Source organism: Lingula anatina, chromosome 1 (genome assembly GCF_051362555.1).
Source record: "Lingula anatina isolate TDL-2025a chromosome 1, LinAna3.0, whole genome shotgun sequence".
Classification (NCBI taxonomy): Eukaryota; Metazoa; Brachiopoda; class Lingulata; order Lingulida; family Lingulidae; genus Lingula; species Lingula anatina.
In genome coordinates this window covers 48374766-48949575 of record NC_141767.1, presented here as the reverse complement: position 1 = coordinate 48949575, position 574810 = coordinate 48374766, and the positions used below count along the sequence as shown (strand labels likewise).

At 35.6% G+C, this 574810-nt stretch overlaps 32 protein-coding genes and 4 long non-coding RNA genes across 82 annotated transcripts; 20 read left to right on the top strand and 16 right to left on the bottom strand.

Annotated features, from left to right (window-relative positions):
• The first annotated feature begins 985 nt into the window (after nucleotides 1-985).
• LOC106150454 (organic cation transporter protein) lies at nucleotides 986-9033 on the top strand. Of its 2 annotated transcripts, none has more exons than XM_087002218.1 (14): nucleotides 986-1293; nucleotides 1926-2073; nucleotides 2392-2617; nucleotides 2938-3041; nucleotides 3225-3379; nucleotides 3550-3721; nucleotides 4805-4931; nucleotides 5406-5497; nucleotides 5712-5935; nucleotides 6164-6345; nucleotides 6644-6798; nucleotides 7354-7413; nucleotides 7864-7977; nucleotides 8352-9033. In XM_087002218.1, exons 2-14 carry the CDS (start codon nucleotides 1931-1933, stop codon nucleotides 8362-8364), a joined length of 1767 nt encoding a protein of 588 aa, XP_086858344.1. In that variant the 5' UTR covers nucleotides 986-1293; nucleotides 1926-1930; the 3' UTR covers nucleotides 8365-9033. The 2 variants fall into 2 exon arrangements, with proteins under 2 accessions (XP_086858344.1, XP_086858345.1); XM_087002219.1 differs by lacking the exon at nucleotides 986-1293 and adding an exon at nucleotides 1424-1712.
• Nucleotides 9034-16062: 7029 nt separating this feature from the next.
• Nucleotides 16063-18219, bottom strand: LOC147764418 (uncharacterized). The gene has a single exon (XM_087000768.1). The coding sequence runs from the start codon at nucleotides 18079-18081 to the stop codon at nucleotides 16192-16194; it is 1890 nt and encodes a 629-aa protein (XP_086856894.1). The 5' UTR covers nucleotides 18082-18219; the 3' UTR covers nucleotides 16063-16191.
• Nucleotides 18220-23268: 5049 nt separating this feature from the next.
• On the top strand, nucleotides 23269-45136 carry LOC106150440 (liver carboxylesterase). Of its 5 annotated transcripts, none has more exons than XM_087000748.1 (7): nucleotides 23269-23407; nucleotides 28997-30809; nucleotides 34048-34131; nucleotides 35244-35437; nucleotides 40082-40120; nucleotides 41086-41145; nucleotides 43057-45136. In XM_087000748.1, the coding sequence occupies exons 2-7, from the start codon at nucleotides 29275-29277 to the stop codon at nucleotides 43491-43493; spliced, it is 2349 nt and encodes a 782-aa protein (XP_086856874.1). In that variant the 5' UTR covers nucleotides 23269-23407; nucleotides 28997-29274; the 3' UTR covers nucleotides 43494-45136. The 5 variants fall into 5 exon arrangements, with proteins under 5 accessions (XP_086856874.1, XP_086856886.1, XP_086856869.1 ...); XM_087000743.1 differs by lacking the exon at nucleotides 23269-23407 and adding an exon at nucleotides 27184-27345; XM_087000760.1 differs by lacking the exons at nucleotides 23269-23407; nucleotides 34048-34131 and adding an exon at nucleotides 27180-27345.
• Nucleotides 45137-45465: 329 nt separating this feature from the next.
• LOC106150427 (phospholipase B1, membrane-associated) lies at nucleotides 45466-53031 on the bottom strand. The gene is made up of 13 exons (XM_024077894.2): nucleotides 52946-53031; nucleotides 52559-52674; nucleotides 52155-52251; nucleotides 51931-51989; nucleotides 48829-48896; nucleotides 48530-48576; nucleotides 48263-48371; nucleotides 47893-48022; nucleotides 47467-47624; nucleotides 46913-47084; nucleotides 46511-46609; nucleotides 45910-45975; nucleotides 45466-45634 (listed from the first exon to the last, which is right to left on the bottom strand). The coding sequence occupies exons 1-13, from the start codon at nucleotides 53001-53003 to the stop codon at nucleotides 45599-45601; spliced, it is 1215 nt and encodes a 404-aa protein (XP_023933662.2). The 5' UTR covers nucleotides 53004-53031; the 3' UTR covers nucleotides 45466-45598.
• A 17976-nt stretch (nucleotides 53032-71007) lies between these two features.
• Nucleotides 71008-73362, top strand: LOC147764417 (uncharacterized). The gene is made up of 2 exons (XR_015331938.1): nucleotides 71008-71249; nucleotides 71822-73362. It is a non-coding gene; the product is annotated as an uncharacterized LOC147764417 (long non-coding RNA).
• Nucleotides 73363-87726: 14364 nt separating this feature from the next.
• Nucleotides 87727-114747, bottom strand: LOC106167389 (immunomodulatory peroxidase). Of its 4 annotated transcripts, none has more exons than XM_013546171.3 (21): nucleotides 114325-114747; nucleotides 111231-111295; nucleotides 110769-110933; nucleotides 106451-106552; nucleotides 105133-106092; nucleotides 104449-104556; nucleotides 104087-104207; nucleotides 103502-103761; nucleotides 102957-103145; nucleotides 102016-102189; nucleotides 101489-101593; nucleotides 101215-101334; nucleotides 100653-100907; nucleotides 100267-100406; nucleotides 99415-99625; nucleotides 99100-99211; nucleotides 98528-98694; nucleotides 98116-98245; nucleotides 95895-95984; nucleotides 95201-95328; nucleotides 87727-88334 (listed from the first exon to the last, which is right to left on the bottom strand). In XM_013546171.3, the coding sequence occupies exons 1-21, from the start codon at nucleotides 114543-114545 to the stop codon at nucleotides 88327-88329; spliced, it is 3831 nt and encodes a 1276-aa protein (XP_013401625.2). In that variant the 5' UTR covers nucleotides 114546-114747; the 3' UTR covers nucleotides 87727-88326. The 4 variants fall into 4 exon arrangements, with proteins under 4 accessions (XP_013401625.2, XP_013401627.2, XP_013401626.2 ...); XM_013546173.3 differs by having other exon boundaries at nucleotides 114224-114325; XM_013546172.3 differs by lacking the exon at nucleotides 95895-95984 and having other exon boundaries at nucleotides 114325-114745.
• Nucleotides 114748-116059: 1312 nt separating this feature from the next.
• Nucleotides 116060-122059, bottom strand: LOC147764416 (large ribosomal subunit protein bL35m-like). Its single transcript, XM_087000914.1, has 3 exons — nucleotides 121910-122059; nucleotides 121067-121217; nucleotides 116060-120618 (listed from the first exon to the last, which is right to left on the bottom strand). Exons 1-3 carry the CDS (start codon nucleotides 121938-121940, stop codon nucleotides 120255-120257), a joined length of 546 nt encoding a protein of 181 aa, XP_086857040.1. The 5' UTR covers nucleotides 121941-122059; the 3' UTR covers nucleotides 116060-120254.
• Nucleotides 122060-122157: 98 nt separating this feature from the next.
• LOC106167413 (solute carrier family 49 member A3) lies at nucleotides 122158-129397 on the top strand. Its single transcript, XM_013546204.2, has 10 exons — nucleotides 122158-122337; nucleotides 124822-124980; nucleotides 125330-125546; nucleotides 125875-125948; nucleotides 126274-126408; nucleotides 126645-126761; nucleotides 127039-127191; nucleotides 127486-127643; nucleotides 127987-128108; nucleotides 128293-129397. Exons 1-10 carry the CDS (start codon nucleotides 122197-122199, stop codon nucleotides 128475-128477), a joined length of 1461 nt encoding a protein of 486 aa, XP_013401658.1. The 5' UTR covers nucleotides 122158-122196; the 3' UTR covers nucleotides 128478-129397.
• LOC106167412 (uncharacterized) lies at nucleotides 127960-139582 on the bottom strand. 3 transcript variants are annotated; one of them, XM_087000894.1, is made up of 7 exons: nucleotides 139502-139582; nucleotides 137757-137983; nucleotides 137247-137365; nucleotides 131944-137023; nucleotides 131195-131721; nucleotides 130673-130890; nucleotides 127960-130179 (listed from the first exon to the last, which is right to left on the bottom strand). In XM_087000894.1, the coding sequence occupies exons 2-7, from the start codon at nucleotides 137953-137955 to the stop codon at nucleotides 130110-130112; spliced, it is 6213 nt and encodes a 2070-aa protein (XP_086857020.1). In that variant the 5' UTR covers nucleotides 137956-137983; nucleotides 139502-139582; the 3' UTR covers nucleotides 127960-130109. The 3 variants fall into 3 exon arrangements, with proteins under 3 accessions (XP_086857020.1, XP_086857022.1, XP_086857021.1); XM_087000896.1 differs by having other exon boundaries at nucleotides 131944-137020; XM_087000895.1 differs by lacking the exon at nucleotides 139502-139582 and adding an exon at nucleotides 138863-138967.
• LOC106163353 (protein mono-ADP-ribosyltransferase PARP14-like) lies at nucleotides 138160-205139 on the top strand. Of its 6 annotated transcripts, XM_087000886.1 has the most exons (29): nucleotides 170238-170493; nucleotides 171917-172001; nucleotides 172186-172366; nucleotides 181044-181187; nucleotides 187132-187398; nucleotides 187734-187988; nucleotides 189318-189587; nucleotides 189701-189952; nucleotides 190146-190430; nucleotides 190652-190894; nucleotides 191395-191508; nucleotides 191734-191925; nucleotides 192208-192465; nucleotides 192672-192908; nucleotides 193045-194793; nucleotides 195010-195513; nucleotides 196104-196216; nucleotides 196364-196591; nucleotides 196941-197162; nucleotides 197306-197435; nucleotides 200688-200846; nucleotides 201085-201150; nucleotides 201290-201472; nucleotides 201797-202003; nucleotides 202209-202435; nucleotides 203057-203477; nucleotides 203699-203847; nucleotides 204069-204246; nucleotides 204415-205139. In XM_087000886.1, the coding sequence occupies exons 2-29, from the start codon at nucleotides 171987-171989 to the stop codon at nucleotides 204699-204701; spliced, it is 7536 nt and encodes a 2511-aa protein (XP_086857012.1). In that variant the 5' UTR covers nucleotides 170238-170493; nucleotides 171917-171986; the 3' UTR covers nucleotides 204702-205139. The 6 variants fall into 6 exon arrangements, with proteins under 6 accessions (XP_086857016.1, XP_086857015.1, XP_086857017.1 ...); XM_087000889.1 differs by lacking the exons at nucleotides 170238-170493; nucleotides 171917-172001; nucleotides 172186-172366; ... (4 more) ...; nucleotides 189701-189952; nucleotides 190146-190430 and adding exons at nucleotides 138163-138307; nucleotides 139527-139603; nucleotides 140830-140914; ... (3 more) ...; nucleotides 152240-152491; nucleotides 152685-152969; XM_087000891.1 differs by lacking the exons at nucleotides 170238-170493; nucleotides 171917-172001; nucleotides 172186-172366; ... (4 more) ...; nucleotides 189701-189952; nucleotides 190146-190430 and adding exons at nucleotides 138164-138307; nucleotides 139534-139603; nucleotides 140830-140914; ... (3 more) ...; nucleotides 152240-152491; nucleotides 152685-152969.
• LOC106167414 (protein mono-ADP-ribosyltransferase PARP14) lies at nucleotides 153141-166386 on the top strand. Its single transcript, XM_087000897.1, has 20 exons — nucleotides 153141-153438; nucleotides 153946-154059; nucleotides 154279-154467; nucleotides 154746-155003; nucleotides 155227-155460; nucleotides 155567-157315; nucleotides 157508-158011; nucleotides 158947-159059; nucleotides 159208-159435; nucleotides 159760-159981; nucleotides 160125-160254; nucleotides 160410-160568; nucleotides 160813-160878; nucleotides 161018-161200; nucleotides 161515-161721; nucleotides 161919-162136; nucleotides 163803-164223; nucleotides 164442-164590; nucleotides 164813-164990; nucleotides 165148-166386. Exons 1-20 carry the CDS (start codon nucleotides 153156-153158, stop codon nucleotides 165432-165434), a joined length of 5892 nt encoding a protein of 1963 aa, XP_086857023.1. The 5' UTR covers nucleotides 153141-153155; the 3' UTR covers nucleotides 165435-166386.
• LOC147764415 (uncharacterized) lies at nucleotides 181198-185189 on the top strand. Its single transcript, XR_015331916.1, has 2 exons — nucleotides 181198-181550; nucleotides 184333-185189. It is a non-coding gene; the product is annotated as an uncharacterized LOC147764415 (long non-coding RNA).
• A 144-nt stretch (nucleotides 205140-205283) lies between the features above and the next one.
• LOC106167408 (growth hormone secretagogue receptor type 1) lies at nucleotides 205284-223204 on the bottom strand. 2 transcript variants are annotated; one of them, XM_013546196.2, is made up of 2 exons: nucleotides 212039-212923; nucleotides 205284-208718 (listed from the first exon to the last, which is right to left on the bottom strand). In XM_013546196.2, the coding sequence occupies exons 1-2, from the start codon at nucleotides 212439-212441 to the stop codon at nucleotides 207850-207852; spliced, it is 1272 nt and encodes a 423-aa protein (XP_013401650.1). In that variant the 5' UTR covers nucleotides 212442-212923; the 3' UTR covers nucleotides 205284-207849. The 2 variants fall into 2 exon arrangements, 1 of the variants encoding a protein (XP_013401650.1); XR_015331915.1 differs by lacking the exon at nucleotides 212039-212923 and adding an exon at nucleotides 222811-223204 and having other exon boundaries at nucleotides 208603-208718.
• A 3316-nt stretch (nucleotides 223205-226520) lies between these two features.
• Nucleotides 226521-238030, top strand: LOC106155932 (uncharacterized). Of its 3 annotated transcripts, none has more exons than XM_013531019.2 (12): nucleotides 226521-226932; nucleotides 227300-227355; nucleotides 230801-230979; nucleotides 231514-231774; nucleotides 231934-232054; nucleotides 233114-233268; nucleotides 233537-233712; nucleotides 234023-234188; nucleotides 234372-234480; nucleotides 234673-234721; nucleotides 235161-235229; nucleotides 235575-238030. In XM_013531019.2, exons 3-12 carry the CDS (start codon nucleotides 230913-230915, stop codon nucleotides 236463-236465), a joined length of 2064 nt encoding a protein of 687 aa, XP_013386473.2. In that variant the 5' UTR covers nucleotides 226521-226932; nucleotides 227300-227355; nucleotides 230801-230912; the 3' UTR covers nucleotides 236466-238030. The 3 variants fall into 3 exon arrangements, with proteins under 3 accessions (XP_013386473.2, XP_086857026.1, XP_086857025.1); XM_087000900.1 differs by having other exon boundaries at nucleotides 226521-226987; XM_087000899.1 differs by having other exon boundaries at nucleotides 226521-229311.
• A 788-nt stretch (nucleotides 238031-238818) lies between these two features.
• On the top strand, nucleotides 238819-248166 carry LOC106155587 (uncharacterized). 2 transcript variants are annotated; one of them, XM_087000909.1, is made up of 12 exons: nucleotides 238819-238981; nucleotides 239782-239933; nucleotides 240314-240418; nucleotides 241037-241297; nucleotides 242323-242458; nucleotides 242672-242850; nucleotides 243484-243629; nucleotides 244459-244621; nucleotides 245367-245448; nucleotides 245854-245938; nucleotides 246461-246532; nucleotides 246794-248166. In XM_087000909.1, the coding sequence occupies exons 3-12, from the start codon at nucleotides 240358-240360 to the stop codon at nucleotides 247220-247222; spliced, it is 1614 nt and encodes a 537-aa protein (XP_086857035.1). In that variant the 5' UTR covers nucleotides 238819-238981; nucleotides 239782-239933; nucleotides 240314-240357; the 3' UTR covers nucleotides 247223-248166. The 2 variants fall into 2 exon arrangements, with proteins under 2 accessions (XP_086857035.1, XP_013385939.2); XM_013530485.2 differs by lacking the exon at nucleotides 238819-238981 and adding an exon at nucleotides 239189-239661.
• A 2081-nt stretch (nucleotides 248167-250247) lies between these two features.
• On the top strand, nucleotides 250248-252960 carry LOC106155505 (phospholipid phosphatase-related protein type 1-like). The gene is made up of 6 exons (XM_087000912.1): nucleotides 250248-250360; nucleotides 250690-250867; nucleotides 251181-251238; nucleotides 251430-251606; nucleotides 251901-252029; nucleotides 252199-252960. Exons 1-6 carry the CDS (start codon nucleotides 250264-250266, stop codon nucleotides 252508-252510), a joined length of 951 nt encoding a protein of 316 aa, XP_086857038.1. The 5' UTR covers nucleotides 250248-250263; the 3' UTR covers nucleotides 252511-252960.
• A 74-nt stretch (nucleotides 252961-253034) lies between these two features.
• LOC106155513 (V-type proton ATPase 21 kDa proteolipid subunit c'') lies at nucleotides 253035-264391 on the bottom strand. The gene is made up of 7 exons (XM_087000913.1): nucleotides 264237-264391; nucleotides 263258-263306; nucleotides 262956-263039; nucleotides 262579-262726; nucleotides 262270-262318; nucleotides 261810-262000; nucleotides 253035-253649 (listed from the first exon to the last, which is right to left on the bottom strand). Exons 1-7 carry the CDS (start codon nucleotides 264295-264297, stop codon nucleotides 253614-253616), a joined length of 618 nt encoding a protein of 205 aa, XP_086857039.1. The 5' UTR covers nucleotides 264298-264391; the 3' UTR covers nucleotides 253035-253613.
• A 14-nt stretch (nucleotides 264392-264405) lies between these two features.
• On the top strand, nucleotides 264406-312984 carry LOC106155752 (uncharacterized). 4 transcript variants are annotated; one of them, XM_087000892.1, is made up of 20 exons: nucleotides 264406-264578; nucleotides 264935-265042; nucleotides 266190-266253; nucleotides 271071-271303; nucleotides 271914-272063; nucleotides 272894-272978; nucleotides 276428-276473; nucleotides 277772-277852; nucleotides 279155-279261; nucleotides 279966-280080; nucleotides 281862-281937; nucleotides 282295-282591; nucleotides 282928-283064; nucleotides 291560-295006; nucleotides 295464-295623; nucleotides 304342-304892; nucleotides 307839-308181; nucleotides 309086-309767; nucleotides 310112-310156; nucleotides 311191-311349. In XM_087000892.1, exons 1-19 carry the CDS (start codon nucleotides 264572-264574, stop codon nucleotides 310143-310145), a joined length of 6723 nt encoding a protein of 2240 aa, XP_086857018.1. In that variant the 5' UTR covers nucleotides 264406-264571; the 3' UTR covers nucleotides 310146-310156; nucleotides 311191-311349. The 4 variants fall into 4 exon arrangements, with proteins under 4 accessions (XP_086857018.1, XP_013386193.2, XP_013386218.2 ...); XM_013530739.2 differs by lacking the exon at nucleotides 310112-310156 and having other exon boundaries at nucleotides 311191-312984; XM_013530764.2 differs by lacking the exons at nucleotides 264406-264578; nucleotides 264935-265042; nucleotides 266190-266253; ... (2 more) ...; nucleotides 272894-272978; nucleotides 310112-310156 and adding an exon at nucleotides 274437-274538 and having other exon boundaries at nucleotides 311191-312984.
• A 2079-nt stretch (nucleotides 312985-315063) lies between these two features.
• LOC106155784 (uncharacterized) lies at nucleotides 315064-318050 on the bottom strand. The gene is made up of 4 exons (XM_013530786.2): nucleotides 317897-318050; nucleotides 316345-316428; nucleotides 315901-315930; nucleotides 315064-315677 (listed from the first exon to the last, which is right to left on the bottom strand). The coding sequence occupies exons 1-4, from the start codon at nucleotides 317921-317923 to the stop codon at nucleotides 315507-315509; spliced, it is 312 nt and encodes a 103-aa protein (XP_013386240.1). The 5' UTR covers nucleotides 317924-318050; the 3' UTR covers nucleotides 315064-315506.
• Nucleotides 318051-318147: 97 nt separating this feature from the next.
• LOC106155792 (iron-sulfur cluster assembly 1 homolog, mitochondrial-like) lies at nucleotides 318148-321705 on the top strand. 2 transcript variants are annotated; one of them, XM_013530799.2, is made up of 4 exons: nucleotides 318148-318277; nucleotides 319454-319507; nucleotides 320186-320291; nucleotides 320516-321705. In XM_013530799.2, exons 1-4 carry the CDS (start codon nucleotides 318194-318196, stop codon nucleotides 320695-320697), a joined length of 426 nt encoding a protein of 141 aa, XP_013386253.1. In that variant the 5' UTR covers nucleotides 318148-318193; the 3' UTR covers nucleotides 320698-321705. The 2 variants fall into 2 exon arrangements, with proteins under 2 accessions (XP_013386253.1, XP_086857041.1); XM_087000915.1 differs by having other exon boundaries at nucleotides 318196-318277; nucleotides 319421-319507.
• Nucleotides 321706-321956: 251 nt separating this feature from the next.
• On the bottom strand, nucleotides 321957-325372 carry LOC106155801 (uncharacterized). Its single transcript, XR_001237642.2, has 3 exons — nucleotides 325255-325372; nucleotides 322477-322572; nucleotides 321957-322202 (listed from the first exon to the last, which is right to left on the bottom strand). It is a non-coding gene; the product is annotated as an uncharacterized LOC106155801 (long non-coding RNA).
• Nucleotides 325373-333597: 8225 nt separating this feature from the next.
• Nucleotides 333598-347267, bottom strand: LOC106155532 (pyrokinin-1 receptor). Its single transcript, XM_013530419.2, has 2 exons — nucleotides 344830-347267; nucleotides 333598-334575 (listed from the first exon to the last, which is right to left on the bottom strand). The coding sequence occupies exons 1-2, from the start codon at nucleotides 345686-345688 to the stop codon at nucleotides 333944-333946; spliced, it is 1491 nt and encodes a 496-aa protein (XP_013385873.2). The 5' UTR covers nucleotides 345689-347267; the 3' UTR covers nucleotides 333598-333943.
• Nucleotides 347268-359757: 12490 nt separating this feature from the next.
• On the top strand, nucleotides 359758-396268 carry LOC106155662 (uncharacterized). Of its 9 annotated transcripts, none has more exons than XM_087000904.1 (10): nucleotides 359758-360350; nucleotides 386780-386899; nucleotides 391257-391381; nucleotides 391829-392304; nucleotides 392784-392837; nucleotides 393039-393177; nucleotides 393397-393512; nucleotides 393731-393809; nucleotides 394058-394145; nucleotides 394344-396268. In XM_087000904.1, exons 1-10 carry the CDS (start codon nucleotides 360271-360273, stop codon nucleotides 395056-395058), a joined length of 1992 nt encoding a protein of 663 aa, XP_086857030.1. In that variant the 5' UTR covers nucleotides 359758-360270; the 3' UTR covers nucleotides 395059-396268. The 9 variants fall into 9 exon arrangements, with proteins under 9 accessions (XP_086857030.1, XP_086857033.1, XP_086857027.1 ...); XM_087000907.1 differs by lacking the exon at nucleotides 359758-360350 and adding an exon at nucleotides 370618-370849; XM_087000901.1 differs by lacking the exon at nucleotides 359758-360350 and adding an exon at nucleotides 374827-375020.
• A 451-nt stretch (nucleotides 396269-396719) lies between these two features.
• LOC106155641 (mitochondrial sodium/calcium exchanger protein) lies at nucleotides 396720-409099 on the bottom strand. The gene is made up of 17 exons (XM_087000898.1): nucleotides 408620-409099; nucleotides 407210-407362; nucleotides 405455-405507; nucleotides 404994-405050; nucleotides 404244-404356; nucleotides 403712-403879; nucleotides 403430-403528; nucleotides 402905-403045; nucleotides 402413-402508; nucleotides 401840-401979; nucleotides 401495-401627; nucleotides 401109-401227; nucleotides 400514-400591; nucleotides 400239-400314; nucleotides 399997-400077; nucleotides 399742-399821; nucleotides 396720-399527 (listed from the first exon to the last, which is right to left on the bottom strand). Exons 1-17 carry the CDS (start codon nucleotides 409076-409078, stop codon nucleotides 399318-399320), a joined length of 2256 nt encoding a protein of 751 aa, XP_086857024.1. The 5' UTR covers nucleotides 409079-409099; the 3' UTR covers nucleotides 396720-399317.
• A 41-nt stretch (nucleotides 409100-409140) lies between these two features.
• On the top strand, nucleotides 409141-426334 carry LOC106155712 (branched-chain alpha-ketoacid dehydrogenase kinase). 3 transcript variants are annotated; one of them, XM_013530683.3, is made up of 11 exons: nucleotides 409141-409699; nucleotides 411410-411478; nucleotides 413968-414078; nucleotides 414385-414432; nucleotides 415409-415528; nucleotides 417595-417693; nucleotides 420757-420830; nucleotides 422263-422391; nucleotides 422978-423067; nucleotides 423352-423516; nucleotides 423806-426334. In XM_013530683.3, the coding sequence occupies exons 1-11, from the start codon at nucleotides 409538-409540 to the stop codon at nucleotides 423948-423950; spliced, it is 1212 nt and encodes a 403-aa protein (XP_013386137.1). In that variant the 5' UTR covers nucleotides 409141-409537; the 3' UTR covers nucleotides 423951-426334. The 3 variants fall into 3 exon arrangements, with proteins under 3 accessions (XP_013386137.1, XP_086857036.1, XP_086857037.1); XM_087000911.1 differs by lacking the exon at nucleotides 409141-409699 and adding an exon at nucleotides 410910-411228; XM_087000910.1 differs by lacking the exon at nucleotides 411410-411478.
• Nucleotides 426335-426468: 134 nt separating this feature from the next.
• Nucleotides 426469-444025, bottom strand: LOC106155615 (bromodomain and WD repeat-containing protein 3). Its single transcript, XM_013530523.2, has 36 exons — nucleotides 443836-444025; nucleotides 443695-443753; nucleotides 443590-443619; nucleotides 443347-443406; nucleotides 442620-442770; nucleotides 442365-442463; nucleotides 441957-442117; nucleotides 441524-441745; nucleotides 440994-441094; nucleotides 440434-440504; nucleotides 440092-440192; nucleotides 439722-439861; nucleotides 439218-439383; nucleotides 438703-438837; nucleotides 438436-438564; nucleotides 437969-438194; nucleotides 434322-434489; nucleotides 433862-434027; nucleotides 433546-433636; nucleotides 433279-433428; nucleotides 433046-433122; nucleotides 432629-432818; nucleotides 432268-432507; nucleotides 431895-432019; nucleotides 431583-431665; nucleotides 431211-431322; nucleotides 430653-430988; nucleotides 430295-430420; nucleotides 429856-430024; nucleotides 429392-429517; nucleotides 429090-429242; nucleotides 428723-428844; nucleotides 428408-428517; nucleotides 428088-428171; nucleotides 427667-427831; nucleotides 426469-427384 (listed from the first exon to the last, which is right to left on the bottom strand). Exons 1-36 carry the CDS (start codon nucleotides 443882-443884, stop codon nucleotides 426750-426752), a joined length of 5328 nt encoding a protein of 1775 aa, XP_013385977.2. The 5' UTR covers nucleotides 443885-444025; the 3' UTR covers nucleotides 426469-426749.
• Nucleotides 444026-444117: 92 nt separating this feature from the next.
• Nucleotides 444118-451119, top strand: LOC106155728 (dehydrodolichyl diphosphate synthase complex subunit DHDDS). The gene is made up of 8 exons (XM_013530702.2): nucleotides 444118-444292; nucleotides 445935-446119; nucleotides 446398-446540; nucleotides 447357-447473; nucleotides 449146-449247; nucleotides 449524-449638; nucleotides 449984-450091; nucleotides 450337-451119. Exons 2-8 carry the CDS (start codon nucleotides 445937-445939, stop codon nucleotides 450577-450579), a joined length of 1011 nt encoding a protein of 336 aa, XP_013386156.2. The 5' UTR covers nucleotides 444118-444292; nucleotides 445935-445936; the 3' UTR covers nucleotides 450580-451119.
• Nucleotides 451120-451207: 88 nt separating this feature from the next.
• Nucleotides 451208-454267, bottom strand: LOC106155699 (transmembrane protein 161B). The gene is made up of 3 exons (XM_013530664.2): nucleotides 454122-454267; nucleotides 453065-453244; nucleotides 451208-452875 (listed from the first exon to the last, which is right to left on the bottom strand). The coding sequence occupies exons 2-3, from the start codon at nucleotides 453240-453242 to the stop codon at nucleotides 451584-451586; spliced, it is 1470 nt and encodes a 489-aa protein (XP_013386118.2). The 5' UTR covers nucleotides 453243-453244; nucleotides 454122-454267; the 3' UTR covers nucleotides 451208-451583.
• LOC106155625 (armadillo repeat-containing protein 2) lies at nucleotides 454186-465301 on the top strand. Of its 2 annotated transcripts, XM_013530544.2 has the most exons (20): nucleotides 454272-454331; nucleotides 454515-454593; nucleotides 454990-455258; nucleotides 455557-455668; nucleotides 456185-456359; nucleotides 456919-457081; nucleotides 457308-457387; nucleotides 457538-457636; nucleotides 457863-458038; nucleotides 458264-458366; nucleotides 458695-458867; nucleotides 459415-459602; nucleotides 459859-459958; nucleotides 460261-460401; nucleotides 460627-460807; nucleotides 461202-461324; nucleotides 461910-462023; nucleotides 462339-462471; nucleotides 462672-462832; nucleotides 463438-465301. In XM_013530544.2, exons 3-20 carry the CDS (start codon nucleotides 455032-455034, stop codon nucleotides 463602-463604), a joined length of 2616 nt encoding a protein of 871 aa, XP_013385998.1. In that variant the 5' UTR covers nucleotides 454272-454331; nucleotides 454515-454593; nucleotides 454990-455031; the 3' UTR covers nucleotides 463605-465301. The 2 variants fall into 2 exon arrangements, with proteins under 2 accessions (XP_013385989.1, XP_013385998.1); XM_013530535.2 differs by lacking the exon at nucleotides 454515-454593 and having other exon boundaries at nucleotides 454186-454331.
• A 325-nt stretch (nucleotides 465302-465626) lies between these two features.
• Nucleotides 465627-476353, top strand: LOC106155809 (peptidyl-prolyl cis-trans isomerase FKBP8). Its single transcript, XM_013530814.2, has 12 exons — nucleotides 465627-465685; nucleotides 467793-468230; nucleotides 471429-471538; nucleotides 471809-471956; nucleotides 472499-472586; nucleotides 472782-472892; nucleotides 473270-473344; nucleotides 473542-473659; nucleotides 473901-473990; nucleotides 474227-474304; nucleotides 474615-474740; nucleotides 475012-476353. Exons 2-12 carry the CDS (start codon nucleotides 467867-467869, stop codon nucleotides 475102-475104), a joined length of 1401 nt encoding a protein of 466 aa, XP_013386268.2. The 5' UTR covers nucleotides 465627-465685; nucleotides 467793-467866; the 3' UTR covers nucleotides 475105-476353.
• Nucleotides 476077-493634, bottom strand: LOC106155816 (cilia- and flagella-associated protein 43). Of its 2 annotated transcripts, XM_013530828.2 has the most exons (39): nucleotides 493460-493634; nucleotides 492501-492751; nucleotides 492116-492209; nucleotides 491709-491876; nucleotides 491184-491436; nucleotides 490851-490980; nucleotides 490504-490589; nucleotides 489936-490067; nucleotides 489598-489711; nucleotides 489121-489201; nucleotides 488763-488911; nucleotides 488361-488464; nucleotides 487847-487996; nucleotides 487365-487546; nucleotides 486958-487101; nucleotides 486484-486611; nucleotides 485965-486136; nucleotides 485501-485599; nucleotides 485091-485168; nucleotides 484810-484935; nucleotides 484506-484610; nucleotides 483818-483973; nucleotides 483436-483480; nucleotides 482632-482710; nucleotides 482336-482427; nucleotides 481896-482102; nucleotides 481476-481646; nucleotides 480819-480947; nucleotides 480470-480589; nucleotides 480102-480209; nucleotides 479637-479812; nucleotides 479260-479491; nucleotides 478603-478718; nucleotides 478093-478252; nucleotides 477865-477938; nucleotides 477624-477714; nucleotides 477335-477415; nucleotides 477011-477164; nucleotides 476077-476687 (listed from the first exon to the last, which is right to left on the bottom strand). In XM_013530828.2, exons 1-39 carry the CDS (start codon nucleotides 493486-493488, stop codon nucleotides 476518-476520), a joined length of 5136 nt encoding a protein of 1711 aa, XP_013386282.1. In that variant the 5' UTR covers nucleotides 493489-493634; the 3' UTR covers nucleotides 476077-476517. The 2 variants fall into 2 exon arrangements, with proteins under 2 accessions (XP_013386282.1, XP_013386289.1); XM_013530835.2 differs by lacking the exon at nucleotides 483436-483480.
• Nucleotides 493635-493641: 7 nt separating this feature from the next.
• Nucleotides 493642-497588, top strand: LOC106172335 (stAR-related lipid transfer protein 7, mitochondrial). Of its 2 annotated transcripts, none has more exons than XM_087001826.1 (8): nucleotides 493642-493689; nucleotides 494981-495195; nucleotides 495522-495571; nucleotides 495729-495839; nucleotides 495986-496030; nucleotides 496585-496722; nucleotides 496987-497071; nucleotides 497262-497588. In XM_087001826.1, the coding sequence occupies exons 1-8, from the start codon at nucleotides 493679-493681 to the stop codon at nucleotides 497405-497407; spliced, it is 801 nt and encodes a 266-aa protein (XP_086857952.1). In that variant the 5' UTR covers nucleotides 493642-493678; the 3' UTR covers nucleotides 497408-497588. The 2 variants fall into 2 exon arrangements, with proteins under 2 accessions (XP_086857952.1, XP_013408439.2); XM_013552985.2 differs by lacking the exon at nucleotides 493642-493689 and adding an exon at nucleotides 493840-494333.
• A 2434-nt stretch (nucleotides 497589-500022) lies between these two features.
• On the top strand, nucleotides 500023-502933 carry LOC106155575 (uncharacterized). Its single transcript, XM_013530474.2, has 3 exons — nucleotides 500023-500269; nucleotides 500757-501666; nucleotides 501962-502933. The coding sequence occupies exons 1-3, from the start codon at nucleotides 500239-500241 to the stop codon at nucleotides 502176-502178; spliced, it is 1158 nt and encodes a 385-aa protein (XP_013385928.2). The 5' UTR covers nucleotides 500023-500238; the 3' UTR covers nucleotides 502179-502933.
• LOC106155563 (U3 small nucleolar ribonucleoprotein MPP10) lies at nucleotides 502932-509671 on the bottom strand. Its single transcript, XM_087001825.1, has 11 exons — nucleotides 509511-509671; nucleotides 508058-508862; nucleotides 507388-507524; nucleotides 506943-507114; nucleotides 506433-506574; nucleotides 506118-506185; nucleotides 505466-505606; nucleotides 505062-505169; nucleotides 504350-504457; nucleotides 503896-504126; nucleotides 502932-503264 (listed from the first exon to the last, which is right to left on the bottom strand). Exons 1-11 carry the CDS (start codon nucleotides 509591-509593, stop codon nucleotides 503112-503114), a joined length of 2148 nt encoding a protein of 715 aa, XP_086857951.1. The 5' UTR covers nucleotides 509594-509671; the 3' UTR covers nucleotides 502932-503111.
• A 323-nt stretch (nucleotides 509672-509994) lies between these two features.
• LOC106172312 (uncharacterized) lies at nucleotides 509995-526639 on the top strand. Its single transcript, XR_015332067.1, has 6 exons — nucleotides 509995-510118; nucleotides 511324-511880; nucleotides 512175-512303; nucleotides 516923-517154; nucleotides 517509-517687; nucleotides 524032-526639. It is a non-coding gene; the product is annotated as an uncharacterized LOC106172312 (long non-coding RNA).
• Nucleotides 513013-569215, bottom strand: LOC106172252 (neural cell adhesion molecule 2). 11 transcript variants are annotated; one of them, XM_013552887.2, is made up of 12 exons: nucleotides 569106-569189; nucleotides 568919-568981; nucleotides 554306-554385; nucleotides 550543-551319; nucleotides 537733-537869; nucleotides 524001-524223; nucleotides 520683-520709; nucleotides 518484-518771; nucleotides 518042-518065; nucleotides 516943-517035; nucleotides 515740-515751; nucleotides 513013-515141 (listed from the first exon to the last, which is right to left on the bottom strand). In XM_013552887.2, the coding sequence occupies exons 4-12, from the start codon at nucleotides 550658-550660 to the stop codon at nucleotides 515023-515025; spliced, it is 1041 nt and encodes a 346-aa protein (XP_013408341.1). In that variant the 5' UTR covers nucleotides 550661-551319; nucleotides 554306-554385; nucleotides 568919-568981; nucleotides 569106-569189; the 3' UTR covers nucleotides 513013-515022. The 11 variants fall into 11 exon arrangements, with proteins under 11 accessions (XP_013408341.1, XP_013408354.1, XP_013408405.1 ...); XM_013552900.2 differs by lacking the exon at nucleotides 554306-554385; XM_013552951.2 differs by lacking the exons at nucleotides 554306-554385; nucleotides 568919-568981 and having other exon boundaries at nucleotides 569106-569215.
• Between the last annotated feature and the right edge of the window lie 5595 nt (nucleotides 569216-574810).

Here is a 574810-nt window from a genome sequence, read left to right as displayed (position 1 = left end):
CTCTTGAGCAGGCCCCGGGGCGATGTTCGGCTTCGCAACCGAGACCTGTCGTTCCGGACCCCCACATAGGCCATGCATCTGTTTGAACTACCCCGTAAATGACTGTTCTTAATTCATTTATAGGCCTATTATCTTAATTAATATATTATGAAGTTAAACTTTGCCGAACAAACTCAAAAAGCTTCTCCGCTTCATTTTTGTTTATCTCCAGAAGTATGAGATGACCCCACCCGTACAACAGTGCTTTGTAGCCTGTCTACTGTCTGTGATAGTGCGTGCGTGTGTGTGCCTCGTCTTGAACGCTTAATTTTGTTACTTGAAGAACAAAGTACTTATTACTTATTCCGTCATTTCCATGTTACATTTGCGTAATATAAATTTTTACCTCCGCCAAGGAGGTTATGTTTTCACCCCTGTTTGTCTGTTTGTTTGTCATCAACATAACTCAAAAAGTTATGGACCGATTTTGATGAAATTTTCAGGAACTGTCAGAAGTGGTCCAAGGAAGAGATGATTAGTTTTTGGTGGATCAATAATCAATCAATAATCAAAAATAATCAAAAATTGCTGCCTTGGCGGAGGTCTTCGCTCTCGGAGTGCTTTTCTAGTATTTTACAAAGCTTCACTGAAAACCTGTGTTTGGATTCATCGAGTAGTCCAGGATTTCACATGGAAATGCTTGAATACAAAGTTGGCATGTGAATATGGGATGAGACAAGTGGTGGTGAAACATGTTTTAAAACAGCTCAAGTGAATGAAATGATAAATATAGGCCTATAAATAAATAAATAAATACACCGGTCTCACCCACCCCCTGGATTCGCCTTTTGAATATATATGCCAGTAGTACTGTGAATTGAGGATGCTCCTATATATAAATAAAAGCGTTGTTTTCCTGCTAGTAATCAGTAACTTATTTATCACCTGGATTTCGGAAACACCTAAACTTACATAACCGGAGTCTAAATTAGAATGATAAAGCTTTTTTACGTTTGAATAGTCTGACAGGGACACGGTATCAGGGTATGCACAAGTGACAAGTAGGCCTAGTAGGGCCTACTGGATACGAATATACCTTGTTGATTTGGGGTATATTGGACTTATACCAAGGCGAATATCAAAAATGTAAGACTTAGTGGGGTAAGCGTCGGGGGCGTGTGTTCTGACCGTGGTATGATAAGAGATAAGGATGATTTGATCCAAGTCGACGCGCTTCACTGTTAGGCCTACATCAGTTCAGGTATCTTGAGGACCTGTTGTCAATACTGAGAAAGGGGGTTGAACTCCCAAGAGGTAAATATAATTACGTTGAGTGCATTGTTAATTCCGGCATTTTGTCTCTTTGACACGAGGTATGTGCACCGAGTACTTACATTTCTTGGCTTTCTTCTACCCAAATGTGCGTATGAGCGACATGTAAAGCTACATATACATGTAACTTGTGTCCTAATTTTGATGTGCATCGAGAGATTAATCAAAGTGAGCTCATCGCCTGTGCTATGTTTTATGGGTACATTTGGGATGAAAAAAGCCTATATGTTGTATCTTGGTGCATAAAATATCTTAAGTGCACTGCATGTAGCTGTGTGTAAAAGAGACAAAATACGAGAATTATCAATTTATTCAGCGCATCTCGATTTTGGAAGTCTAACTCTCTTGAAGGTGAAACTCAGTCACAATTTTCTTTACCGATTTTATTGACCAAGTAAAAAGTAAGTGAACTTATGAAATATTTGTGGAACGCAATTTTGTCAGCTAGAATTCTTAGTAATCTGTGCTAAGACCGATTTTCTACTTAAGTCAATCTGTAAATCTTATCTTAGCTTTAAGAGTAGTTTTGAAGAAAATGCATAAAGGGCTAAGCAGTCGGTACAATATATAACGAAATACATTCATTAAAGAATCTTATTTAAAATAAAAAATAGGGAAAATGAAGTTTGAAGAGATAATTCCACATTTGGGTGAATTTGGAAAGTATCAGAAGAGCCAGCTATTTCTGCTGTCTTTGCCGGCATGGGTGTCTGGGATGCACGCATTAGCCATGACTTTCATTGCAGCAACGCAAGATTTCAGGTATTATTGAATCCATCATCATTTCTATTAGATTGAAATATGCGAAGGTTACGATATATACAAGATGTTGGCAACAGTTGCATATAAAATATTCCTAACAATTGAATACGCCTGACTAATCCCATGTTTAATTTTCAATAAAGATTGCCAAATATTGGAAAATATTAAGACTAGCATATTATTAAGTTCGGTTATGCGGTATATCATCCAAGAGCCTTTTTGACATGAATACCCCAGAAAGGAAATGCGCCTAAGACAGTGATGAGATTGATAGGCCTTATTAAAAAATGCTAATCCTTTCTGTATTTGATAAAATAGGTGCTTTGTCCCAGGCTGGGATGATTATTACAACAAAACTGGTTCCCTCAACTACTCCTTGGTATATCCTACTAGTGGAGATGGACAGTATGACCGCTGTAATATGTATGCTGTCAACGTGACCAGAGGGGTGTGGTATACAATACCAGACAATACAACTGCCACAGTGCAGTGTGACCAATGGGTCTATGACACATCACGGTACAAGACATCTGTTTTCTCGCAGGTTGGTGCTCAGCTATTCAAAACGTTCAGCGGTGAAAAGCAGTCATAATTTGTTATCCTCATCATTTCCATAATTTTCTACAAAATCGGAGACCTAGAATTCCCTCACTGCAGTAATATAGGCCAACAGGTGCGCCTAATTTGTGTGGAAAATTAGACCCTACGCGTTTAAGTATGAAATATAAATTTTGGTATCTTTTTTATAACTCCAGTGTCATTTAGCTTTGTTATAGAGCTTTAGCATGTATGGCAATGTTGTTTTCTCAGTTTCATGAAGTTTAAAATTATTAACCAGTTGTGTTCATTATCCTAACATTACAGTTTGATATGGTATGTGACCGTAAGTATCTCAACAGCTTGGCACAGTCCATTTACATGGCCGGGGTGTTGACTGGTGCAGTTGTATACGGGCACCTGTCAGACAGGTAGGTGCTCGAAAAGTGTGCTCATAACGGAACACAGTTAAAATAATAACACAAAATCACAATACTTTGCAAGATGATCACAAATTTATATGACGAGCTGAAAAGTATGTTTTTAATACTGCTCACCACATGACTATAAGTGTATTGGCAAGCGTAAGGATTCATAAGAGTTTTTCTTTTCAGATTTGGCAGAAAGCGCGTCATGATTATAGGCATGTTGTTACAAATATTAGCCGGCAGTCTTCTTGGCTCTGCGCCTGAGTATGTCACTTTCGTTATCCTTCGTTTCGTTCTGGGCACCTCACATTCCGGGGTTACGCTCACTGCATTTGTTATCGGTAAATACTTTTTGATATTTATTTTTATTCTACATTTAGTTTTAAAAATTCATATTCCATGTGTCGCTGTTATGTCTAATCAATGATTTTCAAATTTTAAGACATTTGCTATTCACCGTTAGTCATATGTCGGCGCACGGCCTTCCTTCAAGGAAAATGTTACGTTTCAGGGATGGAGTTTATTGGTGCGAAGAATGGTAGAGTTATAACGGGTATTGCCATCAACGCCTTCTTCGCAGTGGGATTCTGTACCCTTTCTTTTGCTGCATACTTCATCCCGTATTGGACATGGTTGCAGTTTACTATTTCCCTACCAGGATTGTTTTTATTGATATTCATTTGGTAAGTGCACCTTGGTTTATCAGTATGAGTTTTCTTATCACATATATGAATACTTTCAGACAGCGGTTTGCATGTAATGGGATCACCCATAATGGGAATCATCCGAGATAGCTCAAAGTCTTGCGACTTTGTTTTAAGTCAAGCGAAATTTCGCGAGATTTGAAGTAGCACGAAAATTCATGCGTTAGCTCTCCTATTGACGATTCTGATATGTACTGTCTGTGCTAACAAATGAATTTTCGTGCTAGATTTTAAGGAGATCGGGGTCAGATATAGGGCCTAATGGCAGACTACCCATTTAGACTTATTGCAGTGATAGAATTTACCTATGGCTATTTTCCGACTGCTTTCTTCGAATTACAGTTTATTCCACAACATTAAGAATTCAACCTGCTGTGCATGTCATATTTGTAATTACATCGGCCCTCATCGCTACAAAGTTAACCCTTCCTCATGCGTTTTCTCGAACGTTTCTAGTCTCGCATGAGAGCTCGTAGTGCCGCAGCTCCTTTTTAGGTTATCCCGGATGATTGCCATTTTAGATATAAGTAAATTGATATTATTGCGTTACAATTGTAGACGGATATGTTTGATTTGTATGGAAGGAGTTGAATTTAATATTTCGCTTTTTAGGGCGCATTCAGATTTAGACATCGTACCAGCCGGGTCAAAAAGGATTCTCGCTAAAGTGCAATCAAATGAAATTAGCTTAATTGTCTGACACGGCTCTTCGACCAACTAAAGGATAATTAAGCCGAGCATAGACGAAAGATAACTACCCCCGGGCAGTGCGAGGAGGAGTGTCACACAATTAATTTGATTACTTTGATCATTTTAGTGAGAATCCCCCGCAGAGTTGAATCGACCCAGCTGGCACGAGGTCTGAATCTGAATGCGGTCTTATACAGGGGTAAGTGTAAACTGTAATATTATATGTGAGATACATTTTCAACTCAAGTCTATCCTAAATTTAATTGACGTTTTAATTCGTATCTTGTCAAAACGTAACAATTTTATTGTTGCTTTATAAAGATAATTGTAATATTCTGGTGGGTTAAAATACTGTGGCTTTTTTGAAAAAAGGGACAGAGTTATTCCTGGATCGGCCAGGTGGTTCCTGCAAAACAATCAAGTTGAAAAGTCAAAGAAGATAATTAAAAAAGCTGCAAAGATAAATGGTTATGACCTGCCACAGAAGTTATTGAACCAGGTATGTGTTTTATGTGTGGAACAATATAATTCATATGGACAATTTTTTAAGACAAAGGGGGCGGATTCATGATGCAAAATACTCTATTAAAACAGATTTTATTAAGTGCTTGCTTTTTTCAATAGTTCAAGCCGATGCATTCATTAAAGTCAAACTTTGCATTTCGGTTATTCGAAACGAAAGACTATTGTAAGCCTGTCAGCGATGTGAATTTCATTGTCTTATTTTTCACACCCAATAAAGGTCAAATGCACAAAACAAAGAATAGTTAAACTATTCATGTATAACACACTAACCAAAGTATTTGCTATATTTTAAAATCAAATAATTCACCCCTATGTTCTCAGAAAAGCGTCATTTTTAGAGTGTGCACGATGTTAGTTTTATGTAAATTTGACAAGAAGCATATAACCGTATATCAAGTTTATGGAAATATGATGTGAGGCACCATGATTGTTTTTCTCCGTGTTTAAGCTTCAGCCTGATGTGAAACACAAGTCGCATGTTCTTGCCATCATGAAGTTTCCTCGTATGAGAGTTAGAGGATTGATTATTTTTTTTAATTGGTAAGTTGCCTACGAATATTTCCCCAATGGTGCATTAAATGTGTAGTTAATAATGACATTGTCGTTTAGTTTTTCAAATTTAATTGCAACTATCCAATTCTTATATCTAATTCTATCCTAACCTATTAAACTTTGCAACTGATGTCTTTGTCGTTTAATCTTTAGCGACTTCTGTTGACCACACTTTAAATTATCTTCAGTTTCTTATATTAAGGTTCACTGTGAGTTTGGTGTTTTATGGCCTATCTCTAAGCACATCAGAACTTCCTGGGGGCAATGATTACTTGAATCTGTCTTTGTCTGGATTGGTGGAGTTTCCTGGATTCCTGCTCTGCATTTTGCTAATGGACCGGATTGGTCGGCGTGCCTGTCTTTGTATGAGCATGATATTCTGCGGAGTAGCATGTATAACGGCTTCAGTTATCCCAAAAGACGCTGGTAACATTTTTTTAAAATAAATATATATATATGATAGCGATCATAACCATGTAGACCAATTAACGACACGTATTTCTTAATTCCCTCTGATACATACATATTCAAAGTGTATTGATTCAATGCTTTAATACCTTATATACATATTTTCAAAATTATAATTATCTAGGCATAGCCTTAACCATGGCACTATAACTAAATACTTAGAGAAAGTTTTCATCCTCTTATTAGGTTTGGATTGGTTAGTAATCACATTCACCATGACCGGGAAAGCTTTCTCTGGCGCATCATTTGTACTCGTCTACAACTACTCTGCTGAGGCATTCCCGACTGTGATACGAAACGGTGTGGTCGGTGTCAGCTCCATGTTCGCCAGAGTAGGAGGGGTATTGGCGCCATTGGTTAATTTAATGGTACGGTTCTTTGACATATTTCTATATTCATGATTACAAAGATATGACCATTGGTAAAACAAAAAGAATAATCCCATTTTTACCAGTTTCTGTTATAAGACTGATGGCAGCTATTCATGGAAAATCTCAAAGTTTAAAAAATTTAATTTTTAAAATCACACCTTGGTTTTGCAAAATGTTTCTTTTTGTGTATTACTTCAATATACCTTTTAAATCTACTCCCTTAGAAAAAATGCCTTGTGTGTGTTCAGCCTGCACCGAACAATTCTAAAATTATCATTTTTGAAAAAATTCCTAGGGTGCTTACACCATCCGTCAGTTTCCACCCATTGTATTCGGCGTGACGTCCCTGGTTGCTGGCCTACTGGCTCTTTTGCTGCCTGAAACTATGGGCTTGCCAATGCCGGAAACACTAGTTCAAGGAGAAGCATTTGGAACGCCCGAGTATATCGAGTAAGGGGAACTGTTGCTTCAAATGACTGAATTTTATTAGTCGCTACAAATATACTATAGTAATTTTAAAATACGTTGCCCTTTTGATTTGGTGGCAGAAATTCTGGAACACGTAAAACAATATGAAAAGGGTATTTCTTTAAACATAAAATTGAAAAATAGGACTATGCAACTCAAGTTAAGTGCTGCCAGTCAGATTTGAAATCGGAATTTTTTGTTACCGGGTTTGTATCACACCTCCAAATTGGTCATTTTGACCTCCAAACAATTCAGCAGACTGTGGCTTCAGGTTGTGTTTTCTGAGCAACAGTCCCAGTTGGTACCTCGAAACCAATACTGGGAATCCATATAGCAAGATATGTACTTTGTGTAACCCTGTTCGTACTAGTTTGCTTAAATTTGACATTTGGAGTGTAACGGAACCCCCTAAAAAATTTAATCCTTTTGGTTTTTTTCATACGTTGGTTTAACCTTTGCTTAAGCAATCAAAATATCTTCTGGTAAAAATGTGGGTACGTTCATTCGTTTTTAGAATTTGTGATTTTCTTTTAATAGTACACTTGGGGTAAATTCAAAGAAAGAACCTCAAGGCAGTGACGTCTGTCTTGATCAAGTGTAAGTGTATTATTATTAACTTTTTTAACTTTATAAGTTTAAGGTCTCAGGCCATGTATTTTTAAAGCCGATAATATTTCATTATATTTAGACTATTCTAAACAGAATTGACAGAATCCAAGAAGGGTGCACAAACTGCATCTATCGGGTAGAAAATTCGACAAATAAAAAGATCTTATAATAAATCGAAACTTATTTTTCACATTATATTTCATCGTAGTAGTGTAAAAAAAAGTTTTGGGTACAAAGTTTGGTAACAAAACTTTGTCGCACTAACAAATAAATAAAAGTTCAAAATTGCTATTTAATATGAAAGCTGTTGATAAATAACTAAAATCTAATGAGCTTTTTTTTACATAAAAAGCGTACTGAACAGTTCTGTTAAGTTTCATACCTATCTTTGTCCTTGTTTACGATATATAATAATCCATGTTTTTATTGCATTGGAAGGACGGCAAGTGTAACACTGAAGAAAGAGATGAACACCTTCGAGAACGACGATCGGAATGATTGTCAACCCGCTACTGCTGTTGAAGCACCTCGTTCTCCCGCACAGACAACAAGGTTTTGAATGTCTTAGACATGTAGCAAGACTTACTTATACAGGACAGTAATACAATAATTGATATCAATAGGCCTTTTGCAGATAGATGACTGTTAGTAGATGTTGATTTCTTTTATCTGTTTAATAGCTAGAGAGCAAACTGTTCAGTAAACAGAGCAAGTCAACATCATGCCATCTAGTTGCAAAAGACCTATTAAATACATTATGATATTTGATTAAAGTTTAATAAAGGATTTCAGATAGATCCTCAGAATGACTTGAATGGAGCATATCCTTCAGAAAACATGCCCAAATGATTGTTTTTTTATTAAAATACACAAATTGGAAGTTCATTTTGTAAATATCAAGCTTAAAATAGAGCCCTTTTCACTAGGTCTGGGAGTTAATGAGCTACGTGGTTACGTGGTCCGGTGACGACATACAAACCACAGGAGGAGAGGGACAGTGTGTTTAGATGTCAAACCGAGCTGCCATAAGGGTTTTTCAGACTCCTGATAACAGTTCACATCCCTTCACCTCTTTTGTTTGGTTGGTTTAAATACTCATGAATGCATGTGAAGACATTTTCCTGTCTATTCAATCAATGAACTAGCGTTTAATTACAACTATATCTAGTAGTATAAACAGATATTCTCAATATATATGTCCATTTGAAGTAAACAGAAAATTGAAAAATTAAGTGAAAAATACATTCGCAAAATTTACTTTTTCTAAAACTCTGGTGAAAGAAATTAATTAATATATGTATTGTCTGTAATCATGCAAACATTTTTCGATAATTCCTTGGTAGTATGCACAGTTTTCATATTCAGTAACGAAGGATATATATGGTTTGCGTAACGAAAGTTTTTAGAATAACAACGCTTATATATATTTCTAAAACGTCTTTTTACTACTAGGAGATTATACTAATGATAGGGTACGTGATAATCGATCCAAACATATGTTTAGCGTACAGATTGAGTGCTGGATATATGGAATTCGAGATAACGAAAACGGGTCTTAAACCCTTTGATTCTTATTCGAACTTTCCATTAAAAATATGCTAACCGTAATGCATTGTCTTATACTTCACTTAAATTCATGTTGTTTACACTGGATGCGACCTTTTCTAGACGCGACTAGTTTATTTTCAGCAGTGGCGGTCGTCCTCTGCTTTCGTCAGACACATAATGGCGTTTACACCAAAACAGCAAATTTAACCTAAATCCCGATTACACCGGGTTTATGGTCGCTTGGAAAACGACATTTGGGTATACTCTCACAAACACTCACCCAAAGCTTCCGCTTCCGCCTGTATAACTGGGCAGTGGTTTGGTTTTTAAAACGCTAATATATCTGCACGTCCACGATACTGGGTAACAACAGTGGGACACAGGCATCAGCGTTTCAACATCTTGTGAGCACGCTTTCCACTTAAAACACTTAAAATTTGCATTGTATTTTGCTTCATATTCATAAAATTTGGAAAATGTAAGATTAAACACATACAAAAATTATCAGGAATGGGTACACTTAACTTCACAGAGTTGGGACAATTTGAGTTGCGACAATTTGTGCCGTCACAAAGCACGCTGCGATCCTGAATCAGTGGTTAAACCACGATGACATGAAATCGTCTCTCGTGCACACTCTTTCTGCTTAGAATATGCATCGTAGTTTGCTTTACATTCATAAAGTTTGTGAATGTAAGACTGGGTTCCCATGCCTAGATCGATCCATTTGGATCGGTCTAATTCCCTGGGGAGTCTCACTAAATTGCTATCAACTTAACAGGCTTAATTGTCTGTCAGCTTGTGGGTAAAGATTAGTACCCCCTAACAGCTTTACTAGGCGTGACAGACATTTAAGCCGGTTAAGTTGATAGCAATTTAGTGAGTCTTGGCTTTCGATTTCTTAATTTCTTTTCAGAATTTTTTTACTAACCATAGTTTTTGTCATTTTTTCTTCACATTTTTATTATTCATATTTTATTATATATAAACATACAAAGAGAAGCTTAAAATGTCAACATTATACGGTTCATGTCATATGTATAGGGGCTCTTGTATTTCAAAATTACAAGATGTAAGCTCACTTAATTTAAATGATAAGTAGGTCATGGATTGGTTGCCATTGTTGTATTTTTTTTAATATTGGCGTTAAAGGTGCAATTTTGCATTATTTTCAAAGTGTGAATAACAAATATGAAGTTGGTTAAATCCATTTATTAGAATACGTACTGCCTCCAACGCGTTTTATTCGTTTTTAACAGGCATCAATTAATTAAAGCTTTATAATGTTTTAACATACTATAAGAAAAATTTGATTCAGAATACATATACGATTTCATTGCTATATATTCTAGGCAACAGCAAAGTTAACATATTTTAACGTTTTAATTTGTAAAATGGAAAAATGAAGCTTCTGAATTTCTCGGTAACTAAACTGCTCATTTTGTGTTTATCACCCTATTATGACTGCAGCTGCGAACTCATTTGCCTAATTATACAATCCATGCATTGCTTGGCATTGATAGCGAAACGTTACTCAGGTGTAGTTAAGACGACCATTTTTTGCCTCGATGCAACGGGCGTTAACAGGGAGAATAAACCTGGCGCACGGACGTCATCAGGTTTACGACAGTCGTATACGCCCCGTTGGTGTAACCGGGATAAAGGCCCTAGCTTTCAAGTTGAATAAGAAACTCATATAACCATATTATGTAATATAATGTTTTAGTTGATCAGGATAATACCCAGTCTTAAAAAGAGTCTCGCTCAGGGAACTGCAATATACTGAGCTGGTTAGAGGAAGATTCTGTAGATCAATCCGCCTTGTTATTCGAAAAGATTACATTTTCTATTTTGATTTGTGTCGTGAGTGCACTGCAGATTTGTCTTGTTTGCAATCGAAGAAAATGCCTTTGACAGTAATCGAAGAATGAAGAGTGGTACATATTTGAATCGTGTGAGGTAGTTATGCGACTACTTGGTAGTTCTACAGTGAGGTTGCAGTGTATCACACACGCACACTTACACACACACACACACACACACACACACGGTATGTACAGTTTGTATAATGGTGACACAGAAGCATTCAAATAATGCAAATCAGCGCAATATGAATATATTAGGATATTTTCAAATAAATATCTACTTTAATATTACCATATTGCTCTGTAGATTTGTTTTGTTTGTGATCGAAGATAATGCTCTTGAAAACAAGAAAACAGTGGTACATATTTGAATCGTGTGAAGTAGACTTTAGTGCGACTACTTGGTTGTACAGAGAGGTTGCAGTAAGTAGCCATTCAGAACAGATGATCTGAGGATCTACTGATCCATGGATCAAATATGGCGGACCCTACATAAATAAGAGCCAACTAATCCGCTGATGGTCTCACCGCCATTAAACCCATTAAATCAGGGCCCCGGGGTTTAATTGCTAGCTCCCTGGAAGAATGGCGCGTGTAGAGGCGTATCTTCTGTTCAGAATGGTCTCTTTATCGCTCGTGCGCGCGTGCACACACACACACACATGCCGTATGTAAAATGGTGACACGGAAGTATAAAGTTAATGCAGATCAGCACCATATGAATTTCAGATTATTTCCAAATAAATAACAACTTTAATATTACCATAACTTTTGTTATTTTGAGACGATAAGTTCAACTTCCTTATCCCTATTTTCAATATGTTTAAATATTTTTACATTAACGATGCGAAAAATGCCTGACGGATTGCCATCATTTTCCCCTTTAAAGTCCACATTCGGGTGGAATAACACGAGGCGTGGTTGTGGGAGGCAATGTAGTGGTAGTGCTGCCAAACAAGCACTCAAAGTTATCATAAATTACAACGGAACCCTGCAGGCAAATCGCTCCGCTGCAGTGGCTACTTGGTACAATGGCATTGTCATTGTACAACATACCATTAATGCAGCATGAGCCTGGGGCAACAGTTGTCGTTGGTGGTAATGTGGTTTTAGCTGGCGGCTTGCTTGGTGGTATATTGGCAAATGGTGCAGTGGTCGGTGGAGTGGTGGTTGGTGTAGCCGCTCTACCGTTCATACATTCCCAATCCTTGATACCGTAATAAGTGATGGAGCCGTCGTTGCAAACAGCTATGCCACAACGATCCTTGGCAATAGTGTCGCCTGAAGGATACCATTTGTTATTGTAAAAACACCATCCTGGTGGCATTGTCGGCGGGGTGGTTGTGGGTGACCGAGTTGGTGGTACAGTTGTTGTTGGTATAGTGATTTCTTTAGCTGCTGGCTTGATTGGTGCTAAGGAGATTGTAGTTTTTACCGGCGGCGCAAAACGATGATTACTTTGTCTTTTGTTTATGATTGGACCGTTCTTACTAGGTAAACACGATGGCTTCAGTATAGACTTTAAGTGTCCATCACTACAATACACCAAGTAACACTGGTTGTCGGCAATCAGCCCGTTTACGTTGTAGACCTTACCTTCGTAAATGCATGACTTAATCACTGGTTTGGCGTGCAGTTCACCATAAAGTAGCCCCAACAATACACATTCAACTAAAACCAACATGTTCCGCATGGTAACGGCTTTCAGTTACAGCCAAGTTTCTTCTTGAAATGAAAAAAAGTTTCTGTTTTACGTTGCTTTCGCTTTACTGGTTTAGAATACAATTAGATGCGTAACATCCAAATGAGACGAGAGACATCCAAATGTAAATATGCGGGCGTGAGTTAGAAATATATGCAAAGCGTAGGTTTGGGTCCAGACATGATTATTTTTTTAATAGACATGCTCAGTCCCACGTGTTGACAGCAGATTACAGTAGGCATATGGAACAAGGATCTTAGTCTCATGCCCCAAAGAAAGGATTTAAGTGATTATTACGTATCAAACAAAAAGCTTAACTATTCGTGGTCACAAGCAATGCGTCATCTAAATGTATTTGTCGTCATTAAGAAATAATATTTTCACATATTTAAAGATCTCAATTAATATCATAAGTACATAGCAAACGGTGCTAACCGATCATTTTTTTTTCTGAGAATGATTGTTATTCAGGAAGGTTGTCTTGAAAAAAAAAGTTTGATGTTAGGTTAAATAAGGAAAGCTGCGTCGAAGTCAGTTCATATTGCATATGTTTTTGTCGTTATACATTGTAGTCTAAATGTAGGACACGATTTGATTACGTGACTTAAATGCTGTTTTAGAAAGTGTCATGCACTCAGCTTATGACCTACCTTCAACCTTTTAAAATAGCTATGGTTAATTCGTTTTTAATGGCAGTTTGTTAAGCAGCTGTTTTTTTTATGTCTCCTTCATCTCAGTGTACCACTACCACAAACTTTCATAGTCTCATTCATAACAAGAAAGAAGGCAACAAGGAATATTGATTGTTTGTGATTTGGCCTAATAAGGCCGCTTTTATTATATTACCCTACTTTTAAACCAAACCAGCAAATTTAACCTACACTGGTCTTATGTCCTCTTGGAAAACGATATTTGGTATACTCTCACAAACACACCGTCTCCTTAGCCTAAATTTACATGTACGGTAAGAAAAAGACCCTCTTCCTGAGACCTTTAACTGTAACTAATTGTATGTTTATTGTTATGTATATGGCAATAGTTTTGATAGTGTTTTGGTTAGTAATATAAACCGAAAAAACCACTTGTTGATTGATAAAGGGTGATGGAAACCAAGAGAGGCGACCTGAAAGATTATTGTAGATAAGGTAGAAACCATTTTGCATTTTTATGGCAATCCCAACCAATGGCGAGAGTGGGCCAAAATTCATTCTCTGAGCGGAAGATGGGACGTTTACTTGAATACCATTCATATAGTGCATTTTGTTTTCCCACAACTAGGAACCAGGGCCTTAGCTTTTAAGCTTAAGGAACAAACTCATATAAACACATTATGTAATATCATGTTCTTAGTTTCTCAGGTTCATACCCAGTCTTACCTTTTATTATCATCCAAATATCGGAAATGAGGTTTTCCTGCATCCAATTATTCAATAATGCATCTACCGGTATCTTTGTGCTGATTTTCAAACAATAAAAAAGCTCTCGAAAATATAAAATATCGGCATTTATATTTCTCCTTGCCATGTATAAACATAGGCGAAGCTTTAAAGGTACATACGAACCGAGCAACGGTGGATAGTGGATTCCCAGTAACACATGTAAACATGTAAACCACTTCTACTAGCTTCTTATATGACTCAAATAAATTCGACATGCCAAGGGATAAACTGAACAGATCACTCGATCAGCCATAAAAGACCTTTAGACTGCTCCTTTCTTTAAATTTATGGTTGTAAATTTAACCTACTTCCGTGACCTACTTTCCTGCCCCATTGACATACAGCTTAGAATGCCAGCAGAAAAATATGTTCAAACATCATTTTCGGGTAAAATTAAACAATGCCTTTTGGTAATTCTCTTAGTTATACTACTTGAAACTATATGCTGGCATTTGGTTGGTTTTTGTGACAAAAAATTGACTTTGTATGCATCTTTAATCGTCAATTTAACACCTTTCTATTTTGAGGTGAGATAGGAATCGGTATGGGACGTTACTTTGTCCCTGAACAAGATTTTATCACCAAAATTGGCAGATTTGACCACGAGTGTATGGGCTGCAATTTTCAGTCGTCATTTTTGTTTCAATGTTTTTGGTTTTGAGTTATGAGTCCTTAATTACAGACTTTCATGAAAGAAAGGCATTATTTTGCTTTATCAACGATAAAATCTGAACTAAGGGTGCATTCCCAGAGATTGAGATCGATCCAGAGATTTAGATTCAGATCGACCTAACTCCCTGGGGGTTCACGCTAAATTGCAGTCAGCCGAGCGCGCATCATACTTAATTACCCCCTTACAGCTTTTAGTAGGCGGGACAGACGTTTAAGCCGGCTAAGCTGACAGTAATCTAGTGAGACTCCCCACAGGGATAGATTGATCTAAAATCTATGGGAATGGGGTCTAAGACTGGGTTCCCATACTTAGATCGAGCCATCTGGATCGACGTAACTCCCTGGGGGTTCACGCTTAATTGCTATCAGCTCAAGAGGCTTAAATGTCAGTCACGCCTACCGAATCAGATAGGGGTAAAGATAATTACCCCCTAATATCTTTACTAGGCGTGACAGACATTTAAGCCGGCCAAGTTGACAGCAATTTAGTGAGGCTCCCCAGGGAGATAGGTCGATCTAAATATCTGTGGGAATGGCCCTTAAGACTGCATTCCCACAGATTTAGATCGATCCATCTGGATCGACCTAACTCCCTGGGGGTTCACGCTAAATTGCTGTCAGCTCAAGAGGTTAAAATGTCTGTCTCGCCTACCGAATCAGCAAAGGCAATTACCCCATAACAGCTTTACTAGGCGTGCCCGACATTTAAGCCGGCCAAGTTGACAACAATTTAGTGAGACTCCCCATGGGGATAGATCGATCTAAATATCTGTGGGAATGCAGTCTAAGACTTTAAAGAAAAATCGATGGCAGGGGTTTGGAATACTAAATGGTTTCATTCAATCGGCGTTGAAACGGTGATCAGGTAAAGAAATGGTAAAGAAATGTGAGAAACAGATTTTTCAGTTTTAACCACAAAATTGCAATTTTTAAGTCACTCGTAAGCTGTCATATATGTAAATGTTAATTAATTTAGTCACTGAAGATTTATGTATTACCCTAAAGAATCTATATAAGACAGTAAATACGTTTTGGGTGAAAGGTGACAATATCATTCTCGCTCAGGCTATGTGCGTAGGTCCTGCGACGTACTGAGCTCATTAGAGAAAGGTTCGGTAGATAAATCGACTTGTTACTCAAAAAGAATACTTTTTCAATTTTGATTTGTGTCGTTAGTGCACTGCAAATTTCTCGTTTGCGATCGAAGATGCCTTTGACATTAGTCGAAGGATGAAGAGAGTGGTACAAATTTGAATCGTGTGAGGTAAATATTTATGTGACTACTTGATAGTTATACAGAGAGGTTGCAGTAAATCACACACACACGCGCGCGCGCGCGCGCGCGCCTTATATATAATGGTGACACAGAAGTATTAAAATAAGGCAAATCAGCACAATATGAATATTAGGATATTTTCAAATAAATAACAACTTTAATATTACCATATTGCAATTTGCTTATTCTTTTTTCCAATATGTTTAACTATTTTTTACATTAACGACGCGAATAGCGCCTGTCTGATTGCCATCATTTGTCCCTTCAAAGTCCAAAATCGGGTGGATTAACAGGAGGCGTGGTTGTAGAAGGCGGTGTAGTGGTAGTGCGGCCAAACAAGCATTCAAAGGAATCGTAATATATGACAGAACCATGCTGGCAAATCGCTGTGCTGCAGTGGCTGTTCCGTACAACGGCGTTCTCATGGTACCACCTGCCATTAATGAAGCATGAGCCTGGGGCACGAGTTGTCGCTGAAGTCGGTGGTAATGTGGTTTTAGCTGGCAGCTTGCTTGGTGGTATAAAGGTCTGTGGTACAGTGGTCGGTGGAGTGGTGGTTGGTGGAGTCGTTCTTCCGTGAATACATTCCCAGGTATCGTAATAAGTGATGGAACCGTGGTTACAAACGGCTGTGCTACACCAGTCCTTGGCAACAGTGGCGCCTGAAGGATACCATCTGTTATTGAAAAAACACGAACCTGGTGGAGTTGTTGGCGGGGTGGTTGTTGGCGGCTCAGTTGGTGGTACAGTTGTTGGTGGTATAGTGGTCTGTGGTACAGTGGTCGGTGGAGTGGTGGTTGGTGTAGTCGTTCTTCCGTGAATACATTCCCAGGTATCGTAATAAGTGATGGAACCGTGGTTACAAACGGCTGTGCTACACCAGTCCTTGGCAACAGTGGCGCCTGAAGGATACCATTTGTTATTGAAAAAACACGAACCTGGTGGAGTTGTCGGCGGGGTGGTTGTTGGCGGCTCAGTTGGTGGTACAGTTGTTGGTGGTATAGTGGTCCGTGGTACAGTGGTCGGTGGAGTGGTGGTTGGTGTAGTCGTTCTTCCGTGAATACATTCCCAGGTATCGTAATAAGTGATGGAACCGTGGTTACAAACGGCTGTGCTACACCAGTCCTTGGCAACAGTGGCGCCCGAAGGATACCATTTGTTATTGAAAAAACACGAACCTGGTGGAGTTGTCGGTGGGGTGGTTGTTGGTGGCTGGGTTGTTGGTACAGTTGTTGGTGGTATAGTGGTCCGTGGTACAGTGGTCGGTGGAGTGGTGGTTGGTGGAGTCGTTCTTCCGTGAATACATTCCCAGGTATCGTAATAAGTGATGGAACCGTGGTTACAAACGGCTGTGCTACACCAGTCCTTGGCAACAGTGGCGCCTGAAGGATACCATTTGTTATTGAAAAAGCACGAACCTGGTGGAGTTGTCGGCGGGGCGGTTGTTGGCGGCTGGGTTGGTGGTACAGTTTTTGGTGGTATAGTGGTTGCTTTAGCTGGTGGCTTGGTTGGTGGTAAGGAGGTTGGTGGAGTAGTCGTTACTGTTGGGATTGTGCTCGGTGTGCGACCATGAATGCATTCCCAAGTATCGCCAATTATAATTTGTCCTGTGGAGCAAATGATCGAACTGCACCTGTCTTTGTGAATGGTAGTTCCGGATGGGTACCACTTTCCTCCATAAAAACATGCCCCTGGTGGGTGTGGGGGTAATGTAGTTGTTGTCGTCATCGGTGAGGTAGTGCACGTGTTCTTCCTAACTACAGACAATGCACCGTGGTAACAGTAGGTGATGGTGCACGGTCCCTCCTTCACAATTTCGTTGGACGCGAACCACCGATTTCCAACACGGCAACCCAGACTGTCGGGAGATAATGTTGTGGTCGTCGTAGTTTTTACCGGCGGCGTAGAACGATGAATAACTTGTCTTTTGTTTCTGATTGGACCGTTATTTCTCGGTATACACGACGGCTTTAGTATAGACTTTAAGTGTCCATCACTACAATATACCAAGTAACACTGGTTGTCGACAATCAGTCCGTTTACGTTGTAGACATTACCTTCATAAATGCATGACTTAATCACTGGTTTGGCGTGCACTTCACCATAAAGTAGCCCCAACAATATATATTCAACTAAAACCAACATGTTCCGCATGGTAACTGCTCTCAGTTACAGCCAAGTTTCTTCTTGAAATTAATTTTTTCCTTTTTACGTTGTTTTCTCTTGACTGGTTTAGAATACAAGTAGATATATACTAAGAGACATCCAAATATATAGGGCTATGCGTGTGCGAGTTAGTGCGTGCGTGAGTTAGTAACATATGCAAAACGCAGGATTGGCTCCCGACACGATTATTGAATTAATGGACATGCTCAGTCCCACGTGTTGACTGCAGATAACAGTAAATATGGAACAAACCAGGATCTTAGTCAAATGCCTCAGAAGGGAAATGAGAAAATTGTCCTGTTTCACTAGGGAAGGAGATTTAGGGAAGTGATTATTACGAATCATTTAGAGATTATCCATGTAAACGTTGCTTCCGTGTTAATTTGCAGTTAAGTAGGGGACAAACAAAAGCTACTCTTAATGGTCAGAAGCAATGCGTCATCTAAATGTATTTGTCGTCATTGAGAAAGGATATTTTTCCATATTTAAAGATCTCAATTAGTATCAAAAGTACATAGCAAACAGTACTAATCGACCTTTTTTCTTTGTTATTTTTGATAATGATTGTTTTTTAGCAGTCTCATAAGAAAGGTTATCTTGTGGGAAAAAATAAAACACGTGTAATGTTAGGTGACATAAGGGAAGCTGCGTCGAGATCAGTTATGAATTATGGATAAAGACCGAGTTTCCCTGTTCTTGCAATATCCTTGCAATATCCTGTTCTTGCAATCGCTGAACAGTGTTCCGGTTATATATATGTCAGATTGTTAGATTCGTGGTTATTTCCAATGATTTAGATAATAATAATATGGCATTAAAGATAATAGCCTGGTTGCCTGGTTGATAAAATGGAAAGTTATTGAGGAAACTAGTGCTCTCATACTATTGAAATTGTCAGTATAATACTAGTATTTTCGTTTGAACACAGTGTGTTTTCTTACTTTAAAATGAGCATATCTTTTGCGCATAACTTAGGTATTTATGTTTCATACTTGAATTACTCCCTGGTAACGTTCATTTTTTTGCCCCTTGTGACGGGTATCAATGAAAAAACCTTATCCCTCGAAATCCCCTAGGAAAATGTTAAATTTAATGCAAAATTAATAATAATAATAATAATAATAATAATAATAATAATAATAATAATAATAATAATAAATAAATAAATAAATAAATAAATAAATAAATAAATAAATAAATAAATAAATACACAAAGAGCACCAATAACAATCAGATTAATATACAGGAGTAGAGGCACACTGCTACATGTACATGTATGTTGCTAGTCTTTCTAGACCTGTCGGCGGCATTTGATACGCTTAACTTCTTTATTATCGCGAACTAGTCTTAAATAGCTCAAGAGAGATCACACTGGGCAATTCTTAACTGCTAAAAAATAAAACAACGCGTACGGTTGATCATCATGCAATGTCTATATATATTTGCCCTAACCATTAACAAAAAGTTCAAATTCTAGCCGCCTTGGGGCGTGCTTGATCGCTGTCTAACCACGTAAAATACGTACGTGAAAATGACTTCTAAATATACTGGTAGGCTCATACTCCCTGTAATATTTCAAGTACCCTGAAATGTTCTTAACAAAAATGAAACATTGCATCTACGGGCCTGGATGATTCAGAGCAAACTGATGGTCCATGATAGTAGAAGATAATTTTTGTCCATTACACAGTCTCAGCTAAAAATATGGGACTGGGTTCCCATCCCTAGATCGATCTAACAGGATCGGTCCATCTCCACGGATTTCTCGCTAAATTGACGGACATCTAAGCCGCTTAAGTAAATTGCAATTCAGAGGGAATTCCCTTGGAGATGGTTCGATCCAAAATTAGTACGATAGGGTCTAGGAATGGTCTCTAAGACTGGGTTCCCATCCCTAGATCGGTCTAACAGGATCGGTCTATCTCCATGGGTTTTTTTCGCTAAATTGTTTTCAGTGCAGTTTCACCCATGTTGCTTAAATATAAGCCCCACTTCAAACAGATAATAACAGATTTTTAGCCTCGTCACGCAGTACCTACAGCCTCGTTTTAACGCTCAGATGACTTCCATTTTCTTCTCTATGGATGTCCTCAATAAAAGATAAAAATGTGAACAACACATTCAAAATGTCTCAACTCGTGTCCTCACTCGCACACTTGGTGACAGTCACATCACATCTATTCATCGATAACTTTCGCAGGACATTTATTTTTTTAAAACTTTTTTATACCCTTTTTACAACTTAGCTCCGCCATGTTTATGTAAATTCGTGATCCCTTATGTCCCCTACCCTTCCTGTAAGTCTCCTGTGCCCATTTGTTTCATTTCTAACTCCATGCAAGACCAGAATTTATTGAAACAACACCAAACAAATGAAATGTTCTTCTTATTTTATTACATAGCATATCTTTCCCTGGGAATTTAACATATGAATTTAGGACTTATCTTTTTAGGAAATTTTACAAGTGATCTTTAATGGCTCTTGCGTGTTTTCCATGCCTCATAATGGGGTGAAATTGATCAATAAATAACTTCATTGTAAAGTCTGGTGAACACATTTGAACTTTTAACTCTAAATTTATAATAATGATTATTATTATAGTATTAAATAGTTTTGTGTTTAAGGCTACAATTTGTTTTTATGCAAACTTCTTTCTCTGGGAATGGACGCCCTATTTTCCATTTTAAGTTATGTTCACCACGATGAAATGTCCAATTGTGTCTTTTCAACGTAAATGTTTAATTAAATGATATAACGATACTGCTTTCTTAATATACGCCGTCATCTTATCGTGCCAAATATCCACGCACGTGCTACTCGATCTATCTTAAAATCCACTCAAGTAGAAAAAATAACTGAGCTACAGAGCACTTGGAATATTGTCATATTCTCAATGTCGTGCAGAATTTAGACTGGGTTCCAATACTTAGATCAATCTAACAGGATCGGTCAATCTCCACGGGGTTTCTCGCTAAATTGCTTGCAGCTTAAGTGGCTTAGATGTCTGAGACGCCTACTATAGCTGCTACACAATAGTTAATTACCCCCTATCAGTTTCAGTAGGCGTGACAGATATCTCAGCCCTTAAGTTAATTGCAATTAAGCGAGAATCCCTACTCCCGCCATGGCACCATACGACGGCCCTACAGACGATAGGGTCTATGGGCGCATTCCCATAGATTTTAGATCGATCTATCCCCGTGGGGAGTCTCACTAGATTACTGTCAGATAATCCGGCTTAAATGTCCGTCCCGCCTACTACAAACTGTAAGTGGGTAATTAACTTTCGTGCCCGCTCGGCTGACAGCTATTTAGTGTGAACCACCAGGGAGTTAGGTCGATCTAGTTGGATCGATCTAATCTCTGGGAATGGGGTCTAGGAATGGTCTCTTAAATTGTCACCGAGTGACACTTCGCATAGTGTGGACTATAAGTTGCGAGTGACGGTGGTCTTTGTTTAATTGCCAGTCAATGATTAACATATTGAAAATGCTCAAAGTTGGCTTGGCAGTTTATAAAAACGGAAATCGAGATAATGGAAGAGGCTTAAAATGGCAAATGGAGAGGGATTTTCCATTTTAAGTCATGTTTGCGACCTTAAATGGGTACCGTGCTAAAGAAAACAAAATTGACCTTAAATTGGCAGTTTTGAAGAACAAACCGATATGACAAACCTGATTATAAGCTTGAAGGAAAACCCATTCAAAGTTCTAACGGAGTATTTCACACCGATATTCTACTGTTTAGTCATTTCAACTATAAAACCAAAGATACCGTTAACATACATAAAAGTACTATTTCATTGATTTTTTTCTCCAAACCCAGATAGGCTCAGCGAAGATATATTTCCTGCACGTATCATTAAAACAAAACTGATTCATTTTGTCAGCGTGTGGAATATGTTTTGGGTACAAGTCAAAACATTGGCCATTTGGTTTGAGTTCAATATTCTGAATGTTCGCCTGGGGAACAGGAGGAAAGCTTGTACTTTTCTTGCGTTTCTTGTAGGACGGAATAGTTCCAATAACCCCTAGGTAAAAAGCACCTGGGAAGTAGAGTTTTTCTTTTTCAATGTTTTTTATTAGTCTCTCTGTGTACTGAATCATGGAATGATCACTAGATCGACAGTCGTTCAAGTGAATACAACAGTAGCCCCCTTCCCTTAGTAATGACCATGCCTTTATCATTGCTGGCAATAAAAATCCGTGGTACCAGTCATCAACCTCGGGGTATGCTTTAATAGACTGACTCGGTTCGTCACAGTATTTTTCAAGATTAAAAAATGGTGGGCTCGTAAATATGAGGTCATAATTGGCGCGAGGTATGCGAGTGGAGTCTTTTTCAAATGGAAGTGATATCATATGAAAGCGTGATAACCTGTTGCCGCGGAGGTCTTTAATGTCGTCTGGTGCACATTTCAAACCAGGCACTAGCGGCTGAAAAGTCTGTATTATTTCCGCGTAGCCTTTACTTAATTCAGAATTAGGATCCACTCCGCAGTAAAAATCAACCTCTGCTGCCATGGCCCCTATCAGTCTGTCACCCCAACCCGCACAAAAATCAAGCACACGTGTTGACTTGAAACGCTTCACAAGCTCCACCATTAGTGTGGGTCTGAACTGTGCTGCCTCTTTTGCAGTTCCCCTCCACAACCTGTAGATAGCTTCCCGAATATCATACACAGACACCGTTGTTACCCGGCAGTCTTCGTGTGCCATTGTCACCCGTGAGCTGAACAAGTCTCTCAAACATTTTGACTGCGTCCTGAACATGGGGGCTTTATAGCTTCTTGACGCGCGTTGCAAAGCCTCCCTTATTGCCTCTGCTCCTTTTGTCAACCACGCTTCCATGGGCGACCAACGCATATCGGAACGCTTGGCCCGAACTCGCACGTGTTCCTGGAAATAGTCCGACATTATTGTAAAGTTGAAGTATATATATTCTTCATCGTCGTCCATTAGTAGCAGACGATACTGCCTGGGCCTCCTAGCAGTGTCATCCATAAAATTTGGGTCGGAAGCATCATGTGAAGGATTATGGATCAATCTAAATGGCGATTCAAAGTTTGAATCATACTCACGGCCAGAAAATCGATACGCCTTTAGTTCATGGAAGCTCTGAATCAAATTCTCCTTTTGAAGGTAAAACTTCTTGAAAGGATAATCAATTTCGCCATTTTGGATTAAAGCGGCCAGCTCCTGAATGCATCTCTCCCTTTTTAACTCGTCTGTAGAGCCGTCGTATGATGCCATGGCTGGAGTAGCGGCAGGGCGTTACAGGACAACGTACAAATGAAAGGCGCATGAGCAGTGGGTAAGTACGGATCTGTCTCCTAGAAACCCATTCCTTGTATTGTACAATCCAATTTAAGCTTAGATTTGTACGCATTTAACATGTTTTGTTGCGTATTGATTTTCGTCGTAGCTAACAAAAAATAGGTGCAGTCTTAAATGCATTGTCAAGAGAGCATAACGCAGTCCATTATTTGTATAATAGTTGTTTTGTAAATTTATCAAAGGATTTGGTACCTGTGACACATTTCCTCGTGACAATGATTGTTTGTAATACCTGAGATGACCTACTTTTATACATGCATCAATTTGTAATAAGCCTACACCTACTTTATCTGCACGTGTTATTCGTGTCCCATGATTTGACGCTCATAAATGCTTATGCTAGAGACAAGAATTAAAAAGCGCACACTTACAAACACCCATAAGAGAGAGATTTTATGTACAACATCGTCAGAGGTAAAAGAGATGTTGTTATGGGGCAAGAGACAAAATATTGAGTTAACGCCCACGTAATAGTAGTGCCAATATAAAATCAATTGGCATATATATGCAGCTGTTGTTTGCTGGATAATATCACATCAACTGATAGCAAAGGAAGCAACAGCTGTCTTAGGTCTACGTATATAGTTGGTCGAAAGTGGTATCGATCTTGCCAACGAGTGCATTTGTTTAACTGTTTGTTATATCAAAGTCACGATATGAAGTACGAGCGGCGAGTTCTGCAACACGATACATGCCTCCACATTAAATCATTTATAAAGATATTTTATTAGATCATTCAAATTGACAGTAGCACAACCCGTAGAGTATAACAACTCGTAGTTCATGGAAACAGCTTCTAATAACTACTATTATGGTTACGTGGACACCAGCTTGAAAATTGAACAATCACTGGCTTTTTATCATTGAGATCGTTGAACGCAGCTGAGGGGTCTTAATAGAACTCAAAAAGGCTAGGAGTAGTTGAACAAACATTATGTCAGCGTCAGCATTGCTTTCCTTGTTAATGAACTCGCTGTAGACTGACGGTCTGTCTCTCTCTCTCTCTCTCTCTCTCTCTCTCTCTCTCTCTCTCTCTGTGTGTGTGTGTGTGTGTGTGTGTGTGTGTGTGTGTCAAACGATATTTAAGTTATCAGCACTCGCAACTGCAAAATGTTCTTCTTATCGGACTGCTTAACCTCCCAGGTGCAACACCTTTCTGGTGATAACCTGACAGTACGGGTACACATTAACAGGACATATTCGTAAGAACCAACCAGTATTTACTGTTAATCCGACACGACAAATAGGGAGGGTATGGACTGACATTTTGACATTGTGTTCGTGCTATTTACTCTTTACAATAGCTTCAGGTGGAAGCTTTTTAGATATTGTGAGGTGATAGGCTGAAACACATTTGAGACCATTAGGATTCATTTTTTACACTTTTTAAAGTTTGATATTATTTTTAGGTAATGAACATGACCCAGTATTCTAGATAGATTGCTGGCAACATCATATATTATCTTGCTATTGGCAATCAATAATATAGTGCATATCAAAGAAATTCCGTCTGAAAATGTCATGCATCAATATTGCATACTTCTTCGCATCTCCTGCCATTATATGGCAATCCCTTGTGTTCAGGTGTGCTGATATCAACGGAAATCAAGGTAAAGAACGCGATTACATTATAGCCGAGAGAAAGAGCTCCTAATTTTGATAATTGTGTTGGATCGCAACTATCGCAATTCGGTTGAATGTGCGTGTGTAAGTAACCGAAAAGTGGTGGTTCACAATCGGACTTGCCTAGGCTCTGAAGAGCTCAGCTAACGTTACAAGTCGAGTAGATTATTGGGGATGTTATCAAAAACTCTCATGTACGAAATAAAAGATTGGTGGCGTCAGCCTCTTGAAAAAACCTCCTCAACCCCCAGGCTATGAAACCCTCCAAGCAGTCGGAGCGATGTACATGTACTTTTACATTGCTATCTAGTCCTCCCGCTTAGGCAAATTATCCAGTTTTTTTAAACAAGTTTTAAAGGAGGCATATCACTCTTAGCACTATATGCTCTCCATAATGAACAAAAAATGCAATTTTATACACACACGCGCGCGCTCGCACACACGCACATACACACACACACACAAAAGCAAACAAAAAAAGGAGAAGCAAGTAAGGAAAATAAAAAAGAAGAGGAAAATAAAATATAAAAAGTAGTCATAAACAATTTGATCTGGTTCTTCAATGCTAGTACTAGCAAAAATACTGCTTTTAGTACGGTTTAAAGAGAACTCATATAATCTTGAGACAAATGTTGTAGCACTTGATTAATGTAAACATGGCCCTTGATTGGCAACCTGACTAATAAAAAACACGGTATCCAACCGCCTACCTTCAGGTTCGACATAGTCATATTAATACCAAGTAGAACAGGTACCTGGTAGCCTGTGGACCAGACACCAGACATGAATTCGAACAACATTAAAACTGCACCGGCCTCACCTCTGTCTACGATGACACTGCAAATGGTGGACGTGTTTGATAAATAGTTAAGTGCTCAAATTGACTATTATGAGACAGTATCTGAAAAAGTAAAGAAAATCGTGGACACGATAGCGTACATGCTGAAAGGCCATTTAACAAGCATAGTTTGTACTTTCTCAATCATTCATCATAAAGGTATAAAGTCTGTTCTAGTACTTAAGGTTCGGATAATTTTTATGCAGTTGCTGTAATGTAGATATTTCATTTTCTTCGATGTGTTCAGCTGATGCAGATGATTTAATTTTTTGCTTTCTTTGTTAGAATAACGAAATTCATGGATTTTAGTATGGGTGATCAGGTGGTTACATATTGCAATGTTACATGTACCTACTTTTTTACTTTAAATATAATATGTCGATAAAGAGATAAAACGATTTCAATGTCCTTTAGAGAGGATGTGTTGAATTCTTTTTTGCTTGAGAAGAAAAAAAATAAGTCAGTAGGCCTACAGTATTCATTTTCATTTTCCGCAACGTGCTTGAAATCCTGATTTTCAGCATAGTTGGAAAGCGTTTCAAACCTCAGTTTGAATTTCTGACTGTTATGGAAATTCCATTTCTTCTGTTTGTTGCTTTTGTTGACTGAGCCATTCAAAACCACACAAAAAACTTCACAAAGGATTGCGGTGTTGGCTTGACGTAGCCGTAACAGAAGACGTCAGCCGAGACGTTGTTGTAACCTTCGAACCTTCGTTGACCCGTTCCAGACGAAGGATCGCTGATGACTTGCGTAATCATCTTTCCGTTGTATTGAAAGACATACCACAACAATGGTGATGTGTTTGACAGTCACTGCAGGCTTAAATAAATGGATCACTTTGGTATCGCTAAATCTTATTTTCTTAACACTACATCGGACCCTTAGGCATCCTCCTCTGGTGTTATTTTTTCGAATGGCTAATCTGCTAATCTATTACTTTACACTAAAGCTATTACTGATGGTCTTCAGAATGTACATTTGATCGCAACTAGTACGAATTACATTACTATCCAGTCAAGATTTAAAGAAATTAAAAAGATGATCTATAGTAGCATGTGGAGTTTTTTAACCCGACATCAACCAAATAGCAATCTTTCGTTTTTAAATCATCTGTGTCAATATAAATATCAAAATAATCGCGTCAGATGTTAATCAATAGCTACACCTAAATAAATGTCTTAATGAAATTATTGCAAAACTCTATTTATTTAGAAGCCAAACGGAATGAGCATGGTCAGATGTACATCAGCTTTTCTTTCAAAATGGAAAACTAGTTTTCTGTCATCTGTTTGTTATTAATAGCTCTGTAATAGAGTCAGAAACAGTGCACACTTTGTTATGTTGCATCATGTTAAAACAGCAGCTGCGTTCCACAGGAGTCAGAACACTGGGATGTTGTGATCCCATCTCCTCCTTAACGCTCAAAAGGGCAGATCATCGCAAAGGTTCAAGTAAGTATTGGATTGATATGTACTAATTATGACCTGTCAGTGTCAGGTCCATCAGTTGTCTTGTGTCGAAACATAGGTGTATTTAATGAATGCACACGTGTCAGTCAGTCCTTATACTAGGAATGTAGATTATTGAGGTTTTGAGTGCAAGTTAGCATGGATGGGCGGCTTAAAGTAGTATATTTCTGTCTCCGCTCGTTAAGTGACAGGGAATATCTTTCACTGCGCTTGAAAGACATAGCTATAAATGTATATATATAAATAACATATTTCTGAAGCATACACAGCAAGTTCATTTTTAATACCTGAAACACCTAGCCACCAAACTAGACTACCTGACAGCGCCGTTGTTAACGCCTGCTCAAATTTTAACTACCAAGCTTTTGTCTGCTAGTTTTCCCCTGAGGCGGTGCGGCTCAAGCACTGGACGGGTAGCTTATCTCAATCTCTTTCTTGCTTATTTTCAACCACACTTATATTATTCTACCATTGTAAGGCATCTTCAATTAATATAATCATTTGGGGTATGTGATTTTATTCATAAAATCTTAATCTCATATAAAGTTAAACGCTATGTACATCTAGTAGTGTGTCTGATCGTCTGCGGTAAAAAGAGGATATAATCAGAAAGTCATGGCGGAAGATAGACCCATCCATCTTCCATTTGTAATGTTGCCAGGACTTGTAGAGGGCATGTTTTGCTGTTTTGTCGGCACGACAGATATGCAGTGCATGCAAATAAAAGGACGTCTCCGAAGGTTAAAGGTAGTCTGTGCACCGTCAGCGCGGAACATATACGTGTTCGCAGTTGTCTTCAAAGCTAAAGGTTAACTATTACAACTTATTAAAATGACTTCTATCAAACAACGTGACGTACAAATGCTACCGGCGCTGAGCGTGCTTTGCGTATGAAATCTTATTGCAACCTGTTAGATCCAACATAAGATGTCTTACGCTAGATCGTAGTTACAAACATGCCATGTCAAGTCGGCTAATAGGCTCAATCCAGGGTAACATAACCGGCCGGGAAATGGCATCACCTTTACGATATACTTTCCTTTTTTCAGTCCTGACCCTGAAACTTTAATCAACTTTGTTCGGATAATGCCTAAAAGGGCCTAGAACTCTATTATCCCAGTTGAAGAATTTTAACTAGCTATTGACTTAAAAAATGCGTCACAGCTGAAGAAACATTTGAGATATTTGTCTGTGTTTGCGTCCTGTTCAATAATGAAAGTTAACTTGTGAAACTTTGTTCATTATAGTAAAATTCACAAAGTCTTTTTTCGCACTTAGAGGAATAGTTATTTAAAGTCCTTTCAATCACAAAAGAGCCCGTTAGACGTGTTTCGACCGAACAATACTGCACGTAATCCGCTTAACGAGACTTAGAATACAGTGTTATGTGATTTCAGGACAGAAACAAAAATAACGGCCGACGTCGTTTGTGCTTGAAAATAAATTCAAATGTGTAAATGTTATTTTAACGCTGCATGTTACTGTTTTTCTTTCTCTGTCTTTTAATGCGGGAATATCTATGCCTCTCCTCCGTAGAGTCAACACCAGGGGGCATTGTGTTGACCCCATTGATTTAGCGTCACTTGATATACGTCATGAATAAACATAATCCAGCCTCTATTTTTGATTACAGGTAGAGAGGCTATGTAGGTCACGCAAGTCGTTTGTTACCTGTGGTAGACTATCGCGTTGGCAGGACTTAAAGGAGGACCGTGGTTGTGGATTTGTTCTCGGACTTTTTCAGCAGAACTGAGGACATCCGCCCCGCTCCCATGCCTTGCGTGGAATTCAGCTGACGACATCCTGAGCCGTTATGGGTAAGAATAGTGGCGGCATTCTGTAAGTAAGGTAAAAGTTGGGAACTCTAAAAAGCATATCGTAACATCAAACCAGGTGGTTGACTTTTAAAACATGTATAACGTAGCTTCAACGGTGCTATACCTACTGGTATTTTTGACTACTGCGGTATCGGTGACATGGGCACTGAAAGATTACGTGATTATTGCGACCAACAGCGGCCAAGTGCGAGGGGAGGTTGTAGAAAAAGGAGTGGGACAACCCAAAGCCTACATCAGTCAGTTTCTTGGTCTCCCATATGCCGCTCCTCCTATTGGACATCTACGATTTCGTCCCCCTGTACCTCACTTAGGGTGGAATCGTATCATGGATGTAGTAGAACATGGAAATATTTGCCCCCAAAATACAACGCTGTGGAAACAACGGATGAACCCAGAAGTATTTAAAGCTAGAATTCAGCACAATTTCACCAGTGAGGATTGCCTTTTTCTGGATATTTATGTGCCAAGGAATTTGAAGAAATGGGTCAATCCCGCCGAGCTCAAACTCCCTGTCATGGTGTACTTTCATGGCGGAGGGTTTCAACAAGGCTCCTCCATGATGTATGGGGGGCATTGGTTAGCAATGGAGGGGGGCGTGATTATAGTCGTGGTCAATTATAGACTAGGTGTACTAGGATTCCTTAGCTCCGAGTACGCTAACATGGGTGGGAACTTCGGTTTACTTGACCAACTCAGATCCCTCGAATGGCTGAAGGACAACATCGGTCACTTTGGAGGGGATTCCAACCAGGTGACAATTTTTGGTCAGGGCGCCGGAGGTGCCTCTGTCTCATTCCACGTCTTGTCACCTCGCAGTAAAACCCTATTCCACAGATCCATATCACAAAGCGGAGTGGCTCTCATGCCTAACATCACACAATACAATTCCACTCTAATGGCTCGGACTTTGACTGAGCGACTGAATTGCACACGAAACACATCAATAGAGGAAGCTGATTGTTTAAGACTCGAGGTTGATGTAAAAGTATTATTAAATATCTCTAGACAGGTGGCCGAAGAACTGAATGACCAGTGGCTACCTGTCATCGATGGTGACTTTATCATTGGTGACCCCCTATCGACTTTCCACACATTGTCCTATAACTTGGTGCCTTACGTCATAGGAGTCAATAGCCACGATGGATTTCCTGTATATGAAAATAAACTAAATCTAAAACCCGAGGAGGAGGTAACACAAAAAATTCTTGCCGACACTATTCGGGATACTGTTAAAAGAGACTACGAAGAAGTGGTGGACAAAGTGTCCAAGGTGACTGAGATGGAGTACAGCACGTGCGTGCAGAATGACACTCAGAGAAAAGCTGCCCTGGTTGATTTTTTGACCGACTATACGATCGGTGCCCCCAGCTACTTAGCAGCAACACTCCACAGAGTGACGGGAGCTGTGACTTACTTTTATGAATTTTCACAGCGCCCTTCTTATAAACTCACAAACGAAAGCATTCCGTCTTTTGTTCAGGCCTCGCACGCTGATGAAAATGACTATGTGTTTGGTTATATGAAATACGTAATACAAAATACCACTGCTGAAGACCATGAGCTTTCCGTAGCCATGATGCGAGCTTGGACGAGATTTGCTAAAACGAAGTAAGTATAGTATGAAGATTCATTTGGGGAAGTGGGTAACCGCCCCCGCCCCCCCCCCCCCCCCCCCCCCCCCCCCCCCCCCAATACATACAGACATTGCCCCCCTACCTTGGGAATTGCATAATTTCTCATCAACACGCCATTTATTACTTGTTTTAATGTCACAAAATGTCATTTATACACTTATCTCAATTTACAATTTTCTACAGGTGGTTACTCTACACCCCAGCCTTAAGGTAAAGTTGGTCCCAAGACCCTCGTCTTTTATTCGGACTTCGAAAAAAAAGACGAGTCTAGTCCTCCCATCTGTTTTGAAAACTTAATGTGGCACCCCTGAGTATAGAACTGCGCCGGTTTTCTTAGAGTTTCGTGTGTCTTAAATTCGATTTTATGCTATACAAAAGATAAATTATTCAAGCCCTGCTTTAGGAAAAGATGGCCAACATGTTTTAACTGATTAAAAGAAATGCTAAGAATAGGGATTCACGTGTAAAATTGAAGTCGGACAAGACTTTTGGGACTCGACTAACGCCGATAATATATTCTCCTTTTTGCATTAATCAACTCACTCCGTGACACGGGCTTATTTGCTTAGTAAGGTTATGGAAGATACATATTCCAGTATTAATGGAGTTCCTCGGGCAAATAATGTTCCATTGTTGTCTGGTGGGGAATATTTAAATATGGATTACTTAAGAGTTGGACAATAATAACCTCCGATGATTTGATGGACTTTAAAAATAGTCTACGTTATTTAACTACCAAAACACACTCTTTGGCTTTAGCGTTAATGTTGTCATTTTTCTTGTGTTCTATAAAAGTAAACGTGAGTTGAAATTTGATGGAAATAAAACATTGTATTTTCCTCCGGCAATTTTAGGTGCATTCATAAAACTTGACTTCATACCGTCCCAAGCTGGGCATGGTCCCGCTTAAAGTTAACATTCATCCTGTTTTTATTTTGGGCTCCACTGCTGTACCTATCTAATCCAATCTAAACTTCTCTGATTTAAACTGCGACTGGATGTGTTCTACAACAATGGCCATGCAGGTCTAATCAACTAAACAGCGAGTCTCTCTTTCAGTCCAGTTGACCCATTGTATTGCCCTGACTAGAGTTATTATGTATTTCAGGGCCCATAGACAGTGGTAGGAGGTGGCTGGTCGCTGCTGTCCAAGATATTAACAATATTGCCACAGATGATTTCAAATAATGTTTTTATATTGTCTCTTTTAATTAAATGACCAAATAACCACCATTTAAACACTTTACAAGCAAGTCCTAAGACAGAACCTTGAATCGCAGATTTTATTGCATTCAGTTACCTTGATAATTTGTCACCAGTGTAATCATAAAAATATCTCTTGATTGATTCTTGTACATCTCTCTTAATTTTATTGCGTTTTTTTTTCAGATTCATACCAAATTTTAAAGAGTGTCTTAGTTTTAATATTTCTGAGCAGGCATGTACTCAATTAATAAAGAAAGATATAAAATATTCTCTTTTTCAGCTCAGTATTGACCAGACGTCTGGCGTCATTCAATATTTTTGAACTAACGTTTTATTCCTAACGTGCACCAAGTTGTAGGCCTATGCATTACATATTGCATTTTTAGCCTTCATTAGTAGACGCTTTTGCATTTGTTAACTCTTTTATTTTGCATGCTCCCCATTTCTTATCGAAACTATCTTTAAGCCGCTTTCATGCTGTGATGTTTATCTTCTGCTGTTTTAGTTGATAAGGGGTTTATTTGCACAGTTTTTATTTAGCTTTTGCACATCCATGCAAGCTTTATATTCATCATTCTGTTACTGTTCCTCCACGCACACCTGTTGCTGCATAAACATATTAATGGGTACGGAAGATCTTTCATCTGACTACCCATACTAACGCTCCCCTTTGGGTTTATCATACCTACCTAAGCCTTGCATGCTTCACCCACCTCTCAGCACTTAATAGATTGGTCTAAAATGGAAACCGTGGTTGTCTAAATTTCCAAATAGCCCCCTGTTTAGTGCTGCCTGGGCAGATGAGTATTTACACTCGAACAATTTCTAATGCTAGGTATATCTAGGCAAGCCACAGGTGCTATTTAACTCTGTGAAAGGGGGGTCTTACTGTTTAAAGCTGGGTTTTATTTTAAATTTTGGGCTTTATATTCAAAACTTATGACCCAGTCAGTGCCACCAAATACTATCACTACACCATCAACTTTGCAAATACTGGCTGACCGCGTACGCATTTCGACAGTTGCTAGAGGTTTACGTTCAATTTACAAGCGGTTATTCTAATCTAAACGGCATGGAAACGGGAATGGGACTGGTGATATTGTTTTACCCAACAAAAAATGTGCGATACACTTCATGAAGGACATGATTGCATGAGTAACCCAGAAGTGCCGACACGAGCCTGCGCATCTAGTGTATCATTTCCAGTCTTGACGCTTTTTCTGCCTGCTTTTCTGGTTCCAATAGATTTCGTATCTTGAGGGGAAAAGATCGAATTCAACCATAATTGTGCTCAACTGTTTCAATTTGACCTCCCAGCGGCGTGATACATAAACGGCCTGTTACAAGTATTGATCTTGGAGGCCTATTTTTATAGGGAGTCGAGGGTGGTTACCTGACTTAGTAATGGATTAAACGTATAACATTCTTAACACCCAGTAGTTTAAGTGCCCAACACTGAAATGATATAAGCCTTCTGGCAATATTTTAGTGTTCAGTGCAAGAGCAGAAAAGCTTTTTTGCCTTGCTTTAGTGAACGAGCTTATCTTCACACTCCGCGCGACTCCATTTGTCCATTAAAAATCCCATCAAGCGTATATGGTGTTTGATATTATAAGTACCCACAGAAGAGGAACGCAATCTGACAAAAAAGGAGAATTCTAGATGAATGATAGACACAAACAGGGATGTGTCAGTGCAGCGGCTTTAGATAATCATGAAGTGTATTTTTTATATAAAAACTGCCTTTTAACCTGAATGCTACATAATATTAACCCAAAGCAGGTTGCATGTTGGTGAAGGGTGTTTCTTCTACTCTTGTAGTATAGGCACGTAATACAGCTTTTCCGTGAATGCACTGATTAAAATACTGAGATAACCCTTTCAGTCTGGAAAAAAATTTAATCACAGCGTTCTATGATGGCGTGTACGGGACACCAAACCCATCATCATCTTCTTCATATACTGAGGTGTGAGAAGGAAGGCTGAATTATGAAGTATATTTCCAGGAGCATGGACGGCTGGGAGGAGAGTTTGTTGGCCGTTGAACCTGGTAAAGACCCCCTGGTGAAAAGTAATGATTTGGACAAGACGTACGTATATAAATGCATCAGATGGGGGAAGCCTCACAGCCAGCCCACTGTATTGACCATGTAAAAACTCTTTTTCTAATGGGCCACATTAAGTGTCGAAATGTCAGTTATGCCCAGCCAGTGATAGCCCTTAACCTAGCCTCGTGACTTCAAAACGATTCTTATCTCTTATAATTTATATCCGAGTACTTTCACACCTGGATTGCAGGTATGAGCTTTGGGCCCCCGAATCCATCAAAACTTAGTCGCTCTTTTCTCTTGCCGTCAAAAGCTGTTAATATTCAAAGGGGCTGCAATAGATCAAAGTGCTTTTAAGTTGCATGGAAGAGCGCGTTAGAACAACTCTAAGCATTTTTTGTTTGTTTATTATTAATTTAGAGCACCTGGGCTCTCTTGGACAGTTGAAATATTGTGGTGCTATATCAGAATCGTTAATCAGTGGCATGTAAACGGGTGCAGGGTAGGGATGGCTATAAAAGTTTTATTTACAGACGGAAGAAGACAATTTAGATGAAAGTAAAATGAAACCTACTACTATAAGAATTCCCTTTTAGAAGCAATTTCTGGACTCAATCAGCCCTTTTTGGTACCAAATGTAAACCCATAAAATACGTTATTAACGTTTTCAACAAAAACAGATGTTTCCTCTGAGAGACTTTATAGTGTGCTCTTTGGTTATTTTTCCTTCATCGTTATTATTGCTATCCTTAACTTTTGCAAATTTCAAAATTCCTTGGTGTAATGATGTTAGATTTCAGTGAGATAATGTAGTAAGTGGTATCGAATTTTAGCTTTGTATCTTCGATTTCATTTGTAATCGCTTTTGGTGATTAATATTTGTGCACCATATTATTTCACCGCATGTCACTTTGTCACCTAGCTTTGTAAAATTTTCAGTTTCGTCAGTACGAAGAGACATGGCTAATTAACAGCAAAAATGAAGTTAATCATTTTACTTACTAATCATTTATTTACTTCATAAAAGGGACGTATGGAGATATTTGCATCGTGTATATCAGTAATAGGAAAGGGTTGCATGTGGTAGAAAAGAAAATGCTTATCCTTATCTTATCATTCAATATTGATTCACTTCTTATAATTTTCTTTAAAAGTTCCCCTGGTAACCTGCAGAATAGAGCCAAATGGGAGAAACTCACAGCAAAGAATGAGAACTACTTTGTCTTTACGACAGATTTAAATGAGCATTCCAGCCACAAGAAGTACAGGCACGTCCAGATGGCGTTCTGGAACAATTACATTCTGAGCATGCGTGATGGAGTGTGTCGCGCGCCTCCTCCCGTCATAGGTAAGTCAGGATTTGTTCTTACCTTTCTTCTAGGGCAAAGCATTAAGTTCTTTGTAGTGCTCAGCGTCATGGATCAGTGGACCAACCTAAACTGGACACTGTTGGGCATTGTTAGCGCAATGAAGGCTGTACTGTGAAGACATTAAATCTGATAGAGTTCAGAGTTCGTTGAGAGGAGCTGCCAAACAAAACTTGCACAAAATTACTCTATCGCAGCATTTAATTCAGTGCAAGGCATCTGGTTTGAAAAGATAGCCTAATTACACTCATCTGATACTGGAGATTCGGTATCAATATTTGACGACCTGTAATAGTCCTAATCAATACCAGCGCCAAGTCCCATAAACCCTTACAAACAGGTGTGCGATTTTTTTAAACAAGGCATCTTATCGTTAATTTATTTTCTTCTTAAAAGCTTTTAGACAACGGTTATAGTGCCACTCAAGCGAAGGAAGGATGTTACTTAAGGCACTGAAGTTTGCGAGAATACTTCACTTTAAAGCAGTCTATTAAATGTAAATTAAGCATTAATGGATGGTCAGGACTTGCAGGTGGGCTTTGCATGTATCTGGATCTGGATCTGATTATTTCCACCACACAGCAAAAATCAAAGTGTATTGAAAAGTAGAGGCTTGCTCGGGTGTAACGAAATCGCGAGGAATGTACGCGCCGCTCAATTAAGGCTGGCCAACTATAAACATATATTAACCTTACAATCAAAACGCTGGCTTAAGGGTAATTTGCATTGCGTTATGGCTCAGTGAATTTCAACTGAACAGAATCGCCTGCTCTTATTTCATAACCATACTCTGCCTTTAAAGATCACAAAGGTCTGAAAGAAACAGTAATTCAACGTATACTTACATAGGCCTTAATTCAAACATTTTAAGTATGAATTAAGCTTGCAATTTGATACGTTAGGTAATCGGGCTTTTAAAACGGTAATGTAATGCGTTTATTGAATAGGTACGTCACAAAATGACGTTTGATAAGATAGTTGTGTACTTTCTGTTGCTGTGTAATGGGTTAAAGACCTGGTGAATGTGTCACTGTTCGCATAACCCTGAAATAGGGAGAGAGGAAAAGCATTTCACCCTAATACATGTATTTGTTAGGAACCTGTGCACTGCCCGCTGATAACCTGTTGCTGATGCCGTTAATGTTGGTAGTTTGTAAAGTAAGAATTGTACGAATCGTTTTTATGATTTGAGCTTTGAACAACGGCGGGACAACTGTTTAACGTGGCACCTACTGCTTATGATAAATGACAGGTGGAGATTAGGTAACGTTGCAACTATCTACATGATAACGTCAAGAGCGGAAATACGTGCCACCCGCAAACCTTTAAAAGTCCAGTATTCATGCTTGAGACTTAGCATATTGCCTATTTATATTTTCCTCTGAAATAGAATGGATGGATTTACCCTTGCTTTGACTCACTTTAATAACATTTTGTAGTTCGACTTTTTTTGTAAATATTTACTTGTTTACTGTCTATATGACGTAAAAATATTGCTTTTTAAATCGACCAAATTTTAGAGCTGCTTTTTTCTTTCTTTAATGGCCAGTCAAAATTTTTGGCTACTTTTGGTATCATCAAACCGGTTGTTTAAAATGACTAGCAATGTTTGCTTTTGAATACTTCTTTTGGCTTGTAGTGTATAAGGGGATATTGTCAATGTCAACCTAGTTGACATATTTGTGGCCTCTTCAACCGTCATGATCACCGACCCTCGACAAGCGACATTGGTCAAGATGTTGTCTAGACGTGCCATACCATTGCTTAACGGGTTCCGTCATACGAAAAGATTAGTCTATGACAGTGCCGCATTTTTCGCTAAAAAGACTCAGTCAAGAGTATGATTAAGTCAGCGTCCGTTTGTAGTGCTTCACGGCAAGCAATGCAATAGGACACATAGCTCATCTTTTGATAAAAGAAACACGACAATACCCTGATTTCCCGTGATAGTTCTTTAAATCCATGTATCATATTCTGGATCAACAGGTGCTTTGTTCGGTTGTTGTTGTTGTTCTGGAAAGACACCGAGCTCTCTTTTAATTGATTTTTACCCAGTGCACCTTTGGATCCAAAATTGCAATTCATTACAAAGACTACTTTTCTAAGCAGCAAGAAAAGTATTTAAATAGTGATAAACCAATATCAGTAAATAATTGACTTCTTTGTCACACAATACACCACTTTTCAAAAGAAAAAAAACATTGATTCCATGTCTCAGAAGATTTTTAAGACATAAAGATATGCTATTAAGTGCTGTTTATCAAAAGCACAGCATCAGTCTCCATAAGAGAGTCGGAAGTGATATAAAATGTTTAAGCATGACATTGTAGAAAATTAACTAAGAAGAAAGCCTTGTTCTGTGGCACTCCCTGTCACCGTGACATTGCAGCCGTGGTTAATATCACATAACTTCTTATCAACACAACTTTTTTTACGGGCACTGGGATGAGAAAAGGAGAAGTTATGGGATTATTAAACAGGGAGTGGGACTTTGTATAACAGGATTACCCATTAACCTGACATTTATTTAAAGGCAAACAAAATGCTTATATTCAGAAATTAATTTATGCAAAGCACGTCGCTCGTCTCAGGTTGCTATTTATTCTCAAATGCAAATGCAGTTGGTTTTATGTTGAAATTATTTTGTGGGTGCGTTAACATCAGGATGTTGTAAAGAAGGATGTGAAGCAAACATATACTCAGTACACGTAAACCCCCGGGTCCGCAACATTGCCATGAAGACATAAACAAAGATTACATGATCCATGACTTTTGTCCCAAAAGTGCGGGGATAAATATAATTAAGGGTGTAATTGTAACATTAAATTTGAAATTTCAGTGATCACTGAAGAAATCAATGGGCCGCCGGTCAACTCTGAAAGATCATTCTCTTCTGTATTATGGTCTGTGTCATCTTACAAGGGTCCTTGTCTCAGCATACGTGGGAACCCGTGATACAGACCATGCTTGCACGAAAACTAACTGTCACCGCCGTCTCCGTTTATGCGTTTTGTGACAGGAATATCTGTATACCTGCCTGTTGACAGTGTCGTTTGATTGATAAAACCATGTCATAGCAACTTAATCTTCAAATAAATACCACAATCAGTGAGAAAGATTACGCAGATCAAATTAGGGGTTTCGATGCTAGGCAAGACGAAAGAGTCTATCCCTAACACGCTAAAATCCAATCCAAAGCAAAATATGTTTTACCTACATTAATGTGAAGAAAGCTAAATTTGCCCGCTTTAAGCGATTTATGGTACTCATTGACAGACTATAATTTTTACCGTTTATTTGTTTAATGTGTCCGTCATTGCAGGCCAAAGATGCGTTAAGTTACCTTGCATTAAAAAGCGCTTTTCGATATTATGTATGTGTTAATTACGTCATTATTCACAATGACAGAGAGTCACTGCCTCATGCAGAGGGTAATGCAGTGCACCTCAAATCCCGCCGAAAGTGACATACGCCCGTCTCCAGAGGCTACTTGGCCCGTAGGCATGGGCGTGCGTGCGTTCTCTCATCCCTTATGTTGCAACATTTGACCTACATGTCACGTGTAATATTAACATGGGCAGTGTGTATCATAAGGTATATCGAGTACAAAAACATCATAATTTCCCCATCAAAGCAATGTAAGCTTGACAACGATACGCCCACATAATATGTTGTACAGACACTTATTATTGATATACGGTTCTCACCAGTCTTTAGAACAATATCACATCAAATACTGTTACCTATGAGGATGCATGTAAATTAATTGAGGCGCTATCTAGTATCGATGCCCAGTTCTACTTTGGTAACGGCGTAAAGTTGATTTTCTGAATAATTGATAGCAGGAAATCAATGCTTTGACCCATATTCGTCCACTTATTGGTTAAACAGCTTTACCATCAGTATCATATTTGCTCAGACGTCCGGACGGTTATCTTTCTGCTCTTCCGCAGAAGTCAAGAGAGCAGTAAACTCTTTAAGTTGGGGGCAATACAGGGTGACAAGGGCAGCGTACCATAAGACAACTTGATATCGGGTTTAGTCTGTACCCAGTGTTGGTGCGAAACTGTATGATTACAGCCCCCCTTTATGTAAACCCTTTGTGGCTACTTCCATAGCTGACGCTGCGCAATTTACTCTGGTTTTACACTGGGGTAACCTTACCCACTACCAGGGGGGGCACAGTTTGATTTTTCACTAGATATTCACGGATATGTCTCTGGCTTATTCATAATATAACTTTTCCACTGTGACAGTCTTTATTGAGGTAACCTAGGGGTTTGCAATAAATCAGGTCCGTGCTCGTTCGCCAAAGGGCTTGGGTGTACTTGAAAAAAAAGGCGACATATGCTTCCTATAAGACAGAATCGAATATGAATTTAGTCAAAACGTATAAAGCCATCTTAAACACAATTGCAAATGACATACTAGCACAAACTTTTCAATTATGGACTTTTATCATTTATGTATATTTCTTAAGGGTCAAGTCTTATTCTCCTGTTGTTCTACCCTTTCAAATGGAATAACAAAACTCTTTTTAATCGTCAATTCACCATTAGTAAAGTTGAAGTATATCGGAGCACGTATGTTCATCCATGTAACTAATTACTACTCTACTACTACAGTGCGGCTGCATGAGAGTTCTACGCATGGCAGAAAGCTAAGTCAGTGTTACAGAATGTAAAATAACTCTCCTAATCCATATATATACCTTGAGCAAAATCTTATTAAAATTAGAGTTGTTTTCATGATGTTTGTTTTTTTTCTTTGCGACTTTTACTAGTGCATGCAAGTAAGTAAATCAATAGGTTTGTGAAGTCTGCAGTGCTATCTGTCGTAGCTGATGTCATCTCATCTGTCAAATTTAAAGAAATATGTTTCGTTCTTTATTTTTAGGTTTTAGTTGGATTTATTTCGAAGTGTATTAATTATCTTTCCAATCTTTTTTTTTTAATTCTTACTTTGTAATCTGTGCAAATGTAGCCCTACTATAGCCTAACATCGATTAACCTCCAATATGATGTGAAGTATTTTCTGCGAGTCGTGATTGTAGCTGGTGGGATGCTCGTTTACTACTACTAGTTTGCTTCTACGATAGCGATGACTCATCAGTTTTTTAAAATCTCATTCTAAAAAGAGCCTCTTCAGCATCGAAGCATTCTGGCTGTGAAAAAATGTGAACTAATATACAAAGTCCAAGTCTTTTCATATTAGCTGCCTCTGCGAAGTTAAATGATTCTACCTTTTCAGATTTTGTTAGATTGCTACATTTTCATTTGTTAGGTTTTACTATTATTTGCTTTTTGCTTTGCTTCAAGTTTATTTAAAAAGTTGTGAAATTAAGAACCGAAGTTCAGTGTCGTGCAATTTTTTTAATTTTTGAATTGGCATTAATTTTCACTATTTACCGGAATATTAAGATATGTTACAGTTATGCTTGTATATAATTTACTGGATTTAGAATTTGTCAACAGTATTAATAACACGCCTCTTATGGAGGTATTTCTGTGATTTAATTTTGCTTATTTGTTTACGTTTTTCTAAATGAGTTCCCTTTGAAAAAAAAATGAACCAAGTTCGTTTTAAATAGACATTTGACCTAATCAGGAATCTTCTCTCTTTTTGCCAGCTCCAAACCCACTGGCCGCGGAACTTGCTGCTGCCAACACATCACGAACAGTGCTCAAAGGTAAGATAATGCCAGAGAGGAGTGAAGGTGTATAGAAAATTCGCGTCGGTTTAATCATTCATGCTATTCAAGGTTTAAGAATAAGATATCATTAGCACAGGTGTTAATGAAAGCGTCTTTACTCAAAGCATTTTAACACTTAAGCGTGGGCTTTGTACAGTGTATTTCAATAGAGCAACCTGAGTTGACGTTAACTTTCTTGTCCACCGAAGACTTGCTGGATTGAAAATGCATGATGGTCTTGAGTAAGTCAAGAAATGATCAAACTGCTAGTTAATTTTGGGTACATCATCTAAACTGGGTTCAACAATGATAAGATAACATACATTGATAGTTCTTTATGTTATTCAAAATCACGTCCACAGCTTTGCTAAGATAACAGATACAAAACAAGCGTTCGTGATTGAATTCCCGTTGAATTCAAAATCGTCCTCTCTGATAATTAGATTAATCAGCTCAGTGGTCTTCTTCACGTCTTATATAATGAATTTCCGTTCAGTTCCCGTAGATTGATTGAAAGTAAAGTCTTCGTGAGAAGTCAAAACAAGCATGAGCTTCTCTGGGGCATTTCTTAATGTATGCATTGTTCTTCTAACTCCGTGTCTGATCATGTAAACCCCCCCCCGCTTCATCTCTCCTGGGTTTTGTCTGTCATACGTGTACTTCACCATCTCTGTTAAAGTAGTTTTCCATGATATCATACCTGTGATCTTCAGGTTTGCCTTTACTTAATTCCCATTGTATACCCACGTTTTGTAGATCTCTGTATCAACATGAAACTTTTTACCTACTTTGACAGCGGCAGGTAGAGATATTTACACATTTTATTGCTCTATATGTTTGATTGGCACAGTTTAAGTACCTGTTTAGGGCCACTATGTGACATTTTTTCGTCATATACCATCACGAAATTCTCCTTAAAGTCACGTAGAGGGGCTTTTTAGTTCTATATAAAATTCATTAGCACACAAGAGGTATAGGATATTGGCCGAAAGAACATCAAGTGGTACAGTCTGGATAACCGCATATTTTTCATTTCTTTGCAAATATTTGGAAATCTTTTTGTATTGGAATCGTTTTGTACCCGTGTTTGTATAAAGAAATGTATCAACCAACTAGTTTATTTATAGTTGCGCAACATTGGTTTACAAACATTCGCCATTGCTCATCTGTACAGAATGCAGACATGTTTGTTAATGCGTTCGATAAGCGTTCTGCATTATATGTTGAAAATAACAGTCTTGTTGCACCCCAGAACTTTAATGTCGTTCGATGATATATTTGATCCTACTTACGGTTTTAGTATTTACTGACACAGTCAGAATATTATTAAAATATTTAGATAATGCACATTTTTTTTTATAAAATGTAAATTCTTGATTCCTTTTTTGATAATGCATATTTTATTTGGGATATCGGGTGGCTTGCCTTTAATTGGCGTTTGTTCAAGGCTTGGACTGCATTCCCAGAGATTTAGATCTAACCATCTGGATCGACCTAACTCCCTGGGGGTTCACGCTAAATTGCTGTCAGCCGAGCGCGCACTATAGTTAATTACCCCCTTACTGCTTTTAGTGGGCGGGACTCCCCAGGGGGATAGATCGATCTAAATATCTATGGGACTGGGGTCTTAGAGCAAATATCGGTGTAGTATTCTGATCTATATCTTCATTGTTCGGAATAGAAGATTTTTTGAGATCAGTTAAAATGAAAACGCTTCGTTTGTAAACCAAGAAAAGTGCGCCTGAGAATGTTCCATGCATAGTGCCGATTGAGTGGCTTAAATTTTCAGTTACTGAATAAAGTTGGCAATATTCTGCGTTAGTTTGAAATCAGTTATTTACAAATGCATTGACTAGTCGAAAGTAAACTAGGGAATGTATAATTTGCCGTTTTTTCTGTTATTTTCAGTCTTCCTAATCTTATTTATCATCCTCCTCGTCGTCATTATCCTTGTTTTGTGTTGGATACGTTATAAGAAGAAAAATAAGAAAGACGAAGATCCAAAGCGTGAGTTCAGCAAAGCCTTCGAACCCCCAGAATCTTCCGACCCAAATCACCGTGGTAACCACGTCGATTCCAGCCCACGTGGTAGTGATCGAGCAGACGACAGCGATTCGGACGACCCAGAAGAAGGAAAAGGTGGGAAAGCGCGACTATTGGCATTTAGAGACTGCGTAAGGCAGAAAACAAGTGCTTGTTTCACGTGTTCTAACGAGGAGGAAAGTGATGGCATTCATTCTAAGGCAGACGATGAGCCAACAGAAAATCACAGACTTCGAAGTCCTATAGAGGTAGAGACGGACGAGGAAACTAAACCTATGACAAATCACGCTACGGATGTATAACTAAAAATTAATACTTCATAACATTTCCCTCAAACAGACGTATTTTTCTGTAACTCTGTTTGCTTTAGGCACAAAAAGGAGCCATAAGCACGGGAAAATATTTTGACTGAAGTTACATGTTGAAGTGAAATGTTTGAAAACAGTTCTTGAAAGCGACATTACCAGCTTCGTGTTGTTAATTCATGTGGGTGAATCCTGCATTTCCATATCTCACAGCATACTTCATTTACAGTCTTTACAGTTTGCATCATCACACGTTTTAAATTCTAATTTTTATTTGGGACATAATTTAATAAAGAAAGCTGTGCGGACTCAGGGAAGTTTTCTTGTAGCATGTGCGCTGTCTTGTCTGCTTGAAGATGGCTTATGATAGCTAATACTAACGATCGGCGCTAAACTGTGGTTTCCAACCTTAAATATGTTACTACAGAAACGTGAAACCCAATTAGTTCCGGCTCAAATTAACTTAAAGGATTCCATTTTGTGGTAGCAAATAGTAGGTAGAGTAGGAAGCAGGTTTCTAAACCATCGAATCAAGCTTTAACTTCAACTAATCAACTACTTAATCATTTAGTAAAATTGAAGTTAAGGAAGTTAGGCTGACCGTGTGAGGGGTGAAAAACAACCTTTCCTTTTATATTCATATCTTTATATGCCTTGTGCGTTTTTTCAAATATCAGCTTTGTCAACTGTGATGTGTAGGCGTGGGAGGCGTGTTGGCGTTCTATGATCTATACCACTGATTATAGGCCATTACAACAGGGAGGTAAAACTGTAACTCATTTGTGGAAACGTCTTATTCCGTCACAGAGCGATATATTCACGCATAAGTGAATTGTGTTTTTTAGATGCGATTTCGTTTAATTTGAGTAACTGGCGTAAATGGACAATTTGGATTTGGCCATTGAGAAGATAAGGTTTTATATATAAAAAAGACAACCAGCTGTTTACACGGCTACTGGTCCATGCCATCATACAGCTTATCAGTCTAGAATCTGAATTTATATGTGTTAAGTCTGCGTCCGCTTTGTGATGACTCCTATATTCAGAATACTGTATATTTGATGCTGGTATGTGGAGATAGTAGATAGAATTAAAAAGATATCAACTGTGATTTCATGTTCTGTACCACCGCCACTGATATTTGTGTGATTTGAATCGGATCTTTTTACACTTGTTATTGTTATTGAGCAAATGATGAACTGTACAGTCAAGTCTGTCACGTTATGTTCACGTATATGTACAATAATATATAGTGGCTCTGGACTTTTATTTTTCTGTTAGCTTGGGGAATCAAAAAGGGATAGAAAATAAGTAAATACACACTTCCTCGTGGTTCACAGTGTAGTTTTTAACCTTTTTTAACATTAAGGTTCGAAATCATTCATGATTGAAGTATTTTTTGATCGAGCTCGAGCCTGTCTATTAATGTTACCTTTTTATAATTAGTTCTATGTACTTTTTAAAGGTTGTCCCTTAAAACTGCGGTAGCACAGATAGTAGTTAGCTCCTTTATTAAATGTAAATCGGGAACGAAATTGAACCAAGTACTTTTCTGTACTATTTGATGGAAAAATTCTGAAAAAGATGTAAATAATACATGACAGAAGCCTAGAATAAATCACGATCACAATAAAACTTTATATTTATGTTTGCTTCGTTCCTTCCAACTAAACTCAGCGCTTTCAGTATCAGTGCTCCTTAGACCCTTGAGGGAAACGAACTTAACAACAGACAGACAACACCTCGTGGTTGTTCTATAACCTACCACGCCCCTTGGCTGGTAGAGCGTAGATATAATAACCACTGTAGTGTTGACGGAAAAAAGATATAAACGTTCTTTTGATCTAGAAGTAATGTATGCCTTCCATATTATTTCACTAACATATTTATGTTGCTAATGAAGTTGCTTAATAGAAAATTTCTGCATGTGGGCTTTTGGCCATCGTTTAAATTAGGGGCGCACAATATGCAAGGTTTTTATCTATTATTCGGCGTGCTTTATTTCCAATTGCTTGTCAAAAGTCCATAGTTCTATAATTTTGAAAATCAAAAGCAATTTCATAATGTGAATTTAACTTATTACGCTGCACAGCAATAATTTTTTAGCTGTTTCTTGCCGTAGCAAGGTACGGGCGCTCCTGAAAGAAAAATACACACCAAGTTAAGTCAGATACAATTAAAAAGATAACTGCTCGTTATTTTTCCACTCAGTACCTACTTTTAGTAATTTCAACAGGTTCTAACAACACAAAAATCTCAGAATCTGTAAACATTCTTTCTACTGATATAGTGAACTTTATATAGAATAAATGGAAGAATTACAAGTACATACGGTATCAGATTAAAGTCAGTTGGCTAATAACACATGAAGTAAATTGCGTTAGTTGCGCCTATGAAGTACGGTCGCACTTACCGCAGTGGGGCACATCAGGCTGTCCGACAAGCGCCACTCGGTTCTCTTGCTGCCGACTGGTTCAAGCTGGAAAATGTGAAAGTTTGTTAACAAACAAAAAGGATTTAATTAATTGAAATTGACGGGGACCATCTAAGGATTGCTGGTGAACTAGAATGAAGCAATCTACTTTTGAAATGTGAACTTATATCACATATACTACGAGTAATAGTCTCTTTGAAACTCAGTACATCGTCTGCACGTCGTTTCCAAAGCACGCTGAAATTCAGTGTAACACAGAGGAGACCGCGACTATTACTGAAGTTGTATTTGTAAAATACAGATATATCAACATGTCTTCAATGTTGTCAGTGGCGAAACTACGATTTCTTTCAAACGAGGGGAAGTAAATGCGGCGCTAGTTCTGAGCCCGCCGTAACAATAGGCTTTACCTGGAGCTATCTGTCAGATATTCGTCATTAGTATTAGAAATAATGGGAGAGAAGAACCTACTCTGAAATAAATCTTTTTTGTCACATCCTTTTGAAGTACGAGTAGGGGAAAGTAAGTAAGTAAAACAAATGTCCATTCAACTGTAATTTCGAAACCAAGAATAACTTACCATGGTGTTCCACAACGCCTTGGCAGATGCTGCTTGTCCCTTGCCACTAAAGTGGAAACAGTCGGGGGCAAAGTAGCTCAGGTCTGGATCTCCATTGGACTGAAAAAGCAGGAAATGTAATGGTCACAGTCTTTGGCCAGAAAAAGTACGCTTTTCGTGCGATGCACGATTGATGGAGGTGATTAAATCTTAGAAAGTTTTTTTTGTTTGTAACGTGCATGTCTGACTCATTTGGCGAGTGGGTATATGTGTGTGTGTATGTGCGAACGTGCGTACATTTGGATGTGAGAATTTTAGTAATATACTAACGTATAAATGCTAGTTCTATAAGACATATATGAGAGAGAGAGAGAGAGAGAGAGAGAGAGAGAGAGAGAGAGAGAAAAACTGCAGTGTACTAACTTTGCGTGGTGGTGTTGTCTCCTGCAGGAAGGGTTGGAGAACAACAGTGAAGTCTTCTCTCCCGTCATATCGTCCGCCGTTGATCAAGGCCTCAGTGGCAGCTTGGTATTGATGGGCAAGGTCCCTTAACGCTTCACGATTACGCGCGTCATGTCCGCAGCCGCATACAGAACTAAAGACGTTTTCATCACTTTCTTATAGGAGGTATTTTGTTTCAATGTCTTAGACCCCATTCAGAATAAAGGACTAACTAGCCCGAGGTTCAAATATGCCGTCAAATCCGCTAATAGACTGAATAGAAATCCCATGGGGAAGTATTCAAGTGGGTCGGCCATATTTGACTCTCAGACCAGTTAGTTCCCTATTCTGAATGGGGCCTTAGAATCGTATCCCCTTCCCCAAAATGTAAGAGATAATTTCGATTTTGTCAACTTAATGGAAACTTGTTGAACTTTTAAAATTAAAGGCTCAAGTTTTGAAAAAAAAAAAAAAGAAATGGATCAAGATGACTAATTGAATATATAACAATAGCAAAGAATAAAATATGTACTTACTCATGCACCAAACCACAGATGAACCCGGTCCCGAGCTCAGCCACTGGCCCGATATCGAAGATTTGCACCAAGTTGACAAAAGCACGCGGAACGGAAGCGTACAAAGTATCAAGGGCTGCCTTTATGTTTCTGGCGTATTCGCCGGCGCTGTGTTTATGCTAAAACAAATAAATAAATAAAGGTAGAAAAAAGAGTTGGATAAGCTGTTATGAATGTACATTGGAATATTGCCTGAAACAGATACAGGTAAGTGGGGAATAAATGAATTAACAATTGATGGTCCATCCATCCACTATCTATCAGGACTGTTGGAATGATTTTATCTCACTCAATTGAACCAGTCTAAGCTTTTACATCTCCAAGCAATCGGCTTGCTATTTCGGCTTTTTCGTATTATGTTTTTTTTCACATAAAAAAGTAGCTTACGTCATCGTTACAGAAGTCACACAAGTTATTTCCGCCAATGAAGAGAGTTATCATCTTCCAGTCATGTTCAAATGAGGCAGAATCTTCCTGCAATAAACGGACCAACTTCTCTGCTTGAGGTGGCATATCCCTAGAAATACGCATGTTTACAATGTCAAATCGGGGGAGCAAAGCGACTTCAGCAGTTATTTTTCTTTACAGGTATTCTCTAGTTAAATAGAATAAATGAATACTACGTCGTTTCGTCATAAACTATTACTCTCTTCCTACAGATTTTAAAAGGTGACAGGAGTTAAAACTAACGTTTCTCGTGTAATGAGAGACGTAAGAAAAGGAAAAAAAACAATTTTAAGTTTCTTTGATGACCTACTGTGCAATATTTCCCGGTACCGCTACGTTAAGGTTGGCGCCACTGCTATCTACGTCACCGTAGCCCAGAGAGTAGCCACGGACTTCAGGGTTCATTGCACGAAGGATGTCTGAAATGAAGTAATCAATCCAAAAAGGTTAAAAATATGTAATAGCCATGAAGTGTTTCATCGTATTCAATGATAAGTTCAAGTTCACGCTAAATTACACCAAGGGCTATGTTTTCTTTTTATTGTAGATGATAAATGTTATCAGGCTTTTTGCTTACTAGGCAACGTGACAACTCCCTGTCCTAAGGATTTATCTCCTCCGATGCTAAAATGAAAATAAAAAACTATACAAATATTTGGTTTAGTGCAACAGATATCAAACCCCATTAAAATACGATTCTAAAAAAAATCAATGCAAACCATCTTTACATATTCAAGGAGATAGATCCCCCCACAGGATTTTTATCTGATTGTACCGGAGGGTAAATTCAATTATTATACATGTTCTCGCTTAAAATATACATCATTCATAGGCTAAATACTTGCTAGTTTTTTCGCATAATCGAATCAACTTTACCTCCATGAGCGCCCTCTATATTCCGTCAAACACCCCAAAACCGTCCAGGCAAGAATTCCATTCCCTGCCTGAAAGTGAAAATCAATACTGGAATGACAGAAAATATACCTTTTTATTTCATAGACATTCTGAAATCTGGAAACCAATGCTGGATAACGTATCGTTATATAGTGAACACAGCTCCATTCCATTTACACTGGTCTTATACGACTCCACCATAAAACACATTTAGGATGTGTATGAATGAAAGTGGGGCGGTGTGTGTGCGCGCGCGCGCGCGCGCGTGCGCGCGTGTGTGTGTGTGTGTGAGAAAGAGAGAGAGAGAGAGAGAGAGAAGAAAGAGAGAGAGATTGTATGTGTTCTGCCGATATGTCGATAGGTCTCAGCTCGAGGGCGTCTTCACGAGGTTGTGCCTTTAACAGTTATCCCATGTAACCTTGGGATGACATTCTACACAATATACGGTATGTCCCAAAGCTCTATGACCTGCTGCGCACATTATTATCCAAGGAAAATGAAATTAATTTAAAATCCCCTACATCTTTTGCAATTCCAGGACTGGTGTGAAGTGGAAAATAAGACTTTTCTTGCTTCGGTCAACACACAGGCAAAAGTTATGGAGAAACTGTCTTGGTAATGACAGTAGTTTAGAAATGCTCTGGAATGCTTTGGAATGCTGAATTATACTTTTCGTACGTGGACAAAAAGTTTGTTTTCAGCTCTTCTGTGTGTGCTTTATTCACACATTGAAAAGGACTCAAAAATACTAAAATGACTCCAATTACAGGCCCACGTTGTTTTTAAATTTTTTACATTTTTCCGACGATTTTTACGGGACATTTTAAGCCACTCATATTTCTAGACATTGATTTCTTTAGGTGACATTATTATGCACTGTGCAGAGAAATGCCTTCAATCAAGGTATATCATTATTAGAGATTACAGACTTCAGGATTAAGCTTACAGTGTTAGCGTGAGAATATCACTCTATCGCTCGTCAGATACACATATAATGATGTTTATTTGTTTACGGTCACCTCAAAAAGCCCTTTCGTGAATGATAAGCCTATTTCTGTTTATGAAACTGTAAATGATCTGAATTAACAGACAAGAAAGTTCCCAATTAGCTCCTGTGTATCACGTCTCCAGCAACTTAACTTGTCATGACAGGGCTTTCACGATCTGGAATACATTTCTCCGTAGTTATTATTTTATAATTATCCTTCTTTAATTGAGTGAAAACACGCAGTAGGAAATGCCCCGTCGTGTTGATTGCGATTTGTGTTCATGTATAAGCTGATTATCCTAGCCTGGATTTTTGGATAATAAGCTGCTTGTTTTCGAGATTTTGAAAAAAAAAGATATATATAAAGTAAAAAAAATTGTACTGCTTGACGAACAAATTTATTAAATAATACATTTCAAATCTGCAAACTCCGCAGCTAAATAGTTAGCTACCATGCTGCGTCCAACAAACCGCTTTTAGATGATTAAGTATGTACATGTAGAACTTACTGTTCAGGTTTCTTTTCTGATACTGTCACATTCCTCAGCACGTTTTGCAATGAAGATGTCTAGATGATAGTAATTCGTGAGATGCATTTTTATAACAGAAGGTGCTGAGAGTGGTGATGCGCATGTTAAGTTTACTAATGAGTCAGGGAATGAGTTTCAGCGTGTCTCAAGCTTGGTCATCAGTATCATCTTTGGTATGCCATGTATTTTGCAAAACTTAAAGACCAAAGGACACTGCCTTTGTGTTCTGAATCTCGTTTAATAGACCCACTACACAGCATCATATACAAATTGCATTTTAGGGAGAATATAAGAGAATGAAAAAAGTATATTTCTTTTAAAAGCGAGAAGTTTCCGTTTACTTCAATAGTGATTTTTGTGTTACTAACTAGAACTGCCATTGACTGTAACAATGTTATTGTCTAATTGAAATAACTTGTTGAATATTCATTACAGAGAAAGCAGAGAAACAGGTCACTAAGGTGCAGTATTTCTGTGCATAAAATGAGAGGAGCGATATTGCTTTATAGACACACTTATTCCAAAACCCTCACTTATAGATAGTACACCAGTCTCATTGGTGAAGAAATTTACACTTTAAATCATAAATGAGCTCATTTTAAAGATATTATCCAATAAATTTTTAATTACTTAAAAACGCATTTTTGATAATATAGCAAAAAGAACAAAAATAGTCTATGTCTCCTCATTCACCCAAGCGAAAGTATTAGTAAAAGACAAATACAAATATGGTTCTGGCAAAAGGAGATTTTATTCATGTTAATTTTGACTGTAGGAGTTAAAATTTGACTGTAGGAGGGTTTCACGGCACAATCCTGTTAAATTTAATTGTTTTCCCTTTCAATTCCTAAAATCTCTCAAACACTTCAAATATCAGCATTGTTAACACGGAGCATTTCGTTACTTGAGTCACCTTCAACCCACCCACCAAGTGTGTCTGCACGAAACTGTGCAAGTTAACATCACGTAAGAACAGGAGGAGCCCTATTCTCTAAATGTCATTTCAAATAAAGATGGGAATATCTATGGTTTAATCTCTTTGCTTTGAAGCAAAATAAAATGTTTAATCGTTGACCCCAATGTCACACGCAAGTCATGTAATGTCGTAAACCCATCAAAACCAAGACGCATTTTGTTACAGTGTGTTATATAACAATGCATTTTGTACCAACGTAGGCAATGAGTCTGAGTATTGCATTACAGTGCCAGTAAACCAATGTATTAGTTGCATGATTATCCTAAAATGTTCCAGACGCTTTTGCTGAGAGAGAGTTCGGTCGGGCAATTTGTACTTTTGCACTTGCACACTTTCAAGCGAGTTCACATGATATTACTCCTAATTTGTGGTTTCCTTATTTTGTTATGCTTTCTGCCCCAAAAGTGTGACGAGTGACGTGAGATAGGTTTTAAAATATTCATAGTTCTTTATCTATTAAGATAATGGAAATGAAAATAGAAAACAGAGAACACCAGGTGGCAAGACATTAGTTTGTAATGTTAGTTTTTGTAATGTTACACCACGGAGATGAATTTTGTGAGAGGTTATCAAAAGTATCTGAAACTTACAGTCAAGGAGTCTCCCATTGCGGCAACCACTTTGATATCTCCTGGTCGTAGACGGTGAACTGTCAATGGGACGTGGAAAAATTATAATATAATGATTTTCGACAATCATAGAATAATGGTCAATTTTTACGAAAGCAAGTCTTTGTCTACCACTTTTACTCCGTTCTACTGTTTTTAAAATCACATTACAATTAAATTGTTGATCAGACATAAAGCATAATTACCTGAGGTTGGAACAGTTTCAGATACCTGGCTGCCGCAGTCAATTGAGCGGCGGACGCGGCCATGCTCATCTGACCTCTGGAAGTCCACGTACTGGGGCTTAGGGAAAGAAAGAGCGATCTTGATTATACCATCAGTACCCTTAACCGTCTACCAATAATGCAGTTTTTAATGTCCAGTCCCCCGATAATGGCAAGGCAATACCTTTGAAGTTGATAGACAGACTTTATCCCCAAAACATAATCAATTATAAAGTGTGGTGTCAAAAGCCCTCTGAGAATCTACCAATCCTTCAGAAAACAACACTATGTTTCACAAGAAACCATATCCTTGTTAGAAAGCAGATATTACTACAAGTACGAATATAAGCGCTGTTAATTTATGTCCAATTTAAATTAGACATTACCGCGTACGGGTCCCCGAAATCTCTGAGATGCTTATACCATTCTTCCTCCAATGTCTCATTGGTCAGTATCTTGAACATTACATCTTTGTAGCGTTCGTAAAAATCGCCTTTTCTACCTGAAAAAAGTGAATCAGTAAGCAACAGTCCTGGGAAAATATTCGTATTAAATCAATAACACAGCACTTTCGTATGTTCAAAACCTTATCTAATAAGAACAGTAATAAGTTTAAAATGACAAATGAATGCTAATAGTTAAATTTTCTAGTATAGAAAGGTATAAAATGGCTCAAAATATTTTTAGAAGGTTATTTAAATTGTTAAAAACCTTTCAATTAAATGATATTATAAAAAGCATGAATGACAAGTATAAAAATATGTAGTACGTACCAAGAGACTGAGATACCAAACAGCAAAGAAGAAGACCAAATGCAAGGTAGCTGGCCATTGTGCTTGCAGTACCAGCGCCAGGCCCCCAGGTATCACCCCCATTTATACAGAATGGTAGCCTTGACCGTCATTAATAAAAGTCATGTCATTAAACTACTTTTGGAAAATCGTGAATGATATTTCGGTGAAGGGCACAATAAAGGAGGGAAAATAGCACGGTGTTGGTCCTTCAGTTGAGCGTGAATGGTTTGAAGGGTCCAACTTGATGTGAACCATCACGTGTAACTTCGGTTGGAGTGCGTAAAACAGGAACATTTCGGTTAAGGACTGTAAATAATTAGTCCCATTTAAAGAAAGATAAACATTTGTTAGCATTTTTCTCACGCCAGTCCCATCGTCAGTCGACATCTGCCCTCTATTTTGAAAAGATGTAAACAATTAGGATGTCTAGGGTATAATTATAATATAATATATATGTGGTTATAATATATTAATATGTCAAACATTGGAAAATTTTAATTTAAAAACTAAAAATTCGTATTAATATTCCAATAGTGTAATTTTCCTTTAGGTGCGTTGAAATAATTGGAGTAAAATGTAAGTCTTCTTTTTTTGTTAAATAAAAGCAGCTATATATTCAATCAACTGAGTCAAATGTATTAAATGTACAAATCTACAATTGGATGTATATTTATTTTGCCAAATTGCACGTTATTGGTTGCATCATTTTACCATACAGCAGCATGTTAGCGATTCACAAATAAAGATAAAAAAGATCAATGTCATCCAGGAATAACGGTTATCATTTGTAAGAAAATGTCCAAATTGAAAAGAAATTGCACTCCGTTTCAAGCAGAAATCGTAGCTCATTCATTAATAGTGACACTGTCAGTAATAAAATATGGAGATTGAAATGACTGAAAAAATTAAAAATAAATTGAAATGAATACTGATATCAATACTAACTACCGTTAATGCTCGGAAACCAAGGGTATATATATTTACTAAAAGAAATAGAAAAAAGTATGAAAAAAAAAAACGCATACCCTGCGTCAACAGTAAGATTGTGCACTCGGATGTAAAGGAAAATCAAATATGTGTATTTACTATGATGGCCCTAATAATTGTTTGCAAGTGGTTCAGGTGGTTATTCTGAACGCTTTAAATTTGATATTCTTGCTTTCCCGTCAGTGGCGATATTAAGTTTCAACTTGCCGCATATTTCATTACACGAATATTTGAATATAATTAACAACCTACCAGCATCAATAAACAAAATGTAATCCTTGTGATAGAAACGAACAAACTGCACTTTTATAGGGACCTTATCCGTAATTGATATAAACTCGGACACTTGACCTAGAACAATTACGCCATTGTATGGGATATAGGACATCCTCAACAATCTGGCTAAGGCCGCATCCAGAACACTGGACTAACTAGTCAGAGGGTCAAATATGGTCAAATACCCACTAAACAGCTTGCTGTCTAATCCACTAATAGATATCCCGTGCTGAAATATTCAAGTGGGTCGGCCATATTTGACCCTTGGACTAGTTAGTCCACTGTTTTAAATGCGACCTTAGAGACGCAGCGCAGCAGGAAATGGGGAGAGGGGTATGGCGTGGATTATTTCCATACATACATACATACATACATACATACATACATCTGAGTAAGTGATATGTGTTTCCTTATGATTGTCAAAGTAAATAAGGAACTGTGTGTGTGTGCGTGTGTGTTTGTTTGTTTGTGTGTGTGTGTGTTGGGACTTGTCACAGTTTTCGTCAATTATTATATACGAAACGGTTTTGTAATTGGAATAAAAGGATCAAGTCAAAATTCTCTAGTTTACGCCCAAAGGGCCGTACCGTATACACTCTATAATGTCACCAAATCAACACTACTTTCGGTATAAAAATATGTTTTCCTACGCGCAACTGCAGCATTATATTTTTGTCGATATATAATCTGGTAGACGACCTTGATGTGATTTCCTTGAAGTCACGGTTGTTATTATCTGTTTGACGGGGAGAAGATCGTATGGAACTTAACATGTTATCCCCTTAAACACTCTCCATTATGATGGAATGCAATTATGTCGAGTGCAAATGCGTAGTATTACGTTTTTATTTGGCGCATAAGCACTTAGGAAATAACGCTGATTGTCTCCAGTGGAAAAAGATAAGTTAAGAGAATACATGATTTAAGCAATTACGGAAGAATGATTGGACGAAATAAAAAGCGATCCCGAAAGCATCTGCGTTTTGTTGTCTAACGTAAAGTCTCTGACACCCTATTTGGGCTACTCCATACTTTGAATATAGTATTAAGCCCCCTTTACACTGGACGACGCTCATTTTGCGTCCCGTAGTACGGCTCCGTTTGAGAGTAGAATAATAATAATAATAATAATAATAATAATAATAATAATAATAATAATACCTTACGTGCCGACAACTGGTCGAACATTGAGCATTTATTCTGCAACCAAAGCGATGCTTGTGCCTCCTTTCTACGACCACAGTGTTGCTAGTTTCATGGTCGCACAAGGACGCAGAAAGGAGGCAGTCCAGGTTAAAGGGGGATTTAGGAACCAAACAACTCTAACCTCTATCACGAATATATATTTGCAGATGGTCCTGCATGGCCGAACTGGTTCATGCTGCATACGTACATGTAGGATGTTGCAAGTCTTGCTGGTTATATAATTTTCCTTAGGTTTGTGGCGGTGACAGTTTGAAAGAAAGCCATCTTTCACGGGACTTGTGCAATGCGACATTGGCAATATGTAACAGACAGAAATTAAAACCTGATGTTGGGAGCATCCTACGTGCATTAAAACGTGTTGCAACCAGCATTTTTGAACTGTTACCCTAATAATTACACTGAAAGAATTAGATTTGTTGATGTGCTAACCAACAAAGTCACTACTGAATGGTTATCAGTTTAAAAAAAAGCCAGTCGAGATCTGTATTTGCTTGAATTATTGTTGATAAAATTCGTTTAATTTGATTTGTTACTAGAAGGAGGTATCGAAGGTATCAATACAGTCCAATTGGGGAATATGATTTATTGACATTTCTGCTTCACAAAAAAGAGACATTTGTTAAAGTAAGAAAACCCTATTGAACTGCAAGAAATGTTTACGGCTAATGGAGATAGCAAAAAATGATCAATACATATTCTGAGTGCATGCAGTCAGAGTGTTGGCAATCGGTTCGCGACGACCAGTCGACCAGCATCTCCCAACGTGGGCACATCACTCAGACGACCAGGGACTGATTGAAGTAGAAAGTGCGTGCCGAAAAAGAACACTGAACAGGAAATTAATTTCTTTGCAAACCAGCAGTTTTGAAACCTTATCGCCTGATCTAGAAAAATTCTTTCATAAGAATAAACGATCTGAGAGAATGCAGACCAGCTAATTGCATTAAGTGGCAGAATGGTTGTAGAAGCACGACTTGGTTTGTGTGCTCTGGTTGAGGTAAGTGACGTGAAATGCGTATAACTTATTCCAACAGTATATTGTACAGTAACTTTCTGTGCGCACTTGGTGATTTTTAAGACTTTCAGTGATTGCAACCGTTCCGTGGCTTGTTTTGTATCTTACACTGCATAAATCAGACAGACACTTAGTACAATCATGCAAACAAAATATTGCATGAATGCATCCTAAATCATTCGCATACACCTATAGTTCCAAGTCATGTACCTAAATGTTGTCTCTTTATTTAGTATGACTGATGCATGTGTGTTTGTTTATACCCCAGCTTGGCATTAAATAGCCTCTAATTCATATGGTACTGCTAACAAATCTTGATTATATTTTTATACAACCTTTCCACTTATCATGATGAATGGTCATTTAAGTTGCAAATTTTTCTGTCATGGTTTTTTGTTATTGGCATGCTGCAAACTGTCTTTTAAACATTTCTTGCGTTTTTCATGTAAATTTGATACTTTTATTGTCAAACAAAAATCCCTTTGTTTTCAAATGTGAAAATAGTTTCATTGGATCTCGGTTTTTGATAGTTGCAAAAATCACTTCCTCGCTTTGTCAATATAGAGGATATCCGTAAGCTTGCCTTTTAAAATCATGGCATACATATATTTTTTGCAAATGAGTTCGTTGACTTCGAATCCATACTTATCATACTGAGTCCCAGTAAAACATGAAATCGCTTATCATGGATGGGTCTAATGACTTATTTTAAGTACGCAATTATTTCTCGAACGACTTACTTTTTGATCACTGAGTACGTAAGGTAATAATAAAAAAGAGAGCAATTCCGTGAGTCTGTTTCATTAGTTTGATTGCTTATAAGACTCAGCAAGTAACCTCTTTAATGGAATATGAAGGAAGAAAGGTTTGTATTATTTGTGGCATTCGTTAAATATGATATAGTAGTCATTAAACAGGGATGACAATGGGGGTACATTTAAATATACTTTTAAAATGTGCCTTTTTTCTACTCCTGTTCTATTCTTATCTGATCAGTGCTGTTTGAAATATCTTGTCAGAGCATGCTAGTAGCCCATTGTATTTATACATGAAGGCTACGTCAGTTTTAACTTATTAAAATAAATGAAAAACTTCTAGTCTGCAGCTCCTACCATTTCAGCTTTACACATGAAGCCGTTATATAATATGTTAATGATCTCGTTCGCATTGCTACTGAAATCGTTTCCACCAAGGAAACAGAAAGTAACCCGATAGCACTCTACTATTGACATCTTGATTGGTGCTGGAAGGTCGATTTAAGGTCATAGCAATGGTGCTCTGTGCATTGTAACACAGGTTGCTCTGTGCATTGCAACACAAGTTAATGCATCTACCAATTTACTCTTTGAAATTAATCCCGGTTAATTTCCTAGTTACCTTTTAATGAACGCGGCTAATGTCTGGCCTCATGCCAATACGAGGAAAAAAACTTCCTCAGTTGTATGATTTACTGCTATCTGCCAAAGGTTTCATGTAACATCGCAAAGCAATCAAAGTACTTGGTTTCTATGCAAGACGCATTAATTTAACTGTCATTTATCTTTTATGTTGCGCAGTTTCAATCACTGCTGTTATGCTGCCACTGTAACTTGGTTATTTGTGGATGTATATTTCCATCAGTCCTATTTTTTGTATGTTAAACGAAAAAGTTAAATACTTTCAAATGCACAATAAAGCTGGCAAACAGTTCTATATCATTATTAAGATAAAAATTTAAAGGTTTCAACATTTAAAAATGTGACGAAGAAAAGGTGGCTTAGTTGCTACTCCTTTGCTTGTTGTGCCTTTCTTGTGGATCCAATGGTTTTGGAGACCTTGACCTTTGATTTCTCCCCCAAATGTAGGATAAAACAAAAAGAATTAAAATGACAAAAAGCAAAGCCATCCTTATTTATAAAGCGGGCGTGCTTTTGAAGTATATGAAAGCGTGTCGTTTGTGGATATACTGTAATTCAACAAAACACATTGTCGAGCTGTCATAATACTTTTATTTGTGTAAACATTTTACCTTGATTTCTTCTTTTATCAGTTATGGAAAGGGCGTTCAAAATGGTTAAAGTGTCTACCTAGGTAAATAGCCCATACTGTTGAAGAAACCCATTTAGAATGAAATAAGAAAATAGCACAGAAAATGAATCTCCTAAGGAATGGTGCTGCTTTTGATGAATGGTAGTGCGAGAAAATAATACAATGCTCTTGTAAGACCTCTGCAAAGATGAAATATCTTTAAAATATAGGGAAGTCTTGGCGTAAAAGGTTCTGAAATATATTGGCTGCAGTTTGGGCAAGGCAGTCAGGAGCAACTGTATTAAAAGTGCTGTTCGTAGATCCGCGATAACATTTGCATTCCGTTCATGTATAAAACCTTTGTGTGTTTTCTGGACTTTGCAGAGAACTCTGTTGTTTCATGGGCGATGAAGAAGCAATATTTGGACAATAATAATAATACCACCCTGATCAGAAATGGGGTCTTCCTCCATGTCGAGATGCAGATGAGCTTAATACCTTACCAAAGTTAGTATTACAGCAGAGGAGAGGTTTAATCTGTATACGTTGTAATAAAGCAATAGACATACTAAAAAATCCCCAGATCCCGAAAATATTTGATTTGTATCGACTAAAAAGGCAGACACGTAATGATATCTGAATATTTCTAAACACAGCTCGTTAAATCTTTCAGAACACCATCGTCGGTATAGTAATATATATATATGCAATAATTCAACATGTAAAACACCATGTGATAGCTTCATTTAGTTTAGATGTATTGTGAGTGACATTCAATCAAAACTCAAAGCCAAGACCAGCAGGGAAACCTTCATTAAAATGATATAATTGTAAAAAGATAAAATTCGAAGAATTCATCCCTAGCCCGAGAACAAAGTGCAGACCGTGGGGAATCTCTAAGGTTTTCATGCAATCTAAAGCAGTATAGTTACAGTATGAAAACATTCAGAATACCGTTCCGTGACGCATTGTAACCTTATTGAAGAGGAGTGCTTGCGATCAATCAGTTTCAAAAGAATTCCAGTTAATGGACGTAAAGGTATGTCATCAATCTTCAAAAAGATTTTTATAAGCTGTTTTTTTTTGACAAGTTATCGAATGACAAAGAAGCCCAGAACAGAATGCGGTAAGTTGGGATATCAATATGTTTTCTCCAAACATCTAATTTTCGTTTTCCAAGAGAAAGCATTTACAAATGATATGGTGTGTTTCTAAGGTATTACGTATTGGCCGAATCCACAAACTCACGGTTAATGAATTATGTATGTTATATTAAATGGAGGCATTATCTGTTCTAGATATTCTGATTGTATTTTGCGCTCACAGTATCATTTCCTCCAGTGCAGCAAAGCTGCAAATTGATTATTAATATGTGATTAATCTAAAATTTATATCGATATAAACCTAACTATATTCACCGGCATGGTGTGGTCAGCTCATGCCTTTGCCACCACTCTCTCGGAATTCCGTTTTATTATCATAATAATCACACGTGTGGGACATGTGAAACAAAAACAAACCATGTATGTTTGAAGAAGCTGTAGGCAAAAGATGAAGCAAGTGGAGAAGGCCGCTGAGATTGTGATAAATGCCTCTGTCTTTCCAATACGTTAATGCTACGGCTCAAATCTTTTCATTTGATCAGCATACTCACGCGGCACATGGGTCTGTCCTTCAGACTTGCATATCGGGAAGGTTTAATAAGTATTCAATCATTAGTAGCTGCTTTCTCTGTTTGATGAATCTTAGTTAAAAACGACTTTGGGAATTAGTCCATGATAGTATTACTTAGGGATATGAAACGCTCTTATCTTGTGAAACAGAAGCGTCGGCCCGGAAGATACAGCCCATTGACTTAATTGTTCAGCCTAGCGTTGAGGTATTTTTTTTGCATGTTAATGTAGGCAACCCGTCTGTACCTGTTCAGTCGGTTGTTTTCTTCATAAAGGTATCATATAAGTATAATAATAGGTATCATATAGGTATAATGGTAGGTATAAAGTATTGCATTTGCGAAAAAAAGGCCATCAAAAAATGAACAGGTACACATGTTTTGAGTACTCTTTACAGGTGGTAACAAAAATATAGATTTACCGCAGCCATTGATTGGTTAGGGAACATACTAGGTATTTACATGCAGTTTTGGGGGGCATACATGTATCAATCACAAGTGCAAGTACATCAGTACAGACAAATGCAGTGCACACTCGTATAACATGAAATATTTTCATCAGTTACTGAAAAAAAAATATATATATTTATATATATATTTATATATTGCGTGTTAGATTGTATCTTATATATCTTTATGTCAAAGAAAAATGTCTATTTTGACAACTCACCAACAGAAATAAATATAACCATTTCAAGTATGTTCACGCACGAAACGAATATAAGAGATATCAACCTCAAATTGATGCGGACAGCAACATGTTATGGGCGGGGAACTTCTTGGCGCGATGTGCGTGTTTTCCATTACTCCAATAATTCTACTGATGGATTGAAATGCTCAGGATTAGTCCTGTTAGGAAACGAGAATAATGTGGCAAGTGTGGAGGTACGATAGATAAATCACATTAGAATTATATTAATTTTGTTTTCGTATTAAAACAGTCATGGAATGTATACAATATCACATTATACATTAAAGTATACAGTATATATCATATACAGGTTTAACCTTTTTTTCTAATATTAAGCTAAGCAAAGTCAAATACATTTGCATACATCTGTAACTCGAGGGCCATCAAAACGTTTTTAGCAGTCCAGGACTAAATTTGGGTAAGTTAAAGGTTTAAAGGATATCATATATCTGGGAATTGTACAGAAATAAAAGTAAGAAAATGTCACCCTGCAAATAAATGGCATTTGATATTTTGTAATAGAAACCAAGAAACGCAAGAATAAAAGTTGTATGTTCTAACGTTTAGGGGCCTACAAGTGTATCGTGTTCCATCATGACATGAAGCGTATATTCATGAGACAATGAAATTTATGCAGAAATATTATGGAGAAATAAGCATATTAAATTAAAAGTACTCGGAATGCCAACCTTTAACCTAAGATCCAACATAAGGTGTTATTTTTTGACCCTAGCATTAACTTCAACTTTAGCAGGTGTTTTTCGATCAAAATAATTGGAAAATCTATCCAATGCACATTTATAAAACCAAATCTAGTAACCTGAACTAATTAGGAGAGCATTTGAGTCATACAACGCGATTGGTATGTCACACCACAAGGAGCTAAAACATCTTCGTGTTTGGTTGTTGCATGCGTTATTATAAAAATTCTGCAGTCAAATTGCGTTACCAAATAATTCGTGTCGCGCTGCGCTATAAAGGTAGACACCTGTGATGGACCACTCTGCATTTAGGTCATAGGTCATATTGTGCTGTGTTACAAAATAGTCTCCTTGAGTTGAGCTTAAAAGCTTGCTGATTCCCTTCAGTCGGGGAGAAAGCAGGAAAGCACGCACACCAAAGTACTTGAACCAGAGAACGTTATTTGCAGGTGGGTATCAGTTTATTTCGTGCAACGTTTTTAAGTAATACGTAATGTACGAGCTGGATGAAAGTATTTGATGATCTATGTTTTTTCAAAACTTAATGTTGTACAAGGTTAGAATCAATGTTGGCTGTGTGTCTACTTAGACTGAAACGAAAGATATCACTTATTTCAATGCCAGTGAAATTTGTGAATGTTTTACGTGTATCTTAATTCTGAATTAGTGTGAACTGAAAATTTAGAATTCCTACCGTGTGGCAATCGTTTTACAGCTGGCCGTTAATAAAATCTGCAGATAAGTGCCTACTAGGAAAAAGGAGTCAAAAGTCTTCTCGCCACAACTTGGGTCATTACACATCATCCTCTGCATGGTAATTCTCACGAAGAAATCTGAATCTTGCACAAAGAGAGATTTAGCAAAACAACAGTATCAATTTGTTATATATATTGTTTATTGTTTCAATATCTAGGTTTCACTGTCTGCAGATTTTTTTATTTCATTTGGTAAACAGAACAGGTAAATTCAACTAATGGTTGTGATATACCGTTTCAGCAGCGACCGCCACTTAATGAGATGAATTAGTTTAATGTTTGATAAAGAAATAATTATAAAAAACAAATTAATGTCACTTGGTAGAAATGCAAGTGCACATACATTCTCTCCGAAATCGAAAAATTATTCAGGGGCATTCTTTCAGACGTTTGTCAATATAACAAACCTAACCTCAAAATGTATGTAACAAGTAACTACACGTTGGTGCATGGAACCCAGGAATCACCAAATTAATCTGGACAGCTCTGTTTAACTAGTTTCTGTTTTTAGACCAAAAAATGGATTTTTCTAGTTGAGGTGTATCGTTTTGTAATTACCTGATATTGCTAGCGCTTAGCAGAGCACAGAGCTTAGATCCTTCTTTAATACGATTGAGAACAAATTGCAGTGCTGTCTCGTTTTCAACCTGTTTTGTTTATCTTTCTATAACTAGTTTTTGATCGACCGAAGAAATAATGAAAATGTTAGTTTCACCACAGAATGATAATTTTCTTCGTCCTAAGAGACCGGTAACCCGTCAAATTTCGATTACGTTCTGAGGTTATTCGTGCTATCGCATAGAGACCTTTTATGATGGGGCATTCTATCCCCATTTATTTTTCAGTTTTATTGTTATACATTCCACCACATCTAAGAGCACTGGTTGTTTTTTCATTGCTAAGACATAAATAAGGAACTTTGAGAGATTTATCGCGTTAGCCGACTAGTATTGACAGTTCTTTATATCATTTAGTAATCAGGGTGGCCCATTGCACACGGGAGTTTAATTATGCAGATGATAGCTTAGATTACACAGCTAAGAATAATTAGTTCATATAGAGATTTATATAAAACTTGATAGTACACTAACGGTCAAAAATTACATTGAAAAGACAGAAATGGGTTTGTATAGCCGTGAATTATTCAATTAGAGATTTTGTAACGCGGTATAGTGCATAATATAAAAGATTTTATTTCTCGCATTAGGTAGAAAGATTCCAAGACATGCACCTCGAGAGGTTCTAAGCCTTGGAATCCCTCAGATACTGTTTTATTCGAGGAGTTTTATCGCTTTCAAGTTTTGAATTGGGAAAGATGAGAAGCGTTACAAGAAAAAGTATGTCACTGGGACATTTTAAAACGTCTTCTGGATACTTAAAGCGAGCCATTTTGATTTGTAAAAAATTGCTGTGCTCTCATGTTCCGTAACTAGTTTAATCTTTATAGTTCAATTTCCATATCCACATACTTTATGAGTAGGCTTATTGTCCTTCTCGTCCAACAGCTGTATTATATGTGGAGATACCAATGTTGACCTTTCTTGGCTGGAGCAACTCTTCCGATCACTAGTAACTATGTAACCAGGTGGTTCTACAACTGATACCAATAACAACATTTATTCATTCACTAATAAGCCAACCACGGATTTAGATGGTGATATGAAAAGAAATTTTCTATTTTAGCTCCCTTTGAACGTTCTTGTGTCACGATTTGCTAAAAGTAATATGATCGTAGAAATTAATGTAAATTTGCATATTTTGGGACACTTCTTGTTTAATGCCCTCCAAAATAACACTGATATAGATGGTTGTACCCTGAAGAAAGTGTTATCTGTTTTAGCTTCCTTTGAACGTTCTTGTGTCATGATTTGCTAAAAGTAATATGATCGTAGAAACTAATGTAAATTCGCATTATTTTGGGATGCTAACAGGTTAATTCGCTCCAAAATAACACTATGCTGAATTTGATGCATGTCGGCAGCAAATAAAGTAAAGGCAATGCTGCTATATTGGTTTTAGAGAAGTTATCAAAGGCACATAAAGTCCAAAACTAATCCCCGACAGATCGCCGACATTGTGACTGGGCCTTAAACGTTAGTTGACCTGCAATAGACGTTGCATAGAAATCGGCGACAGGACAACACTGCGACTGTCATGAATTTGATGATCACTAGCCGTATGACAACGGTTTTCGGTCATAATTGGATAGAAATCAAACAGTTATCACTTGATTACTTCCAAAAGTTATGGTATGTTGATGCTCATCGTTTTTATGCTGTATCTACATATCTGTCTTACAATTAAGGTATATAGACACGCAACGATCTATTTCCTTATCCGCTTAGATAATGCAAAAAAAAAAAAAAAAAACAACAACAACAACTCTAAATGTAATGAGATAATGCTGTCAAGTCGAATTTTTTTATCCGAGCTGATGACGTAACAGAAGCATTTTTCAGATGGATGAAAAAGTGCTTTCAAATTCAAGCAGATATTCCTTGCTTTATCTGCTACTAAATATAGTAGGGCCTAATAAGGGGTTCATGTCTCATAAAAAAAAAATTCAAAAGCAACGAATGGTTGTTCACACGCTTGTGGTCAAATACTTTAGTTTTCATGATGACACCTGACTCTTAATTACGGTCACTATCTTTTTCGACAAATTGGATATTCTTAAAATGCCGAGGGACACACACTTGTTACCTACTAGATATATACTAAAAGGGTGTTGAAGGTATGGAAAACACTAAGATACAAAGATATTGTATTCCTGGTAGTAGTTGGTGCCCTTTCATATCGCTATAACATTGACGGCCATCTTGGGTTTACTCGTAAAACCCAAGGATACATGCACCAGATTTGTATTATAAGGATGCGGAAATCACTGAAAACAATTATCTGAGATTGTCCATTATAGCCTGGGTCAAAGCAGAATATAACTTTATTCTAAAAGGTAGGACAAACTTTGTAAACGAGGCCACAGGTGCCTGTTGTAGAAAAAAATGTCTGATGGTGTTTTTGGGCAAAGTTTAGGCTGGTAAAATCAAATAGCCGACTGCTCGAAATCAACTCCGCAATATTAGTTTGGAAACTGTAAGAATGATTGGTCCACATAAAATGTACACTTAAGAGTCGGTCTGAAAAATTTGCCACGGCTTTCATATTAGACTTGAATACTTTTTTACTTAAAATGTGTCCATATATGCCTCAGCTAGGATTGATTACAAGCACGTAGTAGATTTAGCAAGGTCCAAAGCCTTAACAAGATTAGACGTTCAGTCCCGTGGCATTGTTTGCATAATTGTGTAGTCCTCAGGTAGAGCAACTTTTATGTAAACAGGCCATGTCGGCAGTCAGAGTTTTTTCGTCTGATGCTGAAGACTTCGCCATCACACTCAATGAAGTTCGCAGCTGCAGTCAAATACATAGTAGTGTATTATAGATATTGATAGTCTAACTTTGGATCGCATCATTTTTGGTTACTAAACACACACTTGAACATTTATGATTTTCATCTCTTCATAACGAGATTGCAACTTCGGCAATACTTTCTCAATCAATTAGGATAATCAGGTTTCCCACGTTAAATCGATAGGTGACTTTGTTTTGGTTGCTAATTTAGGTCAACACTGATACTTAATTGCTTTATTACGATTTAATATTTCATTCTACATCTGTTACGATATCTAGTCATGCGAGTAATGGCGTAGTCGTGTGTTTAGCTTGAGTTTTGTGGTATTACTTGAATAAACATCGAAAGAAGAATCTCAAATATTCTATCTACAGACTTAACTTAAATATTGCAACGAGGCTGCTGTTCTTTGGCGGAGCGGGAACACTCCACCTCTTCTAGGTTTTCAAAAAGAGTCCCTTTGTCACGCAATAATGCACTTTCTCCATTGAATCGCACCCATCTTCAACGTAGGTAATATCCAGTTGTTGCTGAGCAACTTGGCTTGGGTTTCAAAGTATACACCTATCTTATTACGAACATAAGCTACAAAACCAATACAGACCTGTAGTCAGTCACGCCACTCATTAGCAGGGGGGATTCACAGATCAGAGGAAGACCCCTGAAAAGTTCCTCTGAATTGCAACTTTATTATTTGAAGACCTTTCATTTAGAGAAAGAGACGACGTTGTTCATGTCAGTTAGCAGTGGCTCGACCTTTGTTTGCAGATTTACCATACGTCTTTTATATTGTCTCCTGAGTGACCAAGTTATGCATAAGCACGTAATACAAATCACAATAATTCTATTAAATCCAAAGTGGCACATCGTGTGGTTGAAAATTACTTCATTTCGCTAGCCAACGTAATTGCTTTTCCTCCACTTTAAATCAATGTTAATTTTGAAAAAAAAACAACATTCTGGTTGTTCTCTGATTGAAGGGACGAAATGCATGCACATTCATAAGAAAGTGGGAACTTGATAGAGGAATACAAGAACAACGATAAGCACATCCAACATCGAAATTAAACGAGAACCACAGTTAGAAGTGTGTTTCACCATAGGACCAATATTCCGTCGTTTCTTTGTGCTAAAGCCGGGGCAGTTAAACTTATCACTAATGACACACTGTTTACGAGATGTAATGACAGAATGTAGTTTTGTACAGCTCAAAGTACACCGTTTACACTGGGCTGTAGATCGCTCCAGTAACGATATGCTCGCCATGGGATGGTAAGGTGCCAAAGTTATCTTGAAAGCCTCCCAAAAGGTCTCTCTCTCTCTCTTTGTCTCCATCACTCTTCATCGATCGCAAAGTTTTTTCGAGTTCACTGAATTGTACAAAAGAGTCGAAAAGTGTTGCGAGCAGTGACCGCGATATTACGAGTCATAAAGCACTTTCCAGTGGGTCACACAAATCGTAATAGACCACCCACATTACCCAGTTGTAATGGACTTTTAGAAATGCTCCTAGTGGTTGCAACAGGGTTGTTAGTAGTTCACACGAGATCGAAAATGCTTGTATTGGGGTTCCACAGGAACCTCCATGCCATAACAAGTCAATTTCTTGAGTTTGCGACAGTTTGCGACAGAGTTTAACTTGGACTTGAACTCTCGACACTACATATTGAATACTCCAGTATGGGCGCATTAGTAGGGAGATCAGCTTGAGACATATGATAGTTATGAGAGCTTAAACATATTCATCAAACTGTAATGTCTCGAACAAGTCATAACCAGACACTACCGCAAGCAAACGACTGGGTAGTTTATTACGACTTTTGAGACCCGTTGGAGAGTGACTTGGGGCTAAGAGAGAGCTCTTGGGAGACTCTCCAGATCGCTTGAACACCGTCTTGTATCCCTGTAACAAATGGCGATTATAAGTCAGATATCGGTTTCCAAGCGATCGCAAGGGTGGTGTAAACGGAGTTGCTTGCTTTGTGTAGACACAAAGAGGCGCATGTCTCAGACTTGTGAGAGTTACCAATATATCGTGACGCCGTCGTCGTGGAAGGGTATGAACTAGGTGTGAACGGGGCAAAAACCAGCGCATTATACAAAAATGTGGTCTAGAACGGCAAAGGCAGACAGCTATAGCCTTTTTCCTCTATGGAATTTCAACTTTGCCGCTAGATATTGAAGAGGTCAGTAGGCATGGGTTAATGCAAGACATGTATTAATGCCTCACAGAAAATGGTACATTTAAGGTACCAATGTTTATAGACAACCTAAACATAATAAATGAGCTTTGGAGATCATTTTACTGCATTAGTTTTTCTGTACATTCGCTAAACATTTTGCTTGTTTTAAATTTACCATATGGCATTTAACTGACTGTTGTCTCTATTGATAATGCATATATACTATACAATTAGAACGTTCATGTACCTGCTGTAAACATAGACACTGATACGTGTATTTTTTTCTAAAACCTCATTTTTTGTAAGAGGCCGTTAAAATACCAAAAGTTTAAGAAGTATTACATTTTGCATGAAGACTTCAAATTGTTTTGTCACGGCAACTGTGTAAAAGTCACTTAAACTGTTCTCTAAGGAATTGAGTCTATTACATGAATGAGACAATCGCTGTGTTTTCACATAATTTCATCTGTTCTTTCACTGCCAGAAATGCCGTAAACGGAGACAATTGTTGGCTGCATGACAGTAAATGTGTTGTTGGTATATTTAAATTCGTCACGATATGCCTTTCATCTTATTTGCTGCTGTGTTTGTCTTTAAAAATATTTTCATGGAAGATTCTTTGTCTGGTGGAAAAGAGTTATTTTCGAACTACATGTATCTAACAATATATAATTATGAATGTTTTATCGAAATAATATGAGCAAAGGTCCATACTCTTCCTAATTGGGGTTATAGACTTCCCTATAAAGTTTGGAGTAGAGCTGCCATAATAATGAAATAGAAAACTTCAGTCACATCTTTGCAAACTTGATTAGGAATCATGCTAGACTACACTGCCTTGGGATTTCAACGGTCGCTCATGTCTACATTAGATTGGTCTTCGTATGAGGATACCTAAATGCATTACTTGCCTCCTGGGAACCAAACCTTTACGTCATCCAGTATATACCTATGGGCGTGTTAATAGCTTTTCTCGTCATTGTCATTTTAATCTTCTATCACCACTTTTCAATGTTGCATCACAACACCCATTAGAATGACAGATGTATTGTATGCCTGTGAAACCCCTATTCATTTGCTGTTGTAAGGTTTGAAACCAACACCTTTAGAAATTGGATCAACGAGAGCAGCAAAAACAGTCAGGCATAGGCGAGAGATGGCTTTGATTGAAGGCACTCTGATGAGCCAAGAGCTTACAAGGTGATATGCTAAAAATCTTGGCTCGGCGTTTTCCGTCGGTAAATTTAAAGAACTAATGCCCGTAAAGGTCTGCAAGTGGCCAAGTAGACGAATTTCAGGTAAGCGATCCTATAGAATTAAACCTTCATCGTTTACATTGGCGTTTGCACGTTGCAAGTGTTAAGTCACATGATAGATAAGCCCTACGTGTTCTTATTTTCTTTTTCTCAATTGTAAGAAAATATAAGCATATAGTCACAAATTAGATTCTGAGTTATCTTATTTTGGTTTTAAATGTGTGGAGTTACTATAAAACATGAAATACGTGTATATGACCTCATATAAACTACTATTTAGGGGTAATTATATGTCCGTTGATGTGTGGATTCTGTGTTGTTTTTATTAATCTATAGGGAAAATTCAGTTACACCTCTCTTGGTTTATCTTATTCCAACTTATATGATTTACAAGTTATCATTATTTACCCCCTTCATGTTTTTGTTATTATGGCCTTATTTGGAAAGTTATATTGTGAAAACTTTATTAGGGTAACAGGGGTGAAATAAGCACGAATCATGACTATCACCCTCCTTTGTTTCCGTATTCAATTACGCGAATAAGACCTTGCCGTTAAAAAAATAGGCGGGAACTGGTTGTTTACGTTTTGATACTGCTTGTCCGGTATCGTATGTGGACATTGCATGTTGTTGACATGCAGAGTCATTAGTGTCAACAGAAGATATTGATGGATAGATTGCATGAAACTGTTTGTTGTTTCAAGGCCAAATCTAGGAACAACAATTTACTAACTTATTAGAAGAATTAGAAAGACGATGTGTGGGGTGTATCACATTTGAAATAGTCAACAGTGACCTTGCATATAGGCCTATATCAAGGGTAAACGTATTTAACTTTGAGTTGGATGGTCATTTGAGTAAATAAGGCATATGGGCAGTGCCATCAAAGAGCCCAATATGTTTCCAATATTTAAAATATCGAAAGGTAACGTTTGCTGGAAATAATTCGACAATACATGCTTAATGTTTGGGCATTAATCATGAGGTAACGTTTATTTCTAAATGAATTAGGCCATTTTTAGATTGCCTTCGAATTCATTGATGGCCAATCCAAGGTCACTACTTCACGGATTGTATTAAATTATCTAAATGTCCAGTCAGACAAAAATTGGTGATTTTTACAGTTTAAATACTCTTGTTGAAAAGCATGCAGTATTCTGTCAACGGTGTGATTGTAATAGGGTCAACCATGAAAAAAAAACTCATTATTCCACGCGCTTAACCTTTAGATATAGGGCAGTATTATCGCCCTTCAAATTCGCTGGGCAGAATTGGAACTGCAACTGCTCAAGAGACATAAATACACATTTAACCTCACTACATATTCTGCTCAAATTTGTCTCACAGGGCATTGAACTACAAGCATCTAATGTGCACTACTCAAGCTATTTGTTCCATTTCTCATACTTTACAATTGTTGAATAGCCATTGCTTAACTCAGGTATATCAATGGTTCCGTGAATACTGTCACAGAATAGAGAAAAACGAATATGTGCCTAATTTTCGAAATAAGGTTTTAGCAAGAGTGTGCTAAAGTTTGTACAGATCTGACTAATAAGTGTACCGTTATTTGATGTGGTCAAGATGTAAACAATTTGTTTTGCAAGAGGAACTTAAGACCCAGACAAAAATGTATCCTTTCATTCTTTTGCATCTAAAACTGTCCGTATCAAAGATTTAAGGGTTTAATGAAAAATTCTGTATGCGTACGATCGAACTGACCTATTAACCTTTGTGACAGGTCAACATAAAAAAATTAACGAAAACACATTCACAGCTACTGCAATTCATTTTTAAACATATCAGTCTTAGTCAAAACAGATAAAAAGGTGGTAGTTCGTTACATTTGCCATAAATTAATTCAATCCGGCGAGGGTCGCATTAGTCTAGCAGCCGCCAGTATGCTCAGCGTGTGTCATTTACTTAGAGTCAGATTGAATGCAGGTCGTCATAAGAAGCCAAACTAATAAGCAGCACTAACTATGCGCGGTTATATACGTCTTAGAGTAGCGGATTATCATCGATGGACACTGGGGATCTCTTTTAGTAAACAGGTGCTTACCTCTGCACTGGGCTGGTGTTTTCCATCAGAGTTTCACCAACGTGCATCTTTTGCATGCTAGTACGTATATTAATCATTGGTTTTATTTTAAATTTTGTTCTGGAATGGTTTTTTAAAGTAACATTACTTGCAACATATTCAGGGCGATTTGATTTCCAAATTACATGGCGAGTTGAGTGGATTTGTCTATTAACTGCAATGAGAACACACGTCTTGCTTGCTATTTTTCGTGATTATTATTCGCGTGTGCCTGACAGGAGTGACAGAATAGATAGGTGTAAATTCAGATAAGTTTGATAATAATGAATTAAAAGAATGACGTTTCTCTAAGATCAAGGCGGACCGAACATAATAGGTAAACTTTTGGTATTTCCTACTAAAAGTATGTGTATTTTATTTAATGGGTATGTCAATCAAAATGTGCTATTTCTTGTCACAATTTACAGACGTACTGAAGTATCTTTTGTGCGCGATTGTGTAAAGTAAATATTGACTTTGTTGCATGCATGTATACTTTTTTGTACATGTATGTCAGATACACTGAAAAGGTTTGAACATGATTTTAAGACATAAGTAAATGTTAAAAACCAAAAATATTTTTGCAATTTTATGTTTTTTTATTCATTTTGCAGGTTCTTATCGAATCCAAACCGACGCAACACGCTCGTGTCACGCGATACAATGAATACGGAAAGCAATTATTCAGTATTATTTGAACTTACGCATATCAATTTTACAAGAACAGGGCATTTTGAATCTTCGCAGACGTCGAAGGCCCACGGCAATATGAGTCAGTCAAGCAGCTGGTTTTTCCCAGAAACTAATTCTTCGTTTTTTCCAACGGACAAGTTACTGCTCGTGACCATACAGAAGTCCTTCGCCTGTTTCAGTTTGGCACTGTCGGTGTTTGGAGTACTGGAGAACATTATATCTTTGATGGCCCTATTGTCAATGCGCCGACCCTGGGAAGCATTCCATATTTTCCTTATCAATTTAGCAGTCGCCGACCTTGTTGTGGTATTTTTCTCCAGTGTTGGAACATCTCTCTACATCAACGCCAGTACAAGTGAAGTAGACGATCCTTTACTTGTTTGCTTTGGGTTAATTTTTTCAGAGATGGCCTATTTATTTCTGTTGGTACCCATTTTAACAACGTCTGGACTCGTCGTTCAGCAATATATCGCCATTAGCAAGCCTCTTGCGCATAAAACTCTATTAACCAAAGGAAAGGCCATGATCTACGTGGGGTTTAGTTGGTCGGTGGGAGTCATCGTCACCCTTGCCCTCCCAGTTTTTAGTAATCTACAAGAAGGGGGGATCGACGAAATGGGTTACGTCAAGAACTTTTGTCGGTCATTCTTAACCCCAAAGTATTACACAAATTCAGCTTACATGTTTGCTGCCATCTTTGCCGTAGTCGTAATGGCTTTAAGCTTCTTTTACGCGAGGCTTTTCCTCAAGGTAAAAAAGCACTTCAATGTCAAGGATAAGATCGGCAGGAATAATTCACGTGAGGGAGAACAACAATCCAAAGTGAAAGTCACAATTGGATTACTCTTTGGAACCGTGATTTTGTTCTGGATACCTGGAATTGTGGACGGATTGATTTTAGCACATTCACAGACACTGGGCAACTGTGTGCCATGTGCTATATATCACCACGTTGCGTTCAATTTTATTTTGGCCAACTCGCTTGCAGATCCATTTATCTATGGCATCAGACTCCCGCAAGTTCGCCTCGGATACAGACGACTCTTTCGATTCTGCATCCGGCAGAGAAAAAGAACCAGTTTTCAATTCCATCAAATCAACGGGTCATCGGTGACTGAGACCCAAGTGTGAGCTGTCAAGGGAACGGCGGGGTGGCGTTTAAAATATATTCACCCCATCAAACCGATCAAATCGTAACATGTAATCAATACCTATCGCATTTACGTTTACGTGGTTGAGAACTTGACACGTTGCCAAAGGAAACTTGTTATGGGGTGTTCCTCACTGGGATTGAACAACATGGCTTTTGCATCAAGAGTAATTTGTTAAAAAGAGATTGAAATGTCAGAAGCCATACATACATGTATATATAAAGAGCATACGGACTCAATTGATAATAATATACACGCGCACGCAAACGCATCACGTACTGTCGGTGTAAATATCATATTCTTTGTCAAAATTTTGCATTCTAGTTACTTTATGCTCTCCAGTGGTTAAGGTAAATTCTAAATATCTGGGGAGTGTTGCATTTTATCATAATATATAAGCGTTTTGTCTATGAAGTAATTAAGTTTCTTCATAGCTTACAAAAGACGGCTCAATGAAACTTGAGTGAAAATTACAATTTCATTACCGCACGTTCAAGTGAGAAATAAATATTTATTGTCAAATTCAAAGGAAATGCTATTTTAGTGGGTGATAGACTATGGGGTTTAGATCATTTTTTGTTTGTAGATTTTGTTAAAAGAAGTATAAAATAATAAATATTGAAGGCCGTTAACTACACTAAATGTGCCGTCAGTAAAAAGCAAAAATGTCCTTTCGGAGAAGTTATTACCTTTTAACCAATACTAGGAAGGCCTATAATTTCGGTACTAAGGCTAATTTGACCTTGGCGTTTTTGAGGGGCTTTGCTTAGTTGTGTATCAGTACTCACTCGCGCCCTTCAAGCTTCCCTATGATAGTAACAGCCAAGGTCACAAAGAAAGTAGTCGTCAATTTGACTGCTCCTATTGGTTGTCCAACTCATCACATTGATAAGAAAAAAAGAGTTCCAGTCTAAATGTTCAAATCATGGTACATTGGCAAGGAATATGAAGTTAACGGACCCAAAAGTATTTACTTGGGGACATTTGAAATTCATAACACTCTCAATATCTTACACTCGTTAAAATGGAATAGCATGCTTATTTATAAACGCATTTTCAGGTCAGACCTTATGGACTACCATGCGCGTATTCTATTCAAGTTTTGTGTGGGAAACACACTGGGATCTATTCGGGTGTCTCACGCACTCGACAATGTATGGAGCGCAGCGGAGTCAGCCGAGGATTGCCGATTGTGGGAAAAATGCACGATTTCCTAAGTATGTATGGCAAATAATGCACTGCTACATGTACCCTTTAGCTCGATATACACGATAGCATGCTGTACTTGGCTAGTTGGGAGGTTTTGACTAATTTAATGTCGATACAAGGTTCCATCGGCCAGTTAGGGAGGAGGGAATGGTTATTCGACATACTGCCAAGTATATTAGGAGTATATATTCCGATCGAAAAATTGGTGTATATGCCTACATGTATGAAAAGATACAAAAGAGGATTTTTTTCAGTTTTGGCCCTCCCACTCGCCTCTTCAAATAAATAAATAAATAAATAAATAAATAAATAAATAAATAATAATAATAATAAATAAATAACTAAATAAATAAATAAATAATACATAACTTTGGCTTTGGACGAAAGTTAAAAGGGAACATAACTTTCGGGACCTAAAATTGAATAAAATAGATTATTTTTGGTCATCTGAAGTCATTGTTTTCCTATTTTGATCCCTTTTGGGGTTAAAGACAAAGCAGTTGTTATCAACTATTGGCGGCAGTGGTTTTAAAGTAGATCTCCCCCCATTGTAATGTGTAATAAAACAACTACCGTGGCGTGTTATAAGCGTGGGGATAGGTTCTTTTTTTTTTTTTTTTGCTATACTGACCAGGCTAATGTGTTTGATACACACATACACGTGTACACACTCACACATTCATACGCACACACACACGCACACACACACACACACACACACACTTTCAAACGTACATCACCCCCCTCCCCGAACAGTTACCGTCTCGATCATCTTCACCTCGGACAAATCCTTCTACGGATTATTCCCTTAGATTATCCCTCCGATTGATTTTTATTATATTCCGTCTACCTCATTTTCTTTTTCACCTAATAAGTTGGATTGAAGAATTCATACGGCTAGTAGATTATAGTTTTTGAGAATTTCCAATGGAAATTTAGACATACGGTAATTGCTTGCTAATTTTAATAACTTTTGCTGTAACGATGACTTGTAATCCAAAGAAAGGTTTCCTAAGCAATGGATAACGTATTGGGAAATGAAATAAAGTTACACAAGTACAGACCCAACGAAAGTATTGCAACATAACAAACGCAGTTACAGTGGCGGATTAAGAAAGGGGGACAGTTGGGTCCTGCCCCCCCCCCCCCCCCCGTTCGGTTTCTGAAAAATATATCACACCAATATTTCCCTCTTGAAATTAGAATTTTTACTAGCTGAATCATAGTTCTAAACCGTACCAAAGGGCACCGTTTTCCCTCCAAAACACACACACACACACACACACACACACACAAAAAAAAAAAAAAAATTCGGGGCCCTTGAGCAGGCCCCGGACCCCACGCCAAGGGGGGGGGGGCGAATAGTTAGAGTTGCCTTGCCAAAACAAACAACATATCCCATCATTTTATTCTACAAGGGCAAAGGTAATTTTAATATATGTTTGATTAACCGTGCGACTTTAAATTCCACAATCCGTCTTTGAGGATGATCTATTTGAATTAAATCTCTCTCTAAGCGAAAACTGCTTTTAACCTGCATCTTTCCAGAGGCTGTAAAAAGCTGATTCGATTAGAACATCATCATCGGAGGAGATCTGGAAGGAAATTTATTTCATATTTGTTTCAGTTTGTTTGCGACTGGCGACTGCGCAATCCAGTCGACCCCAATTATTCCCCGCTGAAGTAACTACTCCCGATTGGCGCATGTCCTGTGGATATAGTGACACAGTCATCTTAGAAAATGAAAGGCCATTTTTGTTCCCCATAAATGTTCAGAACTGATATTTAAAAAGTTTTCTTCCGAAGCACGTATTCAATCCTTTAAGTAAACTTATTCACTTACCAAACCTCTCCATTAGTGTAACTGCCAATGTATCCTAGTACCATTATTGAGAGGTCATATTTGGTGGTGAAAATAATTTCGTCTTCATAACCTCCAGTCCGAGAATGTCGCAAGACGCCTAATACATAACCTGGACTCATCGAAGATAGATACGGATTTTCAATTGTCTTCAAGGGCTTAATTTTGCTTTCGCGAAGAACATGCTGGCATCCTCCTCCTGTTCATCAATTAAATGACATGAGTTATTTCCCCTGGCGATTCTCCTCAACGTATTAAAAAGCCCTAGTCTTTCTACAGTGTTGGTTAAAATAATTGTCACATTTTTGGATTTGATTATTAATGCCAACTTTTCTTTTGTGCACAGCTGTACATGTATCACTGCATATAAGAGATTTTTCATCATTTCATTGCACTCTTCCCATGGATAGTTTAACATGGCTTCTGTATCTCAGCTTCTATTAAAAATACTCGTATAACTCTTTATTGATGGTTAAAAATCAATTATAATTTCCCACAGATTTTAATGTGACTGATATACAGTTAATGATATCAACATCGCCCCCTTCCCCCGTGTGGAAGATAAAGATCCAGACTTGTGTTCACAAGTACCATATTTTTGCTGGGGAATCTCTTCCAAACTTGGGTCAAGGTTTGCCTCAGCTGCCGTAAATTGGCATTTATCATTTTTGTGTTAAAAGCTTGGACCTTTGTTATATTGGGAAAAAGTCACCTGGGGTCTGTAGGCGGGGTCCGTAGGTGTTGTAGATCCGAATTATCTGATATGTGTGTTTCAAGCATATGGCGATAACAGCTGGACCATTCCACTGCCTCCCATCCCTCCCATCGTAAAACAGTTTTTGTGTCGCCTTGTATAATAGGAAATTTGAATCCTAATATATGATTTATTAATGATTGTACAACAAAATGTTCGTACACTAATGGACAGAAGTCAAGCAAAACCTATTTATCCAATGATTGCTAAAATACACTTTAAAGAACTGTACAAGTCACCGCGTCCCTGCTTGTTACATTCATCCAATGACCTGTGGCACCACAGTCACCATATAAGTACTTTTCCTAATAAAACATCACTTACTCAAAGTAAAAATATTTCCCTTTCATTTCTTTTAAATTAAGACCTTAGGAAACTGATAATTATCTACCTATATAATATTTCATAAGCATATATCCCAATTGTCCACGAGCGAACGGAAAGAAAGGTAAATATTGTCTGGGCAAATCTGTTGGAGGTATTGTCCAGAATCAGAAATAAAAACTCATTATTTGATACACTTACAAATAATACTTTTGTGCCTTTCACATCGGTTATAAATGAACAGCTTTTTAAAGAAGAACTGTGGACTTGCACGCATAAAAGCAACTGACTGCTCAATAAAGCTTACATATTCCCGTGACATTTTTCTTATAAAATTCATGTACAATTTGCATGGAAGAATGTTGGATACTGTCTCTTGAAAAGAAACAATTTGGAGAAATATCAACCTTGCATGCCACAATAAAATCTTAGCCTTAATGTATTTAAAAAAGTGATTTTTTACTTAAAACCTCGTCAAACTTAGTGATATACAGAAGGGAGAAACGTATTAAGGGTTTGCTATTACTCATGAAAAACATCTGTTGGTAATTGTTATGGAAGTAGTCGGACGAATGCTCTAGAAATCGAAAACCGACTGATTTTTCTTATCCTCATATTATGTTGCTGCAAATGCACTTACATGTATGCGACAGCTCAATTCTAACAACGAATCACCTTCTTTCACTTTATTTGCCACTCAAAACTCAAAGCTTTACATGCAAACTAGTTGGGGTTGTCCAATTTTAGGACATACATGTTATACATTCATTTATACATTCACAGTGCTATATCTGAGAGTTATAAACAGAAAACAACGGTCCAACATCGAGAGAAGTAGAGATTTATCATTGAATAGTTTTCCTCCATGCGAAAGCATCTAATGCATCGGAATGGAAAAGTCGGTGGCTAAAATTGATGGATTGGTTTTATCATTACGTAAAAAACTATCAAATATAGATCAAGGATATCTGCTGTAGGATAGTTTAAGACGGAAAATGGAGCCTGCTGATTCCAAATTAAAAAAAAAAAAATACTCCCCGTTTTAATCAATTTTGAGTAATCGAGTCAGCAGTTGCAAAACGAACCTCGTGTAAACCAATCAGGAGATAACAAAAAAAGGAACTGTATGTAGAACAAGTCAAGGGCAACCGCGAATGACATTTAAGGCGCATTTTCTTTTTATCTATTATGCAATTTTTGAACAGTTAAATGTCATCTTGGGTGAATTGTGAACGGAAATTGTATTATGGAAGGTCTTGCTTTTATGTGGTTACATTAGCATCCTTCGAGAACAAAGTAAACGCGAGGGTGGAAACAGCGTGATTAGATAACGCGGATTGTGATTGCATGCGTAATGATAATCGCCCTCAGACACATTAAGGCTACATACAGATAACAAACAATCATTGCAATATTGAATTCCTCCTGAAGCATTGTAACATTTTTGTAATGTTCATCATTTTGGCTGCTTTGCGTTTGTCAATTGTTCCAAATACATGTATTACTTGACATCAGTACTTAGCAGAATTTGTGAATATAATCTCGAGGCATATCTTAAAGGACCACATCTAATAAAAAAAAAAAGATTTAGTAAACGGCACTGTTTGTTTGTATAGTCAATATCGCACATTTATTTTACATGTATTGCATGTTTCTGACGTTTGAAATATGTTATTGAAATTGGAAATACCGTTTACCATTTACTGAAGCAGTGTTCCCGTAAAACAAAAGTACATTTTGTTCATGAAAATCACTGTATACAAGCAGAAAGACACGTCCAGCAGGTCATGATTTTCAAGCCATCGCGCGACTGGTGCAATTGGTTTGCAACGGCTAAGGGTTATTTATCAATAGTTAAATGGATTTTTCCGACTAAATTGTAACAAAACATTATTTATATGCAGTCAAGCATGTTGCCATATGTTCTGAATGCGTCAACTGTAATCGCAACCCAAATTGGGCTTTGAACTGTAAATCACGATCCAAATGCTCAAAAACCGTTAGATCTATGCAACTAATATTGGAAACCTGCAACTGAAAATGCACATATCCGAATAAGTCTAAAAAAGACTTCAGTACTTGTTTTTATGCTTTTGCCAAAATAGCTCGACCGTCGATGAATAAAATAAGATATTGAAAAGATTTATGAGTACAAATATTGTTTTGTTTGCTCTTAGTCGGTTCCCTAATAGCATCACCAACGGTGTAATGTGCGTATTTAAAATTTGAGGACAGTTTTATTGCTTTCCACCTGCGATGTGGGCCTCTTTCATAGAGCAGCAAAGCAGCCAGTAAGTCATACACAGCGTGCAGCATTAGACTAAGATTTTATCTATAGTAACATATCTACATCATTTAAAACACATAATCCATTAAATTCCATGCAATTCGTCAGACATGATACCTAGGACAGACAAAACTGCAAACATCCTTATCGAATAACATTTAATTTTTTCTGATTTTTTCAAAGAACGGGTTGTTAACTTCAGTGTAATTTCACACGTATAAAAAAAATATACAGAGGACAGAGGAATGATTGTCTCTAACCAGATATGACAAAAAAATACAAGTATATCCTTTCTTTTATAAGAAAAAGAAAGAAGCAGATATATATGTACGATTGTAATCCGTGATTTTAAAAATTCATATCTTAAATCCTTTTATTTCAAAGTAAATTATGATATGAATGCAACACACACACACACACACACACACACACACACAAACGTATTCAACCTCACTTGGGTCGTCTGTAAACGGATTACGTTAAAGATATGCCATTCACGGGGACAAGTCACTGAGATTGCTGATCAAATCAAAGCCACCTAAGGCTTTCTTCCTTGACAAACACTGTAGGATATGAGCTGACAACTGCCTTTCTCTCTGGAGTGATCTGTAAGCAATAAACTAACCAATCTTTAAAAGAGATCATTCAGGATGATCTGACTCGGTGAAGATCAGCTAATCCATTACTTACAAAAGTTGTCTTGGAATTCCACAGACCTGGTCTTATGGTAATGCATAGACCGGTAATTTACCAAAACATGTTCCTTATTGTCGTGGCATTTTATAATCAGTTAAATCTGATCGCATGTCCTGTGTTTTCCTTGATATTGTTGCAGAGACGCACAGATTCTTGCATACCAAACATGCATTAGAAATCAGATATATTCATTGGTTTGCAAGTGGGTGACTGAAAATGTGCATGGTGAAACGTCAAACGGTTGCCATGGTGGATATAGATTCACAGACTGTCCAGGAATTTAGATCTTATCATAGCAAATGGACTTATAATGTTCTTGAAAGTCATTCCCTGACGTAACACAGACACTTGAAAGATAAGTCGCAGACATGGTTGCACGTAAAACCACATGAAAGCGTAGGTTTGACCTTCACCCAAATAACGTTGCCAAAGCAAAGTACCATATCCTTGTGAATTATCGGTTGATGGGGGAAGAAGGTGAATAGATTTGGATGATTCAAGACAATTAACCCAATAGGTCAAGGAAATGATTGTCTTCATTTCCCCGTACTGCTATACTTCCCGCATCATGATTAAAGAGGTGCATATCAGTTTCACAAATTATGAATCTTTTGTGTGTCTCGTACCGAGTGGAGTGACATTTTATGGCCGGCCAATTTATATCGATTGGATTTCTTTATATGTTATTTACTCTATTCATTCCAGCCATTGTTGTTCTCGTTGGAAGGCCATGACTGGATTGCCTGTAAATGAAAAAGTGTATAAGAATGTGATAAACCAATGAATGGCGTAACTTTTTATAAATCCCACCGGCGTGTTTCCATTAATAAACGTTATTTTTCTACAGATATGTGGCAACAAAATGAATCAGTCGTTTACGGTTGTTGCCATTTTTTGCGGTGACTGTGTCCTTGTGCATTTCATCTGCAATAAGACTGACCAACTAACAGTCCATGAGTGTTGAGTATTTTTTGCGTATTAAATTCCATTGTTAGAAACCTTTATAATGACACTGCTGTTTAGATTTTGGGAATTCAATATGCAATTATCAAAGCATTATAAGTGAGGTGAAAATCTTTACAGACAGTTGAAATAATGGTCCAAAATATGCCAGGTGTGTTGCGATCTGTTATTAACAGCACTGAGATGTAGTGGAATGCGGTATATAAGAACCAGCCTTTACTTCATTTACTTTACACAGTTGTGTACAATGGCAAGGTGATAAAAATCGGAATATATGGAAAATATTGGTTATAATTCGAGCAAGGTTAAAAAAGTTCAAATTGTTATCTTGGGACGATTCTATTGATTTATTCCCGACTTGTTTTCTGATGAGTTTTTTGAAAGTGCAATTGCATTGAATGGTCTCTGTCAAAACCAATTAAGGCTCGAATAACACATTTCTTTTCTATCATAAATGTGCTTTGCAAGCCAAAGGAAAACAAAGTTACGCTATTAGTTTCTTCAAACAACCACTAAAAAGCAAGCTTTGTACCGCTCAAACATTCATAGCCTTTACCTGCAGTTTTGTCTGCAGTTTGAAGAAGCTATTATTACCTCCACCAAGGAAGGTTATGTATTTACTTTGTTGATTTGTTAGATATAGTCTAATCTTAGGAAACAATAGACAATTTTGCGAACATTTGTCAGGCTAGTTCCGGAATAGGCCAATTTAGAATCGGTTAGATCTTGGTGGTGATTAATTAATTAATCAATTAAAAATGTGAATTGAGCTGGTTAGTAAATGTTTCTCTGTGTTTTTCTTGGTGTAACTTTCAATACATAACACAGCTGATGAAACCCTTTGCCAAAAAGGTAGCATTTGACATTTGGTGGGCTTTTGTGGCAATAACTTGACTTCATATGCATCTTTAAGTAACACATGTAATGATTTAACAAAGTTCTTTTGTTCCTCTATAAGTCTGAAAATACTTTGACACCCACGACTGTAGACTACACAAATTGATTTCGACATTCATCAAAATTATTACATTTCATGAAATTTAACAATTTTGGTTCCAATTTAAATCCTAAAATTTATGGAAGTTGAGATTAACTAAAGCAAAAATCACCATGGATTACACAGAGATTGAACTGATGAAGGCCGTTTGTCACTTGATATGAATGAATTTTGAAGTGTCTAGTAGCAAACAAGGCAGCAAAGCTGTCAAATGTACAGACAAAGAACAGAAAATAAAGATGCAAATAAGTGAAAAATTAAATTTTCACAAAAAACTGTTAAATTGCCAGAAAAATTTACCAAACAGACTGCGTTGCCTATTGAAGCTGTATGTTAGACCCATGTTTCTTTCCTGTAAGTTTGAGAACAGTAAGTGACATGATTTCCCTTAAATGGTCATCATAGGAGCAGTGCCCAAAATAGGGGTTTCTTCAAATTTTGATGCAACATTACATAATGTTTAACAGCATAATGACAATCAAATGTTATTAATAAAATATTAGTAACATGGACATTCAGAAAATGTGACAAGCAAAAGTCTTCAAGATCATGGAACTTTAAAGTCACACCTTGAAAATGCCAATATGTGAAAAATTAAATTTTCACAAAAAACTTTTTAACTGCAAAAAAAAAAAAATAATAATAATAATAAAAAAAAAAAAAAAAAAAAACAGACTGCATTGCCTACTGAAGCTGTATTTTAGTCCCATATTTCTATCCTGTAAGTTTGAGAACAGTAAGTGACATGATTTTCCTTAAATGGTCATCATGGAAGCAGTGCCCAAAATGGGGGTTTCTTCAAATTTTGATGCAATATTACATAATGTTTAACAGCTTAATGACCATCAATTTTTAAATATAAAATATTTGTATCACAGATATTCAGAAAATGTGACTAGCAAAGGTCTTCAGGCCCATGGAACTTCAAAGTCACGCCTTGATAATGCCAAAATGTAAACAAGACAGCACTGTTCTGAAATGGGTTTATTTCCATTTTTAACACTTTTTTAACATAAAACAAAATAAACATTTTACTGCCATTTTTATATGTCCAACTAAGAAAATTGATGAGATGGGAAAAGTATCAATAGAACAGTGTTAAATGTCCAATTTCCTTCATTCTGAGATTCTGAACATAGTGGATGATTGAATCTGACAAACTGCAATGATATGAGTTTATTTCCATTTTTGACACTTTATTACACAATACATGATAACAAGTTTACCATGTTTTTTACATAATCAACTAACAATGTTGTAAAGATGCAGGAAATATCAAACAAACACTTTTAGGCATCTTATTAGTTAAATAATGAGACTGTTAACATGCCTAATAATTGAATCTGAGGAAATGTGAAAAAACAGTATAACTTCTTAAGTAATGGCCCGATTATGCTTATTTTCGAACTCAACCTGCGTTTTAGTAAGATTGACCACTCCTGTGAGTATAATTACAATTGGCCAATCCGTTTTTCTTATATTGTGTTATCAGTGTTGCATTTATATTGAAAATAGTGAAAAAACAGCATAAATTACCTAAAAGTGACCCAATCACGCTGATTTTCGAACTTGACCTGCGTATTATGAATATTCATCAGTTCTGTAAGTTTCAAGTCAAAAGGTAAAATGGTTTTCCACTTATCGTGTTATCGGTGCTGCATACATGCTGAAAAAAGTGAAAAAACAGCATAAATTCCCTAAAAGAAACCCGATCATGCTGATTTTCGAACTTGACCTGCGTATTATGAATATTCATCAGTTCTGTAAGTTTCAAGTCAAAAGGTAAAATGGTTTTCCACTTATCGTGTTATCGGTGCTGCATATATGCTGAAAAAAGTGAAAAAACAGCATAAATTCCCTATAAGTGACCCGATCATGCTGATTTTCGAACTTGACCTGCGTATTATGAATATTCATCAGTTCTGCAAGTTTCAAGTCAAAAGGTAAAATGGCTTTCCACTTATCGTGTTATCGGTAAAAGTGCACGGCGACGGCGACGGCGACGGCGACGACGGCGACGACGGCGACGACAGACGCAGATGATGGCTATATGTACAGACACATCTGTGTCTGTACATAAAAAGCGCACAAATCCAATACACTATATACTTTCTCGTAACCTAGCACAAAGAAATCATAAATACAATGACACAAAAACAGCAATAAAAGTCAAATGCAATTCCATAATATGTAGACATACAGGCTATATTATCTTTGATAGACGCCCCGTAATAGTTGCAAAGCGGAGACTTCTTATCGCATATAACATACATGTACGCACGCTCTCTTAAATTCACTTGAGGTTTATAAGCACACATACTGATCAACTAGAACACTACTAGCTAAACAACAACCAGTTTATCAACACGTGAGTGTGCAAAAGTTGGAAGATGATTTCAAATCCAAGAGTTTATTGTATGATACATGTATTGACCTTTGAAACGAGCAAAGAATTGTCTTAAAGAGAAAATATCGAGATAATGGTTTTACGTAATAGGGACATAGGCTCTTATTCTATTGAAGTAAAATCTGTGCATCGTCATCATAATCATACAGTGGTGTTGCGTGTTATTTACACATCTGTATATCAATAAAAGGTTTCGCTAGGCTAAGAAAGCATTCGGACGATCACCTGAATAGGGTTAAATTCAGGTGGTATACGGACTTATTAAGATTAATTGTGTTCTGTGACATGCCATGAACTGGTCTTGAACTTAACCATATAGATGCATGAGCGAACACACATCTGGACCATAATAACTTAGTTCTTCTCATTTTTTTTTTTTTTTTTTTTTTTTTTTGGCGCCCACAGTAAGTGATTTGTTGGAAGCTCTTTTTATCATTATGTACATTTTATTGGAAACCAATTCCAGTCCTTACCAGTCATTAAAGGCCAATCCAAACTACCTTTTTTCTTCTTTTGGGTTTTTGGTGCGTTTGGCAAGAAAATGTAAGATTTTATAATCTTTTCTATAGATTTAAAAACGTCACATACACTCAAACAGCCAATACAAGTATGTGTAAAATTATCTTCTCAAATTTCTTAAACAACCAATGTGAAAAAAGGAGCCTGCAGATTTTTCTCTACATTTTACGGCGTCGCAGTTTTAGTCCCAGTGCGATGATTCCAATCAGTTCCTGTTGCAACGTCGATTTTTTTCGGAAGCCAAAAATTGAAACGGGCCATATATGGTAACATATTTGCTTGTCAACTATAAAAGATGTGAGCTGCCAAAACTACGCATTCCCCAAAACCTCACGGAAGGACCTATTGAATGGACAAGTGATTTTTCGGAATATTTATTTTAGCTACTAGCACATTACCGCAACACACTTGTGAATAGTAATCTAATTCACCTCACCAAAATATATTTCAAAAAGGGTCACAGGGAACGAGTAAAAATGCGTTTTATAAAGACCATAAACTTTCCTTAGGATAGAATCGACATCGGCCGTAAGAGCTTATGCGAACTGGGCCTAACAGGAAAACACGAAAGTTTACGTGCATCAAAATAAAACATCCCTTCAGATACTTCTGTTTTGTAATCAATCAAACTACAAATTACGGCTTAGGGATTTCCGCAGACTGTGAATGCACTAAGATTTCTTTCCATACCTCTGTAGTACTGACGCAAGCAAAAAACTCGACATGACATGAAAATAAATGAAAAGCTTCATCTGTCTTTACAGCTGTAATAACATGCTCAGGCCCAATACTTTCCACATTATGGATATCTGTTTTGCGTTACTTGGTTGTTTGAAAGTTTAATATTAATAGACTTTCTCTTATTATCAGTTCAAAATTGTTCGCTGCAGGGCTGCATTTCGAAAATTTATTTGACTGACAAATAACTATAAAGGTAGGTACATATATATATAACACATATACCCCACCCATTTCTTGATAACCTGACTTCACCGGTGCACATACGGAGTATTATTAGTATTATTACACCCTTTGGTGTCAAATAACTGATTTCATTAAATAGTTTGGTAGAAATAGTCATTATAAGGAACTTTTTCCACATTCAGGCAAGTAATTCATTAAAGCGGTAGGCCTATATAAAAGAGGGAAATGAAGTTTCCAAATTATACACTGAATCGTTTTAGTGAAAAGCAATGAAAGCCGTGGGTGTGAACAGTGGCAGAAACAATGTCATTTGAGAGGAAAGCGTAGTTTAAATACAAAATAGACTACAAATGTTATCATTTGTCAGTTAGCCTAGTTTTTATGTCTGTAATGGTGTAAATTATTCAGATGTATACTGCATAGTAACAAGACAGCGTTCAATTCATGTTAGCTGGTCAAGTATTAAAAGCAATCAGGCAAACTGTTATTGATAAGAGACGCGTACATGTGCGTCAAGAAGTAAGAGAGAACAAGAGTAGCTGAAGCACCTTTTCTTGTCTTAATGTAACTTTACACGTATATAGGCATAGTTTACATTACCCATCAATATCAGTAGCAAGTTTTACATAACATTATTGAATACGTAACTCACTTATTTAACGTTATGTTAGGTATGATTTCTAAATGAAACCAATTCCAGTTCGGGGCACAAGTAACTTGTTAAGTTTACATATCAAAATTTGCATTGTGAAATTTACTTTTAAACAGCTTGAATAAAACAGACACAGCACCAACTTATTTTATCTTTACCTTACATTCCAATGTGAATTGATGCATTGATTTTAAAAAACTTAGATCTATGGTTTGAATGGTTTTATGCCTCCTACATCCCAAATTATCCCAAACATTTAAACCATCATTCGAACCAAGCATTCACATAGAACCTTTCTAATTGTCTGGTATTTTAAATGCCACGCGCGCCGATGGAGAGAGAGAGAGGGAGGAGGGGGGAGGAGGATTTATACCCTGTATGTCATATGAATTAATGTTCTGCGTCACCCTATTTGAATGGTACGACTTTTGTTATATTCTGAATAGCTTTATATATCTAAGAAGTTGTAACAACTTCTTGATATATCCATGTGGTCGCCGACGCTTCAGTGCCTGATCACCCTACCTGTATGTCTACCAAACCGCATATTTGTTTCGCTTAAAAACTACAAGGAAGTTCTGAATGGCGCAGATTGAATATTGGCTTAATCAAACCACTTAATTTATATGAGACTATGTATGTTCTTGCGCACCAGCAGCAAGCCTCTCATCAGCGACTATTTAACTGTATTAAATACTTGCTTAATCAGCCTTCTACTGGAGCTGCAGACAAATCTGAACTAACACCGACAAGCTCTGGCCGATGCTTGGACTGCTATCCCCGACTTAACATTGTGATAAACCTGTCAGAAGGAATGCCATGTCTCCTGAAAGGCCTGGTGACAGCCAGAAGAGGTCGCACGTGCTACTTACCGTTTTTGTGACTAGACTTTGATACGTTGTCATTTGTAGGGCATATCATTCTCCAACAGTTTTTTTCACATTTGTATCATCAGCATTTGATGATCAACCTTAAATCTGTTTCTGTAACAAATTTGTACTTTTAAAAGGAAACAAAAGATTTAATAAAAATCTGCACATACTATTATCCGTCCAACTGTAAATGAGCAAAAGGGAAAAACATTTTCAATTTTCAAAGCCTTTATTCCAAATATGTTTTCTAAAACTATTTCACAGTACTTGTTTTTAGCACCTCCACCAAGCTTTTTTAAATAAAGATTACTTCCGAAAATAGCCATTTGATTTCAGATAAATTTACTTTACAAATCATGTTTCTGGTGTCCAAAAGAATAAGATTTTCTTTATGATAGTAGTTTTCTCCAAAGAAGGATATGACAATATTTGATCAAAACTCTCCTGTGAATGCTGTTCCTGGTATTTCTGCACCAAATAACTTTAGCGAGTTGAAAACAGCAAAATGATTTGATGAACACTCACTGCTTTCAATAAAAAATTGCAAAATAAAATGATATGTCTGAAAGGTAAATTTTATCTGACAGCAGTATGGAAATACCCTATGTACCATGCTGTGCATCTTTCAAATACAGAAAGCCTTTACAGATTGCCGACAATATCTTGATCCCTGTGGTTCTGTGAGCCTTTCACATTTCCTTAACTATTTTGCAGCTCCCATATGCCTGTGTGTATAAGTGGTTTCAATATATAAATACCGCATGGGGCAGAGAGGCCTCATCGGCTGTTATATCCCTTTTTAATGTAGGACTATTTTTCTGAAAATAAATAAAGAAAATATTTCCTTAAACATTAGCAAACAAAATGTAATTTTTTGTACAAGGAAACTATATATAACAAGCAATGAAGATATTTATATAAACATGTATATAATAAACTAGTTTGTTTATAATTCAAGGAATAAATATATTTTAAAAGTGAAATAGTATAGTTGCAATTTCAAAATCAATCAGGGGACACTGAAACTCAATTTTATAACAGATATACTCTCATAACAGGTGTGCAAGTATCAATAAATGAAAACCAACTGAATGAAAGAAAGTAGATGAATACAAGGAGTCTGAAACAGGAACTGACAACTGGTCATTTTACCAAATTTGAGTCACATCATTGATGCACATATTTTGTGTAATATTTGCATAATTTTGAGTTGCCCCATCATTTTTGTTATTTGAACTATAAAACCCTCAAATATGGAAAGAAATCAATATTAATTAAAAAGTGATATAAACCATTATGGAAAAATTACTTATGGCAAACATCACATATACAGTATATGACTCAAATGTGCAATGACACCCCTCTTTTTTGTCTTCATATTACACAAATAGCAACATGATATTGTGGTTCAAGTCATTGCATCTACTGTCCACTCACTTCCCATGTGAGAGAGTCTAATTAATATTAACAAAATCCAAACCACTTCACTCGTCTGGTTAATAGATCGGTTCTTGGAAAAATCCCTATGGCAACACAATACTAATATAAACATGCATTTAGAGAAACTCAAATTTAATGCAGTTAAATCCAAACAGATATGGAATCTGTACCTGCATTGTTTTTGTGCCTGATCTAGGATCTTGATATTGTCATATTTCATATCCCTTGTCACAGTTCTGTCAACAGCTCTGCAATTTGAACACACTGGCATTTGCTTCAATTAATAAAACTACTAGTAAGCCCCCAGGAAACAATGCAATTTCCTTCTCAAACTGATTGCTACACGAATATCCCCACCTAAATGTACTGTTTATCAAAAGGCCAAGAAACCATAAGCCTGTAATTCAACTAACAGTATAATTGGTACATGAAGCATTTTCAACTTGCCAATTAAAGATTGTAGCATGTGTGTCATCTTTTTTAATGTGTCTCATTTGACCTTTCAAATACCTCTTGCTCTTTAAGGATACAATTACATATTAAGTTTTTGTATCAGAAAAAGGCCATGCACTTCAAGCAGACAAGAATTTGTCTAAGGCTGGTCTGGCTCAATACTTTTGACCTACCACACAATTTACCACCCAATACTTCTCTTTTACAAAATTTTATACAAATCAAATGGCAAAGTTCAGATCTTCATTACAATGACTTTCTTAACTCACAGTTCAAGAGTCATGATTCTATCAACCAAATTATTAATTGTATGTTTATGATACATGTATCTGAGAAAGACACATACATGTATCAGATGTTTTCCAGTGCTAGTCTTTTCCAATCATTACTTAAGTTACTGGTTTGTTGTTTTATAAAAGTACAATTTTAAGTACTATTCTTAAATAAGAACCACTTTCATGCACTGCTTTTATCAGCATATCCGACAAATAAGGAAAAACAGTTTGGTACAGGAAATATGTCTGTTCCTAAAAAGCAAAAAACATGCAATAACTTATACATGTACAGATTATTAAAGAAGAAAACTGATATTTACGTAGTATGATAAAAGCATCAGCAACAATATTTTTCAGTCAATAATAACAGATATACCAATCTCCTCACTAAGAAAATTATTTCATTTTCAATATGCATTCCCTGCTGAACTGTATCTACAAAACCCACCTTAGTCCATTAGTGTTAGGTAAGAAGTATTGAAAGAAGTGATATAATCTATCTGCAGGAAACAGCAGAAAATGAAATGAAAACACAGCACCGTCATTATAAATTTTTCGATTTCCCAAGAAAAGATGAGAATATTGCAATAGAAATTAATTGCTTCAAACTCTGGCATCTGAGAGTTAAGGTCATGGCAATAACAATTTACAAGTCATATCTTACAGACAACAGATATATACTTGTCTTACCGTGTACTATTACTCAAATGGAGGTGAATGATCTGTAGAAATAATTCTTAGAGCCCACTTGGTAGATGCAGCAACATGTTGTAGAGTAATGAGGAAAATATGCAATTGGTGCAGAGAGTGTGCCTTTATGTGGTTGATAACAGAGCTTAAGAAAATCTAAATAAACTGTGGAAAAGTGCACATCCTCATCAAAAGGGGAAATTCAGTGATTGTTTCTGCCTGACAGTGCATTATCTGCACTGTTACTACCATGTGACCTGGTAATATTTTCTTAAAAGAGGTAAAAGCTACTTTTGATAAAACTGTCAGAAGATACATAAAGCAAAATTATTGAAGTGACTTTATCACTAAAGGCTAAAAATAATTGATAGATAAAACTGTTGGGCAAACTGTGTTTTGTATACAAGAATCCCTTTTCTATAGTGATTTTCAGAGTATTGAATCCTAACAAGCCACCTCAATATGTAAGTTACAGTTAACAGTACAATCCCGCTGAGCACATGAATGGACAAATGCTGATAACAGATATCATAGTCATTATCTTTCTGAGGCTCCCTAGCTACCCTCCACAGACCTCTGATGTAGGTGGGGTACAAAATGCTAAAGTTTTATAAAGCTCAGGAGAGAAAGTTGTTTCCATGCACAATGAATGTCATCATCAATGGCTGTGAAAGTCCAATTTTTTTCTTGCAGATAATTGACTTACTGTCACTAGAGGTCAGTAATTTTTTGTGCTTACTAAACCCGAGATTTGTAAGTAAAATTGAAAACTGAAATCATGTTCTGAATAACTGCATATTTTGAAACATCTATTTTCACAATAAGTTACATGTATGAATTTGGGGTGGAAAAATGAAGCAACCTTTAGATTCTGAAGAAATTGAGTACAAATTTAGTAAAACTGACAGCTGAGTAAAATAAGGGACAGATATAGTAGATATTGGGGCAATGTTAGAATTGTCAGTTAATTTGGACAATGGTGGACAGAAGCAGTGAAAGTACCTTTTCTATGGTTGTTTGAACTTTGGGTTCAATTTCTACAAAACCCTATGGGAAATTGCATTGTTTTTGCACATTTTCAATTTTCTTCACAAATGAAGTGTTTGCATACCTCCTTAAACATAGACTTCAGTGTATATGACATAGACAGTTAGGAAGTGATGGTACCAGTGTGAATATAATTGCTATGATTACATGTTTTAGGGGGAAAACACATTTTTCCTCAATTTCTTAATACGTTTTCCAAGTTTTCTTCACACGTGAAACATTTTCATTGTCTCCGCAACCTAAACTGGTTCTTCATGCAGAATATCTAACAAACATACATTGTTGGAAAGTGATGAGTGCCCATGTAAGTTTTGTTACTATAGAAAATATGTATTAAGGGAAAAAAGTTTATTTTTAAAATTTTGTTTTCCAAGTTTTTATCGCTTATGAAGCATTTTCATTATCCACACTTCTCTCCAATGGAGAGATGTGCAAAACTGATGCACAGTGGAGCACAAGAGAAAGGCTTTGATAACTTGCATTAAACACAAATTAGACCCCCTATCAATGAAATTAGTAATCTAACAAGTCTAGCATCAACTGTTTTTTCAAACATGCTACCAGATATCCGCATGGTTCACCACATACACTTGAATCATTATATCACGAAACACAATTCAATTTCATGCCTTACTGGGGAAAAGATCTAACTTCACGATTTAATTTGTAGGTAAATAGGCATGCCAATGGGCACAAATGGATTCCTTATTTGATTTTTCAGTCATTCTGATATCTTCAAATTTTTGTAACCTGTACTAAAACCCTTAAAAAAAGAATATATTTTTCTAAAACATGCATATATATATATATATATATATATATATATATATATATATATATATATATATATACATACACAATTAAAATAAATAAATAAATAAATAAATAAATAAACAAAAGACATGCAATAACCCCGACTCCGAGTTTCACGGGCATACCCAGAAGGTATTCCAGATCGTCAGGAAGTTTATTTGAAAATGGTTTTATTAGCCGTTTTACGTACACGGCGTGACGACGCTTACATCGCACGCCGTGTTAGTTATATCACCTTATGCCGACACATGGTAATTATTTCAGTTCTTTTATTTAGAGTATCTGGTGTTATCATTATTAACAGTTTTTCGTCCAGGCAAAGATTGCATAGATGCTGATTTCTTCTTTGCGGCGCTTTTACAGTCGATCTGTTGAATTATTGGTAAAGCTTGCTTCTGCGAGGGAAATGTTTGTAAAAGTTAGTTACTGTTGTATGAAAAACATGCAGCAAATCATTCACGGTCACAATAAAAAATTTCTCAAAAACATGTCAGTTAACAATCAAGATAAGAAATGTAATTGTAGAGCTCCAAGTAAGTGTACTTTGAGAGGGGAATGTTTGTCTAGCAACATTGTGTACCAAGCATCAGTTACTACTAAGGACAAATGCATGAAATATATAGGTCTTTGTGGTGGGCAATTTAAGTTGAGATACAATAATCACACCAAGTCATTTAGAGACAAGAAATATGCTGCAGATACTGAGTTATCCAAATACATTTGGAAATTAACAGAAAATAAAACCCAGTATGACATTAGATGGGACATCATAAAGAAATCAGCGCCGCAAAGAAGAAATCAGCATCTATGCAATCAGGTGACGTAACTAACACGGCGTGCAACGTAAGTGTCGTCACTCCGTGTACGTAAAACGGCTAATAAAACCGTTTTCAAATAAACCTCCTGACGATCGGATAACAATGATTGATTGAACTCGGAGTTGTGGTTATTGCATGTCTTTTGTTTATTTATTTATTTATTTATTTATTTATTTATTTATTTTAATTGTGTACAAACGCTCCGGACTGTTGAGCACTCTGTTCCCAACCTCATTTAAAAGCAATCAATATCATTTTACCATATAATTGACTTGACACTTTAATAAATCATGGATATGACCTAGAAACAATATTTGATACATGGGATGAAACTGGCTAGAAAATCAATTTTTACAAAACTATAGGTACATCATCACATGAGAACCATGTTGATTACACACAGAAAGAGGATAGAGAAATAAAATAACACATCTGAGGTGAAGGCCACCATCCAAACCTTGAACCTGGAATACAATTATGGCATTCTCAACGGGAATAATCTTGGCAAACAATGTAAATGAATGTGTACTAATGAATTCTAAGAAAACTGGACTCAAGCCAAAACAACTGGATGTACAAGCATGAACAACATTAAATGAAAGTACACAAGGCACTTTTGTTATGTTGTATACATTTGTTTCTGGTACTCCAGTAAGTTGAATACCAGGAAGGAACGGAGAGAAATCTTCATATACCGGTATTCTCTTGACATAATCGATGAAAAATTAACTAACATATTAAACATATGTATACCACATCTACATAAATTTGGTCAAATGAACCATAGGCTCAACAGTGTATTCTGACAATGTACCATTTTCTGTAAGAAAATGAAATGTTCACACTTCACTGCTACACTTACAAAGGTGTCCTTTGGATGAACTCAATCATTACTGCTTCATTAATGTTACTGACAGGGTTTATGATCATCAAAATACTAAAAATGATGTTTTTCATGCATCTAATTATTCAATAATGCATCTACCATTTTGCTAATTAAAAACCATAAAAATTCCCTTGAAAATATTAAATATCAGTGTTAATATTTCTCAATGCTAAGCATAAGCATAATTATAATATAAGTACCTTGGAGCTTTTATCATCAATTTAATTTTGAGGTGAGATAGCAATCTGTGTGAGGCATAAAATTGGGACAGATGACGACAAGTGTCTGGGCTTCATTCCTGTGCAGTCATTTTGGTTTAAATGTTTCTGTCTAGGAGTTATGAGCCCCTAATAACAATGATTCATTGAACAAAGGCATTTTCACCTTTTTAACGATAACATCTGAACTATAGCTTTTAAGAAAAATTGCTGGTGGAGTTTTGATGTACTCAATGATGTTATTAAACTGGCATTGGAATGGTGTTGAACTTTGTGGATGCTCAGTTAAAAGAGAAATTTGAGAAACTGATTTTGTGATTTATACACCAATTATAACCGAATCATTGGTAAAATGAAATTTGTGTGATGGCAAGGCATTTAGACTGTCACAGTAATTTAGGAGTTTTTGTCTAACCTTGTCTGCAACCTTAAGCCATAAGAGCGAATATTCATTTATTTCCACCAGTGATACTACCTTGTATTTCACGATTCACACACAACTTAAAAAAGGTTTGATTAGACTCTTGGACCCTTTATAATGTACTTAGAAAAGACCAAATAATTGTTGCTCAACTGTCATAAGTAGATATTTACAATGGATCAATATTCTGTTGCCAGTACATGGTATCTATTATCATGCTGAAAGCAGAGTATCTCACTTTCAAAAATATTTATCATTTTCCTGCATACTGCTACAAAGACTTTCATTTTGATCTAAGATTTCCATGTATATTCTCTTTCTGATAAATCAAATTCATTTTGATTTCTATGTTTGGAATCAGCAGATGAAGTTATCAATCAGAGAACGTGTGAGAGTAATCTTTTAGCATTTGAACAACCAGCTGCATGGTGAAACCTGGGTTCATCCTTGAAGGTATCACATCAAAATTAACACTTTGGGGAATTTGAAAAGAGTTGAACATTTTGATAAATTAAATATATTGTAAAAGGTGAAATCAATAAGCAATACCTAAAAGTACACTTAGAGAAAAAATTTACGAAACAAAGTAAACATAACAAAACAAAAATACACTAAGTACATACTGAAAAATGTGTCCATGAACACAGTCAGGTCCACATATGGTATCTGATTGCAGGACACCCTCTTGTTGAAATCCCCCTGGTACAGTTTCCTGAATAATGTCTGAGGGATGCCGGCCTTGGAGGCAGCGCTGAGGAACACAGGGAAAGACAAAGATCAATTTTTATGATCATCAAGATTCTACAAAATGGATTCTTTTAGTAAAAAGCTAAGAAGTGTTAAAAAAGTTACTAATTGTTTAGAGAGAAAAAAAAGATGTGCATCACCTTCACATTTACCTCATTATCCAAATTTAATGTATGGTTTAGTACATAGCAAGAATCTTTTGTGTAATAACAACTTCCTTGCCAAAACAAAATCTTTTCTGTATGTGCAGAAAGCTTAATTCGAACTGATACTGTAACAAATGCTCTCTGTGAATTTTTCATTTCAATATGAAAGCTTGTGCTTTAATGGGATGTGGCTAAATGTGAACATTCACTACAATAATTACAGCAGTACTCTGTATATATAGAAATCTGTTTAGTATAAAAGTATATGTGTGTGTGTGTGTGTGTGTGTGTGTGTGTGTGTGTGTGCACACGTGCATCACAAGTTATACAGATATATGACAAGTTAAGACATATAAGAAAAAAATATCAACAAAAGCTTGCAACCATATAATATTCAACTTGTTAGAAAAAGCATTAGACTTACGGTTTATGGAAATGTTGGCGAGGTTTATAGAAATTATAATTTCTTCCATAAGGTTTGTGGTAAAAGTCACCTTCATCAAATAGTGGACGCCTGGGAGGGGCATATATTTATTCATATAAATATAATAAATAAAGATAAATATGGAATAATTGGTGATTAATAATATGAAGTCAGTAAGGTCAGACTTTTTTGTTAACTGTTTTACATTAGTATGATTGCAATGTCTACAATCTAAATGAAAATAAAAAAATCTCAAAAGGACAAATTTTAATCATCATTTATATGTGATAATAAAACATAAATTTTAAACATAATTTCAATATAATTCCGCTGTTAGCAGCAATCAAATTTGGGACTCCAGTATAATTACCAATGAAAAGTATTGTAGACCAGTAAAACAGTTAACAAAAAAGGGCAGATTGACAAGTTAACACCAAAGGTATAATTAAAATTTGTTAATGGATAAAGCAAGTACTTAACTGACCAAAACAAATGCTTTTGGTATATGAGTGAAGCATTAAAACAGAATAGAGCTAGAGGTTCTGTCAGGCAGAGAACCCTCATCATTCCTTACTACCATGTAATAAAAGGGTCAATAACTCACAAAATGCATTGTCATTTCCAACATGAATAACAACAAGCATATGTCAAAAATAAGATAAAAAGATAATTAATTTACCAGCAGTTTTTGGTTTCTGCATAAACATTGATGCCAAATTTTTAAAAAATGCGAGGTTGACACAAGAGGTTTGGCTCAGGAAGAATCCAATTATTGTAGTTGACACAACAGCATGTATTTCCACGTAAATACAAGAACACAAATAGTCCTAGACACCTCAAGATGAATGTATACTTGTACATATGTCTTTGAAGTTTAAACGAAGCAATGCACACAAGCTTCTGCACTTTCCATTTAGAATTTGAACTTGAAAAAATGTATTAAAAAAACATGGAAACCTGGAAATCTGAAGTAGTGCAACAAGTTGACAGTCAACATTTCTTTAAAATTAGGCACTGTGTTATCACTAGATTGGGATTCTCCATAATTTAAAACAAGTGCAACGTCTGTAACCCTTTTACAAACACTAATATAAGAAACTCGCCCATTATGTGTGATGTCTTACATGGAAAGACAATATAGCAAAAACTTTAAGGGCAACTTCAAATTCAGATGACTGAATACGCTTTGTTGAGGTTGACATGTTAGACATGGACATAGACATAGGTGTGAATGTGAAGGGATTCTAAGCAAATCTGCAGAACCTCCAGCTCTACTACCACAATTACTCAAAAATCAAAAATACAATATATGTTCATCAATTTTCCCATAATCTCCAATGTACTAGTATACCTTATCCAAAGATGTTGAGAAAAATACTATAAACATGTACATATATAAACCCATTTTTGAGTTTAAAATTCTAACTGTCACAACAATAATTCACCATTTTCCACCTCCATCTCAATGGAGATTAAAGAGATAAACTCAAAAATTAGAAACTTAGAACTTAAAAACAGGCCTATAGATCAAATACTTGTTAGTGATATTGGATATAGTATGTTCATTGGTGACTAAGAGAAGGGTGTTACATTTTCAAGAGAAAAAATCATTCTTTTTGCTATATAAAGGTTAAACCATGTTGCATGCCTTTATAGATGAACACCAAAAATGAAATGAATCGCACATTTTCAAATAAAAGCAATTTCAGCAATTTTTAAAAATCAATGGACTATATTGAAATCAATATGTTTTGACATTTCTCAAATAAAGACAGGATAGAGAAAATTAATTTACATATGAGTATATCTCTCTGACATTTACATGTAAATGTCAGAACTAGCTGCAATGTATATGATAGTATTTCCTAACAAGCATCTTTTCATCCAGAAACTTCATATCAAAACTAGGTGCATGTCTTATAATCAAAACCAGATATCAAACATGCAGAGCCACATCTTATGAAACTTTTAAATGATCTCAGTTTGTGATTTTTTTTTTGAAAATGGGAAAAGGCATGTAAAGGCTGTATCCTTATATCAGGGATGAGATTTTTTGACTCCCATAAATTCGGAAATCTGCCGATAGTCGGAAAATCTTTTTACTGTTGCAAGCACCAATACCAGCCCAAATAATCAGAAATCTGCCGAGAGTTGGAAAAATCTCATCCCTATGCAAAATACTCGGAAGGCCATATGGCTGCATATGAGATATTTTACTTACTCAACATCAAAGTTTTCAAAAGCAGCCTTGAAGGGCTGAAGTAAGATGAAGGGCTGGATGGTGTCAATGTTGTCCAAATTATCACAAACCACCCTAGCAAGAGATATTTTTCTGATCTCCTGAAGCTGTGCTGAAAAAAGCAGATTTGTATAATAAGTAAGAGGATTATATAATGAATATTACAATTCCCAAAATGATCCTAGATGCAATAAGGAGTTTTATGAAAGACAACCAGCATCACAAAAGACAAAAGTACATAACTGCATTTTTCAGAATATGAAAAATAAAAAACACCTTTTTGTTTTCAATATTCTAGAGGCAGAGACAATATCCATTCCACCAAAAATAAAAAACTAATTTCGACATGATAATGGTAACATGTGTCAATAGTTTTCATATTATGCTTAGTTACCTGGGGTAAATCCTTCTGCATTTGGGTTTTCATACCAAAACCTATCCCCATCTCTTACATTTTTGAAGGTTCTAGCAATGATACAAGCAAAGGTTGGACCAACGATGCCTCCAGGTACAGAAGTCTCCAGGATGCCACCAACAAAAAGGTCCACATCATCTGGGTGCCTGAAATCAGTGTTTACCATTTAATTAATTTTCCTCATGAAGATTGGTTTTAAGTAGTCCCTGTTAAATTGTATATATCATAAAAGTACTTCTATGTATTAATTTAGCTACTACATGTGTATAGGTACATGTAGGCTGATCTTTATGAAGTTTGTGCTTATTCTAAATCTGAAGGCCACAGGCCTTCAGAAAAAAAGTGCATATAAAAGTACAAGGCAAGATATTAGATTAACCACTGATCATTATAATCATTCTGTATTTGTTTCTGATACCATACTGATGAAAATATAAAATGCAAATTAACCTACTGCTAATTAGCATCATTAAATCAGTTTACTTGTACAGTAAAGATGACATATGTCTAAACTGCAGATTTGTATTAACAAATGAATTTAGGGTACTTACTTATACAGTTTCTTTAATTCTTGAATCACGCTGGCATCAGCAAAATCTGAGGTAAAGTCTTCAAAGCTATGAGCATATCTGAGACCGCAGAACTTTCTGTAGAAATTGTAACCTAGAATGACATCATTCCAGTACACTGTGTTAGTATATTTAATTGGTACAATGTAACTGTCACATGTCATCACTCAGTTTTAAAATAATCACAAGATACCAGTGAATGCAAATCCTCCTCTTAACGTAGATTACTCAACTCCAGATAACATTGAGAGAGAGAGAGAGAGAGAGAGAGAGGGAGAGAGAGGGATGAATGAATACCTGGTATCCCATGATCTCTGCCTCTCTGTATATTTAAGGCTGTTAGATCCATGCCCAGTCCAAAAGGTGGTGTCTCAGCAAAAAGATGTCTGGTGACTTGTTTAGTGAAGAATCTGTCATAAGTCTGTGCTGGCATGTCACACATCCCAGTAATAATGGAATCAACACCACCACGGTAGCTATCATAGATATGAACGGGACGCCTGAAAGCCTAATAAAATATTAAGCACATGTTTAGATATTTCTAGATTTGAATATCCTTTTATTAAGCTGAACAAATTTAATTGCCAATGACCTAGAATCAAAAAACCCTAAGGCAAACAGGTTATAATTATGCCCTTAACATGCATGGATAATCAAAATTTGTGTCTAGATAAGAATACATATAAATTTCAAATACTTCGTATGTTTTAAAAGAAAATCAACTTTTTTTATGAAGAAGAAGTGCCCCATTACTTGCATAAACAATTGCGACCCTTGCAAAACCAATTTACCCCATTCCTTAAAGTCAAACTTGACTCTTATTTAAAAATAGATATAAATATAAGTAAAATCAAGGATTACTTTTTCATTTATGATTACAAATGACAAACAGTTTTCCACATATAGGTTAAGAGTTGACAATGTGTAGTTCAATATTATAGTCAGCATGTCATCAGTGACCACTTCCTACAAGTGGCTGCATGATTTTTCAACTCAACGTGGACAGGAGAACTCAGGGTTAGAAGTATTTTTACTCTTTCTGTTAGGCATGACTACATGCATGCAAAATTGTTCTAGGAAAGTGAAAGGAGGGCAGTCATGTCCCTTACATCAGTGAAGCTGCTGGAACAGTCTTTGGTGATCACTTACACTACTCAGCATGATCCTGTCTGTGATGGAGTGGTCCCTGTTGGCCCTTGGGAGGATGTCCTGGATCAGAGTGTGACCAAAACGGAAAGCAGCTGTGGCAAATGCATTTGGTATGCCTGGGTCTACTGCAGGATTATAACCTAAAATGATAATTGGACAAAGACTGAGTATCCTTAATGTATTGAGAAAATCTCTGAAATGATTGGTTTAAAGATATCAGTTTTTTTTTTTATTTTATTGTGCAGATATCTTTTTAAAACAATATTTCAATATAGACAAGGTATGTTCTTCCTTACATATTTTTGTTATTCTTTTCAGATCTACCACATATTATTCTTACAATAGACTGATTTTTTCTGTCACAGTAAGTTGTCTAAAATACCTACCTCCATAATACCCAGTATCTTGCAACTCCAAGCCTTCTCTTCTGATAACATCTTTCCCCAGAATCACTGGTAATAACTCATTGAAAATGATATGCTGATTCATAGCCCCAATAATCCTCCTGGTTTCCTGGAAGAGCTTCTCTCCTCCCCAGTGGGGATTCATGGTGAAGAGCATGTCCTCTATGTGGTTGTGCTCACGTACCCAGATGGTGTGCATGGCAGTTAGGGCAGCTTGCTCATTTACACGCTCATCACCTTGAAAGCAAAATATTTATAACTTTCACATTCATCATTTTGCTCTTTGCATGACAAAATCAGATCGGCATGGAATAAATGGGATAACTGATTCCAATGAGTTAATTTTAGAAAATTCATGTAGATTTTTAAATATTGATTAAAAGTATTGAATCTAAGTGTACAATAAAGGAAAGTAACACTGAGATAGTTGTGCTGTTTCAATATTTACATATTTCTTCCAGTTGGAAAGTCATCTCTAAAAGAATCTTTATGATTTTTTTTTCAAATTGCAAATGACAAACAAATTGCAAATTGTGTCCTTCACCTGCCATAAAACATTTAATAGTTGAATTCACATCTCTGCAGAGGTCCACATCATCTTTTGGGAGAAGCCACTTGTAAGAGGCTCCATGTGGGTGAGGGGTCAGCTTCATTCGCCCACGTCCTATGAAAAACAAAGCAAAAAGATACAAAAGTCTAAAGAAACAAAATAGAAGGACACAGGTTACATTTTTATGAAATCAAATGTTGAAATTAATCCTTGCATTTTCTATAATAAGCAAATAAATAAGCTTTGAATTGTCTTTAAAATGTCTTACTTGGATCAGAAAATTCTCTGATAGAATCAGATTCTTCCTTGCTGCTCCCATAGACCTGTGAAGCATCTATCCAAGATGTAATCTGGTTTAACTGTTCCCTAAATCCTTTACAATATAAAGACAGAGAAGTAATAAGTCATGATCCACACATGCATAAATGAAAGAATGCATGCATGCACACACTCATGCATGCACACACACATTGATCATTGGTGTTTTTTTTAATTTTACGAAACAACTGAAGGCACAATTATTTCTTAAACAATGGTTTAATTTGTGATATCAGTTGTAGTATATAGCTCTTATACAAATGGTATACATAAAGCTATACATTCCAAATATTAACTTAAAGGCAAATTGAAAGGAAGAACTAATCCATGACAAGGATTTAAGACCAATGAAGCAATAAATGGTGGTGCACATTTAAATATCTAGAAACAATAAAATCATAATCCATTGAATCTTCATGTTACCAGAAATGTATCATATAATACATACGGTAGAATCATGTAATTAAACCTAATTACCAAAGCCACACTCCAAGGCTGGCACCTCCTGTGTTCGCACAAACTTTAGGCACCTCTTATTACCAAAGTCTGGGTCACCTGCTGGAATCTTTATAGGTACACAAGCTTCCAGTCCTTTCTGTCCTGTTTCACATCCATCAGAACCACACTTAACTTCTTCCATCTTCCCCAACCCTTTGAAATATAGTTTTAGTTAATCATCTTTTGCATTCCTTATTAGTATACAATTATTTTGTAATGTTGAATGATTGTATTTAAGTATATTGTTGCTTAATTTGTAAAATACATAACTGTGATTTAATTGATAACCGTACCACATGAATGTGACAATTTTTTAACACAATTAATCAGTAATCCTAAAAGTCATCAATTAATTCTCTCTCTCTCTCTCTGATATCACACTAAAATACAATTTTCACTGGTAACAGACTGATTGGTTTACAAACCAATGTTGAGTTAAAATAATCAAACAGTTTGCCAAATTGAAATTCAAAATACTGAAGTGATTTTTTTTTCCAAAGCAATGAAAAGATTATGTGCACTATGCTAGAATTGCATTTCATAAACAAATAAAAGGAAAATTAAGTAAGAAAGGTCTATAGAAAAATTGCAGTAGACAAAAGTTCAAAATCTTGGATTGATTTACTTGGGTAGTCATCACTTTCTGTCCATATATACTGATATCCATGTTTAAAGGTGTATGGAGTGTGAAAACAGTTTTTTCTGTGAAGCAAAATGTCTGTGCAAAAACAAATTGAATGCAATTTCCATTAGTTTTTGAGATACTGTAATAAGGTACTTTTGCCTTTGAGAAGTGAAAATTTAATTTTTAATTACCTAACAAGGAGATAATACTGTTAACTATGTTAAGATTTAAAAAAGAAACTGTATCAGGTGGAAAGAGCATGAGGATATTAGCTTATATTAAGCAATCTACTTACCACTTGCTTCTACTGATATTTTGGTTGCAGCTGAGCGGCTCAAGTCATGGTCAACAAACTGTCCAAAGGTCATTACCATCAAGGTATTGATATTACTGGGTCTGTTTATATCCTGGAACAGACGGAGGCTCACTTCACGTCCACTTGGCAGTTCCTGCCCATTCTTGGCTCTTCTCAGGGTATCAACACCTGTAAGGGTATGGATATAAGATTATTTTTATTCACACACCTTTAAGAGCAATGCTTAGTATATTACTTTTAAAGATGGCAGATAATATATTCTTTGTTTGATTTTATAAAGATTCAATTCCTATAATAATATCTTCTGATCTCATCAAAATTTCTTAATTTTAGTAAAACATGTAAATATTTTATTATCCAGTTTTTACACCAAATTACATGTACATTTATGACCTTAAGATTGCATGCAGACACTTAGTAGCTAAGAAGAGATCATGGTTTTCTTTGACAAAACAAATTAACGCTCAATGCCTTTAACCTTAAAAAAAAAACAGTACATTGCATGACATAAACTGTTAACTTGCCATCTCCATACTGTGGAGCCACCAGCCTAGCATGAGGTATCATAGCGCGGCCATAACCTGGGTACTGAGGGTTGTTACAGCACCCATCAAATGACCTGTAACGGTACTGGTCATCACACTGGAAGTTCTTGGGGTATGGACACACATCCCTACTTGGTCTGGATAATGGGGTGTCAGGAAGGTGGACATTGGGGTTGGGTGGGATTGGGCTGGGGATCCTTGTCATCACATCTAATATTTGGCTTCTGTCAATGTGGAACCTATTGGTACAGTGAAAGGTTATATTTTTTAGCTATCAGCTGGGCTTATTCCTTGAATACATGCATTAATACACGTTCAGCATATACTAATTGTGCATCTTCTTCTTAAGAAGTGTAGGTAATTGATGAAAACCATAATTATATAACTGATTCAGAAATAATTTGCTATCTCAATCAGGTAACAGAGACTTTCTGATCAATGGATAACAATGTTTTGTATTATCAAGTCATCCTTCATTTTTAGCCTTTAAATAGCTTTTAATTCATGGAGAACAAAAAGCAAAAATAATCATTTGATCCAATCAACATATGTTCAAACCATCACCTCTCCTTGATAATCCTGCATGTTTGTAGCAGAATGTCAGCCACAAAAGACAACTGTTTCACATATGGTTTGGCATTGCTGAAGGCAGACACATACTGGTAAGACTTGGAATCCACAAATCCTGAGAGATTTAAGAAAAAATCGTAATCAATCAATATTTTAAAATTAGATGTTAAATGTTGTCACTCTTATTAGCCCTATTCTCAAAGAGACATGATCTTAATTTGGCACTGACCCTTTTTGCTAGGTGTTTAATGGTGATGTGCTAGTGGAATAAGATCAACAAAATTACTAGACCTTATGATCTGAACATAAGATGGATATGACAAAAAACATAGCCATATTCATTAAAATACAATTACCTCTTCCTGACCTAACCCTCTCGGCCTCATCTGCCAGTTTACTGTCCAAGTATAGTCTGGACTCCCTGGCAGCAGCATCCAATTGCCTCTGGGCTTCTGACACCAACTCTGTGGAAAGAAGGTTGTTGTTGAGTTACATTTGGAATATTTGTTATGTAGAAGTAGCATGTTATTACATTAGTAAATAAACCATCCAGAGCAAATAAGGATTAGTAACTTAATTGACTATAACTTTAAAATGGAGTCAAAGCCTTTAGTAAAATAATAAAAAAAACCCTTAAACTTCTGTTACGAGTTATTACCATGATACCTCTTGTTCCAATCAAAAATTACAAAATTTACAGTCTTAAAATGATGCCCTCCCCATTACGAAACAGTGAACACCCATTTTTGCCAGCTAAATGTCAAAACACAAACTCAAAAAAAGTTGCTTTAGGCAACAGAAACCTAGACAGCAGCATTGAGAGACATGGGGGAAGTCCAATTGTATGTCTTAACAAAATCATCTTACTTCAATATACTCTGTTTGTCAATGGAACCTGAAAAAGGTTTTTTGGTTCTTAGTGGCTTAAGATCTGAAGACAAATAGTGCGTTTAATGTAAATTCCTTTCTGTGACTAACCCTATTTTCATGCACAACATGTATATAATGCTACTGTACAGTGTATCATGGTTAAGCCATACCTTCACCATTAAACAAAAGATGAATGGGTCCCCCAAAATCTATCAGTGGTCCCACAAAGTCTGGGTGAGGTGGGGGTCCAAAAGGAGGTGTCACAGGTAGATTGAACATATCCTTCAACACAGGTATACTGGGTGGATTATATTGGTCTTGACCACCAAAACCACCTTTCAGATTTTCAGGGGGCTGGAACACCTCAGGAGGTGGTCTTTTAGAATGGGGGCCATGTCTGTTTCTGCCTCTGTAAGGTCTATTTGTGCCTCTGGGAGTATGATTTATGCTGCTCCGAGACCTATGTTTATTTGTATGTGGTCTATTTTTGCCCCTATGTGGTCTATTTATGTCCCTTTGTGGGTTATTTATGCCTCCATGGTGTCTCTCAATATCTCCTTCTTGCCTATTTGTTCCTGGCCCTACATGTGCTCCTCCTTGTTCAAATGGATGCAGCTGTCCTCCTGGGTCTGAATGTTTTGGTAGAAAGCTGCTTGATGCAAGAGGTCTTGGGTTATATCTGTGACCACCACCTCCACCACCATTGTTGTTAGTAGGATATATTTCTATATTTTTTGGGTTATATTGTGATCCATGAACAACCCTGTATTGGTGATCAATTGTATTCCAGTTATGTACAAGCTGAGCTGGATAGCCAATAAAGCCTACTGGCTCTATTGAAACTTTTGCTGCTGGGTGTAAAAAATGTGGCTTGCCATTAATTGTCTGATGAGTAGAAAAAGGTGACGTTTGCAAAGAAAAGCTTGTCACTGGATGTGGAATGTTTTGTAAACTATCTTGGCCTGAGAAAGACCCATGAGTTCCTTGATGGTCATTTAAAACAATGTCAGAAAGTTCATCGTCTTGTTTTTCAAACTGTGCAGCACTTTTTTCATCTAGGTTACCATTTTCATTCTCACTATACTTGTAGTAGTTACTGCTGTTTATGTTAGTATTCTGGGTGAGGATTTCTGAAAATTTCCTGATTTTAATTATGTATAGACATTTTATCAACAATTAAAATAACTACTCTAAAAATGGAGTTCAATCCAAAATGTACTTGCATGTCATATGTATTAATTATGTTGCTCTTCATTGGAAAGTGAATTTTGTATCTCACTACTTTTAATCAATTAGTTAACTTTAAGAACCTGAACCCCATGAATTAGTAAATATAAATCAAATAGTTTTAAGCTTTAAAATAAGGCGACCACACAATTTAATGACTTGTGAAAACTGATGCCTTAAATTACTAAACATAAAACATATAGAAAACATAACACAATTTATCATGCACAGGTTCATACGTAAATTTGCAAAATACATTACCATCTACTGTCTTTGGTTCTGTAACAGTTGTCAATGTTGTTGTTGTTGTTGTTGCAGGAGGTAGTGTTGGCACAGCCTTGACCTCCACTGCTGGAGCTGGTACTAGAGGAGAAATTATAAAAATCAAACTTTAAGTTATCACAAAATAAAGAGACTGTAGATGTAGACTTTTTTGTCAACTTGAATCACCTTGGTTTCTTTGTGATGCAGAGAAGCTGTGCACTGTAAAAATAATGAGCATTCTTTTTCACTTAGTGAAATTCAAAGGGAGGGATGTCTCTTTTAAAGCTCTTTCACTTTTATCTTAAAATACTTATTTTCATTGGGTTGAGAATTTGATAGAATGATGGTTGCTAAGTAAAATAACCAAAATCAATAAATTTTGTATGATGTGAAATGTTGAGCCAACTGAATGAAAACTGCATTGAAATTGATAGTCTGTTATTAGTCCCTTCAAACATTCCTACCATGAACATTTTACAATACACTCATGTTCAAATGGTACCATAGCTATCATGACTATAAAAAAACTGAAATATTAATTGTGAAAGCTGTGTATATAGAACTTTATGATATAAAACAGATAACACATAAAAGAGTACAAACAAGTTGGCCAGCTTTCAGCTGAATTTTTCACTGTTTGCATACACTGGCTTGTTTTCTCAGCCCTGAACTATTTTCAATACAGGATCCGGAGCAATGCATTCTTGACAATCTCTGGCACCAAGTGGGCAGGTATATACTGTAAGTGGATGAATGATTCACAATTTGCATTGTGGTGCTTGCAACCACTATTTTTATGTTTGAGCCATGAAATCATGGTTTGAGTTTTATTAGAAGTTTGCAATCACAAACCAGAGGCTTGAGAATGCCAAAGGCTGTTTCGTTTATAAGGCCTGAAGGTTAAACTTTACATCCTGTTTAAAGAGTTACTCATATGTGACAGACTGGGATGTACTATTCTTATTCTATTTTCTATGCACAGCTGCTAAGTGACACTAGGGTGGGGCATTCAAATGTTCATGTGCTGCTTTCAGATGTCAGTTTAGAAATTAAGCTCACTAATAACAATGACATCTGTTTGATAAAATTACACTTTACATGCTTTAATCTGCCTGGTAGTAGGTTGGAAAGGGTAAAAGATTTTTGGGTTTATAATGTTAGCAAACACACAAACACACACACACATGACTTTCCATGCCTGAGATGTTAAATGAAATATTATCTTTATCAATATCAAAATATTCAGAGTAGCCAAACAGTCCTTCACATAACTATTAAGTTAATTTGATCCTGTAATGCATCAATAAACATATGAACAGCAGATTTGATATATAACAATTAAATGCACTCATTATTTATGTGATCAGTAAATTTTAATGGAAAAATGCAATATCAGAGAACTTCATGTCTCCCATCAACTAAACTCTAGACATAGGTAACAAGAACAATAATAGATGGTTTTTTGAATGGAAAATGATGTTATCCTCACTACCATGTGTTTTATCTCTGTTCTGTCTCTATGTCATGCTTACATCATAATAAAAAATTATCTGAGCATGCAGCAGATGACAGGCAGCATGTAACAGCTGCATGAAAACAATAAATCACAATTTATATTGTAAAAATACTCAGTGAAATACTATGCATAGATGTTTGAGTTTGGTAGATATAAAACCATCATATGACAGCATTTCTCTGAAAAAACATGAATTATAAAGACTGATAAATAAAAAGGACACTTGACAGCATTTTATTCCAAGACATTTTTTACTATCAATTATTTCTTCAAACTCTTCAAGGAGAATAAAAATTAAGACAAAGAGAACAAGCAGCAGCCCTCTAGTTTTTGCTCCTGAATGTTGGAAAATGCTTGAAATGGTCAATAAATCAAAGAAGATGAAAACTGATAGTACTTCTGATATAAAGATTTTTATGCACCATTTTTCTCTTGTGACAAAATAATGAAGAAACAATGTCTACTTTATATTTTCAGGTAAAAGATAAGAAATTTTGTTTCCCTTAGTGGGTCATCTGTCAACTGAAAAATTGTCTAAGCTCTATTTTTTCCATTTGTATTGTCATTTATATATGATAATAACCACAGATACAACAGTTTTACCATAATTTACCATGACATCAAATTTGAATTCCATGCATGCAAAAAGAATGAATAATGACAACAATGTATAATCTGTGAAAAGTGAAAAGTGATAAAGAACTTTATGCATCATTTTTCTCTTGTGACAAAAACATGAAGAAACAAAGACAATTTTTTATTTTCAGGTGAAAGATGAGAAATTTTGTTTTCCTCAGTGGGTCATCTGTCACCTAGAAAAATGATTTATGTCTCTTTTTTTTCCATTTGAATTGTCATTTATATATGATAATAACCTCAGTTACAACGTGATTGCCATAATCCCAGACTGGCCAGATTTGAATTCCATGTATGCAAAAGGAGTAGATGGTGAAAATCATTTTGATTTTTAAAACTATAAAATTATTAATCACTGTTCACATAGGTGGCAGTACATCTTCCCATATGTTAATTAAACATATGGCATGGCATAGTTTGGGGATTTTTTTTGATGAGCTTGGATTCTGAAAGGCGGGGACAAAAACTGACTTAATTTAAATGTTAAGATATACTGCAAGTACTGCATGCATGAAAATGTACCATCAGCATTATACTGGAAAATAGTGTGAACAATATGCACTTCTGTTGTAGCCAACTTTTGAAACAACTTACTTTATTTGAATATATGAAAATTTGCAGAGTATTGAATTTTTCAACTTAACCAATGTTTCTGAAAATGTTATTATTAAAACCTGGTCAAATGATTTGGGCATAACATACATCAAATGCCCATGCCAGTTCCAGTCGTTCTAAACAGTAACTGTTATAATAGTTCACCTAACCTCAAATTTACTGAGATTAGGTGAACTAATATACAAGATGACTGCACTTGACACTGCCTGTTAACTGGTTTCATTTTGATTGGTCTGAGCAGCTGAAAGCAAATTTGTGAAAGGGATCAGTAACCCCATATAGCATAATTATATAATATTACATGTAAAGACCAGTCTAAGTAATTTGATAACGATATGTGTAACGCACATTGTGAAAAGAGCCATTGTCTTTTCAATGCATGCAATACCATCATGTTATAGCATAGAAAATTGTTATGCATATACCGTACATGTTGTTGGACCAGTTAGTTCTGAGATCAAAAAGTTCTGCTTACTATCATACTTCATCTTTTATCTAAATCTTTCAGAAAACAATGTGTGTCTTATTTTAACTTCACATATAGGCCAAGTTAATTTCAATGAAGGCTTCCAATACACAGTGAACCAACTTGCCTACTTGCATCAATTTTGTTGGAAATGTGCGGAAAGATTATTTCTTCTCCCATTATAACATTAAACTTTGGGCCCACAGATATCAAATAAAGTTATTTTATCTTAAATAAGTGGGTTTCAGTCCAGAAGCCACCTTTAAAATGCCATAGCAAAAAAAAAAAATAAATAAATAAATAAATAAATAAAAAATAAAAAAAGATGATTTTCTCTCTAAAAAATGTCAAGTTTCATATAACTATTAAATAAAACTGGGTATTTGAGAAACAGTGTACATTCCCAGAAATATTATACAATTTTACTCCTAAACAAAAATTTTCACATTTATACATTGACCCTGTCAGGGGCTTGCACACTTGCACTTAAGACATGAAAGACATGACTGTTTTTTAATGGTTAGGATGTATATATATAAAACAAGTGTGTGTGTGGTACAGAGTGCTCAACTGTCTGGAGCCTTTATGCACAATTAAAATTCATAAATAAATAAATAAATAACACAAGACATGTATCAACCCCAACTCCAGAGTTTCACAGGCTCTCGCTCTCTCTCTCTCTCTCTCTCTCTCTCTCTCTATATATATATATATATATATATAAAAGAAAATGAGCAAAGTTAATCTGTTTTTTTCATGTTGAATACAGCCCTACAGTCATTTTGGCCCAGAGTAAACAAACAAGGCTTAAGTACACTACTCATTAAAATTAGCATGGAGAAGGAATAAATTTGATAGTGGGAATAAAGTAGTTCCCTCCACCAAACCTGAGCTGTATGTAACTGGTTGATTACAGGAAGCCACCATAAAAAAGACCGCAATAACAGTGATATTGGCTAAATGCATCCCTGTACATGGAATGGGAATTTAGCCAACAGGCACTGTAGTGAGATGCTGCTACCAATGAGAAAGTAGTCAAGGTACTAGATCCACAATCATTGTTACTGCTTTTGGAAACCTACCTTGGCAACCTGCAGTGCTTGCAAATGTACACACTTTCGTTGTCTTGTCAAAATGGAGTCCATCTAAACATGGCTGTTGCCAACCCAAGCCATTGAAACACACCACATACTTGTCACAACCATCAGGGCTGGCAAACAGACCAATCTTGTTTTTGCAGTAAACAGCTGGAAAATACAAATCTTTTGATTAACAATTACTTAAAAGATACACTACATAGTTTTGACTCTAGTTGTCTTATTCTGAATGTATACTAGTATGGATTTTTTCTCAGTGTGAAAGAAAATGATTTTCTCATTCTAACAAGTGAAAAGCAATGTGCTCATGGATGTCATCCAGAAAATTAGATCAGTGGGGCCTTAGGTTCAATAATACTGTTCATTTTTTCCTGTTTTTCAATTTATCAGCATCGCTTGAAAGATTATTTATTGTTGAAAAAAGTTTATTAAAGTATTTGTATTTACCAATATTTACTGCTTCAACACTTATCCATGCTGTACATATGAACAGAATGAGAGCTATAAAGCTCCTGAAAAAATGAAAAAACTTTATAGTTAAATGACAAGGTCATCTATTATGATAGCTCCATCATATCACTTTACATTTGCTTATCAATGGAAATCATCTGATATAGGCTAAAGTAAACCTGGCACTGTATGATGTCATTTGAAACTAAAAAAACCTATATAAGAAAGGCTTAACTTTTCAGCATAAATGATTAAACTCTATGTGCCAGAAAAGTCTTCTTAGAAACCATTGCAAAAGTGACATGGGCCATTCCGTGGTATTTTTTTGCTGTTATGGAAGGACATTTGACACTTCAAATGAAAATATTAAAAAAAGTAAAAAAGTTAGAAGGTCCATTTTTGGTATGTTTATTCCTCTATATATAAGTTATAATTAGGCAAAAAATTAGGTTTAAAAAATTATAGTTACGAAAAAATTATAATAAATAGCGGCTCGGAAGGACGTGAAATGGACATGGAATTTTAACTTTCAACTTCAACACCAAAACTCTGCTCTATCTGTGGAGATATTTTTAAAGTCAATTCAAAATATGAATATTTGATTATTTTACTTTCTCAATACATAAAAATTTTTTTTTGGAAAAAAAATAAATTTGAAAATTTTGCATATAAAAAAATCAAGTAGGTGTTACAGAAGGATGCGTCTCGGAAGGACGTTTTGTCCATTGCTAAATAAAATGTAAAACAAGGCTAATAATAATATTTTATGAATACATACCAGCATAAGTTTGATGGATAATATCAAAGGTAAACATGTCTTTCCATGGTAATATATTTCATCTTCAAACATGCTACTATTTTTTACTATAATATAAGTCCTCATTTGCTCTGCTCTTTAAATAATATTGGGACATTTACTCAGTAAGAGAAAATCTTACCAAATTTATTAATTATAAATATAATCAATTGTCTAAATTATAATAACTTCAGAATTATTCATTCAAATGAAATGTTTCTCAATTTAAAAATGCTTCTATATATAATAATTGTGCATTTAAGTTCAAGATTATCTTCAAAGTCATAAAGGTTTAGGGCTCATTGGTCACATGACCTGTTATTGTCCAATCAAAATGCCTCATATGTGCTAGGTGTCATGTTTAATGCTTATAAATTTGGATTTAATTTCTTATCGAAGTGGTTCTAAGCAAAAATGTTTTTGTATTTTGTTGGCCCATATCATGGTTGAGGAGAATATGAAGTTATAAGTTTTTAGCTTTTGTAGTTACTGAGAAAACTTAAAAAATAGGTACCAAAAATGTTACGGAAGGACAAATTGATATTAATTAATCCATAATTTTATAATCAAATATTTTTTTTATCTAATGCACTTGACTTAATGTAAGAAATAAGTTATATTTAATGTATTTAGCCTTTATTGTTTAAAATGATGACTATTATGAAAAATATATCAGAAATAAAAATGTCCTTCCGTAATACTATTTTATAAGTTTTCCAGATAAAAGTGTCAATAAAATCAAAATTAATCATCAAAACCTAAAATTTCTTTTGAATTCTGGTCTCTTAAGGTGTCTGGTTTCAGAAAATATAAGTTTTATAAGTAGGATTCTTTTTTTTAATTTTGAGGTCTGCGGACCAAATACCCGGTACCATGGAATGGCCCACATCCAAAGCATGAAGATTTGTACTGTTGTGCAATATTAACTTGATAGAATTTATGAGAATACATATAAATATATGTGTCTCTGAATGAATCCTGTTGGCTTTTATTTCTTAGATGGACAGCAACTGCCAGTCTGCCATCATTTCTGACCATACTCTGGGCAGATTTTATTCTAAGACCCCATTCCCAGAGATTAGATCGATCCAAACTAGATCGACCTAACTCCCTGGGAGTTCACGCTAAATAGCCGAGCGGGCACGAAAGTTAATTACCCCTTACAGCTTGTAGTAGGCAGGACGGACATTTAAGCCAGATTATCTGACAGTAATCTAGTGAGGCTCCCCACGAGGATAGATTGTGTCTGGGAATACACCCTAAGTCATGACATTTAGGGTTATCTGGGGTGACTTATAAAGCCTTAAATCTCCTTGTATGTTATAAACAAATGAGAAGACATTACCTCAAGATGAGAGCATTGCATGACAGGAACCAGTTAAACGGAGATGATCACTGATGACCATCTTTTACTGTCCATGTTTGTCCCTTTCTATTGAGGACATCTCAATAGTCTAAAGGTTCATTGGTCCAAAAAATGGTAACATTTTCATCGGTTTTTAAATCAAGGGTTCATTGGTCCAAAGGTTCTCTAGTGAACATTCGGACCAATGAACCTTCAGACTATTGAACCCTACTATTGCTAAGGCCCCTTTTAGTTACACAAATTATCCTCATTGTGTTCAGTGTCAATGTCAAGTTTACTTACATTAAAAAGTATCATAGAACCACTTTTTGAACAAAGAAAATGCTGATATCTATAGTGATATGCACTGGACATGTTTAGTAAATCCAATTTCTCCATCGAAAATCTAGTAAAATGATAACATGCCATCTCACTTATTAACTCCCAGTAACTTATCAACTTTCATTTTCTCAGTGGACTATCAAATCCAAAACTGTACAATATCAATATATCATATCCTTCTTCAACATCTTACCAGCTTTGGATAAATTGTGAAAATTCCATGAAAAAACTGGCATATAAAATGAATTACATGGTTTGAGTTTTCTGAAAGTTGTAAAACTTTATAATTTATTTACTCCAAAACCCCAACTTGAGAATATATACCAGTGTAATGTACAATGTTTTTTTTCTTTTTTCTAAATTGAGTTTTCAATTTTTTTTTTAAATCAGGAGGAAATAACTGAAAATTATTTGTTACTTTTGCTATTTTCCATCATTCTTTCTTTCGAATTTGCTAATGCTCATCCTATTTTATAGCAAACGAACAGTAGACTATAGCTAACTCACCTTACATATATGGTGCCCATCCTCACTCACTGCCACAGAGTAATGGTGACAACTTCAACTAACTGACAACAAAAATCTCATCTCCTCCCTTTGTGACTTACCATATATTGGCTGCCCATCCCATGGATCCAATCAGTCGCCTAAAAAATTGCCTGCTTTCTGTGACACCAGGCATGCAAGCCAAGCAGGCCAATACAGGACAGGTGTTGTTGTATAGCTCTAAGCAAGGAAACTGCGTAGCTTTTATGGCTTGACCTGGTGGATGTGCTGTGTACAGAGTCATCAAAAATCTGTGAATGTTTTTAACTGCAATACTTGGCATCTAACAATTAAGTCTCACAGTGAGGTTAAGACCTTAATATAACTAAAAAAATATTTTCCAAGAAATTTCAATGCATTTCCTTTTATACCATCACCATACTATACCATATCCAAATACAAGAGTTGGAAAACAAATTTACAGATAATCATTTTCCCAATGGATTTTAGTGATATTAAGAAAATTGCTGAAATTTCTAAGAAAAAAACATTTTCATTTTTTTCTTTACTATATAACTGTAAAACATGCATTGTATTATTATTATTTTGTGTTATGGACATCTTTGTTAAAAATGCTATAATGATTACAGCGATAACAACTGTTCATTTTGGCCAAAAAATGAATTTTTTTGAAGTAAAGGACAATTTTCCCATCCTTACCAATGATATATGAATCCACTCCAACATCTAAAATTACTCCCTGTATCTTTCTAAAAAGTTTGGTTTTTTGTAATAATTCCTTAAGCACAAATTCCAAAATAATTGTGTTAACTGCTGTTTTGGGGGTAAAATAGAATTCATTGTATTTCTATGAGTTATTTACAATATATTTTTTGTGAAATACAGATATCTTACAAACAGTTGTTATCCCTTTAATAATATAATGAATTGCAAATGTATGCTTTTCTAAAAACTGTCAAGTTGACTTTGCAACAGAACTCTCCTCCCAGCCACTCACACACACACATTTTTCACATTGGGTGGCTAAAAATATTAATCGTGAATATTTTGAGAGATAAATTCTATCTGTCAGAATCATAAATATTATATGTCAACATTTCCAAGAAGTTCAAAGAGACTAACACTATGTATTATGCAAGAACCATATTTTGAAGAACTTATTGAAAAACAACAAAAACGAAAAGAAAACTACATGATTATGGCAATCATGATTACCTACAACTTACAAATCACTCACACTCTGAGTCACAAAGAAAGGTATACGCACACAATTAAAGTTCTATACAACTTAAACACAAGTGCTATACTTTTTGATACACCCTGTACTTATCCAGAATGCTTTGACAGACACCATATTGCTGCAGCATGACCATGAACCCTCTGTTGACAAGCACATATAAACTCCTCCCACTTTTATATGCCGTTATAATTTTTTTATACAGATAATCATCAAAGCAGAATTTTAATTTTCTTTAAGGATTTGTACTAAATAAATTTTGGTGAAATCTCTTGTCATTATCATTATGGCCTATCACATCAGTATCTATCAAGAACAATACAAAACGTTGTCTACTGTTACATTTATACCTCTGGTTGTCAGAGTGAAAGTATACGCTATTTGTAGGAACTGAGGTAGAACATTTATGGAAGAGGACAGATTGTTACCACAGGTGGTGAAGAGTTTGGCTTAAATACAGTTCACTCAATGATATCCTTAAAAATTGTATTTTTAAACTACTGTCATGTCCATGTGAAATATATTGTGCAACACATACTTTACTACAGAAATGAGTGTTTACTAAGAGTTGTGAATTCATATTTCAAAACATCAGTATATTTGTTGTTCTTATGGTAACATTTTATTTTATTTCTCTTTTCCTTGAATAATGATACTAGTATTTCAAACCTTAAGAAAAGGAATACCATAGAACAGGTTGTACTCATCAGCATAAATATCCAAAATGGAAATGTATCAAATTTAACCTATATTTTTAGACTAAATGGTGCTTGTTCCATGAATAAACTGTTTAAAACTATAACTAAACTTGCAAAACAATTTAGTCCAAAAGATAGCAGTGTGTCCCTCTCAGGGACTTCATTTTCAAGGAAGCATACAGAGTTTTGGCAGGGCAGAGAAGTGGGTCCTTAATCGACAGGGGATTGACATAGAGGATCTACAGTATACCTCCCCAGGGCATGAGACAAGGTGACCTGCCATGCAGATTGCATGACAAGACTGAGAATATACCCTGATAAAGTCTCCTTGAGGGTGATCAATTAGACTAAATTGTTTGTCCAGTAATTATTTAAAACTTCATTTAAATATAAAATAAGACTGTATGACCATCCTACATCATGAAAACTCCATTTAAGGTATTTACCCTAGACAGTAATAAACTAAAAAGGAAATGTACTATTTAGTGTAAATATCCTTAATGGCACACTCCATGGACAGCATGCTCAGGAGTACAAGACCAATGTCTTAATTCCCATCTGAGAGGCTGTACTGGTACATCAGTCAAGCCCATTTGCTTGATTGCTCAACACATGTAATTACTAAATAGCTGATAAAGTAACAAACAATGTTGGCAGAAAAGTAAATGCAATGTCAGAAAGGACAATCATAATCTATAAAATTTATGGAGAATATTTTATCAGTAATGATTTTTATCAAAATTTTGAAATGACTTTCAAACACTGCCACAAAGCTGACACCCAAGGGGCTTCACAAAAGAACTAAATACAAGGCTAAACGAAATTTTAGCCTGTGGGGCCATTCAGAATGAGAAGAGTTGAGTGCTAACTGGTCCACGACCAAAATATGGCAGACCTACATGAAAGGAAGACCCCTTAATCCTATAATGCCTCCCCATGTGGTTGACCGGTCGAATTGAGCCAAAATTTAATTACTGTACCCCTGCAGGGACAACGCGTGGGGAGGCATAAAAGAGGCCAATAGACCATTACAGGATTAAGTGGTCTTCCTTTCACGTATATCCGCCATATGTAGGCCATGGACCAGTTAGCACTCGTATCTTCTCATTCAGGCCCCTATTTTGACCCAAGACATACGAGTAGTAGTCCAATTAAATAGAAGTTCATGTGCATTTAATGATAAGAAAGATATGGCATATATTTTAGCTAGACCAATATTTACTGCAAGCACTACTTTAAGTTTGGCCCAATATTCTGGCTGAAGATCTTTGGTGAAACCTGCTCCTGTGAAAACTGTAGACCTAATTTATATGCACTTCCCTTGGTATTATGTCTCAGCTTGGGTTAATTTGTCCAAGAGTAGTGTGAGTTTTGACAAATAAAGTAAGTAGATGTTGAAGTTTAGAGCAAAGACAATGAAGTTATTTTCTTTTCCATAGCTACTGATTTATAACCATATCACAAAAGTATCTGTATCACATACAGAATATGTGTATAAAGTTTTATTTTCTATGGAGAATTATAAAAACCTTCCCAAGAACTCACTTCCATTTCGTTTTCTTACTTGTCATAAAAAAACAGAGCAAAAATATGATTCACAGATAAATCTGGATCATTCCTCATCAGCTCTTATCAAGGCTCTTGGCCAGAAACTTCAAAACTGCAAAATATATGCTTGCCTTTAGCAAATGGCACCTATATACAGATGCAATAATGTGGCTAGTTTGCCACAAGCCATTGGCAAGTACAAACACAGCATAACTGTAACAGCCATTGCACGCCTAACCTTTCCCACTATCTAAAAACAATAACACAATTTTATGATTTCACAAAGTGCTCCTAGCTGGACTATAATGACATAACGGCACCGCTGTTACATTTATGGCACACATGATTTTATACCCCACCTACTGATGTGCAGGAATTACACAACCTACGCAATGGCTCTTGTCCTGCTCCTGCTGAAAGTGTGCCAAGAATTATGCATTCACAAAAAGGCAATTACATAACAAGAGTGATAATTTCCTTTCGATTGCAAATTTGAGAATATTTTTTCATGCAGCTGAAGTGACATGTACATTTACCAAGTCAACAGGAAAAAGCATATTGACTATAATATCAATTCAAAGGTTAAACATATTTATATGTATAAGAAGTTCATACAGCAAAATACTCCACAATATATGGACTTAAATTGGGCTTTCTTTATCAATACCTGGTCAATTTTACCTTTTACTATTATAAAAATTTATTTATTAGTCTTGTCTTGAAGGGTCTTAAAACTCAGTGCTCTTTTTTGTGCTGGAGATTCTTTTACAAAAAAGACATTTTAAATTGCCAATCACACTGATAAAGAAATGTCAGTCCTCTACACCTTTATGATACTTTTAAATGATAAATTCAAACTATGATTCCTTTTTCAATCTTACCCAAAATAAAAACCCACCTGACTGAAAGAAAATAAGAAAAAAAGCTTTTTCTTTTTGCAGGTGGCCAAACACATGACTGTATTGCTTTTCATTGTGTGAATTTCAGTATCTAAAATCTAAACTTCCCTTAACATGAAATAATCTCATCTCAGAGACACTTTTAAATTGGAAATGAAGGGCCATTATTTGAATAAAATGTAATGTAAATCTGTCTGTAACTTTTATATGTAAGATCAGGCAGACATTTTTGTACAATTTACAATTAATGCATACACATAAACCATTATTGCTAATGATGGAATCTTGTGGTCTTTTATACAGTCACAACTGATTTGTGCTTTTTTACCTTTTCATCTTCATTGAATTTTTCTCTTCAACACCTGCTGTATCTACTTCGAGATCTATCTAGGCAAATATAAAGAAACCACCACAAATCCTTTTATAATTACTGTAGTTGCCCTTAAGTAAGATAAATATAATTTTTTTAATGGGAGTGTCCCAGGCAGAGTGTTTAAAATACATCCTATTATCATTTTCCATACGTCATACTTCAAAAGTCATGCTACTGGTCATAGACAGAGCCTAGCATTGTTCAAAAGAGCATTTGATAAAAATAATTTTTAAATAAGAAAATATTCAATGCATTGAACACTCCATAGCAAAAATTTAGTATCTTTTCAGCTGTGTTCTCTACTACTTGTCCCATGACTTTTAGCTGGACCAAATCACATTTTCATGCTTGAAGTGCTGAAAGTAGCTTCACTGCTACTTGGAATGAGAGAAAGTTTTTGGCAAAACATAATAAGCATGAACCTGTGTTCATGTTTGACACCATATACAGGTGTAACAACCTCTCACTGTAGACTAAATTCTCCTTATTTTCAGGATTGAATAGACCATGATAATGGTTATAATTTATAATCAATATGAAAAAATGGAAAAACAATTGAAGAGAATAATCTATACTTTACCTGTATTTCATATTTCCCTATAATATCATTCAGCTTATTATGGCAAAATAAATAAATTTCTTACAATACTAAATTGGAAAGGATAGCAATGGCACACTATGTGAACTTCAACTTGCTGATGATACCACCTTTTGCATAACATTTCACTAAAGAGTGGATCGTTGCATGCTGGATCAAAACTAAGCTAATGCACTATAACAGTTCAGTTCAAAAATCAGGGGTACATTTGCTGGTATGTTTGTTGATAGGGTTGGTATTGTAGACTGCTAGAAAAAAGTAGCTACATTTAGTTATTGAGGCAAAAGGTAGCTTGACAGTCAGAAGATAGCATTTATGTTTTAGTTATATCCTGCATTTTGTATTCATAACAAAGGTCTGTGTATACTGAAAACTGGTGATGATGCTGTATTGATCTTTCAATATAAAGAATATTTTCATTCATTACAAACATTTATTCACCCCAGTCTCTTGTCTCATAATGAATCAACCAATCTGCTAATAGAACTTAGAGTAATAAACAACTCTCTATACATTAGACTGTTTGTCAGAACTAAGGTCTGTATTAAAAAATGCATCCAGAAACATTATAAGCAAATTATATTTAAATGAAACAGTTTCATTCTAATGACACAAAGTCTAATGGTACCTTGAAGTGTCTAAATTTCCAAAAACGTTTTCACACAAATCAAAAGAACCTCATGGAAGAAACTTTGGAGGTTCATAAAATATGTGACTCATTCCATAGCGTTTTTGATATGGCCCATATGGATCTTCTGGGAAATATCTTTTCTTTGCATAATATGGTCCAGCCATTTTGTCCAGTAATTTACACTGAGTTTTATTACAAAAAACATGCTGACGCAGCCTGAACTTTCTACGTTCTGACTTAGCCCAAAGTTTCCGATGCTTTCCTGCCATGGTGCGGATCCACAAACCATTTTCTAAGCGAAAGAATCTGTCTCTAACAGCTTTAACTCCATGAGCTCTACCTCGCCTCCTGTCAATAATGGTTTTGGTTCGACAGCTTTCCATTATGGGAATCTGAGGCTGAAGTAAAGGTCTGTAAAAGAAAAAAAGTAATGTTCAGTACTTGAACCAACAATCCAGGTATCACTGATATAGAATATGTAGGGACCAGGACTTGAAAAATGTGAACATTTGCAATACAGATAGAATTTTTTTATTTCTTGTATAAAACACTCAAAATAATTTTTTTAAATAATTTTTCAAATTGAGATATGGATTATTACATGTCCTGTAGGTAATCACTTAAAAATTTTAGCAAAATTTCATTAAAATTGGTTAATTAATCATTGATCGGAACTCAGTCTGTGATGATTTGAATAAAATCTGAAATCATTTATGTTTAATATCTGGCCAGAAAAAAAAGTACTGGAAATGTTCTTACTTTTTATAATTTGCTTATTACTGGTAAATGAAAAAGTCCTTAACCTCAACCAGGTTTATGAAAATATTTTGCCAGAGCAAAGTACTGGAAATGTACTTACTTTTTTATTATTTGCTTATTACTGGTGAATGAAAAAGTTCTCAACTGCTGCATGCACTGACTTGTGTAATTTCCTGCTATTCTCATCTGTGCATATGTTGGCAAACAATTACCAGGTGAGGAAAATATCTTCATACCAATGTTTTTCATTCCTAAAATGTTATAAAAAGTTAACTATAACATAAGAAGTTAAATGTAATAAATATTTGTTAAAATAAATAATAAATATGAGTAAAATAAAAAAAAAAGAAATGTTGCATTAATTAATAATACTTTGCTCAATGCTGACTGGTCAGAGGCAAACAGGGATGAGACAATTAAAGTAAAACTTATACACTTTCATGGCAACAAACAAATATTCATGCTTATAAACAAACTACTTCATAAAAGTGCACATACCAAAAGCTAGCATGCATATTTATGCCACCATGAAATTGTACACTTATTGAAGACATGAATAGGTGTGTTAATGCATTGGTAAATGAGCAGATGAAAACTACCTTATTCACAGCATAATTAATGGCAAACAGGCTTTTCAACAGTAGGCGACTTGGGGAGGTGCAAGGGGTGGGCAAAAATTTGAGAGCTCCTGACAAGCTAAGTGGCTAGCTTACTGTCATTTTATATTTACGCGCACCTGTATCTTTCAATTTAGTTATTTTAGTACATAAAAAAAAAGAGACCAGCAGAATAAAAATTAAAACATTACGTGTCTATCATAGACAAAAAGAAAACATCAATAGCTTCCATGGTGTTTGAAACTTCCCCTGCATCAAATTCTAACTTTCCTCTTCGCAGAATACAAGCTAACCTTTAAATCGAACAAACCGAAATAATTACTGACCCGAAATCAGGCTCTTCATGGAGGCAGCCATTTTTATTTCTCTAACAAGAGTTAAGCCGAAAGGCGGAAAAATCGTGCCAGTTTTAAGCTCAGTAACAAACTTTAAGACACATTGTGCGGTTTCAGCTCAAAGCAAAATAATAAATTTTGTCTAAACGAAATTCAAGCAATTTAAACTATCATTACGTATCTCAAATGCAAGGAAACCGAAACTGTCATCGTGGTTCATTATTTTGAATTTAATCGACCTTGACCATGAAATTTGACCTGACCCATATTTTAGAATCATGTTGGAAGAGGAAAGAGGGGAGGGGGAGCGACAACCCCTCCTCAGCAGCAGTTCTTCGGATAGGACTGAGTACAAAGTTTATACTAGAAGATGGTTTATGCTGGTGGTTGTTTGTCTGCTAAACATATCAAATGCAATGGTAATGATAGATATTTTTGCAAATTATGACTAATGTTCATGTGGTTGCACTTTGTCAATAAAAATGCGTGGTTTTAAATTGCTAAATTAAACCAGATAAATCGGCACTTTTGCAGTATCCCTCCCCCTAATGAGTCTTGATTGTCAATATCTTTTCTAAACTAAGCTATGTGGTGCCTTTAAAATATCGAGGATAAAAACCAAATTTGAGAGAACTAAAACCACTGGGGTAAATGGTATAATTCTGATGACTTTTTTTCAGTGTTGTAAGCCAGTATTAACAAGACTGCATGTTTGGCGACTGTGACATTTAAATCTTTCCCAAGCTCATTTTCACGATTATTTCCAGGTTAATTTCATTTATGTTTTGAAATAGGACTTTGCTGAACTAACTCAAAATGTGTAAGGGCCATTCCGTGGTATTTGGTCCGCAGACCTCAAAATTTGAAAAAGGAATCCTACTTATAAAACTTATAATTTCTGAAAACAGACACCATAAGACACCAGAATCCAAAAGAAATTTTAGGTTTTGATGATTAATTATGATTTTATTGACACTTTTATCTGCAAAACTTATAAAATAGTGTCACGGAAGGACATTTTTATTTTTGATATATTTTTCATAATAGAGATCATTTTAAACAATAAAGGCTAAATATATTAAATATAACTTATTTCTTACATTTAGGCAAGTGCATTAGATTAAAAAATATTTGATTATAAAATAATGGATTAATTAATATCAATTTGTCCTTCCGTGACGATTTTGGTACCTATTTTTTAAGTTTTCTCGGTAACTACAAAAGCTAAAAACTTATAACTTCATATTCTCCTCAACCATGATAGGGGCCAACAAAAAATGAATACATTTTTGCTTAGAACCACTTCAATAAGAAATTAAATCCAAATATATAAGCATTAAACATGACACCTAGCACAGTGGAAGCACGTATGAGGCATTTTGATTGGACCATAACAGGTCATGTGACCAATGAGCCCTAAACTCTTATGTCTTTCAAGATAATCTTGAACTTAAAATTCACAAGTATTATAAATAGAAGCATTTTTAAACTGGGAAACATTTCATTTGAATGAATAATTTTGAAGTTATTATAATTTAGACAATTGATTATATTTATAATTAATAGATTTGGTAAGATTTTCTCTAAAAATGTCAGAATATTATTTAAAGATGATCAGAGCAGATGAGAACTTACATTATAGTCAAAATTAGTAACATGTTTGAAGATGAAATATATCACCATAGAAGTACATGTTTACCTTTGATATTATTCATCAAACTTATGCTGGTATGTATTCATAAAATATTATTATTAGCCTTATTTTGCATTTTATTTAGCAATGGACAAAACGTCCTTCCGAGACGCGTCCTTCCATGACGCCTACTTGATTTTTTTATATGCAAAATTTTCAAATATATTATTTTTTCCCAAAAAAAAAAAATTTATACACTGAGAAAGTGAAATAATCAAATATTCTTATTTTGATTTGACCTTTAAAATATCTACACAGACAGAGCAGAATTTTAGATTTGAAGTTGAAAGTTAAAATTCCATGTCCATTTCACGTCCTTCCGAGACGCTAACTATTTATTATAATCTTTTCGCAACTATAATTTTTTTAAACTTAATTTTTTGCCCAATTATAACTTACATATAGAAGAATAAACATACAAAAAATGGACCTTGTAAGTTTTTTACTTTTGAAAATATTTTCATTTGAAGTGTCAAATGTCCTTCCATAACAGCAAAAAAATACCACGGAATGGCCCGTAACAGTATTTTCCATTCTTGTTAATCCCAACAATGAACCACTAGATGTACATGTACCAAGTATATACAGTGTTTTGGCATGACATAAACATGTACAGTTACCGCAGTGCACAGTGACATTCTGAAGTTGCGAAAGTAGAATGCTAGCAAATTACTGATAATTTCTATGTAGTATATAATATACAACTGGCCTGTGTGGAGCCTTGGGGAGTTCAAAGCACCAGGTACTGGATTACTGGTATTGCTCCCAATAAATAGTACATGCTGTATACTGGTATGCTAAGTACTGGACTTGAAGGGAGTTATTATAAGTATGGTCCTGGAACAAATATAGATATGTATATTATCACCAGGCTGTCTGAATTTTCCCAGACTTTATTTTTATGATAAGGTTGGTTTGGGCAGAATGCTCAATTAAGGTCCCAATGCCCCATCTTACTTCTCCCTGTAGAAATTGCTTTTCCTCATCAAATTTTATTTTCTGGCAATTGGCCTATGAATTACAAAGTGTATGATAAGAATCGGAATCCTTTGTTTAGATGTGCCAAACCCGCACATGGTGAGATTAGGGTTGAAAGTAATGTCCATCATTTTATGATTTAGTAGATTTTATCAAATCCATTTTATGATTATAAAACTTAAAATTGTTTAGATTTTTTTACCTCAGTCTTTCTTTTGTTAAAATATTCTAGATATGGATCACGTATTCACCCATAGCTGATGAGACTGCTACATACTATCAAACTAGTCTAAATGGCGTGAACTGGCTATCACTGGTTTACCTTGTGGCCAGCATACCCTTTGGACTGAGTGCCACATGGTTATTGGATACTCTTGGACTGAGAGCTGGGGTATAACTGATTTTAAAGATAGTAACATTACTGCTGAAGGATTGAATTAACTTTTACTTCCAAATTGTATTCTTTTTGTTTATTAGTAAGCTGTTTTGATTAGATTGTGGTTTAGTTTTGTACATTTGTCACCTTATTATCACAAAATGTAATAACAGATTTTCAGTTTGAATTGTCCAAAAAATATCAGATTTAATGTCATTCAGCCACTGAGTAAATATTAATAATAGTTATGATAGCTAGACTACTTACTTCCATGCAATATTATCTTCATAATATTGCTGATAAAATCATGTTTTAAATAGAAAATCATTCACAGTTTGTGACAAGAAAATTATTTGTTTATTAGATTATCTTGGGAGCATGGATCAACTGTATAGGGGCAGCTCTCAGAGTGGTGAGCAGCATCAGCATGGTGGATCAAAAGTTCAGATTTCCTGTCTTGATGGGTGGGCAGGCTGTAGCAGCTTGTTCCCAGTCATTTGTACTCTTTGCTCCAACAAAACTAGCAGCACTATGGTTTAGAGATGACCAAAGAGCCATTGCTAATATGATTGCCTCTATGTGTGAGTTTTGACTTATTCATTTAAAAATAAAATACTTTGTTTTTTTACACTAACAGTATCTTTGCTTTGGTTATGTTGCCAGATTAGGAAAAAAAGAAAAAGAAGTTAGATTTGCTGGAAGGGGTATGGTGATTTGTTCCTTTAATTGAAATGGACTTTTTTAACAGTTTGGTTTAAATTTTGGAAATTGTGTGAGCTAATATAATTATCTTTTCATTTAAAAGGATAATGATTTAAAATAACATGTCTTTTAATGCCTTATAAATCAACTTAAGCACCACATATTTTATTGACTAAAGTTTACTTACAGCTTTTTGTTTTGTTCCAGCTAACCCTCTAGGTATTCTTGTTGCCAATGTGTTGTCTCCTGTGATACAGGGAAGTAGTGGATTTTTAACAATGGTAGGTGCAAAAAAACTAATACAGTTAGAATCTTTTTGAAAATTTGTGTTAGGTAATATCTTTATCCTTTCAAGTTATAGGATTAATTAACAGGTCATGTTTAAGTAATTTTCTTTATATCATAATCTTTACGTGGTTTTATCACTAGCCTTTGCAATTAAAGTAGATGTTTCAGTGCCTTGGATGTTCAAAGTTTGCTGTCAGTATAAGTGCATTATATGCACACAATATTATGAGAACAGTACTGGATGTGATTAAATCTGATATTGTTAATATTCAAACAAGCATTTGTCCTGTATATTAAATTAAAACTTTCTTCCCTCAGCATTTAGTTTTCTTAGGTCCAGCATTAGTAGCTGTAGTCATGGCAACATTTGGTGTGTGGAGCTCTACACCTCCCACTCCTCCAACTGCCAGTGCTGAGAGAGAATCTGAACCTTTCCTTCTTGGACTGAAGCAGGTTTGGTTATGAATTGTAATATTCATATGCCAGATAAAATTACATAAAATATTGTCAGTTATTACAAATAAAAGAACTTAGCTTTATACAAAATGACACATCTTGGGATTGATATTTCAAACTGTTTATAGTAATTTGTTAAGCTGTTGATATTTACTGTAAAGGATATCAGTTATCTCTTAGCAGTGGTAGAGATAGAAGAAAATAGATTATTATTTATATTTTGGTTATGTCAGATTGCCAAGAACAAGCAATACTGGGTGCTGACTGTGTGTTTTGGAGCAGGACTTGGCTTATTCAACTCACTGACCACATTAATAGAACAGATCCTCTGTCCATGGGGATATGATGATGTGAGTTGATATGCATAGGAATAACGATTTTACAAGAGAGTGCATTGTGTATTTAAGAAGTATTTATTAGTAACTAAAGTCAACTTTGAATTACCATAACTGATTTATGAGTAGACCAATGTCATGCATTAAAAACTGTCTTAAGATGTATAGCAAAAAAAAAAAAAAAAAGTTTGATTATATCATACCATGTATCATATAATGAAAAAAGTATTGTAAAGTCAGAAACTGGTGTAAACTATTAGAGGTGGATTCTACGAAGAATTTTCTTCTCTAGAACTTTGCTGGTATCTGTGGGGCACTCCTCATAGGCTGTGGTATTATAGGAGCTGCAGGCTTCAGCTTATTTGTAGACAAGACCAAAAAATTTGAGGAGGTGGCCAAATTCTGTTTTTGTATGGCAGCTGCAGCCTGTGTAGCATTTTCATTGGTAAGAAAAAAAGTACTGTTGATGCACCCTAGGCACATGATGATTACTTTGTCTTTGCTGTCAGCTTGTAGAATAATTTCAATGTATGACAAATTATACTCTTTTAATTTTACTCTTGTATAAAGATTACAGATGTTTAAATTTTATGATTGCATATCATGATATAACAGAATTTTTTCAGATAAATGAAGTTATTAAATTTCAAAACAAACTTTAATGGCATGAATATGCCAAAATATTGAGTACTACCTTTTGAAGGTGGGTTTCTTAAAATGTCTTTGTACATTGTTGCAGACAGCAAGAATGTATGACATACCTGTCTGGATTGGCATTTCTATAGCATTGTTTGGAATATTTGGATTTGCCCTGTACCCTGTATGTCTGGAACTGGCTGTTGAGACAACATTTCCTGTGGCAGAAGCTACCAGTGCAGGCTTTCTGTTAATTTCAGGGTAAGGGCTGAATGCACACATCTAATGTATACCATTTGTATTGCTTTACTGTTTTGCATTGATTATGCTTATTTCAAACTTTTTCTTGAATTCTATTTAACTAATTGATACCTGCCACAGAAGTGAAAAGTTCACAGAATAAAATAAGAAACAGCTGTAAAGATGGTCTTGAGTAGCTGCAGAAGTCACAAACTTTTCTCTGTGTAATATCGCATTAACATGAGAAGTAAACATTTCATGTAAAAAAATTTAATGATTTACTTTTAAAAATGTCATAATGAATGAAGATGTGATTTTTAGAATAACTATGATAACATAAATATGTCATATTTATTTTATTTAGGCAGATACAGGGTATAATATTTGTCCTTGTTATGGAGGTTATAGCAGTGGAGTTGCCAGTAAATAATTTACAAGCCTGCAAAGTCAGTAAAGTTGAACCTACCCCACCAATGGATTATACCTGTGAGTGAAATATGTTGTTATTGGATCCTAATACTAGATTCCAGAATCTGCCAGCCTTTTTGTAGACTCCTAGTTGTGTAAATGTATAGAAATAAGCCATGTTAATTGCCATGAAATAGCCTCCTTACTATTCTGTGTTTCAAATTAGCATATAGTAATCTATATATTTTCTCAATATTTCCAGATCCTGATATTTTCCTGTGTTGTGTAGCTGCAGTAGGAGCCATTTTCCTTGTCACATGTTTCAAATGTCCTTACAAACGATTACGAGCAGAGCAGGCTTCTGCTGCAGAAAAGATATTGAATATTGCTTCTACTTCTCGACAAGAGCAAAATGACTCTTCCACACAGAATGATTTATTAACATGAATTGACTTGGAGAAAGTTTGTTTTTCCTCAATACAATTTTATCAGGGATAATTATTCTAACCAGAATACTCATGTGCTTATTGATCAACTCCAATTTAAAAAAAATGGTTGCTTTAATGTGTGCATGGTTGTGATATCACTGCAGGTAGATTGCTTATTTTAATCTTGTTCTTTTACATCAGAGAATAAAAGTATTGGAATATCTTGAAAGCATGTTTCTCCCTGTTGAAATCCAAATATTCTTAAATTGTCTCTTAAGCTTTCTTTAAGTGTAGTGTATCCAAGCAATCCATGGTCTTCACTGCATGCATTTATATTTTTAGTTAATTGTGACTGTAAGAAGTTGATGAAGTGCTCCAAGAGCAAATCACTTAAGATAAATTATTTTAACAAGATCCTTTGGTAGTTTGGCAGATTACACCAGTGCACATTCCAAATTGTGTGGAATAAAGATGTTTTATTTTCATAATGTGATTAAGATTATATATTTAAGGATCACACCAGTTGAAATGATGCTTAAAAATAATGTCACTTATTTTTCTAATTTTTTTTCAGTTGGCAGCTAACTAGTGTTTGGAATAGTTAACTACTTCAAATATTTCATGCATTATTTACACCATATATTTATATCTATGTGCAATTTTTATTATTTCATTTGATAATGCAAAGTCTAGGAATTTCTCCTTCATTACAAGCTATTTCATCGATTTCAATCATATCATAGCTCATCAAATTTTTGTCTTAAATATAGTTAAACACTAGTCACTGTATAATTTGTTGTTAAAGTAGTGGTCATATTTGGATAGTGACCCCAGAATAAATTATCTGCTACTGAGTAGCTCTATATCTTTATATCAAAGGCATTCATGTGAAAAAATGATGTCAGTTAATCACTGTCAAATAAAAACTTCCATTACAAACGATGCATGTGGCTCATTATTTAGAAGTTTTCCTATTATAATAAAAGTAAATTTATAGAATCATAAATTGTATTGATTAGAGTGTCTAATGACAATTTAACACTACCAATTAAAACTTTGTTTGCATAAAAAATGAAGATTTTCCATTTTGCAACTTCTTACAATATCCATGATGTTCACCAAAAACATTTCACTAAATGTTTCTTGGTATCAATTATCAGTATCAGTAATCGCTGCTAAATGTTGCATTGATGTTTAAACTACCTATATATCACACAAGTTGCTTACTGATTCCTTCTCCAGCTGATGTGCTATGAGGAATTTTGAAATATATCCAGTGGATTATGTACACCAAAAAAGAAAAAGAAATTATCAAATCATTTACACTTCAGTTCCGACTAAATACGTTGACTTCGTTTAAATATATAAGTAAAAATCCACTTGCCGTGAATACATTTTTATGGTATTTACCCAATGAAATCTACCCCAAGGATGCAAGTTTTCCTTTCAATGTGTTGAATTCACTTTTCTCAATTTCAAGTCAAAGAGACGACACGGCCATATTGGATAGATGCCCTACAACTGAAAGTCCTGCTGGCCATTAGTACTGGAATGAAATAAAGGGTCTCGGAGAACGCACCAAGACGTTAATTTTGTCTGGAATTGTATGTTGGGCTCTCGTAGATACTGGTCATGTAAGGACTTATTTCAACTATTCAATGCCTTTTGCTCTCAATTCTTCTTGTACGCGTCGCAAATAGTCTGGGTCCGGATAACCAAATCTAAAAATAGAAGTGATACTGGTTTATATGTACGTTTCTTCTCTAAATCATTCTTATTTTTCTAAATGATAATTGACAGAAATGTTTAAAAAACAAATATATTCCAACTCGAATTTCCTTTTTTTTTAGTGAATTAAGATACCCCCTTTTTCACTTGTTAAAAATGCGAAATAAAACTAGACAGCAAAGCTGGTAAATGTATAGAGACAAAACAGCAAAAGTTGTTACGTACTAAAAATAAAGATGAAAATATATATAAAAAATAAAAATTCTATTATGCTGAGTTTCGAAAGAAACATTCCTTTTAACCAAACAAAGCCACACAATGAAATGTAGAGTAAAACATAATATATTATTTTATATAAGGACTGATGTTTCGGACGTCGATGCCATTGGCGTCGACACGAACCGAAATACGGTCGTATACGCATACATTGCGACTGAGTCTGTATGAGAAATGAACTGAGCGTTTATCATACTACTGTATATTTACCCAGTTGATCCACCGTGTTTATTTGTCTTGTGGTGTATGTCATTCCACGTAATCTGATCCTCTAAACCAGTCGTTGTCGACCTCCCTATGGTGAATGTAAGACGCTTGTCAAACGCTTTTTGTAAAAGATTTAGCACCTTCCTCCCTTCTGGAGAATCTGGCAGGTATGCCACTCGAGTCGTACCCCTGTAATGACGACCTGGATTCGGATGGTCGTCCTGAAAAAGAATAAAATTAAAAAGAAAATGGTTATTACATTCACATGGTGTTCAGACGACAGCTGACAACGAATCAGTTAGTTATTTGAGCATGTCCAGCAAATAATACTTGTATCACATAAACCGTTTAATGTATCAACTTGCAACTGAAGCAATACAAAAAAACATTCAACTCATCCCAGAGCCATTGTGTCTACATACAAATATCTATTCGCGCGGTATATATATATATATATATATATATATATATATATATATATATATATATATATATATATATATGGTTGTAAGTTGCAACGCTCACCTGCTGAATGCCGCCACTGAAGCTGTAAGTGATGACAATCGTCCCGAAACCGCCATGTCCCGGAAGGGGAGCCCATTCCTTAGATACCGTCATTGTGCCCTCTGGCATATTTCCCGTCAAAGTTCCGTATAAAGTACCACATGTCGGGCAAGCAGGTTTGTGAAGTTTAAAACAGTTGTCAATGCATTCCTTACAGAAAACGTGATTGCATTTGCTTAGTGCGATCGGGTTGGTTGGTTCGTCAAAACAAATTGCACAAGGGACACTCTCAGGCGTTGTCGATTCCTCAGATTTCTTGTCATTTCTTGTCATAGCATTCATGGGGTTAATTTCTGCTTTGGACAAAGTCCCTCCACTTTCAATCCTACCCGGAGCAAAGGCATTCATCAAAAGACCAAGTACGTCTGAGTTGAAGTCAATAAAAAGTACATGTTGTAGCGTTGTCTTTGGTCCGATTTGCCGACTAAAATCCGTTACAGCATCAAACATGGCATTTGAACAAATCTGTATCGACACTCCGAAGATTCCTATAACATAGAAAGACATTTTAATAAAATTATTAGAAGGTAAATTACAATAAATAAATTGATAAATGAGTTTATAATAATAATAATGAAATGAAAAGTTCGTTTAAAACATTTAAATTATGGGTATAATTGAAAAATGTAAATACAGGCAAAGAAAAAAAATGGAAAAACCAACGAATTATCTTTCTTTTTCCATCGGGTATCACCAGTTATGTAACGTACCTGAACTAATGGCAGGTATTGCAATGGACTTCATTTCATAATCATGGGCCTCTATCAGGCAGTTGAAGACAGCCTCTCGCAGTTTTCTATAACAGATTGTGTCATCGTTGTATTGTTGTCGCCGAGGACCAACTGTGTGAAATACTTTTTTGCATTTCAACCTGCTATCTGGACCTCCTGCTGAAGTCACTAGCACTTCACTCGTCCTTAGGCCACCATGTCTCTTCAATGTTTCTTGACACTCGGATTCAAAAACTGTACCCGCAGCATCGGCTATGGCCCGTGCCACGCCCCTGCCATGTTGCAGATATTCATTAGCTGCATTTACTATTGCATCTACCTCAACAGTCGTGATGTCTGCTTTGTATATAGAAATCATAAGTCCTTCTTTGGTTCTAAATTGAGGTTGCTGAGTTAAGGAGCCGCTGGTCGACGGGCTTTTTGGCATATCTCCACTTTTGTCCATATCTGCTGGATGCTTGTTTCGTTTAATCGGTTGCCAATCCAATGACGGGATATTTAAGAGCTCAGTGAGCTCAAATTCCTTGGCCATAGTAGAGCACCTGTCTCCTTGGGTCATGAGTCTGATGCCATTCCAGTCAACATGAACGTACGTGTTTTTGTATTTGGACATAAATTTATTCACAGCATGCATAGGAGCTTGCCGAGAATGAATTATTTTATCACAGCATTTTTTCGATATCGATATGGTGACTATGTTTACATATTCGAAGCACTTCTGGTATATCTGGATAAATTCTTCAGCAGCTGCGTCTAAAGTGGCCTGATCACGGGCAGTCAAAATAATCGTTCCTGTGCTTTGATTGGCATACACCTGCCATACGACACTTGTTCCGCCTTTAAGAATATTTTCGATTCCGTCGGAGTGAATGTGATTAATGTAAAGCACAAGATCTGAATTTAATCCAGTGAATGTCTCTGTTGCCTCCTTCTGTTTCGAAGGGGTTTCTGCAGCAAGGTACTCTATCTTCATACATGTACCTGAGATGATCTGACGCTGAAGCTCTTCCTCAGAAAGGTCCTCTAAACGAGAAGAGGTGATATTAGCTCCTTCTACGGTATGTCTGATGCTCATATGAGACTCATGACCGGGATCGCTAATTTCTGTTAAGCGTGACGGCAAACCAACGTGGGAGACAGGTGTGTTGACTTGGGTCAGATTTACATGTAGGTACGAATCAGTGTTCGGTAAATTAGTCTCACGTGTTCTACCTCCATTATCACTTGCTGGTCTTTCTAGCACACCATTGGCTGTCATACCATTTATCTCAGCTCCCGCCATCTCACTTGGATCTTCACCTGACGCATATTCCACACCATCAGTTCTTGTTTCTTTATTCGTGTCCTTTTTGTGGATTAGAGGCGAAGAAACGTTGCAAGATCGACCGTTGCCTTTATCAGGATCACCTACGATTCCAAAACGTTTTGTCACTCTTTTGGCATCTTTTTCACTATCCTTAACGGGAGGAAATACATTCCTTTTATTTGAAGCGTTATCAAGGGGTAATCCTTGGGAACTGCTTAAAGGCTGTTCTAGTTGATACCCCAAAGATGACTCCATACTTTTCAAGGTTTCAATTTCTCCTGTTTTTCCATTCTCAGCTACTCCCTCACCATCACTGTCAGGCGGTATCTGGCTTTTCGCCGCTTTACCACTTTCTTTATCTTCACTTTTGCCCACTTTGCCTTTCGGTTTATCTTTGTCAATATCTAGGTCTTCTGCAGGGATTTTGGTATTTTGGACGTGGTGAAGGGCTCTTGAAAAGGCCTTGGAAGGCTCTTGCAAGGTCATATTAGCACGACTGTGCTGATCATCTGAATGTACCTTACTTCGGAATATTTTAGCAGACTGTTCGTCATTCGCTTCTTGACAGATTTCCTTCGCAGTTCGAACATCGCTATACCCATCTTCTGTTTGCAGAGTTTTCTCGCCGAATGGTTGTGGGGCTGCAGTTTCATCCATCCCAATGGTTTCTTTTTCATATTTAACTTCTTTACTTTGACATGATATTCCAGTATACCCAGGTGTGATTGCATTGTTGTGTTCGTTTATCTCCATTACAATAACACCAAATCCTGTAGCGTGAGTTGCTTTGTCTACAGGGTGATTTGGAGAAATATTTGAACCAAAGTTTGAGTGTCGGGTAGGTGCAGGTTGTTTAGTTCGATGGCCATCTTTACCACCGCCATTTTCATTCTCATTTGTTTCATCAGTTTCAATTTCCTCGTGATTTCCTTTGATGCCAGCTGCACTTTCGCGTGGCCATTGGTCTTCACGTATATTTGCGTTACATTTTATTGTATGAGTAACGCTAGAACCTGGAACTTTGTCCATGTCTGGATCACTGTTTTGGATGTTGGTGCTGGTTACTGCTGAAGCATGTACTGCTGGAGTGACAGAAGGTGCTGCTGTAGCTGCATGACAATTATTTGTTGTTTTATTTTGTGCGACACCTACAGCAATCTTTAAAGACGATCCATCTTTGGATATTCCTCTGGCAGGGCCTTCCGAATCTTTGCTAGCAATATCGGAAGATTTCTCAGATGTTAGTATGTGATGATTGTCACCTAGTTTGATATCTGTAGGCTGATCAGTATCATGCGCAGCGTTGTGAACGCGGCTCACATTCGTTTCCACCTCAGCCTCCATTACCTCGTGATTTTCACTGGAACCAACTGCACTGTGTGCCGATGCCTTTGAAGGTGTATAATCATGAGTCTTGTTGCTGCTTGCAGCTTTAGCTTTGACAGGAGTTGATGAAACCGTTTCGCTCAAGGATACCTCGGCAATTTCTGAAGATTTTTTAGTGTCAATTACATATGTGGTTTCTTTTTTCTGAAATTGGACCTCACTTCCGGTAGGCGTTTCGTGTGTAGGTTGGCTTAGCCCAATTTTAATGATATCATGAGAGCATTTCTCCTCCCCTTTATCGGCGCCAACTTGGTTTCCACTGGTCTCATCTGCAGATTTGAATGCTGTATAATTTTTCATGTTGTCAGTTGAATTTTGATTTGACCCTGCCTGCCCAGTGCCTGGTCGTGAATTGCTGAGATCTTTAGCCTGAATATCAGCATCGGTTACATTTGGTGCTGCAGAAGTTGTGCGATTATTGACACCTGAGGCAATCGCCAAAGGCGTTTCATTAGTGCACACGCCCGTGGCTGGATCATCAGAACCTTTGCAAGGAATATTGGAAGGAATTTCAGATGTTGGTGTGTGATGATTGTCGATTAGATTAGTGACTGGGGGCTGGTCAATATCATGATCATCGTTGTTGTAATGATTGCCCTTCGTTGTATCTTCAGTGGCCATTACATCATTATTTTCACTGGTTTCTGACTCTGTACACTGGTTTTCGGGTCGGATTGTGGGACATATTGAATGACGGCTACCACCAAAACTCGTATCAGTGCTTGGTGTCGGATAATTGTCCTGGGTGTTGTCGATGCTTACTAGTAGAACTTTGTCAGAAACTGCTTCGGTTTCATTGTTATTTGCTCTGTCATTTTTCAATTTGTCACTTGAATTTCGTTTTGAAACTGTCTGTTCAGGGCCTGGTTGTGAATCCTTTACATCTGAACCTTTGCAGGGAACATTGGAAGGAACTTCAACTGTTGGTGTGGTTTTGTCCACTGGCTTAGTAACTGGACGCTGGTCAGCATTACGTTCATCTTTGTCTGCACGATTTACATTTGTTTCATCTTCAGCGTCCATTACCTCATTATTTTCACTGACGCTACCTGTAATGGTTTCTGACTCTTTACATTGGTTTCCGGGTTGGATTAGGGGGGATTTTAAATGACGGGAAGCGCCAAAACTCGAAGCAGTGCTTGGTTTAGGATAATTATCCTGGGGGTTGTCGATGCTTGCAAATGGAATTTCGTCAGAAACTGCATCTTTTTCGACTGTCTCATCAGGATGTAAACATATTTTTTTGTTACTTGATGTGCCCGTACATTCTGCTGTGGCTGTGTCATAATCGAGTGAGGCAGTCAGGGAAGTATGGCTCACGTCATCGTTCGGTGTTTCGTTTGTCAAAGATTTTCTAGGTGTGAGATTTTCGGAATCCTTGCAAAGAAAGAGGGAAGATGTTACCGATGTTGGTTTTGGGTACCTGTCATTTGGTTTGGTAATTGGAGGGTGGTCAATATCATGCCATTCGTTATCTTCGTTATTTTCGTCTGTTTTATCTGCGGCTTCCATTATCATGTGGTTTTCATCGGTATTGTGTGTTGACCCTGCTTGACACATGCTTTGGTTTTTGGGGGTATTTATGGGAAATTCTGGAACACCGTTATCACCAGAACTTGAGCTTCTGATTTCCTGGGTATTGGTGCTCACTGTTGACGCTGGGTATACAACAGTCTCGGTAACTGCTTTTTCGTTTTTGGAAATGTCCGTGGTGTTACTTCTTTTTGAATTTATCTCACCTGGAATTTTGTTAGACGATTTACAGTAATTGTAATTTCTAGTAGTAACATGAGGTTGCTTGACTTCACTTTCAGTGTAACTAACGTGGTCCCTCCAGGCCTCCTCTTCAAATTTGACATCTTCTTCCATTGTGTTTCCCCCTGAATCTGCACGGTATGAGTAGGCGCTTTCGTTTTTGGATTTGCTCGGATACGCATCATAAAAACATTTACTGGTTTCTAAACCTTTCCTTTGGGTGCAGGGAACGCGTTTTGATGGTAAGAAATCATCCGCTGTTGTCTTCTGATTATGAAGTTGGTTATTTAAGGCAATCGTTTGGTTGCCATTAGCATGTACGTTTTCTTCTAAACTTTTCTCGAAGGTAGTGATGTAATCAAATCGACCGTTATCTTGTGGAGACGGCATTCGACTCACCTGACATCGGCACGTCTGCGGACACCGCGAGGAGCCTCTTGTTTGAGAATCATTCATAAATGCAAAGCTGCCTGAAACACAATTTCCTTCCAAAGCCGTTTTAGACGTTGCATTTAGTTCGTAATAAGGTTGTTCTGGTGGTGAACTACTTGCTGGGTGTACATGATGTGTTGACGCGTCGGTAGAAGACGATAGGGGTGCAGGACTTTCCTTCTGGAGGAAACATATTTTACATAAAGTGTTATATGGCCGCGTACACAGTGCGTATTTAGAGGGACAAAATTATTCATTTTACCGGAGGTGTGTCAGAGAGAGAGAGAGAGAGAGAGAGAGAGAGAGAGAGAGAGGGAGAGAAAGAGATGAAAAAGTGTATTAAATAATCGCTTTTACTAAATATCATTTAAAATTTTGAGTGAAAGAAATATAGGCAGCTTACAAGGTATTCAGGAGAGCTGTGCACCATGGGCGGACGTATTGCCTGTAATGTGCCATCCTGGAACTGCATTTCAATTCTTGTACCATCTGCCCGTTCACGGCCAAAGAGTGCGTCTATATCTGATTGAAAAAAGATCATTTTTAACAACAACTAGGATGGTTCATAAGTTTTAACTTATTTAAATGATTAATTTTAGTTTTTTTCTATCCGAAATTATCCTTAATTGTGCTAACAATGTGCTAAAGACTGTACTGCGTAAGAAGTCGTTGATTGTGGACTTTTCTGGTAATAGCGCTCTCTAACAGAGGCCTTCCCCGCCTTTAAAAAAGTTGTTTATGTAATTTGGTAACAGCAAGAAGGACCTTTGGTTGGAACTAAGGTCATAGTACATTGTAACAACCAGTGCGCGTGATATATTCAGATAAATCAGATAAGATTGCATTGCGTACCATCGCGTAACACTAGTCTATTAATTATTAATTTAATATAAGGTCAAATCGGAAAAGCTACCTGCAACACTTTTATACGTAAGGAGGGCACAGCTATCAAGGTCGTGATATTTGAACGGGAACACCACGCTATCTAGTTTCCCCTGCATCCCTTGCATGCCCTCGAAGTGATCTTGTATATCAGAGGCAGAGACTCCCCGCGGTGTTCCCAGTATGATGACATGTTCATCAGGGTGCAACTGCGGAGGGGAAGAGGTCATTTTAGGCTCGTTGTATCATCTAGCTGCACTGAAATTTAGATATATTGGTGAGCTTAGATGATAATTATTTAACACAAACTAATTAGACCCAAGAGACCGAATTTGATCTTTAGGCCACAGTAGAGCCGTAACAGGCGTAGGCCTTCACCAGACTGGTCACGTGGGTTGTTACTCACTGACCGCTAGGTGGTATATCTGCCAGGACCCTTTTATAAATACCAGGTAGATCGATTGTGGTGGTTGTTTATCCTGGTCTTCAACTGTCTTCTTGTGCCACCAATATAAAAGGAATTACAGTCATGGCAGTTGACCTGGTATATAGTCCCACAACGATGTTCTCCGTAAGCTAACGGTAGGAAGAATTATTTTAGCTAGTGCTAAATAACCCAGCAGGCAAACGACATTGATTCAACGTTGATTCAACGTTGATCCAACAAAATTAACGTTGATTCAACTGTGAATCAATGTCGTTTGTCTGCTGGGTAACTATTATCTTTGATGCAACTACAAAGCTAATTTAAAATTGAGCTCATATATTGGTAATCGTTTTATTTGTGAAAATCGGGTAATTCGTAATTTGTTCTGCTAAAACTTTTTTCTTTATTAATTAATCAACTACACCTGATTTGTCTTATAAAGTCAAACCAAATTCATTCTCAACATATTTCTTCGATGATATTGACGATGTGCTTATTAATACTTCATACAGTGATCGACCTATAAATATTTTTCTCTACAGTATTTTCACATAATTTCAAACCATAATATAACACTGAATTACAAATGTGATATATAGCATGGACATTGTGAAATTTATTAGAATCTTTTCTTTCCTTAATCGAATCCTACTACACCTGCATGGATATTGTTGTTCTTTAAAAATGGCCCACTGAGCCTTAGCGCTTACCAGGTTCGCCTCCTACACTGTACTTTCAGTATCTCTCTCGACTTTTCCAATCCCTTTCTTTTCCTAGGAGGGGCGTTTACCTGCAGGGTCCGAAGTACATTTCACACTGTATATGCGTATGTTATACCTACATGTGACCTATTGACTACTTGTTTGAACCGGTATCGGTGACGTCACTATCACAGCTCGAGCAGGACGAAAAACGAAACTAATTTTATGCTTTAAAAATGCAACGCTTTAGTGCGTTAGCTTTCATTGTGCATTCTGAAATAAATCAGTGGCTAAGCGTGTGAAAAGAAAACAGATATTATAAGTCAGCATGCGTACTATCCGGTTATAAGGTTTGAGAGTGCTATAAGCCCCTGCACCGCCTCAAGAAGTTGTAAAGAGACAATTTCTTGACCACCTACATGTATAAGCTCTACAGGTACAAGTGTAACATACAGGCTGGGCGTCATCACAATGAAAAAATAGACCCCAGTTAATTGATCACTTCCCTTTATGCAGCTGATTTTATCCATTGCAAGACACAACTTATAGGAGGCCAGCTTATAAAATATGTGCAAGCTTGAGATAATAATCGTAATCATATCATTAATCTGTCCGAGTAAAATTAGCGATGCATGTACATGTTGTTACCTTAGTTATCTTCAAACCATTTCAGTTTACAGGTTTTCAGTAAGTTAAGAGCAGTGCAGGTCAACACAGTCTACAGGCATATAGATTAACCGGAAATCCCAGGTAACGTTAATTCTTATTGGGTGATATGGCTGAGTCGATTGCATTTGTAATGCTGATTGGTTGGATATGGCAGGCATTCCATATTTAGAAACTGGGAATCCCCTCCATATTTACCTATACAAATACGACCATATTGGAGAGTTTCATAGTTTTACTTTAAGTTTCTCTGAATAACATTCAGTCTAACTTAAGGTTTACATCAGAGGCGTCGGGCCCAGGAATAAAAGACGCCAAACTACACACAGTACAGCGTATTTGTGAGTGAGATCTTTTACCGCTAGGGAGGTCAAGTCAACTTTGGAAGTTACATTAATATAAGCCAGACTGATATTTTCTGACAGAGCAAATAATGAGTTTTCCCAATTTTTTTAAATCAAGCAAGCCAATCAAGAGCTATTAAATTTACAAGAATTGTAGTCGGCCACGAATTTTTTTTAAGTCTTGTATGCAAGCATATGTAACAGTTGAAGCCAAATAATTATAGATACAATATTTTCTGGAATTTATCCATTATTTCCATGGCAACCTTTGCTAAATGTCATTAGCGATCAATACTATTTTTTTCAACCTTAAGGCTTCAGAATCACTGCCCAAAGGCTACTCTTGGATGAAAATGATTCTAAAAAATGCGCCATCATAAAAACAAAAACGATGGCTTCTAATGTATCCGTTGCTATGGAAACTGTCGCTATGATAGCTGTTGTTATGGTAACAGTTTAAGTTATTTTGTAAACATAATCATGAATTTTTAAACCGAATATGAAGTGGGAAACAATCTTGGTACTCACTATATGAATTTAAGTTGAATAGTAAACAAATACAATGTCACTGTTGCCATGACAACCAATATTACAGTGGCACTTGCATATACGATTTAAAGGTTTAACTAGTATAAAATGCCAGAATGCACAATGAAAATAAGTAATATCCGATTTTGGTAAGTTATCATTTTGCCAAAAAAAATTTCATTGATACTGGACATCATAGCATGTAGGTAATACAAAACCAGTGAGATTTTTGTAGAGACCGCCGTATCGTAATGGCAGGTTTAGGAATCTGTGGAGAGAAAATAAATACTACGTTTGTTCACTTTTGTTTGACTGTCATTAACTGTACTTTGTTTGACTGTATTTTTTAATCAAGGGTTCATTGTTCCGAATGTTCTATAGTGAACATTCCGACCAATGAGCGATGTCACCTGACCTCCCTACTGACGCACTTTTCAGGACTGCAGTCAAAGCGAAAGGGGCGTAGTTCGGGAAGTCGAAATAACACGACAACAAAAGAGAGTTTGTTCTCGTCAAGTGCAAGGTATGTGGTTTGTATCTACTTATCTCTCATCCTTCGGCTGATCTTTTGGGGTAAAAAGAACATCTACCAAGTCTACTAGTATTTATGTAGTGTTAATTTTAATTAAAATGCGTGACTTGTGTGACTTTGTGGAGAGGAGGGGTACCTGTTTCAGGGGTGTATGCAGGATTATTTGAAGGGGTTCTGATTTTTCTAGGAATGACAGGCCTCGGATGCGAGTCCGATCCCCGCCCACTTGGCCCCGGAAACTTTTGGTGTTTTGAAGGGCAAACGGTGCCATTTGGTACAGTTTAGATCTATGATTCAGCTAGTCAAATTTTTATTTCAAGGGGAACATATTGGTGTGATTTTTTTTCAGTAACCGAAGGTGTGGCCCCCATGATCCCGCCCCCTTAATCCGCTGGTGTGTTCGTTATCTTGCTGGAATGATGCCCGAGCTATTTTAAACGATTATAGAAAAGTCGTGAAATAAAAATTCTCAATTTTAAATAATAGATTTTCAATAAAAATTCTCTTATTTTTTCAAAATATTCCATCATATGACAGGAATGGTAGTCCTATGAATGGAAGTTCAGCGTCTTAAATGATTAGTATAGGTAAGGGTTAGTCGAAGTTTTGGGGTTAGTATATAGTATATTGGACGAATGTCAACTGCATAAAGTAATGGGGAACGGACTACGATTCACATTCCAGCCACGACAGAGTCACCAGAGTTTTTTAATGAAATATCATGGCTTATTTCTTCATTTTTCTGCTTCTTTTTCATAGAACTGTACTGTTATGCCATTTAAATCTTCTTTCTTATTAATACGCTCATCTTTTCTCTCAAACTATTTCTTGGCGTGGGGAAAATAATGGCATCGTTCAAAAGAACAACGTATGTAACCATCCAAGGAAATAATCGGAACATTTACGCTTTATGGAACGTGTCAATATACACAGTAAACGGCTACCTGTATCAACCTTTTAATGTATCTACCGGGATTATTAATAAGTAACCCCTATATTACTGTTTTTGTGTTTTTATTGACATGTTTATACAATGTGTCATCGTCTTTGTGCTACACTGTACTACACATGCACCAAATACCTTATGATTACTGAGAAATTGGGTGTTTTTCAGAGACGGAAATTCCACTGTTGACAACACATCTCGTCCCCATGATCTGTCTTGAAGGCATTAAAAAATTATCCAATAATGGACTCGAAAGAGGTAAGAAAACATTTATATACATGTATTAATCATTATAGGACAGAAACCTTTGTTCGAATTATATGTTATACTGAAAATATAATAGCTTTCAACATTTTAAGTCCCCAAAGGGGACATTATGTCATTATGTCTCATTATGTCATTTTTGTTATAAGGGCACCGATACAAATAATACCAGTTCGAGCCACGAAATGTCAGCTAGCCACCACTTGTTGCAAGACTTCTCCTCGCCAACTGGACACAGACAACATGTACAACCACAAGAATACGGGCAGCAAACTTTAGGAGCTACTTCTCAAATCTCCAGTCCATTACACCCAGTACAATTAAATACAGGTGGGTCCCTTGTATAAAATTACATCTGTTAATGATTAATCGATAATATCACGCAATTCCAAATTTTTGTCAACTGACTCCCTCTCTACCGTGCATGTAACTATGTCTAGAATTCACATGTCACGAGAAAGGGTACCTGACCTTTTATCATATCTATATCATGTCACTGGGTTCAAGAGACGAGGGACCCCTCAGCAGATTCCATGCTCTTTATTCTTCCGTAGTTGATTGGAGGCCACGTGACAGCCAACGTAAAATATAGGTTACAGCGGGTACATGGGTAAATTAAAGTGTGTACGGCAATCAATGCATGTGGATCGAGCTTTTATCTGATATGGTTTTGCAACCTTTTAAACCAATGCAATAAATGATAAGGCAAATCAGGTTGGTTAGTTACATGTAAATTATTACTTCGAATTCAATAAAATGATTTGTTAACATTTATCTTGTGATGTCCCGGAGTCATTATAAAAGAGAAAGGTTACTTGTTCATGTGAATGTCAGTTTTACAATGTGTGTGTATTATTACTATTATTATTTTTTAATGAGGAAATATTGAAATTAAGTTAAATTTAGTTTGATTTAAATATCAGGATTTTTTCTTCAAATGGGAACTATGACTTTTCCATATTAAAATTCCTTAGAAAACTCATCGAGAGAGACTATATGAGGTCGTGGCCGCTGTTTACTTGTATAAGCAGTGGGCAGTAACTAAGAAGAGCACATGCTTTCTATTTCAAAGAATACAAAGAATTAAAATGTGACATCAAGGAACCAGAGCCAACCTTTCAGATATCACGAGCCATCAGATGAGAGACAAAAATAGTTGAGAAGAAGGTGTGACTAATAGTAGAAATATAAACGATAAATATTTTTCATTTCATTTATCAACTCAAGCTGTATATGTCCCTATCTACAAATATTCCCAGTGGTTACCAAGGCGCTAAGTATGAGATAATTCATTGTCACCCGGGCTTTATAGACCAAAACAACTCGAACGTTAGCGGGTGGTGTTCAGTGAATCCATCGCGAGAGAGTGGCAGTGTATTATTTGACAGACACTTTCCCAGAAAAAAACACCTAACAATGCATATGTCGTCACAGTCACATAATATCTCTAGGTGTGTAAAAAGGACATGGAAATTGGAAATTCAAAAGGGGGCGATCCATCCAAAAGATCGCATTTATATCGTCTTTGATGATATATCAGGTAAGAACAGAAAGTTTATTTGTCATATGGCATTTATTGTGTCAAGTGTGAGTTTTATGTAGATATTACAATAAGTATTCGGACACATAAATCCAACACTCGTGTCCATCGAAGTGTCATTGAGCAATCGTGTGGTTCTTATATTGTTCAAGTAAAAGTTTTTAACTGTCATCAATTATGGTAATTGATCATAGAAATTGTTGGTGATGCTCTCTTCGAAGGTGTTAAATAAGGTGTTTTTGACAAATTGTCTGAATATCAGTAATTATCGTAGTAAAACTGATGCTGCTTCTGTAACTTGTTATTATGCCAGTGCCTTAATGGTACACTCTTAAAATTGGCCAGTTCAACTTAACCGAAAATACGTTCAATATTAAACAATTCACTCGGTCTATATATATCCGACTAAATATTCAGTTAACCTAACTGTGTCAAAATCAGTTGCCTTTTAAACCAACCCAAACGGTTAACATTTCGGTTACTTTTAAACAATACACTGAGTTAGATATAACCACTTCAATTATAACCGTTTATATACGGTTGCTTCCATTCAGTTACTGGCAACTGACCAAAATGGTTATTCTTAACTGATTTATAAAAACTATAAAATAGTTTCTCTGGTTGAACTCAACCAATTTATTTGCTTGTAGTTAACCGATGGTACAGTTGAAATTAACTTAGTTAAAATTTGTCATGCCAACTGATTCGATCTTTTAACTTTTAACCTTATCCTCAGTTAGAATTAACCTTATAAATAGTTAAGTTCAACTATAAAAATGCCAGACATATTAGAAAAAAATACCTAATGTCTTCTTAGTGTTCTGCTGTGGTAGCCCCCTAAGACGCACAGAGAATGATACCGTTCCAACCCTGGGGGGAATAAAAGGAGGTCTTACAATGTATAGAAGTTTCCATCATTACTTATTGACACTTAAAACATCCAAAGAAATGGTGTAACAGCTCTGTTGAATTAAATAAAGGGAGAGGCACATAAATCCCACAAAATCATGAACAACAATTTGGACCTCAAAAACACATTAAAACTTTTTTACTTACAAGAATGACCCACCTTACAAAACTTTACATGGGTCAAGGTATAACTTGATACGTCATAAGTGCCACTCATGACTGTTGTGCCAATGTTTTTTGCTATCTGGGTGGCGACTTGAAATGCCCACTCCAGGCAGTCCTGCGCGCACAGAAACCTTAGCCAAAGTTTCGCCGTCAACAGCAACCAAGACATTGGTTACTCAGTGCGATTGACACAATGCAGAATAGTTAAATATACCGAGTAATGGGGTACGCTTGTAGAAGGGCAATATATTTATAAATAAACAAGATTCATAGTTTGTAGAATTATTTTACAGTCTTTTGATATTCTGTCGAATGTCTTTATTCAATAACTGATCCACACGGTTACCATGTTGACCACTTAATAACCGAATAAACCGTTGATTGTAACTGATTACAAGTCAACCGATTTTGTAGGTATGGAAAATAATTGATTTGTTTTTAGAGTGTAGAAATATAAATTACTGCGCTTTTCTTGCGTGTGTTAACAAAGTTTTGAGCTCTCAATCCTTGTTCTATTTTTTATCCTTGTTTTAATTAGTTAAAATTTAGATCTTATGTACCATCCGTTTATTGAATCTTAGGTTAAAACAAAACACAATCGGGCTTAAGTCACCTTTATTCCTACACCTCTAATACCACTGTAAATTACCGAAAATAGGCACAAGATACATAATACATTTAAAAGGCCCAGTGTCTTTGGTACGAAAACTTCACGAAAGGGGGGAAGAAGAAAAAAATTAATACAGATAATATATTGCACTGTTCATGTACTATTAATCTTACGGTGCACTCTGCATGACTTGCTGCTGCCGCTGTTCTGTTTAAAACTGCGATTGACCGTTGGGCAATTACATGTGACTGATTTGAAACGAGGCAGCTGGTTCTGATACACGTGACCAGCTAAATTGCTATAACAAAGGGTGCGGGGATAAAGGTCCCTAGACAACCCTCCTGTGTGAGTTTTAAATACCATTTAGTTTCAGACCCGTAGCCAGCAATTTCAGGGGGGGGGGGGGGGTCGTTTTCTGAAAAAGTGGACCTTTTACCATAAAATCCTCAAGTACATAGATAAAATTTTACCCAGTGTGGACCTTTTCCCAGCAAAAAGGTGGTTTTTTTCGAACTCCCCGAACCCCCACCCCCACCCCCCTCCTGGTACCTGAGTTTAAATGGGCACTTAAAACAACACACAGGAGGGCTTAAGTCACCTTTATTCCTACACCTCTAATACTACTGTAAACTACTGAAAAAAGGCACAAGATACATGTAATACATTTAAAAGGCCCATGTACCGGTAATGAGCCTTTTCATACACATATGACGAATGTCCTAAACTTATATAATTTTGTACGCTTAATTCAAGCGTGGGCTCGAAATAGGACATAACGTTTTCGTCTAACTTAGTGGATAACGCAATCCAAAGATACCACGTTCGTGTCAGATTTACCCAAGTCCACATAATGACCAGTTAAACGATTTATTCGTTGACGCTCGGTAGCTACATATTCTAAGTGAAGTCTCCAACTCCTAACCACGTCTCGGCCCGTACTCCGTCTCTTCCAATCTCCTGCTTCACTGCTTCCTTCTCGCTGTCTCTACCGTACATCTCTCCCCGTATCCCTCTCAAGGTATTGCTTATATACTTATTCCTTATCTACATGTATGGTCGATGAAGCTGTAAGGGGGTAATTAACTACCGTGTGCGCTCGGCTGACAGCAATTTAGCGTGAACCCCCAGGGAGTTAGGTCGATCTAGATGGATCGATCTAAATCTATGGGAATGCACTCTTAGACTTCCTAATGCGTAGGATGCAACCTTGGGGTGTGATAGATATATCTTGCCTGAGGATTGACAGCCCTGTGTCAGTCTGACATTTAATAGTGAAATTGCTCACCCGCAGAAGACCAAAGAAAGCTGTATCTGGGATACAAGATAAGTTCAAAGTTTTGTGTAGTTTATAGAGGTGGTGATAACACCTGAATTTTTTCGAAAACACATTCATGCGAGTACTTGGAATAGAAAATTAACGGACGTACCTGATGACTTTTCCAAGAAAGAACTGAAAACGTATCTCATAGACAGCAAGGATAGGACATACGATAAGAAATTTGTGCGGGCATTCAAAAGTCTGAAAGCTTATCGGTATTTTCAAGATGGATATGTGCAGAAAATCTACTCAACAACTTTAGTGGACCACTCTGTGTCACCAGAAAACTGTCATGTTTAAAGCTAGACGAAAACAATAGGCCATATTTGAATCAGAAACATAGCTACTTCACTCAAGTCCAGGGTCAAATGGCTGTGTACAACATTCATGAGTATGATTTTGTTTTGTGCACAGAGAAGGATATCTTCATTGAATCTGCTCTGTTTGATGCTGTTCATTGGGCATCTGTGGTTCCTAAACTGACCAGTTTTTACAAGACATTCATTTTGACAGAGTTGGTGTACGCTACTATTAAACATTTTTCTCATCCCCAGAAATGCACTGCATGACGTCACGCTTAGCCCACTGCGCATGCGTGCACTTTTAATGAGTTGCTAGATTGCCATAGGAAAATGAATGGGTTCGCGATTCGTGGGTAATTCGTGATAATTGACTAACTTACGGCCTGATGCCGATAGACAGCAACGCTGTGCTATGCTTCAAGCAACTCCTGACCAAATATCGTTAGTGTTTTTTTAAAAAATTCTGTTGTACACACGTACTAAGAAGTTTGCCGTGTATTGCCTAGCCTACCCTCAGCAAAACGCACATACCGGTATTTTCAGAAATAGTGATTTTAGACGGTAGATTCACTCAGAAACAAAGGCAAACTAATTCGTTGCCGATAGCACCAGCAGATACCAGCACCATACAGAGTCTGATTAAAAACTTTCATGGCAATTGAAGAACTTTTACCACTGTACAATGGAGTCCAAAAAAAGCACTTGGCACAAATGTGAAACTGCCCAGTGCAAGGCCAAGAATTCAATCAGTATTTTCAATCATTTTATCAGATTCTACATAAATTGACTGACAATATCACTATTCAGTATTTAACTATTCTCTTAATCCAAAATTCCTATCATCATTTAATAATAATGCAAAATTCTTCTTTCAGATTGCTGTTTATTTTAAATTTTAATGCTGCAACTGTTCCAAAATAATCTTGTAGTAAAGAAAAAATGCAAATAAGAAGTGGAAGACCAATTTTACCCACATTATTCAATTATTTGAATATAAAAAGAATTAGATCACGATTTAACAAATTAAAATAATCTTTCATGAACTCTTTCATGAATAACATATTAAACAATATTAAAGTTATAAATTAGAGGTAATGGCTTATTCTGGAATATATGACCTCATCAGTACCTGACTTGGTACAGTATAGTTACTACTTGGATACAGAGTTAGATTTAATAATGTAACAATAAGAAAAATATTTATTACAATAAACTTCTCTGCACATGTCAGACGCTTGTTACCATGAACTAACACTACTTGACAACGGGCTGAGCACTTATCACAGAGTCTGTGTGCGATGCCATTGTTGTGCTGTGATTGGCTAGTTGAGTCACGTGAAGCCCTACGATAGCGCCCTCGCGTATCGCGTGAATGCTGCACATTTCTGGCCATGTTTTTCATTTTTTTTTTTTAATTCAAAAATTCAAGCTTTATTCTATACATGCATTTAATACCAAACCGAGAATATGTGCAATATTATTCTGCATTGTGTTCTTGGGTTGTGAAAATCTTTAGTGTTTTATTTTCATGCTGTTATAATAATACTTGCATGATAATAGTCCTTTTTTTTTTTTTTTTTTTTTTTTTTGAGATTTTCTTCCTCCCGTGAAAAGAGAAATAACAGTGAATTTCTGGTCATGTGCTTGCTCATGTCATAATGCGGCGAAGTTCTGTTAGCACTAATATACCAGGCATGCATTACTGAGAGAAATTCGCTCATTTTACTAGGTTCATTAAAACATGATATTGTGTAATTGTCGCATCCAGCTAAGTATTATGCTTCTATCGCCATGTTATACTGGAGAGCTAGAAAAGACAGTTCCTTTAGTAAGTTATTGCAACATATATTAAGTGACGCTCCTTTGTTAAGGATACTCATAGCAACTTTGCTGTCCGTATGCACGAGGACGCGCTTATTTCTCCAGAGGTTGCCGCAACGATGGGCTGCAAGAACTATCGCAGCGAGTTCCTCACATTTAATACGTGCTGGACGCTGAGTGCAGCGCTGTCCGATTGCCAGTGTGTGTAGAACCAGTCGCCGTGGAGGAAGGTTCCACCCGCAGTGCTGCTGAAATCTGTGTACACATGACATATGTCCCTTGTATCCCAAATTAGACGCGTGTTATTACCTGTTTTAAGCCATGTAGCCCACCATTTTAAGTCCTGATCAATTGGATTCAATCTGCGTTTATGTGCAGGGTATATTAAGGTTGCAATGACATTGACAATAGGTCTAAGGTGAGTCTTTCCCTACCCTCTACCAGGGCGATATCGATTTTTCCACAGATATTCAGAGATAAATGTCTCTAGATAAATAGACAGCCATTTTGGTCTGATGTCATCAGGCCAAAATGACTGTCTATTGAAGGCCCAGTCACAATGTCGGCGATATGTCGGGGATTAGTTTTGGCCGGGGGTCGTCGTAGAAAATAAAGAATCCTTGAACAATCCTAGCAATAATCCTAATAAAAGTGGAGCAATCACATTGTCTGAGATTTTTTCAAGGATTTTGACCCGGTTTTGTCGAAAAATCGTGGGATTAGCCTCCGATCGCCTCCGATTGCAAGGGATTCTAAGGGCGCATTCCCATAGATTTTAGATCGATCTATCCCCGTGGGGAATCTCACTAGATTACGGCTTTAAAAATGTCCGTCCCGCCTACTAAAAGCTGTAAGGGGTAATTAACTTTCGTGCCCGCTCGGCTGACAGCTATTTAGCGTGAACCTCCAGGAAGTTAGGTCGATCTAGTTGGATCGATGTAATCTCTGGGAATGGGGTCTAACTGTCTCTTGGTGACCCGCCTCCGACGTCGAAAACTAGTAATAGCATTGGAGAGTTCTTCCACCTTATTTATTTCCAAGGATAAGGTGCCCCTTTTTGTGTCTATTACTGTGCCAAAAAGGTTAGTTTTGTTGTGGGATCGCACACCTTTTTCCAGTTTATATTAAAACCTAATTTCCTAAGAAGTAGCTCATTGTAAACTGTTAAGCAATCAGAAAAAAATTCCCCTACTACCAGGAAGTCGTCCAGGTATACGACAAGCTTAAACCACGCTTCTCCATTATGCGTTTTACTGCCTGGCTTAATAAAATCGGTGTAAGATAAGCGGACTAAGGGTGCATTCCCAGAGATTTAGATTGTTCCAGAGCTTTAGAATTAGATCGACCTAACTCCCTGGGGTTCGCGCTGAATTGCAGTCAGCCAAGCGCGCACCAGAGTTAATTACCCCCTTACAGCTTTTAGTATGCGGGACAGACGCTTAAGCCGGCTAAGCTGACAGTAATCTAATGAGACTCCCCACGGGGATAGATCGATCTAAAATCTATGGGAATGGGGTCTAAGGCGTGCACCAAACGGTAATCTGGTGTCTGCGAGGACAGTGCCCGATGATGAGTTTTGAAAACGCCACTGGAGACCTGTTACGCAATATCGCGACGGGTGCAGAGGGACTGAACGATGTGCGGAGGCGAGGTCGACTTTGGCAATGAAATAACCTGGGGCCCAGTTTCAGTGGTGTTAACAATAACTGCATGATTTAAAAACCGGGTGCATAAATTTGAAAACCACCTAGAACAACCTTAGACTGCCACATAAATCTACATGTAATACAATGCAAAAAAAAAAAAAAAAAAAAAACCCTATGAAAAGTGGTTAAAGCATTCAAACAGAATGTCGTAATGTTCCCATTTACCCCCATAGAGACAATAAAATAACGTGCCTAGTTTTAGGCCGCTCCAATGCCTGGCAGTATTTTATATCGATTATTATCTTAAAATTTCTGGAATCTTGTTTCACAAGCTTACTCTATTTTATTGTCGTTATGGGGGTATATGGGACTTAACGACGTATTTCCTTTAACCACTTTTGATAGGACTTTTTTTGCATTGTATTAGATTAATGTGGCAGTCTAAGGTTGTTCTAGGTGGTTTTCAAATTTATGCCTGGTTTTTAAATCATATGGCGATTTTACTACTCTTGTGAAATTATTTGTTTTTACCGAAAAATGGCATTGTAATATTTTGAAGGTGTCAATATGCAATCACTTGATTATTAAGATTATTAAACTGTTTTCTGGCATATTTTCTAAATGTCAACAATTGTGGTAGATGATACTTGAAATTGATGGCGATTATTTGACAGATTTTATGCAATATATATTTAAATATGCAAATTGGTGCATTTGTTTACATTTAAGGTGTCAATGTGTTGAGCATTAGACCATTTTTCTTAATCTCAGTAATTAGAATGGCGTGTAGTTGATTTAAGGATATAAAGTAATATACAATTATCCATCAAAGTGTTTTCATAGCCAAAAAGGTAATCAGTACACTGTTGTGTGGACATAATAAATTCATGCTTATGCATTTTGCTTTTATGTAAATTTTTTCAGTAGGACAAAAATTGATTTATAATACATGTTTATTTTTTAAACAACCCATGCTTGTGACTTTTTAAACAACACATGCTTGAAGTAGACTTAAAGGGATAATAACTGTTCGTTTTGGCCAAAAAAAGTGAATTTTCCAGGAGTGTTAGTCCCGTTTTTTTCTACAATTTTTTTGTAATAATCTCTTAAGAGATTATTACAGAGTATAGTCATCTATAGAGCCATCTATGGAGGTCTGATGACAAGCTCAGATATCAGAATAATAGCTATAACTGCCGTTTTTGAGGTAAAACAGAATATATTATATTTCTATGACTTGTTCACAATGTTTTTATTGTGAAATATAGATCTCATACGAAGAGTTATTATCCCTTTAACCAAGCAAACGCTGTCCTCTATCAGGTACTGTTCGTGTGTGCTGGTTTGAAGGAGGGGTTTGTGACAGACATAGAAATTCTGATTGCCTATACATTTACGGATGTAATTATTTCAGTTACCCCTCGAGTAGTGGACAGGGGAACATTTTCACTGGAGGGGAAAGAGTTAATGGCGGTCTGGCAAGAGAACGAGGAAGATTCGTCTTGTGAAGAAACACCACAAGTTTCAGCCATGATAGAAGTGCATGGGATAACGTCAGAGACTTCAGACAAGATGATTGAAATGCTTTTTGAAAACAGGAAACGAACGGGTGGTGGTGATATACAGCGGCTAGAGAGAAACCTGAAAAAGGGCGTTGTCTGGATCACTTTCTGTGACCCATCTGGTAGGTGCATTGTCTAACTGTTTTCAGAAAATCAAATTAAATTTTTTTTTTTACTTTAAAATCATAAATTGCTAAGAAAATCACTAGGTTTATATTTAATCATCATTTTAGTTGCTTCACGTGTTCTTGGAAAGAAGGACATTCTATTTGAGGGTACCCAGCTACAAGTTTGCATGCCTCACTCCCTGGAAAAAGAAGAGCCTTCTTACATTGTTGAAGTCCTCGGCGTGAAACGGGAGACATCCACTGACACCGCTGAAATGTTTTTCGAAAATGCACGAAAATCAGGTGGCGGAGATATTGAGCACATAGAAAGGGACACTTCAACTGGGGTTATCAAAATTACTTATGCTGATTTCAAAAGTAAGTTATGGTTTGGTGAGAATAACTTTAATTCTGCCGAGGGTAAATCTTTTCCTCAGAAGATTGTTTCATCGCATTTTGTCTATAAGAAGTATCTTACCATGAATGCTATATTGTATCAGGTGTAAAATGCCTCCCATGTTTATGTGAATAACCTGCAACCTCCATTTATACCTGTACTTCTTCCACCTAGTTGCCGATCGTGTCCTTACCCGGAAAAACCTGATTCTCGAGGGTGCACCAATACGTGTCTGTCGGCCCCAGCCAGATAAAGCAGATGACACAGCTGGCAACATAATGCAGGAAGATAGCATGGTTATCAATGCAATAGTGGTTCATGGAATACATCAGACAACATCTGATGACACAATCGAGTTGTTTTTTGAAAACAAACGGAAATCTGGAGGTGGTGAAATTGCAGAATTGGAAAGGAATCCCTTGACAGGAGATGTGACAATTACCTTTGTAGACCCAGAAGGTTAATGCTGATCAAATGCTGCTTTAATTAATGAGTTTTAAATAATACGAGAATAATTTATTTATCTTTATAACTGAAAAACTATGGTTCCAGATAAAATATTCAGTGAGCTTGGCAATGAATTTATTGTTGTATATAGAAAGTGCACGTACCTACACGAATAAAAAACAAAGTGAATTACAACCAATGCCCTTGCTGTTTAACATATTCTTAGATGGCTTTTCAGTTGTTGACAGAGTATTAGGAAAGAGTCTCCTCAAACTTGAAGGCGCCACGCTTACAGTGTGTAGACAGACACCACCAGAGCCAATGAGGTCCGTAGAAATTCGCGGCTTTCATCAAAACACCTCAAATGACAGCTTACAGATGTTGTTTGAAAGTAAAAAACACAGCTGTGGTGATGAGATTGAGGACATTGACATTGATAGGGCATCTGGTGTTGCTGTTATTACCTATAAAGACCATGAAGGTATTTTTCTCTTTTTTTTTTTTTTTTTTTTTTTGGACTGGGGTAGATAAGTTCAGTAGTGTAAGAACAGGTCATAAAAGGCTTGATTATTATGCTAGACTGCTCTTTATTTAATGACAAATGAAAAATTGTAAATGATAGATTGATATACAAATGGCAACACGTATTTTTAAAAAATAAACACAACTATTGTTTTGAGCATTAAGTAAATAACTGACTTTATAGGAATGAGTTAAATAACGTAAGTGGGGTTGCAAGAGTGCCATTGAGCTCGATATTTTGAGGAATTAAGGGTTTGATAAGTTAATTCTCCTTGAGAGTTCATTTTCGATTTAAACAAAAATAGGGTATATACTGACATTTTCGTGTGTGCTTATGATTTATGTTGGGATGAATTTCTACGAAGATAAATAATTATATTCTCGACCCTTTAACTTGTAGTCATTTTGGCACTTGCATCTTCTATTAAAGGCGTAAATAATTTTAGTTTTTATCATATATGTTCAGTTGCTGCACGTGTCATTCAGCACGGGGAGTCTCCTGGGACGACACTAGATGGAGTCAGGCTTCTTGTGGAATGGCCCCGTGAAAAGAGTTCTCCTTTAGCTAATGGAGGGACAAGTAAGGGGAAAATTGTAAAAAAGAATATCAAATATATACGTAGGTGATGTATTGCTGTAAATATTATTGTTCAAATCAGTAGTTTTGCTTTAGAAAATCATGCAGAGAGTTGACCAGGGAAGCTGTCATTCATTGGAAGTTTGGAAAGCAATAATCAAATACAAAAATGCGGTGTCTTATTATACATTTTTAACTCACCTTTTTTATTATGTGCAAAAGGAAGTGAAGACCAATTAGAAATGCCTAAACTTGACACCATAAGAGTGATTGGTTTTCACCAAGAGAGCACGACTGAGGGCTTGACTCTGTTCTTTGAGAACAGAAGACGTTCAGGTGGTGGTCCCGTTCAGAACATAACAATGAATGAAGATAAAACTGAGGTCCTGATAACCTTCTGGGATCCGGAAGGTGAGCTATTGTAGAACCGAATTTAGATCTTTTTTCACCAAGGTTTTGCCCAAGCCAGTGCAGACTAGTAGATGGTTCTTGGTTTTATGATTATGGCATATAAATCAAGCCCCGTGCACCATAAATATACGGCCAGTTCAGTTAAGTCCTAATTAAGGTGATTAGCCTTGGGTTAGCAGATTTTTTTTCTTTTCATATATTGACTTATATAATTTTATTGCAAACATTGAGTACCTTCTATAATTATGATAATTTTTTAAAATATGTTTAATTACCAGCTGTAAGCAGGATATTACAGAAGTGGAAACAGACTGGACTGACATTAGATAAAAGTAGGCTAGACATAGCAGCAGTTCAGCCCCCTCCTCCTGTCATATATGACTCGCAGAAGGTCTGTTTCAAGAAGGTGGGCATCAAAGTAACAAGAGACCTCCTTCAAAATTTCATCGAGGCAAAAACCAGCTACAGTGTTGAGAACATTACTTTTGGGGCTATCCCTGAGACTGTCCTAGTTGCATTAAGTGAACCAGTAACAGGTACCTGATGTATTTCTAGAAAAGAGATGTGTGTCAATTTAAACCTTTAAAAAACTGATCAATAGTTTAAAAGTGTGCGGTTCATGTTTTACGTTATACGTTATGTACATGTAATTAGCAAATATTAACCAGAACGGTGGGTTTGTGATAATTTTACTATTAACAATGTAAATACTAATACATGTATATTGTCTACATTCAGAGGCATTCTCTGTCATTTCAGACTTTGATAACTTTAAAGCCAAGTGCTCGAAAAAGAAACTTGAAGGAAGTAATCTTGTCGTGGAAAGAGTCCCCCTTACAACTAGTATCCAGGTTCACAAACTTCCAAAAACTATCACAGAAGATGCGCTTGAGAATTATTTTGAGAACGAGAAAAGTGGTGGTGATGTAGTCAATGAGGTTCATATTGCTTCAGGTTCAGCCTCTGCTATTGTAACTTTTAATAACCCAGAAGGTAAGGTTTTTTTTCGTTAAAAGTGAAAATTTGACATTTTCATATTATCTGATGATATTCCATCTTTGGGATCCGCAAATATTATATGTTTGTGCTTGCGTTTCAGTTGTAGACAGAGTTTTAAAAAAGAAGCACATGTTGAACAAGACCCATATGAAGGTATCCATATACCATGAGTGCCTTGGGATTCTTCCTCCTGGACATGACCCGAGCAAACCCTATTTTCCTCTACCCAAACCAATTCCATTGGAAAATGTTGAATACGGATTGGTAGAGTTCATCAAAGGCATTAAAAGACATCGTTCTGCGGCTGAACAAGCGTTTGCAGATGTGAGTGCCCGCATACAATGGCCTCAGAATCCAGCATCAATGCCCAGTGTCACCTGTGCGCTATCTCAACAGTCTCCAAATTATAGAGAAGCTGCAAAAACATGGGAACGTACTGTGAGGAAAGTTATAAATAAGGTTTTCAAGGAAGAGTATGTGTACAAAGAGTTTTCCACTCTTCAGGCAATATGGGAGAAAACCAACCAAGCTCTCTCATTGCTACCAAATCCAGAAAACGACAATTATCGTCTGCAAACTGAAGACCAGACCTGTGCCATACGAGTGATGGGGGAGGCGGGTATAGCCAATGAGGTGATTCAGAAAATTACACAGATACAGAAACAACTTGATTTGCAGATGCGACGAGATGCATTGGTTGTGAAGGAAAAGAAAACTCTGAAGCTGTTTCAACTTCGGTACCTATTGGCAATACAGTACAAAAAGATTGCTAAACAGATGTTCCCCGATATGAACATCAGTATTGATCAGGAAGGTGGGATGCTTCATCTAACAGGCATGCCAGATGACGCAAACAAAGCTATGATAGATGTATATGAAAGAATAAACGCCCTACTACACCAGACCTTTAAGTTGCCCCCAGCAACTATGCAGTTAATGGGAACCAAAGAATGCCGAGAACATCTTGTGGATCTGTTCCGCCGAGAAAGATTGCTTGCAGTTTGGGTTGTCGGAAATGATGAGGTTTCAGTATATGCAACAAAGCAAGACGAGATCACTCATGCTTGTCAGATCATCAAGCAAAACATAATTGAAACCCCGGTTTCAATCAAAGATGGTAGCCAGGGGATTTTGAACACAGAAAAGTGGCACGCAACAGCCGATCAGCAAGAAAAGTTGTATCCTGGGTTGTGTAAGATTATACCCAAAGCAGACAATAGTTCCGTAACTATTGTGGCTGTGAAAAGTGTATCTGGCAGCGTCCTAGAATGTGTTTCTGATTTCCTTACCTTCAACACAGTGGTTGAAGAATTTATGAAAATGGAAAGAGGAAAAGTAACATTTCTTGTAGAGCGAAGGTTAAACAGATTAAGAGAGATTGAGAAGGAAAATGCTGAAAACCAAGTGAAAATAAAATGCAGAAAGTCCGGAAAGAGCACCGGATTTCTTGTACAAGGGAATCAGCCCGGAATCATTGCCACAACTCAAAAACTACGTGACCTTTGCCTGAAAATCGAGTCTGAAATTAAAGAAATAAATAAACCGGGGATGCCAAAGTACATACTCTCCCAACGAGGAAGGGACTTTCTAGAAAACTTGGAGACAAAACACGACTGTAAAATTGATGTCCCATCGAGTGCTGGGCTAGCCGAGGAGAATGGGGACTTTGGGATCGTTGACAGTTTAGACATACACCAGAAAGCAGTAGTTCACATAAAGACCCCAGAGAATTGTGTAGTTGCCATTCATAGAGATGATCTTACAAAGCAACATGTGGATGTAATAGTTAATGCAGCAAACAGAGACTTGTCCCACAAGGGAGGTTTAGCCAAAGCAATCGTGGTCGCAGGTAAGACATCTATCGTGCAGTGGTGAAAGTATGCCAGTCAAACTATTTCTCTGTTTCAACAATGTCATTCACGGTTTCATTTGCAGGTTGTTTGCATTTTTTATAAATATATCTTAAAAGGAAGTATCAAAATTTACGAGCACAAACTTTGTTTTTATTCATATTAATCTTTTATAAATAATATATCATTAGGTGGTGGGAAAATCCAAGACGAATGCTATGCCTATACCGAGAAGCATGGAGCCCTTCTTGATGGACAAGTGTTCGTCTCTTCGGCAGGCAAACTGCCCTGCAAGAAAATCCTGCATGCTGTCGGTCCAATATGGCGTGGAGGAAGCAATAATGAAGAGAACTTTCTATACGAGGCAGTGTACAGCTGTCTGGATGAAGCTACACAAATGAAATTCAAATCTATCTCTTTTCCAGCACTTAGTGCTGGAGTCTATCGGTTCCCAATTGATAAATGCTCAGAAGTTATTCTTGAAGCTATAAGGGATTTTTTGAAGAACTCCTCAACATCTATAACAGAGATTCGAATTGTGTCACTGGAGGAACGCGTACTTATGGCATTTCAGCGAGCTCTACACGGAATTTTTCAGACTGGCAGTTCTAGAACAGAAGAGGGAGCAAGCTACGATGGTGGGTATGGCAGAGTCTCGGCATCGGTAGGAGCAGGAGAGCACTCACAATTTACTGGTAGGCTACCTGTTTGTCTTGATCAATTTGCTGATGTAATGAATTGTGTTACTAACAAAATTATACTAGTATAATCAAACAATTGAAAGTAACCTTCATATTGTCATTTCTCCTTAATCCACCCTGTGAAAAAGTCTCGAAGTAATAGCAGAATTTGTAAAGTCGCTGTTAAAATATATACTTCACCTGCAATTTAGTACATCACAGCCACCAACTGTTGATAATGCCGTGAATAGCTTAATTAATTAATTTTATAGCATAACATGCATTAACACGTGTAATTTAGCATTCTACATACATGTATGTAAACATATATAAAAGCATATCCTTGTATATTGTGTAAATAATGTAGTCTAGTGATCCTGCAAATGTATTCATATCATTTAGTGCTCAATAAACTTATTATTATTATATTTATCGAATTTACAAAATAATCTTTTCAGATAGTGAAGAACAATGTACATGTAGTCTATTTGTACTGAAATGAACTTTTTAATCCTTACATTTTCACTCTCCTAGTATCCAACAAAGATTTCATTTGCCTTTTTTGGGGGGAGCATGGGAGCTTATCATCAAATTCATCTTGATCTTTACATATGATTTTTACCAATTTTAGTCTGTAGAACACATTGGCATTTTCATTTACTCCTCGCTTTAATGGCTATGGACGTGTGATAATATTTAAACACCCAGAACTAAGTTAAAGGTCATTTTGAAATGTGCACAAATGTGGTAAATTTGAATGTAGGTATCCACTTTCATCAATGAAATTTCAATTTTTCATTGTCTCTTTGAAACCTTCTCAGCATATTTTTAAAGTTATTATCTGATTTGTAAAGCAATTGAGGTAAATATTTTGTAGGTCTGCAAGAAAGTCTGTTCGTTGTTTTTGTGTCTAATTACAACTTTCTATATTATACCTATGTAAATGCCAGGCCTGGAGACGGAGTCCTATAGTACATACTTACCCACTAATGATCCCTTGAATCTGAACACAAGAGAAGGACTTCTGGTTTCACTCAGAAAGTCAGTTCTTGCGCAGGAAACAGTAAGTAAATGCTTAAGAAGTTATTCTGTTAGCATAAATGCTGTGGTACAATATTTCAAATACATAGGTTTTAACCAGAATGGCTTACATGAATTCAAATCGTCTTAGACTATCTGATGACTTCCCGATATTAAACATAACATTTCAGGCAGATATTATTGTGAACACTGCTAGAAAGGATCTGAATTTGGCCTATGGTGCTGTATCAAGTTCTTTGCTGTCCGCTGGGGGAAACGTTTTACAGGTCGAATGTAATCAGCAGGCACCAAATGGACATCAGTTTGGCGATATTGTTGAAACTTCTGGCGGAAATTTGAAGTGCAAACGCGTGTTTCATGGAAGCTGTATGAATTGGAGTGCAACTGGCTCAGAGGAGGTCAGTAAAATCACCACACTTTAAAGTATGTTGTTTTATCTGTAGCTCTGCAATTGATATTACAGTTTTATTCAATGCCTTGATTGACCATACTTTTATGTTCCTGTCAGTACTACAGTGAATTTTAACAGTATTTAAAAAAAATGAACTAATGGATATAAGAGGCATAGTATATATATGGGTTTCTTTTTGATTTTTCATGTTTCTGTTCTTTCTTAAGATAATCATAGCATACAACATTTATAATGCAATTGTGAGTCTGTTTTATTAGGATGCCCTTTCCTAACATTGGCCAGATTCATTTCACAATATTTCTTCTTCTAGTGTCTTCGTAAATTAGTGAAGACATGCCTTTTTACTACCGATAAAGGCAACTACACTTCAATCGCCATACCAGCAATTGGCACCGGCAACTTAGGCTTCCCAAAAGATGTTGTGGCAAGAGTGATGTACGAAGAAATAGCCAAATTTAGCATAAGTAAACCGGAGACAACTCTTAGAGAAGTGCGTCTTGTTGTGTATGATAAAGATCATGCCACCGTTGCTGTAAGTTGCTACTGTTAAATTGTAGATTTCTTTACACTAAACTGATCATGAAAAAACATTTTGGTTTCCCTTTAGCTTGTAGTAGGAGGTAAAGTTGTTTTCCCTGACACTGTTTTACTGAAGCCTCTTTTAATTACTGGTAGGCTTTTGAGGATGAGATCAGACAGTTGAAGAGAGGAAGAGGACGTAAGCCAAGAAGAAGCGGAAAAGAGAGCAACGAAGATATTTCCTCTGAGCGAAGTGGACATTCAACTTCCAGACGGAAAGCGAATGGTATTTTCTATTTGTGATTGCTTGCAAGTCTGAATCGGTTACCTAGGCTGTTTTTTGTCTTAGGTCTATCCCAAATGATAATCAAAGAAATCATAGAAAAAATTACATCCGAAATTACTCTGATATCTAGTGTAATTGTTTGCTATCCACTCAAGGTGGGAGCACATTCCGAAGTATGGCCAGTGGTGGTGGTAGACTACAACAGGCGGCAATGGTAGGGAATATCACGCTTCAAATCCAGCAGGGGGATATAACTGAGGAACACACCGACGCCATTGTGAACTGCACCAACGATGAACTGGACTTAAGTAGAGGTATACCGTGCAACCGTGGTGTCAACCGTGGTCGAGTAAAATATATACACCATTTATCCCAACAATTTGCCAATCGTATTTATTAATGAAATGTCTGAAATAGCAATAGTTATGCCCTTTTGACAGGTTGCAGAAATTCGTGTAATGTAAAAGCTGCATTACAAAAGGGATAACTTAAGACATATAGTAGAATATATGTACGTATTTATAACGGTAAATGTTGCTTTACGTATTTTCCTATTAGGTGCTGTTTCGAACGCCATTATGAAAAAGGGTGGACGCAGTATTGTTCAAGAGTGTGCTAGACAGAGTAAGTCGTTCAATGGACAAAATTTTCAAAATTCATGAACCTTCAATTGTTGAAAAAAATCACACGTCATTGTAAATGCCCCTCCTATATTGTTCATGCATGTTATTTTTTATTAAATGATTTTTCTTTTCGTATGTAGAACGCCCCAAGTCAGGAATTGCTGTCACTACTGCTGGTGACCTTCCTTCAAAGTGTATAATACATTTGGTCATGCCAGTACAGCTTTTTGGCAATCCTAATTGGAAGAAAGCGGTTACAAAGTGTCTCGAGAGGGCAGAGGATATGGAAATGGCATCTATTTGCTTCCCGGCTCTTGGAACAGGTGCGTATGCCAGTTAGGTTGGCAGTTTACTAGGACTGGTCGTGTTATTGGATTATTTTACAAAGTATACAGAAAAACTCACTGAAATATTGTCACATTGAAAAAAATACCTTCTTAATGTTTTTTTTTTTAATTTTTCGATGTAACTTTTTGAGAAACGCGCCATGTTTATTTCGATAATTTGTTTTGTTGATTCAAATATACATTTGCTACTTATTACATATATCAATTGACAGTACTGCTTAAATGCATATAAGTGTTCTATCTTTATCATGAGTTATTTAGATTTTAAAAGACCTTTTTTACATCCTCAGGCGCAGGTTGTGACCCAAAAGACGTGGCAAAAGGCATGCTGGATGCCATAGCTGACTTTGACAAAGGGCGGAAATCCCAAAACCTACTCCTTGTAAGAATAACCATATTCCAGGCTGACATGGTGGATGTATTTCATAATGAAATGTCCAAAAGAGTTGTGGACAAGAGTAAGGGGATCTATCGGGCTTTGACCGATTACTTATCAGGTGAAAAGCACACTTCATACCGTTTTGTTTGTAAACTTGTACAAATCCAAGTACACCTGTATAGATCTTCCTTCATATTTCAGTAACTTTTTCATCAAGTAAATATAAGTTGAATGAAATATTTAAATTTTGATTTATTCATTCCTGTATAATGAAAGCATGGGTAAATTAGGAAAGCTGTTATTAAACTCTTTTAGACACCGTCAGTTCTTGGTCACCCTTTGGCAGTTCCGGTAGAACTAAAAGCACAACTAGAGAACCCGCGTCTCTTATTCTCACAGTTTATGCGGACAAGAAAGACAACATTGATAATGCTATAAAAAAAATCGATGAGTTATGTGAATCTGAGTCCAAAGATAAGGTGCTTCAGGGGCCAAATTATGAGCCGGCGTTGGAACTACTCGCTGAAGAAGACGTAAGTTTTGTCATTTTCTTGATTCTGTACTCCAGATTATGCTGTGTATGATATCACGGGAAACGTGTGTGTACAAACTTTAAAATCTTTGTCGGTATATTGTATTATGCTGTAGAAATACCGGGTACATGGCCGCTCATCACCTCTATTACTTCTACATTATTCGATATTGTTTCGTGGGACATAGTTCCCTTTCACACCATCGTAGCGATATTATGCCTGGTATGGCCATTAGTCGTTATTAATACCGCTAATGACCTCCAAAGTAACGTTCCCAGAAGATACATGTTTTGCTGACTAATTAACGTTAGGAAATAATGCACTGCCTGCAAGCCCGATGTACACGATAGGATGCCGAGCGGTAGCAGTACATTTTATTATGTTTCATACATATACTGACAGTCAATAAAAATGCATCAGAAAACTTTCTTGTACTTTTGTACCCTTGTAATTTTGCCGAGAATCAATTCCAACCATATAAGCGAGTACAGTGGTAGTAATAATTTTGTTTCCGTTGTACACCGGTGTAACAACGTTCGAAATGTTTTAATCCCTATCTTGTGAATAGAAGGGGGCGGACAAACAATGGAGGGCCGTATAAATCCCTTCAAAATTCGAACGCACAAACACAATAGCTTAGGTGGAATAACACAATACTTAAGACGAGTGAACCCCATGACGCCGGTTTCTGTGGTCCAGTGCGAGTGCGACAATCCGCTGTAACTAGGTGTAATTAACAGCAGGATACATCAGCCAGAAGGTCCCTATTGTTTGTTGCGGCGATAGGATTATAGCTTTAGAGGCTAAAACCCATGCTAACCAGTGCCACGCGAAGCGAACTTTCCTTTTGTTCACTGGTTTGGCACGCGCAACTGGTTTTTAGTGTTGCTAACAAACTGCTAGTTAAATTTGTTATCAGTTATTTCATCCAATATGAAATTTCCGCAGTCAAAAATTGAACTAAGTATTGTTTGTTTGATTGACATGCATGAGCATCAGCATCAATCTGTCTCAAAAAAATACAAATGCACTTGTTTGGTCATAAGAGAGTGGGCTGACCACTTGGATGTTTAAAATTTCCGCTTCAGTGATTTTGTGATCAGCTATTACAAAAACGTGTTTTTCCTGATTGGTGTAAATTAATCAGGTTCAATATATGGTGATTAATTAAGCTTATTTACGGTAGTCACCAAATCCAGTATGACACATGACAAAAAAGTTCTGTGATACCACGTCTGACACTGGAAGAGCGACTGCGGGCCCTGGGGATGCTGCAGGCTGGGCGGAACCAAAGATATTTGCTCATGTGACCTTGCATTTTAATGATCTTTTTTAATTATCTTTTCTGACCTTTATTTCACCTTGTGTGACTGAATAATGGGTCATATTTCACACGAAAACTGTTATTTTCTTAATGTGCCAAAGGAACTTACAATATTATTTGATAAATAAATAATGCGTTTTCATTGACTGTCAGTATACATACAAAGGGAAATCGTACATGTTTTCTATCCAAAACCCCTAATTTTGAATAGATTTAACATACAATGATTTCACCGCGCTGATATCAGCCCCACGGGGCATACGTTTATAATTTGATATATCGCTTAGTTATATTTTATAAACTAACTATTAGGTTTGTTTGGATACTTTTTATACAACTTAGGTTGATGAAATCAAATCCCTAGAAGGAAAATATGGAGTTAAGATCACGGTTGAACTGAAGCCACGCCTGAAACGCATCCGCGTCCAAGGTAGTTCAGAGGACATTATCGCAGTAACGGAGGACATTAACAGCGTGTTTCGACAAGTACTTCTCGCAGATAGCAAAAAGAGACAGGCAGCCATGCTTGCCAAGACTGTTCAGTGGTGCTACCTAGATGTTGATGACAACGGCAAAGAAAGTTTTCAACCTTATCCAGATAATATTAATGCAACCATCGAGGATGCTCACTCATCTGGAGAAATTTTTGTCAATTTCATCGATGAAAATAACGATAAGTGTCAAATTGATTTTTCAAGGATGAAAGAAATTTGCCTGGCGGACAAAATGGAAACTGATGTCAAGCGACTGGACTTCACAAAAAGTGGGTAGTTTTTTTTCCTTCTCTGGCTGCCGCCATTTTACAAATTGTATAACAGAGATCTAGATGTACTTTTTTCATGTTAAAAATCCAACCTGATATTTTTAAACATAAAAATCATTGGAGCGGGGCATATTTTAGATAAATGATTGTATAGTAGGCGTTTTAATTCGTGTATTCATTACCTAGATATGTTGTAACTAATCTGTTCTGTTTCCCAGGAGAGATTGATTTGCCTTCCACGTGGACCACAGTGCCAAAAGACACCTCGTTTATCGCCGTAGACTTAAAGCCTTCCGACCAAGAGTACGTAAGTGTGGATCAGCAGTTGAGACAAACAATAGGCGGTGCCCTAAATCAAATAATTAAGGTAAAATAAATCAACACTTGATTATATTCTTTCCCAGTATATCCATCTTTCCAAAGTTTCAAAACCATGTTGGATAGAAAAAGAAATAATAAGGATATCAGAGAGTGTGGTTTAGAAAGCAGTGGAAATGATAAAGGAAATGTCACTTAACCAACCCTTCAGGAAATGATTATAGTCTCACTATAGTGATTGTGTTTGTATCGACGTTTGTTTTTGTTTTAGATTCAGCGGATTCAAAACCCAAGTATGTTCCAGAAATATTCCGTTCAGAAAGCTCACATGGAAGCAACAGCCAAGGCGGGGACTATTGTAGAACGTCTGTTGTGGCACGGCACCAGTGAAGATACCCTCCCTAGTATTAATAAATATGGCTTCAACCGAAGTTATTGTGGGAAAAACGGTAATTTTGGATAAAGACCCCATTAAGTAGACGACAATAATAAAAAAATGACTGTACTTAAATGAACCTGTTATAATTTTTAGTAAAACTCTCTCTAAAACTCTCTCCCTCATATGACATTGAATGTACAGGATAAACAACATGTATTTAATTTCAGCAAATAAGTATGGAAGAGGCGTGTACTTTGCGGTGAATGCATCCTACAGCGCCCAAGATTTATACTCACCGCCAAATGCCAATGCCTATAAACACCTGTATCTGTGCCGCGTGCTGACTGGAGAATATGTGAAAGGTGAAAAGGAAATCAAGGTCCCTCCACAGAAGGATCCAAATGACAAGCTCAGTCACTACGATTCAGTTGTTGACGATCCATCCACTCCAACCATGTTCGTGATATTCTACGATACACAGGCTTACCCCGAGTTCCTTGTTGTATTCCAGTAATACAGAGCTGCGGTGACCATAAATTTTGACAGTGTCAACCTTGTAGTTTGCTATTGACGTGATGAAAGCTATGTCTTATCGAACGATGATTTTTAACATTTAGAAGATAAACTTACAGCTAAAGGTTCATAATAAACATGGGATATGGATAACTTCAAATTTCCATCTAATAATTGATGCCTTGATATAGATACCGGTATTGGAAAAGGATTCCTTTTTATTGAGAATAAAGATTTTGTTCAATTTAAGATGATTATCAATTTGATAATTTGCATAAAGAGATTATGACCTTGTTTCACAGAATGGACGCTTTTATGAAATAAATTCCACCCAATAATATCTTACAAAGAATTTAGAACTAGCTTTTTAGCTCGATTTTAGCTCAATTTGATTTTTGCTAATTAGAAATTGCGTTAAATCTGAAATAAAGATTGTAACTCATTCAGCAGTTATGTATAGTTTACTTCACAAGCCACTGTGTGCATTCCATAAATGAAAAGAGCAGAAAGTAGAGGCAAGTTGGCTGCTCCAAATATTTATCACGTGAAAATTATTTATGAATACTACATGTAGTACTTTATACAGATGTGTGCACGAGAACACCAATTACATCAACAAGTGAATGAAGAAAATGTAATTCCAAGAACACGGATTGAAAAATGAGAAAGTTATTATGCCTCCAATTTGAAACATATTAAGTTTGGGCAAAATTGGGAGTTAAGATTTATGTCCATGTGGCATGATCGAACTCAATTGAGTTGAAATGTATGCAGTGATTCTCTGTGTAATGTAATGCCGATTTGAGTGCTTGAAGTCCTTAAAAGAAAGAAATCACTTTTAACATCACGGCAGCAAAAAAGCAAATGCAGTCTCATGTAAATGCACATTACTATTAAATTTATCGTTTCCAATGATTGAATTATTCATTTAATCTAAACACCTGAATGTTCTTCCTTTATCGTAAGATATCGCGACCAATTGTGACAAATGCCCATTTCATTTTGTCTTAAATGAAAAAAATGGACTCGTCAACAAACCAGATCAATATAGCATTTGGCGGAACATTCTGTAGAACTCGTAGAAAATATTCTGTAGGGCACGTTTGTGGAAAAGAGTATGTTTTTACTAAAACGTTTTCTTTAAGTTTAAGTGTCCTTGAGTGGGGCATTTGTGGGTAAATCAAATGGCTTTAGTGCAAACAAAGCACGAGAAGGAAACGCCAGACCTAACTACCAACTATCGGACTCACCGGTAGATCGAACCACATTACCCGTTTACAAGGTGTGCGTCAGTGCGCATTTCACACTCGTGACAGTATCATACCCCAGAACATATTTTGTGATGAAATGCACTGGTTTCCAACCCCGCTGAGAATTATCACTATCACATAGCGTACAAAACAAGAGCGGTGTCGCGTCTGATACTTTGAAGCGTGTACTAATACACACCTTGAAAAAGGGTAGTGGGGTCCGATCTACCGGTGAATTCAGGGTCATTCGGTGCCGAGTCTGGTACATGTAGTTGGGTAGGCCTACATGATATCAGTTCTAATGCAACGCTGATCCTGTCAAGTAAAGCTACTGTTATCTGTTCATACATACATGTACCACGGGGCCGATATCATTGTTACTGCCCATTCAAACGCGCGGTTCAGTTCACCAACAATACGGTTGACTCGACCAGTTATCAAAAAGTGATCGCGTTGTAAACGTGTTGTCAGGGACCCCTAAATGTCTTAATGTAGTTTTAGAACTTCCGTAAGAGTGTAGGCAGAATCTTGTTCATGAAGTTTATCGCCATTGTTTAATCGAAGCCAGTTTGATCAGTCACTGCCTAGAAGGATGTGGAGGTGGCAAAGTGACCTCTAATTTAATTAAGTTTTGTTCAGACGGTCGAGGAGCGACCGGTAATTTGATTTAATCATATTACTTGTATATCTGCATATAAGCTACAGTAGGTGGGTAACGTTATTCGGGAGAATTGATGTGAGACACGACGATTGTAATACATGTTATGTATCAGAATTAAATATTATTGATAGTTAGAAACTTTGCACGGGACTTGAGTTCGTTCTCTCACGCGTGTACATTCAGACCTCGAACCTTGGACGAATTGAACTGCGATCGTAATCGATCGGCGGCAGCTAATATTGCGTTAAGTTAACATCAGATCGGGCCGATACCCGACAGTGTGCTGACACTGTCCGTCTAGAATATAAATCCATGCTGACTCCCAGTCCTCCTGGTTGAAGACATGACACAAGGTGGTCGGGACATGCTGAGGGGTTCTGCCAGTCGTTCTGCTAGTTGCCTAGAATTCTCCAGACTTCTTGTCTGAAACAAATCAGTACTAAAAAGTGAATAAGTGTGTGAATAGAAAACAGACATAAGTCAGCATGCGTAATTATATGGTTTGAGAGTACTATATAATAAGCCCCTACACCGCCTATAGACTCTACAAGTACAATACTCGAACCCAATAAAGGGTACCGGAGAAGATCAGCATTGGTCAGAATTGTGCCGGAAGTGTGACGTCAAATGGTGTTAGAAGCGAAGCTGAGTGGTCATTTTAACCTGGAGGTGAACGGCAGAGAAGACGTGAAGTCGGAGGAAAAAGAAGTTTTCTAAACAACACTGATTTGTGCCTACCCCAGTGTAAAAGGTGTATTAGTGTGATCATATGTGTGGAATTTCATGTCAGATGGACATATAATGATCTAAAAATTCGTCAAAATATTGAAAAAAGATACAGCTTTGCACAGCAGTCGGAGTTCGGTACGGTTCAGTTGTTAGTTTCGAACTACTTCCTGGTTTTCATAAGGTCATTCAAGACCACTAAAACATCGTTATAATTGCAGCCCATACCATAAAACACCCAAAAATACTTAGATATGGACATATCAGATTATATTAATGCCAAATTTCCACATGACAACGATTTAAAGACTCCCGGGAATTATTTTCCCTTTACACTCTTTGTCGCGCTGGCGGTCAATGCAGCATTTATTTCAAAACAAGTTGACCGCAAATTAAGCACGACTTTGCACCTTCAAGTTCCGTGTCACGTTTTCATATCATGCATTTATTATTTCTACAAGTATTCTCTGCCCAAAATGCGTAAAAAAAAGAGAGTTATCTTACCGGGTTGATTAGAAAACTTCTTTTTCCTCCGACTACACGTCTTCTCTCCCGTTCACCTCCAGGTTAAAATGACCACTCAGCTTCGCTTCTAACACCACTACACGTCACTTCCGGGCACAATCAGTCTTCTCCGGTTCCCTTTATATATAGGTGCATTTCACATGTTGAAGTGTCAAAAAATAAAATTGAATGAATTCAAAGTTGAATTCAATTTTTTAAAACATATAATTTAATTTTTTTATACCTCGTTCCCATATATTTTGTAGTGGTTCAGTCATGGTAAATTAGACATGACGTCAGGACGTTTTTATAAATATTAAAACTATAACTAAGGGGCTTTGGTGTCATGGCTAATACTACAATAGGTAACGTATGTACCCTAGAAAATTGTTACAATGTTTCATTTTGTTTAAGTACTTGGTGTGCATAGACATAAACAATGTTTTCTTTTGCTGACCGAAAAATATATTGTGATTCCATGATAGTTTGACATTAATATTTGGAGCACGAGGGGAAATAAATTTATTTAATGCTTATTTTACTGTCGGTAGGGTGTATTTCCCCCGTTTTTTTTTTTTTTTTTTGTTTTTTTGTTTTTTTTTTTCAAATTCATTGACAAGCAAACTACAGTAGCTGAAAGACAATTAATTGCTCTATACAGAAAAATATTATTATTTTTGACAAGGTTACACTTGTTGGAGATAAATCAAAGAACAAAATCCAGTGATGATTGAATTTTCGAAGTGAGTAAAACGTTTCGTAGTTGAACGTTTTGCATTTGTGACAGTAACGTACATATACGTTCCGTTTTGAGGATAGAAGTTGAATTATTTTTTATTAATCATGGTTTTAGGAGAGTGAAACTTTGATATAAACTTCTTTACGTGAGACCCTAAAATAATCAGACATAGTTTGCAATCTGGGCACTAAATATTTTTAAGAGCATGCCTGGGACATCAATTGCACCTCTATATTGGGTTTGGGTGACAATTGTCACATACAGGATGGGCGTCATTACAATGAAAAATAGACTTTAATTAATTGATCACTTTCCTTTTTGCAGCTGATTTTATCCACTGCAAGGCACTACCTATTATACATGTATATAGGCCAGCTAAGAAAATGTGTGCATGCTTGAGAATAATCGTAATCATATTATTAATCTGGCCAAGTAAAATTACAGCGATGCATGTGTTACCTGTGTCATCTTCAAGCCATTTTAGACCCCATTCCCACAGATTTTAGATCGATCTATCCCTGTGGGGAGTCTCACTAGATTACTGTCAGCTTAGCCGGCTTAATTAAGCTGCTGTCCCGCCTACTAAAAGCTGTAAGGGGGTAATTAACTACCGTGCGCGCTCTGCTTACAGCAATTTTGCGTGAATCCCCAGGGATGGATCGATCTAAATCTATGGGAATGCAGTCTTAAGACTTACATGTACTCTCAGTTTACAGGCCGGCAGTAGGCCTAAGCATTGCAGGTCAACAAAGTTTACAGCCCTGTAGATTAACCAGAAATCCCAGGCATCGATTTTCTTATTGGGTGATATTGCTGAGTCGATTGCATTTGTAATGCTGATTGGTTGTATTGGTTATGGCAGGTATTCCATATATTTAGAAACGGGGAATCCCCTCCATATTTACCTATACAAATACGGCCATATTGGAAAGTTTCATAGTTTCACTTTGAGGTTCTCTGAATAACATTAGGCAGGGTTAATGTCAGAGGCGTTGGACCATAGAATAAAAGACGTCATACTACATGTACAGGGTATTTGTGAGTGGATCTTTTACCGCTGAGACTAAAGCAAGTTTCAGGACTGTAATCAAAGCGAAGGGGCGTAGTTCAGGAAGTCGAAATACATGTAACCCGACAACAGAAGAGAAAAGTGTCATCGTTTGTTCTCGTCAAGTGCAAGGTATTTGCTTTGTATCTACTTATCTCTCATCCTTCTGCTGACCCTTGGGGTAAAATGAATGTCTATCAAGTCTACTAGTAGGCCTACATGTATTTATGAAGTGCTACTTCGTACTAGTATGTGTGACTTTGTGGAGAGGAGAGGGCACCTGTTCCAGGGTTGGATCCAGACTTATTTGAAGGAGGGTCCGGTTTTATAGAAATAACAGGTTTCGGATGCGAAGCTGGCCCTCTCCCCCTTGGCGAGGGTTTGGGGCCCGCTGAAGGGTCAGTCGAGGTACAGACACCCTTCAATGTGCGACACAAAACTTACTTCCAACCAAAAACACTATAGTGTTCTATCCAGTTGTGTTATACAGGGCACACCATTTTAACCAAGTATTTTGCATGACTCGAGGAGTTAGTCCACTTTTGTTTATTGGACACTTGGTCAATAATCATAGAGAACTTTGAAAAAAAATCTCCAATTTAGATAATAAATTTTTTCAATAAAAAATCTTTAATTTTCAAAATAGTTCAGCATTCCTGTATGACAGGAATGGTAGTCCTTGGAATAGAAGTCTCAGATGATTAGTACAATTAATGGTTAGTCAAAGTATTGGGCTTGGTATGGTATATAGGACGAATGCCATCTATACAAAGTAATGGGGAACAGACTACGGTTCCTAGCAACTTCCTTTCCTGTCACACCTGTCGTGTAAAATTATGCAAACAGATCATTGACCACCCCATCAACTTCTTAAATGCCTACTTTTGATATCAGTTTTTAACTTGACCAACTGTTTCTTACTTTTATTCAATGTAGCTTGCTATGCAATCCCTACCTTGGATTTGTCCATGGCAGTTGAGATCAGTTGAATTTTGGGATTAGACTAATTCAGTTTAATTTCTTGTCATTTTTCTTGTCAAGATTCTAAATTTGTGAGGATATTTTTATACAGATAGGACGTTGTTCATCTACTAGCTACGCCAGAGTCACCAACATTTTTTAATGAAATATTATGGCTTATTTCAGAATCTTCATTTTTCTGCTTTTTTTAAAAAAATAAACTGTAATGCCATTCAAGTCTTCTTTCTTAGTAGTACATTCATCTTTTCTATCAAGCTATTTCTGTGGGGAGAATAAATGGCATCGTTTAAAAGAAGCAACATATGTAACCATCCAAGAAAATAATTGGAACATGTACGTTTTACGGAATGTGTCAATATACACAGTAAACAGCTACCTGTATCAACCTTTTACTGTATCTACGGGGATTATTGATAAGTATGGTAACTCCTATATTTCTGTATTTGTGTTTTTACTTACATTTTTATTACAATGTACTTGTAAGTATTATAGTAACGTCATCGTCTTTGTGCTACACTGTGGTACACATGCACCAACAAAGCTTATGATTATTGAGAAATTGGGTGTTTTTCAGAGACAGAAATACCACTGTTGACAACACATCTGGTCCCCATGATCTGTCTTGAAAGCATTTAAGAAATTCAATGGACTCCAAAGAGGTAAGAAAACATTTACCTCTTGTAATCTCCCAAATGCATGTATTAATCATTATAAGACAGATACTTTTGTTTGAATTACATTTAATTCTGAAAATATAATAAGTTTTCAGCATTTTAAGTCCCAAAATGGATGCGTCACAATATATGTGTTATTTATATCATTATATGTCATTTTTGTTATAAGAGCACCGATATAAATAATGCCAGTTCGAGCCATGGAGTGTCAGCTAGCCACCACTGGTGGCAAGACTCTTCCTCACCAGCTGGACATAGACAACATGTACAACCACGAGAATATGGACAACAAACTTTAGGAGCTATTGCTCAAATCTCCAGTCCATTACACCAAGTACAGTTAAATACAGGTGGGTCCCTTGCATAAAATTGCATCTGTTAATGATTAATCAATAATATCACGCAATTCCAAATTTTTATCAACTAATTTCCTCTTTATTGTGCATGTAACTATGACTAGAATTCTCATGTCACGAGAAAAGATAGATGACCTTTTATCTAATCTTATCATGTCACTGGGTCCAAGAGACGCGGGATCTCTCAGCAGATTTTATGCTCGTTACATACTTAAATTTGCCATAGTTTTCTGACTGCAGCCCACATGAAAACCAACCTAAAATATAGGTTACAGCAGGTAAACTGCAGTGTGTACGCCAATCAATGCATGAGTGGATTGAGTTTTTATCTGATAAGGTTTTACAACCTTTCAAACCAACACAAAAAATAATAAGGCAAATCAGGGCCCCGTAACACGAAAGCATCGCGCATTGCGACCGAGCGCAAGTGTCTCGATTCCATAAGTCGCCCATACTCGTCCCATATAGTACATTGTAGCCTCTATGTGATATCGCTATTTACAATACGCGCTGCTTTCGAGTTACGGGGCCAGGGTGGTTAGTTACATGTAAGTTTTTTCTTCGAATTCAATAAAATGATTTGTTAACATTTATCTTGTGATGTCCCGGAGTCAGTATAAAAGAGAAAGGTTGCTTGTTCATGTGAATGTCAGTTTTACAATATGTGTGTATTATAACTATTATTATTATTATTAATGAGGAAATATTTAAATTAAATTTAATTTAATTTGATTTAGATATCAAGATTTTTTCTTCTAACAAGGAGCTATGTCTTTTCCATTTTAAAATTCCTTAGAAAACTCATAGAGAGAGACTACATGAGGTCATGTCCGAGTTAAATTGGATAAGCAGTGGGCAGTAACTAGGAAGAGCACATGCTTTCTATTTCAAAGAATACAAAGAATAAAAATGTGACATCTAGGAACCAGAGCCAACCTTTCAGATATCACAAGCTATCAGATGTGAGACAAAAATAGTTGAGAAGAAGGTGTGACTAATAGTAGAAATATAAATGATAAAGATTTTTCAATTTATTTATCAACTCACACTGTACCGGTATATGTCCCTACCTAAAAAGATATCCAGTGGTAAACAAGGTGCCAAGTGTGAGATAATTCCTTGTCACCCAGGCTTTATAGACCAAAACAACTCGAACATAAGCAGAAGGTGTTCAGTGCATTCATCGCGAGAGAGTGGCAGTAAATTATTTGACACACATACCGAGAGAAAGTACTCGCACTTAACCAGAACTAAATACCGAACACTGCGTATATCACCACAGTCACATGATCCATATAATTCTATTCGGTTGAGCGAAGTGAATAAGAATGGAATTATTTTCTCCTAGGGGGCGACACTGTATATATTGTGTTAGTTGTGATATTGGTAAGAATTGTGGGTAAGTTACGACAGTTGTTCATTCGACCAGTTAGCGCAGACCAGTTGACACGTAAATTTTGGAGCGCGCATTTTTCAGTGGTGTCGGAGGGCGTTTCGCTAATACAAATACTAGAGTCCGTGCAGTCGCAGGCGGAATCGTTAAAAGACCTAAAGGCTCAAGTAACTTCTGAGTTGGAAATCTTAATGAGCGAATTACATGGTTTTATCTAACAAAGATTAAGACCGAGGTTTCAGCCAAATGCTGTCAAGAAGGCAGTCGCATTCAGTTTGATTTCGATACTGAATTAGAAGAGTTATTGACACAGGTGGGACACTGTCCGCTTTTACGAAGCCAATCCTTTGGCCAGTGACTCTGAGGATGAAAAGAAAGTTAACAGAGCGGAAAGCAAGGCATTGAAAAAGCGTATTTGAGCAAACCTATTTCGAAGGGAGGTCATGGCTCCAGCAAATCTAACGTTAGTAGTACTTATCCTGTTTACTGTGCTCAGCCTATTTTTATTGGACAACTATGGGCGTTTCCCTGTGTTGCACCAGGAGAAGTCAGTCCAGGTTCTTTCACACCACCAGCCACTTCTTCTGCTGTCAGCCCCTACGGACAAGGAAGGAGCGGGTCGTGTTTTGCGTGTGGGTCCTTCGGCCATTGTAGGAGAGATTGTCCCTACACTAAAACACCAGGAAGTGCACCAGGATTCTCAGAAACCAATCGTCCATGATTTTGTTAAAGATAAGTATTGTTTTGATGTGAAATATGATAAATTATTTTTTACTATCGATAATTTGAGCACAAGCAAGGCAATGTAGATATCTGGGTTAAAGGTAGGCTAAAGCACCCCGCACACGGTAAGCAATTGGCGCGCGCCACTTGCGCTGAGCAAGATGCTCGGACTCCTCAGCTCCCCGCAAACGCTGCGCTCTTTGCTCAGCAGAGGTGCCTCCCGGCCTGCCCCTAGCGGACGCACTGTGAACTGCGGGATCATGTGTTTAAGGAAACATTACATATTGTTGTTTTTTCTGATAGTAATGGATAATGGTGACCACGTTAATCAATCAGACTAACTATAACTGTGTACATTTTTGTTGACTTCACTGGGGGCTGCCATTTTTGTTTGTTTCCGGCTATACTGGCACATGCGCATTGTTAGCATGGCGTGAGCAATCGGCGCTTGCACCCCGCACACGCTGAGACATTTGCCTCAAGAGACCAAAAAAATCAAACACGTGAGAAATTTTGCTCAGCCGCGCGTGAGGCAAAAATCTCACCAAAATACCCCCGCACACGATGAGAAAACGGTGCAGCGCAAGTGGCACGCGCCAAATGCTCAACGTGTGCGGGCCCCTTAAGAAGTAAATTAGCATTTTGGAAAAGTATTGGCACATATGAATTTATTCTTGATGTTTAAAAAAATGGATACAAGCTTCCTTTTTTCTCTATACCCGCATCATTTCGTTTGGATAATAATAAATCTGCTATTTTGCACAGTGCATTTGTTGAGCAGGCAATACAAGATTTATTGGTCAGAGGCTTTATTAGTGAGTGTTCAGATATATCTGTTGAAGTTAACTCGCTTACAGTGGCCATTAGCAGTAGCGGTAAAAAGCGGTTAATTTTAGATTTGCAGCATGTTAATAAACATCTTTGGAAATTTTCAGTAAAATTTGAACAAATTCGTAATGTTTTATTTAAAATGGAGATTTTTGTTTTCAAATTTGATTTACATTCTGTATATTATCACATTGATAATTTTGAGTCTCACTCTAATTTTTAAAGGTTTTCTTGGAAATTTGGAAATGCTTCCAAAATTTTTATATTTAAAGTTTTAACATTTGGTCTCAGTTCGGCATGCTATATTTTTACTAAAGTGACCAGGCTGCTGGTTAAAAAGTGGCGAGGAGAGGGCAATAAAGTGGTTATGTATTTAGATGATGGTTTTGGTTGTCATTCGCAGTACAGCGAATGTGACAATATTGCTTTAAATTAAGCAAGATCTTATCAACAGCGGATTTGTTCCTAAAGTTGAAAAATCAACGTGGTTTCCTAGTATTGAGATTTTATTTTTAGGGTATAATTTGAATTTAGAGAAAGGCACTTTATGCATTCTGATTACAGACTTCTTAAAATTCTTTAGACTATAACGGATATTCGTTCTCTGTTTAGAGGAAAAGGCAGCGTTCATGTGCGTTTAGTTGCTAGTTTAGTAGGTCAGATCATTTCTATGTCTTTTGTTACTTGCAATATGGTTTATATTATGACAAAATGTCTGGGTTTTGATATTTCTAAAGCTAAATGTTGGAATGAACAAATTGTTTTGAGCAGAAACAGTATGAAACAAATGGAACTTTGGGTATCTAATGTATGCAAGATTTCTGTATGTATATGCAGATCAAATCAGCAGATTAGTAGACTATGATGATTGGGCGTGCCAGATAGTATTTTCAATTATTTAGATTCAGTCTGGGGGCCGCATGAAATTGAATTTTTTCTTGCCTCTGATCATAACAATAAATTGCCAGTTTTTTAATTCTAGATATTGGACTCCTGGTGCGGTGGGCACTGTTCATTGGGGTGGTATGAATGGTTGGTTTGTGCCCCCGATGTGTGTATTATCTAGAGTTATACTGTATTTAATGCAATGCAAGGCTTGTGGCACGGTGATTTTACCTTGTTGGCACTCAGCTAGTTTTTGTCCTTTATTATCTAAAGGCAGGTTTTTATAAAGGAAGCTGTAGCATATGTAGAATTACCGAGAGAAAAAGCTTGTTATGTTCCTGGAGGTTTGTTTGGTAGAGTGGATTTGCCGTTTAAAATGCTGGCAGTCAGATTTGATTTTTTTTAATAAATGAAAGTGATTTTAAATTACTAATTAATTTTTCTTTTTGTTTTTGCAGGCTTATAAGGATGACATTTCTGAGCTTCCTGACGAGATGGCTGGTAAAATGCCATTGGTTGCTGGATTTTTTGTCTGAGAGTCGGTTATCGAACACAGTCAAGGGTTATTATTCAGCTTTCATGCGATGGGAATTATGGGCGAAGAAGAACGGCAATCAAGGGAATTTTCCGGCAAAAGGTTTTCCTGTTGCTTTGTACTTGTCGTGCTTAGCAGAACAGTCCAATTCTTCTAGTCCTGTTTATCAGGCTTTTTACGGGCTTAAATGGGTGTATGCCATTATAAGCGCAGAGTTTCCTACAGACTCTAATTTAGTAAAAATCGTGTCGGAAGGTATATAAGAGGCACAAGTCACAGCCAGTTTGCAAAAAGGAGCCCATATATCCAGATATTTTGGAAAAAATGTTTGATGCAAATTTTGAAGAAGGAAATGTGTATTCTCAATGTGCTATATGTGCTTGCTTGCTTTTTTATGCAGGCTTTATTCGAGTTTTAGAGCTGTTAAATTTAAGGATTAGTGATGTTTTGTTTCATGATTCATACATGTCGATTTTTATTGAAAAGAGCAAAACGGACATCTCTAGAGATGGTTCTCATATGGTTATTGCTACATGTAGAACTTATTCAAAGCTTTGTCCTGTTAAAAATTTAGAGCAATTGTTCTCTGTGTGAATCTTGAGCATTCGGATTTGTATATTTTTAGATCTGTCACCAAGCACTTCAATATTAGATATGATGATAAGCCTATTTCATATACTAGAATGAGAGAATTATTAATTTCCTCTTTTTTTCTCCTCTTGTTAAAGATATAAAACAATTTGTTTTACATAGTTTGAGAGCAGGTGCTGCTACTGCTGCCACAAGAGCTGGTGTTCTAGACAGGTTATTTAAAAGACATGGAAAGTGGAGTTTGGTAACAGCTAAAGATGGCTATGTGACAGATAATTTCCGACAGATTTTTTGTTAGTAAAAAATTGGGTCTGTATAACTTAACATTCCCGTTCTTTGTTTTCGACTTGTGCGCTAACTGCGTCCATATGCACTTTATATGTTGTTTGTGTTGTTTTATTATTAATGGTATACAGTGTCGGTTATGGTCTAGGAGAAATATAATTCTATTCGTTTGAGCGAAGTGAATAAGAATGGAATTATTTTTTCCTAGGGGGCGACACTGTATATATTGTGTTGTGATATTGGTAAGAATTGTGGGTAAGTCATGACAGTTGTTCATTCGACCAGTTAGCGCAGACCAGTTGACACGTACATTTTTATTTTTCAAATTTTGTTTATGGTTTTGTTGTTTTAATTTGATTAGTACATGTGATTCATTTTGTTTTATAACTACATTGGTTATTGCTGCAGTGGCTATTTTTATTTTTATTCAATGTTTTTGTTTTCAAAATAAGTATAGTGTATGTTGTGTTAGAGTGTAGGCGTACAGTGTGCATGGGTGTGTGTTTGGAGGTGCGATTTATGTTTATTAATATATTAATTTAATGATTGATTTATATGAGCTGTTTGGGAGGTAGTTTTGCACTTGTGTAGTGGAGAGATGAGTTCGGAGGAGGTGTTTGGGAGGTCGTCTCTGGTGATTTCCTATGTATGGGATAAATGAGATCGGAAGTGCTTGGGTTGTGATATTCTGTTAAATCCCTATTTAACCCCATAGCGCCGGGAACCGCACATATGCGGTTCATTTTAAAAAGTCCTCAGTGCCGGGAACTGCTTATACGCGGTTTCTGTGTTTACATGATTGTACTGTCCTCTGTCGTTTGTAACAATTCCTGCTTCTGTCACAAGAATAACTTAATGTTAGTTTTCTGTTTACTACTGGCTTTTGAAAGACGTGTAGCAAGAATTGGATGATGAAAAAGCGATTTATTTCAACCATTGTCGAGGCGCTAAGAAGTCAAAATGGCGACGAGAAGTCAGCAGAAATTATGGGTTGAGAAATATTCTAGATTTGTTTGAAAATTCAGACTTCGGGGAAGCGTCCTTGATAGATTTTGATACTCCGATAACTTTAAAGATTATGTACCTTTGGCTAGTATGAGTTGTCAGAGAGCAGATTCGGACGCGGGCTTGATTTATGAAAAACGCTGATGATACTAACGGCAGTAACCAAGCAGACGACAATAGTAATTGGAAGGGTTATATTGCTGATAAAATGACTGTAAACGTTCCGTGGCAAGTCAGGCTAAATGTTGCCTTGTGTGCTGTATCAACATGTCTTTTCCTGCTTGTGCATAAATACAAATGTCATATGTTTCTTTGTACTGCATCAACATGTCTTTTCCTGCTTATGTAGAAGTTCAAATGACATATATTTACTTGTGTGCTGCATCTACACATGGCTTTTCCTGCTTGTGCATAAATACAGATGTAATATGTTTACTAGTGCGTTGTATCAACATGTCTTTTCCTGCTTGTGTATTAGTACAAATTCCACGTTTGCTTGTATTTTTATGATGCAATTTTTATTCACGAAAGTGTAATATTTGCTCATGATATTGTTTGTATTCTTGTATATGATTTGAGTGCAAAACAAAATTTTATGAGTATCCGGGTTCAGTTGATTAAAAAACTAGAGAAAAACTATTGAAAAAGGCACTTAATTTACAATCTATTTGTAATTATAAACATAATTAGGTGGAAGTCTTCCAGTCAGCTAGCCCGCCAGTATATTGTGCAACTAGCTGGCATGATGAAGGTTTTTAGGTACAGCACGCATCCCAGGAAACTTATTATAACTCAAAAACTAAATACGATATCTTTCTGAAATTGTTTAAAACATATTTCGAATGTTTATGAGAAAATTTCAACAAATTATTTGGTTAAGTGAAAAAGAATGTGCATGCTGAAATTAAAGTTTTGTTTTTTACTTCTCTACGAGAAAAGCAAGTCATATATTTAAACTCCTGCTATTTCTACCTTAGTTAACAAATATGAATAAAACTGATATGACTTTAAAGCTTACATTGTTGGCTTTTTAAAAATGTACAGTTCATAGGTGTTTTCTAAACAAGTGAATATATTATCATTGATTAAATGAGGCCGCCTGTAAAATTGAGTGCGTCCGTGTAGAGGGCTCAGGACCAAGAGCACTTTCTAGGTCAGATGCTGACAGGCGCTATGGGGTTAAGGGAAAGATGAGCTCGGGAGAGCTGTTGGGATGTTTTATCCTTATGATTCCCTAAAAAGGGAAAGGTGAGCTTGGAAACTGTTTGGATGTTATATCCTCGTGATTCCGTATGTAAAGGAAAGATGAGTTCGAAAGAGGTGTTTGGGAGGTGGTCTCTGGTGATTTCCTATGTATGGGAGAAATGAAATCGAAAGTGCTTGGGTTGTGATATTCTGTTAAATCCCTATGTAAGGGAAAGATGAACTCGGGAGAGCTGTTGGGATGTTATATCCTTAGGATTCCCTAAAAAGGGAAAGGTGAGCTTGGAAGAGCTGTTTGGATGTGATATCCTGGTGATTCCCTTTGTAAGGAAAAATGAGCTCGGAAGAGCTGTTGGGATGTGATATCCCGGTGATTCCCTAGGTAAGGGAAAGATGAGCTCGGAAGAGCTGTTTGGATGTGATATCCTGGTGATTCCCTAGGTAAGGGAAAGATTAGCTCAGAAGAGCTGTTAGGGATGTGATATCCCGGTGATTCCTGTTTATATATAAAAGGAAGAGATGATAAGGAGTTTTGGTGAGGAGAGGGTCTCCTCGTGTTTATAATTTATTTATTTAATTATTTATTTATATTGTTTGTAAATGATTGAAGATGGTTTGAAATAAAATTCGTGCGCTAACTGCGTCCATATGCACTTTATATGTTGTTTGTGTTGTTTTATTATTAATGTTATGCAGTGTCAGTTATGGTCTAGGAGAATTCTCTGAGTCCACCCGGTATACAGTTGTATGTATAGTACAAGGCTATACCAAAAATACGGCAGTTATCTTATATGAGGGGATTGAGATATGAGTAGCACAGATTTTATATTAATTGACAAAAAAATCACAACTTTTATTTATGAAGTCGGTTTTTTCATTTATTTAAAATATCTGAAGTTAGCCAAATGGAGTCTACATACACGTGGGGATATGCAAGTAGGCTAATTATAAATAACATAATATCATAAAGATCATGTCCAGTTTTTATCCGCATGGACGATGTAAAATTAGTTTCTCATATAGATGGTTCTTTTATATCTCAATTTGGGTGTCTTCATGAGCATTGGTACTGTATTACAAGGTATTTGGGTTACTTGCTTTCGTCCATTGAGTGCATATTTTAATGTACATTACTGCGTTCCATTTCAATGTTTCTCCAAGAAAAAGTACAAAAGGACTGTCTTATCTCACAGTCTGTATAATGTAGATAAGTTTTTAAATAGGCTTCAGTGCTGCCTGCCAGACACACGGGGCCACATCATGGAGCAGCCCACCGCCTTATGAAAGTTTAGAGCAAGGTCCTTCCCTGCCAAGGCACCATGTTACTGCTCCACGAAATGCCCATAACTTGCCTAGCCCATTGTCAGGTAAGAAAACTTTTCCCTATCAGGATGATGCTACCTGTACTTGCAATTGAGATCAACACCAAGATGTTGAACCATTAACAACCCATTCAGGCACTTCAATAAGTGTGTTATACATGTACGTCACAGGTCTTGCGTAACTACCCACGTGCTACGATTTTTAACTTGGGGGGCAGCAAGCGGACATTTTGTACAGGAGCAGTGCAAAGATGGGTGAAAACGATACGTTGTTTTTAACCGAAAACGATGTCCCCGGGGCGAAACTGCCAACACCAAAAGTAAAGGAGCATACCAACGTTGTTTTGAAACGATGTGGTTAGCATGTCAGTGGCGAGTTGGGGAGAAAAGAGCAGCACTGATAGCAAGGTACTGTGTACACGTGAACCGGCAAAGTTAATGATAATTTCATGTTGCAAAAGCATAATTAAATCAGTGAGTTATTTTCCAAACGATATTATTGTACCACCAGCGTTAGCGCTGGCGGTACACATGGTTTCGGTCCCGTCCGGATCGTTCCGCCGGCTCCGCCGGACGGCTACCGTTACCGCTTCTCCTCCTAGACGGTAAGGGCCCCCGTACCCATCTCATGGATTTAGGTCACCTATAATCTCAACTTGTTCCACGTAAAATTTGGGCTTTGTCGGTATTGGGGTCTGGGTGTGGCACGCATTACAATGCACCCTTGTCTAAAAATGGCAAAATTAAATGCTAATTATCTACCCTACGGAAGGAGTTATGGGAAAAATTTCTATAGACGGCTTTCCAAAAGTCATATGTGTAGATTTCAAATATACCCTTGGATTTGACCTTTGACCTTTACTTCAAGGTCAAATGGGTCAAAATTTTTTAAAAAATGAAATTTTTTACGAAAAAAATTTTTTTTGCCCTGTTATTCAGACACTACACAGACTTAACCAATAATATTATTGGAAAGTGTTACCCTTCAGGTCATCTTTCATCTCCATGAATTTGGGGTCAATCGGTGCATTTTCACGGGAGTAGCGGCCATAAGATACCGAAACTGAAAACTGTCTCTAATTCGGGAACCGTTAATGCTAGAGACCCATTCTTTTTTGCATTTTGTAGAGCATGTAAAGCCCAACACTGAGGGTGGTCTCGGTTTTTTTGTATTCCATACGGTTTTCGAGTTACGCTGTATCAAAAAGTACATATTGGTGGTAAAAGCAAAATGTGCAGTACGGTAATGGATAATAAATTTTGAACTCTGGAAAAATAAAACATAAGGCTTGGCAAAGCAGACAACTTGTGTTCAAAAATGACATTATTTCATCAAATTTGAACTTCTGAAACTTCAGAGCACCTCCTATTTCAAGAATTTTGACCAAAATGACATTTTCTTTATTTTAATTAATTTTTTCTGTACGAAATTTAAGGCACATTATGGTAACTCCAAAATTATAACATTTAGTCCCTTATATCTCCAAAACTGGCAGAGATAGGTCCATAGTTACTATTGAAGTTGAATAGGAAGTCATATACTGGCAATCTTACTGTGACCTTGAAATTGACCTTTGACCTACTTTTCTCCATGAACTGAACTTTGCAAATTTTGCTTCCCTTTTATCTCCAAAACTGGCTGAGATAGGTCCATAGTTAGTATTGAACTTGAATAGAAAGTCATATACTGGCAATGTAAATGTGACATTAAAATTGACCTTTGACCTACTTTTCACCATAAACTGAACTTTGCAAATTTTGCTTCCCTTTTATCTCCAAAACTGGCAGAGATAGGTCCATAGTTACTATTGAACTTGAATAGGAAGTCATATACTGGCAATCTAAATGTGACCTTAAAATTGACCTTTGACCTACTTTTCACCATGAACTGAACTTTGCAAATTTTTCTTCCCTTTTATCTCCAAAACTGGCAGAGATAGGTCCATAGTTACTATTGAACTTGAATTGGAAGTCATATACTGGCAATCTAAATGTGACCTTAAAATTGACCTTTGACCTACTTTTCACCATAAACTGAACTTTGCAAATTTTGCTTCCCTTTTATCTCCAAAACTGGCATAGATAGGTCCATAGTTACTATTGAACTTGAATAGGAAGTCATATACTGGCAATATAAATGTGACATTAAAATTGACTTTTGACCTATTTTTCACCATGAACTGAACTTTGCAAATTTTGCTTTCCTTTTATCTCCAAAACTGGCAGAGATAGGTCCATAGTTACTATTGAACATGATAAGAAAGTCATATACTGGCAATCTAAATGTGACCTTGAAATTGACCTTTGACCTACTTTTCACCATGAACTGAATTTTGCAAATTTTGCTTCCCTTTTATCTCCAAAACTGGCAGATAGGTCCATAGTTACTATTGAACTTGAATAGGAAGTCCTATACTGGCAATCTAAGTGTGACCTTGAAATTGACCTTTGGCCTACTTTTTATCATGAAGTGAACTCTGCTAATTTCTTTCTCTTTTAACTTCAAACTTGACAGAGATAGGTCCATAGTTACTATTGAACTTGAATAGGAAGTCATATACTGGCAATTTACTGTGACCTTGAAATTGATCCTTGACCTATCTTACAAAGAACTTAAATTTGATTGTACCATATATCCTGATCCTCTAGTTTGAATAGCAGATACATAGATCAAACTAACAGCAATAAAAATTTTTAATGACATTGAAAATCAAAACCTGCGGTGCACAATAGGTTGAGAATTAATATTAAGGACACTGCCACAGCAAGTAATGCATGAATTTTGTTACATTACACCATATGCTTGTGTCGTTGTTAACTCTGTAGTATTATTACTGCTCAAATTAATACCTGATACTATTTCTCAGGCTACCAAGTACAAATCAACTTATTTTGTGGCAATTGACCTCCATGTTCCATCATGTGTGCAGGTTGTTTATTATTATTATTTGTTCAAGCACATTTTGATAAAGTGGCTATGCTTTAACAAGAGAAAGTCAAAATTTATGCTGAAGTTTAAAAGATAAAATCATCAGTAGTATATACAATTGAAGCTATTTGATTATGCATATTTGATTTTTAGTTATCTTGATTATGATACGAGGTTCCTGCTTTTTTCTCTTGCCCTCAAATCAATATATAACAAGTAAATTGATAGTGCTTTATTACAATTTTGGCTTTATACTTTCAGATGTAAAAACTGTGTAGCTGTTGGTAAAGCTGTAGAGATTGATGTGAGCATAGATCAGGGGAAATGGTATTAGAGAAACTAGGAGGACAAGACATAGATAATGTACTAGTAGATCCATCATCACAGCAAGGGAAGATGGTGTGATCTTGTCCCTGAAGCTGTGCCTCAAGTTTTCAGCTGGTTGAGTCCTTACTAAGACAAGCTGCTGCGGTGTGAATTGCAATATGTACATTCAGGTTATACGTGGCAGATTTATGACAAAAGAGACCTTCACAATATACTTCAAAGGAGTTATTCTTGTGTCTATGCCTCATCAAAAGTACACAGTTACAGAGACTAGAACATTGTCTGCAAATAGTGAGGCAGTGAAGGCTGCAAGGTGCCATGGTTTTTCAGTATTAAGACTGGCAGTATCTGTTTTTAATTATTTTTTTATTATTCTTTTTAATGGGCGGGAGACTCACTTTGTTCTTTCTATGCCCATTCAGTTAAGAGTTGGTGGCAATATATGGTAAATCTGTCATGCCTGTATGTAGAATTTCTTTTGCTCAAATTTCTACATTTATTGAATCCATTATGAAGTTTCCTGACTGATTAATGAGGTTACTTGTAGAAATATCTTGCCTACACGCATTTTGTGATATTTTTACTGCTTTATACATATGATTATTCACATTTCATCAGTGGTGTGTGGAAGGTATTTGCATTTGAGAACTGTAGATCTGTGTACCAGCAGGGTTATATTGCAGTAATATCTGTTAATGTTTCTAAAAATAAGCTTCATGTTTGATAATTAATTGATTTAAATAAATAAATAAACAAATAACCCAAATAAAATGAATTCATTTTATATTTCACATGATCTGTTTTTATTATTTCTATTAAGCATTTAATCATATAACATCTCCCATCATTATACTTTTATTCTGTAATAACATTGAAAGTTTCCAAGTTTTTATTAACAGGTTGATGCTAACGTATTACAAATAAATATAAGCATCAAAGCATATTTCCTTACTCAAATGTAGCGAACGTACCACTGGCATAATACTGGTAAAGATACAGGTAAAGAAGACAGCATTGATAACTGGGTTTACAGCGCTGTTGGTTAGTGTCAGATTGTTATCTGATAATGTTTGCTACTAGTACCTGGGGACAAAAGGTCTGGCACTTGACAATCAAGTTGATAAAATCACAAAACGCCTGTAGAAAGTAGAGCATACCTGCCCAACATTGATTTGTTCACATTCTTGACTAAGGGGTGCGTTACTGGTGTCAAGGGCCAAGACTTGAACTTAGAGGTTTGGCATGTCACTGGACATTCCTCTCGATTTCTGCCCAAATCTAATAAAGCCTTAGTTGCTTAACTTTTGCCAAATTTCCAATATCTACAGGTCGTGTTGTTTAATGCTTGGGGTCTCTTCTCTGGCGGCGGTTAATTGGGGACACCTGTGCAGTATGCGGTCTGTCAACGCACCAAGACCCACTTTTGCCAGTGCCACATTTTCAATTGCCGTAAATATCAAATTTGTGAATAGAATGAGGAACAATGACAGTTATGAAAAAATGTTTGGAAGTACTTGTCACCTTCGCCACAGTAACCATATGGGCTGTGCCGCCCCCCCCCCCCCTCCACAGGCGACACCTTGCGTAGCAAGCGTGCGTAATCCAGGGTGCAACTGAAAATAACCACGTCTCGCGACCTTATTGATTACCAGTAGGTGCTTTTCCATAGGTTGTATATGCAATATGCGTGTTCTTACGATAAGTAGCATGCATTGCATGTTATTTAGTATGTCATATGTGTTTAAAATGAAACAACAGTTGTTAACCAGCATAAATTGTATTGGTAGACGTAACAATTTTTGTAGTTATGCAAACAATAATAGTGAAAATTTTAATATAGCTGTGCAAACAATTATAGTGGAAATTTTAATATAGCTTTTGAACAGGAAAAAGAGTGCAAATTCTTACCAACTTTGAAAATTTATCCTACGAAATATGATACACATAGAAAACCTGCATCTATTGTGCTGTTGTATCCATTATTTGAAAATGCAAAGTCATTAATGGCTATACAAGGTAAAAATGCTGCCACCATTCAGTTAAAAGTCTTTACTTACGAACTGAATTAAGTCCAACTAAAGTCCAGCAATTTACTGATTTACTGATTAATCAAGAATTATTTCACTTCAACTTTGGTAACTTACTTCAGCATGCATTCACATTGAACATGTAATCTAGAAGCCGTGACCTCGAGTTCCAAACACCAAAACTTTGAAAAAAATCTAAAAAATCCCCCAACCCCATTTACTGATTCAGCTGGCCGGATCTTTACCCTAAGAAGTCGGACGCCCCAAAATTTAATGACCAGTACTGCTCACAAGTGACAATAAGTGACACTTAGCCAATGCAGTGATCTTTATAGTTCAAATATAGGGGTCCGAAAGAGCCAACCATATATATATATATGCCCCTTCCTACATTGTGTTTTTCAATTAATAAAGATGTGTAACCATGCTCATGATGTTGTCATAATTAATTGGCACATATTGGGCAAATGTGAATACCTGTCATAATAATAAACGACCATTATTTCCCACTTGGTCTCTTTTTTCTGTATTCGATATACAAATGCACAGCTGACATACAGTATATTTAAGAACACAAAATAAAAAAAATAGAACTACTATAATTACTTAATTACTATATTTAACGATAATGAGACAATACTGTATAATGTCTTCTTGAAATCTTTTGTTTTCAAATGTTTTTTATATTCAGTTTTTCATCTTGTAGCACAGGAAATCCCTCCCCTTTACTCTGGGTCTCAAGGTGGCAACCTTGGCTCTCCTTATGAAACCAGAGACAGACATGAACATGAGGAGGGTGAGACCAATAAAGAGGAATGTACACTTGAGGTGCGAGGGTTCAACTGCGCAACGTCAGAAGAAACCATTTGTATGTTCTTTGAAAGTGAAAAGCGATCTGGAGGGGGTGAAATTGAAAGCTGTTATGTGAATCGTGATGACATGGTTATCACGCTGGTTTTCAAGACGAAGAAAGGTAAATTTGATATGATACAACGAAGTTGAGATTTATGCAGATTTGCAGTCTGTCAATAATTGTCTGCCCTCTGGCAAATGGAACCTTGCCCAGTTCCTTATCCTACATTCCCTGTTTTGTGGTATTTCATCTATTTTAAAACATTTGCCGTAGATTCACGTAAGTTTACGTAGACAGTTCTTTTTATATTGTCATTTTTGTTCTGCTCTTTATTAAGTTAAACACAAATTAGGTTGGACTTTCCATGTTCTAAGTGTAGGCATACCAGTAATAATAATGCTGTTTTGCATTTCATTTTTACAGCCGTGCTTGAATATGAAGTTGCATTTTTCCAGTTGCTGAGAGGGTGCTGAAAAGACAAGATTTGACACTGGCAGGTGCTAGTTTAGAAATCAGCAAGCCTGTGCCAAAGACAGGAACTGTCCTCGCATGTAACACGGTAATGGTTACTGGCGTGAAACCGGAGATGTCAGACGAGACATTGGAGATGTTCTTTGAGCAGGAAAAGAGAAGCGGTGGAGGACTAATTAAGGAAATGAAAAGAGAGTTTGAAAAAAATTGCATATATATCGTCTTTGATGATGTAACAGGTAAGAACAGAAAGCTAATATGTCATATGACATTTATTTTGTCAAGTGTGAGTTTTATGTAGATATTACAGTGGGTATTCGGAAAAAGTGTCATTGAGCAATTGCCTGGTTTTATTTATCTTCAAGTAAAAATTTTTAATTGTCAGCAATTATGGTAACTAGTCATAAAAAATGTTGGAGATACTGTCATCGAAGGTGTTATATAAGGTGTTATTTTGTCAATTGTTCTGAATATGGGCAATTTTGGTAGTGAAAACTGATGCTGTTTCTGTGACTTGTTTTTCAGTTAGTGCCTAAATGGTAGAAAGATAAATAAACTTTTCTTGCAGATGTGATAAATTTATGATAAATTTATGCAATCTATATTATAGTAGCAGATCACCTAAAGTCTCCGTTTCACGTTTTTTTTTTCCAAACTACATTTACAACGATCTGTTGACAACTGACAGGTGTTAGCGATACCATAGGGCAGTGGGATGATAGTGGCCATAGTTTGAATTTTATTAAAACTTGTAAAAGTATATTTTGAAGGCATTTTCTAGCCTTTGGCAATTTCCATAAAGCTTTCGCATGTGTGAGGGAAACATATAATACTGTCAATAACATTCTAATGAATAGTAAGATTTGTTGGCGCAGTGGATAATGCCGCTGGTTGCCAAGTACATGTTTGACAAAGTGTGATTACTACTCAGTCCCAGTCTTTCTTTAATTTTTTAAGAATTCTTATTATAAATACATGTATATTTTAATATAACATAGATTGTCGATAATTCTTTTTACACCTGAATGGAGGTTGGTTTTTAGTTTTATTGTTAAAGTCACAAAATCTTTGACTCCAGGCTATAAATCGTGTATACTAATCTCTTGTCATGGTTCAATGATTGATGTGACGGGTATCAGCTAGTGTATATTTAAGTATGCAAATTGGTGCATTTTCTTTCATTTAAGGTATCAGAATGTTGAGTATTCGATACATTTTCTTAATCCCAACACCTAAAATGGTGTGTAGTTGATTTTAGGTTATTATGGACATAAAGTAAGGATTATCCATCAAAGTGTTTTCATAGCCAAAAAGGTAATCAGTACACTGTTGTTGTGGACATGATAAATAAGTTAAAGTTTATGCATTTTGTTTTCTGTAAAGTTGTAGGAAAGAATTGATTTATGATACATGTATATTTTTTTATGCTTCAGAATACTTCAGTTGACTTAACCGAACAAATGCTGTCCTTTATCAGGTACTGTTTGTGTGTGCTGGTTTGAAAGAGGGGTTTGTGACAGACAGAAATCTGATTGATGCTTTTTCATTTACATGTGTAATTCTTTCAGTTGCCTCTCGAGTAGTGGACAGGGGAACATTTATACTGGAGGGAACAGAGTTAAAGGCGGTCTGGCGAGAGAACGAGGAAGATTCGACTGGCATAGAAACAACACAAGTTTCAGCCACGATAGAAGTACATGGGATAAGGGCAGAGACTTCAGACGAGAAGATTGAAATGTTTTTTGAAAACATGAAACGGTCGGGTGGTGGTGATATACAGCGGCTAGAGAGAAACCTGGAAAAGGGCGTTGTCTGGATCACTTTCTGTGACCCATCTGGTAAGTGCAACTTGTTTTAACAATTTTCAGAAAGTCACATTTAAAGTTTTTTTACTTTAAAAACGTTAATTGTTTAGAAAAATCACTAGCTTTATATTTAATGACCATTTTAGTTGCTTCACGTGTTCTTGGAAAGAGGGACATTCTCTTTGAGGGTGCCCAGCTACAAGTATGCATGCCTAAGCCCCAGCAAAAAGAAGAGCTTTCTCACATTGTCGAAGTCCACGGCGTGAAACAGGAGACATCCACAGACACCGCTGAAATGTTTTTCGAAAATGAACGAAAATCAGGTGGCGGAGATATTGAGCACATGGAAAGGGATGCTACTACAGGCGTTATCAAAATTACTTATGCAGATTCCAAAAGTAAGTAATGGTTTGGTGAGAATTACTTTCAATTCCGCTTAGGGAAAATTTTTCCCTAAGAAAATTGTTTCATTGCATTTTGGTAAGAAGTAACTATGCCATAAATGCTATGTTATATCAGGTGTAAAATGCCACCCTTGTTAATGTAAATAACCTACAACCTCTGTTCAATCCTTAAAAAATTTCCACTTAGTTGCCGAACGTGTCCTAGCCCAAGAAAACCTGATTCTCGAGGGTGCACCAATACGTGTCTGTCGGCCCCAGCCAGATAAAGCAGATGACACAGCTGGCAACATAATGCAGGAAGATAGCATGGTTATCAATGCAATAGTGGTTCATGGAATACATCAGACAACATCTGATGACACAATCGAGTTGTTTTTTGAAAACAAACGGAAATCTGGAGGTGGTGAAATTGCAAAATTGGAAAGGAATCCCTTGACAGAAGATGTGACAATCACCTTTGTAGATCCAGAAGGTTAATGCTGATCAAATGCTGCTTTAATTAATGGGTTTTAAGTAATACGAGAATAATTTATTTATGTTCATAACTGAAAAATTTTGGTTCCATATATAATGTGAGCTTGACAATGAATTTATTGTTGTATATAGATAGTGCTTATTCCTAAACATATAAAAAACAAAGTGAGTCACCACCAATGCCCTTGCTGTTAAGTATATTCTTGGATGTCTTTTCAGTTGCTGACAGAGTATTAGAAAGAGGTCTCCTCAAACTTGAAGGAGCCACACTGACCATATGCAGGCTGACACCACCAGAACCAGTCAGGTCCGTAGAAATTCGCGGCTTTCATCAAAACACCTCAGATGACAGCTTAGAGATGTTGTTTGAAAGTAAAAAACGCAGTGGTGGCGGTGAGATTGAGGACATCAACATTGATAGAGCATCTGGTGTTGCTGTTATTACCTATAAAGACCATGAAGGTATTTTTTGCTTTTCCTTTTTTGACTGGGATAAATAAGTTAAATAGTGAAGGAACAGGTTATTAAATGATTAATTACATGTATTATGCTAGACTGCTCTTTATTTAATGACAAATGAAAAATTACTGTAAATGATAGATTAATATACAAATGGCAAGACTAGTTTTTGAAAAAAAAAACACAACTATTGTTTTGAGCATTAAGTAAATAACTGACTTTACATGAATAAGATAAATAACATTAGGGGCGTTGCAAGAGCGCCATATATATCAATATTTTGAGGGATTAAGGGTTTGATAAGTTGATTCTCCTTGAAAGTTTGTTTTTGTTTCAAACAAAATTAAGGTTAAATACTGACATTTCCGTGTGTGCTTATGATTCCTGTTGGGATGAATTTCTACATAGATAAATAATAATATCCCGACCCTCTAACTTTTAGCCATTTTGGCACCTGCACCTTCTGTTAAGGACGTAAATAATGTAAGTTTTTTCATGTTCAGTTGCTGCATGTGTCATTCAGCACGGGGAGTCTCCTGGGACGATACTAGATGGAAACAGGCTCCACGTGGAATGGCCCTGTGAAAAGAGTGCTCCTTCAGCTATAGGAGGGACAAGTAAGGGGAAAATTGTCCAAAAGAATATTCAATTTATATATATGTGTGTGTGTGTGTGTGTGTGTGTGTGTGTGTGTGTGTGTGTGTGTGTGTGTGTGTGTGTGTATATATATGGGGGGGGGGGGGAGGCTGTTATTCAGTGGAAGTTTGTAAAACAATGAACAAATACAAAAATGCTATATCTTATTATACATTTTAAACTTACCTTTTTATTATCTGCAAAAGGAAGTGAAGACAACCAAGTGGAAACACCTAAACTTGACACCATCAGAGTACATGGTTTTCACCAAGAGAGCACGACTGAGAGCTTGACACTTTTCTTTGAGAACAGAAAACGTTCAGGTGGTGGTCCCGTTCAGAATATAACAATGAATGAAGATAAAACTGAGGCCCTGATAACATTTCCGGATCCTGAAGGTGAGCTATTTTACAACCGAATTTAGTTCTCTTTTTGCGAAGGTTTTTCTCAAGCCAGTGCACACTAGCTAGATGGTTCTTGGTTTTATGCAGTACATCGATTACATCATACATGTATATATAAAGCTCAGTACACCATAAATATTCGTGGTCAGTTCAATTAAGTCCTAATTAAGGAGATTAGCCTTTGGTTAGCAGATTTTTTATTTTCATATGTATAATTTATTGAAAACATTGAGTTCTTTCTAAAATTATGATAATTAAAAAATGTTTAATTACTAGTTGTGAACAGGATATTACAGAAGTGGGAACAGACTGGACTGACATTAGATAAAAGTAGTCTAGACATAGCAGCAGTTCAGCCCCCTCCTCCTGTCACATATGACTTGCAGAAGGTCTGTTTCAAGAAGGTGGGCGTAAATGTAACAACAGACCTCCTAGAAAATTTCATCGAGGCAAAAACCAGCTACAGTGTTGAGAACATTACTTTTGGGGCTATCCCTGGGACTGTCCTAGTTGCATTAAGTGAACCAATAACAGGTACCTGATGTATTTTTTAGAAAAGTCCATTTAAACCTTAAACCTGATTAATTGTTTAATAAAGTGAAGTGTGTGGTTCATGTTTTACGTTATCGTTTCATGTAAAACAAATGTTAACCAGAATGGTGAATGTGTGACAATTGTACTACTAACAATGTAAATAGTAATATATTGTCTACGTTCAGGGACATTCTTTTTCATTTCAGACTTTGATAACTTTAAAGCCAATTGCTCGAAAAAGAAACTTGAAGGAAGTAATCTTGTCGTGGAAAGAGTTCCCCTTACAACTAGTATCCAGGTTCACAAACTTCCTCAAAATATCACAGAGGATGCGCTCGAGAATTATTTTGAGAACGAGAAGAAAAGTGGTGGTGGTGGAGTCAGTGTGGTTCATATGGCTTCAGATTCAGCCTCCGCCATCGTGACTTTTGATAACCCAGAAGGTAAGGGTTTTTTCTTTATTTAAAAGAGGTGAAAATTTGACAATTTCATATCAATTTTTTCTAAATGTGTTTGATGATAATCCCTCTTTGTGATCCGCAATTATTGTATCAAGGAGTGTTTGTGCTTGTGTTTCAGTTGTAGACAGAGTTTTAAAAAAGAAGCACATATTGAACAAGACCCATGTAAAGGTATCCATATACCATGAGTGCCTTGGGATTCTTCCCCCTGGACATGACCCGAGCAAACCCTATTTACCTCTACCCAAACCAATTCAATTGGAAAATGTTGAATACGGATTGGTAGAGTTCATCAAAGGCATTAAAAGACATCGTTCTGCGGCTGAACAAGCGTTTGCTGATGTGAGTGCCCGCATACAATGGCCTCAGAATCCAGCATCAATGCCCAGTGTCACCTGTGCGCTATCTCAACAGTCTCCAAATTATAGAGAAGCTGCAGAAACATGGGAAAGGAATGTGAGGGAAGTTATGAATAAGGTTTTCAAGGAAGAGTTTGTGTACAAAGAGTTTTCCACTCTTCAGGCAATATGGGAGAAAACCAACCAAGCTCTCTCATTGCTACCGAATCCAGAAAACGACAATTATCGTCTGCAAACTGAAGACCAGACCTGTGTCATACGAGTGATGGGGGAGGCAGGTATAGCCAATGAGGTGATTCAGAAAATTACACAGATACAGAAACAACTTGATGAGCAAATGCGACGAGATGCATTGGTTGTGAAGGAAAAGAAAACTCTGAAGCTGTTTCAACTTCGGTACCTATTGGCAATACAGTACAAAAAGATTGCTAAACAGATGTTCCCCGATATGAACATCAGTATTGATCAGGATAGTAGGATGCTTCATCTAAAAGGCATGCCAGATGACGTAAACAAAGCTATGATAGATGTTTATGAAAGAATAAACGCCCTACTACACCAGACCTTCAAGTTGCCTCCAGCGTCTATGCTGTTAATGGGAACCAAAGAATGCCGAGAACATCTTGTGGATCTGTTCCGCCGGGAAAGTTTGGATGCAGTGTGGGTTGTCGGAAGTGATGAGGTTTCAGTACATGCAACAAAGCAAGACGAGATCACTCATGCTTGTCAGATCATCAAGCAAAACATAATTGAAACCCCGGTTTCAATCAAAGATGGTAGCCAGGGGATTTTGAACACAGAAAAGTGGCACGCAACAGTTGATCAGCAAGAAAAGTTGTATCCTGGGTTGTGTAGAATTATACCCAAAGCAGACAATAGTTCCGTAACTATTGTGGCTGTGAAAAGTGTATCTGGCAACGTCCTAGAATGTGTTTCTGATTTCCTTACCTTCAACACAGTGGTTGAAGAATTTATGAAAATGGAAAGAGGAAAAGTTACATTCCTTGTAGAGCGAAGGTTAAAAAGATTAAGAGAGATTGAGAAGGAAAATGCGGAAAACCAAGTGAAAATAAAATGGGGAAAGTCCGGAAAGAGCAGCGGATTTCTTGTACAAGGGAATCAACCCGGAATCATCGCCACAACTCAAAAACTACGCGACCTTTGCCTGAAAATCGAGTCTGAAATTAAAGAAATAAATAAACCGGGGATGCCAAAGTATATACTCTCCCAACGAGGAAAGGACTTTCTAGAAAACGTGGAAACAAAACACGACTGTACAATTGATGTCCCGTCGAGTTCTGGGCCAGCCGAGGAGGATGGTGACTTTGTGATCGTTGACAGTTCAGACATAAACCAGAAAGTAGTGGCTCACATTAAGACACCAGATAATTGTGTAGTGGCCATTCATAGAGATGATCTTACGCAGCAACATGTGGATGTAATAGTTAATGCAGCAAACAGAGACATGGCCCACATTGGAGGTTTAGCCAAAGCAATCGTGGACGCAGGTGAGACATGTCTATCATGAAGTGGTAAACGTCTGCCAGTCAAACTATTTTTGTGTTTCAATATTGTCATGCACAGCCTCTTTGTAGTATTCAGTGATAACATTTTCTTATATATACCTTAAACGGAAGTATCAAAATTTACGAACACAAATTTTGTTTTTATTCATATCAATCTTTTATAAATAATAAATAGATTAATAAAATAAATATCCTTAGGTGGCCAAAGTATCCAAGATGAATGCTCTGCCTATACCGGGAAGCACGGAGCCCTTCTTGATGGACAAGTCTTCGCCTCTTCGGCAGGCAAACTGCCCTGCAAGAAAATCCTGCATGCTGTCGGTCCAGTGTGGCGTGGAGGAAATAATAATGAAGAGAACCTTCTATATGAGGCAGTGTACAACTGTCTGGATGAAGCAACAAAAATGAAATTCAAAGCCATCTCTTTTCCAGCACTTAGTGCTGGAGTCTATCGATTCCCAATTGATAAATGCTCAGAAGTTATTCTTGAAGCTATAAGGGACTTTTTTAAGAACTCCTCAACATCTATAACAGAGGTTCGAATTGTGTCACTGGAGGAACGTGTACTTACGGCATTTCAGCGAGCTCTACACGGAATTTTTCCGACTGGCAGTTCTAGAACAGATGAGGGAGCAAGCTACGATGGTGGGTATGGCAGAGTCTCAGCATCAGTAGGAGCAGGAGAGCACTCACAATTTACTGGTAGGCAACCTGTCCGTCTTAACCAATTAACTGATCTAAAGAATGGGCCTTTTGTGTTAATAACAAAATATACTATTATACAACAATTTTGAATATAACCTTCATATTTATCAAATTTCCTAAAAAATAAAAACTCTTCAGATAGTGAACAACAATAAGTCAATTTGTACTGAAATGATCTTTTTAATTCTTGCTTCAGCCCCTAACATTTTCCCCCACCCAGTATCCGAACGAGATTTCATTTGCCTTTTCTTTAGGGGCATGGGAGCGTATCATTATATTCATCTTGATCTTTACCTATGATTTTTACCAATTTTAGTCTGTAGAACATCTTGGCATTTTCATTCACTAAAGTAATAGTAATTTTGAAATGTGCACAATGTGGTAAATGTGAATGTAGATGTCCACTTTCATTAATGGGATTTAGATTTTCCAAAGTCTCTTTTAAACCTTCTCCGCACATTTTCAAAGTAATTGTGCGTTTTGTAAAGTAATTGAGGAAAACATTTTGTAGGTCTGTAAGAGAGTTTGTTTGTTTGTTGTTTTGTGTCTAATTACAACTTACTACATAATACCTACGTAAATGCCAGGTCTGGAGACAGAGTCCTGTAGTTCATACTTACCCACTACTGATCCCCTGACTATGAACACAAGGGAGAGACTTCTGGTTTCACTCAGAAAGGCAGTTCTTGCACAGGAAATGGTATGTGTACGCTTGAGAAGTTATTCTGTGAGCATAAACACTGTGGTACAATGTTTCAAGTACATGTACCTGAATGACTTATATGAATTTAAATCTTATGACGACTTTCATATACTTTCATAGCCTATATTAAACATAACATTACAGGCAGATATCATTGTGAACACTACTAGCAGGGATCTGAAGTTGGCGAACGGTGCTGTATCGAAGTCTTTGCTGTCCGCTGGGGGAAACGTTTTGCAGGTCGAATGTGATCAGCAGGCACCAAATGGACTTCAGTTTGGCGACATTGTTGAAACTTCTGGCGGTAATTTGAAGTGCAAACGCGTGTTTCATGGAAGCTGTCTGAATTGGAGTTCATCTGGCTCAGAGGAGGTCAGTTAAATCACCACTCTTTAAAGTATGGTGTTTTATCCATAGTTTTCCAATTCATACACTAAACGAAAATATCCCCATGATGTATTCGATCCCTTGATTAACCATACGTTTATGGTCGTTTCAGTACTATAGTGTTGTAAATTTTTAACAATACTTAAAAAATGGGCTAAATTAAATGAATTTAAAAGGCATAGCATAAATGGGTGTCGCTTTGATTTTTCATGTAATATTTCTGTTTTTTTAATAATCAAAGCTTACAACGTATAATGCGATGGTGAGTCATTTTTTATTAGGATGCGCTTTCCTACCAATGACCAGATACATTTCACGATATGTCTTCTTCTAGTGTCTTCGTAAATTGGTGAAGACATGCCTTTTTACTGCCGATAAAGGCAACTACACTTCAATCGCCATACCAGCGATTGGCACTGGCAACTTAGGCTTCCCAAAAGATGTTGTGGCAAGAGCGATGTACGAAGAAATAGCCAATTTTAGCACAAGTAAACCAGAAACAACTCTCAGAGAAGTGCGTCTTGTGGTGTATGATAAAGATCATGCCACCGTTGCTGTAAGTTGCTACTGTTAAATTGTAGATTTCTTTACACTAAGCTGATCATGAAAAACCATTTTGGTGTCCCTCTAGCTTGTGGTAGGAGTTAAAGATGTTTTCCCTAACACTGTTTTAATGAATCCTCTTTTAATTACTGGTAGGCTTTTGAGGATGAGATCAGACAGTTGAAGAGAGGAAGAGGACGTAAGCCCAGAAGACGCGGAAAAGAGAGCAACGAAGATATTTCCTCTGAGCGAAGTGGACATTCAACTTCTAGACGGAAAGCGAATGGTATTTTCTGTTTGTTATTGCTTGCAAGTCTGAATTTATTAGCCAGGCAATTTTTATGTACAGACACAGATGTCTTTATATTTACAGAGCTGATGAATATTCATAAAACACAGGTCAAGTTCGAAAATCAGCATGATCGGGCCATTATTGTAGAAGTTATGCTGTTTTTTCACTTTTCAGCATATATGCAACCCTGTAAACCCATTTTAAGGAAAACCGTTAGGCCTGTTGTCATGAAACTCACAGGAGTAATCAATCTTACTAAAACGCAGGTCAAGTTCGAAAATCGGCATGATTGGGCCACTATTTTAGTAGTTATGCTGTTTTTTCATTTTTCAGCATATATGCAACACTGTAAACACAATATAAGAAAAATAGATATGCCAATTGTCATTTAACTCACAGGAGTGGTCAATCTTACTAAAACGCAGGTTGAGTTCGAAAATCAGCGTAATCGGGGCATTATTTTAGAAGTTATGCTGATTTTTCACATTTCCTCAGATTCAATTCTTAGGCATGTTAACAGTCTCATTATTGAACTAATAAGATACGCAAAAGTGTTTGGTTGACATTTCCTGTATCTTTACAACATTATTAGTTGATTATGTAAAACTGATGGTAAACTTGTTATCATGTATTGTGTAATAAAGTTTCAAAAATGGAAATAAACTCATATCATTGCAGTTTGTCAGATGCAATCATTCACTATGTTTAGAATCTCAGAATGGTGGAAATTGGACATTTAACACTGTTGTATTGATATTTTTCCCATCTCATCAATTTTCTTAGTTGATCATATAAAGATGGCAGTAACCTGTTAATTTTGTTTTATGTTAAAAAAATTGTTAAAAATAGAAAAAAAAACATTTCAGAACAGTGCTGTCTTGTTTACATTCTGGCATTTTCAAGTTGTGACTTTGAAGTTCCATGGGCCTGAAGACCTTTGCTAGTCACATTTTCTGAATATCCATGATACTAATATTTTATTGTTAAAATTGATGGTCATTATGCTGTTAAACATTATGTAATTTTGCATCAAAATTTGAAAAAACCTATTTTGGGCACTGCTCCCATGATGACCATTTAAGAAAAACAATGTCACTTACTGTTCTCAAACAGTACAGTAAATATGTACAGATGTGTCTGTACATATTGCCATGACCTGTATCTCCGTCGTCGCCGTCACTGTCGCCGGCGCTGGCACCGTGCACTTTCATTGTAAACATGATAAGTGGAAGGCAGTTTTACTTTTTGGCTGTATATTTACAGAGCTGATGAATATTCATAAAACACAGGTCAAGTTCGAAAATCAGCATGATCGGGCCATTTTAAGGGAAGTTATGCTGTTTTTTAACTTTTCAGCATATATGCAACACTGTAAACATATTTCAAGGAAAACTGATAGGCCTGTTGTCATGAAACTCACAGGAGTAATCGATCTTATTATAACGCAGGTCAGGTTCGAAAATCGGCATGATCGGGCCACTGTTTTAGTAGTTATGCTTTTTTATGTAAATATGTGTCTGTACATATTGCCATCACCTGCGTCTGTCATCGCCGTCGTCGCCGGCACCGTGCACTTTCATTGTAAACACGATAAGTGGAGGGCAGTTTTACTTTTTGGCTTTATATTTACAGAGCTGATGAATATTCATAAAATGCAGGTCAAGTTCGAAAATCAGCATGATTGGGCCATTATTGTAGAAGTTATGCCGTTTTTTCACTTTTCAGCATATATGCAACACTGTAAACACAATATAAGAAAAACAGATAGGCCAATTGTCATTTAACTCACAGGAGTGGTCAGTCCTGCTAAAAGGCAGGTTGAGTTCAAAAATCTGCATAATCGGGCCATTATTTTAGAAGTAATGCTGTTTTTTCACATTTCATCAGATTCAATTCTTAGGCATGTTAACAGTTTCATTATTTAATGAATAAGATACGTTAAAGTGTTTGTTTGACATTTCCTGCATCTTTACAACATTGTTAGTTGATTTTGTAAAAATGATGGTAAACTTGTTATCGTGTATTATGTAATAAAGTTTCAAAAATGGAAATAAACTCATATCATTGCAGTTTGTTAGATTCAATCATTCACTTTGTTCAGAATCTCAGAATGGAAGAAATTGGACATTTAACACTGCTCTATTGATATTTTTCCCATCTCATCAATTTTCTTAGTTGATCATATAAAAATGACAGTAAACTGTTAATTTTGTTTTATGTTAAAAATTGTTAAAAATGGAAAAAAAAACATTTCAGAACAGTGCTGTCTTGTTTACATTTTGGCATTTCCAAGTTGTGACTTTAAAGTTACATGGGCCTGAAGGCCTTTGCTAGTCACATTTTCTGAATATCCATGATTCTAATATTTTATTATTAAAAATTGATGGTCTTTATGCTGTTAAACATTATGTAATATTGCATCAAAATTAGAAAAAAACCTATTTTGGGCACTGCTCCCATGATGACCATTTAAGAAAAACCATGTCACTTACTGTTCTCAAGCTTACAGGAAAGAAACATGGGACTAAAATACAGCTTCAGTAGGCAATGCAGTCTGTTTGGTAATTCTTACTGCCAGTTAAACAGTTTTTTTTTGTGAAAATTTAATTTTTCACATATTGGCATTTTTAAGGTGTGACTTTGAAGTTCCACGGGCTTGAAGACCCATGCTAGTCACATTTTCTGAAAATCCATGATACGTTTATTTTATTATTTAAAATTGACGGTCATTATGCTGCTTACCATTATGTTATATTGCATCAGATTAGAAGAAAACACAATTTTGGGTGCTGCTGCCATGATGACCATTATGGGAAAACCATGTTACTTATGATTGCCAAACTTTCAAAAAAAAAAATACAGGACTAAAATGCAGCCTTAGTTGGAAAAGCAGTCTAATTGGCTTTTTTTTTTTGGAAATTATAAATTTTCAAAGTGTGAACTTGAACTCCCATGGGCCTGAAGCCTTATGCTTGTTACACATTTTACTTACATTGGTATTACCTGTTGAGCATAATTAAAATTTGATGTTGAATTTGCAGTTTAACGTAATGCACTTTTCATTAGAATTGACAGTAGCCTATTTTGTGCATAGTTATTTCCTGTTTTTTGTCTGTACATTTGACAGCTTTGCTGCCTTGTTTGTCTTTGGTCTGTCCCCAGCGATAATCAAAGGAATCATAGAAAAAATTACATCTGAAATTATTCTTATATCTAGTGTAACTATTAACCATCTGTCCACTCAAGGTGGGAGCACATTCCAAAGTATGGCCAGTGGTGGTGGTAGACTACAACAGGCGGCAATGGTAGGGAATATCACGCTTCAAATCCAGCAGGGGGATATAACTGAGGAACACACTGACGCCATTGTGAACTGCACCAACGAAGAACTGGACTTAAGTAAAGGTATACCGTGCATGTATCAACCGTGGTCGAGTAAAATATATGCACCATTTATCCCAACAATTTGCCAATCGTATTTATTAATGAAATGTCTGAAATAGCAATAGTTATGCCCTTTTGACAGGGTGCAGAAATTCGTGTAATGTAAAAGCTGCATTACAAAAGGGATAACTTAAGACATACAGTAGAAAATATGTACGTATTTATACAGTAAATGTTGCTTTATGTATTTTCCTATTAGGTGCTGTTTCGAACGCCATTATAAAAAAGGGTGGACGCAGTATTGTTCAAGAGTGTGCTGGACAGAGTAAGTCGTTCAATGGACAAAAATTTCAAAATTCATGAACCTTCAATTGTTGAAAAAAATCACACGTCATTGTAAATGCCCCTCCTATATTGTTCATGCATGTTATTTTTTATTAAATGATTTTTCTTTTCGTATGTAGAACGCCCCAAGTCAGGAATTGCTGTCACTACTGCTGGTGACCTTCCTTCAAAGTGTATAATACATTTGGTCATGCCAGTACAGCTTTTTGGCAATCCTAATTGGAAGAAAGCGGTTACTAAGTGTCTCGAGAGGGCAGAGGATATGAAAATGGCATCTATTTGCTTCCCGGCTCTTGGAACAGGTGCGTATGCCAGTTAGGTTGGCAGTTTAGTAGGACTGGTCGTGTTATTGGATTATTTTACAAAGTATACAGAAAAACTCACTGAAATATTGTCACATTGAAAAAAATACCTTCTTAATGTTTTTTGTTTTTTTTTAATTTTTCGATGTAACTTTTTGAGAAACGCGCCATGTTTTTTTTTTTTCGATTATTTGTTTTGTTGATTCAGATATATATTTGCTACTTATTACATATATCAATCGACAGTACTGCTTAAATGCATAGAAGTGTTCTATCTTTAACATGAGTTATTTAGATTTTAAAAGACCTTTTTTACATGCTCAGGCGCAGGTTGTGACCCAAAAGACGTGGCAAAAGGCATGCTGGATGCCATAGCTGACTTTGACAAAGGGCGGAAATCCCAAAACCTACTCCTTGTAAGAATAACCATATTCCAGGCGAGCATGGTGGATGTATTTCATAACGAAATGGCCAAAAGAGTTGTGGACAAGAGTAAGGGGATCTATCGGACTTTTACCGATTACATATCAGGTGAAAAGCACAGTTCATACCCTGTACCAAGTTGTTTGTAAACTTGTACATATCCTAGTACACTTGTGCATATCTTCCTTCATATTTTAATAACTTTTCATCAAGTAAATATAAATTGAATGAAATATTTAACTATTGATTTATTCATAGCTGTATAATGAAAGCATGGGTGAATCTTAGGAAAGCTGTTATTCAACTCTTTTAGACACCGTCAGTTTTTGGTCCCCCTTTGGCAGTTCCAGTAATGGAGCCAGAACTAAAAGCACAGCTAGAGAACCCGCGTCTCTTATTCTCACAGTTTATGCGGACAAGAAAGACAACATTGATAATGCTATAAAAAAAATCGATGAGTTATGTGAATCTGAGTCCAAAGATAAGGTGCTTCAGGGGCCAAATTATGAGCCGGCGTTGGAACTACTCGCTGAAGAAGACGTAAGTTTTGTCATTTTCTTGATTCTGTACTCCAGATTATGCTGTGAATGATATCACGGCAAACGTGTATACAAACTTTAAAACTTTCCCGGCATAGTGTATTATGCTGTAGAATTACATGGCCGCTCATCACCTCTATTACTTTAACATTAGTCAACATTGTTTTGTGGGACATAGTTCCCATTCACACCATCGTAGCGATATTATGCCTGGTGTGTCCATTACTCGTTATTAATACCGCTAATGAGCTCCAAAGTAACGTTCCCAGAAGATACATCTTTTGCTGAATAGTTAATGTTGAGCATCATTGTACCATTTAATGGCATTTCTTGCTGTTCACACACACCTGGTGGTTTAAAGCAAAATATTATGCAGGAAATAATGCACTGCCCGCAAGCCCGATGTATGATGAATAGAATGCCGAGTGGTAGTGCATTATCTCTTACATACTAAGGGAATTCCACCCAAAACCCCTAATTTTGATTAGAATAAACATATTGTGTGATTTCACTGCGCTGATATCAGCCGCACGGGGCATTTATATATGATTTGATAACTCGCTTAGTTATATTTTATAAATTAATTATTTGGTTTATTTAGATACTTTTTTATACAACTTAGGTTGAGGAAATTAAATCCCTAGAAAGAAAATATGACGTTAAGATCACGGTAGAACTGAAGGCACGCCTGAAACGCATCCGCATCCAAGGTAGTTCAGAGGACATTATCGCAGTAACGGAGGACATTAACAGCGTGTTTCGACAAGTACTTCTCGCAGATAGCAAAAAGAGACAGGCAGCAATGCTTGCCAAGACTGTTCAGTGGTGCTACCTAGATGTTGATGACAACGGCAAAGAAAGTTTTCAACCTTATCCGGATAATATTAATGCAGCAATCGAGGATGCTCACTCTTCTGGAAAAACTTTTGTCAATTTCATCGATGAAAATAACGATAAGTGTCAAATTGATTTTTCAAGGATGAAAGAAATTTGCCTGGCGGACAAAATGGAAACTGATGTCAAGCGACTGGACTTCACAAAAAGTGGGTAATTTTTTTCTGATTGCATTTTACAAATTGTATTACAGAGATTTAGATTATTATCTGTAAGATTGTACTTTTTCACGTTAAAATCCAACCTGATACTTTTAAACTTAAAAGTCAGTGGAGTGGAGCATATTGTAGATAAATGATTGTATAGTAGACGTTTTAATTCGTGTATTCATTACATAGATATGTTGTGACTGATCTGCTTCGTTTCCCAGGAGAGATTGATTTGCCCTCCACGTGGACCACAGTGCCTAAAGACACCTCATATATCTGTGTAGACTTAAAGCCTTCCGACCAAGAGTACATAAGCGTGGATCAGCTGTTGAGACAAACAATAGGAAGAGCCCTTAATCAAATAATTAAGGTAAAATAAATCAACACGTGTTTTTTTCTTTCGTAGTACGTCCATCTTTCCGATGTTTCATAACCAAGTCGATGAGAAAAAGAAATAATAAGGATATCAGAGAGTGTGGTTTAGGAAAAAGTAGAAATGATAAAGAAAATGTCATTTTACCCACTCTTCAGGAAATGATTATAGTCCCATTGGTAATTTTGTTTGTATCGACGTTTATTCATATTTCTTAGGTTCAGCGGATTCAAAATCCAAGTATGTTCCAGAAATATTCCGTTCAGAAAGCTCACATGGAAGCAACAGCCAAGGCGGGGACTATTGTAGAACGTGTGTTGTGGCACGGCACCAGTGAAGATACCCTCCCTAGTATTAATAAATATGGCTTCAACCGAAGTTATTGTGGGAAAAACGGTAATTTCAGATAAAGATCCCATTAATTAGACGACAATAATGAAAAAAAACGAATGAACTTAATAGATGTGCCTGTTATAATTTTCAGTAAAACTCTCTCTCTAAAACTCTCTCTCTCTCGTACGACATTGAATGTACATGATAAACAACATGTATTTTTAATTTCAGCAACTGTCCTTGGAAATGGCGTGTACTTTGCGGTGAATGCATCTTACAGCGCCCAAAATACCTACGCTCGGCCAAATGCCAATGGCTATAAGCACCTGTATCTGTGCCGCGTGCTTACTGGAGAATATGTACAAGGTAAACAGGGCCTAATCGTCCCTCCACAGAAGGATCCAAATGACAAGCACAGTCTCTACGATTCAGTTGTTGACAATCCATCCGCTCCAACCATGTTCGTGATATTCTCCGATACACAGGCTTACCCCGAGTTCCTTGTCGTATTCCAGTAATACAGAGCGACGGTGACCATAACTTTTGATAAGAGAATGTCAGTCTTGTAGTTTGTTATTAACGTGATGAAGGCTATGCCTTATCGAGTTATGCTTATTAACATTTAGGGGATAAACTTACAGCTTTAGGTTCGTAATATACATGGGGTATGGGTTACTTTAAATTTTCATCCAATAATTGATTTTGCAATGATAGATATATTCTTTTGAAAAGTATTTTTTTCTATTGGGAATTAAGATTCGATCATTTAAGATGTGTATCAATTTCATAAGTTGCAAAAAAGGTTATGGTCTTGTTCTTGTTTCACAGACGGACATTTTTATGAATTATATACCACCCAATAATTATCTTACGAAGGGTGTAGAGCCCCATTTAAGCTCAATTTAATATTTGCTAATTAAAATTTGCGCTACATCCAAAATAAAAATAGTAACTCATACAGTAGTTATGTATATTTTACTTCACTTGCCAGTGTCTGCATACCAGAAATGAAAAGACCAAAAAGTAGAGGCAAGATGACTGCTCAAAATATTTATTATGAAAAAATAAGTAAAACACGTTACTTTATACAGATATGTGCAGGAGAACACAAACAACACCAATAATTGAATGGAGAGCATGCGAATCCAAAGCCACAGGAAAATTGAGTACATAAACAATATTAAGTATTATACTAAATGAACCATGGGAAACGAGTTAACAAACGTACGATGTAAAGTGTATAAAGATAGGGGCACGCTGAGCGTTTGATCTGTTTTCATATGAGGAATCTCGATTGAGTTGAAATGTGTGCAAATTTTCCGTCTGTGACGTGGAAATGAAATGCCAGTTTAAGTGCATGAAGTCTTCAAAACCTATTGAAATGCAAAGATAGCAGATCACGGCAGCAAAAAGAAGCAAATGCAGTTTCATGTAAAGCCAGATTACTATTAAATCGATCTTTTCCAATGATTGAATTATTCATTTAATCTAAAGGCCTGAATGGTCTTCCTTTATCGATAAGATATAGCGCACCCAATTGTGACAAAATAACATCAAAGAATAATGTCCCACATCCTCTGGTCTTAAATTAAAAAAATGGACTCGTCAGTGAACCAGATCAATATGAAAATTGGTGGAACATTCTATAGAACGCGTACAAAAAATCTGTAGGCCACGTTTGTGGAAAAGAGTAGTTTTTACGCAAACGTTTTCTTAACTTAAAGTGTCCTTAAGTGGGGCATTTGTGGGTAAATCAAATTGCATTATAGTGCAATAGCAAACGAAGCACGAGAAGAAAACGCTGAGCACATACAGGATATCACTTCTAATGCAATAGTGATCCTGCCAAGCTGCTGTTATCTTCTGCTGTTATCTGTTAATGGGGCCTCTAGAAAAATTGTAGATCTATTTTATCCTAGGATGCTGGATCATATAGCCTGTATCCTATAGAAAATTGATATGGGTAGGTACATGATTAAACATCTTGCATATTTTCTAGATCATATTGATAACAATCAATTTGAAAATTAGGTTTATTTCACGGCGGATATTGAAAACCAAAGACCCAAACGTGGAGTGTATCTTGCATACACAGGCAGATTTTACGATGAGATTAAGGAACCAATGTTCCGCACAGATATTCACCTGATAAAACTACTTGCTTGGTATTAGTAAAAGGTGCCAATAAAAGTGAGGTAAATGAACAAAAAACAACTTGAACTACCAAAACAAAGTTAACTAGAAAAATACCCTTTACACTGAACGGCGTCCCTTCTGCGTCCTTTGTCCGACCATGAAACTGGCATCGCTGTGGTTGTAGAAATGAGGCACAGGCATCGCTTTGGTTGCAGAATGAATGCTTATAATGATGGGCCAGTTGTCGGCACTTTTTTGTTTTTTTTTTTTACTCTCAAATGGTCGTACTACGGGACACAGAAAGGCCGCCGTCCAGTGTAAGGGGGTCTAAATCTTGTTATCGTTCCGTTCTTATGTCTGAATTTAATAAGAAATCGTCTCTTTGTAACCAAAGTATCTGCTATATTTCGCTGACAAATTGTTCATCCAACATTTCACGCACAAAGTAATGAATAGTTGGCAGTTAACTTACACACATGTAGTACAGAATCATAATTAGTCACATTCAATACATTTACGTAAAATGAAATATATAAGATCTGGTCAGACGCCGCGTTTATCAGATTGTATTGTACGGAGCTTTGTTAGTATCATATTAACTTTTTTTCTATTTTCATTTAAGTTTCATTTTATGGAATTTTCACCGCGGTGAAAATGATTTACACCGCGGTGGAAAATAATTTACACCGCGGTGGAAAATAATTTTCACCGCGGTGGTAATTCCTGGCCATCTCGGCCCGGGTGATGAATAGGTAATGAGAACCTTACATTTGCCAGATGCCGTCACGGTGCATACTATTGTACATACACAAGGCTGGTGGATCTGTTCGTGGGGCCACTGCCGTTAACTTAGGTTTCCCATCTATATTTACCACCTATATAATCAAAGTCCCGCTTGCAGTTTTATGCAAAGGGAATCCCATTGTTATTACTAAATACTTAACGTTAATTTTGGACAATGTATTTTTAAATATTTGTGTGATGTATTTGTCCATACATCTTATCTTAATAGATGTAATCTCGGTTTCCTTGGAGAGGTTTCTTTCTACCAATATTCCCAATAATACGCGTTATTATAAAGGGAAAAGCGACGTACAACATTGCAGCATTTCGGTGATTTTTTATCTATGCGAATACTGCCCGCTTCCTCCACATTCCTGGGATGATTGGCACATAGACTGGTTAAACCGCATGCATGTGCATGTGAGTGTCTTTATCAACTTCCTTCCCAGACATCTGGTAATTTTTGGATTCGTATAACCTACATGTATGCATCACCCGGGCCAAGATGGCCAGGAATTACCACCGCGGTGAAAATTATTTTCCCTCGCGGTGAAAATTAATTCCCACCGCGGTGTAAATTAATTTTCACCGCGGTAAAAATAATTTTCACCGCGGTGAAAATTCCGTATAATAAAACTTAAATGAAAATAAGAAAAGTTAATATGATACTAACAAAGCTCCGTAGTATTGGATTAAAACTGATTTTCTGACACTATTACCAACTTCGGCGTTAGTAAGTATAAGTAATTAAGTCAATTCTACTCGATGTTCATTCCTCTTGTACATGACATAGTCAGATGTTGATCTTGTCCTTATTGACATGCGATCCGTGACACAGCTCGAATCACTTTTGTTGCTTCTATTCGATAACGACCGCGAAAACTGCCTGGAATAAGAAGACCGTTTTTGCGATAGTTCCAGCTGTTGCCTACTGCAGAATACCTTTGCAGTTGCCATTCTAAATTTTGTGGACACCACATTGTAAACGATAGGATTTGTCGCACAATGTAAATAGAACATTATTCTTGCAAATGCAAGTAAGTTGTAATATCCCTCTAACCCAAGAGCTTCCATTTCCTCTTTTGATGCGTACACAACCCAAAGACTGACAACACGAATAGGCAAGTGAAATAAAAAGAATAAGAAGACTATGACAATTAGCATAGTTATGACTTGTTTTCTAGTGCGCAGACGAACTCGTGCCGCCTGTTCGTGCTGTCCTCGTAACTGAAACGATTCCCTACTCAACTGTCTAGTTATTATGCTATAAATGACGACCAGAATGAAAAAGGGCACAACAAAAAAGAAACAAAATACAAATATAATATAACCAGTCTTCCAGCTATCTTTGATAGTATTTCTGCAGACTTTTATGGGGGTTCCATCCTTGAACTTAGAGTTTCTGTAGACTGGAATCAATGTGAAAGGAATACATATGGCAATGGCGACTATCCATATGATCGTGACCAGGATACATACATGAGATCTTCGTAACATTTTCACCGTTCTGGCTCGCAGTGGCTGGCATATTCCGTAGTAACGATCAAAGCTGACCGTCAGGATGGTCAGGGTGGAGGTCAGTGCTGTACAGTTCTCCAAGAAAGGTACAAGTTTACCTGAAAACATACCAATAATACAAAAATGTATGGAAACCGTCCTGACAAAAAAGAGTAAATAAATAAAACAGATTATGCTTCGTCTGACCTCTTGTTTAAGTTCCAAATTCAAATTTAAAGATCTTCTTGTAATGAAATTTTACCCTGCTCTCTGTAAACTGGGCCAAAAATGACCAGACCGAAAAGTTTTCTTGTTTTCAAACCCCTTTAACCCTGACCGTGTGATCAAAATGTTACGCGATTATTGAACTCCATACCCTTGATGATGATGATGATGGTGGTGATGTATGTATTCATGTTCCGTGTGTGTTGGGCCGTACATGTACCTGTGGAACTTGTTACTTAGATAGAAATTCAGACGGTCTAAGATAAAAAGATCACTCAAATGGTATAACAAATTTGTAGAAAAAACATGCACCAAATTTATGTTCATGCACTGTTGCACAAACTCTAAAAGCATTGAAATAAAAAAAGTAAACCTTGGTATAAATGGTAGTTTTTTTAAACAAAATGCTTAGTAATTGTAGTATTGTTGCAAGAATTACTATATGTATCCATCTCCATTTACGATGGAGAAACATTGGTACAGTTGTATACAAAATATTTCCTCAAATTAAGTTTGCAACGCAAATGGACCATAACCGTATTGTCAAGAAATCTATAGCTATTTACCCAACTTTCAGCCATTTTGCAACGGACATTAAGAACCCAAACATATCTCGTCAAACAGTTTGATGGTAATAAAATGTGCGTATCGTCGGTATCACGCGTATCTTGTGTTGTGAGAATACAACCCCCCGCGGAATTACAATTCCCGACATTGTGCTCAGGATGCAGGACGCCATCGACAAGTGCTTATGCAGAACTTTGATGGGCATTTTCCCGTGTTTGAGTCGGCAGGTCCAGCTATACCTTTTGCAGAATCGTGCTTGTTCTTTTTTAATGTGGTAAACAAGCATTAGCACCTACGTGAAACAGCACACCTAGTCGTGCATTAGTTTCTATAGATTAAACGAACTCATTTCCCGATAAAGATATTTTTCCCATGTATATTGGTGAACCTCTACCTGATATCACGCACAACTTACGTAAATGTGGTTTTTTATTCAGCATCAACCAAACGTTAACAAAAAAAGCAACGTAATGCATTTTGAGTTATTCATTAATCAGACACATAGGTTCCATTCAACGCCGTCCTAAAACTGGGAAATTAAGCTAAAGCTATGTAAAAAAAAACTGTGCTAGAAGTGGATTGAAGTTGACTAAATTGGTCTTGTGGGACATGACACAATTTTAACCTTTGCTTGAAGAGCACCCCGTTGAATGTTACTGAAATTAAAATATAACGAAGTTGAAGTGTGAAAAACTCTACTTGATTTTCCTTTTTTAAGTTCGGTAAGAAATAATTGCTTTAACCTTTATTCAGTACGCATTGGTTCTTTTAAACTTTTCCGTCTCTGAAAGACAATATCCAGATTGGAGGCTACAATGCATTTTAAGTCAACAATAAACAATGAATTTTCAATGGGAAGTGATGCTAAAACGCCTTGATAGCGATGTCGAGTATACCGGTACATTGCAAGGCCTGATAAGACACAGGATGCGGAAAAGTGTTATGGGATTCAAACTGTTAAAACTAAATATACTGACTTCGATGTCAATTGTATGCTTCGCAATAAACGTTGACAATGTTAAATTACAAGAACAGAAGGCATAACTCTTGATTTTGTAACCATTAAGATATAAATCGATATTCTTGTTTTTTCGTTCAAAAGTAATTTTAGCGTTACTGTAAGTATGTATGGTGATTTAAAATTACATACAAATTCTCTGCTACCAATAGCCGTAACAATATTTTTAGTATGGTTAATTCCATTAAATACATTTTCTAGTTTCCCTTTGTGGTTCAAACTGATGTAAAAGCTCCGCTTTGTAACTTGGCGTATTGATTTTCTTCAAAAATTTTAAAAACAATACAATATAGTTTACCTATAGTTGATATTTTATATCATGAAATTATACTCTTCTTACTGGATCATCTTGGTAACGTAATAGCGGCGTTTGGGGAGGGGTAATCATGAATGTCCTTTTTGGCCTGGTGTTATTATTTTCTTAATCAACAAATCAGCTTTTTGATTAAATTCTTTTGACATTTTGTTGTGGATTAAAAGGATTTGGGGGACGAGGGGTTGAGGTGCGGGTCAAAGTTAGCAATGCGTTGACTGCGGTTCAAGTCATTAAATTCGGTGTTCGAAATCACTTATTGAATATGTAAAATCCCATCTTGCATCTCACTAAGGCGGAATGGCAATCCGTCTGGATTTGCATCTCGGGTAAGACATATATAAATTTGACTACCTACTAATAAGTTTTTCTCCTTTCACAATAAAATATCTTGGAGGTGATTCAAATTACTCTCAGAACATCACCAACGCGTGTTTTCTCTGTCGGTTTCCATTTTTCTATAGTTTGTAAGTAGGACACTCCCAATTTTTAGACTTTCTTGTTGCAACAATCAAAGTGATTGGAAAGGATAAACCAGAGAATTGAGATGTGTATGGTTTGTGTTTCTTAGTCGCTCTAGGCAAAAAAAGTAATGATAACACTCAGTCTATCAGCGGTGTATTATCTCACTTTGACTTCTGTATCATTTAGATACCAATGTTATCAAACGACACCAATCCTCACCACATCACCGCATGTTGATAATGTTAAAGGGATAATAACTCTTCGTATGAGATATATATTTCACAATAAAAACATTGTGAATAACTCAAAGAAATATAATATATTCTGTTTTACCACAAAAACGGCAGTTATAGCTATTATTCTGATATCTTAGCTTGTCTTTAGACCACGTGACCTCCATTGATGGTTATACTCTGTAAAATCTCTTAAGAGATTTTAACAAAAAACCAAACTTTTTAGAAAAAAACCAGGGACTAACTTTAAATGTAAAAATGGATTCATTAACAATTGGTAAGTATGGGAAAATTATTGTTTACTCCAGGAAAATTCATTTTTTGACCGAAACGAAGAGTTATTATCCCTTTAAGTTTACTTAATATAACGAGGCTTAAGGGAGAAAAATGTAACAAATGCCCAGAAGAGTTACTACTTATTAACTAAATTGGCACTTGCTAATATAAGACGATTGCACACACGTTAAGTATACTGAGGCTAATGTATCTTAACAGAACAAGAAAATAACATCTGAGCCCTTTAAAAGCTACCGCCAGAATCCATATGTTCCCCTGAAACGATAATTATTAAGAGAGAGAGAGAGAGAGAGAGAGAGAGAGAGTAGAAAGAGTACTTACATAAACCTTCTCCCAATAACCACACGTCTTTTGCATGTAAGTCAATCAAAGCTGTCGGCATGCAAATAACCAACACCAAAAGATCAGCAAGGCTGAGATTCACCAAAAACAAATGTGTTGAACTGTGCATATCCCGGTTCCTCAGCACAACATACACAACCAGCATATTGCCAGTTAGTCCAAGCAAGAACATAATTATGTAAAAAGACGTTGCAGTAATTAGAATGTACTTTGGAACTTCTGGAACCACCCTGGAAATGTTGGTGCTAATATTGAAAAAATCTTCATTCCACGTCTCAGTTTCATTTGTTAGATTATCAAAAGTGGAAACCGCAGACGTTGCATTAAGTTCCTGTATAGCTTTAGCAATTCCAGCTTCGGGCATTCTACAATCCACATCCATTTTGAGGTGCGATTATTTTTATACAAGACGAAGTCGTGATTTTCCTTTTATATCCAAAGGCAAATCTTTCGGAAAATCAATATGTACGTAATGAGCTAGTCACTGTCACTGCAGCTTCCGCAAGGTGAAAATTCGCGTGAAATCAATTCACCAAAGTCACCAATTAAGCTAAAAGCGTATCTCTGTCTCCAAATGTCTTTGCAAGATACAAAACGTGCGGTCGTTTCATCTGCGGATTTCTGTCCAACAGAGAGCCTCATAGTACACAAGCACGAGTTGTGGGGCTGTTTTTATATCGCTTGCATGTGGTACCCAGCTGTCACAGATTGATTGTTTACCGTACATTGCAGAAGTTATGCGTTTGTGAAAATAGTGAATTTACTGCAACTAATGCTGTGTTGTACAGGTCATGTGTATTGCAACATGCCGTTTAGAAAAGCGTTTGCAACAAAAATGGTTCATATCTTCCTACCTTTATTCGCGGTTTATTTCATCCAACTAAGAAAACATATGCCATTACATCTTATCACTAATAATAAAGGATGTAGTATCGATCGTGGTAAATTTCGCGAGCTCACAAAACAGCAACGCGGGAAAAATTGTCAAGATGTGTGGGAGGACAATATTTCAGAGTTAACGCTTGCTCGTGGATTTGAGGCAGACCAACTATAAAATCTGACGTGGGTTCCAACAAAACTTAAGAATAAAGCTGCAAGTCTTTTTATTTTTATTTATTTATTTATTTATTTGTTTATTTTTTATTTATTTATTTTTTTTTGACTGATATACTCAAACGGATGGACTAAAGAGAGAACAATTATGAGAAGAAGCCTGTTTACATCAGATATATATTACTGCTTGGGGTCGCTCTAAATGACAAGGTATGGACGTGCCGCAGAGAAGGATATTAAGAGAATAGACGGACTTACAGATGCTTGCAGAAGAATAGTGGGGTTGGATCAGAAGCATTTGTTTGGAAAGGGTGGCCTCCAAAACCAAAAAAAAAAAATATGAACGATACTACTCAACCTGCTTATTAACGCTTTCAATTTCTTCCGAGCAAATATACACTATTAATTTTTAGAGGAAGTTAAACTTCAATCCAACCTCCACATCTTTTTTTTATAATAAAACATAGTAATATTACCAATATACCTCTTTTTATTTTTGCTGTTGATTTTATTTTATCATTTAAAAAACTGAGATGGCAACACAATTTTCCTATCATGTGTATTATATAATATATTGACAATGGTTGAATAAACTAATATAAAATGACAGTATCAAAATGCCGACATACACAGCAGTTGCCAGACGTGAGGTTCTTGAAGAACATTCGAGATGGCGTGTCATGTGGGCTAGAAGGGCACAGAATTGGACATTGCAACACGATTGGAAGTATGCTTTATTTTCTGGCTAATCCGTTTTGACTCTGTCATTTGTGATAGCACGTGGCGATCTGCCGAGACACTAGAAAAGTCTATTATGGCCGAAACGTGCATTTTTCTAATAGAACTTGAATCACCATTATGGTATACAGCCAGGGCTGCTTTACATGCCAAAGCACTGGATAGCTTGTGTTGTCTCAGGAAAACATAATTCACCATTATTCTGTCGACATCTTTTCGACAAAATAACTTGTAATCGGTACCCTCTTCCAGGGCGACAGCTATTATGGGCACATTTCCACCGGTCACCAGGCCCGTAGCCAGCAATTTCAAAAGGGGGGTTCTTTTTCTGAAAAAGTGGACCTTTTTCCATAAAAACTTCATGTACCTAGATCAAATTTTACCCAGAGTGGACCTTTTCCCAGCAAAAGGGATGGTTCTTTCGAACCCCCCGAACCCCCGGCTACGGGCCTGAGTCACCCTGTAACTTTTGGCCAGATGGAAGCAATCTACACACGCGCGAATGGCATTGTACCCACTCTGTAGGGAGCTTCTACAGGAGATTCCTCAGTAAATATCAATAAGTAGTAACAAGCCATTCAGAAGGGGCTATTTTTATGTCACAAAAGAGCAACTGATTAAATTCAGAACAATAAACTGTATTGTTAGTTGTTACAATGTACTTAGTTAAGTGACAATTCCTGATATAAGTTATGCACACAATTATCAGCCATGTAATCAACATAGAGATTTCAGAACAGGGTCACAGTTTGAAGATTGGTCATATTTAGCCAGAGACATTATCTGTGAATATCTAGTGATAGTGATATCTGGTAGAGGGTATGTAATCGGTTGAGAACATCTTTAGAGATCCTGAGCATCTTTCAAGATGCAATCCCAGAGTTCAACGGGCCCTCGCCAACCTACATAAATTTTCCAAGTCAGGTATATTAAAAAGGTTGATTAGGCATAATCTTTTAATCCAATGGTATTGTTTTCAGTGATCGACCTTCGACCAAGAATACGTTGCTACAGAGCATTGAAAATGCTTGACCTGAGACAGCGCAACATCTCTTCGAATCTATCTGTGATTTATACCGACAGTATAAAAGGCAACCATGAGAGCCCATAATTGAGACATTAGATATAAATGTATTTTAGAAGAATAAATGGAAGTGCCTTGCAGTCTGCTTTGCAGAAAAGCAGTTAAAATAATCTCTGGGAATTAAATCTCTTCATCCCTTTCAACAGTTACATGCTTTACTTTTATTATATGCGGTAAAACAAATTTAGACGCACTACAACATATTAAAGGCCTTTATTAGCAGGTTATAATTTGAAATCTAAAACGAAATGTGGAAGACAACAAATTTCACGTGAACAGTTCATTAAAAACCTAAGGGGAAATGTTCCCAATATTAACTGGCCTGGCATCTCGAGAAGACAATTATTTTTAATGTGTAATCACTTTGCCATTTCAGATATAAGCCTTAATGCAAAGCCTTTATCTGTTGTGCAATAATGGTTTTATAAATTACTTTTGAATTCTCAAAGCTGATGCTTGTCTAAAAACCAAACATCCATGCCAACACTGATAACAGTTTAACATGTCTGACGTGAAGTAAAACACGTTTTGCGAATACGTTCTCCCAATATGCCAGGGTAGTTCATGCCATGGTAATTTCACATTCTACTGCGGATCTCATATCAAAGTAAGCTATTCTAAGGTTGTAGATTATTTCAAACGGTTGATCACTGTTGACATACAGGAGGGTAATTTACAATATTAAAGGAATATCCCAAGTGCATGTAGAGGGAGAGGGAACATAATAATAGGCCTACTTGTTTGTCAAGTTCGTTGAATAACATGGTGTTGAGGTTAAAATTGACGATATCCCCCCCCCCCCCCAAAAAAAAAAAAAAAATTCTCAAAAAATGTTAGGTTTCCAAGATAACTCTCTCTACGATAAATACGACACTGTGCAACCGACTGACTACCCGCTTACTCACAAGTAATTTTCACCGGTGGGCCAACTCAATTTTGCCCAACTCACGAACCTTAGCACTGAAAATACCAACATCAATATATATACACTTTACCAAAAAAGTTTGGAAACATGAAATTGTTTTTCAATAATTTAAAACTATGTAATGTAGAGGGAAAATATTCAGTGTATATAAAAAAAACGAATGGTGGGTGCATTATCCATCAATATTTGGTTAAAATATTTACCTTAGCTAATATCGTTATTTTATAATTGTTCAAAATAACGATGTTTCCGAACTTTTTTGGTCGAGTGTAAAACCAAACCAAACGTATAAATTTAATGACTTTTACTGACAGAATTATTCAATCATCATGTTGTAAAGTCAATTCTTCTGCATATATAGATCAACAACTAGATGAGAGAATATTGTAGGCCTACATGGTTTGAATAATAGAAATCACCACGGACTAAAAAGGTTGTATGAAGGCCGATTTGCTTAGAATGGTGACTTAAAAGAGGAGGCAAAATAATTCACTAGTTTGTTATACTGATGTTCCAGAGGGTCCTATTTTATTTATAATTCATTATCAAAGTAACACATACGAGACAGAGAGAGATATTAAAATATGTTGTTATGGTTGCATAACGTTACTGTAGTAAAGACATTCAAATGTAGTCAATAGTTGTGTGCTTGAGAGATTCAAAACCCCATCAAAGTCAGAATATTAGGCATATTATGGAATATGGCCTCCATGCGCTGAGACAGATGCATCAAGTCTCGGACGCATGCCATGCTCTTATCTTTGGATTGGTTCTTATGTGATTCGGTCCCACTACTCCTGAAATACCTCCTCCTGTTTACAGGAGGTGGATTCCTCTGGGCGACTTGTCTGCCCAAATGGTCCCAAAGATTTTCAATTGATCATAAATCGGGAGAATATGCTTGCCATTAAAGGACACTGTCAACTTGAGCTTATGTGCTGCATGGCAACGAGAACTACCCTGTTGGAATATGATCCCAGTACTGTTTTGCAACTGTGCTGAACAGTACGGCATGTTGCTGCATACTTTGTTAAGCCTAGATTACATTTACACTGGCTCCGTGCGACGAAATTGTCCGTACGATTTTTTTTTAATCGTAAGGAGTTATGGCCCAGTCACAATGTTGGCGATCTGTCGGGGATTAGTTTTGGCCGGGGGTCGTCGTAGAAAATAAAGAATCCTTGAACAATCCTAGCAATAATCCTAATAAAAGTGGAGCAGTCACATTGTCTGAGATTTTTTTAAGGATTTTGACCCGGTTTTGTCGAAAAATCGTGGGATTAGCCTCCGATCGCCTCCGATTGCATTGGAGGCGATCGGAGACTATATCTGCGAGCGTCTTTTCTTGTAATTTTTCCCCCTGGGTATATGTGGGGGAAAAGGAGGGTTTTCTGACATCGGTCATCTGTATTTCTCTCTGTACACTGTACTGTAGCGTGGTATCCCTCATCTGGTTGTACATAGAACAGTCACTTCAACTCTGCAGAGAAGCTGGTGCTGATTCCGCCCCAGAGGCTCCTTGTGGGCAGCCTCCTGCAGCAAGAGCGTCTCAAACTTTTAGCGATCCGGTCGGAGGCGCCCTCATATACACGGCGATTTACTACGATTCCACCGTACGAATCGTCGCAGGGCGCCTCCGATTCAGTCGGAGGGCGCCGGAGACTACTCGCAGACATTGAATCTCAACCTGATTTTCCAATCCTACACAGAATCTTGCGACTAGTCTCAGATTATTCGGAGGACGCCTCCGATTAATCGAAGGGCATAGTAGGTCATCGGAGATTGTGTCTGGGATGCCCAAAATGGGTGAAAAATCTTGCGAGCAATCTTAAAATTTTAAGTTCAAAGTTGGGGACCGCGACGGGTGTGGCGATGTCTAAAAAATCTGCGACAACCCGCAGGCGTCCGGAGAGCGCCTCCGACGGGTGCAAAATCGTGAGATCTGTCTCAAGATTTTGTTCAAATTTCCCGGGTTTTACCCATCTCCGAGGCGTCGCAACTGATTTGTGACTGGCCACTTACGGACTACGCCGAGTATGTCTACATTACAAGGAGAGCGCCTCCGACGGGTGCAAAATCGTGAGATCTGTCTCAAGATTTTGTTCAAATTTCCCGGGTTTTACCCATCTCCGAGGCGTCGCAACTGATTTGTGACTGGCCACTTACGGACTACGCCGAGTATGTCTACATTACAAGGCCTTGAATCCGTACGATTCCGTGCGATTTCGCACGGCCACTATACCTCCGCTCAGACGCCGTACGAAAAGGGTATTACGGGCAGTATACGTGCACCGTGCGGGCATCGCATTTCAAATGTAATCTAGGCTTAAGCAATGCCAGTGTGACAGGAATGTAATTCCGCTAGTCTCTTCGCCATTACTTTGTACAGGAGACATTCGCCCCATATACTAATACCCCCGTCACACTAGAGGCGAAATTAGCAAGAACGCCGTCGGAAAGACAATTATTTGTGCGTTCCTGGAAATTCGAAGATCATTCTTAAAATACAGAGTGCATTCCAAATATTTTTACCCATTCTTGTGGCCGGCCCGAATGTTAAAAACTTTCGAAGTGCATTCCAAGTGGAAAATTATCGAATGGCATTTGAAAAGTATTCTAACTGCACAATGACTGCATTCTAAATATTCTCACGGCATTCCGACAACATTCGAAACATTCTGATCAGTTACCATTCTGGGCATCGTGTTACATTCTAAACATATAAAAAAGTAATTTTAAGTATTTCAGCTGTTATTAAGTATTTAGAAAACTGTACAAATGGCATTCGATAATTTTCCACTTGGAATGCAATTCGAATGTTTTTGACATGAGCAAAACATTCGAGCCAGAACGGGTAAAAATATTTGGAATACACTCGGAATTTTTAGAATGCTCTTCGAATATCCAGGAAATCACAAAGAATTGTATTTCCGACGCCATTCTTCATCATTCCGCCTCTAGTACGACGGGGGTATAAATAAAAGAATGTTTTGAATGTGCCTCGAATGAGCTGAAATATTAATTCAGCCAGCAATCGAACTACACTAGTACGCCATTCGAAGTATATTCTAAATATTCTGACTGCCTTCTGACAGCATTATAGATATTCCTAGTTTTCCAACTACATTCGAGCTGCATTTGAGAGCTAATACAGTCGAAAGTGCATTAATCATTCCAGGTGGGTTCAAGCGCATTCTGAGTTTTCCAACGGTACTCTTACAAGAATTAAGGTTCATATTTGAACTTTTTCCCGAATGTTGTGCGAATTTTGAACATTCTTCATTCAGACTCATTCTGCTTGATTCCTGCTGATTCCGAATAAGTGTGACGGGAGCACCAATACTCCGACTAACCCTAACCTGTACAAATAATATGGAACCGCATACTTCCATTCCAAGGACTACCATTCCTGTCACACCTGTGTTGAATGGGAGTAACATAATTTCCTTTGAAAGATCTATGTGCAATGATGTTATGCTGTCTCAAGCGTCTTTTTCTTGAAAGACTGTGGATTCGACAGTTGTGCTATTCGCATGTCTCACGCGCAGTGAAGCTTTCCGATGGAATTCGGTCCGTCAAATGTTGCAGGTGCATGTGCATATCTTGTTGTGAGGTTGTGTTGTCAGGTACTTGCCTCCTCTCTACCTGGACTAAGGTCTATCGTTCAAGCAAACGTCTGGTAGTGAAGTGGGAACACCCCATTAACCACGCCACTTCCCTATATAGCCAGAGCACGCAAACGTTCGTCCTTTGATATACACGGCATGAAGGAAAATTCGGGGAGACAAGGGTGGGGTCTTTCTGGGCTTTATATTTCTAAATGATACTGCATCAAAATTAAACTTTAAAGATAATACAGTATATATTCAAATTACTATAATTTCAAAGCTGAAATAATTTGCTGTCGTTTTTGCTATCTGGGTTTTCTTGTAATAAGGTATTGTCAGGCACCATAGTTTACTTAAATTATATTAGAGGGAAAGTAGTTCAAATAATTTGATAATCTCCCAGCAGGGTTTGACAATTCTTTTGTTCTGCCATGTGTTTAAGTGCAAACACGTCATGTCTGACACGATACCAGAATTATAAAGATGACATGCATAGACTTCTGTACAAAAAAATGTGGACCTGCTGTTTTGTCCAAAAAACAATTACATCAACAAGAAAACTTAATGAAATCAAGTCCAACAGATACACCTGGAAATCTTATTAGAACTTCAACCCTTGTCTCTGGGGATACACATAATTTAGCGTGATGTTAATTTGCATTGTCGCAACTTTACGGGGCAAGGACCATTATTTAAATTAAAATAGAGTCTTTGAGCGTGTGCTACGACTGCAAATATGTTCATTTTTTCGTTTGTAAATTGTTTTTCCACATGGTATAGAAATGCCAGTTACATAAACCTTTAAGGAATTGTTGGTATGCAGTGAGCGACTTGCAAGACCGCTATGTACATTTTCATTTAAAGTTGCATTTAAAGTTAAATTTTGCCACAAAACCCGACCCGGGGCCACCACATCGTTTCAAACAGTATAACTAAAAGAAATATCAGAGGAGAGCGTTTCATATTTTCCGAAAAATGATCTGCTTTCTTTCTGTGTTATAACTATCTTTCAGCAGTCTTGTTTGAATAAGTATGCGTGATAATACATGATTATGCAATGCGCGCACAGTCATTTAGACTTTTATGAACTGGAGGGACAGCTAAATAGGTCAATTTACTGTCAAAAATTTGAAGAATGTGAAGTTTTAAAGCTATTTTTGGCTGAATGAGAGATAAATTTGGCATTTCGACTTTATTTTAGTCGTGAGTGTATAACAAAGTAGTAGAAGTGGTCGGTTTACATAGAAATCCACGCTCGCACATGTATTTTCAAAATTAACAACCTATGGTATAGTCAATCTGCTGACTCTTCCCATTGGGTATTTCCTTGGTGTTAGACAAAAATTGTGCTTGCCAAGCGCCGTTTGTTATGCAACTTGTTTTTCAGTTGTTGGCGTAGCAACTACTGTCAATGTTTTCTTCTACAGCATGTACTAAAAACCTTTGGTGGGAAGCTGAATGTAAAAATAGGTCTCAGCTAATATATTTCAAGGAAATATTTTCCCATTGATGCTTTAACCATGCAAGCTGTATAGCATCTTGAGAGCTTATTGCTCATTTAATGTTATTCCCAGTAGACAGATCTCTCATCAACGCAGCTATAGATGTATATTTTAAGGCGGTAAACGGGGAATATTATCCTGGGTGCGAAATCGTTAGTACCCCTGAACGAAATAACTCTTAAAGGCGCAGTATTGATGGCTGTATTATCGTTTCCGACTTAAGATCACTGCCTTTCAAATATCTACGAAGATAAAGAACACCCTGTGATTTGGTATCAAAGAACTGCAGAAGCAATCTATGTAATCCTTAACCATTCTAGCCGCGGAAGAGGATCATTGAACAGTGGCAATCTAATCAGGCACTCCGTCTTTCTTCTACATTTCTGCTGTTTTGTATTATGCACCACTCAATTTTTGCCGTGACAAATGTGTCCCCACTTGTGGCAGATGATAATGAAGACATATGTCTAAGGAGGCTGCAAGGTTTTGACTTCAGGGATATACAAATCCAGTTGTCCACCTGCTTTCCCAGCATTTCTATCTATTCTTTCTGCTAGTTTATACCGATTCTCCTGGACATTGTTAGTTTTGAAAAGGCCATAATGGCATAATTAAAGTCCCCGTGGGACTAGATTTACCCAAAACCCGAAAGTATCCTCTTTCGATCGATTTACAAGAAATGAAGAGACCGTGGGCAGTTAGCTAGGGTTGTAATTGAACGTTCAATAAGTGTACAACTACGTCCATGAAGATGCCATACACACGTACGATGCTCGCATGCTACCCGCACATCCCTTTTCGCAGGGGCGTAACCAGGCATACGCACGGATGCACTGTGCGTACAATTTTTTGAGCCAACCATGATATTATTCTCCATAAATTCAGTGTATTTTTCAAGGAATATAATCGTACCTGGGAATTTTCAAAATCTGTGCGTACAATTTTAAATGGTCTGGTTACGCCCCTGTTTCGTATTGTGTCTGTGCGGAGGCGGGCGGTGGCCGTGCCAAATCGTAAAGAATCGCAAGGATTCTACGGCTTCACGGTCTGCGTAGCCTACAGATTTGTCAAGATAAAAGCTTTGAAAAAAAATTAAAATCGTAAGCAAGTAGAAGTAGCATTATCGTAAATGGCATTGGTCAGTGAGCCTGCTGTGATCATAATCATGGTTGATTTTTTTAGGAGGCATAACAATCGTAGAGGTGTTTAAAACTTAAATTCACTTAAATTCACAGTGTAATTCACTTAAGCCTCGGTCACAAGCGTAACTTGCTCCCTTCGCACGGAGTAAAGCCTAGGTCCCAACTACGTTTTGGACGCACGGTTTTTAGGTGCCTTGCGTCCGTCTAGGACGTAGCTAGATCGCAGGGAAGGAATCAAGTAATTGGTGAAAAGTGTGGAATTTCATGTCAGATGGACATATAAAGATCTAAAAATTCGTTACAATATTAAAAAAGATACATCTTTGCACAGCAGTTGTAGATCGGTATGATTCAGTTGTTAGTTACGAGCTACTTCCTGGTTTTTATAAGGTCCTTCAGGACCTCTAAAACATCGTAATAATTGCAGCACATACCACAAAACACCCAAAAATACTTAGATATGGACATATAAATGCCAAAATTCCACATGACAACGATTTATAGCCTCCCAGGAATTATTTTCCCTTGACGCTCTTTGTCGCGCTGGCGGTCGATGCAGCATGTATTTCAAAACAAATAGACTGCAAATTAAGCACGATTTTGCACCTTCAAGTTCCGTGTCACGTTTTCATATCATGCACCTATTATTTCTACAAGTATTCTCTGCCTAAAATGCGTTAAGAAAAATTGTTATCTTACCAAGTTGTTTGGAAAACTGCTTTTTCCTCTGACTACACGTCTTTTCTCCCGTTCACCTACAGCTTTTAAAAAATGACCACTCAGCTTCGCTTCTAACACCACTTTACGTCACATGACATCACACTTCCGGCACAATTTTAACTTATTCTCGTCTCCTCCGGTACCCTTTATTTCCACGGCCATCGCTCCTTGCCATTAGCGTCCCCGCTTGAAAGGGCATCTCAGGTGGTTCGTGCAACTCGCATGGCAGGTTTGTGCATTTCTATTGAAACCTTTCCTCTACCTCCACGAACTCCACGACCTCCACTGCACTCAAAATTCGTAGGGGACGTACGGTCCTAAAATTCGTGCTTCTGTTTTTTTTTTTTTTTTTTTTTTTCCTACGTGACTTCAAGGCCTGCAAGTTCACGTCGTGTATCGCCGTTGCCCGTTCGTAGCCACTTACGATGTCAAAAAAAAAAAAAAAAAAAAATCGCACCGAAAAACGTACATGATTTTTTCGCACGGCGCCCATGGCAAATGTAATCTAGGTTTTAATGATCAGGATGACCACCGAGCTGATCTTTCCCTTTTTTTTCTTATCAAATATCTTGGGCGTCTATTTAAAGAATATGCATTCTAAAGACGATTTTCCAAAAAGAAACATTCTTGTTAGAAACATGTATTATCCATACTGTATATATGTATTAGTTATTTAATTTTTTTTTTATTTTTTCAAAAAACTGTCCGTTATAATATACTGAAACTTGATTGTGGTACAAAATAGTGCCTAAGACAAATGCACTTTGATTCAATAGTTATTGAAATTCCTATGCGGCGTTCACTACAAAAATGACCGTCTGAATTCAGCTTTGTGTAGTTTCTTGGATGGCCTTTTTTGCCGACTACAGCAGCCCCGATTACGTTGATAATCAAATTTTGAAACAGATTGTGGCGACATCTAATGTAATCAAGGTCACAAAAGAACATTTTGAACAAGTTGTGGCATAATTCACGGAGAACCATGATCGAATTTGAAGTACACTGAAATCGTTTTAAAAAGAGTCATTTACGTATGAGGCATGTTGTTGCGATGTAAAGGGATGTACAAAAAGTTTTTTGCGACCTTAATGATGTAAGGTTGAATAGAGGATCTAAATGGCATACACGTGGGTAGTTAACACATTTGTCTCTTAAGAAACAATTTACTATTTTATCATCATTATACAAGGGACAACGAAAAACTATTTTTTACCGAAATACACTGTTTGTAAACCAAGATCACAATATACGTTCGTTATTTCGTTGTGTTATCATTTCCAGTCTATCCCCTGTAGTAAAACGGGCCAAGAGCCAGGTTATGCTACGGAGTGCAGAGACGTTTGAATAATGTTACCCTCTTGTACTCAATGGTTTGTTTGTATACAGTATGAGCTGACAATTGGAGATTTATTGTCTCTCGACACACATGTGCATGCATGTCAATAGCAATGGGCTACTTTTCTTCACTGCGAAAAACCAGTGATCACAGTTGGGATTGTGACTTGTGACGTGTTCAGACTGCGTATGAAAAAGCGAAGTTTTGAACAGTGAAAATGTTATAGATTTATAAATTCCATTTTTGGGTTTAATCTTTGACATGGCAATACTGTCGAGCAAATAGAGAAAGTCTATTGTACTTTCTTTATCGAAACAAAGTTTGCCCAAATGTTACACTAAACTGTAGAGGAATAAGTTAATTGTGTACGATATAAAGATTACTAAGTATAGATACAGGGTAGGCCTATAGGGGGCGTCTCGATAGTCCGACGGTTCATTGGTCCGAAGGTTCATTGGTCCGAAAAGTTGTAACATTTTCATCGATTTTTTAATCAAGGGTTCATTGGTCCGAAGGTTCTATAGTGAATATTCGGACCAATGAACCTTCGGACTATTGAACCTTCGGACTATTGCTACGGCCCCGGCCTATATGCTTATACAAAATGGCAGATGACTTAACATAGGCCCTACTTTGATTTTGCAATAGATAGATTACGTCAGATGTTTAAAAAAATTGTGGCAAACCAGGTAATAATATATAAACTGAATATAACGAGCTAGATTATGAGCCAAGTATAAGTGCGTATATACAGTTGATGGTATCTTTAAAACTGAGCAATTTTAAAAGAGAGTGACAATAATAAGTCAGCAGACAGACGTCTGTTTGTAGCAAAGCACTTTATGCAACACGATGTAAGGTCGTAACAACCAAAGCAACGTACAACCAAGAAGTTATATAACTTCTTGGTACAACTAACACAATACCACTCACTGACTGTTATCTAAAACTGACTGTGCCTACATTTTTATAGCACGACAATGCATGAGCTAACACTCCCGTTTACGGTCTTTGATATTTACTATATAGTTGGGAGTTGTCTTCAAAAACGAAATCACGTCAGTTTAAATAAATTCATTTGGGCACATATCCCACTGCCCCACCCTCCCACTTTGATCTGCTACTGCACCAGTCTCGCAAATTATCACTCTCAATGTGTGCTATGCTTAAGTTTAAAATAACATCTTCAGTTGATTATGATAAGATTTATGTGAGATAATGTGCTAACCTGACTGTTTGCAAGTAAAGCTTTGTAACAGGCAAGTATGGTAAAAGTCGTACTTATCTTTTATGACATTATAATGATAATAAAAGGGAAGGTGAAATGCATACGTAGATACCTTTGGTAGCACACACGGCACAGTACACAGCTGAGAATATAAAGCTTATGTGTGACTATGGTAACAAATCCATTCAAGCCTGTGGTTGAAAGTGAAAGCTATTAGTATATATAAGGATGTAATAATGGTTATAGAGGTCTGTGGGAAAATTCCCTGGTTATAAGTTGTGAAATTTGTAATTCTGAAAACAAATTTAAGAATGTTTGCAGTAACAGCATCAAATGCAAATGCTGATATCAATTAAGTTCGATTAAATTTCAGACTGAAGTCCCTGAGTAATATTATATTATATTATATTATATTATATTATATTATATATTGTTTGATGTTTTAGTAATATTTTATCCATTAATAAAATATTTAATTCAGTTACATCCCTGATTAGCTAGACGATATGGTGACAGAGTACAGTAAATATTTTCCATGAAACTGTAGGCAAAACTGCATTCTCCCAGAAAGTTTCTTTATTACCAGGCATTGTTAAAAAATATACTTGAGGTTGAGGACAAAATATGTATCATTAAAGTAAATGTGCATCTTGTAATAATCTAATTTTTGTAAGTATTAATAACTTGCAAATATTATCAGAAAGCTGAAACCTTCGTTACTAAGTATGAAAATTTCCCAATACTAGAGAGGCATGAATTTTACCATGATTCACACAAAAAGCTAGATTTATCACTTTCTGTCACTAGAGATTCAGAAAAAATAAAATTTCTAAATAAATCTTGAACTTCATTTTTCACTTTTTTGTTTTCTTCAAATGGACCTATATATTGAGAATGAGTGTTAATGTTACTTTCATTGAACGCGTTTGTAAACTTTTTAGTCTTGCCAAATGAAGTAAAGACTGGAAAGGATCAGAATGATGTCACATACTGAGAAGCCTGCTTCAGTTCAAACTGATTAAAGATTTTCAGTGAATTACTCCAGCCACTGTATTGCATTTTAGTATTGTTGTTACCTATTGATGAGGAAATTTATTTCTTCAAGAGCCATCAAGCAGCTGCTAAAAAACCTTATTAGTAATAGTATGTTGATTTTCGATTCGTCAAGAAATGAATAAATTGTATACACTGTAACGGAAGGAAAATATAGTGTATTGACCTTTTTCTCTAATAAAGACTACAGGTTGACAGAGCAGAACCAAGATATGCCCCTGCATTGTTATTGATGTTTTACATACAAGGACATTGATCCTGTTGTGTTTTTCATCCATATTTTTTTATTGATCTTACAAACAGAGTATGTGGCATTTTTAGGTGGGTGTGGAATTTTTTGTATTTATCCATTATCAATACATCAAATATTGATGCACATGATTATCAGGTAGTCCATAACACCAGGAAGAATAGGCTGTGAAACCAAAATATAACAGTGGAAATTCACACACACTTCTTGAGATACCGGTAGTTACTAGTACTGGTAAGTTACAGTGCATACTCATATCCCTTTCAAAGAGGAATATGCAAATCATAAGGTAATTAGGATGCACGTGATGTTACTAAGGAGAATTTTATAAGACATGAAATGTCAGACAAATTTTTTCTTTCAATAATGATGGAACACATAATGAAGCGTGTGGAAGGATTTTTGTCTCCATTACATATGTGAGAGACTTGAACTGTATTGTTTTGAGATAAGAAGTCTACTTTACCATGCAAAGGAGTAATAAAGAATAAAGAAACTGTTTAAAAATATCACTTATAAAACCACAAACAGGATTGGGATTTAAATAAGTAGGCTGGGACATACTGCTTGATATTTATTTGTGTATGTTTATGAACTATAGGTCACAGACATTTATTCCATAGAGTGTAATTAGGGCTAACTGCAGACAAACAATTGGTGAGTATACTGGTATTTCAAAAATACATGTTACATGCAAAAAAAACACAATGCTGTATTTTATGAATATCAAGGCTTCAGCTTTATACCACAAGAGCATTTTTGTCCAGTTCTGCATAATTCTACAACATATGTGATGCAGATCTATGTGAAATCATCCAAACTTTTAAGAATGGGAACAAAATCATCATCATCATTAAAGTTTTATAGGGAAGTATATGGGAATTGTTGGTGGGAAATTTTGAAATGGGTTTTCAGTTTTGGCTTTTATTGTGTAACAAACCATGAAAGATCAACTTCATTTCTCTATGATAGACACATCAGTCCAACTTTACAGGGGATTCTCACCAAGAGGGTTATCAACTTTTAACTAGCTGCTCAAGGAGGCATGACATTCATGTGAAGCTGATTGAATTGATAGAAAACATAGTGTAATGTAGTATTGAAACAAGACTTCACATTCTGTTCTATATTATTTATTTATTTGATTAAAAATGAAATTTTGATCAAGAGATTTCTTTTAAAAATTCTTTAAAAATCACTTTAAATGGTAGATGAAAAACTAAATATAGAGGGCAGGTAAAATATCCAAATAATAATTATTGAAAGGAAAGGTCCCCATATTTAAATGCTCATTAGCTTTTGGGAGTTGCCAGTCCTGTCCTAAAAAAGAATTTCTGAACATTTATTAACTTTCTTAGTGATATATTTTATGTCTGGACCTTCTTAATGGTATATTTTATATCATATTGTAGAAAATAGCTTGTTTTTTGATGCTAGGTTTTGTAAAGAATGATTTTTGTATATCTTCTTTAAAGATGTTATTTTTGTCGTTGTCTGTCAGTTGGTTTGATTGTTTGTTGATAGGGCAAAAAAAGAATATACACAAAAGAAATTATAGAAATACTGTAAAAACTTGGTTTTTTTCAGTGTGGGTAAATTGTGAATTTTACATTAAGTCTATTTTTTTAAATCATAATTTCCTAAAATCAGAACATTCCTCATGAGTGGTAGCTACAAAATTAAAAAGCAGGCTACTCTACCTCCTTTCCTATGCAGTAAAAGCACCTCAAAGGCTATATAAAGATATGATTTTTATTATTATAAAATTATGTGCCTACAAGTTTTATCAGTTTTACCCATTGAAAAGACCGAAAAATTACCATAATTTGGGATGTTGACATAACTAGAAGTTATTGGAACAACACCAATCTAAATGGCCCCTTCATGTTAACATACCAAGAATATTCTTCTTGGCATGCCATTAATGCCCTCCAGTTAATCTTGTCTTATTACTTTTATGTGGTTTTCCTGATTTACAAGTGAACATCAACATCAGGAATAACTGTGTGATATAACAAGGCACTGGTCCAAGAAAGAAAACAAAATTAGCAGACTAGTTTCAAAATTTTAATGTTCTTTTTACTCCACACTTTCTTCATAACATATTAAAGGAGGAACCAGATGCATTGTGTTTATTTTTTACTAAAATACTATAACTGATGCTAAAAAGTTGTCAAAAACAACCAGATACATTGTTATTTCAAACCTAATGAAAATAAACTGTAACTCAAACTTTCAAAAGCAAGGGAAATAGTTTCAATAAAAACTCTTATCATTTTTTAATAGCAAAATCATTCTATATGCCCATTATATGACACCCTTTATAACAAACTATAAAACAGTCATTGACCTAAATTCTTTTTTAATACCTCGTGTGCACTACACGATGAATGTAATAAAATGGTGTTGCCTTATTAATCCACCAAGCTGACCCTGTAGGGTTGTGACACCTTTACACTCAGTCTTGGCCTGGACATACATACTTTGGGGGCAATCGCTGGACCTGAGGCAAGCCTAAGTTCTTTCCAGTTTTTTAGTCTGTATACCGAGTCCAATATTGTTAGTATGCACCTGTAAAAGATGCAGTGCTACGTGCAGGTATAGTGAAACAAGGTAGGTGTTTTGTATAAATAGTATTCTAAAATATACTGGCATATTTGGACAGTTGTGTAGGCTGTTCTTTCGGCCCATCATTTGACACTGAAGAAGTCATGATTTTCTATTTCTTTTACTTTATCTATTTCTTAATTACTGTTTATGAAAGAGAGCAAAACTTTTTAACGTGAAGTTCAGCATTTTTATATTTCCCCTGCCTTGCTGCTTTCATGCTCCTTTAAATGTTGATAATATTGACAAATAAAGATATTTCGCAGATAAATGCCACCACAGAGAGGTTGTGCTCATCTGCCATCTTTATCAGGAGTTATACTCGTAATATGCCTGTCTGTATTAAGATAATTATGAAACATGAGCTGTCATGTTTCCATGGGATGTCAATAATTTACAAAAACGTATCAGCACAAAAGGTGAGTATGATTAAATTGCACACAGTGGAACTCACACAGTTTGGGGGTTAATGGGCTGTAATGATTCAGTTTGTATGAGAATATTGTTCAGGACTCTTGACAAAAATGTTAAATGTTTCTTTTTCTCCAAAATACATGTTGTTTGCATTTAGGAGGTGAGACATTTATTTATTTATTTATTTATTTATTTATTTATTTATTTATCTATTTATTTATTTATTTTATGTGTTCTTATTTTTCTTATTTTTGCAAAACCAAGCTTCAAGATACAAAGAAGTCTGAAGATATTATCAACTCTTTTATATACATTGTTTATTTAATGTTGATATCCAATTTGATTATTCAGGTGAATCAGTGCAATGTCAGTGCAGTGTGAATATACATACATACATGCATGACAGCAGTGATGGGTAAATTTAGTATTGTGTTAAAAACTGCACAAATAGAATTTGACTGCAATCATGACAGGATGTACAACTATAAATAATTAAAAATAAAGATAAGAGAGATAGGGGGTAGGTAAATTGGGGATAGGAGGTGGTTGGTAGAGAAAGAGTGTGAGAGGGAGAAAAAGAGAGCTATAGAAAGATAGAGATTGTCTGCATTTGAAAAGAGGACAGGTTATTTTGTAAATAAGTTATGATTAACAAAAATTAACACTGAAGAAAACTTTCATATTATTGCCAAATGACAGTATATACTAATGCTCCAAGCCATGTACAGTTTGTAACTTCCTTGCATGACTCCATTTATAGCTGGAGCAGGGGGTTAGGACATAAATATCAATTCCAATATGATATATTAAGGGTTCCACATATCTTCATAAACTGTTTTTATGTCATTTGTGCAACAATGGGGATACATGTATTTTCCTCAGTTCTACTAGTACATTCAGTTCAACACTATAGCAGTTGGATATTTTATTTTGTTTTATCTTTTAATCTTGAATATTATCATTTCTCTTTGAAATGTTATCAGATCTGACAAAAAGTTGACCCATCAATATAACCTTCACTGATCTAAGATCATGATACACCTACTGTACCAGTACAGTTGACACCATTTCAACCTTTCAGATGTGACTGCTGATAAAGACCTGGATTTCTCCACCTAATACATATGAATGGTAATTGTTTTAAATAACAAAACTGATGACTACCTCCATTAAAGTACTACTGTAGTAGTGCCATGCTGACCATGTGGCAACTCATCACTGCAGTTCTAATGATAAATACGTCTACAGTGGCCAGTCTTAGTAAGTATCAGTGTTTTTTCCTTACGTTGATGTGATATATTCAATTTTCCATCAAATTAAAAGGCTAAGTATCATATTATAATAATAAGTTGAGGAAAAAAGTCTTGCAGACAAAGACTGTGATTATTATTATTGTTATTATTATTTTTTTTTTATTTATTTACTTGCATTGAAGGTTTATTTTGTCAGGAATTTCCTCTTAAAGAAGTCACCATACAAGATAAATTTTGTCTGACTGACTTTCATATTATAAAAAGATACGTTACTGCCTAAAACAAAGATTTTAAGTCAATATTGGTACTGCTGAGTTGCTTTATTGCTGTAAACAATATCATGAATATTTAGATCTATATAATGTTCCATGTCACAGTTACTGTTTACAGTAGCATTTGCAGTGTTCAGTGGAGCTTATGGTTGCCAGCTATATTCTTACACTCAAAATATCAAAAATTGTTAGAAAACACATCGTCTTTAGCAGAAGAATCTAGAATGTGAGAAATTTTATAAGTGGTTTGTAAACTTTTCAATTTTTAGGATTAATGCCCAAAGACCCAGTGGTTGAAGCTGGCTCTTCACTCACTCTCACCTGTTACCTGGAGGATCCCAACCTCCAGCCCAAGAATATCTACTTCAGCTATAGCTTCCACAATATTTACAAAAACTTCTCTCAGGAGAATGTTGCAGTGCTTGATAACTCCACTGTGCAACTCCATGTTAAAGATGTACGTAAAGGCACCTACTATTGTGATCATAATCCAAGTACTGGATATGAGGCTCAGTATGTGGAAGTGGGATGTGAGTATGCATTTTATCACTGTCCATGCAGCGTAACATGCAACAGCAGCTTAGGCAGCACATGCACGCATTGCATGCCACTGTCATGTATATACTACAAAATAATCATGTCAGACTGTAACAAAAAGTTAATATGTCATATGGCTTTCTTTTTCAAAGACCCCCCAGATAAGGCTACCATTTCTTGTATCTCATACAACTTTGAGGAATTAACCTGCAGCTGGACCACAGGAAGAGACCCTCTGATATCCACCAACTGGACAGCACTTAAAAGTAACGAGTGAGTTTCCACATACTGATAGGAGTTGCATTTTTCTTGTTTTAAGTGCATTCTTTGGGGATACTTGGAGATTAATGATCCCATTCCCTTAGCCATGTTTCAATTGGACAATTTTACATAGATGTTAGACTGGTCCTTGCAGTGGTATGTACATTGGCGTTACAACTCTTTTCATTCATCTCAACCCCCTGATGAGTGATGTAGCCAGGTTATTGGCATGGCTAATCATGGTCCATTATAGGTAATACCTCTGTAACCTAAAGTATAGTAAGTATAGTGTGTTGTATCATTCAGCCCCCCCCCCCCCCCAACAATTCCCCCCAAGACAATTCCCTCCCTACACCTCCACCAAGACACCCCCACCTTCCCAGGAAAGAAAATACACTGTTTTTGAGTCATCTATTTGAGGCATTTGTAAATTTCTAACTGGATATAAGATAGGAGATGGGAAATGAAATAAAAACAAATGTATTGGCTATTAATTACAAGATTCAAGAAGTTCACTTAGACTGCATTCACACCCGAAGTTCATCTGCAGACTAACAGATCTGAAGACCAAATATGGCCAACCAAGTTGAAAGTTTATCTCTGCTGGGAATCTATTCAGTCTCTGTAATGGGAATATAGGACAAGCTTTCAATTAAGTGAGTCAGCAATACAGTATTTTACCTGCGTATCTGTTAGTCTGCAGATCAATTTGTTCTGAATGCCCCCTTACACACATAAACAGACCTAAGAGGTAACCTTAGGTCCCATTCAGAATAGTGGACTAACTAGTCCGAGGGTCAAATATGGCGACCCACTACAAAGCTTGCCGTCTAATCCGCTGATAGACATTGAATAGATATCCCGTGGGGAAGTATTCAGATGGGTCGGCCATATTTGACCCTCGGACTAGTTAGTCCCCTATTCTGAATGAGGCCTTAGGCAGCCCTGTAGAGTTGGATTGATCCATCTAGTATAATGGGTTTATGGGAACACAGTCTAATTTTCTGCATGGGGACAACAAAAGAATACTTTTTCTACTTATAAATAATGTACTTTAATTGCTATTTCCAGCAATGTATCCTATACACCATGCGATCGCCAGGGACAAAAGTGCACATTGGACTCAAAGTATATTACCGGTATTTCCCAATATTTCAAGGTTCAGGGTAAAAATGTTTTGGGGGAGAGTACATCAGCTATCACAGAAGTGGACATTTTTAAATCTGGTGAGTAATTTTAGTTTAATTTATATATCTATAGCTACTGTATAGAAAAATGTATTGTATTGTATCTGATATAATGTCCTTGGTAAAGAACAGGATTTATTGAACATAGACAGAACCATTGTCCCCAAGTCTTTATAATGCAATAGAAGATCACCTGGGAAGTGAATGAGACCATTTTTATTTGATTGCATTAAGTTTTTATAATTATGTATCTGGACTTATCTGCAACCTTAAAAGAGATTTGTTGCTTTTTTTTTTCAAAAAACAGTGAAGCTGAACCCTATCAGAAATGTCAAAGCTATAGCAGTGAACAACTCAATGATCAGTTTGTCATGGCAAGCATCCCCCTCAGGAAGGAACATCATGGAGGATTATATTTTATCTACAGTGGGTCGTGGCCTGCAGTACAGGGTTGAATACAGGATTGAACCAGACAATCACACAGTAAGTATGAATTGATTTTATTTATGTTCTGTTCATCCTATATGCCTATTTTTGTATTAATACTGGTACTTTAAATTGGTTGAAAATTTACTTCAACGTCTTGAAAAATGTTATAAAATCTCAATGAGTATGGCAAGTTATGTGAAAGAGCAGAAAAGACACAAAACAAAATTTTATTTAATGTAGAACAATGAAAACTTTATGAAAAAACTTTGATATTGAAAACTTGGTCATTTGACTTTCACATTAACTATGGAAATATCAATAGATATGCTTCTATTCTCACAGATATTCATTGTACACATAATAGGTGGTTGTATACCTGAATAGATCCAAAACCATGAATGCAACTATATATTTGACCAATGTTGCACCAGCAACAAACCAGTATAACATCAGCATAGCAGTGAGACCGCAGGGAGGACTGTACTGGAGTTCACTGACGGTGGTCACATGTGGAAATTTAAGTGAGACCAGTAAGTCACAACAGAATGTGTTGGGTTGAGATGACACATCTAACACAATTTTCAATGGTGTGTCTATACTTCTAAGCTGAAGAAAAACTTAACATGAACACTAATGATTGCAAAGAAAATAGATAACTTTTATCATAAATTGCAATGTTTGGCTTCAAATATTAATACTTTTTGTTAACCTAGCTATTTCAGATTCAAAGAGTTCCTGGACACCTCTTCCTCAGAACATGTCAGTTCTTTTAATAGGGTTCATTTTACCAATTATTATTGTTGCTGCAATTGTGATTGCATGGTAAGTTGTAATCCTCATTATGGAAATAAAAAGGTTTCTATGATTTAAAAAAGTTTAATTAAAGCCAGTGATTCAAACTGATTCCCAAATGAAAGAAGTGATACATTTTTGTAACAACTTTATAATTCAAATGTTTGAACTGCATTTATATTAGTTTGTAGACCATAACAAATTTTTTCTTTTGATACATAGTCTTGGATTATGGTTAAAGAGGAAAATATATGGTACACTGGACATTGAAGTGAGTATCCTCTCGATTTTAATGTCAAAGTTTAAAATATCTTATTAATTTGTGATTTGTAGTTTATTTATTTCTATTAATTGACTTTATACTAAAGTACATCATCCAAGATAGCCTGAAGTTCCATGAATCAGTGTAAAATTTTGCAAGAGTTGTAGAATTTGGTTCAGAATGGGGGATGGGGGAAGACTTGTGTATTGACTGATCAAGCTAGTTGCTGCTTTAATTACTACTGTGAAGTAGTTTGACAAAAAAAAAAGATGCATTTGGTTTTTCAACTTGGTTGGATTGTATAACAGGTAAATTAAATGACAACAGCCAGCTAGACATGTGAGGGTGTCAGAAGGTGAATGCTTTTAGCAATATGCACTGTGCCTGATGCATATCAATCTGATCAATACCTAACATCTAACGTTGACATATATCTCTTTCCATTAAGGTACCAGATATTCCTCATGAACCTGATATTACTACTGATTCCCACTTGGCATATGATTACAACATGAAGGTGAAGCCTCTATAAATGCTATTTTGTGTTACATGCATTAAGATTCCAGCCAGATAAAAGTCACATATTATTTTCTAAAGAAATCTCCATATTTTAAATTTACACATATACTGCTGTTAATAGAATTATTCTGTATTAAAAAACTATATTGGACATATTTTTTCTGAATCATGGTACAAGCTCACAAATTACTACATTACTATATCCACTGTTTCTGTTTATTCATTCATAAGTTGTTTTCATAAAAATTATGTTACACACACACACACACACACACACACACACACACACACACACATGACTCTTATAATTATGTAATTTTTCGCTATTTTATTTATATTTTAGTATGACTCTTATACGAGAGTCAGTAATGCTGACAGTGGACTGGTCCATGATAGCAGCTTATATGATGAAAATATCAGCCATGACGAAAATGATCTATCTTCTGCACTAGACACATGTACTGCCATCAGACAAAGGGATATAAGGACCCCACTTTTATATGAAATAACAAACACAAAGCTACCACAAGACAGGGGTGTGATAGAAATAGAAAAGAAAGGAATTTGCATTGCTGACCAGAGTGGTTGTCAGTCCTGTGGTCGTAAAAACTCACTTTCACATTTAGATATTAAGCAAGAATCATCTTCTGACCCAACACAAAATAAAGTCTGGAAAGACAAATGCAGAGACATCAGTGGGCTAAAGAGTAAAGCCTCACAAATAGATCCATGTATTACATGCCATAATTCTCTATGCCTAAAATTAAATAACACACCCCAGGGATATTCAAGGTTTGACATTCAATATGACCCTCAGGGTGGTGTGCCTGACAGCTCTGATAGATCATCATCGTTACCATCCTCAGGTGACATGTCTGACACGGAACCAGTGTCACCTGATTCAGGATATATTTCTTTTACAAAATCTGAGAATACACATGCACTAACTACCAGTGGCCCTCTAAGAGAGATGATTGTAGGGGACAAACAAGAGTCAATGTGGGAGAGTCCCCCAAGTTTGTTGAACTCTTCTTCAAAGTTTTTTGGGAGAATGGATCGATCTACCTCAGAGGTTACAATATCAGAACAAGAGGCTTATACAAAAAAACCTTCTAACAAACACTGGTTTTCTATGTGCGAAATTAATAAAAATGGAACTCAGGATTTACAATTTGGAAATGATGAAGATGAAACTCGGTTTAAAAATGGTTATGTCAGCTGGACATGCCTCTAAGAGCTCATGACAGGTTGCCAGATAGCTGTATGATTATGTAACATTCTGGACACAAACTAGACCTTCACCAGTAACTACAGTTGTAGCTCACTCTCTTTCTCCTTTTATTGGGAACAGATTTGTTTTGAGATGCATCAGAAATTTTGATGGAATATATTTTGTATATTAAATATTTTTTGTTTTTTTTTATTTTATAGATGGTGAAGTTATACATTTCTTCTGTAGTGTGTGTGTGTGTATGTGTGTGTGTGTGTGGTGGTGGTGGAAGAGGGCACATATGCAAGGCTAATCTTTTTTCATTGTCCCATTAGAATTTTTATATACAGATTTGGGAGGTCTAAAGGGGAGAGAGGTATGTGACCCTAAAACCTTATACCATAAATTCACCTATAGGCCAGACAAGTTAATATGTTGGTTCACAACAGTGATTGATTGATTTTTTATGGAAATCAAACTTTTTGTTGCACCCATTTTTTTTACAAATGGAAAAAAAACATTGGGTATACTATTGGTTATTCCAGGTTAAACCTTAATATGCTGTTGCTTTTGATAACGTTTCATCTGCCAGATCTGTTAATATTGGTGGATTATGCAAATTCATTTTGTGTAAAACTTGGATAATCTAAACAAATTGGCAGTATCCATTTTTGTAGCATTAAAAAGGTAATGTGGTTTGAAGTTTTTCATGTGTTATTTTTTAAATAAAGACTCATTAAATTCTAGAATTATCAAATGAAAAAATATGGCATTGTACTGTACTACTATGACTTACAAGGTCTCCTTCATAATTAAAGAATCGATGTGTAGATGTAAATAAATAACTGGAATTTCTGGTTAGCTATAGGTTGTCAAGTAACTGCCAGTATACTGTGGTTGACTTTGGAGTTTTTGATCAACTTTGTTTCATTATAATTAAAAATTGTGTCATATGTGTGATAATTTCATGTACCTCAATTCATTCATGAATATTTTTGTGAAGTAATGTACATATAACTACAAAAATTAATGAAATTCACTGACTCCTGCATCTGGCATTTATTTTTTCCAAAAACTAGTATTTCATTGTGTGCATTTTTATCTTTTTATTTTTTGTACTGCACAGCAGCTCATGTATCTCAAATGCCATCTACAATATTGACATCAAATAATATGTGTGATATTAGAGAGTTGATATAATTGTGCACCTGGTGCCACACTGAGATTTTCAGTTTGATGAACATACTGCATAGATAACCAGCATGTTTAATTCCTACATTAAAAGATAAAAAATTCTCACTCCTTACACGTACGTACCTTGCTCCAACAATTCATTAAGGAAATAACAAAACACTGATGACAAGATGACACACCACGGTACAGGTATTGCACTACTGTAGTTTAAATTAGTAAAAGAACCTACTAATGATCTGAATATTAATCTAGTATGACTTAGAGACATAGATAACCCAAAGATATTCATGAACAAGAACTTCTTTGTGCAAGAACTCCTTTTGTACATGTAGTACTTTGTTCAAGTAAAAGCATGTTTATAGCTGTCCAGGTGCCTGAGAAAATCAGGAAACCGAGAATGATGTTTTAGTCCCAAAAATACCCCTGTGAAGTTGATTCCTGGTTCCTTATTCCTTATTCGGTTACTTATTCAAATGTGAAGTTGGTTACTTATTCCCGGTTCCTTATTCGGTTACTTATTCAACTTTTTTATGTTTTTTTATGATTTTGATGCTAGAATACCTGTTTCATCATACTAGCACCCCCTCTTCATCTAGATGACACCCTAAAATTGTTAAATATACCACCAAAAAAATAAAGTAACAGGACTTTTGAATAAGTAATGGGTTATATTTTGTGTTTTTAGTGGTATATTTAACAATTTTAGGGTGTCATCTAGATGAAGAGGGGGTGCTAGTATGATGAAACAGGTATTTTAGCATCAAAATCATAAAAAAACATAAAAAAGTTGAATAAGTAACCGAATAAGGAATAAGTAACCGAATAAGGAATAAGTAACCGAATAAGTAACAGGACTTTTGAATAAGGAATGGGTTATATTTTGTGTTTTTATTGGTATATTTAACAATTTTAGGGTGTCATCTAGATGAAGAGGGGGTGCTAGTATGATGAAACAGGTATTCTAGCATCAAAATCATAAAAAAACATAAAAAAGTTGAATAAGTAACCGAATAAGGAACCGGGAATAAGTAACCAACTTCACATTTGAATAAGTAACCGAATAAGGAATAAGGAACCAGGAATCAACTTCACCGGGGTGATGTACCCGTACATGTACCTGTACCTTTACTGACCCAAATGACCAACACTCTATCAAGTTCCAACCTTAGATCAATGGCCTAGTTAAATAGTGACTTATCCAGGTCACTGCCACTTTAAGGGCCATTATTTTCTTTTGTTTGACTAAGGCCAAGTAAGAGATACACACAAATTTCTCACTTTTTCACGTTGGAAGTAACATAAAAAGATGCATCAGAAGAGTATATATAATGAATGCTTTAGCTGTGGTGAGTTATCATGGTATACCAGTGATTATATATAAGCCACACTTATTTGAAAATAAGGACATGTTGTACAGTATGTGGTACTTGTTCAGTTACTTTCCGCACTGTGTTGTGTCACAATAAGAGCTAATGCACTCTAAGGCCTATACAGGTGGGCAGTGCCTTGGGCCCCCAGTGGCATATATTTTTGTCCAATTCAAAATGGTAGCTAGATTAAGTCTAGATCGGATCCAAAAAGAAGAAAGTATAGTTCTTGGGATCACAATAGTATTCAAAAATACCAAATATTGCAACACTTTTGGAAAATCTTATGTGAACAATTACTAGGTACTTGCTGAGTTATTTACTGATGCTGTGTGCATTCAAAAAACAGCTTTTTTATTAAGGAAGTTTTCTGCTTGGATGAAGAGTATTAAAGGCTCAATTTGTGTACTCTTTTGATAAAACAGTTATGGTGATCAGCAAAGCAGAAAGTATACAACAGAATGAAAAGCATAAAGAAAGGAATTGGCCATATAAACAAGGGTTGTGTATACAAGTATTAAATCTGAGCATGTGACTGGTGTGACCCAATATAAAATCTTTAAGAATGCTTTTTATTTATCGAGTAAGTACACAGATGTGGACCATTACAGGTCTACTTGCAGAGATTGCTTTTCCAAACAACATGCTGAAAAGTATAGGTAACTACCAGTACTACAAGATGTTTTAAATACTAGTATTTTTGCATTGGTGCTAGTAGTTTTCTTTTATTGATTTTACATCCCATGGTAATGATAGTTTATTTCACTGACTGCTCTCAGGTACATTTGAGCAATTATAAGCCTTCTTGAAGTATTGACCATCCATTAACACAGTGCACAGATGATGGACAAAAGTCAAGTCTTTTCTATAGTTGACATCCAGTGACTTACCTCAGATGAAGTACACCAAGAACAGCATGTGACAGTTGAAGGTAAAGAAATTTTATTAATAACTTAAAAACTAAATGCATCATAAATGCATGATGTGACTCAAATTAAAGTTTTTAAAATCAACTTTACCACTTACAATACACTTAATTTATCCATTTTAAATTCATATATATTAACTTGCTTTGTAGTGCTTTGTGAGAGCTTCATATTTAAGTGTTGGCTTTTAAACTGAATATTTTACTTTTTCAGTTTTGTGTGATTGATTTTGACAAGGCATTGATCCAGTGAATCTCTGAAAGCCTTAATATATAAAACTCAAGTATTGCAGTAACATTAATTGCATCCGTTGTTTATTCTTTAAGTTCATTTTTGGTATTAGTTCTATAGTGTATTTTTTTTTTTTTTTTTTTTGGACAAACAGTCAACAACAACTCAGCAATAGGAGGCGTATGCAGCTCTAACAGAATGCAAAGGTGGATTTTGAGGACTTTATCAATATTATTACTTTACTGGGTCAAATCTTCAGGTGGGTTACATTTCTGAATAGGACAATACATGGGTTAATTTAACAAAGATTTACTAATAGTGACAAAAATGAAATCTACACAAATGCAATATTACAATGCTACTCTATTAAGAAAATTTTAGGCAAGTAAAAAGAGCAACATTTAATATATCATTGCCATGTGCAGCTTTTATCATGGTATCAGTTCTGAGCTATGTATATATTTGACTGTATCAAGATTAAGACAATTTATTACAAATAAGCTGACCTTAATACACTTTACAGTTGTACAAAACACCTAGCACGTACAATTGTGAAAGTGTAAATAAGTGGGACCAAGCTGTTCTCTACAGGATCAATCTGTCCACAGGCTTCATGTTTAAAATCTGAGTATTTAAAATTCTTGTAATCAAACTGACACATTATGAATTCACAAGAAAATGTAAAAAAAGGGGAATTAAAGCTCATCCCTATATAATGCCTATCAGATAGAATACCATGCTAACTATAAAAAGTACAAATTTAATAATGTCAGTTTTTTATAACATATTAGAAACAAGATGTCATCTACAGCCCAAAATAGCTAGTGGATCTTTAATTTTCAGTGGTATCTGTCATCATTTTCTCACTTTTCTTTAGTGTCCAGGGTACTACCTAGGGACCCCATTCTACAGATTGGCACTACTCTGAATCTAACCTGTACTGTAGATGATACAGATAAGATAAACCTGAAACTGCTTGAATTTCTGAGACCCAGAACAAGTTTGGACTCTCACCCGAAGCTGATTTCCCAAACAACAGCATTGTTACAAGTGAGAAACGTTCAGGAAGAAGATGCTGGACAGTATGAGTGCTTCTATAATAAAACACTGCAAGGGGGGCAGTTACTTACTGTGGGATGTAAGTGCTTAAAGTTCATTTACAGACACCTATCTTTTAAAAAAATGATCAAATTAAAGTCTAATGTTTCTTTATAATATTTCAGTACCATGTTTAATGCAAATTTAGAACTGTATTTGAGCAAAAACAACTGTATCATATGATATCCTAATTTTTCTATAGGTTCAAGGTGTCTGTTATTGTTTGTAATGATTGTACTGTCTATATCACAGCCTTCCCAGTTAGCTTTAGCTGATTTGATCCATTGTTTCATTAATGTTCAGACCTTTTTTAATCTTGCATGACTCTTATTGCCTGACATTTAATCGACAGACCATAAGACATGCCATACCATTGTTAATTTTTTTCCTTTTTGCCAGACTAGTTTTATAATGCACAGCTTGAATATTCTTTGTTTATTATCTTTCTTATAACAGGGATGTGATTATTAAGATAATTATAACTTATTTCAAGGGATCGAATGTGATTCTGACCCAGTCACCTCCTTTTCCAAAGAATATTATGTAATGCACAATGAGGCAAAAATTAAGAGTCTTTTTTACCTTGCAAGTGTATCTGTATAATTATGATCTGGAGTCATGCAGAGGGCAAACTGTCATACCTAGCTGTGTATGTCAGCTGTCTGTAAAATATGGTAATGACTCTGTATTTTCCATGGGGAAAAATTATTTATTTTCAGATACATAATTTTAGAATATTAATATTAGAAGTGTTTTTCTGTGTTGCATTTGTGTTGCTTTAACTGTTTAAAGTGTAACTGTGAGGTAGTCAGTTTTCCAGTTTTGTTGCTGCCACTCAATAGTATGAACCTTATTCTAAGAATTTATAACTTAGAAAAATAGTATCTGTAAAATTCACAATTTCCCTTTTGAAAATATTGAGTTATTTACATAGACCTAAGAAACTGTGCATTACAGGGATTTAATAACTGACCTTTTTTGTTTGCTTTATTTAGTAGAAATTTAGAAGTCAACATAAACACACCTGTATACCTAATATCTAATTTAGATGTTTCCCAATTTCAGATTTAGATGCACCAACAGATGTAAAGTGTGTCTTCTACAACTTTGAAATTTTGTCATGTTCTTGGAATCAAGGAAGAAACCCTCTTCTCAGCACAACTTGGAATGCCTATTGGAAAAGAAGAATATCTGATCATAAGTAAGGGACATATAACTGTACATAAATCAGCCAGCCATATTAATAAAAGCAATACACAAAAAAGCACACTTAATTACCTTTACATTGAAAATGTAATATATATTTGTGAATTGTGAGCATGACAATCTGTAATATCTTTGTTTTTTAACCAGCATTAATCACTGCACATTTAAGGTGATATCAATCCTATGTGCTCTCACATTAAATTTCCAGTTGGAGTAGCTGCAAGCACCCAGAACCCAGTGTCCCAGCCTGCAACTGGACCACCAGTTCAGAGAATGGCTCTGACACCCTGTGGATCAATGATATGATATGGATCAAGGTTCAAGCAGAAAATGCCCTAGGGACAGCTTCAAGTGACCAGTTGGTGGTATATACAAATGCTAGCCTGGGTAAACACTATATGTTTCATCTTTATTAATTCTTATATTTTTTAAAATAATAATTTACTTACTTAATAATTTACTGTTTATAAACAGTGAAGTCTCACTGCTGATGAAATATGTGATAATATATCCTTTTTCGGATACAGCTTTCACTTTCTCATTATTTTTACAATACATATTATTATTATTATAATCCACTGGATTCATTGGTGAAGTGCATGTTTGATCACCATGCATATTTAAGTCTCAAGCTTAGAACTTAGAAGTTGAAGGCTATTTTAATATCTTTACATGGAATGTGACTAGAGAATATTTCAGTGCAACTGCCTTGATGGTGAACCAGTCCCAGTTGAGAAATATTGAGCACTACTAAGAGAACATTTAGATAGATACATACTAATTGGGTTGGTCCAACTCTGCAGGGGTTCTTGCTAGGTGCAATCAGCTCAACTGCATGACACACCTCGAGCAACTAGGGAGTTTGTATCTGGGTTAATTATCCCCTAGCTGCTCAAGGAAGAGTGTCAAACAATTGACACTGATTACAAGAACCCCCCCCCCCCTAGATTTGGGCCTACCAAACTTGTACAATGTGTCTATCTGAATGGTGTCAAACAGTCCTCTGTTTTACTATTCCAGTCCAACCTGCACCAATTCCATCCAATGACATTATTTTTGTTGCCCCTCGACTGTCTTGGCAACCTCCAGTTTTTCCTTCTTATGTGCATCCAGTGCCTCTAGACTATCAGATTAACATATCTCTACTGTCTGGACAGCCCCTGGAGGTAAGTTGGATTACAGGTACATGTTGTTGTTTTTAATTAATAAAAAATTGATAAAATTTTAAAAATAAACAAAGTGACAGGCCAACCATTAATTGTATATATTGTCACCCTTCACCCAAAACTCCTTATTTACGTACGTACTGCCTTACATACTATTACACTCTTTTGAGTAATAAATAAATCTTGAGTGTTCAATGACTAAATTAATGGACATTTACACATATATGTATGTCATCTGATGGGTGGCGTCATAATTGCGATTTTGGGGCAAAAACTGAAAAATTGGTTTTTCAAATTTCACTTTTACCTGAGCACTCACAATCACAATTTCAACACCCATTTAATGAAACTAGTTTGTACTCCAAAACCCTGCCAGCGATTTTCCCTAATGCCTTTATTTAATGAAAATCTGTAATTTGGGGCTCATAACTCCATTATAAAAACATTTAAACCAAAATGATGGCACTGGATTGTATAGCCTATACATGCCTGGTCAACTCTGCCAATTTCTGTGATAAAATCTTGTTCAGGGATTAAGTTACACCCCATACTGATTGCTATATATCACCTCAAAATAGAAAGGTGTTAAATTGAGGATTAAAGCTTTGAGTTGCATATGCTTATACATTGTTTTAAATCAGCACAAAGACAGATGCATTATTGAATAATTAGATGGAGAAAAAAAAACTCATTTTCAGTATCTGGATGATAATAAAGGGTTAATTTACAATACCCGTAAACCCTTTACAACTAATACTAGTGACACTACAAAGAAACAAAGCGTAAATCTTTCAGTCTTTACTACTGCAATATTTCTTTTTGCTTCTAGAGTCACCACATAACAGCCCTCTCCAATGAGAGTGCATCCGTTGAGCTTCTTGCATTGCATCTAGATGTCTATGCTTACACAATCACTGTGTGCAGCAAGCCAAATATGGGGGGCTTCTGGAGTGAGGCAACAACAGTTCATGTTGGTTTCATTGGCACTTATGGTAGGTATGATGTGCAAAGTATACAAATTGTGATTTTGCAGTAAAACACTGTTGAAATATATCTTCTGCAAACTGATGGTGTGTCCTTTTGAAAGAACATTTGACTAAAAATTGAAATATGGACTCAAAATTTTACTTAATATATACATTGATTAAAAGTATTATAACCCTGCCAAAAGAACACTAAAAGCATCACTGAACTTACCCTCTGCTAACAATTCCCAGCAAAACTTGGAATAATAACAAAAAGAAAAAAGGTTACAGACTAACGAACTTGGATCTGCACTTTTAATTTGTAACTGGCTCAGACCAGTGAGTTTTTGAATGGTTGAGCCTGGCCATGCCACATATAATGAATGTCATTACCTGTACTTTCTTCTGTGTTATATGTGACTTTCACTTTTGGCCAACTAATTTGGAACACAAGTCAGACATATAACACTCAGTTGCTCTTGGGAATAGTTCACGTGTTCCTATCACAAAGGTCAGCTTGAGAAAAAGTTTTTTAATTAAGTAACTGGAGGATTTAGCTATCAACCTAATGCAAATGGTCACTATACAGTTTTTGTTATTTATTTATTTATTTATTATTATTATTATTTTTTATTTTATTTTATTTTTGGACTAAGTGTTTCTAGGATTTTAAGGTATCAATTACATTATAACTATCTATAACTTGTTCAGTATATGCATTTGTTCAACGTATGAATGCTAATTCTAATTCTAATGCGTATTCTTTTCCCAGGTATACCTTTTGACAGTGTATTCATTCCAACCTTCGTCGTATTTTTACTTTTTCTCTTGGGAGCAATTGTTGTGGGAAGCAAGTATGTACTATAGTTCTTTTGTCTATATAAAGCTCTTCAATGAATATTTGTTATTTGTTAATATAAAACCAACATTGACTTGAAAAGAAGTGTACATACATAATTGATAAAGGACTAGAGACTATAAAGTGCACTGCACATGCCACAAATTTTGTAAATTCCTATGTACATTATAAAGATTGCATATTTAGGTGCACCTCATGAGTTTAGATGTGCAGATCTGTACCCAGAAAATACATGTTTCCTGATTAAAAGATGATCATTCAGCATCTCCTAGTATTTAATTTATCAGCTTTTAATCCTACTTCCAGTACACTATATCGGATATTTGTCCAATTTGTCTTAATATTTAATTTAAACATAGACAAATATACATTTTACATAGAATTATTCTCTTGTTTTCAGATTCCATCATTACTTAAGGAAATGTTTCTTAATCCCTATCAGTGTACCCAAACCAGTCCCTGAGGTGGTGGAGTACTCATTCCAGGTATAAAGACAATTATAACTAATTGATTACCTCACTACATCTTGATGTAGTAGATCCTATTTGACCTAATTACAGGTTAGGACAGAGATATTCATAGGATTTGAAAGACCCCCCCCCCCCCCCCCCCAGACAGTCATTTATATTCTATGTCCAACCTTTTTCAAATATAAATGGTATGTTGTCAATGATTATAATATTATTGTAACAGTTATGGCTTCTTGAAGAAGTAAGTCTTAGAACCCTTTCTTTTTTCTTTAAGAGTGTTTTTACCCTTTTCCTTTCTTGTCATATGAAAGTACAATATTTGAGTTTGTTACACATTTACCTAGGGAGAGGAGTACATGAATAAGTCTTATCCAGTCAAAATTCTAATTTTATGGAATACCACAGACAGAACAAATGACAAATTGAATGTTGTCCATTTCTATACCAAAAGGAAGATTGTAAGCAAAATACAATTTAATGAAATTAAAATTAGATAAACACTTGTAAAAAAAAGTAATACATTATATATTTTTGTAGAATTATGAAAAATGCAATGGCCATGGATCATCAGGTTATTCCAGCTACAGAACAGAATGCAGTAGTAATGCAGTAAGTTGTTGATCTTAGATTAATCTTAGATCTAAAAAGGATATATTTCTTCTTCATGATTTATCATTTGAAAAATTGTAACTGTATTTTTTTAATTAAAAAAAAAACATATAAAATCAGTTTGTGTCTCTCAACAAGGATCAGTTCCTACAGAATATTTTACAATGGCTACAATGTTCTACAAAGTAAGTATGCTACTTACATAACTACTGAAATGATGTTGATACATGTATAAGCAACTGCAAATGTCTCTCCTTGTAGGAGTCAGGAGTCCCTACTCATGATAATGGAGCAGATGAAGAAAGTTGTGGAGGTAGCTGTGCACTGGAGTCTGAATCAACAAGCTCTGCTGCCTCTGCATTCTGTAAATCAGAGGCACTTACTAACTACCCCCAATGTTGTGTTCCACAAACATGCCCCAAGGAGGGATACTCAAAGTTTGCCCATGCAAATGGCAATACATGCTTTGAAAATATGCCTTATGTTTTTCTAGACAAGGAAAAAAAGATTGTTAAAAAGGGAAGCATAAATGATGACCCTAATGAGATGGATACAATTCCTGTCACAGAAACACCACTACTTGAAAATCCTTTAGGTGCTACACTCCATAAGGTTAAAGGCAAATATTATCCAAAACGGTATTATGAGGATGCAAGGGATGAAGCTGGATATGTAACATGGAACACTTGATTATAAATGTTGGAAATTGTATTGTTCTTTAAATTTCAGTAGAATTAATGAAAATGTAAAATTACTTATCAAATCTTATCTGATTTACTGCTTATGGATTTTTTTATACAAGAAGGGTTACTCTTTCCTTTTGGATGTAAAAAATCAAAAATATGATTGTTATTATTATCATAATTTCATTATTGTCAGTATTATCATTAATATTATTATTACTCACTGCCCCCAGTCCACTTTCTTGGTTTAACAAATTTGCAAAATGGTGCATTTTTTTTTCAATGCATGAACAATGAATCTGTCAGCCTTTGTCTTCCCTTTACTTTTATTCCCCTTTGAAAAAGATTGTCTGAATCTTCCATTTTATTTTGAAAATGAGGGGACACTCCTTGGCCTTGCCCAATTTTCCAAAAGATAAATTTATACACATAGTCTACAGATTTTTTATACATACATTTATATATTTTTTGACATGACAATGTATATATGATATAATGACAGTTATGTTTTAAGAAAAGATGTTTTAACAGTACTTTTTATTTGGCCAGTAAAACCATATTTTGTCTAGTAACATATTCTTTGCGTCCCAACAGAGGAACAATCCAGTATAAGGACAATTTTCTGTCATATCTTTGTTGTCTCTAAATGTTGTTTTGTATCTTATATATTTTATAAAACTTAAGATAATCTAATAAGCCTCAAGATTATGTTGTCCATTAGTTAGCATGGAAGTGTTGACATAATTCTGTATTATGTGCTCTGTCTAGAGAATTTAAAAAAATAAATAAGTAGCGATTGATTTAGTTGTTTAAATCTTAAAGGTTACATAAAAAGTAGGTGAAATCATGTAATGATTACTTACCCACATTAACTTACAATTATGTTTAACCATTCTATGTGTAACATTTTGTTCAGGTGTGTGAAAATTACAAATAAAAACTGTGAATTTATTTTCTTGGTTTTTATAGTATAAGAATTATATCTGTTGATAACTGTCAGTTCCCAAACTTGTCAACTCCTTGGGGCCATCACCACCTATTATATCCAAGGGGCTGTCAATTCCAATCCCAGTGGATCGTATCCCAAGGCATCCCAAGGGAATTTCAATTGACCCTTATTGGAGACTGTCATCTCCCATCCCCAGAATCCCTGTGTAACTCTGTCCAACAGTCTCAATCATCCCAAAGACCTTACTGGAATTTAATGAGGGATATTGATTTTGTATTAATTAATATCTATTCAATTTTACATGAATGTTTTCACCCCACCTAGAAGTAATCAATAATATTCTGTGTCATAAACACTTCAAAAGTTTAATCATAATCCCACTACTGAGACGTATGATTTTTATTACAAAAATTACAACAATTTTTATTACAACAAAATTACCACTCCTCTGACCAGCTGGTGTTATGTATTTCTAAGCAAAACGAGCTGTCTCAGAGCATGGACCAACTGTCACCAGTATGTACCAGGGTGTTGCTGCATACCAAAGGTTCTCATAGGCAGCCATATTCTCCATCATTCTATCACAAATGAAAATGAAGGCTAAAATCAGGTGACTTGAATTTATTTTTGACAATGAGGAATCTCTCTGAAGGAAAGACATACTGAGGACTGTAAGTACAACTTAATTCTATCAAGTGTTTTATATATGTTTAAAATTAATACAGTAACTATATGGTCCATAGCGCATTATATGAAATGCATAAACATTTAAGAAGGCCTATATTTTCAGTAACAAAGTTGCACCATGTGCAAAGATTGCACTGAATTTTTATCGTTTGACAAACAATTATTTTTTTTTAATTATTGTAAAATTTCATTTTGAAATCTTAAACCATCTTTGCAGGGCTAAATGGTCCGTCATACTCAGTCTCACGATTTACGTCAGGGTTCTCTCCCATCTGATTTTACTGCCAGTTTAGGGAAGTATCAGGGCCTGCTAAGGCAGTACAGAGAGAGTATGGGGATATATGATAATGCAGACAGCAGCTCTGACACTGCCACCTACACTACCAGTCACAAGAGAGTCAATACCTACATAATCTTCATATTCATTGTGGAGTTTTTAATTATGGTGTTTGTGGCCATTTTGGAATACTTCCTCAGGTATGAATAACGTCAACACTATAGTATACTACAACTTTTCTTTAACATATTGAACTTGCATATTTTCTATTGAATTACGTCAATAAAATTGTGACAGCCTGCTGACCTTGAGGCTGTGGTCAAGTTTCACCTAGTTGGTAGTTGGTGAACAAAATCATATTCAGCTTTTATTGTTATAAAATTTTATAAATAATTACTGCCGAACATCTGTCGCTAGGTGGACCACAGCATTTCCAGTGAGACAGCAGAATTTCTCTTGTCTAGACCCCAGCATATCACATGCAGTTGATGGCAGACAGGCCTTCTCTCAGTTTGCTCTGGAGGCAAATGTTTCAGAGGCACTTATGTTAGGAGCTTGTTTTCTGATACCTACTATAATGGTGAGTAGGGTTGCTTTGTTGAACAGTGACATGCGATATTAAAGCAGATGTACAAGCCGCACATCCCCAGGGAATGGTGTTTCCAGACAGTCCAAAGGTTCACTGGCTAAAAATTAGCCGTTTTCTGACAGCAACTGCCTTGTTTTGAACTGATCAAGGACAATTAAAAGCACCTCTGAACATAAGAGCTTCAGATCTTAAACCTAGCTACTGCCTCCCCCCCCCCTCCACCCACACTGAAAGCACTGTTTTTTATTTCATTTTATTTAGATTAATTATAAAAATCTTTATGAATCCTACAGCCAAATAGGAGCATGTTGTTTATCACTAGTATTAGTTTTGCGTGGTTGTATAGAATTCTCCTGGTTATGAAAATTGATTTTTTTCAAAGATGTCAATACAAGTCAAAAATAATATTTAATGTACTGTAAGTGAGAACTATTCACTACTATGTAGCCTTGCATTTAAGAACAGCTTGGGAACATTAATGTATAATTATGATATTTTTTATGATCTTAACTTACATTTCCTCAGATAGGCATTGGTGAGTCTGCCATGTGGTTACTCAATGGCAGAGAGCACAAAGTTGTGTATGCCATGTGCAAACAGTTTAAATTGCCTCAAATGTTCAGGCGCATGCTGAGGTTTGTAGGTAAGATATAATTTGTATTAAAATGTAAGTTTGGTTAAGTATTTATATGCGTTTGTTACACATACCTATAAGCATTTCCTACTGTTGTGAATCACTAAAATGATAATTTGAACATTGATCTGTCAAGAGAAAAGATTGAAACATTCCATGTCTAATGGTAATTTCAAAAATGCACCAAGGACCATTTATTAAATTATTATTTTAACGTCTTTTGTAGATCATTCTGATGTCAGTAGTAATTGTCTCTGGATCCTCAACAATTTCTTCTATATTTTAGTCTTGCAGGGGGTTTATTTGTCAGCAATTTCACCAAAAATTGGCCATTTCAGGAGTCCACATGTTTGGGTGTTTAGCCACCATGGTTGTGACAGATGTGACCAAGACAATGGCTGGAACACTCCGACCCAACTTCCTGGCAGTATGTAAACCACTCAAGAATTGTACTAGCGATAATGTGGGCCTGGAAGTATGCACAGAGAAAAATATTGAAATGCTAAGAGATGCTAGGTATGGCATACTAGTACATTTTATGACTTTATGTGAAAATATAATTATTGTTACATTTACTGTATTTATAATTTGTTAGTGATATACAATTTAAAGGATAACAGGGGTCATACCATGATTTGTGGATTTTTTCCCCTGGCATAAGGGCTTCATCTGATTTTTATCTGTATATGTATAATTTATAGAAAGCATTTGCAACCAGTAGTTATCAATTTTTTAAAGATAACGTTATAGAGAGGGCATGCCAGAAATGTACATGCAGTAAAAAAGCAGGCATACATGCCATTATGGAAATCCCATTATTGCCTTTTAGGTTGTCTTTTCCATCATTGCATGCATCTGTTACCTCATTTGCTGCAGTATTCACATCCGTAAGTATAGGTTTAGAAACAACATTATTCTTTTTGAAACTTGTCAAATAAATAACAATGACAATTTTCTAAGATATTTTAAGACTTTAATTTTTTTTTCTCATACATGCATAACAAAGTGATTTTCATTGCATTTGTAATTACTCTTCACTGGAATCCGTAAAACAAGTTCTACCATTCATCAATTGCAGGTGTACATTCACAATTCTATTAACACACATCAAGTACGACTCCTACGCCCTTTCTTCACACTGTCACTGATCATTGCTGCTTTGTTGGCTGGTCTGTCCAGGATAGGTCATCACAGAAACCACTGGCCAGACATATTAGCTGGGTATGCTATAGGGTCAGCAGTAGGATTCTACCTGGTAGGTCAAGTGGTGTACCTGATAGGGAATAAAGTCATTTCCAAGCGTATCTAGCATCTCATAATTTTTCTGTTTAGGCTACAGTCAGTTGCAAGTCCTTACATTGTTAAACATCCAGAGTTTAATCTGATGAAAACATTATTTTGTTAATAACATCCTGAATTTATGTAAATTTATTATTTACTCCAACATGCAGTCAAAAAAAATTAACATACAAAGGCACTGTTTAAACACAAATGTATGCACTTTGGTCACAGATAGTAAATTAAAAATTCATACCTTTGATCTGTTTAGAGTATTATGATACTCAACAGCTTCACAGAACACCAAGACGGCAGTGTGATTTGCAAAAAAATCCAGAAGATGGTAAAAGAAGACCCTGATACCTCATATGATGAATATGACACAAAGTCTTTAAACAGGGTAAAATTTAATTTACTATATAAATATGGCATAAATATAATTTCAGTTTTAAATTACATTTGACTCACTTGCAAAGGCATTTAATATATGATTATTATTAAATCATATACTAATGTTTATTCCTTTCAAAATTACCAAAGAAATCAAAATGTCCATATTTAAATTTCAGTCTGGCAAGTTTGAAGTCCTAACAGCAGAAAATCTCATGCGAGAAGATATCTACCAGGAACCTTCTATTCCAAAAATTTCCAAAGAGCCAAAAGCAGGGACAAGTACTACGGGAACAGGAACCAGTCATATAAGTGTTCCACATCCCCAAGGATCACCAAAGCCAAAGAAACACTCCAGACGTACCAATACAAGAAGCCCACCAAATATGAAACGGGCTTACTGGAAAAATTCCTTTCAGAGGGACTTGGAAAAGACAGTTGATCAGTTACGGAGAGAACGCTATGGTTCCCCAAGGTACAAAACTACCTAGCTATTAAAGAAAGACGTGGAGTTTATCATATTCTTAAGATTTCAGTGAAGAAAGGAAATCCAATTCTTTTTACAGAAGAAAACAGCAGTTTGAAAATGACAGTCAGTTTTAACAATTAGCACTAACAGGTTAAATAAATAATGGTCCTTAGTGTCGAGGTGCTTAGAGATGAAAGTGTTTCCAGAACTAGTGACACAAACTGGGTGCTGAAATTCGGCATGTTAATTCAGTGACACAATAATGCAAACAGAAAGGTCCTATGTACCAATATTTTACCTTTTTTTATTTTATAATGAATGAAAACCTTTCAGTTCTAATTTAGATCTGCAAGCCTTGTTACTTAAAGCAAACAAGTGACTGTGCTACCTAACACAATGTCATTCACATCAAGTCTTAGAAGAAAAATGAACATTATATGCTTTATGTAAATAAAATCAAGAATAGATTCTCAGCAAACAATTTCAATTAATATGGCATACTCTGATTGAAAATGCATTTGGAAATCAATCCACATATATCAAGACTTCCAAGGTGATATAACAATTTATTTCCAATCTGCCCATAGAGACTTTATATATTGGTACATATTAAATACTCTGTTTTGCAACATCTTTCCACTTATCTCTGCAAGTGACATCAAAACAGGGATGTTACAACCTCCCACTAATCTAACTGTGAAGATTTCTTATTTACAACACATATACATTTACACTGGAGCTTTGCTAAACAAAGACTTCAAAAACAAATAATTAATCACAATTTCAGTCAGGAAACATATAAAGCAATTTCCAATCAATTTACAATATTAAAGCCAGCTGTTTCAAAAAGAATATGTAATCAAAGTCCATGATGTACTTCTGCTAATAACCATTCCTTTCTATTCCATTACTTTCACCATGGATAATTTCATGAAACACAATAGTCACATTTACTGACGACAGCACCTTTACCATTTACCTAAGTGAATATAATATATTTCAAAGTCATTTAACACATATCTTGGGTCAGTTTTTCTACACATGTACAGCGTCCATCTTTCTTGGTTTAAGTTTCAGTCTTCACCGTTTCATAATTTTACAGTCTGGAACTTACACAGTGCTGGATTATGAAACCTGGTCTCCCATCTTGGCTGAAGCAACCTAAAAAAGAAGCAGAACCACATGGTTAAGAACAGTACATTGAAAACTACACTAAGCTTTTCCAAATCCTGCCACCTTGGGATACAAAGATGGAAAAGGGAATCTATGAACTTCTAACAGGTGACAACGATTCTCCAATTTGAACAAGGCAGCAAAGCTGTCAAATGTACAGACAAAAACCAGAAAATAAAAACGCAGGAAATAGGATACTGTCAATTCTGATGAACTAATGTATTATGCTTACTGTAACTGCATAGCCAACATCAAATTCTTATTCTGCATAACACTGGATTAGGATGAAAGTAAAATGTGTATCAAGCATCAGACTAAGTTCCCATACCTAGATCAATCTAACAGGATCAATCCAACTCCAAGGGGTTTCTCACTAAATTGCTTTCAGTTTGAGAGTCTTAGGATTCTGGCATGCCAGTTTCAGTAGGCGTGAGAGACAACTAAGCCACTTACATTGATTGCAATTTAGCGAGAATTCCCATGGAGATAGATCGATCCACAGTTAGCGTGATAGGGTCTGGAAATAGTCCCTAAGGTGTCAGGCTGATAAGAGTTAAACTTTGGAAATGCCAGAATGAGGTACAGTGAAAATTACACACAAAAAAAAAAAATTGCTTAAACTCATTATATATATATATATATATATATATATATATATATATAATTAATCTTTTTTTTTTTTTGGGCTGTATGTCAATCCTAAGAATCATTCTTGTAACTTAACAAAATACAGAAAATGTTACAAAGTAAGAGTACAGGGCTCCTGGCAGATGGGAGTGATAAGTCAAAACTTGAAAATGCCAGTATAGCACTCTATAAACCTGCATTGCCTCCAAAACAGAAAACAATCACATTGGTTTTCAAACACAAGCTGCGCACTTCTGTCTTATGAAACTTTTCACTAAGTTTCAGTATCGTAAGTAACATGGTTTTCCCTTAATCGCTATCCTGGCAGCAGTGTCCAAAATAGGGTTTTCTTCAACTTTCATGCAATAAAACATAATACTTAACAGCATAATGACCATCAAATTTTTTATAAAAAAATAAAAGTATCATGAATATTCAGAAAATGTGATTTGGGAAGGTCTTCAAGGCCATGGAAGTTCAGAGTCACACTTTCAAAATGCCAAAATGTAAACAAGAGATAACTGTACTGAAATGATTTTCTTTCCATTTTCAACACCTTTTTTAAAACAAAATGATCAATAAACTGTCATTTTTAAATGTTCAACTAGGAAAATTGTTGACATAGGAAAAATATCAATAGAACAATTTTCAATGTCCAATTTGCTCCATTTGCAGATGCTGAACATAGTGAATGATTATCTGACAAACTGCAATGATGAGTTCCTTTCCATTTATGATACTTTATTACACAATGCACAATATTATAACAGGTTTACCGTCATTTTTATGTAATCAACAAACAATATTGTTAAGAAGCAGAAAATGTCAAAACAACACTTTTACATATCTTATTAGTTCCATAATGAGACTGTTAACATGCCTAAGAATTAAATCTGAAGAAATAACAATTATATACAAAAATACAGAAAATGCACAGCACTTCTGGTGGATGGGAGTATAAAATCACATCTTGAAGATGCTAGTGTTTGAAAAATAATTTTAAAAAAATTTTAAATAAAACGTAAAAAATTCCAATAAAGCTGCTATTCAAACTTTTAATCTAGCTGTATTAACTTGATATTAATAACCCCACCAAGTTTGAGAAAAATAAAGCACTGTTATGCATCTATAGCATGTTGGCATAACACATTCTTTTTGTTGTAAATTATTTGCAATGTTAAACACCATTTATCTGCACAATTATCACCAAATCCTAATTTTGTGACACAGTTAAGAGAGCTAAACCTATGGGACTTTACAGGGAAATCTCAAGGAGTGTTTTATGTAATCTCATTTAATGGCCAATTGAAAACTAGAGGATCAGAGAGGCGATACCGCCTCCGAATATTGTACCACCAGCTGGAGCAAGCGCATTCGTATAGACCCCCACATACACAAAATAAGGGACACAGCCACCAGTTTTGTGCTTGACAAGCTGTAAAAATGCAATCAACAAGAATTTTTAAACTTTTGCAAAAAATACATATGGTACAATCAAATTTAAGTTCTTCGTAAGATAGGTCAAGGGTCAATTTTAAGGTCACAGTAAATTGCCAGTATATGACTTCCTATTCAAGTTCAAGAGTAACTATGGACCTATCTCTGCCAGTTTTGGAGACAAAAGGAAAGCAAAATTTGCAAAGTTCAGTTCATGGTGAAAAGTAGGTCAAAGGTCAATTTTAAGGTCACATTTAGATTGCCAGTATATGACTTCCTATACAAGTTCAATAGTAACTATGGACCTATCTCTGCCAGTTTTGGAGATAAGAGGGAAGCAAAATTTGCAAAGTTCAGTTTATGGTGAAAAGTAGGTTAAAGGTCAATTTTAAGGTCACATTTAGATTGCCAGTATATGACTTTCTATTCAAGTTCAATAGTAACTACGGACCTATCTCTGCCAGTTTTGGAGATAAAAGGAAAGCAAAATTTGCAAAGATCAATTCATGGTGAAAAGTAGGTCAAAGGTCAATTTTAAGGTCACATTTAGATTGCCAGTATATGACTTCCTATTCAAGTTCAATAGTAACTATGGACCTATCTCTGCCAGTTTTGGAGATAAAAGGGAAGAAAAATTTGCAAAGTTCAGTTCATGGTGAAAAGTAGGTCAAAGGTCAATTTTAAGGTCACATATAGATTGCCAGTATATGACTTCCTATTCAAGTTCAATAGTAACTACGGACCTATCTCTGCCAGTTTTGGAGATAAAAGGAAAGCAAAATTTGCAAAGATCAATTCATGGTGAAAAGTAGGTCAAAGGTCAATTTTAAGGTCACATATAGATTGCCAGTATATGACTTCCTATTCAAGTTCAATAGTAACTTCGGACCTATCTCTGCCAGTTTTGGAGATAAAAGGAAAGCAAAATTTGCAAAGTTCAATTCATGGTGAAAAGTAGGTCAAAGGTCAATTTTAAGGTCACATATAGATTGCCAGTATATGACTTCCTATTCAAGTTCAATAGTAACTACGGACCTATCTCTGCCAGTTTTGGAGATAAAAGGAAAGCAAAATTTGCAAAGTTCAATTCATGGTGAAAAGTAGGTTAAAGGTCAATTTTAAGGTCACATTTAGATTGCCAGTATATGACTTTCCATTCAAGTTCAATAGTAACTACGGACCTATCTCTGCCAGTTTTGGAGATAAAAGAAAAGCAAAATTTGCAAAATTCAGTTCATGGTGTAAAGTAGGTCAAAGGTCAATTTTAAGGTCACATTTAGATTGCCAGTATATGACTTCCTATTCAAGTTCAAGAGTAACTATGGACCTATCTCTGCCAGTTTTGGAGATAAAAGGGAAGAAAAATTTGCAAAGTTCAATTCATGGTGAAAAGTAGGTCAAAGGTCAATTTTAAGGTCACATATAGATTGCCAGTATATGACTTCCTATTCAAGTTCAATAGTAACTACGGACCTATCTCTGCCAGTTTTGGAGATAAAAGGAAAGCAAAATTTGCAAAGTTCAATTCATGGTGAAAAGTAGGTCAAAGGTCAATTTTAAGGTCACATATAGATTGCCAGTATATGACTTCCTATTCAAGTTCAATAGTAACTACGGACCTATCTCTGCCAGTTTTGGAGATAAAAGGAAAGCAAAATTTGCAAAGTTCAATTCATGGTGAAAAGTAGGTCAAAGGTCAATTTTAAGGTCACATATAGATTGCCAGTATATGACTTCCTATTCAAGTTCAATAGTAACTATGGACCTATCTCAGCCAGTTTTGGAGATAAAAGAAAAGCAAAATTTGCAAAATTCAGTTCATGGTGTAAAGTAGGTCAAAGGTCAATTTTAAGGTCACATTTAGATTGCCAGTATATGACTTCCTATTCAAGTTCAATAGTAACTATGGACCTATCTCTGCCAGTTTTGGAGATAAAAGGGAAGCAAAATTTGCAAAGTTCAGTTCATGGTGAAAAGTAGGTCAAAGGTCAATTTTAAGGTCACATATAGATTGCCAGTATATGACTTCCTATTCAAGTTCAATAGTAACTACGGACCTATCTCTGCCAGTTTTGGAGATAAAAGGAAAGCAAAATTTGCAAAGTTCAATTCATGGTGAAAAGTAGGTCAAAGGTAAATTTCAAGGTCACATTTAGATTGCCAATATATGACTTTCTTTTCAAGTTCAATAGTAACTACGGACCTATCTCTGCCAGTTTTGGAGATAAAAGGGAAGCAAAATTTGCAAAGTTCAGTTCATGGTGAAAAGTAGGTCAAAGGTCAATTTTAAGATCACATTTAGATTGCCAGTATATGACTTCCTATTCAAGTTCAATAGTAACTATGGACCTATCTCTGCCAGTTTTGGAGATAAAAGGGAAGAAAAATTTGCAAAGTTCAGTTCATGGTGAAAAGTAGGTCAAAGGTCAATTTTAAGGTCACATATAGATTGCCAGTATATGACTTCCTATTCAAGTTCAATAGTAACTACGGACCTATCTCTGCCAGTTTTGGAGATAAAAGGAAAGCAAAATTTGCAAAGTTCAATTCATGGTGAAAAGTAGGTCAAAGGTCAATTTTAAGGTCACATTTAGATTGCCAGTATATGACTTCCTATTCAAGTTCAATAGTAACTTCGGACCTATCTCTGCCAGTTTTGGAGATAAAAGGAAAGCAAAATTTGCAAAGTTCAATTCATGGTGAAAAGTTGGTCAAAGGTCAATTTTAAGGTCACATGTAGATTGCCAGTATATGACTTCCTATTCAAGTTCAATAGTAACTACGGACCTATCTCTGCCAGTTTTGGAGATAAAAGGAAAGCAAAATTTGCAAAGTTCAATTCATGGTGAAAAGTAGGTCAAAGGTAAATTTCAAGGTCACATTTAGATTGCCAATATATGACTTTCTTTTCAAGTTCAATAGTAACTACGGACCTATCTCTGCCAGTTTTGGAGATAAAAGGGAAGCAAAATTTGCAAAGTTCAGTTCATGGTGAAAAGTAGGTCAAAGGTCAATTTTAAGATCACATTTAGATTGCCAGTATATGACTTCCTATTCAAGTTCAATAGTAACTATGGACCTATCTCTGCCAGTTTTGGAGATAAAAGGGAAGCAAAATTTGCAAAGTTCAGTTCATGGTGAAAAGTAGGTCAAAGGTCAATTTCAAGGTCACAGAAAGATAGTCAGTATATGACTTCCTATTCAACTTCAATAGTAACTATGGACCTATCTCTGCCAGTTTTGGAGATATAAGGGACTAAATGTTATAATTTTGGAGTTACCATAATGTGCCTTAAATTTCGTACAGAAAAAATTAATTAAAATAAAGAAAATGTCATTTTGGTCAAAATTCTTGAAATAGGAGGTGCTCTGAAGTTTCAGAAGTTCAAATTTGATGAAATAATGTCATTTTTGAACACAAGTTGTCTGCTTTGCCAAGCCTTATGCTTTATTTTTCCAGAGTTCAAAATTTATTATCCATTACCGTACTGCACATTTTGCTTTTACCACCAATATGTACTTTTTGATACAGCGTAACTCGAAAACCGTATGGAATACAAAAAAACCGAGACCACCTCCAGTGTTGGGCTTAACATGCTCTACAAAATGCAAAAAAGAATGGGTCTCTAGCATTAACGGTTCCTGAATTAGAGACAGTTTTCAGTTTCGGTATCTTATGGCCGCTACTCCCGTGAAAATGCACCGATTGACCCCAAATTCATGGAGATGAAAGATGACCTGAAGGGTAACACTTTCCAATAATATTATTGGTTAAGTCTGTGTAGTGTCTGAATAACAGGGCAAAAAAATTTTTTTTCGTAAAAAATTTCATTTTTTTGAAAATTTTGGCCCATTTGACCTTGAAGTAAAGGTCAAAGGTCAAATCCAAGGGTATATTTGAAATCTACACATATGACTTTTGGAAAGCCGTCTATAAAAATTTTTCCCATAACTCCTTCCGTAGGGTAGATAATTAGCATTTAATTTTGCCATTTTTAGACAAGGGTGCATTGTAATGAGTGCCACACCCAGACCCCAATACCGACAAAGCCCAAATTTTACGTGGAACGAGTTGAGATTATAGGTGACCTAAATCCATGAGATGGGTACGGGGGCCCTTACCGTCTAGGAGGAGAAGCGGTAACGGTAGCCGTCCGGCGGAGCCGGCGGAACGATCCGGACGGGACCGAAACCATGTGTACCGCCAGCGCTAACGCTGGTGGTACAATTAATGAGTAGGCAAGTGACTTTATAGACCTTAATTTAATTAGTGATCACCCAAGGGATAATTTTAAAGACTGCTATCCATACAGTACCGTCATATAGCACAAAGGTGTTGCATACATGCTGAAAAAAGTGAAAAAACAGCATTACTTCCCTAAAAATGACCCGATCATGCTGATTTTCAAACTTGACCTGCGTATTATGAATATTCATTAGTTCTGCAAGTTTCAAACCAAAAGGTTAAATGGTTTTCCACTTATCATGTTATCAGTGTTGCATATATGCTGAAAAAAGTGAAAAACAGCATAACTTCCCTAAAAATGACCCAATCATACTGATTTTCAAACTTGACCTGGGTATTATGAATATTCATCAGTTCTGTAAGTTTGAAACCAAAAGGTAAAATGATTTTTCACTTATCATGTTATCAGTGTTGCATATATGGTGAAAAAAGTGAAAAACAGCATTACTTCCCTAAAAATGACCTGATCATGCTGATTTTCGAACTTGACCTGCGTATTATGAATATTCATCAGTTTTGTAAGTTTCAAGGGAAAAGGTAAAATGGTTTTCCACTTATCCTGTTATCGGTGCTGCATATATGCTGAAACAAGACAGCACTGTTCTGCAATGGGTTTACTTCCATTTTTAAAACACTTTTTTAACATAAAACAAAATAAACAGTTTTCTGCCATTTGTATATGATCAACTAAGAAAATTGATGGGATGGGAAAAATATCAATAGAACAGTGTTAAATGTGCAATTTCCTCCATTCTGAGATAATGAATATAGTAGATGATTGAATCTGACAAACTGCAATGATATTTGTTTATTTCCATTTTTGACACTTTATAACATAATACACAATAACAAGTTTACCATCATTTTTACATAATCAACTAACAATGTTATTAAGATGCAGGAAATGTCACACAAACACTTTTACATATCTTATTAGTTCAATAATGAGACTGTTAACATGCCTAACAATTCAATCTGAGGAAATAAGAAAAAACAGCATAACTTCTAAAAGAATGGCCCGATTATGCTGATTTTGGAACTCAACCTGCGTTTTAGTTAGTTTGACTACTCCTGTGAGTATAATGACAATTGGCCTATCTGTTTTTCTTATATTGTGTTATTAGCGTTGCATATATGTTGAAAGAAGTGAAAAAACAGCATAACTTCCCTAAAAATGGCCTGATCATGCTGATTTTCGAACTTGACCTGCGTATTATAAATATTCATCAGATCTGTAAGTTTTAAGCCAAAAAGTAAAATGGTTTTCCACTTATCGTGTTATCAGTGCTGTATATATGCTGAAAAAAGTGAAAAAACAGCATAAATTCCCTATAAGTGACCCGATCATGCCGATTTTCGAACTTGACCTGCGTATTATGAATATTCATCAGTTCTGTAACTTTCAAGCCAAAAGGTAAAATGGTTTTCCACTTATCGTGTTATCGGTGTTGCATATATGCTGAAAAAAGTGAAAAAACAGCATAAATTCCCTATAAGTGACCCGATCATGCTGATTTTCGAACTTGACCTGCGTATTATGAATATTCATCAGTTCTGTAAGTTTCAAGCCAAAAGAAAAAACAGTTTTCCACTTATCGTGTTATCGGTAAAAGTGCACGGCGACGGCGACGACGGCGACGGCGACGACAGACGCAGATGATGGCTATATGTACAGACACATCTGTGTCTGTACATAAAAAGACCAAAATAAACTAATATAGTCTATTTATTCATTTACTCTCATAAGTCCAGCAAAGATGGATTCAAATAAAATTTAATCCACTCAGAGATACATGGTTCAATGAAATGCGCCCCATTAATGCTTAAAGACTTCTCACCTGCAAGATTCCCACAATGACTCCAAACAGCCCTATTGCACTGGCAAAAATTTCCACAATGAGAATCTTGACAAAGAGAGCAGCATTTGCAGCATCTGCCAGAGCAGCTCCAGATCCAACTATGCCTACACATACACCGCAAGCAAGGTTACAGAGACCCACTGTCAATCCTGCACCAAACAACTGGTAACCTGGACATAATGACACATTCATATAGTATACAATAACAACTGAAATACAGATACTGTGAGCTGAGACTTTTGCAACAAATAGGCATTTTGCTTGATGGAACAGAGGTTGTGCAAAATCCTGTAGAAATTTGTTTTATGTGCTGGTTATAAAACATTTCATCCAAGCTTTATAAACATTGAATGAGGTCAGGAGGAATGCAGTCACTTATTACTAAACATCCAACAATGTGGATGTTGGCACATTTATAAAAGGTTGTATCATAACCTACCTGCTTTGTGGTTTGCTATAACAACTTTAATATCCTGAAGTGTATACCCCTGAAAACAAATAAATTTAAGTTACAATGTGGCAGTAGACTACATTTATAAGAAATTGGAACAGAGAATGAAAAAATATAGAGTAAAAGTTGAAAACACAATCCCTCCCATTAACTCCACTGAGATCCCGAAACATTTCATATAACTTGTCAAAGTACATATTGGCATGATTTAACATAATCCATCTTAAACTCTAAATAAAATTAATTTCATCAAAAGTAAACTTAATGATTACTTTAAAATGTAGTTCAAAAACTTACTTCAATGATATTCTGCATGACAATAGCTAGAATAATTCCATAAATGGCCACTGCTTCACAGAAAATAATACTGATCAAATTCTTGGTACGAATTCTAGGTGCTTTCACTCCTGCCCCATTTATAGAAGATCCAGTGACAAAAATTCCCCTATAGAAAAAAAAAAGTTAACTCTGTCATGTTTCAAACTTATATTCATGAAAAATATTTTACATCTATTCACTTATGAAATAATTAAATAAAAAATTTGCAAAATGAGAAAATTCAATTTTATATTTTAATATACTGTTATATGTCTTTCTTCCAATTTAAAAAGCAAGCAAAGTTTCCCTGATATGATGATGAATTGGCTACAATTTTGTGAACTAATCTCTCTTACCATGCAGCCCCTACTACTGAGAGGGCAATGGCAAAGGCCACGCCCAGCCCTCCCCACATCACAGGACTGGTAGTGCTTAGAAACCTGGAACAGAACCCAATGTGAATATTTCCTTTCTTTACAATTGAATTAACCCAAATTATCTAACTTTAATTTAGAAAACTGTATTTGATTACACTTATCTCCCCTTAAACAAACTGGTCTGTTATATAGCAAATTTACTAATCATGTTTATAACTGTTACAGATAGATGCAGACTATTCATGATAATGACAATATTATATAACCCTGGAGTAACATACCATCCTATGTCAAATCTATATCCCTGGTCTGATAAGCAGTAGTAGAGCCCTTTAAAACAGTAGAAAATTAAGAATATTATTACTTGCACAAACAGATATATTATTACAAATGTTAATTACGTTTTTCATCTTTTACATTAATTTCTGATATATATGAAATTTAACTTTTAGATCAAATGTCATAGTAAAGTTGCTGTGTCATGAAATTTAAACCAACATTTGGGTGTAACTGAATCAGGAACACCTAGCAGTATAAGTAATCTAACTGGCAAAGGCATGCAGCTCTCCATACTAAATCCACCCTCTGCCCAAAATTTGATTGCCATTATTAAATTTGTGAATGAAGTAATGCGAAAGATCCGAAATGATAAAATAAAATGTAAAACGCCAAAGTCACCAAAACTGTCAAGTTTTGTTTTCTCGATACCCAATATATATGACAAGGGATCTTATCTTCCATGTATAATTTTGTATACTATACTGTATTAGTTTAGAGAGCCTGTGAAAACATTTTATGTGCTCAATGCATCATTTGTTCATTTATTCTAATTAATATTATATGAGCCAAAGGGGCTGAACAGCAACATGTAAATTAATAATCATTGAAATATTTTAAAAGATTGTCAATAGAGTTCTGTTAGCTAATCTATTTGAGGAGGTGAGCAATATTTGAAATGTATATTTTGTTGCTACTACTTGTACATGTAGTGTTAGTATTATCAAATTTTCCATTTCAGAAATTCGGTAATATGGAGTATGAACATATTTGAAATCAGTAAACGAAAACATTCCTTTAGTAATACACAATGTTTATTTTATGTTTCATCATAAAACCGATTCAAGAATGAAAACTGGAGTGTAAAATGGGTCTGTGACTGAGAGGAAAAAACTGTATTGATTCTTTCTCAGGAAGAGAGAACACCGGTAACAAGCGTCATTTTAGAGTAAAGTGTTGACATGTTTTCTGACGTACACTTACCTATTAATATAAGGGCAAAGACAATGATTCCACTGCCAGTACTGTATATCAATGTACTCATTTTATCCTTTTATATGTATCTCCAAAATAATAAATTGTCACTCCATCCAGCAAGTCTTGTGACCTCCAATCAGCTCACGTTAGTATTCTCGTCAAAAACGAGATCGACCTAATTTCACTTGCAATCGGGACTAAGTCATGGATAAACTGTCGCTTTTTGGTGTAATCGCAGTTACGAGGCCTTATATAATTCTCTTGTGCTCCTAATTGTAAAAATGTCACGTTACAGGATACAGTAACATATTTATATTGGGTGTTTTACAGAAGCCAGTGAAATGAGTGGTAGGTCGACTGTGAATTTGTTTAGATTACTGCTTATTTACTATGCTCTATTATATTTAGGCTTTTAAAGTCACAACGACAGCATATTATCATTGTTACACATTACAGTAGAAGACCAAAAAGTGGGAAAAGAATATAACGGAATATACTTCTTAATTTGTAGAACTCCTTACAGACTTTAGTTTCATGTACTAATGTATTACTTCAATTTTAAAATCTATTTTTCTCACGGACACCGCGTGCGTCTCTGACAGCACGCCCATTTAAAGATATTAAATCTCATTATTGTAAAGTTGCTGTCTCAATATCTGAAGCTTATTCAAACTGCCAGCATTTTTAAATTGTGTTATCTTTAGTGTCCTCCTTGTCAGACGGCCAGGAGTGGGGGCCTATTAGTTTAGCAGACCAAGTCCGCCATGAGCACCTGTTCTACAGCCAAGAACCCGTAGAGGGATATCTAGCAGGTAGAGAAATAAAGAAACCAAGATGTGCAATTGATTTATTATATATATACCATTTCAAAACAGCATGACATATCTGTACTATATACCACCTCAAAACTGAATGACACTTCAGTACTAGTAAACGTGTGTCACGCATTCAGTTGTATATTACACCTTAGTTTTGAATGGTCCTTATGCACTTGCACCTTTGTTTCCTTTTTTTCTTAAACTTGGGCACTTACAGTGACATTTAGATTAATATGCCCAAAACATATAATGCTGTGCATTCACGCAAAGACATGGACTTTGAAAAAACATAAAGTAGAACAATGTTGGAATTGTTTATCGTGAATCAGCAAGAAAAACATTATTTTGTGTATCCCCCTCAAAATTTTTTTTAAAAATCAAAAGAAAAAGTGAAGGTCCCATATGTTGCACTGTGTACAGATTTAGTAAAAGCCACACCCTGCAGTCATATGTCACAGTGGAACAAGCTGTCATGATATAGTCAAGGAAATAACAAGCTGTGCTTTACTACATGATTAACTACACCACCAATGCCCTAGGTCATGTAGTCATGACAGCTGCAATGGTCACTTGAACACATGATCCAGGTAGGGCATATTTTACAGATATATATATGCCCACAAATAGTCTGTTTTAGTAACTGTACCTGTAAGCTGTGATGCAGAGAGTATGGGGGTTGAGGAATTACTGGAGGGCAATATGAAATGTTGCCTTGTCTCCACCCTTCTGTCAGTTTTGTCCTTCTCCCTGTCCCATTCCCCGTCCCCTTTCATTTTGCCCATTTCTGCACTCTGACTTTCATTTCTGTTTGCTTTGCTTGATGTTTTTTTTTTTCATATACAGATAAGACATAATTCTGTTCCAAAATAAAATACGTTTTTATATATATTGATTGTTGAAGTGTTAAAATGGATAGTTTTTGGCATGCAACCTTGATGTCCCATAATAAAAAAATCTTGAATTATATATGTTAACATATTACTTTTTTATCTGATATGTGATTACTATGTATTATAATACTAAGATACGAACAGTCTACCCACTCTTTTACATTTTCAGTTTAATCTATTTACCAATAAAATTCTCAGTCTAAAATATTTTGCCAGTAATAACATAGTAACCTTCTTTTTTTTAAAAAAAGCTGAGAAGACCCGTGATCTTTTCCTCCAGTCAAAGCTTCCATTGCTGAAATTAAGTCAAATCTGGTAAGTAAACCACAATTATTAGTTTTTTTAGAAGCCTAACACATATTTTAATCGTATTTTCATGTGAATTCTTTCTGCTGATCTCTGTGTTTATTAAGTGTTTAATGAAACTTTTAAATTTTTATGATAAGATTTTAAAATGCATGAAATCTACTGTGTCTTGCATCTGATTTTGTGCCATGGTTTATTATCAAGTTAAATAGACTGGCTTGGTTTGTAAGCAAAATATCGTGCGCCAGAAGAATTTTAGGGTGCAATTTCAAGAGCATACTAAAAAGCAAATGTAAGCTCTTTCCACAAGTGAGGAAGTCATTCTAATTATGTAACCACCTTTCTCTTCAAACATTTATGTAGAAAGGGAACTATTCAAATAACAGTTCTAGGGTTACTTTGCTCTTGTTATGTGGAAAGGGTAAATAAACTAATCAAACAACAGCCAAGGCATGTACAAAACATCTCATTACTGTTAAACATTTGCTGGCAGGTGATTTTATCACTGTTTTATTCAAATAAGGTGTATTTTATAGAGAAAATAAAAAGTTAGTAGAACTTGTTTTATATATATATATGTATATATCAGCTTTTGTTTTAATTGCACTAGATGATCATGATGGAAAGATTTGAAATCCATAATTCAAACCAGTTTATAATATTACACACCTGAATCATAATACAGTGAAAATGCCACTGTTACAGAACTCACTTTCAAAAACCCGTCATATAATAATAAGCCAGAAGTCAAAGGCTGATACCTGACCTGCTCCTGCAGTTTGGCGGAGGAATTGGAGCACAGCAGCAGTACATTGTTCAAATAAACATGCACTGTAGCATAAAGTATCAGATACTTGGAATGAGGACAACAATAGAAAAGGATATTTATTTTTAAAACTTAATTTATTTTTTAGGAATTTGTTTTCTTTTGTGTTAAGATAAAAGGCTGACTAAGAAATTTATAAAGTGGTCCTTTTTTCTTTCTTTCTGTTAGAACTTTTAATAAGTTTCCCTATAGGAAAAGATACTCATGTTTGATAAGGAAAGGGTACTGTTGATATGGACAGCTTATTGAGGTGAAATTAATAACATACACTGGTGGCTGTGCATTTGGGGAGGAGTTTGTAACACCTCCTTTGTTCTAATCACTATAGGTATACCCTCCAGGTGTCAACTCAGCTGAGAAACCAGGCATTCTTGTGTCAAGATTTACCAGTAAAGAATGTTAGACCACATTCATGAGTGTACAGTTTGCTTTTTAACAGTGGGAGTAAAAATTACTGAAATATTGGTGGGCTACAAAGTTATAGAATAATCAGACTTCTGTGAATTACATTGACCTGAAATACAGGATCATATTTATCAAAAAATCCATGTATACAGTATATCATAGCAACAAGTGAAAATGATTGAATTCAGTGTTCATACACATAAATGTTAAATAATTTAAGGAAAATGGAGGACATGGCACATAGGTAGGACATCACTCATAAAATTTTCTGGATTTTTGTCACTGAATGGTCTGATTACAAAATGTCATATCTCTTGTCGTAATGTACTCATTAGATAATTCTTGTAAAGTGTCCTGACATCCTGGCATTGAAGGATCGTTTCTCTTTTTACATGCACACATGCACACACACGTAAACACACATAAATATTTTAAGTATCAATCATTTTGAGTAATTCTAATACATATTAATAGATATTTTTTTTTAATGAAATGCCCTGTCTACCTGTAAGTCTTCTATTAGAGCAGGTGCTTTAAAAAAATTCTAAGTAAATTACTGAAGGTTTGAAGTGTGGGTCACCACTGAGAGAGCAGATTTGTGTGCACTGGTTCTTTCTGTTCATACAATGTGATCTGTCAGCCATGGTGCTCAGACAACAAGGTCAGGGCATTGTTAGTGGTATGTTGATGATGCAAACACACCTATAGAAGATTAGTGAACAGAAATAAGTTCAAGAGGGAATCGTTCATGTTAAGTGTCAAATTTAGGACGAGGAAAAGAAGCAGGGAGTGTATGGGTGTTTATGTTGTTTTTAATCAGGGGTCTGTTTACATCTAAGAGTCCTGCAAATAAAACTGATTATATTATGTAATTTTAAAAACTGGTTTCCTTTTTCACAGGCAAGTAATGAGCTTGCTAAAGTGCTGGTTCAAATGGCTAGAAGCCTTTAGCAGATATAAATTCAACTTTTTAAATCTTATTACAATAACTGTGCTTACAAAATGAGAATTCTAAGTACAGAAGACCAGTGTACTAGACAAATTAAGAAGTCCAGTAATAATTAAGACATAAATGGTTTATGTAAAATACAACTGGATGACATGCATAGCCTTAAGCATACACTTAATATATATATATTTAGTCTGTGCACTTTAAGGCTTTCCTGTATGATACTGGCCCAAACCAATTATCAGGGCGCTTCCTCTGTTATTAAAATTCTTAGGAAAGAGCATGTGATTTGCAACACCTTCTCAGACCTTATTATTGAAATAAGTCGTGCTTGATGTCATACATATTGGGTAGAGGTGTTTTTTTTTATTTTTTATTTATTTTTTATTTTATTATTATTATTATATTTTTCTTTTACGTTATATTTGGGTGATCTGTCATTGATGTTGGAAAATTAGTTACATTGCTAAAAGAAATATTATCTACCATAACTCATGAAAAGTGTTTTTTTTAAACTGCTTTCAGTCCCATGCTGAATGAAATGTTTATGATTGTCATGTAATTTGGATGACATCTATTTGGGAAATAAATTGCTAAATACATTGTAAGAGAATCCACAGGTGGTTTATGATTATCCAGTTAGAAATGTGGTCACTGGGTTTGTAAAATGCTGCAGGTATCTTTTATTTTCTTATATCCATTTACCTTGTTTGAAAGATGGCTTTCTTGGCTCATTATTGTTACTGACCTTAAAAAAGGAATACTAGTACATATAATAAATTAAAGAATGTTGGGCTCTCCTGTTCCCTCTGTCAGGGCAACAGCAGTGCTCTAGTGCACCAAATGGAGAGGCACAATGTTTTCACATGCCTGTCACTTTGTCCTCTAATTTTCCGCTTGACTTGAATATTTTGCTGCATAAAATTCCATTGGAATATTACATGATTGGTGGGCATAGTCCCTATTTTGTATGGTTGACCAGTATATAGATTCCAGATAAATGTGGGAGCCATTGTCAAGCATTTCACCTCAGTTGTGCTTGTATTGAACCAAGATGAAATCGCAATATTGAATACAATGTATTGTATTGTTGACAAGGATGCACATCTTTTTTATCTTAGAATTAGCTGATGGTCAAGAGTTAAATTGTTACCCCTGCATTAGCTGTTGAAAAATAGGGATTGCATGCTGTAGTATAATTTGTCGTTTGTAGTAGACAGCAAGATCTCAAGAGAGGTCATATTAGCTAAGAGTTGTCCTGTTGACCCTGCATGGTATAACAGGGTTCAGGACACATTATGTATGCATAAACTGTGATTATGGATTACCATTACACAATAGAAAAAAAACTATGTCAGTGGGCTTGGCAAAGCCTGTAGACAGTTCAGGCCCGTAGCCAGCAATTTCAAAAGGGGGGTTCTCTTTCTGAGAAAGTGGCCCTTTTACCATGAAATCTTCCTGTACCTAGGTAAAATTTTACCCAGAGGGGACCTTTGCCCAGCAAAAAGGGGGGTTCTTTTGAACCTCCCGAACCCGGGCGGATTTAGGCCGTCTTCTGGGTCTTCTGGAAGACGGTCAGATTTTCAAGTTTACATTGATGGGTATCTAATTTTTTCTGTTGGAAGATGGTCAAAATGGAGGATGGATCAACAAATATAATTTGGAAGACTGTCAGAATATATCTCTGAGTCCGCCCGTGCGAAACCCCCCCCCCCCCCCCCCCCCCCCCCCCCCCCCCCGGCTACGGCCTGCAGTTTTCACAAAGTCTTATTTCTAATCAATTACATATCATGATTAAGGCAACTAATATGTATTTCAATTGGAATCAAAAGTCCTTTTTTTATCTTGAAAAGTAAGCCCTGGGTCCAACATTGTTATCAAACTTAGAGGTGGGCTAAAGCTATAGCTGCCCATGAACAAAACCACTGAGAATATGAAATTGGTCCAAATAGAAAATACCTTTTGTATTATATATCATGACATAAGTCAGATTGATTGATCAAGATCAATTTTTTTAGTTTCATTTCAACATCCTTATGCACATTTCACTTGTCAAGGTAAGCCTCTGTTTACACCACAAAAAGTTGTGAGTGTAAAAATCAATGAATATGGTATAAAATTGACCAATCCATGTAATAATTAATGAAAGAAACTGACAAGTGATAAGTGGTGACCCAAATAATGAACAACGCAGTGTTTGCTTGTCACCATTTTCTGTTCAACATTGTAATTTAACCTGTTATCTAAGACAACTAACATTTATCAGTCTAACTATATTTGAAACTCTCTGAGGTCAGTACTGCAAAGATGACTTTGTTGTCTGCATTCCAATCTGTGCTTATCTAAAAAATTTTCTGTGCAACAGGGCCCTTTATACTAGATTTGAAATTTTTATAATTAAAATTTGAAAATATAAAGAAAAGAAAGAAGACTAAAGAGAAGGAAGACTTTAAGATAAATGAATGTCTAGTAGGAATAAAAACAGTTTAACAAATCAGATAGTTAGGTAGTGTTCTCAATTTTAGATACTTATAAGATGTCTTTTGGTCAAACATATGTTTAAACTTTTGATGAAAACATACATTCACGGTATTTTTCTAGATCAATCCTGCTCTGTGTTGATTTATCAATTATTTATATCTTCAGGATTTTAGCAGATATGGGCAAGGACAACATGTTAGATGTTGCTGAGTTCACCATAGCAATGCATCTGATCCAAGGACTTCTTCAAGGCAAGAGTCTGCCCAAAGTGCTCCCAGATTTCCTCCAGTTGCCCTCTGTTCAACAAGTTCTGGTTCCAGTCATAGAAGACAGAGAGAGGGCAGCCTATCAGGCTGTGTTCAGTGTGGAAGACACAGCAAATAGAGGTTTTGTTGATGGTGAGAGAGAGTAAACTGTTGTCTTTAAATTGCACATGGGCTAACCCTTTTCAGTACAAATAGATCCTGTCACCAGTCTGATAGGTTAAGCTCACCATAGGCAGCAAATACAACAATTCTTTTTTTCCACCTTCTATACCGTCCTAGGGCATGCCTCAGATTTGGAGGGTATAATATCATACTAAAGTAAATATATATATCACATTTGCTGCTTATGTTGAGCTTAGTTTTTAGACACAGCAAGCATAAAAGAGTGGAACTAAGAAGAGTCAGTCTATCTTCAGTATAAATATCAGGAAGTATTGATAAATAGGACAAGTAGTAAGGTTTAGATATATATAGAAACAATTTAATATTGTGAAGGTAAGTTTTATTAAACAGTGAATAAAAAATGCAATTTTTGGTGTAATGAATCTATTTCCTGTATTTGGTCACAATGGAAGTTCTTTAGAATAAATCTGAGAACAAATCTGTCAGTTCACAGCACGATGCTGTTTTATAAGCAGTAATAAATATCATTTTTTACGGATTTTAAGTGCCACTTATTGCATTTACTTTGATGGGGAGAAGTTAGCAATATTTTGCAAGTCTGTTATTTCTTCACTTTCAGGTAAGTGTGCTTATCCAGTCTTTCTGGAGAGCAGACTTCCCCTGGGTGAACTAGCTCTGATATGGGACCTGGCTGACCACGATGCCAGTGGGACACTTGACAAAGAAGAATTTGCCGTCGCCTGTCATATGCTTAAATATGCCAAAGAAGGTGAGGTCATGTTTTTTAGAGAAAATGTCTATGAAATTCAACAAAGTTCATTCTTATATAATATTATGATTTAGGTCAGTGCACACCTTCCTCTACTGGATTAGCCATGAAGTTCATAAACTGGTGTTTTTCACTAGATGACAATTTGGTCCAAAAGCAATTTGGTGTGCTAAATGAAAGGTGATAACAGTCATCCACAGATTTCTTTATGACTTGTGATCTAGAGCTCTGTTCAGCCTATTTGCACAACAGCACCAATTAACCATGTTATGCATGTCATATTAAAATGACTCTCTCATACTAAATTCACAGTTCTTTAAGTTTCACCCTTATACATAAAAGGTTTAATGTTTTTACAATATCACCTTTCAACATGCATACACAAAAACAGCCTATAACATTGATTTTTGCTTGTGAAAGTTTGCTATATGAGATCTCACAGTTTTATATATAAGCATATAGTTTGTCACCATGGAAACAGGCACTAATTTTGATCCGACAGAGAGCTCCTCACTGTGCATTATAAGATCACATGATGATTTGTCTTATACAACTCGCAGATCATTTGGTAAATATTCTGATTTTGTACAAATGCAGATGGTGATTTCAGTGGTTGTGAAAGCTAAAGAGCCATTTCACTGTCATGTTCAATCAGTATATTTCACACATTGATGAAAGTGTTTATTGAAGGAAGTTTATTTCTGTTAACAGGTATATTGTGGCTGTTTTCCTTCTAGCTTATCAGTAAGGCTGATGGCTGTTGGCACTAAGACATGCCAGGAGAACACTTGGTAACAATAATAATCACGATATTTGGTTCATGATTTTAGGTAACAAGATTGAAGGACCTGTGGATTTTCTCTCTCTGGCACCTGCAAAAGCTCTACCTGGAACTCTGCTGTCGAAAAACAGGAGGTAATCTCGAGTTTTTTTAATTACTTGGTTTTAAATGTAAAGTTAGATATAAGAAATAGACCTGAGCCTAACCGAAGACTATAGAAATTGTATTAAATATTTACTTTTTAGTTTTGTTCACTGCACTAAATATTTTCATGGTAATTCTTAAATATCCATTTTAAATGTTTAGAAATTATGGCTCATAGAATGGTAGTAAAGGTGCTAAATGTATATTGCTTTGTAGGCCATTGAATACTGTTGCATATAGAAATGCACTCTGATGTTTGTAACTTGGTGTTGGGTAACGTGTGAAAGAATTCTATAAATAAATATATTACATACATATTTACCATTATATTCACCATCATGATTTCTTGAATTTTGTAGAAATTTTCTGAATTAATACAAGTTCAAAACTACAAATACTATCACATTGTAGTTTGTTTTGGTTAATGTTCAGGAAATTGGGGACAAACACATATTTCCTTTTGATATGGAATAATTTTAGACAAATATTTTACAGGTATGCGATGAACTAGGTTATGGTTTAATATTAAAAGTTATCTACTGTGCATGAGACTTTTTTATTTAAAAGTTATCTTGACCACCTTTCTTGTCAAAGTAAGCTTTACCATGCAAACAATTTTTTTTTTTTTTTGGTTGCCAAGATTACATAGAATTTTATTTAATACTGAATTTAAACAATAACATTACTTATCATGAACAAAAGCATAATTTATCCAAACACTTAATGGTGAACAAGTACTCCATTTAACAGATTTTGGTGCATTTTTGTTAATTTCTCTAATTGCATAAAGTAAACTTGAGCACAGCCATGCATTTGAAAACAATGAACTCTCAAAATATTTGTTTGATTTTGTTCATGCTAAACAAAATTTCATGAACATACCTTTCTTGTGTGTTTTGCATCAAAAAAGTTAAAGTAATCTCAAACCTTGCAAATGTATGTTGAATAAAAATAAATTAGTGGTTAAACTTGCTTTGTTACTAGTAAGGGGAATACAGAAAATCCTTCCCTCTGCCTAGACCATTTACAACTTTGACAAGAAAGGAGTAAGGCTGTGTTCAGACTTTTATCTCTGCTTTGTTCACTTTGTTCAAAGACTTTTTACTTGTATAATACAAACTACATTCTTTTCAAACTTATACTTAATTCTTAACCAATAAGTATACAAAATGGTGAAAATAAATACAAAATGATATTTATTTTGAGTGGTTTAATTTACTAAGTGTAGTTAATTTAAACAGAAAGAAAAAGTCCAAATTCATGACGTTTTATTAACTAAATATAAACTTCATATCATCACATTCTTTTTGTAGATGCTTTTTGAGAGCAATTTGTTGAAGTAGCTGCTTTAACAAAATCATTTTCATTGCAGCACTCATAACTTTGCTTGAAATAGTTGTGCGTGCACACACAAACACACACACACACACACATCTCTTTTCCTCCAGGGTCTTTCCAGCACTCCTCCTCGTGTCCTTTGTTTTCTTCGATGTGGTATCTGTTCTACTACTACTACCAATGTGGGAGACTTAGTGCATTTTAACTCACAGGTTAGTCTGATAGCTTCTTCCAGCTCTCCATTGTGTTTGCTCATTTTCTCCCTAAGCTAGCTAACATCCACCTCCATCTACACCAAGGTAAGTGATCCAAAGGCATAGCCCTGTAAATGCACTCAAACACATTTTTGGTTTTGGAATATCATCTGTTTCCTATCTGTGTAACTGTAGCAATATTACCAGTTGCTTCCTGCACAATTACTAAATACTAACAATTTAGATACTAACCATTTCATCCAATAAACCAAAGAGAATATGGAATTTGAATAAGTAGTGTTATCATAAACCATTGAATAAATGGAACTTTGTCAGCCTATTTCAAAAAGAGCAGTATAACCAACTTTAAACTGTGTGTTATATTGTAGAATGTGGTTATTCTGGCAATACTGAGGATGTGTGCTCTTTTTCTGACAGTTGGAAATAGATTCTATGTCAGATAATAGCAATATGTATTTATCAAGATTATATGTTGATGTTAAATCAAGTTATGTTGCTTGAGTTGTTTTGTATGTTATGAAAAACTTGTATGCATGGGCATGTCATACTATGTCTTTGTGATGGCGCATGTTCATACATTCTGTGTAATTTGTGGTGAATAGTACAGTGTAATCGAGTTAGTATTACTTAATAATGTGTTTTATGAACACTTCTCACAACTGGCAAAAAAAAAAAAAACCTTTGCCCCAAGTGGTCTCCCCTTTGAACAACACTTGGTGCAGTGTACTATTAACAATTTTGTGTTTACATAGCTGACATAATTTTTTTTGTTTTAAAGAGAAATGTTATGAGAACTTATGACATATTTGCCATACATGAGATTTTGGATACACTTGGCAAACTTTGCTATGACATTCGTTAGAAAAATATATGCATGAAGAAACATTGGCATATGTACTACCTACCAGCTATCTGCTGCGAAAATTGGTAGTCCAAACATATTATTTGGCTGCATATTACAAAAAAAAAAAGGATTAAACTTTGTATTTTGAATTGTGCAAAAAGTAAGTATTAATAATATGTACAAAGTGTCATGAGTGTATGTAAAGAACCAATCCCTCTCTGCACATTTTAAAATTCTTCAGTGTCATTCTTGCTGTTTGTCTTGGTAACCAGATCAACCATAAGGAATGTTGAAAAAGACAGTACTAATTTAAAGCATGTATTTCATGAAGGTTTTGAGATGTTCACCACCTGATGTGTTGTCAAGTAGACACCTTTGGCTTCTTGATTCATAATAATAATGCACTTAATTGTTTATATCATTTTGATTTATAAATCTTCACTGATTTATGCAAAAAGAAATAATTGTGTCATAAGACAAACTAACAATGTTTAACTTTCTGATCACTTAAAAAATGACTATTATCTCAAACTAATCGAATGATGCTGTAAAGAAATGGTTTTTGTGCATTTTTGAGCATTTGTCCCTGGACATCTCCTGACATTAATCTCACCAGTTAACAGCAGTTGTCATATGAGAGTTAAGTCTCCATGCTGCACTTTGCGTTACCCATGTAATGTTTTGTTGAAATGGAGTGTGGCATTTTATTGTACTGTCTCGTTTTACCTGGGAAAGTTAACAATGAACCTCTTCCAGACTAACAAATATTTTTTAGAGTAATGATAATCTAGTTTTATATTTATGTCCTTCAATATCGTCATAGAGTTAGATGTAGAAATATGTAACTTTTTTTGTGTTGATTTACCTTTTAGTTACAGTATCAGTTGTGTCCCTTTCAAACCTCTGTCAGGTAATTATATCTCATATTGTTGTTATTTGATAGCCTGCGGGAATCTTTTTCTTTTGTTAGTATTTATACAATACAGAGATGAATGCATGTGTGTAAGGAACACATTGTGCATAACATGTTTTATCATTTCAGATTGGCTGTGATGGAAAAACAGAAAACAAGTCTGATGGCACTGAAGGTGAGGTGATATCTCTATTGAGATTGTATGTAGGGCATGCTACTTGGGCAAATACTTAAAATTTCTTTTTAAAAAATGAAGTATACCCTTTCAGGATCAAAAGAAGGTCCTAGAATTATGTTCATTGTGCCTGCTCAGGTATAGAATTTAAAGTGCCATTGTTGGCATTTTTTATTATCTTGTGTATAGAATGATGTTTATTTTGGCATAGATAAAAAGTTTCTAAAGAACTGAATTTTTTAGGAATGAAAGCTTGAACATAGTAAGCATTGGTCTAAAATGTGATATTTTGGGAATTTAGAGAATAGGGAAGCTATTAACTTTGCTCATCACAAAAATATTAAAGGTAATTATTCTGGTTCCTCATGGTTATATGCACATGTGAACATCATAATTATCAGCCCTGATCTGTATTCTGGAGCGTTTCAGTTTTTGGCTATTGGCTGAACTCATAAAAAATAGTTTTTGCTCTCTCCAAGGGTTGGGTCAAAGTTCATACTGAGCTGGGTGACATAGTTTTATATTCATAGCACTGTTATTTACAAGGGGTTCACCTGTATCTCAGTGTCGGGGTGTGTGCACAATTGGCAATGGTTTAGCATGAACCGCAGTGCTGCAGGCAATAGCAATATGTGGACTGTTGAAAAAGTTCTACTTGTATTCTACTGGTGACTGAACTTGTCTGTATACATGTGCATAGATATATATTTGTTATCATGTTCAGCTGTATGAATATGATTATGTACTAGGTGTTCTGTATATTACAATCATCATCTGTCGTCTCTGCTGCATTGGTATTGAAGACCACAAAGTTTATTACCTATGGTTGTCAAGTTTTGTCAAACAGAATGGTTTGCATGTAAAGGAATAATGGCTGACATGGACTGCATTTCTGAACTTTCCCCATAAAATTTTGTCAACTTTTGCAAAGAGCTGATTTCTAAAACCTTATTGCAAACCTACGAGCAGTTACACACTTCATCTCCTAAAAGTGCTCTTTTGTCATGAACATTAGCCAAAAGATCTCATTTACAAAGGCTAAAATACTGGGAATGACAAATGTGCTTTATTTTGGCATTCCTTTGGGATGTATAAAGTACCTATTGAAATTGCTGCACTCTCCCTCAGGATGCACTCCTGATCAGAGCACCCATGTGATACCGTTATCTTGGCTGTCTGAAATGTAATGACTAATTTGACAACAGGAGACCAAGCAGCTCGGCAGGATTAAACTCTGGAGTATAGTATTTGCAGAAATGCCCAGTAGTATAAAAAAACTGTTTGACTGGGTTTTCCAGGAAAGAAGGAAGGCACAAGCTGAACGAGAGAACAAGAGAGTGGAGCTAAAGAAAGAGAAAGTCCGACTTGCCATACAAAAGGTAATTACAATGCCATGTAAATGTAAAATTATTTAAGATATTTTGTCAAAAAAAAAATAGGAAAACATAAAATATCTGCAGTGTCATAATAGAACAAAATGACCCTTCTTTTTACATACAGGCAGTTAAAGCGTCTTTGTTTACTGTATTCTGATCATTAGAATCTATTCATGTTGTCATTGTAGCTGATGGATGCCATTGCTGTCACACCAGACAGCAATCTCTGTTGTGCTATAACTGCCAGACTCTACATTTGTTTTATTTGAAGTCTACTTGTAGGTTTGGTATTTTTAACTACAGATCAAGATTAACATAATCTAGTTTTTTTTACAAAATAATGTCATTTCACTGTTTGCTGTATTTCTATACCTGCAAGTATTTCTTTATTTTTCACCATAACTTTAAAATTAGCATTCTGTTTTAATAGTTGAAATTTGCTGCAATGTTCCTTTTGGCTGAAATACAGTACATCATGTACTCTAGTAAGTCTAACTGAGTTAGTCAACTGGTTATGTTGTGAAAATGCCACTTTTCTTGGAATCTTTAACAATGTCTTCCTGAACACCATTCTTCACAAGTTTTGAATCAAAGGGACCAAAAATTATTATAATGCATGAGAATCCATAACTTGTTAATAATAAGTTTTAGAAAGGTCTTCTCATACTGTTGCTGTTAAACAAAGACCACATGTACCAGTAAGTAGTACATTTCAGTTGCATGAACACTACTCTGCAGTGACAAATCAACCAGTGCTAATTTGATGTCCAGTACCCTGTATATAAGAGAACTTCTTCTGGCCTCTTTAATATCAATTCTATGTGTTTGTATGAGGATAGTCATCCAGACACACAGGGTGCTGGACTCCCCACAGGTCACACAGTGTCATCTGACCTGACACTGGACACAAGCTTGCATGTTGTGGACATCAACTGTGATATATGTCTTAGCTATATTATTATTATTATGTCTCGGCTATATTATCATTAAGTAAGTATTTTTCACCAGCTGTCCATTCATTCTTTAACTAAAAATTTATTAGTCAGAAGAAGCAGAATGCCAGAGTAAGAGCCCAGTCAAGGAGGACACAAGGGTCACTGCTCCAGGCATATTGAAATCTATGGTGATTATATAATGGGTGCTCTCTAGATTGTTTTCATCATGTACAACATACCTGTAACTGTGTGACCCAGGGCCATTATCTACTAATTAGTTGGTCACTGTCTGTCCCATGCTAAGACTATCAAAATTAGACCGAGAATCACTACCTGTTCCCAAAATTTAGGGTGTTTTTTTTTCTTTCAGCACAAATTATTCAAAGCCTCAAGTAGCTCAGAGGGTACAGGTGGATTTCAGGAAAAACTCCAGGATGAGCAGGACAAGGTGAAAAAATTGGAGGCAGTTGCAGCCAGGTATTTGTTTGGTTTCATTAGGAGCAGGTGTCTGTATATATATGAAAGTAAATAGTTGGAAATTCCATTATGCTGTGCATGTACAGGCCTATCTCCATACAAATATAAATGTTTACACTAATATGTTTGCCTGAATAGAAATAAAAAAAATGTACTCACAGCTATCACAGATAGTTGCTGTCGATAGCTGTGATATCAGTGATTCATTCTTTGCAATCATACTACAGATTGTGGGAAGCAGGTTGAGAAGGTTTATATTTATTCAGACATTCTGCCGAGCTAATTATGTCTACCATAACTAAAGGTATTATTGATTTAATCAATGCAGAAATCAATAGCAAGGCAACAAAGTGTTTTTTCTTCATTACTGGTGTGAAATCAATATCATCTTTTGTTAAGCAGTTATACCCTTCCATGTGGTCTTAACTGCTCGTGCTGGTGTAGAGTAAATACACATGGTACTGCTTTTAAATGTTAGAAGACAAAATGTGCTGCTTTGCAAATTTTTGCTGAAATGAGGAGGGGGGGGGGGTAGTAGTATTGTTTTTGTTAAGTAGCAAATTTTGACTTTTATTTTCTAGGTAATTATTATATCTTGTGTGTATGTAAAATCTCAAACATGAACTGCAGAAATCAATTCAAACTATTTAGAAAAATTATTTATAGCAGTTGTGATGACCTCATCACTTCACTTACTTTTTTAGATTAAAGAAGGAACATGAGAAGGTTCGACAGCAAACAGTGAAAATAATCTTAGATGAGCAGAAGCTGTCAGCAGAAGTAAACAAGCAGGAAGCAGAGGCTAAGCGAGTCAGACAGGTGAGCTAGCTGTTTTAATAAACTGAAACAATAGCTCTCTTAGTGTAATATTCTATCATTGTTGTTAAACAGCTTAGCTGTCTGTTATGAAATATTGCAGTGAAGAAACTAGAAATCTTCTTATGATACTGCATCACAGTTTAGTTTAGGGACATTATGGGGGTTTAATCTTAATTTTTCCTTTGTTCTTAATAGATACACACTCTAGCTTGTGCTTATTATGTAAGGTGTACATGTATGCTATTAAAAACATAAGAACAATTTTGATGATTTACCATCCAAAAAATATGCTAAGTCAAAATCAGTTGTTTGTCAGACACTCAGTATAAGTATGACTCTTGATCAAAGTGAATTTACAAAGAAGAAATAGAGCATATTAACAAATATGCAGATTTTCAGGGACCTATATAAATGCCTCATTTAATTGTCTAGTAATTTAATGTATGATAATGGGCTAGACTGTCGCCTGAGGTCAGCAAAGGATTTAAGCCTCTGGTAACACAACTAAAAAGCAGTCTGTTGTCTAATTTAAAAAAAATGAAATGTGTTAGGTGAGACCTTTGTAATGCAACATGTTCTGCTTCACATTAACATGTTAGAATTATGCCGTAAATTTGTTCTATATTATATAATATCACCAACAGTGATTTTTTGGAAAAACTGGTGAGATTAGGAAACAGCTAGCTGCAGTAGATAAAATATGATGCAATGACACAAGTCCAAGGCAATGGGTTTTATTTATAAAGATGATTATATTTCAGGAGGGCTCTGAGGAAGACACCCAGCTGTTTTTATAAACCAGAGCCTAATGAAAAATAAGGATATTGTTACAATTGGGATATATCTCACATAAAACCTAAGTTGAAACTTGTTCTCAGCTCTGAAATTGAAAGTAGAACTTTGATCTGTTTCACGCCATCTGTAGAGGAAGTAACTGCATGGTCAATAACCATAACATTTTTTTAAGATAAATATCAATTTTTAAGTAAACTGCTTCCAATTTATTTTGTACAAAAATACACAAAACATTGAATTTTTTTCTGAACTTAACCCTGGCCAGTAGCATAACATGTTATTAGCTCATCAAGCTGTTTGGTCAGATATATTGCAAATATTTCCTGCCAATTTTCTGGAAAGTAATAACATATCAGCAACCATCCATAGGTCTGTTGTCACTTCGAGTTGTCTTGTAATGTAATTGAGCACAAACTGAGAGAGATGCATATATACTGCCATGATTGGATGTCAATTTGGCAGTCATTTGGGGCATGTATTAATCTAGTAAGATTTCTGTTCTTCAGCTTGTGTTGATTGGGATTTGGAATTGTTTTGTTCTAAATAGGTTTTCAAATGTCAAAACACCAAATAATCAACAGTAATTTTAGCTAAGAAGGAAAAAATTCGAGTGCAGTTTGTCATTGTTAAGAAAACTTGATTTAGGCACACAAGCCAGAACCTAGTTTTTAAAAGTGTATAATTGGGCACCTAACCTGTTACAGTGTAGAATAGGATATCAGCCCCTAACAGTGTATCTAGAACTCCAACTAGATTTATTTGTTTGGCATCAGTAATGTCATTTATCTGTTTCTTTTGTACCTCATATGATTTTTGGAGTGAGATATGCATGGCAATCTACCATGCTAAGTCTAGGGTAAAAGGTTTCTGGATTTTAGTTTTATAATTAAATACCGAAAAACATTCCTAAGGTTAACATTTAATCTTCTGTTTCAGTGAAATTATTTGCTCTTCGTAACCTGCAGACATTACTTTTGCCATTGCAGATGCTATCTTTGTCCAAGGAGCACAAAGTTGTTCATGACCTTGACCCCTTCCACCAATTGTATGAGCAAAGGAAAGGTGAGGTCCAAAGAGAACCTACATGTATTTCACAATATTGTACTCTTCATTTTATCACAACGGCATAGAAAAAAAGTGTAACTCTATAAAGAAACCCAACAGATATTATCATAACATTTTGCTTATGATAACACCTATTAGAGTATTTTGATAAAACAGTTAACAAGTAGATGGTGCAAAAGGTATTTTCATGATTTCTCCATGCTTTTATTTCATCTTTGAAGCAAAAGAAAATGTCTTAGTACTTGCTGCAATATGAAACAAATGGAAAAGAGCCTTTGCATTCGGCTTACTTTTGATTGTCACAGAATGAAGGATTGATCACATTAAACAATTGTGCTTTCTATAACTTTGCAGAAGCAAAAGAAAATGGAACGGAACTCCCTGTCAGTGAAAGGAAAGTGGAGATCCCCTTTGTTTTTGATCCTTTCGACAAAGTCAGTTTTGAAAAGCCCAGAATAAAAGGAGAAGATATTTTCAACCTGCGCAAACAAGCAGAAGCAGAGGAAACATGGGGCGGCGCAAGCAAAGGACAAGTGTGCAATGATTATGGTTTTGATGACAATTTTGTGAATACGTGGGCTCCTAGAGAGGCTCTAACTACACCAGATGATGTGTTTGGGGAAGAGGACACTGTGTTTAAAACAGTGCCAGGTTTGTTGAAAATCAAATGCTCTTTGCCAGGCAGATAAAAATTTTGTCTAACCATTTGCTGTATAACTTTGGCCTGGTGTGGTTTTCAGATTAGTAAAATATTTTTTAGAATTAAAATAAGATACACCAAGAGTGGAAAACTATAAATATTGTTATTTGTGGTAACTTATAGTTTTGAAACCTCTGGACAGGTTAGTTGTTGTTCTTAAAACCGACAAGAGATGTGCAGCATTTATATTGGATTGAGTTATATTTCTGGATGTAGGAGAAAAAAAAAACACTGTGAAACTTTCTAGTTTATTTAAGTACATCTGCAGTTAAAGTGTGTATTTTCAGTGTCTCTGGATGAGGATGAACTGTGGTGTTCCATTCCTGACCTGACTGGGGAGGAAGTGCAATCACTCAACCAGCAGTGGGACAGTGTCAAAACACAGGAGGAGGCTCTACAGCAGGGAGGAGACCAGCTAGTCTTTGTAAGTTGCTTGTGTACTCCAGTATGATGTTAGGTGCTATGTTTTTTATATCTGTCTGTCTGTCTGTCCGTCTGTCTGTCTGATGACTCAAAGCTGTCAGGTCATCTTATCTCACAATTGCCAGTCAGTTCCATTGGGACTCTTCAATAAGATAATTCTGATAGGCATTGGAAGATTTTTTATTGTCAAAATTAAGCAAGTTAATATGTTTATGATTATTTGGCATTGTGCAAAATATGTTGGGTTGAAAAAACATGTTTTATTACCAAACATAATTTTTTAGGTTTTGACTCAATAGTTAGTAAAACATTTGCAGTTCAGTTGTACAGAAGTTCCATCTATCTGATATTAATTTCCTGTCCCTTCTTACGCAGTTTGATGCATCCCTGTTTTTTCTTTTGCCTACATTTGGAATTTATAGAACTGTTTCATTTAGCTTCACACTGTGTCACTGTCATGGTAAGATTGATCACAACATTGACTTTTGCAAATCTCAAGTATGAAAACAAGTCATATTGCATTATTGTAATGGGAATGTGTAGAGTATATATTTTTCAACAAAACTATATTATTAGCTTCAAGTGACAATTCATTAATGGCAAATTTGTGTTCAACTTTGTGTTTTTTTTTAAATGAATATGAAGTTAAGCTGAATTTGCCATTTACATGAAAGCAATGTTTTGATAAAGTTTGGATATGTCGTTTAGTTTTTCATACTGTTGCAAGAAAACATTCATATAGTTGCAAGAAAACATCTAGTGTAAAAAGTTCTGTAGAAGTATACCATTTCTTTACCGACATTCTGTGTTTCTCAACATATTGTAATCTATCATCTGTGCCTGACATCACAGTGGCCATATTTTTCTTGAAGTTGTGAAGTTATGAAGTTTTTCACAAATTGGCACTTATGAGGCTTTGATTTCCCATTGGTCTTAAGCCCTGTGCAAGTTGCATTTGCTGAATGTCCATAGCCACAGTAGTACATGATCAAAAATTGATGGTGATTGTGTTGTTAAGCATTAAATAAAATGAGATTTAAATTTTTATAGTTTCATTATTGACAAAAACATATTTTGTGTACTATCGTATATTCATTTTAAAATTTACCTAAATGATTCATAGGATTAAAATACAGCTCAATGCAGCTTAAAAAACCAGGCTAATCAGATTAGTAACTTAACATTCATTGCATTTCTACTCTGGGTATTAATAGTGTAGTTAGAACATAGTTTTTCACTGAACATATTTACTACTAACTTAAAGACCATTTGAATGAAATTCTTGTGATAAATATCACTATCTGTTTGAAGTACCACCTATTAAAGGATCTGTTTGAAGTACCACCTAATAAAGGATTATTTTATGTAAATTGACTGTGAGTCATTTCATGCAGCTGCCAGAGGCAATTTGAAAAATATATATAGAATCCAATACACTTTTAACAAATACCCATGCAATTATTTTTTACAATAGAAACCAGGGTTTAAGCTATCAAACTTGTCTGTTTGTAAATTTATCAAGCAACTAAATAATATCTTAAGACTTTGGGGCAATTTAATAACACATAATTATAGAAAAGTTCAGTATTTATGTAAAATTTCCCTAAGCTAAACTGCATGGGTTTGATTCATTGGCTCATTTCCTGCATTCAAGGCACCTAGGGTGGAAAATAATTGACTTTGGGGCCATGCTATATAGTGCTGCTATCTGTTGGCCAACTAAAATCCCCATTTTCAATACAATCAATACTTAGTGTTGATTTTAGTTCCCAGATCATAATTGCTCACATGCATGAATGGGCATCTTGTTTGGTTAGGCATACTTATCATGTGAGCACACCTATTTGTGCTAAAGGAAGGTTCAACAGCAACTTTTATTATATTATGGAAAGTATAAAATAGGGACATTATAAACTTAACTGTACACGATTGAAGAATTATCAAAGGATGTTAACATTTGGGTGAGGCTTGAATCAGTGAGGCAGGGTCATGGATTGCAGTTCACTGTAGTGAAGAGGTAAGCTGGAATTGCAAGAATAATTTCATTTCTTTGTCTGAATTGAGACATGGGATAAATTTTTGTGTTCATACTTTATTTTTCAAGCTAGGTTCAAGCTCAGGTGGGAGTTTAGGAATGCACCCAGGGTAATTTAAGGCAACTGTGAGACAGACTATGCACCTGTGTTTTAGACACATTGTTAACATTTAAGTCTCTCTTTTTCCTTTGGTTAAGATCTATATAAACATGTTAAATTAACATTACTGATGTAAAGTGTTCAAGAAATGGGCATGAGTTAATGTTGCATGAATGGCAGTATCCTACACATATATTAAACATACACTTTTACATCAAGGCGTGGGTACCAGTAGACCTCATTAAGTAAAAGCTTTCTTGCCTGTATTGATTAGATATTTCTTTATATAAACAGATTGGGTAAGTAACATTGGAATGTCTCTGCATGTCAACTCAGGTACTTAATGGTATTGTAAGTCTTTTATGCTAATCAATCTGTATGGACTTGTTTGGAGACTTAGTTTAAGGCTTAAAATGATAAGGACCGTTTATCAAATTTTCAAAACCCATATAGATTTAGATGTTGACTGTGTGACTTCATGATAAATTTCATTATAAAAGTCAAAGTATGATGCTTTTAAAGAGTGCTAAAAATCAGATGATGCTTAAAGCAGTGTTTGAATCATGAGAATGCTTTTGTAATAGAACTATGAATTGCTGTTGAGAACTGATAATATTCAACTTTATTTGAAAAAGGTTGTGCACTGAAGTTTACGGAAATGGAGACCATGCAGAATATGTGTTCTCAATATTTTGCTTTTTATATTTCCTACAATGAAAATACATTTGAAATTAGGCCATGTTGTAGGTCATTCTAAATTCAAAATACCATAAATTACATATTTTCTTCTTGTATAAACATGCACAGTTACAGGCATGCCAAATTCAATACTTGGGCCTTTACTGATAAAGCCAGCATCATTCATTTATTATTTAGTAATTCCACAATTTATTACACAGGTACATTATAAGTCAAAACATTTTGCTACCTTTGTTGTTGCACACTTTTTGGCAAAAGTAATCAGAAGATTAAGGGGGGGGGGGGTCAGGCTGTTATTAAGAAATCAGATTATATTTGATTTGGTGTTCTGCTTTCATTGCTTTACCAATGCTATATGATTAAACACTTACAAAATAGCAAGATGGTAACTTAAATTTACACAGTTTTTTTTTTTTTTTTGGTTTGAGCTGCTTCTTTACAATACAATAAAGTAAATGAGGCTTGAGATTCAATATAAGGTTTTGAGTGCTTTATTAGGTTTTTAAAAAGAGTATTCTAAAAAAACTGATATAATGAGTAATAATATGGATTGAGTAACTACCTCTGGATATTGAGCTGACGCTTTGTCTCATCTATTTTAGATGATTATCTGTGATTTGGTTGTCATTGAAAGCCATTTTATGTCTTAGTGACTTCCTCTATTTTTTAAACAGCTGAAGGGCCTGAGATAGAAGAACGTAGGCACATAATGACTTTTTAAAACATATAAATGCCCCATGCATCAGCAAAGGTTATCTTGTTGTATTTTTTTTTCCTCAAAAAAGTCGTTCAGCCATTATGCTTTGTAAGGTCAGAGAAGATGAGAAAGTAAATAGGTCTGGCGTGATTTTTTTAAAATAAAGCTGAAAAGGTTGTAAAAGCAAAGTCCAATTTATGAAATTAAGAAAGACAATTTTGAAAAATTAGGTGGTCAGGATATTTCCTTTATTAAAATATCGTACCCAAAATTGGATTCTTAAACAGCAATTTCCAAGCATAAGTTGAATCTTGATAAAGTGGCAGACTGGAAAGCTTATCTAGATGAAGCAATGGTTACAAGTAGGAGTGTAGAAAGCCTTGACTAGTAAGATCATACATGAGTTTGTTATGCAGAGGGCCATCCATATTACCAGCACACTAGAGCTGACAGGGAAGTAACCCAGTGAGTCTTTGATACTGTGAAATAAACTTTTTGTATACAAGAATGGTTTTGACTAGCTTTGTGAAATATAAGAATATTTAAAGGATTGTGTTACATTGTTATGTAGAGTTTAGTTTAAGAGCTGTATACATCAGATAAATACTGAAGTCAACACCATTGGGTAAGTTTCGTATAGACAATTAATATTTAAACAATGCTTTTTGGAGTATTTGGCGGTTTTAAAAGTTAGCTAATCAGTGATGTGTGAAGAGGTACACCTCTATGTGAAAGGAAGGTCAGTTTTCCAATGACCTGTTGTCCAGCTATATAGCCTTCTTTGAGACCTACTGGATAAATGTAGTCTTCCGTAAAAGGCACAGTTCATTTAGAGGTAAAGTTGCTAAAGATGGTGCACATTTGGCATTTGCAAGTAGTTATATTAGAATATTTACAACAGAGAAATAAATGTGGACTTCATTATGTGGATAAAAGGTTGAAATAATATGTAAACTATGTAATGTCCAGAGACATTAGCCAGAACAGTATGTTACAAAGAAATGATAGATTTTATTACTTACCATCTACCTTTACCTTGCATGTCAGATATTTGGCATGGCTCTTGTGCTCAGTCTTCTAATGATTTGTAATAAATGCTCATTAATGGCACACAATCTTGTTCAAAATAAGAAACAAATAGTGGAAAATAAAGAATATTTATGAGTAAATCTGCACAACATTCTGATTATATTAGCCTTCCATTTGGTCAAGTCATAGACAGGTAAGGAAGTTTGGACTTGAGCACAGAATGTTCTAGGTGCATGACATCCATCTTGCAAGTACATTTGTCAAACAAGGACCTATTCTGGTCACCACTGCTAAAAATAACTAGAAAAGAGTTGGGTATTTGGTCAGCAAACCTGAAGGAACACCTTGATAAGCAGTTTTGTGCACTCCTTTAAATGGAACGCCTGGAATTGGAAACCTGTCTGACTAGTTATTCAAAGCATTATCCTTGGTTTGGGACACATTCTGAACAACACTCCTATACTTCATGTTGAGCCTGTCCCAGTAAAAGATAAACCAGAAATATGTCATTCTGGTTGTACTTCAAAAAAAAAAAATTAATCAGTATTAGAAATTAATCTAGCCAAATTAACATAGCCAAGAGTCTTATAATATGATTATGGTGACAGACATGATTGGCAATAATTTCCATGTGCAGGACTCCATGATATCACTATTTTCCATAATCTGAAAGAGAGCGAGAGCAATATTTAACAAAATCTTTACAAAAAAAAATTATTAAATTTTAAAAAAAATGCCCAGCACACCCCAGGAAACACTTGCAAGCCCCTTGAAGATGACTAAGGCAACCATGAGCATCTGAGAGGTGACCGGAAAGATGACTGACCAGTTCACCTGTAGTTAACACCTGTGAGAAAACAGGAAAACTAACCAAAGTTATGGAAGGCACTATTAATTTGTGCAACCAATTAATTTATTACTAAAGACATGAGTTGAATTTTTGGTAGTGACGCATAAAGGGGAACTTAATAAAATGAAAAGATTTGGAAGTCCTTTCATTATAAGTTGGACATTCAGCCAGAATAAGGCAAGGTATGTACAACACAGTCAGTAGTAGGTGATACTGTACTGCTCTCAAGTTAGAAAAGTTTTAGTGATTTTGTAGACTGTTTATAATGTTGATTTAAAGGGGATTCATTTTTGGTTGTACTTTCAAGTTTAAACTTTTTTCTTTTTTTCTAGTTGTATCACCTTTAATTTTAATTTTTATTTTCAACTAAGTATCTTAATATTTTTCTGCAAATTAGTTGTTTCAGAGGCTGTTTGTAACCTTATAATTTATTTTTTTTCTTTTTTAATGCTTGCACAATTTTCTTTGTATTTAAATGCACATTATACATTTATAGCTGCTGTTAACAGTAGAAATTTTATAGTAACCATTTAAAGCATATAATCTGAATGGCAGCAACTTGAAAGAGAATGTCACTAAAGCCCCATTTAATGTGCATTTATCTCTTAAACTTTATATCCACAAAAGTTAACCCAGACTAGTGACAGTGTTTAAGTATATTATGTAAAATAAACTGAGATGATATCATTAGACAGGCTGCAGGTCGGAGGCAGGTTATAGCTACATGTGGAGTACTGCAAGTGAAGGTAATACAAATTTAATGTGCACAGCATGGGTAGAGGCTTGCATTAGAACCCCTTTATTTTTCATCGGTGATAATGTGTTATTATGCATTGAATGATATCAGTGAATTGGCTTAAATGATCATGATGCGTGTTTTGTTTTTTGATATGAGTAATGATAGCCTTCACATGGACTATACACCAATCATAAGTTACTTTGCCCAATTTGTAGCAGACACCTGTAGTTGATGGTTATTTAGTGTAGCTTTTTTATGTAATTTATACTTCTGATTGTATGGCATGATATTATCAGATCTGGCAGTGTAAATTGTTAAGAAGTAGTTTTCAAAAAATATGTTTATGTTAAGACTAACAGAAAATAACTGAGTAGTTTTGAATTATTTTGAAAGTAGGATATTGTATTTTTAAAAATGTTATGACCTAAAAGCACAAGTCAGAAGATTTTACTTGTCTTAAAATATCATCAGTTTTAATACCTTGTAGCAAAAATGAAAATGGAATGACAATTAATGCAGTAAATATGTTTTTGAAATGGTGGATGTGTAGCATTTCAACACGTTCTTCCATGCCTAAGGCAGAGGATCTTTGACCTTAAAACATTTTGTTTTAATGCATAGAAAATAGGCAGGTCTGTACTTTATGCAGAACAGTTTAACCTCAATTTACATGTAAGATTTGCATGAGTTTTATTTTTACCACAAGCGGTTCAGTTTCTGTTTTATGAACTGTATACAGGCAGAGCTGATTAATTCATAAACGAGATGGCATGCAGATTGTTGTAATTCGCTGGTTGTTTTATACACATCTGGTTAAACGACTGAACAATACTGCCTGTTGCTTTTTGTACAGTTAAGGCTCAGAAGATGTTTAGACGCAGGAAAGTTGTTCTGGGGGTATCAAAGGTTAGTTCTGAAGGAAGTTTCTTGAAAATTCTGTGCACACATCTTTATTAAGCATGCATGTATATAAAAAATAAGCATAACGTAGGCCTTAGTCTTACCATAACTATTATAATAGTGTTAAGATGAGGCTTAGGAGGAAACTTATCTTAGTCTGGGCTATATTAGGGGGTTAATTTGGTAAAAGCACATTGTCTATTTTAAGTGAGTTTAAAAAAGAAAAAAGTGTTAAGGTAATGTACACCACTTTGGCACTTTAGTCTCTGTACACCTGCAGTTCTTTTCATCAACAATAGGACAACTGAGGCGAAATCATCAACTGAAACCAGTTTTGTGGTAACAGTAGGCCACAGACCATGCTATAGCCACTTGCCGTTATGCAGTGGACCCATTAAGAGAGTAATATATATAATATGATAGATAAGGTAGTAAAAAGTTCAGCTCCTGTGCTTTTGTTGTCAGTATTACAGAATCATATAGATGTCCATTTTGATTTCAATGTTGAAGTGTCACTGTGTTGGAATAGACTTTTTCAAGTGTCTGACTCAGTGATGTATTAGAACTTAACTCAGCATCATGGTGTCTTGTATAATGTCAGTCTTGTTAAGTATTTATGTGGGGTGAGAACTACCCTGTTAGTAGGAGGCTACAAAATGTATAATAATGCCCTATCCGTCTTATTGACCTATGAAACTTGAAAAATAGACCAGTTTAAGTAATTGAATAAACAAGTTTATTCAAAGACGAGGAGAATGATAGAAAAAAGTGGATGACCTTTGAGCTTGTCTCAAGTGCTGAAACTGAAGGGATTAGGCAGATATTGCTATTCAAACTAGTTAGCATGGCAGTGTTGGTGCATTTTGTTATGCCATCATACATAACATGAAATAAATGTTGGCACTGTGGGCATAGGAAAGGCCTGTGGGTCCTTAGGTCATATATTCCTATTGTTCTGTGATCAAAGTGGGGAACTGGCCCAGTGTATGTAGCAGAGAGTGCCTAAAATGTCCATTATAAGCTAATAATATCTTAATAATCTGCTTCATATGTTTGGCTTGTTGTCATAAGTTACACTGAACTGTTTAGTGCGTAAATGTGTTTCTGAGTAATAAATCTTACCCTGTCAAAGAGAAAGTGTGATGTGTTTTACTTTTTGCCAACTCTAACAGTATGGTTGCTGAGGCTTCCATTGGAAGTTGACTAAGGTTTGGGTACCCATGTATACATAATATCTTTTCAATTATGAAATTGAAGGAAGTGTTAAGTTGAATTGTGTAGGAATGTACCAGTAATGGACTGGACTTTTTTCTTGTGGTCGCTGGTATTTTCTTTGTATTTGTATATATAATGGAAAAGTAATTTGTTGTTGACCATGGCTTCAAAAGTAATTTATATAGATAATTTTTGAATGGGACTTCAAGAAAAAAAAATTTTTCAATTTTAGAAAAACCCAGCAGACTACACCGCCCAGCCTGAGGAACAAGTAGAAACAAGAACCAGACCAAGCTACAACAGGAGGAGCTACGCAGGAGTAACTCCACAAAGAATTCCAGGCGAGTTTGCTGACCCACTGGATAGGTTTGCGAAATATAGGCGAAGATCTGCAAACATTGAAACATTGAGAAAAGAAGCAAATGACATAACTGAAACACCAGTAAGAGACCAAGACTTTAAATATAGCAGAAGGAAATTCCGATCTGAAGAAGATTTGCTATCAGATACTAAGGACACTACCCCAACTGCCAGTTGTTCAACTTTACATGTGCAGCATTTAGATTTGAATGAAGGCGCTTCAAGAAAATTGAAATCTGAAGAAAAACTAAATACCTCAGAGCCTGGAACAAGCATACTCATTAATACAGAAAAGGAAAGTGATTCAGAGGACAGTGAATTCATACTGAAACCTAAAGAAGCAGAATACTCAAAACCAGTTTTAAAAGAACAAATTACAATAGCAAATACATGTCAGGATTCAGAAGAGAGAAAAGAAACTGATAGCACTAATGAAAAATCTACTCCAGAAATAAAGGAATTTGTCTTGTCACACCCAGGGCAAACACCTGAAAAGATTAGTACTGCACAAAGTCAAGGAGAGGGTAATAAACCAAAACAGCAACCAATTCCAGCTCCAAGAACCAGTTTGATCTTACAGTCAAATCAAAGTGACATACATCAGGACCAAAAGCAAAGTATTACCAAGGAGACTGAATCAGAAGTTGTACCAGTCAAAATCCCTGTTGAAGAGGCACCCAAACCAAAGCCAGTTTCTACAGAACAGCAGTGGAAGAACAACAACAAGCCAACATCACCACCAAGCCAGGGGTCTGACAAAGAAGCCAGCAAGTCAAACAGTATCAGTTCTTCAGACTCAAGTAAACACCAATCTCATTTGGCATCTGCTGAACCTAGGAAAGCTCCTGTAAAACCTGATCGACCAAAGCGGAAGGCAAAACTACAAAAGCTGCAACAGGATAGTTTAGGCACAACCACTTTAGGTTCAACCTCTAGCTCCCCAGGCTCAACCTCCCCATCTCTCTCGCCTTCTCCATCTCCATTGTTCCTAGATAGTTCTAGTTCTGATCCAATGAAAACATCACATGAAGAGAAAGAACCTAAGGGTCAATCAACTGAGGCATCAGTGACAAGTAAACCCACAACTTACCTTCATATAGTATCTCCACCAAAATTTACCAGCCCTGGGAGTGCCAGCCAGGCAATATCTTGGAAATCTGTGGGCTATCTGCCCCAAACAAGTCCTACTAGAGACTTCCCTCCACCTCTTGCCCCTAATTCCACAGACACAAATGCCAAGTCATGCCAAGAAGATGAGATTATTCCACAAGTTGCAAAATCGAGGGTAGAACATCCAGTTGATATTGAAAAAGAAGTGACCAACATTGAACTTAATCCTGTAACATCTGAAGAAGAGCAAGACATGGAGAATAAAAAAGCTTGCAGAGACGAATTGGCCAATCTCCGTGCCCAGTTTTTTGCTGATATGGACTCAGTTGCTGACCAGAGCTTTGATTTTGTCCCAACGCTGGTCACTGCTACAGGAGGGGCAAGAGTTAGGTCCAGTGGGTCAGTGAGTGAGGACGAAATTCAGCCAGTATCCATAAAGCGGAAAGTTTCACCAACAGGACAGAAAGAAGAAGAGGAAGATAAACTTGGAGTGGAAGAGCACAGAATCTTACCTGTAATGCAAGAACATGATGCATCTCTCCCAAATCTCCATGATATGGAAGAAGGTGTTGAAGAGGATCAGATACAATCAGAAGTAGCTCAGAGGAGAGACATATCCCATATGGAACAGGTTGGTGACATAGTGCTACTCCCAGTGGAACATGTTGTCTTAAATGAAGCAGCACCTAGCCATGGACAGAATGGGCTGACTGAACCCCAGGAGCTTCAAGGGTACAGCTTGGATGGGAGTATTGATGATGTGAAAGAGGACTTCCCTGTTGCCAGAAGTCACAGCCCTGTCTCCATAGAAGAGGAACCCATATCTCCCATAGCTCTGGTAAAGAAAGATCCCACCATATTTATAGACAATACATTGAATTTCATTGTGAATGACAGTGGGAATGATCACAGTGATAGGTCAGTGGCTGTTGTGGAAGAAAACAAACAAGCAGGTATTGAAATGCTTGCAGAACTTGTTGCAGATGATGCCTATGCCAGGGCTGTAATTCAGAATGGTGGAATTCACAGCTCTAATGGAAAAGATGATATAACGGAAGATGATGGGGTAAAGGAAGACCACATTATTAAAGAGATCAAAAGTGAACTGAAACCAGATATCAATTTCCCTGTTGAAACAGGCATACCAGTATCTGATGGCAGTGAGATTGAACAAGATGAAACTGAAGATGGGACAGCAGTGCACATCTCCAGGGAATATTTCCCAGAAAATCAGTGCAAGTCTGTCCCAGATCTAACAGAATTAGATGAGCCAGAAGAAATCTGTGAGAAAACTCTCCCAGAATCTCAAGACTTTCAACAGTCTCAGCAGAAGTCAAGTGAATATTTCCCAGAAAACCAGTGCAAGTCTGTCCCAGATTTAACAGCACTTGATCAGACAAATGTTGTGCTCACTTCCACTGGGGATGTGATATCTGGACGAGATGAAGTGGAACCTGCCATGGCTGATGAATATTTCCCAGAAAACCAGTGCAAGTCTGTCCCAGATCTAACAGCACTTGATCAGACAAATGTTGTGCTCACTTCCACTGGGGATGTGATATCTGGACGAGATGAAGTTGAACCTGCCATCGCTGATGAATATTTCCCAGAAAACCAGTGCAAGTCTGTGCCGGACCTAACAGAACTTGACAGTCCACCAGTAAAAAAAATAACTGATACACCTGAGTACTTTCCTGAGAATCAGTGTAAATCTATTCCAGATTTCCAAGCAATGGACAGTTCACAGCAGCAGACAAGTGGGGATAATCAGGGAACTGATGTCCCCAAGGCAACAGGTCGGGAGGAATATTTCCCAGAAAACCAGTGCAAGTCCATTCCAGATTTGGTTGGTTTAGGTGAAATGACACAAGGAAATAATAAACCAGGTATTAATATACAAGATCCTGGCCAGAAGCCAGATGAAGTTGTCTCCCCACTGTCTCCAGTACAGCCAGCCAAGTTCACACTAGGTGGAGATGACGACAGCCCTACAATCATTCCACCTGATGTCATCAGTTTTGGCACCACACAAAGTAAAACTACGTCCATTCCTCCCAAGCCACCCCGTAATACGAAAGCTATAGATAAGGCCATGGAGATTGCCAGAGAGGTGGAACCTTCCCATGTTTTCCATAAAGAGGAGGTGGAAGTCACCTCTGGGGAAAATGAACTGGAGAAGGAAAGAAAGCAACTTATCTCACAAATGAAAGTGAGTATTGGAAGGTTGCCAGTCTGTTCTGTTTGTTGTGCTTCTACAAATACTGCTTCTACAAATTAGTTTTTTAAAAAGAAGGTGATGTGAAGCATTATTTGCTTTTTGCTATTTGCATTCCTAAGCAACATTGTCAACAAAAGAATACTTTTTTGACAGGTCATTGAAAAGTTTTATTAGTCCAGTGGCTTATGCTGTTTGTTTTTTACACTTTATCAGGATTATTTAATCAACTTGGTGTTTTTAGATAAATTTCACACTGAGTTTACACTTGTTGGGTTTCATGATCAAAATAAGAATATGTGCCAAAGGTACACAAAACCCTTCATCATGGGGATATGACCTACATTAATTTACTTACATTAATTGGCATTAAATCAACATGATCAGTTTGATATAATACATTTGCTTATATTCTAAAAATAAGAATGAAATTTTCTTTTCTATACCACAGGTGAGGAGAAAGAAAGTTGCCACATGGAAAGGGGTTCCAGAGAGTCCCCCAATGCCAGCCACCAGTGGGAAACCACTGAACAGCATGAAGAGGTATGAAGAACGCAAGAAGCAGATTCAGAAGCCGCAGCCAGATGTAATCCCCAAGACCAAGGCTCAAGGTAAATACAAGCTGTATCATCCACATGTCTTTTTTAGATATTTCTTAATCTCTCAAACTTTTAAAAACTAAGAAGCATATAATATAATATGAAAGATTTAACACCTTTCAAGGTAGCCTCTATATTCTACCTTAATGTTGTAATACAAGTTGCATGGAGTATGCTAAATATTTGACTACAGCAACAGATTGATGTACAGAGACAATATGACACAATGCCTGTGGGTACCGCCATCTTACTATGTACAGAAATCTCTTAAACTAGGGCCTGTATACAAAGACAAACATCAAAGTTTGCAAGTTTACTGACATGTTTCACCTTGTTTTGCTTGGTAGGAATTAGCATAGAAACTTACATTCAGGTTGTTTAGAATTGCACAGGTGTGTCACTGTAAGATATAGAGTTAGATGTTGTATATTATAATGGGTTCCATACAATCTCCACATTTGAAAAACTTGTCTGTAAAATCCTGTGCTCCTCAACTCCTACTAGCTCTTGTTTGCCATGGATATCTCAACATAATTGGTGGATTTTCAGTGTTATTGTAATATTATTGGCTCAGAGGCAGTTTTGCTATTATATTTCCACATGTATTATGTACAGCTGAAGTGTTATGAATGTAGGTTGCATTTATGTTTACTCATTTGTCCTTTATTGTAATGTTACCAGCACTACTTTGATATTCTGTATGGATAATTGAACAATACTATTATATTAGAATAATAAACTTAACCTGTTATAAACTTGTTTCTCTTAATAAGGAGATAAGTGGATATATTTTTTTGCTTTCTAGCTTTTACGTAACCGCACCTAATCATGAAGGCATATCTCCACCTTTGGTTGATGACGTATCTCTATTAGACATATTTTTGAAAACAGGAAAGATATTGTGTCAGATAATGATTCATAAGCTCAGTTCAGTGTGGTGTGGCAGATTTGAATAGAAACCACTGAGCCAGGATTAGGATTATTTCAGGTGCTTTACTAATTGTTCTGCAACGAACCTGGGCGTCTACATGTTTAAATTGAAGCATCATTGCCGGAAGGGATTATAAAAGAGGCATAAAAAAGGCCCAGGTATCTTCTCTCTTATCATTACATATTCCCACGTAGGACTGTAATTTGCGTACAGATTTTCTGAAGTACCTATCACTTGAAGATTACTGTCACAGTACCATTTGGATTAACCACTGGTTAAACAGTAGTATTGTGTGTGTAGACTGACATTCCGGGTGGAGACAGACAGTTTGGGTGTAGAAAGCTACAGGTCCACTGTAAGACCATGTCAGGTAGAAAAGACATAGCTGTAGAGCCTGAATGGGCTTTGAGTGCTGTTAGACTTACAGAGGAAGGCAGGGTTGATATAGATTATGAACTGTTTGGACAACTCAGACAGGACTACATAGATGAATGGAAAAAGATAAATAAAATACATCCTGGCAGACAGTTGGAGTTACCCGAGAAACTGTACATTTATGTTAACAAAGGTGAGATATGATAACAAAATTTATCTTGTGACTGCAAAGTCTGATATGGACGATTGCAACTTTTTGTAGGTAAAGAGTACTTACAGCATGAGTGTTTTGCTTAAGTTTCTCAAAATTTGATATCGGTGTATAGAAACCTGAACTGTAATCCCGTAACCATTTTGACAGATACTAGTTGCTATTCAATTCCCTTAAACCCAGATAAGCAGGTTTCATGCATTTCTTACTTAAAACTACTCTAAAAGCCAAAAAAAAAAAACAAAAACAAAAAAAAACAAACACACACACACACACAGTTTCCTTCTCTATTGCCTCTCCCCACTACCCCCCCTTCCCCTCCATTGTTATCCTGGTTATTGCAAATGTCACTTGTCTGCCTCATAAAAATATCTGTTACAGTATGAATATGACAATTGTAGAAACTAGTCTAACTTTCCTGAATAAACTAAATTCACTAGATTTTAATGTGCACATTTCATGACTACTGGCACATCTTGTTATAGCTCTAATTGAGACATCCAAATCATATCAGTCAAAGCAAGCCCATCCCTATTTTTACATCTGAACCTAGAAGCCTTTTAAGGCTTCTATAAACTCAATTTTTATAAGGAATCCAATGTGGTTTAAAATGACAGTCATGCTCTTTTTTTTTCATATAACATTCAGGTGTTGCATTTGTATGCATGACTTGATGCTAGGATAGGTAGTTTTAGTCATTTCTTTTCATTCAAAAACAAAATATAAACTGAACACGAAACCTCAAATGTTTTTTGTGAATAGCAATGCCTGGTTTCCTTTCACCTTGGAGCAGTCTTTTCTAACACAATGGGAAGTACACACTAGCTGGACAGGGACAGCTTTAGTACAGTCATGCTGTGGCTGTTTGCCTTAATATTTAACATGATAGTTACAAATTCTGTTACTGAAAATTGACAAGTGCAAACATATAAAATATTTTAAGCAAACAGTTAAAGAAATGTAAAGGGATTTTAAAAGCTGTTCCCCTACTTGAAGGTCAAAATTGTCATCTTAAAATTCAAACAGAATACTAAAAAGAGAGAGATGCTGGGAAGTTGGTCAAATGTGTCAGCTTACAGGTCAAACTGTGTTGGTCTAGTGGTGGCTTATAAACATGCAAATTGGTGTGTGTGTTGTTATATGGTGTGTCAGTTAACTACATATGTACAATTTGTGTGGTCAGTTGTGACCTGCACGCACACAGGCACAGATACACAAGCAGATGATTGTCACAAACAGATTTGTCTCCATCTGCAGTTGTGCCACTTCTGTTGGGTGTTGTCTCTATATAGCCAAATGAATGCAGCAGCTTTGGCCCTCTATGTATATAACATCTCAAAAACACAATTGCTATGTACTGCAATTATTGTTATTAGTATTGTTTTTATGTTTATTTTTATTATTATCAATATTATTATTTGAAGTTTTAAAAGTATGCCTTTAAAGGATTTTAAAATTGGATAGTTCAATACATACTATTGCATCCTTTGCAGCAATGACAGGTTATATTTAGTAGTTCTTAATCATAATTGAGTTCTGAGATAGACTTGATTGCCAACACTATCACTGTATTGCAGACATGCTGAAACCGATCGGTCATGACCGGGGAAATTTGTCTGTACCGGTAAAAATTGGACTTGGTCAGTCCAAAAGACCGACAAGAGTTTTAAGAGCAGCAGTTTTGAATTTACAGATATCATTTGACAAACTTCACTAATTAAATTATATAAAACCCAAAGCATTTTTCCCTTCCATTTCTAACCTATCACATTCACAAACAAACAAAGTAAGCTACCCTAATCATACTGGTAGTATCTGTCTCAAACGGAAAGGGTGATTTTTGGTCCGACAAAAATCCATTCGGTCCGGCAAATTTTTCATTACTGCCGGTCCAAATGTCCAGCCATTCTGAAAAGTTTTCAGCATGTCTGGTATTGTAAAGTAAAGTGAATTTTCAAGTTAGTAAAGTAAACCTTTTTTTACAACAATTATCACAAACAATTTACATTGTTGCAGACACTACTTCCATTTTCTGATCTAAGATATTAGATATGGAGGTTCTCAATTTTAGCACACACTGCAGTAGTGTGGAACCTCCAATTATTTTTATTTATCGGTCACTGTGTGGGCAGTGAAACCCAGTGGACAGTGAAACCATTTGACACTTGGCTAAGCTAGGGAAGGAACTTAGGTGCCACCATGATATCTTGCGTTTGTCTGAAAATGGCACACTGACCAAGTAGCAACTTTGACTGACTTGTATTTTTAAATTTAAATATTTTTCATATTGTTTGCATTATAATTATCAATCAATTTTTTTAATCAAAGCCACTGTTAATAGTAAATCTGAAATGGGAATGTAAAATAAAGGTATCCCTGTGTCATTTTTTAATATATTGGACATATAATCTCAGAGGTGAACTATAATCACATCTTTGTATTTACAACTTGGCAAGAAATGATTTGTAATTATTGGAATAGAAACTGACTCTAAATTAGATTCCATGCTTGATTCTGTTAGAATGTTTCATGTTAAATAGATTACAGGAATGCAATAGACCTTAGTTATAATCCTTTTCTTGACATAGCTTTTTACACAATATAAGGTACAATTAATAAACTTCTCAAGATTTATGTGACCACCAACCACATCACTTGACCACAGTGTCAGTAAGAGGATTGTTAAGTAATTTATTTAGAAATAACCTTACATGTGCATTTGTAAGCTTGAGTATGTCCCACACCTTGCAACACATCAAAAATATTTGTGGATTTCGTAGCCAGTTCTTACCTATCACCACAGAATGTATCAATTATTTTTATATTTCTTTGATTGGTTTATGCTGTGATTCAAAGTCTACTGCAGCAAAGCAAATTAGGAAATAAAGCAATTAAGCCTCACTGCAGAGGTTGGTGACATGCTTGGGTGATGTAGGAAATTTGAACTTCTGCCAAGGCATGAAAGGTAAAATAAACAAGTTTTTTAAAGCATTAACAACATCAGAACATTATTCCACTATAGTGTAGGTCAACAGGAGTCAGGTCTTGACTTTGTGACTTTGTTCACATATCCTATTGTAAACCTAAAACTGAGCTGCAGCAGTGCTGCATGTGAACTGAACACCTAACAGTTACTAGCTGAACACCAAGTATTAGGTTCCGTGGCAGAAGTTCTGGAAACTTTTTAAGTTCTCAACCAGGTGGTGCAATTGCTAGACTGCAATCTATGATCTAGGCTCTGATACAAGTGCTGGTCTATGCTGGGCATGTACATTTTAGCCCTAATGACACAACATTGACCGACTCTGGTAGAACTAAGGAACCAAGACCTTATTAATTTTATGCAAAAAATTCTAATTGGATTGAATGCCTTCCATGCTCTGTATGATTCATAGGAGATTTATTTTCTGGAGGCAGATTGGGTGTACCGTTGGATTTAATTATTTATTGAAAGGCTCCATCATGTTGGCAGAGCACATACATGTATTACATGAATAAGCGAAGAGTTTATTTGAATGAGAAAGTCTGGAATGTGGAGAGGCAAATCCTCCACTTTTGTCACCTGTAGTTGTAAAGAGGTCAGCAGGTATAATGGGATGCAGGGAGAAATTACTGGCAATGTTCTGTTGATATTCTATTCATGTTTAGCCCACTTATATGGAGGCAGTCATGCTAGGTTGGTTAGCAGAGAGTGAGATCTAGGCAGCGGCGGGAGAGACCACTGACTTGTCATCCCGTGACATTAACCTCAATTACACTGGATGAAGACCATTATAGAGTTATTTAGTCAGGAAAAAAATAATAGCAGGCCCAGTTATGGATCCTGTACTGATGTTTACTGTTCATGTCTGGATGAGCTTGAGAGTAGACAGGTGAACACTGCCTATCTCCACAGGTGACAACAGTTCCCAGGTCCAGGATCCACTGTTTGTGATAGTAGTTCAGGGAGGAGATCTATATAAATGTGTGTGTCTACTGTATGAGCAACATGATGGACTTATATGATCCACCGCATTCACCAAAACTGTACTTTATGGTGGTGGATATTGATATAGATGGTGAGTTGATGATGTCAACTGATTCTTATACATAAAACATGCCATATACATATCACTGTGGCATTAGCATTATGCATTATATGTGAGGCAATTTAGGATTGGCTTTTTCTTTTGAATGTTGTTTATTTCAATGAAGTTTTAGACCAAATAAAATAAAGATGTTTTAGTATCTCACATTTATTTTATATATGTCTAATTATATTTTCAAGGTAAGTCTTCTGTCATGTGGACTGTGGTGAACTGTTTGTTTTATTATGCATTATACAGAGAAGAAATGTTGACACCTCTGGAGTTGACTTTTGCTGCTTTGTATTTTGTTTCCACAGTCATATTTTTGTTCAGCTTGTAACGTTATTTTCTATGTCAAGCCATCATATAGAAAGCCACTCATCCATGCTCCATTGTGATCTAAATACTGCAGAGCTCCTGGCAGTACATGCATCATTGCCTGCAGCAGACGCTGTGGGTTTATTTCACCTAATGTTATATTACACACTGCCTTAATTTTCTCTGAAACCTTCTATGGATGAAATTTGCCAACAATATTTGAAGATGTCATTGCCAAAAAGCTGTCCCTTGTTTATTGTTTGGGCTATCAGGTTTATTATCCAACACTGTTACTTGACAATGTGATGTATTCTTCTTATGCTGGATAAGATTTTATAAAAGTACATGATTCATTTAGTTTGATTCAATAAGATTTTCCTCATTTAAGTCCCAGTTTTTATACTAATTGCTATCTACTATGTCCACCTGTCAGAGATTAAACTCAGACTATGTTGGCATTGTATGATGAGGAGGAATTTTAACTTAATTGCAATGCTGCTGTGTCTGGAACATTGTCATCAGTCCTGCTGCTAGTGAGGTTATGTTGAATACAAGCATTCATCACTGCAGACAGGTTACATCTAGGTGAAGGCAGTTGTATTGAACAATTTCTTGCCAAGGTGAGATTTATGAAGACAATTATCATATTAAATGTGAAGTTTGATAAATTGTTGTTATTCTATTAATCTTGCATGAAATCTTAAATAAGTATTAGGTAACTCGTAATATAATAAAAGAAATTACCTTATGGTTTGGACGAAAATTTCTAATACATATATTTATTGATTCCAAAGATAAGTCTTTTTAATTTTTTTATTTCATAGCAGTGTTAGTGTGTAGGGTTATAGTGTTCACCTTATAATTAAAACTACAGTTATCACCCTAAATATACAAAATGAACACCTGTTACAATGTTAAAATCCACAGCTCTGATCTTGCAATTCTATACTGATGACATAACACGAGCATTTTTGGGGTAAAAATAGCATTTTCTTTTTTAGACTTTCCTCTTTAGCCAAGGCAGCTATCATTACCATCTCAACAGCACATAGATGGACTTTAATACTTGATTTATTTTTTTTTATTTTAAAATAAAATGATGATTGTATTTTATTCAGTTTATGTTCAAAGACACAAAACTTGCTTATTAAACAAATATACAAAAAAAGGTGTTGAAGTCCATACTTATATCAACAATCATTTCAAATTTTGCTATATTATCTTGGATAGGTAGTCTGGTACACAAATGCTACAAACTGATAATGATCTCACCTCAATTAGAAAGGGTGTAAAATTGGAGATTAAAGCTTGCATATGCTTTACCCTAAGCTCCAGTGCGATTGTGCATTAAAATTTTTAAAATGTTTTTTTTTTTTTCAGAAATGGTAGATTTATTTATCAAATGTTTAGTTTGTGTTTAAAACTATTACAAATTTAAAAAAAAACAAAACAATTTGGTCAAATTTAGGCCAAAAAATCAGCTCCTACTTAAAATTAATTAATGATAATTCTAAATATGGTTAAGTCAATTATTCCTCATTTACAAATGACCTCAAATAGCTATTTTATAAGTTAGCTAAAGTGACCAAAAATCAGTTCACTGTTCTTTTTAATTTATGGTCCCTCTGTATGCTGTGAATCTCACAGATAAAGTTAAACCAGCTTGTTGTACATATCCATTTCATCTGCCCCTTCAGTTTTTACACTTGTAAATCTCCAATACTATTTATCTGACTCATCCTGCCATTATAGCATCCTGATTATACCTTTATATCTAGTGAATTTTATGCAGAAGAACATTACCCTGTGTCGTCTGGCCAGTAATGATGCTCAGATCACAGGGATAATCTAACTGATAGACATTTATTACTCCCCGACTCCCAACCCTGGGATTTGGAAGAGGATGAAAAGTAGTGCAAAATGAATCACAAATGATTTTATTTTTGATTTGAAAATGGGATGTCTGTACTAGCACAAACTGCACTTTGATTGTGTTTCAAATCAGCTTTAAAGCTTAAAGCCAGTATTTTAGATCAGTGTCAAACTGAATAAAATGGTGAGAAATTTTAGATTTATAGCGTAAAAATCAAGGCATTTCATTAAATGGTTTACTTCCAAAGGACTTGTTTCCTTTGGACACTTCTCAAGAAAGGTTTCTATTGACAAATATTAAATTGCCTATAAGAATCTTTGTGTAGAAGGCCTAGTGGAGATAAGAATCTTTTTTATCTTTTGACATGTCATAACCCCAGTCAGTAATTTATTGGAAGGTGTGTACCTTTATAGACTGTAAAGCTAGTTGTGCCTGTATTTACCCAAGGATTGCCGTTTAAAATAAAACATATTTGAAACTCTGGGTGTTACTGCTAGAGTTCATGTTTAATTGTACCAACTGATGTATTCCTGTGTTCACTATGGGATCATTAGATTGTAGAAAGGTCACTAAAATGGATGCAGGTTCTCTCTCTCTCTCTCTCTCTCTCTCTCTCTCTCTCTCTCTCTCTCTCTCTCTCTCTCTCTCTCATAGAATGTAATTACCATCTTGGGAAGTAGATTCCCTTGGGGCACCAATTTAATTATTGATGTCAAAGGTAGAAAATTAGTTCTACTTTACTGATTGAAAAATCTTTTCCAGGCATACCTGTAATCACGACAGCATTAGGTACTTCAATCAAGCAGAATACCTTCAAATGGGGGAGTAGTTTTGAAAATATATGAAAATAAGTTTGCTTCCAGATTTTGCAATCCTCATTAAGTAATTTTTTTACATTTTTCCTTAAAGTTCATCAAAAACAAACATTATATAATATTTGTTATTTATCATTCAGGAGAAGTGGAATCGCATTCAATCAGAGACCAAGACCTGACAAAAAAGCACTGGGAAGAAAAACTTGCGGAAGAAGAAGAAAAAAAAAGTTTTCGAAAGCAACACAAACATAAAAACCATGAAGGGGAGCATGACAACAGACTGAAGGAGGAATCATTCATTTCAGAGGATGGCCTCAAATACAGAGATGAGATGATCCAGGATGAGAAGAATATTAAAAGCCTTGACACAGACAATGACAAATATGCCAGTGAAAGTGCAATAGACAGGGAAATCCGTCTTGCAACAGAGCGTGAAGAACGCCTGAGAAAAGAGCGGGAAGACAGGCTCCTAGAACTGCATCTAAAGCCCACACCGCATAGTGTCCAGTCAAAACAGCCTCCAGCAAAGCAGCAGACGACATCTGCCAAATCTCCTACCAATGCTGGAGGTGACAGCTGGTCTTCCAAGCCAATGTCGTCTGCAGAAAGCTCTGTTGTACAAGACCAGCATGAGGAGAGGCATATAATGAAGAGACAGGGACTTAGTCAACCTGTGCCTGGATATGAAAAGGTGAGATTGCTATGAGAGTGTGCATATGTATATACACGATTGGTATTGAACTAATGATGATAATTATGTTGTGTATATCTATAAATCTACCATTTGCTATCATAGTTAATGAAGTCTATATTTTTAAGCAATTAATTAATGAGATATTGATATTAGTCTGGTTGTAGCTTACATTCCTTTATGATTTATGCTGCTCTACTACAGGCTTGAAAATTCTCACAATAAATTTGCCATCTTTGTTAAACCATCATGTATGATATCTGGATTTCTGTATACCTTGGTTAGGTTCACTGCCTAAAAAGTGATCATTATTTTGCTATTATCTGCATTGTCTTAGGTTTGTACTTTCTCATCCACATGACAGTTCCTGTGTAATCCCTTTCAGTAAGAGAACAGCCTCTTATTGTTGCTTTTGTATCTATGGAGGCATGTAATAAAACTAGTTCATTCATTTAAAACTATTCATAATTTTTAAGACTCATTTAAAACGTAAAAATTATTTGCTTATATGTTTACATTGCACAACGTACTAGTTTTCTTGCTGATACAATGTTTGGCATTGCCTGCTTTGTCTGCAAAAGATCTGGTATGTAAACTGAACCCAGTGGAAACTGGAGAACCTGTTAGACCACTTTTGTTTTCATAATTTATTGGACTTGAGAGACAGGTGAATTCTGCCACTTCAAAAGAATTATAGTTACTATTTAAAACCCAGATGTACATGGGTGAAATAGTAAATGTCCATAAGCCAAGCACTAGTATCAACAGGGTGGAGTTGCAAGCAGATTGTAATTACATGTTGATGAAAGTAAAAGGTATTGATCAATTGTATTTTTATAATAATAATAATAATAATAATAATAATAATAATAATCTTTATTGGAAAATCGCAACCCGAAGGTTGAAGTTATACAATTATGTAATTTATTTATTTAAATGAATATGAATATTCAAGTCAAAGGAAGCCTGGTCATTTTTGCACTGGTGCACTCTGTAGACGGTCTCACCTCGCTGGGGAGGATACAGCTCGACTGCCATCTTAGGCGCTCAGAGCTAATATATCATTTCTGCACTGCCTGATATATGTTGAATAAGTTGACCATGCTTTGATTATTTGCATTATGTGATAGAAATCCAATGTGCAAATTATAAAAAATTCACTGATAAAACTGATAGAATACCCATATGAGAAAGAGATTAAATCGACAGTTTAATATTTGAAAAAAAGCTTCATTGAAAAAGGTCATATTGAGTTAAAGCTGAATAACTTTAGAAAAAAGTATTAACATGTGCGTAAAATGTTACACTTTGTCCCTTAAAGTAATCACAATAAAGTTAGTTGTCTTTTGCCTATTTTGTCAGTAATATTTTAATAAATAAGCAAAAATTATCAGCAAAGTGTAACAGAAGAATGTATACTACCACATAGTGGACAACATGTGCCCACTATAAGTTGTGCTGCTAGACACTGATGACAGACCAATAAATGTATGTACATTGTATGCCCAGCAGTTATACATTGGCATTTTATTGATGACTGTTGACTACATTGAGCAACATTCATAATGATCCACTCTGCTTTCCATATGACATGTATGGTGACAGCTAACTTAACTTGTTACTTTGGTGCTGATGGCTAGTTTTATTCGCATGATACGAAAAATTAACAAATATAAAAAAATTGTGTTAGGTGTAAAAAAAAAAAGGTATACAAATATACAAAATAATACAAAAATCAATTTTGCTTTGTGGAAACCTAAATGAGACCAGCGTCAAATTAAATTTGATAAGTGGGCACTTAAATTCTCAATTCAATAAATTTTTATGAAAGATTGTGTATAGCAACAGCAGAACAGTAAACAGATGCCCACCTAGTTTCATTAACATTTGGTCAGGTGAGAGATTGTGTGACAGTTATATGTGGTTGGGGAAGCCAAGAGGGGTGGAAATGTAGTTACCGTTTGCTTTCAGAGAGAGGTTGAAGTCACTAGATGCTGCAGGTAGTTAATGAGGTAATACTGCTGCAGCTTCTAAGAACATTTAACATGGATATTGTTAAATCAATGTTTCTTGCACAGATTTGCAGATATTGATAGAGAAAAGAGTACAAGCCAGTATGTTAGGTTTACTTTTAGTTATTTTAGTACCTTAAAGGGATAATAACTCTTCGTATGAGACCTTTATTTCACAATAAAAACCTTGTGAATAACTCATAGAAATATAATATATTCTGTTTTACCAAGAAAACAGCAGTTATAGCTTTTATTCTGATATTTGAACTTGTCTTTAGACCACGTGACCTCCATTGATGTCTATACTCTGTTAAAATCTCTTAAGAGATTTTAACAAAAAACCAAACTTTTTAGAAAAAAACCAGGGACTGACTTTGAATGTAAAAATGGATTCATTAACCATTGGTAAGTATGGGAAAATTGTTGTTTACTCCAGGAAAATTCATTTTTTGGCCGAAACGAAGAGTTATTATTGCTTTAAGGTTTTATCATTAGTAATGGGGGCATTTGAATTTACGTACACAGTCACAAAGATTTTATTTGATAAATGTGTTATATAATATTTTATATGTAACTTTCTTATGCAGTATTAGACATTCTGCCCATATAAATGTTATTAAAAAAGCTACAATAAGTAGTATACTTTGTGTAGACAAATAGTTTTGAAAGTTGTAGCATAAAAATTCAAATTTAGGAACTGCAAAAAAATTTTGAGAATTTTTCAGTGTGATATACCTCTCCATCTGTGACGAGACATCCCTTAGCAGCAACTGTAGGCAGCAAGCTGTGTGTTGCTCTGGTAACATATGACCAGGTAGTGCCACACCTATACACTGGCAAAGTAACTCACACTCAGTTCTAAGGTATTGTGGATATTACATACTCAAAAAGTACAGTATGATTATCCTTCACATGAAATGCTTTGTGATTTCAGGAGCAGCAACAGAGTGAATTTGAAAGACAAGAAAAGGAGGAAGAAAGGCTGTCAGCGCATGAAAGCATAGTTGAAAGAGAAATCCGTCTTCAGAGAGAGCGTGAAGAGATCATTGCTCGTGAGCGTGAGAGAGCTTACCAGCAGAAAATAGAAGAGTCAAAAAAGAAAACATCTCCTCCAACTTCTTCAGCACCACACAAGGAAAAGAGTCAGGCCGCCTCAGGTGGATCTTTAAAGCTCCATATTAGTTCTCCAGTGGCATCAACTACAAAACCAGCAGTGAAGACATCCAGCGCTCCAAGTGGTGAAACAATGGCCGAGGGAAAACATTTTGCTCATCCGGGTAGATAGTTTTGACCCTGATTGTGTTTTATTTTTGTACATTTATATGCGTGTCTACCTTAAACGTACCAATAATTATAATCATTTTAAAGATTTTGAGAGTTGGTACGGTAAATTACTCGATCTTTCTGTTAAAAATTGTGTGGAAAATTGTGAATTTTTCAAGTCATAATTTCTTAAAATTAAAATATTCTCGTTGAATGGTAGCAACAAAGGCTCCATTCACATGGAAAATCTATTTTCTAAAAAATCTAAAAATCTATTTTTGGTATCTTGCATGCGCAGTAGGAAGTTACTCCAACTTGTTTGGCACTACCACTAGCCATATTACGCGTCTGTATGCATGAGTCGTCACAACTAAACTGATGAACTTCACAGCTTAGAGATACTACTCACATGCGTCAAGGTATCAGAATCTCCTCCAAGCGCAGCCGAGAATTAATTAAAGCTTTGGAAGTAACTCGCTCGCGCTGCCAGTAATTACGCCGTGGGGTATTCAGGACACAGACCGTGATCACAAGATACCGAAAATAGATTTTTAGAAAATAGATTTTCCATGTGAACGGAACCAAAATTAAAAAGCAGTCTACACTATAGTTCTTTTTTATGCAGTAAAAGCATCACAAATGCCATATATAAAATTTAATAGAATTTTTGTGATTATAAAAGTATGTATCTGGAAGTTTGATAATTTTTGCCCATTGAAAATATTGAGTTATTACTGTAACATTCAAGTTAAACTAATGGCATACATGTATCAAATATTGATTGTGATAATGTAAATTGGATCATCTTCTTTTGAACATAAATGTTTTTGAAAAAAATTTAAAGCACTTTGAGAATTCCATTTTACACCATTTTCAACATTCATTCTAGTTGTTTACTTACATTGTTTAACTTTTTAGGGGAGAGTCGAATTGCTCGGGAATTACGAGAGCAACGTGAAAGAGAGGAAGAAATACAGCGTCTTCGACGCCAAATGTCTGGTTCACAAGGTAAAGCCAGTGACTGTGGTGACCAAGATGAGGCTGACACCAAGTCTGTGGACGTGCCACAACAGCCTAGTGGGACTTGGCAGAAAGAGGTGAAACCATTCAAAAGGGAAGGTTATTCTTTCAGTGCCAACTCCACTGATTCAGCCCATAGCACTGGGACAAACACGAGCTACTCTGCCCTCCATGCTTCTAGTGTTCAGAATGATACTGTGACTTCCCCACGCTCTCCCAAGGTGAAGCCGTTTCAAGATGTTGAACCTCAAAACTCCTACAAGTATGTCCCCCAGCCTGAAACCCCTATTGAGAGGGACATTAGGATCGCAAGAGAGCGTGAAGAGGAATTGCGAAAGACACATACTTCACCCAAGCTTCCTCTACCAGCTGAGAGGGAGGTTGTGATCATAGAAAAAGGGGTGCCTCAGAAGACCCCAGATCATTCAGATGGGCATAATGGAGTCACTTTAAGGACAAAGCCGAAAGGCAATTCCACAAACACACAAGAAAAGTTTACTTTCAGGAAATCTCAGAACTTGACGGAAAGTAAGATTCATCAAGAACTTGAGGAGATGCAGCAGAGAGAGCAAGAGCTCAAGTAAGTCTAGAAATTTTGCAAACAGGAAGTTAAATAAAAACCTGAATTAAAAAGGGAGAAAACAGTCTCTGTGTATTAAGGGTGGGTATAAATTACAGCAAGGAAAGGAACATTTTATGAATTTTTAGGTATATATAAAAGACATCTGTGTGAATTGCAGCTTCTTGATCAAAATTGGGGATGGGTTGTAAAGACAATTTGATGAAAAATAAATTTGGAAATGTTATAGTCCAAGCCCATTTTTCCAAAGTTTCCTAGAATTATCAAAAAGAATTTCTCTAAGTAATGTTTATAAATTCAGTATGTAACCAAATTTAAACAGTGAAACATGCCCTGGTTTACAGAAGCAGATGGAATCAGTGTAGTGAACCTATGTAACATCCACACAGGTATGAGTTAGCATGCTCAGTACCACAGGTTCTTGTACACATGCTACCAGTGAAGCATTGACTATTCCCTGCATGAAGCATGTCAGCAACTGTGCCAATGAGCAGCTTGTAATATGTTCACACAAAAATGCCCTGATAGAAATTTGTCATGGTGCAGTGTCACATGTCCTCCTGTGTATACTTAGGATATGAATGACAACCTTTGTGGCACACAGAGCTGATTTTTAAATGTCTTGCTTACCTTTATGTATTGACAATAATGTGAAGTTATTCCAGTTATCTTTGCAAATATTGGGAAAGGACCTTTTCAACTTTTATAATAAAAACCAGCATGTAGTGCAGAGGTGCACATATAATAGTATGATTCAGGAGTATGCAGGTTCTCTTGTAAATACAACATTTGCATGATACGCATTGGGTGAATCTTTTCCATATGTATTTCCATTATAGAATTTTTTATTGAGGGTTTTTTCATAGTATTTTATGTATTCAGCATATTATATCAAAATGAAGCAACATTTTGAAGGTTTTTATGTCTGAAAATTGGCATGCTGGTGTTTTGCATATATCCACTACCACATTCTACAACATTGCATTACTTTCATAAAAGATTATAGAGCTGACATATTTCTCATTAAAATATGCATCTTCCATCAACATTTTGAAGTCTTGACATTTTCTTTTAAAACAAAATGGGAGGACATAAAATTCCATGTGCTGTATCAACAAAACACTTATGGCAGTTGCTCAAGCATCCGTTTCATGTACTGCATACAAATAATGAATTCTGTCTAAATCATGATTCATTGTGGAAGCCTTACATTTACTTTAGATAATTTTAATTAAAACACCAGGTCCCTTGAAATGTAGTGTTTACAGATTTTTGTGGTTTATGTGGAGCTGTATATTTAGCAGGCATTTTGACTATTATCAGAGAAATACTAAGAGAAGAAGAAATCTTTACCCCCTAAATATTCTCAAAGTGGCAAATAATCCATGTATGTATATGTTATTTTTCTGTACTTATCTTCCAGGAAACTGAGACAAAGTACCAAGCAAGTGACTGACGGCTCTGCTAGTAAGAAACCCATACGAGACAACCATGTAGAAAGTCCACCTGCAAAGACAGTGGTGCCACCTGCAGCTGCAGTGCAGACAGAAGCAAGTGAAGGAAGTAACACATTAAAACGGAGAAGCAGACTTGCTCAAGAATGGGAAGAAAAATTTGGAAAATCTTAGCATAACTGTCCAAGCAAATGAATTTTTTTCTGTCTGTAAACTTCAAAGCAGTTAGCATTGCATATGAAAGAGGAACAAAATTGTTTAATACATAAATTACAATTACTTCCAAAAAGTACATATAAATTATATATTTATTGTAATAGAATGTGTGTACCTGATATCTGCGACAGAACATTTTTATAGGTCTTTGTATCAGTTATACTTATCAATAGCATTATTTGAGCATGTGCTGTGTGGTGGTAGTTCTTGGTAAAGTACAGGTTTTTGTAATCAAGAGATAGTTCTTGGAATTTTGGCTCTTAAAAAAAAGAAATCCCTTGAAGTAAACATTGCAGTAGCATTTTTCATGTATAGACATAACTACAGTGCTTGAAATGGGTTATTTTGCAGATCCTAATGATGCAATTCAAATATATGAAAATAATTATAAATGTAAGACATTCACTTGTTTTCTTAACTAGTCTTGTTATCTTATTCCCTCACTATCATTACTTGAGCACTGTTATTTTGGCTTTGTATAAATGCTTTTTTAATCAAATTTACACTACTCTAGGCACAAAAAATATTAATCAATGTAGTTCATTTCATCCTTGTTCCTCCAACATGTTCACTCAGTTTGGAATTATGAAGACCAAGCAAAGTCCTCATTCTTTATTTCTGCTTAGTCACAGTACAACACCACTGTGATGTCGTTGAAAAGCATACATGCTTTGTCCAGCAAACCTAAATAATTGAATTTCAGATTTTGATACATAAAGGGTAGCGTGAAGATTGCTTTTATTAAAAAGCAATTCTTAAAAATAAAAACTCTAAGATCAGATTTAACATTTACAGTAGTTGAAGTGAAAGTTGTAACAGTTATTTGTATTAAGTATTACCTTATAAGCTATGCACCATGCCACTTCAGGTGCATGGTCATGTTATAGGGGCCTACTTATTTTTGAAAACTGTACTGGTCTATTTAACAGCTTCATGATTATATATATATATATATATATTTATGTACAAGTTTTGCGCCAGATAAATACGAAATAACTCATATATGTAGTAAAAAATGAAATATTTCATTTATTACATATAGATACTGTGGTGATAGGGTTACAATTTCACATTTTATTCCATTTAAACCAGTATTAAAGGTTTCACTGTATTGAACACAAAATGTATGCATTTAGTATATGATGGCAATAAGGTAAATTTGCAGCATCTAGGTCTAAACATAAGTGAATTTATCAATTTCCTGGTTGCAGTTTACGAACAAAGTATGTTTTATCAAATAGTAGAAATAAGAGTTTTAAACTCTAGATGGGATTCTGAAAACAGATTAGAAAGCTGCACAAGTGAAAGTGATGTTGCTAGTATTTTGCATGTCTTTTCTTTTCTCAGAGTTGAATGATTTGATTATCTAGTGACTTACTAGATATTAAATCTGCAAAAGATATTGCAGGTCTTTTACATTATGGGAGTATACTCCTCCCTCTTGCCAAAAGTATTGTAGCACTCTGGTATAAAACATATTGAGAGCAATATGTATGGAATAATCATCTTCACATTATTCATATGAATAAATTGAATACAGGAAAGTAGCTTTTCCAGACTCTGTTCTTTTGATGCCACAGTGCATCTCCCTCCCCCAGTTAAAACTCCTTTGTAGTGCACTTAGCAAAAAAAGTATTTTAAATGAATTTTTATATATTTTTTCAAACAATTTTAAATCTCTCAAATTATGACAACACAATCATAAAATGTAAAATGGATGTAGCAGTGTATGAAATGGCCGCCGGTCCGACAGCCTGAGGCTGGTACTTTTCACACCGGGTGGGTAACATTTACAAATTACCCGTCTGACAGGCTAATTTTGCAGCCTATTTTAAAGATGCATATGAAGTCGATTTTTTGCCACAAAAGCTAACCAAATGCCTGCATATAGTTTCTAGTAGTATAACTCAAAAAATTACCAAAAGGCACTGTTTAATATTCCCTGAAAAATGATATTTGAATGGATTTTTCTGCAAGCGTTCTGTGCTGTACCCGGTATATCAATGGGGCAGAAAAGTGGGTCACGAAAGTAGGTTAAATTTCTGACCAAAAATTTAAAGAAAGCAGTCTACAGCTCTTTTATGGCAGAGATTTATTAAGTTTATCCCTTGGCATGTTGATTTTATTTGAGTCATGTTAGAAACAAGTAGAAGTGGTTTATATATGTTATTGTGAATCCAAGCTCCGCTGATGCATGGTTCATATTTACCTTTAACCTTTTATTTTGTCCATTTTCACATGCAATTTCAGCAAAATATTGAATCAACTCACTGTTTTCCCCGCTTTCATAGATAAGTTTTTGCCAGCAGTTATCAGTGAATTTGCTTGTTTTTCTTGTGTAAGGGAAGAACCTTGGCACTTGAGCAAAAATGATTTTAATTGGTATTTTTTTTTTTAATTCAAAGGACAGGTAGAATATGCATCTTAACAAAACAGCAAACCTGTCACCTTTCTATTTTGAGGTGAGATCGCTATCAATATGGGGCTTAATTTTGTCCCGAAAATTGGCAAAGTTGACCAAAATCACTATTATGACGTCACCCATGAGATGACATGTATAAATGTTAATCAATTTAGTCACTGAACACTGAAGGTTCATCTATTACCCAAAAGAATGTAAGGCAGTAAATAAGGAGTTTGGGCAAAGGGTGACAATCCTTAAGTGATAAAGATGACCCCAGCACATTGACCTATATCACTTTACTGTCACTTATATATGATCAACTAAGAAAATTGTTGAGATGGGAAAAATATCAACAGAACAACTTTAAATGTCCAGTTTGCTCCATTCCGAGATTCTGAACATAGTAAATGATTGAATCTGACCAACTGCAATGATATGAGTTTATAACTATTTTTGACAGAAAAAAAGCATACCTTTTGGTATAGGACAATGTGCTAGGGTCATCTTTACCACCTAAGGATTGCTCTCACCTCAAAATAGAAAGGTGTTAAAGTGATGATTAAAGCTCTTCAGTTGCCTTAGTTATACATTGCAAGGAGAAATAAGTACGCCAATATTTTATATACTGACAGTCAATGAAAACGCATCAGAAAACTTTTACTTTTTTTACCGAGAATCAATTCAAACCATATAAACGAGTACAAATGCACTCGTTTGGTCATAAGAGAGTAGGCTGACCACTATTTCATATTTCACATGAAAACTTATTTTCTTAATGTGCCAAAGGAACTTAAAATATTACATGATAAATAAATGATGCATTTTCATTGACTGACAGTATATTTTTGAGGTTTTTTTGTTTTAAACAAGCACATAGACAGATGCATTATTGAATAATAAGATGCAGGAAAAAGCTCACTTTCAGTATCTGGATGATAATAAAGGGTTACAATACCCTTAAAAGTAAAACTTCATTTTCATTATGTATCAAAACATGCTCTTTATTTTGGATCTGAAAACCCTATAGGCACAAGCAGGTACATGACCACTCTCAAAACATATCAATGAATTTGGTGAATCAGATGCAGATAACGCTTTTCTACACACCCATTTGCTGTGGAAATGACTGATTAAATTAACATCATAGTGAATGAATTGTACAACACCTCCAGGAACAATATCCCTGCAGAACCAGTTGACACAGCAAGCAACTACAAATGTCTCCTATTGAAAAACACCATAATTTATTTACATTTTTCTTCGCAAATGTTTAAACAATATCTTTTTAACAATTCAGCCAGCATTTCTCAATTTATTTCTGACCACTTTTTTACACTTTTCACCATAATGTTTTCCACTTGAATGTCCCAAGGCCTTTTTCATTACTATCAATTTATTTAATTGTACACATGCTGAGTAGCTGTCCTGATCTTGGTTCCTTTCTAACCAAGTAATATATAAAATATATGAACACAGTTTTCTGTATTAATAGCAATTGATAAGTAAAAGAAAGCTGACAGTTCAAAAAGTTCATTTCTAATAAACTTATTCAGCTGCATTCAGTTTGAACTTCTTACTTTTTCATTTTTGGTACATACCCACCACATGCACCAACAGAAATAAAATGTTTTTGACATAACATGCTGTAATACTGAACTTTTCATTTTATTTTCTCTTTGCAAAGGGGTTAACCAACTCTACACACTCTTTTAATCTTTGACCAAATGTAGGTCCTTCATCTTCTACAGGCAACTTGTTCTGAAGCTTTAGGTTGTAATACTCTTCCAGAATCTCCTGTGCAGTCCTGTTGTCTGGTTTACCTTGAGGTAAGGAACTCTGAAAAACAAATCCACTGCCACAATACAACAACAGTACATAAAGTGAAAATGAAAAAAGCTAAGTGTACATTCAAATGCTTCAATTATTATTTTTAAAAAAACAATTTAAAGTATCTTTTGTTACAATTTCAAACTTTTTATTTTATACTACTTTGAATTGTCAATTTCATGACAAATCATATAAAGCATTTCAACCTAGAGCTGTACTCTCATAAAGTTACCTTTTTCAAATCATCTCCCATCAATTTTTCCTGAAAAAAAGCAACAGAAAAACAATAAAATGATCTAAATTGTATACCATAATGTAAATTTTTAAAAAGAAATGTACTCACAGTCTGGTAGTACTGAGGTAACACAAACACATAGTTACAGAGTAATAAATCTTACAGGACTATAAGTCCCCACTCTAATCGTCTAGGGGGAGACAGTGGAAAGTACCATTGGGAAAAAATTTAATCATGCACCCCCAGGGGCAGCCCACACTAAAATTCCAAAAGGCCCATGTACTTTCCTGATGACAGGTCTATTAATCAACACAGTTTCAACTTACTCACTCGAACAAGGAGATAGTAGAAATTAAAAACACAAGGTAGGGCAAACAGACAGATGGACAATAGTGCATCCTATGTGCTATACTGCCTTAATTTGTGACTGTGAATACTTACTGTTATTTGTTCTGCAATTTCATACGATTTGTTTGTGTTGACATACCAGTATATACCAACAGGTGTCAGCAAATACAGAAAAGCCTGAAATGGTGTGAAATAAATACAATTATATATTGGAAAATATCAAAACATTGTAGATTGTTTGTGTGTGCATGGCAGATGACTGAAGGATGATTTCTGTGGCTGATTGTGTATGATTACAGAGCCACATAACTGGTAGATTGGTGGGGGAATCTTACCTTATTGACAGACTCTCCAAGAGACTAGGTAGCTGGTCATCATTTAAAAAAGTATGTGCACGCTGCACCTCTACCTTTCCTGCATTAGCAAGCTCAAATAGTACTTACATATCAGAAACTAGCATCAGAGGTGCTAACACTTCTGAACTTTTGTGCTAGTCAGCCCAGTCTAGATACTGGGCATGATCATGATGTCATATCATGATGCAAACCATCTATAAGCTTGAGATTTATTTGTTCAACAGCACACTTTATCTGAATGCAATATGTAAAGTTACATATGAAGCAAGTTTACATTCTCTGTAACCCATATAAATCACTAATTCTTACATGACTCAAAAAAGTCCACATGTTAAAGGATAAACCAAATAAATCACTCGCTCAACAAAAAATAAATAAATAAATAATAATGTCATTTTTCTGAAAATACGAAATGGTACCCTTTGATTTTATTAAGTTATGCTATTTGAAACTACATTGTGGCATTTGGTTAAATTTGGGGCAATGATTTGACATGTCAACTGGCTTCAAAGGTATCTGTAATATAAGAAAATTTTGATCATTTTATTTTCCACTCATTAACATTTATGTTTCAAGACTTAGAGATGACACACAGTCAGTGCCTACTGATGGTACTGGTACACTAACTTTATTGACTTCCATTTGTAAATAATATTGGAAAGTTGGTAGGAATAGAAACCAGCAAAACAATCCGCAATACCAGCAACTTTTCTTTCTGGGTAAAATAATGCTTTTGTCTTAATTTTTTAAAGCGACATCTCAAGGGAACATGTATAACACAAACCTAACCCACAACCTGGTTGAAGACCTTATAAACCTAAAGAGGGTTCCCAGCTTTTTATGGATACTAAAATCCTTGATTTTTCCTTGATGGAAGTTAAAAATTCCAGGATCATAATTTTTACCCTTTTCCCGTTTTAAACATCTTTTAAAAAGCAGCTTCGCAGACCCTAAGAAATAAACAATCCCTATTCACACAAGCCGAGAGAGTCTGACCATTAAAATACCCCCATTTTCCCTGAATTTGTGCAACTTTTCTCCACCCCCCTGACTGGAAAAGGGGAGGGGTCACTTTCCAGTTTTCCCCTGGGTCACTTTCCTGGTAGGTTGGGGACCCTGTGTAATGAGCAGAGTTATATGCAGCTTTAGGAAAATCATTTTAGGTTTTCTTCACATTGTAAATTCACAATGCACATAACTAGGACAGACCGCACATTCTACAACCGTGTTCTAAGTGTTATTTTAAATGAACAAGATGGATACAGTGAACAGACCATTAAACCAATTACCTTTCCAACCTCAAGATGCAAACCCATTTTCTTCAATCATTGAACGAGAACGTGCAAACTTTGGTCTCCTCAGATCTTACAAAAACAGTTTGGTTTTGCGCACACAGTGTGCGCCTATCGCTTACATCATACTAATTTTCACATAGATATTTATTTGTCATTAGTTTCAACTTAGGGTTGCTTCATTTATTTTGAGTTTAATTTTTATAGCTTGAAATGACTTTATACTGGCTAATGCAACACCAAATATGGGGTCAAGTTCTTTTTTTTATTTGATGTAAGGGTCATTTACATAAGATGTCTGCCAGCAAAGCGGCTGGGGCTACGGTGCGAGCTGTCACAAGGAGAAAACCCGTGCCACCAAGAGCAGCATTAACTTTGGTAAATTGGTTTTTGTATCTTAGATTAATAAAATAAATCTGGTTTGTCTTCTTGTCCGCTATCGTTGGTGCCCGTGCGCAGAATATGTGTCATTGGCCCACTGCCACTGGAATCTGGTTCACAACAATCATGAAACTGAGGATATAAAAATGATAATATTACTTGATAGTTAACTGTCAAATCTTTAAAAGTTGTTCTTTGGTGATCAGTATAAGACTGAATCGGTTTAAATCATGATACCAAGACCTTAGCGTTAGTGTATTCCGTCGGAAGTACTAGTATGTCAGTAAAATATTAAGGGCAAAATAGCAGCATGTTTCAAGGTCAGCCACGGTCAACTGTCACCTTAATCTATTAATAAATCTTGAGTAATTTAAACTACCTTTTGACCAAAACTGTATATGACATAACGGAAATTGGGTCAAATCAGTTGAGCATTTTTAATGAGAAATATATTGCCGTAATATATATATATATATATATATATATATATATATATATATATATATATATATATATATATATATATATATATATATATATATATCTGGGGTAGCGCTAGCAATTTTTTACGCTTAGCCAAATCACCTCATTTATGTTAATTTGTTATCCAAATGACTTTAATTACAGGGGCGGATCCAGAGCTATTTTCTGACAGTCTTCCAAATTATCTTTGTTGGTCCATTCTCCATTTTTGACCGTCTTCCGACAGAAAAATATAGATACTAGTCAGTGTATACTTGAATACTTGACCGTCTTCCTGAAGACCCAGAATACGGCCTCAATCCGCCCCTGAATTAGACTAAAATTAGTCAAATCAAGCCCTTTTTGTTTAGCCAATTTAAGTCTGTTTTAGCATTTGGCTAAATCGGCGAGTGTTAGCACTACCCCATCATGTGTGTGTGTGTGTGTGTGTGTGTGTGTGTGTGTGTGTGTGTGCTAGTACCCTATGTTACTAACAAGAAATAAAATAGACCTTAAGAGCTTGCAAAACAAAATCTTCAGCTGCATATTTGAAATATGGATAATTGCTCTTAGAAACTACTAGTTCCCATGTAATATTATCATTGAAGAAATACAACTATTAAATACTAAATTGTACTCACAAGATTATGGTAAAGCACTGTATATAATATTTTACAGTAAACTGAGGTGATACTGTGGATGTCTTTTCAGACTCCAGCAGCAGTTCAGCGAATACAGAGCTTGGTCTCTCAGAAGCCAGGAACGGTATGTATAAGTGGAAATAAAAAAAATGTAAACTGGTTCCTAGAAGTAGACAGTGGAAGAGCTTATGTTAGAGAATGTAAAAGTGACTGAATGTAAAAGGATTACTAATTTTGACTAAAGAAAACTGTATCCATACCCAGTACATGTAGTCTTCTGTGTGTTAATTCTATCATCAATGTTGTGCTCTATTTATACAATTATAACTTGTAAATATGGTCATGGTTTAACATTTTAATATTTTGAAGTCATATACAGCAACACAGAATTGGGTCATCTGCATTGTGATATAAAAGGCCATGTTTCTGTCTTAAGAGTTAGCCTGAATGAAAGCACTGGCTAAAGATAAAAAATTAATTGTGGGATCACTCTTTTCAGTTTTTCTAGTCTGTTTTATGGGATTATATATTGGCATTTCAATGTTTATTGATTGTTATTTATTCTGTCTTTATTCAGTCCAGCACTGACCAGTATGATAGCATTTTTTACTGAGTCACTTTACTAATGAGCCAATTTATGTGCCAGTAGAAATTGTTTGAGTAGAAGGATTACTTTTAAATTTATAATGTGAAAATGAATCGAGAAAAATCCAGAGCAAGATACCCATGAAATTGATCCTGCTAATTTCTTTGACATTCATTTGATATTTGCAATATTTATAATGATGATCTTTCTATTCAGATTGGTCTGAAAATTGGTGTGAAACAGCGAGGGTGCAATGGTCTGTCATACACACTAGACTATGTAAAGGAAAGGGGAAAATTTGATGAGGTTGTCGAACAAGATGGTGAGTTACCATACAGTGTCAGATTTTCAGGTCAATTGACTCTGGGTTACATTTTTTTAATGAAGCAGTATATGTTATCTTAGTGAACATAAATTACTAAATATTGGTATGTTGTGAATTTTTAAAAAGTCACCACAATGCAGATTTACTTTTCAGTATTCTGCACTGCAAGGTTCTGGAATGATGGGAAGCTTATTGAAAAATATGTTACCTCTTGTATTTAGGTGTTACAGTTCTAATGGACAAAAAAGCTCAATTAACTCTTCTTGGCACAGAGATGGACTTCAAAGAGGACAAACTAAGCAGTGAATTTATTTTTAATAACCCAAACATAATTGGAGTTTGTGGCTGTGGAGAGAGCTTTAATGTGTTTACACCAGAAGAGAAGAAGAAATCTGGTTCTTAGGGATTATTGTGTGTCTTGATAACTTCTCTGTGATACATTTATGTTTATGAAAGGTTAGCATCATTAACAGACTTCTCAAAACAACAAGTCATGAAGGCACCCATCAAGTATCATTCTTAGCAAAGAATGTAGTGCTTTCCCTGAAGTCCAACCACACAAGAAATTTCATGGTGCTGGCTCTCATGTGGTTTTCTAATGATGATATATCCATACCAACGGCAGAGTTGGCATGTCAAACAATAATAAATTGATAACAATCAAGAAAACATCCATTTCAACATGACAACTCGGGTGTGATTCTTTGTTTAGTGACTTCAGGTGCAAGAAGCAGTTGAAGATTTTCCCCTTGGACTAGGTTTATGTCAGCAAACTGAAGACGTGGTTAAAATTAAGATATTTAAGTGGACTTAAGTATCAAATACCCACAAGTCATGTGGTTTTCAACCGAGTTATAGTTTGCAAACAGTTTTTCTAGAGAACATACAATGTACACTGTACTACTACATTTGGTAGAGAATGTGGTCGATTTACATTGATAAGTAACGAGTGTTTATTCATTTTAAGACTATAACTTTATTTATTGTTAAATAATGGATGCTTAAAATGGTTTTATTTATCTAAGATACAATGTTTCAATTTTTTCCTTTGACAGTTGGTGCTTTCTGAAAATCTTTTTTCATAATGATGCCACAGTTGCTGTTTTAGTAGGTATGACTACTTATTATACTTTGTGCTCTTTTTTCTTGTTCTTTGCATTTTCATGTTTTATCATGTACTTGTGAATAATCCTAGGGAAACTTTGTCACAAATTCTAACTAAGATTTTCTTAATATGAAAGAAGTAAATTTTTTTGTGAAGGGTTATTTTCTTGGACCTTCATAACAGTATAATTTCCTTTTTTGAAATGTTATTTTAAGGTAAGCAGAAGTACATGTAACGGTTGAAGAGCAATAGGGCAAAAACCAGACATTGTCCTTCATAAAAGTTTTAAGTTTAAATGAAAATTGACTCAATGTATTCTTGTTTGATATTTATTAAGTCCCAGGTAAATTAATTATTTATGACAGATTTCTGCATATTTTGAGATAAACAAGTGCATGACTCTGCTTTGAGAAAAATGGTTGCAAAAAAAAAAAGGAGATTAATGGGAAAATGATCGATGCTGTGCAGGACTCGCACGTTCGTATGTTCATGGCCGGAGATGGTAGGTGAGAATAAGCATTTCCATGCTTTCATACACAACACACACATCTTTGCTCTTTTAATTTAAACAATAAAGTTATTTATTACTGCATTATAATCAGTCTATTGCACAAATACAAGGGTACTGTAAGGTATAAAGACTGGAGTCTTGGGCATTTACCCCCAGTTAACCTCAACACAGCATTTCATCGTTTTGGCGGGGTCAGCACACCAACAGGTCAGCACTTGACCATTGGCTCCGGCCTGTACCCCCACATGCACGCCACAGTTGGGATCCTTTTGGCATTGGAAAAATCGCTTTGCTGGAAGATCAAATGCTAGAAAAATTACTTCCATCTCTGTAAAATAATCATTCACCTGCATCTTGGGGTCGCTAGGAATTGCCCCGATAGTGATAAACTGATCACAGTTACATGTATGCTCTTTAAAATGAAAGTAACATAATGCAAAAAGAAAAGTTTGAAGATCGAAAATAAAATCATTTACGGTTCGTTTAAGATCACATCACAAAATATATAGCCAAGAGGGGGAGTTCATGTCATAAGTTGTAGTGAATGTAGTAAATCAAATTTTTACCTCTTCCCGCTGGAGAACCTGACGACATCGCAGATGCCAATATGAAAACCAGAACAACGAGGACTATTCTTGTCATGGTTGATTATTGAAAATGATCTGGAACGCGAAATCCTTATATATATATATACATACATACATATATAGTTCATGGTTCGTTAAAAAATGCTTTCAGCCTTCACTGCTTGAGAATTTATGCTTCAGGATTTTAACGGCATTTTTGTGCATACCTTTGCACAACAAAAACAATGTCCATATGTAGTGCATACGGCGTGCTGCAAACGCAGTGCAAGCGCAAGTAAAAACAAGGCAGCAAAGCTGTCAAATGTACAGACAAAAAGCAGGAAATAACAAAATAGGCTACTGTCAATTCTGATGCAAAAGTACATTATGTTAAACTGCAAATTCAACATCAAATTTTAATTATGCTCAACAGGTAATACCAATGTAAGTAAAATGTGAAACAAGCATAAAGCTTCAGGCCCATGGGAGTTCAAGTTCACACTTTGAAAATGTAAAACTTCCAGAAAAAGAAGTCATTTAGACTGCTTTTCCAACTCAGGCTGCATTTCAGTCCTGTATTTCTTTTTTGAAAGTTTGGCAATCATAAGTAACATGGTTTTCCCATAATGGTCATCAAGGCAGCAGCACCCAAAATTATGTTTTCTTCTATTCTGATGCAATATTACATAATGGTTAACAGCATAATGACAATCAATTTTTAATAACAAAATATATGTATCATGGATTTTCAGAAAATGTGACTAGCCTGGGTCTTCAAGCCTGTGGAACTTCAAAGTCACACCTTGAAAATGCCAATATGTGAAAAATTAAATTTTCACAAAAAAAAAAGCTGTTTATCTGGCAGATTGCATTGCCTACTGAAGCTGTATTTTAGTCCCATGTTTCTTTCCTGTAAGTTTGAGAACAGTAAGTGACATGGTTTTTCTTAAAAGGTAATCATGGGAGCAGTGCCCAAAATAGTTTTTTTTCAAATTTTGATGCAATGTTACATAATGTTTAACAGCATAATGACCATCAATTTTTAATAATAAAATATTAGTATCATGGATATTCAGAAAATGTGACTAGCAAAGGTCTTCAGGCCCATGGAACTTCAAAGTCACAACTTGAAAATGCCAAAATGTAAACAAGACAGCACTGTTCTGAAATGTTTTTTCCCCATTTTTAACAATTTTTAACATAAAACAAAATTAACAGTTTACTGCCATTTTTACATGATCAACTAAGAAAATTGATGAGATGAGAAAAGTATCAGCAGAGCAGTGTTAAATGTCCAATTTCTTCCATTCTGAGATTCTGAACATAGTGAATGATTGAATCTGACAAATTGCAATGATATGAGTTTATTTCCATTTTTGAAACTTTATTACACAATACACGATAACATGTTTACCATCATTTTTACAAAATCAACTAACAATGTTGTAAAGATGCAGGAAATGTCAAACAAACACTTTCACATATCTTATTAGTTTAATAATGAGACTGTTGACATGCCTAAAAATTGAATCTGAGGAAATGTGAAAAAACAGCATACCTTCTAAAATAATGGCACGATTATGCTGATTTACGAACTCAACCTGCATTTTAGTAAAATTGACCACTCCTGTGACTTTCATGACAATTGGCCCATCTGTTTTTCTTATATTGTGTTTACAGTGTTGCATATATGCTGAAGTGTAAAAAACAGCATAACTAGTAAAATGGTGGCCCGATCATGCCGATTTTCGAACTTGACCTGCGTTTTAGTAAGATTGATTACTCCTGTGAGTTTCATGACAACAGGTCTATCGGTTTTCCTTGAAATGTGTTAACAATGTTGCATATATGCTGAAAAGTGAAAAAACAGCATAACTACTAAAATAGTGGCCCGATCATGCCGATTTTCGAACTTGATCTGCGTTTTAGTAAGACTGATTACTCCTGTGAGTTTCATGACAACAGGCCTATCGGTTTTCCTTGAAATGTGTTAACAGTGTTGCATATATGCTAAAAAGTGAAAAAACAGCATAAATTCTACAATAATGGCCCGATCATGCTGATTTTCGAACTTGACCTGCGTTTTATGAATATTAGTCAGCTCTGTAAATATAAAGCCAAAAAGTAAAACTGTCTTCCACTTATGGTGTTAACGCTGAAAGTGCACGGCGACGGCGACGGCGACATGATCGGCGACGGCGACGACAGACGCAGGTGATGGCAATATGTACAGACACATCTGTGTCTGTACATAATAATACGGTTTGAGTCCATCATACCGACCTAAATTAAGTTGCTGAAATACATTCTACGGCTTCAAAAGTATTTGACATATAGCTAATTTCAGTTTTGTGAAACTTAATGGATTATAACAAGGCGTGAAGACTTTCAAAGTGAACAGTTACAGTTACAGTGGTTTGTGCTTGCACACAATTGCTAATAGCAATTGTGTGCAAGCACAAACCACTGTAGCCTAAACTTATTTTTCAATGAGTTCATTTTCTAAGAATCCCAATAAGTACAGTTTTGTGCAGTGCGTTTTCTGTTTTCATTTATATATATATGTATATATTCTGTTTCATATATATATATATATATTTACAGATGTAAACTCATCGATCTTTACCTTGATTGTTAGTATAGATTCTTTGTAATCAGAAAAATTTTAATGCAGCGCAACTAATTTCCAATTTAATCTTTTACGTAACGTACATTAAAAAATTGAACACAGCAGTTTATAATTATTTCTTCGTAGAATTCTCTTTCATTTTTACTTACCTTAATGTAAAGTATAGATTTTTGCGAGTTGTCACTGACTGTATCTGGCGTCTTGGAGAGGTGCGGGACCAACACGGGCACCTTGTATATATATGTACTTGTGTAATGGCCCAGGACATAGTTATGTGCATCTACTTGCTTAATTAAAGGATAAATATTTCCTGTTATTTTGGAATTACAGTCTGGGAACGAAAAGGGCATTTGTTTGTCATTGTTTTTAAATCGCAAGTAAATTGACTATGTCCACTGGGAGGAAATGAGTTTTGCGATACTTGACATTTGTGGAGGGCGATACGTCCTGGTAACCACGTCATTTGGTTGTCACTATCAAAGGATGTTGGTCCTGTTAGTTTGAAATTTCATTCTGGGAACGAAAAAGGTACTTGTTTGTCACGATTTTTAAATCGCCAATAAACTATGTCCGATGAGAGGAAATTGGTTTTCTGACAGTTGTAGAAGGCGGTAGGAGGCAATTTTCAAGAATTGATAGACTTCTAATTATTGAGTCTTAAAATTAAGTTAATATTACGATTGGTCAATTAACAACTGGCATTTATTGGGGTTGTTATGGGTGATGTTCCATTGTACAATTGTTTGCGTATATATATATGTGCAAGGAATCAGTACCCATTAAACTTGTTTACCCTCATATCGCCAGTGCTAAACATCAATGTTCATGAACATCCTTCCTCGCGCTACATTATTTTATGGATGTGATGTGTCATCTCAAATGGTCAAACTCGTAAATTAGTTTGCGCTTGAGTCCCAGAAAGAAATGTTGCATTGATGTCTGCAGTGAAAAATCCTTGAGCTTGTATCTTTAAATCACAAGTAATATAATTTCTTGAAAATCCTGAGAGGTAGACAGCAGGCAAGAATATTGAAGTCACCTTGATTGAGGAATCAAAACAACGTCGGTATGTCCAAGCCCTGACTTATAATTAGCAAAAAAGTGGACGTGCAAAACGCACTAAAAACGAAAAGATTGGTTAAATACCGAACAGGAACTACTATAAAATCTCTGTTACATGTAACACAGCGCTGACCTCAAAATGTTTTGAATAGTTAATGGCTGAATTGGAATCTTCATAAATAACACGTCCTTTGAGATGTTCCATGAGGTCATTATCCTCTCATAAGATTTTCAAGCCGTCAGCGATCATCAACTAAATCTTTTATCGTTCTCAATCTTTCTACCAGTAGATCTTTCTTAGCTTTTAGAAAGGTAGATATACTGAAAAGTAGGTAAGCTGTCACCTTAGAATGAAAGACGGACAGGAACACGTGACGAACCGTTCCCAATGACATTTGCAGATCTTTGCTTCAGTGAATCAAAAATTAAATAAACGATTAAATCAATAATGATATTTGGCCATTATAAACAAAAGTGAAAATTCACAGACAGCAATTTAAAACATTATGTTAGGATCATATCGTATCTAATCTACTTTTGAATAGTGGGTTGTCGATATAAAGTACGTCATACATGTAGAAAGCTTTAAAAGGTGCATGTTTTAGACAGGTATTTTGCTTTTCTGAACTACACTAAGTGCAGTAAGGCTTGCAGCTGGTAATTGTTTTTCTGCCGTCAGCATGAAGTTGATCGTTTTTGAAATGATCATTATATATGACCGTCAGCTATGACAATGCAGAACTAATTGCTTGGATTGTGCCTTAAAATACCAGCATTGCAGATTGGATTGTATCATTAACCAGAAGACAGAGGAAACGTTTGCTTAATTTACAGTCATGGAAATGTCCATGATCTACAATGACATGTATTGAATTCAATCTTGTAGAATTCCGTTTGCACGAAACAACAAGAAGTGGATATAGTTCCAGTTTCTGGTTTGAGATATCATAACGGGCCGATGTTACAAAAGCCAAAGTTAGCTGTAAACTGATTTCGTTATGATTGAGACAGCGTCATTTAACGACCGTTATGTGCGATCGATACGGACGACGCGTTCGTTCCAAGAGAATGGTTGATGGGTTGGCCGATAGCAGCACTAACTTCACTAGTTTATAATTTGGGTTACATGCAGATCATGCTCATTCAAAATCGACGAACTGTAAAAACCCAGGTGCTTGATAAAGTGCTCTCTCTGTAAGGCTTTCTTTAAATAATGATGTTATTATGAAGCAACCCACTGACGTAACAGAACGTGTTTCCCTTTTCTGAAAGCCATTAATGGGCGTCAAACATGCCTTGCACTGTTTTCTCTAGTATTCCTGCATGCATGCATTCATCAAAATTCAACATCAAAATTGAACAGTAAATTCAGGCTCTACACGAACTTGTCAGAGAGGAAAGACGAAAGAATTTTTGAAAAGGCCAGACGAGGTGCGATTATTTAAGATCCTTTGGTAACTGCATGGCTTTTGTTATTATACACGCCAAGGTGAGACGAAAGGGCTTTTTAAAGGCCAGACAATGTTTGAAAAAAGCTAAGTTTATTGCATGGAAAACAGATGGGATTCAGCTTGAAGCAAAGGGTAGGCGAGTCAAACTGTAAATTCTGAAAAATTAATTCAGCGTTTCCCCAATATTAATAATCTTTCGGCAGTATCTTTTGAATCATATTTTTTATCAATAATTCATATACACACACCTCAGTTTTTATTTAATTTTATTTCATTTATTTATTTTTATTAATTTTTATTTATTTTTGTATATGCACCTGTGCATTCAAACATTAAAAAGCAATGACCATATATACAATCACGCCTCACTGTCTCATTTATTATCAAATGTTACTTGATTTTATTAAATTTTCAGTAAACCTTAAAGACAGATTTGTCTTAACATCAAAAACGCGGCAATCCTCTGTTGAGCAGTCCATAATGATATGGTATACGATTGGATAATGAAAAAAAGCTATATATTTTGCCACTTCGCCTACTTCAGATGCCTCTAGTTCCGTGAAGTTACTCCATAGCACTGAAGACAAGACAAAAGTAAGGAAAATAAGATGTTATTGTTGAATATTTGGCAGAAATACATTGAAATTGCTTTCAGAAACAAACAAGAAAGAATCGAGGTCACTACATGGTATTTGATTAAGTGCGCCATTACATTTTTCGTGAGAGTTCAGCAATTAGAAATATGTTGTATTGTATCATATAATATTAATAATATCACAGCTGTGTTAGGTCGTGGTCGAATGATAGATTGTGTTAAGTATTTTGAAATTAACTTGGGCATACTGAAAAATAATGAAGTTTTTTTCTATATTCGTCTTTTCGCTTTTATCTTCATTCTCTGAGAAAATCGAGTCGATTGAAAGGTTTAGCTTCATTAACTTTGCGATATATGTGAGTAACTCTAGTATCGTTGGACTGGATGTAGCCCTAATCGGGCAAGCCATAGAAAGAATGATGAAATGGAGAACCACTTAGGCATATTGTGCTGTAATGAAATGGAGAACCACTTATGCATATTGTGCTGTAATTTACGTGTAGGCCTATTATGTCAGTGTGAAGAGAAAGACAGAGAGAGAGAGACTTAGAGATTATTTCAAGAATTGCAATTTACTTGATACTTGTAAAACAGACCTAAATTGTGTCTGGTAGAGAAAAATGAGAATGGTAGAGCAGTAGGTCAGCTAAACCGTTCTTGTTGGTCTGTTATACATGTATTTATATAAGTCTATGTAATGATAGATATTTTGAGCACAATTCCGCAGTAAATGAATACTATGTAATTAGTTGCTTTTTAATGTTCAAACAAGTATTACTATAATATAATTTTAACACCATTCATCTTTCCCCTAGATGTTATGTGAATTAAAGAACATAAATACTGAGCATTGTTATGGCCGAAAGACCGGATTTTCAATGAATTTATGATACCAGTTCAGGCGTTTGAGGAAAGGTACCACTTAATGATTGGAAGAATTTTGCTTCCAATATCTGTTGAAAAACATTGTTATTTCAACGATTAAACACAAATACACCACAAAAACACACCAAAGCAAAACAATTGTGACATCGAATAAGGCTACGCTATAAACCACAGATATGGACCCGTTTATGACATTTGATTGATGACCAAGACTTACTTACTATATTGAAATAACAGAGAACATCTATCAAACCCAAGAAATGTAATTTAAAAGGAAAAAAATAAAGGTTATTGGAATTGTGCTGTGATTAGAACTAGTGGCGTAGTCGCCTTCAAGGTATGTACCGTCAGCTGGATTATGCACATCTATGGGATAATACTATAGAGAAGCATTTTTAACACAAGAGCAAACTGGTAATATGTGGTAATGGTCGAACGAAGTAATTTATTTATGTAAAATGGCAGCACTTAAAATCAGAATTTTACGGCCAGTGCCTGTACATGGATAAAGCCTACACACCGCCGAGAGAGTAGTGACCTCGGGCTTGTGTCCTCAGTACAATGGACTCTATTCCATTTACTCCTGTATTTCTTTTGCTTCTGTCGTAAATTCTGCTTAATAAATATTATTACTCTTAGCTTGTCTCATGCTGCTTCCAGTTCCCAGTTTTTTTTTATTTGTTCAAACCCTTGGCATGTAACATACTTTTTTTAAACTTGTTAATCTATTTTTCCAAAAGAGTTGAGTTTGCAACATAATTAATTCTTGCACACGTGTGATTTATTTTGATAAAATAGCATTGATATCGGATTCTTCATACCAATGTTATCATATTCGCTAATTTTGGGATTTTATCTGCAGCTGTTACGGTGTTATCCATCGAACCAATTGCTACATGCATCTTCTCCCTATTGGGATTATTGAGGTGTAGTCGAAAAAGGCTTCCCACCAAAACCCAATATAGAGGTGCAAATAATGTGGCAAGTACGCTCTTTAAATATTTAATTAGTACCTGGATTAGGAACTTTATTTGATTATTTAAGGGTCTCGCTTGAAGAAGATTGCATCAATGTCTTACTGTCCTAGAACCATGGAGAATGAAAAATAATTCATCGTCTAACCCCATTAAAGGAACATACTTCACTGTCACAAATGGAAAACTTTCCGCTCACTCACCTTGAAAATTCGATCAGCACTGGTTGTTCTTTAATTTATTTCCTGTCAGTATAACGTTGTAAAAAACATGATAATCTTCTGTATAGAGCGATTAATTTTTAATCATTTGAAATTTTTTGTGCAATTTTAGCTTGTTTGTCACTAAATTTTATCAAAATAAAAAAAAATACAGCATGCTGACATTAAAAGAAGCATTAAATGAACTAATTATTATTAGTGGTGCGAAAATTATGTCAAATATGTCGAAATGCACATGAAAATCACTACATATGTTTCAGTCCACAACTGAAAACCCTGTTACCTAAAGTTTAGGTAACAGGGTTTTCAGTTCGTAGAGGTAGAGGAAAGGTTTGGCCAAATCACGAACAATCGACAGTCTTTGTTGCCTTCTTTCTTGTTATGAATGGGACTATGAAAGTTTGTGGTACACTGGGATGGAGGAGACATAAAGGGCACTTGCTCCTTCATTGCTTGCGACGTGCGTCTCTTTTGCGAACTCCTTGCGACGGGAGCAAGTTACGCTTGCGACCTCGCTGTTCGTAGATTATTCGTAGAATCTTTTGGATAGTTCCAATATCTTCCGTACGTGCTTACGGGCTGTCTGCGAACTCAGAATCTCGTAAGGACTTGCATGGCTCGTGAGATACTACGCAATATTTGGACGCAAACAGCCCGTAATACCCCGGTCACACCTACACGACGCAGGGTCGGCGCACGGCCGACGCGCTAAAAAATTTGGCAATTTTGGCCAGTGCGCTGTTATGCGTCTGCATTCGTCAAACGCGCCGGGTGACAGTTATGCATTCGTTTTCATTCGCTCTTGTGCGTCTGAGTTTTTGTGCATGCACAAAAATGTGCGTTCAGCCCGACGCATGAACTTAGACGTCAAAAGGTCGCTCGGCATTCGCGGAGGCCGTTGGATCAGCGTTAATCAGACGTTGCATAAACGCTAGGTGTTTCAAATTCGTTGCCTTTGGCGTAGCGAGCACACAGCATGCTTCCACCGCATGTGTAGCGAACATGCAGCGACTATAAACGAATCTCTAACGAACCAGAACGAACGTTGAACGTCTCTTTAACGCAGCCAGCGTTATTGTAGCGCACCTCTGTCGTGTTCCTAGCGTGTCCTAAGCATGCGTGTCCTGAGCCTAGCGTGTATCCACGGTGTATACATAAATGGGTCCTCTGTATCAGCATCACTTATCCACTTATGCTGAATAACCGCTTCATAATATGGAAGATCTTGACAGGCTGCGATTAGAATACAAAACTTCAGTTCTCCAACATTCTCATAGCGTCATGGAACTTGCACTCCACCAAGCCTGTGACACCAGGAGCATTCTGGCGAACCGTTTACAAGTTCTTCCTTCAGCGGCAGCCCAAGGCCATCAAAAAGATTATAATAGCAAGCATCATCCTCCACAACCTTATGAGGACCCGGCATTCACTGCAGAGCCAGCAGCTTGACGTTTCCGAGAACCTGGGTCAAGAGTTTGCTGCTGGTGAGTGGAGAAATGGCCACCCGCATCGGCCACCCGCATCGTCACTGGCAGCAACACGTCCAGCAATAAAGGTAAAAAACAGAGAAATATCATCAAACACTGGGTCAACTCTGAAGACGGATCTGTTCTATGGCAAGACAGGATGATTTAGACCACCTCTTTCTTCCCTTTGACCATTTAAGCACAGACTAAACAAGACATTTAATAATACACATTGGTACAAAATACATAACGCACATGTGATGTTACTGTAATTAAAGTTACAATCAGGATTAAATTTTGTCCTCTGAGATGGTCTTAATTTAAGTATTTTGTATAGCTCGATTTTTACATAAATTATCTAAAAACAATGCTCGGTCATAATTGAAAACAATTAGGCCTACATTAACAGTGTATATCATGTTAATGCTTCTCTTTATTATTTTGCTGATATATATCACCTTCCCAATAAATGAAACGATAAATGTGTATCCAAAAAATTAACTTAACTGGTTGCTTTTTACATAATCTGCAGTTTTTATATATAGAGAACGAGTCACGTGATTGCTGCTGACTGAGGAACGCTATCTGTTCGCTTAATGCGTGCTGAATGCGCGAGTCATTTGTTCCTTGCGCCAAAAACCAGTTGTGCATTCGTTGGATTTTTTTACGCGTGCGTTCTATAGTCGATCTTCATGCGCCCTTTATACGCAAAATACGCCAACAGAACGCTATGTATTCGCTACTAACTCGCAATTTTTCTGGTAGATTCTGTCAAAAGTTGGACGCACAACAGCGCATTTGGCTTATTTTCATGCGCAATGCATGCGTACCTCGTGCGCTCTGTAGGTGTGACCGGGCCTTAAGAGGGACATGGGAGCACTTTAAGTTTAAATGCTTGTAAAGACATCTTCTCGTCATGTATAATTTACCATGGCTGAATCACTACAACATCCATATTGGAACACGATAAAAAATGGTCTCCTAGAATATACGTTACTGGAACATAATTTACCATTTGGTAACGTAAGTTTCCGATTAGTCTTTTTACAGAATGATAGACCACGATAAAAGTAACATGTAGATGTAAAATTGACACAGCCGTGAATTTTTGTTCTATAAACATATCCGTTTAAAAATTGAATAAAACTTCGAATTCATGCAATTTTATTTTTTGAGACCTCAAATGCACCTCTTTATTGGGTTTTGGGCGTTTCTGGTACATCAACTGGCAAAAATGTTACCTTTGTACAATACTAACCTTACCTGTTATCGATATGTTGATCACCATTGCCCCTTAATATATGCCAGTCATGATAGATTGACACGTAATACCCGCTAACAAAGTGAAGGGAAGAACTCAAATTAGGTCACATAATGATATATTTCAGGGTAAATAATCTTAACGATGCAAATACTGCGAATTTTCAAATATGAACTTGAGACCATATCAAGATCAATCTCAAGGCAAGTTTTGAATTTTACGAATGTACTTTTTAGTGAACTTTTATTTTTGTTTGGGCATGTGGACATGATTGCTTGGGTATGTATTGTCTGTTATGCATGTGGAAATACACCAATTAAACCCAAAATTAGGCAGGTTAGGGGCGCCTCCTTTGACTGTCAGCGTAAACAAGGTTGATTTGGGCTTGGTCAATGTTTATTCTACTTTGGTGGCACAATAAACATTCCTAAAAGATACAGATGTACACATGTAATGCCATAAGCTAAAAATATGCATTTTAGCGTATGTTTTTGCCATATATCTATCACTCGATTTCTATCCCCGTATGTTGCCTTTAACAAAAAAAAAAAAAAAAAAAAAAAAAAAAAAAAAAAAAAAAAAAAAAAAAAACGTGCCGCTACCCACTTCCTCTTATGTCAATTACACCTAACTTATAGCTAAGTTGTAGCTAATTAACTTGATTCGCTGATTTATAACGTACCAATCATCTTGATCTGTATTTCAAGTGATCAGGCTGTGCCGAAACTTTCCCCATGCACTAGGATTTTATATCTTGTACAATTCGCACAAGATGCTTTGCATTGATACTTTGCGACATCCCAGGGGCCTATTATTACCATGTTAAAACTGAGGAGCAACAAAGTACAGCAACGTGCGTCCATTTGTACCCCATTTATGGGCGAACAGCCCACTGTGTCTTTATGCTGTGTAAGCTGCGTATTCTAAACGCTCCTTATGCTGTGTAGATCCCTCAGGGATGTCGTATATTGGGGGTCAGACAGGGGGTTGGCCTGGATTTCTACAACACAGTCGTATTTAGGCTTAAGCGGTTCCCCTGGTCCTACTGGCACCGAGGGTTCACTAGAATAAGGTTTAGTGGTCCCAAGTTGCGCTTGGCAGACTAATTCAACTTGATTATTATCACCACTCTTTGTCTTCATTTCGATGTTTTGCCTTGGATTTCTTGTTCCTTCCAAATTACCGTTTCTTTCGGCTTTAAATTTTGGGGAATGAGACCCTTCAACTGAGGAGCAGTATTGGGAATCCACGGATCTCTTAAACTTATACGTCTGGTATTTAGAATGGTTCTTTCTTCCTCTTGAACTGGAACTTCTAGTGCAACATGGCCGCATAAAGGTATTACGGAATGCCTGCCTGAACTTGAGCGACATAATACTGTAGACGATCGGGTTGATAGTTGAGCTGCCGTAGTACAAGACTCCGGAAATGTACCATGTGTACGTGTCTATTTCTAGCAGTTGCGGGGTCCAATCGTCCTCCTCGATGTAGATGGCCATCAGGCGTTGTACGTGAAACGGTGCCCAACACACGAAAAAAGCCACGACAACTGTAACTAAAAGTAAAGGAAATACATTTAATTTGAAGCATAACGAATAAGATTTATGTACAGTATCCTTAAATTAAAGTTCAGAGATTAACGTACTATAAATATATTACATATGTCTGTTTCAGAGAAAACGAGTAAGACCACACTTTAACTCTCATTCTAGTATTTTATTTATTTATTTTCATTAATTAATTTATTTATTCATTTATTTTTAGCAGGAGGAAGGAAAAGTAACTTTAATATCGCTTTCTCACATTGAACTTCATTTTAGAGTAGAATTTATGGAAAGACTGATTTTTTTCACTTTTAGATAAAAAGATATATTAATGAATATACATACAAATGAGTGAAGTTTGGATAAACAGTTCTAAAACATTCACACTAGCAATCAGAATGATATTGTTGAGGCACCAGAGAAATTAACACTTTGGACCTCAGTAACACACAATATTTTTTATTAATTTATTTATTTATTTATTTTTATTTTTTTTTTTTTTGTTTTCTTAAAAAAAAGTCGATCAATAATCATTTCCTTACACATGCAAAATTATACATTCATTTACATTATCTTCACTCTTTTCTGTCACATGTTAAAAATCAAGAATCTTGAAGTAAATCTAAAGCGAAATATTAAATTGATGATAATTATATATGCCACGATCGAGATTAAAACCATGGCAGACTGGAAAGCCGCCTAGAAGCGAGATGACAACTGGGATTTCACCTGGTCGAGATTGCAATTGATATCCTGCTTAGACTTGCCTAGACGGAATTCAAATTCAATAACTGTCTAACGCCAAGTGTGAGATTGTTCAAAATAGCAGCTATTGTGGATATAAGTGCACAGAACTGCTATATCATAAACTACATTGTATGTATCACGTCACCTCCACCAGTGTTCGGAGTCAGTGCCCCCAATGTGCTGCATATCTGGCCTTGTTATTACTTGCTCCCTCTGCGACATCAAGATGCAATGGCCATCAGTTATCATTATCTGTCACAACAAATACTTCCAGTTTTACGTTTTACAATTTCACTTTCTTTTTTCTTCTTCAGCTTTTTTTTAATGGCGTATGCGTGTAACTGAAACGTGCCGTTATGGGGGGGGGGGGGGGGGCGGTGATATTAAAATGCAAGGCCAATCTCATTTTTCTGTTTAGAAAGGTCACATTCGCTTTCATCTAAGTACTTGCTATTTCTAATAATCCCTCGACATTTAAGGGGAGAGAGGGCAGGACAAATTCAACGTTCATGTAGATTATGATGAAAAAGTAAGTAGTAATTTTGATTTCTGTATTACACATCCGTTTTCTGGGGCAATTTTGAGTAGATAATTAGATTTGATTAGAAATTTGACTTGGAAAATGACAGACGGAGTTCTTGAATATCAGGCAAAGTATAAAATATACGATTTTTCTTGTCGATTTGCAAAAACAGTCGCATTTATATTGTCAAGTGAATTTTGATCTTTCGAACGCTGACTGCTTATAAAGACATCGATAGTGACCAATACTGTGGATAAAAGGAAAGACACTGGACTCAAATGATTATTTTGATGGGTAACGACTGACGCCATAACTATGCATAAAGACGTCGTTACAAGACTTAAATGGTATCCTTTAACCTTTAACCAAAAGTGGGATAAAACAGTCTACATACAATCGAAGTGGGAAAATTAAGTTCAACAACCCAATCAAATAAAAAGTGAACTTAAGCTAACCAATTTCTTACATCCTGTTTAAAGGTCTTTGTCTTATTACCTGGGACCCTTGGGTATGCTACAACACAGACACCCCTATACAATATCTAAACACCATTTTTAGCAATACTTTCCAGACGATTCAGAGAAAAGGACGGTATCATAAGATATGTTATTTTATCATTCATCAGACAGAATGTTCTATTCGAAATACCTATCTGCCTAACTTCACTTTCCCTTCATTCATTTACCATGAATAATAAAGCATGATTGGTGTTCATTGCAGATTTGCTGGGAAGAAGGGCTCATAGAGTCAATTAGTTCCGATAAGATCAGAAAAGTGCGTGGCTAAAGGGTTCTTACATGGTGTTTTCGCTAATATCTTTCTTTTGTCTTTTTAGATTACCTTAATTAATATCCCATAGGCCTATTACATCTTCTGAAATAATACAATAAAGGCTCTTTCTCGAAACTTTTTACGCAGAGTGAGGATGCAAGATGTTTGTAACTGCAATCATCTTTGGGAAAGTTAATAAGAAAGCTGTCATTATCTAGAGCGTATATCTATAGCTTATTTTTGAGTTTTGATCACGATACAGTGATAAACAGGATGTTAAAGAATATTTGTGAAAACGCCATAAAAATGTGTAGACTGGAATATTAATGATAAAAATAAATGCTCTTCTAATAATTTTTTATCGATAATGGATTTAGATTTTAATATTAAGACCAAATCATTTATAAAGCTCGGGTGGCATGCAAACATCACTTTTACTTAAAGACAATCGATTTTTACGACGATATAAATCTTCAATACAATTGATTTCCTCTAGATATGATACCCATACCGATTCGCATCTGACAGACTACATATACTCGAATCTTAAGAAGGAAATCACATAACATGCTGTTTAAGGACTTCCCTTTATCCATCTTAGAACATAAGAAACCTAGCATTTGAACTGTTAAAAATCTCTTTTCAGAGAACGCAGTTCAGAGGAAAACAACAACAGGGGGTAACGAATTGGACCTATTCTGGTGTAAGAAAATGAAATGCACCATGAAAAGTATCATTAGATAATATACAGACAAAGAAGAGACAAACGACGAAGAAAGTGACCTTTAGTCCTTCACCTTCCAGTTCCCGAACGATCACCTCATGCTTGTCAGTGGTGGAAATTAAACTCATCTCAGTCGTCAACGTGATTTATACGGGACTAATAAAAATTATCTGAAAGCATAAAATGGAGAGGATGTAAAGATGGCCCAAGATATCGTTTTTGGCTTGTCATTTCTGGACTTTATCGATGGAGCAGATTCTGTATCCGTGCTTTCCTAGGGCTTGTTTCCTGTGTACATGCATCCTGAGGGTGTTATAATGGTATTTTATCAGCGGTCACTTCAAAATAATTTCATTATCACATTGCAAAGTGCAGCGTTTAATTAACTGCAGATCTTTTCAATGTTTGCAACCCCCTTAACCTTTTTGAAAGTTTCACAGCTCAGCTCTCCAAGATTCTGAAGTTACATGTATGAATGATGGCATATTAGTGTAATCAATCATGTTCAGTGGAGTATAACGCAGGAGTAAACACGCAAATCTACTAAGGTTACAAACATGCACTACCAAAATAGACCACTCAGTTGGTCAAGTGCCAGGAGTATCCCATTAGCCTTTCTCAGAAACGGCGCTTTGCTCAAAATTCCTTGAAATTACATAAATCCACTTCCTGCTCAGTGTAGCAAATGTCATTATGAATTGCTAACCACTATCAGATTTCATGCATTGGCATTGCCCACAACAAGTTGCAAGACTAGCTTCATATTTCTCTACGCCTATGAAATCAATCGAAAAAGAAATTTCTGAATCGCACGCAGTCAATCAAGTATTATCTGTGATCTCCAGTATGACTTGACAGTTGAACTGTATACACTCTCAAAGAGTACTGTGAGAATGTAATTTACCACTTGGCTTAGCTGATAGATGCTGTGCAGATACATGACGCAAATTTTCATGTAAAACGACAGAGTAATAAAGTATTTTTAAATAGCTTTTTGATAGCATATTAATGTATGTATGTTATAAATATCTCTGTTAAAAATTATGCAGCATACCTGTATAGAATATATTGAACTTTGGCGGACACTGGGACAGGTTACTTTCAGAAAGACGGGTTCAAATAAGCAGTTGGTGTAGCCCCCTCCAAAAAATAATTTGCAAGAAGCTAGTCAGAAAAACTTGGAGAGAAGACTGAAAGTGTGCGAAATAAATTTCAAATGTACATGGGCAGACGCAGTGCAAGCTAAGAAGTGACAAGACAATAATATATATATATATATATATATCCCAGTGAATCTTACTTCAACACACACTGAGTAAAAGAGTATTGCATGACAGGAAGATCGCAAAATAGAAAATCACAAAACATTTACCCCATACGTCAAATAATTGATGCAAACCATACATAAAAGAGAGATTGGAAAAGCAAGCTAGTTGTATCAAATACACTATGTATTATTGATATTTAGATTTCTACAAAACATTAAGATCAATTGCGTTGTCACGTATAATTGGATAACACATTAACAATGGCCCAACTTGCTGTTGGCATATGGTTAACCAATGTTTCCACACGTTCAACCAATGTTGGCAGAATAGATGTGCTTCGCTCCACCAAGTGAAGATATTACATTAAGACCGGAACATCAGTAGCCCGAGGATTACATAGTAACGTAATACTGTGAGGCATAGTTATAAAAACCATTGCTTTTCACCACCTTAAGGAATGTATTTGAACTTTTGCCCGAATTCTCTGACAGTTTAAAGGAAGGCTCTTATATTTTATATGCAATTAATAGTGAACGTTGTCAGTACTGAGAAATGTTCATGGTTGATAAAGAACAACGCAGCTGATTTGCTCTGCTAGCCATATCACCTTTTTTTACAGAGTTGACATTCAATATAGGATATTTCAGTTTGAATGACTTGTCTAGGAAAATGCATATTGTTTCTAAAAGCATATATCTCTTATGAGGAATGTGAATAGAAGGATGTGCTGTCAGGTATGTTTGTTAAGATCACCCCACTTCATGTACCCGGTGCCTTGTCGGTAGCACCACTGCATTGCGTAATATGTGAAGTTTTATTGGTTTTTTCACTTTGGGCTGGTCGTCGTACATGTATGACTATGAAAAGCATGTTTCTGCAGATAATGCCTTCACATTTCGGCAATTCCTGCACAGAAAACTGTATGTACAAGAAGTCAGTTTTATGGGGTTTGACCTGAGCATATCAGTGTGGCATAACATTGTTGCTCTGCGCCAGAATGTTCCAAAACATATAGTAATGCCCCCCCCCCCCCAAAAAAAAAAAAAAAAATGCAAGAAATCAAAGAAAAATGTTTTGGAAAACTTAACTCTGCATAACAATTGATCGCAGGAAATAACATTTCACGGTCTCACTATGAAGCTTACAGGAGTGGCAACTCGATTGCAACTGTAAATGCATATCCATCTACTTATAGTCAAGTAGTTGAGAGTCGTAGGAAATAACACTGCAGGGTTTCACCATGGGGCTGTTATGGGTGTGTCAGTTCGAGTATAAATGCAACACAGATATTTTAACTACATGTGCTGGTAGTCAAACAGGTCAGGTAATTACCAAGCTAAGCGTGATTTATTTTTTCCTATCCATAACACTGGTATGTACAATAACTTACGTCCAAACACGAGTATCAATTACGAAAGGTGGACAGCATATATATATATATATATATATATATATATGTATATATATATATATATATATATATATATATATGCACAATGAACAACAAAATTCACTATATATGAATATATGATTCAATTATATATATATATATAGTGTTACTGAATCGGAATATTGTGGCCTACATGTACTTTGAATACAACCGTTCAGATACCTTGATATGGCTGTGAGAACGATAGCCCTCGTGGAATAAATCGATAGAAAGTTACAATTCCAGATTAACCGTAAAACGATAAACGCCATATCTGGATTCTAAACCAAGCACAATTAAAACCTAAGACAAGCCTACACAGAGAATTGCATGGCAAACGTGGGACTGTAATATATATATATATAACGTACATTCATATGGGAAACAGAAACATATGATTATCATGTTCGGTCAAACCCAGCTTCTATTAGAATAAAACCAACGTGAAATCGATATGAATGACATATCTGTTATCTTAACTGCAAGTAATCGTTGCTGGTAAAAGTTGTTCAGGCTGAGTGATGACCATTCACGGTGGATCCAGGCTTTTGCTGAATGAATATTTGGATTTTCAGAGATATTAATGGGAGAGGACACGTGTTCCTTTTCTCCACTGGGAATATGAAGCTCACCTTAACGAACACATACACTATACATTCGAGGTCAAACTGCATTCGTGCAAGTAGCACACCAAGATACAGCAGAAATAATAGCTTAGTATGGATAATTGACCCTTCATGGTCGAGCTAATGAGGCGACAAACGTTATAGGTAGGTATACAGGCCGTGCAGAGTACACATAATCCGGCCTGTCAAGCTTGTAAACACGCAAGTTAGATAGCCAAGAAAACTAACAAATTTAATACATCACGTTAAAAATTTTTTAAAAAGAAACGTCCCCAACACAGCAGTTTAATTTTTCAAAAAGAAAAAAAGCACCTACATTTCAACATACAATATTATTTGATGCTAAACCGTACTTCATGACATTGCTAATGATATACGACGGATTTGAATCGGTTGCTTTCATAACATCTGTATGGTATTCAGTGCAGTGATGCTGGTCCAAAAGTGCCATGTCAAAATTCATTGTTTTCCTTCGCCCAGCCTAATGTAGCCTCTATCCAGCTGATTATTACATTTTACAGCATAATCGGACAACATACCTTATCATTACGGCTATACAGGCATATGTTAAAAAGTTGTTTTTGTAATTTTTCTTTTAATCCTGACCGTAGGTAAAGTATCCTGATTGATTTATAAAGCCACAGCAGACCTATCTAGTAAAGAAAAGTAATGTGGCCATAGCCGCAGTGAGTGCTAATAAGATGACCAAGTTTTGTAAAGGCTTCCTGATAAAGATCGATCAAGACAAGTACTGATAGAAGAATAAATCGGAATTTGTCTTTAATCAATAAGTAATATTGAAAATGTTTATTATTATTATTATTATTATTATTTGCCTTTATCTTCTACTACTTATGACGACGACGACGAGTTTGAGCTTTCAAACGTTTATTCACTTATTTATTTATACTCTGTTTCTCCGTACTATCACGTATTTACTTTCGTTCCAATGTATTTTGCGTGATTAGGTAGTGCAGTGATTTTCCATTCTCATGTTGCATTCTACCATTCAATATTTTCTTGTTAAGTAATTTCTAAATTACTAAATTAAGAAAATCTTAAATATTATTCGAGTTACTGAAACTTGGATCATATCAAAAAACCAGTTAGCATGTGTTATGCACTTGGTAGAAACTTACAACTCTTCTGTGAAATTAACTAATCAAATCAAACTAAATGTGACTTTGACATGTTCTATCTTTTCCAAACACTAAAACAATTTCTACACTTGTTCAACTCTTACACCTTCACTCAATAACTTCCTATTATTTTCAGATTTTTGATTCCTTTTTTAATTATTACTTGCAATTAGTGAAGGTGCACATGTAAGCTATCAACTATACAACATTATTATTATTGCTGTTTTTATAACACAAAAATACCGCTTTATACCTAGTGCATAACACAGTTGCTCAAATTTTTCTCTGATGTATTGATACATAAAGTAAGACTGACAGTAGTAGCTAGGCAAGACTGAAGGAGACCGATTAATCATCTTTCCAATAGGTGAAACTACAAAACATTTATATACGGCTTTGTGTGCTTTTTGGAATATGATTTAAGGTCGATGTTACTTTAGCTATAGAGATAACTTTTATGTACTAGAAGAAATGTTATGCAGTATAAGGAAATTTCGATAAATAAACAAAGGCAATTGTTTAGGCATGGAAGGTTTATGTTCGTGACGTTTTGATCCACCCCATCTTAGTACCGATACCACACGGAACTTTAACCCAGTACTATATGTGAGAATAAACAAACTTTCAGGACATTTTTGTATGGTTAATTTAGTTAACTACTAATCGATTTTCTTTGTAGCACATCAGCAAGTATCTGTTGTATCGCATCGCTTGTTCAACATTTTCCAAAAGGTGTTTATTGTCACTCCCGAGATTATTGAACCATAGCTAACAGTGGAATGAGAGTAACCTGGTTATCGTCAAACATTCAATCAGTGTTTGTATCACCGTAAACAAAACGAAAACGGTATTTTAGATGTGGAACATCAAATGCTAGAGAGAATATCTGGTAATTTATGTCATGTCTAATAACGACAAAGCACTCTTGGAAATTTAAATCAGTGCTGTAATTGGAGGGATTAGCGTAGGTGTCAGTTATCGTATCCCTATTAGGGGCCTATACCAGGGACAAAAAGCAATAAACCTCAGATGAAAACAAAACGAAATTGATGTAAGTTAATTTACCATTCTATTCGATAAATAGACATACTGCATTGCTGGTTTTGGATACAGACTGACAGATAAATGTCACTTTCATTGTGCTCTACCTGAGAGACGGCGATATGTGTGCAGATGACGTTATCAGGTTTGACTGAATTGTTCAACAAAAAAAAACCTTCATAGAAGAAGATGGCGCATGACTATAGACTTATAACTTTCTTGCAATACTAAACTTTAATAAAAATACATTCTTTACGCCATGGAACTTCCCACAAATATATGTATAACGAAGAATATAGATAAAAGGGACAACTCTTCATTTTGGAGGGAAAAGTGCCATAAAACGGATTTTGTTGGGATATAGAATTATTTACAATGTATTTAATGTGGAATTTAGAATCTCATATGAAGAGTTCTTATCCCTCTGACTTGTAAATAATTATGTAAACCATCACCATTTATGTGCTTGATCGTTCAAGCAGAGAAGTTAGGAAGTGATCCTTCAGCCGAAACTGCACCTGCTCAGCGGGATGACTTCCGCGGAACGGTGATTCCATACCGCAGGAGTCGACTATTGAGAGACGGCACCTTGCTGCATCATGTTTCTTATGTTACCAAGTCGAGTATATAATGTTATATTCTCATCCACGAAACGATACAGTAAGTGGTGACTTGGGTTATTTTCACGGTAAAACATTATTTCCAAAATTTGATGTAGTTGTGTTTTTGAATGAAATGCAAGTGGCGTTGATCGATTATCAATTCAACTTCATCAGAAGAGGGATAAATTAGAAAGCTGCTTATTCGGCATCTTAGCTATTTTAAGACCAAAGGGAAGCGCGCTCCTACATTGCATAAATGTGATTATCATGTTTACAGATTAGGATTAGAATGCTTCTCAAGAAATTATGGAGATTACATGTTTGAAACATCCATAAAGTAGAACAGAATGATTGAGAAACACGCCACGTAATGAGCACTTCCCTGTGCATTTAGCATGATAATTCCGATAATGTACAAGGTGGGTTTACATGAAGTCAAATGGAGCAATCATGGTTTCGATCCTTGTTGGGGCCAGACTGTTAAGACAACTGGTTGAGGGAGGTCGGTGACAACAGCTGTTTCAACAATCAAAAAAGAGTCTTTCCTATAGGGCTCAATAAAGGCTTGATTATTGTACATAGTCGTATAATCTGGTTCGCAATTGCATTGGCACAAATTATAATACAAAATGTAAACGAGTCTTTCTCTGGTATACAGTAAATTGTTCTATATGATCATTATAGCTATAGCCTGTGCCACACCTTCTTATTATGGTGTAATCCCAACTGAGGTTTCAGTTCAAACCATTTAAATGCTAGGTAAATCCCGTGTGGCTAAGACAGGCCGAGGTTACGACGTATCGAGTTGTCACGGTTAATTACTCAATTAGTGCGGCCGGTGTTGCTCGCCCTCGGCATTTCATTTACCATTGCTTTGGATAGGAAATTCATTTTGATGGAAGTGAAGCCAGAATGAGAGAAAAATTGATTTTGACAGAGAGATATAAAGAAATGCGTGGTTGCAATGAAAAGTTTCTGGCTGACTTATTCCTCTGGAGATCATCTAAGCAATTAGTGGTCCACTATAAAGGAATCTTCATCGGATACTTTGGTTCAAGCTGTATTTCAAGTGACATGAAGGGGAGAATATTGAAGATCAATAATGTTCAGCAGTCAAAAGACGTGATTAGTTACGTTCTTCCTTATTTGTTTCTTCCAATTCAATAAATAAGCTTAGTTTGTATTATATATCATACAGACTAACAGGCTTGCAAGAAACGCAACGCAAGACATGGCAAACCTTTCTAACAGTATATACCGGTTTATCTTTCAATAAGTAAAAAAGTCATTTGCCATTGTTAATGAATGAAATAAGGGGCTGAAAGTGTGTGTGTGTGTGTGTGTGTGTGCGAGAGAGAGAGAGAGAGAGAGAGAGAGAGTTACATGGTAACTTACATAACATTTTGAGGACAGCTGTTCTGGCTTTGGCATGTTTTTGAGCTCGTAATGTTACTCCGACCCCTTCTTCGCTGGAAGCCGAAGAATCGGAGCCCGCTCTAGATAATGTCGACCTCCGAACAGCTAAGGCTATCAGACCGTATAATATAGAAATAACGCTCATTGGTGCAACAAAAAACAAAAACGCCGATATTTCAAAAGCTTCATTGATCGGCTTGTCTATGACTATTTGACACATGGCAGATTCTGGAATGGACACATTGGTGACGGGGTCGATTTCATACTTGATTCCAAACTGAACTGTCATTGGAATCGCACAGAGTAGAGATACAATCCATATCACAACAATCACCTTGACAGCGCGGGACAAGTTGGATACCGTCTGTGCGCGCACTGGGTGGCAAATAGCCACGTACCGCTCCACAGTGAACGCAGTGATTGTCAAAATGGAGGCGTATGTGGCGGCTTCCGAAGTATGGGTGCGGATAAGGCAAAACGTTTCTCCAAAAACATAAGGATATTTTTGCCAGAATTCGTAAATTTCGATTGGCAGTCCCAACACCAAAAACAAAATGTCTGACATGGCCAGATTGAAGAGATAATAGTTCGTAGCTGTGTGCATAAACTTGTTTTTAGAAATAACCACACATGTTGCAGTATTGCCCACAAGGCCGGTCACCATAATAACGCAATAAACAAAAGTCATTGGTATTACTTTGTATAGTTCTTTCCTTCTGGGTTCCCCTATCTTCTGCAGCAGATACTCATCGACAGACATTGCGCTTGTCTCTTCATCTCCTCCAGCACTTGAATTCAGAGGAATGTATCCCCAAGTGTCAGATAATTCGTAGTTCATAACGGAGGAGGGAGGCGTCAACTACAACAAAATGAGACCGTACGATTAACTGGAGAAATGTTTTACGCCTGCCTTCCTCTTGGTATTGTGACCGGAGGCATTACCGATATTTAACTCCAACATCCATTATAGCATATGCGGGTTAAGGTAATAGTTTTAAATCCGCCTACTTTTCTAATACGAATCAATTATTTATGTTTTGCCCCGCGAACGCGATCGAGTCATTTATAGTTGTTAGTATCCATGCTGTACATCCGTATTTGTGATTACACCTTTCTCTCTTGGAAAATACTCCGAGTGATGAATATCTAAGTCCACTGATGCATTCAAGGGAAGAGACATGACTGCGTAGCAACTTATTTCCGTGTGTTACAGTCTTTTCACGACAAAAGAAGTCGACCGTCTCTCAGTGAAGATCAGCCGAATGTTTCTAAATAGTGAGAGAGCAAGAACTTAACCATCCCGCCTCCCACTGAAATACGCCGCACGAGCCAATCTAGTTAGCAGAAGTGCAATCAAATGCCAGCTAGAAAATCCAATCACCGATTGTGATCACAGGTTGTGACATTCCGTGAAATGATAGCCTTTCTGAGCTAGCAAGCTGTCAGTGTGTTAATACTAGAGACTCGCCCAAAGAAGTGACAGCGTAGCTGAACTCCATCTGTGTGGGCAGTGGCTGGTAGCAATATAGACTCGGCGAGTATTCCGGCCCTATCTCTCTGCGAAAAGCCAGCAGGAAGTCACTGATTGCGAAGGCATCTAGTAAAAGTTCAGCTCAAATGCATTACTAGCGCTGCCGCGTCCGTCGATTGAGATGGTCAGTTTATATCCCGTTAAATATTGATAGGCTTGCAAAACAAAGCTTTGATATGTAGATCTATGCACATTGGGAATCTCAACGGTATTTCTGTTCCCGAGAACTAAATTAAGGTATCTCCTTGGGCTTCAATGCTGATTACCTCATAAGTTAGCTGGTTTTAGGGTCTGTTGCATTGTATTGCATGCTATCATGAAATTGATGCATCAGTCCGTTTTTCTGATAATTTTTTTCGCCATCTTCTCTCGTCTCATCTTTCTTTTTACCAAGCTGCAGGATTATCCAGATTGTCTGCTATACATGTCGTGCATAAATAATAATATTTTTAGAACCATCTTATTACACCTCACAGTAAGCCAAGATGGGACGTACAAGTATTGTCTGAAGTCAGTTATATTTAAACAAAAATAGTTATTGATAAAATAGTGTTTTTTTTTTTTATTTTATGCAATTTTCTACTCTTATCTCATCGATTTCATTTTGATCAAGCAATGTAATAGCCGTTATCCACATAAAAAATATTGACAAAACTGGACGTCTGTTCAGGTCTACATGAGGTTTGGGTGTCATGGGAGCTGATAAGTTTCACTTGCTAAGAATTCATTTATCCTACACATACATAAGAATAGACTGCATACCATTGCAAAATGTGTTTCTGAATTCACACAAATGCAATGGTGGTGCTGTAATGACTAATGACTGTGTTAGACATCAGGTACCATGATGATTATATCATGCTTCTGTCACATAATCACATCTGTCACAAAATAGGCATTTTCAAGAAAAGGGATTCTATTCGCTATACGAGCATTGTGCTCAGGGATCTATCTAAATGTAAACATTACGTGTTTGTCAATAACTTACCAAACGGGGCTTACTTTGAATGGAGATGCAATTACCGAAAATCACTCCCAAAAGCCTGATATTCTGAATTCTTTTTCTGTTGTATATCGATTGTTTCTTTCATAAAACCTACCCGCGGAAACGCTTGGAAGCTAAAGAAAGGAGACCATGTGTAACAACTTAAGTTAGGTAATGGTTGTCTACCACATTCATTTAAACCACTGTCTACCATATATATGTACCAAAATTGTAATGTACCCACTATTTCAATAATATCTAGTCACTCCCGGAACATACTGGAACATAATCCCCAATAGGAAAAAATGATGCAGCTCCTGTGTCGTAACGATAATAAAAAGCAGAGATCACACATGGTAATCGAAAATGGTAACAATTTGCAATGAACAGAGATTATTGGAGATCCACTGTAATGGGTTGTTGGTAGAACTCAGAAGAAGTTAGAGAACGCCCGCCATTTAATATGAAAAAGTTTAAACCATGCCTACTGTTATAAAAAATTAGCAATTCTAAGGCAACGTCTTCATTCTACATTAACTAGTTGCTTTTACTGAGTTCAGTTTTAAAACCCAAAACAAAAATGGCAGAACTCGTGTGTACTGGCCATGACAGGCAAGTCCAGATAGACGCGACCTTAAGTGAGCACAAGTGTGATAGTGGCAGTGTACTGGTAATGGGTGGGTTTTTATTACACCAAAACACACCATTTACATTATTAATGCCAATCTCGCCGGATTTTACTGCTAAAATGAAATCGTGATACAACCGGTAATGCTATTTTTCCGTAAACAGACCATGGAACATTTTAAAATATGACAAGACATGTCCTCACTGTGCAACATTTGTCAAAGATTTCTATCAGCCAAAGGCCGTCTGCAGAAAGCGCTGGTCTGCCTATTCGCCCGATATGTGCCCTGACTGAAACACTTAGCGCTACGATTTCAGCGCAATCACCCCTACCAATGGTTCTTAATAAGCTCGCTAAATGTCTCATCCAAGAAGGAATTTCATTCCACGGCAGTGTCGTTAGACATTAATTATTCGATGGAGAGGCGATGTGAAGCACGTGTGGTTTCCACAGGCGGACACACATGATACTGAAAAGACTCACAGAGCTGTGAATTTAATTTCTGATCTCTTTCCACTTTTTACTCATTTGCATAATGATACTGAAATGAATCCAAACACAATGCACGATTCAATGAAGTGACGGTTGATAAATATTATTCTTGAGTTTTATGTAATTTAACAGAAAGAGTTCTATTTTAATGTCTCCTTTAATGTCTGCTTTTTGCAAGTGTTCCCTTAATTCTGTGAGCAGTATATAATGCACTGACGCTGTTAGGTAATGTCTTGTAATATGCCCCATTTAATAAATTGAATGCAACACCTTATTGAGACGTATGCTGCATCGCATTCTGTATTGTGTTCTAGTATACTGGGGTAGTCTTGAAGTTATCGTGTTGCTGTCACTAAGACATGCAACGTGTTATTTATATACTGTATATACAGACTTGACATTTCATGTGAAATATTTTTTCCAAATCATTTTCTTCGATTTTTTCCTATTTTTCTGACTGATTATTAAAAACAAGGATTCAAATCGTGTTTAAAAAACTTTTAATATCTTGCAGTGTCACTGTGACATCAGTTCTTCAATTAAATTTCCCTAATTCAGCAAACAGAAATACGTGGCTGATTTCAAATCAAACAACATCCATTGAAGGTATGATTTGGATCTCTCTCTCTCTCTCTCTCTCTCTCTCTCTCTCTCTCTCTCTATATATATATATATATATAATTATCATCTGTGAAAGTGTTATACGCCTCACAAAGGACGCTCATATCAGTGTCTAGTCACACCAGCGGTCACTGGTGCGCCTGATCCTATCTTTCAGCTATCAGGACTCAAGCGGGAAGACATTCCTTTTGACAAGTTTTTTAAAGTTTGATCTGGAATAAAATGCCAGGCATCGACCAGAGCTTGTCCATTTTTTCAGGTTTGCTGTAGGGCCAGTAGGCCGTTGGTTAGGCAGGAAATTACTACCTACAGATTGTCTTTAGGGTTCAAATCTGGCGATCATGATGGCAGCGGTAGCTGTTCATTCCCTTAGTTCTCCAAGCAATTTGCAAATACAAAGGCTCTGTGTGGACGGGCATTTTCATATTGTAAAATAAAATTGTGCCAATAAAATGGTGCCATCCAAAGAATACAGGCAAGTGGATCCAGAATATTCCTGTATTTGACGTGGTTCAAGTTTCCATCGATGAAAACCATTGGTGTTTTGGCACCAATGTAAATTCCACCCGAAATACCGCTGTTGTCACTCAAGGAGCGACACGCTTTTTCATACGCCTCATTAGGATGACCATGAACTCAAGTTTGACCACCTTGGCGGTACTGATGGAATCTGACCTTACAAAAGTCACTCAATTCCAATCTTGTACCCACAACTGTGATGGTTCCCAACACATTTAAGAAATAGACGACGGCGTTGTGCTGTTAATAGTAGATTTCTCAGAAGTTGTCTGGTAAAATAACCTTCCAAAACTTGTCTGGCGCTCTCAAAGTGCCTGAATAGAGCTGGTTACCTTTGTTTAGTTGTAGCAGCAAAACCGTAACAACTACGGGTTTCGTTACCTGGTGGTAGGTTGTTGATGTCCTAGGTGTGGCCTCTGCGTAGGTACACCAGTCTGGGCATACTTGTGTAGGACTGTGCCTGTCGTTTCTTGTGACATAATAATCAGTCTGGCAATGTCTGTCAGTTTCGCGCAATTCTTGCTCTTTGTTCAGTTCACGCACCGTTAAATTAGCTACTTGTATGCAAAATTTCAAAATCATCTGTGCAGAGAGAGAGAGAGAGAGAGAGAGAGAGAGAGAGGAATGTCCTATACTCATAATCTAACCGAACTATGGCAGTATTCATCAACACGTGCTGTAGATGGGAATTACAAGGTAATGTCATAAAGGCGCCGCCTCATTTGCCCCTTCTTTGCAAAATGGAGGTCACACGCTTTTCCATCCTAATAACACCCGAACATCATATTTTTCACATTCTGTGACTCTAAATAAGGGTTTACCCAGTTCATTATAGCGGCCAATGATAGTTTACTTTCAGTGATATACACGTTATTTCACTTTATTCTGTTGGATGACGTCAGTCACGACCGTTTTCCTTTGTGATTCACGGCAGCGTGTTTAAGGTTTCCTCTCTAACAATTAGGCACAAGGCATAAGAGCAGTTGGGAGAAGCAATAATCAAATTGGACTTAAATTACTCGGCTTTGAATTAGTGCAGGGGATCAGACCACTTCATAACAATACACAGATCTTTGGAAAATTACCTGTTCAACATGCAATACACTCGACAGGCAGATCAAATGCAGCACTAACTATCCATAAAAACAACTAAACCAAATACAACGGGTAGATTAGTATTATTTGTTTCTAGCCGTTGTACAGCATCAAGTCTAATTGCAAAGATGTTTTGGGGTTTCACCTTTTCTGTATTGCTTATGAACTTTTGTTATGAAGGCGATGCTGTTGAACGCGTTGTTCGTGTTAGATGGTGAAAATGGTGCTTCTTTTAGACACGTGGTGCTGCTGCTAATGAACAGTATAATTCTTAATATTGTTACTATTACTACAGTTATTATCGTTTAAGGGCTATAAGACATATACAGCTTTCTACATTATTTGGACTCAATGTGCCTATCTTCATTAAATGACTTCTGATACACACAGTTTCCAACCACTTAGCATTTACATGGCAATTATTTTACTTGCCGATCAAAATCCAAGGATTCCAGACAGCGTTTCATCGAGCTGGTCTCTATGACCAACTATTCGTTTAATATTGCACGAATATCTATTGATGACTTCTAACATTAACGCAAAGCACTTCAATGGAAGGTCCATTTCATTCATCTTGAATCGGTGCGCTATCTGTTTGTATATGTAGATTGATTGCAGAGAGGAAAAGTAATAAAGTCAGACGAAGTGGAAACATTATTCACCACAATATTTGTATGAAAAATGTGGTTATGAGAATGACTCATAAACCTTGACTTGCTCCACTCATTCTTTAATGACCATCCTGTTATCAGACCTGAAGGCACGTTTTGACAACCTCAGGGGTTTCGTTCACCGTTTGGCAGATTGAACGTCATAAGGATAGTCCGTTTAAAGTGAGTTGTTGTCCCTGTAGCGCTCTGTAAAATTGCAAGAAAGGAAAGCAACGACCTGATTACTGGGAGTGATATCTACATGTATAATTACAGTTCATTGGTGACATGCAAGGCCTTTTGAATCCAGAGGGTTGGAGTGGTGGGCGTGGCAATTCTAGTCTATTCTAATTCAAAGCCCAAGGGCAAGTGGTCACCTTCCTGTTGTACACAGTAATATCACTGATGACCAATGACAGCACATCTTTCAACTGACCTTTACGAAACGCTTACGATAATGAAACTTAGAAAAGAAACGACTGCGCCTTCCACCCAACAGCGTTTACGAAGTATACCCTCACTGTTAACATCTATTTCAACGAATAAAGAGTTGGATAATATGTAGATATGTGCAACAGTCATATAACCCAGTTATGTTATGTTATGTCATGTTATGTTATGTTACGTGTATGCTGTGCCATGCTTTGCTATAGTATGTTATAGAAATAAATTATCAAGAAAGGGAAACAACTTGATTTTTCAGGGAGCAATAACTTATTTTTTTCCGGTAACAAGAAACAAAAAAGCCTATGTATAAATGAATTTTATAAAAACTTTGTTTCCCTTTTAAGAAAACGATTCTGTGTAAAGTTAATTTTCCACTCTATGAAAAAGTTGAGTGTGTAAAAGTCGTATACTTCAGTCTGGAAAATTCCTGCCACATAGCCAAGATCATAAATTTGAATATGCCAACGCTCCATAGGAAGCAGAGTCAAAAATGCACCAATGCAGTAAAGTCAGACACCCTGGGTATTCCGTTATGTATAAAAAGGCAGCCACACAAGAATATTTTCATTAAGTGTTTTCTAATATTGTACGAATTTCTATATATGATTCTGACACAAACGCAAAACACTTCAATGGGAGGTCCATCCAACAACGGGTTTAAGTAGGAAGGCAAAGTATGCATTGTAGATGTAAATGCTACCAAAATAAAATTTTAGTTACAATAGATAGGCTTTTTGTTTTATCTTGTTATAATAATAATAACTTTATAACGAAATTGCAACCCATTGGGTTGAAGTTGTACATAGTATATATATATATATATATATATATATATATAATGGGCACCTGGTCAATATCGATACTAGGTGGTGACGCTCTCGATTCCCTCGGGAGAATACAGCCCGGCTGCCGTATAGCTCAAAACTAACACACGAACAATGTCTCTCGCTGCCACGCCATGAAATTGCCCCTGCTTCAACATAAGTGCTGAGTGCCAAGCGGGAAGACAGTGATCGTTTATATGACCCCACCTTCAATAATTGTCAACCTCGCTCAAGTATCCATCTCAGTATTTTAACAATTTATCGCGCCGCTCGGTTATCAAGGTGTTATTGCTCGAGCATCACAGGGTGACTCCCGCTCTCGCCACCAACACCAACCAATTATTGAACCGAGCAAATAATTTCTTCCTATCTGCTCATATAGCAACTATAAATAAAGTACTGGTATTTCCCCGGAATGGTTTGAAACCGGAGGTGGACAATCTGACCACAAGGCCATCCGGTTTAGGTCATATACTGAGACGCAAACTCCTATTGTAAACTTTATTGGTGTATCATTTATCTAGATCTATTGTTGATCTTTGTCAATCGAACGATTTATTATTGTAATATGGAATGGGCCTTACTGGGGACTAGATTCCCTCGTAGGAAATCCTATTGTATATTCCAAAGTGTTTGTCATTAACATTTTGCTACTTTTAAGTATTAAAATGGCCCATACTTAGCCAGGCTTGTACCGGTATGTCCTTAATTGTTAGCATACAGCGTAACAAAACATTTCTCATTGCCACTTATGTACAAAAAGTTGGGAATACATTTTCATTAATGCATTTTAACCATGCCTCTCAAATGTGTATTTGTTACAACAGAACTTGAAGTGTGGCTCATCTACTTACACTTTACACAATGGTCATACACGCTTTTCAAGTTGTATATGTTTTTAAATACTCGTAGCTGCCATAGCGCTCTCTGTCAAGAATCAAGTTGGAAGCACTAGTTCTAAGTCTGGCAATTACAGATGTTAGAAAGAAGCCAGATATCTCTTTCAATCAAATGTCTTATGTCTTTACTATTACAAAATTTGATTGGCTTATACATGTAAGTGCGTATCTTTTACTGAGCCAGTAGGTCGGCCTGTCATTTAGCACTAAATTCCTATCTTAGTTTTTTTTTTCTCAAAGGTGTTAACAAGACCTAGCAGTTGCGCTGGCTTTGTTATGTAACTCCAGAAAAAATGTGTGAGACCAATTTTGGAAATGTCTCTAGTGAGACTACTTTTGGAAATAGGCATGATTACTTCATAAGGCTATAACATGAAAATTATCTTATTCCATAGGTTAACAATTTCAGTCTGTATTTAAGCATGGAATAATAGACTTCCAGCTCCCCCAGCACTGGTTTTAGAATGTAACCCTAAAACATACCCTTAGAATGTACCCCACAGGTCTTAGAATGGACCCCTAAAATTTCTTTGCTAAATTGTACGTGGAGCTTTTTAGTAAGGATTTTTCTACGCAACTGCATAGCATGAGGATTTATCATGGCCTCAGTGATTTTTTTCTTTAACACTCAACATATGTTATACATAAGTGAACGTTGAGATCCCGAGTGCTACTATATGGGGTGCTATATCACTCACTCCTTTCGCCATTTTGCATTTCACCTTACTCTAATCATGAACTTCAAATGTGCATATCTAAATCAAAGGGAATGTTTTGTTCCAGACTGACCCATCCCCCCAAATCCTACTGTAGTATCACCCCAACCTTCTTTTTTACAATTGTTTGTATCGATTTCCAATCTAATATGATATGATATACGGAAAAAAAACATTTGCTTGTTTAATATCCGACCCATTCATGTGGGACTGTAAAAGAAACATCGTTTTATTCCAAACCGGAATAGCAGTCAGTTCATCCTGTCTGGATATCCTGCACGTTTTATTTAAAGATTGCAAAATAAAGCGGGGTTTTATCTGAAATGGCATAATCCCCAGTTTATTTAGTTCCACTTTCTGTATAGATATACATGTATCATATATCAAACATTCAAAAACAGACCTTTCAAAATACGTCTACATGCACTTGACTCGTCGTCCACTTCCGTATAAGTATAGGAATTACACAGTGTTCAAGTATCAACACTTCAGATAATTATATACAACTTTGGGGAGGGTATTTTTTAATGGTAAAAACTTCCATCGCCCAAACTACATCTTCATTTTTTATTAGTTAGCCATTGTATCCCGTGGTTTTACGCTTAAACTGCAAACATATATCAAGGTTAATTTTTTTCAAGCAACATATGGCTGATTCATGTGTATCCAGGGTGGTGTTTATGAATCTCGACCTGATAATTTAATCTTAGTAATTTTCTTTTTGCTTCACGTCGCCATTTTTGATTATCAAATTGGCAAGGAAAAGACTTACAGTTTCCACTTAAATAAAAATATGGAGAGACCTTAAAAATCGACTTTTTCATCTATTCAATTGTAAGATCGAGACGTTGCTGTGGTGGGCGGAATTTGTGTCCCATGAACAGTCCTGTTTTTATAGATAGCTTTCTTCTGAAAGTCATTTAATCGTTGTTTCCATTTCATCTTTATAATATCGCAATATTGTCGAACTTGATTGCCACGGAGACCAATGTATCTGTTTCTTAGACTATAGTATACTAATGGCTTTATGGTGTATTGCGATTTTATTGAATCTGTTCACAAAAAAAACTTTTATAATGGTTGTCTATCGTGGATTATAGTCGTCATTTAGATTCACTAAACGATCGTCCGTGGCCAGCAGGAAACCCAACCATTCCCTCCCTGCGCATTTAGTGTTATATATTGTGTAGCATGTCAGAACAACCTTGAATTCATCGACCGATCCCGCTAACCTTCACTCCCTCATTAAAAGGGTAATTTGTTGGACGACAGTGAAAAATCTGCAAGAAGATCTCCCTATCGGAAAGGAATACAGAGCAGGCAAGCTCGTGAATCATAAAAAAATACAATAAACACCGTAAGTCATCAGATTCCAGGTATAAAACCAAGCCTATATATATATAGTCAATGCCAATATCTGTTTATTGTTGTGACAGGTTTTCGCGTAAAATTGCAGTAGATGAGCAAAACAGCACATTTTGTCGCAATCATTTAAGTTTTACTCAGCTTATGACGACGTATGATTGGGAATGCCAGATAATAAGATTGACTAATTTTTTTTAATCAAGTTGAAACAGTGCAGATTTTTTTTAGATAAAAATGGGTTTAATACAAATCCCAGCGCCTCTACATTTCAATCCATCACACCTAATTTATTTCTACAACTATTCCTGCTATATGTGGTAAGAACGTTTCTCTGGTACATAGAATCTTGGCAGAGGGACAAATCAAAGATAACTTCAATCTGTCCTAGAAAATATTTTGACAGGACAGATGGCGACAACTCCTGCGGCCAAGAGTTACTGCTTCACCGGTTACTACTGCTGCCATTGCTTAACGTTCTACAATGGTAGAAGAGATAATACCAGACAGCATCGTTTGAGAGAACATACAGATAAAAATTGCGGGGCACACTCAGATAACAATACTACGGTAGGAATTAGGCGATGGAAAGACAAGATGCAGTGCTGCTTATTTCCACATAAATCAAGATAATTAGACGTGGCGTTTATCACGTGGGCATTATGAAAATGTTATATTATATCTTCAGCTTGGCCCTATGCACTATTTAGTTTATGACATGGAAATAGAAATCACAATGGCAGTCTTCACCAATAGCCATGTGTGTCAAATATACGAAATCTCAAATTCAATCAATTAATTGGAATAAAATTGCATTTTTTTAAAGATTCCTCTGTCCGTCTGTTCTATGCAGAAAACAATGTCATCACTTTGGTTAACGTTATGGCTTAACTCAGTATGGCCTTACGATGGTTAAACTGAAATCATGTTTGAAGTTCCTTTCATTACAGTACTTTATCAAATAATAATGATTATAGTATTTATAATTCAAAATAGAAAGAAAGTAAAAGAAAGTAAGAGAATCGAGAAGTTGACGTTTAATTGATTCTTTTGTAGGCCTACTGTACATATCCTGCTAAACATTTAAAAAATTGATCTGATCAGCTTCTTTAAACTAAGACACCTTAGGGCCTCCAATGCAACTCGATGGCTATCATTATTTGCGACGATAGAGTTACGATAGCTGACGGAAAAGAGATATAAATCAGAGGCGAGAGATATCAATAATACCCATCGTGTTTTTGTAACCATTGTTTTTTCCGCAAATGCCCCTCATAATGGTAGTCAATGAGAACGTCACATCTGTCAAAATATTGAAAAGAAAGGCTTTATTTCTTTTGTTAGTTGCCGTTTCTTGGCAGTGGAGATCGACAGCGAAACAAAAACGTGAAGACCGTGCCTTATTGACTCAATGGTCGATAGATATATATGCATTGCTTGTACAATAAAGGGAGATTTCTGACAACAATGATTTACATTTTTGTTTTGCATACTGAAACCCGGGTTTTATTTACCCGGTACTGCCCATATATACCCTAAGGTGTCTGACCAAGATGCCTCACTTAAGAAGGTCACGTACTTTCAGTGTTCGATAAGCAGAAAAGAAATTCAAGAACCTCCTAACTATACTTTCACTTGATATATGTAATAATTGAAGGAAGACAGAGGCTTATCACAATGAGTTGCAATGAATATTCAACACATTAGTTTGTGAGGACGCATCAAAAGAAATGTCTTTCCGGCAAACGCAGTGTGGCTGAGAAGTCTATGTAAAGTGTCGTGTAACAGTGTCTCTAGGGTAGCTGAGCCGTAATCTAATATAGTAGTACTTGTTACATTTGAATTTGTACCTCGATTGGATCGGGGGGGGGGGGGGGGGGGGGGGGGGGGCAAAAACGATTGGAATGAAAATAAATTTTTCCGATAAATGCAGCATATGAATTCAATAAATGCAGTATATGCAACCACATTGTGGCAATTCTAAAACTTAGCATGTGTTCTCGACTGCACGTCAGTGCCTCGTGCCTCATAAGAAGCGTTCGAGTCTTTATACATGTATACTTGGCATATAGTTAGAAGTTCAAATTATGAAAATGCGTGGCTATATAAAAAAATCTGTGATAGACAGATGGTTGAAGTCATTATTGTTGACACCTTTTTTTGATTGTGTCAGCCTAAATTGAAGCGTAAATTGTACTTTCAATATTGGCTGCCACATAATTCCGTGATTTGATTTTATGACAAAACAGTAAATTACAGCTGGGAACGTGTAAAAAACCTCGGTCACCATGCAGCATGTTGTCAGTTTATTTATAAAAATAGAGTATACATCATGGTGGCGGACAGTCGCTTTCGTGAAAGGTTGGCAAAGCAAGCAAATTGGTATTGGCTCCCTTCCACTTCGTGGCTCTCGTCGACCTTCAAAGTTATTAATGTGGTTGCCTGGCAGATTTCCCACAAGAAAAAATTTCCCCTACTTCCCAAATTTCTTATGACAACAAACTATGACACATCGAAAATTCCCAAGGAAAAGTATTTTATCATATTTATGTTCATAAATTCATGGTCCACAATTGTACAAATTTTTCAATAAGAATCAGTAAATGAGAGAAGAGTTTCATTAGCTCTGTATGTATCAATTTAAATTATTGTTTTTCTTTTTATCAAGAGCTTATAAAATATGTAGGTTTTACTTCCAATATTTCTGTGACTGATTAGGGGCAATTGACCTGGATTTTCATTCCAGGTGAAATGACCCTAGTCATTTACTCCCTGATGATGGTAACTGACAGTCACAGAAATATTGGAGGTAAAACCTACATATTTTATAAGCTCTTGATAAAAAGAAAAACAATAATTTAAATAGAATCAGTAAAGTTTACGTCTTGGGCAAAAGGCCTAGTGCTCTAACCTATAACTCTCCGAGACACTTATGTAAAAACTGAATTGTATAATACAGCCCGTCAGTCTCTCTGTCTACCTGAAAGACTTTTTTTGGCGTGGTAATTGACCACATCAGTAGTTTTTACATACCCGATAGCAAGATCAAAGGCAGATTTAAGCATTTTACCCTGACTGAGATTTTGAAGCATTTCCCTGTTCTGTGGTCATTTTTTTCATCTTATAGAATCATGCCATTGTTTAAGGCGTTCTAAATTTATAACAAACATTTGACCATAATTCACACGGGGATAAATCCAAAGCTTCAGCTATAATCCTTTGGTAAATTAGCATGAATTTGTGAGGCATAACCTCATTACGCAGGGCATCTGCCAAGATCAGGCTATGTAGCAGATATGCACACGTACGGACATTCCATTTTTATCAAATCAATACTTACATCCCTATTTTACTCTTTCTCTTGTACGGAATGCTTTAAGGGAATGCTTCTCCAGCAATGGCTCACATCGCCCATTATAAAATAACGTTTTAAAATATATATAATCACCTCTCAACCAGTATATACCAGTACGTTACAGTAATCAACGTTATCTTACAGAATTTGATATTTTAATTAATGTCTCAAGAAAAGGCGCACATGAGCGGAGATAGTTAAGACAGTTTATAGTTGATTTGAAATTAAATTACCATAATTGAGACCAAGTTCATTGCGTACACCTTTTATGTATGTACATTCCCCGCAAGAACGCATTATTAACATGCTACTGTTACGACAGCCGTCTTCGGATGTCTGTCCATTAAAATGGTGAAACTCATTTGCATAAATGATCGAAGAGGCGTTATTTGCGTAACCGCTCACTCTCGAATCCTGACTTCTTGGAATCTTAACATACAGTATCTCATGGGAGACAGGAAGCATAATTCAGATGATGAATTAAATACGAGATCCTCTTGTCATATGTTGAAGCGTTAAAGACATGCATGTATCTCGTTAGTTGTAAATGTAAGCGGTTTTGTTCTCGTGGTCGATCTCTTCGTTGCGCAATAACCATCAGATACATGTCTGTGTGTATGTGTGTCCATGTGTGTATGTTTTACATCCAAGGACGGTCACTTCAAAGGAATCGACTGACTGCAAGTAGCTGGTCTGTGAAAGGACAAGTCTTAATGATAAGGAAGCACGCACCACATATCATATAAATTAATTATACGGATGGTCATTTCGTCGCATTTATAAAGGAAGCAATTTGGCTGCGTGGACACTGAGATATTCAAAGGAAATGATAGCTAGAACGGAATAAGATAACGAAATTATACTTCATGGGCACAGGTGATGTAAATAGATTTTTTTACATCTAACTTAATCGAAACAGACCTTACGTTTATTAATGTCTATATGTACATAGACGAGTAACAAGTATCTTTTCCAGGACAGATCTTCTTGACGATATGAGGATCGACTTCCATCTGGCTTTAAACTACAACTATCATCGAGCTCGTTTAGTCCAGCTTCACAAACTAAAAACGCCCGGAAACTAACGTCAACCACCTGCGTTAGGAAATAGAAAGTGATTAAAACTGTATATCTAGCACATCAGCGTATACATATTTCTAATAGTGCTCTGAAAACGTTGAGACGAGCTGTGTGTCATTATCTTCGATGTGATACAATCCATAACAAGACGTTCAGATACACTGCAGTGGAATAAAGAGTTTGCATTGAGAATTTCTACATGCGCTTTCATTTGTCATGGCATCACTTCTCTGGCGCAACCCCTCTGCTGCTAACTGTAATGTCAAGAAGAAAAAGAAGTATCAAGGCTATATTTGGTGAGTTTAAACCTTTGATAGTAACATATTATTAAAGTCTCAATACCATTAAATTGAAATTGTTGTAAAGTATTCTAGTCTGCAAAAGAAAAGATACAATTCATTTCGGAATATCGGGTGGATGAATGAACTTACTAACTAGATGTCTATACTCAAGAGTTACCTATCACTTTAAATAAAATTTAACATCATACAGTTAAATGGTATGGTGAGTCTTTCAACTATTATTTTAATTGAGAGCTACAGGGATGCTACAAGAGTTATTGAATAAAATTAAGCAGTGCAAATAAAACCAACATGAATTAGAAAAATGTGAAATTTCATTGAACTATGACTTTTGAGTTATTAAAAAGTTAAGTTCGTAATATATGGTATAAATAATCTTCCAACCGTGCAAAGAATAAAATATGTACTAGGCCCCAATTAATACCATTTACAAATAAGTGAAAAATTTAAATACCAGTTGAAGAAGAGCCTGGCGAAAATACGTATCAGAACTAAACTGCCTTAGTAACAAACCCATTTCAAAATGATTGATATACTTGAAACACCTTTTGGATTAAAAAGTTATAATGTCCATTCAAATGAATTTTAAATCATTGATCAAACACATTCCTTTCTCTGAGAGATACTGTGATGGCAGAGCTTTTGCTTGTATGGCGATAAGGCTTTTGTGATTCGTAAGAGAAATGAAGACCAATGCCGGCTGACAACCAGCCAGTAGTGTACGGTACCAATGACTAACAACAAACTAGATGTACATACAAGAGTGCTTTGTCAATGCCTGCAGACGGGCTTGATGTTGGAGTACGATACCTATGCCTGGTGACGAGTTTGCTGTTAGAGTACGGTACCAATGCCTGCTGAGGGGATTGCTGTTGGAGTACGGTACCTATACCTGCTGACGGGCTTGCTGTTAGAGTACGGTACCAATGCCTACAGACGGGCTTGATGTTGGAGTACGATACCTACTGTATGCCTGCTGACGGGCTTGCTGTTAGAGTACGGTACCAATGCCTACAGACGGGCTTGATGTTGGAGTACGATACCTACTGTATGCCTGCTGACTGGCTTGCTGTTAGAGTGAGGTATCAATGCCTGCAGACGGGTTTCATGTTGGAGTACGGTACTAATGCCTGACAACATACAACATATTAGAGCGCTGTACCAACGCCTGCGAACGAGCTTGATGAAAGAATGCTGATGCTATTCCTCCTGACCAAGACCCAGTTGACAGCCCGCAGCTGTGCAATGACTTATATTGCAAACAGTTTAAACATATTTTGCGGTTAGCCAGCAGAAGACGGGTCGTGTGAGTGGTATTACATAAAGGCTCGATCCTAGATGAAATCACTCAGAATTGCAGTGCAAAAGGAAATTAAAGCTAATTCTGTTGACTCTAGATAATACGTTATTTGCCAGTGGTAGAAATACATACTGGGTGAACATAGACGTTGTAGTATAGGGTTTTGTTTTGGAAATGGTTTTGGGAAAAGTGTACATTTGTCTCTTTCGTCACTTTCACTATCATGGATGCAATTTGACTGGATTAGTATAAATATTCAGATTGATGCGAATCAGACAACTTGAAAGAACCAGTGAACGGATACCAATGTCTGGAATTAAGATACAGTAAACTATGAGTTCAAATCTAATGAGTGGATGTTATGTTGTATTTTTTGTTTGAATATACATCAAAAGTCAACGTTAATAATCAGTGGGACAAATGGCAGGAAAATCACTACTTTCTGAGCAGGTGATGAAACGCGTAAAGTACAAGAAACACCACATGAGTCGTATAAGCAGGTGAGTTCCGATGAAATCAAATGCGTTTATAAGCTTGTTTCTACCAGGGTGCAATCCAATGATTACGAAGCAAATGTCCCATACAACTTAGTATAGTTGCATGTATGTATTTCATTCTAATCTGAAAAAAAAAACTATGTGGATTGAGTGCCAATTTAGTAAAATGGTATCAATACAGGGCTGCCAACAGAAAAAAACTACTAGCTGTTCATGTTTGCCAAGGGTTAAGGTTGACTTTCGTTTGCCAAAATAACAAATGCACAGGGCGATGCCACGTATTCACATACATCACATGGTTTTCACTGACGGACAGCTCGATCCTTAAAGACCAGAATGCATTTAATAACATTTGCACACACATTTTAACCAACTTTGGAGCATCTGCAACCACCTGTTGCCGGTAAAAGCAGTGGTTTCGACGGTCGCAATAGGTTCGGATAGGCTGTAGCCTACCTCTCCAAAGACCATGTAAATGTGTTTACTGACAGCTCAATTCCAACCATATATACATGTATATTGTTAATCATTACGATCAAACGTACAGACGCTAACTGTTGACCGTGGCCAAGCTAATATTGACTGGCCTTATCAAAGACAGCTGCTGTTACATTAGCAGACACCATTGCCACTCAGAGAGAATCTCAAAATAACGACAATAACCAGAATTGATGACCGTTAAGTACTTACATGTACATCTGCGCCGCTTTTCCATTTACTTTCAAACAAGCCAGTACAATGATCAGGTTGTGATATCGTATTAGAGCAATACCCCACGCTCTAACATATCATTGAAAATGACAGTTTAGTTCTGTAGGATATAGCCTGTTATGGAATAGTATGGAAAAAGTCGCTTCGGTAGTGAGCTTTCATCATCTAACGCTTTTACCCTCTACTCCAAATTGCCCCCTGACTATGTGTCCTTTAACTCTATGGTTCATAATATGAAATTTATTCGACTGTTTTCTTATCTCAGCACACCTCCCCACTGAAAAATGGAACCCTTTTCTATTTTTATTTATTTATTTATTTATTTTTTGTTTTGTTTTAAACAAGTTAATATATCCAAACATGATAGTACAAGAGAGGAATCATGAGAGCTGTGCTCAATGTAAAGAGTTGCCTACATATATTAATAAAGGATAGTTCAGCTTCATTCGGGCCATTATGAAGTCAGTCTGATGAGCGAATCAGCACCTGAGCGAAGACGTTCCCTGTTTGGCGTTATAATCAATACATGTGTCAGATTATGTGATGGAGAAAATGACAGACAGGTTGATTTATTGTCCACTTGGACTATTGATTAAGCTGAAGCTTATCAGATACAAGGTGTCTATTAGTTTATGCATGATACGAGAGCTTATAGTGAGCATCCAATCAAAGTATTTTACAATATTGAATTTTTCCATGAATAACATGACATATTTGTAAAACGGAGATAAAACCACTCTCTTCAAAGAAACTAAAGCCTGTTGTATTGCATTTTTGGGTGATCTTCACTTTTCTTCGGTGAATTTCGGCTATGTTGCGAGTCCTGTGTTGTATTGAAACTTGTTTTAAGTGTCTGAAGATATTGGTATTTCCGAAGATACGGGGAAACATATAATATGTGAACCTTTTATAATGTATGTACATCTATTAAACTAACAAACAAACATTTGTTACCCGAAATGAAAACGCAGATGTAGGTAACCGGACAGTCATAGCTGGGCAGGTTATGTTACGAACAGTCATAACTAGATAGGTTAGTCATAGGTGGGTAGGTGAAGTTACGGCCAGTACCGGGTAATAAGTGGGTAGCTGAAGTTACGGACAGACATAACTGGATAGGTAATAGATAGACCCCGAGTCAGCGAGGGTTATGTGGCATACACGAGTGCGTAGCACGAGTGGATGTCACATAACCCCCGCTGACGAGGGGTCTATCTTATTTAGACCACGGTCCATGAACGGGTTATAACGCATTCATGCAAGACGTGCGGTTATGCGAGTTACACCACGTCCGAGTCTTTTGTTCTTCATTTACACCGTGGTCTAAATTTGATTAACGGGTGGTTATAGCTGGATGGGTTCCGTGGGTGAAGTACCTTAAAGATGTTAAAATATACTGTATCTGGTATGGTATTGAAAAAAACGATCAATGGTAAGCAAACGAATTCTATCTTAGTAAATGTTCCCTTTTCCCTGAACAGGTCACTGATCAAATAGCTCCAACTGGTCAAAACAGGCAGGGTCGAATAAGGCCTGCTTTGTCTACATCGATAAAATGTAACTACTCCCTTCAATGTGAATAATGAATGACACCCCGCGCAGACAAGAAAGCTCAGTGAATGAGGCCATTAATTAATTACGCCATTCTTTGAAAAGACATGCGCTCTACTGTTACAAGACATGGGTCTAGCAATAGAGCTGATGGAAGAAAAATGTTTGAAAAACTTTTCAGTAGATTGTCTTTTAAATGTCAATAGTTATTGCAGCTCATCTATGGATTTCTTTTTTTTTTTTTTTAGTCAGAAGTATCCGATATTCTGGTTAAGACGTGCGATATTAATAAGACGCAGAAAAAAAATGCTGCGCTACGCCTGTCACGAGTTCCAATGATGCTTTCACCAAAAGCACATTTTAGATGGTGCCTAAACAAGAAACGTTCAATACAATAAGGGGTCGACAACCGTGGACTTGACTGCTCATGATTGATAATTTTAACGAACAGGGGTTTCTCTGCTAGTTTCAACTTAATACGATGCCATCTTGCCTTGACCTTTTTAATATGAACGCATCAAAAAATCCGAAACAATATGACCCGAGCATGTTACCATGGCAATCAATCTGCTCCAAGCATGTTACCAATGGTCATTGAAACATAATCAATCACGTGCTCTTTGACTGTAACCTTGGTTATTAAACTGTTTTTAGTCAGCTGCCAGTAATTATTTGTCAGTATATAGTAAATCATGTCTGATGACCACAGAAAGAGCAACTGACGGTAATTAAAAAGTCCAGTTGTGACGTTTTAAAATTAAAATTGATTCTTGCCTATGGTAATGACGCAACATCTTTACGCTCAGTCACAGATAATGGGAGCCTCGTAATTGAGTATGATCTTATATCGATTTTTATAAAGAAATGGAGCATCTCGATCATTGCTACAGCATTGACAAATCCAATTGAACTAACGCTCTGTGCAGTATTCATTTTGAAAATGCTGACGATTCATTTTTCAACTTTAGAATTGTTAAGATTGATTAAAGATTTTTGATAAGAAGGATATAGTGAGTTTTCTGTTAAGGAACATTTTGTTACACGATATTTGGTTGAATTGATTGTATAACAAAGCAGTATAGGAAATGGGTTTAAAATAATAGCTATAATTGGAATTCCTTGAAGGGGTTTATAACTCTAATAGTTTACCGTAGATAAACCCTTACATCATTGTTTTATCCATGTCATACCTGTTCACAGCACGATGGCATTCAATTTTCTAAGAGAATGGTGAGAAGATAGAACACGTGTTTTGCCTGCATCCTTACATCCCACCTACCCACCTTAGACAGTATACAAAATACCCCCCCCCCCCTCCGTTTCGTCCTATTTTCGAAGAATTTTAGAACGTAGAAGGCTATAAGCCATTTATATTCAATTTGCAATGCTTGGATTATAGTTAAAACAGTGCACCAGTCGACCTTAACACTTTACAGGAATATTCAAAACAGGTAGTGAAATAAAGATTTTCTTGCTCTCTTCAACAAATGTCTCTTTGAGAGAGAAAATGTGTTTGCTAATCAACGGATGTCTCCTGTGTGTTTTCACTGAGTCATTGAATTAGATCAATTATTCACGATCAATGAACTATAGATATATTGTTACAAATAGGACAATTTGTTGTTTTGCTCCTTATTATTGATGTATAGTAAATGATATATCTCACCGCTTATTGAATGCATTTACTGAATACGACAATGGACGTTGCCTTAGGCGTTTTAGTTAAACTAACTAAACCAAAAGAAATTTGTCTCCTTACAAATACGGACAGGAACTGAAAATTTTCCAGTACTATATACGACAACAAATAAAACATTGATGGCGCTCAATACGGATATCTAGAATACACAAATGAAAGCGTGAATTTGTCATCGTGCCAAGAATACTTGTCGGTAATATTTTACAAGGTAATTAAGACAATAGATGTCGAAACAATAATGAAATATCTAAGACGGCGTTGTTAGAGATGATAATTAGTACGCTAGCCGTACACTAGGAGATAACTCACAGGATAATGACGAAATAAAAAGGACACAGCTTTCTGTATGGGAAATGAGTTATTGACATATTCTCTGTTAGTTTTCAAGTTTACCATGAGGGATTAATGGTAATGAAACTTTTTGGTGGACTAAATATTTAACAATTATATTTTTTATTTTAAAGAATATTTGAATTTTTAAATAAATTTTATTTAATATCTATATATTTTATTTGAATATAAGAACATGTTTTTGCGTTAAAGGAAGTGAATAATTTTTAGTATTTTTACTACTCAGTTGATGTCTCCTCTTCTTAAAGAGCGCATTTAGAAGCAATCTAAACAGCCGTGAGCAGTCAGTAATGTAGAGATGTGCTTTGCACTTCTTGTATCTAGCAAGAAAAAAATTAGAATGAAAACCTGACACACATTTAATCCATACATGAATACGAAACACTGTGGAACATGTACATGATAATGTTGGTTTGCGAAGAGAACTTTTTGCATTTTAAACTCTGATGGCAAGGCCTCTTAAGCCCCAGTTAATCTCAAGTAGAACTAAATTGGCATCCACTTTTTCTTAGGTCTATAATTATATATTTACCTGACACATGAATCTCACCTTTTATTGGCGATATTTGTTGCGGTCGAAAAATTACCGGTTTAAAGTGTCCGTCTAGTGGTGGCGGTTAATCTAAGGATCGGATATCGCATTGCCTCATAAATTATCCCTGCCAAACACGAGTTGAGAAATGCGACTCACAAGGCGTATAACGTGTGTTTTGTAACCCCACGAACTTGCGAAATGCCGAGTGTGGGAGCATTAGATAAGAGCACAATACACTGACGACTTTTAAAAGACAGGTAGCGGATTTTTGGTGCGAAATACTACGTGAAATGGGTTTTGATCGCATTTTCTATTTCTAATGTCAGTTCATCAGGTTCATTCATCTATCACTTAAGTATGTCTTTCAGACCAAATCTTTATTTTAGTTTCTGTACCATCCATGATAAACCTCAGTGTGTCATCTTAAGTACTGATGCTTTCTTTTTTCACAACATGGCTTTTCAAAGTTCAATGTGTGGCGTATTTAAAAACTCGTACTGGTAAGAAAGCTATTTGCTTTATTGGCTTTATTGATGAGATGACAGGTTTATATAATGTTTACATAGTTGTAAGTGTTTGTACTTAGAATTGGATCATAGGGTATAGTATCTATTGTTAAGATTGATGTTACTGTATATCAGTTCAACTCGCGTCGAGTTAAATCCATGTTTTCTGCATGTATGTGTTACCAACTGCTAGAAAAATGAAGGCCTATTGGGTTCTAGCATCTTTGCGTATATTTAAGGTGTGCCTTCAACGGTATGAACCGAAATGTACGCAAATCAAACCCGATAAAAGGGAGCGTGACACAGAACAGTAACACTGTTTCAGAATGTTTATTTGGGGCAACGCGAAATGTGCCGAGAATGTATACAGTGTAGGTACTGCACATATAGACCAGGGTTTGGTTTCCTTCATTTTGTATATCCTGCACTACCCTTATCTCCAGCCTGTTTTTGCCTGCACACAAGCATGGCCAGGGATGCCTTTTAAAATATTGTTCTGTTAGGGATAGGTGTTGGCAGCGTTGGCATATTCTAAGGATGCATGGGTGAGAGAAACGCCAGTGTTACCTCGATTGAAGACAGTCGATCGCCTTGATTCTACCAATAAACCAAATTGCTTAGGTTGCTTGAGACAATCTTAATGAACACCATTCATCAGCAAGGTATAGAGATGGATTGAAGTTCTTCGCCATTTACTCTTGACATATTGAAGTTCCTGGTGGATGTTCCTGGGACATATTGATAGGTTGTTAGAGGGCAAACGATACAATTCAACTGGCAATTTCACTCCTGCAATCTGATTATGGCACTGATCAACACATTCAACGGCATTATGGGACGGCAACATTTTATATTCTCCTCCAAATTTACATGACGTTTTTATAGCTGTCTCAAATAACGATCGCACATATTCTGGAAATTGCTGAATATTGTTTCTTAGGATAAAGATGGTTTATCAGAAAGTCGAACAACTGGAACTGTTGGTATCGAGCACAGTTTGAGATAACCTGTTGAAATTTACATTGAACTAGATCCATCGGCTTCTACAAGATAAATCAAATAAAGAAATGGCCAGTGCTGTATTAAAAAGGATAAGTTTAAGAAAACAAAAACGTTGCAGACAACATGTGTATGGTTACCATATGGGTCGCAACACTGCTATCAGCTCGGAGCTAATTGCCCGGTAAGTAATTGACACTAGACGGTCGTAATTCTCAGTCGAGAGAATATCTTTTTTTCACTTAATCAAAATTATAGAATTCTAATTGGAGCAGCACTGATGAAGGTACCGCTCCAGCTGGGTCCAGGAAAATATAATAGATAGTAGGAAGTGCCTAACGCTCCTTTCGTCAAATGGTTAAGCTTTGTTTTAGTAATTGAGTTTTTAATCTGTGGCTCTATTGTATGTTTAAATCGAAAGTGATATAATGGGTTTTAGAACATATAAAAAAAGATAATTAGAAGGGTTTGCTTGAAGAACAATATAACAAAGCTTTAATTATTAATCCGAAATTCCTACTTTACAAGCCCCTATTTTGTCGCAATCACCATGTTTTGCTTGTCTTAATGCGTGGCTTGCTACAGAATGTACATCAACTGCATTATATTACGCAACTTTAGCCTAAAACAATCCATCAGCTCTTGTTCCATGACTACTCTAAATACTACGTAGTAATGTCTCTGTTTGACTCGGTGACTGTCGTTACGTTCTTGTATGCGTCCGATTCGAAACCCTTAGTCCAAACTGTAATGTCGAAATACAGTATTTAACCGCTATTTTCTCAGAAAAAGTGCAATACAAGTCCTAATCACCATGTTATGCATGTTATGGTTACAAAAAGGGTCTCGTTTCTTTCTCTCTCTCTCTCACTCTCTCTCTCTCACACACACACACACACACACACACACACACAGGTGAGAGGGGGGAGGTAAACTTAGACTACGAAGATCGTAAAATTAGCTTTGCAATATTGTTCTGGTAAATATGAATGATCGACCCCAAACAACTGCAGTGACATGCTAACTGAGAGTAGAGGACGTTTTCAAGATAGTCAAAATTTTCTCTGGGGGCTCAGTTAAAAACGTAACCATTTTTTTTCACAAAACTCTCGACTTCAATCGTTTTCGGAACTAACCCAGGATACTGAAAATCCGACCAAAATTCTTCGTGAGATTCCGACAAAACTGTTTCTTTTTACGTAAATCTTCTGAAATGTTGCCCTATTCTAATTGAATATGTAAAGCACCCTAAATACGGTATGCGTATGTTGACTTTGCCTTTGCACTGAGTACAAAATGGCTATCGTAAAAACTATGGCGTTATAACTTTTACGTGGTGGAGGGATTATCACATTTTAACAGTTATCTATAGACAGTCTCAAAAGTTAAATGATGTTGAACAATAGTTTTATAGTTACAAAAGTAGTAAGTTCTGTTCTTCATTTTCCTTGAATCCACAATATATAGTAGACCTACATATTGATGTTCTTCGTCCTTTGGATCTTCTTACACATGTATGCAAAGAGAAGCCCATGACATAAGTTCCGTAGATTTCGGTTTATTTCACTGTACCATTTAAGCAATATAAAGTGCTTTTCCCTGATTCTACGCTGTTTCCTCATCACACGCCGCAGTTCTTTGACTAATGTTCATAAGCAGACTCAGCATTAGCTACTACATGGCCTGTTACTACAAACACACATGGAGATGTTTCTAGATGGGAGCTCTGTTTCGCACAACACGGGATGTTGGCATGATGTCGACATTGCTTTACATTTGCATATTGATGTTAGTGTCGCCGTAAGTATCTCGGAAGGTAAGACCTTGGTAGTTATCTACAGACAATCTTGCCATGTCGATATGAAAAGAGTAAGCACCTGTGTAAGCCTAATTAAAATTCTTATAATTACTTTCATCACTCAGGCTAGCGCTCGACTCCTGTATGATTAAAATCTCTATCTTGCGCTAAAGAGAGAAAGGGAGAGGGGTGGTTAGGGAGAGATAGGGTTTCAACGGGTTTCATAGGGTTTCTTCATCCGTGTTAAAGAGTGACGGACCCTGGTCATTTTCATTCATCTTAATCATAATTACTTGACAAGTATGCTTACTGTATAGTAGTCATAAGGGCTTATTTTAAGACTTCAAGCCTAATTTAGCACGGTGAAGATTTTTGTGACAATGGACTTCATAAAACAACCCGCATATCACTTAGAGTATAAAAATAAGGGAGGAATCGCCGATGCATATACAGTGCGATTGTCTCTGAGAAAGTGTGTGATTTGCCGTGGGTGCTCCAACCGAAGACCATGTCTGTAAGGAAAGGGCACGCCGAATTGTTCGCAAGGTAATAATTTTTTTATCAACATTGTCATGGAGTGCAAACATTGGATACCCGGATCCAGAGTTTGAAATCGACCCCTGACCGTCAGACCGAGTTCCACAAGTTTCTGAACAGGCTGAGGTTTTTATCTATCGGCCCCTCGGTCAAGTAACTTTTTTTGAGAAACCGCGCGTATCAAACAATTATGTACATTGTTTTCATTGATAAAGAGTTATGGATTTATATAGAAACTTATCTTGTCTGTGTTTTGCACCAGCTGCTCGGGTGCCTAGTAATCGTTCCGGTTCGCTTTATTTTCGAGATCTTCAAAGCGGTTCACGCGTTACCTCCGGTGCGATTATTAATTTCCCAAAAGAACAGACGCACAATACGTTTATTAGGCATGATAAGAACTGGTTGGAAAATATTGAGAAGCACACAATTTTCAAGTTTTAATCATGAACAGTGTTATGAATAAGCAGCCACACGGTAGTCAGGACGGACCTTGGCGAGTGCCTACTGCCTTGGCTGAACCAGCTCACTATGGTCTAGGCCAGCTGAATCCGACCGCTCTTACCGGTACGATGATGGAAATTACCTTCTAGTTGGCTTTTACCAAACTGCAAACTTTAACTTGATTGTTTTATACTTTGTCCAAGTAGGTCGTGTTTTTTTATTCAGTTAAACTAAAACGACAGGTTTGTATATTCTGCACAACTCCCCATTTCCCGATTTGGCATACTTGATATGGTCAGTAAAATAATTTTGAGGAGAAATAGAAGAGAGATTAGGTTTCCATTAAGTCTGAGCATTGTGATTAATGAATCCGGTTAAATTTGTCGTTTTTGTGAAACCAGCATAAATTCGCAGTGCTTTATACATGAATAACTATTTTGAGGGTCATGAAACTGACTGAGCAAGCATCAAAAGTGTTCACACATCGTGGTACCGTTTTCTCTTCCCACAATCTTACAGAACAGATAGTTGGCTTATTTTTTTTACACTTCATTAAACGTGGTAGTCATTGATATTTTTCAAATTTTATTCATAAATTATTGTTATCATTTTTGCAGGAACTGTCGTGCGCAAATAATAATAATAATAACTAAAACACTATCAAATTTTGTCTAAAACTGATTCATTGTCACCACAGTTTTTTGCGTGCGTCCATCATTATGACTTCAAAACTACAACTAAATTCTTTGAAGACGGTCTGAGTATAAATATAACTGGGTTTTCGTGAATCATGGGCGCCCTTCTTCCATCGACCACCAGTTTGGCTCAGTCAATGACTGTGACAAGAAACGTGTACCACTAAGGGCATATTTACTTGCCATTTGTAAAAACTACTCTCGTGTATCGGTGACAAATTGTGACTAGCGGTGCAGCCAAGCAGGTCTCTAGGTCGTAGATTTCATTTTAGAACATGTTGCAAACTGAGACGATCTCCGCACTAGGTTCTATTAGTTCCCGATCTCATTACATCATCGCTCCATGGTACATGTTTCATGCGATCTTTATCAAGTCATAGTTTCCTGGTATGTAAAATGCATAGGGACAAAAGGTGTTTATATATAATTTGTTAGTGTGTCATTACCCTTGAGTTTTTTAAATGTAAATCAGTTGGACTGTCATTGTTTATCAGGCATCAAAGTGCTTGATTTTTCTGAGTGTTAAAAGATAAAAAAGGCAATTAACACTTGCCAACACTTGCTCTCTTTTGTACAAAGAGTGCTGTACCAATACATGTAATTTCAGCGTTTACACATGTTTGTTGCACTAATTGCCTTATCTATTGGCTTTCGTAGGAGTTATTTCCGATATATCGGTCTATCAAGCAACTACACAAATGTAAATGACGACATATCGTTCAAGAACGAAATAACAACTAAGTGCCATTCTTGAAGATAAACAAGGCAGCCGACAAGAGTTTTAATCGTTTCACCCGAGCCGAGAACAAGAAATGCCATCCCATTATCAATCAGCATACATTCCTTCTGAGTCACAACTTCCCCCTCCACCCAGATCTAAAACTGTTACAGTTCTGCGTTTTTGACTAACAGGTCCAAATTGATTAAGTGTGACATTATCTAAATACTAGTGCTCGCCTTGAAAAAGATTGTTTGATGGAGAATATGTTTAAATGTACTGAATGGTTAAAAGGTAGCGTTTTATAGTATATTACAATGCCAATATCATTTTCTCTCTAAGTGTAATTTGTATGGATGGCTGTACATGTAGAAAAAGAAGTGCTTGGCGAACTTTTACTTATCAGACCACCTCAGGTATGAACATCTATTCCATATGTACCGTTTGTAATTAAAAAATAGTAGACTAATAGGCAGACAATTAAGCATGACCAGCTGAGAGAGTTAAACTTTAAACCAGGTCACCGTAGTTTACTCCCCTAACTGCGTATGTATGCTGACGTGTAACATGTGCCAAACCCACATTAACATGTAAAAAGCAACACATCCATCATTTAGGACAGTATCGTCAACATCTTTAGTTTGTTTTAAGTCCATGATTAATTTCAGTTTGGTTTTACCTTGGCATCTAACTCGAGTAAGATGTTGTACGCAATGGGTTTAAGAAAGTTTTTTCACATAAGTAGTAGATCCAGAATCCGATAATTGTACACCGCTTTCGCTGCAAACAAGGGAAAATGGCAAACAAAAGCTGAAAAATTCCCAACGCATCATAGGACACGTCAATCAATGAATGTGTTCTGATCTGGGTCTGTCTTCATTGGGAATTCAGGTATCACCTTGAAATATTACTTATGGCCAACAAATATATCTGAAACCAATAGAGATAGACCTATGGCAATCATTAAACTTGTATAGAAAATCCCCTGCAAAGTTGGACAGATCCAGCTAGTACGATGTGTGAATCTGAATGCACCCTCAGCGATTCCGTTCTCTTCCCTATTCATTTGGAGTGCCCTGCATGTTCTCTCAACCAGCCAGCTGGGTGATTTTCTTTTTTTCTTTTTTTTTTTAGTATAGAAAAGTGCACAGAATAGCCAGAGAAATGCATGTGGATTTATTTTGAAAAAAAATTCTATCTGTTATCACGGCAGAGGGCATTTTGTATGTACCGGGGAGGGGGGTGATAAGGACAATACATGTAGATGTTGCTCCGAATGATTTTGGCGATAAGACGTGCGAATGCATACCTTCATCTAAATAATAGCAGGATGTTCTGAACTCTCTGTGACTGACACATGCAAATTGTGCAAACAAGCATGTTGTGATGTAAACAAAATGTGCTTTGTCTAATCAAGTATAAATGTTGTTACCACGCCATTTTGGACTTTGAGTGAGACCCATCAATTAGGGTTTGATAGCCGTCGGCAGAGCACTTAAGATTTTTTCGATTAATTAATAATCTAAGGTACAATACAATTAACTTAGGAAAAATAGTCGATATTGTTTAAGAAACATAAGATAGATTAAACTAACATTTAATTCTCAATAAAGATGGTTTTTAACCGATAGGTCAATTAAGTGCAATGAGAATGGCTTACTTCTTAGGGTAAAATCAATCGCCCCACGGCAGGCGAAATCTCGCGTTTTTCTAATCTCGTATGACGTCACGCACTACAAAGGCTTTCTCGGTTTATTGCCATTAGGTGCAAGTGATAAGTTATTTTATTTATTCCTATTTTTATATGAAGACATTTTAGCTGTGGTCCTGTCATGGTTCAGCCTATTCTTTATGCATTTCCCTCTTTTGTCCAATAACGAGTAGCTCCAATTTAACTTTAATATTCATTATTTTACTACTAAGTTTTCGCTAAAGGGAAAATCTTAGTTACGAAACTTTATAACATTTGTGAAGAGCATAAAGTACATGTAGGTGTTTGCTACAGGTGTCAACTGTGGTCCTAGTATATTTGGTTACACAGGTATGACGCGCTGGCAGCACAAGTGACGCCACCTCCATTAGTCATTAAGACCTGCAAAACGAAGGCACATTAAATCACGTGACGTCTCGTCAACTAAAGGGACGGTGCTCTATAAATAGCTAGGATGGTCGTGAGCTAGTGTTATCTCTGATATTAAACTATCTTTGGCATATACCTTATGGCTCCCCAAAAAACTGCCCTTAATGGGATTTTTGGTATTACTTCAGCGGTCAGCGACATCAAGTCCTGTCCCCGCAGACATCCAGAGAAAAATTTGGACCGAAGGTAGGCGGAGTTACGTAATTTCATCAAGTAGATTAAAATGGACAGACACTATTTATAAAGTAAAATGAAAGTTCACGATTTTAATACTGCAGAAGAAAATGAACAGGTCAAAAGAGTGATTAAGATGTCTGGGCAACAATACATTATAGCCTACTTAGGGAACGAGTATTTTCGTCTTTCTGCACCCAATACAGCACAGATTATGCAATGCACCGAATATTGGTGTATTCTTGTTTTCATATATCGTCCTGAATATAATAAAGATAAATAATCTATATTCTACAAACTTAGATGAATCTTCAATATGGTAAAGAAAAGGGGGAGGCTTATGTAAAATTCGCCCAGTTGTTTTTCATAACGTCCACCTCACTGAACACGTAGTGGTCACAATTGTACACTGTAAGCGCTTTCAGTGTTGGAGTACAATGTCGTAAATGGCATTGTTACGGTATAATGCAAAAGCTCTATTACATCATAGCATTTGGGAGGTACACAAGAGAATAAAAGCAAGTACTGTATAAAGATCAGATGGCACATGTTTATAGCGAAAGAAATCTTTGAAAATGCTCCCACTTGGTACATGTATTTTCCTCTGAATAGGTAGTCAATCACAAAAGTGGATCAATTCGAAAGGTTTACACCGTAAATAAGAAGCCCAACTCTGAATCTTTAACATTTGACAGTGCTCAAAGAATGCTACATGTGTAATATGTCGTCCTAAGTAATGTTTCTTGATCCGATGCTCTATTTCAGTGTGGAGCGAATAAAACGTTCCAAGAGCAGACCGTCTAACTCGGATATTGGTCTCTATTTGAAATAAACATTGTTTTGGGGGTAGAAAAGCCTATTTCGAAAGTAAGATGTCGTTCACACAAGAGGCGTGTTTTTACTGAACATTACCGACGTCGGTCGGGTATTCTGTAATCTAAAATTCAACCTTGCTACGATCCAATATACGTAAACTTGATTGATTATCGCGATGTCACACGATTTAGATAAAGAACACCAGCCACGGTGAAGAGTTTAACTTTGTACGTTCACATTAGGCACGAGATTTTTTTGTAGTTTTGTCTTTTAATCGTCCCATCTCACCTACAGTACATTATAGGAACATGGTTCACTCTGATATCAGAGGCCTCTGAAATACATGTACTACATGTAGTAGTACCCAAAGTTAAAGTTTAGGATAATTAGCAGATCCTGTGGTCAGAGTGTAGGAATAAGGGCTTCAGTGAACTTCTGATGCTAGCGTTAGGCATACAAGGGAATGAAGCCGGACATTTTAACCATATAAATGTACCAGTTGTTTACCTGTGTAGTAACACCAGCACCCGACGCTGTCATAGTGATCTTCGTCCACCAAAAAGCTCGCCGTTACTTTGACATGTTTACAAAAATTTACATCATAAAACCAGATGTTTACGTTTACTTGAACCTCGTAAACTTTAAATCTATAAACTGTCATAGTCAGGTTGATTCAAAAAGTCACTGATTAAAGCATTGTTGGGTATACAGAGTCTTATTAGCACAATATTTGGATTTATAAGTGGATCAATTATATCCTTTACATACGTATGCAAATGATACCCCTTCCCTTACAATTTTTAATGACCTAAAAACTTTCTTGAAAAGGTTTGAAGGCATGTCTTTTTCGAGTTATGTTGTTAACGTTTTTATGTTGTATAAGTTTTGTGATTTACCATAGTTAAATATGAATTTGCACGTGTTTGACATGCACTTTAGACGCATAAATCACAAAGGACGACTTCATCTCGCCACACAATCATCGGTGCGCACCGTCATTGAGCGGCTGAATGCTTCAGTGCATCTTTGCCTTCGTGTTATCATGGGTTTCCATTACCAGCACAACTGTAATGTTATTCCTCACATTGTTTGTCGGGAGCTGGTTACTTCATTTAGTCCGGTTTTAAAGAAAATAAAAAGGGGAAAAGTGCAGACTGTCCAGGATAGCGCTTTATTTATCAGACAGCTTTAGTGATTGTGTTTTTTTCACCCAGCATATACCCCCGGCAAAGCTTAACAAACAAAGATTTTGCAGATAGTGCCGATTCCCTTTAATTGAAGGAATTATAATATATAATAAGCGACGGCGAACAATCAGAATATTATATAAGATCTAAGTGGACACGGACATGCAAACATGCACCTTTGTCCTTATGCTGGGCACTGTAAACTTTATTCGGGATGTAAACATTTTCATGATTTATCATACACATGATTAAAAAGACTCAAATAAAATTTCATGTTAGAATTGTGAATAAGCTAAACATAACTCTGTGAGTAATGAAGGAGTCAGTTTGTCTTTCAACTTTGCTGATTATAATGAAAATTCTGACATGTAGCGTATGACCACTGTTTTTGAATTTGCTGATAATAATCTCAACGGTGTTTCCATCAAATGGCAAAGATTTGTTTCTATTAAAATAGCAAAATGCCATTTCCGCCTAAGGAGAAATAAGATATATTCCGTTTAAGATATCAGCGAAAGGTGGTGTGGTTTACAGTCTCATGAATTCGTTTTAAGTTTCAGTAATAGTTTCTTCAAAAGACAGTTCCACTCCGATACTTCAAAGAAAAATTATTTCTTTTAATAAACTATTATTCTAGCTTTGATTGTTTAGTAAAACCCAAGAAATATAAATCGAATTAAAGAGAATGAATGAGAAGTTATGCAATTTCGAGAGAAACATAGGCTACAGCTTACAGTTGATTTAACAGAATATTTCTGCAGTATAAAAAGAAAATTAAACTAACTCGTAAACACATCAAAGGCGCTTCGAATATCACAAAAGGCGTTTCATTTCTAAAAGGGGTCGAAGCATAATACTGACGATTATTCATCTGTCCTCTAGAATTTTCTTTATTTACTGGCGGAACTTTATGCCATACGACTCGAGTTGCAAGATGACACGTCAACGTCTGTCCGGTAACGTCTACTACCCCAGAAAACGGGGCGTTCTACGTACTAATATTGTGCATCTTGATTGAAGTATGTTTACGTTTTACGAGCATTGTGTTATTTTCAAGATCACGCCTCAAACTTACGTCACAAGAAAAAAAATAAAACAGAATGGCCCGTGAAAAGTGGCTGGGAGAGGGGGAGGAGGCACCAAAGTTCTGCACTGTCCCCTAATCACCACGTCGTGTAGTGATCTGTCAGTCACTGTCATAGTTAAGAGGAAAGTTTGTAAACCCTATTACATAACACCTTCTTATTCTTCGTTTGACTTCGGAGACCAAGAAAAAAAAAGGAGTAATGGAAACTTGACAACATTTAAGAAAATAGTCACTCCGATTAAGCTCCATGACGACTTTTGTCTGTACAATCTCAAAGTCACTCTTTCAAAAAGATTTCGATCAAAACTTAATGTACTTTACCAGTTAATCACAAACAAGTGCCGTCTAAGGTGTCTGATGACAACGTAGCGCCCACTAAATTATATCTATTACCTGAAAATTAAGAGCGGCAAAAGTTATCTTTTCGTCGTTTTTTATAAATATAATTTCCTCATCAAAACCATAAACGTCAACTCGTCAGATAAAGGTGAAATGTATCGTGTGTTAAATTTTGCCGATATTTAAGAGTTGCCTCAGATTCACGTAAAGCAGAGTCTTCTGAGCTTTTAGAATCAGTGACATAGGTTTGCTTTTCCCAAACCACCCCCTGGTTTCTAGTACATTCCAATTTGGGAAGATCATGATGAGGTCTGGTTGCGCTAGGAAGATAAACCATAAACATAAGCTTTGGACTGTTAATTCAGGGTGAGTCAGGACAGTTCTTGTAGTCCAGTCAGATTTTTCTATGATGTTTCCTAAGGCCCCTATTTCACACAGACCAAGAATCCCACGAATCGCCAGGAATTGACAAATTTTAGGATTCGTGAGGATTCGTGAGATTTAACCAATTTTCTGGTCTTATTCGACACGCTCACGATTCAGTTACGATACAGGTACGATAGTGTTACGAATATTCGTGGGATTCGGCTGGAATCGTGAGATTTTGCCAATTTTCTGGTCTAATTCGACACGCTCTACGATTCAGTTACGATACAGGTGCGATAGCGTTACGAATATTCGTGGGATTCGGCTGGAATCGCACGAATATTGTCCAGAAATTCACTACGATTTTTTGGAATCGGGAGTTCGTGGCCAAAACTATGAACAGCTCAAAATGTTTGCCACGAATTCCCGATTGATCAAGAATTGCAAGAACTTACTACGATTATATACGAATCAGTTAAGAACTTCACGAACTGATTACGATTCAACCAAATTTTCAATTCCTGGCGATTCGTGGGTTCGTGGTCTGTGTGAAATAGGGGCATCAACGTTTTTGCCACCCATTCCTGTTGGTCAAGAAGTGCAAGAACTGACTACGAATATATACGAATCTGTTAAGAACTTCACGAACTGATTACGATTCAACCACGAATCGTGAAATTTGTCAATTCATGGCCATTCGTGGGATTCGTGGTCTGTGTGAAATAGGGGCATAAGGTAAGCATTTTAAATCAATGTTAATTAATAGTGTGAAAGGTCCATGGCTTTTCTCTCTGGTATAATGTTCTGGAACTAATACTCATGATGGTGAACCCTCCTTAAACCTTTTCCTATTGTGTAAATTGTTCCTTTGACTAGTTATCTTGTTATATTGTTTTTTTTTAATTCAGTGATTTATAGTGGCACGCTTCCTTTGCATTTTCTGCAGTTGTATTCACAGGTGATGATGCTTTACTTGCAAATGTTGGTCCATTTTTTGATTAGACGATGTTGTACATGCCCGTTATACATGTAGTCAAAAGGTGTGTAGTTCAGCTAACGCATTTTATAGATTCATTGCATGTTTTAGAGAAACACCAAAAGTTAAATAATTTCCGTGACAGGTCCATGTATCACAGGTACGAATTATGAGTTTGTTCAGAAAAGAAAAAAATATATTTAGATAACATCATTGAATTTAGAAATAATCGTAATGGGGGTAGTAAAAACGGTAGGGGTGAGTGATAGGAATTTAAATGCTTACGTGTGCGGTCGTAATAATAGGTTCCACATTAAAAACATCAGATTTATCATATCTCATTATATCTCTCAAATGAGTGTATTTTAACTTCAGAAAAATTTTACATTGTGTCTTTTGAAATTGACTTTGTACCAATTGTCATTTAATTTGACATTTATCAGAAAAATACATGTATAAAAGGGGCGCATCCAGGATTATTTGAAGGAGGGGGGGCAGAACAACAGGCCTCGGTTGCGAAGCCGACCGTCGCCCCCTTAGTGTGGGGTTCGCTGCTCAAGGGCCCCGAAAATCGTTTGGTGTTTTAAAGAGCAAACAGTGCCCTTTGGAACGGTTTAGAACTATGATTTAGCTAGTCAAAATTCTTATTTCAAGAGGGTGTGATATATTTTTCTAAATCCGCCACTGTATAAGACGTACCTATTCTGGTAACGTTCTTATTTAAGCATGACGCATACTTGAGATCATATCAACAAAGGTCTATTTATCACATATTTGTGATAGATACAATACGAGTCGCCGAGCTGTACGTGAAATATTACGAGTGTATTGGCGAGCCGCAGGCGAGACAATACACGAGTAATTTTCACGTACAGCTCGGCGACGAGTGTTGTATCTGGCTTAAACCACGGCCTCTGATTGGCTACTACACTAGTAGTGCAACAGACCGTGGAACGCACTCGTACATGACGTGCTTGTATGTCGCATACAGCACGGCCGAGTCTTTTGTTCTACGCGCTAGCCGTGGTTTAAAGTTCAATTCTGTTATGTGTTATTCTGTTAAGTGTTAGCCTATACAATTGACTGAAAATTTATACAAATATGTCATTTCAGAGACTGATAGTATATCTCGACTTCAAAATATGGAAGAAAAATGTTTTAAAATTGTTGTAATAGGTAGAAATCTCGGATTTTCAAAAATTTTGATGGTGGCCGATATGCACATTTAGTGTCGCCATACAGTTCAAATTAGGGTCAATGCCACTGACCCATGCAGACATCTCACTGGTCTGTTGTTGGTCAATAGATTACCTCTTAAATGAGGTCCGCCAAATATCCTGTGTTACCTGTGACATATTAGCACAAGTCACGAAAATAGGCCTACGATGAAATCATCTCACAGGTGCGTGCAGCTACTGATATATACTCAGCAAAAATATAAACGCCCCACACACAATATTATATACATATATTGTGTGGGGCGTTTATATTTTTTCTCAGTATATATCAGCAGCTGCACGCACCTGTGAGATGATTCAGATCTTCAGATTATTGTTCCTAGCCAATAACATGTTACATATATAATTAGAATATTTGGGCGTTTTTGCTCATTTTAGCTTAAGCAACATCATAGTGCCATTTCTTTTGTTTAACTAGTTAACAGCATTCCCACCTCGAACAGGAGTAGGTAAAATATCGGAAATTCATGTCCCTACCTTCTGAAACAAACCCATTTTTTGGAAGCCCTTATGACGTGATCCCCCCTCCACTTTGCTGCAATAATTCAAGGAAAAATGTAGTAGTTGCACTAAAGCCCGAGTTTTATGAATTATGGTAAATATTTATAATCTTAGTTGGCCTTTAAGACTAGGAATTTGGATTTCCGCTGCCCTAAATGGAATTACAATATTTGACAGATCACATGTCATCTATGTCGGGAAATTTGAGAAGGATGTTTTCGAATGAGTGGTTTTTATCTGACCACTATTAGTTCCTTCTCCCATTTTCGTGCAGTTTCGTCTGTTATAAAAACGGAACTCATGAAGCACGTGCCTTAAAACGTGCAGCACTTGTATTAAGGAAAAAATGTACTATTAATTTTGATTGACGGGCGTATAATTTACAATTTAAATCAAAAATAAGAATGATTGAGAAAATGTAGCATAATAGGGAGATAATGGGGATCTTAGACCCTCAGACTGAATGACCCCTAAATGACCGATGTAGTAAATGGTACCTGCCTATCAATTAATGTAGCCGTATGCTTTTGTGTAATTTATCTCGCCCCCATAAGAATATTTTTAACTACGCATGGTCACTTTTGAGTCCTGTATCACCTACAAAGCAAACGGTTGGGCTAGAAAAAAATTCAAAAGATGTTTTTCTCGAATGTCACATTCCTATATTTGAGGGATTTGAAGAGAAGAAAGGTGTTTAATTATTCATACAAACCCAAAGTTATGTTAAATAGTGTTCCGGTGAATGTTGGTAGGATAATTATTTGGAAGCCAAATTCACAACTGACCGCTTCACGCACTGTTTAATTCTTCATTGCCGCTCTAAAGTTTTACAATATCCCCGTAACGAATAGTATTCTATGGGTATCGCAAATATCTTCAGGTATTTTTATCTTTATATTGGGCCACTTAAATATTGGGTATTTTATTACTGATGGAAAAGTAAAAAAAAAAATCGAATAAATTTCAGAACGTATTCGGGTTTTAGGTACACCTCTAAAAGTACATAAGGGCTCAATTCTTGGTGGGCAAAAACATTTTAAATAAAACATTGCAAGCTCCTATCCACTTATTCTGTGGCCAAAGGAAAGCAGCCTGCTTGTTATGGCCTTCAAGGTTCATATTTTTGTGACAGAAAATCGACATTACTATGAAGCTAACTTGCATCACAAGCCACGCCCATACCAAACCCGTCTTTGTCTCACGTAAAATGTGAACGACATCAGAAATAAAACAGTGGCTTGGTGCAATTAGATTTTAATCAGCACCTTTATCGTTTACATGTTAGTATCTACGGAGGATCAGACAATGTAAAATCTTTTCTTGTCCTTTGCGTTGCATCACTCTGATATAGCAAAAGATAGACCGTCAAAGCTATCATTATTGGGTGTCATTAAAGCATATCTTAGCTATCAGATGTCTAGTTATTACGAAACAGTGTCACCCGGTACTTAACACATATGATGTAGTGGGTCGTTGGACAGTGTTTAAAGATTTCAAAGGCGTCGTACAGAATTCTGTAGAGACACCAAGTTTTGCAAGATGATGATGATGTTCGGCAGTTCTAGTGAAAGGGACACCCATTACAACAGCAAGTTTCGGTCGCTAAACTTGTAAGTAAATGTGAAATTTAGAAACCAAAACAATTGCTTAATATGCGGAAAATTGTTTTTCTCATATTTGTGTCTACTCGGGAGAGGTCTTGTTGCATGTCCACCACTAATAATATCGGTTCCCAGCATTTTATTACTAGATTGGCGTGCTGTGTTAACGTTGTTATTGCACGGCAGTGACTTTACACTGAAATTACAATAGTTCTTTTATTTATGCGATTGGAACTTTGTCTTATCTCGGTTTAAAATAAAACCTCGTCATTGCGCTAAATATGAAGTTATATCAGATTAGTAACGTACGTTGACTCTTGTATGCATTGTCAGCACGACCGTGAAACTAATGGACATTTAAAACCAATTAAAAAGTAAGTCACAACTCTCCATACTGGTGCCACAGCTGGTGCTGCATATGCAAGCCCCTACGAGGTGTCTCTATATTAATACGCCCGTGTTGACATGCGGTGGAGAAATAAGTATACCTTAGACGGAAGGCAAGGTATAGGTAGACATCACATCGTTTCTAGTTCATTTAAAAGGTAGGTGCATTGTACATTAATTGGCTCAAAGCAAGAACGTGTCCTCTTTGTCAGCCAGAAGGATAATTATTCCACTCAATCCTACGTTTATCTTTAAGCTTAAGTTAGAGGTTCGGGGAATTGTCTAAAGCCGAGTGCCGCGCCCGTAGCTTTGCAGGGAATACGGAACACGTGCATCCCCGTATTCACCCGAAAAGTGACTCGGGCGATCAATTTTGTGTCCTGCCAGCAAACAAATGTGTTGGAGTAATGCAGTGGGTGAATCACACTTTACTACAGATTCACAGTACATATTATGTGAAAATTCGTGATTCATTCTTTAGTATTTTATCTTCAACGTGTACTGAAGGCTTGTTTTTACATCTGTTTCCAAAGCTAATCCCCCCCCCCCCCCCCCCCCCGATCGACCAAGTCTGTAATTTAGATTGGTGTTATTTCTATACGCCGAGTGCCTCGGCTTGTTAGTATTCTGATGAGTGTTCCACCTAAACGCGGCTTGTCAGTTACTCATGTTCAGTCCATGTTGCAACAGACGTCCATTAACTGGAGGAATGTTACTACAAACCACGCGAGATTGCTCATAGAGACTTAATGCCCTTAATTAATGTCTGGTGGAGACTAACCTCTTTTCAGTGGTAAGCAAACGTAATTTCACAGAAATATCTTATAATGAAAGAAATGACGTCCTAAACCCAACAAAAGTTCAGACATGTTGCGTAACGAAAGCGTCCCAAAAACCCATGAAAGCCCTGTTCAAGTCGAAATGATGGAGTTTGATCTTTTATATAAGACATCGTAAATCTAATAGGTTCCCATTAGGAATAAAAACATTGTCTTTGTAAGAACTTTTCGATGATGAATTATTCCGCTTCTTTCGCCTTTCAGGCATGCATAGAATAACGCGGTTGTATATCCATGTAATGAAGCCACATCACTTAATACATTTTAGTGGTGTTTCTTTCATCTTTCTCGTTTCTAATAGTCTGTGAGACGGTGATTTGGCAGGTGTTCGTCTAATTCAAACAGTACATTATTTTTATGTTGCTGTGCACCAAAATCTTACGGTTTTATATAACACTGTTTACACCTCAATACACCAATGAGAGAAGTTTAAAACACCCCTTTCTCCGCAAAACCTCTTTTTAGCAGAGGTCGCTCTTAAAGGAGCACCTTTGTCCGGGAAATTATGCACGTGGTGTAGCGCCACTTGGTACAAATTAACGATGTGTTTTCTCTTCCTATTTTGTTGTTTGACATGTAATTTGTTGTGAATGGTATTTTTCCCATTTTCCACATCTCCAGCAACTTTTTTCATAGAACAGCTTGACCTCAAGCTCTGAGTGAATTAACCCTAGAGGAAGTCCTACTAAACACAACCTTTTCTCATTATCAGTCCTTTTATATTTGTAGGATTTTACTATCTATTTGTAAAGCAAGGTAGGGGCCTTAGCCTCCCCCCCCCCCTCAAAAAAAAAAAAAAAAAAAAAAGGAAGAAAGAAAAAAACATAGCTGCATGAGAGTTTGATTTTCACAAATTTAACACATGTTTTACGCAGTTTTTCTGTGCAAATAAGGAGATGCACGTTTTCCTAATATATTCTTTGGGGGAAATGGCTTCGTTTTCAGGACACCAACATCGCAATTTGACATCTTGTTCTGTTTTCCGTTTGTCTTCAGTATAAACAATTATCATTTTGTAGATTGGCCATTGACCAATTAACATGCCTCTCTTGAAACATTTCCTTGAAATAAAACACAGTTTGGGTTCTCTCAGGTGAACTGATAAATGCTCCCCAGGCAATCCACTCCCTGAAAAGAGATATTTTGTTTTGCTGCCTTGGTTCGAGCTGAGGTTAGGACATAAATCATCTGGAATTAAATTATATTGGATCAACAAGCAATAAAGAATATACATACAGTAGATTAGGTTTCCAACGCGGAAGTCTATGATTATATCTTACGTGTTTACTCGAGCAGGGCCGGAAAGGGAGTCAATTGATACAAATAGCTGGAAAGTAGTACCCTTACCAGTTCAAGGAAAAAGATACTGAGAGTCACTAAGTTACTGTAGAAACGGTATACCAGTTATATCAAACAATCTTCGAATCACCAGGCAGCTTTTAATTATACATCGATAATATATACAAGTATCCAAAACTCACCTAGAACAAAATATGCGTTGTCATACCATTTTCGAAAGTGTTAAAAGGTAAGACTTGTTTGTGATGTTTTGGCCGTCATAGTATCAACATGACTACCTGTTATATTTATGTTAAATTTATAAAAGAAACAACAGAATTTAGACTATCAGCATAACATCAAATAAGAAGAAAAGAAAAAGAAAATGATATCTCTACCTGTATCAAATTAAGCTACTTGCATGGCCTAATTTAAAATTAGATTATTGGATCCTTAAGAAAACTTAAGTATATTTCGTGATGATGTATCTTGAAACTGTTTGCACGCACTAGTCTCGTCTCGCGCCAGGAGAACGAGATTAGAATCAGGTCCAAAGCGTCAAGTTGTACCATTTGAGATATTGCCAGTAAAAACAGTTGATATTGCACTCTATTTTCAGTCGTATTTTCGCTTCCCAGTATTTCGATATAGGCCGGAAGTAAGGCTTAAAAGTTAATTTTTGTCTCCAGACTCATAAAAATACAGGGAAAATGTGATTTATAAGTGGATGCAGTGTGTGTGCGACTTACTTGGATATATAATGTCAACGAAGTACAAACGGAACAGCTGGGAACTGTTTTGCCACATCACTTGGATACAGTGGTGCAGGTAGCAGAACTACCTTAGAATGCGAAAATGTTTGTAATATGGATTTTTTGCTTGAGAATTAGAACCCTTCGGCCGGTCGATTGGGAAGCATATTTTACCCCGAAAAAAGAACGTGTGCATCTTACGTAAATTGTGGCATTTTTCCTCATGTTTTAGACCTTTAATGAAGAAAAGTTATACTGTTCAGGAGCATTTTCTGTGTACCGGTTTTTTTTTTCAAAATGCTACTAAGTCATTTGCAGATATAAAGGCAAGGAAAATTTCTCTTTTTAATTACATAACGTAGATGTGTAACGTTTTAAATATAGCATTCCTCTTTTTTCTTCAGTTTGAGCAGCCAGTTCAGTTTTCTTCGGCACAAAAGTTTCGAACAAGAGCTAGAAGATGACAATATCGACGATGACATTCTACAAACTGAGATTGAAGCCCAGGCTCAAGCGGAGAAATCGTAAGTATTTTTATGAGATTCAATACCTTTTAAAAGCAGTATAGTTGAACACATTATATTGTAGAGTAAAGCAGACCTGTAACACAACGGCATACGGGGGTAAAGTCAAGGCATTCAGGATTTAGTTCACAAAAATACAGGGATACTTAACATAACTTAACCACTTTAAGGGAGCCAGCACCCTAAAAAAAGCCCATGTTGCCATGTCGTACTAATCTGTACCAGTATCCGTGCAATACACGACCAAATAACGATAGCCTAATGATAATGACAATCTGTGCTACATAAGCTGTGGGCTGTACTATGTGATCGAAAGATGTACCGCCATCCAGTATTGTTCTGTACCAGTATCAGGGCAGCAAGTGGGCTTAAGGTGAAAAAATTATCCATACCCTCATGTGTTGGCATACATACATGTACTGAACTGTACCAATTGTGGAACAAGAAGTGGCAATACCAAGATGTGGTGGTATGCATACTGCACTGTACCAGTTGAGGAGCACCAATTAGCCGCACCAACATTAAGTATTGTTCTGTGCCAGTCATGGGGAAGCAAAATTGCCACTCGCACTGCCATGCGATTCTGCCCTGTGGCTCTTGTGGGGCACCAGTTGGCCGACAAACGAGAATCATCACCTAGGCGTTTGAATTACAGATAACTTAGCTAAGAATCTTTGATATCGACTATGCTCTTATTTGAAAAAAGTGTCATAAATACTAATTTAATTTCATTTTGGACTGTGAGGTGCGTCAGGACAGGTGGGAATATAAGATTTATAAAGCACATTTTGTTTTCAAAGTTTTAAAAACCCAAGTTGTTCTAAGATTTCCTTTCATTTTTGTGGAAATATCTGACGATAACAAAACACACAGGTTTGAATTTATGCTGTGTTGTTATAGTGATTCACACGACACTTACAATATTACGAGAGCTATAGATTTTTTTCTTGCTTATATTTCACGTGATTTCGCTGAGAGAAAAGTGTTTTCTAACAAAAGTTTGTTATTGTAACCTTCAAATCCCCTGCTAGCCTCATCTTCTGGAATAGAAGCACGTGGCTAATTATGGAAATTTGTATTTTACCTGTGTGAACTTTTGCGGGCACATCACTTAATCCAGACTACAGCGTTGGCATTTATAGTGACACGAACGCTGTTTTCTTTCTAAGAAAAGCCTAAGATTGAGGAAGTGGTACGAGTAGCAATAACGGAGTTTCTCCGTCGTGATATACTAGCTGGTGTGATGGTTCACACCACAACTGAATCGACAGATACACGAAACCCACGGTGCATATTTTCATGTTATTTTTTAGTCAACAGAAAAGGTTAAACGCAGCATGATACTTTAAGAGGAGGCCTTTTCAGTTATCCTATTATTCTTATAAAACTTTTTTTCCTAGAAATGACAGCAAGCAAACAAAAAATAGAGGATTGTCCAACTATTTTTAAACCCTAAAAACCAGCAGGGTACCAGCCGCTTGTCTAGCCAAGGTTCTAGTTGCCAAATAGCAATAATAATTCGGTTAGAGGGAACTGTTAAGGCAGCCTTGCAGTAGTTTGACGCAGACTTAAATCCTTTCATCCACTCTTTTACCCGGAATACAAGGATATACTTCCGTTAACAGACATATATTCTGGTCTTTCCCCCTGGAATAAATTCGCCTGACTGTTTCTTAATCTAAAGGAATGCCCCCGTTTATGAAAACGCGTAGTGGCCGTTCCAGACTCAAGCCATGAGAGGAGAAATCTCTTGAAAACCTTACGTGACGCAGTATCCACTATGGCAAAGTGACGTCACAGTCCCAATTAACAACAGGACAATTCCCTGAAGGAGTTATTGGAGACATAAGTCAAAGTAACAGCAACTTCAGTTGCCCTGGAAGTGATAAGACATATCATTAAGGATAACAAAAGTAGCCATTGCGCTGATTCATGTCACTTGCTCTTCATGATCGCTGTTGGGTCAGAGAAATAATACATGGACCGGCGAAATCCCCAGAAATCGGATTGGTTTGATTAGCATTATGCTCAACAGCTTCATCGCACGTGTTCATAGAATCTGTAGCATATTCACCTGATTCAGACCTCTCGTGTGGGCAAAAATCAATGAAAAAGTGAAGCCGAGCCTTACCGAGAAGTTACCAGGGATAATTGCTACAGGAATAATGAAACGAAAAAGTATTCCTCAGCATTGAAAAAATGCTACGCATTTAAGATTTCCGTTGTAAATATCACGTTCGTGTAGCAGCAAGGAGAAGGTACTATCCTAATTTAGGGACTTCACGCGGCTTTTCAATGTTGCATACATGTTTTTTCAAACTTGGAAAGTCGCTTATTTCGGAGAATGACGTTATGACGATGACCTGTAACACATCCTTGAGCCTTTATTCGTCGCGCTCGGAATATGAAGAAACTGACGATCTGCTTGAGGTGTTTGAACTCGGAAAGGACTACAGTCGCCTGGACGACCCTGCAAACTTTGTACAAGAGTCAAAAAGGTACAAGTAGAGTGGACCATAGAATAACAGTACAACACCCATGAATATCCTGATGTAGTATTTAATCACAGTTGTTATTACGTTTAGTTATCGCACTTGTAAGTTAATGTTGAAGTTAAAGTAAGTGTACGCAAAATTCACTGAAGTCATGTCCTATGAAAGATTGAGATATTTGTTATGCAGATCACTTCAGATTGATGTAACCCTAATGGAAGCCGACATTGACATATTCCTTAAAGGGCATTTCGTTATAAATCCTCTAAAAAGAGTTTAATCAAGACTGACGTATTTTGCCAATTTGTCAGATTTGTTTGATTTTCATCTTTCGCAAGATGTGAATGTCATTTTAAATAGAAAAAACGTAATATTTGACAACTTTACCAAATGTACACTCTGCATAAAATACCCACCGGCCGTAATTAACTCAGCACTAAGCTTACCCTGACGTATACATGCACATCGTAATTTTGTCTAATATTGGTATATCTTCTCCTACCGCCAGTAAAACTGATTTTATAGTGTCCAGTAACGACGCACAGAAAGCCTGCTGTCTAGTTCTACGCAAATGAGGTTATATAGAATCTCTTAGGAAATGACGTTACTAGGGCACTTTGTACGCAAGTTAATTTCTTTGTCCAACCAGACATTTATGAAATACTGCGGACACTGATCACATTAAAGTCATAATTCGAGGACGAGAGCATTTTCACAAGTATACCTTCCATGTCGAATTTTTCATATAGATGCTTTAGTAGCCTTTAAACACTCAGAAACTCTTTTTGTTTCTTTTTTTTTTCTCTTGTGTTTGCTTACTTTTTTCATTATAATTTGTTTAATGTGCGATTGTAGTTTTTCGCTTATTCATGAAAATTTTCGATGCACAGACAATCAATCGTATATCTAGAATAACCTTTCTCTGGTATTCTGATATGGATTTAATTGACAGCCTAAAACATGGCGGCTTCCGATAGTCTGTCATTTTCTCTAAATTTTGTACACATTTAAGAACATTGCGCGTTTTTCTTGTCGTTATCTTTTCAATTGGACACTTATTCTACTTCATTTCACATATGTTTCTTAATTGAACTCAGTCCTACAGAATTCATCCACAATATCAACAGAGAACCTCACCAATTATTTCGCACTGAAATAACGAAATAAGGGAGATATATTGCCGCAGAACGGACCACAAAATACACTGGCATATTTGGGGAACGGTTTAATCAATATGTTTCCACATAACTTAAACCCACGTAGGATAATGCAATCAATAAATCAGTGTATCAGATAGTGTGACCTTGTAGACTTGGCCCCGAAGATCACCTAGGCAGACCATTAACGCATACATCTCGGCTATGTAATTGGACTTGCTAATATCGGAAGAGCCCCTCAAGTTTTGCCAGATACGTGGGATATTTTGCAACGCAAACTTCATCGACAGGAGAAAAGAAATTGCGCAATTTTGTTCTGTTGAAGTCTTTTTAGTGTCAGACAGGAAATAAAACAGTCCCAATGTAACACGCGTGTATTTTTAATAACCTATTACAGAAGACGAAGCCCAGACTTATTGGCCACTCAAGGCACACACTTGCAGACTGAACATGTTCTTGTGATATCACGTTATTGTTTCGGTGCCGTTTCTTTTTTTTTTTTTTTCATTTCATTGTTGATTAGATTTGAAATTGATACATCAAAGATCGCTAAACGAATAGAAAATACATTTGATAAATCTCACATTGTAAATTCAATTATTGCATAGGGCATGTTTTGATTCAACTATATACAAACTGCTTGAATACGCTGCACTGTTCTTTCGCTTTTTTAAAAATAAACCAACAGGGAATTTCCTTCCATTTCAGATGCCATGAAAAGCTGGTTGAGGTATTGGAAAGCAACCCTATCCAGGTCGCAATCTGCATTCTGGTCCTGATTGATGCCGTTCTCATGGTGTCATTGCTCATGCTGGACGTCCATATAGTGCAAGGTAAGCTCCATGTAGATTGGTGAGATGACTGAGTGTGTCTCTACACTTACTGCATATAGCAGAGATTTGTCCAGTCTTACCTGTTCATGCTTGATGCCCATGTATTTTTGAGCTTATTTAAAATATTGAAATATTGGCATGATCGTGTTGTTCATATGAGATGGTCTCTGAACGTAGAGTCAATTGGCGTATGCAAACCGACTACGTTAAATGGCTACGTGGCATCAATTGTTGGATAACACTCATTTTTACGCATTAAAAGAAGTGCAATAATACTTATAAGCATTCTCTCTCTATTTAAAGAAAACTTAAAATATACAAGGAGCGGTGAATGCATTGTCTGAATTTAATATATTGTGTGCTTTAACACGGAAATTAAAATTACATTGTTCTAACAACAGAAAGTAACATTGACAACCTCTTAAGTCTGAAATATTTCGATTTTAGCGAAATGCAATGCCAATCAGGAGGACATCAGCAAGCTGATTGATGCCATTGACTCCAGAATGCCGGGTGCCCTGGCACACGTGCACGGTGCGGATGTCACCTTGAGCGATATCATCAACTCTCTTCATGGCGAGACCAACAGCTCGCACGGTTCGTCCAGCCATAGCGTTCACAAGCGAGATTTAAGCTCTGTCGCCCATCTACTTGATGCTGTCCAAGAGGGCGCAGAAACTGTTATGGGATCGTCCAGCGCCGAAGGCGGAATCTTTTTACGTAGACTACTGTACAAAGAGGAAACACAGGGTGATAACGATAGTACATTAGAGGTCCATGTATCTTCAGATAAATTAGCTGCTAATGAGAGTCACTCCAAAGATGCACACGGAGACGGACATGGAGGACATAGCCTTATAGAAAACGTAGCACATGCCCTGCATATCAGCAGTATTGTTATACTGGGGATTTTCTTGGTGGAGGTACGTCATATGTTGATGATGGGTTGATATTCCAACAAGGATAATTTGCATATTTGGTTGTACTGTGTACATTGCGTATGGCGCCATTTTGTTAAGTAATATGATCTTTATAGACGAATGAGTTCTTTAAGTTAATTTGCTGGCGCGTCTAGATATCAAGAATTGTATGGGGCATAAAAAAGTTTAACTATTTTGTCCCTAACTATTCTTCCCAAAAGTAATTAAAGCTATGGAACATAGTTCTGTTTGCCCAAGAATGTGTCTTCCCGTCCTTTGAGAAAGAGGGTGACTGGGTAAGAAGAAGGAAAGGAAGGGGCGCCCTTTTTTGGATCTGCATGTTCAATATTTTGACTTTTGAAAAAATTCCACATGTCCCCTTTCAACTACACCATATCAGACCTAAAAGTTCTTAACGTGTAATCCTAGTTTAAAGCACATCGTTTGTTACACTCTTCACATGAAATTAATTGTGATTTTAGGTCATTTTGAAGTGTTACGCTTTGCGCCTTTCGTACTTCAGGAAGAAAATGGAGGTGAGTTGCTACATGGAAACTATTTAAGAGAAAATGGTCTCGGCAATAAGAATAACGATGCCACTTGTAACCTTAGTACCTTAGATTTTCTAGGATTGATTTATTTTACCTTTTCGTGGACAGGTATTTTTATGGTACCTATTTAAGACATTTTTTACGAACAAGTCAATAGCATTGCAACAAATTTCTTTTTTTTTGCAGCTAGTAGATGGCATCATCATTATCATATCCTTCACAGTGGATGTTATTTTCTACGACGGGCTGGGTGGACGCTCTGGGGTGGACGCTGCCTCTCTCCTTATCTTCTTCCTTATGTGGAGAATGCTGCGTGTATTCAACGGTATTTATTCTGAATGTTTTAAAAGTCTAACGCATACTAAGCCTATAAAGCGAATTCTTTAAGTAAATTTGGTAGGGTTTCTGTTGACCATTGTGATTTAATTACTCTCCTCTACACGTTTGAAATATTATATTCTTTGTAGGTATTATATTCTTTGTAGGTGTGGTAGTCAGTGGTTTGGTAAAATAATTTATTATATTGTTCTTATATCATTTAAAGGTTTCTTGGTGACGTCGAGGAAGAGACTCAAGTTTAGACTGACACTCCAGATGAGGGCCAGAAAACGCGCCGAAGCCAAAATTTCTGATTTGGATGTTAGAATTGGTTTCATGGAGGTAAATTTTTCTTATTTTAAAAATCTAATTTGAGTCTCTCGCTGACTTTTCTGTGTGTCTCAAATTTGTTAAATTGTTTAAATAATATTCTTTTCATCACGTACATGTACCAGACGTTTTGGATTATTAACCACTTCACTCGTGTAAGACGTATGTCACATTTAAAGTTGCTTAATTTGAATGATGTCCTTGAAACACTCTTCACTTGACACTTGCAGAAAGAACTAGATAGTCTGCGATCACTTGCCTCCAAATATGGCGCCAAAAATCACGAAGTGCTCAACTGTAAACCTAAAGGTAATTGTAATTCTTTTATCTGATTGTAACTCCTTGATTTATAAATGGAAAGAAATAGCTTTAAAACATGTTGCACAAACCAACAATGAAAAGTGCTGTGGTTTATTATCTAAGAAAATTTATGTTCTTTTGATGATGTTTTTAAGTAATATGCTCTGTTTTTTGTGTGAACCTTTATTTGACTTCTCCATTTTTTAAATTTTGAATGTAAAAAGTGATAATTATTATTTTTGTATTTTTCAACTTAGCTTCGGTTCACAAAAACGTTACCGCCAAGGAAGGCATCTCCTCCATGTTATGTGCCTCGATGTCCATGATGCACCACTTTGCTAGCAAGTATGTATGAGCCATTTATATAAAGATATGTACGTTTTTTCCTATACTGATAGCCAGAATTTTTTCTTTCTTTCCATACATTCATCTATTTGATGTTGTTAAATATATAAATATGATATAGTTGGGAGGCTTATACCTTCGTTTTACTGTGAAAATTTACAAATTTACCAATAGAAGCATTGTCTCAAACGTGTGAAGTAATCGCACACTTTTTTGCAGAGAAAATGTTGCCAAGAACGAACAGATGGCTCAAATCACTGAAAGTGAAGAGGTTATCGAAGATGACAACAGCAACAGAATCAACCCATTTATGCTGTCTCCACTGAAGGGAAAGGCGTCTCAGATGAACACGAAAGACAGTAAAGAGAATGAGACAACCGTCACTGGATCAGTTAAACCCGACCCTGTGGATACCAATATCTCTAGCCCCTCTGGGAAGACTAAAGAAGCATCTGCTTTGAATGATGTCAAAATAGATATGGAGGATCACAGAGAAAATGATGCAGATATTGTTGCCAACCCTAACGGTAAAAATGAATGTAGCGCTACAGACGATAAAATATCGTCGCCTGCTCCACCTCAACCTTCCCCTCAGGCACAGAAATCGAAGACTCAGGATCTGAATGAAAGAAATGGCACTCTTCCATCTCAGCAGTCCACCAGGTCACGTGGTGCCTTAAAGCGAACTTCATCCGTTGATGACCAAAATATGAGCTCATGTGACGACCAGGGAACGCTTCCGACGTCTGGAGAACCAACCCCGACACATCCGCCAGGAGAAGTCGACAGAAGTGAGAACTTGCAGCAAAAATCTGATACACAAACACCCAGCGACTGTAATAAGTTGAACAACGTTGCAGCCAAGAACGCCACAATACTCACCAACGGAGATGTGATAAGCAATGGGATGTGAACGACGCAAAAGTGATATGCCAATGCAGAAAAAGTTATATATTTATAAATAATATTTTTCACTATATTGGTCTTCCATTTGCAAAGCGAACGTTTACGTAAATTCTTTGCATTGGATTTTACGGTCAAGATTCTTATGATATTCTGTGATCAAATACTTTTCAGAGTTTTTCACATTCTCGTCTTTTATTCACCCTGCCGTGTGAGGACTCTTTGCAGTGGCAAGGGTTTAGTGAAATAGCATACAAAGAACATTAATTCAAAATATTCTGAGAACTCAGGGTATGTGTATTTTAACTCTGCCATGCCATACACGCAAAAAAAAAAAAAAAAAAAAAAAAAAAAAAAAATCCCGTTAGAAAAAAACATGACATGATCATTTTTGATTAATCGTTAAATGGTTTAAGATATCAAACCTCAGTACAAAATGTGAAATGCATTATTTTGTCAGACTGCAGTCAGTGATGCTCCATTAGCTATTGATTTGGATTTTAAAAACTTAATCATCAACAGCTGTGCATATGGCCGTCAAAAGTACACATCTAACACATACAAAATTTAGTTTAAGGTATCTTATACTTAACATGTCTGACATAACTGACGATTCCAGAGTTAACCATCATTTCATCGTCATAGTAAGCATACAACCAGATAACATGGCATCTTCATTCCCACTCCATTTACTGCACAACTATAGGCCTACCCCCCTCACTCCACACCTCATTCCACTGCCATGTAGAGTGATATCACTCTCCCTCCTTCAGGATAAAACACCATCAGGCCCAGATCCATGCATCGTCACCACCTTCACTCCCACTCACATTATCACTTCGGCATTCGTGCTACCATGCCATATTGAAATGCACCAAACTAACTTTAAAATGACGGTTTCGTCAAATACTAACAAAAGTATGTGGAAAGGGGAAATTTTGTGATAAATGATTGCTGGCACGCAGCACTAATGCGTATACACGCCCACATACATGTATATATATATTGAATTACATCCATTAGAACACAAATATGAAATCATTTATATTGACACATATTGTATATTGAAACACGCGTAGTTTAATGCATTCATACTACTTTAATAACCAACGTATAAATTTGTACACATGATGTTTGTATATGATGCACAACTTACTGTTTCTGAGAATTAAAGCGATGCAATTTTATATTGATTAATAAATTGACATATTGTACATAGATACCATATTGTTTTTTTATGCCATATTTCATTTACTTTGTCTGCAGAATAAGGCTTTACGCTTATAAATGGTTTCATAAGATTAATCATTCATATTAACACTGCCCTCCGAAAAGTGGCCTATTTGTTCTTTTGATACCCAAGGACCAAACCCCCCCCCTCCCCGATTCTTAACGTTTATAATTTGTAAAGTCACGTGATCACATTTAGTAACAAAATGAACAGAATTTCCAAATTTTGATTGTTTAATATCGATAAATCACTTACTGTATAAGGCAAAATCAAAACTTTTTTTTTTTGTAAAATTGCACTCGATAGTCTTCGGATTCCAAGGCAGAACGAAAACGGGCGTAGAGAACACAGGCGTCATAGCAAGGCAATACTGAAAAATCTTTGTATGAGCGATAATAGTAGGGTAAGGGTAGAAAATACAGAATCGTTTAAGTACATGATGCTTTGAAACACAATTTTATTGACGATTAATTTTTAAACCAGTTATTGATGATGCTTATATCTGATGACAATCCTTTATTTGATATTCATTTGACGACGAACACAAACTGAAAAAAATCGAACAGTAAAATAAATCTGAAAGGAAACCCAACCCAACTGATGCTTTCTTTTATTCAAATCAATTTTAACAAATTCACATATTGGAACGGCCTTCAACATAATGTAAATATATGTGATACTTGTTAATGACGTGCCAAGTTCACAATGCATAAATGCCGTGATAAAATATAACAATCTTATTATTACAGTTTTCATAGCATAGGATTTTAAACTGTAATAAATAATAAGCATTTAGAAGTGATATATGGTTCCTTATTGAATGAAAGTATAATAATCGAATAATATTATCAACATCTTTACAGGTACGTGTATATTCAAATTGTACAGGATTTATACTTATTATGATAGCAGGTCTGTACCGCTAGGCAGGGTGTTTCGGAGGGGGGGGGTCAAAAGAACTGCCTTTTTGCAGGAAAATGTCCACTCTGAATCCAGATTTTGTCTCATCCAGGTCCTTTGTCGTTCCTCAAGTTTGGTCAACTACTTGGGTAAAAAAGTTCACTTTCTCAGAAAAAGAACCCTAATTCTAAATTCTAATTGCTGGTCACATGCCTGAATAGTTTATTTCCATTGTTCCCCAAGTCGTTATAATAGGTTAACAAAGAAATGACTACGTATGTTATACCAGCGTATAAACATGTAAGGTTCAATTCATATGAACATGGCAAAGCAGAAAATATACCTAGGTAAATGTGAAAGGATATACATAAAAAACTGATATTGCAGAATCTTGTTATGAGAGTACATCTTTAATCGTGTACAAAGTTATGTGGTTAAGAATAGCGTGATTCTGCATACTTTACCCCCAACTTGTCATGAGATAATTAAATAAGGGAAAAAACTTATTATAACATAAATATTATGAATTTGCATCAAAGTCTACCTACTATTCGAAATATCATGTTCAAAAGTAAAAAAAAAGTTTGTAATCACAGCACTACATTTTTGATCATAAGCTCCCTTAAAGATCATTATTTTATCGGAAGGATATAGCAAAAAACTATTCACACAACTTTTGTACATTATGTCACTGGCTTCATTTAGGTTATTGTAATGTTGAATTTCTGAAGGAATTATTGGTTATGTCAGGCAATTCAGAGGTATATATATCTCTTTGCATACTTCCCTCATAAAGTAAGGGGGTACCCTGGCATCGTATTATGGAAAGAATGTTATTAAGAAAATCTAGTTGTCAATCAGACCTTTATAAGTAGTTTATGTGCTTCTTCTTTGTTACCTTTTGATACAATCATTTTACAAATAAAAAAAAGATGCATCAACACGTTGTCCATCCAAGTGCTAGTTTTCAATCACTTCCAATGAGGCTTGATGCAGGTGATGCAGTTGTTCACCTGGCTGTTTTCCTTTTGAGTATTTTTTCACATTGCATCAACTTTTTCAAAGTTTAGAAATAATGCATTAATAAAAAGTTAATGTAATTTTATCCTACCATTTGCAGTTTCAGTCAATTTCCCTAGTTTTAATAGAATTGTTATTCTGGGCACTATTCTTCTGCAGGAGATGCTCTGACAAGGACTGTCTACCAGTGTCTTCTAAACTGAGTTAAATGACAAAACCAAAAGCTTTGTGCATTTAACCACCATGTAATATAGATTCAATTTATTTACCTGTGCCCATACAGTTTCTGACATGGATTTTATACTTTTTATCATTTGTTACCAATTTGGTTCAAGAAGTGCAGAAGAAAATTTTGTAAAAAAAAAAAAAAACGTACATGATAAGATATGTCAACGTACAATATAGCACTAGATTATACCCTTAAGCATACATAAGTCAACATGACCAGAACACATACTGGCACACATACAGGTACAACAGGGACCAGCAGAGTATCTTAACTTGTACACAAAATATCTTTTTATCAAAATATTACAATAATTATATCTTAATATATAATACTACAGTTATAGCCTTCTGGATTTACTAAATATTCCTGACATTTTTAAACTGTTATTAAAATAAACTGTTGGTTAATTATCTGAAAAATTTTAATCATTACGTAACTGGTCCAGCCATAATGTTCATTATACTTTAAGTTATGGTAAAATATGGAAAAAACAAACTTAACCCACTTACTCTATGGAGTTTTACACCATCAACAGATTGGGATCTAAATTAACCACATGATGTCACATATGGAGCAATGAGTGATAACATGGATTTCAACAGTATGAATATCTAACATCTTTTACAAAAACTGCATCAAACAAATGTGACACTAAATCAGCATGAAATAATAATTACAATACAAACAATTTATCAACTTGATCATATAAAAAAAATACCAATTGCACAATACATTTTATTGATACCAGGGATATGTTAATGAATGCTTCAATATCTCACATACATTTCAATTGAGACAAACAAAAAACATTTCACTTATATCAATCTCCCTTACAGTTTCAGATTGATATAGAATTAGCAAAATATATCAAAATACCCATCCTCCTCCATTAGTGACTAGCCCAAGCATTCACATCTGCTGTCAATACCCCAGTTTCAACTAATAAAGCTATTACCAAGAATGCCACATAGAGAGACCACAAATATATGGAATAACACTTGCCAATTCGGAACCGGAGAATCGGAAGGAGTATGAATGATGACAGCAAGCTGAAGCATAGAGATGCTGCCAGTACAATTTCTTGCAGTGATAGCACCACCTATGGAAAAATAATTATAATGATAACAATGAACAAGTTTTATAATTAGAAATATTTACAGAAAACACTGGATTTAATTTAAATCAATAATGTCATGTGAAAACTCGGCTTAATAACTTAAATCATGATTTTCATAGCAAGCATCACCTTGATGGGAAAGATGAAGAAGTTTTATGCTATCTAATAGTATAACTAAAAACAGTTTGGTACTTACTGTCATTTGGTATAGCCCTGTGTTTGCTCCCTGTTTTATTGTCCCTATAGTAAACGGAATACCAACACCCAATAATAAATCTAAAGTTAAAGCTAAGGAAAAGGTACATATTATAGGCTCAGCTCCAATCCTTTTCTTGGAGTGTCTTAGTCTATATCATAAATTTTACATCAAAGCCTAGAATAATAACTAAAATTTACTGAAAACAAGACAAATGTAATTTGTGTAGGCTAGCAAAATTTAGGAAAAGGATACTAAAGAGAGGTCCTCCAAAGCATGCTGAAATCCCCATCCTAGGAAACCCCTGTCTTGCCATCACTGTGTCAGCAATCAAATCTAAAATCAGAATATATGTAATGAGTACAAAATAAATCTAATACTGAATATTCTCACAAACCTGATATGTTCTCACAGGTCTTTAACTTCTGAAGGCTCCATCATGTTGTACTCAGTATGAGAAAACTATATCAGAAATAGTAATTTTTCTAATAGCTTACCTCCTATACTGTTACCCCATGCTAATAATGTTAGTCCTAGAATTGCATTACTTATCCCGAAGACAATACCAAACATCTGAAAGAATGAAAATAATATCAAATCTAATACCGGTTTGGATCAGAAAAAGACATCAACTTTTAATTGTTTATATGGGATACTGGTACCTTAAAAAGACACAATGTTTTAGAGACAAATCTGACCTACTTTAATAGCTTTTCCATATCATGTTTTGTTAATCTAAAGTTATGTCTAAATTATGAGTGTTTATAATTACCTGTAAGAGATTAACTATCTCATTAGCTATAGAATAAATCCATATCACAGACACTACAAATCCCATAAAAGAAAAAGCCTGAAAATGAACAAGAGTACTTCATAAGAGCATGTCATGATTTCTAAAAAAAGAAAAAAAAAAAAGAAAAAAAAAAAACTTTTCAAATTGGTATACTAATGTTTGGTGACAAATAATCCCCACCCTCCAATGCTAAACCAACTGCCCATAATGTCCTGCATAATGCATTCAGAATATCAAGGAGGAAGGGGATGACTTGAACCCCCCGCCCTCAACCCCCATTACTCTAAAACTCAGGATGGGCCTATAAGGCAGGGATGCAATACATCATTGAATAAACTGGTCCTAAGTGTATTGGTGAGAAGTGCTGAATGTGGAACTATATTGGGACAGTGCCTTTCTTAATACAAATTATTTTTAAGGATCCTATACCATTCTGTATCCCCCCACCCAGTAAGTGACTACCTCTGCAAGTAACTGACAGTGTCTTGGACTCCCAGCCCCATTCTGTGTAAGTATACAAAATAAACTCTATTAAAGTAAAGTTTATTATCCTTGCACTTTGATATCAACTTACTGGATGGTATATTGGTGGTTCGTCCTTCTGTGATGTACATGATACTGCAAGTGCTAATAGCAGACCCAGAATAAGCACAAATACACCTGCTGGAATGTTGCCAACCATTTTAAAAGCACCTAAAAGAGAAATAAAAGTTTATATGTTCTGTTATACTGAAAATAAAAAGTTTTTGAAAACGACAGAAAAATGGAACAAATTCCACAAAATGATTACATAAAAAAACATACAAAATATCATAAGTAATAAATAAATTGAATACATATTTTATCAAAGAGCTTTTTTGGTCTGATTCTCATTATTAACAAAACAAAGCAATATAAATGGTTAAAAAAGTCACATATATCAAATTAGCATTCTTCTTTTTACTAATATTTTTTACACACCATTTGTAAGAAGAGCACATGCTACAGGAGCTGTTATACAGTGTAGTGTGTTCAGAGGTCTGTTCCAGTTGGCTTTGTTTTGTTCTTCATCAACTACAGGAATAGTCAGCTTCAATATGAGTACAAGAGGGCTCTGAATATATAAATTCAAATGGATGGAAAAAAAGCCATTGCATCCCTGAGGTTAATTTTTCAATCTTAATTCTTTTGCTCACAAAAAAGGAAATGTGAAAAGTGGTGTAAATCAATGGATTTTTTTTCTTAAAATCTTTAATTGATACTATGTTAATGTATACCTCTTTTCCTTATTTCAAACAAAATAGAAAGATGAGTATGAGTACTTACTTTGAAAATCTCATATACTCTTGCATACCACTTCATTTCTGGCCACTCTTCCGTATTAATTGGATTTAAAGCTGTTAAAAATTCCATAAATTGAGATGATGCTGGCTGACGAATGTCATGCATGGGGGTCAGTTCACTCTCTGTAACATAAGAGATGAAGCTTTGTTATATGAACAAACAGAAAATTTTACTTTTTTCATAATGTGAACTAATTCTGCTCTAGTCCTGCTGTGGCGACATGAATAGATGCAGATGATTGCAATATATTTTTATACATATTTCTAATTTTCTTATTTTCTCATGAAAATGTTCACTTGCAAACTAACAAAAAGTGCCAATGTATCCTCCATTATGCATACTACAAGATAAAAGTTATTTACTCAAATGAAATAAGATTTATAAGTTTTGTGGGGGGAGTCAAAATTTCATGGGGGATGACTGGGGAGTCACCTTTTAGGGGAGTCAGATATTCATGGTACACTGGACTGTGGGCATTTTTCCCATTCAAGCTGTTTCTGAGACCCAATAACATTATCAACATTTAAGTGACAGATATTCGACAACATTACTAACCACTGTCCACTGTACTGATTTGAGGCCTTAGAGTACCATTTTCTGGATGCCCTAGGGCAGCAGCAGTTGATATGTGTTCAGCAACTCGTGCAAAGTCTGGAAGGGAAGGAATAAACAAGGTTTGATGAAAGATAAATGACATAATGAAATATGGGCGACTTATGAGAAACAGAATATTGACACAATTTTTTGGGTACTGGTTTTAGTGCAAGCTAGTATAGTAAAAAAAGGTTTTATGGTGTAATAGGACTGTATACCAAAGAAGCAAGCAACCTGAGGCACATTGAGCACTATTAGTTATATCTTGGTAATATCAGTAAAAACTCCAATTTTCACTGCTATACAAATTATGAAGTAACTTCAAATCCACTACAATAAAAAATGTGTATTTTCACCAACTTGGGTTGTTTTGTAGCAATTCAATGGTACCCCTACTGTAAACAAGTGGTAAAATAAAAAAAGAAAATATTGATGTTGTAAACACTTCTTAACCTTTCACTGCCTTATCAGACCTGACTGCTAAGCCCTCTCTAGTGTGGTGACCATGGACTGGAGGTGCTTCGTAGGACTGCCCAAAGGGAAATGAACTAACTTCATCTTCATTCTCCTCATTTACAACTTTTGCCTGAATGGCTAAATGTAACAAAGTAACATATTGCAGGCATCATTCTGGACAGACAGCATGAAAATAATCTTGATTTCACTTTCTCTGTGCCATAACATTAAAATCAAGAAGGATAAACCATTTTAAGAACCAATTTATAATTTTTTAAACCCAAATAAATGATAAGTTTTTTGACATCTGCATACTTTATTAAGAAGTATTGAACAGCTAACCAACTACAATTTAATGGGCAATTTAAACAACAAAGCAAGATGGATATCTTAGTGGTTTATATTTTTGAATAAAATTTAATATGATATCACACTTGTGCCTTATTTCTAAACAAAGGCAAACATGGTTTATCTACAATATATATCTAAATTATTTTAATCATTGTTTTTGATAATACTTACATCCCCTTATATCGTCTCCCTCTCTTTTCCTGTGTTTTTGATAAATGAAACGGCCAATAACTACCACTGCCACATATACAGCATATATAACCAGGTAGGCTGATAATAAACAAAAGATAAATATAAAGATAAAAATTCTTACAAAACATGTCTAATAAGTCATTGCTAACACTGAAAAATCACAATACATTTTCATCTAAAACTGAACAATTTTCAGTGTAATAATTTCAGATACAAAACATTGGTTCGTATTTTATTTTCCAATTGACAGATTGAACTTACCTACGGCTTCGAGTAAATCTATTTTTCTATCCCAAAGCATATAAAATGTGAACCACAGTGCTAAAATATAAAAGCCTATGTCCCTCAAGAATGGTCTCTCCATCACATGGAATGAGACAACAAAAGCTACAGCACCAGTGACTATTGTGGTCACAAACATCCCTGCACCTGTAGGAAAAGTCAAAGCCTGTCACAATGTTTCTCACAAATTCCTTTGAAGAGAAGTTATTTTCTTATTAGTTGAAGAGATAAATGCTATAGCAAGTCAATATTTAACACAGGTTATTTTATGAAAAATACCCTAAAATTTTTCAAGGTGACCTGATAACAGGTGATACATTCTAGCAAGAAGAAAATGTTATGATATAAAATTTTATCTACATTCTATACAATCAGTACATCTTACAGTCCCAGGTTAATATTAATTCAATGATAATAATAATAATATAACATTCAGACCAAAGGGTCTCTTTATTTTTAACTGGAAAGTAACATAAGTAACATTGAATATAAAGACATATTTTGGACATACCTAACAGGGCTCCAAAGGCCAGTCCTGCATTACCATTTTTGGCATTTCCAATGGCAGATATTGCTGAAAAAACATCCGGGGCACCATTTCCAAAGGCAAGAAGTGTCACACCTTATTGAGTGTTAAGGATGACGTGGTATGAATTATACTGATGTTACAGTAAGTAGTTTAAGTTCAAACATTTTCTTTTAAATGTGTTAAAAAAGACAATAAATCAAGTCTTGAAAAAATCCGAAGCATTTAATTTCTCGATATGCAAAGTGAACCATTAACAATTTTTTTATCAGTTGTGACTGTGGCTGCTCTCCTTATTATAATGAATACAATATAAATTAACCTTATCCAACTAGAGTTTTGCATAGATGAGATCACAGGTGTGTTATAGCCTGTGAGATTTAACATTAATATATATCTGTCATACTGAATAGATGACAATGTTCAAAAGATGTAATTCGTATTGTTTGGCTTGGAAGCATTAGACATTCAAATGGAATAACTCCTTCTTTTAAAAGTATAAAACATACATAAATAAACATGTTATAGGAAGTTTTCAAGATAAAGTAAGCAAGAAATGAATGAATACAAATATCATAAATAACTGAAAACATACATTGTTACTCAATAAAAAATCTAATTTAATATACATAAAGCATAATGGACTAGTTATTGCAATCTCCATTATGAAGCACACCTTCATCTTTTGGACTAAAGCTACATTTAACTGTTTTCTTATAGAAAATAAAGGATATTGCTATGTTGTGGCTCAGTCTTAGCACCTTGCTTATTACAGCTAGTGATGGACAGAAGCTAGAAAATAGAAAAAAAAGCTATCAAATAGACAAAGCTGATATAACAGGTAGATAGCATAGTGGAAATTGCTGGCATGAGTTATTCTATACAGCATATTATGAAAACGTTTTTGGTCCTTTCCATCTGATGCCCAATTTTACCATGACTTGCTTAGTTGAAAATGCTAATCAATCACAAAACCAACTTTGTTTTGATACAAAAATTCAGTTCACATACAGTTAAACAATTAAACTAGATTTAAAAAAAAAATACCCTAGAATTGTGAGTGGCTAGTCAATTAAAGCACTTGCCAAACCACATGTGCAGTTGCATTGCCAAGAATGCTTATACATATCACAATTTGTTTTAACTTGTATATTTTGAGAATATGAATGTTTCAGGGCTAATGTTATTCAACTTACAATTCATCAGCAGTAACAGCAAGCCCAATAAACAGGAACAACCACCAGAAAAACTGTGAGAAATGTTAAAGGAGAAATTGTCAAACAAACAGTAAAAATATAAGTATCTGTGAAATTCTTGATTAGTAATATGTAATTAAATAAAAATTATGTGTAATGTCGAGGTGCAATCAAGACAAAATGCACCCAAAATGAATCTTTTGGTAAGCTTAGCATTAGCACTAATTTGTACTGAAGGTGCAAAATGTAAACAATTATGAAGTTACATTATGTCACATAATATAACATGACTTCATCCTTGTCACCCATAATGTTATCAGCTGATAATAAACCTCAATGTCAAGCATGAGGATTTTTCATAATGAATTAAACTGATAATTCAATCTATTTGAGTCAATTATTGAATATCTAAATTGAATCACATTGAGACAAACAGCATTATCAGTATCTAGTGTTCGAAATATTACTTGTACAGCTGACAAAATTATGTAAATCATTGGCAAATAAGTGACAGATTGGAACCAAATATCATGTGCCCCACTTTAGGGTCACTTTATCAACATTATCTTTATAATAATTATTGAAATAGTGTTACCATTATGCATGCTCTGTCACATGCTACAAACGAAACAGTGACCTTAAGTGATAGATACAATACGAGTCGCCGAGCTGTACGTGAAATATTACGAGTGTATTGGCGAGCCGCAGGCGAGACAATACACGAGTAATTTTCACGTACAGCTCGGCGACGAGTGTTGTATCTGGCTTAAACCACGGCCTCTGATTGGCTACTACACTAGTAGTGCAAGAGACCGTGGAACGCACTCGTACATGACGTGCTTGTATGTCGAATACAGCACGGCCGAGTCTTTTGTTCTACGCGCTAGCCGTGGTTTAAAGCTTATTCTAGATAGTTAAATACTGTACTCCAAAGTTACAGCTGAAGTACTAGTTCTTGTCAGATAACAAATTAAGGCCATCAGGTCATGTGAGCCATGAGCACAGGTTTAGCCCTGGAAAGGGCTTCTGGTTGAAGTTAGACTGTAATGCATCATCTCATTCTGTGCATTTGCTTATAAAGTTTATGGGCTCATATCTGCTTCAACTCGGCGGGGACTCTTATTGAATGCAATCAACTTAACAGATTAACATGTTCCCCTTGTTTCCAACATAGTAATATAATAACCAGCTTTTCTGTATTCTACTCTGCACCAGGAAGAGGTGTGTTAATCTGTTAATCTACTAGTAACTGCATTCAACGAGAGTCCCTGGAGTTGGACTGATCTTTGAGAATGATATAGTTTCATTGGGAGTGAGACCTATGACAGTTGATAAGTATATGCTCATAAATAAATCCCATGCTTCAGGTTCAATATGCCCAACTTTTTCATTTTCAAATCCCTATTATGTGATAATGTGCATGCTTTTTGGAAAAATCTGGCAAGTCCTGTAAAGCACATGCAGATATGCATCCAGTCATCTTGATTTTATTGGTCTTGTTCTGTAGAAGGGCCAGTGATGCAGCTACAATAAAGCTATCTACATTTGTGATTAGCATGGTAGTTTTTTTTATAAAATGTTGTTAAGTTCAGAGCTTTAGACACAAAAACTGGGCATGCATAGCAATTTGAAAATTAAGAAGCTGACCTATACCTATTCTGAAACTTAAGCTTATAAAATGTCTTCCTTAAAACACTGCACCACAGAATATTTCCAAATCCTGGTCTTATCTTTTCATAATATTCTTGTACTTACAAACAAGATCACTCCAAATGGAACTAATGATGGGGAGAAATTGCAATAAACTACTTCCAAGTAGTTCACAAAGCCTTCATCAATGGCACAATCTTCAGTGTTCTGTACAAAGGAACATGTTCCATTTGCTGGCTGTTTATGAACATCACCACACTGTAAAAAACGGAAAAAAAATGTCAAAAGCTATTATATCTCTGCATTAATATAACAGAACAATCCCCATGTGAACATTTTTGGTATTAGATGTACAGTGTATGATGCAGTGGTGTAAGACATGGTTCCAAAGATTAAAACCAGACCTGGTACTAGTATGTGTACGTTTTCCATTTTCCATTTCATCGTAATATGAAACAGCAACCTTTTTTCAGTTGAAAAACTGAGAACCAATCCTGTAACAAGGAGAAAAGAACACAGAATGAGGCTGCAGTTTATTTACATATGTATAGTATCCTGTTGATCATACCTACAAATACAACATGCCTTGTAAAATAAATAATCTAATTTGAAAATTTTCTAAAACTTGACCTGCATTTTAAAACTATGGATGACTCCAGCAAGCTTTAAAAAAAGTAATAAGAATGCCTGGACCAGGTAAATGCCAAAAGGTTAAAATATTTTTCACACATGCACTATACTGTAGGATTTTGCAGGTCCAAAAGCCCAGGAAATTTGAAAACTCATCTGTTATATGTACACCATGCATTTCAAATGCCAACCATGCAACAACGGTCGAGACATTGGTAAGAAGTTGACCATCACAGAACCCTAGTCCTGAGGTAAGATTATTAGGACTGCTATCAAGGATTAATAGTGCATTCACATTAGAAAGGTTCACTATGATAACATCACACCTTCTCCAAGATGCTAGTATGAATGGGGTTATGTGCAGGCACTACTGCCACTACAGTTGAGAGTTCAGATGTCATTTGAATTGGTATATTTGGTTTATAATGATGCCCATGGCCTAGCTACTGCTTGTCATGAAGTCAATCAAAAATACTGCTAGCTTATAGGCTAAACTAGAAAATGAAAGTTGTGATTAAGACTATATTTTCTCTTCCTTGAAGAAATGAAACTTCCTTTTCTGTTGTATCCATTGACTAATAACGGAAAACACTTTGATTGCTTTCCCTCACTTATGCCCTACAAAAACCATTAAAAAATTTTATCACTCCAAATCTGAAAACTTTCAGTGCTGTATTGGTCTAGGGAAGTTTACCCGCATCCCTCTTCTGAGTGTAAGATAACTGCAAAATCAACTTCAATGTTCAAAATCTGTAGACTGGGGTTAATATTAATGACTTGTCATTGAACGTCAGTTAAATCAATAAAAACTTACCAAACTATGCCAACATACGAATTACGGTAAAAAATTGATAAATGTACGACATATATATTGTCAAATCTTACATCAACATCTTTGTCGTCTGCTAGCACCACGGCTAGTTCCTGGTTTTGCTGCAGCAGTTTTCTCAAGTTTGGACTCTGTTGTGGCTCTTCGTTTACTGCCACCTTCTTAAAAGTTTTTAATGAATGCTGCAATGCCGTATTAATAAATACAACCAGAATGAAAAATGCAGAGACAATACATGCCTTAACTGCAACACGAGTCTTCATATTGCAATTAAAAGATTCCGCGGACAACAAATAATCAACTCCACCACCATGATCATGTGGTCCATAAAATAAACAGCCTCTGTACCAGCGTTTTTCCGCTGATATCTTTTTTTTTAAACCGAGGCTGCCAAAAGGAGGATTTTCAACAAGATGATACACAAGTGTTGAATGACTGTGCCTCGTTTGTAACACAAAATAAAGTAAATGTATAAAGCAAAGTAATCGAAAAAGAGGCTTATAGGCAGAAAACATGACACTGGTCTGCGGGTTAAACAAGTTCAGCCCAGCACGTATGTGAGAAGACTTAGGTGAGGTCTACCGTGAAAGGTCAAGAGTCTGGCAAATTGTTTCAATGAATTTCATTGGCAAAGGAGTGGTGCTCTCTGCTATGTTTTCTAATCTGCCATTGGTTGCTTCGGTACATGCTTCTTTCGCGTGACCGAGTTTGAGTTCAGGCTGACTGTGTGAAGAAAAAAAATTGGTTCTTTGTGAAGTAATAGTAGGGCTCGACAGTATGGGGACGTGCTACACCTCATACAAAAGAGATATAAACAGAACAGATATTCTGAAGACTATGGACGTTAAAACTAAAACACCAGATGTGTTTGTAACAGTCGGAGAAAGTTGAGTGCTTACAGTATATATAGTGTGCGTTCAATTCAAATCAGCTGATCCCTCTGCGTCAGACAAGAACAACGAAGATATAACATCATGACTTCGAAGTTAACACGGATTTTAGTTCAGACGAGCACAGTGCCTAATGCCATATATCTACAGAGTAGGACTAAATCTGATCACCTTAAAACCAATGAAAGAACGAAGTCAATGTCTTCATATTACAATCAAAGTGCCATTGACAGCGCTGCAAAAAAGGTTTGTGATAATAATAATAATAATAATAATAGTAAAAGTCCTCTTAATAGATACCTGTTTTATAACTCACAGAAGGTATTATTTTTATGATAGCACATTATTTCAAGTAATTAAAGCAAATAATATGGATGAGCAAATTGATCAAACTGTTAATACTGAAGTAAATTAGTTGACATACAGTACAGTAGTAAGGGAAATGCCTCCCCTCCTCCTCTCTCTCCATCACCCCACCACCTTATGACAATATCTGTTTATTTATCTAATGGCCAACCAAGGGTAAATGAGAACAAGTCGCCTTTTTTCCATCAAAGACACGCCTCGCTTTTTTCCCCATGTACCTACCTTCACACAGATACCAGCTCTCACACACATGATCAACTGCATATATTTTGTGCCCCATAGTTTGGCTTATTGGTTTGATGTACATTGTACGTCTAGTGCAGAAATTTATGTTCCTAATGGCAGGGAAGGATTGAATGACATACTAGTAAGAACCTTTCACAATGAATTTTGTTGATCTACTTAATCCACAGGGCTCTTGCTGAATCTAATCAGATTGCATTCAGCAAGAGTACATACAGAGTTGGCACACATTAGCTATAAGTCTACAAAATTCATTGAGAACATAGTTTAGGAAGTATATAATACTTATGCATTGCAAAGGCTATTGTAAACCTCTGAAGTATACTGCAGTTGCAATGGCCATTTATTTTTTTAACAGGCTCAATAAGATTTCCTAATTTTACATCTCGGGGGGGGGGGGGGAATTAAAATGTACACATGGTTTAGATTGTAGAAAGGGCTCTAGCCTTGGGTAGGTAATTAATAACGCCACGTGCATTGCGCATTGCGTCCCGGTCATAGCAGGTCAGACTTGACAAAGCAGATAGGGAGAATGAGATGGAGAAAAGGTCTAACAGATGGTGACCAATAACAAAAATAATACAGCAGTAGAACCTTTTGATTTTCAGATCATTATTAGCTAAAGATGCTGTTTTTTTATTGTACTTCAGTTTGTCAGTTGCACATATTTTGCCCTCAACAATTTCAACTATGCAGTAACAGATTATGTCAGTCATTGAACATACAGATATCCAATGCCATTACTGTGTTCAGTGCATGATGTAAGTAGTAAATAATGCACTGTCCACGAGCCCGATATCACGATAGCATGCCGAGCACCAGCGAGCGAGGTAACAGTGCATTATTTGTCATACATACAAAGGGAAATCGTGCGTGTTCCCCACCCAAACCCCCTAACTTTGAATAGAACACGCTGATGTCACCGCGCATGGGGTGATATCAAAGAATGGACTTTCCCCGCGTATACTGACTAATTGTGGTCACCGTCCTATCATTTTCATTTACTTGAATGGTTTGTGGTTGCGTGTGTATTGACAGGGACATGGGTCAGTGTTTTTCTGCGAGTAGTTGGCTGATTTCCTGCCCATCTTTCGCACGTGGCATTCACTCCGTCTCATTCATTATATCGGTCCCTGCAATCCTTTTGTTTAGATATCAGCCCCATGGTATGTATTGTGAAATTGGGCAAAATTCATAGTTGATAATCTTCAGATTTTGATTGCACTGTTGATCCATTTTGTATATTGATGGCTTGAATTAAAAATGAATAATGGGGATTTTGTTTGCCTGCATTTTGTTATTATTACCCTAATTTTTGTCTCAAATCTGTTTATTTTTTCATTTCAGGCATCAGTTCGCCTAGTCCCCACCACAATGCTATATGCTGGCAAAAGCACAGATGGCTTACACATCCTGGTATTTAGAGTCTTTGTTTATTTATATTTTTTATGTAATATAGAATATTAAACATGGCTATGACTGTGAAATGAAAACTTTTTATTATGGATGGAGATTATTGTACAGCCTGGTCAGTTACTGGTATTGTGTTACAACCACCAGTTATGTACATTTTTAATTATTAAGAACAGATAACTGCATATCTCATTGTCTGCCGCAATATTAGCTATGGCCTGATGCCTGTGCATATATTAGGAGTATTTCAGGCTGATAGCCACACATAAACCACATGTTACCTGCAAGGTTGTGTGGTATGGACAAGAATTAATGGATTTTTTGTGGGCTTCCCAAGATCACTCTTTTTTCAACTGTCTGTTATTGTAAAGGATTATGGTTATGACTTGCTAGTATCAATTTCTGATTATAGATATCATAGAACTACATAAGCGAGAACAAAACAAAGAAATGTTTTTGGAAAGGGGATAAGAGTCCACTGTGGACTCATTTGAACTTCTAACCTATGGTATGGGGTCACCTGCACTCAGCGGAAATCAATGTAGAAAGACTGTTTTATATGGCTTACATCCAAATCCTGAGACTAGCGAAATGATGTTAGTGTCTTTCACATTACATGGAATTTGATCTGTATTGTACGAAGTGAATGTGCTTACTATATAGACTAGTTTAACTTGCAAGCTGTATTATACATACAAAGATTCATGTGTGCATTTTGGTAATCAATATCAGGGAGGGATGTTTTATTTGCCTTGAAACAAAGCCTTAGGAGCAGTTGCTTGATATATGCGTGGGTAAATGTTTTTAGGATCATGCCGTATTTCAAGATTTTCAGTCTTCATTTTGATTGTTTTTTCTTGCCTAAATTTGATGAGAATTTGCTAGTAACATTCTCAGTATTTTTCAGTTTTTACAACTTTCACCCATGTATATCGTATGCTAGTTTGATTTTGATTAGTAAACATAGCCCGCAACATTGCATGCAACAGTCATTGCCATGATGTTTGCTTTGATAGTTGTGTTCCACTATTTGTGTCTGAAAGACAAAAATGCTGAAAATATTGCACTTGGGTAAATTTTCTAAGGCAGTGACTTAAAATACCTTAAGGTGAAAATCCTTTAATGTATAGATTTTTTTTTAAATTTAAATTTGTATCAAGTGTGAATAAAAATTAATGCAATCTGAGTCGGTCTGATGATGTATAGAGTTATCTCTCCTTGGATATAAATTGGACATTGCCTGTATACTAGTAGGTTCCTAGACACAGTTTATTGCTGTAGGTTAGTCAGTATAGAAGTGCAAAGACTGGTCTTTTGTGATTTTGTTATCAGCTGACCAATATATATATGACAGGCTGTCATTGGGTTGGTCCCTTTGAAAGCCATGTGGTTGACCACAGTCTGTGACTTAATTACTTGGCTCTACCTGGACTAAAGACTGCCTTTTATGTAATATTATGTAAACCAACTTTGATGATGTAGTTAGACCTGTAATTATTTTTCTGGCCTTAAGGAGGATCTGAGGACATCAAGAAACTGAGATTGCTATCAAAATTTGTGATTCTATGATTAGACAGTATTTAAAAGGAAATGATGTGTGCTATCAGAAGTGAAATATTGTATTGTGTCATTGTAGCAAGTCATTTAAATAAGATATGTAGAGAAAATCTGTCTAGACAGGAAACCATTTTAGAATATTTAAATAATTGGTATAAAAAATGTCAAAGTTAATTTTCAAAAAGAAAGTATAACCAAAATTAAGAAGAGTGAGCATTTAAAACTAGCTCATAGTGATACTATGTGATAGATGAATATGTGAGCTAGATATTTAGAATTAAAGTGGTCTGCTATGTGTACCATAGGGAATGTGACAAATGATTTTAAACCAGTGCTTGTTTTATTGTCTAAACTAAGGGGTTTAAGTTTCACAGTGCACACTTACAGAACAGGAGATATGTGCAAAGAGTTCCTGTACAAGTATTTAGCAGGGTAGTTGTAAACACTAAACTTTTGAAGTGCCATTACCCATCATTTAAAATAGCATTAGAATTTTTCATGTTTTTTTCATATCTAAGTTTTTTTATCTCTTAATCTTTATCACAATATCCCTGCCACCCCAGAATTGGTTTTTAATAAAAAGATTCTTTAAATTGCAAAAGTTTGAGAGACCAAAACATGGTAGGAATGAAGTGAAGTGCTTTGCAAACAAATATATTATTGAAGTTTGAATGTTGTCATGGCATACTGAAAAAAAGTCTTACCTTCTAGGGACATTTTTTTTTTTTTTTTTTTATATAATGTTTCCTTGAAAAATGCTTTCACTGTTAGTAAATTAGTTCTTTTTGTCAAATTCAGGATGTATAAATGATCTGTAAATAAAGTCCCCTCCCCAGGTACAAAATCTGTTATAACTGAAAAGAAAACTAAGTGTTATATGCAGTAATGCAATAATTTTCTTTTCTGATGTGTCATAAAATTAACCATTATTTCAGCGCAGTGCCCAGTATCTCCATAAAGAACTTCCAGTCCGCATTGCTCATCGTGTTGTAGCCTTCAGAAACCTACCATTCATTGTGGGCTGTAACCCTACAATTATTTCAGTAGTAAGTCATTTTGATTTTACCTATCAGAGCAGTATGGTCTGTACTAGATGTTTTATGCCATGTAAATTTTTTTCAAGAATTCACTTTAATAATTGAAATAGTAATCATATATTAAGGCACTTCATGAAGGTACTGTACACCATATTTCATGTGAATATACTAATGTTATGTTTGTAATATAAGAAATATATGAAAGGAAAAAAATATTGATGAGTTTAATATTAATAGTGAATTTGTTTTCGTCATGTTATCTTGTACAGTTTCATTTCGTTCGTCATGATATTATTGCCAATTATTTCTTTCCAGCATGAAATGTACATCAAAGCTTTTCAGATGCTAACAGAATTTCCTGAGGTGAGTTGTTCTCTCAAGGTTGTATGCTGTTACCACATTGCCATAAATTTATTATGGATGTTATATAACTTTTTTGTCATAGTGAATCATAACAATGCATGTACAAAGAGGTTGGTTAAATACTAAAATGTTTTTCTTTGACTCAAAATAACATGCTGATTAAAGAAAAAGAGAAAATTTGAGAAAATGTTAGCCTTAATCAATAAATTTGTCTGATTTCAATTGATTAGGTTAAAGTAAGAAGCAATTGAACATATTTCATTTAAAATTGATTGTATGGGATAGGAAAAAAGAAGCATAATTTATTGTTGGCATGATTGAAAACAAAAAAAAAATTTGTTTTGGTATCCATCAACCTAGTTTGTTTTTTCAACATATTTAGTGGAGTTGGCTTTATTAAAACCATGGCCTTGGATCATTACTAGTTGAGGGAGTTCAGGGTCAGTGGCTGGTTGGTTTTTTGACTTGGATATACATATTTCATGGTTTAATCTATTTATTACTGACCAGAGGACATTAACAACACTTACTTTATTATATACCCTCAACCAAAGGTAATTTTTCAGAGAAAAATTAAGTTAAACTTAACAAAGAATGAAAAAAAAATTTTTTTGCAATAATTTGACTTCAAATACATCTTAAATAAATGCATTAATTTTGCTTTTTATTGATGAAAATTAGAAGTAAGCCTTCAAGAAAATCTGGCACCGACTTGTTACACTTTTGTGATTAAATTGGCATTAAAACTGTTCAACTTGAAAGCAGTCTTTTGTCATCAGCTAAAAAGAGCAAGTTTACCTGGTGCATTTTTGATGTGACAGGATCATTTTACAACATGACAATGCTTTTTTCTGCATTATCTAAAAGGATAAGGAAAAAATCCTAAAATAATGAACTCCTCTTAGTAGCTTAATTGGGTAACTGCTGGTTGCATAAAGTGAAATGAAGAGGTCTTTAATATTTGATTTTTTTTCAGATCAAAAATTTCGAGGATGAAGCCAGATATTGCAGATTGCTTAGGAAACTGTTAGATGACTATAGGGATGTTGTCACAATGTTAGCTGAGGGATTCAAGGAAAGCAGTAAACACATTGAGGTAACTTTGAAGAAGATTTTTATTATTTTTGATTGTCTTTTCAGTAAAAGAAAATTGCTGTTGGATTTGCATTACTTTAATTTCCTGCCTTTTCTTTTATGATAGGAATCCCATCAAATTGGCTACTTGTACTATACCTATTTTAAATTAATAATTAGTACCACCAGCGTGTACGCTGGCGGTACTCATGGTTTTAGTCCCGACCCGTCTCGTACAGCTCCGCCGGCTCCGCCGGCTCCTGCGGCTCCTGCGGCTCCTGCGGCTCCGCAGGATGACGTGGGATACGAGTCACCGTTACCGCTTCTCCTCCTAGACCACAAGGACCTGTGTCCCCATCTCTTGGATTTAGGTCACATATAATCTCAACTTGAACCCCCAGGTTTTTTTGTCTCAGTTGGTGCATTGACCTGGGCATGACGCTTGTTGAAATGGACCCTTGTCAAAAATTTTGAAAATTCAATGCTAAATATCTCCCAAACCAATGGAATTATGGGAAAAATTACTACAGATGGCTGACCGAAAGTCATATGTGAGGATTTCAAATATGCCCTTGGATTTGACCTTTGACCTTTATTTCAAGGTCAAACTGGCCAAAAATTTCTAAAAATGGTAATTTTTTGCGAGAAAACTTTTATTTCAGCCGATATTAAGAAACGAAACAGATCTTACCTATAATATTATTGGCAGGTGTTACCCTTAGGGTCATCTTTCATTTTCGTGAGTTTGAGGTCAATCGGTGCATTTTCATGGTAATAGCAGCCATTAGATGCCGAAACTGAAAATTCTCTCTAATTCTGGAACCATTAATGCTAGAGACCTCTTGTTTTTTGTATTTTGTAGAACTTGTCACGGGCAACACTGGGGGTGGTGTCCATTTATTTGTTTTTGATTGCACTATATCAAAAAGTTCAGCATCAAAATTCAGTGGTAAAAATAAAATGTGAATTACTCAAAAATTAGCAGAGATAAGCCCTTAGTTACTATTGAACTTGAATAGGAAGTCATATACTGAAAATCTAACTGTGACCTTGAAAATGACCTTTGACCTACTTTTCATGATGTACTGCACTTTGCAAGTTTGCTGATCTTTATATCTCCAAAACTGGCAAAGATATGTCCATAGTTACTATTGAACTTGAATTGGAAGTCATATACTGGCAATCTAACTGTGACCTTGAAATTGACCTTTGACCTATTTTTTATTATAAACTGTGCATGTTTTCTGGCCCGCACATCTCTAAAACTGGCAGATATATGTCCATAGTTACTGTTGGCAATCTAACTGTGACCTTTAAATTGACCTTTGACCTACTTTTCACCATGAACTGAACTTTGCAAAAATTTTCTCCCTTATATCTCAAAAACTGGCAGAGATACACCCATAGTTACTATTGAACCTGAACAGGAAATCAAATACTGGCAATCTGTGACCTTGAAATTGACCTTTGACCTACTTTTTATGATGAACTGTACTTTGCATGTTTTCTGGCCTCTTTATCTCCAAAATTAGTAAGGAGATAACCATAGTTACTATTAACTTGAATAGGAAATCATATACCATGAACTGACCTTTGCATATTTTCTTGCCCCTCATATCTTCAAAACTAGCAGAGATATGCTCAGTGTTGCCCTTATGTTTTCTCTTTTGTCAGCATATATGCAACACTGATAACATATTTCAAGGAAAACCAATAGGCCTATTGTCTAGAAAATCACAGGGGTGATCAATGTTTATGAAAATACAGGCCAATTGGAAAATCCGCTTGATTGGACCATTTTTATGTTATGTTTTTTCTTTTTTTTTTCTGCATATTTTGGAAATTCTTGTTAACTGCATAGAGCTTGTCAAGGACAAGACTGGTAGTGGTGTTCTTTTTTTTTGGGGGGGGGGAGGGGTGGTTCCATTCGAATGCGCTTACTCCAGCTGGTGGTACAATATCCGGAGGCGGTATCGCCTCTCTGATCCTCTAGTTTGTAATATAAACAAAATGCAGTTGTTAATTTTTAAAAATTATCTGTTGTTTACGTATGTATTGTACTACGAAATGCAAATAATTATTTTCAAGGATAAAGCAATGATCAAGACATTCATTGATAGGACCTTAACATCCCGTTTAGGAATTAGGATGTTAGCAGAACATCACCTAGCCATACACGATGATAAGGTGAGATAATGCTAAAATAAACTAGCTGTAAACTAGATTTTTTTATTTCGAAATAGTTATATATTACCTGTAGTCCTGAACAATACCTAACACTAACCAATCATTGATTTATTGAGTTACAAACTTCAAAATACCCTCCAAAATTTAAACATAAAAAGAAATGTTTTTTAAGACCAGTTTTATTAGTACCACCAGCGTGTACGCTGGCGGTACTCATGGTTTTAGTCCCGACCCGTCTCGTACAGCTCCGCCGGCTCCTGCGGCTCCTGCGGCTCCGCCGGCTCCTGCAGCTCCGCAGGATGGCGTGGGATACAAGTCACCGTTACCGCTTCTCCTCCTAGACCGCAAGGACCTGTGTCCCCATCTCTTGGATTTTGGTCACATATAATCTCAACTTGAGCCCCCTGGTCTTTTTGTCTCAGTCGGTGCATTGGCCTGGGCGTGGCACTCGTTATAATGCACCCTTGTCAAAATTTTTGAAAATTCAATGCTAAATATCTCCCATACCGAAGGAATTATGTGAAAAATTTCTACAGATGGCTGACCGAAAGTCATATGTGGAGATTTCAAATATGCCCTTGGATTTGACCTTTGACCTTTATTTCAAGGTCAAACGGGCCAAAATTTTCTAGAAATGGGAATTTTTTGCAAAAAAATTATTATTTTATGCCGATTTTCAGAAACTTCACAGATCTTACTTATAATATTATGGACAGGTGTTACCCTTAGGGTCTTCTTTCATCTTCGTGAGTTTGGGGTCAATCGGTGCATTTTCACGGGAGTAGCGGCCATTAGATGCCAAAACTGAAAACTCTCTCAAATTCTGGAACTGTTAATGCCAGAGACCTGTTGTTTTTTGCATTTTGTAGAGCTTGTCAAGCGCAACACTGAAGGTGGTGTCCGTTTTTTGTTTTCGATACGGCTTAGGCATTGTACTATATCGACATTTCAACATCCAATATTTAGTGGTGAAAATAAAATGTGAAATACTACAAAATTAGCAGAGATACGCCCATAGTTACTATTGAACTTGAATAGGAAGTCATATACTTGTAATCTAACTGACCTTGAAATTGACCTTTGACCTACTTTTCATGATGAACTGCACTTTGCAAGTTTTCTGATTTTTATATCTCCAAAACTGGCAAAGATATGCCCATAGTTACTATTGAACTTGAATAGGAAGTCATATACTTGTAATCTAACTGTGATCCTGAAATTGACCTCTGACCTAATTTTCACCATGAACTGAACTTTGCAAATTTTCTAGCCCTTATATCTCTTAAACTGGCAAAGATACGCCCATAGCTACTGTTGAACTTGAGTAGGAAGTCATATACTGGCAATCAAACTGTGACCTTGAAATTGACCTCTGACCTACTTTACACCATGAACTGAACTTTGCAAATTTTGGTTCCCTTTTCTCTCTAAAACTTGCAGACATATGTCCATAGTTACTATTGAACTTGAATAGGAAGTCACATACTGGCAATTTACTGTGACCTTAAAATTGACCTTTGACCTACTTTTTACCATGAACTGAACTTTGCAAAATTTTGTTCCCTTTTATCTCCAAAACTGGCAGAGATAGGTCCATAGTTACTATTGAACTTGAATAGGAAGTCATATACTGGCAATCTAGGAGTGACCTTTAAATTGACCTTTGACCTAATTTTCATCATGAATTGAACTTTGCAAATTTTGGTTCCCTTTTATTTCCAAAACTGGCAGAGATAGGTCTATAGTTACTATTGAAGTTGAATAGGAAGTCACATACTGGCAATTTATCTGTGACCTTGAAATTGACCTTTGACCTACTTTTTACCATGAACTGAACTTTGCAACTTTTTTAATGCTTATACTTTCAAAACTGGAAAAGATATGCCCATAGTTACTATTGAACTTGAATAGGAAGTCATATACTGGCAATTTACTGTGACCTTAAAATTAACCTTCGACCTACTTTTTACCATGAACTGAACTTTGCAAATTTCCATTCCCTTTTATCTCCAAAACTGGCAGAGAAAGGTCCATAGTTACTATTGAACTTGAATAGGAAGTAATACACTGGCAATCTAACTGTGACCTTGAAATTGACCTTTGACCTAATTTTTATGATGAACTGCTTTTTGCATGTTTTCTGGCCTTTAAATCTGCAAAACTTGAAAAGAAATGCCCATGGTTACTATTGAACTTGAATAGAAATTCATATACTATGATGTTGAAATTGACTTTGACCTACTTTTTCACCATGAACTGAGCTTTGCATATTTTCTTGCTCCTCATATCTTTAAAATTAGCAGAGATGTGCCTGGTGTTGCCCCTAAGTTTTCTCTTTTGTCAGCATATATGCACCACTGACAACACATTTTAAGGAAAACCAATAGGCCTTTTGTCTAGAGAATCACAGGAGTGATCAATGGTAGGAAAATGCAGGTCAGTTCGAAAATCTGCTTGATTGTACCATTTTGATTCATATTTTTTGGCATATTTTGAGAACTCTTGTTGATTGCATTTTATAGAGCTTGTCAAGCCCTTTTTTTGGGGGGGGGGGTTCCATAAGAATGCGCTTACTCCAGCTGGTGGTACAATATCCGGAGGCGGTATTGCCTCTCTGATCCTCTAGTTTCATTTAGCTCAAGCCCAGTGAATGTTTACATGCATCACTGACATTACCATGTTCCACAATAATGTAATTTTGAATACAGTTAGTGATTTCATTATTTAAAAAAAGATTTTATATGCCTTGAAACCTTTGAGCAGGAGATAAAAAATAAAGATTAAGCTGATGACATTTGGCTACACTCCCTTTAAAATAACTAACAATGTCTACAAGGTGTAATAGTTTTACTTATGGTACACCTTCACACAGATTATACTGATTAAGGTGAGTTGACAAGAAAGATAAGGTGAATTGTTTATGTAGATTTAAAACTGTATATCCAGATTAGAATGTAGCAAATAACATATATGTTTAATGGTTTGGCAATTTTGGTTAAATGTTTCATTGCTGTCAATAATTTTATGTGCATGCCAAATACTTAAACCTTTTTTCCTTTACAGCCAGGTTTCAAAGGCATCATCTGTGTTAACTTTCAACCAAGGAAACTTATTGAAAGAAGAGCAGATTTTGCGAGGTGAATCTAAATCTAGAACACCCTTTTTCTAATGAAAAAAAAAAGAAATATTGTGCCTGAAATGTTAACTTGCAGATACAATTTCATTTTCATTATACATGTAGTTTGTGGGCTCCTTTTTAGTGTAGTGCAAGGATTTATAACACAAAGTTACTGTTAAGTCATGCATAATTTACCTGAATAGAGAATAAGGTTGAGTTTGTCAAATAACTTACCAAACAAACATTGTTCTATTCATTAATGGCAAAGGCTTAATATACTTTACATTCAGGTCACTAGCTGGCATTGATGATATAATGTGATTCAAAATGAGCACAGACTACAGTATTTATTTGGTACCTTTTGATTCAAATTGGTCAATTCATTTTCGGCCATGTAACCAGCCCAGTCTGGTGTGGGAGTGTTGGCATTGTCTGTGTTCATTGAAACAGGTTGTAGACCCATGGTTTCTAAAAACATTCACAGTTGACTTCTTGTATTCCCTACCTCCTCTGGAATTGGCTTGTATGTCCATCCCAATGGGTGCATTCATGTCTGGCCATTTTCTGCAGTTTTTATTAGCTTCAAGGAAACTTTGTACACACACAGACTACATCAGGTCTTTGTGTACTTGAATATCCCCCCTTAGATCAATTTATTACAAATTGACTGAAAAGTCAATTATAAAATGTAAAAGTACTTAAAAATGTGGTTGAATTATCTGGTCATCCCCTACAGTTTTCATTTTATGTCAATGAAACCTATTATATTTGAAGGTTCATGTGCTTTTTGAAGACCTCAAAATACCTGGGTATTTAGTTAAATGTAAGGAACTGTGACAGATGTCTCTGTCAGTTGCCAGTCTGTCTCTAGCCTGTGAACATGATGGATTGAAAAAAGACCGTGACCTTGAACCACCTAATTTGAAAAAGAGTTCACCTTATTGGACTCATAAGATGTGTTTGTGAGGATTTCACCTTGAGCTTTATTACAATGACACAGATTCTATTTCATGCAGTGAACAAGCATAACGTTGTTTAAAAAAGCATTAATATGTGTACTCACATGTGTAGCTGAACACGGTTTTATCAGTGAATCATATGTTGTGAACTTCAACATACATGTAGTTTAAAAGGTGACCTAAAGTTATTTTTATGATTTCTTTTCACACTTACTGTGATGATCACATAAGATTTCATTTCAAATAAGTATTGAGAGGAGCTCACCAAGATTGCTAAAAAAAAAAAAAAAAAAAACCCAACTGTTTTTCACTTGAAATCCAGCACACATTTCCTATATGAATATAAATTAGGATATGTGTACTGTTTAGAAAACCTAAATGGAATTTTTATTGAGATATGAGTTTTTTTGACAAGCAACAGTGTTAGGATTTGTGCCTTGTAAAAATGAAAAAGTTGTTTTGTGTATTTACTGAATTTTCTTTTTTTTCCAGAGGTCTATGTGAATATAAGTATGGCAAAGCACCCAACGTGAAAGTGAACGGACATCTAAATGCAACCTTTCCATATATTGCACAACCTATAGATTATATACTAGGAGAGCTGCTTAAGAATGGAATGAGGTGTGTTGAAGTGGTGGTAACAAGCTAATTTGAGTAAACTGTAAAAATTTCTAAGTGATTGATTGAAAGATTGTTTTTCAAATGGTAATGTGTACATTTTATTTATTATGGTTTTAATCAGCACAAACTACAAACATCTTAATTACATGTCCAGCAGTAGCATGGCTGTCACTATTTGACAGTTTTAAAGAGACAAACAGCATTAAATGTGACAAATGACAACTAAGTATGTGGTTGTATTTACATCAGGGAAAGGTAGGAGTGGCATAGTAAATGATTAGTTTACAGTGACACATGACAGTAAAAGATGCCAATAATGACTAAGGGAAAAGATGGCACTCGTACAAGATGAGACACTTGCGTTTATATGGATTGCACTATAACATTTATTTTTTTTCAAAGGCTTCATCTCCATTGCTCTGTACTGTCAATTGTTTCCTTTCCAGTTTGCCTCTTGCTCTATTTCTATTTCTTGTGTTCTATGACATCCAGGCCTTTTGGACCGGTACTTCCTCCTTTCCACTCCTCTTGTGGTTTTAGTACAGGTCGGTATTACTCATTGTTATTTTTTCATCACTTCTTGCAGGGCTACTGTTGAAAGCCATCTGGATAACCCAAACAGTCTTCCAGACATAGTAGTTACCATAGCCAATAATGATGTGGATTTTATCATAAGGTAACAAGTCTGCTCAACCTTTTTTCAGATTTCATGTAATTTTGTGAGTTTTCTTGATACTTTTAAGTGAGTACTCATCAGACCCCCCACAAACATTAAGACATTTATGTGAATTTATTTATTTTTTCAAAATAAATGTTGTTCAAACTCATTTGGTTAAATGATTATAACCAAACATAACATTGGAATAATTTTGTTGAATCTATATAAAGCAATTTAATGACAAAGAAGTACAAGAACTTGAAGGAATTCAAACCATGCGTTGTTCAACTTGTATAATGTAGGATCTCTGACCGGGGTGGAGGGATACCTCATGAACACTCCTCCAAGGTATTTGAGTATCACTTCACCACCAGTGGCAGTGTGGTGGATGAAAGGGTGGATGGTGGACTGTTTGGAGAAGTCATGAACCCGAGCTCTAAAGGACCTGCAGCAGGACCAATGCATGGGTAAGGGTAGGGTAAATGCCAACACCTACATATTATTTTCTCAAAATTTGCAAGTTTTTGTCTTGTGCAATTAAAAGAAAACAAAAAAAACAAAACAAAACAAAAAAAAAAAAAACAGTGAGGTATTGACAGCTTGCACAACTGACTGAAATTTTGATGTTTTTTTTATATTTCAAGTTAAGATGAACTAATCAGCTATATGAAGTATTTGATGTTCTCTGTCAATTTATAATATTATAGTAAATCTGACTACCTTAAATGTAAGGAGTATGTGTTTGGTTTTTTTCAGGTTTGGGTTTGGATTACCTGCTTCCAAGGCCTATGCTGAATACCTTGGGGGAAAATTGTCCATTGAAAGCATGCAGGGAATAGGAACAGATGTCTACCTGCGTCTCAGCCATATTGATGGGAAGTGTGAAAGCTTCAGAATATAGGTGAAACTGAGACTTGTTTAAGAAAAAGGGTTATAAGTAGTAAAGAACAAAACAGGACCAAACTTGATGTTATGAAATTTGAGAACTAGCTTGTATTTTCTTTTAAGATGTATGTAATAGATTTGGAGTGAACATTTGTTGCAATCTGTAGACAACATTGTTTGAAGCTATACCAGTGTCAACATAATGGGATTAATCGATAACAGGTGTTTTCAAAATGAGATGCTGATTGTTTTAGTAATTTTATATTATTGCTTCTGGTCCTGAACGGATATACCTTTGTCATGCAAAGCTGAATATGGAAGTGTTTTGCTGAGGACTACTTTTAAAGAAATAGTTAAGGTTAAAGTTTATTTGTATATAGGGAGTGTATATATTTCAGAGTCCTGGTGAGTTAAGTCCTAGTCAGTCACATATAAAAGCTTTTTATACTCATAAAATGCAGTTGGTGGATGAATATTTTGAAATATTATTTTAATTCTTCTCTGATTAAAGTCTTTAGGGGATATGTTCACAAGAAAGTTATTGTTTGACTGAGCATCTCTAGTTTAGTATGGTTTCATCAGGGGGGATTGAACTCCCAAGGAGTTACGTTGAGTTGGTTGATTATTTTGGAATTTTTGTCTCTTTTTACACACAGTTCACTTGAAATAATATATTAACCGAGTAACCAATTAACTACATATCTTGGCTTTCTTCCCCAAATGTGCCCAAAAATATGTCACAGGTGCTGAGCTTGCTTATGCACTGATTTGGTGATCCTGACAAAGCACACAAAAAATCGTCTGAATTGGGGCATAAGTAAGCTTAACACCTGTGTTATATTTCATAGGCAGATTTGGGATGAAATAAGCCAAATATGTAGTTACTCAGTTTACTTTAAATATAATTTTAAGCGCAATGTGTTTGAAAGAGACAAAATGTCAGGGTTATCAATGGGTGTTGGTGTTTGTGATTTGAAAATAAAGCTGCTCATAATAAATTTGAAGCTTGGGGTACTCGTGTGTCAGCAGTTGAGCTTCAGTGTTACTTATGTGGTTCAGATTCATTAGCTTTTTAAGAGGATATTTGATTAAGATTTTGTTGCAAGTACATTTATGAACTATTTTACAATTCGGTTGGAACTCATTAGATTTTTAGGGTTAGATTTTAGCCTCGTGAAATTGTTAAATTTATTATTGTTATCCTTATTCACCAACAGTACTTACTGTACTGTACAAATTCAGTGCTTTATTGACATGTAAAAGGATTATTTTGCTGTTGTTTGTTGGTGTGAATCAATCCCTAATCACGCTTGAGCATCTGGAAATTCAAGTTGCACATTACAGGCAAATCTAGCTTTTCGAGAGGAAATCTCAGACTGAAGTCTATTATCAAATATTGTCTAATGCTGGAAAGATTCTCATCCTTTTGTGTTGCTTTCTTTACATGTACTATATGTTTAAGTCTAGTCTACTGCTTAGGAATCTCAGCATTCCATGTTTATTTTTTGACAAAGAGAAATTTTATTTACTTCTATTGTGCCATTTTGAGATTGCACATTTAATTTAACTGCCTGCATTTTAGTTTGGTAGTACTTATTAACATTTCTGTTTGTTTTATTTTGTAAGGAGTTCAATCTCTTAAGCAACTCTTCTGCATTAGAGGTGTCAAATTGCTATATTTCTAGAGTTACCTCAGATGTGTTAAGCAGCATTTTATGTACAAGACATGTAACCCTTTAAGTATTCAATCTTTTGGTGCTTTGTAAAAAAGGATCTTGTGTTTGCAATTTGAAAGTTTGTTTTTTGTGTTTGTAAGTGGCATATTGTATGAATTGGCTCATGCTTCAAGTATGAACATATTTACTTATAAATAAAGTATTATATCTTTTGCGAAAACAACGGAACATTAACAAGGATAAATAAACTATAAATTCCTAATGAAATGTTTCAGTTAACAATTTGAAGGTGGATTGTGTAAAATCTATTTCTGAAATAAGAAAGCGAGATGCTCCTGTCAGATACTGCTTGTTTTTTAGTTTAGTTTTATTTGTTGGTAAAGTTAATATTTTTCTGTATCAGAAAATGACTTGATACCTTATTATTCAAGTTTACAGGTTAAAAGTTTGAGTGGTTATTTGGGATTTTTTCTTATAAAAGATATAGGTCTTTGATGGATGCAGAATTTGTCTTGCGTACCCCAAATAATTGAATTCCTTTTTTTCCACGATTTATCACATAGGATATTGAGAATTAGCCTTTTCTGACTAGGTGGATGTATTCAGAACTTTGTTTGGTCTCAGTATTAGTAGGGCTATTATTATTTTGGTGTCGTAGAATGTTTTAACGAAGTCTGAGCTTATTTTCTATCGAAAAGTGAATAAAAACTGTGTTGAACAAAAACGTTTTAACTTCATTATAATTGCAAAACCTGCCATATCGTGCATCTGACAAGTAACTATCACCCTCAGTGACAAAATTCAAAACTTTTCTGCAATTTTTCCACTTGGAAGCATGAATAACAATAAACAAATGACTTCATGGAACCATTTTTATGAAAAATTTTACATCACAATGTTGCATCTCATCTGATGGCTAGCATCCCTTGGAGGATATAAATATACTTTTTCATGGAAAAATGCTGGCCACTTTTTTTTTTACTTCAAAGCTTGAAAATATGGCAGCAAGAAAAATTTAAGAATTCAAAAAAATTATTTTAATAATTTCCCCATGATCATTCAACTAAGGCAGTATGAAAAAAGTAATTTGTCTGCAAAGGTTTTTCTCTCTCTGACACTGGCAATATCCAACGTAAATACTATGTCCACAGACTAGCTTTCATTTTAGGAGTCAATTTTCTTAATCTGCCACTCCTGCTTACACCAGCAGTGTCACTTATATTCTCATCAAAGTCTTCAGTGTCAGCTGCATCTGTGTACTCAAAATCACTGTCTTCTTGGTAATGCACTGTCCGTTGGCCTCTGTATCGAGTACTATATCTTCGACTATCACCCTCCCTGGATTGTTTAGACCTACTATTTTGACCATTACTTGTATATCTCTGTTTGTTACTATGGCCATTTGTTTTTGGTACAGCAGTTTTTCTAGGATTCTGCCTCATAATTTTTTTCCTGGGAGGTTCAGAACTAACACTTTCTTCTGATGAGCTAGATTCAGATGAGCTGCTAGAAGAATCTGAGCTAGAACTTGAGCTAGAATCATTGGATCCTGATTTTTCAGATTTACTATCAGAATCTGAAGCTGAGCCATTGTCTGTGTTTTTATTACTTTCGTCTATTTCTGTTTCTGCTTCATCTACCTCTTCATCTGTCTTATCTGAGTCAGAGAATTTGTATTTGCTTGGTTTCAAAGAACCAGTGGATTTTCTTGTTCCATATCTCTTTGATCCTTCGTGTCTTTTTTCAGTGCCATTGCTTATTGGTTTACGGGTGCCTGGAAGCAAACAACACAGTGTTAAGGAAAAATTCAATGCACAACTATGGAAAACATTCTGAATCATTTTTAGATATTTGACACATTACAATAAATCCTTCAACTATTCTATTAAAACCTGTAAATATAAACTGTGTCACATCATATAAATATAATTTTGTTCAGAGCTGTAGTAATGACAGAAATTTATTTTCTAATATTAAGTGAAAATGAAAGATTACAATGAACATATTCAATTTTTTTTAGTAATTTTAACAAAATAAATTGGAATTTGCAACTTACTTCTTCTACTTGCACTAGGAGCTGCCCGTTTTGCAGGTCTTTCTGCATAATCTGAATCCTGATCATCATCATCTTCCTCTTCATCTTCTTCCTCATCATCCTCATCATTATCTTCAATTCTTAACCTTCTTGGCCTTTTTCTGTGAGGTGGGACTGTTGTTACACCTACAGGAAAGATTAAAAACTTACTAACTTTAAGACATTTACAATTGTAGACAAACATCTGGTGATGTAAAATTTTCCCATGATAAATATCTAAATTTTCCTGAATCACTGAAGACCCAGATGTAATATACAAATTGATAATAAGTTCTGTTACAATTCACATGTTTACTAATAGTAAAGGATAAATCATAGCATAGCATTTTTCTTTTAATCGCACTATATATTTTTTGTCAGAAAAGACAATCATTATGTTTACCTGAGGTTTGTGCTCTTGTTCTAGTTGCAACTTGTGTAGTACTGCTGCCTGCTGTGTCAATGGCTCGATTAAAAAAGGCTGCACCTTCAGAAAAATTGATATGGCAGGGTTCAGATATTATCTTATTTAAATATACATATTACAAAAACCAAATTTTTGAAATAACTCTTGCAAAAATGAACTATTATTGTACCAACTATAACAATGAAATGAATTTTTTGCATTTCTTAAAACAATTTTTGAGTAATGAAAATTCATAAACTTTGAAAAACAGAATAATGGAAGTGGTAAGTGTTTGGAATTATGAATAATTGTTATACCTGAAGTAGAGGGTCTGCTGCTGTCCCTCTGAACAGAGGAAGTTCTAGCCACATTTTTCTTTGGGGAATGGACAGGGTCAGCCCTAAGTTGAGGACGAGGAGGCCTACGCCTGAAGTCAAAAAGACAAAAAAATAACATCCTGCTTTCCATTTGTTAAAACAAGAATCAAACAGAGAAAGGAGGGGAATTGTACTTCTCTTACTACAGAACAAAACTGCAAGACGGCATGCTTTCCTGGACTTGTATGTGTACCAAAACAATTTTGTCACTGCAGATAAAAGCATAAAAAATCAATTTTTGTATTTCATTCTTACCTCTGTTCAGCAGATGGTCTTGTTGATGTCTGATCAGATCTGTAAATCTTCTTTCTACCTGCTAATATCTCCTTCATCTGATCTTCAAACATGGCTGACAAGCGCAGGGTCATTGCATAGATCTTAAATATTAAGACAATAACTTTGATAGCCACACAAATCTATCGAATGTTGTCCTTAAATACCTATATAAACCCTGATCATGTGAAGACTGTTGTTACATCTAAGGAGGAAAGCATATTTAATACTACTGAACAACTATTAAACCAACTAGACTAACCAATCACATGCTATACTACACATTTATGTGGATTACAAAATAATTTCTTAAACTGCTTTAAAATAAATGACATTGTTTATCACTTACTCTTGATTTCTTGTTTGTGTTATACTGCTTAGAGTTGTTGAAGACCAGCCTGACATCTTTGGCAAACTCTTGAGGACTGTCATAATTCCCACACTGCATCTGCTCCTTCACTGTAGTCAGATCCATGGGAGTATCTATTATATTAGCATAGTCCTGAAAAGAGAATAAATCAAGATATATTTGTCTATTCTACATGAAAATTTTATTCAAATAATATTGAGGCACATTGTTTTGCACAGTAATTTTATTATGATTAATAAAAATTAAAAACACCCAAGCAGCATAAAAGTTTGAAAACTTACAGCATAGTCTAGAGGATCAACTGGATGTCGGAATGGTTCAGAATCATCACAGTCATAAATAACATCCAGTAGTTGAGCACACTGTTCTTTCCATCCCAGGTTTGATGACTTGTTTCGCCGAGCAGGCTGAAGCAAGAAAAGCAACTGCATTCATGTTTGTGTTCTGTTCTGTGATTTAAAAATTTAACAGATCAATCCCTCATTAACATTATTCTAATTCCTCAGTTAAATGCCCAAAAAGTCATTCTCGGTCCATGTTGCCTAGTACAATAATTGATTGATTTGTATGCTGTCTGTCTTTTGTCAGGCCAAACTGAAGTTGGCATTAAAAATATCTTAATGAATTTATAGCCAGAATTTGGTCATGAAAATGAGAAACTGTAACTTTGGAAAGGTCCACTGAACAACTTGTTTCCTGTCCTTGAACAACACTAAAGCATGTTTTAACTCACATCTATTCTTACCCTTTTGTTTTTCCTGCTTGGTCCTGGTCTATCATCATCACTCTCTACATCTACTTCATCTTCCTCCTCCTCACCGTCTTCTGCTGCACTTCTCCCTGGGTGTAGTGCAAAGTCTGCATCCTTTGCCAGCTGATTATACAATACCAGGGGATCTGTACAGTCCACATCCCTAAAATCATTTGGGTGACACATTATAGTCAAGTAAGTAATGAAAAACCTTGCCATACTTTTATGACCTAAGAAGTTACCATAACCCAGTATGCGGTGCAGCTATCACACATAACTTTGAAAAATTAATAGGTGAAAGCTATACAGACTGAAAGTATGATGAAACCATACAAAATGGAAACATGCCACATTCTTTGTATAATCAAAGCTTTATGCAAAAAGGTTTTAAAACATGTGAAATAACTATACTGAAGGGAAAATAGTTATTTACCCAATAAATTTCAAGCACAGTTCAGTAAGTAGTTTGCTCTGTCTGACAATCAGACTTCCTGGCTGGTTAAATGTCCTTGCATTGGTTTCAATGTAGCGGATATCAAACTGGATTGCAGCTATTCTCCTGTAACATGTAAAAAAATAACATTTTTCGTGCATACTCTTCTTGTAAAACTGTCATAATGTTATACGCATGTGGACAGCTATGTGAAAACATGCATGCACTATGAAGCAAGAAAAAACATACTTGCTGGAACAAATGTGGGCAAGCTCTTGCTCTTGACCATTTGCCTTATGTGGAATTACTTGCTTGATAACCAATACAATAAGATGAGTGTGAGCCCACATAGGTGTACCTGTAGAAATGATTCTCCACCCTGGCTTTAATAGTGCTTAGGTCTGTAGGGTATTCAATAATCATCCCATAAATAGGATATTTATTCAAATCAACTGGGGCCAAGAAAGGCTCTGCAATAGAGAGTTCCATAATCTGCTCAAGTCCTCTGGCAATTCTCTCACACTCCACATCTCTTCCCTCTGCTGGCCATTCATGTTCCTTAGGTGTGTACATTAAAGATTTGAGTTCATCAGGTAAAACCTCAACACTTCCACCAGCTGTGTTTGGCACTCTGCTGTCATCTATTGGTTCAAGGTCCCATGGACTCATTTTTTCAAGTTCACCGTTGTCCCACCTGAAATACAAGCAAAACAATTTGCATCACTCAGTTATGATAACATAGAAATCAACCTACTGAACACAGTTGCAATGGTTTAGGACTATTTTGCCATTCATCATGCCAGGTCATGGCATACAGGTCAAGTGTGTTGAAAAACCATTTCCATTTTATATACATAATTTAAATCTTCAACCTCAAAAATAGATGTAAGTAACGAAAAAAAGTAACATTTCTTACTTTACATTAAAGCACTGAAACATGCTGTCCGGATACTGTGACTGGAATGGTTCCTGAGACAAGATGATCCCCATCCACCATGCATCATCTATCATAGAGCGGAATCTGTCACCTGAAACACACAGGAAAGACAATTTATTTGACCTATCTAAATAGCTGCTTCATTTTACTTGGCAATACCAAATTTAAAGTTTAAAGTTTTTAAATTTAGTTTGCACCCCAACATTTACTACTATCAGTGTAACAGGTGGGTAGCACAACATTGGAGGTCCTGAAAGAGGCATATTTGATGGATACTTTGGTTCATGGTACAATGACATAAATTTGCAACTTAAATTGCACAAGAACTCATTTTTCATACTAATAGTTTACCTGGCTTCCAGTTCCTTGACATTGCAACATCATAGTTCTGTCTGAGCACATAGAAATCAATCACATCAGGCATATCATGGTATCTGAAATGTGATCAAATGGGAGGTTACTGAAAATACACATCCGTCACCAATGTAAAATAATCATACATTGTCTTTTCACACAACTTGTTTTCCCTTTAAATGCAAAGAATAAATACTTACAGAGATATTGCCAGATTTAACATATAAATCAGAGCTATTTTATTTTTCTTATCTGTCATAACCAATTAATATATGAAACTAGTTCTAATAACAGTGTTTAAAATCTTACTTGATTGTAAAGGATCCCCCTGTCTGTTTCCCTGTCTCTGGGTCTATGTATGCTAGCTTCAGGCAACACAGCCTAGGTGGGCATATTTCATACCTCAAACCAATGATCCGTACTAGTTCTTGTTCCTAAATTGAAAGAAAATAAGTGAAAAGTATTAAGGATGGGTATTGATCTTATCCTTTTGCTTGTGGCCTCATGTTCTCTCAAATTTAATTATTCCACATAATGAATGCAATCTTATTTGGTCAGGTGAGATAATATACCTGATTACACACTGCTACATCTGACACTGCACTGGTTTTGATTTTTAGGCAGGCATAGGTTCAAATCAAAAACACCGATTGATACTTAAACAACAGAATAGGTATTTTACCCTGATTTGTGGATTCTTGTGCCAGGGAAGGTTCTTCCTTGGATCTATGTCATATGCTTTTGTAGATTTCACTGCCTTGACATACAGCTCATGTCCTTGTCTGAAGTAGATGACTTCATCCCCAATCTGTGGTACATAGGGCGCCTTCCTAGGAATAGTGTCAGTCAGCCAGTCAGGAGGACGGAACTGCTCAGGTAGCTCAGATATTTCTGGCTGCTCTCTCATAAGTTTTTGTTGAGCCTAAAAACATTTTTCAAAAAGATTAATGATAAAAAGTATATGCATATTGTCCTCATAATTATATTAGGACAAAAAACTGAAGCTGAATTTAGACATAATTAACTCTAAGCTGTGTATCTACCTGTCTAACTATCTTTTTCCTTGGTGGTGGTTTCTTTCCTTTTTTCTTTTTACTTGTGGCTTCCTCTTCTGCTCCTTCATCAGCTGAAGAGCTTAGCACCTTCTTCTTAGGCTGCCTCTGTGAAGTTCTTTTTGGTGGTTGCAAGTTTAATCCAGCACTCGCTGTCCAATCTGAATAGTCACTGGAATCACTGCAATTAAATGTGTTTGAGTTCATCTCAAAACTGCAATTTTCATTGGCAAGATAATTGCTTTAAAAGCCTTGCTCATTTGTTACTGCAGTAAAATTCATGTAATAAAACCAAGTTCTGAAACAAGCAACAATATAGAAAATTGTGCAAACAAATATATGCAAGACTGAATGTGCACCCAATTTGTTTATTTGGATTTCTCTCATTCTTATATCAATATATACTACCTTTCACTGTTATCACTATTCCACAAATTGTCTGCATCACTGTCAATTATTGTCTCAGCTCCACTCTCCTCATCCTCCTAAAATAAGAAGAGTTGCAATGAATGAATATTAAATTGTCTCTTAACATTTGCTGATTTACTTCAAAATGACTCTATTACTTTTACTGTTTTTCATTGCAGATATAACAAACATGTTCTAATGCTATAAAAATACTAAATGATTCATATACTTGCCTCCACTTCAGTATCATAAAGTGCTCTTGTTGTCAGGCGGTTAACCCCAGTTTCTTCCAAGTTGTTGTGTGTTGCCCTGGTCCTGTATCCATGTTTTGGGCCACCTTTCTTCCTCGTTCTCACATAGCTGCCACTGTCACTAGATTCACCCTAAATACAAACACCAAACAGTTTCATATTTTGTATGTTTCATTAGCAACTCTGGGAAAACGTTACTTACTAATAAATTGATATCAACACCTCTCATTTTAAAATTGGTTTACTTACCCCATCCAACAAAACGGGTTTCTTTTTTCTTTCGATGACATATTTCTTTATTTCTTCATCGGCCATAGCCAATCTCTTGGTCTCATCACTCCTATAGTTCAAAAACAGCATTTAGCAGTCATAACAAGACAGCAAATAAAGGTAAACACTACAACCAGACCAAATACAGAAACATAATTTAAGGCATAAATAAAACATTCAGGAACAAAATCAGACAAAATCTGATGATTCAATGTCACATACGGTTACCTGCATGTCTAAATGACAACAGCAAATATAGATCTTCAATTACAAGTTCAAACTTATTTCAACTGACCTGCGTAATGGAGAGGCCAGTTCCCTGACCACCACCCTCTTGCTACATGCTGCCAGGTCATGTTGTGTGGCTTGCTGGGACACTGGGACATTGCCTATGGACTGCCTGACACCCTCTGTCTGCCCACTTCTCCTGGGACCTCTACTTCTGCCTGGAGAGGACGCATCTAAGAGGAGAAAAAAAAAAATGTAATTCTTTATAAATGAGAATAACATAATTTAAGATTACCTAAATTTGTGCTGCAAAAACTTTAGTTGCAACTAGTTGGTTAGCTACTTGTGTAATACCATGTCAAAAAATAAAATACTTTGATTTATTCACATTTCTTTGATTTTGTTAGTCAGTATAGACTGGATAATTCCAGAAGACCCCCCACACACTCATCAAACCTATATTTTTAAACATGTGCCGACTGTTTTTAAAAATTTCCAAACTGAATACAGTCAAAGCTCTGGGTTACCTTGAGACCTGGAGGGTCTCCTGCTGGGTGTCCCCTCAGATTCACTTCCCATTCTCCGGGTGAAATCCCTCTGCATTCTTGACACTGCTGCATCCAGTGGATTCACCTCTCCATCTCCTTGTTCTTCACTTTCAGCCTGTTCTTGTATGTCTAGAACCTCACGGTCACCTAGAAACATGGAAGTATTGTAATTTTCTAAAACCTTGTTCTTTTAGAAAATGAATAATTAAAAATGAAATCTTCACATCATTGTTCAAATTACCAAAATTGTTGTTTGTTTTTCAGTCATTTTATATGTAAATACTAATATTCCTTGCATCTTAAAAAAAACTAGAGGATCAGAGAGGCGATACCGCCTCCAAATATTGTACCACCAGCTGGAGCAAACGCATTCGTATAGACCCCCACATACACAAAATAAGGGACACAGCCACCAGTTTTGTGCTTGACAAGCTGTAAAAATGCAATCAACAAGAATTTTTTAACTATTGCAAAAAATATATATGGTACAATCAAATTTAAGTTCTTCGTAAGGTAGGTCAAGGGTCAATTTCAAGGTCACAGTAAATTGCCAGTATATGACTTCCTATTCAAGTTCAAGAGTAACTATGGACCTATCTCTGTCAAGTTTGAAGTTAAAAGAGAAAGAAATTAGCAGAGTTCAGTTCATGATAAAAAGTAGGTCAAAGGTCAATTTCAAGGTCACACTTAGATTGCCAGTATAGGACTTCCTATTCAACTTCAATAGTAACTATGGACCTATCTCAGCCAGTTTTGGAGATAAAAGGGAAGCAAAATTTGCAAAATTCAGTTCATGGTGAAAAGTAGGTCAAAGGTCAATTTCAAGGTCACATTTAGATTGCCAGTATATGACTTTCTATTCAAGTTCAATAGTAACTATGGACCTATCTCTGCCAGTTTTGGAGATAAAAGGGAAGCAAAATTTGCAAAGTTCAGTTTATGGTGAAAAGTAGGACAAAGGTCAATTTTAAGGTCACATTTAGATTGCCAGTATATGACTTCCTTTTCAAGTTCAATAGTAACTATAGACCTATCTCAGCCAGTTTTGGAGATAAAAGGGAAGCAAAATTTGCAAAATTCAGTTCATGGTGTAAAGTAGGTCAAAGGTCAATTTTAAGGTCACATTTAGATTGCCAGTATATGACTTCCTTTTCAAGTTCAATAGTAACTATGGACCTATGTCTGCCAGTTTTGGAGATAAAAGGGCAAAAAAGTTTGCAAAATTCAGTTCATGGTGTAAAGTAGGTCAAAGGTCAATTTTAAGGTCACATTTAGATTGCCAGTATATGACTTCCTTTTCAAGTTCAATAGTAACTATGGACCTATGTCTGCCAGTTTTGGAGATAAAAGGGCAAAAAAGTTTGCAAAGTTCAGTTCATGGTGAAAAGTAGGTCAAAGGTCAATTTCAAGGTCACATTTAGATTGCCAGTATATGACTTCCTATTCAACTTCAATAGTAACTATAGACCTATCTCAGCCAGTTTTGGAGATAAAAGGGAAGCAAAATTTGCAAAATTCAGTTCATGGTGTAAAGTAGGTCAAAGGTCAATTTTAAGGTCACATTTAGATTGCCAGTATATGACTTCCTTTTCAAGTTCAATAGTAACTATGGACCTATCTCTGCCAGTTTTGGAGATAAAAGGGCAGAAAAGTTTGCAAAGTTCAGTTCATGGTGAAAAGTAGGTCAAAGGTCAATTTCAAGGTCACATTTAGATTGCCAGTATATGACTTCCTATTCAAGTTCAATAGTAACTACGGACCTATCTCAGCCAGTTTTGGAGATAAAAGGAAAGCAAAATTTGCAAAATTCAGTTCATGGTGAAAAGTAGGTCAAAGGTCAATTTTAAGGTCACATTTAGATTGCCAGTATATGACTTCCTATTCAAGTTCAATAGTAACTATGGACCTATCTCTGCCAGTTTTGGAGATAAAAGGGAAGCAAATTTTGCAAAGTTCAGTTTATGGTGAAAAGTACGTCAAAGGTCAATTTTAAGGTCACATTTAGATTGTCAGTATATGACTTTCTATTCAATTCAATAGTAACTACGGACCTATCTCAGCCAGTTTTGGAGATAAAAGGAAAGCAAAATTTGCAAAATTCAGTTCATGGTGAAAAGTAGGTCAAAGGTCAATTTTAATGTCACATATAGATCCCCAGTATATGCCTTCCTATTCAAGTTCAATAGTAACTACGGACCTATCTCTGCCAGTTTTGGAGATAAAAGGAAAGCAAAATTTGCAAAATTCAGTTCATGGTGTAAAGTAGGTCAAAGGTCAATTTTAAGGTCACATTTACATTGCCAGTATATGACTTCCTATTCAAGTTCAATAGTAACTATGGACCTATCTCTGCCAGTTTTGGAGATAAAAGGGAAGAAAAATTTGCAAAGTTCAGTTCATGGTGAAAAGTAGGTCAAAGGTCAATTTCAAGGTCATAGTAAGATTGCCAGTATATGACTTCCTATTCAACTTCAATAGTAACTATGGATCTATCTCTGCCAGTTTTGGAGATATAAGGGACTAGATGTTATAATTTTGGAGTTACCATAATGTGCCTTAAATTTCGTACAGAAAAAATTAATTAAAATAAAGAAAATGTCATTTTGGTCAAAATTCTTGAAATAGGAGGTGCTCTGAAGTTTCAGAAGTTCAAATTTGATGAAATAATGTCATTTTTGAACACAAGTTGTCTGCTTTGCCAAGCCTTATGTTTTATTTTTCCAGAGTTCAAAATTTATTATCCATTACCGTACTGCACATTTTGCTTTTACCACCAATATGTACTTTTTGATACAGCGTAACTCGAAAACCGTATGGAATACAAAAAAACCGAGACCACCCCCAGTGTTGGGCTTTACATGCTCTACAAAATGAAAAAAAGAATGGGTCTCTAGCATTAACGGTTCCCAAATTAGAGACAGTTTTCAGTTTCGGTATCTTATGGCCGCTACTCCCGTGAAAATGCACTGATTGACCCCAAATTCATGGAGATGAAAGATGACCTGAAGGGTAACACTTTCCAATAATATTATTGGTTAAGTCTGTGTGGTGTCTGAATAACAGGGCAAAAAAATTTTTTTTCGTAAAAAATTTCATTTTTTTGAAAATTTTGGCCCATTTGACCTTGAAGTAGAGGTCAAAGGTCAAATCCAAGGGTATATTTGAAATCTACACATATGACTTTTGGAAAGCCGTCTATAGAATTTTTTCCCATAACTCCTTCCGTAGGGTAGATAATTAGCATTTAATTTTGCCATTTTTAGACAAGGGTGCATTGCAATGAGTGCCACACCCAGACCCCAATACCGACAAAGCCCAAATTTTACGTGGAACGAGTTGAGATTATAGGTGACCTAAATCCATGAGATGGGTACGGGGGCCCTTACCGTCTAGGAGGAGAAGCGGTAACGGTAGCCGTCCGGCGGAGCCGGCGGAACGATCCGGACGGGACCGAAACCATGTGTACCGCCAGCGCTAACGCTGGTGGTACAATAATAATGACTATATCAACCAAGGACTTTGAAGCAGGTTATATGCACAATGGCTTATGCTACATTTCCCTCAAGAAAAAAGTTCACTGCATGAATGAATCGAGACTACAAAATAATAACTTTTCCGCAACCCACCATTAGGTGTGACACCCATAGCTGGAATAAGCTGTCCTTCAGACATATTCTGTCTCCCTGGAACCAGTCTCTGGAAGCTAGGTGGGTGTGGATTGCCATCTATGTCTACCAGGAATGGAGGTGGCATAAGGTGAGGTGGCTGCTGGGTCTGCTCATCTAATACATAGCTGTTGGCATCCCTTATGAGAGGCCTGTAATCTGTATGAAAGAACATCTCTTCTGGGCACTGAAAAATTCAATTGAAATTGGTCTGATATTGTGACACATTGTTTATTTCCAACCAAATCTCTATCACATAAAATTTTTTATCTCAAAATGTGGCAAATTTTTCAGATTAATCTTTCATTTAACTGTTACAATTGACACAAAAATAAGCATCAAGCTTGCAAACTTATATCTATCACTGATTGTTTTACTTGGTGTTTATGTTTGAACAAATTATAGCCCTATTAATAAGAGAGACAAACCTGTTTATGTTTTTCACTGGACCCATGACCAAACTGAAGTATATGACCATGTGAATCTGTAGCAGCAAAACCCATGCCATATGGGGACCACTTGCAATCAAACACAGCTCCATGACCCTGGCCCTGAATCTGGAAATTGAAAAGTTGATACTTCATGTCATACATGTTCTGAGAAGCTGAGAGTAACCTTTATCAAATGCCATTTCATGAAAATTTACCGAGAAGTGGAGACTAACCTTTATCAAATGCCATTTCACAAAAACTTACCAAGTTGAAAAAACTTTTCAATTTGGCTCCAGTGTGCAGATTCCATACAAAGAGGTTTCCATCATGGCCAGCACTCAGCATAATGCGTGGATCAGTGGGATTGTGTTCTAAGACAAACACTTCATCTTCATGACCCTGGATTAAAACAATCACCTTGTTTGTATACATCTGTTTAAAATGTTTGTTATAAATATATATATCAATATAAACAGCATCTCTGAAAAAAAAATCATCGAAAAAAAAAAAAGGTTAAATATACTGAATGTGTCGAGTGTTTCTTTTCATCTGCTGAATAACTACATAATCACTGATGGCACCTTTTTGCTACGATATTCAACTTAAACACTAAAATACTTCTGAAAAACACCAAGCCATAGTTACAACAAAATTAGGGAGACCTGTTTGAGACAAACCATTATAAAAAGGAGCATGGTACATTGAAAATATTATTTACATATTACTAGGTCTATAATTCTTCCCTTCTAGGGCCAGATATCCCAATGTTTTACACCTACCAGTAGTACATTCACTAATTTCCCTGTGTGTGAGTCCCAGACTTTAAGCGAGTAGTCATTGACTGCTGTGACTACCAGAGAGTCATCAATATTCCAATCCACCATTGTGACCTTATGTTTGTTATTTTTTGAGTCTTCTCCACTCCCAGAGTCGGCCGTTTGAGTTCTACAGACAGAAAACTATCTTATAAAAATTGCAACAATTTATCTAGTTGGGTTGGTTTTGATCAATCACAACATTCTTCGATGAAATAAGTACATTAAAAATTTAACATAAATGCTGTGCTTTCCTTTTCTTAATTTTCAAATCAAATATTCAACCTGATTCTAAAATGGTCAAATTTTGAAATCATTTGTGTGTTAACCATATACAATGCCTATGAAGTGAGAACATGACTCTTTCAAACAATAAATATAATAATTCCATTATATTTGTTTTCAATGCCAGATGGCCCATATCAATTATGTTATTTCTAGACAAATCAATTACATAATTCAACTCACCCAGGCAATTTTGTATTCATATTGAGCACCATGGCCTTCCATTCTTGACTATTAAACCTCCAAATCCTGGCAGTGCCATCTCTGCTACCACTCACAAACCGGTCACCCCTGTTGTTGTACTGAATACTATCTACCCTGTCCTAAAAGATGTATGTTCTGATATATAGTAAACAAAACTAACATGTTTGGTGGCATTAATTTTCCACTGTACTAGTGTGGCATTTGCCTGTTAAAGATAAATAAAACAAAATAGCTATGCTTTTACTGACACTTAAAATGCACTCTAGTCATCAGCATTTTTAATTTTAAGAAGTTCACTGAACACTGAAAGTTACACTATCATTGCAACCTTAACAGCTATAAAACTTACTGTATGTGACTCCAGTTCACAGATTTTCTCTGGGGCAGCTCCTGCTATACAGTACACCCTAACAACATGGTCTGTACTCCCTGTTGCAAGGAATGCACCACCTGGTCATAAAAATTCCTATTTTATTATTTGCAATTCCAACACTTATTTTCAACATGTGATTTCTAGACTCAAATCAATATTGCAGGAATGAGACTACCATTTAGTAAAAAAAATTAAAAAAATATGGCGTGGGGTCCACCTAGGCCAATTAAATTTTTTGGCTTTCAAAAAGTAGGAAAGCATTAAAAAAAAAAAAAATCTCATCCCTATATCTGAAAATAACATATAATTACTACTTACCTGGACTAAATGAAGAACACAGCATTTGTGCACCAGCACGAGATCTTTCTGTAAACTTTGCAGGTTTCAAACTAAAATTTAAAGATGCATTTGAAGTCAAATTTTGATCATAAAACCTAACAAAATGTTGTTTTCAACAGCTCCTGTGAATAAATGCAGAGCAATAATGCGCAATAGATTACTACGTCAGTTTGACTTTTACAAGCTGGAGGGACAGATAAGTCAATACCAGAAAATACCAGAAATTTGAATGTGAAGTTTTTATTCTGAGGCTGGTTGATCAAGTGATGTATATGTATGTCCTGGCACGTTTACTTAATTCTAGTTTTAAAGAAACCAGTAGAAGTAGTTAACATGTGCTACAGAGAATATATGCTTGCTTCATAACTTTAAAAAACAAAATGTTGGGTACTCATATAGGCAGCACCATCAAAATTTCATGCTAGATAATAATTCATACTTCAAGGGTGTTCATGGGAATCTTACTAACACTTAAGTTGGAGGAGCAGCTTTTTAAAAGTGTATTTGAAAAGTATTTTATTGACCCTATAAGTACATACTTGAACACATTTGTCTGTACATTCCAGCTCCAAAAACAAACATTTCCATCTGCGCCTGTAGAGACAAGGTACCTCATATCACCCCTAGGCATGGGGCAGAACTGAAAGGGTCAAAATAGAAGTAATATGTTAATATCAAATCGCAACTTTTCAACAGAATAAATGACACTATAACTTTTGTGTTAAAAAACTGTTTACTCCTTAGGTGTTAATGTGATCCACTTTTGCAAATTGTATTACCTTTTCAAACAACTCCAATCAATATGTATGTGTGAGATTATACATTCTCACATGAGCAATATAATTACCAGAACACCTCATTCATTAGCTAGAGGTATTCAAGGCATATTTCACTAGAGAACGACAGTGTATTATTTAACAAACAAACCGAGAGAAAGTACTCGCATTTCACTACAAAAGCACCATTTAAATGATGTAAAGGTTCTATAGCAAAGATCACACACCATTGCTAGGCATGCACATTTATTACAGATTGGTTTTTTAGTACTCTACAATTGAAATTTTCCAACCTGTAGTGATGTGACCATGCCAGTATGCCCATGCAACACAGCCACAGGTGCAGTGGTTTTCAGACACCAGACTCTGATCAGTTTATCACAGCAACCTGCTGCTATCAGTGTATTCTCATAATTGACTGCCATGTCTGTGATTTCTGCAGAATGTCCCCTGAGTGTTCCTAAAAGGCGTCCACTTACTGCACTCCATATTTTCACCAGACTGTCATCAGCACCCTTTGAAAAAAATTTCATTTTAAAATGTGAAATATCCTAAAGCCCCACTAAAATAACACCCAGGCACTAGTAATTTCAAATTTTGCAAAATAGTTTACACATATAAAACTGTACTTTAGCAGGTCCAAGATCAAACAACATGAAGGATTCCTCCTCATTATGAATAAAATTAAGTGTACTAAAGTAAACTTAAAACTTTCCTATTTCTTACAGTAAATATAAAGTCACCAGTCCTGTCAAATGCCACACAGTAGACAGCAGACAGATGCCCCAATATACGACTGTACATATTAAATTTGCTATATAACTTGTCTGGCACTGCATGTTCATGGCGGACCACTCCACACATTTGTAAACCAGATACAATTGTTGCTGAAATCCAAATAAAAAAAAGAAAAAAAAAAAAGAAATCAATACAGTGATAATTTTTGTGACAATTGTATAAGAGATTTTGGTCAAAACTATGAAGAAAATTCACGTTAGGTCAACAAGTACTCATTTGACAAACAACTTCAAAATTCCTGACTCTTTAAGAGGAAATAAAATTTAAAAAGAAGATTATTATTTGTCCTGATCCTGGATTTTCATTGCAAATTGCAGGATAAGAAAAAAGGCTTACGCAGAGAGGGTATATTTGCCAATTTCTTTGGTGGGAGCAATGGCTGCATGTGGTGTAAAACAGCATGGGTTTGATTGGTCCATTTGACTTTTTGTACATCTGAAAAAATAAGAACTCAGAAATTTTAAATCTGCATTTCTTTACCATATATATATTTTTCATGCCAAACCACAGAACACTGTACTAATAATAACCGACTTATTACCTAAATACCATCTGTTATATTTTAATCCAAACAAATGAATTTTTTCTCACCTTCTTTTGTTCTGAGAAATGATTGTCTGCCTGCCCCAAGTAAGGATTGGACTCCATATACATTGGGTGGGACTTCTTTGTCCAGCAAAGGACCAAGGCGAAGACAGACTCTCTTTAAATGATCAGCAGGTATATGCTTATTTGTTTCAATCTAAATCATAGAAAAATTGTAGAAAGAAAAAATTGTAAGTAGCTAAATAACAGATGCCATCAATTTTTATTGCAAGAAAACAGCTTCAATAATGCAATATTCAGTTCAACAATGAAAAAAGGTTGAAACAAAACATTTCGTGGAGTTGAAGTAGTTTTCAAACAGCTAAGTAGCAACAAACACTCCCTTTTGTTGATATGATACAATGACCTTGACCATGCAGCCATTGACCAATCAGCTTGCTCTGCTAAAAATAGCCAGCATAACATCAGGTAGGGCAGGTCACCTTTCAAATACTCGATCCTTATTGGTTAAAGTGGCATAGCGGCCTGACATCATTACTTGGGCAAGCAAATTGCTTCATATGTTAATTCTGTAGGAATATTTCAGGTTTTCTTTTGTTATTTTCTTGGAAATGCAATCAGTGGTGTCAGTTGTAACGTATATTTTACACAAGATATCACAACGTCTTACCAAGGGTGTCAAAATTGAAAATTTTGATTTTTTGAAGCATTTGAGAAATATTTTAGTACGATCACAAATTCACATGAAAACAAACGCTCCACGTGCTCTTACCAAGTTTTCAAAACTCCTAGGATGCTCACGACCTTCCCAATCTATTCTTTTAGGCAAAAGCTGAAAATAGAAGAAATGGTTCCATTGTGATGTTGGTCATATTTTTTGCCAAAATATCCTAACGCGACAGAAAATCAATTCTTAAATAATGAAAAAACTAATTTTATAAACATTATACTTCGCAATTATTGTCGACGCGGTTATTTTGACTTGATGATACTGTCGAGTCAAACGAATGCCTACCTTGTGTTCCTGTAGTTCTTGCTTGAGAGCCTGAAAAAGAAAGAAGATCGTTAAGACTGGAAAATCTTACACTATAGTAAAATCGACAATTAGAATGACACTTACTTCAGCGGCCCTGTGACATGGTCCAGATGCCAGAAATCTTGCGATCAGGAAGTACAACTCTGAAACATAAAAGCCGATAGTGAGTTCGGTATCGTCAAAGAAGACCTCACTTCAAATGCCTCAGAAATCTTTTCTGCTTACCTGCGTCAAATTGTGATACTTTTCTCTCCTTGGTGCTTTCCCGAGGCATGATCGTAAGATGTTTGACCGCGCCCAAATAGATAAATTAACTACTTTCTAAGACTAAATTGATCGGCCTATCGCCGCAAATGTGCGCTATTTTCAATACGCCATTGACCATTTTGTATGACCAATTCACACAGCACACCGAGGACAAAGGACTTTTTTTTGACAGGTGCCCTCCTAAAAGAAGACAACTCGTACCCTAATGTCCGTTTTACGAGTAAATATGAAAATATGTTTTCTAATTTAAACATATTTTGTAATTATTTTAGATACTTCAAGAATTAAGATTTGTTATTTGTTGCATCAGGCGTAGGAATATAAGGTACGTTTATATAGGTCACCTGACGTCAGACCTTGTCGGTAGTGTAAACGTGTGAGCAGATTGTATGTCGAAGTTGGAAGAGTGAAACAGGTAATTTTATTTATTGATATCAGTTCATTCTTTTCAAAATATTACTCGTTATCATACAAAATGATGAATAGATTTAGCTTATGAGTTATGTTTAAATAAATTACCTTTAAATCTACTTGTAAACCAGTTTGATAGAAATGATGGATGCTGAAGTGCATTTGTAGCCGGGCAAATAATAATTATATAAACAATTTAAACTAAACCAGTTTTAAGTTTAAAAAAGGAGAGTCTGAAATTTAAACTTATAAACTAGTTTATATGTTTACGGTGGCAATGTCACTCCATTATCATTAAAATTTGACACAGGGATTAAAGCCAATATTATCATTTATAACAATAACAGGAAGATACTGGGTACGTGGGTTGGTGGGTTTGGGATCGGAAAAGGGGGTAACATAACCAGTTTTCATTAATTAAAAAATTGATTGATTTCCCATTTTTATAATCACAGTGAATTTTTCACAAAAATTATGAACCTGATAACAGAAATGTGTAGAAGTAGCATTGTTCATTAATTTCAAACAATATTTCCATTAAGGGGATGATTCTGTAATTTTTTACCCCAGGTTCTAGATTTCGGTATTGCCTGCTCAATTTTGATGTCATATATGACCCTCATCAGCAATACCGACTCTAGCAACCAGCGGCATTGTGGGGGCTTGTTCGGCAAAATTTTGCATGGGATGCTTCCATATTTGGAAGTCACATGTCTCGTATGTTACAGCTCTGCCTGCCTGGAGCTGCCTTTCCTGCCTTGCGCTGACGTCATCTCGTGCAGACGAGACAAAGAACAAAGAAGCAAAGTGGCTGAAGCAGAGTTTGTTATTTGAACTAAGAATACCTGGCAATTGAAAATCACTGCCACAACACAAGCCCTTTCTGCTTTAAAAACTGATTTTTGGTGTAACCATTGCGCAGTCCTTATAGTGGTATCAGACATACAGTGTAGCTGTCAAACTTGGCACTTGGCAAGCACGTGTATTGTGTTTATATCTTCATGTGCAAATGTTTTATTGATAAGCAATAAAATACAAAAACATATGGAATGTCTTTTTCTTTTTAAAATATATTATTTATTTTTCAATTAATACCTTGAATATAGTAAATTAAATAAAATATTTAAAGCAAAATTAAATCTGTTTTATGTTTCATTTTGGACTTATGACATTCAACTGCAGATTCACTGCAGAGCAGTTCCTTTGATTGACGGATACTCAACATTGCTGCTATTCTTTAGGGGCACTGTAAAGCCAACACATGAGAAGGTATAATGAGTAAGCTAGCTTTACAGGGCCCTAACACTCAGGGTTAATTTTTTTTTCTCCAATGTAAAACCAAACTCACTGAATGATTTGCAGTACAAAATGATTGCATCAGTTAGTTTAGAATCCCCCATGTGTCGTCCCTTCGGGGGTACAGTCATTAAATCTCGGCTCCATTGGGACGACACATGGGGAGGCGTGTGAGAGGCGGAGAGACTATTAAAAGATTAGGCGGTTTTCCTTTCATGTACGTCCGCCATAATTAGGTCCTGGCTTTGTAGAGCCATGGCTCAACTCGATATGAATGCGGCCATAGATTTAAGTTCACAATTAAAATATACTGTTGGGCTTAGCTCATTTAATCATTCTTATATTTGCAGATATGACAACTTGGATAAGAGAGAGTGAACAGAGTTGGATTCACAAGTTTTGTCAGGCTGTGCTTAAGACAGGTCCAATTCCAAAACATGTTGCATTTATAATGGATGGAAACCGCAGGTTTGCAAGTAAAAGAAGTATCGATAGGGCACAAGGACACCTCATGGGATTTGACAAACTAGCAGAGGTGAATTTTTTACTCTTCTTTTTTTAATGTGTAACTTCAGCTGAAGAGTAATTATCCATCCATAGATTTAAGCACTGGACCCAGCATGTATTTATATTTCTCATATGTACTTACCTAATATTAATAGCTAATTGAATCATGTAAATTCAAATGATTTTTAAAGAACTTTGTTTATTTAGTATTATTATCATTGGAAGCGTGAAGAAATGAATATTCAGAAAGAAACATTGCAGCTATCTACTTTCTCATATTTAAAAACCTTTTAAATATTTTTTCAGACATTAGAATGGTGCAATAATATAGGAATTTCAGAAGTCACAGTGTATGCATTCAGCATTGAAAACTTTAAACGTTCCAAAGAGGAAGTTGATGGGTTAATGGAACTTGCCCGGCTTAAATTTGCTAAGCTTATGGAAGAAAAGTAAGCATTTACATGTCAAGATAAAATAAAAATGATATTGAAAATCTTAGACTACTGGGATATTTTAAAAGCCAGCTTAATAATCCAGCCCTCTTCATTACAATCAATCCTATTGTAGTGAAGTCTCACCCATATTCTTATTCAATAAATTTTATTGTTCTAAATGTCAACCAAGTCTTCTCTTGTGCACTGATATGAATCCTGCTAACGTTAGTTAAAATATCTTTTAATAAGTTAAGAGGACAAATCCAAAGGATGTTACAAACCCTTATGATATTCACTTTTGATATGCTACAAGAGCCATAAACAGTTGAACAATACAGTATGTTGCACTTAGATATGTACTGAGTGAAACAGAAAAGCAGCAACTAGTTTGGGTTTGTAAGAAAAGAAAAATGAAAGTCCAGGCTTCTTCCTTGAATTATATAATCTACATTCAAAGAAGAAATAAACAAAACAAGTAATCAGTATCACTACGCTTGGTTTACTTTAATGAACACATAATAATTAAGCTGTTACAGAAAGGTAAATATTGCTGAAAATTTCAAAATATTTTTCTGTGCCATAATAACCGGTAACATCATCTAACTTTTTACATTATTGATATGATGTCTGTACATGCACTAGTCTTGCTGTTTATTTTATGTACCTGTCTAAGCATTTGATATCATATGCAACAGAAACTCATCATTCAACATTTTATATATTTAAAATGAAACTTGACGTACTCGTAAAATATTATTTAGATGTGAGTGAGGTTTTGTAGTTTTCTTTTCACTAAATGCTGTTTTTATCTTATGTTGTTTTACAATTCAGAGAGTTACTTAATAAACATGGAGTCTGTATCCGTGTCCTTGGCAACTTGTCTTTACTGCCACATGATATTCAGCAGATAGTTGCAGACGCAATGAATATGACCAAAAATAATAACAGGTAAGTAAATGTTTTATAATGTACACATTTATTTTGTTTCCTTCTTTTTCTTATTTTGCTTTTGTTTTTCATTGTAACTTGACTGCCTTTGAAATAATATCAACTTATTTAAAATAAGTCTTCAAAATTCTGATTAATGAAAGCCAGTTTTTGTGTGGGTCATACAAAATGAATAATGCAGTCCTGCACATGTGGATGAAAACAACAAAATGAGGTCAAAATCACCACTGGAAGTGGCATTCTATTGAATTAAGTCTGTAAACGTTCAAGCGGATAACCCAGTGATCCCGGACCTCGATATGAGAGATGATATATTCCAGTATTTATTGTGTCTTTTAAAATTTTTTCTATCAAGTTGGGTTTGACGCCAATGCACAAGAAGTGGGAAGATTGCAAAATTCCTCACTACTTTAAATTTTCTTTATCAATATAATAATAAAAACTTTTAGATATTTACTAAATTTTTATGTAATTTTACATCAATATGATTATGAGATATATATAATGTGACATGTTTAAGTGACTTGAATATGCTTATTACCATGTATGGCAGAGTTAAAAATAACTAACCAATCATAATGGAGTGGGAGTACCCATTGCCTTTTATGCTATTTTACCAGGTGCGATTGTTGTGCCGTACCTGCTCTACTGCATTCAGTGTTCATACCTGTTGGATGATTGTGTTTGAATTGGAACTGAATCAGACAAATTGTTTAATTTTATTGTATTGTATATTTCAGTTTATTTAAAAACATTTTATTTGCATTCTTGCATAAAGAAAACAATGAATTAATAAAAAAAATTATAAATTAAAACTGTCTGTTGGCCAAAAAGTTTTTGGATTTATAGAGAGTAAACAAGTATATGCAACATAAGTATATGCTCCAACTGGGACTTTGAGCCTTAAACTAGATCTTAAAGGTAACTGATGAGCTACAGACATTAGAGAGTTTCCATTGCTGGTCTGCCAGTGGAATATGCTGGCTAGATTAATACGTCATTGGTTCATATCCTGTTGTCAGATCTAGTCTGCAGAATACAAGTGCTCCTGTCTAGCCAGGGCTGAAGAATATCATAAATAGTTATTTAAGGCAGTTTTTGCTCATTTATATGCCCTATACAGTTTATTACAATAGTTTAAGTGCATGTGCAATTCAGGTAACTGTTACAACTGTTTAAGAGGGTGCAAGACATATGTTAGTTTTGGTTTAACGGGCATGAAGCCAGAGGTGGTTTGCAGGCTTTGAACAACCAACATTTTTGCCAGGAAAGGTCATTTTTGGATAAAATTGATCTAGGTACACTAAGATTTCATATGTACACTAAGGTTCTTATATGGTGGGAAAGGCTAGCATACCAGAACACTTACTGGAACATGAAAAGAGATATAAGGATACTGGCTATGTTTATGTATATGTAACAATCTAGCCATCGTATCCCACGGGTTGAGGAAACTCTGTTATATCATTTTATGATCTACCTATTACATCTTTGAAAATTTGCAGTGCTGCAAGAACAAAGGAGGGAAAAAAGCATTTATTCAGCACTCTTTAGTTATCTTGAGGCTTGAAATCCAATAACACGTATTTGAGTGGCATAAAAAATCATGCCACATTTTAACTTCATTTGTGTTTAATTTCAGTGACATATATATTTTATTATTCCATTGCAGGGCAGTGTTGAATGTGTGTTTTGCTTATACAGCTCGAGAAGAAATCTGCAGTGCAATGAGGGATATAGCTGAGGGGGTTGATCTCGGTCTGATAAGAGAGAGGTGAGAAGACAGTCTGAAAATATTTCAACATTAATGCAGTTCCATAGCAAATGAAAGAGGATAGTGCTTTTGTACTGTGTTCTTGCTGTAAAATGCACTAATAAGGGGAAAATATTGACAAGACCTTTAAGTTTATAGCTAGCATCTTGACATAGGTCTGATTGGTCTGTGTGAAAATTAAAAAAACAATGATAAAAAAGTGGTTTTGGAAGCATAACAAATATATAAAAAGTATTAGCAAGGAAGTAAAATCTTGAATATATATTTTCCTTTTAGTGATATATCAGAGTCTGTTATGGAGAAGTGTCTTTATACAAGGAAGTCACCACACCCAGATATATTGGTGAGGACCTCAGGAGAAGTCAGACTTAGTGATTTTCTGCTGTGGCAGGTAGGACTTTTTATATGTGAAATAATACACAAAAAAGCATATAAAGTATCACCAGACAAGTACACTTTCAGTCAAAAGTTTTGGCCTTGATCATGTGTCATTGTGGATTACTTTTAGTATGGATTGGGTTTACTTTACTCCAAATTTGGCAATATTACATTATCAAACTTTCAAGAAAACCCTCAGATAGATGCTTTCTGATGCTGGGCTAAAAAGAGATGTTAATCATACAAACAAGGAACCTTTAATATAATAATTCAACAAATTAAATGTGCAATGGAGACAGCTGCTTTGGACAAAAGTAGCTAATTTAAAATTGATTTATTTTCTTTTAAAATATTTCAGACTACCTATTCTTGTTTGTCATTTGTAAGAGTTCTTTGGCCAGAATTTAGCATTTGGCATCTTTATGCTGGAATATTACAGTACCAAAGAAACTACCAAGTTATACAGGTTAGTTGAAAAGTTATTGTTGTGTCACATTTGAACAGTCTTGTAGAATTCCTTTTTGAAATTAAAATATTTACAATCAGTCCCCATTTTATAAAAGTTTTTTTAGCATGTTTAATGCATTGTATCAGTGGAAGGAAAAGTGTTTAACAAATAGCTTATTAAAAATGAGAATAAGTTGATTGCTGGATATATTCCATTGTGAATTTTTAGCATAAAATGTCACATTTCTTATAATTTCATGAAAGAATGCCATTCAGGACAACAAAGTGAAACGAGAAATGTCTCAACGTCAGTCAGATGTAGAATGTTGTAGAGTGGAACTTTTAAAAACTGAAGAAGAGAGCATTACACAGCATCAAGTGAATGAATATTCCATGCAGCGAGAAAAAAGAATAAAAACATTTTTAGGGCATGTGGAACAAAAAAGAGAACAGTTATTATCTAAGTTTGAGGAAAGAGTTACATATCCTTTGTTACAGTCCTCGTAACACTTGCTACTGACCTATTACATGGAATATGTTTTTGAGGCCCTTTTTGCAGCAAGTTATACTTGCAGATACGCATACACAAACTGTGATAAAATAGACTTTATGAAAGGAAGGTCCTCATAATTCCTTCTCATTTTGTACACAGAATGTGACAATATGCTGACATAGATTCATTTTATGTTGTGAATCATTAAATTAAATATAGCTGCAGGTGCTGGTTACCAGTATTTACAAGGTGGAAATGAATGGAGAGTAAACACAAGATTTGAAATAGTTCCATATTTTAGCTTTTCAATAAAAGATGCACAATGTAAACCATACAGTGACTGCCAGTATGTCACATTTGTCACAGTTGATATTTGTGTAGGATTCATCAGTATTTTAGAGTAATGAGATGGGTGGCATTGCAAAATTAAAGTACCTTTTTATTTTTACCAGATGTTCAATATTCTTTGTCTTTAAATTTTTGCCATTGTAGCAGAATCTTACCATACCACAAAGAAAAGAGGTGCTTAATAAAGTTAAGCTTATGGAAATAAATGGCTATTACTCATTTTTTAAAATTTTATATTTGACTGGATGTAAGCAGCTAATGTGAACACAAACACTTGAAATACAGAAATACAAATCGGTTTAAACTAATTTTTATTTTAATCTGAAAATCACAATCCCTGAAGTGAACAATAAGTAAGCACCTAGGTTGGATATCACCTTAAAATAATTGAATTTACTAAGTTTTCACTCGTTTAAAATAGGGTAACATGCATAGGAAATACAAATGTATAAATTGTTGAAGTGTGTGTTCTTGGAATTTAAAGTGCTTGCTGGTGTATTTAAAGATAAAACTAAGCTTGCAAAAGGAAATGAAAACTTCATTCTTTAAAGTTTATAAATAATAGGTTTATGCAATCTCTTTTTAAATTAGAATTGTACAAAAAATCTCACATATGAAGATGTATAATAAAGATCCTACAACAAAGCAATCATAACACTTTAGCACATCTTTAATTTGTGAAGTATGAGTAGTAAATCAGCCCAAATGAACTTGTTGTGAAGTTCACAAGACAAAGCCACCAGCAGAAAAATGCCATGACGCCTCTAAAAAACAATGGGGTGAAAACTTTTCTCAAATCAGAAAGAGCCAAAGCAATGTGAACAGCTGCATTAGATGTGCCATCAGTATCAGGAGTGGTAGAAACACTGGGCCCAGAGCTGCTGTTAATAGGGGTTTTAAGTGACCAGTCAATGTCTAGAAAGCTATCCCACGAAAGATCTCCAAGTGTCTTCATTAAGAAAACACAGAAGAGTAACAACACCACTGGCACGACATACTGTAAAGCCACAACACACAGGTAATAAAAAACCCTAGTGACCATTCTCTGGAGATCAATATTACTGATTCTACCCGATTCCTTTTTCAAATTTGTGATTCTTTCATATGCAATATTCAGATGGGATTGCAAATGTGCTGACAAGAGGGTAATGCGTAAAAGACAAAAAGCAATAACGATCAACATTCTTGTAGTTTCAAAAACTTCAGGAGTCAGTAACGGTCTGTCCATACTCCTGTGTTTCATTTCTGTAAAGAAATCTCTGGCAATAGGTTTAACCCACAACAATACAATCAGGAGTGGCATGATAAAATTAAGATGCAACAGCATTAGCTTGAATGGACTCTCCTTTGAATATTTAAGTGCATCAGAGTGGGTCTTTGCATATCTCAATCCTGGAAAAGTAAGGAAAGCTCCCAAAATCGCACAACAGCATGCAATGATAATCTTGAAAACAATCTGGGAAATGGGTCCTCTTGATACAATCCCTTGGGATTTCATAAATTCAGTGGCACTGCCAGAAAAGTTCTTATATGCTGGGTTCAAACCAAACTCAAGTCTGTCTTCATCAACAATAAGCACTCCCATAGCTGCCACAAGGAAAAAGAAACCAAAAGTTATACATAGCATCCTCTCCCCAGAGTCATCAGTGCGAAAATACATAGCAGTGAGGGAGTACAATATCTTCAGAGAGAACAAAGTCACCATGATACACCAGCACACACTGAGGTTAAATTCCTGATCTGGTTGTAATATTGCATAGTAAATCTCAGTGAGGATGTAGATAAAGGCGGAGCAAAGAGAAAAGTCCACCAGCCACTGGTATTCTGTGTAATAATGAAGAGACATGACATCTATGTCACTGACAACTGCAGTGTCCAGTTGAATGTCCAAGTTTCTTGGAACTGTGAAAGGTTCGTATTTCTGTGGTGCCCCTCTCCTGTGGTCATTCTTTTTGCTTCTCCCTAGAAACAAAACATGTATTTCTGTCAATAGGTTCACACCACTAGCACCTTAAATGTCTTTCTTGCTTTTGACACTGTTAACTTAAGTACATGATGACAAGATATATACATACCATTCCTTAAAATTAGTAACAAATAAAATAATAATAATATAGTAATATTTGCAGTTAATACAAAATTATGATTCACCTTTCCCCACATCCTTAGGTGTACCTGCAAGAGTTTTTAGTTCATCATCTGTTGGATGAAGGTATCTCACTAGTCTTCCACACAGAAGCCAACGCCCAAAAGAAAAATGCGGCGTCAGCTTCTGTAGAACACTAGCCATCACCATACTGAACACCAGCTGTAGACCAAGAACTGCCATTGCTGTAATTACAAGAAGGAACATTTCTCATCGATAATAAAAAAGTCCAAAAATAAAGACGGTACATATAAAAATAATTAAAATCCATTATGTTTGAAATAGAAGCCTTTCAGATTACAATTTTCCAAAATTCTGCTAGCCAGAAAATAAACTGAAATTGAGAAAATAATTTAATAAATATGGTCATATGGCTTCAATCACCCACGAAAATAAAATCCAAATTTTCTCAGAGTCTCAGAGCAAAACCTTCAAGTTCAAGATATGGAATTGCATGCATGACTATAGATTGGAATGTGAATAACATTTTGAGATATCATAACACAAAAAGCCTCACAGGTCAAAGTGGCAGACTGGTATAGTCAGGCACCTCATTTGGTTTGTCTAAATTTGAACAACAATTTAAACAATAAAAAGCTATGAAATATCAAAATATCAGTTGCTCCAACAAAATGATATGAGCAATCTGTGAGCAAAAAGTTTGAAATGTCTTTTACGAATTGATTAGCAATGCATGAAAATAATGTATAATGGTATACCATGCAAAGTACTACATCCATAGTATTCGAACCAGCATTAAAGATGTACTGGGGAAAAAATAATTACGTTAGTCAATTAATACATTTTCATCACTTTTTCAAATGACTAATAACAAAAAATAAAATTAAAGAATTAGTTTGATTACTAATAACTCGAAACACTAAGTTGATCCCAAGTGAAGCACTGAGTGAAGGGAAGACAGAGAAGCTTCTAAATCTAGTAAATGTGGACTTCGCTTGTTCATTGCACAGCGGTAATATAATCATCTTCTACTAATTAAACACCATTTTTTTACAGTTGGGTGCTACAACATGACCACTGTTCACTGCAAAAGCGCCTCACCTGCTTAATCTCACTTTTGATTCAAGGATTGTCTTTGAGGCTTACTAATCAATCAACCCCATGCCGCAGCCATCATCACCACATTACTGGTTAGAGTCAGCATAACTAGCATCGGTGGCTATCACTTGCTGAGACACCTGCTCAACACTGAGCATGCGCTAAAATGCTTGTTGATATGTTGGTAGCCAGGTCAATTTTAATGTGCTTTTGGTAAGTTAGAATTTTTCTACTATGTTTATCCAGGATTTGTCCAATGTTAAAGTTCAGACATGTATGCACTTTGATCGTCCCAGTATAATTGTGACCTTTATTGTGTTGACAGCTAAAACAAACATTTCGCTGCATTCTTTGATTTGTCTCATGCAACCACACTGATTTTTCTCATATTGACAGGTGACATTGACAATGACAGTTCTACACGGACATAAGACGTGAAAGTGTGAACTCTTGTATGGATATTTTCTAAGCTAATGTGCGTAATCGTTTCTATTATGACTTTGGCTGTGTGCCTTCTTATGATTGATTGCAACATGTACATGTACTGTTATATGCTTTATAAATTTCCTCTTGACATTTGAGTTTATAATTTGAAATTTAGTGTAAGATATTCCTATTGTGTAGACCATACCTGTTGTAGATATGATGATATGATGCCTAGATACTAATGCAAGCACTCTGTTGTACTAGATGATATCTGGTGATATTTTATATTTTGAGTAAGCATCACATAGTTTTACTTCTCCGATTAATATTGGTTTTCTGTAACACTACTGTACTAGTACCCATTTGTGACAATCATATTAATTACTTGTGAAATGACTACAAACCATTATCTGTAGTACAGTAACAGTCTAAAATGCATTTTCAGATTAATCATTTTATAATAAATGAAGCCAGATGATCCTAGCTCATGGAACACAAGCCATCACCTCCAAGAAGACCTAAACCTGAAAGGGAGAGGGCATTTTATGAAACACCTGAACATGTAAAAACCAGTGCCAAAATAGTCAATGAGGCTCGGTCCTCTCTGCGCACCGTAAAAACTAACCGTCCGTTTACTCCAAAACCTGAAGAAAGAACTTTATTTGGAAGCGCAAGTAACAGAGATCCTCAAAATAGACCTCCAAGTGCATTTAGGTAAGTTATGAGTTGTCAAATGTACTAAAATGAGGAAATAATGGGTTAATACAGTACATATGGGATGTTTTCAAGATGTTCATTCACTTGGATAAGAAGTACAAAGAAATAAGAAAAATCTTAACACAACCTTTAATGCATATGGGAAAATATTGTTTCAGATCATAAATCGCCAAAAAGTTAAATGTAAGATTGTTTTCTGATTTGCCTCAGCATAAAATGAATTTAGTTGAGTCTGGAATTCTAGCTTGCAGTTTTATGTCTTTCTCATTTTTTAAATTGTTTTTAATTGTTTTAGTCTTGGCTCTCACCACTTTGATGGTAGTGAATCCAGACCAACATCAGGAACGAGACCTGTTTCAGGAACAAGACCCGTTTCTGGCACTGCAAGACTTACACCACTCGGCCATGTATGTTTGTAGATAAAGATGTACTTTGAGTTGGTTACTGTTCGATGTAATAACATGGGTATATATGACAGAATTTACACACACATAAAAACAAACAAACAAACAAACAAACACGAAACAAAACAGCAACAACAACAACAACAAAAAAAAAAAAAATCAATGCCTTAAATTATGTTAACACTGGCCTGTGACCTATTCATTGTTTTTACATTGTGAACACATTGTCACACCTATCACAATAGCCAATTTCATAGGATCACAAAAAATTCTATCCCATAATATGAAGGTTGTTTTTTTCAAACCATGATGATGGAGGCTGCAGGTGACAATGAGGTGGTAATACCCTTCTCTTAGTATTAATAGGTCGTATTTATTCATTTATTTTAGCTCTAACTAGTGATCAGATTTATATCCTGTGTTACAGTTGTTCAAATTTTGATTTGAAAACTCTTTTCACTGAAATTTTAACAGAATTGCCTGTTATTTCAAAACTTTGTTTGTCATTCTGATATTTAGAAACCAAAGACACCCCCAGCTGGTGTTGTCAGTCCTCCAGTACCCAGGCCCCCAGTAGATCCTAACAGACCAATCCGCAGAACAGGTTCCAGAGGAAGACTGCTTCATTCACTAAGCGTAGAGAGCAGTTCAGAAGAAATATCCCTGAAAACACGATCAGGATCTCTGCAAGATGGTATGTATGCATAATCTGTAAAGTTGAATGTTACGAGTATACTGATTGATGCTGCATAGTCATGCTGATATTGGACATAAACACCATTTGATTGTGGTAATCATATAAAGTTTGCAATAGATGGTATGTTAAACACACAGTAAGTTTATGCAGAACCTGCATTTTTATTTTTAAAAAAGGAAAAAAAATTTCACACTGATAGCATATTGGTAGTCAAGACTTAGACTAGGTTCCCATACTTAGAATGATCCCTGGGGGTTCACGCTAAATTGCTATCAGCTCAAGAGGCTTAAATGTCTGTCACGCCTACCAAATCAGCTAGAGGTAAAGATAATTACCCGCTAACAGCTTTACTAGGCATGACAGATGTTTAAGCCGGTTAGTTTGATAGCAATTTAGTGAGACTCCCCAGGGAGATAGATCGATCCAAATATCTGTGGGAATGGTCTCTTAGAAATGCAGCCCTACCTATAAAAGGTAGTACACATTAGAGAATAGAATCGTTGTTATAGCTGGCAAAGACATGGAAAGGAATAAACATTGCGCTTATGCATTCTAGTGTCATCAAGTGGCAAAGAAGAAGTAGCTCCAGATGTGCTGACCAGGAGAGTCCACAGTGGACCAAAGGAGAGAGTAGGGCAGCTCTTAGAAGAGAGAGGAGTGGGGGATGGGAGTGAGAGTGTTCACAGACCTCCTAGTGCTGTTACTACTACCTCTATTAGGTAATAATAGAACTAAAATCTTTCTTCCCATTTGGTTTCCTAGATGTGTATTAGATTCATTGTTGTTAATCTTTCTATGGCAACTTGAAATATTTCTGATATAAATTAGAAGAAAAGGTTGCAAGTGTTCTTTATTGCCATCTTAAGTTGGATATTGAAAAGTTTATTGTTAAATTGAGTGTTATTGATAAACACAAAATTTTGAAATGTTAAATGTAAATTACAGCAGCCAGATTGGAAGTGACAATGAACTCCGTGTCAAAAGTGGTGGATCTTCTAGAAGGCCTTCAAGTGGTGGTAAACCAGGTATAGAATATAAATGTTTTTGGCACAGTTTTCATTATTGCTGTTTAAGACAATTTTAAGGTTGGAATGTGGTGTTTATGTACCTACAGTTCACTTGGAGATTGAAAAAGTACAGAGGATTAAAAACGTGTGCATGTTTTTTTTTCACAGGGAGTGGTGGTAAACGTGAAGAAGAAACTCCAGCAGAATCTCAATTTTTCAACAAAAACATTGCACCAATCTTAGAGCAAATGGCTGCTCTGAGAAAAGGTTTGTACATCTTTATATATTTTACACAATTGGATAATGCATGGAGATTTTTTATAAGTTTTAAATTCATTCTGATGGAATATTAGAAAATTTTAAAAATTTTGAATTATGTTATACTGAATATACTGAACATCATTGTTATTGTAACGTTTACTCCATTTTTATAGCACAATATTTAAACATTTTTTTACTACAGTATGTGAAAAAATTTTTTTCCTCGTTACAGAAAAAGATGCCACTGAGTTGAGCAACCTGTGTAGTATGCTTTACTGTACACTGGAACAAGGCAACATGTTGGGCAGGGCTTGCAAAAGACGGTCTGCTATACTGAAAACCATCTTTAAACTTCTTGATTCTGAGTCTCCAGTGCTGAGAGTTAGGCTAGCCAAACTCATATTGGGGGTATTTATACTAAATTTTCCCCTTAATTTATCCAATAAAATATATGGTAAAAGACACACATAGTGGGTAATAAAAATGATAAAGTTAATATTTCATGCTATGGATAGTTGAAAATGAGACCTTTTTGATGTTGATAGCTTTCAGTGTGTTAAGTAAACCAATTCAGAGGTAGATTGTTTAGGGAGATATTTTAAATTATAAATACATATGCTTTTTTATTTTCAGTTGAAAATCACTGGCAACAATCTGACAAGCGTTTGCAAACTGATATTTAAAATCAGCAGGGAAGAAAGCAATGACATGCTTTTTATTGAAGAGGAAATGATTGGTAAAATAGTACCTAAATCTTTTTTGCTTTCATAACTGCTTCAATATTTTGTAAATTTCTAAAAATGTCACTTTTAATTATGTAACTGATTTGAGCACATTTAATTGTTGTCACTGCTTATTATTAATATAAAATTTTTTCACATATGCCTGCAGACTGACTTGTCAAATGGTTTCTGCATGCAAATATAACTGAATGCCCCATTTTTAAACTTAAAATCAGAACTTTAGGTGGTTAATATAATGTTAATATGTTTACACCTTTCACATTTGACTTACTGTCTCTTTGAGTAGAGTTTGAACTATGTACTTTTCCTTAATATTTACAGCTCCCCTTTTGGATACCATGTGCACTACAGATCTGTCCACTTCACAGGATGCACTAGTCTATCTTCTTGGTGCTCTCAAGTTTCTCTCAGGAAATACCACTGTAGGCCAGCATCTCACCAGACACAGGGCTGTGGAGGCTTATGGAAAGCTGTTAAAGGCCATCAACACAGCTGTGAGTAGACGTCCATTTAACAACATAAATGCACTTTTGTTTGTGGAATTTTGAGCAACAACAAAATAATAGTATCTTTCATCAGTTTTTGTCTTCTATGCATTCAGTTAAAGGTACACTCCATGAAAATTGATTTTCCTGGGAAATTAAGCAATTTTCTCAATTTAATCATTTATCTATCCCTCTGCACTTGGATTCAACCTTTGAAAAATTTACAACCATTTTCCTATAATCTCCAAAGAAAATATCAACATCAGGTATGCTCAAAAAAAAAAAAAAAAAGAAAAGAAAAAAAAAATATTTAAGGGGTAAAATCATTTTTGAGGTGTATGTAAGGTTTTATAAAAAGTTGTGGATGGCCAAAATAAGCATTTGGGGGATTTTCAAACCCATGGAATGTACCAATAACTAATGTTGGTATCCTCCCTATGATAAATTGCATAAGCAAATAAAGTGACCATGGATTCATAAATGTTATATCTACAGCGTCCAAGTGCAAAGATTGTTTATGGTTCAGCTCTGTACAGTTGATTTTTTTTTATTTTAGACTGCTGACAGTAAAGAAAAAATGGGCAATGTTCTAGTTCAGCTCACAGCAGGACTCAGAAACTTAGTTGATAATGAGGAAAACAGAGAGGACATGGTCTCTAGTCATGTTATAGAAGAGATGGAGAGATCTACACAGCTGTATAGTGCTGACAGTGAAGTGGTACACAATATTATCAGAATTTTTAGGTAAGTCACTTGTTAATGTTGAGTGAATACTACAGAAGACAAAGCACCCTTATAGAATATTCACTAAGGCTTCATTCACATGCAATGTCTATTTTCTAAATTCTATTTTCTATTTGCGGTATGTCTTATGATCACGGTCTGTGCCCTGAATATCCCGCGGCGTAATTACTGGCAGCGCGAGCCAGTTACTATAAGTTACTATAAGTAACTAAAATTGCAGAGAGTTTTTATTTATTTATTTTTTTATTTCTTTTAGCAAAGTGACCCTGCATTCAGACTGCTGCAACGCATTGAACAGTATTCCGTCCACATACAAGTCTTTCCTATATTTGCTCAATCAGTACATCCAAAAACAGGTACTACATGCACATTGAATTGTTTCAACTGCATTTGTGTTTCTATTTTATGCTATATCTTTTAATATTATTGCTTATTGGCCTTTTCTCTTTATTTGAGATTTTATTTAATATGGTGTATGTGATGCAACTCATGTAATATTGCAAATGAAGAGAAGAAGAAGATTGATTAAAAATTGTTTTACTTTTTGTTATGTTTGCATTAGTATAAAAGGGTGTTGCATCCCAGGTTCTAGTTGTAAGAAATGCTTTCTTAATTGTTGCATTTAAAAAAGATTTAACTCTTTTATTTTAATTACCAGGATCTTATAGTACGCCTGACCTTTGTGATAGGCAACCTGACGGCCAAGAGTGATGATGCTAGGCTACGCTTTTTTCAAGAAGAAAATGCTTTCAAAACCATCTTGAATATTTTCAAAACTTACTTAGAATTGGACATGAAGGTAAATATTGCTCAGTTCATAACATTTCATTTATTGATTATTAGTCGGCTGTATTGCACCCTTACTTTACAATGTTTTGAAATTGCCTCTGCTACTTTTTAAGGAAAAGTTGTGAGTGGTGTAAATATTATCACATGGACATGGAAGTTTTGGTTTGATCACATATTTTCTGACTTGAATATTAGACACCTACCAGAGTTCCATTTTCAAGATTTTTCATTTTAGTCTTTCTCAAAACACAAGGAAGAAGTCAAGGAAAGTGGCACTGGCTCTAAACATCCAGATACTGTGGAAGACATAATGATCAAAGTGGTCCGTGTAATAGCCAATTTGTCCATAAATGAAGAAGTAGGAAAACAACTGGCCACCAATGAAAAATGTGTAGAATGGCTTCTACACATTATAGGTAGGCATATGTTTAAGATTGTAAATAATTTGAAAAATAAGTATTTATTTTAAACAATTAAAAAAATATTGGTTTGCTATCATCTGTATATTTAATTAAGTGTGCATTGTTTTTACTCATATAAGAATTTATAGAGTTACAAAGGAGTTAAACATTGTTCATGAATTATCCCCCTCTTAATGCTTGGCAAATAGGCAGCAAGTGTATTCCCTCTGTTTCCTTACAGTCAGCCACATCACATGTCATATAATACTCCGCAGTGGTGATGAGGGGAGGCAGGAGAACAGAATAATTGCTTTTCTTTCCTGTGCTGCTCCTGCCCATTTCATATATACACTGATATGGAGCATTAATAAAAGGTGTAATACCTGAGATGTCTTTACTTGACTTTCAGATACAAAGGACATGTCAACAAGTGAAGAGCTAGTACTTAATTCGGTAGCAACAATCAACAATCTTTCATTTTATCATGTGCCAGGCAGTGCTGTGGTTAAGAAACAGCAGCAGGTCACAGAAAGTTAGTATTATTACAAGTTTTTTTAAGTTTGATACAAATGAAGTGTGACGAGTTGCTCTGTAAAAATATATTTAGCTTTTTTAAAATAAATAGTGTAGTATTTTAAGCTGTAACTAAAAATTCTCAGATCAAATATCAAAAAGAAAAAGTGTCTAATCAGGGGCGGATCCAGAGATATTTTCTGACAGTCTTCCAAATTATCATTGTTGATCCATCTTCCATTTTTGACCGTCTTCCGACAGAAAACATTAGATGGCTGACAATGTAAACTTGAAAATCTGACCGTCTTCCAGAAGACCCAGAAGACGGCCTAAATCCGCCCCTGCTAATAACAATATAATCACAGAAGATTTTTATCAAGAATGTTTTAAAGTTTTAGTGCAGCGAACATCAAATCTTCACACATTCTGGAAACTACGTATATATGATAATTATCAAACACAAGCCAAAATACTTTCATACCATTAGCTTACAGCCAGCCTGGACCTAGGCCTTCATCAGACTGAAAGTATTTCACCTTGTGTTTGATAATTATCATATGTGATCCAACTACCATTTTTGCTCATTCTGGAAATTGTTTTGCAGGTTTTTTGAAACTGCTCAATGTACAGCATATGGAGGGTTTTGTAGAAGCTTCCAGAGTGTATGGGAACCTCACAAGACACAAGGCTGTCCGGGACTTCCTAGCTGCTAATAAGGGTAAGTTGTAGATCGAGAGGGGGTATTACTGTTAGGATAAATAAGGTATATTAAAGAGGTTGCTTGAAAGTTTACATTAATATACTGTAACACCATTTCAAAAAAGCCTTCAGATAGAAATTTTGCATAACTTAACATTGGTCCTTTATAGGGTAGTGGTATAGCTTTTTCTATATAGTGACAGTATTTAATGCATTGCCAGTGAGATAGTAAGATGTGTTTCCTTATTGACTTCATGTCATGCAGTCTACTGTGTTTGTGGGCTGAATTAATACTTTATCAGGAATTCATATAATGAACCTTTATTTTATTCAGTGCCAGAAATGATGGTGGCATTGCTGGATTCTGGTAGCCGAGAGGTAGTCTACACTGCATGTGGTGTCCTTATCAACCTCATGGCTGATGAAAACAAGAGACACATTCTCAAGGAAGAAGGAGGGATTTCAAAGTATATAGATCTTTCTTGTTTTGATTATGCATTATTTCACTCAAATCTTATTTTATAAATAAACTTTGAAGATGATAATAAGATACGTTGAGGAAATTGCATTATACTTATATATTTTCTTTAAAAATCATGGATTTAAAACACAGTTTGTTGAAATGGTTTATAGCCTATAAGTCATGTACTATTTATTGAACTTTCAGGCTGATAGATGTGTTGCGTGACTTTGGTCGCAGTGACTGGCAGCTGGGCAGTATGGTGTGTCAGATCCTGTGGAACTACAGTGCCAGGATCACCAGCTCTACAGACTGCTATGGAGAGAAAGAAGCACAGGAGCTGGCAGATCTCCTAATTGACTACCTGGGTAAGTACATGCGTTGGAACGAGTATGCATGCAGGTTTACATGCTCATTCACAGATAATGCATATTTACTAGTTAGAGTGATAAATTCAAAACTAAATGTTGGTAGCTGATTCAGCATGTAGTCATTTGGGAACAACTAACATCTCCTATTAAAGGTAGTCTTCATGAGATTTACCTGCTACAATGGATTTTTACGGGGAAAAAATAAGCAATTTTCTTGTTTTCATGAATCACTTATCTATCCCTCTCTAGTGCACTTGGATTCGACCTTAGATAAAATTTATAAAGGTTGATTTTAGCTTTAAATGACTGGCCAGTCATTATAACAGCAGCCATTTTCTTATAAGCTCCAATGGAAATATCAACATCAGAAAAATATTTAAGGGGTGAAATCATTAGGTGTATGTAAGGTTTTATAAAAAAGGTGTGGGTGGCAAAAATAAGCATTTGGGGGATTTTCAAACCCATGGAGTGAACCTTTCATTGTGATATTTTACTAATATTGATAGTTGTGCTGAAAAGAAAAACAAAAAAAATGAAATGAACTTCAACTCTTATATTTACTATAAGTGTTCAAATTCAATATTATGATTATGACATTTCAGATGAGGAGACTGCCCTGGATTCCAGTGATACAGCAGGAGTAGAGGAGGCTATGCTGGCATTCCTGAGAGATGTATGGGAGGAGGAGTTCTGTCCGGTTGCAAACAAGCTGCTAAATCGAATAGAGTCCCACCAGTCAGATTTTGAACCTCTTCCTGTCCCAAGCTGATAGAACATTCCTGTTTTATTTCCTTTACTAGTATGTTCCCTCACTGGAATATGTGAAGCATATTTCTGCATTAGTATAGTATATTCTTGTATCAGGATTCCTTTACTTGAGGGGTATATCTTTTACAAAAATGTCACTGACACTGTAATTTTACTGTCATAACTCAAAATATGTAAACTCCTTTTTCATTAAAGGAATATATATCCTACACAAGGATGAAATGTTTCTTATGGGAAAAGTGATTTTTTTTCTGACTGACTTAAGTTTCACCTAACCATTACATATAATAGCTGGAATAATGTTCATCAGGCTGTTAAATTTGAGTCAAAGTAAGTTTTTAGTGGTCTAAATATTGTCATTTGCTGAAAATAAAGGTTTTGTGGTCATAGTTTGAACTGCTCATCACATTGTTGCACTACTGTAAAACAGTAGCATTTTCATAGGTCATGCTTGCTTATTTTTTGTGGTATCAAAATAAATTTTCATTAGAATAATATTAGATTGGCACAAATTATTCAAATATTTTTAAAAAATCTGGTACTGCTGTAAAACAGTGGCGTTTTCATAGGACATGCTTGCTTATTTTTTGTGGTATCAAAATAAATTTTCATTAGAATAATATTAGATTGGCACAAATTATTCATATATTAAAAAAAAAATCTGGTACCAAGTTTAATCATGGATATTTTAGCGGAACTGATATGCTAGTCCAAGCTAAGCCTTTTCATTTGATATCTGAATCTCACTTGTAGTGTTAGTTTGCTCCATTAATTCAAGAGTACCACACTTTGTTGCTCACAATATATTGTGTTAAGTAAATGTTAATGTGCAAATGCAGAATATTTCACTGAGATATGGTTGCTGTTAGCTTTTGATAGACTGTTCAAAGGCTATGAAATGTTTTGATTAGTACACATTGTTATTTATAAAGTCATCTTTCCTGTGTTTGTGTAGCATGAAGCTGAGCCTTTAGATTTCTAAAGTGCAGGATTATTAAATTTGAAGGCAGTTAGAAGCAGTATTATATACTTGTATATAAGTCTATGCATTAGTACAAGTACTAGTAACTTCACTAATGCATATTTGGAGATGTACTGGATATGCAAACTTTCCGAGTTCAATCAATCAGTATTTTAATATATGTTGCGAATAGATTTAAATTATCCTACTAATTTTGCTGAAGTTAAAATGAAATAGTGATAGGTGATTTTATGTAATTATGAGGGGAAGAAGCAACCTTCCAATCAGTGATGACTACAATAATATTAAAGTTTTGAACTCTGATGTTCAGGACACCATCTCTTCCAAGTCAACTTCAGGTCAGATTGTTAATTATGTATATGGTGTCTGACATTAAGCTCAACTTTTTGTTTATTGTCATCTCTTCATGTCATGTTGCTCTTGTGTATTAAAGATTGTAGTGTGAAGTGTAAAGGTGTTGCACAGACTTAAGCAAAAAGGGAAAAAAGCAGCACGATCGTGACTGTTTACAGATTTTATAGTACATGTAACAATGTTAAACATGTTACACACGGATTGAAGTTTGTACAAGGGTGTTCCTAAGTTATAAATGAAGTCTAAGAAAATATTGAAGAAATATTTTAAGAAAGCCAAGCTAGTACGATACCATAGAAGGTAAATCCTGCTTACAGTGCTTTGAGTGCATGTCAATAAAATGTGTTTTGTGAAAAATGCTATCTTAAGTGCTGTGTTGCATTTTAACATGCAGAATTTCAGTTGCAGTAAAAGTCTGCAATTCAAAATTACATCTTTTAAGCAAAACTACCCATTCCCATAGCTGCTGTGCTTTATGATTGTGGCGAGCATTTGCTCACCCAACACAATGCCCCACCAGGGGATCATCGTTTTTCTTTGATGAAACATACATACAACAAAAATGTTTTCAAACAACATTTGTAAATTGCAAATTACACTAGTTAATTAATTTAATTCAAAGACATCAATAAAACACTTATTAAGTAAAATGTTAAAACGTTGAAATAAAACACGACATCTCCCTCTCCCGTCTGAAACAGTACCGATTTATGGCAACAGACAAGAAGCGAAACTTCAGGCGATAGGTAAGAACGAAAGGGTAGATTTATCACATAAATCTGATTTTATCTGGCAGTTATTCATAATATTAACACAAATTACCGAAGCTCTCTTTGCTCACTAGATATCTATTCAAGTGATACAATTATCAATGACGCCAGGCGGATTCTACTTAACTTACGAGTAAATCACGGACTACTACTGAGTACAGTAGTAGCACGAAAATTCATGCGTTAGCACACTTATTGCCGATTTTAATATGTACTGGTTGTGCTAACGCATGAAAGCAACGGCCCCAAAAAGTGGGAAATGAGGACCAGTTGCCGAACCAGCCGCAGTGTAGCAGCTCTCAAAATTTAATTTTACATCTCATCTCCTCAACACGCACATTACTGTGAGGCCAACCAGTTTTCCCATCGACGGAGCTGTCACATTGCTCAGTGACCACGACACTGCGTTGACGACGGTATTACACATCATGACAGATTATCTCTTAAGCAGCACATTAATAAGTCCAAAGCCAGTGTAACGTGTACGGTCTGTACTGCATGAACCATCTGTCCTGACAGATTGTACACGCAGCAGACACGTGTATGAACCATTCCGTGAATTATCCGTTGTTATTCACATGTGCATTGATATGGCTTGTTCGTTTCCTACCTCATTATATATTTACTTTAATTAGGATATTTCTAGGTAAAATTCATGTGTTCATACAGAATTTTTAATTGATAATTTTGATAGAGAATCAGCGTCAAATTACAGTTCGACGCATAGATGAACCTACTGTACCGTGGACGGGTCGTCGTTCAGCTATTGGCCTACTACATGTATTATTGTATTGATTTTTCTTGGCTATTGTGTTGATATGGTCACTGCTGAGAGATATCACAGTAGAGGTGAACAACTATAAGATATGAATATTTCTATAGATTATGTTTGAATTTGCAGTATGTTCTCATCGGTGTACAGTAAGTTTATTTAAGTTGATAGAGATGGACTGTACGCGCCTGAAGTCTCTCAGATTTGCCTGCGCTTTGTGCGCATGAGCAGAATGGATGGATCTCACTCCGAATGATTCATGCCACACTGGCCTTGAGGGAAAATGAAAGGAGAGGGTTGTTCTTTTTTTTTTTAAACCATGAGTTCTAGTACATGTAGTTTTACACAAATAGCCTCAGCATAACTTAGTACACAATTTATTTCTGACTGTAAAGTTAAATATGATCTCTGATACATGTATTTACTGTTGTGCTAACGCATCAAAGATAAAGGCGATGGATTAGAAAACTGTAAAATGACAACCAGCTTGTGCATGCACAATGGTGTGGCAGCTCTAAAATCTTTATTTAACCTCTCATCTCCTGAACTTGCACACTACTGGAAGGCAAACTAGTTTTCCAATTGACAGAGTTGTGAGTGAGGTGGTGTGCCTAAATTGTGCAATACAGCATAATACACTAGAAAAAAATGAGTCCAGTTGCAATTAAACAAAGTAATTGGTCAATCCCAACAAAATGGGGTGATATAAAAGTGAAACATATTGCTAAGTAACTAATGTTGTTGATACAACTAAGTAAATCTGCACAATTTGTTTATCGTTAAGTTGTGGGCGAGTGGCCCTTCTTGGCCGGTATTATTGCCACAATTTAGGCACACCCGTGAGTAAGGTATGATTTATCTACGTGCATAACAGTGCTAGTAGTTATAATAGACCATACAATGGGAGTCAGGCCTACCCAACTACTAGAATGATCCCAGTTTCACCGGTAGATCAGACCACACTACCCATTTTCAAGGTGTGCGTCAATACACACTTCAAAGTATCAGACGCGACACCGCTCTTGCCTAGTACGCGATGTGATAGTGATGATTCTCAGCCGGGTTGGAAAGTATTGCATCACCACTCAAAATTTGTTCGGGGTATGATACTGTGAAATGCGTACTGACACATACCTTGAAAACAGGTAGTGTGGTCCGATCTACCGGTGAATTTTCGGTGACGAGTCTGGTAGTTGGGTAGGCCTGGGAGTGCTAACGTGAATTTTTGTATTAACTGTAAGTGGCATTATAAATTTGTGCTTTTATTTACATGTCCAGTGTATATGTAAACCCATTTGCTTTTCATTTAAGAAATGGAAGAAATAATGCATCTCATACAGTAAACAGCAGTAACAATTTGAAGCCGCAGACAACTGTAAACAATCATGTCCACATTAGAACCACAGACCCAGGAACTTTCCAGCAATAAAAAGCTCAAGGAAAACAACAGTGAAAAGCAAGATGCACCTGCTTCTGATGAATATGAATCAACAAAGAATAACTCTTCAACTAATGATGAAGTGGCAATAGAAGGAAATGAATATGAAAAGAGTGGGATTAATGAGGAAGTCCAGAGTTCCAGTATACCCATTTCCAAGAATATTAGCTCAAATGAAGATAATGAGGAGACTGTTAATAAGCCTGTTCTTAATGGTGGTTGTGGGGATGACGAAACATCACAGGTAGCCAAAGAAGAGGATTTAATGTATCCAAAGGAGGTGTCAGTCAAGCAAAATGGTGCTACAGAAGGTAAAGTTTTTCTCAGCAAATGCAAAATGTATCTACATATGACACAATAAATGTGATAATAAAGATACCATACATAATTTTATATGGGCATTTTTACAATCCTGGGCACTTTTCGGATTTTCCCACATATTGCTAATTAACAAATTACATACATATGATCAAAGAATTTTTTTATCACTATGTTAGAGAATGGTGTAAGTGAAGATAAACACTGAAAATAGAAACCAAATATCACCACCGAGTCCAAAGATATGCTAAAGCAAAGCCCGAAAAATGACCAAAAATTTTTCCCGTTTTAGTCATATGAAATAAAAAGCAATCTGAAATAAATTAAAACAGTGTTTGACATTGCATTTCTTTGGATTATAAAACACTCAGTAGTATGGTGGAAGCAAAAAAGTTTAAATATTAACAGGAGAGAGGTGTATCCTAGTAAAAAAAGTCTTTTAATGGCATGCTGGTATTTCCGTTAAACGAAATGTCCATTCCGAAACAAAAATAAATGACTTTCAGAAAATATATCATAAAACATACAGTATAATTTACCATCCTAATCATTATTTGGATGTATTGGTATTGTTTGCATCAAATAATGAAATCTGCGCAATGATTCTGGAGCTTGACATGGAGTGCAAAATAACCCTACCGTGTTTTTCCGTTAAATTTGTCCATTCCGAAACATTGGGTTTCTCTTACATAAAAAGAACATGTTGACACCTAGCCAGTAACAATATATATTTCTCTAAAGCCCAGGACATGTGATATTTATTTTTATATAAGAAAACCCCAGTGCACAGAAACCCATTTAACTGTGGTCTTTTTTGAGATGCTTGTTAAAAATTGTCCATTCCGAAACAAAGTACCTTTACATTGCCAATGTTATAAATAGAGAGAATTCTGTCTTTAATGCTGTATGTTTCACTTGACATAAGCAAATTACTGTTAGAGCATCATGCATATGACATGTAAATAATAGAAAAACATTTCTTCAGTGGCATCTTTTTAAATTTCTATATATATCCTCAACAAAAAAATTCATTTTTGCGAGTCAGGATCTTTTCTTTGGATCTACTAGAACTTCCATTGCATACTTTCCCAAAGTTCATGTATTTCAAAGTTAAATTAACAATTAATTGAAGAGATTATATCAGTATAAATAGAAATATAGGCAATTTGGATGCTTTGTATCGGAAAGGACATTTTTTAACACATTGTCTAAAACACTTGTTTACTCTTTGGTCTGCTCATCTATTTATTATTCATGAGGAAGAGGATGATGGGAAGCACATCAAATTTATGTAGAATATAATTTTGAATAATATAGCTTATCTTACTTTAAATACTGCTTACTTTTGATGTACAAAAAAGTATTCGAAAATAGTTATGAGGCTACACGTGTTAAAGTTGCAAAGGTCAGTTCACTGGCACGGTTTACAGAGGCGCTTGCAGGCAGACACAGGGTTATAATTAACTTCCTGTGATTATCTATAATATATACATACATCATGATATATATATATATACACCATTTAAGCAATTCGTTAATGTTAAATAAATGTCCATTCCGAAACACAGGACATGCCTAAAAGGACATATTTAAAAATGTAATTACTAAATTTAAACCTGACCTTGTCAAATAATATTTTATACAGCTATGAGCTGTAACAAAAGGAAGTAGAATAGGGTATAATGGAGTGTAGAAGACTCTATTTTATATCATGATCAAATACTAAGGGAGTAACATTTAAAAAAAGAATCAAAAACTATCCAAAATGACCAATTAATGTAATAAAAACAATTCAGTTTTAATCTAGTTTACTCATATTTTGTCTAATGATTGCTTCACCTGTACCTTGTAAACCAACATACTATGAGATCTTAAGGCAATTTCATAAATGTTAAACAAATGTCCATTCCGAAACAAGGACATGTCTAAAAGGACATATTTAAAAATGTAATTACTAAATTTAAACCTGACCTTGTGAAATAATATTTTATACAGCTATGCACTGTAACAAAAGAAACTGGAATAAGGTATAATGGCATAAAGAATACCTGGAATATATCTCAGAATCAATATTTAATAAAATAAAATTCCAGTAATGAATTACTAGTACAAAATAGACAAAACAAGCACAAAATGTAATAAAAAGACTTCAATTTTAGTTCAGCTTCCACCTATTCTGCCCAGTTATTCATAGACTTCACCTAAAACTTATAAAAACTCAAATACTACAATATATTAAAACAATATCATAAATGTTAAAAAAATGTCCTTTCCGAAACAGGGATGTTTCGGAAAGGACATTTATTTTAACATGACACTGCAATTAGCACACATGTCCGTGCAAAATAATATTTTACACAATCATGAAGCATAACATAAAGAACTAATGCAAGGTAAAGTGAAGTACAGAAGTCCTCAGAATATCTCAGAATCAAAAACTTCATGGAGTCACATTTAATACTGAAACAGGAAAATTACAAAATGTCATTGATTCGTCAAATTTTGGATATTTTCATCCATTTTTTTTGCAAATACATAAAAGAGCAATACTCTCTGAGTAAAACTAAGTGGTTTTTTGGAGATCAATACCTTAAATTACCATAAAAGTCACACACTTCAAGGTTTAGCTTATGAAAATTAAAAAAATGATTTTCAAAATTCAAATGATCATATCTTTATACATACACAAGGTTTTATCTCAGGATTGTCATTTCTTATACCCTTCAGGTCTATACTTTCAAGAAAAGTACACATTTCAACACAAAAATGACTTCTATTTTTGACCCTTGTTGGGAAAAAAAGGAGCCCAGGATTGTAAAAATGCCCATATTGGACCTGAATGGAATGTTTTCAGAGATACTTTTGGGAAAGATAAATGGGTGAGGGGTAGGAAAAATCACTGCTTTGTCTTGTCAGCTTTACTGATTATGTTTATGATTGATAATGATTTTCAAAAGAAAATGAGTCAAAAAGATATAAGTTATTCTGATTTAGTGAAATGATTGAATATCAAAGCATGAAATTATTGTTTTAGATTATTTTAATAATCTAATTATTAAAATAACGATGACGCACTGCATCCAGCATGCATTAATTCACTAGCTCACACCTTTGATTACCAGATAAATAATAGCTGATATCTATATTGTACAGTTTTTTATAATTGATATAATTATTGCAAATCATTAAAGATGGTGGTGGTGATGCCACTAAAACAGAAACAGAAGAAGAGGGTGAAGAAAGAAAAGAAGAACATGATGGATGGATGGATATACTTGGCAATGGATTGCTTAAGAAAAAGGTTTGCAATTACATACAAATACAATAATACAAAATAAAAATCATAACAGTTGCTGCAATTGATTTACTTATATTATTGTTGCTGAAGCTTATCAGTTAGACTTTAATGTTTTTGGTAAATGTCAGGTAGCATGAGTTAAAATAGTAAATCATATTGAGGTAGTAAGTAAACCGTCTTTATTTTTTATGTTTAAATAATGGAAGGAGTAAAAGCAGCAATATCAAATAACATTATTGTGTTATATTGAACATATATTTTATTACATTTTAGGTCCTGAAAAAAGGAGATGGTTTGTCTTCTCGCCCCCAGAGAGGTCAGAGGCCAGTCATCTCATTTAGTGCCCACACAGAGGATGGCACAGTGGTGGACTCAGAGACCCAGCTTATGATCACACTGGGAGACTGTGATGTTGTACAAGGTAGAGCCATTACTTATGTTGAAAATACAGTCAGGTTATTTGTTGTAGATGATACATTTATGATAAAAGTTACATTTATGTATAACCTCAGCCACTGTTATAATAACAGGCACATTACCAGTTATTTTTTTACCTACTTTTTTGAAGTCGATAAAGTGGCATGTATTTGATCTTTGATCTTTCATTTTTTTATTGAATCCTTAGTTGTTTTTAAAGAATATCTGAGAGGTAAAATGCAGTGTATATGATAGAAAAGTTTGTATTTTGATGGTAGTTATTTTTTTGACAAAAAAGTAATACCAGTTCCTTTGATTCTATGATGATTATAGATTTTACAACCAGCTGCCATTTTTTGTTACAACTATATTATACATGTTAGAAGTTTTATTTACTTGAGAACATAATATGTAGTTCGTGAAGCTTATGTGTATGTGCATGCATTTTGGGCACATATTGTGCATTTCTTTGTGCAAGTTATTTTTTTCTTGACAAAGTTTGAATGTTTGCTAATTTTTTGCTTTCCTTTAATGTGTATGTTTTAGCAATGGATTTGGCACTTTCTTTAATGGAAAGGGGAGAGGTGGCAGAAATAGTCACAGATGCCAGATTTGCATATGGTTCCATGGGAAGGTTGGTGTGGAATTCTATAAAATAGATACTTTTCTCCCTTTATCTTCAACTAATCTGTGATACAGGGAACCTTTGTCTGTCACAAATGTATTCTGTATGAGGGTTGATTAAGTGCATTCTGCATTTTGTTAGGATTTGGGGTTTGAGGGGAAATTATTTACAGTTTGATACCTATTTTTGTTTTTTATACTTCAGAGATCCAGACATTCCACCAAATGCACAATTAACCTATGAAGTAGAACTGGTTAGAATAGAAGAACCATTAGACTTTGAAAAATTGTCAATGTCAGAAAGATTAGAGCATGGGTAAGACTATGGTCCTCCTATCATTCTACAGTACCACTGATGAGACTTTTCCCATTTTTGTCGAAATTCTGACTTTTCAGGGTTATTTGGGTCATTCTTGTGAATAGTGTACCCTGGACCCCAAGCCATTTTTCCTACTTTTTCAGTGAGGACTGGTCTCATCCCTGTTCTACTGAGATTTGGATGTTATTGCATATTCGTGAAGAATTATTTGGTTATTGCCAAGATATTAAAAAGGAAGCAATTTTAATGCCTTATCAAGAACTAAATATTAAGGTAATATAATAAAAGGATGTATTTTGCACCTTTAATTGTTAGCCTTGTGTTTAAGATGATGCAGTAAATTTTGAAATTGCCTTTTGTGTATTTCTTTCCAGAGAGTTTAAGAAAGACAAAGGGAACTATTGGTACTCCAGACAAGATTATTCAAGTGCAATCAATGTTTATACAAAGTATGAAAATGTTTAAATTTCCATGGTAGAATGTTATGATTATGATAAAATTTTAATATAAGGGTGGATACTTTTCCAAAATTTGAAATTTAACAGCTTTTATCCACAAAATCATTCAGGATACATACATTTTTTGTATTATTGCATGTTGTCACATTTTTTATAATCCTTGAATACATTACAATGTTTCATGAAAGGGCGCTAAAGATATTAGACAACAGTCATAATGTTGGGGAAGGAGAGAATAGTATGAGACAGAAGATTCTGGACATGAGGTTGAAGGTGTATAATAACCTGGCTGCTTGCCAACTCAAGGTAAGAGTTTGTATATGACTAGTTTACTAACTTAATTTGTCCTTTGATTTGTCTTTTTTTATGTAAAAGATTATTCACTTGTTTACCAGTATGTACTGTTAGAAAATATTGTAAAGATTAATATAAAAGTGAAGTAATGGGTCTTCATTTTGATAAAATGTGCTGTGCTTTGTTTTTAGGCAAAAAATTTGCTTTATCTCAATGTGGGTAATGTTTGTCATTTTTGAACATTATTTTACAGGTTGAAGCCTATGATGCTGTTCTCAAGTCTTGTAATGCAGTGCTCAAACAGCAGCCAAACAATGTCAAGGCTCTGTTTAGAAAAGGCAAGGTAAACAGTTGCAGCACAGACAAAATAAAATATTTTGTGCAGTAAACTTTTGAATGTAGTGTTGCATAACATTTTCAACAGATAAATGATAAGCATTTGTAGAGGCAATTGATGATGTTGAATTGTTTCAGTTGTTGAAATAGAAGACCAAAACAATAATGCATATATAAAATCATTTATTTTATGGCCATTTTTTGGGAATTTGTTTGCAAAAGAGATAGTTGTTCTTTTTTAAGGCATTTGAAGGCAACCGCCAATTAGGTAATGCTATCACATCTTTGAGGAGGGCTTTACAGCTAGAACCCGAGTCAAAAGTGAGTAAATGATAGAAATATAAGGAGATACATGTATATAGAATTTCACCTTAATCTGCAAATCATCAGCAAATCATTTCTCAACAGTTGTTAGAAAAAGCTCTGCAGACTTAAGTGATTTGGTGTTGATAATATCGTATGTAAATAACACATCTTTAAACATTTCATTTTAACTTGTTTAAGGCAGTTTGTCATAATATTAAGTCGAGAGCGATGTAATGCACATGTCAGCTTTGTCTTAATTTTTTCTAAACCATAAATGTTACTTAGTAGCATTGCCATTATTACCTTGAATTTTTTTTGTCTTAAGCTTATTCACCAAGAGCTGAAAAAATTAGTCGAGAGGAAGAAAGCAGATGATAACAAAGAACAACAAATGTACCGAAAGATGTTTGGTCTGAAAGAGGATAGAAATGGAAAAAAGAAAGAGTCATGGGTAAAAAGCTCTTAACTTTGAATTTTTTATGATTAATGTTTTTTTTTTGTGTAATGAGCTTAATGTTTATGACACATGGTTACCAAAAATCCTAAAAAAAGTGTTTACTTTTCCATTAAATGCACACTTTAGCAAAATCATAGATGTGATCATAATTATAGTTGTGGTGTTCTTTATGTTTAAATTATAATTTAAGTAATATAATGGTTCAAAGTAGTATGAGTAAAACTGTATTATACTACCAAATAATCAATTATAATTGCATTTCTAGGTATCTAAAAATCTTTTGATAACTGGGGGAGCAGTCTTGGCAGCAGCAGTGACAGTTGGTATAGCAGTGGCAGTTAAATCACTTAATAACTAATAGATTTTGAAATGTCTAATACTTGATTTTGCTCTGATCAGATATTAGGACAAATCGACTTATTCTTAAACCTTCAAGTGCATGAACTGTCGGTCCTGATCTATGAAACATGTAAAATAATAAAAATTGGAAATTTGCTGTTTGAAACATAAATGCAATCAGTCTATTGCTCACTTAATAAGGAGTAAAGGATATTGTAATTGATTTACGTAAAATTACTGACACTGATAAAGGATATTCCTGATAAGCTTACTTATTTAAATATAATATTTGTATTTGACATTGAAAGCCAAATGCTATTCAAAATTGGACTACTTGCATGTGCATCTACATTTATATGACAAATTAAATAATTCTGTGCTCGATGAACAGTGTGAATACATGTAAAAACCAATTAGTTACTGAAAAGTATGGAGACCAAATGTAACTTATTCAGATATGATTGTTAACATAATTATGTGGTTTATGTTTAGGATCTTTTTATTGTCCAGTTTTGTGTAATAGCATGAGATTTGTACAGATTGTTAAAAAAACATACTTGTTTCTTTATATTATCTGAATATCACTTATAATGCAGTTGTTTAGTACAGTTATTAGTAAGTAGATGTATTTACTTTTTTTTTACATTTGGGTAAAATCATAGAAAAAACTGATTGCAATTTGAATTACTTTTCACTAAGCACAAGAACAGATGAAGCAGAAACAAAAAACTCAATATATTTGTTATTTGTTGTTCATGTGAAAAGGAATTTAAAGAATTTTATAATAAATTATTAAAAGATGTCTTTTATTATTTCAGTGATAGCAAAAACATTTTTAAAAGGGTTTTTCGTTGTTATGATTATTTTATTAAACATACTACACAATCTTCAGAATATTTACACAATATCACAGGAAAGGATTATATGCAAAAAGATTCAAGAATGTTACAAACAAATAATCCATTATGTAATATATATTTTTTTCTTAGAAGTTGCTGTGAGGCTCTTACACAGTTCACATTTGTTTTTTTCTTCAGTAATGTATGATGGAACATATTATAATATTGAACTGCAGTAATTACTCTTTGAAAGTAAGCCAAAATGTGCAATTTATTTGTGAATCTGACATACACCTAACTTTATTCTTTGCCCATACACAACATGGATAAGTGGCTGCAAACATTTATATGCACAGATTTTGGACGGAATATGTACACTTAAGTTGTTTTAGTAGCTAATAAAATGCAAGGCCAAGAAGGAAGCCTGTTTGCAGTGGTCACAAAAGTTTTTTTTTCTGTACTGTAAATAGTAATTCAATTAAGTCTACAGTGATAAAACTTGTCAAAATTCACCAAAACAGTATTTCTAGTAGTTTCAAGTTGTAGCTTCCCACAAGTCTTTTCACCATGAATAGCCCCTCACATTCAACCTATTAGTGCTCCACCTGCACCAGAGCAGGGAATGTTCTCATCCTGAGCCTCTCAACCTCAGCTCTGAGCACAGCCACCTCTTGAGCCTGAGCTTTGGCCAGGTCCACTAACTTACGACGCTGGACAATCTCCTGGTAGCGACGGTCACGCCCACCATCTCCTGTTTTGTCAGCTGAAAAGAAGAATTAAGTAAGGGCATTTATATTATCAGTTGCACTGGTCATGCATTACGGAATTTATTTTTATTAATGGCTAAATATATTGACAGCAACTGCTTGTTATTAAAGTCCAGAAAAAATAAAACAATATTTGCCTTAGATCAGGTAATGAAAATTATCTACAAAATCTTTAAACTCTTTTAGATCTTTTAACAATCTTTTAAATCTTTTAACAAGGTAATGTTTTGCTAATGATAAGATATTGGATGTAAAAAACATTTCATTATTTTCTACAAAAATGATACCTTTTAACCATATACAATATTTCTTAGCTTACCATTGACATCGTTAATGTGACTCCTCTCATTTACAGAGACATTCAATTCTTCCAAATCTCTTTCAAGTGATTTATTCTCCTCCTCTCTCTGTTGGATAGCTTTCTTCAGGTCTTTCACAATCTTTTTGTGCTCTTCCACATTTTTCTCATGATGCTGGAAAGAAGAGAATAGTAAGAGTAAAACTCTCACAGTTTTCTCACAGTTTTCATTGTTTCTATGCATTTGGGCACAATGAGTTAAGAACCTTTTACTTACTCAGTTTAGTTTTGTATTAACTTTATAGAAGCCAAACAGCAAAAAATATGTTTTTTATGATGGCTTACTTTTTTCTGCATCATGATTGTTTGTTCTAAAACAGCTGCCTCCTGTGCTCTCTTTGCTTCATGATCTTCTTCATTCAGGAACTAGAAAGCAAAACATTACAATTTTATTTTAAAATATTAAGCTTTTATAAGTACAAAACATTAATAGTTTAACTTGGGTTCAATAGATGATTTAAAAATCCATCTTTTTTTCTAGAAAAACAACAGTTTTGTGAAAACATTGTTTGATTTGATTTGCCACTCAAAAATAAAACTATTTTGTCACTAATAAAATGAGGCTCATGCATACCGACTGTATTTGTCTTGTAACTTTCATCATGTTAATGTCTCTCATTTTTCGTTGTAAATCTTCAATTTGCATGATGTTTTTCTTGTGTTCCCTGAAATGCAAAAAGCAAAATTCTACAGTTTTCTGTCACCAAACATTTTTATTACAAACTTTCTACAGAAAAAAAGATAAGGGCTATATCCCATTGAAATAAAAAAGCAACAATTGCCGAACAACAGTCAGGAAAATACAATTAACTTACCACTCCAACTGTATAATGCCTTTTCTAAAGTCCTTGCTATCAACCATACTGGCTATTTTGCCCTCTCCCAGTTGCTAAAAAGAAAATAAAAAGTAGTGCTTATTTCAATGATTATATTCAAAGTATTTTTGAGAGAAAATATATAGTACACCACATAATGTCAATATAAGTGTTGGTTGAGAGTCCCAGCAAAAGAGAAAAACTATGCAAAACACTGCATCCCAATACCTTAATCTTCCCATTGAGTTCCTCCACCACAGACCTGTGGATAAGGATGCTGTCTCTGAAATCATGGATGAAATTCCCTGGATCCACTTCAACTTGACCCTGCTTCAGGACCAGCTGGGCTTCAAGGTTGGTATTAAACTGAATGACATCTTCCTTCAGTCTAGAGATTACAAAATGGAACAACTCTAATGACCATTGTCAATGGTATAATATCTAAATTATTTTGTAATTTTTTTTTGCTACACTAACTGTAATAAACTGCAGTATTCTACATCCTTCTTCAAAAAACTGTGTGGAGAGGTGACCCTGAATTAAACTCAACATGACACCTGTGTTCCTCAAGAAGTTCACTATACTTAGATGTTGATGTACACTATACAGGGTTTCACTTTAAAGTCAGAAGCTCCTGCTCCAGCACTATGTGAGGAAGTCATTTTAAAAAATACACAAATGTATGCTTCCCTGTTGCTATTACATTTTAAGATGTTACAAGATTTATATAAGCCATACTTTTCAATGGCAATGGTGATTTCCTCAATGTCTCTCTTCAGCTGTTCATCTTCATCTAATCTGCGACGCAGAAAACCATTTTCCATCTCGGCCAAAACAAGTGCCTTTTGTTTGACCTATAAAAATACAATTATATTTAGAATATTTACATATCATGTAAAAAAGCCTGATTAAAGAAAAGATTTCATAAAATGCTGATTTCTCATCTATTCTTCAAAAGACATTTTAAATGAATGAGGCTGGTGTTAAAGGGATAATAACTCTTCATATGAGATTTATAAGTCACAATAAAAACATTGTGAATAACTCATAAAAATATAACATATTCTGTTTTACCACAAAAATGGCAGTTATAGCTATTATTCTGATATCTGAGCTTGTCTTTAGACCACGTGACCTCCAATGATGGCCATACTCTGTTAAAATCTCTTAAAAGATTTTAACAAAAAACCAAACTTTTTAGAAAAAAAAAAAAAAAAAAAAAACAGGGACTAACTTTGAATGTAAAAATGGATTCATTAACCATTGGTAAGTATGGGAAAATTGTTGCTCCAGGAAAATTCATTTTTTGGCCGAAACGAACAGTTACTATCCCTTTAACTGTATGCACCAGTATGTTGTTACGCAAAGATTATCATTTCAAAAGTGACGTCATACCAGTTGCTCACTGTCAATTTTCTGCCTCCTGTATCTGCACAATCTCTCCCAAACATACAGCTGCACTCCTTCTGGCATATTGGACTCCTTGTCCAGTTCTTGGAGAGCTGATTCCATGGAAACTTTGTTCATGGCATTCTGCCTGGCTGTTGATGGGCGGTCAGCAAAAGGATTGCCAGATTTTGGGTCATAAATAGGTGTTTCCCTGTCCTTCAAGTTAACTCTTCCACCCCTGAAAGCAAAATCAAATTATAAAACTAAAATATATAGACAATCTCAGGAAATTTTTAAGTATTGCATGTAGTTTGAATTACCAATTAGATGACAGGCTACTGAAACAACTGAATTAAGGAGGTGGCACTATACAATGTGCATACCTTGGTCGTCTCCTGAACAGTTTGTAAAGCTGATCCAACTGAACAGCTGGCACATCATTGAATTCTCTCTTGAAGACTTTATCTATCACTTTGTCTTCAGCCACAAGGATGTCATATTTTTCTCTGAACTCATCCACATGCTTTCTGGCTTCAGCAACAGTCTGGGCAGAGAGAGTCTGTGGAAAAAATTATGAAGTATCTTATTAATAAGTATTAATGTGAGCTTTCAAGCCAACATGTAATGCAAGGGAATATGTATTATACTTATTTAATTCCTTTAGAGTTTATTCAATTTGTAAAATTTGAATACATTTGCAAGTAAAGTCTGCTTTTCACAAAACAAAACATTAGAAGCATACATGAATTCTTTGGCATATGGTACAGTTCTGCAAACTGACAGTAAGAAAATACAGTTTCATACTTAATTTTGGTTACACTACTGTGGTGAATCATAGATAAACTTACTTTCAACATTTTCTTATGTTCCAGCAATCTGCAGAGCTCCTTGTCTCTTGTTTCAAGCTCTTCCTCAATCAACAGAGAGTACTGGAGACGCAATATCTTCAACTCTTCCTAAAATTGTATGTGATAATGTGAGCACTTAACCTTATAATCAAATTTTGTCTTTTTTCTACTCAGATAATAAAAAGACATTAATGATATAAAAAGTGTTGTGGATGTTTTTTAAAAATTTAAGCCATTTAAGTATAGTTATGCTAAAAAAAATTTATTTGAAAGAAATAACAAGGGTATATTCAGAAGATGTAGGCATAGTGAAAGTATCATTCACAACCTGTAAACCGAATGAAAAATTTGTATGAACATTTTCATACCTGATATATCACCATGTCAGTCTTGACCCTCCTGACAAACAGCTGTTTTAGTGCCTCATCAAAGTTCTCTTCTGTGTCCTGATTCAAAGTCTGCAGTTTCTTGAGCTCCATCTCAAGTTGCTAAAACATATTAATGATGCACCATATTTTAAATGGCAGAATTAGTATATTTTTAATCAAGTTATCTAACAGCTTAATAACTTCATTCCATCAATCAAATAGTGTGACTCCTTTCTATAAATCTCTGGATCAATGACTGGCTCAAATATACAAAGTGATGAACTTCATTTTATAATATGAAATACATTACTCATCTGATATATTCCTTTTAAGTTTCTGCTACACACACCTTTCTAAACTTTTCCCTCTCTTCCTGAAGTTCCTTCACTTTCTTCTCATATTCCTTGGCAATTTTCTGCTCCTCCTCTGTCCAGTCATCCTCTGGTTTGGTTTGAATAAAAGCTGGAATTGGAACATCCTAGGAGAGCAAAGTGAAAAAAGTTATTTTTTATCTGTATTGTATCTATCTATTTATCTATGCATATATTGTTATAAATGTTAATAAAATTTGCAATTTTTTCTTAAAATAAGACTAATTTGAAGACATGATAGTTATCTTTCTGATATGAATCCATGAAATAAACCATGGCCATTACACTATGTATCATAAAAAATAGACATTGCAATCCGGAAAAATGTGATTTTGATATTATTATTATTTGGTCTAATCGTAACAATTAATGTTGCATCATACTAATTATTGTTTGCAAATAATAGCTTTATTGATTATTATAATAACTAAGATTTAAAGGAATCAATCTTGAGGGTTTTGCTTTAAACAAAAGTGACATGGATTGGCCAATTTACAAACCAAAATTTTGTGTTTGTCTTGTTATTTGTGTGCATCATGATGTGTGATGTGTGAATAGCTTGAGAAGATAATAAATCTTACACTAAAAATTTAGTAAGTTGTACCTGTAACAAATAATATTTGTTATTAATTTACCTTTTTCAGTTCATCCTCCTTCTTGATCTCCAGGACACCTCCCATCATCATATCTAAAGCTCTCTCCCTGGCATTGTCTCCTTTCTCCCTTGCCCTTCTCTCTTCCTCTATCCTAGCTTCCTCTTCAAGTTTCTTCCTCTGTTGTGGGGTGTAGTACTTCTCTACTTTAACCTACAGAGATAAAGTCCACGGGTAAGAATAAAAAACAAAACAGTATAACCTTATTTTGCATTATCAGCTAAGTTTAACAATAGGAAACAGGTAAAACAATAGTTTCTTGCCGCAAGGTGAGAAAAGGAAAAATAATATTAATGAACACCATAAAAAGTTAAGCAAATTAAAATGAAAAGCATTGCACTTAAAAAAAGTTTAGTAGTCTTTTCGCAAAAAATTTGTTGAGATTGAGAAAAAGCAACTGACCTCACTGTCTTCTACCACAAGCAGTCTCTCAGGCTTCTCCAAGATACTCATTGAGAAGTCTGTGACTGTTTCCACCATGTCCAAGTCATCCAAGATCTTTCTGATCCTCTTGTTGCGGTCTCTAATCTTAGCAACCTCCTGTTCCTTTTTCTGGTAGGTTTCATCAAATTCTTTGTTAAAGGCTAACTTAATTCTGTGAATTACATCCTAGAATTTCAAGAAAATATTTATGCTAAAGTGTTTTTGTTTTCTGTGTAGAAATAAAAATATGTTAATCAAAAAGGTGTTGTGGCAATTTAAACTACATATATGACAAATGGATATGACAAGGGGATTTAAGACTTATCAATATGGTTAATGATATGCCAGATGAACAAAACCAAGTATTTTAAAAGTAAAACACTTCAATATGACATTATATGTAATTTTACTGAACTTACCTGCAAAAGGATGATCTGAGCTTGTTTTTGCTCTCTAGTATGGAGTTCAAACTGGCTGTACAGCATTTTGCTGCCACCTCCATACTTTGCACCTGATTGGTTAAGAAGATGAAAAACATTTTAAAAGATTTCAAAGATCAATCAATTATGAGAAGAATAATATTTTTTCTATTCAATTTTTTAAGGAAACACTAATTTGCAATTAATTATTTTTTATGTCAAATCTTTAATCATGTAAAACCACAGATCAGTTGTGTAAGCGACCAGGGAAAGAGGGAAAGACAATCAACACTTACTCAAACTGCCAGTTGTAGCACTGTCATCTTTTGACTGAGCTTCAACATCATCTGTCTCATTAAGCTCATCTTCAGTCCCCTGAAAACCAAATGGTCCCTTTAAATTTCATTGCAAGTAAAATAAGATGCATAATATATTAATATACTTCCTTGGCATCAAACCTTTTTCACCTAAGGAAAATGAAGCAAGATATCCTAGATAGAAGATCATGATATTCATAAATAGTATTAATTAAAATAATTGAAAGAAGATTTGTAATAATAAAAGTTTGATTATAAAATTCATAAGTTTGTTCATTTCTACAAAATGCATCAGGTCTTTAAACTTTGTTCACAGTGGGTATCAGTCTTATCACTTATTTTATTGAATTGTATAACTTTCTTTAAACCCAAAGCAGTAAAACTCTATAGAGTTTGCATAGGCAATATAACTACTGTAACAGTTGCATTGTTTCCACATGAAGCAAGGAATATGACCCAAACCAATGGTCCTAAATCACTAATACAAGCACTGACAACAATATAAGCTGCATAAGCAGGCATAGGTAAATGATACTTGATGATATCATGTATATTAAAAAATATATATATATATATATATAATAAATAAAAAAGAGTTGGTAAAAAAGGGTTAGCAGCAAATTTTCATACTTATGAAATTCAACTACAAGAAATAAATATAATAAAGAAACGGAAAAAAATATTAATGTCAGTGAATGATTTTTTAAAAATCTGACACATACACACTCTAGCACACACAGTGAAAAAGCGATGTCAATGAAATAAGCAGGTGACACAAAATACCTGTGCAGTCTCATTGGCAGATTCCTTTAACATCTGACTGAAAGTCTGGTGTGTGAAAATTGCATTTCTACAAGTTAGTAAATTGCCAGCAAGCACTGTGATGCAATTCTATTAGTATGGAACCTTGGACCCGTTATAATTGATCCAAGATGAAACTAAGCTGAACAAGTTATTGCATTAGATATCTGTTTTAGTAATCATAGCATTATGTAAATGTTAGTATCTTAACTTCTTCATAATATCATTACAAAGAAAGTATCAATCAATGTAGGGCTACTTGTGAGTGAAGGATTTAAGTCAAATAAAATCTAGTTTGTGTGTCATTCTGTGAAAAGTAGGTTAGTTTTGTTTTTTAAAGCAAGAACAATGGCTATGTACTCACAGCTGTTTTCTGTGAAACCTCAGTCAGTTCTCTTCTTGACTGAACCTCTGCAATCTCTACAGCTCTTCTTGCGGTTACCTTGTCAAGTTCATCTAGCTCACGCTTTGAGCGCTTTTTCATTGGGAAGTTACTGACTTCATAAGAGGATATAAATGCCTGAAACAATGGGAAAATGTATTGATGTTGTTCTTTTTATCTAGGGAGATTAACAACAAAAAAGGATATCATAGTTTTTCATTAATTATAATTCAATCTAGGCATTATTAATTCTGATATCATTTTAATCAAAAAGAAAAAACAAGCTGCAACCTGTTTGCCTGTCAAACCAATTTTGCCAGTCAGCCAGTTGACTAGATGTCTGATATCATTTAATGGTATAAGACTGGTTTCCCATGCTAAGATCGATCTAACAGGATCGATCCATCTCCAAGGGGTTTCTTGCTTAATTGCTTTGAGCTTAAGCTGCTTAGATGTCTGGCATGCCTACTGAAGCTGCTAAACAATATTTAATTAATAACCCCTTACCAGCTTCAGTTAATATGATAGGGGCTGGGAATGGTCCCTAAAATATCTGTAATATTTCTGGCTGTACTAGCCAGTCAGTCAGGTGCAGTTCTGTTGGGATTTTTATTCTTAATTTTTTTGTTTGTTTGTCTGTTGACATGACATTTCTATTTTTTTCCTTTACCTCAATGCTTCTTCCCTTGACAACCATCTCATCCCAGCACTCTGTCTTGATGATATGGGTCACGTACCGCTTGGCCAAGTCCTCAAACTCTATCTCTTCACGGATCTGATAAAATATAATTCAAACACACAATGATAACACCAAGTGCCAAGTGGCATAATGCATTATTATACCTTTTTGCAATTGCAGTATGCACTGAGTATTTTTGATATGAGTATTGTATTTGTGCGTTAGAAATAAAACTGTCACACTGCATATTCCATGCTGTATTTTGATTAAGGAAACAGTCAATGTAACTGCTTACCCTTGCTACTTCATTATCTGCCTCCTGTTGCAGATGGATCTGCTCATCAATATCAAGATCAAACTCATGTCTACCAAGTTTCTCAGTATCTGGAAGACCCTCATTCTCTTGCATCATCTTTTGAATCTAGATTTATGAAAAAAGGTAATAATTAATGTTTATTACCAAAAATTTTGGTAACCTTTTAAAAAATTAGTAGTTCATGCTGATCTCCTAGCAATATAACAGTATTATGTCTAAGGATAATCCATTTTCACAATGATACTGTATAATAAACTCACTGTTTTTCTCATGTCTTTGATTTCCAGCCTCAGTTGCTTTTTGACCTCTGCATATTCCTTGTCTTCCTCTTTGATTGACTATAAATAAAATATAAAAAGTCTTCATAAGGCAGAAATATATAAGCCAAAAATGTTAAACTTGAAGTGATATATTAATCAGATGATGAACAATATTCTGATATGAACAAGATGTATTTTTTTCTACTTTTACTTTCATATATAAAAATAAGAAAATTAAAATTAAGATATCCATGACACTAATACCTTGTATTATGATCTCTCATACTAAATCAAATCAACAAAATCCTCTTTCTTATTTTTGGCTTGCTTTACTCAGATTTCCCTGCTATGTATAACTATATTCCCTGCTATATATATAACTACATTCTAAAAGATGCCTAACAGCTTACCATAAGCTCTTGTGCCTGTAACCAGGTGCTATCATGACCTGGAACTGGGGTAGGGGTGGTATAGACTTCCTCAGTTGACTGCTCCTTTTCCAGTTGTTCCTGAAGATCAATTATAGCAGGTATTACAATCAGATGCCCATCCTACCTCAGAAATTGTCAAAAAAAAAAAGCTAAATCTGGTAAACTGGTGATTAATTTAGTCAAATTATTCTCAATGACTTGCGGTAAATAAAAAATCCAGTTTAGGAGAAAAAATGAATAAACAAAACAAAACAGAAGCAAGTAACTACAAAAAAGTCACATAGTAAGAAAAACAAAATAATAGAGACATACATGTATAACACACAAATTTACCAGACAAACTATAAAACAATTCAAACAGAAAGCCTTTTTAGTAGTTCATGCTCAATTTCTAAAGGCAAATATCTATGTGCTATTTGTACTGAAAATGGTTTGTTACTTACTGTTTCCTCCTTAGGAGCAGTGGTGACAGGCCTTGACTCACTGGATGGTGACCACTCCTTCATACTCTGCAGCATAGCATCCTCAGTCTGCTGGGTCTGCATATTATTGGTTCTGATAGCCCTGGCTGATTCAATGGCTGATTTTGCTTTGGCCTGACCACTTTGGGTTAGCCTAAAAGAAATTTTATCATTATACATAAGCAATGCAGTTGACAGAAAGGAGAGTAGTTGAGCAGTTGGGGTTTTCACATACCTGATGATATTTACAACATAAGCACCAAATGTTGGTAGACATGAAAGTGTCTGGACTCTTGATGCAGTTTCAAATTTGCTTAATAGATTAATGGAATTGCTGAATACAAATTATCATTGTAAATTGCTTCATTCTTAATTGCTTATATTCTGAAAAGCTAACATATTAATTTCAAACCATTGCAAATTTTTGTATCACAGACTTCCAAGCACACTTCGCCTGACCTTTTTACACTTATCAAAATGCCAACATTCTATCTCCCTTACCTCCACTTATAACAAGCCATAATTCCATCGTATCCCACAGTATACAACATCTGACTGTCTCCAGAGAAAGTCATGTGCCTCACTCCACCATGCCGGTAGTCATGGGGGGACAGCTGCAGAGGGTGGTCCTGAAATCAAAAAGCACATATACATATATAAAAGAAAACCAAATGTTTACAGTGAAAACCATGATGTTGCAAAGTATTGCCATAAATGCTCCAGGATTCACAGATGATGGACATCATTTTTCTTTGAATCTACAGAAGATAAAAAAAAAAACAAACATTATAATTAATCAGAATAATAATTCATAAATGTTTTACCTAAAATGATGCTGCATAAGTTTAAAAGGATAAAAATTTGAAATGTTGGATATGCTTGACCACAATAATTCATTTTATAAGAAAGGAGCAAATGAGACATGTAAGCAATAAACACTGTTAATTCAACAAGAATGCTTGCAGTTGCACTTACCATATCTCCGACTGTTCTTATGTAAATTTTTCCATCAGGGCCATAAGATGCCACCCATTTGTTGTGTGGTGACATAATGAGCCTTCCTCCTGGCAACTGGTGGCCTGGATATTCCCCGACATGACTCAAGACAGCCTCATCTCTCTGTTATTACAATAATATGAAGTCTTCATAATTCTATAGTTTAATAATCAACATCCACCAAAAAAAAAATGTTGATTCTTACAAAAGATGACATATGAAAATATCTGAAGTTAGTTCTGACAGAAAAAAAATCAAAGCCTTAGAAAACACATTTATCATAAAAAAACACCATGGTATATATGCATTCTTAATAACACAGTACATAAAATAAATTAGTCAAAACCTTCACTGAGGAAATTTATTGTGTCATCCAAGCTACATACCGGTGGACGTTCTTCAGGCAGGATCATCTTGTGTATCATCTTGTTGGTCTGTGAGATAGTATACATGACCCCACCATTAGTTATGGCTGCACCATAGGAGGGCACTGTCAAAGTCAACACCATCTTGTTGATGGCATCATCTCTAAAGTTCTTCTTCAGACTGGCATGCGCTAATTTAAAGTCTGAAAAAAAATTATTACCCAAAATCAATGTCATGTCATGTTTGTGGAGATACTCTATAGATAATAAGTGATACTTTTAACCAGTGGTCTTTCTCATTATCCATCTAAATGTCTAATACATGTATATATATTTTAAAACTGCAAGATCTATTTAATCGTTGATAAAATTGCTATTTCTATCAAGAGTGACAATGTATAGGAGACACAATGGTTTTTTTCCTTTCTTTTGTTTAGTATATTCATTCCATGTCTCCCATTTTTAACAAAGCAGAGATGAGCAGAATTTGAAACCACACTTACCTCTGGTCAACTTGTCAGTGATGTCAAATACAACTGCAATAGTAGCTCCCAGTCTCTTGTGTCCAGTGTTGTTGGAAGTGACGACCACCTTGATGTCTCTAGAACCCTCAGAACTGAACATGGATATACTCTGTACATCTCCTGCCACAGCTGCATAAAACATTAAAAAAGACTTTTGTAAACTATGTACAGAGCTGTACTTCTTCCTCTCTTAATTGTAATATGTTTATCTTACAGTATTAATTAAATAATTTTATGTGGGATTTAAATTTTTCTGAAACAAATCAAGTTTCTTTGATTTACCAATGTAGCCTAAAGACCAAGAATGCATAGTAAGTATGTGGCAGGTTTGCTAACACAAGTAACACACACACAAAAAAAGTAAAAAATAATTTGATTCAATAGATAAAAAGAGAACAGCATGTTATAATTGTCATAACAGTGCAAAAATAAATTAATGGTGAAAAATAAGCACAAAGGATACATTTGTTGTAGCGGTAATAAAACAGCTTACCAGTGTGCCCCACAACCTCAAAATTCTTGGAAGCTCTGCTATCAATGACAAACACATTCCCATCATCTGATGCTGTGAAGATGAACCGACCATTTTTATCAAAGCTGAAATAAACAGAAATACAAATAAAATATTAAAAGAGCCAAAAAATATATCATACATGTTAAAGATGTATTATCATGTCTTCAGTAAAATATACAATCATAAAGAAAGAGGCAAAAAGCATGGTGATGCACATAAGAAGAAAACAATTCAGTCTTATAGAAACAGTAACTGTTGTAATTCAGCTTGATGCCAATTGTTGTGATTACTGATAAATGTTATTAAAAAGCAATACAGCCTTTAATCAAACCATATAAACAAATATTTACAAAACAAATATCAATATGAATTTTCACTTACACAATGTGGTTGACTGGTCCTGTATGTATTCTATATTGGTAAACAGGCCTTGGGTTCTTTGTATCATTAAGGTCTATGAAGAATAGGTATCCCAGCTCTGTTCCAACCACTGCCATGTGGAGCAATGGACTGCAAGCTAAACTGGTAGCCTGATATGAAATATACAATAAGGAATTTTTCTGATGATAGGAACAGGTGACAAACATAAGCAGTGACTTCTTAATGATGTCTTCCAAATAAAAACTACATTTTATTATTTTTCTACTTTAAAAATTCAATCAAAAAGGTTATTTGGTTATTTGCTATGTCTTAATGTACTGCATAGCACTGAAATGAACTGAAAATGATTAGCACATACCATTTGTCCAATGGGAATAAAACCTTCCATCTGGGAAGTATCAACACGCCACACTTGTAATTCACCATCTTCACGCACAGACTGGAAAATGGTTTTATAATAGTCTTATCCATTTGCAACGATAATTTGGCTTCCACGTTATAGAAAGCACATAACATACACGAAATAACAATTATCAAATCAAAACTTATAATGCTAATAAATGATAATAGGCTTTATCAGAGTATTGGTTTATTTATGTATGACATAATGTTGGATGCTCAAAATTATGCTAATTTATATGCTTTTTGAAAAAAAAAATTTACGTAACATAAATGCTGTTTTAATTGTTTCAGTTTTTTTCCTTTTCCAAACAAATGCTGCTGTAGCTGCAAAATTCAACCACATTAAAAAGATATAAATTCTGATTTCAGTGTTTTCAAATAATTCATATAAAAAAAAAATAATTAAATAAATAAAATGGTAATTTCTCATTACCACACAGTGGTCACATCCAGCCAGGCTGTCAACTGCTACAAAGTTTCCATGGTGAATATCAAAGATCTCTTTGGTACTGCCTGGATTTTCCAAGTCATACACATGGAGAGCTCCCTGCAAAAATCAATTGTGCGAAATGACTGAGCACATTATACCGATACTTGTTCATCAAAAATGTTATCCCTTTGCTTACTTGAATACTTAATGTTATTTCATAATGCTGAATTATTCAAATTAACACATTTTACAAAAGCTAAATACTGAAGAATCTACATGCAAAACATTAAAATCTATTTGTATTCATTATTTATGACAACATAAATATATTTATTGCTCACCCTTGAACTACCCAAAGCCAACTTGTTAAAGGTTGATGAGAAGCTCATAGAGGATATAGGCAGACCAACAGGTGTGGTTTCCACCACTTTTACATTATCTCCTTTAACCTCAAGTTTTCTCAGTGTACCATCCTGCAAGATATTAAAAAATAAATAAAACAAGTGTTTTAACGGCTTATTTTCACCTCCAGTAAGTCATTTGGGGTATGATATTAATTGGTAGTATTTGAGGTAAAGCTTCCTTTCAACAAAGTAAAATAATGCCTAAAATAATCACCCCTCTAGATCCATGAAAGAGTAAAGGTCACCTAAAGTTAATATGTACTGGATATCTTTCTCCATTCCTAGTTCTTTAAATTTCAAAATACAATCAAGACTTTTTACATATTGATAAATTTCTGCAGTTATGATGATATAAAAAAATTGCAAGCAAATACTTCTGAGATAAATGATATGTCCTCAAAAAAAAGTAATAAAAATAAAAAAATAAAATAAAATAAATAAATAATATATAAATATATATAAAATAATAATTATAAAAGAAGAAGAAGAAAAAAAAGAAACCTACTAATCCTCCAGCAAACAGCCCAGTCTTGTGCAGAGCCATGGTCCTGAATGCTCCTTCTGGGACAATGTTCATCATGGCACTATTCACTGAAAGATAACAGCAATTAAATCATAATTATAGTCAGTTTCAATAGGTTTTTATAAAAAAGTAACTTAAAATAAAATACAATAAAACATACATTCTATAAATCTAAAATATGTTAATTTTTAATATTTAATTGAAAAGTAATGAGGCTTGATTCTTTAGAGAGGTGCATATGCAAATGTGTAGCATTTTTTGTCTTAATATAGGCAGACTCAGTATAGTAAATGTTAGGTATTCAGGCAACCATAGGTAGGTCAACATACAATCCATATCTGCCATGGAAACTTTTTTGGTCAGCTTCAATGAAGACTGGCTTGGTTCTCGAGATGGAGGGGCTGCAGCTTTTGGTCCAGGAGTATACATGACTTTGGCTACATGGGTTTCTCCATCAACCTGCAATACAAATATGAAACAATTAACAAACATTGTAATAAAAAAACAGATGCAACCAGTTGAAAATCTCAGTTTAGTAGGTTCATTTCAAAACTGTTTTTAAACTGACTTTCAGACCTGCAAGTTTAAAGAAGCTTTTTGCAATAAAAAAACTAAAAAATTACAATATTTTTCTTTTATAAAACAGTTCCAGTGGCACTAACCTTCAGAAGTTGTCCACCTTCACATCCAACATATAAATCCCCAACTGGTGTCCAACAGTGACTTTTGGGGACCACCCTTGGCCTATGATCCTGTAAATCATCCCATCTCTCAGCCATTTCTCCCACCAATCCAGCTACAGCAGCCTTAGGCAGTTCCACAGTCATTTTGGTCAAACGTGTGGATGCTCTAGTAGGCATGCGGCCTTCTTCCTCTATTGTTGCCATTGAATCTTCTACTGGCAAATTAGTTTTACTAAAAAAGTTGTTTTGTAAGTGTATGGTAACTGTATGTCTGAAAGATGCATATTTAGTGAATATACATGTCATTCATTACTTTTTTACCATTATGCAATATGCAAAAGACCTTTTTGCAATGTTAAAGTTATTTAAAAAAAACAGGACTGTCAAACACTGATAGATGTTGTTGCTCTGAGACTGGTCATTATGCTTATAAGCCGAATAGACATGGTAAGCACTGCCGATGACAAAAGGAACAAGGAGAAGAAATAAATATGAAAAATTTACCTTGGCTTCATCAAATAATGCTCATCACTTTGTTCAACGTGGTAAAGTGTAAGAGCATTGTCTGTGGTGACACATATCTGTCTCCACTTGGCTGGGTTGATAGACACACCAGTAGGGGTGATATGTGGTAAACTTACAGTGCACAGCTTGTTTCCCTTAATGTAATCCCTGTAATTATAAGAATATTATACTGATAAACTTGTCTCTATGTTCTCATTCAAATGTTTTAAAGCAGTGTAATGATATAGTTTATAGGCTTTAAGGGTATATGACATTTTTTATATGCAGGGGCTTCATCTTGTAGAAAATAAAATCTTGTTAAGGTAAACAAAACTGAGAAATTTAATCATTTACATATATATCTTATCCAATACAACAAGAAAATGATATCCATTAATTTTTTTTACCATACTGCAAGTTCAAATTCAGGTAAACCAGAGACAGTAGCTAGGTAATCACTAGCTGAGAAAGCAATGGCTGAATATTCCAACTGGGCACCACCTGAAAGCAAAATCATAACTTCACTATCCATATTTAATATATAGATTTTTTATAGTTGTTTCAAAGAAGATATCACAGAAATAACAGAATCATTGCACTGCAAAATCAAAATATCTTCAGCTGCAAATTTACCATAAGATATTCCAAAACAGTCACACCCTTTTTTAGTCACATTATATATAACTCCAGTATAGGTCATAAAATAAAGGAAGGACATTTACAATTCACATTTTAAAACCAAAAACTTCAACAAACCTATTCGTAAGATTCACTTTAAAGTTTCTTAATTACCTTGTAAAACAGCTTTCTGTTCCAAACCTGGAAAACTGTACACAAAAACCTTTGGTGGCAGTGACAGATCAGAGAAAGCAAACACTTTGTTGACACTGTGAACAGCCAGGGTACCCACACCTTCTCCTGGACTGGGGAACACCATCTCCTCTCCATTTTCTTTCACAAAAGTTACATTATGGCCACAGGCAAAGCAAATGGTGCTCTTGTCTATGAAATGAGTGTTGTTGCCATCATAGCCTTTAGCCCACCTACAAAATAAAAATGAGAAAAATGAAAGTTAGGCCAACTGCAGAGCAGAAAAGTATAATATGCTGATACAATAACAATGTCTAAATCTATTATAACAAACTTGAGTTCACAATTACTTTTTCCTTTTCTTGGAAAAACATGCAATCTAGTAACCTCCTTCAAATATTTTAGATAGTAGAAAATGTTATTGTAAAAATAGTTCAGGAAAAATGTAGTAATATGTAACAGCATGTATATGTACATGGTACTAGTATACATGTTTTGAGTTAGATCTACAGTACATGTAGTTTCATTACATATATAATCATAAAATATATAGTACTGGTATGTGTGTCAAGTGAATCAATATTTCTCTTTTTTTAAAATAATAATTAAATTAAAAAATAATCAGAGAAAATCATGAACGAAATATTATTTGATCAATAAGAGTGGCCTTCACTTTTGCTGGCTCACACTGGTATGCAAACAAGGCAAACAATTGTAGTTATGTATTGTGATGATTTATAAGATAGTGCATTATTAAATACCGCAGTCGTATAATAATCTTAAGCATGTATCTGATTACAAGAGTACTGTTAAAGGTTATATCAGGTTAAACAGAATTCAACCATAATGGAAATGTAAAAATTTAATGCTAGACCCTACAACCTACGGCTTCGCTGGAAATGTGAAATGATTTCAAACCACAAACATTTTATTATACTTACGAAAGCACGAGAGAACCTATTGACTCCATGGGTAATAAGGGTTCTTCCAACCTTAAAAACTAAATAAAAACATAATATGAAAGGTAAAAATTATTCGATAACATTCACTTCTTCACTCAGACTATGAATATTGTTGCTAAGTACACAAGTTTAATCTCGGACTTGTTAACGAGACTTTTCGAGACCATCTGAGGATGAAATACTAACCGGATATGAACAATGATAGACAGGTAAAAATACATGCATATTTATATCTTGCGTTTATATAAAAGATAATTACAACAATTACACTGCTCATTTATCATTTTGGACTTAAAAAGTGTAACACCGAAAACAGATTAACGGCCTGTCTTGAATTTTTCATCTATTACGTCACGTTGGAAGGTGATGAAGGTCACAGTACGGCATTAGGCAACATGGCACATGGCTGTAGGTGCCACTGATTGATCTCTACGATTTATTTTAGTTTAATTGTCTAGAATTCGTTCTTTAGGATATCCATAATGTTTAGGAATATACTTCGGCCTGAAATCGTCATTGATATTGGAAAATGTTCCAGGAAATTTGCCCAAAATGAACGGTCAAAGACGAGCACGTTTCTGGGGGCTTGTAGGTCACTGGTAAACAGATGCAGCCAGGAGTTAGAAGTCATAGGAGGAATATTTGTAAAGCAATGTAATGCTGTTGTCATACACCGGGCTAAAAGAGGTTGTCAGATATTGACATCATATAATCGATTATATGATGAAAAACTAGCTAAAGAAGTGATGAAAAACTTTGTACGGAATTTGAAGAAGAGGGGGCGGCGAGGGATACTCATGAGTGGAGCAGGATTTGCAGCAAAACAGAATATTTCAGACGATGAACTACTAAAGTGAGTTTACTCAGTCACCACCCATACTATTGTTCAGTTCAAATATAAGGGCTATTTCAACTACAGAGTATGAAAATTAAGTATTTGTTGTCAGTTCAGGGAGGTTATACAACATTCAAAATTGTGTAACAGTTAACTTCTAAGGAATGCCTATTACTTGTTTTGTTAAAGGTACTCTATATGGGGTTCCCTGGCCAAGGTTAATCAAAACTAATTTACCTTGGGGGGAAAATGAATCCTCTCCCCACCTGTCACAAATTTCTTGACCGCTTATTGCACTTGGGTTTGATGTTTTATTCCATTTTGAATTTAATACTTTAGTTCTTAAATGCTGTCTAATCATTGAAAAATACCGTCTTCCTATCAGGTACTTTTATTTGAGGGATTTTATAAAGCCTGAATTTGGAAAGACAAGTAGCTTTGAAGGATTTATATCTAGACTTAAAAAATTTAAAACCTGCTCAGCGTACCTTAACATGAGCTGTCAATTTAGCATATGTTTGCTTCTTTTTCTTTTCTTTTTTTTTTAGTTTTTGGTTGTTTTGTTGTGTTTGCAAATATATGGGAGGTGGCATACTGTTGCTTAACACTGTTTTTAAATTTAATATTATTCAGCTGGAACTGTAACTTTATTATTTTCTTTCTAGCTGTGTTGCAGATATGCACCACATTGAAAATCTGAATGAATACACCAGGAAACAGAAAAGCTCTTCCAAAGATAAAATTTCAGAGACAAATAACACAGGCAATGGAAATGGGAATGACTCGCATTACATGGATGATTGGGAGTGTGTTATTGACAAAGATACATTCAAAATATGGAGAAAACAAATGGCTGATAGCCATTTGTATGAATACAAAGGTGTGCATGTTTTTTTTTTAGAATTTCATGTTACTGTTTTCTAACATAACAGATGAATTACTTTTGTTGATATTTTTATGACTGGATAAACTTTGATCAGTGACATTTGAAAGTTATTCTTAAAAATCATTTTCAAAAAAGGCTCTTGAAATAACATGAATTACGTTTAGATTGAGAGAATTAATTGTATAGTTTTGGTGCTTTATCCAAATTATATTTTTCTAGATCACTCAGGTCAAGCTTTTCACTATTTTTTTCTTTTAGCTGGCATATTTTTATAGTGGGCATAGAATGTTATTCAATTTTTTTTTTGTTTTGTTTTTCAGTATTTGGTAGATTCTATGATATTCCTGCTACTGCTTTCCTTGATGTTCAGGTTAGTGGGATATTATAGTTAGTTGGAAAATATTAAAAATAAAAAATTCTTAATTATTTTTTAAACTTTATGCAAAAGCATAGAGACCAAACATTTTGGTTTCTTGCCTAAGAAACTGTCAAGAAAGCAATTGTGAATTCATTATTATTATTTTTAGATTGATCTGGAGTTTCGAAAGACATGGGACAAAATGGTGATAAATCTAGAAAAGGTGGAAGAAGATAAAGAGTCTAATAATGAAATTGTGCATTGGGTCACTCGATATCCGGTGGGTGCAAAATTTAGACTTTTATGCGAATTTTTTATGTTTGGTTCCAATTGAAACACCTTAAATATGTCTGTATTAAAAACTTGTCACATATATGCTGGCTCTTGTAGAATGCTGTAATGAGTTTGTATTTTTTTCTTTTCTAGTACCCAATGTATGCAAGGGAATATGTGTATAGACGTAGATTTAAGGTAATTAACTTAGAATGATCAAATGGCTCACAATACTAAAAGGCATAGGAGAAAATACTGGAGCAAAATATGTACTGTATGAAAACATATGTCCATAGTTATGTTGTCTGAATTGGGAAAGATAAGTAGCTCTGAAAGATATGTAGACTTAAAATTTTATAAACACATGCAGCATACCTTAAACATAATGATCTCATGAACTGTCAATTTAACATTGCCATGAAAGGTATTGGAGAAAAAATACTGGAGAAAAATACTAAATGAAAACAGATTTTGATAGTATTTTCAACAGTGCAAAATCAACTTCACCATATAAATTCATTAAAAAACACTAGAAAGGATTTTTTTTTTGAAAACGTCCTTGGGGAACAAAATGCTTTACTTATTCTTGTCATTATGAGCCTCTAAGTGTGATAACCTTTTTTTTTTCAATAACTGAATATTAGATTTTTAAATGTAGAATACTGGTGTTAATAGCATGTTCTCATTTATCAGTATGTGAAGTAAGATAATAGTGATAAATAATCATATACCCTGCTTATATTTTGTCACAGGTCTTTGAAGAGGAGAAAGTGATAGTACTGGTGTCCAGATCCACTGACCATGAGAAATGTCCAGAGACTAAGGACTATATCAGGGTCAAACCATACAGTTCTGTTATGGTCATCAAGCCCCACACAGAGTTTGATCAAGTAGGTTAAAATTTTTTACCAGGATTTTAATTTTGAAAAGCGTGTTATTGCAGATACAGACAGGAAAGCACTAACTTTCATTTGTGCTAGATAATAAGTTTTGAAACCAAAAAAGATTTTCCAAAATGTATAAAAGTACCAATTTGAAAATGAAAACCATTTAAATGCAAGTCCAACATTAATCTAAAAATAAATAAGTTTTTCTTGGTAATTTGTCAGTATGTTAAATATATTATAAGAAGTGTGATTTGCATCAAATTTCAGAATGGATTAGATTATTTGATGACTTACCATGATGACCCACAAGCCCCAATTCCTTCAGTTGCATACAAATGGATAGCCCGTTCAGGTAGGGAGAGTCCTCTATTGCCATCATTGCAGCACATGTTGTATAATATTATTATTATTCTGTACTTAGTAATGCAAGTGTAATGTTTTGAAATTGCAGAGTGAGGCAAACATCTACCAACGTTTTGTGGCAAAGTTTTACAGGTTTTATTTTGCAAAAGTTTTACTTACTAGTCTGTTTTATGTTTTAGGCTTGCCAGATTTTGTGGAAAGACTTCACAAGGAGGCTAAAAACTATCAGGATAAATGCAAAGGCCGCAAAAAGCCAAAGACTGGCAGAATTCACAAGGAAGTTGATATTCAACAATATAACAGTGCACATCCTTTAGCAGCATGATAAAAGCATTTTGACTCCAAGTCGAGTAGTCTTCAGATTTCTGCTGGGGATAATTATATTATGACTTAATTAAACATCTGCATTTTGTTTGCAGATTGTTCACTGTAAATATTTATTTTTGCTCCAGGTCATTGGATGCCCTTTAGCAGCAAAATAAATACGTTGATATTTTTTATTTGAATGGTGCCTTTTTTCATAACTTTATTATGTTTGCACAGTGTTATCAGTTGCGCTTATAGAACTTGGAAGAACGAGAAGCACCAGGGTTGCAAATGGCTATGTGAAATTATAAATAAACGCTCAATTTTCTGTCTCAGATTATTTGAAGCAGGTTTTAGGTGCCTTTAAATAATTATAACACAAATGGTTTGCCACAACAGAGTGCTCAAAATAAAAGAGAATAACATTTATGAATTTAAGTTAAAGTAAGACAAAGAATTTTATCAAGATAAAACTTCTTTGAAACCTTAGTAAAAACTTTTGAACACAGGCTTTCAAAATAAAACCGGGTAATACAAAATATATTGAAACTGATTGCATTGCAGAACAAGACTTGGGGGGGAAATTTAAGTAAAAGGTGACACCTTAAACACATAATGAGAGTTAAATTTTTCGTAATTCAAACAAATTGAGACAGTGTCTTAACCAAATTTGCCAGATTCGGGGCCGTAGCGATAGTCCGAAGGTTCAACAGTCCGAAGATTCATTGGTCCGAATGTTCACTATTGACCCATTAGAGCCTGCGTCATCAAAACAGACGGCAGCCATTCTGGAGGGAGACCGGAATCGTCTGCTGCGCATGAACAAGCCATGCCTGTAGTTCAGTTTTCGTTTTCTGTATTTTCTTTGATATTCAACCGAGCAAAATGATGAATTACTGCGGGTTATTTGATCGAGAGAAGATAACTAACTTTACAAGCGTTCAGGCTGCCTGCAGTGGTAACAATCCATGGTGAAGGAACTAAAACCATAAACGGAGGAGAGACGGCGAGGTGGCTTTGAATTTTATAGCAAAGAATGGAGAGCCAGCTGTGCAGATTTTACCATAAAAGAAAAAACAGTAGAAAATCAAAGACCTAGGTGTGTACATTTGGGGCGCACGTACGCTACATAAATATTTAAAGTAGTGCCCAAAAAGTTTGGGTGGAGAGTGTGTTAATTTGTTAAAAAGTGTGGAAATACCCAGGCAGGGTTTCGACTTTTATAATGAAGACTCACCTATTGCCTTGGGTGTAATTTGTTATCAGTTACGGTGCTCTCTAGATTTTATCGGCTGTCACCTACCTCTTTCATACCTGGTTAGCATTATTGCCAATTAGTGTCAAGGCTATATTTGTACTGTACACAGCTGAGCTGGGCCAATTAAATCAATTACCTGTATGAGGTGCATTTGGAAGTTAGTGGCTTAATTTTCGATTTGGTGTAGTGATAAGAGTAATTTTATTTTGCAAGTAAATTCTACCTCAGGTGTAATTGACATATAACCTCATGAAATGAATTTGCACGTTCCTCTGTAAAAATGTTAAATTCTGCTCCTTTCAACTGTAAACTTGTAAGTTACAATACGAATAAAAATCACTATTGTCATCTTTCTATTAATTTACATTTAGGAAATTGACTGGCATTTCCCACCAAGCCACACTGATTGGGTGCAAGTAAATTATAAAAAAAAAAAAAAAAAACAGAAATGAAGATCAATTCATGAACTGAATTATTGTTATTTTTGGACATCATAAATACATAAGTGTGAAAAATGCCTTGCTTCTGTGAATGACTGAATAATAATAAAATCCTAACATGTTGTTTATATGAATGGTTGCATTCATGGTGAATAATAAAACTCTCTCAAACAACAGTCTTGTTACATGTACTTTCTAATGAACCAATATGAAGTACAAGAATGCTGAAATAATTTCTGACAGCTTCACGATGTAGAGATAAGTCATAACTGACAGCAATATTTCATGTCATACTTTATGACAATCCTGCATACATTCTTCCTTGAGTCCACAAGGGTTTATCCTGATGATCAGCTCAAATTTCTCCTTATATCTATCCTTTATGAAAAAAGTTGCTTCTATGTAAGGTTAAACGTATGATTACACATTAAACTCTCTCAAACTATAACTGTTACTACCCAATGAACAAGAAAAATGAAGTACAAGATAACTGAACTATCTTCTGACAACACGATGTTGGATAAGTAGCATTTGGTAGGATTTCATGTTTTTAGACTGTCTTGAGTTCATATTGGTCGATCCTGCTGAGCACCTGAAGCTTCAGCTTGTATATATCCTTTTCCCTTTGGTGTACTTGATCGCGATATGAAGTTTATTTTATTTTATTTGGTTCACCTATATTACCGCTACTATTCCCCGTCGTTCATTCCCTCCAGCATGGCCGCGGGACTAGTGTTACGGAGCAAATATGACGTCACTGTAACGGACCAATGAACCCTTGATTAAAAAATCGACGAAAATGTTACCACTTTTCGGACCAATGAACCTTCGGACCAATGAACCTTCGGACTATCGAGACGCCCCCCCAGATTCAATCGATTGATATGAGTGCTGCTTCTCTTCGTACCTCTCGAAATTGCGTTTGAAACTCTTCACAAGCAGGAGATTAGAAAAATTTCCCTTTTCCTCTTGTGGAAAAACCCAGTGGGAAAAACCCTGGTTAAACAACGTTATTGTTGCTTTTGGTCTGCGAAACAACACGCAAGAACCTATAAATATAACTCAGATGACTGAAAAGTTAACTTAAGCATTAATTAAGTTATTGATATCTGAGATGTAACGGCAATACCTGGGATAGCTGGCCTAAGAAAAATGAGTCTTGAAGAACAATTTTGTCGGATCGGTAAGAATATTTGCTGCATATTTTATCGGGGGTAAATTTTAATGAAAACGATCAATGCATTCAAAGATTACTCATAGTTTTACGGTCACTAGTCGAAAAATGTACTATAAGTAATTTTTCCTTGAAGGTGTGTCTAGTACTGTACATGGTTACTGGTCCTTGGTTGAATTACAGTTTTAATTTTAAACAATGCATTGTCAGAAATATGTCTTTAGTCAAGCGTATATATATATATTTTTTCCAAACCTCACCGTTTATCGTACTAGTACCATTCATCAGACTCTATAAGTAATATTTTACCTGAGAGAAGTATATCCATACACTTTGGTAACTTTATTTATAAACTTCATGTGAATCAAGTATACCAGTAGAGCCTGAAATCGAGGTGAAAACTAATATTATCGTTATATCATTTACAGTACATCTATTTCAAAACATTTTATTGGTTGCCAGTCTTATTATTTCATGTTCATATATTTAAATTTAGATCAGGAGCAAGACCACAGAGCTAGTGGAGAAATGCATACTGCTAGAGACACTAGTCAAGATGCTGTTGAACAGCAAACATACATCGATGACATATCTGTACAGGAATATGAAATCCCTGCACAATTAAAAGCACCACAATACGATTATGTATTGTTTTTCTGTCAGAAGGATAGAGAAAAGGCACTTGCATATCATGAGGAACTGCAAACTTTGGCAGAAAGTAATGGCTTCAAATTAAGAGGATGTACATATGATGACCACAATGAGTTCCCATGGATACAAGCAGAGTGGCAGTGTGCTGAGGAAGCAATTAAGCGAAGCACTTACATGCTGTTCTACATGACTGCTAACTGTGAAGAAGAGCAAACAGACAAGATATTTGAAACACACGTAAATGAAGCCCTGACAAAATCTCTCAAAGATGAAACAAAACGCTGGGGCTTTATTCCAGTCTTCACCAAACCTAAAGATGATTTTCAGTACATTCCATATGGCTTGAGTAGTCTCAAAGGTCTCGTGCCAGATGACCCATACTACAAAAGACAAGTCAAATCATTATTTACATGTGATGCATGTAGAGACAAGAAGATAAGGCGAGAAGTGGACCAGGAGAATAAGAAGCATCAATGGATACAGAAACGGAAAAAGCAAAAACAAGAGGAGATGAGAAGGGATAGAAATGCAGGGGTTGCAGATGTTGAAGAGTTCAGTAAACAGAATGGTCAGCCATTAGAAATTGGAGCAGGTGCTGCTGCTGCTCATCACTCACAGCCACCTAAAGTTTACAATATTAACATTGTAAACTCTTCCAACATTCATGTTGGAGATAAGAACATTTACACTTTAAGTCCAGTGGTAGGCCAGAAAGAGGACTGCAACACTTCAAATAATTATTTACAAGATGCTGGGTAAGTTATCATGTAATATCAGTGAAAAATTATTTATTACAGGGTGCTTATTAGAAGCACTGTTGCAAGGCACATGTCAAAATACCAGCTGTATGAAATTGTCGCATTTATGTTCACACCTGAAGACCTTGGGGTAAGGTGGAAATGTCGTAATCTCAATTTCATTGTGTGATCCTGTATTCCATTTCATTGAGAATAGTTCCTTTAACCATTTCAGATTGCTTCTTACATTTAATTTGTAAACAACTTACTGTTGTGAACTTGTTGTCCTATAACTTTATTTTTTCTGTAACAGAGCAGATGAAATGGTTGAGGGAGAACAATTAGAAAACACTGAAGAAGATGCAAAATTGTATCAAAGTAGTGATGTTCCACTTGGAGAAGACAAGTTGCAAGCAAGAGAAAGTGGAGATGGTATGGAAATGGCTGATGTTGATGCCGACTGTACAGAAAATGAGAGCAAACTTGTCCATCTTAAAGAGGATCTTATCAGTACCTGCACCACATTATGACAATCCTTGAAATGGGAGGCAGGATTAAAATAAAGCTTTTTGAGTATTTTATTGCATCAAATAGACTTAGGGCGTATTCCCAGAGCTTTTAAATCGATCTATCCCCGCAGGGAGTCTCACTAGATTACTGTCAGATAATCCGACTTAAATGTCCGTCCTGCCTACTACAAGCTGTAAGGGGGTAATTAACTTTCGTGCCCGCTCGGCTGACAGCTATTTAGCGTGAACCCCCAGGGAGTTGGGCCGATCTAAAGTAGATCGATCTAATCTCTGGGAATGGGGTCTTAATCTGCAATAGGTTCATAACCTATTTGAAAAAAATGTTTATAATTATAGTAAAGACCTAGGTTTGTTTTGTGTACCCCAAACTTGGAGATATTCGACAGGTTTCTTTTTCAGCAGCTCTGTATTATAGGTGGGGCCAATCTTCATTTTTTTCTTTTAGAAGTGTAAAATAGTGGCAAATATATACAATATTTATAATTTTCAGTGATGTTTAAAATGCAAATTTATATATAAAAACAGAATTCAGATTTAAATTTCTCCAAAGAGAAAAGTGAATATAGTTAAAACATTTGTTTAGAATGCATGTTAAAAAAACAGAATTACCACTTTCCAGAATGTTTACTTGAACATATCAATTTAACTTTTTGCTAGAACATTGTAAAACGGTTTCTATCATAATAGTAATAATTTTGTTTGTTGGTTGCTACATTGGAAACATGCCATTTATATTAAAACAATAGCAGAACATATTTTTTCTACGCTTATTTTATTTTGGCATAGAAATGTCATAGAAAAGTTGCAAATGAATCACAACACAATAACTTTATACATCCTAAATTTTGTCACTAGCTCTACTCTAATTCACTCCCCTCCCAATCTGTAAAATCAAAATAATGTTACAGAATGTGCTCTGAGCTGAATATTGATTTAGAGTATAAGTTTAGCTGCAGTATTTGCTTTTGCTTTTATCATCTCATTCCTAGAAGTCTTGTGGATGCGTATTTGGGTCTTAGCTTCTTCCTGGAGTTGTGTGAAGAAGGCCTTAGATGATGTCAGTCCAGCCTTTCTTGATTTATCCTCCTAAAGGTAGAAATAGAAGTAGTATAGACATAAAATAAGTATGGTTGATGTATAAATTTCACATATTTATGCAAACAATTGCAAAAAAGACTTGTGCAATGGCTATCATATGCTGTGATACATTCTTGTGTTCCCAAAAATGTTTGATTAAAGGTACATACGAACCGAGCATCGGTGGAGCATGGATTCCCAGTAACACATTTAAACCACTTCTACTAGATTCTTATATGACTCAAATAAATTCGACATGCCAAGGGATAAAGTGAATAGATCACTCGATCAGCCATAAAAGACCTTTAGACTGCTCCTTTCTTTAAATTTTTGGTTGTAAATTTAACCTACTTTCGTGACCTACTTTCCTGTCCCATTGACATACAGCTTAGAATGCCAGCAGAAAAATCGTTCTGACATCATTTTCGGGTAAAATTAAACAGTGCCTTTTGGTAAAACTCTTAGTTATACTACTTGAATCTATATGCTGGCATTTGGTTGGTTTTTGTGACAAAAAATTGACTTTGTATGCATCTTTAAGAAGTGATGTATTATAAAAATTTTTGACGTCTTAATATTTATATTTTATTTTAATTATTTGGTGTATTAAAACATTTTAATTTCCATAAAACTGCCTTACCTGTATAACTGTTAGGTTTTTGGAGCTCTTTTCTTGTTTTTCCAACTCTTTCAGTGCTTTCTTTTTACTGTGCTTGTTGCTTAAGCCTGGTTTTAACTTCTCTATAAGTTTTTGTCTCTTCTTTTTTTCCTTCTCTTTCAACCGTTTAACTTTCTTTTTTAATCTCCTTTCATGCTTTCTATCAGTGTCTGTTGCTTCCGATTTCCCTTTTACATCCCCCTTGGGTTTCTCCTGTGAGTTTAAACAAAAATCAAAGTTTCTAAAGTATGCGAAAACTTTCAGACAAAATTTATTTTTAAAAAGAACCGATTTATATTTGAAGATTGTAATATTTATTTCATAAAACAAATACATACAAATTTAATACTTTTAGAAATGTAATATTAGTGTATTTTCCTTATAGTTTTGCAGTTTCAAACACTACCAACATACATATGTTTAAGAAGCTATTTACCTGTATCTCTTCTGGAGCCAACAATGCAGCACTGCTGGCACTAAGTGGGGCCACTTCCTCCATTACTATAGATGGCATATTACTGACAATCTTGACTTCAGGGACAGCCTAATGCAGTGTAACAAATTGACATAAAATTTACCTACTAGTAATTATTTCAACCCTTTTTTAACCTTAAGTTTTATACTTTATAATTAAAACCATCTTGCAATGCAACTTACAATGACAATTTATTGTTTACAAAGATATTAAGGAATGATGTATACATATTATATATATATAAAACAACTTATGACTTAAAGGCACAACAAGTGGTGGTATGAGATCCATATTTCACTGTAAAAACATAATGAACAACGCAAAGAAATATAATAAATTCTATTTTAGCGACCAAAATCATAGTTATCCCAATTATTTTGGAATTTGCACTTGCCAATTGGACCACATGACCTCTATAGATGGCCATGATTACAAAAGACAGATGATTACAAAAAAAAAAAAAAAAAAAAAAAAAAAAAAAAAAAAAAAAAAACGGGGACTTACTGTCAGAACAGATTCATTAACTACCGGCAAGTATGGGAAAATTTTCTTTACCACAGAAAAATCCATTTTTTTACCAAAAGGAATAGTTGTTGTCCCTTTAATGTCTGGATCTTGCTTAAAGCTAGAAAGCAGCTGCTTCTTTTTTAACACTAATGTCTAACATTCTTACCGGTTTGGGTGTATAATGAAAGTTAGAAAGAGCATCTAACTTGATAAATAAGGATTGCATCATTTTTTTAATGTCTTCATGCTGAGGGTCTGTTTTATCTTCTTCTGTCTGAAAAAAGGAGCAGAAACATTTTTTCACATCATGAGGAATCAACAAACTATATTTGCTTTAATCAAAGCAATCTAAATTCACCAAAAAGTAATATCAAGCTGTTGCACAAAAATTAAACTTATGTAATTTTAATACAGCGCCTGGACCAAAAAGATAAAATTTATAAACTAAACAACTTAATCTTGTGTTTTATTTGCTGTGCATTACCAAGATCTTCTTCGCTACATTATGATAGAAAAATGCACCAAACTTGCACATTTCCCTCTCATGCTCTTCTAAAACCCCCAACCTACCTCCTGTACTTGCTTTAAGTACTCCTGCTCATATATTTCTCCTAAACTCTGTTTACTCTTTTCCTGATCAAGTGTTATCCTCTTTTTATACTGGAATGCATCCTCTGTAGGCTTGATTTTCCTCTCCACATCATCAAAGGCCTGGAAAAACAACAACCCAGGATAATGATAAATAATTAATATACATAAATGTAACACAATGTTTATGAGTATTTAACCATTTCCAAAATTGAAGTAATTTTATGCTTCTTTAAATACACTAGAAAATTTCACTTCCATTGCATATCAGTTTGATGACTTTTACATATACATGTATTTAAATACTTAGCAATGGGTAAAATATTCTAAAATTGACATGCTTCTTTAAATACAGTTCACAACTTCACTTTTGTTGAATATTAGTTTGATGACATTTGCTTACATTTAAATACTTAGCAATGGGTAAAACATTCTAAATTTGACATTTGTTCAATAACAAAATTGATAACTCGTTATATGGTTAAAATTACTTAAGACAAAGAAATTGCGAACTGGCTACATAGTTCCCAAGTGCCCTGATAAAACAGAATGATGCACTACAGTATCTTTCATTAAATACAAGATAAAGAACATCTAAGTTGGCAGCCGGTAAGCTCTGTTGGCTGTCACTCACCTGATCTTTTATCCTTTGTTTAATGACACTTTCTAAACTGGCTGTTTTTTCCTCCGTTATGACTGGAGCTGTAATTAACAAAATGTGTGCTAAACAGGAAAACGTATAAAATAATTGAAAATTACATGTCCTATCAGAATAGTAAATGAACAATTTTTTATTGTCTAGATATTGATAAAACGGCTTAACTATTTAATAGCTAGGAATAAGTTGTGACACTTGAAGTTACTTATGATAAAGTAAGATGAAAAACAATTACAGAATTTTGAGAGAAAATGATTTTTAGCACACAAACAACAAGAATAAATTAAATACCTAGCCTAGTAGTGTGTTCAAACTCCAGATCTTCCTGTAACAAGCTGTTTTCTGGTCTGGCAGTTGCTGTGGTTTCTCCAGTCAACTGCCAAGGTTTCTGTGCCAGAGCAGTTTCTTCTAACTCAGAAATTCTTTCCTTCAACTGAAAAAAATGACATCTATTTCTAAACAAAACACTTACACTGTAAAAAATGGTAATACAATATCTGTGTAATTTACTTATCATGATAAAGAATAAAAATGATTTAGAGTAGGATAATTTAAACACACAATGCTTCAAAGTAAATTGATCATACTGTTGCAGTGAACATTAATGTAATGAAACATGGTATTTTAAGACTTGATAGAAACATCACATCATAATCTGAATTGTTTGAGACATTTAAGAAAGTGAAAAGTTACAGTCTATAGCCTTTTAGGAGCACAAATGTTGTCTTAACAACTTTAAATACTATCATCTTAGGTATCTCAAGATTTAAATTAAAAGCAATTTACTGCAAGAAATGTTACCTTTTCTTGCCTCTTCTCAAAGGAAGATTTTTCATGTATTTTCTTTCCTCCAAATATATCACCAATATCTTCACCTTCACTACTATCACTAGCAGCAAACAAATCTCTGCCTGATTGAACCCTTGTTTGGATTTCTCTCTCTTCATCAGTGCCTTCAACATTTTCATCATCCCTTTTAAAAAAGAGATAGTGATATGAACAGCATTAAAAGTTTTATTTTGTGTTAAAATAGACGAGGTTATCTTTATGGAAAAGGGGGGGGGGAGCATTACATGTATTGTCAATAAATAAGTATGACAAATGTGGACTATTACCTTTGAAATGTAATTTTCATCAGAAATGTTTTTTTTGGTAAATTTATCTACACCTCAGTGGAGTAGCCCTGATAAAGTAATGAGCATAGGTGAAAAAAAGGACTAGTAACTAGGTAAAGAGTACTTCATACTGGTCTAAATCTCCACTATCAACATCCTCTTCTTCTTCCTCTATCTGATCCTCCTCCTCAATGCTGATGTTCTGTTTATTAGACACCTGGCTAGATGGTTGATCAAAGAAATCGGCATACATAATATCCCCTTCGCTCTAAAATAATAAAAAAAAGCTTTAAGGATTGGCCATAAAGTGTCAGGCCTACCCAACTACCAGACTCCGCACCGAATGATCTTGAATTCACCGGTAGATTGGACCACACTAGTCTACCCATTTTCAAGGTGTGCGTCAGTACGCGCTTTGAAGTATCAGACACGACACGGGCTTGCCTAGTGGGCAATGTGATAGTGATGATTCTTAGCAGGGTTGGAAAGTATTTCATCACCACTCAAAATTTGTTCGGGGTATGATACTGTGAAATGCGTACAGACGCACACCTTGAAAAAGGGGAAGTGTGGTCCGATCGACCGGTGAATTAGGGATCATTTGGTGCCTGGTAGTTGGGTAGGCCTGAGTGTGAGAAAAAAGTTGCAAACATACAAACTGTATTATTGAAGTATATAAATGAAGTATTATTAAAATCATAAGGCATCGTACTTAAATCACTAATTGAAAAACAGTAGTAAAAAAGTGAACTAGTTAGTCTGAGACATTTTTATATATCTATAATATCCATGTGAATTTACCGCCTCTCCATCAGATTCAATGTTTTCAAATAAATCTATGTCATCCTCCTTTTCCTCCTCCTCCTGTTGGTCCCCCTGTCCAGATTCCTGTCTTCTCTTTCTCTCTTCCCTGGCATCTTCTTGCTCCAAAAATACTTCCATCTCAGACAGTTTAAAGAATTTATCATCAACTACAGATTTCCTGATTCTTTTAGCTTTTCCAATGTCATTACGTTGCTGTCTTTTCTTTAATTTTGGCTGTGTACGGAAGGTTATTTCTGGATCAGAGTCCGTATCTTCTTGTCTTTCTTCTTGCTCACCATCTTCTTCATGTTCATATTCCATAACATCACCTTCACTTTCACTATCATCTCTACTGTATACATTAGCACCAGCTTTTTCTAAAACATGCTTCAAGTCTGCATCACTGTCATCACTGTGTGATTGTGATTGAAACTGATCAAGTTCAATGTCCCCATCATTTTCTTCAGAAGAAACTTCTTCATCAATAGGAAAGCTTTTCTTAATTCTGTTTTGATAGGGTGGTTTCCCAATGTTGCGTTTATTACTTGTTTCTTCATTTTTATGAATGGCAAATGATAAGTTGCTTTTACTGGCCAATGACTTGGCAACACATGACAATAAATCTGAGACTGCTGAATCATTGTGAAGTTCCAATTCCTGCCAAACTTGTTCATCATCAAAATTGTCAATAATCAGTTCTGGAAGTGATTCACTACCGGTTTTACAAGTCTCAATAGATTTAGAGTAGTCATATAATAATTTGGTGGAAGAGCGCAATTCATCAGCAACTTCATTGTGAATGCTGAAAAAAAAGTCGTAAGTTATAATTAAACCCTCAAGAACTATTCTATTATTACCTCTGCAACGCTTGTTGACCAAAAAAAACTCATCTTTACTGTAAGCAAATGCCTATATACAACAAAAAATGACAATGTATAATAAAGCATGTCACTGCCTTTAGAACTCATGAATATTGGTAGCAGTGGCAGTAAATTTACAGTCAGACAGTAATACAGCAGTTAACACTGAGACATTATGCATATGCAGAAACTTTGTTTTGATTTCTCTACAAATAATCTAAATGAATATTATCTTATATTTGACTTCACCCATATAATCAAGTTAATTAAAAAAGCCTTCAAGGCCCGTTTTCTTTTCCGATTGCTATTTGCCAATTTGGCACCTATAGACAATTTACATAAATATGATGACTGATTTTCAAGAAGTAGTTATGAGTGGTTCGATCTCATCTACAAATCAGGGGTCATACTGTAATACATAATACACATAATTATAGTACTGATACTAATAGATACTAGTATTTTTTTCACATATCGTGACCATCTCAGCACACGCCTTTCATTTTTCATTTTAAATCTCAAATATAATTACAAATAATAAAAACTTCCCAAAATAAATTATTCCAATCTACTTTGTACATATATTCTACCTGAGAAAACTATCCAGACGCTTCGTTTGGGCAGAAACTCTATTCAGTACGTCTTCCACGCTACTTCCACTGGGCGCCGCCATCTTGAATTCAACATGACCCAATTTTCTAAGTCAATGTAGATCTAGTAAAAAGGCGTCATGAAGTAAAATCTCGTATATAAATTTAATAGTTTTCTTTTATTTGCATTGTCCAATTCTTTGGGTGACAAGAAAGAGTTAACAGTTTTATTTTGCCAAAAGTTAAAGATCCGCGATAGATTACGAGATGTAAATAAATCCACGTGCTCTATGGCGGATGATTTGATTAGGCACTAATAAGTAAGTTAAAGTACAGCACACTGGAATTCTCTCTCTCTCTCTCTCTCTCTCTCTCTCTCTCTCTCTCTCTCTCTCTCTCTCTCTCTCTCTCTCTCTCTCTCTCTCTCTCTGACACACACACACACACACACACATACACACACTCTCTGTCACTCTCTCTCTCTCTCTCTCGGTTGGAGGGGGGGGGGGGGTATAAATATTATTATTCTCTCTATTTCCAAGACCAAGGGCCTGAAATTAATTGACGCTCTTAATGCGTCTGTGATGCTTTGCAGTCCCCATTAGTTTGTAAGTATAACGTATGTAGTTAAAACAAATAAATGAGTATTCAATTGGAAAGAAATAATATTTCCATGACCCCTTTAAAGAATTGTTGGTACTTTTGTAGTATACCCCCCCACCCTGTAACTTCCTGAAACTTTCATTTTTCAAACATTTTTTTAAATTGTCTATTTCACCTATGTCAAAACTGTTGAAATAAAATGTTTTTGTAATTACCTGTGGTCTTTTTATTAGTTTTAATCACGTTTAATCCAACCCATTGAAATACAATGTGAAAATTTACAATGTACCCGCAGTCAATAACTTGGCGCGTTTTCGTTGGCTAACTCTACCTTATTTTATGTGAACATAGGATTGATACATTGTATACTTGGACTTCCTCTGTGAAATTATTATGAGCTACTTGTTCACATAAAATTACCTTAGAGTTAGCCAACGAAAACGCGGCAAGTTATTGACTGCGGGAGTAAATTGAAGATTCTAACATTGTATTTCAATGGGCTGGATTAAACGTGATTAAAACCAATAAAAAGTCCACAGGTAATTACAAAAGCATTTTATTTCAACAGCTTTGACATAGATGAACAATAAAATGTAAAAAACTGTTTGAAAAGTGAAAGTTACAGAAAGTTACAGGGTGGGGGGGTATACTACAAAAGTACCGAATTGTTTACAAGGGGTTAATTACGCGTACATAGCAAAAAATATAAATCTCCCACACAGTACTGAAAATTTCTACCAACATTTTGGGTTATATATAGTATACATTAGATCATACAAATTAAATTTTGTTGTTCATTGTGCTACAGATAACTGCCTGTAGGCACAGATTACTGCCATAGCCCATTACATGTTACATAAATAATTCACATAGGGAATTGATATTTTTGTTTAGTGTATATTTTTAGTGAAGGTAAAATAGAAAATGATAACAATTAGTAAGCTCACTGTTTAACTCACCTTTAAACAAAAATATTATTATTATTATTATTATTATTATTATTATTATTATTATTATAGTCATTATTATGAGGTTCAGATAACATTGGCACAGTGACATTCAAAAATTGTGTACAAATTAATGCATATCTGATCTAAAAATAAATAGATAAACAAAAGGGGAATTAGAAAAGAACTTTTTTTAGTCATAATGTTATACAGTGTTCCCAATTTTACTCATAATAATGGGATATTGTCTTTACACATTTTAGGCCGGTATTAGAACTCGTCTCTCAATTCCATGGAGGCAGCGAGAATATCTGATTCTGGCAGCCATTTGAAGTGCAAAGATTGCATTGTGCATGGGCCAGCCAAGCCTTCTGGTATGATGCAATACTAAACACAGACAGATCCACTGAGGACACTGAAGGACTACAGTGATGTTTCCAAAACAAAATGACAGCCTCCATCCCTTCCAAATAGAAAAGAAAAGACAGTTACTGAGCCCTGCAGAGTGGTGTTTCAACTATTCAGTACCTCAAAATGCTGCAAACTACTCCTCTTTATGAAAGGTTTTAAACATTATTCTGCAGGTTAACAATATGGCTGACATATATATTTATTTTCTTGCCCCTGATTCTTACTGGCCAATGACATTCTCACCTCCCTGGGGAGGATATAGCTCAGCTGCTGTACACACATATGGGGTGCTGAAAGCTGGCATATCATCAATATCTTTTAATGCCAGACAGGTAGCTTTACCTCTGCCTCAACCTGTAAGTGCTGATAGCCAAATGGGGTGACAGCAGGTGTCATTTATAAAGAACTGGTATGTCCCTGGATGTGGCTGAACCCACGTCCTCTCATTCTGGAGGCAGACAATTAAACAAACCACAAGGCTTTCTGGAATGTATTCTCATGCACCCTATTTTTTCCATTTTCTCATCATTTTTTTTTGTTGATCTCTACTCAGTCCCACAATTGGATTAGAAATAAATAGTTTATAATTAAAGATTGATTTGATTTTTAACCGAATGACAATTTATTGTTCATACTGCTACATCCATTTGTCATTTTATTAAGAGATGTACTTATAAAAAAGTTTATCTCTTTTATATTTCAGGTAAGTCAAGACGTGGCATAAGTTTTGACCACTCAGTCACATATGCAAACAGTGACAGTGACATCAGTTTAGTGAATATCCAGATATAGATAACATCCACATGTTATTTTCAGTACCACTTGTCCAGAGGTAAGTAAGATAAATTTAGTTTCTTGAGAAAATCTAAAAAATTTACTGCTGCCTCTAATGGACTGTATCTCTTAGTTTGTAATCTTAACAAAATTTTAAACTCTTAAATTTTTTTTCAAATACTTTCCCTTTCAAAGAAGACATAGAAATGCCTTTTAATGACTAACCTAAACTGATTTTGAAGTCAAATAATTTTAAAACCAGGTTCTTTCTGTTAGAGCATGCAAAACTATGTCTCAAAAGGTATTGTCTTATTTAGAGCAAGGTTAGAGAGGTGTAGAGAGACAAGTGTTCAAAGAACCACATTTGTAGTAACAAGTTCAAATATTTCTGTGAACAAAAATTTATTGAAAAGTACATTGCTTTTGTAAAGGCAAAATGACAAATCTAAATGGGGGACTTGTAAATTAAGTAAATTATTACAGTTTGTGTATTTCCAAAGAATAAAAGTTCTAGAAAGAACGACATTTTGCAGACATGCCAAAGACGAGAAGGAAAAAAGGAGAAAGTGCTGTTTGAGAGATTGGAGGTGAATAGGAGTTAATATCCCCCTTTTTCTGCAAAGAACTTGGAAAGGAGACTATTTATTGGCACACATTTCTTGATTAAAGAGATTTTTTTTTTTAAAACTGATAAGCAATTTAGAAACATTACTATGCAGGATAGCCTTTTATAACTTTAACTTCCTTTTTCAGAACAACGACAAACATATTTTCAAACAGTCTTTAATATTTATTAAATTACACTTTTCATAACACTTGCCACATGATAAAATTGACAGTAAAAGTCTAGATCTATGCTGACTTGCAGTAAAAACTTACAAAGTACCTCATTTAAGTGTGCGACAAACAAAAATAATTCAACTGTCAGTAAGCTGAAGCACACTTTTAAGTAAATGTTTTACAATAGTTAGGTTTAACCTGGGCTACAGGATGTTCATTGCTATGTAAACTGAATTGAAAGCAAAACATCCTCTATACTATTTGACTGTAAAGGTAATGGTAATTGGTTTTTCAAAATAACACAAAAAAGTTTACAACAAATGTACACATTACTGTTATTATGCTTTGGCATCACATATTGCATCAAACAAAAAAAAAAAAAAAAACTGAAAAATGTTTTTCAAAACCACTGAAAAGAAGGAAGTTGCATAAAAAGATGCACCAGTAATGCAGTGGAATAAATACACAACAACATGAACTGTACAGTGATATTAATAAAAATGTAGTAGTTACAAGCTAAAATATAAAAAGATACTAGATAAACCCACTTTACTATCAATTACATTAAACATGCCCTTGATTATACAAAAATCAAACTGTCCAAATTAATTAGATAAAGAATGTATTTTTGCTTCTGTAAGTAACCTATACAACGTGCATAATAATAGTATACAAGTCAATCACACAACTGCATAAAGAAGTGTTGATATTTTCAAGCAATGAATAATAAATAGAATACAATTAAGCCCTTAACAGGTATGACAGTAAAATCTTTTATTAGTGCTTTTTTCCTCATCACTTCAAATTATTTACAACCTTCATTTACATTTTTTCCAAGTTCTGAATATAGCATAAGTCTGTCCAGTAAGCACTTTTAAGGTGGGATACATTTCTATGACAGAATTATAAACTAAAGAAAAATGTCTTAGAAGTAAAAGCTTGTAACAGTCTGGTATTTTATGGCATTTAAGTAAAAAAGCTTTCTTCTCTTCATTTTGGCCCTGAACCTTGTTGATTCATGGGCGTAGGTGAGATGATAAATATGCTAGTTACGCCACTGTGTAGCATTTATGCATGTACATATATTATATACCAATAATTCTTCATCACTCATGTGAATGATATCTTTACACGTCATCATTTCTGAGGTATTGTTATTCATTAAAAATGTGGTGAAAGATTGAATTGACCACAGTCTGGTTTGGTTTGACAGACCATCTTATTGGATTTACTCTAGACAATTAAGTACAGTCAACTCTATCTGACTAGATGATTATACAGTCCAAGAATAAGTTCAACATTTCCATGTGGTACTCTGACATGCAGTTATCAGATGCCTATGTATTATCTGATCTCTGTATTGAACCTCAGAAATCAATTAAAACTGAAGTTGTGAATGTATTTTTACAAGATTCACATTGATGCATGAAACATTATAGACCAGGGCAGTTCATATTTTTCATTGTAACTTAGCAGTATTGTTGTCTGTTATTGTATATTAGAGACAGTGATACAACCATTGCATTGTTTCTAAAGATGAGGTATCCTCACATTTGTTCTGCTATATTGATTAAGCTCATGGTTATTGATGTACATCAGCCAGTGTGTTTGTGATCTCATTGTTTGTCAAATAAATATATTAAATTTAATAACAGTTTCATCATTATATTTTACAGGCACCAGCCAAGTGTTGAGCTCCAAATTGCCCTTTTTTGTGAAAATAGTTAAACCAATTTCACAGACCACAAAGAGAAGATGCATACTTCTTTGGCTTATTGGCTTATTCTTTGTAGTTCAGCAGTCTTGTTTGTCCTTCTGTGTGAAGATGTCCAATGTCTTGGTGCACCATGTGATTCCATCTTTGAATGTGCATTCCAACTGCCCAGCAGTTACACAGAATATTGACTACACAACTTTTTCAACCTGACACATATTTTGGTATCCAAGAGCATTTTTTCTCAGTTTGTACTTTGTACAAGTTAATTCAGTGAGAACTGCTAAAGTCTTGAATTAAGATGGAAAGACACCAGAAGAAGTGTACATAGATATAATGCATATGAAAGTCTTGTGGATGCCATTTTCCCACTCTTTACATTGTCTGTTCTGGTTAAAGTGCCTGAAATATTACATTTTATACCTTGTGAGTTTATTCCAGCATATCACAGTAATATGTAAAATATATATTTGTGTACACACAAAATAATGACAGATTTGCATGCCACTCAGGAAAAAAATACATATAGTTTGACATATAGACAATTACTGACAAATAGTATTACTGTAGATAATGATAGGAACATTGGTTTTAAGATCTGTCTTTCAAATTATGAACTGTACATTTTATGAAAGTTTTTACTATAAAACAGAGAAGCATGCATTTGAATATCTTAAAATTAGTGGATGTAATGAAATTAGTTCAAAATTTTTCACATGACTCCAAAATTATTTCACATAAATATATTATCCAGATTTAAAGTTTAAAGTTTAAGTTACAATAGGTATATTATACTAAATATTAAAATGTGTCAATCTCTTGTTATATAATGCTTGTGCAAGATATTGTGAAAAAGTATCACTAGCAGCAAAATGCCAAGCATTGTGCACAGATTCGTGGGTGCACTTTTTATCAATGAGAGATTTCAAACTGGAAGGAAATTAGAGAAAGTCCAACATTACAAATTACTGATTAAATTTGAATTCATTCTACCACTTACTGTCTACTCGACCTGGCCAAGTGATTGGTGGGTTGTTAAAAAATAGTGAGGCTAGAATTAGAATTCTGTGCACAAATTGAAAGTCGGAATTGTGCAATCAAATCAAAGATGTAGCTTTCTGTTGTGCAGTCTTTTTTTTCTGTAAATACAGTCCCTTTCCCACCCTTCTTTCAAGGGATGAAATGTCTCACAAATGAAAAGGGTTTTCCCTCAATAAAAATCATTAGTATTGTACATGAAAACTTCATCTTTGGATCTCTGTAAACCAGTAAAAAATTCAACAACCACCAATTATTGTTTTAAATTAAAATTCTATATGATTTAAGACAGTTGATCTCAGATGATTTCCATATATGAAGTCTAGAGTATGACAGGGCACAAAAATCACCCACTCTGCAAGTACATGTAAGTATAGATATATCCCTGAGTACTGGGCCATAGTTTGGTGTCTAACATCATGCAAGATTAGTATGAAGATCTAACAGCTAGAATTATAACATATTCCTCAGGTCTGGTCCCCATGCGTAATGTTTGGTGTTATGGTGCAATGGTTTGAAAAGAAGGCTTTTCAGAATCACAGGGAAGGAATTTCATTACTTATAAAATACAGTCTTGGATAGTGATAACAGTTTAGACCATTAAGAGAAAAAGGGTCTGATATGTTGTAAACATGATATAATTCTGCCTTTTCAGTTTAGTGTGGATTTGATTAGCTATTATGGTCACATATTCATTGACATATATAATAACTCTGAGTATTGCTTGTGTCTTTATAACATAAAACCATAAAGCAATGACTAAAAGCTAGCAAACAGCGAGTGGCATGTTTCTGCATATTTTTGGGAAGGAGAACCTAGAATATGATATTAAATATTATAATGGTAAAAGAAGATTTGGACTTTAAATTTCAAATGTGATCAAAGTACATTGGTTGAAGTTATGGGTTTGAACATTTTATTCTAAAGATTTGATTAAAAGTCTTGCACTGAGTGGTTGATTTTTATTCATAGTAAAAGAGTGAATCGTAAGTAAAAAAAAAAAAAATCCAGAAAAACTCTAATGGTTTATTTTCAAAATATTATCTTAGAGTATGTAGTTATAATTAAAAGAAAAGAAACTTAGTGCCCAAAGTGTTGAGAGAAAAGGAAATAGTCAATAAAGTTTTCCCTATTTTTTCTCTCAGAATACTGTTGCCATACTCACTGGAGGTGCCAAGGTTGTTTGGGGGTTGCAGGTGAATGCCAGTGCTGCAAGTGCCATCAGCATTTGTCTGATCACAAGGCTGGGCTCCTGGTTCTGATGATAGAAAGCAAGACAGAAAGAACAGCGTCCACAAATGTGATGATTATGATTAGCTACATGGAGCAGGTTGTTACTGGTGATGTACAGTGCTGTTTTTCCTTTTTTCTGACATGGTGTGTACTGTGAAGTGAAGCGTTGAACAGGTGTATGGACCAAAATGGTATTTTCACCAGTTTTTATTTCTGATGAAAATCCCAAATTTAATAAAAGCAGAAAACTCAAATTCTAATTATAGTAGAGCTAGGTGCCTAATGTGGTATCTTAGAGCTTTTTTGCTGAAATTTTAAATGCTTCAAACATATTCAAATGGACCTAGTTATTAGAAATGTGGTTAGACTTAATTTTTTTCTGTTATATCAATCTATATAAAAAATTACTGGCTGAGATGAAGTTAAAGAATGACAAAAATGTTAGCTTTCCTGAGAAAATCAGCCAGTTTTATAATATGTGATTTGAATTTTTTTAAGCCATAGATACGATCGCACAATACTGATGACAGATGCAGAAGTGATTCAAGAGTAAAGAGAGATGGAGAAAGAAAGAGAAGAAGGAGAAAGATCATCAGCATTTTCTACTACTTAAGGGAGAAAAATGCAAGCAACCTGATCCAAGCTAAAGCAATGCAAGCATACATCTACTAGTACCTGTAAGTAAGTATATAAGTGTGTCGATTAGTCTGGATCCTATGAGTGAGCCTCTTTCAGAATTATATGCATAAGCACGTATAGGTATATGGTGAAGGAAGAAGGTGCAGAGTTGAAGTAAAGTGATTGATATACATTTTTTGACTTTGTAGGTTCCACTTGTCTCAGTGATTCCTTGAATTTGGATATGTTTCAGATACTCTTAGGATCCAGCTTAATTAGTCTCTTTAAGGCAATAATATGTATGACACTAGACTACAAATCATCTTTGTTAATTCTGATATTGGACCTGGTTTTCTTGTGCTGCAATACACACAAAACCAGACCCAGCTCTGTAAGAAATTCTGGGAGCTTACCACGTTTAACATTCGTTGTAGATACTGCCCATGCAAACAGCATGAAAATAAAGAAAAAAGCAAATGTTAAAGATAATGAAGATTGAAATTTATAACACATGATATCACATCTATAACATTTCATTAAATTTCAGTGTTTTCTTTTAAGATCAAAAATGTGTGAAAGGAGTGAATTTTCATGTCAAATGTGTTGAGTCACACAAAAAAATTACCAAATAAAGAGCAGAAATGTGCAATCGTGAACCCTTTCCCTCCAGCAAATATTTAAAAGAAATGGTGAAATCACCCAGATTGTAATGCATTTTGATTTGCCTGGCCTTGAGATTTTACGTATCTCTTTGAGGATTCCAATTTCTTGTTTTCGTTGCTCAGAGTTTTGTACATCTGTACCATTTTTGTTTAAATTACAAGGGTGTTTTATTATTTAGAAAACGTCTCTCACCATCTAAAACATGCACACTGATTTTGTTGACGGCCTTGCTGCTATGACTGGACCTACAGATGTAGTCCCCAGCATCTTCCATATCTGTTTGATGTATGGCTAATATGCTTATCAGTGTTTTCATATAAACATATTGTTTGATTTCTATGCCTTTTTTCATATTGGTCTGCAAGCGCTTGCCTTTCTTAAACCATTCTATACCAGTGGGAGGCTCTTCTGTGCCAGTAGCATTGCAAATCAGTCTCATTCGGCTGCCTTTTTCTACATATTCTGTCCCAGAGAGGACCACTGGAAAAAGAAAAATGCCTGCTAAGGCCACAACATGCATTGGACTAAAAAAAGTCCATTCTGCTATGTCTTGCGTGGAACCCCTTTTTTGAACTTTCCTACTTATTATGCTTTCACTTATATATATTACCATTTCATTTGGTAAAAAAAATTAAAAATTGAAGCCTCTAACTACTTTATAAACTTAAAACAACAAAAAGCCATGATGGACTGTCACTGAACATATAGAGACAAAACACCACGAATAATGCAGTATTTCAATCACTACATTTTTACTACACAATCATGGTATATTATTTTATGGATTTGGAGGCTTAAACTATTCTATATGCTGGGTTAGTAGCACAATTTGCTGTGATTTCAGTTGAGAATTGGCTTAGCTCAAGCATTCAGAGTAAGTGAAGAGATAAGGAAGGGATCAAGGCACCAAGGCTACTGAGGAAAAAACTTAACAAACAGGAAAGAGAAACAACTATTGAAGAATTTAGAAGTTTTTGATCCTGGCTCAATCATGTAGCCTTATAATGGTAAAAGGCTATATGTTGCACATGCCTTGACTTATTGGTATACCAGCTCATATCATGAGGGGAAGGGTATGTTTACATGCTTTGTATTCACTGCAAATTGTTCCCTTATATACACAACTAATATGGGTTGATGCATGCCTTCTTAAAGATTCAGAAGCCTAGCTGGGTCACTATTATATGCCGTCAAATTTTATTTTAAATATATGTCTCATGCTCAGTTTGATCATGCTTGGCATAAAATGCTCTCGTACCTATTGATTCATAGCTTATGGCACAGCTTCCAATCATTAGGAAGACAGTTATTAGCATTCATATTTTTTGGGGCAAACTTCAAATTGATATATTCATTTCATATTTAAGCTTTGTGCTTTTTATATTCCACAAAAAGTTAATATATATATTTTTCTACTGACACACAGATACTACACACATGCAACAAAATGGACACATAAAACATGGAAATACATGTACTCTGTATTTGATATCTATATGATAATGATAATAATAATAATAATGTTGCCATGCAGGACAGTGACTACCCATGCAAGAACAAAAATGTGTTGTAAAATATGTTTATATTCCTGTAAACCCACCAAGCTATTATATGTGTGAAGTGATTTCAAGCTGATCAGTCCTCTCTTTTCTGGGGAAAATCCCAAGAGAAGAGATGACGCGTAAAATGTATTATGTTGCAACTGGGATTGAAAAGGGTATGATTGTTTGGTGGTTGCAATATTCCCATTTTCCAGAAAGTTTTGATTTTTAGCCAAAAGGCTGTTATAGATTATACCCTTGCCAAACCTTTGCCAATGTGTTGTTGGATTAGAATATATTGTCTGGTTGTATGGATTGATGAATAGCATAGGGGCAATTGTTTGTATCCCCATTTCTTCCACACTACACTTCCATGACAAAAAAAAAATTTCCATGGTCCAAGCCCTTAGTTGCCTGTTTGAAAATTTGTGGAAAGCTTGTAGAAAATTGCTCTTTATAAAGATTTGTGTTCAATTGATCACAAACCTTAAAAGCATCAGAATTAATTCAACACCAGCTAGTGCGCTGTCTTACAGCTTTTTTAGAGATTTATCCAAGAAGCAATGCCATTAAGTGACTAGACCCTTTTTTTACCTTGCATGCAGTATCAAGGCAAAGCATCCATTTTGGTGGGCTTAGTATACCAGTGTGATTTGCATTGCATTATTTTGCCTTCATCTTAATAATAAATTTGCAGTTTCCCCTCACTTTCTCTCCCTAACCCTCCCTGCCCAATACTAGTACATAATCTGTGGTGACCAACTGCTAGTGTCATAGAAGTGTTAGTGTGCTTTAAAAAAACTGACAAATGAATGCCAGTCAGGATGGTGGCAACAATCTCTTCTCTTACCTGGTTTTGTAGGAAGCAATGGACGTTCTGAAATTAGAAAATACACAAACATCCATGTATTGCATGCACCGCAGCAATGATGGACAGAGTAACAACAGTGGAAATCTACAAAGGGTCAACACCATGTTATGTACTTGTGCAATGTTGCAGACATGGCGGAACAAATTATAGGGTTTGTTTTTGCAATGATAAAGTGACAATATTCTATTTGATGATTATCTATGAATTATAATTCAAATAGATTAGGCAATCAAAGCTGATTAATTCCATTCCAACAAAAATGGGTCAAATTTAGGCATTCCAAAGAGATATAAAAATCAGTTACAGTTGGCATTCCAGCTTATGACTGTAACACGATCAAAAACTTATCATAGAATGAACTAAAATAGTTTCAAACTAGTGCTGCTGCATGCCTTAAAAATTACTACTCGAGTTCATTTAATTCCATGCAAATAAGAAATTGATACTATAATTTAGGATCACTCAATGAAATAATAGTCTCCATGAAAAACAAAAGCTAGATATTCAGTTTGACTGACTCCACTGTTGTTAACCTGTGCTCAGTAAGCACAGTGATGGTGGTTAGGGGGGGGTAGTGCATGTACAGGACTGTGATTCCATTCTGCCACATTTATTGACTATAGTGTAATGACAGTGGTGGTGTGGTGGTAATGTCCTCTGCTGGTGCAGTGTGTACATGTAAAGACTATCACTACAAAAACTTTCACCCACCCATGTCTATTGTCAGATTGGTTAGTTAATTATTAAAAAGCCAGTTTTCAAATATGATTAGAAAAAACTTAAATCAACTGAAATTTCTTCAGTAAATATTATATGTATACCCAAACTAATAGTTAAGATACTTGTGCTGTGGATATATTTGAAGGACTTATGTTTATTAGGTCATTCAGCACAAAGGCTTAAACTGACAATGCAATCTTTCCTGAAAGGAATGGACAAACTTCGCTATGCAGATTTATGATAAAAAAAAAACAAACTTCCACTATTGTGATTAAAACAACATCTAACATGTGGTTTGTTCCAATGCAAAGACCACATCTAAAAGAGTAAGAGAATCAAGTAAAGGGAACATCTAATATGTAGCATCAGCCACTCTTTAAGCAGAATATAATTTTGCCTTTATGCAGTTCTAAAATGAGGAACAAAGAGGCTTTTAAAAGGCAAAGTTTTTGCCTGATTTTTAGTTCTAGCTAGAAATACTGAATTGATCAGTACTTGATTTATGTGTGGAATCCCTTAACTGGTCACAGGATCACAGCCACAATAATCTGCTTGTGCCACTGTGACATTGTTTGTCCCAAAATGCCTTTCTGAGATTTTTAAATGTCAATAAACAGGTCAACTTGCTGTATGCAGCAATTATAATTTATATAGAGGCCTATAATTTGGTATGGCAGTAGTTTTTTTATTTACTTTTTGTGTTATCAAATCATAAAATGGGGGGGGGAGAAACATTTTGTTTGACTGACATATGACAGGGTTACCTAAAACGGCACATCTCTCTCCACTTTTGGAGGCACTTTGTTTTGTTGGCTTTTGTTTTTTTTTTTTTGCCCATGTAGTAATTAAGTTAAGCATGAAGATACAGATTGCAAAGCATTTGTATGTCTTTCTCAAATTGCCAGGAGGTAGGTAGCGAAACAAGCATAGACACATGCTGTTTTTATGGCAAAGACATTTCAGGGCAAAAGCTGTGTCAGAAGGCATGGATTATGCATTAATATAGAATTTAGTTTAAATTGAACAAATCTAGATGCTTGACAAGTGAAGGCCAGAAAATGTGATGCATTGCATGATAGTACTAAAACTGTGCACAAATGTGCCAAAGTGCTTAAAATATGACTTTGTTGGTTCTGTAACCTTGTGTTAAACACAAAGGTTTGCTTGCACAACAACAACATGACAATAAAAAAAGAATTTGAGAAATCTGACAATAGGAAAACCAGTCTACCTGGAGGTTCTTCTGGGTCGTAATGTCCTGGGAACAACAATGGTGCAAAAAGCAGTTATGAGAGTGAACAAGTTCTGATGTCCTTATGAAGAAGGATTCACCTTAAGAGATCCAGCTGACTTCATCTGAGCTCAACCCTGTTATGATGGAGTTTACCTTGGAGTAATGCAATATTTACCCATGAACCCTGTGTTTGCAAAAAATGTTTTTGGGATTGTTACACTTACAGTTATGTAGCATCCCCGTTATAGTTTTATTGTTCAAATTGCATTGTATCTGCTAATTATAAATGACACAGGAGCCCAGATGATGTCTGCAAGAGCAGTGTATCCTTGTTGTTAGAAAATATTGAGAGATTGCGTATCTAGGAGAACAGCTAGAGAGTAACATGACTGTTTGTTAGTAATTAGCTTAATTATGCAACAACATCTCATGCGATAGTTAGAGATAAAAGTGACATGTCAGGCCTATCCTAGCCTAATTTAAGTTCATTACTGCACATGAAAACAAGACAACATTGCAACAAGAACTTGAAGCTTATTACATTTCAAAGCCTTGATATTCAAATATTATGAATTTGGCATAATTCATGCATGTTATATGTCATATCTAGTAACCAATAAAATGCACTTATATTATGATGAAAAATACTCATACAAACTACTGCATATTATGCAAACAAATTCAGCAAAGTAAGAATACAAAAGGTTTTATATTCATACACAACTGATTCATAAGGCATATATCAATCACAAAGGAATATATGTTACAGAGAAAAAAGTCGGCAAGCAATTAATTGGCCAGCATCTGCTCCTGTTAATCAAACTCTTTAATGGGTTAACAATTTAAAAAAAGCAAAATGAGCAATGTGACAAAACTGGCCACTTGTTAGTTTTGCCCATATTTAGTAAAACCTAGCAAAAATGCAATCAAGAATGGAGTCAAACTGAATGGATTTGGAAGTTATAGCATGCATGCTGCGCATGTCATAAAGTTGAAACTTAATAAAAGGCAGTCACAGGAACAAACCTTAACATAAAAATAGTACCTATAATGGTTAACTAATAAATATAGGATATACATGGTGAGATTACTTTAGTCAACATAACAAATATATACCTGATGTTTAATGCAAATGCTTGTGAGTGTTATACCTGTCATTGAATTTGGGGAAATTATCAGGAAAAGATTGACCCTCTTTACATGAATATTTACTACTAATGGATCAATGTGTTAGAAATCTTAATATAATGGAAAACAAATAAAGGTTGAGCTCAAAAGGATTTTTCTCAGTGTAAATCATTCCTTTTCCAGTTGTTGCTTTATATTTACAGCAACTTTCATACCTTTTACATTAAGTTGTATTTGATATTTCAGATGAACGTCCAAATTTGTTGAAACTTCACAGAAGTAGATGCCGGCATCATCCACAGATACCCTGTTAATCTTGAGGGAACATGTGGTGTCCTGGCCCTTGAGTTCACAGGCTGTGGACAAACGCTCATCATCAGTGAACACGAAGGTGCCCACAGTGAGTGGCTGTAATATGCCTTCCTTTTTCCATATTACCTGAAGAAAAGATAGACATTAGACATTGATATCAAGAAGTATAGCTTATTGACCACTTTTCTGCATTATGAAGTAAACTCACGCATTTTGATAATGAACATGCATGTCACAGATTAATTTTAGTGACCAGCTTGAAAGTAGGGTGTACAATTTTTTAAAGAAGTTGTGCACTATATATCATTGATGCATATGTATATTTTAGTATTATATATATCAGCACTTTATTGCATGGTAACATGCATATGGAAGCAGAAACCTATCATATCAAAACTTATTGCAAAAAAAATATTTTTGTTGGGTACATTTACTTTTGTTGACCCTCTAAGTCTAATTTTCATCAGAATTGAATATTTTGTTTGCATCTTATGTACGTCTTATTGATGTTTTACCTCATACTTAATTTATCATAAAAGAAATGTCGTATAAAACTGTATTATATTAAATGAAAAATAATAAGAAGACAATAATGCCCTCTTAAAGTGATATTCTATGCATTATGATATTTATTTCAACCATAAATGAGGTCTGGATTCATGGTACAGCAGAAGTATATAGATCATAAGAGGCCCATTGACCACCTGCTCAACTCTTACTGGATTAATAGAATTCAACCACAGATCATCCTTATTATTGATAATTTAATGATATCTGATGTATTCAGTCTCTCATTAGGTTAAACTATAATCAATCCAAACCAAATGAAATGGTGATGGAAATTGTTTTAAACTGAATATCTTTGTAATTACACCCTTAGGAAACTGGAGACTAATCTGGTTTATCTTGTCTCATGTAATATATGGTATGCTTTATCATTGCTACTGCAGCATTTAATAAAAGGGCTGGGGAATGTAATATAACATTGTAATGGTGTTATTTGTATGGAAGTTGGAAAGTGATGTTTTTGAAGGCCACTAAAGATATGGTTAAACAGATAGGGAAAAGTAAGTTGATATTCAGTCAGCCTTTGTTATATGATGTTAGAACCATGTGGAAGGATCAATAATCACATGGTAAAGGGGGGATGAAAGGTGATATAATATTTTACTTTCTCAGTGTTTGAAAGATGGTGAAATGGTCAACAAGGAATTTTTTTGTTTGTTTGATTTGTCATTTTTGATTGTCAAGTCCTGTCTTGTCTACCTCTTGATTATTTTGATTGGTTAGGCACAAGTGAGAAAAGTTTAGATGTGGTTGGGGTTGGCCAGGCCCATTTGGTTGAAGAAAATGTCACCTTGCTGTACATTGTATTATTATAACTGTTTAGCTGAAGAAAATGTTGTATTGAGTTTTTAAATTAAGGGGGTTATAGTCTGAAATTAAGTTTATCCTTTCAGTTTGTGGTTGTGATTTGCTAGATTGTGATTGTGATTTGCTGCATTTCTGCTTACTAAAACAATTCATATTTGACTTATATTTATATTATCCTGATACTGAAAGAATAGCTTTAAGGTGATTATGATGGATAACCAAGTTTCCTGTTGTATTTATAATTGAAAATGAGTTTTCAAACTTGTGTAAAGGCTAATGTAGAAATATAAATAACTTTCAACAAATTAGATTCTCTCTGACCCTTGTGTGTGTGTGTGTGTTTTTTTTTTTTTTACAACATATACCTGTTGAAAGTGTTTTTTTCTTTGTTCCATTGAAAAACCAGTTTCTCTCTTGGGAAATTAGTTGTGTAGAAAAAAGGTAAAGTTTGTGTTTTCATATAATACTTGTTGGATGATGTAAAAGCAGAGATTTCTCAGTTTAAGATCATCGGATGCCAGTGCTTTTGCCTACTATCCCAATTAGACTATTTTAGTCAAGGGGATAGTTTAGATCTTAAGAACCATAAAATTGGGAGGGAAATTGCTGTGGGCATGATAATATTCATAGTCTGAAATAGGCGTTCTGAGAGTTGCAAGTCTGCTTAATTAAGAGACCAAAGTTAGAATTTTGATTGATGAAGACTTGATGGTGTATACTGTGTTGTTGTGGTGTGAGGCAGAAAATGATTCCCAGGAGGCTGATGTTTCTCTTAGATTCCCAGAACTATGGCAAAAAAAGAAAAATAAATGATGTCAGACAATTAACACACATTGGCTTTCCAAGTTTTTTTCAATACATTTGGCTTATATATCTGACTTTGAGGTAAATGTAACTGAATCAAAAAGAAAAATGATGGCAGTCAACACATTTTAGCTTTCAGACTTTTCGATCTTTTTGGGGCAATCAGTTTATTTCTCAAATTCCACTAGACTGTAGTTGACAACCGACCTGTAGAAATTGGTTTTGATTTTATTATAATGATGTTACATGTACCGTGTAAGTATGGATTTAATTATATTTCTTTTTAAAAAAATTGTTAACTATTTCAGCCGACAAATATGTCAGTAAAGAGTGTGAAACAAAAGAATAAAAGTGGTGTACAAATGTTGCTGAATGCTGTTCTTCACTTGAATATAGTGTTATCAGGTGGCAGAAGTCTGCCAATAGGGGGCAGTGCTATCTGCAAGTGTAACCAGAGTTCAGATTATCTCCCCTTGGTGGAAATGATCATCCTGCAGAAACATTGACTGCTCATTTGCAAGGATCAAATGTGCTGACATTCTGTGACTTTCCACTGCTGCTTGTTCAAACAGCTGTAGAACACATATTTTTGTAGTTAATACCAATTATTGTAATGTAAAGTAATCCAAATTATTGATTTGCTTTGTGTTTGTAGGTTCCTTAGGCTTTTCCTGAAGTGAAATGAAGAAGTTGGCAATTCCCACAAATACCGAGAAATGTATTGAGCTAGAGGATTGATGGCAAGATGTTGATTGCCCACTTCTTTTGCCTGACTGAATTCACTTTAAGCTCTGAATGCCAGTAAATGCTTTAAAATGGCATGGCTCACACTTCTAATCTCACCACTGCAAACCTACTATGTGATACATGTAACATCATTTAAGATCTCTGTTTGATTGACTGAAGATGTTTAATAGACAAGTTTATTGGGCTCACTGCATTTTTATGGTACCAAACTAAGTTCAAGATGCAGAAATTGACAAAAGAACCACAAAAGCAAGATCTTTCTCCTGAAAAAGTTTTTTTCCTTTATGATTGCTTTAAGTATGAGATAATTATGTGTTATACTACATTCAATCATGACATTAACGTTTTATGTACATTTAGATCATTTTATTGACCATTAAGTTTGTTCTTAACACCCTTAAGAAAAAAAAGTGTCTTTGTATTCACAAAGGTGAAAGACTCTCCATAAACTTTAGCTGGGTCATTTTCTAAAGGTTCTTGAAAAGCTTCAGAAGGTTTTAAATGACTTAGGAGGTCCTAGTGATCCACAGTAAAGTGAGGTTATGAGTCATCTTATTTTACATACAGGTCAGGTAGCTGAAGAAAAGATGAGTAAATAAAAAAAAGATCCCGTGTTGTCATAAAGCAGTTTTAATATTAGAAGATGTAACTGCTTCTTAATATGTACTTCTTAATGTACTGACTAAGCTAATTTGATATAATTCATTTTAAAATGGCTACACATCCTGCAGTTGTATTGGATGTAAATGGAAATGGTTATGTAGTTTTGTTCTCTAATGCACAGTGTTGTGCCTTCTTGTAAAAAAGCATTAAGTACAGGGGCGGACCAAAAATTTAGGCCATAGGCTTTTTTTTTGCATGTATAGAATTTATTTTCTATTTTAGAATAAGACATGCAGTAGACACCACTAAGGCCCCATTACCATAGACACATTGGTTTACGTGGATTGACCCAACTCCTTGGGGATTCTTGCTGAGTGCAATCAGCCTCCTTAACATGCCTCCTCCTGGCATTAAGTAGAATGCAGAAATGCTAGTGATTATAGTACATAGGGAAGAGGATTGAGGCATCTTATTCAGTTAAGCTGATTGCACTAAGCGAGAGCTCCTGCAGAGTTGGGTCAATGTACCTAGACCGATGGTGTGTCTATGGGAATGAGGTCCAACACTTTATTTACTTTACATATACCTAGTCAAACCTGATTTAAGTCATCACTTTTGTCTTTTTAAAAAGATAGCACATACCATTTGTTGTTTTAGGTGGCAATGTTAATGTACAAGTCTATGAATTAAATTTTGTTGATGCATTTTTAATGTAAGAAGGCAAGTGTGTGTGGGTGTGTATGTGTGTGTGCGCGTATGTATTGTGCTTCATGGATTTTCAGTGACCCGTAAAGTGGCAGTGGTGGACAAAGTCTCCAAATGTTTCAGAAGATGTGTGTCAAATTGATTCATCCGGGTGACATCTGAGCAGCTGAGCGTCATGATTGCATACTAAATAGAGGGTAGAGAATACCCCATCCCCCTTAATTACCAATCACGAAGAATTAAAACAGGTCAATAACCAATCACGAAGATATATTCAGGTCAATCACCAATCACGAGGAATTGAAAGCTATCACCATTCATCAAGATAGAAATTTGCCGTACTTGCAGGAATGCAAAGAATTTATAACATTACCAGAATGATTTATTTTGTGTGTTGAATAACAGGAATCTTCTACTTAGAGATATTCAGCCATTCTCATTGGTCAGGATTCCCGCGTTCGAGACTAAGGTGACGATATACGACTTGAACCGGAAACTAGCGAACTACTCACATTTCCACTGCTTTACCTTCTTTGTTCAAAGAGTTTGTTGAATTTATATTCAGTGAGTGATCACCTTACAATCATGATGCAAAGTTCGGGGACATTCTCGAACAAAAATTCCTGTAACGTTAATTAAACGTTTTCACGAATCACGTAGATTTGGAAGGGTAAATCGCGAATCACGTTGATGAATTTATACCAATAACGTGGAACAAAGAAATTCCTGAATCACGTTTCACGCAGAATATTGGGCTCCAATAATGCATCACGCTTGAAAAATAAGGCCATTCCTGCATAATGCAAAAGGTGTTCCCTACCCTCTAAATAGTGCCACTGTAAGATTTGATAGATGAAGTGTTTTAAGAAAATTGGCTCTTTTTACATAAAGGCAGTGCATGTTTTATCTGTAAATAATGATTTTTATCCTTGCAGTATGTTGTAGAATATCAAAATAAGGAAAAAATGGGTCAAAAAGCCTACAGTATTTTGTCTTAGTTGTTGAGACTCTGGCACCTGTATTGTTTTTAGAACAACACACTGAGGCATCCTGGTCATTTTGTGTGGCCCAAACAACTATTAACTGACAATAATAGTTTCAGGAGCAAAGAAATATTCTAGAAAATAGTTTCAAGCAGGCATCACTCCTCCATGATGCAACATTGTTGTTTTTGATGGATATAATACTTGGTAAAGAAGCATGGAAGAAAAACGTGCCCCACCTGGTTCCTGTTGGTGGTCACTCAGAAATCAATTAAATTCAAGTTATATACCTATCAGCTATCCCATACTTAGCATGATGTATTTTTTCTATGACTGCCAACTGGTGTTTCTTCAGTAAACTATAGCTATTTGTACACACCTTCTTGTTTAGACAGTGGGGTATATCTTGCTGGGTTGAAACAATGACAACATATCTGCAGGATTCATCGTACATGTATCTGCTAATTATTTGCAGAAGATTATGCACTTACTTAGTAGTTTTTTTCTAGAGAAGTGATGATAATTTCACCAATGCCTCTTCCCAGTTAAATATTAGTGACGATATCAAGTACAAATTTAAATAAAGATGAAATTGATACAGCATTAATGGTTAGGGCATCGATGCTCCATCAAATTGTTTTGTTTTATAATAGAAAGGCTGTGGTGTGAAAGCCATGTTCATAATAAGGTTATTTAAAACTAGGGATTATCCTATAACAAATTATCAGACAACAAGAATACATTTTTCAGTAGGATGTATCTATGGTACAGTTTTGTGATACTGTCTAGGCAGTTTTCCAATATAAAGCAGCCTAAAAAGTAGTGACTATAAATGGAGACGGTTGAAAAGGGAGGTTTGGGCTAAAAAAATTCATTTAAAGGAAGCTTTCAGAGGAAATGAAAAGAGTATATTAAAGTCCTACTCAATTCAATTTTGATTTTCATTTGAACAGTATTTACTATCTTTTGAATGATTCATGAGGGATTTTGGTCTCACTTACATGTTCAGTAATGAACATTTTGTTTGGAAAATGAACTTTGTAGATGGGCCAAGGATGAGTTACATCTATTGAAGTGAGCTTATAGAATTATTTAACAGATTGAAAAGATTGGGTTTGAGATTGGGTACATAATGGTTGCAAACACACGTCCTTCGTAGTGTTTCTTATTTTGTCACACTGATCACCTAACTGTAACTGAATGTAAAGATTAGCATAGGTGAAGTATTTTGTTATAATGGCAACAGTGTGATAAAAGCACAGGTGCTATTTGTATACTTTCCTTTGATCTTCTGACTTTTCACAGTGGTAGCTAGGACAAGTGCGAGGTCCTGAGGGCCCTTCTTGTCGATAAAAAGAATTGTCATGAAAATTCTGAGTTTGCTGTTGCTGTGGTGGTAAAGGATTTAAAATTCAGTGACTAGGGCTCTTAGATATGTACAAACAACACGGAAAGGTCTATCTTTTAAAGAAAATCTTGCACACAGTATTTTTAACCCTTCTCTGACATTGTTCACAATATTTCACAAGTTAAGGGGTCCTACAAAAATTGAATAATTTAAAGAAAATTAAAGTTTTACTCAAAAGTACAGTTACTTTTGGAGGTAAAGTATAACTTATTTTCAATTTGTGGAGCAAAACTAGGAAATGGACACAGATGACTATTGTATTTTTGTTTGCAAAAATTTGATATATCAGATCAGGTAAAAGGTGATGGGTTCAAAAGGGTTTTCCATTTATTGTTTTATGATTTTTTGGTCCCAACCAATAGAAGACAGGGTGTCAAGTTGTGAAAAGGAATACCAATTCACAATGAAAGGGGTTTAAGTGAAAAGAAAGGCCCATTCAGTCTTTCATTCATTTTTTTTTGAAGAGGATATAGTCATGTTGCCCGATGTTTTTGTTATTGAAGTACGTATACGAGAGTCCATTATTTAGGAGTTTATATACCCCCCTGTATACAAATACAGAACACATTTACTTCTTCAAGCTGTCTTTACTTGCCAATTGCTTATGTTCCTAGGTAAATACAAGGTAAATGAAATATTTTTGTTTTTAAGTTTAGACACAACCCATTCAAATTTTGCCGTTGTTCCTAGGTACATTGCGCCTGCTTTTTGCAAATGCAGGTCTATTTTAACAGTTTCAGCCTTAGCATGCAATAGTTACATCAGTCATACAAAATTGACATTTGAATGAAAACCATTTTGAATTTTGAGACCTAGTTGTCAGTATCATAAAATTGAATTCTGCCTATACCTTTTTATTGTGGATGCACTATGCAGAAGATCAGCTCTTTCTGGATGAATAAATTTTTGATTTCCCTGTACACCTCACAACCTGAATGATATTCATTGAAAAAGGATTGAAAGTGTTACTCCTTTGGTGCATGTTTAGTGGGGGTAGATCAAAAGATCATCCACAGCCCCTGACAGAATGAGCCCTAAGATTCTATTACATGAAGAGAATTTTCCCTTGCAATACTTTTATTGTGACAAGGTTGACTATCATATTTCTTGCTATTTCCCTTGTTGAAAGCAGCTTCAAGTAATGAATGATTGCTTTCAGTCTACCATATGAAGCATCAGTTGAGATAACAAATTAAATTCTGATCTTTTGTGATTGTTGGTTGTCTTTTGCAAATAACCTGCAGGAAAAGTTTTTTTCTATCTGGAATAGTTGCATACAGAATATTTGTAAAGTCATTCAAATTCCCTTGACATTTTGTCTTTCATTCTTTTTCTTTTCCTTTCCTTTCCTACCCCTCCTTTTTTTTTTTGGGGGGGGGGGGGTACTGTTTAAAAGTATTTTCCAAATTTTTTGTCCCCAGTTTATTACAATAGACTACAAAGTGTACAGCGGCTGGTTTAATATTTGCCCCCAGTTTTTAGACAGATTTTGAGACAGTTAAAGTCGATTTGTCATTTTTAAGGACAAAATGTCTCTTGTGTCTTCTGTTGACAGATTGTAACTTAATTCATAGTCCACATAGAGTCACCACATAGCCTATGGATGTTTTGAAGGGAGAACAAATCTAAGAATGTGTATGTTGTCACTGCATGACATGTTTAATAGAGTTGTCTTTTGACTTATTTACTAGTTTTTTTAGGCATCTTTTTGAATCATGAGAGGTGAGGCATAAGTAATCACAATACAATGGAACATAAGCAATGTACACCTCATTATTGCAGTTGGTGTTTTTTTCCAGTTGGATTATTTTAGTATATGATGTACAATAACATATACATAACATATACATATAGGTTATAAAACGAGACAAACATTTTAGTCCTAATCTGGTCATCTGTAGTTTTGTCCTCACCTGCCCTCTTTAAATTACACCTTAGTGTAGTGGTTGTTTGGTGTAATCCTCAAAGTATGCATCATTATGATCTTAATTTTTTTGTCTGCTGTCTAGCATACTAATTTTCTCCCCATGGTTTGTGATAAGCTAAGCTACTTAAAGAAGCTCATCAAATTATTTCATATTGCCATTTGGTTGTGGTATTGTTCACCAAAGAAAATTCTAAGCCTCATTGAACAAATGGGGAGAAGTGAATGGCAATATAAGGACGTCCCTGGGGGTAAAATTTGATGCCCAATTCTATCAGTCACCATTTTCAATGCTTTGTAGAAAGGAAAAGTGTTGACTTTGACTGTTAATTAAGTTGAGAAAAAAAGGATAGACCGGAAATTTGACAACACTGCTTGATCACCTATCGACTTCTGATGAGAATGGATTGTTGTTGCTCATGGCTTTGTCTTGTTCTCACAACAGGCATTGGCTGGTATTTTTGGTTCATTTTTATCAACCATTAAACAAGAAAATTACTACATTGTACCCTAACAAATTTTGCATAACTTTCTAAAAAAACTCTTGTTTTGGACCTGTCAAGAGACCCACATAAGTGTTTCTGGTTAAATTCTTGTTTTCTGTTTTGCTGAGCTTGAAGGTGTCCAATTTTACACCTTCTGTTCAGTGATCAAAGTTAAAATCTTTAGGGGGGGATAGTTGCCTCTCCCAAGCCAGGTAAATGAATCCTTTGGCAGACAGCCAACAATTTAATTTTCACTATTTTAATCATGCAACATACATGTGCTCCAGTATCTCCTGATATTCCTTTCACTGATTTTTTCACAAATGTAAATATTCTCTAAGGTGTACTTTGAATTTTAAGAGTAAATACACAGGTTTTATCAATTGTATGAAGTCTTGCCATATCTCTGCATCAATATTCATGGTGGATGCACCTTTACGCTAGTTCCACAGATATAGATTGCACAAAAGGGAAGTGATCTAAAGACGTGCAGGATGCTCAAATACAAATATTTGATTGAGGGCGTATTTTCGTGAGGAAGGATGAGAGATAACAGTCCTGTGGGAGATTCCTTGTGATTCCTAATTTGTGTTTTGATATCAGTTGAAAGATTGTTTTGAAGTTCTCAGATGGTTGTGTGTTCAAGGTCTCCTCTGGGTGGTACTTAATCATAGGGAAATCAACCCACATCATTATAGGCTGTCTGGAAATTTTTCAAAATTGGAATGTAGAATTTGTCATTTTTACAGAAAAGCAGTTCTGGAACAAGTAAATATTGCAGTAAGAGGGTACATAAGTTTTTAGTCAAGTGTGTAGGTGTTTTGAGAAAAAAATAAGAATTTTCCATCCTTATCTTTTATCAAGCTGATATGTCAGTCTAAGCCATTAATGCAATGTCACTAGACATGAAGACACTGTTATATTACTTTAAGTCTTTTTTTCTTGGCCTGCAAGCAAAGAGTGCTTTCTCCTTTTGATTGTTGCCATTTGGACAATTACAGGGCTCTAATTAAGGTACACAAGTCATGCATCCTGGGGTAAAGTCACAGACATCAATGAGATCTGTGCAGTCTTTTTGCATCAGGCTATTTCTCTTTAGTAGTACTTTATGGAAGAGTTGAATTTATGTGAAAAAATCTTTGCTGTATGAAGTAGCATATCCATTTATGAAATTAATGTACTTTTATGAATGATTCACAATTTGTCTTGGAGGATTTTTTCATGTTTTGAAAGGCAGCATTGATTGATCATTTGTTATATCTGTGTGTAATATTTGAGATTGAGATTCCCTTGTTGCAATATTTAATTGTAATGAACTGTTTCTGGGGTGTTTTTGTAAGCAAAATTTATTACCTCTTACCAGTTTAATTTAAAGTTGCTTTTTGAAGATTTTTTGGTAGTTTTTATTCCTTAAAAATTACTTGACCTCCCTGACAACTTTCCTATGTAAGTGTGTAAGGTGCTTTACATACTATCAGACCCACTTACAAGAATACCATTTATTGATTTCTGTTTCTCCTTCAAGACAACAGTCTGTTAATTTCTTTTAATATGCAGATATGTTGCTGTTGGCAACTGGAACAAGTCGGAGACAAAAATGGAGAGCATGGCAGTGAAAAGTGAAAAATGGCAATTTGATTGGCAATTCCGAAGAAAGAGAAATGGAAGTTTAATGTGCAGTTACTCTAGTTTTAAAAGAGAAAGTGTACCAATGAAAATGGATCACTTGTTCCATAAAACAGACACAAAGACACTAATGGAAGTGGGCTTGATTTCTGATATATAAGAAGACAAACTCCTCTAAACTTTACAGCCTAAGAGTTACTGTTTCTAGGAATATTAAACAAAATCCCATAAATACTTCTGGAGTGTTATATTTATTACTTTCATATTTCTATGACTGCATGGCTGTGACATTTCTTATTTTACTTGTATTACATTCATACCAGGTAAATGAAGGTTGGATTCAGGAAGTGTAAAGCTACGTGATGTATGTAGTAGGCAATTTAAACCCTAGATTTCCTGTCAGGTCATATATCAAACATGACATATAACAAAATTATGGCAATTTACAACAATAAGTGTTTTTGTGATTAATGAAAGCCTTTTTTGCAGATATCTGTAGAAGCTTCAAGAGAGATATTTGGGAAAACAGGCTGAACTTAATGTTAAGAGACAAAATTTAATATTTTAAACACACATTAAGTACATAAAGCACTTCATGTTGAACTTATCAAAGGATTAGTAATACTTTTAGGTCAATTAACAGACAAATGCCATGAATTAATGTAGACAAAAATAATCTAATGTTTCACCCCCTGAAGCACCCCAGTATCAGGAAAAGGATGAATAAAGCTTGGTAATTCATAGAAAAATACTGTTTACAGCAGGAAAGTACTTTTTATATGAAAGTCTTCTACCATACATCTGGAGTTAACTGTTTTATACAAGTATCTGGTGTTTATCATATTGTGATTCCAAGCTGTTATTGCAATATCACTTCTGGGATCTTCTTTTTATTTGGCAGCGTTATTTTTCCACATGCATGTGTTGATTTTTATCTTAATTTGCCAGTAAATTTTGCATAAATATATTGCTTCAAATTTTTAAGAGCAAAAAAAATTGTTTAAAAAAGGGTTTTAGAATAAAGTATTATAAAGGGTCTGAAAAATGAAAAGTGTTTATCAAAATTTAGAAAAATTAAAATGTACTTTAACATTAGGTTTAAGGAGGTAAAGCATCAGTGCAGATTATAATTTGAACTTAAATACTTTTTCCCCATGCTAGTTATTTGGATTGGCGATGCAACTGCAGTTCAATTTGAACGATTCTGTGGATGATGCAATGTAGGAAGAAAAAGACCTTAAAAGTAACATGCTTCACAGCATCATCACCATGGAACAAAAGTGGCTGGAGTAATTTTCCTAAGCTCTTAAGTTCCTTATATTTTACTGACTGGCTGGCTCTGGCACACCTGTCGTGACTGATAGGGCCAAGCTCAACTTGCAGTCACCTGGGGTTATATTAGGGCCCTGAATTAGTAAGTGAAAACCCCTGTGGTAAGGTGGGATCACATGGGATTAATGGTGGGTTGATGTTACATTTTCACATGCACTGGCCCTGAACATTTATTGTTAATTCTATACCTATAGGACATTCTTTCATTGATCTGGAACTCTAGCTGCTTTATGGTCCTCATGAATACATTTCTTTTGGTTTCTCACTTCAAAGAGGACCAGCCCTCATATTAACCTGTATCTGTAAATAGTGAAGCTATTGTAAATATTTGGGTGGTAAAATCTGGCTTTATGAATATTGCCCTTGTATTTGTTTGCTATTTTTAGTAAGCGAAGTTTTGAAGAGTCTTCTTCTTTTTGTGGTTTTTTTTTAAGTGTCTTCAACTCCAAGTTGGTATATGTTTGATAGAATTTTTTTTTAGTTGGTTTTTTTAGACTGCTTGGTGTTTTTTCTCATATCAAGGCAACAAAAGGTATAAAATACTGTTTTTCCTATTAGTACATATGTTTCATTCTTTCTATATAGATCCTTTTTTTCCTTAGCGTCCTGGTGTAAATATATCAAGATAGACTTTTAACTTTTGATTAGTTAATAAATGTTTCTTCTTGAACAAAACCAGCCAGCAAATTAAATACATCGGAAATGCAGTGCCATAACTTAAATTTTGTATGTAGGAATGTTTTGTTTTTTTTTTTTGCTTTGTAAGCTTGATGTCAGTATATACCCAGGCAGGGCACATTAAAGGGGACAGACTAAATAAAATTCCACTTGTGAATAAATCCCAACAAGAGAAAATAGGATTTGTCACCATGTAATTGCATTATGATTATGTATGAAGTGGTCAAAAATTTCTTTTCAATGTACAATACTAGAAGTAAGAGAAGATTATAACATGTAAGTTTTAGATTTTGGGTGTGAGTACGTTTACTTTTTACTTAGTGAGCAGTCAAGTAAGTTTTACTTATGTCTATTAGGAGTGTTTGTCTTGTATTGTGGAAATTTGTATGTGCACTGGAGCTATGCAAACATGTTCTAAAATATTGTCAAATTCGCCTCTAGTGTTTGGTATTGTTATCTAAACATGGCCACTGTCGTTAAATTACTTGAATCAACTCTCCTGTAATGGTGGTTTTCTTGCAAAGAATGCATTTCTGACATGCAGCTTTTTGGCTTGGGGCTTGTGTGGTTCAAACTTTAAGAGCCACATTTAGCAACACACTGATTGTCGTCTTAAGTGTGTGCATTTTCTCAATCACATAATGTCATTCATGACTTAATTGATGAAGAGAATGAGGCATGTGTGGATGTAAGTTTGTAGGAAAGGGCCTTATGCAAGCAACACAAAATGAATGTTGCACCACACCTTATAGGAAAGGAAATCTTAGTAAAGACTTGGTAGCAGTATACATACTTCTGTGGCACAAAGCAAGAAAAATGGAGAGGAAGGACACTCAGTACATCTGCCTGGATAGATTCAATTTAAAAGACTGAGGGCTGGAAATGGCCATTGCAGAAATATTGATTCTACAGAAAGAGATTACAAGGCATTTTCTAGGAAACTACCAAGCAATGATTTTTACCTACCACTTTAGGCCCAAGGTTTCTTAATGCGCATATTAGTTCAACATCTTCATCAACTTCGGCAGTTACATTGTTTGTAGTGACTAGAAATTCTATTCCATGGCCTCCTTCTCCTTTATATGGAACCTTTCTTCCATCTACTGAAAAAGGAATAAGGAAAAAAATTTGAAATACAGACATTGTTGTTTTACAATTATCCACGTGGAATTCTTGTGCTCTTCTCCAGGCAACTGTAGTTCATATGAATCATTAAAATTGACATTTTAATTCAAAAGGAATTGCAAACAATTTTAAGTATTTTTTATAAAAATTTTGGCATTTTGATAATATCACTGAATTGAAGAATATGTGAGTAGATATAAACTGACTGCATAATTATTGTAACACATTGGACCACATCTCCCATTTACTGTCTGATTCAATAAGTAATTTAAGTAAAACACTTTGTTCGCGTTATTGTTGTTATAGAATAACTCTATTCATAGATAAATCATAGGTTAAGGATTTGAAGTGTGCATTACAGGGAGTGCTGTCACATTCAGTAATGTGATCATGATATGTCATGAAGTCAGTGACTGATTGATTGACTTTGAAAATGGAGAAGTAGAGGATGGCTCTCAAAGATGAAATGATATTCTTGATGAATTGCATTTGAAAACTGCATTCAAATTTTGTTTCATAAAGAAAAGAAACATACCATGCAGTAAAGAATTTCTTATTTTAGTAGGCCTTGTGCATTTTTACAAATTTCATCATTCCATGTGTTGTTAGTGGAAGGTGTAAATTCAACAAGGAAATGGGAATAAGAAGCTGAATCTCAAAGAAAAAAATATTATTTCACATTTTGATAATTTACCACAGCGCATACTCAAATACTTATCTTCACAGATCGACTGAGATATTATATGGAAGAAAAACAAAGAAGATGCTAAACTAATAGTGCAGGAATATATTTGAAAACCCAACAGTCAAGTAGCAAAATCATCAGTCCTTTAGGTGCATGTCACTCAGTTTGTACAAATTCTTATTCAGTGTCCAGTGTGTGCACGCGTCAGCTAATTAAATCGTGCCCCCAGGGATATATTTAAGTGTCTGCAAATTCCCTGTATTGGGTTAAAGGAGGAAAAGACTTCCCAAGCTTATGTGTCCAATGAAACATGCTAAAAATGCTGTCATTAAAAAAGAATGTGCTTGGTATAAAAGACCTCTATATTGCAGGTGTATTTATACTACAAATTTATAGGAATAATACAGTAATAGAAACTGCTATATTTGGGGAACATAGCATGGTATACTACTTACTCAGGACAAATTGAAAAGCTGAGTGAAAATAGAATATCTAGATATAATGGAGGAAAGGGAAATTGAAAATGAAATATTAAAATTGGTTATTGATCTTAAGGAGATCAGGAACTGTAATTAGAAGGGGTTGGTTCATAGGTGATTGCAATAATATTGATCTTTCTCCTGAGTGAATAAGCATGGGAAGTGTGGAAGGAATATCTGATTTGTCTTACATGAGTGAAGTTGTGAAGAAAAACTTTTCACTTGGCTGTTTTTGCTTGTATTTTATTTAACATTTTCTTTGTGATAAAGAATGTGTGCAATTTTAGGACACATGATTTAGGCACCTGAGCACTAGGTCTGGGAACACAATGAATATTGCCAGTACATAAAAAAAAAATCTAATCTTCTAGGCTAGGCATATTTCTTATATACATATCTGTTTTTTCTATCAGTATTCTACTTCATGATATCTAGGGAAATGAGGAGGTAAACTATTTCAAACCACAAATAAAAGGCTCTTTTTATAGCGTAATGACTTCTTTATTGCAGCTACTTTGTGCAATGTCTTATTGTTGTACCTGTGTATTTAGAAAGTAAAGTGTCAATCCAAAGGTATGGGGTGCCTAATGACTTAGAGGGATTCAAAATGGAAATATTTATGCAAAACATTGACTGTCAATATATAACCTGCTGGTCACAATGTGAATGTATAATGGAAAGGCAACAAAAGATGGCCGTGACCACCCCCTTTAGGGAGGTGTATGAAAAGTGACGGGTTATTAAGTCCAGCTTGCACCCATCAATGCCGGATGGTACATGCATTAGATGCATTTTCTTGCAATAATTATCTTTGATGGTGATGGTAGATTAAAATTTGATGGGGGCCATTTGGAAAGTGGTTTTCATAGAAATATGACATTTATTATTTAGAGATTGTGTATATGGCCTGCCAATCAAGAATGATCTCAAAATGTCACTTTACAAAGATGAACTGATTAGGAAGAATGTAACAGATTGTATCATCTGCTGCTGATATTTAGCCAAAAGCTACAGTTTGCAGCTATGACAATAAGCTTCACAATTGATTAAGTGGACTATTTCATCAACATACCTTCATGGGTCAGTCTTTGTACATATCTGGCATCTTTGACTTATTTGTCTTATATCTAGAATGTGTGTTCTTGCTAAAATATGGCCCTAGATATTGTAATTGATATATATATATATATATATATATATATATATATATATATAGAGAGAGAGAGAGAGAGAGAGAGAGAGAGAGAGAGAGAGAGAGAGAGAGAGAGAGAGAGTATAAATGGAGTTCATAACTGCTAAGTACATTGTGATCATTCTCTGTGAAAAATAGAAGATACATTTATATATATGGGCCTTGTTTTGCCAATCTAAGAGCGATAAATCATTGACATGTTTCCCTTATGTGCTACTGTATATATCCCCAAGTTCTTATTTGTGTCTTTACATAATATTGCATTACATCTTTTGTTACTGTATGGTACAGTTGTAAGTGCTCAAAGAGTAGAAGATTGAATATGTTATAGTGTCACTAATCCCATACTTGGTCATTAAAGCCAGTTGTTATTGTGATCAATGTAATGATTTTCCACCACCTTCTTGGGTAAGTGATTATGTCACTGTCATTAGATTTTTACTATACTCTGCTTTTATTGACTTCAAATATTTTCTTTTCATTTGGCAGGCAATACGAGCAATACTAGTACACTAGCAATACTATGAGTAATTGGTTCAAATAATAGTGAATGTACATTAGGACATTAATTGTTTGATTGCTGTGTTGTGTAACTAAATAGTAATGTTTGTTCATTTTCCTAAGTATGTTTTGGGATTAAAAGTGCTTCGGCCTGAAAGATTTGGCTTCTTATCATTTTACTTCATGAACAGTGGTCAAAGCAAACAGTCGTAATCCTGTCTAATGTTTGCCAACTTTTATTACCATAGCAAATTATGTTGATTTACATTGTATATATTCCAAAATGTACTGTATTCATGGATGATAATGCTGTGTAAAGAAATCACTTTTAATGTGCTGTAAAGGAGAAATAAATCACGGATCTAATGTGTAAATTATTAGACTCATTTCTGAAATATTAGAGAAAATTTGGGACCACCGTTCCCCTGAGAAATTCATCATGATATATTGTCCTTGGAAAAACAGACTCAGTCATTCATTAATAACCAGATAATTGATGGTGTTAACTGTGGTGCTCTATTGGAAAACTCCCAGTTTTCCTAATCCATTAAGCATGTCTTAAACTCACTGTTTTAATTAGAAGATTGAGGATGTCCTGGCGGGAGACTCAAGCTAGTACCTCAGTCAGCATAAAGTAGTAACTTATAGTGTTGGGCAGACATTCTTTCTATTAGGCCCATTTTGTGTGGGACAGAACTTGAGCAGTCATTGCAATAATTTGTCTTTGATTAGCTGAGTTTCCTCACAACATCAGCAAAGGAAAGACAAAGTTGATTTTAAAGGGGAAATTTAGAACTTATGCTTCAGACAGCACATGGTCAAGCTGTGATGACTGTTCTTACTTTTACTATTTCACATTGCTGAATTAATTACCAAGTTATTTACCTCTTGATAACTGTTTGGGCAGTTCTCTGTTGTTATATATCTGATTTCAGGGAAGAGAACTCAGACTTGTACGTCACACAGCATGAACCCATGTAATGACTGCTTATACTATTACATAGGACAAGCCTTTCTCTAGTGACATGAGCAAGATGATGGTCAGCATTATGCTTGCTCATGGTGGTCCACTGTTTTGGTAACCCCCCTTTTCAGGTGTTGAGTTACAATGTCATCTTGTTTGAGATATGTTTGGCACTTACATGATGTATTCAGTAATTAGGAAGTATATCTACACTTCGTCATAGGGTGACAGTTAGCCACAACCCATGATCAGTGCAGCTGCACATGCAGCTATCCTGTAGTTACCAGGTGCAGCAATGGAAGATTTATTTTTTGGTTGTGTTTGACATTTTAGACCTGAGCTTATTTCATTTCATTTATATCACATGCCAATGACTTTTTTCTCATCTAATTGCTTTTCAAGAAAAAAATTAAATTAATGTATTTCTCAAAGTACTTTTGCATATGTCTGTATACACTATGCAAAATATCTGAGGTTACAAACCTTTATCCAAGGATAATTCCTGGAATTAAAGGAGACAAATTGCTGCCCCCCCCCCCCCCCCAGCCCCTTTTTTTAAAAGGATAATAACTCTTCGTATGAGATCTATATTTCACAATAAAAACATTGTGAATAACTCATAGAAATATAATATATTCTGTTTTACCATAAAAATGGCAGTTAAAGCTATTATTCTGATATCTGAGCTTGTCTTTAGACCAGGTGACCTCCATTGATGGCTATACTCTGTTATAATCTCTTAAGAGATTTTAACAAAAAACCAAACTTTTTAGAAAAAAAGACAGGGACTAACTTTGAATGTAAATATGGATTCATTAACCATTGGTAAGTATGGGAAAATTGTTTACTCCAGGAAAATTCATTTTTTGGCCGAAACAAGGAGTTATTATCCCTTTAAGCTTAGCTGAAATAATTTTGGACAATCTCTGTGCCCTTCCTTCAGTAACATCACTTCTCAATTAACCACATCCACCCACGTGGTCATGTTACTTCAAAAGCCTTTCATTCAGTAAAGGTATTTTCACCACAGGTGGTCTAAAGGGGCTACAAGTAAAACAATACCTGACAATTCCTTTGTGGAAAGGCAGTGCAAACTTTCAAAATGATGGTAGAATTACTTTTCTTTGTGTCATTAAGTGCTTCTAAAGGTGCATTTCATTCACGTACTTCGGAACTGACTTTAAACTGGAGAATAATGCAATGCATGATCTATAAGATGAACAGGTTTATTTGAAAGGTTTGCGATAATGTGGGAAACTGTATACTGATACCAGCAGGACCTATCAAAGCAAATTTTATTATTGAAGTGATCTATTATATATAAGTGCTGGTTAATGGGTCTCTTTAACACTTTAAGTAAGTCCAGATCTGTTACCACTCTTCACGAAATGAAGATAACTCAATAATAGTTCCATGGAGACATAGTGTACCACTCCATTTTCTTCATGAAAATGAACTGATGTGAGTGATGGGTGGTCTGAATTATTACATATTATTTGTTTGCCATAAATGAAATTAAATATTGAATAGTAAATCACTATATTTTGGCCAAGAACTAAATATGTATTTAATTTTGATAAGCCCAATTTTTAAACCAACTGCAGTGGCTTTTATAATAATGATAGATGTAGAACTTGCTGAAAATCTTTCATTGCAATATATCTGTTAGAAATCATACATCACTGTATCTGGAAATAAATGAACAACCAATAAAATGAAACACAGAAATTCAAGAAGGTAGTGACAATGTGGGGTTTAATGTTGTTCTGATGGGGCTGATGGTAGGATATGTTTCACTAATAAAATAATTCTGATTGCATTATTCCATACATATGGCCCAATACCAAAAGCTAGGATTTGTATGTTTGATTCAAACTAACAAATGTAATTAAGAAAGCGGGGAGTTTTGATTGATGATGACAATGTCATGAAGTTGCTAACTAAAATGGTAAGGTTTAATATCCAGCTCCTGTATATTGGCCATGAAAATCATAGCAGGGTTTAATTAAACCACCATATTGACTTAAAAATGACATGGGTTTTGAACCCAGCTTTGATTGATATGAGGATGCCGAAGGGATTCAAAATGATCAGAAATGTAGACTGGAATAGTGTTTTTGAATCCATTTCCTTTGATAATTATATAGCAGTAAAATGCTCTAGAGGACAGGCATAGAGCAATGATAGAGGGTCGCTGGACATTACACCTGGCCCCTTAGTGTCTGATTGCAATCTGATCATGCTGTCTTCAGTCTCTTAACCACATACTCAGCTATTTTCAAACAAAAAATAATTGACAAACATACTTCCAACAAGAGCATAATCTGATGAATGGGATAATTTGCCAGGCATTTTGCCCTTCAGACAGAGGTCCTCCAAGTTTGTAAAAGCCGTCTTATATTTCTTGTGTAATGTTTCTAGAGAAGTCTATTTGAGGGAGCTACTTTGCGGGTTATATCCATTAATCAACAGTAGTCCCGCCATTTAATTAGCTTCTAAAACCTTAACCAGGGGTGTGTCGATTGTTATTCATGGAGGCCTTATTTACTCTGATTAAGAGAGGAGTAATACAGCCACTTTCTTTGAGCCCATGCTGTGTAAAAGTTGATTAACTCATCACAATATTATTAAGTCTATCAACATTTTATGTAACTCTTTTGCATGGTGATAAGTATGGAATTGAAAGTGGTATAAATAGATGGTTTGAAACCTATGACTAAAGATGTTATTAAGATAAGAATTATTAGATATTAGATATTAGATGTGTTAAAAATATTTGAAAATTTTCTTGATGATTATGTTGGTAACATTGCAACTGGAAAACTGTTTTAAAATGAATGGATAATGGGGTTTTAGATTTGGTGATATATTTCTTTTCTTCTCTTAAGCCTATGTATGTGTGTTAAGCACATGTAGTTAAATATCATAAAACCGGTTTGTGAAATACCTTAAAATTTTTGAAAATTCTTCAGTTTCTTTTTTCTCTAGATTTTGCTATGTTGCATGAAGTTGAGTCAACATTTGATCACTTGGTTTTGTTTGGTATATGTTTCACTCTTAAAAATGAGTGACAGTAGACTGCGTTAACAATTCTTTATGGGCATTAACTTTTCTTCAAAATCACTTAGATTTACAGAATAAGCAACTGTAAGGACTTGCATATCTTAACATTATATAACATGTATTGCATCCAGTTTGACACTGCTTGCTTTTAAGATATTCACCAGCTCTTGTTACATGCAGTAAAACATTTGTCCAACTGTTGAGAGAAGCATGCTTTTGAGACTTATGAGCAAAGTGCAAAATGCCTGGAGCACTGATATTGATACTGGGAGCTTTTAACCCCTTTTTGGAAAACTGCAGACAGACAATACGTGCTCAAACTCCTGAACGAAATGTATGGAATGGTCTCTGTGATCAGAAAAGCCAAATTACCCAGGGGAAAAGACCTGCAATTTATAACATGTCAGGTTTTTCCTGCAATTTTCTCAATTTTCTTTCTTTGTCAGAGCAAGATTATGCAGGCAATTGGAGCTCAGGTATCTGAGACATCTTTTTATCACTATTCTTCCAATTATCATATTGCCTTTGACATTGACATCAGGCATGTTGCTATATGCGATTGTCAGTGAGTCTGATGCTTAGTAAAATTGGATGTTCAGACAAGGCTCTGAGAGCTAGATCAAATGACACTTATGATTTTTTACTTTGTAAATTGCAGTAGAAATGCAGGCTTTTAATTTGTTATTTATATTTGTTCTGTTTGGTAAGTCTTATTTCTCACCACCCAAGATCTCCTAATGTGTCATCAGTGTTGTTTATCCCCAGGCACACTTATACAGTTTTCATTTTGCATTATTTAGAAAATAATTTACTGCTCCATTGTGCCCCTGTTAGATGCCGATGTCATATGTTGGCATCCCTTCTGGCAAATGTAAATGTTCAAATAGGAATAGCCTGAAAAACCACAGCAACTGAATTTTTGCATTCATACATAGAAAACAACAGTAAGTAGCATCACAAAAATTTGATGTTCCTTTTTTAAGCCTGTAGAAAGACTTAATTACTCTGATTACTGGGTCCTACCAGAGGCATAAAATCTAAAAAACATCATGAATGGACAGAAGTGGCAAGCCAAGGCCTAGACTATGCACAAGATGTTCTTTCCAATATATCATGTTCCCAGTTTTGTAAATGACAAGAAATTTTGCACTTTTTTTGTGGTTGTGGTTTACTCCATCAGCTGCACGTTTTTTAAAGGCATTCAACCATGAGGGGTGATTTATGAGTACCTTTGTCCACCTTTGCTCTTCTAGTTTTGTGGGCTGTGGAAGAGTTTGGTTTCCTCAGCCTTATCACTATTATATTATAATGACAAGTGAAGTTGATGTCCGAAAAATAATCCAAATTGTTTGATTGCAGGAAGAGAGGGGGATATAATTACTAGTAAGAAATGTGGTGAAAATTTTCAAGAAAACCTCCTAAATATACCTAACACAGCTGCTGGAGAAAAGTATAAAGTTTCAGTTTAACTACTTGTGAAATCTTCCATATTATGCTTTCCTCGCCTACGGTTCCAAGTGACTGCCCCACCCCTGTTGTCTCCAGTACCATTTACCTCCAAGCACTGTGGAGGAACTGATGGTTTAGTGCTGTGGTGGATGATGTGTTTACTGGCTTACTGACTAAACTGACATTTGGAAAAGCTCAACTATTGTACATATGACTTGAACATTGCATTTGTCAGTTCACTAATTAAATAATGCTGGAAATGATGAAGCTTAACAAAAGTGACAAAACTCAAATAACAAGCTGACTTGAGATTTCTGTTTAGATGTTCAGTACTCAACAAAGATAACGTGGATTTTAAAAATTAATACATTTTAGTGCCTTTACTACCCTACTCATTAAAAAAAAAAAGAAAATTTCCAAACATTTTAAAGACAGTCCATGAGAATTTGGGAGAGCTATGAAAATGTCAACTTGTCTGACATTATTTGCAATGTTTTATAACACATTGACCAATTACTCTGATGAGTTCCAAAGGCAAAGTAGATGCAAAGTAGATGTATATTTTTAAGACAACTTTTTGCTCCATCAATTTTTAAGTTAAAACTCTCTCAATATTTGTTTCAGTCTCTTATTATTCCAACAAGAAAAGGATGAGACATCACACAGGTGACTAAGTCGTTCTAATCAACTTGACTTTGTCATCACGGTAATCAATAGCAAATATCCATCTGTCCAGGTAATGCAATATTTATCACTGGTGGTTGCCAGACCGCTTGGGTTTCTTCTAACTATACCAGGAGCATATATTATATAATACTGTCAGCAATTCTAATTGTCTCATTGAAGATGTTGCCAAGCAATGACTCAACCCAAGAGACAGACTAATTCTCCTGAATTTATCTACCTTTGTTTGATGATTGATTGGTTTTGGTATGACCTAAGGAATATGCTACATGCTGTTACTCTTTTTGCTTCCTTACTCACTAGAAAGTGGTCATTTAATTCATCACCTGTATGAGCTAAATATATTGTGTAATGTATGCCAGGTATTTTATGCATGATATTTGGCTGTGGTCACTTGTGGAGATCACATCATTTATCTTCATACACTTGTAATTTTTATCAAAAAAGCTTTAGTTTTACCATAATTCCTCTTTTAATGATTTAAGTTGGGGTAATGTTTAGTTAATAAAGGTTTTTGAAATGATAAGTGACGACTACGCACATCCCACAAGGTCTCTTATTACATACACACCCACACACCACATAACCACCTCAGTATCTATATTTAATAAAGGATGTGTAGGAATATTGTATGGGTGGCATCAACACCTTAATAATGATAGAGGTCAAGGTTTTGCATTTTATTTCCTAAGAGAGCAGTGGGCAGTAGGTTACAGCTGAATCACTCATTGTTAAGGGATTTTTGGGATTTGGCAAATTTAGTCAGTTGTTTAATTCATTTCCACAGAAAATGGTTATGGTTATGGTTATGGTTCAGGTAGTTATCTAAGAAACTTAAGTATTGATTAGGAGACAAATGTTAAGGTAATACTATTTGTTCTTTGAAATAAAGTAAAAATCTTGAAAATCCCTGGAGTTGACAGAAAAGAAGTTGGTAAAACTAGATTGCACTGTGTCTTGTGGATCAGATGTTTAGTGCTTGGGCTTGATTGATTTGATTCAAGGCAATTTACTTCATTAATATAAAGTGCAAAGTATTTGCCCATAGAATAACAGGCTCTATTAATTTAAGTTACTTCACTAGTCTAAAAAGGTCATACAAAATTTACCCTTTTAGTTTCATGCTTCATTGATTTATCCACAAGAGATAAAATCTCAGTTTGTTTTCAAGAACACATTTTTATTGTTATAAAGGTTTAAAGACTGGCAGAGATTTCATCAAAATGAGAAGAAATTGTAAATCTTGCAAAGTTGTCATTGTTCAAATACTTTCAGTAGCTCAAGTTCAATTACAAATACAGCAAGGGACTGATTTGTAGGATTGGAGGGCTTATTATGAAAGGGCAATGGAGGAGCTAGTAATAGAGATGTAATACCCTAATATTGTTACATAATGCGGTATTAAGGCTTTCAGTTTACCTGTCTTGAATAGAGTTGTGGCTGTTTGATGTATTGTGGTGGGCGGTGAGGTAAGGAGCTCACAAGCAGATGGAAGTAGCTTGATACTGCTCTCTTTAACAAGTGCTAATGGTGGGAGGGAAAAAGGCTGATATGATATAAGTGCTTGTGAGGAAAGACCAGTTTAATACAGTCGTTTTATTGAAAGCACATCAGAAGTTTATTTTTCAAGAAAATCAGTTTTAAAAAGTTTGTTTTTTTAATAAATTCATATTAGAAATGACATGGTGCTGTGGATGTCACCATTTTCCCTAATTCTTATCTATTTCCTTTATTTTGTCCTTGTTCCTCAGAGATTGATTTTATTAGTTTTGCGTGAAAAACACTTCTTTCATGCATCTTTGTTTCCATAGTTACTTACGAGGCTAACAGGTTGGAAGTCATGCTTGATGATCATCTACTCAATGGGAAAGTAGCATGTGATCATATTTCATGAAAAACAATAAAATATGCCTGTTTTATTTTTTGATCCAATGTTACCAGGAATAGACAGTGTTATGATGTAGATGATACCCTTGCAGCCACAGGCACACACTTGTCACTATATACATTATTACCGTAAGGCACATAACAAAAAAAAAAAAAAAAAAAAAATCCCACAAGAGACCCAAGTTGTACTACATTTGGGACAAAAACACTGGAACTAAAGTATTGAAACCAGTGTCAATTTATCGTATTAGACCTAATAACAGGTTAGACTAATTAGTAATAATTGGACGTGAGTCTAATTGATTCAAGAACTTGTGCCACAGCATACAAGGAAACACCCCGCAGTTAAATGCTTGAAAATCAATATGTAGCACTTATCCTATTCTGAGTTCTAAATTTTTTTTTTCTTAATTTTTTTCCATTGACAGCCAACCAATCTAGCACTAAAGTACCAACTTGCTCTAATTGATAGTTCAAACATATTCATTTCTTCACAGCTGCCACAGGCTCCTGACAGTGCCTTTCATCATGTTTTGAAATCTCAGTGAGAATAGCTTTCTTAAAGAATTTTTTTTTCGATTTTCGATTTTAATAATGAGAACATATTTCCTCTCAAAACGTAATTCACTTCAAAACTTTTATAAGTATTACTTCCTTCAGTATGTAATGGAGAATTCTGTAACATGCACATGGGCCCAGTTAATTTGCTAAGTCCCATACAAATGTGTGTATGGGAACCTGGTGGGGTAGTGTTATCATTAGACCTATTATACTGTGGTTTGTAGTTGTGAGCAAATAAGCAATATTCAAATAAGCATTTATAGAATTCATTTTTGATCGATGGTATTATTCAAAAGTATTTTCCTTCCCATACAAGTGTGGTACGATATAGTAAGGCTAAAATAACTTAGCTGTGAATTCAAATCGATGCATATCCATACCAATCTATATATAAATGTACAACTACTACCTAACTGTTGCACATACTGTAGAATTACATGAACTGGCACTTCATGGCCCTGTCTTTTAAATGTTCAATACAGAAATTCAGGCCTGGTGCACTGAATAGCAGAGCAAATTGAAACTGATAAGTTTCTAAATGGTCACCTGTTTAGATGGCTATCTGGGGTAGATCTCTTAGGACAGCATTCAAAACTAATGGACAGTGTATTGCAAACAGTTCTCTCAAGTGTATCTGGTCAGCTATTTTAGCTTTGTGGAAAGTGTATGTTTGCTCTCAGTTTACCCAGTATGGAGATAAGTATAATGGTTCACATGTTAGGCTAAAGAAATTGGATTGATTAAGTTGAGATGCTTTCTTTTCTTCAATTATGTATCCCAACCCACTGTAAAATTGTATTTTCTCAAGTGTGAAAAATGGTAGCAATATAAGACGTGGATCAAAGATCAGAGGAAATTCCTTTGAAGAGATTCGAGTGATATAAGAGAGATGTGTCAGTTCTTAAGATCATGTCTTGTATTGTCAGGTATGAAATAATTATGGGGTCTCTAAATGTGTAATTCTTGATGTAGCAACTGATAAAATTAATATGCTTTTAAAGACAGGTAGCGCAGTCTGATCGTCAATCTATAAATGTCACCATTTACTGCATAAGTATACTAGTCAGTTGTAAATTTAATATGGCCAAACCATAAAACTTATTAGCCAAACTGTGGAGTTGACGCAGAAGGCTAATGCTCACATCTTACCAACCTGATTACTACCGATAAAAGTTAAGTTGCTTACCTGCCCATGGCTGTCCTGTTACTAGTGTCATCAAAGTGAAATAGCAGCATAACCTGGCTGCTGTCAGTCCAATACTACTGACGTCCATGTCTCTGTCCCTGTTCACTGTCAACCACATTTTTTTAAACAGCTACTACTGTACCCTCCTGGCTCCCTGCTTGAACTTGGCTGTCAAAGAAAGTGCTTATGAAAGATCATCAGCCTCAGTATAATAATCCTTGGACATGATGAGTGATCGGCACTTTTTCTTCCCACATTTTAATCTGTTAATTTTTGTGTCCATTAGTCCACACAGTGTCCAGACAGGTGAGTGTCCAGCCAGTCAGGTAATGTCATCTGGCCCCCATACAGGTGTGGTGTTATCCCTGCGGAGGTGTCTAAACAAATGACAGGTCTATTACCTGACCACCGCTTTTAATAGATTGACTGAATTGAGCCCCTTTCTTCTGCTTTAAGGCACTGTTGATTATTCAACCACTATTAATCCATTGAGTGAGTCGTCTGTGCTCGTGGCTTAAGGTACTCCTGCTGCTTAGTGCTAACTGCCCACTGAACTTCTGGCTGGGATGCTATTTGCATTCAGTTTGAGTCTAGCCAATTGCAGCCAAGCTGTGAAGGCTGCCTGTCAATGCAGTGCGTTAGCAAATATTATTGTAGTAAAGCCTACTACTACCTGCTGCTCTTTGCAGTTGGTTAACTATATGTGGCAATAAAGTCTTATTGGACTTGGTTAAAAATCCTCCTTCTACACCACCCTCAGTGTGAAAATGATATAACCTGCAATGAAATGGTAAAATCAATATGATGCTTTTCAAGTAAACTGCCAGTATCAATAAATAAAGAATGCACTGCAAGATATAACTACTGTATCTTCTTTAATCTTCCTTTTTAATTTGTGGGTAACTTCGTATAGACTGGATGATTGCCATTCATCCTTTGTCCCTTTGGTCTCCATACAGCTGTAGTGAGACAGTGATATGTTTACCCCGTGGCCTTGTCACCATTTTTATGCATCTTGTAATAAAGGACAACTCGGCTGGGAAGATATAGAGTGGAATAAGCACAGGCTGTTCTGCTTGATGAAACACAAGTTGTCGGCTTTATTGGGGATTACAAACTTTCCTAGTTTTGTCTCCCCAAGGAAATAATTTATAGATCTTCTCTGGCAAAATGTGAAGAGCAGAAGTGCTTAAAGTGTGTTTTACTTGGAAGGAAATTAGAAAAAGTGTAAAGACATATGAAAGGGAAAACTTGTATGTTTCCTGCAGAGAGCACTTTATAAATGGATATGACCAGGTTTTTGTTAGGAACACTTGCGTGATAAGAAATTCTGATACAATAGTTGTTACAAAACAATTTTTATCCAATTAAAATATATGGTGGAAAAATTATTTCAATATAGAGGTAAGATTTTATCTCTGTTCTAAAAACACATAATGTTTCTATTCAACCAAGAATATTTCTAAAGGAGTCTTTAGTTATATGTTAGTTTTATTCATCAATACACTTTATGAAATACTGCCTTTTATCAGTTTGGCAATCTGAATTGAAATGGACAATTTGAAAAAAAAAATGTACAGGCTGTTATGGTGAACCGATATAGACTGACCTTGTGGTCAAGAAATGGAACCTAAACTAACAACTTGTTGACCTTAGATAGAAATGAAAATATTCATGCAAACAATATATTTTTATCAAATCTTACTTAAAAAGCTATGTATATTATGACCGTGCATGACTTAAGATCAGATAAGGCAGTTCTTTTGTCAAATATTATACATTGAAATAAATAGCATGAGCATGGTGATGTTTTTGGAATTGCAATAACTTGGTTTTTGCTTGAATATGGTGTAGGTATGGTGTAGGTATGACCAAAGTGAGCAGTGCCCTGAACCATATTGCATTGTCTAAAATTTTTATTTTAATTTTGCTCTGTTATTTTTACAAGAAATCATAGATAATACACTACATTGGCTGTGATGAAGACAAAAGACACCCATAAATGGAAAATGCTCTGTAATGTTAATTTTGAGTTCTGTAACCTTGACAGTTAGCAACAAATGACAATGCTGGTATAATGTAATGGCATATATTGCATTTTTTAATCCATGTATATACCTGTGACAGGTTTGTTCAATACAGATGTATAAATGAATTAGTATGACATATATGTATTCATAAAAGATGAGGTACTGTATGTACTTGGGTGTGTCTGCGTATTCTGTTGGTGTATATGAAAAGGATAGATACAGTCTCTCTCCCCCTCTCTCTCTCTCTCTCTCTCTCTCTTAAGGATTGTATTTTTTTAGGTACTTTGTATGAACAAATTTAGGCTTGGTGCCTTTCTTTACATCTATCTTTTTCAGGACTTGAAAGTTGGAATATGATAAAAAGATATTGCTGAAGAAAATCAATTTAAGATGTTATTGAACCCCATAAGTTACTGAAATATATCCAGTGTCTAAGATCCTTGGTAAAACAAAAGCCCCTTGAGAGTCCTGTATGCTGATCATGTACCTCTGCATTATGTTGTTTTTACATCTTGTTTAGCTGTCAGGATGACATGACTAGCTATTTTTTATTTGGAGCAAGACAACTTGATCAGATAATTGCAGACAAGCATTTCCATGGGCTTTACTCTAAGCTCCTGAATAGCAGTTGTTCATTGAATTACAATTTTTTTCACCAGAAACTTGTAGATTTTATTTGTCCAATATTCTGATTGTATTTTAAACAACTAAAAAAGTTACCCTCAGAACATGCTCTATTATTCTAGGTCTTTGTACATGTATACTTTATTTGTGGAAGTCCTCCTTTAATAGATGTTTTTAGTTGACTTATTAATAAATAATCTTAAAGAATATCGATGTATTTTTGTTGTGTAGATGACTATTATATATTTATGATGAATTGCACAATACAATTTCATCCAAAATTAGATAAATGGTGTGACAGTTTTACCAAACATCCATTGCTATCAAAAATAATAAAATTGTAAGAATTGATTGCCCCAGGGGTCCACAGCTATGATGTAGATTATCTTGATGCAAGCTCAGCTCTTCCATCATAAGGTAGACTACACACGTTGATTGTGCACTTTAAAAAATATTTCTGGTATTTCCATTGCTCACTCTCTCTCTCTCTCTCTCTCTCATGTTTGTTTAATTCTCTCTGTCCCTCTCTAACTTCTCTACTTTTTTCTTGGGTATAAGTTTTTTGGGTATAAATTTCTCTCTCCCTCCACTATTCCCACTTGTCAAATTGCAATCCTGCCTTCATTAATTGACCTTTTTTAGAATCAGTCTGCATTTACAGGCCTACCCAACTACCAGACTCGGCACCAAATGATCCCGAATTTACTGGTAGATCGGACCACACTACCCATTTTCAAGGAGTGCGTCAGTACACATTTCACAGCATCATACCCCAGAACAAAATTTGAGATGAGATCCACTACTTTCCAACCCCGCTGAGAATCATCACTGTCACATCTCGTACTAGGCAAGAGCGGTGTTGCGGCTGATACTTCGAAGCGTGTACTGACATACACCTTGAAAACGTGTAGTGTGGTCCAATCTACCGGCGAATTCAGGATCATTCAGTGCCGGGTCTGGTAGTTGGGTAGGCCTGATTTATTTTTTTGTGCATTTTCATTGCAAATAGACATTTGAATCACTCATTGAGTGGTATATGAAGATTGAATTAAGTCTGCTACGGTATGTTTATTATTCTTTTTTGCTTCTTTTTGAAAGAGAATGCTTACCTTGATACAAAAGGCTTTAACAAAACTCTGGTGAAAACAGCCTGTCTGTTATCTTGTTATATTGAAATGATGTTCGCTCTCTTATTAAAAAGAAAAAAAAAGAAAGCCATTTAGTATAAAGAATTATACATACTCACACCAAAAATTTTAAAGTTTTTAAAATACTTCCCTTGGGGGAAATAAATCATCAATACTACATCCTATCAGATTTGAGATTGATTTCATGGTCTAATGATCTTGAAGATACAGTGTGTTACAGAGTCCATGATGTAAAAAAAATGCACTAGCAAGTTGCAACTCAAATCACTCCCACAGGGAAGAACTTGGATTTAGTGTCACAAGTACAGCTTGCATGATCATTGCATGATTCCTCATTTTGGACAGTTATTATGAAACTATATAAGATTCATCATGATGTCTTATCTTTATTTGACATGCTGGTGAATTGCTGTTATCTTATTTATTTTGATGGCAGTAAACTCTTGCACAAATGCAGGTCCTTTATCATTTCAAATATATTTAAATTTTGTATGATGGTTTTTAACTACATGATTGTCCAAGGGTCTGCATGGTGTTTTCAAATGTATAAGTGCGCTCCATCAAGCTTCTTATTTAGCAATCACTGTTTTAGCTTATAGCTCTTCTCATCAGTAAGCAGTGTATAGTTACTCGTTAGATGTATAGATGTTGTCACCATCTATAGTCAGACTCCCGAGTAGTTTCCAACTAATAGTTGCACCACATGCAAACCAAGGTCTCAATGTGACTAACAGTAGGAAAAACATTAGTCATTTTCAATTGTTAGGGTCATTAGGACAGTAATGTTAATGTTTTAGTTCTTTTGATGCCTAATCTGAAAGCTGGGGGAAATTTATACTCCATATAAGGATTTATTACAATGATCTTGGTAGAAAAGTCTTGAAGTTTTTCATATTATGGTACTTGAGATTTATGAGGAAATTTTTTATTTTGATATAAATGAACTGTGTTGGATACTTGCTCTTTTATAAAACTTTTTCTCAAAGAAAAGGAAAATTATTCCTGATTCTTTTTTAAACAAGGGCACACATACAAAAATTAGTTTTTAGGCTGATGGTGTTTTTATTATTATTGGCTATTTCTTTGCTTTTTTCGCCATATAACAGACCTACCATTTTCGTTTTTAGGCTGATGGTGTTTTTATTATTATTGGCTATTTCTTTGCTTTTTTCTCCATATAACAGACCTACCATTTTCTTCGTTGAATTCACATGTATTGTGTTTTTAACAGTAGGTAGCATGGAGAAGAAACCCAAATCAATACTGTTAGATAGAATGATGTGTTTGAGGGGATGGACAAAGGTTTGTCATATCTTAGAAGCAATATCTTGGGGCCCAGGGGATCATTAGAGAGCTAAATAGGCCAGACTGCCACCACTCAAGAGATTTAAGAAGGCTGTTAAGTGGGTGATTTCTTTTTATATGAAATAAAATTGTGGATGAGATTTATTGGCACCTAGGTAAAGAGGGGCATATTAAAGAATCGAAAACTATTGGATCTCAGTGTAACATTTTATAGCAGTTCAGTAGCCAGTGTTAAGGGTCCAAGTATCTTTCTTTCCCCTCTCTTCCTCTGCCCTGCCCCCCTGTAGTATGAAGTGGAGGAGATCTCCCATGTAAAGAGACAACAATACATTTCGATACCCAGATTTGCCCATTCATTAAAAGTTATATGATTTGACTTAATGGTGATGGTTTTAAAATTAGATATATCTGATGGCAAGTGAATTCACAATGACAGAATGATGGATTATACTAGCATTTCAGCATAGATTACAAAATTCTATGCTGATACCACGGGGCACTCTGTGACACAGACTGTATTTTTTAATGGGCACAGCATGACAGAACCAGGTAATACTATCACCACCGATTATTGAATTAATTACTGTATTGAGTCATCTTAGCCATATACTGTGATACACAAGGCCCATGGGTAATTGTTTTATGGCTGATAATTGATAATAACAATAATTTGTAATCCATTTCAAATAGATGTTGGACTTCTGGGAATCCCTTAAAACTGTACCTTTTTTTGCATGGTTACATTATGTTGGTGTTCAATAATCAATTCACAATTACCCCATTCACACTGGCAATTTAAACTGCAGTTAAGGCCTGATTGTACTAACACTGACTGACTATGTTTTTCAAAAATAAAATAAAATAAAAACTGTGGTCTGCTTTCCCTCCTTGCCATGCAAATTAGCCACAATTAAATACATTTTTTCTTATTGATATTATTGATGACACAAGTAAATCAAACATTTTGAACAGCATAACAATTAACCTTACTCAAACTCCAGCCATGTTGCTCATATGTTTCTGAAGCATTCAGGCTTAACAGAAAGTACGATTCGTGAAAGCCTTTCGCTGCTTATTGCTGCCGGTACCAGTATGCTATCATGCATCATTAACTTGATCTTGTTTTAAAAACAATCTAAAACTACCTTTTAGTGTGCATGCGGATATACATACCTAAACTGTTTGTTTTCATCAAAATTTTCTGTCATTTATCTTCTTTTGAAAAAAGATATGGAATTCCTTTTAACTGAACAGTGGTCAACACAAAATTAATTAATTCATTCAAAATATTGCATAATATTACTGGTACTATAAGATGATACATCTACTGAAATCAGTTCATTTACCAAGTTCTTGGAAACACAATGTCACCAAGACAGTAATTTGGAAATGTGTAAAACAAACAAACTTGACAGTAGTCCAGTACTTCATTGGGTGTGGAGAAGAATACTGGTATCTTAATGCAATTACTATAGTATAAGTCAAGTCAGTATTGTGATTCCCTTCAATTTGCATACATTTCCATGAATTTGATATTTTCAGTGGTTCTCTTAATTGCATTTCAGGGCTGTGATGAATTATTCTGACAGGTCTTGTGTAACAAATGAAATTAGGGATTGGATTGGAATTGGTGTGGTTATGCCAGGTATTCAAGCATGGAGAAATAGTGTGAAAGAGTATCGATTGATACCCTGCCTGCTTAGAATAGGACTTCGGACAGCCTTGTAGGGCTCAGCACTAGGAATAGATCTTTCTGTCTTGAAGTAGATACCAATACGTGCCTGATTTTTAATCATATTATTTGTACTTGCATGTAAGCATGATTCTCATGTTGGCATGAAATAAATCTACCAAGTGATAATATTAGTATTTTGATTTTATGGATCAATAATTATATTAGATAGATAATCAATGTGTTGATTTTTTTAAAAAATCTACTAAAAGACATAGGTAATGATTACTGATTGACCTGGAGCAAATTGATGCTTTGATAATCTGAACCAGGTTGTGATGATGTCAGGAGTGAGCCTGAATTGAATACCATCTTCACTGAATTTCTTAACATACCTGCATGCATCTCTTGCTCTCTCTCTCTCCTTCTCTCTCTCTCTCTCTCTCTCTCTCTCTCTCTCTGTGTGTGTGTGTGTGTGTTTTGCATGTGGGCACACTAAAGTCCATCATTTTGAGAGGCATTATTTTGTGTGGAAGAAATACATTAAAACTATCTAAAAATGGCATTTAACACACCATTCTCTTCTTGGGTGGGAATATGAGCTTTTATTAAGATTCTTAAGCCCAGTTCAGATTTGGCACAACTATCAATTTGACTAGTGTATCACACATAGAAATTCATAGACACAATTTAATTTAAGTGAGCCGAGCATGACCTTCCATAACTATAAAAAAGTTGAAAGAACTGTGCTGATTAGATGTTATTCTAAGATTTGTGATGAGATTTTGAAGTGCAGGTAATGTGTTTTAATGGTGACAAATAGATCCATTTGCTTGGTTACCTTTGAGATAAAACTGGGGTGACAGCTTTGCATGGGGAAGTCAAGCACTTCAAGTATGGGGTTTGGAAACTTAAGTTTTGTTACAGTCTGATATGGCGCAGTACTGTGATCAATGTCAGTGCAAAAAAAAAAAAAAAAAAAATCAGATTTCAAAATCTAAAAACTGTGAGCTTAAAACAAAGATCTCTTATATTTATACATGTCCCAAGCCCAAATCTTCTCAATATCAGCAATTTTTTTTGAAAGCTGCCAGACAAATGAATAAAGAAGAAAAAGAAAAAACTATAAATGGTAAAAATATCACACATAAATTTCATTTGTGGATATATTATTTTATGAAATGCAGATTTGCCTCACAGAATTTTATTCCCCAAGTTTTATATATACTGAACATAACACCTATATAAGAGCTATGTATAAAAGTACAAAAATAAATACTCAATAGATACAATTGGTGTTAATCAAATATCATTTATGCCTTCTTACTGATAAATCACGCACCGCTAATCTAGAAATCAAACATGGAATAGCACAGCCAAATAGCATGTCATGGTCATCAGTAGATTGGCAAACAGACTATCAAGTGCTCAAATCTTACACAAATTAGTATCATACAAAAAGGATTTGGGCTGTGTGTTGATTTAAAGATTTTGTTATTCATTGATTAAATGACATCTTTTTGTGTATGTCCTTGCTTGTAAGAAGACAATACAGATTCTGTAAATGTGTATATTGTCTAAGAATAGATTTATCCTCAAATTAATAACCATTTGGGTTGATTAGATCCATTTGGGAACTAAGTGGTAGTAATGAATGCAGATTGGAAGCGTAAACAGTAAAAATGCTGGGAAAAGTGGATTTTGTTTACTACGAATGTTTGCATATAGAACCTGCCCTGAGAATCAAATATAATGGATCACTTGAGTTTTCTAAGGTAGTGAGGGTGCTGATAACTTGCCAATTTTTCTAGGATAGTAAATGAGCTGATAACTGGCAGTCAAATGCAATTGAAGCAGCAGTTCACTTAATATTGTTAGCCCTTGCACTAATAAAATGTACTTGGAATTTTTGAAAAGTTTTTTGAAACCTTCATTTAGGTATTGTGAAAACCAAGAAAAGAAATCATTTGTAAAGTACCTGAGGGATGATTAATAAAACTTGAACTTGGCTGTGTAGTGATAGAAACCTGTAAGAATTGCACTTCTTTTATTACAAGTATTAATATACCTAGGATTATTACTTATGCTATTATGATACTTACAAAAATAAACACAAGTAAATATAGAATGCTCCTTGCAATGATATTCCAAATAAAGTTTAATTGTGTTTCCAATAAAAAAATGGTTAGCAATAGACATTTGACTTACAGATGTCAGCTAAGTAATACTGTGGACTGTATCAATATTTCTCATTATCCAACTTTAAATTATTTCATCAAATGATAAAGGCTTGTGTCTCCTTTTTCCTTTCTAACTTTCAACAAATGTTAAGTAACTTATCATGTACTAGGAATTGACTTTCCTCACTCCAGTGCACTTGCCACTGTGGTACATGCTTAGGTAATTGTATTTTCGATGTAGCACCTGGACAACAGATCACTAGTATGAGATGTCATGTCTAGGGTTCAGATGGATTACAAGGAAAACAGTCTGCATGCTGTTTTGTGCTTGGTTTTGTTAGATTTTGCGCTTGGTTTTGTTAGATTTTGCGCCGTTTTTGAAAATTATATTGATTGGGTATTAACTTAATGATCTTATAATAATCTTATTAATAGTCTTGGAGAAGAACCATTTTTTGCATAGATTGAGGATTATGAGTATCTTTTTCGCTGGAAGGAATCACCTGGACAGCCTAAAAGAAGGTGTTTATTTGATGGAACAGAAAGGAATGCAACCATTTTGTTTAATGATGATGTAATAAATGTAATTTCGAAACTCCAAGGAAAATAAACAATTGGGTCTTACTGATAGAAAGGACATGGGTTAATTACCCCTAAGACATCAGCACAGGTGGATCATGTGCAAGACTGCTGTTAGCTTCATTTCAATTATTATGCTAATAATCAGAAGGCCATGTAATTAGAAGTGAACTTGGATTTGTTCTTTTTTCTTTCCTTTTTTAAGAATTATGGTAAAGTACTGGTGGACATTGTAAATAAAGCATATACAATTAAAAAAGATGGTCTATTTAACAGATACGTCATGTATATATATGCTTAAAATTGATCTGTATTTCCATGCAATGGCATAAGTTACTTATATAACAAAGTGAATTTCTGGTAGTGAAATGCCCCCTTCTGCATTAGCATTCAATACTGAGATGATAAATCATTGATGCTGAAAGAAAGGTTAATTCAAAAGTACATTTTCATAGGGTAGAAAAAGAGAAGATTGGAAAAGGAAATTTCTGTATCCTTTAATATTATAATGGCCCATATTTGATATATTGATATCTCTTTTGGCAAAACTAGGCAGTACATAAGTTAATAAAGCTTTCCTCAGGGAAAATACTATTTTTACTTAATCTTTCTTTCTGCAGTAACACCTTTTCATCCACCAAATCAATCTTTCTTACCCATTTGATGCCCCCTATTAGAAAGTCATTTATTTTGTGCATAATCATTTCATATGACATACAGTCGAATGATAATTAAAAAAGAAAAAACTTTATCTAGAAAAATCACCCAGGCTAACCTATCTCTATAGAAAAGATTGAATTTCTGGAGATTCCTTGTGACACATGTCAAAACAATGCCCTCAAGAGCTCAATCTGTCTTGAGAAATCAATGCCTTACAGAAAATCACTATTCCCAATGATCCCACATTGACAAAAGGATATCAGCTGCTCTTTGACTGTCAAACATCTTTTCACCACTTTTTGTCATCTCATTTCTTTTCATTTCATTTTAGAGGTCAGCACGCCTTCATTTAAATGGATATTTAAGATTGGTGATGATCTGAATTGTTTCTGTTTGAGAGAAAAAGGTTTTTAAGTCAATTTTTTTCATGTTAAAGCTTGTTCCTGTACTGCAACAATTCCTTGGCATTGAAATTTACTGGCTAAAGATCCAGATTTCAGAAATGAACCTAAACACTTTTTATATAGAGTAAAAGTCTTTTTCAAGAAAATAATGTGCATAGTGCTTAATAAAACTTACTTGCCTCAGTCTATACCAAAGGTGTCGGGCTCCTACCTGTTCTGTGCATTACTGCTATCCTGCCTTCTGCACATCAACTACTGACTCAATTGCTTCTGAACTTAACTTTGGTTATCCAGAACACTAAGGGACCATCTCAAACCTTCTACAGAAAAAGACACTTTGTTGTTTTAGAATGTTATTATTTGATGTCAGTCTGTTTTCATCTGCACCACAAAACAATTATAAATATTTGATTGCATTATCCAGTTTGATTAATCATTGATTTTTATAAAAGTTTAATGTCACTGTGACATAAAGGGATTTATTCTTTGTAGGGGTAACAGTTGCAATTCACACACTTAGGAGACTCTTAAAGTGGATTTACATGTCATATATGACCAAAAAGGGTATTTTTATGTGCAGACTGGAGTAAGCAAAATTCACTATTTTTTGTGAGATGCCCCCTGAAATGATTTAAAAGACTACCCTACAATTTCATTAAGATCTTGTCATCCCAATTTGTTTGTGCTCTCATAAAGAAAGCAATCAAGATAGTGGATGGCATACAATGTAGAATGAACTAAAGAATGGTCATTTTGTTTCCTGCACGTAGGAACAATACAATGTTGAAAGTACTGATTGTGCGCACTCCATGGTTGTAAAGAAACTTTGATAAACTTTTACAATTACTATCAGTGCTAACAGCGCTGGCAGACAATTGCTAAAATGGGGACTTAATCCTTAATTAAATCTTGGGTGTCAAGAGATGTTACCAACTTTTCTGTGGTTTGGAATTTCATTTCATTATTCTAAGTGAAATGGGGACTGCAGATTATCTTCATTAATGAGTTTGTGAAAAATGGGCCAATTAATTTGATAAGGTTTTTGAGTAACAAATTGATTATACTGCAACCATGGATGTTTCCAGATTTTCTGATAAAGCTTGTAGCTTAATTTTTAATTTTGTCATTTAATTTGTCCCACCAGAGAATTGAGAATTATGTTCTACAATGGAAACGTGCTCTGTGAGGTCATTGATTAAGTTGAAGTTAAAGTAATTTTCTTTACTGAAAAAATATTGATTCTATAGATATTTGGTATCAATGTCACTAATCCTACCTTCTGGACAGACTCAGAAGCAGGCCGGGGATTAGCAGTTATATAGTGTTTTAGTTTGTATTTTCACTTAGAACAAATATGAAGACCCAGTCCTAACCATCCTTTCTAATACCTTTTAAGAAGTCACAAAGAATAGTCCATATACTTTCAGAAAACAATGAATTCCAACTCTCTATAACCTCTTTGGCTGCATATACATGTACAATTTGATCACCTGAACCATTTTGGCATCCAGTCATATGGGAGGCAAGCAAATGACGTCATTTGCAAAAGATCTATAAAACAACAGCATATACACACAGGGGCTGTAGGAGGAAATATTTATTTTTAATTAACATAATGAGACCTGCTGTGCTATATTCCCTAATCATATTTTTATGAAAATAGCAGTTCACAGATCTGGAGATCCAGTAAAATTGTATTTTATTGACAGATACAGGTGGCAAAGCATGAAATTAGACTGCCACATATTTAGTGTCTTGTCCTGTCTTAGCTGCTAGATCTCCACTTAATTCTAGGAACAGGTTGTTGTGCTGAACTTTTGGAGCACCTGGCTGTTAAAAATGTAAACTGTCAGTATCGCTTAGCTCATTTAAAATACTTCGTAATTTCAATTTTTATCTTTTAAATTTAATCCCAATTTAAATCTAGGGCTCATAATAAAAATACATTAAAAGTATTACCTAAATGAAATGCTTGTTAAGATGATAATTAATGAACTGTATTTTTAGAAAAAGATATGATGCACTGAACAGTTAGTACCAATTTTATGAGACTGCTTCATAATACATGTTTGTGATATACAGTAGTTGGCTGATACACCGACTTTCACAGCTGGTGCCTGGCAGTGTTTCATCAGCCAGTGTTTTTGTGGAATCACACTATTATTAGGAGATTGCTCCACTGGGTCATTAAACAAAGTGAGATACTAAAAGGGCTGTTTTTCTTGTTGATCCGTGTTCTATTTAGAGCTAATTTCTGATCTACATGTGTGTGCTTTATCTGCCATCCCTTCTACATCACCCTTAATTCAGGTAAATTATAACATTTCACAATCACTACCCTTAGGGTCACACCTAGTGGCAATGTGCCCATTTCCTCCTTTTCATATCAAAAGTGGTTTGAAATGGGCATGAAAGTTTATAATGGACATTGTTGCTGATGAAGTATTCACATACTGCAGTACAATATAGTCATTATTTATACCAAATATATGCCAGCTGCAAATACCTAAATTTGTCAAATGAAGTTTGCACAGTAATACTTAAGCTACTTTATCTTATTAACCTGCAGATGATTTAATGGGAATTAGTTGATTGCATTACCCCATGCATTGACTTGAAATAAGTGCACATTTTTCCTCCTCGGCTGCATCAGCCTACATGTATTTTTGGTTGCCTAAAGCAAGTTCAGCACTTGTAGTAGAGCAATCCTAAGAGTAGAGTACATCAAGTGTTTATATATGCAAACATTATGTAAGACCTAGACATAGCTAGTCTCATCCCCAGCAGCACCTTGCTGCTGAAGCTGCTTTCTTTACATAATCAGAGATAATTGTGTCAGTTTTCTTGTCTAACCTAGGGGATACATGTCTGACACCAAAGATATACCTGGGACATTACCATTTTAAACCACCTATTGACTTAATAGAAAATATCTATTTCAGTAAAATGATGCTTTGATTTAGTATTGAATCTGGGTTTGGATTTGGGTATTTTATGTTTATTCACAAAGAAATACTAAAATAAAGAAAAGGTGGGTATATGTGTGAGAGAGAGTTGGGCACAAGGAAAAGTAGCTAGAACACTTATCATAAGGGGGAGATAATTAAAAACATTTTGGAAAAAGACTAAAGAATGAGATACCCTAACTTGTCTAAGGCAAATAATTTATACTACTGAGGTTCCTTTGCAGTTTGAATGTTACAAAAAAAAAATTCAAAAAATGGTGTAAGATTATGTTTGAAAGTTGTATAGCAGTTGTAGTAGGACTCCTATTAAACAGGTTTGAAAACTTATGCAATAAGTTTATAAAGTCCTGATGAGCACTTGTATTATTGATCCTTCTTTAGTCGAAATCATTCCGTGTTAGACTCTCTGGCACTTTTTAACAAGCTCAATTTACTGCACATAACGCCTTCTGCTTAATTGACTGGACTTAAAAACAGGCTGAGGTTTCAACTATCTGATATTCAATTGAAACCTAATTTTCCTTATCCATTATTGTGTAAATGCCATAAAAATATACAATTTGCCAGTCAGCTACTAAAATCAACTGCAGGAAGAGCTTGATAATTAAGGTTAGGTAAAGTTTATGAATATGTGATATTAGACTGTTGAACTAATTATTTCTCAAGTTTTGTCAATAGTTTCTGGGTGATGGGATGGGAATCACTGGGTAGAGATTGCTATCTTGTCTTAGTCTGGTGCTGTAAGTTACAACAGTTCCCATTTAATATTGACAGGATGCCACATGTGAATTTGATGGGACTTTAACTTGATTTAGCAAGATATTTAGTGTGAAGAAGCATCTAGTATACAGCGGCACCAAGGACACAGTCAATTTTTGTTGTAGTACCAATTTAACTATTGAAGGGTCTAGGCTTGTCAGGTTGAATTACGGAGCCAAACCAAGTACATACAAGGCTTCTGTGCAGTTTTTGCACTGAACTGCCACTTTGGGAATTGACGTTAGTGTTTTATTCCAATATTCGGGATAATTATTAGTCTCCAAGGCATTTTTCTATTGATTGATGGAGGCTAGGCCTGCCTGTTGGACGCTCCTTTGCCTCAATTGTCGCGAGATCTGCATGCTAACTAGTGCACAAGACCGAACATGCTTCCAGCTTGGGGGTAATCCAAAAAGTGCATGTTGCCGGGAAATTAATATACTACTGGAGTCTTCAGGTTTGTCTCCAGGTGTGTACATGCATCATTAAGGCCTTTGTTGCCACTTTCAGTTTATAACTATACCATTGCCAAAAGAATAGTCCTTGATCAATCAACTGGACATTATATTTTGTTCAGTACAGATTTTGTTACCCATTTCCTGGCATATAGTGGTGCAATATTGTATCTGATTTAATTATCACTTACTTCAAAATGTCCATGGAGTAGGCACAATGTACTTAATGCTGTCCCTTTAATTGATTAGAAGATTGACAGAAAAAAAAGCAAAGGTGCATTAATTCACTCTAAGGGGAGTGGACCACACTTCAAAAAAGTTGTGATTTTGGTACATTTTTCTCTCTATTTAGAAATGTCTTCTTATCACATTTGGTTTGTAATATAGACAAATATAATTTGTTAGATAATTAAAGATTTCAATATAACTTAGAGATCAATGGGTCATGTATATCAGTTTATAAATAAAACAACAACTAGATGGAAGTAGGTGCCACATTGACCTGTTCAATCATTTATTTTTGGATCTTTTCTTGACCAAGATTTGAACTCTTTTTATTTTTTTTATGATACAATTAATAACTGATCAGTCTCTGGAAAACATTACCTGACTAAAAGGACCCTTAACTTAAGAGTATTTCTTGCAACAAATATGTCCTGGGGGGAAACAAAAGTCACAAAACTTATGCTATAAATATTTTTAAAATAGTCATGAAAACTACAGATACAAATCTCTGTTGTAAAGGTTCTTTCCACTGCTAACATGATAGAAAAAAAAAACAGACACGGAATTCTTCTTGTTCCTTTTTTATAAGAAAACACCAGTAGCTATAGTTTTATCATTTCCTCTCAATATGAAGACAACCAAAGAGAGAAGCAGTCTTTAAAGAAGAGTTAATACAATTGGCCAAGCATTTATGGATCAAGAGACCATGCATAGATATAGATATGGAAATGTGGGCGGAAAGTAAATGATCTTACTCAATCAGTTGGATATACATTAAGCAGGTAATGATGCCTGCTTGTATGGATCTATTGGCTAGGTATGTGCCAGTGGCTCCCTGCTGTGTGTAATATATGCTGGCATGCTCCAGGTAGCCCAGCAAATAGAGGGCTCTGCATGGATTAAGGAAACACAAGCAGCATGGGCTTTCATCTTCATGCATCTTTACTTCTACAAATTGGATGCTGCCCCCTCCCCCCCCCCCCCCCCCCTTCCCTTCCTGCCTTTCAGCATCATATTTTCACATAGATGAAACAATGATTTTTAGGTTACGTCTTTTGTCTTCTGAAACAATTTCAGCTTCACTTGTAGTAGTTACACTTTAAATTTGTATCAAAATTAGACTGGCTGTTATCCTGATATACCAGCATTTTGCAGTAATTAAGATGAAAATCATTGACATAATTGCCATTCCTAAGATGTTAATCATTTGGACATGCTTTGCTAACAGTACATATTATGATAAATGAAAACCTCCTAGTTGCAACACAAGTCATATTCTTTTGAAATAGATCTACACATATGAATATTCGTGACACATTTCGTAAGTCAAATTCTGAATTTTAGCAATCAATCAATATTGACATAATGTTAATAATGAAGGCTAATTTGATTTGGAATACATGGTGCTGCATCAGCTATTGCTTGTAACAATGTTTATGTAAGGTCTCAAATATGTCCCATTCTTATCTTTCACTTCACATTGACCAATATTTGAATTTCACAATGCTGTGCCAAATGCACATTGTCATATGCAGATTTTTTAACAACAGTAAATATGTGTACACATTTTTCTCTATTATGGCTAGTGTTTCATTACAACTTATGCATTATGTAGCATATTGCTGTTTTGTTAAGTTTTTTTTTTCTGAAAAAGAATATTTTACCCAATTACAGTCTGTGTTAACTTACTTATGGGTAATTATTGATTTACAGTTTCTCTTTCTAACCAGATTTCTTACCTGTAGTTCCCTGTGATACAAGTAAATCAGTAAGCCATAAAGCATTCCAACATATAGAAAAAATATCAGTTTTTCGCAAAATTTGATTAGGTAGTAATGAAAAACCAATTTCTGCTAACACTTTATAAGTGTAATGAGCTGAATAGAACTTGTACCAGGACAGCAAAAGAAGACAATGGAGAATTGATCCTGAACCAATGAAAATCATTAACAATCACAAAAACACGCTTGATAAAGTTATTTGATATTCTGATTTCGGCATGCAGAGTATTAATGCCATAATTGTTGTTGCACAATGTAGACTTAAGGATTGTTTAGGGGTCATATCCTAATATCAATCAATGAGAAATGCATTCTACAGTTTTAGCAATTAAGATTGATGGAGCCGTGTAGGTTTGTTTGTTCGGCATCTATAGAGTAAAAGAAGTATTTTGCATGCATTGAATGTGTAGTTAAAAACAATGAGGCATGGCTGAATATTTTATGATCTGCTGATGTTATAGATGGTTACGTGTGTAGATATGTCATGTATTGTAGAAACCATTATGCTTTTCCTTTCTTCATTTCCATGACCTTTCATGCAGGCATACTTAATAGGAGATAAAAAAAATTATCCAATATTGTGTGATTTTCTTTGAAAATCCATTGGCTTAACAAGTGCCAATTTGGGGTTATTGGGTTAAAATCTTTAAAAAGAAGACATCAATAAATTTAATAAACCGAAGGTAAACTGAATTGGCAGGTCTATCTTTGTCCATTCCCCAAAGGTGCCCAAGTTCAATGGTTTATCAAATTCTGTCTGTGAATTAGATACGACCCTTTCTTTACAACTCTCTTAAATAGACTGGATGTTCTAATTAGCCTAGAAATCTTATAGAATTGTTCTTTTGCAACATGATCTTTTTGAGTGAATTTGAAAGGGAGAAATAATTTGCCTTCTCAAGTTTCACACTTGATAATAGTTTTTGATATTGGCTGTAGTTCTGTGGGAACAATTGTCATCTCACGTTACCAAAGCATTTCTTTTGCATTTGTCTGAGCAGGGGTTAGACCATCAGGTTTGCTAAGACCCCAGGGTGTTCCTGCAGTGGACAATAAAAAGTTGAGTGAGTTGCCCCAGCTTTTACCTCTCAGTTACCTGCTTAGATCTGTCAGAATGGTCTAATTTTCCCAGTGATAGTTATCTTTTTCTACAATCTGAGATAATTTTCACATAACACATTTTAGGTATACATAGTGTTACATTTTCATGTATAACTTTAGTGCTGGAAGAGAAGAATTGCACAATCTTCTAACAAATTCTAAATGCTATGATATTTTTGTTTTTATATAGTTTATAATTAAATATCTTTGATTAAGGATATGTATGCCTATATCATACAAATGTTTCTAGTATTTTAAATTCAAGTTATGATACATGTACTGTAAATATATTAAATACAGAGTGAGTTCTAGCGATTAGCTACAGTACTGAATGAAGTGGGTTAATTGTACAATGCAATCTTCTCCTTACTAAGCCACTAGAGAACTACCACTCTCTGAGTTTATTGCATTTTTACACACAATTATGTCATTAATCGTCTATTCCTGAGGTGATGGAATGCTTTATGATGCAAAAATGATATCTTACCTGTGAATGATGTGGTTCAGATTTTTCCCGCTCACTTGCTCACACACATGGGGACTTCGTTGTCTGCAGTGAATGAATACTCATGACACACATAGGGTGTTTATTGTGAAAAATCAAAGAAAGGCACTGTTGTTGTGTGTTTACTGAACTGAGTTATTTTTGAGTCTATTTTCTCATTTCTGCTTACCTGCCTTTTTGAAAATTTGTGTGTTTTTCCTGCACTGTCAAAACATGGAGCTTGGATTTGTTGATCCAACAAGAAGTGTGAGTAGTCACAGAAGGATCTGCCAGGGTCATGGGAGCAATTTTGAATTTACAGAGCTTTTTGTGGAAAGAAAAATATAAGGACCTCAATGTGTGCACAGATTCCTATGCCACCCAAAACTGAAAATCTCACAGTTCATACACACATTGAATGAGAATTTTAATTCAAAACATTATGAAAATAAAGTAAATTGCACATAAGCAAATTTCGCAAATGGACCTTTGAAGCTATTACATGCTTCTGTTTGGATGAAATGGAATGGAAAGATTTTATAGGCACATGGTATTTTTATGACACAATTATGCTGTTTTTGCATTGAACTGGCTCATGTTTCTGGTATTGTGAGTTACACGCTGATAAACACCGACATTCAAAAAGGAGAATTTGCATTTATTGCCTTCTTGGGTTACTCTATACCAGACAGATTTAATGAGCTTGCTTTAGTATTGCATTAACTAAAATTACACTGTATTAAACATTCTTTGATACCCTGTGTTATTGAAAAACACGGGGATCTTTTGTGGGTGACTTTCATGTATTGTTCTTTGTCTCAGGAATGGAAAGGATATGTGGTAAAGCAAACAGCCAGTTTCCACTCTTGCATCACCCATGTTTGTTACATTTTGCCTACAAAAACAGCAGTGGTCAGGGTTTGTCAGACAACTTTCTTCAGTTCTTTATTCGTGCTATATCTAGTGTAACTGTTTCATGCCTCAAGTGGATAAAATCATGTTTCTGAAGTCAGGTTAAGGTGTGGATTCTCACACTGAATTTCACAATGTGACACCCAACTTAAATTCAATGTTTGGTATGCTTTCGTAGAAGAGAAATAAGCATACACTGAACAACATTTACAAAATAGCTGGAATGTTGTGACAAAAAAATGGTCACTTTACTAATTTCATTCGCTAAGATTTCATTCTTCATTTGATATTTTGATTCGAACACTTGAATTTCCTTAGGATAAATCTGTGCAGTTGGTTGGACTTCACCTACCCAACATATTATAGCACAAAAATCAATTTGTTATATCAAACTTTTTTTTTCTTTGTGGAGGTGAGATATGATAAGTGCATAAGCTACTCTTGTATCTGCCAGGCATGCTCAGACTACATGAATATTTTACTGATGAATAAAAAATGTGAGGTAAGCTTACAAATGTAAGTCAGATCCCTTTTTGCCATAAAATTGTATCATGCATTATTACATTTTCCATTTCTTAATAAAAAACAAAATATCAGTTGAGATACAAACATGTTGAAGTAATCTTCCATAGATGCTCTTTTGTTACATTTTTAATTGCTCTTGTTTAGATGCAGATATTGCTTTTCAGGCAAACTTTTATTTTTGTCTTTTAAGGGGTTATATATATATATATATATATATATATATATATATATATATATATATGCTGAACAGGGCCCTAGTTCACAAGAGTATACAAATTAAATAGATCATGGTAGACGCTGAAAGCTGTTAGAAGATAGAAAGCTGTCCGAGTTGAAATGTCATTTTGTTATCTTCTGAACTGGTTTTGACTTCAAAGAAATTTGGGAACTCCAGATGGGCATTGGGATGATTCAAATGAAGATAGAGAAATGTTTTCTCAAAATAGAGATCTGCACTGAAAATTAGATTCATTAATGAAGAGTGATAGAACATTGATTAGTTATAGGCTGGGGTGAGATATTTTTATCTTCCATTCCAGAGAGTATTTTTGATCATTGTACATGGGCACATAAATCATGCACTTAAAATTCTGGCCAGAAAACTGTTCTTCAAATCTTGTCAGTTGCAGTGTAGATACTTATTACATATCTATATTAATAAACTGAACTGACACATAGAAAAGAAATTTGTGTGGACTTTTTAGGCACAGGGCTTTAAATAATGAAACAAACGTTCTAAAGACACTTTTAATGGCAGACGCTTAAGGTGTCTTTCACTGAAGATGGGTGAAGCTTTCTCAGTCTTTGTAGGACGTGCAATTATAAAGTCAACATAGGCAGTCATAGAGTGCATTCCCAAAGATTTAGATCGATCCAGCCGGATAGACCTAACTACCTGGAGGTTCACACTAAATTGCAGTCAGCCGAGCGCGCACAACAGTTAAATTCCCCCTTTACAGCTTTTAGAAGCCGGGACAGACGCTTAAGCCGACTAAGCTGACAGTATTCTAGTGAGACTCCCCACAGGGATAGATCAATCTAAAATCTGTGGGAATGGGGTAATAGAGAACCTTCATTACATAGAGCTGACCGCAGTTTGACTGGCTTCTCAAAAGATGGAATGGGATGAGAATTGGCATAGACTGTATACAATGTCGTATGTGGTTGTATACTAGCTAGTATTTACCAAAGGTTTATAAGTGTTCAATCAATTTATTGAATAAATTTAAAGAATTTTTCACAAATGGCTTGCTCCAAGTCTTTGTCATCTGTTGGTGTCTCTGGCAAGCCCCCCCCCCCCCTTTTTATTTTGGGCAGTAGCTTTCTAATGTCTAGTTGTGCTAGTATACGTCTGGGTGCTGTGGCCATGTTCCAAACTTCTGTGGATCACTAAGCAGTTTTACATTTTGTTTGCATTAACCAAAGACTCATAATTAGAGCATCAGTAACAATAAATGGCAGACACCTGTTCCTAAGGTATATCATCCATTTTTTATTTGTTTGCATTGCGTGTAATGCTGAAAGTGGATTTGATTAGGAAGCTGTTCATATATTGTAACTAGCTGATTGCACATGTTGTGATTATAGTTAATGATTTGACCTTTAATTAAAACTTTTTTGAACACAAGTCACAATTTTCAGAATACAAATATGAAATGAATGAGTAACAGATATATTTTCACATTTATAGAGAATTGTTCCATTGAAATCATTTGATGAATCACAAATAGTAATTATAGACATTTTGTTTGTTTTATACAATATTCTTTACCCGTGCATACATTCGTCTTCACTGATGTTACACAACTTTCTGATCACTATGTCAACTTGTTCTTTATTAGAAATATGTTTAGTTGTGTAAGTACATATGGAACAACATTTCTGCGTGTTATCTCAAGGTAAGTTAACAAATCACTTACAAGGTAACATGTATACATGTATATTTGTGAATAATCTCTTTTACTGCACATATATATAAATATGGCTTTGTGCAGATGATTGATTAAAAAATCTCTAACCTGAAAAGTTGTCCTAACTGATGTGAAGTTTCGAGAGTTGGACATTTTAATGATTCAAGCATAATTTTTTATGCAGTTTACAGAGTGTATGGTCATTTAGTCAAATACCAACCAACATACCAACCAGCTTAGCCTACCAATCAATCGATTCTTCAATTCTTTTGTCACAAATATGGAAACACGTTTACTCCATCTCTCTCTCTCTCTCTCTCTCTCTCTCTCTCTCTCTCTCACACACACACACACACACACACACACACACACACACACACATGAACATTCATAATCTGATTGTAAGTGCTCAGAGGCATGATGAACTGTGTAGAATGAAACAAGCACCATGCAACAAATACATGAAGATATATTTTTACTGCAGTTCTAAAAGAGCACCTGCTGATCTTGTTAACCCAGCAAGCAGCAGACAGGAACACATTTCCAATAATTGCATCACTGTTATGCCTTCTGTACACAAATAATTCTCCAGACCAGACCAAATAAAACTCAAATCAATTAAATGAAGAGACAGGAAAGAAATTGATTTTTTTCTAGTTAAGAAATATTACACAAGTAAATTCAAGTGTAAATACATGATTATTTATGTCTAGTCACTCTTCAAATTAAGTTATTGTCCTTTTAAAAGTTGTTAGGTTCTAATGCAAACATGTAGTATCATATGGTTACTACACTCCCAGAATGCAAAAACAGTACTCTTCTTTATGAAAAGCAGCTTACAACAAAACAGAAATTGATGAAATATACATGTGATATTTTGCTGCCTTTCATTAAATGACTTATCTAATCTGTTTATATTTTGTGCTGTTGCCTAATGCCATTCAGTCCCATTTAGAAAATTAATTTTTCAGTCACTATCTGACATAACTTAGATAAAGCAAGGATGATGTATGAGGTTATGTGAATAAGAGGGTTTCTATTTTTTATTCAAATGGTTTTAAAAAGTGGTGGTACTTAGGCTCTGTTCACATGAAAAATCTATTTTCTAATAATCTAAAAATCTATTTGTGGTATCTTGTGATCACGGTCTGTGCCCTGAATACCCCATGGCATAATTACGGGCAGTGCGAGCCAGTTACTTTCAAAGCTGTAATTAATTCTCGGCGCTGCCAGTAATTACGCCGCAGGGTATTCAGGGCACAGACCATGATCACAAGATACCACAAATAGATTTTTAGAAAATAGATTTTTCATGTGAATGCAACCTTAGAATTACATTGTATGTGGATTGGGCTGATGCATGTATGTTAATTGCATTGGTATATTTGCATGTATATTTTTCTGTTCGTTTTCTCTAAAGATGTGCAGAATCACAGCCTTTAGCATAATAGTACTTATTCACTTTGCTTTGGATGTTACTTTTGTATTGCTTTCCAAGACAACTTTCCAGACAGATAAAAGTTTTGCCTTCATTGATATAAAAAGTTTGTGGATTCTTGCATGTTTTCTAGCCTCTTATAATATCAAGCAGTGCTGTCTTAGATGCTTTCTGTTGTAGACTTTGCATTTTATCACAGGATAAAAATACATAAATGCAAAGAGTTAGTGAATAACCAGAAGTTAATTTTTTTCTGAAAACAAATGATGGGCAATACTGAAAAGGGACGACCAAATGTATATGTAAAATACACTTAAAGAGTCGATCTTAGACAAGGCACTTGACACAAAAATTGACACAAGTTTCCTTTTAAGCCAGTTGTTTTTATTGTTAATCTGTTAATTGGTTCAATGTTAGGTTATGCATTTCAAATGGGGATTTGACCATTTTATGTTTTTATAGACATTGCATGATCAATGCAAATGGCAGTATATAATAAATAATATTTCCTATAAATATTCTGCATCTACACAGCATGCCTTTGGCTTTCCATTTTCCCCATATTAATTTTTAGTCATAATATCCTGTGAATAACAAAATAATATTTATGGATATTATTTGCATTTAGTTCATAATCAAGATGATCTACTTTGATATATATCTTGAGCAACCTGAGATAATACAGTTTAAAAATGGGATGTAGTTTGAGTGCTTTTTAAGCTTGGACTTCTGATCTAATTGGTGCACACAGTCAACTGCGACCTTCTGCTCAATACTCTGTACAGTTTTTGCGGGTTTGGCTTCACCTTTGACGTAGTATCAGTATTAGTTTAAGTACATTGCTAGGGTGTAATCTGGTTTGTTGTTCAATTTTAAAACCAGATGGCACATATTTTTGTTATATTGTAAGGAGAGTAGGCTACCACATGAATATTAAAGACATGCTTATTATCCCAAAAATTTAGAAAAATGAGAACCCACTCCATTTGTTAGAGATAAAAAATATTGCAATATGTCTCTAGCTATTAAAGATCCCTTCTAATTTAGAAAATGACCCGTCTACATAGCTGAAATTTTTATATCAGTTCTGCTTGAGTATTGTGGAATGTA

Coding starts and splice junctions, on each gene's coding strand:
- LOC106150454 (XM_087002218.1), top strand. CDS start 1,931: ATGAAGTTTGAAGAGATAATTCCACATTTGGGTGAATTTGGAAAGTAT. Junction 2,618..2,937: donor AGACATCTGTTTTCTCGCAG/GTTGGTGCTCAG, acceptor CTAACATTACAG/TTTGATATGGTATGTGACCG. Junction 6,799..7,353: donor GGAACGCCCGAGTATATCGA/GTAAGGGGAACT, acceptor TTCTTTTAATAG/TACACTTGGGGTAAATTCAA.
- LOC147764418 (XM_087000768.1), bottom strand. CDS start 18,081: ATGCGGAACATGTTGGTTTTAGTTGAATATATATTGTTGGGGCTACTT.
- LOC106150440 (XM_087000748.1), top strand. CDS start 29,275: ATGTATAACGTAGCTTCAACGGTGCTATACCTACTGGTATTTTTGACT. Junction 30,810..34,047: donor ACGAGATTTGCTAAAACGAA/GTAAGTATAGTA, acceptor GTATATTTCCAG/GAGCATGGACGGCTGGGAGG. Junction 34,132..35,243: donor AGTAATGATTTGGACAAGAC/GTACGTATATAA, acceptor TTTCTTTAAAAG/TTCCCCTGGTAACCTGCAGA.
- LOC106150427 (XM_024077894.2), bottom strand. CDS start 53,003: ATGGCCAGCTACCTTGCATTTGGTCTTCTTCTTTGCTGTTTGGTATCT. Junction 47,625..47,892: donor GTGACTTCTGTAACGATGAC/GTAAGCTACTTT, acceptor TATTTGTTTTAG/CATAAACACAGCGCCGGCGA. Junction 47,085..47,466: donor ATCTGTGGTTTGGTGCATGA/GTAAGTACATAT, acceptor AAACGTCTTTAG/TTCTGTATGCGGCTGCGGAC.
- LOC106167389 (XM_013546171.3), bottom strand. CDS start 114,545: ATGCCAAGTATTGCAGTTAAAAACATTCACAGATTTTTGATGACTCTG. Junction 111,296..114,324: donor GGATGGGCAGCCAATATATG/GTAAGTCACAAA, acceptor TCATTTTTTCAG/GAGCTTTATAGCTCTCATTC. Junction 101,594..102,015: donor AGCCTTGGAGTGTGGCTTTG/GTAATTAGGTTT, acceptor TATATTGTAAAG/GATTTAGGGAACAGTTAAAC.
- LOC147764416 (XM_087000914.1), bottom strand. CDS start 121,940: ATGGCTGCCTCCATGAAGAGCCTGATTTCGG. Junction 121,218..121,909: donor CATGAAGAGCCTGATTTCGG/GTCAGTAATTAT, acceptor ATAACATTTTAG/GAATGAAAAACATTGGTATG. Junction 120,619..121,066: donor AATAAGCAAATAATAAAAAA/GTAAGTACATTT, acceptor TTTCTTTTACAG/ACCTTTACTTCAGCCTCAGA.
- LOC106167413 (XM_013546204.2), top strand. CDS start 122,197: ATGTTGGAAGAGGAAAGAGGGGAGGGGGAGCGACAACCCCTCCTCAGC. Junction 126,762..127,038: donor GTCCATGGGGATATGATGAT/GTGAGTTGATAT, acceptor TTTCTTCTCTAG/AACTTTGCTGGTATCTGTGG. Junction 127,192..127,485: donor CCTGTGTAGCATTTTCATTG/GTAAGAAAAAAA, acceptor ACATTGTTGCAG/ACAGCAAGAATGTATGACAT.
- LOC106167412 (XM_087000894.1), bottom strand. CDS start 137,955: ATGACCTCTTCCCCTCCGCAGTTGCACCCTGATGAACATGTCATCATA. Junction 137,024..137,246: donor ACAGCTCTCCTGAATACCTT/GTAAGCTGCCTA, acceptor TGTTTCCTCCAG/AAGGAAAGTCCTGCACCCCT. Junction 131,722..131,943: donor AATACCTGCCATTAGTTCAG/GTACGTTACATA, acceptor TCTATGTTATAG/GAATCTTCGGAGTGTCGATA.
- LOC106167414 (XM_087000897.1), top strand. CDS start 153,156: ATGCCCTTGCTGTTTAACATATTCTTAGATGGCTTTTCAGTTGTTGAC. Junction 153,439..153,945: donor TACCTATAAAGACCATGAAG/GTATTTTTCTCT, acceptor ATATATGTTCAG/TTGCTGCACGTGTCATTCAG. Junction 164,224..164,441: donor GCGACTGGACTTCACAAAAA/GTGGGTAGTTTT, acceptor TCTGTTTCCCAG/GAGAGATTGATTTGCCTTCC.
- LOC106163353 (XM_087000886.1), top strand. Junction 189,588..189,700: donor CACTTTCTGTGACCCATCTG/GTAAGTGCAACT, acceptor TGACCATTTTAG/TTGCTTCACGTGTTCTTGGA. Junction 203,848..204,068: donor CCCTTAATCAAATAATTAAG/GTAAAATAAATC, acceptor CATATTTCTTAG/GTTCAGCGGATTCAAAATCC.
- LOC106167408 (XM_013546196.2), bottom strand. CDS start 212,441: ATGGATGTGGATTGTAGAATGCCCGAAGCTGGAATTGCTAAAGCTATA. Junction 208,719..212,038: donor GTTATTGGGAGAAGGTTTAT/GTAAGTACTCTT, acceptor GTATGTTTTCAG/GTAAACTTGTACCTTTCTTG.
- LOC106155932 (XM_013531019.2), top strand. CDS start 230,913: ATGCTGACCATGTGGCAACTCATCACTGCAGTTCTAATGATAAATACG. Junction 230,980..231,513: donor GTCTACAGTGGCCAGTCTTA/GTAAGTATCAGT, acceptor TTCAATTTTTAG/GATTAATGCCCAAAGACCCA. Junction 233,269..233,536: donor AGTGGACATTTTTAAATCTG/GTGAGTAATTTT, acceptor TTCAAAAAACAG/TGAAGCTGAACCCTATCAGA.
- LOC106155587 (XM_087000909.1), top strand. CDS start 240,358: ATGCAAAGGTGGATTTTGAGGACTTTATCAATATTATTACTTTACTGG. Junction 241,298..242,322: donor GCAGTTACTTACTGTGGGAT/GTAAGTGCTTAA, acceptor TCCCAATTTCAG/ATTTAGATGCACCAACAGAT. Junction 246,533..246,793: donor CAGAATGCAGTAGTAATGCA/GTAAGTTGTTGA, acceptor CTCTCCTTGTAG/GAGTCAGGAGTCCCTACTCA.
- LOC106155505 (XM_087000912.1), top strand. CDS start 250,264: ATGTGGTTACTCAATGGCAGAGAGCACAAAGTTGTGTATGCCATGTGC. Junction 250,361..250,689: donor GCGCATGCTGAGGTTTGTAG/GTAAGATATAAT, acceptor TGGCCATTTCAG/GAGTCCACATGTTTGGGTGT. Junction 251,607..251,900: donor CAGCAGTAGGATTCTACCTG/GTAGGTCAAGTG, acceptor TGATCTGTTTAG/AGTATTATGATACTCAACAG.
- LOC106155513 (XM_087000913.1), bottom strand. CDS start 264,297: ATGAGTACATTGATATACAGTACTGGCAGTGGAATCATTGTCTTTGCC. Junction 263,040..263,257: donor TATAGATTTGACATAGGATG/GTATGTTACTCC, acceptor GTTCTGTTCCAG/GTTTCTAAGCACTACCAGTC. Junction 262,727..262,955: donor TCAGTAGTAGGGGCTGCATG/GTAAGAGAGATT, acceptor TTTTTTCTATAG/GGGAATTTTTGTCACTGGAT.
- LOC106155752 (XM_013530739.2), top strand. Junction 272,979..276,427: donor CTGCTGTCGAAAAACAGGAG/GTAATCTCGAGT, acceptor TTATCATTTCAG/ATTGGCTGTGATGGAAAAAC. Junction 295,624..304,341: donor CCCCAAGACCAAGGCTCAAG/GTAAATACAAGC, acceptor TTTATCATTCAG/GAGAAGTGGAATCGCATTCA.
- LOC106155784 (XM_013530786.2), bottom strand. CDS start 317,923: ATGGGTTTGCATCTTGAGGTTGGAAAG. Junction 315,931..316,344: donor AAATTGCAGAACAAATAACA/GTAAGTATTCAC, acceptor GCTTTTTTTCAG/GAAAAATTGATGGGAGATGA. Junction 315,678..315,900: donor TGGGAGATGATTTGAAAAAG/GTAACTTTATGA, acceptor TTTGTTTTTCAG/AGTTCCTTACCTCAAGGTAA.
- LOC106155792 (XM_013530799.2), top strand. CDS start 318,194: ATGTCTGCCAGCAAAGCGGCTGGGGCTACGGTGCGAGCTGTCACAAGG. Junction 318,278..319,453: donor CAAGAGCAGCATTAACTTTG/GTAAATTGGTTT, acceptor ATGTCTTTTCAG/ACTCCAGCAGCAGTTCAGCG. Junction 320,292..320,515: donor TGAGGTTGTCGAACAAGATG/GTGAGTTACCAT, acceptor TCTTGTATTTAG/GTGTTACAGTTCTAATGGAC.
- LOC106155532 (XM_013530419.2), bottom strand. CDS start 345,688: ATGAACTACGAATTATCTGACACTTGGGGATACATTCCTCTGAATTCA. Junction 334,576..344,829: donor AGCTGTCCTCAAAATGTTAT/GTAAGTTACCAT, acceptor CTTTACTTTTAG/TTACAGTTGTCGTGGCTTTT.
- LOC106155662 (XM_087000901.1), top strand. CDS start 374,914: ATGGCTCCCCAAAAAACTGCCCTTAATGGGATTTTTGGTATTACTTCA. Junction 391,382..391,828: donor GGACGTCCATATAGTGCAAG/GTAAGCTCCATG, acceptor TTTCGATTTTAG/CGAAATGCAATGCCAATCAG. Junction 393,810..394,057: donor GCTCAACTGTAAACCTAAAG/GTAATTGTAATT, acceptor TTTTCAACTTAG/CTTCGGTTCACAAAAACGTT.
- LOC106155641 (XM_087000898.1), bottom strand. CDS start 409,078: ATGTTTTCTGCCTATAAGCCTCTTTTTCGATTACTTTGCTTTATACAT. Junction 405,051..405,454: donor GCTGTTACTGCTGATGAATT/GTAAGTTGAATA, acceptor TCTATTTTCTAG/CTTCTGTCCATCACTAGCTG. Junction 400,592..401,108: donor AACCACCAATATACCATCCA/GTAAGTTGATAT, acceptor GTTCATTTTCAG/GCTTTTTCTTTTATGGGATT.
- LOC106155712 (XM_013530683.3), top strand. CDS start 409,538: ATGACTTCGAAGTTAACACGGATTTTAGTTCAGACGAGCACAGTGCCT. Junction 411,479..413,967: donor CAGATGGCTTACACATCCTG/GTATTTAGAGTC, acceptor CCATTATTTCAG/CGCAGTGCCCAGTATCTCCA. Junction 417,694..420,756: donor TAGCCATACACGATGATAAG/GTGAGATAATGC, acceptor TTTCCTTTACAG/CCAGGTTTCAAAGGCATCAT.
- LOC106155615 (XM_013530523.2), bottom strand. CDS start 443,884: ATGCCTCGGGAAAGCACCAAGGAGAGAAAAGTATCACAATTTGACGCA. Junction 442,771..443,346: donor CTAGGAGTTTTGAAAACTTG/GTAAGAGCACGT, acceptor TCTATGATTTAG/ATTGAAACAAATAAGCATAT. Junction 428,518..428,722: donor AGACCATCTGCTGAACAGAG/GTAAGAATGAAA, acceptor TTTTGACTTCAG/GCGTAGGCCTCCTCGTCCTC.
- LOC106155728 (XM_013530702.2), top strand. CDS start 445,937: ATGACAACTTGGATAAGAGAGAGTGAACAGAGTTGGATTCACAAGTTT. Junction 446,120..446,397: donor GATTTGACAAACTAGCAGAG/GTGAATTTTTTA, acceptor ATATTTTTTCAG/ACATTAGAATGGTGCAATAA. Junction 449,639..449,983: donor GTGATTTTCTGCTGTGGCAG/GTAGGACTTTTT, acceptor AAAATATTTCAG/ACTACCTATTCTTGTTTGTC.
- LOC106155699 (XM_013530664.2), bottom strand. CDS start 453,242: ATGGCAGTTCTTGGTCTACAGCTGGTGTTCAGTATGGTGATGGCTAGT. Junction 452,876..453,064: donor ACCTAAGGATGTGGGGAAAG/GTGAATCATAAT, acceptor TTTTGTTTCTAG/GGAGAAGCAAAAAGAATGAC.
- LOC106155625 (XM_013530535.2), top strand. CDS start 455,032: ATGGAACACAAGCCATCACCTCCAAGAAGACCTAAACCTGAAAGGGAG. Junction 455,259..455,556: donor AGACCTCCAAGTGCATTTAG/GTAAGTTATGAG, acceptor TAATTGTTTTAG/TCTTGGCTCTCACCACTTTG. Junction 462,472..462,671: donor GAAGAAGGAGGGATTTCAAA/GTATATAGATCT, acceptor TTGAACTTTCAG/GCTGATAGATGTGTTGCGTG.
- LOC106155809 (XM_013530814.2), top strand. CDS start 467,867: ATGTCCACATTAGAACCACAGACCCAGGAACTTTCCAGCAATAAAAAG. Junction 468,231..471,428: donor GCAAAATGGTGCTACAGAAG/GTAAAGTTTTTC, acceptor AAATCATTAAAG/ATGGTGGTGGTGATGCCACT. Junction 474,741..475,011: donor GAAAAAAGAAAGAGTCATGG/GTAAAAAGCTCT, acceptor TTGCATTTCTAG/GTATCTAAAAATCTTTTGAT.
- LOC106155816 (XM_013530828.2), bottom strand. CDS start 493,488: ATGGAGTCAATAGGTTCTCTCGTGCTTTC. Junction 488,912..489,120: donor TTATTCCCATTGGACAAATG/GTATGTGCTAAT, acceptor ATTTCATATCAG/GCTACCAGTTTAGCTTGCAG. Junction 483,481..483,817: donor AGGTTTCACAGAAAACAGCT/GTGAGTACATAG, acceptor TTCACACACCAG/ACTTTCAGTCAGATGTTAAA.
- LOC106172335 (XM_013552985.2), top strand. CDS start 493,963: ATGTTTAGGAATATACTTCGGCCTGAAATCGTCATTGATATTGGAAAA. Junction 495,196..495,521: donor CCATTTGTATGAATACAAAG/GTGTGCATGTTT, acceptor TTTGTTTTTCAG/TATTTGGTAGATTCTATGAT. Junction 496,031..496,584: donor TGTATAGACGTAGATTTAAG/GTAATTAACTTA, acceptor ATTTTGTCACAG/GTCTTTGAAGAGGAGAAAGT.
- LOC106155575 (XM_013530474.2), top strand. CDS start 500,239: ATGAGTCTTGAAGAACAATTTTGTCGGATCG. Junction 500,270..500,756: donor AGAACAATTTTGTCGGATCG/GTAAGAATATTT, acceptor ATTTAAATTTAG/ATCAGGAGCAAGACCACAGA. Junction 501,667..501,961: donor AATTATTTACAAGATGCTGG/GTAAGTTATCAT, acceptor TTTCTGTAACAG/AGCAGATGAAATGGTTGAGG.
- LOC106155563 (XM_087001825.1), bottom strand. CDS start 509,593: ATGGCGGCGCCCAGTGGAAGTAGCGTGGAAGACGTACTGAATAGAGTT. Junction 504,127..504,349: donor TGGCTCCAGAAGAGATACAG/GTAAATAGCTTC, acceptor TTAAACTCACAG/GAGAAACCCAAGGGGGATGT. Junction 503,265..503,895: donor AAAACCTAACAGTTATACAG/GTAAGGCAGTTT, acceptor TTCTACCTTTAG/GAGGATAAATCAAGAAAGGC.
- LOC106172252 (XM_013552951.2), bottom strand. CDS start 550,660: ATGTGGTTGACAGTGAACAGGGACAGAGACATGGACGTCAGTAGTATT. Junction 518,772..520,682: donor ATTGCTTCCTACAAAACCAG/GTAAGAGAAGAG, acceptor TTCTTTTTCCAG/TGGTCCTCTCTGGGACAGAA. Junction 518,066..518,483: donor CAGTGTGCATGTTTTAGATG/GTGAGAGACGTT, acceptor TTGCATGGGCAG/TATCTACAACGAATGTTAAA.